At 42.0% G+C, this 531,279-nt stretch overlaps 5 protein-coding genes, 2 long non-coding RNA genes and 1 pseudogene across 11 annotated transcripts; 4 read left to right on the top strand and 4 right to left on the bottom strand.

Annotated features, from left to right (window-relative positions):
* Nucleotides 1-61,347: 61,347 nt before the first annotated feature.
* On the top strand, nucleotides 61,348-447,740 carry KIF6 (kinesin family member 6). 4 transcript variants are annotated; one of them, XM_024248395.3, is made up of 23 exons: nucleotides 61,348-61,534; nucleotides 65,948-66,057; nucleotides 72,002-72,076; nucleotides 147,559-147,706; nucleotides 152,993-153,102; nucleotides 174,674-174,803; nucleotides 191,734-191,940; nucleotides 201,829-201,972; nucleotides 203,224-203,310; nucleotides 210,031-210,134; nucleotides 242,162-242,267; nucleotides 243,160-243,295; nucleotides 247,614-247,832; nucleotides 345,365-345,473; nucleotides 356,516-356,571; nucleotides 390,959-391,009; nucleotides 414,928-415,012; nucleotides 416,922-417,057; nucleotides 420,430-420,527; nucleotides 431,282-431,332; nucleotides 431,951-432,040; nucleotides 433,933-434,039; nucleotides 441,005-447,740. In XM_024248395.3, exons 1-23 carry the CDS (start codon nucleotides 61,469-61,471, stop codon nucleotides 441,019-441,021), a joined length of 2,442 nt encoding a protein of 813 aa, XP_024104163.3. In that variant the 5' UTR covers nucleotides 61,348-61,468; the 3' UTR covers nucleotides 441,022-447,740. The 4 variants fall into 4 exon arrangements, with proteins under 4 accessions (XP_024104163.3, XP_054414745.2, XP_002816898.2 ...); XM_054558770.2 differs by lacking the exon at nucleotides 431,282-431,332 and having other exon boundaries at nucleotides 61,361-61,534; XM_054558771.2 differs by lacking the exons at nucleotides 61,348-61,534; nucleotides 65,948-66,057; nucleotides 72,002-72,076; ... (1 more) ...; nucleotides 152,993-153,102; nucleotides 174,674-174,803 and having other exon boundaries at nucleotides 191,856-191,940; nucleotides 201,848-201,972.
* Nucleotides 90,226-103,836, bottom strand: LOC129060229 (uncharacterized). The gene is made up of 4 exons (XR_008526771.2): nucleotides 103,754-103,836; nucleotides 97,029-97,117; nucleotides 93,668-93,762; nucleotides 90,226-90,384 (listed from the first exon to the last, which is right to left on the bottom strand). It is a non-coding gene; the product is annotated as an uncharacterized LOC129060229 (long non-coding RNA).
* LOC134761587 (transcription factor E2F4-like) lies at nucleotides 232,912-234,346 on the bottom strand (annotated as a pseudogene).
* LOC112133786 (ankyrin repeat domain-containing protein 39) lies at nucleotides 423,312-424,070 on the bottom strand. Its single transcript, XM_024248399.3, is given in 2 exon segments — nucleotides 423,312-423,689; nucleotides 423,692-424,070. Coding segments are annotated over 2 exon segments (435 nt in total). The 5' UTR covers nucleotides 424,068-424,070; the 3' UTR covers nucleotides 423,312-423,630.
* A 7,088-nt stretch (nucleotides 447,741-454,828) lies between the features above and the next one.
* KCNK16 (potassium two pore domain channel subfamily K member 16) lies at nucleotides 454,829-462,812 on the top strand. 2 transcript variants are annotated; one of them, XM_002816844.4, is made up of 6 exons: nucleotides 454,829-455,273; nucleotides 458,463-458,577; nucleotides 459,645-459,811; nucleotides 460,645-460,810; nucleotides 461,150-461,290; nucleotides 462,465-462,812. In XM_002816844.4, exons 1-6 carry the CDS (start codon nucleotides 455,061-455,063, stop codon nucleotides 462,590-462,592), a joined length of 930 nt encoding a protein of 309 aa, XP_002816890.4. In that variant the 5' UTR covers nucleotides 454,829-455,060; the 3' UTR covers nucleotides 462,593-462,812. The 2 variants fall into 2 exon arrangements, with proteins under 2 accessions (XP_002816890.4, XP_002816891.4); XM_002816845.4 differs by lacking the exon at nucleotides 461,150-461,290 and having other exon boundaries at nucleotides 462,160-462,812.
* A 276-nt stretch (nucleotides 462,813-463,088) lies between these two features.
* On the top strand, nucleotides 463,089-477,036 carry KCNK17 (potassium two pore domain channel subfamily K member 17). Its single transcript, XM_024248635.3, has 5 exons — nucleotides 463,089-463,504; nucleotides 466,500-466,614; nucleotides 471,297-471,457; nucleotides 471,816-471,990; nucleotides 476,156-477,036. The coding sequence occupies exons 1-5, from the start codon at nucleotides 463,268-463,270 to the stop codon at nucleotides 476,464-476,466; spliced, it is 999 nt and encodes a 332-aa protein (XP_024104403.3). The 5' UTR covers nucleotides 463,089-463,267; the 3' UTR covers nucleotides 476,467-477,036.
* Nucleotides 477,037-485,550: 8,514 nt separating this feature from the next.
* On the bottom strand, nucleotides 485,551-489,641 carry LOC100436630 (chromobox protein homolog 7-like). The gene is made up of 2 exons (XM_054558769.2): nucleotides 489,357-489,641; nucleotides 485,551-489,318 (listed from the first exon to the last, which is right to left on the bottom strand). The coding sequence occupies exons 1-2, from the start codon at nucleotides 489,542-489,544 to the stop codon at nucleotides 488,742-488,744; spliced, it is 765 nt and encodes a 254-aa protein (XP_054414744.2). The 5' UTR covers nucleotides 489,545-489,641; the 3' UTR covers nucleotides 485,551-488,741.
* LOC129060228 (uncharacterized) lies at nucleotides 489,636-491,729 on the top strand. Its single transcript, XR_008526770.2, has 3 exons — nucleotides 489,636-489,857; nucleotides 490,837-490,938; nucleotides 491,241-491,729. It is a non-coding gene; the product is annotated as an uncharacterized LOC129060228 (long non-coding RNA).
* The last annotated feature ends 39,550 nt before the right edge of the window (nucleotides 491,730-531,279 follow it).

Here is a 531,279-nt window from a genome sequence, read left to right as displayed (position 1 = left end):
GTCTTGGGGTTGGGCCTCTCGGTAGAGGCCACGCTGTTTTGACCCAAGCCACCGAGGGCCCTGCAGCAGGGAGCTGCTGTTTCGTCACTGTGGGATTGCTCTCCCTGGCATCATACCCCACTTTTACCTCCTTTCATTCCCTCTCTCATATCAAGGCTCCACTGGCAAGATGAGCTCTGTTCTTCAGCAGACCCTGCAAATAGGTTTCCAGAAGCCATTGACAAACCCATTCTCCCTTGCCTTTCTCAACTAAAGAAGTTAGAAATCTACAATATTCGCCATCCCAGACTCCCTGGTAGCTCACAATTGCTATGAGACCCAGTTCTGACCAGTGAGATTGTAATACAGAAGACAGAGGATGCCTTCCACAAACTCTCTTTAAGAGAAGGTCAGATTTGGCCGGGCGCGGTGGCTCACACCTGTATTCCCAGCACTTTGGGAGGCCGAGGCGGGCAGATCACGAGGTCAGGAGATCGAGACCATCCTGGCTAACACAGTGAAACCCCGTCTCCACTAAAAAATACAAAAAAATTAGCCAGGCGTGGTGGCAGGTGCCTGTAGTCCCAGCTACTTCGGAGGCTGAGGCAGGAGAATGGCGTGAACCTAAGAGGCAGAGCTTGCAGTGAGCCGAGATTGCACCACTGCACTCCAGCCTGGGCGACAGAGCGAGACTCCGTCTCAAAAATAATAATAAAAGAGAAGGTCAGATTCATGTAACATTCCCCTTGACATTCCCTAATCCTCCTTCCCCATTTCTTCTCTCCTAGAGCATTTATATGATGCCTGGAGATGCAGTATCCATTTTGCTACCTTGAGAACAAAAGCTACTCTCTTAAGGGCGGTGGAGCAGGAAGCTAAAAGGAGCCAAGGCCCTAGATACCATCCGTAAGTGGCTATACTTTCCTCTGACTTGTTGTTAGGTGAGAAAAATAAACCCCTATATGTTTAAGTTATATAATTGAGTTTTCTATTCTTTATAGCCAAATATAATCTTACTTACTATACTTTATCAATCCACCTAAATAGAAAACTGGATAATTACTGAGCATTGGCTTACAGATATGATAATAATTTTTGCATGATGCCTTGCACTTTAATGTAATTCTTTTTTAAATTTTCTTTTTTTGTTGTTTTTGTTTTTCAAGACAGAGTCTCGCTCTGTCACCAGGCTGCAGTGCAGTGGCGCCATCTCGGCTCACTGCAACCTCCACCTCCTGGGTTCAAGCGATTCTCCTGCCTCAGCCTCCCGAGTAGCTGGGACTACAGGCGCATGTCAACACGCCCAGCTAATATTTGTATTTTTAGTGGAGACGGGGTTTCACCATGTTGGCCAGGATGATCTTGATCTCTTGACCTGGTGATCTGCCTGCCTCGGCCTCCAAAGTGCTGGGATTACAGGCATGAGCAGTATCTGTGAGAACCTGTCTGTGAAATTGATACTGGGTAACTTCATTTCAGGCAAAGTGAGAGAAAGGATAAAATTAAAGATGAGACTGGATAAAAGAGGGAGTCAGAGAATTAAAGACAGGGCCAGACAGAGGTTGCAGTGAGCCGTGGTCAGGCCACTGCACTCCAGCCAGGGTGACAGAGTGAGACCCTGTCTCAAAAACAAACCAGGCCGGGCATGATGGCTCACTCCTGTAATCCCAGCACTTTGGGAGGCTGAGGTGGGCACATCACTTGAGGTCAGGAGTTTGAGACCAGCCTAGCTGACATGGTGAAACCCCATCTTTACTAAAAAATAATAATAATAATAATACAAAAATTAGCCAGGCATGGTAGCACGTGCCTATAATCGCAGCTACTGGGGAGGCTGAGGCAGAAGAATCACTTAAGCCCAGGAGGCAGAGGTTGCAGTGAGCCAAGATCACACCCCTGTACTCCAGCCTGGGTGACAGAGAGAGACTCCATCTCAAATAAATAAATAAATAAATAAATACACAAAAAAAGATAGGGCCAGAGACTCAGAGGTGGCAGGTTGGGGACATGACGAGGACAGAAACAGGGGAAGTGAGGCTGAGGAGCAAGCATTCTAGGTCTGGGAGAAGGGAGTCTCTCCATCCTTGCCCAAGTGTTTTGGAGGCAGGGTCTCTCTCTGTCACCCAGGCTGGAGTGCAGTGGCACGATGATAGCTCACTACAGCCTTGAACTACTGGGCTCAAGGGATTTTCCCACCTCAGCCTTCCCAGTAGTTGGGACTACAGGTGCATGCCACTAGGCCTTGCTAATCTTTTTTTTTTTTTTTTTTTTTTGTAGCGATGGAGTCTTGCTGTGTTTCCCAAACTAATCTCAAATTCCTGGTCTCAAGCAAGTCTCTCAACTCGAGAGGCCGAAGCACTGGGATTACAGGTGTGAGCCATTGCGCCTGGCCCCCAAGCATTCTTAATTAGTTTCTACTGGGATGAGGAGCAAGTGAAATTCATAAAATATGTGGCTCTCAGTGCTGAGGAGCTGTTTTTGAGGTTGGCAAGCCCTGAAGAGTCCGTGAAGTAGTAGGGCCCGGTCAAAGATCATCCAATTCACTCCCTACCCCCAGCCCTGTCACTCACAGGGTCCTAATGTGGGAGTCTCTCCTATTCTAAAGATCCCCAAGAAAGGGGTTTCATCCTTCTTCACCTGCATATTCTAGGAATGTTCCCGGAACATACAGTGAGGCCCTCTGTAGGACACTACTCATCTGGAAAACTGTACCTGCTTGATGAAAGATTCTCAAATAGCACATTATGGTTGGCCTGGCTTCCAAAGCTCACTATATACTTCCAAGGCCCAGCCTATCATGGTAAGAAGCAGGCTTCACAAAAGTCACTTCCTCACTCTCCAGGGGTAGAGCTCCTAGTCTAGTACTGCATGGACCACAATAGCACTCCGTAAAGACTTTCTGAAGAATAAATGAAGGCCCCATGAATATGTCATCTAATCAATATGTGACTCTCCGCAAATAACATATACCTTTCTCTGATTTACTGTTGTGAACTATATAGCAAGTGTTTGAACCAAAGACCTTGGTTAAATCCCCAGCCCGGCCTCTCACTGCTGTGTGACCTCAGCATGGCAGGAAACTTTCTCAAGCTTAGTTTTTGTGATGGTTAACTTCATGTGTCAACTTGGCTATGCCACAGTGCCCAGATATTTGATCAAGCATTATTCTGGATACTTCTGTGAAGGTGGTTTTGGATGAGATTAATATTTAAATTGGTGGACTTTGAGTAAAGCTGATTACCCTCCATAATGTAGGTAGGCCTCATGCAATCAACTGAAATTCTTAATAGAACAAAGACTGACCCCCACCCCCCAAGAGGGAACTGTGCCAGCAGACTGCCTCAGGACTCCAACTGCAACGCTTCCCTGGGTCTCCAGCCTGCTGGTCTACCCCTGCTGGTCTACCCTCCAGATTTTAGACTACCAGGCCTCCATAATTACATAAGCCAATTCTTTAAAATCAGTCTCTCTCTCTCTCAGTATTCATATACTACATCCTGTTGGTTGTTTCTCTGAATCTCCTATTAGTAGGAGAATCCTAAAAAATACAGTGTTCTTCAACAACAACATGGGATGAAAATTATTCCACCCTAAAGTATTGTTGTAAAGTTCAAAGGAAGCAAAATAAATTGAAAGCCTCTACCTCAATAAGTTCTTCTGAAACTCGGAAGGAAAAGGATGCCTCAAAATTTCAAAGTCTTTTTCATCCTACCACTTGTATGGTCAGTATCAATCTGCTGGCTCTTAGACTCTGTTCAGGGAGGTGTCGAACTTTGCTATCAGGTGTGCTGTTAATGCCTAGAAGGCAGAAGCAATTTGTCCTGAACTGGACCCCATCCAGCACAGACACATCACACATCAGGTATTTTGATCATGAGCCTGATCGTGGGGCCTATCCTACTTCTGTCACTTCTAGTAAGGGATACAACCTCCATTGTTCAGGACAGGACTCCTGGACTTCTATTATCTCACAGTAACTTCCAAGGATACAGCTAAAGAGAGAAAAAGCCCATGGCTACCACAATTTCTTCCTGAAAGTACATACTTATCCATAGAACATGAACTGCATGTCCCAACAACTTGAAGATATTTTAGGTCCTCATTGTCATGTGGTAGAAATGACCCCAGAATATGGCATGAGAAAAACCTGGTTTCTAATTCCAGCTCTGGCTCTTGTAAGTAAGAGCATCATTTCACTTCTCTGCAAAATTCAGACTAATAGAAGGATCAATCCCGTGGTGCGAGAGTAAGGATTAAATTGCAGAATATTTGTACCTTACAGATGACCACTGTTCTTATATGCCTTTTCTTCTCTTTGCCCTCTTTCCTACCTCTATACCCACTCCCTCCACCCAACACACACAGCTCCTCTGTTAGTTAATTTTAAGAATGTACTCGACGTTAATGTACAGGTTTCTGGTGTCCAGCTTTCTGCAAACCTCTTTCTTGGAGTTAAGAAATCTCCCCTGGCTCAAACATAACCACATCAAATAGGCAGCAATCAGAAAATTGCCCCCATAAAGGCCGTCTCCTCCTGAGGAGCAGGACTGCATTTTTGAGAAGCCTTCTCAGGTTGTTTGCAGCAGCACCATATAGCATAGGTGTATAGTAGGCTACACCACCTAGGTTTATATAAGTACATTCTAGGGTGTTGGCATAATGACAAAATCACCCAATGATGCATTTCTCAGAACATATCCTTGTCATTAAGTGATGTATGACTATATTCTGTTATAGCAGATATGGATTGATGGGTGTGTGTGTGTGTGTGTGTGTGTGTGTGTGTGTGTGTGTGTGTTGTGGCCTAGTATATGGTATTTCCTGAAGAATGTTTCAGATGTGCTTGAAAACTATACATATTCTGTAGCCATTGGATGACCATTTTATCATTATGAAACATCTTCTTTGTCTCTAATACTATTTCTAGTCTAGCACACCTGGATCATTCTTCAGGAGAAAAACCACATACTAGGTCATAAAACAGGTCTCAATAAATTTTAAAGGATTTGAATCATAAACTGACCATAAAGGAATTAAATTATAAAACAACAACAAAAAGAAATTTGGGAAATCTTCAATTATTTGGAAATTAAACAATACACTTCTAAATGTTCATGGATTAAAACACTCAACATTGTTACAATGCCATTTTTCCCCAGATTGATCTATAGACTCAGTGCACATCCTATAAAAATCTCACCAGGGTTTTTTGGTTGTTTTTGTGTTTTAGCAAAGAAAGAATTAGCAAACTTATTGAAAATTTATATAGAAATGCAAATGATATAGAATAAGGAAAATTAATTTGAAAATAAGGGACAAACTTGGAAGATTTATACTATGTGATTTCATAACTTACTATAAAGCCACAATAATCAAGACAGTGTGGCGTTTCGCATATAAGAATGGGCATATAGAATCTACACATGATCTATATTATAGATCACTGGAACAGAATTAAAGTTTAGAAATAAAACTTTACATTTCTGTACAATTGATTTTTGACAGTTCCATTGGAAAATGATAGTTTTTCAACAAAGAGTTCTGAGACTATTGGAAACCCACATGAAAAAAAATTAACTCAGGTAGATCATCATCTTAAATGAAAGAAATACAACTATAAAACTTCTTAGGATAAAAACAGGAGAAAAATCTCTGTGACCTTGGACTTAGGAAAGAATTCTTGGATATGACACTAAAAGCACAATTCATAAAAGAAAAAATTAATAAACTAGACTTCATCAAAATTTAAAATTTTTCCATTTCATGAGACACTGAAAATGGAAAGACAATAAAAATAAAAAGGCAAGCCATATGTGGATAAAATGTTTTCAAATTATTTATCTGATAAAAGACTTGTATCCAGAAAATATAAAGAACTCTTACAACTCAATAAGAAGACAAACAACTCAATTTGAAAATAGGTAAAAGGTTTGAATAGACATTTCACCAGAAAAGTTACACAAATGGCTAATAAGTATATGAAGAGATCCTCAACATCATTATCAGGGAAATGCAAATTAAAACCACAATAGGATACCTCTACACACCCACTAGAATGACTGCAATAAAAAGACAGACAATAATAAGTGTTGGTAAGGATATGGAGAAACTGGAACCTTCATGCATTGCTAATGAAAATATAAAAACATTTTGGATGTTTCTTAAAATCTTAAATACAAACTTATCACTTAACCCAGAAATTCCTCTTCTAGGAACAAACCGAAGAGACATAAAAAGAGATATCCACTCAAAAACATGTATGTGAATGTTCCTTAGAGCACTGTTCATAATAGCCAAAAACTGAAAATAATCTAAGTGTCCATCAACTGGTGAAGGAACAAATAAGACGTGGTATATCCATATAATATAACACTATTTAGCAATAAAAAGCAACTTTCTGGTTAATTTTGTAGAGACAGGGTTTTGCCATGTTGCCCAGACTAATCTCCTGAGCTCACGTGATTCATTCACTTTGGCCTCCCTAAGTGCTGAGATTACAGATTTGAGCCACTGCACCTAGCTAGACATGGTCTATTGATGTTTGGTGAGCAGTACTAAGTTCCTGGAACAGAAAGGTGAAAAGTCTACAAGGCTATATAATACAGTGGTTAAGACTAGGGATTCTAGAGTCAGAGTGCACTAATACCTAGACTGAAATGTAAGTGCCATCCTTTTTAAGATGTGTTAGTTGGGCAAGTCACGTATAACTTAACCTCTCCAAGAGGGGATAATAAAATTTATCTATTAATTATAACCTCTAATAGGTATAATAGTTATCTAACAGTTACACCGACCTTATAAGATTGGTGTAAAGATCGAACAAGTCAGCTGGGCGTGGTGGCTCACACCTGTAATCCTAGCACTTTGGGAGGCCGAGGCAGGTGGATCACTTGAGGTCAGGAGTTCAAGACAAGCCTGGCCAACATGGTGAAACCTCATCTCTACTAAAAATACAAAAAATTAGTCAGGCGTGGTGGCGGGTGCCTGTAATCCTAGCTACTTGGGAGGCTGAGGTAGAGAATCACTTGAACCTGGGAGGCAGAGTTTGCAGTGAGCCTAGATCATGCCATTGTACTCCAGCCTGGACAACAGAGTGAGACTCCATCTCAAAAAAAAAAGATCAAATGAGTACATGTGTAAGAACAGGGCTGAGGCACAAAGTGGGGACTCAACAAATGATTCGCTTTTCTTACAGACAACAAAAATGCAGATGTCACTGGATTTGGATAGGAAGAGATTGTGCATGAGGCTCACGCGAGGACTGTCGACTCAATATGGAAGTTGGACTCTAAATGCCTCTGACTTGAGGTACAGCAGGAGAGGAGCAAACCTAGGATGTGTTTAAGTGACCACTCTGCCATTTCAATCTGTGAGACCTGAGGCAAGTCATGCACCCTCTCTGGGCCTCTGTTATCTCACGTGTAAAACAATAGGGCTGATCTCCGTGATTTCCTGGGCCTCTCCCATCTCTGACAGTCTAAGACTGTATGTTGACTCCGAACAGTCATTTGATGTGTGTCCCTCCCTCCCTGCAGCCATGAGAGCTCACCTATAATCCCAGCAGAGACAGCATCAGCCAAATCTCTGCAGCTTTTTGCACCAGAAGTGGGTTCAGCAAAGACCTGAAAGGGGTTTTCAGTATTTAGCAAAGCTCTGGCAATAGTTCCCACACATACAACAAAACTATTTTAAGCCCTGGCCTTTTGAAGAGTGGGTGGATTTTAAGACAAACTGACTAATGAGGTATATGTTAGCATTGCCACAAAAGCAAAACAGTCAGATTTCCCAACACAACGCCAAGTTTGGGCTTGGAATTTGGAGGATTAGATGGGAAGCCCGGTGGTCATTCCATTTCTCACGCCCTACAGTCTTGGCTTTCCAGTCAACCAGCATCTCATCAAGCCTAGTAAGGGGAGCCTCCAGGAGGGTCCCCATCAGGGGTGCAGGGGTGGGGACAGTGATAGTCCCTCCTTTTATTCTCCAGGCCCTAAGTTAAGAGCAAAGACACTACAGACACTTAAACAATTAGGGAATAATTTAAAACAAATGTGTACTGGAGTCCACACAGTGCAAAGGAGAATTGCTTTAATGTGCAGTGAAGCAAGAGTCTTCCTAAAGCTGCTTCTTTCACTGGGGAAAACAGACTCCTTCCTGCACTGAACACATCCAGGATCTGGATAAATTCTCCCCGCTCCTCGCACCACCAAACACACACAGGCGCCTTATTATTTTATTTGCTGTCCCAAAGCAGCCTCTAGCCCAGTGGAACTGCCTTTGAACACAAATTCCCTGGTGCACCAGCTAAGTAAGTTTTGGCTGCATATAGCAAAAGATCCAAAATAACAGTAGCATAAATAAAATAGGCGAGTGCTTCTTGTTCAAATACAAGAAGTCCATGGGTAGGGATTCCAAGGCTGTGGCATATAGGGTGTGAGAATGTACCAGGAGTAACCAGGGAAGAAGCCACCCTGTTGGACCTTCCAGGGACGTGACTCTGCCCTCACGTAAGCAAGGAGGAGGGCATCTGCCCTAATCTACCTGTTGGCTTCCTTATTGGGCGTGTATCATTTTTCATTCATTCAACCTACAAAATATTTCCCAAGCCCCGAGCAGTCACTGTGTGCCAAGCGCTGTGCTAGGGCATAGTGTGACAAGGCAACTAAGGTCACACTCTCGTGAAGCCCACAGTCTAGTGGGGAAGATAGAAAAGAAATAAACAAATGAAATTAAAATTATAGTTAAGTGGTATGTAGGAAACAGCCAGACTACTGTGATAGAGAATAGCGGGGGTGACCTACTTTACACAGGATGGTAAGGACACAGCTAGAATTCCACAGACAAGGGAGGGGAAAGACAAACATGGAGAACATGGAGAAGGTCTCAGGCCAGCCAGGATTCTCAAGCAGCAGACAGAAATGCTGGCAGCCCTTCTGAGCATGGCTGCGGCCAACCCAGTGGCCGCCGGCCACACTGTGCAAGGATCAGATGGACTGAAGTGAATGCATGTGGCACCTGTGCCAGGCCTTGCACAATTCTGCTAAACCTGGGTGCAAGAGAGGTGAGGAGGGAGGCCTATTTAAGGCAGCTGAGGCTCACTCAGGAGAGCTATAGTGACTGGTGTCTGCTTCAGATCAAACAGCAAGAAAGAAGCAAACCTGAGATTTGAAGTCAGGTCCTTGAAAACCAAGTGCAGGCCCTTTGTACACACAGCAGCTCAACTGAGAAGAGAAAGCTGACCTATTTTTGGAGCATCCATTAGAGTTAGGGACTTCAGGACACCCGCCTGGCCTGAAAAACTCAGTGCCCACGGAGAGACAACAGCCCTACAGGGGCCACAACAGCCACAAAAGGATTGCATTACACTCCCCAAACCTAATTGCTTTACAGACTAAACAGCACAATTTACAGTCTGCTCTGGGATAATGACGTCTCCCCCTCCAGTTCCGCTCTGTTCCGAGGGATTCCAGCATTTTCCTCAGAGACATTAGACAGAGGCCTGCATGACTGAAGATCTCTGTACTCAAAGGCAACCATTGTGAAAGACCCCGAGGAGGGGCCTGTCCGGAGGAAGAGGAGCTAAGCACTGTTGCAGGCTCAAGCTCAACTGAGGGGCCACCCCAGATAAATCTCGCCAGAGCTCATCTGGAAAGGACATGATGACATGGAGGTCAACCAGAAAACCGACAAATTAACTGCCTTATGCTCATTCAAGTCTTTAAATAATCAAATAATTCAAACCAAGGTGGACAGTCTTAATCCCCAGAAATAGCTGGCTTTATAAATCACCCACAGAAAACTATTTCTTTACTTCCCCCAAGTCTCCCTTTTTAGTAGAAAGCAGTCATTTCTGAAAGATTAAAAGTAAGCCTCTCCAAACAAGTCTGATTATCTTTCTGTGGTCATCACTTTAAAAAATAATACCTGAACTTCATAAAGGGTTCCTCCCTTTCTCTACAGAGTAGCATCTTCATCCGTTTCTAGGCCATGCCCTTTCGTTACAACCAGAAGGCCCCATGTTCTGAGTGCCATGATCTGATGTGTAGGAATGTCAATGTGAGCATTTTTATCGTTCTTATCTAAGTGTGTTCCCCAGTGTGTGTGTGAGAGAATCAACAAAGTCACTGCCAGCGGGCTTCCCCATTCTCTTTATTCCCCACATTTTTTCCTCAATTTCCCTTTGAAGCTAACAAAAAGTAAATACATGCTGGAGAAAACTGGGGGCATAAACAAACAAACAAACAAAAAACAAGTTGAAGCTGAGCTAGTATCATATGTATCTATTCATGGAGTTTTCATCAATTGTTCAGTGGTCTGCGTTTCTATTCAGGTTGGGCATGCAACTATCATTGGCCTTATAATGAGGTCAGATCACAGCCACTTAGAGGGCCAGAGCTCTGTCTGCTTTATTCTTATCCTTAAGTGTCCCTGGGGCACCTTTCCACTTTCCTGCTGAAGTGTGAGTCCATGGCAGAAATAATTCTGCTGGTTTGGTTTCACGAAACTTCTTGGGCTATACACATATCTGTAGCAGCAGCCAACATCAGACAGTAATGTGACTAGAAGGCAGACTCAGGAGGGTGACATGCCTGGGTTTGAATCTCTTTGCTGTGCCTTAGTAGCTATGTGGTTATGATCAAGTTACCTAACCTCTCTGTGCCTCCATTTCCTCCTCTGAAAAATGGAAATGATAGAAATGATGACAACATAATTCATATGCGCCACAGAGCATGGTACACAAAACACTAGCTGCATTGTTATAATAATAATTTTCATCATCATTGTCATCAGTGTAAACAAGCCTGGAATGAATATCACTGAAGTATGCTCTTTAATAGAAATGGATTTCTTCCTTCAACAAAATCATGTATCCATAAATCACTGATATATTATTTTCTACCTTTTCATCTGACAAACCCAGAAAATAAATAAACTCACACATATAAATGAAACACTTCTGTAAACATGACAGTAGGAGGGAACAGTGGTGTGAATAATCCTACCTGGCAGATAATCAGGATTTGAATGTTCAGCATATGCAATACCTGCTGTGTAGACAGACCCGGACATTCCTTGCTGGTCTCTACAGTAAGATTAAGGGTGTGGCTCCAAAGGGCAGGGCAGTGTGAATAGGAGCTGGGCTCCTGTCGGTCCTGCTTCTGCCTCAGCAAGGGCACTTCTAGGACAGACCTCTCCAGGTCCTAACTGAGGGGGTGGGAGGATGGGATATTCAGGTCAGAGTCTGAGGGGTCAGTTCCAAACCCAAGACCCAGAGCTTGGGCAGCCAGAAAGGCCAGGCCAAAGACAAGAATCCAGGTAGGGTAGCTGGATCATGGCTGTGATCTGACCTCAATATAAGGCTAAGACAACGTCAAGGCTCCCAGATGGTCCCCTGGGTGCCCTTCCCACCCTTCCTCTGCACACCTGTTACCTGTGTAGGTGTGATTTCAGTTGCCTGCTTCTGTACTTCCTCTTTGGAGGCTTGTCTTCTGGCTACTGGAGCCACTTTGGCATCTCACACAAGAGCTGGAAGGTCTGCTTCTGGCCCTCTCCTCACCCTCAAAAGCCCTTAAGCCATAACTGTGGGGTAAGGAACATAGAAGTTTGGATCATTGGCCTCGGGTTGCAAGTTCTGAGGCAGGGCCCGTGCACCATGAGGCTGAATCCTTCCCCCGCTGGACCTGCACCTGAGTTGGCTCCTTGCTTCTTTTCCCCTACTTCCGTGCCCAGCCTCCCACTCCCTTATGGGTATCCCCAGGAGTAATTTCTTTTTTCTTTTCTTTTTTTGAGATGGAGTCTTACTCTGTTGCCCAGGCTGGAGTGTGGTCGCTCGATCTTGGCTCACTGCAACCTCCACCTCCTGGGTTCAAGAGATTCTCCTGCCTCAGCCTCTCAAGTAGCTGGGATTACAGGCACATACCACCACACCTGGCTAATTTTTGTATTTTTAGTAGGGATGGGGTTTCACCATGTTGTCCAGGCTGGTCTGGAACTCCTGGCCTCAAGTGATCTGCCCGCCTCAGCCTCTCAAAGTGCTGGGATTACAGGTGTGAGCCACCATGCCTGGCCCATAGTTTCTCAATAAATTACTCATACGTAAGTTCTCAGGTCCGCTCCTGGGGAACTCTACCTAACACATGGGTCAAGGCCAGAGCCTAGAGCCTGCAAAGCTTCTGAACTCACCCCAAAATTCTTTTCCCTTTAGCGAGATACAGAATCCACATTTCCCTTTCTACTTGTCTTTTGGAATTTGATCCCTTTTAGATAAGCCAATTCTCTTTCTTGTGTTTGCTCCATTCTGATCCTTGGCTTTTATTCTCCCTCAAACCTGTAGCACACAACAGTGGCACGTGAGGTCCTGGGGCTGAGTGCGCCATCTCCCAAGTGGTCAGACCTCCTGACTCCATGCCAGTGGGTGGAGCTGCTGCGGATGAGGCAGTGGGTCTCAGTCTCACCAGCAGTACCCCTTTACATACTTTCTGTGACTGGTAGTTCAGCTTTGGCCGTCGTTATGCATCCATAGGTTAGCCTGATCAAATCATGGGTGAGAGTCCTTTCAGCATTGGAACTCCTGATTGGCCCACAGCTTGTTTTCTCACTCTAAGCTCCTCAGCAAGGTGACTTGGTGTATATTCAGGACCCACACTGAGGCCCTTGGAGGATAAAGCCCTGTTGTGTTCCCCACCAACCCTCCTTGCTGATAAGACCTTTGGAGAAGACAAGTAAGGAGGCCAGGAAAGTCCTCATTTTTGTGTTCTCTCTAGTCTCTCATCTGTGTGTAGAGGGTAAACTGGGAACCCAAGCTTGGGAGAGAGAACAGAATTCAGCAGCTCCCACATCAGGATGAAGCAAGTGTTGTGTCTCTTGGAAACCTAAGTGAGCAGTGAGGAACTGGGAAGGATACACACTGGGAGAAAAGGAGAAACTTGGCAGGGGCTCTGGCAGCCAGGTCCAATGCCATAAAGAAGTCCCACAAATCCAAAGTAGCCATAAATAGCCAATCAACACTTATGAACAGGACTGAATAGCATTATGATGTTCTGAGTTGACATAATTTTAGCCATAAGCAAAGAAACCTATTCTTTACTCAAAATGTGCAGTCTTAATATAGAAGAGGTAGGGTTCTTGTTGGTTGGTTGGTTGGTTTTGTTTTAGCTTTCTTGAAATACTGAAAACAGCTTGTCAATTTAATGGACCCTTAGAGCCTGGAAACCTTACGCAAAAGGTAGCAGTTTCAAGGGTGGTTGCCATCCATGATGACGTCTCCAGTGGGGGGCTTGAGGCAGGTCAAAATAGAGCTGGCTGCACTGATTTTTCCTAAGATAACCCCAACTCCAACCACTGACAGACCCCTGCTAAAATATGGGCTATTGTGAGGGTGGTGAGAAAGCCTAAAAGTAGCCTTCGGGAATCAGGGCCAGTCTACTCCTCTCTTGGTTTCCAATGCTTCAGAGAGGCAAAAGGGTGGACTGCACTAGAGTCAGAAGCAAATGTTTCCCCTATCACCCTGGTCTCACCCAGAGAGACCAGGCCATTCCCCAACTCTCCAGCTGCATATTTGCTTTGGTGTTTCTCTCTGCAAAAAGGAGACAAATAAACATCAGCAAACCTACCTTGTGGGCAGGCTAAGAGGCTCATTCCAAAATATCACAGGGAAGCAATAGTTAGGAGTCCTCTCTCATATGTCCCAGTGTCCATACATGGCACTTCTGTAGACAGCAGAATGTGTCTGGAATCTCCAGACAGCAGACTCAGCTGGACAGTTTTGGGTTGGGATATTTGGCTGCAACACCAATGGCTTCCCTCCATTGTACACTACTTGTTTCTTTTTATCTTGCTCCTAACTTTTTATGGGAATCTGCATGTAAGGCCAAAGTTATAATGCCAGCAAGCACACAGTGTATCCATGGGGAAATCATTATTCTTGTGTGTTTGAAGCGCTTGTTTGAGCCATCTTTAAATTATTTCTTTGGAAATAGGTCTGGCTTAAATGTGTTTATCCCTTTGCCTTTGTTAGTCCTTGTTTGCATTCACTGGGCATTAGTAACAGATGAGCACAGTCATATTAAGGTATTTAGCTCTTTGAGGCAGTGTCATTGCTTTCACATTTCTAGCCTAGATAAGATCAACAAGAACCAGGGAAGGATGCTGTGGCTAGAAGCCCAGGAAAAGTGAAGTTGGGTTTGACTGAAGATAGACAAATCACTATGGAGAAGCTTCAGGGTGTATCATCATTTATATAACTGAGTGTATGTGTGTAGACATGTATTCATTGTTAATATTAAAATATATTAATACACACACCTTTTTTTCTTTCTGAAATACGGGAGATATTGTGGGAGTCCCAACTCAGAAGTGAGGAAATGAGGGGATAATAAATAAGATGCTCAGAAACTTAAAATAAAAGCAGTATGGAAGTTCCAAGTTGGGCCTTCTCTAGTCCCTTTGTGAGCCTGAATAAGCCACCTTGCTTCTCTGAATAGTGGAAAATGTGGACCAGAACCAAGAGCTCCCCTGCCCCCACAATTTGGATTTTCCATGGTTCTAAAATACAGAGGGGTTAATGGTGGAAAGAATCCCTAGGTTGGCCAGGCAGATCGGCTCTCCTGGAATCAGAAGGTGTGCTTCAAGTGGGAAATGGAGAGGCAGGAGGTATGACATCATAGTTAATAGTGTGGGTTCCAGAGCTCAACAGCAGGGGTTCAAATCCAGGCTCTCCTACTTCCTAGCTATGCAACTTTCAGCCGGTTTTTAACTTCTCTATGCCTTTATAACCTCATATGTAAATTGGGACTGATAGTGATAGTGACCTCAGAGGGCTTAAAGGAGGAATAAATAAGTTAATGTGTATAATGCATCTATAATTCTACCTGCTCACATAGTAAGTGCTCAGTGGTTTTTTTTTTTTTTTTTTTTTGAGACAGAGTCTCACTCTGTCACCCAGGCTGGAGTGCAGTTGTGCTATCTTGGCTCACTGCAACTTCCACTTCCTGGGTTCAAGCAATTCTCGTGCCTCAGCCTCCCAAGTAGCTGGTACTACATATGTGCACCACCACACCCAGCTAATTTTTGTATTTTTAGTAGAGACAGGGTTTCACCATGTTGGCCAGAATGGTCTCAAACCCTGGTCTCAAATGATCTGCCCATCTTCGCCTCCCAAAGTGTTGTGATCACAGGCATAAGCCACTGTACCTGGCGCACCTGGCCACAGTGGATACTTTTTATGTAAGTATATATCCATACTTAAATTTATGTGTGTATATATACATATATCGCTCTGGTGTGGTCTGAAGGTCTATCAGTGAGGGTGGCAGAGGGTGCCAGATCCCTCACAATAGCCTTTCTCCTTTAGGGAAAAAATCCTTTCCCACAGAGGTAGGATTCAAAGCTCAGCAAGCTGGTTCCAGAGCCTGGACTGCAGGAGTGTGAGGAGAGTTAATAGGCTATAAGGTTAGGAAAGCTAGTTAGGGGTCAAAGTATGAAGAACAAGTCTTGTCGTCTTGTCTGTGTCCTGCAGATACCACGGAAGCCTGGGGAGCTTTAGAACAGGGGCGTGGCTCGATCCAGAACACTTAGGAAGGTCCAGGGTAGGGTGGAAGATGGATCATGGTGGCCAGAGGCTGTGGCAGGAAAGCTGATGAGGAGTTGTTTTCATCCTCCAAGTGAGTGATGAGGGAGACCTGGGCTAAGCGAGGTGACAGTGACAGTGAGGATGCTGATGAGGGTGTGACCTAAGCACTAGGGGATTCAGAGTGCTCTGAATTCCCTAACCTAGGAGAATTTGGCAGCGGTCATGCCAATGACCAACGTAGGGAATGAACCAGGGGAGGCATTTCTGAAGAGGAGAACACGATAAGCTCAGTTTGGGATATTTAATGAGACACATTCAGTGGTTATTAAAAGGGGAGTCTGTTGCTCGGAAGAGCAATCCAGGCTGAACATAGAAATTGAGAGTGGAGGGAGGCATATTCATTAAGGTGGAGGCCAAAGCCCTGGGAAGCCTCACAGAGCAGAAGACAGCATGGCAGGAAGCCAGCATGCAAGGCCTTCTGCCCATCTTCCAGTACATCCAAGGCATCAGACACCAACACTGGGAGCTCCATTAGCTCCCAGATTTTCACAGTGTCCTAGTACGCTCTGTGGCTTCCCCTGAACTAAGCATTGGGACTGCCATCTAGCGCCATCTGCCATCTAGCGTCTTGGCTCCCTTACAAAGCCCTCCTAATCCCTGGACTAGGATACTATTACCAACCACTGACCACACTGCCCAGCCCTCCCTATGATCTCCGTCCATGGTGGGCAGCCTCCCTCTACTCAGTTCTCATTCCCAGATGAGCTGGAGACTCTTTCAGAAGAGACCAGACTGGGGAAGACTCTTTGCCTTGATCTTCTAACCACAGGAGAGGCCTCTCGTGCTGCACACAGATGCAGCCAGCTGTGCTGAATGGTATCTGAGGTCCAGGCAGGAGAGGAGGTCTCTTCAGCGCTCCTGGTCTTCTGTGTTCCTGTCAGTTGAATCTCTACAAGGACATTTCTCAGCAAAGAAGTTCAATACAGCAATTGCTGTTACATTTTTACATCCAACCCAGTTCCCCTCATTTCCAATTTCTGTTTCTTTATCTATCTTTTAACTCAAGGGTGGTGGGGAATTGGGGGTGGAGGGAGTACATGGGTAGGGAGGATTGTTAAGAGCACTGAAGATGTATTCCATGCTAAATTTTTTAAGTGGGAGAGACCACGAAAGGTTAAAACCTAACTGAGTTCTAAAACATGAGATGGATTTTCTCGGGCTGCTCCATCGTCTGTACTGACAGGCTGTGTTCTCCTGTGTCCCAGAAAGGCCAGTGAGCAGCACCTTCACAATCCGTCAGTCTTTGAGGTGCTTTTATGTGAAGCTGCCCTCCCTCTACAGTAAGAGCATAGCAAAAGAGAAGGCTTCAGAGTACAGCAAGAACTATTTGGGTCAGACATAAGATAGAACTTCTTGGCAGTGAGAACCATTGGGAGAAAATACTAGAAACTATTTATCTGAGGTAGTTCAGATGTAGTTTCATTGGAAGGCAAAAGAACAAATAAGGCAAGAGTTTCTTTCCAGACCTAGTAATGCATACCCAAGAAGAAAGTTAAACATCCCTAAATTCTGGGGGAAAATTAGTTGGTGTGGCAGCATGGTGAAATGGCCGATGCCTGCGTGGGTTTTGGAGTCCAACAAACATAATGTTACATCTAACTTCAGCACTTGTTAACTGGGTGGCTTTGCCTAAGTGGAAATAACCCCATCAAGCCTGGATTTTCTAGTCCAGAGATTAGATCAAATAGGGATCAAAGTGAACTGACAGGATTATTTTACCTACTAGAGAAAACATATGTAAAGCAATCCACACATAGTAGGTACTCAATTTTTTAAAATTTAGACTGGGTTTCTAATTTATTTCTCCTTTTCTCTGCACATAATAAAGCCCCAAAGCGCTTAGCTCTGGTTTCTATTACAGCTGAAAATGCATTCAGAACTGACTGGGAGTGAGCACAGATTCTCAGGGTGAAAAACAAACTCCATTGTCTACTTGTTTATAATTAGTGACATATAAGCCATTACATCGAGGACTGGCTGTGACTGGTGAGGGAAACAAAGCTGTGGCACTTTTCCAAAGCCGCTGTGAAGTGTCTAGTTTGTGTTCTGGTTTAAGCTGCAGAGTCTTTATGACACCAATATCCATGGCTTACTGTCATGGGAGCATGGTCCAGATCCCAATGAAAATGCCCAAATGACCCATGGGGAACATAATGAGGGAGAATTTCACATCAAAGTAAAGTTAAAGGCAATCCTTCATGTTTTCATTATGTCTCCAGTGTTTACCATATTGCTTCTCTTATACACAACTTCCATTCCCTCTATTGGCCCAGAAGCAGATTTTTTAAACTGTCTATCTTGGAGGCCTCTCAACAGCCAAGGTGATGATGTTGCCATTGTGTTTGTGAACTCAAGGGAACAAGAATGGCAGGACAGCATCTGCTGATAAAGTGTTGTATTTGATGAACAGAAAGGACCTACCACCTTCAGGTCCTTCCAGAGCAGAAGGATCCATTTGCACCATCTCGTCTGCACCATCACTGGAACTCTGTGTAAGATGGCTGGCAGGGTGGGCATCCTTTATGATCATGGACAGATGGGGTAAGCAGTCTTCACAGCCCAAGATCCTTCAGCCACACACTCAGTGCAGCAATGTGCCTAGCTAACCGCTTGGTACATGTGTCTCTGAGTGAGTTCTTGGTACCATTTTGACTACTAAGTGTCATGTCTTTGTAATTTTTGTTCTTGTCCTGTTCTAGAAGGATCTCAGAAATCTTGAAGACGAAAGCAGCCAGATTCTTCTCTTTTATTATATATATATAATATATGTATAATATATATAATACATATATAATATATATATTATACTTTAAGTTCTAGTGTACATGTGCACAATGTGCAGGTTTGTTACATATGTATACATGTGCCATGTTGGTGTGCTGCACTCATTAACTCGTCATTTACATTAGGTATATCTCCTAATGCTATCCCTTCCCCACCCCCCCACCCCACAACAGGCCCCGGTGTGTGATGTTCCCCTTCCTGTGTCCATGTGTTCTCATTGTTCAATTCCCACCTATGAGTGAGAACCTGCGGTGTTTGGTTTTTAGTCCTTGTGATAGTTTGCTGAGAATGATGGTTTCCAGCTTCATCCATGTCCCTACAAAGGACATGAACTCATCATTTTTTATGGCTGCATAGTATTCCATGGTGTATATGTGCCATGTTTTCTTAATCCAGTCTATCATTGTTGGACATTTGGGTTGGTTCCAAGTCTTTGCTATTGTGAGTAGTGCCACAATGAGCATACGTGTGCATGTGTCTTTATAGCAGCATGATTTATATTCCTTTGGGTCTATACCCAGTAATGGGATTGCTGGGTCAAATGGTACTTCTACTTCTAGATCCCTGAGGAATCACCACACTGTCTTCCACAATGGTTGAACTAGTTTACAGTCCCACTGACAGTGTAAAAGTGTTCCTATTTCTCCACATCCTCTCCAGCACCTGTTGTTTCCTGACTTTTTAATGATACTTTAAAGTTCATATGGAACCAAAAAAGAGCCCGCATTGCCAAGTCAATCCTAAGCCAAAAGAACAAAGCTGGAAGCATCACGCTACCTGACTTCAAACTATATTACAAGGCTACAGTAACCAAAACAGCATGGTACTGGTACCAAAACAGAGATATAGACCAATGGAACAGAGCAGAGCCCTCAGAAATAATACCACACATCTGCAACTATCTGATCTTTGATAAACCTGACAAAAACAAGAAATGGGGAAAGGATTCCCTATTTAACAAATCGTTCTGGGAAAACTGGATAGCCATATGTAGAAAGCTGAAACTGAATCCCTTCCTTACACCTTATACAAAAATTAATTCAAGATGGATTAAAGACTTAAATGTTAGACCTAAGACCATAAAAACCCTAGAAGAAAACCTAGGCAATACCATTCAGGACATAGGCATGGGCAAGGACTTCATGTCTAAAACACCAAAAGCAATGACATCAAAAGCCAAAATTGACAAATGGGATCTAATTAAACTAAATAGCTTCTGCACAGCAAAAGAAACTACTATCAGAGTGAACAGGCAACCTACAGAATGGGAGAAAATTTTTGCAATCTACTCATCTGACAAAGGGCTAATATCCAGAATCTACAAAGAACCCAAACAAATTTACAAGAAAAAAACAAATAACCCCATCAACAAGTGGGTGAAGGATATGAGCAGACACTTCTCAAAAGAAGACATTTATGCAGCCAACAGACACATGAAAAAATGATAATCATCACTGGCCATCAAAGAAATGCAAATCAAAACTACAATGAGACATCATCTCACACCAGTCAGATTCTTCTCTTAGATCACAGACTCCAACAAAAAAATCTCCAGTTGGTATTAAAATTTCCCCTATCAATTAAAAATGAAATGGGATGATGAATGGATCTGGAGGGCCAAATGGAAGCCATCTATCACAGTCATTGAACAGAAATATATTCTATCACCACCTGTCTGGTGCTTGGTAATCTTTCTACATAATGAATGAAATAAACTCACTGAAGTTTGGTCTGTTACAGAGCTGACTCCATTGGTTTTGGGAAATGGGTCAGAAAGAACCTCATCCACCATAAGATAATTAACACCACCATCAGGGAGTTTTCTTAGGTTTCGGTGAACTTCTTAACATGACCCAATTTGGTATCTGATTACCAAAGACTAAGCCAAATGTTAGCATTAAAATTTGGTGTCATGTTTATGCGTTTAGTGTAAAGGTAGTGCCTGACCTGTATTTGAATTTGCCACAGAAAGATCAGGTCTGATATTTCATGTGCAGTAGGAGGTTCATGGGACCTGAATCACTGTAATGAAGTAAAAAGCCGCTAAACAGTTCCCTGGTGATGAATTAATCAGATTTCACCAAAGATTTTGCCACACTGTGGAAAAGAATTTACATATGGGAGACTTTGGCTTGTTGCCTCTACATTTTGTCTCTTTCTCCTTTGAAGCAAAGTATTTCCTACAGGGTGACTTTTTAAAACTGACCATTTAATTTGGGGAAACAACTTCTTTGTATAAAGGGAAAACTCAACTTCATGTATTTTCCTCCAGCTCCCCTGACTTTTTGAGATTATGTATTTTGCTGTTGGGGAACTTTTCCCTCGTCAGTTATACAATAAAGTCTTTGTTGTTCAGCATTCTATTAACCACAACCCTCCAGTAACCAGCACATCTGTAAATCTCTAGTACAATAATTGTTCATAATCATGACCCAGGGCTCTGCATGGTCTCAAATGCCTTCTGAACCATCAAAGAGAACATACTGAAATGAGCTTGCATTCCCAGAGCACACATCAACCAACCACAGAGGGCAGGAGTCCAGAAAGTGCTAGGTAGAAGAAGAACTAAAACAGGAATGTTGAATTTGCCACAGGTACTTCACCCTGTGGATAATGAATACCTACAGTACACTGGTTAGACCTTTCTCCTGTTTCTGTGCGTTTCTTTGAGCACAATGTAGACTCAACCAAAATATTAATGCTTGTGCTCAACTTTTGAAAGCACACAGCTGTAAAGGCAGATGTCAGTGTACCCAATTAAATCAAGGCTGTTTGTGCCTAATTTGTATTATCCACTGACAAATTAGAGGTAGTTAAAAAGCTCTTAAAATTTGAAAGTTTTCTGAGCTTAAGAGTGGGTGAGATGTACCCTCTCTACTTGGCTGCTCCTACACTATAATTCCCATCTGCTGACTACAGAGCAGCAAATTCATAGGCCATTTGCAGGCCTCGGGATGGACAAAACCAAGCATCACATGGAATGCTCTGTGTACATGAAAAAATGAAGAAGGTAATCAGGAAAAAGAGATTGGAGTTGAGAGGTGCAGTTTTATGACCAGGCTGATCAGGAGTCCCAGATCAAGCTCACTTGTTACATATAACACTGCAGGAGAAAGATTAGAGAGTATGCTTCTTCAACATGAGGTGAATTTCATCCTGGAGGAAAATCAACTAATTCAGCCCAATGTAAGGTTTAAATATAAGTTAGGTTTAACTTTCATCAAGGACTGGGATTGACAATGTATAACTGGTTGATTTGCAGGTGGGGAAAAATCAGTTAGATTAGGGAAGATTCTGTGCATAGTTACCAGGAATGTCTGTTCACAGCAAAACAGAACATATTTTATATTAAACAACAACAGCGAAAGCAGGATGTCATGATTTCTACAGATGCAGATAAGCCAATCAATAGAAGGAAGTATTCAAGTGTTTATGGTACAGTTACCCTTCTTCTCTCTACCTTCCTTCCCCTAACCAGTTCCAGTCTTGTTTCCATATAAAATTATAACCTTCCTTGATTCACCATTTAACATTTCATAAAGACTATGCTGCTGAGATAAGTGAGAAAATGCATGTTTTCAATGATAGACCTTTTTGTTGGTATGTGATCTAAAAAGTGTATTTTCTATAGACACCATACTTCCTACAGTTGAGCATCATACCTGACTCTGGTCCTACCAGAAGACAACAGCCTATCATGGGTTATGGCCATCCTTGCATCTTCCAAAATCCATATTTTCTACCCAAATACCCTACATCACCCCAGTGGTATACCTAGCGCCTAGGATGCTACTGGCATTTGGGCCGGAACAATTCTTCCCAAGAATGTGGCATGCTTGGATATTTAGCATCCCTGACCTCTCTCCACTAAATGCCATAGCACTCTTACCACCACCAAAAGTCTTTAGGATGACCACATTTGCAAGAACTCCCTAGGAGGGTACTTCTGTCTTTCTGAATGAAAACCATGGGCTGTAAAGCAGCAATAGGGAAGCCATTTGCAACCAGGACAGGGCCTGGCAACTGGCTGTGCTTTTCTGGCCCCAACTTTTCTGGGCCACTCATCTCTCTTCCCTTTACCTAAAGCCACAAACTTACAGGGTCATCAGTGATATAAAGATGATGCAAAAAGGCTTTGTTTTTGCACAGATGTTTAATTTTTAAAGATACATGGTATCACAGGAAGTCTGATTAGTGTTAGTATAATCTTTCCATGGTATCACAGGAAGTCTGATTAGTGTTAGTATAATCTTTCCAGCTCCTTTTCTTCTGTCCCCTGGAATTTCTCTGAATCAACTTTCTGTTGCACTGTCTCTGAACTACCTGAACTTGGTGCCAAGCTGTCTCGGCATCATTGGCTTTGCCTCTAGATAGAACTCTCTCTGCTTACCCTGACTTCACTCTCTTCCCCAAAGCCATCCACTGCCATCCTCACCTTCTCAGACTACGGTAGAAAGTCTCCAAACAGTGCTGCCGTTGCTTCCTCTCCTTTTCACGTGTGCATGCTACTCCATCAAGATGAGGGAACTATTTCTCCTCCTTTTGAATCTGGGCTGGCCTTGTGTCTTGCTTTGACCAATAGAATGTGATAGAAGTGACAATTGAAAACTTCTGAGACAAAGTTGTGTCTGTTTTCTCCCTTTTCAAATACCCACTGCCACGTAAGAAGATGGACTACTCTGAGACCACCACGCTATAAGAAAGCCCAAGCCAACCACATGGAGAGGCACATGAAGGAGCACTAATTCAACAGACATGTGAGCAAAGCCTTCTTGGTTCTTCCAACCCAAGCCAGCCACCACCTGAATATAGCCAAGCGTCTCCAGCTGACAAAATATGGAGCAGAAAATTGCTCAATTGAATCCAAAATTGGAGAAATAACAAAATGTTGTTGTTTTAAGACACTAAGTTTTGTGGAAACTTGTTATGCAGCAGTAAATGTAAAGAAGTCTCTTGCCCAGGATGCATTTGTGGCTGTGCTCTAAATTTCTTTCCTTTTTTTTTTTTTTTTTTTTTTGAGACGAAGTCTCGCTCTGTCACCCAGACTAGAGTGCAATGGAATGATCTTGGCTCACTGCAACCTCCGCCTCCCAGGGTTCAAGCAATTCTTCTGCCTCAGCCTCCCGAGTATCTGGGATTACAGACATCCACCACCATGCCCAGCTAATTTTTGTATTTTTAGTAGAGACGGGGTTTCACCATCTTGGTCAGGCTGGTCTTGAACCCCTGACCTCAGGCAATCCACCAGCCTCAGCCTCCAAAAGTGCTGGGATTACAGGCATGAGCCACCATGCCTGGCCCTAAATTTCTTAACTGGACAGGACTCTCTTAAACAGATAGAATGTGAATGTGATGGGTTCCTAACTCACACCAGGAAAGGAGGAGAGGCCTTTCTGCTGCTGCTACAGCTGTGGTGCTAGCCCTCATTCATTGGCATATCTGAAAACTCTTCAGTAGGATTCCACTTGTTTGCAACATTTTATACACAACAGAGACCTCAGAAATAACACCACACATCTACAACCATGTGATCTTCGACAAACCTGACTAAAACAAGCAATGGGGAAAGGATCTCCTATTCAGTAAATGGTGCTGAGAAAACTGGCTAGCCATATGCAGAAAACTGAAACTGGACCCTTTCCTTACACCTTATACAAAAATTAACTCAAGGTGGATTAAAGACTTAAATGTAAAACCCCAAACCATAAAAACCCTAGAAGAAAACCTAGGCAATACCATTCAGGACATAGACATGGGCAAAGGCTTCATGACAAAAATGCCAAAAACAATTGCAACAAAAGCCAAAATTGACAAATGAGATCTAATTAAACTAAAGAGCTTCTGCTCAGCAAAAGAAACTATCATCAGAGTGAACAGGCAACCTATGGAATGGGAGAAAATTTTTGCAATCTATCCATCTGAAAAAGGTCTAATATCCAGAATTTACAAGGATCTTATATATTTACAAGAAAAAAAAACAACCCCATTAAAAAGTGGGCAAAAGATATGAACAGACACTTCTCAAAAGAAGACATTTGCACAGCCAACAAACATATGAAAAAAAGCTCAGCATCACTGATTATCAGATAAATGCAAATTAAAACCACAATGAGATACCACCTCACACCAGTCAGAATGGCGATTATTAAAAAGTCAGGAAACAATAGATTCTGGTGAGGTTGTGGAGAAATAGGAATGCTTTTACACTGTTGGTGGGAATGTAAATTAGTTCAACCATTGTGGAAGACAGTGTGGCGATTCCTCAAGGATCTAGAACCAGAAATACCATTTGACCCAGCAATCCCATTACTGGGTATATACCCAAAGGAATATAAATCATTCTACCATAAAGACACATGCATGCCACACGTATGCTTATTGCAGCACTATTTACAATAGCAAAGACATGGAAGCAACCCAAATGCCCATCAATGATAGACTGGATAAAGAAAATGTGGTACAGCTGGGCGCAGTGGCTCATGCCTGTAATCCCAGCACTTTGGGAGGCCGAGGTGGGCAGATCATGAGGTCAGGAGTTCGAGACCAGCCTGACCAACATGGTGAAACCCCATCTCTACTAAAAATACAAAAATTAGCCAGGCCTGGTGGCTCATGCCTGTAATCCCAGCTACTCAGGAGGCTGAGGCAGGACAATCGCTTGAACCCGGGAGGCAGAGGTTGCAGTGAGCTGAGATCGCACCATTGCACTCCAGCCTGGGCAACAGAGTGAGACTCTGTCTCAAAAAAAAAAAAAAGGAAGAAAACGTGGTACATATACACCATGGAATAGTATGCAGCCATAAAAGGAATGAGATCATGTCCTTTGCAAGGACTTGGATGAAGCTGGAAGCCATCATCTTCAGCAAACTAACACAGGAACAGAAAACCAAACACTACATGTTCACATTCATAAGTGGGAGGTGAACATTGAGAATACCTGAACACAGACAGGGGAACAACACACACCAGGGCCTGTTTTGGGATGGGGGTTGAGGAGAGAGAACTTAAAGGACGGGTCAATAGGTGCAGCAAACCACCATGGCACACGTATACTTGTGTAACAAACCTGCACATTCTGCACATGTATCCCATTTTTTTAAGAAGAAATAAAGAAAAAAAAGAAAAAGAAAATCACGTGTCCTAAGTGCCACAAATTCTCTATGTAGAGGTAAGAGACCTATAAATAATTTTAATATGAATAGAAAAAAAAAATAGAAAAAGACCACTCAAGTGAGACCAAGCAAAGTGTTGCTCATCCAGAGCTTGCTATCACAAGGAAGTAGCCACCATCACTTGCATTTCCTAGAGACTCAAAAGCAGGCAAAGAAGTGAGAAGTATACATACAGTCAGGGAATTAAAAAAAAGAATGCTTCAGGGATGGTCTGACTGGAGGCTGTTGGCATGGGGAAGCTCTAAGGTTAATTAAAACCTGGGCATCCTATGTGATTGATTAAAGGTGCATATTTGACTTTCTGAAAAACAAAGTGGCATTCTTTCTGTCACTGCAGGTATAACCTCTTCTTTCTGTACAGAGGACACCAGATCAGTTCTGGCTAAGTATTTTAGGAATTGGCAGTCTACTCTTGTGGGTATTACTACATCCCGGTTATCTCGTGGATGGAATTTTTCCTCAAGGGATGTCTTGGCAACCACATCCAGAATTCCATTCTATTCTTCCAGAAATCATTTTTCCCTGAAGTATAGACTCATGTTTAAATAAATTAATAATATAATTTGTATGATTTATTTTACCTTTGAACACTAGTTGCTTATCTAGCAGATTTTTAGCATTATTCTCAGTGCCAAAAACTTTTTGTTACATCTCTATTTCTGTTTTAACTTGGAGGAGTGCACCACCACACTTGAAAAATGGCAAAAAGGTCATGAACTGCCTGTTACTATCTTTGCATAATCCTGCCCTTCACCTTCACAAAGCTTTCAAGGACTTTCCAGTCCATTTTGGGGGACTAACTTTCTCTGAAGTTTAAGATCTGTAAGAAGTAAACTTTGATTTGCAACCTCTGTTACATAACCTTACCCCATACCAAATCCCTTGCAAACTAAGAGAGAAAGAACAATTCTAAATTAGGCATCATTTTGGCAACTACTTTAGGAAATGTTCTGATTTTTTAAAATAAAATTTATACCAATTAGTTTATACGTTCTTTTGAAATTTGGACATATCAAAGCCCAAAAAATATTAGGCTGTTTAAAAAGATTATTTTACCATGACTACTGTTTTGGTGGTATTACTTACTGTACTGTTTCAAAGTTCATTTTGAAAACACTTTAATAGCATGTTTATAGAGGCCAGATGTGCTCAACATTGAGGCAGAGGGCAAGGATTCCAAATCACGTTGATGAATTCAAAGCCGAACTGTGGGGAAATAATTGGCTTTGTTGAACTGGCATGTATATCTATCAGTATTTGAAAATGACCCTGAAACTCTGATACCACCCCCAGACTATAGGAGTGAATGACAAGACAGTACAAGAGTAAGGAGTGAAAAGTCCTGTGCATCACAAACTAATAGTTCCACGAAGACCTCCAAAGTGAAGATAGGCTACTTGAGTTATGGGACTGGCAGTTTTGGAAGCCTTTTAGGTTTTGGAACTCTGCTCTCCTAGAGAAACAGCTGGGCTTATCTGGGCTCTGTAGGTGGGTTAGCTCAGTGAGCCAAAACAGTACCAATGAAACAAGGTGAAACACCCATTTATTTGGCCCCTATTATGTGCCAGGAGTTTTTATGTATATCATCTCATTTAAGCTTCACAATAGCCCACAAAGTTATAATACACTCAGAAATTAGGAAACAGAACCTCAGAGAACTGAAATAATTTGCCCAAGGCCATTCATTCCTCCAGTAAGTGAGATAGCCTGGGACTTGAACTCTGATCTGATGACTCAGAAACTCTTTCCTATACACATCAGAGACTCTCTGAAGCCAAGATCAAAGACTGTTAGCTTGCTCCTGTAACAACCACAGACCCCACTCCTAATGCTGGCAGATAGCTGCTGAATGGATGCTCTGAGTAATGGCGATTAGACAGGAAAATGTGAATGGGTAACAAAAAACTCACCTAGCTATGAGCAGATGGTGGATCTTGCTCACTTCTGTATCCTATCCCTACCCTCACAAACACATGCACACTGCAGTAGACCCTAGTGTAATATCTGGCAAGTGCTCAAGATCTTTCTTGAATTAAATCTGTCACTAATAAGAATGATAATGATAATAACAGCAACAATCATAAGAGTTAAAATGTAATGAGCAATCTACTACATCATAAGCACTGTCTTACACATTCTATAACCATCAACTCTTTGGGTCCCCGTAGCATCAGGTGAGAGAGGTACTGTTCATTATTGCACTTTGCAGGGAAGAAAGTAAAGCACAGAAATGTTAGCTAATTTCTCCAAAGTGACATAGCAAGCGAGGGTCAGAATCTAAAAGAAAATACAATCAAGCTGGCTTTCTGTACACAGGTTCTTAACCACTCTACTAGTATCTTTCAAATACACCTGATCCTGAGGCACTTGTTAGAAACACTTTCCCAGTGCCGTTTTTCTGAGCAGACTAATTTAGAAGTATAGGTTGGGACCCAGAGTCCTGTAATATTTTTAAAGAGCCCCCATGAGATTCTTATCATGTTAAACATTTCACTTCCCTCAGCTGTCTCTTGCTACTAAAGAAACCCCTCTACCAGCACAGTTGAGCACTGTCAGAGGCATCATCTTGGCGAAAGAGGAGTCAATTTGTTTATGGGCATGGGGAGAAAAACTCCCCATGGTGGGAAAGAAAAAAAGTTATTGTTTTGTTCTTTCTCCCTTTAACATTCAGAGCTCAAAAAAAATGTGTGGTATAGAAGGGGGCAAGGTTGGAGATAAAACGCTGAGCTTGGCCAGGTGCAGTGGCTCACGCCTGTGATCCCAGCACTTTGGGAGGCCGAGGCAGGCGGATCATGAGGTTAAGAGATGGAGACCATCCTGGTCAACATGGTGAAACCCCATCTCTACTAAAATATACAAAAATTAGCTGGGCGTAGTGGCACGCACCTATAGTCCCAGCTACTCCAGAGGCTGAGGCAGAAGAATCACTTGAACCCAGGAGGTGGAGGTTGCAATGAGCCGAGATCATGCCACTGCATTCCAGCCTGGCGACAGAGTGAGACTCCATCTAAAAAAAAAAGCTGATCTTACCTTGGTGTTTCTGCTCTTCTTATTCATACAAGGATTCCTGGGCACATTGTTATAGCCTCTGTAGTGCTGCACAATGATTTCTCTTCTGCTGCTAAAAAAGCTTGAGGGGAAAGGAGGAGTCTTGGATGAAGCAGAGGAAGCCTTTGTTCCCTCCAAGTCATGATATCTAGAAAGGGAAGACACAATCTCACTGACAACTGAGGGACTGGCAAAATTGAGGAGGGGGCTGGATCAAGAATAGCCTTACCTGTTGTGTCAGTTCAGGCCCTCTGAGAAGTAGATGCCAAGACAGGATTAGGCATGTAAGAAATTTATTGGAGAAATACCTGTCAGGCCTGGTGGCTCAAGCCTGTAATCCCAGTGCTTTGGGAGGCCAAGGCAGGTGGATCACTTGAGTCCAGGAGCTTGAGATAAGCCTGGCCAACATGACGAAACCTCAACTCTACTAAAAATATAAAACTTAGCTGGGTGTGGCAGTGTACATCTGTAATCCCAGCTCCTTGGGAGGCTGAGGCATGAGAATCTCTTTAATCTGGGAGGTGGAGGTTGCAGGGAGCCCAGATCGTGCCATTGCACTCCAGCCTGGGTGACAGAGCAAGACTCTGTTTCCCACCCTCCAAAAAGAAAGAAAGGAAGAAAAAAAAAGAAACATCTGTAAAGATGTGTTAGTCTCTTGGAAATGCAATAAAAGAATACCTGAGACTGAGTAATTCATCAAGAAAAGAGGTTTATTTGGCCACAGTTCTGCAAGCTATACACCACAAAGCAAAGTGCTGGTATCTGCTTCTGGTGAGGGCCATAGGAAGCTTACAATCATGGCAGAAGGTGGAGGGAAGCCAGCGTGTTACACGGCAAGAGAAGAAGCAAGAGAGTAAGGGAAGAGATACCAGACTCTTTTAAACAACCAGATCTCACATGAACTCATAGAGAGAGAATTCCCAGTCATTATTGCAAGAATAGCACTAAGCCATTCATGAGGGATCCACCCCCATAAGCCGAAGACCTCTCACTAGGCCCGCCTCCAAAATTGGAGGTCACATTTCAACATGAGATTTGGAGGGGACAAAACATCCAATCATATCAAAAGATAAAGGGAAAGAGAACAGGACAAGGGAGGAAGAGCCTTCAGATTGTAATGTAGGTCTGACATCTGTTAAGGAAAGAGGGAAGGAAGGAGTGGGTTGGACAAGCCTCAGAAAGCAGCAGTTCCAGAAATCATTGGCCAGGCTGATGAGGAGTTCCCAGGCATAGGTGGCCTGTTAGAAAAGTCTTGCATTGTGCAGGATGGCTCAGCTTTAGTGCAACCATCTGCTCAGTGACTGGATAAGCACAGCCTGGACCAAGAGTGGAGACGGCATGAGTGCTGTGATGGATCCACACTGTGGCAGCTGGAGGCTGTCAGTCAGCTCTGCTCCCTGCAGCAAGTTCTTTGAAAGGAGATCTGAATGGCACACCTCCGTAAGTCATCACATGTATGGCTAAGAAGTTGGTGTTTAATCCTGAAAGCAAAAGGCACTTAAGAAAATGCAACATGGTGGTAAAGAGACTGATCACTAGGCTACTGCAAAAGATCAGCCAAGAATAGAAAAGAGCTGAACTTAAGGAAGTGACTGAAAAAAAAAAGAAAAGAAGAATGAGCCAGATTTAAAAAGCTAAACTCATCATTCACAATTGCAAAGATATGGAACCAACTTTAGTGCCCATTGACCAATGAGGGGGTAAAGAAAAGGTGGTATATATGCACCATGGAATAATACTCAGCCATAAAAAGGAATGAACTAATGTCCTATGGAGCAACTTGGATGGAGCTGGAGGTCATTATTCTAAGTGAAGTAACTCAGGAATGGAAAACCAAATACCGTATGTTCTCACTTGTAAGTGGGAAGTAAGCTATAAGGACACAAGACATACAGAATGATATAATGAACTGTGGGGACTCAAGGGGAGGTTTGGAGGAGGGTGAAGAATAAAATGTTACATATTGGGTACTGTGTACACTGCTCGAGAGATGGGTGCCCTAAAATCTCAGAATTCACCACTAAAGAACTCATCCATGTAACCAAAAAACCCTGTACCCCCAAAACTATTGAAATAAAAAAAATTTAAGTAAATAAATACATAAGTAAAAGAGCTAAGAAATTTAAAATGTTGGCTCTTCTAAAGATATTAATAGGAAAATGAAAATGCAAGTCACAGATACAGGAAAATATTGGCAAAGCATATACCTGATAAAGAATTTGTATCCCAAAAATATAAAAATCTTTAAACTCAATAGTAACAGACAAACAACCTAATAAAAAAATAGCAAAATATACTAATAAATACCCACTAGAGAAGATAAATGGATGGTAGATTTCATGAAAAGATGTTCAACATCATTTGTCATTAGGGAAATAGAAATTAAATGATAATGAAATGCAATGGTACTCCTATTAGAACAGCTACTATTAAAAAACAGACAATAACAAGTATGAACAAGGATGTGGAAAACTCGTACTTTAATACACTGCAGGTGGGAATGTAAAATAATACTTCCAATTTGTAAAACAGTTTGGCAGTTTCTTAAAAAGTTAAACATACGTTTACTACATAAACCAGCAATTCCAGTCCAAGTTATCTATCCAAGAATAATGAAGAAAACCTCTATCTACACAAAGACTTGTATGAGAATGTTCATAGCCACATTAGTCATAATAGCCCACACTGGAAGCAACCCAAATGTCCACAGATAAGCAAAATGTGTTACAGCCATGCATGGAATACTGTCAACAATAAAAGGAAACAAACTATTGATATATGCAAGAACATGGATGAATCTTAAAAACATCATGGAAAGTGAAGAAACCAGACACAAAAGACTTTGTATTGTATGATTCCATTTGTATGAAATTTCCAGAAAAGGTAAAACTATAGAAACAGATAAGTGGTTGCTTGGGACAAGCATGGTGTGCAAAGAGTCACCAGAGAAATTTTTGATGTAATGGGAGTGTTTTAAAACTGGATGATGGTTGCACAACCACATGCATTTATTAAGACACATTGAATAATATATTTAAAGTGTATGAATTTTATAGAATATAAGTTAAACCTTAAAAAACTGTTAAAAAATAAAGAGCTAAGAAGGTAAACACAATGGGATATAGCAACTGATTCAATCTGGAGAGTAAGGTTGAGGGAAATGTCAGGCTTGATGCCAAGGTTTTTGGCTGGAGTCCAGTATGAAGGATGATGTTGTTACAAAATAATATTTGGAATATGAGGAAGAGCAGCTTTGGAGTTTAACTTTGAACATATTAACTTTGAGCTGGCTGTTGAGCACTCAAGTAGATATTTCCAGTAAAGAATTGGATTGGATGGCCCAGAGGTCATGAAAGGAATAGGAGCTGGAAAGACATTCGAGAAGTATTCACTTTTAAGAGGTAGCTGAAGCTGCAAGGGAGGCTGAGGTCATCCAGGGAGAATGTGCAGTGTGAGAGATTCTAGTCAAGTTGAAATACAGTTTCAGATAATTAGGAGTAGCCTAATGAAAGCCGGCTTCCCTAGAGAGTATTTTACTATTTGTGTGGTGATAGGAGATAACTTCCCTGTATTTCATGTATTGTTCCTGTAGCTTAAGATCTTAGAAAAGCTGTTTCAGGATCTCAGGTGAATTAAGTAGGGGTAATTTAATCCAGCGTGTATTGTCAAACATTTATTTTATGTCACATAACTGGAAGCTGAAATATAGCCTACTTAACAAACAATATCTGAGGATCTACCATATGCAAGACAATGTGCTAAACATTCTTAGGACTCTGAGGAAATTTAAGGCCCAGAGGCTGACTTCAAAAAATTTACAATCTGGTCCTATAGATTCTATACTTTTTCAGCACAAAGATTTTGAGGTGGGCAGGGAATGGTGGAAAGAAACTAAAGAATTAATTGACCTACTAGGTTAAAGAAAAGTCTAGAAGGATCTGTTGGGTTGTCTCTATAAATAAGCCCTTAACTGGAGTAAATTTGAAGAAGTTATTCAGGCCAAAAACTTCTGTTTTGTTTCAAAAAAGTTTAGTTTATGTGGGTTTCTTTTTTAAGCTTGCATTGGTCATTTTGTTTCAGATAAATTCTATCCTAGTTTTCCAAGAGGCATGGTAAGTCTTATTTTCAGAAGCCGTTAATATGTTGTGCAATTCCTTGCAAAGATGGGTATGTTCCAGACAACAGAGTAATGAGGTGGCCCCGACTGCCCGTTAGTCAACAGCCTTCCTACATAGAAATTCAGATAGAGGAGCTTGAGCTGGGTCTGACAAGTGAGTTGAATTATGGAAAAGGAAGAAAGGCAGCCCTCTAACTCTGTGGCTAGAGGGAAGGGGCTTATTGGCTGAGATTGGCAAGTGGATAAGGAGGCCTTTGAAAACCAATGAGGAGGATAAAAATAAGCAGACATTGGAAGTGAGGACACAGAGACAACATGTTCTGATGATACTGAGCAGTGGGTGGCATCCCACTGTAGCATGTTAAGGAGACTACTGTGAAGACAACTGCAATCATGCTCCAGTGACCCAATGTGACTAGGTGAGAGAGGGCTGAAGTGAGCCATAGGTTCCACTGTCAGACACGGGAAGGAACCCACAAAATGTGTTGTCTGTGTTAGGTCTGTGTTGACTATAGCTAAGCTTAAATCAAAATGTTATCCTTCAAGTTTGCTCCCCCAAAAATGGTAAACTCCTGTCAGAGGCATTTGAACGAGAGCAACTCCATCTTGAATAGGGGGTGGGCAAAATGAGGCTGAGACCTACTGGGCTGCCTTCCCAGGAGGTTAGACATTCTAAGTCATAGGATGAGATAGGAGGTTGGCACAAGGTATAGGTCACAAAGACCTTGCTGATAAAAGGATGTGGTAAAGAAACCGGCCAAAACCCACCAAAACCAAGATGGTGACAAAAGTGTTACCGACTGAGGGTGTCTAGGTCCTTGGTGTTTTGAACAAATAGTTGGACAAAATGCACAAATAAAGCAAGGAAAGAATGAAGCAACAAAAGCAGGGATTTATTGAAAATGAAAACACACTCTACAGGGTGGGAGCAGGCCCAAGCAAGTGGCTCAAGGGCCTGGTTACAAAATGTTCTGGGGTTTAAATATCCTCTAGAGGGGCCTGGCATGATGGCTCAGGCCTGTAATCCCAGCACTTTGGGAGGCCGAGGTGGGCGGATCACAAGGTCAGGAGATCGAGACCATCCTGGCAAACACGGTGAAACCCCATCTCTACTAAAAAAATACAAAAAAATTAGCCGGGAGTGGTGGCAGGCGCCTGTAGTCCCAGCTACTCAGGAGGCTGAGGCAGGAGAATGGCATGAACCTGGGAGGAGCTTGCAGTGAGCCGAGATCGCGCCACTGCACTCCAGCCTGGGCAACAAAGCGAGACTCCATCTCAAAACACACACACACACACACACACACACACACACACACACACACACACACACAAAAAATCCTCTAGAGGTTTCCATTGGTTACTTGGTGTATGCCCTATGTAAATGAAGAGGATATTTCTTGTCATAGCTGAAGTGTTTTCATTTGATTTAGTTCTAGGAAGTCCTTAATTTTCCTGCCTCCACGCCCTATTCTCCTGCTGCATCTCCCCCATGAAAGACGTGATCCCCATAAATCTTTATGGGACGCAGAGGGACTGATGGTCTTTCTTCTATAACTGCTTCATGCTGGCTTGGGGGATGGTCCCTACCTATTGAGGATCACGGAACGCTCACCCTGCTCTGTCTAGTGGAGGCAGGGTAGCTCCATGATGGCCAGGGGTGGTGTCTTCAACTGGAACTAGCTGAAACCTTGGTAGCATGATCATCTGAAGCTTGATGGTCTCTAGGCCAGAGGAAATGAATTTGGTTAAAAGATTTAATGGAACTTCAGGGGTGGATACCTATGCTGTCAGGAGTGTTTGTTATAGAGACTTGCAGGAGAAAAACAAAACCTGGTCTGTGGTCTGTTCTAGAATCTATGTGTTTCCTTAAAGTCTTAGCACAAGCAACTCCATTTTCGTTTGGTTTGGTCTGGTGGAGCCTAGTGCATCAGTTCAGTCCAAAACAATGACCTCCCATAATTTTATTTAAAAATTTGCCCCTTTTTGGTTAGGTTCTCAGGTGAGAGTGTGACCAAAACTTAGGGCCTTAGCGCCACTCTCAGTTACCATCATTTTGGGTTTCTGGTCTCAGCATGTCATTTATAGGTGTCCTCATGGTTGCACACTTATTTCAGTTTTTATTCTAATTGAAGAGAGACCATTTGACATTCTAGAGATGGTTGCATGTAAACATTTGAAACCTTTGAGAGAATACAGTGCACCAGGGAGACTATTACTATGCCTATCAAAAGGATACTGGATAAATAGCGGCACATAAAGAGATTCTTACATAGTTATAATTACCACATCTTGCCTAAGAATTGTTTTTGTTGTTGTTCTTAAAGATATCACCACTAGGGTATGGAAGGTCAAAAAACAAACAAACAAACAAACAACAAACAAAAACCTAGCCTGAGGTGAAGGAGCTCACACATCCCTGAGTGCTTGGGTTAGCTGAAGAAGGGGCTCAGCTGGAGGTCCCAAATCTTCCCAGTCCTCCCTCCTACTGTCTGAGACCCACAGAAAGCAGTTGGCTCAACCCACATATCCATCTGTCCTGAACAGGATTGTGAATTCTTGTGCCTATGTCTGGCTTTGATGCCTCTGAATTCTATAATTATGATCATTTTCTTTAAGAAAAATCTTTCAGCTGGGCACCATGGCTCACGCCTGTAATCCCAGCACTTTGGGAGGCCAAGGGGGGAGGATCACCTAGGTCAGGAGCTCGAGACCAGCCTGGCCAACCAACATGGTGAAACCCTATCTCTACTAAAAAATACAAAAATTAGCCAGGCGTGGTGACGGGCACCTGTAATCCCAGCTATTAGGGACCTGAGGCAGGAGACTCTCTTGAACCTGGGAGGCAGAGGTTGCAGTGAGCCGAGATCACGCTACTGCACTCCAGCTGGGGTGACAGAGAGAGACTTCTTCTCAAAGAAAGAAAAGTCTTTCTAGTAACTCACAGGTGTTTTTGCACGTGGTGAGGGCTTGGGTTTTATTTTAATATGTATTTATTTTTTTCCTGCATAAGATTTTATTGAGCCCATTTGGTTTGAAATTTGTCCCACCTCATCTGATGCTAGGGATGATTTAAAAGTGGCGTACTCATCTTCTGAGATGCAGTGGAGGCTCACGGATAGCTTCTTCTAACCATTCAGGAGACCGCTGACCTTAGTATCAGTGTCTCAGGTAAAGCCAGCAAATACAGAACATTCTGTGATATTTCAGGTTCTTTATATGCCATATCAAAAAGGCACAGTAAGTCATAATCTGTGGGCTTACTATAAGCATGAGTTTCACCTTATAGAGTGCCCAAAAGTAGTCTCACTGACTACTTTTGTTGAAAAAGCGTATTAGTTTCTCATAAAATTCAACTTCTACTGTCATTGTTTTTCAGCGACTCTAAAGTCCCATTTTATATTCTCCAAAGTATCTGTTTGTGTCATAATTTACACTTAACCAAACTGCCACCCCAGATAAGCTCTCACTATCAAAGACTCTATCTGCTCAATGGAAAGCATTGCCCACCCAGTGCCATTCTCAGCTTGGTCCTTGGATGTGAAGATCAGTCATTATGTGTAAAATCAGATTTTTCTTTCTAAAGAATGAGAGTCCTACTGTAAAATATTGGATGTAGTTTAAGATTATTTAAGGCAGATTTATAAAGATTGTTAGTTCTAATGCTATTTGCATTTATGTAAACTAATATATCTGTTTGCCACTACTCTGGATAAAGATATATCTTTTAAACTATATTTTTAGCTTAAAAGAGAATATTGATCACATTTAGTAGAGTATGTAAATCACTGCTCTGCCTTCTATTGGCTTCAGTGTAACACAGAAGTGAACTTTTGTATATTCCTTCTGAGGCATATTGTATATTCCAATATATATCCCATCTCACTTGATTTTTTATGATGTGACTGTTCCTCCCTTGAGCCCGCATAGGGGCTCCTGACTGCTTCAACCAAGAGAGTATGGTGAAAAATATGCTATGTGACTTCCCATCTAGATCAAAAGAGTTTCTGCCTTAGCATCTCTTGTTATCTGTCTGAAGATGCTAACTCTGAGAAACCAGCCCTAGGCCATGAGGAAGCTCCAGTTAGCCAATGAGGAAATTCCCCATGATGGCGCTTTGACGGAGAGTTGCTCAGCAGCCAGCTAATGGTCATCATCAGTAGCCAGACATGTGAGTAAAGGAGCTTCCAATGAGTATTCCTATCCCCAGCTTCCAGTCTTCCAGCTGAGGCTCCTGACACTGTGACACAGAGACCAGCCTTGCCCCCTCTGTTCTTTCTGAATTCCCGACCCAGAGAATCCATGAGCAAAATAAATGGTTGCTTTATGCCACTAAGTTTTAGAGTACTTGATTATGCGCCCACGGGACCTGGAATACCTTTCTTTTTTCTTCCCATCTTTTCTTTCTGAGCCCTCTAGGAGTAGCACAGAATGGTTCCGAGGATATTGAAAAAGATGTGATAATAAGGCTGGTGGAGGTATACTTTTTTACATTCTTGTTTAATTTTCCTTTCTGCTTCCCTTTTTCATAAACCAATAAGTAAATAGGAAGCTGGATTCTGGGACGGGGCCAGACCCCTTGTGTCAGAATCCTGGCATAGCTTTTTACTAACTGTGTGACTATGAACAAGTTATTTAACCCTTTTGTGCCTCAACTTTTGCATTTGTAAAACAGGCATAATAATAATAGTGCTCAAAGAGGGTTTCTGGGAGGACTAAATTAGTTTATAGATGTAAAGAGCTTCGAATAGGGCCTGGTACGTAGTAGGTGCTTATTAAAATATTAGCTATTATCATTTTAGCTTTAAAACACTTAATTTTTCATGATTTGAACTTACTACCCAAACATATTCCAATATAAAAATAGAAAATTTAAACACACACAATCCCAATATCCTATCAATTTATTTTATTTTCCATGTTTTCTTCAAGACCCACCTATATACAAATATTATTTTAAAAATCATAATTTATTGCAAAGATACAAGAGGACAGAAATAATTACTTAGGGTTCACTCTACAAGAAGACTATCACTGTGAGCCAGGCAACTACCACAAGAGGTACACATATCCTCATTTTAAAAATGAGGAAACTATCATTTCTTTGATCAACAGAATGTTATACAGATATCAAAATTATAAGTAAGAACATTAAGTAACTTTGTGTGTATAATATAATGTGAAGCAAAAAGAATAGGATATAGGACTCCAGATATTAGAAACATTAGAGACAGGCTAGAAAAAACAAAACAAAAAAACTATGCTTACTATGTCCAATGAGCTAAAAAGGACAAGCTGAAAATTACAGCATGGAACTGGAAACCATAAAAAGTGACCTGCAATACTTGAAAATAAATTAAATAAAAAATAGAGAATTAAAATATATAATAACCAAATCAAGACTTCAACACATAGAGTTAGTAGTATCTGAAGAGAAAACTGGAGAATTGACATATGGGTCAAAAATATTAAAAATGAAGCATGGAGAAATAAATAACCAACTCAGAAAATACAGAAGCAAAAATTAGGGAATCACTAAGCTGAAGGGAAAAGTCAAGCTGGGAACTGCTTAGGGCAAACCTGCCTCCATTCTATTCAAAGTCATTCCTCTGAGACTGACCTGAGACGAATGCATATCTGATTGCTTCCTCTGCCCTATTGTTTATGTAAAAATGCAGATTCACTGAGCCAGACTAAATCAGGTGTTCAGTGGAAGGCTGATCAAGGACTAAAAAGAATGCAACTTTTTGTCTGGGCGTGGTAGCTCACGCCTGTAATCCCAACATTTTGGGAGGCCAAGGCAGGTGGATCACGAGGTCAGGAGATCAAGATCATCCTGGCTAACACGGTGAAACCCCGCCTCTACTAAAAATACAAAAAATTAGCCGGGCGTGGTGGCGGGTGCCTGTAGTCCCAGCTACTCAGGAGGCTGAGGCAGGAGAATGGTGTGAACCCAGGAGACAGAGCTTGCAGTGAACCGAGATCATGCCACTGCACTCTAGCCTGGGTGACAGAGTGAGACTCCGTCTCAAAAAAAAAAGAAGAAGAAGAATGCAACCTTTTGTCTCTTATGTACTTCTAACCTGGCAGCCCCCAGTTCAAGTTGTCCCACCTTACTGGACTGAACCAATTTACAACTTACACATATTGATTGATGTCTCATGCCTCCCTAAAATATGTAAAAGCAAACTGTGCCCCTGATCACCTTGGGCACATGTCATCAGAACTTCCTGAGGCTGTGTCATGGGCGCATCCTTAACTTTGGCAAAATAAACTTTCTAAATTGAATGACACCTGTTTCAGATGTTTCAGGTTCACAACATCAACCCAAAATTTATGCTCTAATTCAAGGAGCATAATGAATTCCAAACCAGGTAGATAAATGAAATTCTTATCTAGGTGCATTGTAGAGAAACTACAAAAAGTCAAAGACAAGGAGAAAATTCCAAAAGTAGCCAGATAAAAAAAGACTACCTTCAAATAAGCCACAGTTAGACTGATAGCTGACTTCTCAATAGCAGCAATGGATGCTAGAAGCCAGAGGATCAATATCTTCGGTGTGTTGAAAATAATAATAGTAACTGCTATTCTTCATCAGGAAAAATATTCTTCAAGAATGACATTTTCTGTCAAACACTGAGATAGTTCACCACTAAGAGATCACAGTGAAGGACATTCTGAAGGTTGTTTCTAGGCAGAGGAAAATAATTCCAAATCTCAAATGAAACCATTTGGATGGTCAAACTGAAGTCTTAATTTTTTTTTTGAATCTGACTTGATTTTTTTGAAGGGAGAATTCTCACTATATATAATACCAGTTTTGTACATTTTGAATTCCATTCTTGGTTTAATAAGCCTACATAGAAAGTGTTACTCATAGTACTCTCTATATAGTAACGTAACAAGATTAAAAGAAACTTAAACCCAAAGTTGTGGTTAGGAAATAGAAAAGAGAGTGACAAGAACTGCTTTTAGAACTGCTATAGCAGATGGTAAATTAATGTTTTCTCAGCCATAAAGTTACACATGTACAGCTGACCCTTGGGCAACATGGAGGCTGGGGACACTGACCACCCTTGTAGTCAAAACTCTGTATAAAATTTTTGACTCCCCCAGAATTTAACTACTAATAGCCTGCTGTTTACCAGAAGCCTTACCTATAACATAGTGGATTAACACATATTTTGTCTGTTATATATATTATATACTGTGTCCTTACAATAGGGTAAGCTAAAGAAAAGTAAATGTTCTTAAGAAAATCATAAGGAGGGGAAAATACATTTACATTCATTAAGTGGAAGTGCATCATCATAAAGGTCTTCATCCTCATCTTCAGGTCAAGAAGGCTAAGGAGTAGGAAGAGGAAGGGTTGGTCTTGGCATCTCATGGGTGGCAGAGACAGAAAAAATCTCTGTGTAAGTGGACCCACACAATTCAAACCCATGTTGATCTAGTGTCAACTGTATTTATGTCTCTAGACAGTGGGGATCAGCTGTAGATATAACGAAAAACTAACCAGCACAATGCAAAGAAATGGAATGTTTTCCATCATGCATATTATCTTTTAATTTAGATTTCACAGAAACCAAACTATTCAGAAGGACATATCAGATTCAAGGCTACAAATTTCGCTTGTCTTTTCCATTTCATCCTAGAATAATAAAAATATTATGGCACTTGGTAGTCCATATTGTCCCAGCTAAACAGCACAAATGCTTGTGTCGATAAACTATAAAGAATCAAATAGATCAAATCATAATATCTGGGGACTGGTAGATACTCAGAGACACAAGAATTCCCTCTCTATTATGCCTGGGAAACTTGAACACATCCACTGACAAGGAGCTCACTGCTTTTTGCTCTTGTATTGGACATTCCCAGTTGTTTAAAGCTTTTTAATTGGGCCCAAACTTTCTTCCTAAAACTGGCTCATATTTGTCCAGCTCTGTTCTTTCAATGGCAAAATAGGACAAATGTACTCCCTCTTCTATATAAGAGACCAGTAAACATTAAAAGGAAACTACAATATCTCCCTTTAGAATTTGTTCGTATAGGCTAATCATGTCTCATACAATTAAACCTTGCCCAGTCAGCCTGTGCTTGGGCAGCCAGAGGATAAACAATCTGATTCAATGAGGAAGGAAGTAGTGGTATGAGAAGTAGAAAAAGTCAAGGTGGAGAAGGGGAGGTAGGTTTTGAGAAAATAAAGCGTGCCAACGCATATTTTATAACTTAAGTAAGATTTTCTATACTTGATTATTTTTAAAATTTTGGGACTTTGCATGATGCATTGAAAGTAGGACAACTATTTGACCAGATTTGTAAAGGTACAAATCTGGAGCAGAAGGTCAACTAGAAACTTTCTGCTGGTAAGATAATGGCATTCAATTCTGAGACATGCCTTGTAAAGGGACTATCAATCTATGTCCTTCAGTGTTGAAATAGCACATTGATTACAGTGTGCTAAATGATTCCAATTAATCTATCTAGCTAAAGATCTGGGTGTAAGAAATTACACTTGTGAGGTCTGGCCAACCCTCGTAGTGTAACTACAAAATGCACCTATAGTCATGGAGAAAGGGATGCCAAGAAATGTGTTAATTTAGGAATAAAGGTGAAACAGGGGTAGACTGTTATTCCGTGCGGATACTCTCTGAGCATTGCAATGGATGTTTTATCAACTGATAATAATCAGGGTTCATTAATATTATTAGGGAAAGACTGGATTTTAATGGCTCTTCCTACTGTCAAGAAATTTGGCTCCTACAGCTCATAACCTGTGCCATCACTCCATGCATAAATCATAATACAGCAAATTGACAGAGGCTGCAGGTCCTGGGATCTAGCACTTATGAGGACAATTAAGATGTGACAGTGTTTACATTCTATAATTCTGCATAGATTCATCTTACTAAAAGCATACTGAGAGAATCTGCTCAGAGTAGATTCTTGAAGAATGAACCTGGCTGAAGAAAAATTCATGAGAAGATAGTTACTATGTCTGCAAGTATTCACTTGTTTGTTTATCCTACCAAATAACAATTGGTGCTGGGTTCCACATGAACATGACTGTCCATGGGAAACATGATTGGGAGACTGGGAGATGGATAAGTGTATTAGTCAGCTATTGCTATAACAATGCCACATAACAAAACTCAGTGGCTCATAAACAACAGCATTTTATTTATTTATTTATTTTTTACTCACTGGTCCTTGGCTAGGGCAGCTCTGCTTCAGGATAAAGGTTGGCTGGTTTAGGTCCAGGCTGAAGATCAGGTGTGGGTTAGCTCCATGTGTTTCATTCTGGGTCTAAGCTGAGGGGATAGAAGCTAACTGGGTCATGCTTTTTTCATGATAATCACAGGAGCACAAAAGGACAAACAAACCATGTAAGCATACATAAAGCCTCTGTTCATGTCACTTCTACTATATTTCATTGGCCGAGTCCATATTCAATAAAGAGGAGTTTAGGGGGAAGTAAATACCTCTCACTATCTCATTGTCCTGTGGAGGAACAATGCAATACTACAAGGCAAAGGGTATAGATGTATAATCCAATTGCAGGGGAGTAAAAAGTTGGAATGAATAATTCAGTCTTCCGGAGCACATGTTCTATACTTTTTTTTAAAGGCTGGCCTAGATCATTGCATTTTTTTAAATTCAAGGGTAATATTTTAGGCTAAAGCCTGACAAAATCATATTATAAGTGAACCCATAAACCCTAATAAATCAACAATAGTGAGAAAGTCATCAATCATAAATCCAAGAAATTAAAAAATCCATCCAGCTCTGTGTGAAGGTTTCATTGAGTCCAGTGGTGATGGAGATGCCTCAGGCCTCAAACACAGTGGACTTGGCTGAAAAGCCATACTGCTGTTCTGGCTGATTTAGGGCTAACAAAGGCACTCAAGCGTCTTGACATTGCCAGCAGCATCAAAAGGGATGTGCTGGTTGCCAGCAAAAATGCCATTAAAAATGGAAATAAAACATACAAAATATGAAAGTTGGGATAAAATGTCAAAGTGTGTTTATGGGAAGACCTATCCATTTCTAAGTGATGTAATGGAAAATCCATCTTTGGTCTACCCAAATCAAGGACATTTTATAAACTGGATAAAGTGACAATTTATGACAAATCCTAAACCCACTAACCAAAATCTCCTGCTTCTAGGAAAAGGGTAGCTGGAATTTCTAAACAAGTAAAATTATGGCTTAAAGGTCCAGAGAGAGGCAATTGCTGATACATCTTTAAGTCTACAGATATGTGTATGTGTATAAATGAATTGATAAATACATAGATAAGCGTGCATACTTTGTGTTGATTTTGCCAACCAATACTTTGTGTTGATTTTGCCAACCAATACTTACTCAAAGCAAGGAGTAGATATTTTCAGCATTTAATATATTTATTCTTTATTAACAGTCATTGCAGTCAACCTATTTAATTAAAATTAAGCCTTTCTTTGGTTCAAATTTGCTCAGCCTTAAAGGGGATTCTTATTAGAGTTATAACCCTGATATAAGAAAATGGAACATCTTAAGGCTTACAATGGTTGAATTGGAAACAGGGCCTTCCAACATAAAGAAAAAATGTCCCTCAAAGGTGTTCAATTCAATTCAATGTACCTCACACCTTATACAAATATTAGTTCAAAATGTATAAGAATGCATTATAGAACTAAATGTGAGATTCTTGATACAAAACTATAAAACTTTCAGAAGAAAGTCTTCATGACCTTGGATTAGGCAGAATTTTTAGATATGACATCAAAAGCATGAGTCATAAAAATAATAATAATAATACATTAGACTTCATCAAAACTTTTTCAAAACTTTTGCTCTATGAAAGAAGCTATTTAAAAATAGAAAAAATAAGCTACAGAATTGGAGAAAATGTTTGGAGATCATATATATATATATGATATGTATACAAACACACACAATATTTCAACAAAAAACAAATCAGCATCTCAATTTAAAAAGTGACCAAGGGCCGGGCACGGAGGCTCACACCTGTAATCGCAGCACTTTGGGAGGCTGAGGCGGGTGGATCACGAGGTCAGGAGATAGAGACCATCCTGGTGAACATGGTGAAACCCCATCTCTACTAAAAACACAAAAAAATTAGCTGAGCGTGGTGGCGGATTCCTGTAGTCCCAGCTACTAGGGAGGCTGAGGCAGGAAAATGGCATGAACCCGGGGGGCGGAGCTTTCAGTGAGCCGAGATCGCACCACTGCACTCCAGCCTGGGCCACAGAGCAAGACTCCGTCTCAAAAAGAAAAAAAAAATGACCAAAAGATTTAAATTTTATGAAATAAGATATACAGATGGCAAATAAGCATACAAAGAGATGCTCAACATCATTTGTCACCAGGAAAATGAAAATTATAAGCACATAAGATACTAGCACTTATTTATTTATTTTTTATTACACTTTAAGTTTTACGGTACATGGGCACAACATGCAGGTTTGTTACATATGTATACATGTGCCATGTTGGTGTGCTGCACCCATTAACTTGTCATTTAACATTAGGTATATCTCCTAATGCTATCCCTCCCCCCTCCCCCTACCCCACGACAGGCCCCAGTGTGTGATGTTCCCCTTCCTGTGTCCATGTGTTCTCATTGTTCAATTCCCACCTATGAGTGAGAACTTGCGGTGTTTGTTTTTTTGTCCTTGTGATAGTTTGCTGAGAATAATGGTTTCCAGCTTCATCCATGTCCCTACAAAGGACATGAACTCATCAATTTTTATGGCTGCATAGTATTCCATGGTGTATATGTGCCACATTTTCTTAATCCAGTCTATCCTTGTTGGACATTTGGGTTGGTTCCAAGTCTTTGCTATTGTGAATAGTGCCGCAATAAACATACGTGTGCATGTGTCTTTATAGCAGCCTGATTTATAATCCTTTGGGTGCATACCCAGGAATGGGATGGCTGGGTCAAATGGTATTTCTAGTTCTAGATCCCTGAGGAATCGCCACACTGACTTCCACAATGGTCTAAGTAGTTTACAGTCCACCAAGAGTGTAAAAGTGTTCCTATTTCTCCACATCCTCTCCAGCACCTGTTTCCTGACTTTTTAATGATGGCCATTGTAACTGGTGTGAGATGGTATCTCATTGTGGTTTTGATTTGCATTTCTCTGATGGCCAGTGATGGTGAGCATTTTTTCATGTGTCTTTTGGCTGCATAAATGTCTTCTTTTGAGAAATGTCTGTTCATATCCTTTGCCCACTTGTTGATGGGGTTGTTTGTTTTTTTTCTTGTAAATTTGTTTGAGTTCATTGTAGATTCTGGATATTAGCCCTTTGTCAGATGAGTGGATTGCAAAAATTTTCTCCCATTCTGTAGCTTGCCTGTTCACTCTGATGGTAGTTTCTTTTGCTGTGCAGAAGCTCTTTAGTTTAATTAGATCTCATTTGTCAATTTTGGCTTTTGTTGCCATTGCTTTTGGTGTTTTAGACATGAAGTCCTTGCCCATGCCTATGTCCTGAATGGTATTGCCTAGGTTTTCTTCTAGGGTTTTTATGGTTTTAGGTCTAACATTTAAGTCTTTAATTCATCTTGAATTAATTTTTGTATAAGGTGTAAGGAAGGGATCCAGTTTCAGCTTTCTACATGTGGCTATCCAGTTTCCCAGCACCATTTATTAAATAGGGAATCCTATCCCCATTTCTTGTTTTTGTCAGGTTTGTCAAAGATCAGATAATTGTAGATATGTGGCATTATTTCTGAGGGCTCTGTTCTGTTCCATTGGTCTATATCTCTGTTTTGGTACCAGTACCATGCTGTTTTGGTTACTGTAGCCTTGTAATATAGTTTGAAGTCAGGTAGCATGATGCTTCCAGCTTTGTTCTTTTGGCTTAGGATTGACTTGGCAATGCAGGCTCTTTTTTGGTTCCATATGAACTTTAAAGTAATTTTTTCCAATTCTGTGAAGAAAGTCATTGGTAGCTTCATGAGGATGGCATTGAATCTATAAATTACCTTAGGCAATATGGCCATTTTCACGATACTGATTCTTCCTACCCATGAGCATGGAATGTTCTTCCATTTGTTTGTATCCTCTTTTATTTCATTGAGCAGTGGTTTGTAGTTCTCCTTGAAGAGGTCCTTCACATCCCTTGTAAGTTGGATTCCTAGGTATTTTATTCACTTTTCAAAGAGAATTGAATTCTCTTTGTGAATTCAATTGTGAATGGGAGTTCACTCATGATTTGGCTCTCTGTTTGTTTGTTATTGGTGTATAAGAATGCTTGTGATTTTTGCACACTGATTTTGTATCCTGAGACTTCACTGAAGTTGCTTATCAGCTTAAGGAGATTTTGGGCTGAGACAATGGGGTTTTCTAGATATACAATCATGTCATCTGCAAACACGGACAATTTGACTTCCTCTTTTCCTAATTGAATACCCTTTATTTCCTTCTCCTTACTGATTGCCCTGGCCAGAACTTCCAACACTATGTTGAATAGGAGTGGTGAGAGAGGGCATCCCTGTCTTGTGCCAGTTTTCAAAGGGAATGCTTCCAGTTTTTGCCCATTCAGTATGATATTGGCTGTGGGTTTGTCATAGATAGCTCTTATTATTTTGAGATGCGTCCCATCAATACCTAATTTATTGAGAGTTTTCAGCGTGAAGAGTTGTTGAATTTTGTCAAAGGCCTTTTCTGCATCTGCAAAATCATGTGGTTTTTGTCATTGGATCTGTTTATATGCTGGATTATGTTTATTGATTTGCATATGTTGAACCAGCCTTGCATCCCAGGGATGAAGCCCACTTGATCATGGTGGATAAGCTTTTTGATGTGCTGCTGGATTCTGTTTGGCAGTATTTTATTGAGGATTTTTGCATCCATGTTCATCAGGGATATTGGTCTAAAATTCTCTTTTTTTGTTGTGTCTCTGCCAGGCTTTGGTATCAGGATGATGCTGGCCTCATAAAATGAGTTAGGGAGGATTCCCTCTTTTTCTATTGATGGGAATAGTTTCAGAAGGAATGGTATCAGCTCCTCCTTGTACCTCTGGTAGAATTCGGCTGTGAATCCCTCTGGTCCTGGAGTTTTTTTGGTTGGTAAGCTATTAATTATTGCCTCAATTTCAGAGCCTGTTATTGGTCTATTCAGATAATCAACTTCTTCCTTGTTTAGTCTTGGGAGGGTGTATGTATCCAGGAACTTATCCATTTCTTCTAGATTTTCTAGTTTATTTGCATAGAGATGTTTATAGTATTCTCTGATGGTAGTTTGTATTTCCGTGGGATCAGTGGTGATATCCCCTTTATCATTTTTTATTGTGACTATTTGATTCTTCTATCTTTTCTTCTTTATTAGTCTTGCTAGTGGTCTATCAATTTTGTCGATCTTTTCAAAAAACCAGCTCCTGGATTCATTGATTTTTTGAAGGGTATTTTGTGTCTCTATTTCCTTCAGTTCTGCTCTGATCTTAGTTATTTCTTGCCTTCTGCTAGCTTTTGAATGTGTTTGCTCTTGCTTCTCTAGTTCTTTTAATTGTCATGTTAGGGTGTCAGTTTTAGATCTTTCCTGCTTTCTCTTGTGGGCATTTAGTGCTATCAATTTCCCTCTACACACTGCTTTGAATGTGTCTCAGAGATTCTGGTATGTTGTGTCTTTGTTCTCATTGGTTTCAAAGAACATCTTTATTTCTTCCTTCATTTATTATGTACCCAGTAGTCATTCAGGAGCAGATTGTTCAGTTTCCATGTAGTTGAGCGCTTTTTGAGTGAGTTTCTTAATCCTGAGTTCTAGTTTGATTGCACTGTGGTCTGAGAGACAGTTTGTTATAATTTCTGTTCTTTTACATTTGCTAAGGAGTGCTTTACTTCCAACTATGTGGTCAGTTTTGGAATAGGTGTGGTGTGATGCCGAAAAGAGTGTATATTCTGCTGATTTGGGGTGGAGAGTTCTGTACATGTCTATTAGGTCTGCTTGATGCAGAGCTGAGTTCAATTCCTGGATATCCTTGTTAACTTTGTGTCTCATTGATCTGCCTAGTGTTGACAGTGGGGTGTTAAAGTCTCCCATTATTATTGTGTGGGAGTCTAAGTCTCTTTGTAGGCCTCTAAGGACTTGCTTTATGAATTTGGGTGCTCCTGTATTGGGTGCATATACATTTGGGATAGTTAGCTCTTCTTGTTGAATTGATCCCTTTACCATTATGTAATGGCCTTCTTTGTCTCTTTTGATCTTTGTTGGTTTAAAGTCTGTTTTATCCGAAACTAGGATTGCAACCCCCTGCCTTTTTTTGTTTTCCGTTTGCATGGTAGATCTTCCTCCATCCCTTTATTTTGAGCCTATGTGTGTCTCTGCACATGAGATGGGTTTCCTGAATACAGCACACTGATGGGTCTTGAGTCTTTATCCAATTTGCCAGTCCGTGTCTTTTAATTGGAGCATTTAGCCTATTTAAATTTAAGGTTAATATTGTTATGTGTGAATTTGATCCTGTCATTCTGATGTTAGCTGGTTATTTTGCTCGTTAGTCGGCGCAGTTTCTTCCTACCCTCGATGGTCTTTACAATTTGGCATGTTTTTGCAATGGGGGGTACCGGTTGTTCCTTTGCATGTTTAGTGCTTCCTTCAGGAGCTCTTTTAGGGCAGGCCTGGTGGTGACAAAATCTCTCAGCATTTGCTTGTCTGTAAAGGATTTTATTTCTCCTTCACTTACGAAGTTTAGTTTGGTTGGATATGAAATTCTGGGTTGAAAATTCTTTTCTTTAAGAATGTTGAATATTGGACCCACTCTCTTCTGGCTTGTAGAGTTTCTGTTGAGAGATCAGCTGTTAGTCAGATGGGCTTCCCGTTGTGGGTGACCTGACCTTTCTCTCTGGCTGTCCTTAACATTTTTTCCTTCATTTCAACTTTGGTGAATCTGACAATTACGTGTCTTGGAGTTTCTCTTATCGAGGAGTATCTTTGTGGCGTTCTCTGTATTTCCTGAATCTGAATGTTGGCCTGCCTTGCTAGATTGGGGAAGTTCTCCTGGATAATATCCTGCAGAGTGTTTTCCAACTTGGTTCCATTCTCCCCATCACTTTCAGGTACACCAATCAGATGTAGATTTGGTCTTTTCACATAGTCCCGTATTTCTTGGAGGCTTTGTTTGTTTCTTTTTATTCTTTTTTCTCTAAACTTCTCTTCTTGCTTCATTTCATTCTTTTGATCTTCCATCACTGATACTCTTTCTTCCAGTTGATTGAATTGGCTACCGAGGCTTGTGCATTTGTCATGTAGTTCTCGTGCAGTGGTTTTCAGCTCCGTCAGGTCCTTTAAGGACTTCTCTGCATTGGTTATTCTAGTTAGCCATTCATCTAATCTTTTTTCAAGGTTTTTAACTTCTTTGCCTTGGGTTCGAACTTCCTCCTTTAGCTCAGAGTAGTTTGATCATCTGAAGCCTTCTTCTCTCAACTCGTCAAAGTCATTCTCTGTCCAGCTTTGTTCCGTTTCTGGTGGGAAGCTGCGTTCCTTTGGAGGAGGAGAGGTGCTCTGATTTTTAGAATTTTCAGTTTTTCTGCTCTGTTTTTTCCCCATCTTTGTGATTTTATCTACCTTTGGTCTTTGATATGGGACGTACAGATGGGATTTTGATGTGGATGTCCTTTCTGTTTGTTAGTTTTCCTTCTAACAGTCAGGACCCTCAGCTGCAGGTCTGTTGGAGTTTGCTGGAGGTCCACTCCAGACCCTGTTTGCCTGGGTATCAGCAGCGGAGGCTGCAGAACAGCGGATATTGGTGAACAGCAAATGTTGCTGCCTGATCATTCCTCTGGAAGTTTTGTCTTTGAGGGGTACCCGGTCAAGTGAGGTATCAGTCTGACCCTGCTGGGGGATGCCTCCCAGTTAGGCTACTCAGGGGTCAGGGATCCACTTGAGGAAGCAGTCTGTCCGTTCTCAGATCTCAAGCTGCGTGCTGGGAGAACCACTACTCTCTTCAAAGCTGCCGACAGGGGCATTTAAGTCTGCAGAGGTTTCTGCTGCCTTTTGTTTGGCTATGCCCTACCCCCAGAGGTGGAGTCTACAGAGGCAGGCAGGCCTCCTTGAGCTGCGGTGGGCTCCACCCAGTTCGAGCTTCCCCACCGCTTTGTTTACCTACTTAAGCCTCGGCAATGGTGGGCGCCCTTCCCCCAGCCTCGCTGCCACCTTGCAGTTTGATCTCAGACTGTTGTGCTAGCAATGAGCAAGGCTCGGTGGTCGTAGGACCCTCCAAGCCAGCTGCGGGATACAATCTCCTGGTGTGCTGGTTGCTAAGATCATTGGAAAAGTGCAGTATTAGGGTGGGAGTGACCTGATTTTCCAGGTGCCGTCTGTCACCCCTTTCCTTGGCTAGGAAAGGGAATTCCCTGACCCCTTGCCCTTCCCAGGTAAGGCAATGCCTCACCCTGCTTTGGCTCATGCTCAGTGCACTGCACCCACTGTCCTGCACCCAGTGTCTGACAATCCCCAGTGAGATGAACCCAGTACCTCAGTTGGAAATGCAGAAATCATTCGTCTTCTGCATTGCTTATGCTGGGAGCTGTAGACTGGAGCTCCCATCCTGGCTCCACCCCTGCTAGTACTTATTAAATGGCTAAAAAATTTCTTAAATGTCAATACCAAGTGCTGATGAGGATAGAGAGCATCTGGAATTCTGAAATATTTCCAGTGGGAATGCAAAATGGTATATTCATTTTGGAAAACAGTTTTGGGAGTTCTTATAAATTTAATCATACACTAACAATATGACCCAGAAATCCTACTCGTAGGCACTAACCCTAGATAAATGAAGGCTTACATCCTTAAGTGGTTGAAAGGATAAAGAAACAGTGGTACAACCAATCCATGGAATACTACTCAACAATACAAAAGGACAAACTATTGATACATGCAAAATAATGAATGAATTGCAAATACATTACACTGAGCAAAGAAGCCAGACTCAGAGGTTACATATTGTATGATTCTATTTATATGACATTCCAGAAAAGGCAAAATTATAGGGATCAAGAATAGATCAGTAGCTGTCAGGGGCCCAAAGTGAGGAGATGATTTGATGACAAATAAGCAACATGAGAGAATTTGGAGGTGGGAGGAGTGATAGAATTGTTCTGTATCCCAATTATGGTGATGGTTATATGGCTGTATATATTTGTCAAAATTCACAGAACTGTATATTTCAAAAAAGTGAACTATACTGTAAGTGAATTTTACAATCAAGTTTAAAAATTCAACTCAACAAACATTTAACGTTTAAGTATTATATGCCAGGCACTCTACTAAAGGTAGGATAGAATACAAAAATGAGAAAGTCATGGATCTGCCCTTGAGGGAACTTAAAACTGTCTTAGAAAGGCATTAGGCTAGAGGAAAGAATGGCACATTCTGAATGCTGTACTAGAAAGCAGTCTACATAAAGAGCTTCAAGAGAAGTAAACACAGAGACTAGAGGGTTTAAAGGCAGACGAGATGGAGACCTCACTTTGTAAATGTGATGAGAAATGGAAACTTATGGGATTTAAGATGTACCTTAAAAGCTGGCATGATTAGCAGGCAGAGATTGGAGATGGGGGAGAAGAGAGGTCAGGGCAGAAGGAGGCCCACAGAAGGTGATGGGTGCCGGCAGTTAAGCAGGCTGTGTAGGGACGAGACGCATGGTTCAGTTTGATTGGAGGGAAAGGGGAACATGTTGGAACTAATTTGTGGAGTGTCTTGAATGGCTTAATAAGATGTTCTTAATTCAATGGAAAGTGGGGAACCATTAAAACATTTTCAGTAGAGCTTGACTTTAAAACAGAATTTTCCAAATTCCTTTGACCACAGGGCACTTAAAAATTATAATGTAAAGACAGAACACCAACATATTGCCCAGGAGAGTTAATGCCAGCTTTTTGTCCTTTAATCCTTTAATCCTTTAAATCCTTGATTTAGCAACAGATCCACAGAGAAAACATTGTATAGTACATATGTTTAGTATATAAAAAAATCGAATATTATCAAAACTATATAAGACACACATAGACACAGATTAGAGATCATCAAATAGGTAAATAATACTAAAAGGATGATTGGTTGACGAACGTGATCTAAGCATCTATGATTGGATGTTATGTGTTCCTAGAGCAGATGAATCTTGTGTGGTTTACTGTGACTCTATAGGATGTTATAATATTATCATTTAGAGGTAGATCCTGTTACTTAGATAACCACATAAAACTTAGAAGTACACAAGTATGCTTGGTAATTTTCTAACATACATGTTTTTAATTTAGAAATTTAGAAGAAAAACATCAATAGTGCTGACCATAGAAGACACTGTTGATACTCTGCCCACTTCTTCCCAGTCCACCCCGCAGATCATTGCAACTTTAGTGGACATACCTATACATGCCAAAAGTATCCTGCCTCCAGGGTCTGCACCTCTCTCTACCCAACGGTTTTCTCTGAATGTCAGGGCACACAGGGTAAGTTGGAAGTGCTGGGGAGGTAGAATATTCCCACCTCTGAGAGCAGCCCTCCAGCAATGAAAAGCAGGAGTTGTTGAATAAATACCCTGCTTCTTCGCCCCTTGGGGAGCAATGCTGAGGTGTGCTCTGTAACAGTCTTGTGGAGGGTCCTGGTGGGAATGAGTCCTACTTTCCCACCGGGAAAATCCACCCATAAATGCACCTATCACTGGTTTTCCTCCTTTCCCTGTTTTATTGGGATCATCTCCCAAATAAACTCCTAACACCCAAATCCTTATCTCAGTGTCTGTTGGGGAGAATGCAATCTGAGACAATGTTGTTTTTTCCCCCAGCAGGCATGTTTTTACCAGTTTAACCATTATGTCATTTCTCATTAAATAAGTATTTATTAAACACTTACTACATACAAGAATGGAATATGATGATGAGCAAGTGAAAAGTGATCTAGGCTTTCATTTAACCTAGACTAGTAGTAATTACAAAGTCCAAGGTGCTAAGGGCACATGTAGCTAGGGCTCTGAATCTAGTCTGAGAGGGTCAGGGGAGACTTCTCAAAGAGAGTGATGTTTCAGTTCTGCCTGAACAGTGAGCAAAGGCTTGGAAAAGAGGAGGGAGAAAAGTGTTACAAGCTGTGTAATTTAGGAAACATTCTTTTTGTATTTGGGGAAATAAAAGTCATGGCAGAGGAGGAAGAGCAAACTGCCTTCGTCAAACATCTGAAAATCCATTTTAATACGAAATAAAAGAAGGTGAATAAGTATTTAATTGGTGATTTGTAAACAGTGCATTCTTTTTAAATTAAAAACAAATTGATCCCTAGAGTCATTAAATGCTTCCCAGACATCCTGAAAGAAACTCACTAATTTAACAGTGGGCCACTGTGCTTCTACACCTATCACTCCCTCAGATCCTGTTTCTGCTGTCTTCCATTGATACAAATGTTAATGTACTCTGTTTATCACCCTGGGAAATTTGTAACCATTTTTTTTTTTTTTTTTTGCCTGAAGAAAGAAGGTTCAGAAATGGAAACTGTGATTTAATTCTTTCTCTTGTTAAATGTCTACTCAATTTGTAGATTGTCTTTGTTTTCTTGGGTGAAACAGGAAGAGTAAGTAATTTTCACTATGAAAATATGAACCTCAAATAAAAATTTTTAATTTGTGAAGGTTTTATTGAATCAATTCCTTGCAATGAGTTCTGCATCCACTCATTCATTCAATACACATTTAGATAGCTCTCCAGTACCTAAACCTTGTTAGTCACTGGAAATACAAAGATAAACAGGGTTTAGTCGCTGCCCTTAAATAATCCTAAGAATGATGAGGAGACAGATACATATTGACAACATTGGCAGCGAAAGAAGCACTAATACAAAGAAACATAAAAGATGTAGCTGCACAGAAGAGGGTCACTAACTTCGCTAGGGGAGATGGAAGGGATGGCTTTCCAAACCGGGCGACATTTGAGCTGGATCTTGAAGTATAGGTTGAATTTTCCTGACAAAGTGGGAGGCAGCACTGAAAACAGAAGAAATGGTCCTGACAAAAGCATGGAGAAATGAAAAAACACAGCGTGCTTGGGAACTGCAGGAAATCTGTGGCTGGCATACAGGGGCAGGGAAGAGAAGGTGGAAGACATGATAAGGGCTATGAAAGTGATGTAAAGACAGTTGGGGACCAGGTTATGAAGGACCTTTGGCCTTGATTCTATTTGTAACAGGGATTGGAGGTCTTCAAACAAGCATTGTCGTGAACTGGTTTGCATTGTATAATCTTGTAGCGGTTGTAACAGACGGAATAAAGGGGAGGGTGGGATTAAAGGCAGGAAAAGCGTTGGGAGACCTTTGCTAGTTCTGGCAAAGAGACTAAGAGCCAAACTAAAGCAAGTAGTAAGTAGTGAGGACGAAGTTGACGGGAGGGAGGAAAAAGTTATTCAGGAGGCAGCATAACCAGGACTTGGAAACTATTTGGATGTAGATATGCTAGAGAGAGGAAGCGGCAAAAGGCAACTTTGACGTCATGCCTAGGCAACTGGCTCTATCATGACATTATTCCAAGATGTACAGACAAAAGGTGTCACTCTGGAGGTGCAAAGTTTAAACAGGTCCCATGGAGTAGGAGAGACAGAAACTAGACTGCAGGAGGTTGAAAAGTAAATGAGAGATTAGGAAGTAGAGACCTGGATAGATTCAACTGCCAAATACCCAGATTCAGGATGAATAAGGTGTGGTTGGATGTTGTGACAATAATAATGTGTCATTTAAGGCTCTCTGCTATGTGAGCCATTTTCTTTTATGTTTTCAGTTATTTGTTGGTAAGCATTTTTTCTAATTCTGAAATATGCAAAGAAGCACATTTAAGTAAACATCCTCAGGAGATAGGACAGCATAGGTAATTTTGTTAGAAGAGAGGCGTTCTAGAGCTATTTTTAACTCAGCCCATCCCTTGTTTCCTCGGGATGTTGGTGAAACATTCAGGTTGTTTATGAGGAGCCTGTATATAAATACACAGTCATATTTTCCATTCAAAACTGGAGGCTTTACCAGCTTTCCCTCGATGCCATGGCACTGTCATTTGGTTCATATGTTATAGTCTATAATCCGGAAAGAACCTGGGCTGTAATTCCATATGGCTGGCCACCAGCTTCCAGCCCTAAATGGCTTTGATGTTGTTCTTCAGGGGGAGCTCCAGAGAGTGCTGCAGGAAGAGATCAGATAAATTCGGAGAAAGGGGCCTCTGCTTCTTAGCCAAAGAGGTAAGAACCAGCAGGAGAGAGGACTGAGTGTGATGGCAAAATCCTATCGACCCAAGTGCTGGTGACGTTTTATGAATTCCACTCCACTATGTGTGGAAAGATGGTTATGCTAATGAAACTATGCTTTAAATTAGCTGAACATATTCTCAGAAGAAAATTTTTTGCTAAAATTATATATTACAGATTTTGTGGTACCCTTGCTCTGCAATTTAACAGCATGTTGTTATTATTTGGCATTTAATGAGTACCAGAAATTGCTCTGAGTATTCTCCACTTGGTTCAGAAACAATGAGATAAATTACCTTCTTAGACTGCCTGGTATTAGAGGATCCTTCTGGTACTGACCACCCATAGACTGATAGGGAGGGGATTTCTGATGAAAGTCTCCTCCGCAGAAAATATGTTTTTTCTTCCTCTTCTTTTGACTATTTCCCATGAAATCCTCAATCAGGGACACCCAGGAATCATACAGTGCCCAAAGTCCTACCCAGTATCACCAAATATAAAGGGACAGTTTACATAAATTGATTATTGATTCTTTTTTTTTTTTTTTTTTTCCCCCCCGAGACGAAGTCTTTGTCGCCCAGACTGGAGTACAGTGGTGCAATCTCGGCTCACTGCAACCTCTGCTTCCCAGGTTCAAGTGATTCTCCTGCCTCAGCCTCCCCAGTAGCTGGGATTACAGGTGTGTGCCACCACGCCCGTCTAACTTTTGTATTTTTTAGTAGAGACAGGGCCAAGCTGGTCTCAAACTCCTGACCTCAAGTGATCCACCTGCCTTGGCCTCACAAAGTGCTGGGATTACAAGTGTGAACCACTGCACCCAGCCTTGGTTGACTTTTGTTCCATTAATATTGCTATTTATTAATAAGTGGCAAATTTCTGATTACTGGCCTTGCTTCTTGGAGGTAGTTATTAAAAGAAGACCCCAGTCAAATGTTTTCTGTCTTGTTAGTGAAATCTCCAGCACCTGTCTGGAAAGTCTTGTTCACCTTATAATGGCGGGGGTGGGAGGGGACAGTCATGCTGTGACCATGAAAGGTTTTTGAACAAGCAAAAACATAAATTCCCCAAAGCCATGGATAAACTAGGGGAGGGGGAAATTGACTGCAATTAGGTAATTTTATGTACATATTCTATATCAAAATTACAGCCCATAAAATTTTTACTGGTCCCTCTTCAGACTTATAAAATAAAATGATGCATTTTATAGTTGTAGCAGCAACAGCTAAAGAGGTATTTGAAAACTAGTGCGAGAGTGTAGTTTCATTTTTTTTAAACAAAACAAAACATACAAGCAAACAAATCCAACTTGCCGATAGACTAATTCATTTCAGGCACAGCTTAATTTCTTTCAGATTTGAGGCTTATAAACCCTGGCTAATTTGCCTGGTACAATTATCTGTTATTTTGGCAACTACAAAGTTCAAGAACCTTTTAAATAGTTGAAAAGCATCTTAATTCTCACATTTAAACAAGCAGATAAAATACAAATAATAACACTGAATATAACTCCAGGGGTGGGAAAGACACTGTGACTTGGAGATTTAATCTCAAAACCTATTTTGTACCCATTACAGCCATCTGTTTGAGATTTAGGTAAACCTGTCAGAGGCAGTGGGCCTGGGAGTTACTGAGGTCAGTTATACCAGAAACAGCAAAAGGGGTTGAAGTATGGTCCTGCAAATATGCTTTATTTAGGCAGTACTGTGCTGTAACCATTTTGAATGTGAATGGTTTTAGTTGGGGCACTAGTCTCCAGTTCACCATGACGCTCCCTATTGTCATATGCCTGTCTGCTTGATGAATTTACATCATTGGTCTGGCCCCAGGAGACATTTGAGTTTGCAATCTCCAATATGTCTTACATGCATATGTATGCCATTGTTTCTGCTCTTTAGAAGGTGTTTACAATCAAAGGAATTCAATCCACAGGTCAGAACCCTTTAGATATGAGTATTCTCTATTCACCAGAAACCATGTTAATGCCCACATTACATGTCCATGATAACCCCATGAGGTAGCTATTGTTATTATCTATCTTCATTTATTGGATGAGGCAACTGAGACTTAAAAGCATAAATTACTTGCCCAAGGTCACACAAGTAAAGATGAACACAGGATTTGGGAATGACAGATGCAGGATTGGAACCCACATTTTCTCTCCATCAAAACATTTAATTGTATGACCCAGAGCCCAAGACAGGAATTGTTATAGGTCCCACATCCTGGACCCATAGATTTTCCTTCTTCCTTTTGCAACACTCCTTCAAAGACCACAGGTATCTTTAAGTAGCCTAGACTTCATGATTAAAATGCTCCTTTGTGAATACCCTTGGCTCCCTGGCCTTGTCACCTTCCATTACACCCTCTTGGTAAAGTGCAATTGTTCATCTGAGGAAAACACCCATTCTCTTCTCTCTTCTCTATACCGTAAACCTCCCCTCATTTATTAGATATACCCCTTTGGATACGGACAAAGACCACTGGTATGCTGGGTTCCTCTAGCTCTCACCTGTGTGTTGCTTCTTCACAATCCTTCACAACTAGGCTTCTGTGAAAAGTAGCCTATCTTGACTGCCTCCACTTCCTAACTTCCCACTTACTCTTCAGCCTCTGGCAACCTGACTTCTGACACCACTACTCCACTGAAATCTATATTACTAATGATTTTCTAGTTGCTGAATGAAATGGGTGTTTTTCAGTGCATCGTCTTTACTATTCAACACCGTTGAATACTTTTCTCTCAAAATGTTATCTTCCCTTGGCTTCCATGGCATAACATTCCCTTTTCTCTCTCAGACCTCTCTGGCTGCTTCCTTCAACTTCTTTTGCAGCCCCTCTTCCACCTCCAACCATCAGTGTTAGGATTTCAACCTTGGTGCTCATGAGTGACTTGGTCACTTTCTGGGAAAAACTTCGTGATGACTCCCAAGCCTATATTTCCACCATAACTTACTCCTAAACCTTATCCAGCTACTTCTGAAGTCCCACAAGCAATTGAAATTTAACATGTCCCCAACTCCTTATTTCCTCCTTTTCCCCACTCCCATCTATTTTGCCTGTCCAGGTGAATACCTGCACCCAATCTTGAGTCATCTCTTCCTTGCTAGGTGAAAAAGCCCCGAAGTCTATATAATAAATACCTGGTTCTCTCTTCTTCTCAATTCCTGATATTGCAGCACCTGTTCATACTCAATCTTCTTTTTTTTTTTTTTTCCTTTTCTTATTGTGGTACAGTTTATATACAGTATAATTCACTCTTTTAAGTGTATAGATAGTTCTATGAGTTTTGACAAATGCATATACTTATGTTACCACAACCACAATCTAAATATGTAACAGTTCCATCACCCCCCAAAAAACTCTCCCATGTTCATCTGCAGTCAACCCCTTTTCCTACCCTCAGCACCTGGAAACCACTGATCTGTTTTCTATCCTTACAGTTTTTCTTTTTCTCGAATGTCATATATATATATAGAGAGAGAGATATAAATATAATTATATATGACATATAATATATAACATATATAGTTATATATATTACATATATATGTATATATGTATATAGTTATATATATCATATATGTAATATATGTAATATATATGATATATATAATATGATATATATTATATATGATATATATAATTTGATATATATTATATATAATCCAATATATATATGGAATTATGAAGTACACAACCTTGAGTCTGGTATCTTTCACTCATCATAATAAATGTGAGACTTAACCATGTTGTTGTAGGCATCTGTAATTCATTCCTTTTTACGGCATAGATCTATCAGTTTGTTTATCTATTTACCAGCTGAAGAACATTTACTTTGTTTCCAGTTTTTGGCAATTGTGAATAAAGCCACTATAGACATTCATGTTTAGGTTTCTATGTGAACATAGTTTTCATTTCATTTGGGTTAATAACTAAGAGTGGGATTGTTGGGTCATATGGTAAGTACGTGTGTAACTTTATAAGAAATTACAAAACTATTTTACAAAGTGGCTGGTCCATCTTGTTTTCTCATCAGTGATGTTTGAGAGTTCTAGATGCTCTGCATCCATGTTGGCACTTAGTATTGTCAGTTTTATTTTCTTATTTTTCGCCATTCTAAGAGATGTGTAGTGGTATCTCATTGTGGTTTTAATTTCATTTCATTAATGATTAATGATATTGAGCATATTTTTCATGTGCTTATTTGCCATCCATAGATCCTCTTTGGTGAAGTGTTTGTTCAAATCTTTGCACCCTCCCTTCACCTTAAACAAATGAATTGTTTGTTTTTCTATTATTAGGTTTTAAGAGTTTGTATATATTCTGGATGCAAGTCCTTTATCAAGACACGTGTTTTGCAAAAGTTTTCTCCCAATCTGTAGTTAGTCTTTTTGTTTTCTTAAGTGTCTTTCGGCTGGGTGCAGTGGTTCATGGCTGTAATCCCAGCACTTTGGGAGGCTGAGGTGGGTGGATTGCTTGACCTCAGGAGTTCAAGACCAGCCTGGGCAAGATGATGAAATCCTGTCTCTACAAAAAATACAAAAATTAGCTGAGTGTGATGGCACACGTCTATAAGCCCAGCTACTTGTGGGGCTGAGGCAGGAGAAACTTGAGCCCAGGAGATTGAGGCTGCAGTGAGCCGTGTTCATGCCACTGCACTCCAGCCTGGGGGACAGAGCAAGACCTTGTCTCAAAAAAGAAAGAAAGAAAAAAGGGTGTCTTTAATAAACTTTTTGTTTTGTAAAAAATAATACAGAGAGAACTCCTATACCCATCTCCCAGTTTTCCCCGATGGTAACATTTTGCATAACTATAGTACAATATAAAAATCAGGGAATTGACATTGATACAATCCATCAATCTTATTCAATTTTATGTGACTTTTGCCAGTTTTACATGTGCTTATCTGAACGTGTGTGTAATTTGTTCTATGCAATGCTATCACATGTGTAGATTTCTGTGATCACCATCACAGTCAAAATACAGAACAGCCCATCACAAGGATTTATTTTATAACCATACCCTGCACACCTCCCTGGCAACCACTAATTTCTCTCCTTCTCTATAATTTTGTCATTTCACGAATGGTATACTAATAGAACCATACAGTATTTAACTTTCGAGTCTGGCTTCTTTCATGAAACATAATTCCCTGAAAATTCATCCAATTTGTTACATGTATCGACCCTTCCTTCTTAATCGCTGAATGGTATTCCAATTATTTTAAACTATCAGCTGAAGAACATCTGGGTTTTTTTTCCAGTTTGAGGCTATTACAAATAAAGGTGCTAAAACTATAAACACACATGTGCAGGTTTTTGTGTGAACACACGTTTTCATTCATCTGAGATAAATGCCCAAGAGTGCAATTGCTGTGTCTTAGAGTAGTTGCACCTTTAGTTTTGTAAGAAACTGTCAAACTATTTTCCAGAGTGGCTGTACCTTTATACAGTGTATGTTTTACATTCTACATTCCTACCAGTAAAGTGCAACTGATTCAGTTTCTCCACATCTTTGCCAGCATCTGGTGTTGCCACTTTTTTTTTTTTTAGCCATTCTGATAGATGAATAGTGATGCCTCATTGTGGTTTTAATTTATATTTCCCACGTGGATAATAATGTTGACTATCTTTTCTTGTGCTAGCAGTGTTTGAAGAGCTCATCCTTTCCTGCCGTGACCATTGTGTGGGAAACAGTCCCCTTCATCCAGTTTTATCCTTTTCCAAAACAGAGCTAGCCCCACTTCTAATTCCATCATGGCATAGCTTGTATTCCTTGGTTTTGATTTCCTGTTGAAAATCTGTCTCCTTGTCACTTGAGAGACCTTGTGAAGGAAAAAAAAATCTGTCTCCTTCTTCAGACTGTGATCTCCAAGTGGGCTGGAGCAGTTTTGCAATCTTGGCTCACTGCAGTTTCGACCTCCTGGGCTCAAGCGATCCTCCTGCCTCAACCTCCCGAGTAGCTGGGTTACAGGCGCGCCACCACGCTTGGCTAACTTTTGTATTTTTTGTAGAGAGGAGTCTCACTATGCTGCCCAGGCTGGTCTCAAATTCCTGGGCTCCAAGCGATCCTACCACCTCGGCTTCCAAAAAACTGCTGGGATTACAAGCATGAGCCACCACGCCCGGCCCAGTGCTGTATTTTTTTTTAAAGGCAAGGGCATGGAGAATAAAATGGGAGAACGAGCGGGGCGGGGCAAGGAATGGTGGTTGTTCCCCTTTAACCACACTGTCCAGGCCGGGTCTGGCGCTAAACCCAGAGCTCAGACACTCGCTCATGCGCATGTGCAGCGCTCTCGTCTCCACCCTCGCCCAGCCCGCCCTAGCCCCGCCCCTTAGTGGCCTCCTTCGGGTCGCGACCAATTAGAGGGAGGAGGCGGGATCCTGGCTGCCAAGGTGCTCACTGGGTAGCGACCCTAGCTACTGTTGCTAAGACGTGGGTCGCCGGAGGTGGTTGGAGTTAGTTTTGGCAGCCCGGGCCTGAGAGAGGTCAAGGGTCATTGCAGAGCCAGGGAGGAGATGGTGAAGCAGACTATCCAGATATTCGCGAGGGTGAAGCCCCCTGTCCGGAAGCACCAACAAGGGGTACGGGCTGGAGCCTCCGGGGCGCCGGCGCGGCGGGGCCTCTTGGGCTGGGGTCGGGCGGCACGCGAAGGGGCTGGGCGGAGGTGAGGGGCTTGCTGGCGGGCGCCGAGGCCTCCCGGAATCCCGCACACACTGACCGAGGAGCCCTGCAGCCGCGAAGACCCCCGCGCACCGCTGTCAGCGACGCGACCGACAGCCAGGCCACTCCCACCTGGCACGGCGCAGACCCGGCACAGAGCCATTTTTTTGCACCCAGGCACACGTGTTCACGCGGGGGCAGACTAGTGCATATTCAGTATGCCTGTATAGTGTGCGCTTCAACTACACATAAGCACTTATTGCACCTTTCTGGGAAACTCACGCAGCACCGCACATGCAGATACACTCAAAGGTAACTTTTGGCACTCGGGCAAAACGTGCAAGCAAGAGATGCATGTTTATGTACCTCTGAAATAATACAAATATAGATAGACACAAATGCACAAAGCATACACATATGTAGTACTTTGCACCCAGTGGGGCCTCAGTAATTAGTTGACTCTGTTGTTATTCTCCAACATAAACGTGAACCTTTACATATACTCCTCGTATTAATAGATATAGGTAGATGCTTCAGCATCCTGACCCAAAGAATACGCATGTGTACTTCATTCAGAAATAATTAACTAAATATTTACTAGGTGCTTCCTCTAGTGTGCTAAATTCAGAAAGTTATAAAGAAGGTTAAGACATTGCCCTGACTCTGAGCAATGATACTTTGTATGCATCTTTTTTTTTGTTTTTTTTTGTTTTGAGACGGAGTCTCGCTCTGTCACCCAGACTGAAGTGCAGTGGCGCGATCTCAGCTCTCTGCAAGCTCCGCTTCCTGGATTCACGCCATTCTCCTGCCTCAACCTCTCGAATAGCTGGGACTACGGTGCCCGCCACCACGCCCGGCTAATTTTTTGTGGTTTTAGTAGAGACGGGGTTTCACCATGTTAGCCAGGATGGTCTCGATCTCCTGATCTTGTGATCCGCCCGCCTCGGCCTCCCAAAGTGCTGGGATTACAGGCGTGAGCCACCGCGCCCAGCACTTGGTATGCTTCTTAAATGTTTCAAAACGTCCTGTCTTCTGCCTAGAAGGGAGCATAGTCATTCTTTTGTATCTTGAGAAATGGCCACCTGACAGGTGCTTTATCTGCATTATCTCTCATTCTCACAAGAACCCTGCAAGGTTGGTGTTAGGAAACTGAGTCTCAGGTTAAATAATGTGACCGAGGCACCCAGCTGGGGAGTGGTAGAGCTGTAATTTTTTTTTCAATTTTAGAACATTTATTTTATTCGTTATTATACTTTAAGTCCTGGGGTACATGTGCAGAACGTGCAGGTTTGTTACATAGGTATACGCGTGCCATGGTGGTTTGCTGCACCCATCAATCTGTCATCTACATTAGGTATTTCTCCTAATGCTATCCCTCCCCTAGCCTCCCACCCCGCGACAGGCCCCAGTGTGTGATGTTCCCCTCCCTGTGTGCATACGTTCTCATTGTTCAGCTCCCACTTATGAGTGAGAACATGTGGTGTTTGGCTTTCTGTTCTTGTTTTAGTTTGCTGAGAATGATGGTTTCCAGCTTCATCCATGTCACTGCAAACGACATGAACTCATCCTTTTTTATGGCTGCATAGTATTCCATGGTGTATATGTACCACATTTTCTTTATCCAGTCTATCACTGATGGGCATTTGGATTGGTTCCATGTCTTTGCTATTGTGAACAGCAGAGCTGTAATTTTAATTAAAGATTTTTGATTTCAAAGCTATCCCCTTTTCGGAAACCTTTTTTGCTCCCCAAAGTGACAATTTAGGCAAGGGCAATTTGGATCATATTTGTGAGTATATGGAGTGGGCATATTAATAATGTTGTATTCCTGTTCCATATATATATTGGGTATATGTCTATGTGGAACATCATAGCATCTCATGATTAAGCATTTGCCTCATATAATTTATGTATTTAAAACAGGAATAAAGTAGTTTAGAAAGAACCATGGGTATCTTCCCATTTTCTCCCCTCTAATAATCACTTACATGCATTTCTTTTTAGAGTGCATCATATGTAAAAAGTGTATTGTATGTAACATTTCCCCCCAGATTCTTAGGTTAAACTGTTGAGCTTGTCTATATGGACTCAGCAGTCAGAGCTGAGGCTGGGATAAGGTCAAGAGACAGGATGGGTAGGGGTGGGGTTCAGGGAAGTGGATGGAGAGTCTTGGATTTAATATTGAACTTTCTTTTCTCTTAAAATGCAGTGTTTGGATATTTTAATGTACCTCTTTTTGTATGTCTTTGGTGAGTGTGTAGAGTGGATTGTTTGATCCTCCAGGAAGTAGTTTTAGGTGTCATATTTTTAGGTGTAACACACACACACACAAAGAGAATGGGAATGAATAAATATTGAATGAATATATCCCTGTTCTCCCTTAAAAACTCCACAGTTTAATGCCATATCTTCTTGTCTGCAAAAGATTGTAGAGTTCTTTCTCTGACTAGAAATGCTTTTTGTAGTATTAAATTGAGAGTGACTCAAAGGTATTTTTTTCTTTCTCTTCATTTTATAGCTTCATTACTGCATTACTTTTATTCTTTAAGGCATCATAAAGTAAATTGTAATAACAGATTAATAAAAAGGATATATAAAATGAATCTTTGATAGTTTTAACAGTGGTAATGCTTTCCATTTGTACAGTGCTTTATACATTTCAAAACATTTTCATATTCATCTTTGCACTTGTTCTGTCTTCTTAAAAAATAACTTCACTATCTCAAATAATATTTTTATGAATAAGGATAGAAAGCCAATATTACACTAAACAAGTGATCTGGTTCTAAGGGACTTTTCTTAAGGCCTCAAAGAGTGTCTTAATCAGAGTAGTGGAGGGTCATTAATGGCAGTTAATATTCTTTTCTGTCTGCTGAGTAGAGAAATATAGAATTTTTAAAAATGGGTATAACTCCTCACTCTTGTATGTTTCATGTCTTATACACCCCCTTCACTCACCTGTCTGGCTATAAAACTTTTTTTTAAATGTAGTGCCCAACAGGATATAATTTTTAAATGTCTCTTGAGAAAACCTAGCCAGAAAGCCTTGAACCTGATGCCATTGCTTTCTACAAATACTTTATTTTATGTAATGACTTTTCTGCATGAATTCTTCACATTTTAAATGAGAAGTTTCAATAAAATATACTTAGGAAAATATTCAAACTTTCTGGAGATTTAGGTAGGCTTTTACTTGCTTAGGAATATGACTTTTTCCCCATAACCAAGCATCTAAATGGGTCTTAAACAGGAAGTATTGCCTGTTAGAAAGAATTTTATTTCCTGGTAAAAGACAAGAAGGCTTTTTTTAAAAAAAAAACAAACAAACAAAAAAAAACCTTTAAATCTAATGACTTTTTTTTTTAAGGTGCATTACAAAATACTTCCATTTCCATTACATCATTTGATCCCCACAGCTATCTTGTAAGGGAGGTAATTCTGTTTTCCTCATTTTATGTATGAGGAACCTCAATTCTGAAAGTGGTGGCTGGTCACACAGCTGGTAAATTGAGCTGTGTTGGGCCCAAGTCTTGGGACATCAAATCTTATGCTTTTATTTATTCCACATGACCTCTTTATAGGCTTGACTTTTAATTTTCCTGGCCAATAAAAATGATGGAATAGGAAACCAGGAAGAGAATCAGAGAATGTTACAGTCCTAAGTGTGTTGGTTAAGACCCTCTATTTCCATATCAGCTTAGAAAGGCTAAAGGATTTCTCCCAGGTCACTTGCTAATTAGTGGCTGAGTTGGAATGAGAACCTTGAAAATGACATCAAATACATGAATTACATGTGTCTTTTGAAGCCACATCTCTCTTATCAAATGCCTGAAAATGTCTCATGGAACCTTAGGCTCCTTTGAACATAACTTGAATTAGAGCATTCTTGGTGAGCTATCCGAGACAGCTCCAAACCTAGTCATTTTATCTCTGGTATTTTGTAAATGCTCAGAAATGCTTATTGATTGTAGTAAAATGTTAACTCCTGATACATAATACTAAAGCAATACTTAGATAAAATGTTGCTTTCGGGCTATTAGTTTCTCAATGACAATAATAACAGAGATAGTCAAATACTCATATTTGAATGTTAGATCATTCAAAGATGATCTGACTTTGATACAGCATTAATTTAGGTTTTACCTCTGGTTCAGTTCCATATATTTGTCTGAATCCACACAGTTCAAAGAGAGAAATTATTCAAATTATATGATATTATGACTTTTTAATCTTAAGAGTATAATTTTCTTATCATTACAAGTCATAATAACATGGTGATAGTTCAAGTTATAATTTCACCATTTTATATCCATTTGTTGTCTTCACATTTGCAGATTTATTCCATAGATGAAGATGAAAAATTAATACCTAGCTTGGAAATTATCTTACCACGTGATTTGGCAGATGGGTTTGTGAATAATAAGCGAGAAAGCTACAAATTTAAGTAAGTTTTTCTTTCTCCTTTTTTCATTTCTGTTTCATTATTGAACTAACTCTTGTACTGCATTAATATTCATTGTGAAATCATTAGCACCATTTCTTATGGAAAATGCAATGCAGCTCTTCATCTCACCTAGTAGATTGAACTCAAGTTGCCTTTTCACTGCTGTGCCCAAGGTCAAAAACAATGTGTATTTCTATATCTGAGATTGTATTCCAAGATTCCAGCCTTTCTTTACTAGCTCTGTTTATCTAGTATTTTCCTACTCAACCCACTCTGGTTTAGCACTTACAGAAAGTTCCAATGCATGATTAAACTTCACTGAAGGTAAGAACGTACAGTATCATTTGTGTGCTATATAGGTAAGCCTTCTTTATAATATATATGATATTTGGACCTCATATGCACATATGCGTACTCTATGTCTGTGCTCTCCAATATAATAGCCACAAGCCACATGTGATTCTTGAACACTTGAAGTATGTTCAACCCGAATTGAGATGTGCTGTAAAGTATAAAACATATGAAGGATTTTTGAAGCCTTAGCATGAAGAAAAAAGAATATAAAATATCTCAAGACATTTTTCATATTGATTATTTGCTGAAATTGTAACATTTTGGTACATGAAACTTCTAACTTTGGTTAAAAGTATATTATGAAAATTAATTTCAGCTGTTTCTTTTTGTTTCTTAAAGTTTTATTTATTTTATTTTAAATTTTTAAGACGGGGTCCTGCTCTGTCTCCCAGGCTGGAGGGCAGTGGTGGAGTCATAGTTCACTGCAGCCTTGAACTGCTGGGCTCCAGTGATCCTCCCACCTTAGCCTCCTGAATAGCTGGAACTACAGGCCTGCACCACCATGCCCAACTAATCTTTTTGCTTTTTTAAAAATGTGGCTGGTAGAAAATTTTAAATTACATATGCTCTCACATTTATGGATGCCATTATATTTCCCTTGGGCAGTGCTGAACTATAATGGCTCAGTTGAAAAATACCAAACAGCTACCCTTGCATGGTCATCAGTGCCTTTGGTCTGAATACTCTTTTCGTAGCTATGTCTTGAATTTAGGGAGTATATCTATTTCACATTCTCTTTATTCTCCATTTTCAGATTAGTCTATTTCTTTTAATCTCCGCTTTTGATTTCTGGAGAAGTTTGAGCCCAAATTAAATCCATCTTTGAACTCTGGCCCAAACTTTGGTGATGGATTTCTGGATCCTGCTGAAAGAATCCTAATTCTTCTCTTCAATGTATCTCTAGACTGTTTTACAAAGGCCCTGTTTTGAGACTATTCCTGCCTTTGCCCTTTGGATAAAACTATCCCAGATTTTTTTTTGTTCTTCTCTCTCTCTCTCACTTTTTCTTTTTAAATTCTTTTCTTTTTTTTTTTAAGACAGAGTTTTGCTCTGTCGTCCAGGCTGGAGTGCAATGGCGCAGTCTTGGCTCACTGCAACTTCCACCTCCTGGGTTCAAGCGATTCTCCTGCCTCAGCCTCCCAAGTAACTGGGATTACAGGCACCTGCTACCATGCCCAGCTAATTTTTGTATTTTTAATAGAGACAGGGTTTTGCCATGTGGGCCAGGCTGGTCTCAAACTTCTGATCTCAAGTGATCCACCTGCCTCGGCCTCTCAAAGTGCTGGGATTACAGGCATGAGACACCACATCCGGCCTTTTTCTTTTTAAATTCTTATTTGCTTTTTTTGTTGTCTCATAAAGAATTCTCCTTGGTCTTCATAACTCTACCTTTTGTCTTTCATATATAATATACATCTCTCCCTCCACTTCCACCTCATTTTCTTATTGTGTCTTTTACAGTAAGTACAAGCAGGGCTTGCTAACCTATTGTTGCCTAGTGGGGCGGTCCTCACCTTGTCTTTGTGTCTCCCAATTGTCTTTCATTATATCCTTTAAGGAATAGCCCTAAAACCTGTGCTTTTCTTTTTCTTTCTTTCTTTTTTTTTTTTTTCCAAGACAGGGTCTCACTCTGTCACCCAGGCTGGAGTGCAGTGGTACAATCTCAATTCACTGCAGTTCTGACCTTCAGGGCTCAGGTGATTCTCCCACCTCAGCCTGTAGTGAGACTACAGGTATGCACCACCACATCCAGCTAATTTTTTTTTTTTTTTGGTAGAGACTAGGTTTTACCATGTTGCCCAGGCTGGTCTTGAACTCCTGGGCTCAAGCGATCTGACCCTCCTTGGCCTCCCAAAGTGCTGGGATTACAGGTGTGAGCCACCGCTCCTGGCTCCTGCTTTGCTTTTTCTGAAGAGAACATTCTCCCACTGATGTAAGCATGCTACATACCTTCATAATTGTGACTTGTTACCAGCTGGCCTAGGCCAAAATCTATTACATAAAACAACAGTTTGCTGAAATATTTTATTCAACATGATTCCATTTGATTGATAAGAAGAATTTACTGTCTTTATTTATGGACCCTATCCAAAGTACTCTTTTTTTTTTTGAGGTGGAGTCTCGCTCTGTCGCCCAGGCTGGAGTGCAATGGCGCGATCTTGGCTCACTGCAACCTCCGCTTCCTGGGTTCAAGCAATTCTCCTGCCTCAGCCTCCTGAGTAGCTGGGTTTACAGGCATGCACCACCACACCCGGCTAAATTTGTTTCCATTTTTAGTAGAGACAGGGTTTCACCACATTGGCCAGGCTGGTCTAGAACTCCTGACCTCTAGTGATCTGCCCACCTCGGCCTCCCAAAGTGCTAGGATTACAGGTGTGAACCACTGCACCTGGCCCCAAAGTATTCTTTATATAGATACAAACAGAGTGCAATTGTTGTAAAAGCACCATTGGCTTATTTTTAAATCTCTGAATAGAAAATAATGGTTTTAATATTCAAAATTAAAAATTAATAAAATATTCAACTTACACATATGTTCAGAGATAAATATTTAAGCATTTTAAAGGCTGTTTTCCCCCAAGAACATTTATTCAACCAATAAATACTTATTGGCTACCCACTGTGAGCTGTTTTAATTGCTAGGAATACGGCAGGGAACACAACAAAGCTCCTGCTCTTAGGGAGCTTACATTTTAGTGGGAGGAGATAGAGGAGAAGATCAGTAAGCAAAATGTACATCAGAAGGTGCTACGTGCCGTGGAGAAAAGTGTGACAAACAAGGGGAATGAGGAATGCTGGATGAGGGGGGTGAAGGAGAGGAATGGTTGCAACATTTAATAGGTCAGGGAAGGCGTACAGTAAAGGAACATTTGAGCAAAGACTTGATGGAGGTGAGGAAGCCAGCCATTCCAGTATCTAAGGGATGAGACTTTCAGGCCAAGGGAATAGCAAGAGTGAAATCCCTAATGGGGAGAACGCCCGGCATGTTTGAGAAAAAGTGATCTATGTGGCTGGAGTAGAGTAAGCAAGAGGTAGAGGGGAGTAAGCATGAGTAGGGTAAGCATGAGGAGTAGAGTAAGCATGAGGAGTAGAGTAAGCATGAGGCAGCAGAATGGCCAGATCACATAGAGCCTCATAAGTCATTGTGAGGACTTGAGCCATGAGAAGGCAATGGAGGGCTTTGAGCAGAGGAATGAAATTATCTCACTTATGTTTTAGCAGGATCACTCTTGTTGACATGTGGAAAACAGGCTGGAAGGGGGAAAAGGAGACTAGTTAGGCTATTGCAAGAGATACCAGGCAAGAAATTACGGTAGCGTGGACCAAGGTGGTAACAGTGGGGATGTGGAGAAATAATTGAATTCTGGATATATTGTGAAGGTCTCACCTGACAGAGTTTGCTGATGGATTAGACATAAAGTATAGTAGAAACAGAGGAGTCAAGCAGATCCTAATGGTTTTGGACTGAACATTTAGAGGGATAGAGCTGTTGCTTTCTGGGATGAGGAAGAGCACAGGAAGTGCACCATTCTTTAGGGTGGGAAGAAGTCAGCATATGCTGAGTTTGAAATGGAGTTTAGAAAAAGCCTACTCAAGTTCCTAACAAATGAAAGGACCTCCTAAGAATCAGGAAACCTAAGTTATGTCTCAAGGCATATTATTGATGAGCTCTAAGACTCTGAGTAATTACTTTATCTCTGTGGATCTCGACTTCTTCCTCTGTTAATCATTAGACTGAACGTGTTAAAATCCCTTCTAATTGTGATTCTATTGTGCTCTTCAGTGGTTTTCAGAGGACAGCTGATCAAAATGCCTTTTCAGATTACTATGCAACTATATTGTATAAAATGCAATATTTTGGGATGATGACATTTGATGTTTAATATATAGTTAATGGTTTATTGTAAACTTTGGTGCTAAAATTGTTCTTCTAAAATGTGTGGGGAAAAGTCAATAAAAAGAGAGATCTGGATTGCTTGTGTTTCTACTGCCTGTTATTTTTAAATAGTGGAGGATGTCATTTTCCCCCAAGGAATTCAATATGCTTTATAGATATTATACTAAAATTACATTTTAGTTTAATTTAAATCTTGTTAGAAGTGACTGGTTCATGGTAGGCCCTCAGTATGTGTTTGTGGAATGAATAGATCAATTAGAAATGAAAATGCTATCATTAATTTTACACAAGGTACCTTTCAGAAGATATTCTGTGTGTGATTCACTGCCTTCTTTAAAACTTCTGCCATCTCTTTTATTTACATGATAGTAGATATAATTACTCTTTTTTAAAGAAATGGGGTAGAAAATGGCTAATTGATTCACCCAGTCATCACCCATCTGATAAAAGAAGTGAACCAGCCTTATCATCATTCTCCTCAAAAGCTGAGAATATGTGCTCAGACCTCATACTACACAGTGCTCTGAAAAGCAGTTCAGCAGCTATGTGTTATGTTGACCTCTGTGTTATGTTGGTGTTCATATCTGAAGCTCTGATACATCTATAGAGTTTTGAGAAGCAATCTGGGCACACTAAACAGTAAATATTACTGTCTAAAATACAATCTTCCCTGCTAAATGACATACTAGCCAGAGTGCCTTAGATTATCTCCTCGTTGTTTGCTTCTCTAAAATGGAGGTAGGTCAGCTGTCTCTACTAAACTCTGTCGCTACTGAAAATACGAAAATTAGCCAGGCGTGGTGGCGCACCTGTAATCCCAGCTACTCGGGAGGCTGAGGCAGAAGAATCGCTTGAACCCAGGAGGCAGAGGTCGCAGTGAGGCGAGATAGCGCCACTGCACTCCAGCCTGGGTGACAGAGCGAGACTGTCTCAAAAAAAAAAAAAAAAAAAAATAGGTTCTGTGTCTTCTACCCCGAGTGTTCCACTGTGCTTGCAATCCAGTACTATGCTAAGTCAGAGCAGCATTGCAAGAAGAGTGAAATTGACACCATACCTCCACTACCTTCCCCTAAGCCATTGCCAATCTGATTAAACCTTCTCTCTGCAGGACAGGTCTATCTTAATTTACTTTTTGACTTTTGACTCATGGTCAACAAAATGAAACAAAACCATCCTGAGAATTAAATGGTTGATGCTAGAATATAGCACCAAATTAGTGGAAAAATAAACTTTAGTTCAAAATACTAAAACTAAGTTCAATAATCATACAATTCACAGTTGCAGTCTTTTCTCACAGGTCAGACATCAGAAGTTCCTTGGCTGTTTACATCCTGTTCTTGGATTTCCATTTCATGCAGCTATCTAGTTTTGACTTTCTTGCCAATTGTAGACACTGTCCCTCTTGAGAGCTAAAAAGCGCACAATTTGTTATTTGGTTCAAAGCTGCTGCAGTTTTTCAGAGGGATTTATTGTGCAGATCTTGTCAAAGCAATACTGTTTACCCACCATTTGTATACAGGAGTACAACAGCACAGTGTGGTTGAGACTACAGGGCAAACATTGTGCTAAGTTAGGTAAGCCCAGTGATGTAAATATGGGGTAATTTATAAAGCTTTTAGAAAAACAAGATTTATTAATCTGATAGTGTTTGGAGGTGCAGCTTTTAAATAATTACTATTTTTCACATTGCAGATTTCAAAGAATTTTTGATCAGGATGCAAACCAAGAGACCATTTTTGAAAACATTGCCAAACCAGTTGCTGGGAGGTAGGATTTCTCATATTTTGTTCAGTGGGCTCGTGGTTTTTCATTTTGTCTTCAATTCTCAGATAACTGTGGTAGTGTGCTTAAGTATATCCATTATATACTTAGGCTGCAGGACATGTAATGATGATAGCATTAGTACCTTCTGTTCCTATAACCATTTGTTTTAGATTTAGATTCTGAGTCTCAAAACAAAACAAAACAAAATAACTCAGCAAAATAGACTAGATATTGTTACTCCTATTTGTAAAGATGTATAAACTGAGGATCACAGAAGTTAAGTGACACTACTCAGGGTTGCATGGGTAGTGGTGGCAGAGTCCTAGACGATTTTCTGACTGTTAAGTTCAGTGTTCTTTCCTCAGTACAGTACTTCAAACATACGGTTAGATGGACAACGGATAAGGTATGGGTGGCACCTGGGAGGCTGCCTAATGATGCTGGCCCTGCTCTACCTCAGTGTCATTTCAAAGCTTGGCCCTTTGCTTTAATGTATCTAGCTAATTCTAGGCTGCTGACTACTAGAACCAAACTCACATGAGAGTACCAAATAAATCAGAATGCCAATTTATTAATATGTATTGGCAGTCTCCTAGGGACTAGACACTCAAGCACAGAGTCCTCTTATAGGGAATCCATATGGAAAACTACTGCTAATAAGCTTGCTTTCTGATCTGAAATCATTTGGATGATGCTAACGACCTAATGATAATCCCAAGATACATTCGTCTTTACAGTTAAATGATGAAAATTATACCTGCTAAATGAGCCCAGTTTTCAAGTCTGCTCATCAGTACACCTTTTTTAGTGGACATTGCTGGGAACACAGTGCCACATTTTGTCTCTCAGACTCCTGTTTTATGAATCCTATGCAAACCATGCCCTTCTCTTTTTAATACAGTCTTCCTTCATTAGGTAACTTACAATCAAGTAGGCTTAAACTATTTTAGAGTTACAATCACAATCCAATAACACCTCTTTAGATGAAATCCAAGTCTCCTTGATTAGATGTCAAACATTTCTGAAATTCCCTTCTTTTTAGCAATCATTTGGGTTGTGTCATTTTTCAGATAGCTAGTTTCATGTGTTTTATTTTTCAACTTCCTAGCATCATTCAGGAAGGGAACCTTAAGTTTCTTTTTCATGGATGCCTGGGTTTTCCTTCCACTACAGACTCTCTCATCTTGACCCCACTTTCTCCTCCAGCTACTGCCCTTTTCTTCAGCTTTCCTTTATAGAAAATATATTTGAAATGGCCTACTGTGTTCACTACTTCAGTTCCTCTCCTAAACCCTGTTCTTATCATGCTTTCGCCTCCACTGCCTCACTGAAATTGTTTTTGTCAAAGTCATCTATGACTTCTATTTGCTAAATTTAATAATGATCATTTCCCAGTCCTCATGCTATGTGATATGTCTGCCATTTTGACACAGTCGATCACTCCGTCCTCCTCCAAATACTTTCTTCACTTGTCACACTCTCCTGGTTCTCCATTCCATCTCAGTTAATTTATGCTGTTTTAATTGTATGCGGTGACCATTTCCTCTTGCTGTTCCCTCTGCCTGGAATTCTCTTCCCTCAGAAATCTGCATGGTTTCTCCCTCAGCAACTTGAAATCTTTGCTCATAGCAGCTTTCTCAGTAAGGCCTTCCTGTAGTACCTTATTTAAAATTGCACCTCTGTTACCCTTCCCTATTTGACTTTATTTATTTTTGCACATATCACCATCTGACTTTTTTTAATTATTATTTTACTTTAAGTTCTAGGGTACAGGTGCACAACGTGCAGGTTTGTTACATAGGTATACACATGCCATGTTGGTTTACTGCGCCCATTAACTCGTCATTTACATTAGGTATTTCTCCTAATGCTATTCCTCCCCCTGTCCCCCACCCCACGACAGGTTCTGGGGTGTGATATTCCCCACCCTGTGTCTAAGTGTTTTCATTGTTCAATTCCCACCTGTGAGTGAGAACATGCGGTGTTTGGTTTTCTGTCTTGTGAGACGGGGTTTCACCATCTTGGCCAGGCTGGTCTTGAACTCCTGACCTCGTGTCCACCCACCTCAGCCTCCCAAAGTGCTAGGATCACAGGTGTGAACCACCGCGCCCGGCCCTGACATATTATATAGTTTAATTCTATATTAGTTTTTGTGTCTATTTGCCTCCACTAAAACAAAGCTCCATGAAGGCAGGGACTTCGTTTTATTCACTGATGTGACAAACTCCATGATAACAAGATTTCAAAAACAACAGGCAAGAGCACTTTTATCCAAGCAGCTCAAGTTGGTCCTAGTGGGTTTTATCTTTTATCAATAAGAAATATTCCTCTTTATCCTTTTTATTACTTTTCTCCTTGTATTCTTTTTTTTTCCTGAAATTAGTTTTGCTATTTTTTTTCTGTCAGCGTTTGTCTTATCTTTCTCCTTCTCCTAGTTCAACTGCCTTATGACATTTTGTTTTTAAGAATGGGCCTCATAAATAAAATTTAGCTGCTTTTGCCTTTTTAGCTAAACCCACAGCTCTTGATCTTTAATTAGTTACTTTAACCAGTTTATTATGATCGCCATAATTTGGAGCTATTCCTCCTGTATTGTTTTCTTTCTCCTCTTTATTATACTCCCTAATTTTTTTTTTGCTTTCTTGCTTTTTGTTGGTTTGACTGTTGTTGCTGCTTCCATTTTCTTTCTCAAGTTGTACATTGTACTTCAACAGCTCTAGTTTAAATTCAGATATTTAAACATTTGTATTTTTCTCAATATCAAAAACTTTGTCTCTGTCTCTGTCTTGCTCTCTCTGTCTTAGTCTAGTCAAGAATGTTAGGATACTTTTACTTTGCCTCTCCTATACCTCTACAACTTCCACTGTGGAGACCAACTGATATTTCTGTCTGAATTATTATTATTAATTTTTATTAACATTTATTTTAATTATCTCAAAGTTATACCTATTTCTTTGTCTATCACTGTTTCTTGTATTTGTGTCTAATTCTTAGATTCCTAGTAATCATCCTCTAATAACCTCTTAGAAAAAATTCAGGACTGAGGAACTTTCTGAAGTCTTTCCTTTCCCTTCACAGTTAAATGAGCCCAGGAGTTCAAGACCAGCCTGGGCAACATAGTGAGATTTTTGTCTCTATAAATAATTTTAAAAATCAGCTGGGCGTGGTGGTACATGCCTATAGTTCCAACTACTCAAGAGGTGCAGGTGGGAGGATCACGTAAGCCCAGCAGGTTGAGGCTGCTATACCCGGCCATTTGACTGGGTGTAGCACTGTGTTAACAGTTCTTTCCTCTCAAAACTGTGAAGATACTGCTTCATTGTCTCTTTGCATACAGGGTTGTTGAAAAGATGTCCATGCCAATCTGATTCTTATTTCTTTTTAGACATACTTTTTTTTTTTTTTTTTTTTTACTTTCCAGGTGTTTTTAGGATTTTTTTCTTTTTTTGTTTTTATGAAATTTGATATTAATGAGTCTAGGTATGGATATTTTTTTCATGTATTCTTTTCTCTCACTCAGCTATTTCAATCTGAAAACTCAGGTTCAAGGGTCATCACAGGGACCATTTATTTGGTAATTAAAAACAAATCTTTCTTTTTTTAAAAAAGTGATCTCATTTTTATTTATTTATTATTTAATTTTTTAATTTTTAGTTTTTGAAACATAGTCTCACTCTGCTGCCTAGGCTGGAGTGCAGTGGCATGATCACAGCTCATAGCAGCCTTGACCTGCTGGACTTAAATGATCCTCCTGCCTCAAGGCCTCCCAAGTAGTTGAAATTACACATGCATGCTACCACACTAGGCTACTTTTTAAAATTTGTTATAGAGATGGGGTCTCAGACTGGTCTTAGACTCCTGGGCTCAGGCGATCCTCCCTCCTCGGCCTCTCAAATAATTTTCTTACCTCTAACATATCTATTCTTTCTTTCTGGACCTTGCAGTCCTATCCTTCAAATATTACAACTTCCCATTCATAGTTCTCCTCTCTTTGCCCTGTGGTTCTGAGTTCTGCAAGAATTTGTCAGCACAGACTTCTAGCATGGTAATTTGCTTTTCAGTCATGTGAATTCTTCTTTATCCCTCTAAATTTTTTAATTTTTACTATTTTATTTTTCATTTCTAGGAAATGAAAAAGTCTATTCTTGCTTGTGAATATGGTATCCTCCCTTTCCCTCTGAAGATAATGATCTTCTTTTGAAACATTGGGTTTTTTTTTTCTGTCTTCTTTTTCTTTATGTACATGTTCTTCTGATGAGTTTGGTGCCTTGCTTTCCTGGTGCAGATTTCCCTCAGATATTGGTAATTCTTAGTGGTGGGCTTATCCCTGTCATTTGAGAATGCTGTTGTCTGTCTGAGCATGTCCTGTTCACTGTGGCCTACCCTTGTGTCTATGGGGAAGGGATGGCATGTGCTGAGGGCATGGTGTGTTTATTTGCTAGGCATGAGGCCCTCTTTCCTCCAGGGTGCTAGGAGTATCTTACTGTCCCTAATCCAAGCTTCTCCTCTGCAGAAACATGTACTGCAACAGTGAATAGACAGATGGGGGCGGATTCACATTTTCTTCTCATTCATCTCTGTAGGAGAGGGTTGTTAAGCAAATTGACTTATTTAAGAGCCTGGGGAGGGAATCACTTTTTTCATTGACTTTAAATATGCCGTATACAGAATGTTTATATTTTATGCAAATTTAAATTGTATGACTTTGAAATGGTAAAACATAAAATACTAATAAAATAAAGTGTTATTTATGCACAATATTTAAAATAATATATCCCCATACATTGAAAATCAAATTTTTAAGATTTACATAATTTGGCAGGCCTTTGAATAGACACTATACCACTTTAGATATTAAACAGAAATCTCTGCTATTCCTAGTGAAGATTAGCCTTCAAGAACACATTCCCAACATAAAATCTGACCACTTTAAACTAGCCCTTTAAAGTTATTCTACTGGGTTAACACATTGTAGCTTAATTCTGGTTACAGTATGCAATTAAGCCTAAATAAAACTAATCACATTTCTGTCCAAAATTCTGTAATTCAGGAATCTCACCAATTTAGACATCTCTTCTACTTCGTCCAAACCAGTGATATTATGTGCATGACTGTATAGCAGGGGTCCCCAAAGCCCCAGGCCACGCACCGGTACCAGTCTGTGGCCTGTTAGGAACTGGGCCACACAGTAGGAGGTGAGTGCTGGTGGAGGGAGCATTACTGCCTGAGCTCCACCTCCTGTCAGATCAGCTGCGGCATTAGATTCTCATAGGAGCACAAACCCTATTGTGAACTGTGCATGCGAGCAATCTAGGTTACACACTCCTTATGAGAATCTAACTAATGCCTGATGATCTGAGGTGGAACAGTTTCATCCCAAAACCATCCCTCCGACAACACACAATTATTTGGTGGAAAAATTGTCTTCCACGAAACCAGTCCCTGGTGCCAAAAAGGGCAGGGACCAAAGCTGTATAGGACTGCATGTGTGGGGAGAAATAGTAAAGCTTGAACTTTGTATTATTGGAAATAAAGTAAAATAATCTTTGTGGTTATTTATTATTTAGTACATTTCCACTAGGAAGTGCTTCATCATGATGCCTCTTCTAATCTCAGGTGTCTTTGAAATCTATTTGGGTTGATTAGTAACATGTCAAAACTGCCTTTTGTCATCTGAATTTTGCTCATTAATTTCTGGATGAATTTTTTTAAAAAAGGTAAGATTTAAGAAGTCTACAAATGTCTATGGTATTGCAGTATACAAAAGAGTGTCTTGTTTTGTTTTGTTTTGTTTTTAATCTGGTGTTATGCTTCTCAAACTGAAGTGCATCAATCTCTGGAATATGTGGTAGGCTATCAGAGAATACCTGAAGCTTCAAGCAAAAATAGTACATTATCCTTGAGTGCCCATTTCATTCAAAGACTTAGGGAGGAAAACTATGAAGTCTAGACATTTATGAGGTCTTACCACACATCTGTAAGTTTGCAGAATTCCAGTTTTCTAGTAGAGCCAATCTATGTTTTACCTAAAAGCTTGGAGTGTAGGAAATTTACTTTATGTGCAGTGAGTAATTTTGCAAAAATTTGGAAATTCAGTGTTTTGTAAGAACATGATGGTTTGACCAAAATGAATAGAATGTGCACTGGCAGGAGGACTGGCTATGCTATGACACAGTCCCAGTAGCTGGTGCTGAACAGCTAAGGCACCTACACTACAATAAGGCCAATGAGGTTGGCTTTCGGAAAGCTGTTAGTCATTGTGAGCCACCACTTGTTAACCTTTGATTTCACCAGTGATGAACATTATCAGGAGCAGCCTGTCAATATATAGTAAGAAGATTTCTCTTTTCCTTCACTCTCTTCTTACTATAAAGAGATGGCTACCCTCTCAGATTTGGAGAAGGATGTGCTTGACTACTTTTGCACATGTGCTCTTGCTGGGTGGGAGGCCAAGGCTTGATGCAGGGTATTTTCTCATGGCAGGGGGCAGTACCACACTCTCAGTTGTACCAAGGTCATTGCCCAGCAGGACTTTTACCTGTTGCTCTTTAGGAAACAGGCTTTGCTGATAATGCTGTGGGTTGCCTAGCACACCCAGTTCTGCTAATCTAACCAGAGAAGAGATCCTGCTCTTTCAAGACAAGGAGGCCAGAATAGGGAGAAAAAGGCTCACAAAAGAGGATTAAAAAAAATCTTATTCACTTCTGTGTACTCATGGTTTTACCTTTTGTGGCTCAAAATATTTGGCATCAAGTCAAATAATCCAATTCTGGCCCTAGCCCTGTGACTAACTCCCTATGTGACTCTGAATCAGACATATCACTTCTGAATCAGTTATCCCTTCTGAGAAAGGGGATGCTAATAACACTAAGTTTACAAGGTTGTTTTAAGGATGAAAAGAAACAATGTACTTTACAAGCGTCAGTGCCCTATTCAATGTAAGGGATGAAAAAATTAGAAATCTTTAATTTCTTTGCCACTTAAAAAACATGCTTAGTGACCTCTGGTTCCAGACCAAGATAGAGTAGACACACTTCTCTCTATTCCCCTTACTAAGTACAGCTAAAGACTCTGGACGTCGTATACAAAGAAACATGACTCTGAAAGCTGAAGAGAAGATAGCCTAGCTAGAGACCTCAGGACCTGAGAAGTGACAGAATGGTGAATCCCCTTGGATTTTTCCCCTCATATATCTGCACAGAGTGGGGACACTTAACCACCCTGCCCAGATTGGATGCTGGAGAAACCAGACACCCAGAAACACCAATGGGCTCAGACAAAATCCTCAAGAAGAGTCTACTGTCTCTAGCAAGAGGGCCAGGGGACTGGCAGCCTAGCAAGACAGAAAACTTGTAGATACTAGTTGCCTTACTCCATCCAGACCATCCAGATACCATGGAAAAATCCGTGACTCCACCCCTATGTGTTTTAAAGAGAAGGGGGCCGTAAGGGAAGTAAGGTTTCTACACTTCATTCAAACTGGTAAAATGTTAACACCAGTAGATCTCTATAGTGATGGAATAGTTTTGTATTTTGATGGCAGTGGTGATTGCTTAATTCTACACACGTGAGAAAATGGCATAGAACTATACACATACATTGTTCCAATGTCAATTTCCTGGTTTTGAAAATGTACTACAGTTATGCAATATGTAACCACTGGGGCAAATGGGGTCCAGAGAACTATTCTATACTCTCTTTACGACTTCCTGTAAATTTATCATTATTTCAAAATAAAGCAGTAAGAAAATCCTGAGTTATAAAAATTTTAGTGACATTTGTTCTGTGATATTCTTCTATTCTGTAAATTAGGCAATCTCAGTTATTGCACTGGAACTTCTCCCCCATGGGATTCAATAAAGCTAATTCCATCTGAAATTCACAAAAACACCAGTGACATTTTGTTTTTTTTCCAAGTTTACAGGAAACATTGTTCACCACTGAATTGTACAAAAACTCATTGCCTGTTCCCCAGATCCGTTCAACTTCTGGCCACAATTGCACTTTGCCAGATGCGTTGTTTATAAACATGTACCTGCACTTGGCTTTACTTGCTGCTATGCTGAATTTCCTGATAACATTACATTTCTGGCTTTTGTGACTTTACAATTATACTTAAATTTAAACTTTTAAGTGTAACAATTTTAAAATTATATTTTCAACTGAGAACATGGTCTTATGATTAAAAACGGGAACACTAACATATTAGCTTAAAGCCATGTAATTATACAAGATGATAACCTTGACAAGTTCCATCAAGGACTTAACAAGGAAGGGGATAATATTGCCATTCTACCTATAGCTGGTGAATGTGAAGAAAACAACAGCAGTTGATGTAACAAATATAGAATGTATTAAAGGTGCACATTTCAAACACAGATTTTATTACTGTAGGTAAAAAGTGAGCCTAAATCTGGGTTTCTCTTCTTAAGAATAATTGATCAAGAAATTGCATGATACTATCATTTTTGCAATAATAACTACAAGCTATTCATATTTTTTGATAAAATACCTACAGAAAAAAAAAAGCATAAGAGTTGCGTGAAGCTGTTTGATTGTAAGAAGTAGGATTCCTTGACAGAATATTGTATATGTGAGGGGTGAAAATTACTGGGTCAGCGGTAAAATAAAAAGCGTTACTTGGATTAAAAAGTTAGTTGGGGATTTCCTAAGACAATAAAAGAGACCAACCAGTGGATCGGAGATGCACTGATTCTGCAGCATGAAAAGACATCTCTTAAGCTGGTGCCCCCAGAAGCAGATCCTGAGGCTAGGATTCCAGGGAAAGTAATTTGTTTGGGAGGTGAGTTCAGGAAGCACCAGGAGTGCAGTAGGGAAGTGAGAAAGCGAAGGAAAGGAAGGTAGGGTCCTTTAAAGAGCAGGTTACCACTGTAAGCAACTGGGACTTATTTCTACTGGTAACCACTGGGGAACTGTTAGGAACATGTCTCAGAGTTGTCCCACCCAAGGGGCAAAGAAGCCGGGGTACTTGACCACTCCTGCCCATTATTGGTTGAAGGCTGCTTCTGGGGTGTTCACATCATGGCACTTTGAGCCTCACCTGTGTGTGAATTAAACTTCATGGAGGCAAGGACTCCTCTTTACCTTTGTTCATTGTTGTGTTCCCGGCTCCTAGAATAGTATCAGGTGTCCATTAGATACTCTGAGTATTTGTTGAGGAAGATAATTAGCAGATAGAGGATGATCCTTTAGCACCTGTTAGCCTTCCCTTTATTGCTTAAATGCACAGTGATGGGCTTTATTTCTTATAAAGTGAGTTTTATTTCTGTTTCCTTCCTGAAGTACTTTTTGGACAGAGACCTTTTCAATGACTAAAATCATGCTATATAGACACCTGCTCTTTTGTCTAGGCCAGGGTGGTCCGTAACCCAGCAGCATCAACGTTACCTGGGCACTTATTAGAGATGCACATTCTCAGGCCTCACCCAGACCTATTGAATCAGAACTACCTGTAGTTTAACAAGCCCTCCAGGTGATTCTGATGCACACTAAGGTTTGAGATTCACTCACCTAGGCCTACAGCTAGGTTGTGGTCTGATGCAGATAGGGACAGATGATACCGGTGGTATTTGTTGTTAGTATCTTTCTCAGAGATCCAAGATGTGCTCTAAACGACTTTACAATTCTGAAATTGGTATTTGTTTGTTTATAATTTACCTCCCACTTATTTCTAAAATAAATTAAAGCACCTTATCCTAAAGCCAGAACTGGCTTCATATACGTGAGACCTATGTCATAACACAGGGCCCCATGCTCAGAAGGGACCCACTCTTGATTTAATGCACTATAGTTAACATTCACAGGAATGTTACAAGTTAAGAGAAATCTGAAACTATTTAGACTAAGTTAGGTGCTTAACAGATTATTTTCAGAAAGCTGAACATTTTTTTCTAAAGATATAATTGGGAGAGACTATATAACATATTGACTAAGAGCAGGGACTTTGAAGCCATATAAGCACAGTTCAGATCCCAACTTTAATACTTATTAGCTGTGTGTCCTTGGGCAAGTTATTTCATCTTTCTCTGTCCTAGCTTTGTTTTTTTTTTTTTTTTTTAAGATGGAGTTTCACTCTGTCACCCAGGCTGGAGTGCGGTGGCACGATATCGGCTCACTGCAGCCTTTGCCACCCAGGTTCAAGCAGTTCTCCTGCCTCAGTCTCCCAAGTAGCTGGGATTACAGGCATGTGCCACCCCACCCTGCTAATTTTGTATTTTTAGTAGAGACGGGGTTTTACCATGTTGGCCAAGCTAGTCTCGAACTCCTGACCTCAGGTGATCCACCTGCTTTGGCCTCCCAAAGTGCTGGGATTACAGGTGTGAGCCAACACGCCTGGCCTGAACCAGCTTTTTATCTTTAAGTGATACTGTAATATCTACCTCATTTGCCATGACAATCCAATGAGCTGTACATGAAAATCACATGCCCCAGTATATGTGATTGCTCAGTAAGTACATAGTGCATGCTCAGTGAGTATTAGCTATCATCCATTTTTGGCTCCCCACCAACATTTTTATAGAAAAGGATTTTCATCCCAGTTCAGAATTTTACCAAGGTATGAATGTTTTTCTGTATGATTTTTTCCCCCTTAACTCTTTTTAGATTTGGTTTCTCCCGAGGCACCAAAAAGTTTGCAATTTTATATCAGATCTTTAATTCAGGACTTGAGGATACATTTACAAATAATCCAAAGATATTCTAGTTATTATTGCTCACCTTGATAGCCTCCAAAAGAAAGATATATAAAGAACACAAATAGAAGGCAAGGTGTTCTGGAAAATCCTTCCTACACAAATGTGTAGTGATTGATTACAACTGGCAAGATTTTTACTATGGTTATTTGACTTTATAATTGGAAAAAGCAAAATCATACTGAAAATATGTTGTTTGAATTGTTGGAGAATATACAGCAGTAAATTTATCTTGTGCTTTATCACTTGCAGATCTAAATATCTTCATTTAAAAGTTCCTTTACTTGGAGCAGAGCACTTTTAACAGAGTTTCTATCATTGTCAGTGAATTTGAGCCTTACTTTTATACTAGGCCATGTGTTTCTGGTCAGAATTTTTAGTGTAATTCTTGCTAAATAATAGGAACAAATTTACTTATTAATTGATAACACTAAGAATACATATTATTTTATATGAAGCTTTGCCAATGTAAGAGCAGTTTCACATATATTATCTCACCTAATTTTTATAATGACCCTATGGGTTGATAGGTATTATTATTCCCATTTTAGATGAAAAACAGGGCCCTGAGCATTTAATTGGTTTCTGCGGGGTTACCCAGTAATTAGGTTGTGGAGCTGAAACTAGAATAGATCTTCCTTTCATAGTCTTTTGTTTTTTAAATTGCTTTATCACACCCAGCATTTATGTGTTTCATTCAATTTCATTGAAATCATCCTTGCTAAATTCACTAATGATGTTCATGTCACTGAATCGGTGGGCTTTGTTCAGTCTTCATCCCATTTTACCTTTCAGTAGCAGTCAACAGTGTTAAATCTTTCTTTGTGGCCATGACAAATAGGCAAAATTGAGATGATTGTTTTGTCTTGGTGACCAGGAGTTGGGGGGGAGGTGGATTTTGTCTTGGTGGCCGCGGAGTGGAAATGGGAGTGGGGTGGAGTTCGGAAATGAAAGGCAACTTTCCCTTTTACTGCTCACCTCCTGAGTTTTTTCTCCTGTGCTCCAGATGCCCAAGTACTTTACCTACTTCATCCAAATCCCATGCTCTGTCAAATTTTTGCATGCACTAAATAACATTTCTTCCTTTTGTTCATAAAATTTCTTCATTCAGTGTAGCTGTTCTCAGAGGAAAATAATTAAATTAGATGTATGAAACTTCATTTGACATTCATTCTGCTAATATTTACTGAGTGTCAGCTGTATATCAAGCAGTGCAAGTAAGTCTAACTTTCTTAAAGGAATTTGTGTTATTAACAGAAAGATCCTGACTGCCTTGGTGGCTCATGCCTACAATTCCACCACTTTGGGATGCCGAGGTGGGAGGATCGTTTGAGCCCAGGAGTTCAAGACCAGCCTGGAGAAAAATATTTTTGTTTACCAAAATTAGTCCAATTTCAGGCACAGCAATACACTGAAATGAAAGATATTAAGTTGTGTGAGAGACATATTGGGCAAGCATCCAATTATGTCATTGCCATACTTACAGTCCTCACAGCTTCTGATAAGGAAAAATGTTCCACCCAGTTTCCAGTGGAACTATGTTGTGATCCTGTGACACTGTCGTCTGAAGCCATGGCTGAAGGAATCTGAGTCAAGGGCAGCAAAGCAAAGGCTGCCTGCTTATGGTATAGGAGGTCAATCTGGGGGCTAGAAGCATTGCCCAAATAGAAATGAGCTGGGGCCATCAGACTCTCACTCTTGGCGGTGTGAACTGGGAAAATCTGGACAAATCGGGCTATTACCAGGAACAGAAGCTGAAAGGCATTCAGGTAGAGAGAATGAGAGTCTGGAAGGATCACTATGGACAAGGAGATGACAGTTATGAATCAGCAGAGGCTATGCTAGACAAAGGTAAACAAGGAGAAGGGTCCTAAGAGATCTGGAGGCCTGAAGGAAATTCCCGTTTCCACATGCCCTCATATTCTTACAATTACCTTCCTTCTTGTTGGTTTTTGTTCGTTATATCAGAAGCATCTAATGAAATCAGGGCCACATTTTATAAGTAGACTTGATCTATTTTGTGTATACCAAATTTGTTGACCTGAGTAAAGATTGAGAAATTCCTTTTCAGTTCATATTGAATGTCCAAAAGCAAAATAACAGTTGTGTAAATGAAGTTTAATACTTGAATCAGAGGAGTTTATTGAGCCTAGTCTCTAGTGTGAAATGCAAAACCAATATTCTTCACTAGTGACTGCAGGTGAAGGATATGATGTTACTTCTCTGCTCAGAACCCTTCAGTGGCTCCATATTTCACTCAGAGAAAAAGCCAGCTCCTTGTGATGGCCTAGAAGGAACTCTGGCTTCCTAGGTCTGGGCCTCGTGCAGTCCATTTGTTTTAATGCTCAGCGGTTGCTGTCTTGAAATTCTTCACAATTTTATCTTTGAACGTATGTTTTGTAAGTGAAGTCCTGTGAGACAACAAAGCATAAACCTGAACAGGGGAGATCTGTGGAGCAGCAGCACACACAAGTGGTTATGCTCCAGCAGCAGTTTGTACGCAGGCAGGCTCAGGCACAGAGCAGCATCCACGCAATAGCATTTGTCCCGCTGTATACACCTCAGAGCAGTCCAGGATACCATGGGGACCTCAGCAGGAGGGTATCCTGGAACCTGGACCCAGATTGGTGGTAGCGGCTATGGCAGCATGAGCAGAAGTGGCAGTGTGGCCATGACAGAGCAGGGCTTCCCGTGGGGGCTGGACCAGGGCTTGCCTAGGAGGTGGCTATCCCATAGGTACCAGAGCCAATCTCTTTGTCCTGAGTGTCTGAACAGGAACTTTTGGAGCTCAGGCAGCAAACTTGATCAGTAATTATTACAGAATTAAAGTGTGCATGTTAACATCGCAATAAAACATATCAAGAAGTTGTTAGAATTCTTCAGAATTTAGAATTATCAGTTTTGAAAACTGCTGCAACTTTGTAAGGCAAATATCTACAGGCTTAGAAATAAAAATTAAATTTAAAGGCTGGTGTGGTGGCTCACACCTCTAATCCCAGCACTTTGGGAGGCCGAGGTGGGCGGATCACCTGAGGTCAGGAGTTCAAGACAAGCTTGGCCCTGTCTCTACTAAAAAATACAAAAGTTAGCCAGGCATGGTGACATGCGCCTGTAGTCCCAGCTACTCTGGAGGTTGAGGCATGAGAATGGCTTGAACTGGGAGGCAGAGGTTGCAGTGAGCCGAGATCATGCCACTGCACTCCAGCCTGGGTGACAGAACAAGACTCCATCTCAAAAAAAAAAAAAATTAGAATTATGGATACCATTTTCATGTAAAACTTCAGATGAACCAATTATTAATAAGGAAGACAATTTTGAAGTTAATTTGTTTCTTGTAATAGTAGATACAGTGAGGGAATGCATAAGCAGGTGTTTTGAATTATGAACTTACCATGAAGCTTCTTTCAGTTTCTTGTTCAACCTCCAGAAGTGACAGGAAATATCATAGGAAACATTAAAATGCATTGTATATATTTACATTTAAAACAAAATTCAAACTTCCATGAAACTGATTTGCATGTAGGGTTAAATCTTTTTAGAAAAATTAGTTTGCAAGAATCATCAGCTTGAACGTACTAAAACTTACATTTTGAAGTAATTTACAGAAATTTACCTTAATGTTGTCACAGTTTATAAAATACTCTTAGCTCTAGTGATAACTGAGATCAACCAAAAGATCTTTCTTCAAATTAAAAGTTAGCAAAAACTATAGAAAGAATGAATAAGACCTACTATTTAATAGCACAACAGGGTGACTATAGTCAATAATACCTTAAGTATACATTTTAAAATAATTAAATGAGTGTAATTGGATTATCTGTAATACAAAGGATAAATGCTTGAGGGGATGTATGCCCATTCTTCATGATATGATCATTATGCATTGCATAGCTGTATAGCCATATGTATCGCCTTAAATATTTACACCTACTATGGACCCGCAAAAATTAAAAAGCTAAAAAATAAAAGTGAAAATCAGAAAAAATGATTTGTGAGCTTGCATGTATCAAAAATAATTGACTTTGCTTTCAATTATATCCATTGAAAATGAAGTTGCTAAAAATATAAACTTCAATGATCAAATAAATGAATATGTAGAAAAGTAAGCAAGGAAATTTGTGTCATCAGTCAAGATATATTAATAAAGTATTATTGTTTTATATTGTATAAAATTATAGCATCAACATATTATATTTTTGCAATTTGGAAATTTATCCCTTACTCATTTATTATTATTCCTCTAATTATAAGTTATCCCTGTATTACAAATACTAAAATGTTTTTAAGGGAAAAAGTTTTATATTTTGGTACCTTTAACAGCACTTTTCCTCTACTTTTTCAACAAGGGGCGCTGCATTTTCATTGTGCACTGGGCTCCATAATAGTTTAGCCAGCCCTGCCAAAAAGGCCTGCTTCCATGATCCACTTCCCCCCTGTAAACAAAGGGGACTTTACCTTATAGTTTTGTTTTGTTTTTCTAATATTCTCCCTTTTGCTTACTCTGCTTCAGCTTTTAACATTCCAGAAACCTCTAGCCTTAAGGCTTTTGCCCTGGCTGTTGTCTGTGTCTGGAATGCTCTTTCCCCACATACCCAGGTAGCTCACACTGTCACCTCTTTAAAGTCTTTGTTCAAATGATACCTTCTTAGTGAGGCCCATTCTGACCAGGCTACTAAACACTGCAGCCCATCCCTGCCCCAACCACCATGGCATTCCTCACTCCCCTACCTGATGCCACTTTTTTTTTCATAGCACTTATCATCTTCTAATATATAATTTACTTATGTGCTATGTCTATTGTACATTATCTGTCTCCTCTGCTAGAATGCAAGCTTCACAAGTACGGGGATCTTTTTGTTTTCTTCACTAATGATTCCCAATCACATATAACAGTGCCAGCCCATAGTAAATACCCAGTAAATATGTGTGGAATGAAGCCTGAAACTATCAGTTAGACATGCAGCTGCTATGCAAGCCAAAATTATTCACATAACTGCAAGGTGTTTTTCCTTGTTGTGCAATAGGCAAATTAGATTCTTGATTCCTCAAATTGTTTACAGCTACTGCTTTTGTATTTCCATTGATTTTAATTAATGAAAATTCCCGTTATAGAGCCATGCACTGAATGCGTGCTAATTAAATAGTGTTGTTCATGTAATTGTAGCATATTTAGAGCCATAAAAAGCTTTCAGAGTGCTAAAAACTTTGTTATAAAAGCTAAAGCAGTTGTAAAATAAGAAAACCCCAATGGCTGAATTCTTTATTTGCTTGTTAAGAATATTTATTTCTTAGGAAACCCTATTTTGCCTCAATCTAAATGATAATAGAAGTACAGTATATTTTCACTTGGGAGTGTCCGTATTTTCACTCTGAGTTTTGGTGCCTAGCCAATTGTGTCAGGAATTATTCTTATTCATAAATAAAATATTCTTCATCTATGGCTCTGTCGAGATTTAAGTGTATATTTACTAACTTGTATTCACTCTCAAGCACTAGAATCTTTGGCAATCAATATTTCTTTTTCTTATAATTTGAGTTTTGTTTACTTTATCATAAGAACACATTTTCTTCTTACTGAGACAAAATCAGGATTAATGTTAAAACTAGGAAGTATCCTTTTTAAATAAAATAACAAACTTCTTTTGTATGATACTTTTTAAAAAATGGAATTGCTTCTTTAATGGGAGAAATTGTGCTGAAAGCTGCTATGGTATGTTTATGTATCTGATACAGGAAGTATTTCTATCAGTACATGAAAATCTGGATTTCCAAGGAAGCCACAAGAATAATGTAACATTTAAGTAGCAAGCCAAAGTTATTTTCTAAATGTTGGTATGTAAAAACTGAATTAACTTCTTGAAAAATAATTAGAAGGATGAAAATCATGGCAATAATCTCATATCCATATTAGATGAAGTCATTGCTGCAAAGATTTCCCAATTTCCATGTGATATTAATAATTATATGAGTAATATTAGATGAGTAAACAATGTAAGGTGCTAAGGAGATGTTAAGATAGATACTGAAAAGTTGTTGATTCTGTAGTTTCCCAATCTGTTTTATCCTTAATATGCCAGGGAACTTGTTAGGTCACATAGAAAAATGATCAGTCTAGGCCGGGTGCGGTGGCTCATGCCTGTAATCCCAGCACTTTGGGAGGCTGAGGTGGGTGGATCACCTGAGGTCAGGAGTTTGAGACCAGCCTGGCCAACACAAAGAAACCCCGTCTCTACTAAAAATACAAAAAAAGATTAGCCGAGTGTGTGGTGCATGCCTGTGATCCCAGCTACTCGGGAGGCTGAGGCAAGAGAATCACTTGAACCTGGGAGGCTGAGGTCGCAGTGAGCAGAGATCATGCCACTGTACTGCAGCCTGGCAAACAGAGCAAGACTGTCTAAAAAAAAAAAAAAAAAAAAAAAAAAAGAAAGGAAAAAGAAAAATGGTTAGTCTAATATTAGTCTTCAGATCTTTTTCAATGACAAGAGATGGAAACCCCCTGCAAAAGGGAATTTATTGGCTTACATAACTAGGAAATCTAGAAATATGTTGACTTCAATCTCAGTTTCCTCTATGTGGCCGACAGCACCAACTTGATAGGCTTATGAACCACGACCCTCAAGACAGGACATTGTCCTTTCTACTAGCTTCAGTAGAATTTCCACATGAGGATTCTGGAGTCACATCCCCATTCCCAGACCAATCACTGTCACTTTGATTACCTTGGCTTCCTCAACCTGATTGTCAGTCCTATCTGCACCATTTGAAAATAGGGAGAGGTTTCGCCAAAGGACAGAAGTTGGTGATGCCAGAGAAGAGAGATAAGAAAACAAACTGGGCAGATAAACCTCCACTTTGGCTTAATAGGAAAAGTAAACAAACCCAAATCAATTAGAAGATACCTAGGAGATATTTCAGGGTTGAGGACTTTTAGAGATGACTATAGAAAATAAAAAAGAGTAGGGCTTATTCACATTTTGGCTTTACCTGTGGCATCTAACAACTGTTGTTTTTTTTTTTTCTAATTCTGCCATCTGTCTAACCATGGGAGGTTTACAGATACCTATACATTTTGGGTTGGTTGTAGTTATACTAGATTAAAAAAAGAGCTAACATGAATTAGGTTCCTACTATGTTTCAGGCTGTGCATACTTTGAGATGTGTGTGTGTGTGTCCAGTATTTACACTGGACACACACACACACAAACTTTGAGATACACACACATACACAATATCTCAAAGTATTTACAGCCTGACACGTAGTAGGAGCCTAGTGCATGTTAGCTCTTTTATAATGTATGTATTTATATATTATATACTGTACACACACACACACACACACACACACACACACACATTCTAGTTGAATCCGTGAGGTGTAGATTCATCTGTGAAGAAAAACTTAAGACAATAATGACTTAAAGTCATAAGCACTTACTATTTTACATACAAGAAACCTGCAGGTAGGCAGTCCAAGGCCGTATTGGCAGCTTCCTGGTCACTAGGGACTCAAGCTCCTTCTCCCTTGCTGTTGCACCATGTTTATCACATCACCTTGTGATACAGGATGGCTGCTTGAACTCCAGCTCAATTATGTACCTTCTAGGCAATAGGAAGGAAAAAGTGGGAAAAGAAGTTTGGAGCCCCTCATTTTTAAAGAGAATGTTTAGTACTATTATTTTTAAATTTTAGATTCAGGGGTACATATGCAGGTGTATAACATGGGTATATTACATGGTTCTGAGGTTTGGGCTTCTAATAATCCCATTGCCCAAGTAGTGAACATAGTACCTAATGGGTAGATTTTCAACTCTTGTTCCTCTTCCTCCTTCCTCCCCTCCACTCCCCCTTTTTGGAATGCCCAGTGTTTATTGTTTGCATCTTTGTGTCTTTGTTTACTCAATGCCTAGCTCCCACTTATACATGAGAACATGTGGCATTTGATTTTCTGTTTCTGTGTTAACTCACTTAGGATAATGCTGCTGCAAAGGACATGATTTCATTCTTTTTTGTGGCTGTGTGGTATTCCATGGTGTATATATACCACATTTTCTTTATCCAGTCCACCGTTGATGGGCACCTGTGTTGATTCCATGTCTTTGCCATTGTGAATAGTGTTGTGATGAGCATATGAGTGCGGGTGTCTTTTTGGTAGAAGGATTTGTTTTCTTTTGAGTATATACCCAGTATTGGGTTTTCTGGGTCTAAAGGTCATTCTATTTTTAGTTCTTTGAGAAATCTCCAAATTGCTTTCCACAGGGGCTGAAGTAATTTGCATTCTCACGAGCAGTGTAGAAAGATTCCCTTTTCTCTGCAACCTTGACAACATCTGTTATTTTCTGACTTTTTAATAATAGCAATTCTGACTGGTGTGAGATGGTATCCTATTGTAGTTTTGGTTTGCATCACTCTGATGATTAGTAATGTTGAGCATTTTTTATGTTGGTTCGCCATTTGTATATCTTCTTTTGAGAAGTGTTTGTTCTTTGTCCACTTTTCAATGTGGTTGTTTGTGTTTTTCTTATTTATTTGTTTAAGTTCCTTATAGAGTCTGGATATTAGTCCTTTGTCAGATGCATAGTTTACAGATATTTTCTTCCACTCTGTAGGTTGTCTGTTTGCCCTGTTGATAGTTTCTTTTGCTTTGCAGAAGCTCTTTAGTTCAATTGTCAATTTTTGTTTTTGTTGCATTTGCTCTTGAGAACTTAAAGTTAAAAATTCCTTGCCAAGCCCAGTGTCTAGAAGGGTATTTCCTAGGTTTTCTTTCAGAAATTTTATCGTTTGAGGCCTTTCATTTAAGTTTTTAGTCTACTGAGTTAATTTTTATATATGGTGAGAGGTAGGTGTCCAGTTTCATTCTTTTTCATATGGTTAGCTAGTTTTCTCAGCACCATTTATTCAATAGTGTATCCTTTCCCTATTGTTTATTTTTGTTAACTTTGCCAAAAATCAGTTGGTTGTAGGTGTGCAGCTTTATTTCAGGGGTTTCTATTATGTTCCATTGGCCTATGTGTCTGTTTTTGTAATACTATTATGCTTTTTTGATTATTGTAGCCTTGTAGTGTAGTTTGAAGTTGGGTAATGTGATACTTCTGGCTTTATTCTTTTTGCTTAGGATTGTTTTGACTCTTTGAGCTTGTTTTTGGTTCCATGTAAATTTTAGGGTGGTTTTTTTCTAATTCTGTGAAAAATGATGTTGGTAATTTAATAGGAAAAGTGTTGAATTATTCCATTGCTTTGGGCAGTATGGACATTTTAGTAATATTGATTCTTCCAATCCATGAACATAGAATACTTTTCCATTTGTTTGTATCACCTATGATTTCTTTCAGCAGTGTCTTGTCGTTCTTCTTGTAGAGATCTTTACCTCCTTTGCTAAATCTAGTGCTAGGTATTAGGTATTTTTTTGGTGTGTGTGGCTATTATAAATGGGATTGCATTCTTGATTTGGTTCACAGCTTGAATGTTATTGGTGTATAGGAATGATAGTGATTTTGTATATTGATTTATGTATCCTGAGACTTTGCTGAAGTCATTTATTAGGTCTAGGAGATTTTCGGCAGAATCCTTAAGGTTTTCTAGGTATAGAAACGTATCATCAGTGAAGAAATAATTTGACTTCTTCTTTTTTTGTTTGGATGCCTTTTATTTCTTTCTCTTGCCTGACTGTTCTGGGTAGGACTTCCAGTCCTATGTTGAGTAGGAGTGGTGAGAGTGGACATCCTTGCCTTGCTGCAGTTCTTAAGGAGAATGCTTCCAGCTTTTGCCCATTCAGTATGACATTGGCTGTGGGTTTGTCATAGATGGCTTTTATTATTTTGAGGTATTCTTTTGATGCCTCATTTGTTGAGGGGTTTTTACCATGAAGGGATGTTGGCTTTTATTGAATGCTTTTTCCATAGCTATTGAGATGATCATATGGTTTTTGTTTTTAATTCTATTTGGTGAATCACATTTATTGATTTGTGTATATTGAATCATCTTTGCATCCCAGGAATAAGATCCAACTGATCATGGTGAATTAACTTTTTGATGTACTGCTGGATTTGGTTTGCTGGTATTTTCTTGAGGATTTTTGCAATCTATGTTCTTCAGTGATATTGGCTTATAGTTTTCTTTTTTGTTGTGTCTTTGCCAGATTTTGGTATCAGGATGATGCTGGTTTCATAGAATGAGTTAGGAAGGAGTCCTTCCTCCTAAATTCTTTGGAATAGTTTTAGTAGAAATGGTACCAGCTCTTCTTTGTACATCTGGTAGAATTCTCCTATAAATCCTTCTGGCTCAGGACTCTTTTTGGTTGGTAGATTTTTTTTATTACTGATTCCATTTTGGAACAGTCTTTTCAAGATTTCTGTTTCTTCCTGTTTCAGTCTTGGGAGATTGTGTGTTTCTAGGATTTATCTATTTTCTCTAGATTTTCTAGTTTATATGCATAGAGATCTTCATAGTAGTCCCTGAGGACCTTTTTAAAGATAATTATTGACAGTTACACACACCACATAGAGCTCATTAGCCATAACTTAGTCACATGGTAATACCAAGCTGTAAGTGAGTCAGGGAAATATAATTCTTTTAGTTGGGTGACGGTGTATCCAGTTAAAATCTGGGGTTTGGTTACTAGAGAAGGAGAGAATAACTATTGGGAGGCAGCCAGGCATCTCTCCTTCACACTTTATCTCCTAAGATATGCATCAAGCATTAGTTATTGAGCTGGAAGACCTTGTGACTTGAGTTACGAAAGTCTTAATATCTCTGGATTTGTGCTACTATGGTGCCCTTAACAGCCCTCTTCCTCTTTGTTTAAGGCCTCAGTCAGATGAGCTAAAAAAAAGTGGCTTCTGGAGGATATTCTCATAGTACCAACTTCCCAGGGGCATATGCTTACCTTGATCTGGGCAGCGCAGCTGTACGCCAATTCCATGTGTGACCACTAGTGACTCATATGCCCTTTCATTACCACCTATGTGAATCTGTTCTTCCCTAAGGGAATTGATAGAAGAGAGTTGTTTATGATAGTTATACTTTTGATGCTTAGAGGCGACTTCATTTCTGTCCTAACTAGCAGGTGCATTGTTACATGACTTTTAAAAGTGAGGATTTGTACATTAAGTACAGTATACTCTTCTCTAATGAAAAAAATATGGAGGATAACTCTTCTGTTTCATCTCACGTATTACAAATCCTTCAAGGACCAGTAAGAGTACAACAGGGTTGTATATTAATTAGCCATGAGTAAATTTATTAAAGTGCAGGTATGGTAAAAATGTTTCTCCTTAGAAATTACTTGGCAAAATAAGTAATGAATGGAGGTTCAGAAATATCTCAATGATATAACCATCATTCTATCATAGTTTTAGCTTATTGAGAAAGTGCTTGGCAACTTACCTGATATTATGAACCTGAGATTAGACGTACCAGCAACAAGCGCGAAGCTTCCACAATGTAATTCTTCCTGTGCATGATTCTGAATATCTATTATAGTGACCTCAAACAAAACCAGACTGCACAGTGTCTCCATGTGACCATCATGTTATGAAAAGAATGGCAATATGTACTTTGAGGAAAGTTAGGTGATTGTTTAAAAGTAAGCACAGAAAAGCTGATTTTCTTTAGTTTTAAGTTTGAGCTTTTGTTGGTTTTTTGCTCTACCAAAATATTGGAAGATAGAAATGAGAAGAATCAGGGCAGGGGAGACAGGTTTGTTTGCAAGTTCTTTATTGACCAGGTTGAGATGTTCTGAGGACAATGATTTACATTTTTGCTCTACACACTAAAGAGTTATTTCCTGAATGCTGAAGAATCTATGTTTTTGTTTTTGTTTTGAAACAGAGTCTCACTCTGTCGCCAGGCTGGAGTGCAGTGGCTCACTGCAAGCTCCGCCTCCCAGGTTCAAGTGAAGAAATCTATGTTTTTATCTGGAGTAGTATCTTCCAAATGTTTTCCCTTGTATTGTTAATTAACACATGTTAGTCTTGGTTTGTTCCTTTTGGTTTGTTTTTGTTTTTTAATAGAAATGTATCCTGTATTCTGTTAAATTGGCCACGGTGTTACATGGTGACTGTAAGAAGTAAAAATTCCTATCTTATTTTCTATCTCAGTCCTACAGGAACTGGATCAACCCAGCAAGTCTGCGGTTCCCAAGGTCTTCAGGATGAGGCACCAGTGCAGTTATATAGTATTTTTCCCCCAAAGTGGCATGTTTTAAACTGACAGATTTTCAGTGTTCCATTTGATGCCAATATTGTCTTCTAACAATAGCTTTTCTCTTACGTATGCATTTTACTTATGTAAACATGTTTTTCTCATAAAAACTTAGTCATTTTGCTTTTTATTAATGGAATCACCACCAAGCAATCTTTATAAGATTGTCATTTATATGGCTACATTAAATAACACAGTTCTGTTTTCATACATAGAAATTCTAATAATATAAAAAATTATGTAGCCCAAAACATTGAAACATTTATGCATGAAAAGCTTGAGTCACAGAAACCTAGGGTTGAAAGGAATTTCAAGGTCTTTAGCCTTCCTCCAAGAAATATAACTTACAAAAGTGAGCAGAAGTTTTTGTATATTCACTTGCCCTTAGGCTCTTAATTATCTCCACACTGAGCATTTTCGACACTGACTTTTTTTGAGAAAGGTTATCATGAGGGAGCTTTTCCCTTTCTGCTACCTCACATGCATCTATCTTTTTTCTTAGCCTCTCTTCCTTTCCTCTTCTCTCAGAAATATTTCTCTTTACTATCCTTACTACATGGAGCTTTGTTTCCAGCTAAGTTTGCTTCTTTCAGAAGTTTATCTCCTAATTCAGTTCCAACCAGGGTTGCCAGATTTAGGAAATGAAAAATATAGGACTCCCAGTTAAATGTGAATTTCAGATAAATGGTGAACACGTTTTTAGTATAAATATGTCCCAAATGTTGCATGGGTCATACCCATACAATTATTCATTGTTTCTGTGAAATTCAAATTTAACTGTATTTTATTGGACAACCCTATGTAAAACCCTTATCCCTGCAAACTTGTCTGTAAATTTCCTTTGCTGAAGTTCACATCTCCATCAGTGCACTGAACTACGCAGAGGACCCTCTTCTGTGGCTGCATTTTCCTCTGCCTGCAGCCATTTCCATCTGGATCCTGCTCTGTTCTCCCCTTGCTGGTTTCTCAGCTTACCTGCAGTCCCCCATTGGCCACTCTTCTTGAGCTCTCTCCTGTTGGTGGCACAGCAGTGTTTATTATGCTTGACACTCCTAGGTTACCTTGAGTCCTCCTTTACTCTTGTCCTGGCCAATAACAAGTCCTGTTCATTCTTCTTCCACAGGAGGATCTTTCCCTCCTTCCCTCCTCGTCTTTACTTCCCCTTCCCCTTCTCCCTCCTGTCTGTCCCTGCTTGTCTGTTCCCTACACTGCCCTCATTCAGGTTTCTGCCCACCCACTTGCCTACCCAGCCTCCTGCTGTAGACACTCCCTGTCCATGCCATCTTGCACTGCCTGGTTAATCATTCAGAAATATTGTACCAATTCTACTCTTTCCCTCCTTCAGTGACTTACTATTGTCTGCAGAATGAAGTACAAGTTCCTTATTCAAGGACTCATATGCGGGAACTTTCCAGAATTGTCCTCTTCCTATTTCCCTAGTGCCGTTGACATCATTACTTTGCATCAGTGCCTATCACCCTTTCCGATACTCTCACTCTTTCACGATAATATATTATTGAAAACTCCCTTCAGGAAGTTTTAAATTATGTAATCATTTGGCATACAGATAAAAGGAAGCATTATTTTAGTTTATATCACTGTATTAGTAAATGTTACATTATATAGTTTATCCTAATAAAATTTAATAATATTCACATTATATAAATAGCAAGAATTGTTTTAAGTTTTCCCTATTTAACAAATGGCACACACTTTCTTGTATTTGAATTTAGATAATTAAAAATGTGATTTTTAAATAAAATTTAAAATGGCATCTTTCAATATGTTTGGCTTCATAACCAAATATATACTGAAATGTACATTATTGTTAACCTATACTGACTGGGTGCGATGGTTCACACCTGAAGTTTTTAATCCCGGCACTTTTGGAGGCTGAGGTGGAAAGATTGCCTGAGCCCAGGAGTTTAAGACCAGCCTGGGTAACATAGCAAGACACGGTCTCTACAAAAATTTTAAAAATTAGCTTAGCATGGAGGTGTATGCCTGTGGGTCCAGTTACTTGGGAGGCTGAGTGGGGAGGATACCTTGAGTCCAGGAGGTCAAGGCTGCAGTGATGCAGTGAGCCGTGTTTGTGCCACTGCACTAGCCTGGGTGACAGAGTGAGACCTTGGCCCTGCGAAAAAAAAAGAAAAACAAAAAATAAATTATATGACAGCAGAATTCATGACTGACCTGATGTTTGTTAATTCTTGCATTTTGCATTTTTATTTATTATTATTACTATTTTTTGAGAAAGGTTCTTACCCTGTCACCCAGGCTGGAGTGCAGTGGTGTGATCAGGGCTCATTGCAGCCTCAGCCTCCCTAGGCTCAGGCAATCCTCCCACATCAGCCTTCTAAGTAGCTGGGACCACAGGCACGCACCACCACACTCAGCTAATTTTCGTATTTGTTGTAGAGACAGGGTTTCACTATGTTGCCCAGGCTTGCCTGAAACTCCTGGGTTCAAGCAATTTCGCCTCCCAAAGTGCTGGGATTTCAGGCATGAGCCACTGCACCCAGCTGCATTTTGCATTTTTAAATCAAATCTCAAATCAACTAATATATTTTCATATTTGTTATATTTCTTTTCTCTTTTCTTTTCTTTTCTTGTCTTTTCTTTTTTTTGCAGACAGCGTCTCACACTGTCACCAGGCTAGAGTGCAGTGATGCAATCATAGTTTACTGCAGCCTCGAACTCCTGGGCTCCAGTGATCCTCCCACTTTAGCCTCCCAAATAACTGGGACTACAAATAAAAAATTATCCAGATGTAGTGGCACACACTGGGCTAACTTTTTATTTTTCATAGAGATGGAGTCTCACTATGCTACCCAGGCTGGATTTACATTATATTTCTAAGTATTGAGCTAAGAAAGTGGATTGCAGGTTGCTATTTCTAAGAATTTTCTACAGTGAATATCCTTCAGATTTAGATCATCTTTATTCACAGTAAATAAAAAGGCAGATTGTATACAGTTCTCCACTTCCTCCTCATGACTCTCCATTTGTTTTTATTGCACAAGCCCAAGGCTCTGGGGAATATGTCTCAGAGGTGTACCTTACCACACTTCTCTTTATGGGTTTGGCTTGGTTACAAAATGCTGTGGCAGCTTCTTGGGAAATCTGAGAAAGGCTACTACTCGTTCCTGTAGTACTTCTTTTCTCATTCTTTTCTCCTGGGCCATAATATATTGAATAAACAATGAGTTCCTGGCCAATATCTATCAAATGAAAATAGGGTTATATTCATGTGAACTTCTATCTCGGTGCATTTATCCTCACAACTGGTACTGATTAATATGATGTAATTACATTCATTACAGCCATATATATTTGGCAAAAGTAAGATGTTTAGTCATCAGGTGGTTCCCAGTACAGTGAAGTGCTTGAGTGGGATCTCTTCATTTGCCCTGCTGTGAAGAGATCTCCTGTCTTTCCTTCTCCATCTGCTGTCTGTCCCGGTAGGCTGACCTGTGTGGGCTCAGTAACCTGCTTCCTGCCCTCTGGCCTCCCAGTGGGGTCAGCCAATGGGAAACCCCAGCAGGAGATCAAAGGCGAGGACAGTGAACTCAAAATATGTTTCCCCCTTGCATTCTCCCCTGCAAGGTCACCCTGGATTGGCAGTTTCTCCAGACTGAAGATCAGTTCCTTCTCAAGACCACCTATTCTGTAGAACTTTCTCACTCCTTTTGGATTCCAGTAACCTTTCAGGCCTATGGGGGTTAACAAATCTACTGCTAGCCCCAGGTTTCAGCACTATTCTTAGTGGTTCCCCTGTATACACACACACATCTTTGTCACAAGACCCTCTATGAATGGAATATGCCATCTATTTCCTACTGGGGTCCTTGTTGATATAGTGCTTTACGTGGAGTAATTAAATAATCCTCTCAGCTAGAAAAGTATCTCATTCTATGGAAAAGGAAAGTGCAGCACAGCTACACTCAATGACCTGCAAAGGTTGCATGGCTAATATGTGATAAAGCCAGGATTTGAGACCAGAAAGTCTGGCTGCAGCCTACATGATTTTAACCTAAGTATAATAATATGTATAACACAGTTATTACATTGTTGCTTTAGGAATATTTATACTAACAAAATGTATTAAAATTAATCATGTTGACGACAGATAAGGTTGATCACCCAAATTATCATTCTTCCCCACCTAGCCCTTTCATCTGCATACTTCAAAAGATGCTGATTATTTTTTCCCTTTTACCCAGGAAAGAATGAAAGAATGATACTCTTTGATGTTAAGGAATAAGAGGTTCAAATTTTACTTATTACTTTCAGCCCTTTTAGAGAACAATTCTTTGCCAACAACTAAGTATTCTCTTTAAAATATGAACTCTCAAAGGCTCAAATTTAGCTTCTTTCTTTTCTTAAGAGCCCGATGTTGGGCGTTAGTATTCATTTCTCAGAATGACCTAGTTTCTACATAATTTTGGTCCTGTCGGTTTGTTCCCAGAACTGACGTAGTCGTCATTTTGTTGTCTGCTTTGTGTTGGGGGATGTGTCTTCTTCTGCCCTGCCTCCTACTTTCACCACTCATTATTCATTGTTCATTGTCTTCCATATTCATCTTTGGTGTAACTGGTCACATTTTCCATCCTCTTGGGCTTGTGTTGTGGCGCTGCTATTGAATGCAGCTGCAGTGTGTTGATTCTGGACTCTAGGTATCCTGGGTTGCTACAGAATACTGCTTCTAAATGACTTATTTGGCAGCTGAAATTTCTTCCAACACAGCAGCCTCCTAAAATGTAGTTTCATTTCTTCATGCTAAAATGCTAAAAATAAAAAACCAGCCCTGTTCTTTATTTTGGGATCTTTGGATCATTAAAATGTCATAGAACGGTAGCCTATAATTATACTGGTCTCAGGTATACACTAGCTTTAAAAATGCAATTGGTTTCTAGGAGCTCAAAGAAGAAAAAAACATTCATTAATGATTCAGGTGTTCTTATTGTTAAAAAGAGTACAATAGAATGAGTGGTTGTTTATGCTTTGGGTCTTGGGTGGTTATTCTATAGTGAAGGTCCTGGTTTTGACAAATTTGTTCACAGTCGTTTTTTTCTAATGTGGGGGGTTAGGTTATGAGAGAAAACCAGGGTTTCTTTGCAGTTCACTCTGCTTGCCTGGAATCCTATTTGATATTACCATGGGCTAAAACTGCCAAACTAGGGAATTTGGCCAGAAAATCAAATCTGTGAACACAAGCAATCATTTATATTTTCTCAAACTACTTACCTTGGTGTTGTATTTAAGACTTATTCTGAAATAAACTGTAGCTTTAAGACTATAAGAGAAAGCTGCTTATTAAAAAGTTTCCATTTGTCATATGATTGGCATAATTAGCATCTTTTCCATCAAATGTTTTTGCATAGAGAAAGTATATTTTAACTGCATTTTCAAAGGTTTGTTAAAATAAAAGGGGCAATTCTGGTTGCATCTATTTTTCAAGGCAAATTGTCAAAAAAAGATCAATGTGGTAATGCCTTTTGTTTAAAAAAGCATTTTATGTACATTTGAAATCCAGACAGATCTATTAAGCTAAACACCTTATAAAATATGATTTATTCAATTGTCCTGGCAAAGAAGATGTCATGTTGAGCTCTTTTGTTTATTTTCATCAAAAGGCTCTTTCATCTGCCATCCAAATAAGAAGATATATTTACGTACAGAGATGGTTTAAAATCCAACCCTCATTATGAAAGAATAAAATTTCAAAAAAAGTCATTAAAAATCTCACACCAGTTAGAATGGCAATCATTAAAAAGTCAGGAAACAACAGGTGCTGGAGAGGATGTGGAGAAATAGGAACACTTTTACACTGTTGGTGGGACTGTAAACTAGTTCAACCCTTGTGGAAGTCAGTGTGGCGATTCCTCAGGGATCTAGAACTAGAAATTCCATTCGACCCAGCCATCCCATTACTGGGTATATACCCAAAGGACTATAAATCATGCTGCTATAAAGACACATGCACACGTATGTTTATTGCGGCATTATTCACAATAGCAAAGACTTGGAACCAACCCAAATGTCCAACAATGATAGACTGGATTAAGAAAATGTGGCACATATACACCATGGAATACTATGCAGCCATAAAAAATGATGAGTTCACGTCCTTTGTAGGGACATGGATGAAATTGGAAATCATCATTCTCAGTAAACTATCGCAAGAACAAAAAACCAAACACCGCATATTCTCACTCATAGGTGGGAATTGAACAATGAGAACACATGGACACAGGAAGGGGAACATCACACTCTGGGGACTGTTGTGGGGTGGGGGGAGGGGGGAGGGATAGCATTGGGAGATATACCTAATGCTAGATGACGAGTTGGTGGGTGCAGCGCACCAGCATGGCACATGTATACATATGTAACTTACCTGCACATTGCGCACATGTACCATAAAACCTAAAGTATAGTAATAATAATAATAATAATAATAAAAGAAAAAAAAAAAAAGAAAACCTAAAAAAAAAATAAAAAAAATAAAAAAAATAAAAATCAATTAAAACAAAAGTAGATTTATGCAGCAGATTTTTGCATTGTATTCATTAAAAACGTCAGTATCTGTGAGTTTAATTTGCTACAAAGGAAAAGTAAATAAAGAGATTGCCCAAACAGAGGGGAAAATAGGAGTAGAAGTTTTTCTAGAGCGTTGGAAAGTTGGAGGGGCTATGACCGTTCAAACATCAGTTCTGCCTGCTGGCAACTACTGTGCCCCATGTGGGGTTGGACCCATGGTCAAGAAACACCATTTAAGCCTTCCATTTCTTTTCCTGTCATATACTCAGTAAAATTTCCCCTCTGGTTAAACTCGATCATCCACCTACTCTATCTCTATGGCTGGGCTGCTGAATATTGCTGGAGTAAAATATTAACTGAGATGATTGAACTCACTATAGACTCATGCCTGCATATTTCAAATGGGCACTCAGTGCAGCCTTACAGTCCTAATATGCTTTTCTGGTATGTTCACCTTCTCACTGTCAGAGATGACTGTTTCCCAATTTGGTTCTTCTCAAACTTCCTACATTCCCTTCCCTTGCTCTCACTTTCAGCTTCCTCATACTTTGCTGAGTAAATAGACCCAACCAATCAAGTACAGCCTCATTCTCCCACATCATATCTGCCAGCCTGCATCTGCACCTAATTCCTTGGCCTCCCTCCTGTTACTGTAGTCAGAGCTCTACTGTCTCTGACAAAGGCCAGTCCTCCATTTGTTTCCTGAGGCCTTGTTGTCTTGCCATCTCAAGTATATTGCACTTGCAGTTTTCTTCTTTGCACAGCATCGCTGATTTTTCCAACTCTATGAGATCATTCTCATCAGTACATTGTAGTATCTGCTCTCTTAAAATAAACCAATGACCTTCATTTACTCGCATCCCTTCTAGCTATTTCCCATTTCTGTGCTCCCCTTTCCCACAAAAACTACCTGAAAAGAGTTGTCTGTCCTCTTGCCTATACTTCACTTCCCATTTATTTCTGAAGCCTCTCCAACTGGGCTTCTGTCTGTCTTCTCTGCCCTGCTGAGACTGCTCTTGCTTGTTAGAGTCATTAGTGATGTTCATGTTGCCTGAAAGCATGGTCATGTACCCATTCTTGTCCTATTTGATCTTTAAGCAGCATTTGACAGGGCTAAATTTCTTCCTCCTCCTCTTTAAAATACTTGTTTACTCTTAATTTTCTTTCTTTTTTATTTTTTTCGAGACAGAGTTTCACTCCAGGCTGGAGTGAAGTGGTCCAATCTCGGCTCACTGCAACCTCCGTCCCCTAGGTTCAAGTGATTCTCCTGCCTCAGCCTCCGGAGTAGCTGGGATTACAGGCACCTGCCACCACTCCCAGCTAATTTTTGCATTTTTTTTTTTTTTTTTTTTTTTTTGAGACAGAGGTTTGCTCTTGTTGCCCAGGCTGGAGTGCAATGCTGCGATCTCGGCTCACTGCAACCTCTGCCTCCCGGGTTCAAGTGATTCTCTTGCCTCAGCCTCCCAAGTGGCTGGGATTACAGGCATGTGTCACCACGCCCAGCTAATTTTGTATTTTTAGTAGAGACAGCGTTTCTCCATGTTGGTCAGGCTGGCCTTGAACTCCCAACCTCAGGTGATCACCCACCTTGGCCTCCAAAAGTGTTAGGATTACAGGTAATTTTTGTATTTTTAGTAGAGATGGGGTTTCTCCACGTTGGTCAGGCTGGTCTCGAACTCCTGACTTCAGGCAAACCACCTGCCTTGGCCTCCCAAAATGCTGGGATTACAGGCATGAGCCACTGCACCCGGCCTACTCTTAATTTTCATAACATCACACTGTGGTGGCTATGGAAGTGTCCTGTGTCTCCCTTCATGAGTACCTGGTGCAGGGCAAGAGCTGACTAGCAGCCTTCAGCTACCATACCCCTAGATTGAACACAGTGGAAACACAATCCAGGCTTCCTTGGAGTGTTCCCAGTCAATAACTGAGCATGATGGGGATACTAGAATTGGAACATTCTTTCATTACATGAGAATCTTCTAATTGGCAATGTTGAATCCAAACTCCCCTTTGACTAGGTCAAGTCTTTCTTAGAACTGAGCTCTTCCTACCTAATCCTTCTATCCCTGTCTTCTTTCACAGATGTCAGATCTATACCAGGTTTGAACCTCTCATCACCTAATCCTGCTTCCTTCTCTTTTATATCTCTCTTGTACATCTAATTCCATCTTGGTGTCAGATTTCCAGAGGATGACCCAAACGGACACACACTATCCTATTCCCTTACCCACTCAGCTGTTCTTCTGTCTTCTTTGCCTATTCCTCCTCTCCTTCATGAGCCCTTAACACTGATAGCTCCATCCTTGGACTAAGTCTTCTCTTCTTGATCCCTTTATGATCTCATTCAGTTCCATGACTTTGAGTATAATCTTTATGTTATTGATTCTCAAATCTGTATCTCTAGCTCTGATCTCTCCCCAGAACTCCAGACATCTGTATCTAGTCACATTCTTGACATCTCCACTTGGGTATTTATGAACGTCTAAAAGTTGATATATTTTAAGGAACTCTTGATCCTTTTTATCCAAATCTGTCCTCCGTCAATTATCCTTTTCTTAGTAAATGGCTCCAGTCATTCTGATTTGCTCTTTTCCTCATCTCCCTTCAGCAGGTCCTGTCAATTGAACTCTAAAGTATCTCCTGAATCAATCAGTTTGTCTCCATTTTCATTACTACCACCTTAATCAGTTTTGCAGCAATCCTCTAACCCTTCACTCTCTTGGCCACTTATAGTTCAGTCACCACTCACTAGCCAAAATGAGCTTTTAAAAATGCAGATCATATCCAATCATCCCCCTGTTTAAAGTGCTATAAAGCCTCTGTCAAACTTTGCATAAAACTCAGACTCTACCTTGTTTGTAAAACCCTGCCATCTGGCCTCTACCAGCCTCTCAGACCTACCTCTTCCTTTCCTTTGCCCAGGCTCAGCAACTTTCTTTTGTTTCCTAAAATAAGACAAGATTGTTCTTGCCCTTTGGCCTGTTACCTTATCTCTAAGTGTCCTTCCTCCTTATCGCTTAGATCTCAGTTTTACTGAGAAAGGCTTTGCTGACCTCCCAATCGCATTAGAAATATCTAGTCACGGCTGGCGCGGTGGCTCATGCCTCTAATCCCAGCACTTTGGGAGGCCGAGGTGGGTGAATCACAAGGTCAGGAGTTTGAGACCAGCCTGACCAACATGGTGAAACCCCATCTCTACTAAAAATACAAAAATTATCTGGGTATGGTGGCACACACCTGTAATCTCAGCTACTCAGGAGGCTGAGGCAGGAGAATCGCTTGAACCCGGGAGTTGGAGGTTGCAGTAAGCCGAGATTGTGCCACTGCACTCCAGCCTGGGCAACAGAGCAAGACTCCATCTCAAAAAAAATAAAAAGAAATTATCTAGTCACAATGTAGTGCATTACTTTATTTGCATTCTCTTCATAGTTCAATTATGCACTGCATAAGGACGTTTAGATCATTGACAGACCACATATACAAAAGATATCCCATAAGATTATAATACTGTATTTTTACTGTACCTTTTCTATATTTACATATGTTTAGAGACACAAATGCTTAGTACTGTGTTACAGTTGCCTACAGTATTCAGTATAGTAACATCCTGCACACGTATGTACCTTAGCAGCAACAGGCTATGCCCATATAGCCTGGGTGTGTCGTAGGCTAAACCATCTAGATTTGTGTAAGTACATGCTATGATGTTCACACAAGGACTAAATCTCCGAATGAAGGATTTCACAGAATGTATCACTATTGTTTAGCGAAGCATAACAGTACTTATGCTTTCTGATCTTTTTCTTGTTTATTTATTATGTGTCTCCCTGATTCATACATAAGTTCCATGAGAACATGATTCTTTTCTGTCTTCTTATTACTGCATTCCTAGCAGTGAGACCAGTGCCTGACACATGATATGTAGTAAGTATTCATAAATATCTGTGGAATGAGTAGTTGACAGAATTCAGTATTTCCCTTCGATGAGCATTTTTTTTCTCTGAAAGAAAAAAATGGTGAATTTTCCAAACTCTACATACCCCTGTAGTTCTTCCTACATTCGTCATTCCCTAAGATGTACTTTTCTTTGTAGTTGTACATAATGCCAATACAGTTAAAATCCCATTATAGTGAATTCCATGGGGCGTGCTATTGGCTTTGTTATAGTGGAATTTGTCAGAGGGCCAGAAATTGCATTTCCAGTCCACAGAAACTAAGGATGAAACTGCTTATTGTCCATTTCTCTGTGGAATTGGGAAGGGAAGAGTTCTGACTCTGAAATGAGAAGTGAGATCTATCTAGTGAACCTCCTGCGTTTTCTCTAGCCTCCCTGATATTTTACATGGAATGTTGGCTTTGGGTTTTTTGTTTGTTTCTGGCTGAAGGATTTGAGTATTGAAAGAAGTAGGGGTAGTTGAGGAAGAGAAAAAAATTCAAAGGCAATTGTGGTTTGTTGACAAGAAAAGATTCTAGAGTTATTTTTTTTAAACATTAAGGTAAATAGTATTCTCTCCTACTTTTTGTAGCATAAAAAGCTACATCCTCAGGTGCTGTTTTTATACATGAAAATATACATGAACAAGGGCCAGAAAATGAAACAAAACAAAACAGAATATAGTTCCTATAGTGAAGTATTTGGTGTTGACAGTTTGTTGTAAATAGAGAAGTGAAGGTCTTTTTGTTTTTGCTTTTAATTGGGTATTCTTCTGAAATATGGAAATAGCTTGGATATATTATGAAGATCTTTCCTTCATTGTAATGGTCATTATGTTCAAATCGGATCATCAAAATTTTGCCTTAATGTTATAGTATGAAAATGTCTTGAGTTACTTTTTATTTTATTTTATTGTATGTATTTATTTGCCCAGACTCAACTTCTCAGCATTGAATTACTTTTTGAAGTCATTTATTGAGAACTTCTATTGGCTTTATCAGACAGACACATTTATTCCCTCTTCCTTGTACCCAAAGTCCTTGATACATGGCACTTATCATATTGTAATTGTATTTATCTGCCTGTGTTCTGTACACTGACCATACTAAAGACAAGCACTGTGTTTTATTCACTTTTGCATTCCCCACCTGCAGTCCTTCTTCTATTCCCTATTTTCCCTAATAAAATGGGACCAAAAGGGTTTTAAATATATGTTTATGGAATGGTAGCACCACTTCTGTAGCTACCTTAGCTTATTGCCTTACTTTTATAACCACTTACTACATCTTCTACTGGCCTTTTTAGCAAAGCTGCTGGCTTAATGAACACCTATTTCTAGTCTTTGTCAAGTTGGCAGAGTAGGATGGGATATTTGTTTCACTGCCTGTTAAACTGCATTCTCTCTCTTTTAGTTCTTAGATTAAGGTCTTCATTGATAAGCCCATCATGTCTCCCTCTACTATCTATCCATGAGAAAGGCAGCTGACCCATTTCCCTTCTACGGTTTCATATATGCATTAGTGAATTTTCTGTTGGTGTTCTCCTGTTTATTGTATTGAACTGTAAGTTGTTTGAAGGCCTATCTAAACCAGTCAGTGCATAGTCACTGAAAGCCAGAGCTGTGATGGGTACAGCGGGAATTACTGACAAATATTAAAGTGCCATGTCTGCTCTTAAGAAGCTGATAGTTTGCTGAATTAAAAACTAATTATACACCCGGGCATGGTGGCTCACGCCTGTAATCCCAGCACTTTGGGAGGCTGAGGTGGGCGGATCACTTGAGGTCAGGAGTTCAAAACCAGCCTGGCCAACATGGCAAAACTTTGTGTCTACTAAAATTACAAAAATTAGCCAGGTGTGGTGATGTGCCCCTGTAATCCCAGCTACTTGGGAGGCTGAGGCATGAGAATTGCTGAACCTGGGAGGTGGAGGTTGCAGTGAGCTGAGATCACGCCACTGCACTCCAGCCTGGGCAATAGCATGAGACCCTGCCTCAAAACAAACAAACAAAAAAACTAACTATACTTGTTTTATTTGAGATGCCAGAACTTTTAAGATATACTGTTAGGTTATAACAGCTTCCATGTAAGAAAAGAAACCCCGCCAGCCAGGCATGGTGGCTCACGCCTGTAATCCCAGCACTTTGGGAGGCCGAGGTGGGCGGATCACGAGGTCAGGAGATTGAGACCATCCTGGCTAACACGGTAAAACCCCGTCTCTACTAAAAAAATACAAAAAATTAGCAGGGCATGGTGGCATGCGCCTGTAGTCCCAGCTACTGGGGAGGCTGAGGCAAGAGAATTGCTTGAACCCAGGAGGTGGAGGTTACAGTGAGCCGAGATTGCGCCACTGCACTCCAGCCTGGGCAACAGAGTGAGACTCCGTCTCAAAAAAGAAAAGAAAAGAAAAGAAAGCCTGCCATGTATTATCTATGCATTGATTGTAAGGCTGATCTCCAATTCAGAAACTTGGACATTCTGGATAGTATTCCATGGAGAGAGAATGACATGTTCAAAAGCCAAAGGGAATTTGAGAAGAAGCCAAAGGATCTAAAATCCCATTGGACAGATGACTCCTCTGTTAACTTTTCTTCCATCTTCCTTGCCCTGTCCCCTACCGTTCCATTTCTAGGTATCTCACCCCTGGTGGTAAGGTAAGCATCATGAAGATAATACCGCCCTAATGCATCCCTTAAAAATGATATGAGGTAAGCAGATTAACTGGACTCTTTAAAAAGAGACTGAGATATCATAAATTTGGCCATGTGAATTCATGTATCAGTACACACAGCACTGTTTTCCACACAAGTAGGTACTGTTAGTACCAATTAAATGATGGCTTCCTTTTGTCTTTATCTGTTTTTAATAACAGAACTCTAATTGTATATACAAATTGATGTTTGGGCCAAGTCTGTTTTTACAAAGATGTTAGTTGTAAATTTAGCCCAACATATTATTTCAACGTGTGCTTTGTAACTTATTCTTCCTTTTAAAATGCTGCTGTCATTTGTTTGTTGAACATCAGTACGTAATTTTTTTATTTTCCGCTGCGGTGAATGTCTAGGAGGAAATACTGCTCTCTGGAAGAGGGTGCTGGGGCCTTTTATGATTTATTTCTTCAGTTATTTTATTCCATGGTAAAGACTCCAAAATGTTCTATTGTAAAGACTCCAAAATGTTATGGAAGCTTGAATAGTTTCAAGTTAATTCTTTTAAAATCTAGGCTTTTGTTCATCTTTCAAACTTAACAGTGTCCTGACATGTCTGAGGTTTAGGAAAATTTGGCTCAAGTTGATGAGGGGGTCTAATATAGGTCTTTGTTGCTGAGTGAAATTCAGTGGTTTTGGCTCATGGGAATTTGTGCAAAATTGTTGGTTCGTTTGATTTGGTTCCCTTTGGGCTACACCCATGAAGTTTTCTTTGGGTTTAGCTTGGTGATCCCCACCCCACACCAAACTCAAAGTGGAACACAGTGGGAATGTTGAGGTTTATACCTCAAGCTATAACTCATCCTAGAGCTTTACCCAGTTTTGAAAGAAAGAAAAGCCTGGCCTGTATTTTAAATCTGTAAGTGAAATATTTATTGAAACTAGACTAAACAATCCCAGAGTTAGCTGAGATCGTAGAGGTCATTTGACCAAACTCTCCACCTGATACATGATTCCAAGAGTCAATTTAAAATTGTTTTAAGTCTTTTTAATAACTAAAAAACTTCCTGCAATATTCCACGTTTATCCATTTGGATGAAACCTGTTGACTTTGTGGTCCAGGTTTGCTATATCCATGTGAATTTTTTTTCTGTTTGATTTATCAAGAACCAAGGGAGATGTGTTAAAAACCTTCAGATGCATATATTTCTACTTGTAATTCTGTCAATTTATGCCTTATATATTTGGAGGTTGTGTTATGAGTTTAGAATTGTTTCACCTTCCTGAAAATCCTCTCTTTTATCCTATGTAATGATTGATTTTTTCTCTAACAATTCTTTATATCTTAAAGTCTATTTTACAAAATTATAGGTCTACTATATCTTATCTAAAGCCCACAGTACAGAATATTATATAACAGCAACAAAGGGTCTGGGCCAGCATTCAGTAACCAAGCATATTGATATGATCACAATAAGATGTGTGAATCTTTACAGTAAGTGGGATATATAAAAATATATATTTTTTGTTTTTATTTTCAAGCTTCTTATATCCTTATGCTTTAGTTGAGTCTCTATAAATGACATGGATGATTTTTACTTTTATTCAAGTTTTAGTCAATTTAGTGTTTTGCCATTTGCGATCATTTCTATCATATTTACTTTCAATTTAACCTTTTTTTTCTGTGCCTTATTCTTTTTTCTCCCACCTTTCCTACTGCCTGTTTTGCTGACCAACTTTTCCTTATTTGTTTTCTCTGCTAATTATTTGGAAATTTTGTACTTTCTTTTCTTTTAGTGGCTATTGTTAAAAATTTGTAAGCATGCTTGACTTTATAAAGTCTAAAATTAATTAATGTCGCTACTCATCTGATATATATGATTCACTTTAATCACATACCTCCCATTTTCTCTGTTGTTAAATGTTTTAATTCTATCTTGTTTTTTATATGACTCATTAGTAATTATTGTTATTTTATTTAAAAAATCTGTGCATGTTTAGCTTGTCCCCCGTGTTATCCTAGTTTCTTTGCTAAGTGTTGCCTGTTTTCACTTCTTTCTGGTTTCAGTTTCCTTCTTCCTGAAGTACATCCTTTGATGGCTTATTCAGAGAGGGTCTATTAATGATTAACTCTTTCATTATTTATTTCATTTGATTTACATATTAGCTGGGTATGGAATTCTTGGTTGACAGCATGTTCTCTCAGTATGTTGAAGATACGATTCCATCACTCTTTAGCTTTTGCTTTTGAGAAGTCTGCTTTAGTCTAATTGGTCTTTTTCAGGCAATGTCTTTTCTTGCATTTTTTAAAAGAGTTTTACTTTGTGTAGGTGTTTTATGGTTTCTCAATGATGCATCTCAATGTGGATTTATTTTTATTTATCTATCCCAGTTGGAACTAATTGTGCTTCCTAAATCTGAGGATTCATGTCTGTCACCAATTCTGGAAAATTCTCAGCTATTTTTTATTTTTTTTTTTTGCATATTTCCTTTCCTCCATTCTCTGTAGTGCCTATTTCTGTAACTCATATTAAACATACATTTTTCTTTTCATTCAGTGTTACCCCTTAGACTTTAAAAAATATATTTTCTTTCTTTTTATTGCTCTTTCTTGCATTTTGGGTAGTTTCTTCAAATATTTCTTCTAGTTCATTAAGTCTTTTCTCACCTATGTCTAATCTTCCATTTAACCCTTATATTGAGTTTTTAAAATTTCAATGATGATAGCTTCATTTTTAGAAGTTCTACTTGGTCATTTTTTTTTCCTATCTGTTTTTGTGTTTCATAGTGTCTTGCTATGTTATTATTTTTTATAACTTATTTTAGGTATTTAATAATTTTAAACATGTCTATTATATAGTCTTATGTGATAGCTCTTGTAGGTCTGCACTCACTCTTTGTTATACCTGCTGACTCTTTTATGGTGGATTGTGTTCTTGTGGGTTTTGTTGTTTTAGATTGTGAGCTCATGTTTGGTGGGACATTGTCTATTGGAGTCCTTTTCTGCTAGTTTATGGGCACATCACTATAGACTAGATTTATTTTTGCTTATGCCTGCTGCTTCAGGGCTAGTCATCTTCAAACCAGTATTTATATTACTTTCTGTGATTGAGATTTGCACGACATTTGGGTAGTACAAATTTACACCTCAATTATGTACATGGATAGAGTCAATGGTTACAAATGCTGAAGGAAGACTTTTCCCACCCATAGTTCAGGTAGAAAGGCAAATTTCTTTGACATTCCTACTAGTGATAGCTTCGGGTTTATAAAGCCATCCTCAATTCAAATGACCTACTCCCTATTGGCCTAAGACCCTGGTTTCTGATGTCAGCCTTCTTTCTCCATCCCACACTCCTATGTGTGCCCCAGGATTAGCTCATAAGCTTTTATTTTGATTTTCATTTACTTCTTTGTTTTGGGTCCTTAGATATTTTCCTTACATTTTTGCAAATTTATGCTTTAAAAGGAGTATATATTATATTTTATCCAGAATCTCTAAGTAGATTTTAGAAGGAGAGATTTTAGGCTTTCTGGACAGCTATAGTGGGAGAATTGAAAGTCTGAGTCATTTTACATTTCCCTCTCCTGTACTAATGCAATTAATTTGTTTGTTATTATTGTGCTGCAGGACTTTTTATTGATCCCTGTTACTTTTTAAAATTGTTATTGTTAGGTTTGGTTCTCTCATTCTAGCTTTTTTGTCTTTAACCGTGACTCAGTTATCTAGTATGTTAGTTTTACCTCTCAGCCCTGAGTCATTTGTAAATTTGATGTGCATATTATCTGGGTATTCCATAATTGTTTGGTAAAAATATTAAACAGGAGCCTTTCATGTACATAGCCCAGGAATAGGCCACTAAAGATTTCCCTGTCGGTGGACATTGATCAGAACTCTTTGAAACTGTTGCAGATGTCTCCAACTCTGTTTGTATACTTCAGTTCACATTTCCACATTCTACCCACAAGGCTTGTTCTTAGTGAACTTGCTCAGCTCAGTTCAATTCAGTTCAGCCCATATTTCTTAAGTGCACACTCTGGGCCTTTGTGTATACAGTATGCATCCAAGATATAAAGAAGAAAAAGCCACAGCTCCTTCCTTCGTGATGCTCATAGTCTGGTAGAGGAAGAATTCAGGTAAGCAAAAAAGCCAGTCATATGATCATCTCTTTCTGCATTTTGCTCAGGATCAACTTCTACACGACTGATCCATAGCTTATGGCACCTGTCCTCTTTCCTTTCTTGCTAAGTCATAGACATACCAGTTGAATTTATACAATTCATCTGTGGGGAAAGTTTCACAAGGCTAATTTTTCCATATATCTTCTCTGTATAATCTATTGTTAATAAATTCATTTAAGTATTTTAAAATCCTAAAATATATGTCAGTAAAGAGTGCTAAAATATTAAACAAATATTACTTTCAGATTTTCTTTTCTTCTTTTTTTATTCCTATTCTATTTTCCCCCTTGGCTAATTTTATTTTTCTCAAAATTCTCCCTTTCTTTTCTAAACCTTATATTTCCCCAAAAGAATAGTACCAGATAGTCTCATATCAATTTGATCTTTCTTGGCCTGGTTCCTTATATTGACTTTCCTGTCCGAGTCTTTCTACTTGTTCTAAGACTTCATCTCATTTTTTATTATTGGCCTTTCAAGATTTGTTAGGCAAATAGTTTTCAGTGAAAGAGCTTAATTTAGTTAAGCACTAAGTTTTTATCTGGGCTAGAAATTTTGGATCTTACCTTTACTCTTTTCTCACTGTAACCCCAAACAACATTCATTAATCAGGAAAATCTGTCAATATTTCCTCTTTGAAGCATTTTACTTCTGTTTCCAAAGCTTTATTCCCATATTTAGTGTCACAGTCCATGCCTTATCTTTTCTCAGCTGATAATGAGATAACCTCCTAAATGTTTCCCATTTCTTCTGACATTAATCTTAGTCTTTTGTTTTTCAAATTATGATTCATGTTCCTGTAGGTTATAAACTCAATTTACTTGTTCATGATCATAACTTTTTAGTGATGTAAAATAGAACATATACACAATATTGGAGTACATGGCACATAATAAGAGATTTCATGAAATTGTTTTAATTATTTACATATATATGCTAAGTGTTAACTTACCACTTGTAATAGGAGATTATAATTGTGTTGGTTGTCCTTTGGAGCGGCATCTATCTAGCATCTGAACCCTTCCCCATGATTAGAATATTCTGTATTATATGAGATTTGGTAGGATGTAGGGCCTGCTTCCATTATAGAAGCTAAAAAATAGCCCAGGTCTTGTCTTTCCCAGCATCCCTGAAGCTAGGTTGCTTACCTGTAACCTAAGCTTGCTTAATCAGATGCCTGGTATGTTGAACTGGGACTTACAGAAGCAGGGAAAGTGAATACCAAGGCTGCTGCTGGTGGTGGACACCAGCATTTATTTGGCTTTTGAAGCAGCAGCGGCTGACAGCCAGTGATAGCAACAGGGTCCTCATCAGAATGGTTCTGGTCATGGTTTGGGTATGATTCTGGCTACCTCGCTTCCTTTTGCTCCTGCCTATTTTCTGAGCTGGCACTTTAAACTTCCTGGAAATTTTATGAGCTACTCTAGTTTCTTTCAACCAATTTCTTTTCCACTTGCTATGGATTGAATTTTGTCATCTCTGCACTCCTCCATTCATATGTTGAAGTCCTAACCCCCAGTGTGACTATATCTGGAGGTAGGATCTTTGGAAGTAATTAAGGTTAAATGAGGTCATAAGAGTGAGGCCCTAATCAGATAAGACCAAGACTTTATAGGAAGAGGAAGAGAGGAAGAGAAACCTCTCTCTTTCATGTGAGGATGCAGCAAGAAGGCAGCTGTCTGCAAGCCAGAGACATCACCAGAAACCAAACCCTGTCAAGCCTTGATTCTGGACTTTCCAGCCTTCAGAATGTGAAGAATAAATTTCTGTTATTTAAGCGACCCAGTCTTTGGCATTTTGTTATGGCAACCCAAGTTGACTAATATACTGCTTAAATCAAGTAGAGTTGGTTCTGAAAAGAATTCTGAAAAGTTCATAGGGTTGTTGTAAATATTAACTAAGATTATGTATATTATCTGTCACATGGTAAATTTTCAACAAATGATTGTTATATTATTAGTAGTAGTATTCATTAAGTCCTCAAAGTCATTGATATGTTCTTGGAAACTATGGCTTTAAGCGAAACGTGTAACAAAACCAATGTTACCATAAGCTAATTGATATAAACAAGAGTTAAGTTTCTAGCTGGGTGTGGTGGCTCATGCCTGTAATCCCAGCACTTTGGAAGGCTGAGACAGAAGGATCACTTGAGCACAAGAATTTGAGACCAGCCCAGGCAACATAGTGAGACCCTGTCTCTAAAATTAAAAAGTCAACTTCCTACACCATATTTCTGGTCACAGAACTATCACCAAACATCTAAATAAAGATCAAAACACTTTTAATATTAAACATGTAATTATTTTCCTGCTTATTTCCAATTCAGGGTTGGCAACAGCTTAGGGTGCCAGGTGGGAACCAACCCTGGATAAGGCACCATTCCATCACAGAGTGTATTCACACACTGACACTCACTCAGGCTGTGACCATTTAAACACACCAGTGAATCTAACATGCACATCTTTGAAGTATGGGAGGAAACCAGAGTACCCAAAGACAACCCACAAAGACATGGGGAGAACGTGCAAGCTCCACACAGACAGTGGCCCTGGCCAGGAATCAGTCTTTTTTCTTATCAATATTATAACAAAACAATGTTGAATGAAATGACATAATTTGAAAAGCCCTGCTATATTGTTATTAGGGACAAAGCAAGGTAGAGCTTTAGAAAAACAAAACAAAGATGTGGGGACATCGGATACAGAGTTTTGTCATTGAGGGAAGTCAGCTTGAGATGTCTGGGATGGCGTGAGAAGCACAGTAGTGGGGAGTGCCTGGAGAATGAGCTGAACAGGAATGACATAGGAATGTAGGCCTCAGCTGGCCATCAGGAACATAGGGCAGGGCTCCTTTCCCCTGCTAGCCTCAGCTTCAGGCACCAATGCCTCGGATAGAAGTGGGCTAGACCCTCACACCAATACCCTCACAGAGATAACTAGGAAGCTGCTGTTGGATATTATTATCACTAGAGTCTAGAGAAGTCTATAGATCTCTCCAGGCATTGCAGTCCTTTGATGAAAACAGCAAAATCCAATGTCTGCCTCCAGGGAGGGTTGAGGCAGCTAAAAATGGGACATTCATTGCAAATATTGTACAAAAACTACAAATCCTTTCACATCCTGCTTAAAGCACATTTCCTTAGTGAAACTTCCAGTCACCCCAACGGAAGTAAATCACTCTTCCTTTTTTGCTCTCTCAGCATTTGGTCTGTGTCTTTAGTAGTTTGTGTTGTGTATTGTGCACCATTTCGCCAACTGGACTATAACCTTCTTGAAGTCAGGAATCCTGTCTTGATCCATTGATATATTCCCACAGTAATTATCAAAGTGCTTTGTATGTGACAGATGCACAATACATATGTAATTAAAAACCAAATTAGTGATTTTATAGATAAGTGGTGACATAATGCAGTTTATTTCCTAAAGCTGTTTAACTGTTAACTGCTAATGAACTACAGGTGTGAATTATAGGTGACATCTACAGTGCCCTCATATGGTGGCTTTGGGGAGGGTGCTCGAAGCCTACCCTTATTCAAACAGCCAGAGGCAGAAGGTAATACAGATTTGCATATTGATATACTATTTCTAAGGGAGGAGGACTCACTAAAGGTAACACCTAGAGCACTTTTTGAGTGAGCCAGACCCTAAAGTCAATAAACCAAAGTACAGTTGACCCTTGAACAACATGAATTTGAACTGTGCGGAGGATCCTATTTACTTCCATTTTCTCCCATCTCTGTCACCCACCCCTGAGTCTGCAAAACCAATGCCACCTCTTCTACCTCCTCTTTCTCCTCACCCTACTCAATGTGAAGATGAGGATGAAGACCTTTATGTATGATGACCCACTTCCACTTAATAAATAATAAATATCTTTTCTTCCTTATAATTTTCTTAATAATATTTTCTCTAGCTTTATTGTAAGAATATGATACAAAATTTATGGTAATTGGCTGTTTATGTTATTGGTAAGGCTTCTAGTCAACAGTAGGCTATTACTAGTTAAGTTTCTGTGGAGTCAAAAGTTATATGCAGATCTTTGACCGCATCATTCAAAGATTAACTGAACTTTGTGAAAACACCTTGCCTTAATATCTGTAGTCTAAAACAGCATTATGATGAGGTGTCATCATATTAACAAATTGTTACTGTAGAGATCTATTACCCTCCTTGGATATTCCCCAAACCCTCTTTGAGGCTGGGATTTCTGTTCCTTCTCCCGCGCCGAGAGTAGCCACATGCTGTCATGGAAAGGGTGAGGCAGAGCTTCATGGACTGCTCAGGGCGTTGTCACGGGTGTAAGGACCTTCTCACCTATCTGAGTTGATGCCTGGTAGCTTTTTCCATTAAAAGACCCTTTCCCAGTGACTTTGAGGAGAGTGGGCCATCTGCTTTACACTCACTCTTGCCTGGGCTTCTCAGGAAAGCAATTTTAAAGAAAGGGAAGCAAGCAACATGTGGTTTGCCATCACTGGCAATGTTTCCTTAAGTCTGCGTATGCTGGAGTCCAAGCCCAGATACTCAGGAGCCAGCTCAGCCAGCACCTGGCCACCTCTGCCCTGCCTCAATCACACCAGTTACTACAGACTCCACACTGCATCACCAAAGGTGCCGCCCACCTCGTGCTGCCCCGCATAAGGTCTAAATATGTCTATTCTATTCCGGGGAATGGTACTTCTTAGCATCTTGTTTGAGGTACAAAGCCTAAGTACCTTTGTGACAGAAATCAGATGACAGAAAAAACCTGAGAGTTTGTTATTACAATTAAAGCATTTAAAGTAGCAGGCTATGAATGAATGGTAACATTTTCAAAAGAAAATAAACTGAGAATGGACCTATGTGAGATGTGGAAAATATTTTAAAGCAAAGGAAATGATTCACCACCTCAAAGACGTGAAACTTAGATGAATTATGCAGGTCAGTTTTTAACTTCTGTGGATAGCCTCTATGTCTTGGATAAATCCATATGTGTGTGCTTTGCATAACACTCACAGAAAATTATTTAACATTAGTATTCAGAGAGTAAAGAACTCTTTGAATGATTTTAGCCATTTCCTCTTAGAATCAGAGTGGTGGTAGTGTTTGGGGAGGTAGCATGACTTGTGGACTAGAGCTTTGTTTACATAATGGACCCTTTGTAAAGTAATTAAAAAGTGACCTTTGAAATATTTAACTTGGTTTGTTTTGTTAGATTTTCCTATGTATTTATTTTTCTGTGGAGTCTGGTTTTGCAACTCCGCAAGATATCTAAGCGAACACTTTAAGATAACATAGTTTATCCTTTGTTTCATGAATCAAATGGCTGTACAGGTGTTAAGTAATAAAAAATTATTTTGAAAAATAAATTTATTCAAGTTACTTTCTCACCATTAGCTAAAATAAGGATTTTATGGACTAGTCAAAGTTGCTCAATATTTAGTCATCCGAATAAATGTTTCTATTATTATAATTTTAGATTTTTTCCAGATAAATTTCATTTTTAGATTTCATTTTTCATTACTGAAAAGGGGCCTAAATATGTATTCACATAATTGCATTACTACTTTGAAACTAATATAAAATATTACTTAAAATTATAATGGAGGAGGGTCTGAATTGCATTTGTGTTTCTTATTTGGGGGATAATTAATAATTAATTTACATTGGAGGATCTGGCGAGGCAGAACAGAAGCAATCAGGAAAAGTTTTCATGAGATGGCCTGGGGTTCTGGATACAGAAGGCATGTGTAGCAATTAAACTCGATCAAAAGTGAAATGGCTGTTTTGTGAAGTAATGAGCTTCTCATCACACGAAGTATTCAAGCAAAGCCTGAATAACTTTATACTGGAGATTCTGAGGTGCAGTGGGTTTCTTTATTCTGTGAGGAGATGTTCAGTAGGGAGACACTTCTAAGGGCTCTTTGGATTCTAGGACAAAAGTTTTAAATAGTTTAGTTTGTCCTAATTGTGTACTTTTTGTTGAATTGAGTTGGTGTTTGAACTTATCATATGATTATTTTTTTCTCCTAAAAAGAAAACCAGAAGGAATCACTCTTAATTATTTAAGGTACAGTTGAACACTTAACCTTTTAAACCTTCAGAACCTAAAATAAATGGGTTTATTTAGATCATAATTCTGAAAGACATGTGTTAGTCTGTTCTTGCATTGCTAAAAAGGAATGCCTGAGGCTAAGCAATTAATAAAGACAAGATCAATTTGGCTCACAGTTCTTCAGGCTGTACAGGGAGTATGGTGCCGGCATCTGCTTTTGGTGAGAGCCTCAGGAAGCTTACAATCATGGCGGAAGGTGAAGGGGGAGCTGGTGTCTTATGTGGAAAGAGCTGGAGTAAGAGAAAGAGGGGCAAGGTACCACCCACTTTTAAACAACCAGATCTCTCATGAACTCAAAGCGAGAACTCACTCATCATCAAGGGGATGGCACTAAACCACTCATGAGGGATCACCCCCATGATCCAAACACCTCCCACCAGGCTCTGTCTCCATTACTGGGGATTACATTTCAATGTAAGATTTGGAGGGGACAGAAATCCAAACCATGTCGGACACAATCCTGAACACCATTATCCTGAATGTTGAAATCCTGAAAGATCAAAATCCCCAAAGTCTAAAATCGCTACCATCTAAAATCCCAGTAATTACACTCACAGGATAATTGCATCATGCTCAGCAGTACTATTACCTTGTTATTGTCTTTATTTAGAAATTAAGTATGTTTTAAGGAGATACGTATGGGTGCCAAGTTGACATAGAGTGGACTTGAAGACTTAATTTTAGGTGTCAGTTTGACTAGATTAAGGAATATCTAGAAAGCTGGTAAAGCATTCTTTTGGGTGTGTCTTTGAGGGTGTTTCCAAGGGAGATTAGTGTATGAGTCCGAGTGGATTAGGTGGGGGAGATTTGCTCACAGTGTTAGCGGGTGCCATCCTATTGGTGCTGGCCAGAGAAAACAAATACAGAAGGCGAACTCGTCTCTGAGAGCTAGGACAGACTTTTCTTCTGTTGCCTTAAACGTCAGAACTCCAGGCGCATTGGCCCTTGGATTCCAGGACTGACTTCATCCCCACCCCCTCCCACCCCATCCTGAGGCTTTTAGCCTGAGCCAGCTATGGGCATCCCAGGGTTGCTGGCTTTCAGATGGCCTGTTGTGGGACTTCTCAGCCACCATAATTGTGTGAGCCTTTCCCCTAATAAATCCTCTCTCATTTGTCTATGTACATATCCTATTGGTTCTCTCTCTGGAAAAACCCTGACTAATAAAGATTTGGTATTGGGAAGCTGAGTACCATTCCTTTTTACTCTATTTCTTACCACACAGTGAAAGAGATCTGTGAAACTGTTCCCATACAAAAAGGCTGTGATAAATTAAGTGTATGAGGAACTTAATGAAATGAAAGATAAAAGTTTAAAAGCTAATTATTATTGGTGCTGCAAAAGCAGAAAATTGCTTAATTGCAATGGCCACACAATAACTAGACTCTCAGACAGAGAGAATATATTTACAAAATTTGTAGGCCACAATCCTTCTTCAAATACGAGTGCTGCAAGTGTTTCAAAGATCATAGAAAAAGTGAAAACATAGGCGAAAAATGCAAGCAGTCTCCCCTGCCAAACTGTTCAATCGTGTACGACTTCTGCCCCTTTACACATAACACCATGCTTGCCTTCAAAAAACATCCTTTGTCAGAGAGTAAAAAGAATTCAAGAAGCTCAGCAACTTTCTGGACCAAAGACACTTGCTAATATTGAGCTTTCTCCAGTGTTACAAAACACATTAGGTGGTGAATTATCCTTGACTAGAGATTTGACTGTAGAAGAAGATAGAGTTCTTATGTATATATTTACCACAAAATCTAACATAAAAACTAGCACCTTTTTCACTTTGGCTAATGGTTGGCACTTTCAAAGCTGTCCCCACTATTTTTTAAATTAACTGTTTACAATTCATAGTTGTATACTCATATATACAATTCATAGCTCCTGTTAGATCATAAAATTCTAGAACTGATATGCTTGTTTATGTACTAATGACTGGAAAAAAACAAAGCACTTTATAAATGCTTATTCGAAGATTTGGTGGACTTTGCAGAAGAAAATGGATTTCAACTGAATTGCCAAACCATAATGACAGATTTGGAATTAGGTGTGATCAAGGCTTCTTAAAATGATTTTTAAGGTGTTACCAACAAAGTTTCTTTTTGCCCAATGCATTTGGTGAAAAATTCAGATGAGTGGATTGGCCACGAATACTTGAATTTAAAAATGCATGATTTGCCTGCATGACATTCCTTCCAGCTGATGACATTCCAGATTTTAATGAATTAAAACCACATTTGCCTGAAGAAGCCAGTGAAGTAACTGATTTGAAAATAATTATGTGCATGGTAGGATAAGAAGACATGGTGTTGCTGTTTGATCACCAGTATTGTTTCTGTCAAATTTGTGGTCTGTATATGAGTGTATGCAGAATGGATTTCCATGTACCCAAAACAATAAAGAAGCACAGCACAGAAAATGGGAAAATTTAATAGGCACTCCTCATGTTGGTGCATGTCAAATAATAGAAGGATTTCAGGAAGATCAGTGTCACATAGAAAATTAATGTGAACATATTCTGCAAGGAGAGTGATGTCCTAAAAGAAAAAAAAAACAGCTTTTCACTGCGATGTAAGACTTCAAAATATAATTAATGATCGTGAAAGTTGGCCAGCTCTTCTGGACAGATCTGTGCAGTTGCTTATAATCTATTCCTGTAATACACTTTTTCATGTTGAATTTTCTTTTTGGATTTGGATTTTATTTACTTTTTATAGTTTTTTTTAACTATTTAAAATTGTCGGCATTATTTTTTTCCAATTAATTATGCTATGTATTTCATCTTCACATCATTTCCAATACTAAAGGTATAAATTCTGTTGAGACTTTTAAAGAATTCTCATTTGTTGTATGCAGTTTTTGCAAATTTGACTCCACAAAAGTGCATTGTTACAACATTGACTTTGTGTGTAAGCATTGTGCATGTATGCAAAAACATTGTAACTTCCTCTCTAAATGAAGAGATGTCCATTTTGTATGTCTGCATTTGTGAAAGATAAAATTTCTCGGGATTTTGGCTCTTTGGATAACTGAATATATGGGGGTGACCCATCATGGTTTTTCATCAATTTTTTCTTAGGTTGTTCATTTTGGTGTTTCAGATGACCACAGTTATAAAGCTGGGTGCACGAAATTGCCAACCATAGTAGTATGTGTTTATACATTTCCCTTTTCGACCTATTTGTTTATGAATACAGTTCATATGCTCATAACTTCATACTCTGCAACTGTCATTGTTATACATGAGGGTTTACGCTTGTAAAAATATGTTATTATTGCCTAGTCTGTTGTGTAAAATGACCTATGAAATGTTTTGTCATGTTTTTGTGTTTCTCAAATAAATTCCCTTTTTAAAATGTAAATAAATATCTTTTAGAGAATATTTAAAATTATTCTTCCCAGATTTTGATCTTCCAGGATTTCAACATTTGGCATTACGGTATTAAGGATTGTATCTTTGGGGATTATGATTGACTCCCAAATTAAATCACATAGGGAACAAATGATTTATTCATATTTTGGAAAGGATGCAAAAAAGTGTCTCTAACTTCTTACTCTCACAATTTTATTTCAGGCTAGAGAAGAGAAAAATATATGTGTCTTAGCTATTTTTTGTCCTCCAGATCTCCTGTACTTCAAGCAATTAAATCTTGCTCCCACCCAGTTCATGTTCCTTCTTTACATATCTAATTCACTACCAAATATGTTTCACAAATTTTTATGTGAAGTCAACTGTCATGAAAAACACTGTATATTTTGGGTCCGGAGGACACGAATTTATTTAGAAATATCTTGAGAGGACACATAATCCCACCTCCTTCCACATGCAGCCATCTGTCAATGAGATGTTTAGGGGTGAAAAATGAGTTTAATAGTTTTCAGTCTCAGAATCAAGGCTGCCATCATGTGGGGGAAATTAGAGGTAATTGTAAGGTCATTGTCTAAGACTGATTGATGTTTCCAGAAATGGTGATTCTCAGGCTACCTTACCTTCTATTTCTTCTTTGGGATCTCTACTACCCCACCCTGAAACACCAAGCTTGAACTCTCTGACCTGCTTGTTTATGTCTTGACAATCCTAGGCAATCCTTTCATTCTCTCCTTTCCCTGGTTTCTTATTATTTATAACAGTTATCACCACGTGAAATCATATTATATACAGCATTTATTTTGTTTTAAATTTGATATTAGTTCCAGTCCTAATTAGTTCTACTAAAATGTAAGCCTCATGAGGACAGGAAGCTTGCTTAATACATGTAAGTACTAGGAACAAATCTTTCAACATATTTATTGGCTTATTTATCTGCTTAGGTATCTAATAGTGGTGATTAAATTGCTTTACATTTCTTTCTTAAAACTACACTGTCTCATGTGATGTGATCTCTGCCACACCTTCATTCTCTCTTTTTATGTCATTATAAAATGCTGTCTTCAGTCTACACCTTTAAGGGAAGCCAAATATCACAACTGTTTTTTTCTTTAACAAAAGGCAATTACTTCTTTAAATTTATCTATATTTTTTTAAATTTACTGCTCCTTGTAATTCCTTTCCTCCCTGCTCAGCTCATGTCTTAGAAGTGACTGTGTACTCTGCTGCATTGGCTCCATTCTCTCCAGTTTGATTTGTGCTATATTCATATTTTATAAATTCCCCTCATCAACGTATTTTCATAAAGCTTCTTATAGCCAAATCTAAAACTGCCTGTATTATACTTATTCTGACCTTTCCCAGTTCCCACCCTGCAACTGGCCATGCTTCTGGCTTTGGTTTCAGTAGCATTGTCCCATGTGCTTCTTGAGGGAACTCTGGGACTGACTACTTTTATTTCTAACTCTGCAGTTTATGGCTTAACTCCCTACTTCCTCTCTTCCTGTCATCCATCTGCAATCACCAGCCAAGGAACAAATCCTTATAGTCCTATACTTATAGTTCTTATTTTCCACAGTGTCCCTTGGAAATCTTGTTTCAAAATTTAAATTTCCTTGTATCTACAAATAGTCCAAAACAGATTTTTTTTCCATTAGTGTTGCTGTGACTGGTTGCTCTAATTTGATCTTCAGAAAGATAGCAAGTTCCACCGGGCACACTTTGGGAGGACGAGGCCAGTGGATCACTTGAGTCCAGGAGTTTGAGACTAGCCTGGGCAACATGGCAAAACCCCATCTCTACCAAAAATACAAAAACTAGCCAGGCATGGTGGTGTGCACCTGTAGTCCCAGCTACTAGGAGGCTGAAGTGGGAGGATCGATTGAGTCTGTGAGGTTGAGGCTGCAGTGAGCCATGATGGTGCCACTGCACTCCAGCCTGGGCAAGACCCTATAAAAAAAAAAAGAGAAAAGAAGAAAAGAAAAAAAGATACTAAGCTGAATTTGAATAAACAGCTCCATGTGGACACGTATTTTTGACTATGTGTATGTGCAGACAATTTTTGGCTCTGAAGACATTGGGGTACGCCAGGCAGAGAAACACCTTGCTTTTGTGGATCTTGTTTTCAGTTTGAGTATTTTATTATTCAAGACAATTTTTTTTTGAGATAGGGGCTCAGTATATTGCCCAGGTTGTTCTCGAACTCCTGTACTCAAGCAATCCTTCTGCCTTAGCCTCCAGATAAATCTTTAAAAGGACTTCTTACATTTAATTGGGTTTTGAATTGATATTGTCTCTATTAAAGCTGTGTGTTCAAACACCTACTTCAACCTACAAGTCTTATGAGTCTATTTTTACATTTAGTTATTATGTAAGAATAGTCTCTTTCATTTGTTATCCTATTAACGTTTGATTAATTCAAATTTAACAGTTGAAATTTTCCTAAACAATTAATTACAATTCTAATTTAGCTAATTAAATTCCCTTAAACATTTTAAATCTCATTTACACATGTAATGTATGTGACTGTCTCAAACACCTCAAATGCCTTGTGGGGCAGACTTAGAAACCTAACAAATCATTTTAAGCACATAGCAACTTAAAAAATAATAAGCAAACATATACCCATAGTAAATCAGCCTCTCTTAACATTTTAATGCTATTTCCAAAATTGAATCAAATGTACTTACACCATTTAATATCCCAAATCTGGAATTGATTATATGTTTTAAATTAAAGTCATAATATTTTTAAGTATTTCAAACTCTTTAAATAAAACAACTAGAATGGCCCAATGATATGAAAAGTACACTTAAATATATTCCATAATGTTAAGAGTATGGGTTTGATTTACTTTATCTCTATTCTTAATTATTTAAACTTTCCTGGGGTGCCAAAGTCTCCAGTACAATTAAAGTAAGTAGTTTTACCATCCATGGATGGCTGAGTATACCGGGCTGAAAAATCAGAATATCAGTATGATGAATTATTGGTCAGAGACTGACCTGATTTGTATTTTTCAAAGATGGCTCCTGGTTGCTGAGTGGAGAAGGATTGAGGGAGGTTAGAAGGTATCCATCTGGTAGTGACCCTTTTGTTCTGTGTAACTCTTTAATGGCTTTTCACAGAAAGGGCCTTTATTTGGTTCTCCCTGGGTACTCCTTATTAGCTCCCAAGGCTCTGTTCCTTCTTGCACCTCTCTTTTCTGCTATGGCCCTACTTCTTTCCCCGCTACCGCATGCCCTTTTAACTCCTTTTCTGTTGTTTGATTTTCATTTCCTCCCAGTTTTACTACCATAGGTAGAATGGGATGCTTACATTCTTGGGGTAGAGGAAAGTTGGTCCCCAGGAGGAGAATGAGTTAAGGGAGAGAGAGAGAAAAAAATAATAAATTCTTTACACATAGACAATAGACATAGAAAAAAATCTGAAAGTGTACATAGCATATGTTAACCTGGGTTATCTTTGTGGAACATTATGGAGTACTTAACTTTGTGCTGTATGACATGATGTGTTTTTGACAAAGAACATATGGTATTTCTATAATCAGTTAAATAAAAATAATTATGAGAAATGCAAATCAAGGGGATTAGTGTGGCAATAAAATCAGAAAAATAGAAGTGAATCTTGGTGAAGAATTGAGCCTAACTATTTAAAAAATTATTATTATCAAATATTTTATCAATACATAATCGTAGAGTAAAAATTGCTTTTAAAATAGCAGAATTTGATGTGTCTTTTCAGCCTGGTTGTGAGTTATAGTCACTGTGAGTAGGTTCATTTTGAAACGGTATCAGCTTTTCAGAGTGATTGATTCCATAGTGCAATAATTACGGTCTTACGGAAGTAAGACCAATTTGGATTTTGCAGCTCTCAGGGAAAAAGCAGCAGTGCAATAAACAAACATGTAAGCACCAGATTTTTGTGTGAAGCACTACAAGGTGATTTCATAGGGACTCACAGGCAGTGAAAAGGAAACTATTACTTGCCTTAGAAAACTTGATATAATTATGGAATAATCCATAATGGCTTTGTTGACTAGAATAATTATATTTTAACTTTTGATTTATTTAGAAAGAAAATGGATGCTTCTGGATCACATTAATCTATTTTGTTATTTCACACTCAAGTTAGTATTTTGAAGTTGCTGTAAAGTTTTTTATGAGAGGCACAGTGCTGACTGTGCTTAGACTGACAACATTCATATCACTGAATTGAATAAATTGAATATTGGGGCTCCTTAGCTCAAAAAAAAAAATTTAGCTTTTGAAAGACTCTTTTGGATGACCCAGAAAAAAAAGGTAGAGGATTTCTGCTGTTGAAGGAAAGATTCATTGACAAGATTGTGTGAGCATTTTATGTATCTGAACTTAGCAAGCTATAACTTCAAAGCCTCCGAAGGGACATTGACAACACAACTAGACAGCTTATACCCCCATAGGTAGTTACTCACCCACTATGCTGAGATGATTTGATGATACCTCAAGTGGTTGAGAAAGATTCTGTGCTTAGGACTTCCCACCCAAGTATACACTAGCTTGTATACTCCGTATGAACTGTGACAGCACATGAATTTTACATACATCCATTATATTGTACCTAGAACATTGCTGTGGAAAAAGGGGCACCATAAATGTCTTTTGCTATGAATGCATGAAGAAATAGATGCTTGAGGGAATAAATAATACAACTTCAACACATTTTTTTATTGGAAATTTTTAAAAATTATTTTAGAGACAGGGTCTCACTATGTTGCCCAGACTGGTTTCAAACTCCTGAGCTCAAGCAATCCTCCTGCCTCGGCCTCCCCAAGTGCTGGGATTACAGGCATGAGCCACCATGCCCGGCCAGATTGGAGATTTTAATGAAACATATTATACTACATATATGAAATTACGGATAAATTTAATATGGCTAGGTTGGCCAGTTCTCAGCATGGCCAAGTTTAAGCCATTTCTTTGAGGCTATGTAAATCATTCAAAATGAAATGTTACTGATTCAGATTTGTTGTGCCGATCAACCATGACTTGATGTATTAGTCCATTCTCACACTGCTATGAAGAAATACCCAAAACTGGGTAATTTATAAAGGAAAGAGGTTTAATTGACTCACAGTTCTGCTTGGCTGGGAAGGCCTCAGGAAACTTACAATCATGGCAGAAGCGGAAGCAAACATGTCCTTCTTCACATGGTGGCAGGAGAGAGAAGTGCCAAGCAAAGGGGGAAAAGCCCCTTATAAAACCATCAGATCTTATGAGAACTCATTCACTGTCATAAGAACAGCATGGGGTAACCGCCCCCATGATTCATTTACCTCCCACGGGTCCCTCCCACAACATGTGGGGATTATGGGAACTACAATTCAAGATGAGATTTGGGTGGGAACACACCCAAACCGTATCACTTGATCATTCATTAATAAGGTGAGAAAGCCAATTTGAGTGCTTACTGACCAGTTCCGTGGTAATATACAGAAACACACTTATTTTGTAATCTGCTGCTTTGCTGGCCTTAGAATGGTGGCCACATTTAAAGAAAGAAAATTAGATTAATGAGATGATATTCCAAATACTGTAACAAAATAGGACATATATTTTCTATATGTAGCACTTTCTTGGCCCAGATACTCTTCAGTAACTGTTGCGAAATTGCTATAAAATACATAAAGAATTGGTCCTATTGTATGCATCTTTATGGTACAATATAACCTCCAGGTGAGGAGACCACATGTTCAAGTCACATTGGGGCCAATTTTCAGGTTTAAATTAAAGCACAAAGGATTTACTGGAGATATTGGGAAGATTTCTTGACAGAGCTATTTAATACTAGAATGAGTTATTAGGAGCAATTGTGGATTCTCTTGGCAGGCTGTAAATATAGTTCAATTTCTCCTCTGTCCGGGATAGTTTGGGTGGGCCTACCTGAAAGCAGAAGGACAACCCAGACTGGTCCTTCTAGCCCAAAGTTTGTGTGATTCTTTATAACTCAAAAGAAAGCCCCAGTACTTAAGTGATTTAGTAGGTCTTTTTTGTGCGTTCAAGTAAGAGCCACACACCATGTTGGCTAACTGCCCCCTGTGTGAAGACCTTCATTATTGAGTTGTGTTTTCATTGACTCTAAACTTTTCCCCTTGGGTGGAAATATATGTGCTTGGCCTCAGCTCACAGGGAAATTATTTAATGTATAACTCTGAACTTAATATGTTAAGTAGTGGTAGAACGAAGTAAGCTGTTTTTCTTATATGTGAGGCAAATTATGCTCCTCACAAGAGGTGAGTTCTTATTTCCAAGCTGACAGAATTCCTTCAAAAATTTATATATAATGAGAATCTGGAGGGAAAATAAAATAATAAATAGAATTGGAAACATGTTGTAAGAGTATTAGGTATAATTTTTTTGGTCTTTTAACCATTATAGAATTTTCAAGATACTTTAAAAATCTTGTACTTCCTTTATTTTGGAAATAGGTGCTTTCTATACTTTTGTTTTTATTTTCCGAACTATCAGTGTCCGAAAATGCATAGCAATTTTTAATGCAGTGTGAATAACTTTAAACCACCTGAATATTTAATGAAATAGGCTCAATTCCAACTCTCCTTCTCTCTCCACTAAGTATATAGAAAACAGATTATATTAGTGTATAGTTCTTTTAAAATAAAGGTAGATATTCTAAGCAAGATGAGAATTTGGACTGTGTATATATGAGTATGCTAGCTCAATGCTTAACCTTTTCGTGTCTAAACTTAACACATGATGCATATATAAAATGGGTAAGTTACAGTTATTATGAGGGCCATAACTTCTCAGTTTCCTGTATGTTTAAATTTGAAACTTTAATGTTGTACTAATGGAATTGTGTGTGTTTTATGTATATGCACAAGTCTGCTAGACAGATGCTAAAAATGCCAAAATGGAACCAGTCAGAATATAAGAATGTTCTATAAAAGTGATTGTAGGGTTTAGGCATCTTGTTGAGATCACTTTTGGGGTTTGACAAAGCTGTTATAGCTGAGTGGTCTTCAGTATGAAAGAATGTTCATATCTGCCAAGGAGCATCCTTAAGTCTTATGTGAGTGCAGGCTATCTTAACATTGCAGACTACTAAATACCTATGTGCACAGTAAATATTTGCATATTCGATCACTTATTTCCACCAAATTCCTTTATTATTTTGGAAATGAAAATGAAAAATATATCAAGTGCAAGGCAAAATAACTTTAAAAACATTACTTTTAAATTTAGAGAGAGATAGTTTGTGATATTTACTTTACTTGCACAACTTTTATGTTTGTCAGAGAAACAATTATGTAATTGTGTTGACACTGCTTGTTAAAATGTGAGAGAAAGTTAGGTCCATTCTCTCTTTGGAGATTTAGTTGTTTGGTCACGCTGGCTACACTATTATTTTAAATAATGAGCAGAACTCTATATGACTCTAAGCTCCCCAAAAGTGCAGGCAGTGATTGATTTATTGAGCTCTCCCTCTCTTCATTCCTCTCTCTAAACTTCTCTTCCTTCATTCCACAGATTTTTTCAATCCCTACAAACTTCTAGTTACCCTGACCTAGGCTTAAGAGAAATAAAGAATTTCTCTGCAAGAAGAATACAATCTTTTTTTTTTTTTTGAGATGGAGTTTCACTCTTGTTGCCCAGGCTGGAGTGCAATGATGCTATCTCTCTGCTCACTGCAACCTCCGCCTCCAGGGTTCAAGCGATTCTCCTACCTCAGCCTCCTGAGTAGCTGGGATTACAGGCACGCACCACCAGGCCTGGCAAATTTTTTTGTATTTTTAGTAGAGATGGGGTTTCTCCATGTTGGTCAGGCTGGTCTCAAACTCCTGACCTCAGGTGATCCACCCACCTCAGCCTCCCAAAGTGCTGGGATTACAGGCGTGAGCCACTGTGCCTGGCCAAAGAACACAATCGTATGAGTCAAATAGACAAGAAAATTAGTGGAAGGTATAATGAGTGGAAGAGGGACATAGAAGAAGATCCTCCATTCTCTCTTAGGAAGGTGAGAGTTATGGGGCACGTGGTCAGAAAGAGCTTTAAAAAGCAGGTAGCAATGGAATTGAGTCTGAAATGTGGAAATATGGGAGTTCTCCATGCAAATGAATGCGAGGACAAAAGAAATTTGGTTGGGGCAGAAGAATGGAGGCTGAGGTTTGTGATGGTAGATGACTTGGCCTTCTACACAGGAAGAACAACTTAAATTGAAATATAAATAAATGTGTGGGAAATCTTTTGGGGACTGTAGACAGGTTAAACAGCTAGAGAAAGGATAATGTGGAAATAATAGGAAATGACATGTGAAAAATATTCCAGGTTATGGAAAGCCTCATATGGCCTACAGAGAAAACTGGATCTTATCCTAAAAGGAATTGGAAGTTGCCAAATAATTTAAATCATAGTGGAGGCCCAGTTATATGTGTATAGAAAAGTCATTCTGGTGGCAGTGTAGACAGAGGATGAATTTGAGAGACATGACACTATTTAGGATGGTATTACAATAATGCAGTGTTCTCAGAGGCAAAGGCAGTCTAGAGTATAGGTAGGTAGCACACATAATAGAAATGGGCCCATTTCAGAAACTGGAGAACTTGGACTTAGGGCCCATGTAAATGAAGGAATTAGTCACCACTTGGCCTCAGCCAGTTGTTGCCATTTGGGAAGACAGAGACACCCTATCACACACATACACATACCCTGTTGCACATTTATTCTTTACTTTTGGCTCTCAGATGAGTGTCAAACATTTTTTAAAAACATGAATGTGTCAACACTATACTGATCAAACAAAATAAATCCTTGGGCCAGATACAGCCTAAGTCAGTGTATCACTGAAGTGTGTTCTTTTGAACATTGATCTTTGAAAAATGTCTTCTGTGGTCAAATAAATTAGAAGCAACTGAGACTTGACAAAACTGATTTTAAAATTCACAAGGAAAGGAACCTGTACAAGAATAGTCAAGATAATTTTGGAAAAGAACAAAGATGGGTAGACTTGCTTGGCAGATATCAAACTGTATTATAAATCTATGATAAGTAAAATAGTGTTGTATTGTCAGTTTGTTTACTGACAATAAACAAATAAATTGTTGAGATAAAATGGTTAGCTCAGAAATAGACCTATGTATATATGAGAACTTAGTTAATGATATAAGTGGCATTTAAAATGTATCGGGGAATAATGGATCATTTAATAAATGGTACTGGAGAAATTAGCTATTAACTGAGCAAAAACAAAGTTAGATTCTAACTCGTGTTACTAAAAAACATAAGTTAAATAACTAATAAAAAAACAATAAATAGAGGGAAATGCAGAAAGCACATTTATCATGTTGGAGAACTGAAGGCCCTGTGAAGACATAAAATGCAAAAAAAATGAAGAAAACAAATTTGACTTAATTAAAATAAAATTTTTGGACAACAAAGGCCACTATAAGCAGTATTAAAAGGTAAGCTACTATCTGGGAGAAAATATGCAACATAAGCAGAGGATTAATATGATTAAATGGAAATAACTCCTCCCAATGAATAAGAAAGAGACTCAAAATCTACTACAAAATCAGTCAAAGGACATTAACAGGCAGTTTCCTAAAGAGGAAATATAATTGGTCAAAAAACATATAAAAGTGTGCTTAACGTGAATATAAAATATGAATATGAAAATGTTTGATCACATTACAATCAGATAAAAGAAAATTTAAAATAATAAATATCTCTTTCTGTAATCAAATTGGCAAAATAAAAATTTGATAATATCAAAAGCAAGTGAGGAAACAGGAACTCTTCTGTTATAGGTCTGAATATACATTGGCAAGGCCACTTTAGAGGACATCATTGTCAGTATCTATCAAAACTGAATGTATACCTGCTCCATGATCCAGAAATTCTACGTTTAAACATCTACTATAGAGAAATGGTAAAGACTGTTGTTCTTTCCAGCACTGTTTGTAATGGCAAGTAATTGGAAAGGATCCAGTTGTTCATCAGCAGAGAACTGGTTAAATAAACGATATATTTATACTGTGAAATACTATACAGACTTAGAGTATAAAAAATGAGGTGGATCTACTGATGTGAGAGACATTGTTGAGTGAACAAATTGCGCAGCAATACGTAGAATATTAAGCCAATTATTTAAAAAGGGAAAAAGACATGAAGCAGTGCTATATGTAAAATGTCTGGAAGTATGCATACAAAAGGGATAACTAACAGTGACAACTATGGTGAAAGTTGGAGGATGAGGAGGAGAATTATATTCAAAGGAGACTTTAAATGTAAATATTTTTAACAAGCATGTATTCATGCATTTATGAATTACTTGTATAATCAAAAATAAGTAAAGGTATTTTCAGTAATGGGAGAAACTTGAGCCTGTTTATTTTCTAAGGAGGGGCAATTAATATAAAGGGAGAAGTAGAAAATACAGGAGAGGAGTTAATTGATGGAGAAAGGTCCCTGAGAGATAGGAAAGAGTGGGTACAATCTAGAATTCAGTTGGAAGAGTTTAGCTTTAGATAGGAGGACGGCCAATCTCTATGACCAGAGATGAGGAGGAATAGATGAGACTAAGAGAGATAAACTTCTGTTTGTGGGGGTGGAGGCTGAGAGTGGAGAGAGGAGCTGGGAAATTTGCTTTATGATGACCTCCATTTTATCTTCAAAGAAATAGTTTGTCCCCCACCGCCCTGGTGTCTTGTCCTCCTTGCTGTAGATACCAGTAAATATGACTGTCTTCCCCACCTGTTCACCTCAATCACATTAAATGTTATTAGCCGCTCGTTACTATCGGACTCTTTCCTCTTGTCATCTTTGTAAAGAGTAGCTTGTTAATGCCATTACATATGCCCCCACATCCTATAGTGCTGTGCTGAAAACAACAAGGTCCTAATAATGGGCCATACCAATGAACTAATTTCTACTATTTAAAAGGACACGGGAAACTGCTTTCAGTGGCTTGCCTTCTTAGTTCTGGTATATTCTGCTCTATACTCAAGAGTTATTCTGTTTCCTGTGCCTTCAGAGGACCACATTCCCAGCTTTATGCCCAGAGAAGTCTATGAAACTACCCCCCACCGGCATCCTACAGAGTTGGGTTTTTTTTCAGCCTCACAAAGCCCTCTGTTGTTCCTCTTTAACAGTCAGCTAACTGAAGTTAGGGAGAAGTGGTGGGGAGCACTTCTGCCCTTTCCCTCTCCTTTAGATTTTAAGAGCCTTCCAGCAGCTTGACCTTACCTTTTGTGTAAAATATATTTAGTCACTCATTACAAGTTGCAATCCCTTTTTGGTCCTTGGGATCCAGATGGGGAATTGAAAAGAGTTTTTAGATGTCAGGCATCAAAGGAAATTGAGGAAAATATCTGCATTATTCTTTCCTCTCCTCTGAATCTTCTGACTTTCCTAGAGGCTGTGCCCCAAGTCTCTGGTACTTTCTCCTTTCATATCTGCCTTTAGGAGGAAAACCTTAAAAAGATTAGTAATTCTTTTCTGTTTTCTATTCTTGTAATCCTGTTGTAAACATGTTGATGATAAAGTCACATCCTTTGCTTCTCTCTGAATGGTGATACAGATTTTTTGTTGTAGTTAATTTTCTTTCCTGTTTTTAACCATCCTAGATAGTGGTGTTATAAAACAGTACTTTGCAAGATTGTGCTATGTAATTAATGAAAATCAAGGTACTCCAGAGGAAAGTATTGTAAATCTGCACTGCATTCCTACCTGTAAGATGCTTGCTACAGGCTGTGTCAGCAACAAAGGTGTGGTTTTAAGATGAGAACAAATGAAAAGTAGTGGAATATGTAATTCAATTGTAGATAACTTAAACCGTTATATTGATCTTAATCTGTTTATTCTGATTAGCCCTCGCATTTTAAAAACATGGAGCCAGTAAACTTTATCTCTAAGACTTTTAAGTTATTTTTTCCTACTAACTTCTGTGGAGAGCAACTTTGAGACAACTGTTTAACTGGATACTATTCTACCAAACATATCTGATTATTATTAGCTTTATAAAAAGATGGTAGGTTTGTTTTATAACTTAGGTAGTAGAAAGAATATTATATTTGGAATCAAATAGACTTTGGTATTACTCTTATCACTTACTAAGTGTGACCTTGATATAGTTAACTTCTCTAAGGCTAAATTTTCTCATCTCTAAAATGGGAGATAATAGAAGTCTCAGAATAGATTACCTAGAGAATGAAAGAGGAAGAATATGTCTAAAAGAAAAAAAATCATAAGTTCAGTTTTGATCAGACTGAGTTTGAAGTGCTACAGAAAAATTTAAATATATAAATGTTGATTGCTTGAAGACTAAAGTTTTTTTGTTTGTTTGTTTGTTTGTTTGGGGTTTTTTTTTTTTTTGGTTTTCTTTTTTTGAGATGGAGTTTCACTCCTGTTGCCCAGGCTGGAGTACAATGGTGCGATCTCAGCTCACTGCAACCTCCACCTCCCAGGTTCAAGTGATTCTCCTGCCTCAGCCTCCTGAGTAGCTGGGATTACAGGCATGTGCCACCACGCCCGGCTAATTTGTATTTTTAGTAGAGACAGGGTTTCACCATGTTGGTCAGGCTGGTCTTGAACTCCCGACCTCAGGTGATCCACCTGCTTGGCCTCCCAAAGTGCTGAGATTACAGGCATGAGCCACTGTATCTGGCAAGACTAAAGATTTTTTAGTTTATTAAGACTGTATTGTTCATTGCACTTAGTAAGATGATGCTGTATCTCTACTATCCATAAGCTAATGGTAGGATATGTGTCTCATGGAATTTTGTGAACACTATTCCCTCCTATTTTCCCCATATCTCTCCTCATAGTGTGCCCCTAGAAGACTCCTCGTGTGATTTTTGCCCAGCCAAGACTGGTTTCATCGTCTCCGCTGCCATGCCCCTCTAGTTCACAGGCCAAAGTTCCATAGGCCATAATTGTCTATGGCCTGCAGGGTAGGTTGACATTGCTTAGCTGAACAGTCTTTTCTGTTCCTTTTTCCTGATCCCTTTATGAGTGATCTCAATCAAGCCACATCTTTCTGCTTCAAACTCTGGCTCCTAAATCTCATTAGATCATTGTGTATCCGTGATGCAAATAAAGCCATGTTGATTATTAGCAGCTTCATGAGATGTATTTTTATTTACCTTTCTATGCCAAAGGGCAATTTTCCTCCTTGATTATTATCCATTGAAATCAAAGTGTGTTTGAATTTTCCCAAAAATGTGCAAAATGTCTTCCATTTTACACAAAATTGAAGTCAAATAAGAAGGTCTTATTTGGCAAGTAATCTTGAGACTAGAAGTATGGAGAAACAGGCTCATAACTTAAATCTAAACTAGAGCTCCATGTGGTCCAGTCAGTGTACAGTGTCACTTTTGGAAGTACTCAAAGGTCAGATTGTATGTGGGCTCTCAGGAATTGCAGGAGTTAGGGGAGCACATTTTCCTCCATTGCTGCTTCTCTCAGCATCCACCACACTGATGGCAGCCACCTGCTACCCTCCCCCGCCATCCTGCGGTGCTCAACTTTCCGCTTTCCAGTCTCTCTTCAAACTTCTCAGACAAATCCTCCCCTGAAGATAGGCCCTTTGTCTTTTCATTTCTGTGCCTGTCTCCCCTACTTCTTCACCTAGATTCTCGGATCTCTGTTTCCACCTATTCAGATGGCTGGACGACCCAGAAGCTCGATTTACACTTGGCAAGGAAAAGGATGGAGTCTCTAGGAAAACACAGTTTTCTCACTTGGCCTCTCTAATTATAAATTTTTGTAGAAGACTTTCTTTAAATGCTTTCTGTCTCTCCAGACACATTTATAAATCAGCCATTTGAGTTTTTAAAAATTATAGATTGATGTGTAAATTAGAAGGTTATACAGGTGAATATGTGCACATGCTCAGATATTTAAAGATGCTTATCTTGGTGGTTATCTTGCTTTACCTTGCACTGCAAATTTCTTGAGAAGAATTTTTTTTTTCTTGTAAATTCACAAAGCACACAGTACCAGGCTTCTCATATAATATCATAAATGCTTAAGAAATGTGATTGATCTTGTTGAATTAATCCCTTTACCATTATGTAATGGCCTTCTTTGTCTCTTTTGATCTTTGGCGATTCCTCAGGGATCTAGAACTAGAAATTCCATTCGACCCAGCCATCCCATTACTGGGTATATACCCAAAGGACTGTAAATCATGCTGCTATAAAGACACATGCACACGTATGTTTATTGCAGCATTATTCACAATAGCAAAGACTTGGAACCAACCCAAATGTCCAACAAGGATAGACTGGATTAAGAAAATGTGGCACATATACACCATTGAATACTATGCAGCCATAAAAAATGATGAGTTCATGTCCTTTGTAGGGACATGGATGAAATTGGAAATCATCATTCTCAGTAAACTATCACAAGAACAAAAAACCAAACACCGCATATTCTCACTCATAGGTGGGAATTGAACAATGAGAACACATGGACACAGGAAGGGGAACATCACACTTCGGGGACTGTTGTGGGGTTGGGGGAGGGGGGAGGGATAGCATTGGGAGATATACCTAATGCTAGATGACGAGTTCGTGGGTGCAGTGCACCAGCATGGCACATGTATACATATGTAACTACCCTGCACATTGCGCACATGTACCATAAAACCTAAAGTATAATAATAATAATAATAATAATAAAAAGGAAAGAAAAAAAGAAATGTGATTGATCAATTTACTGACGGAGAACTCAGTGTTAGGATTTTAGGAAAAAGTATTTTCTATTTTCTTTTGTATCCCTATAAAAGAAACCCAAAGTAACCAGTTCAGATTTTATGCACGATTCTGTCCTAATAAATTTCTATAGACAATGAATTTCCCCCACATTGTTGTATAAAACTTTGTGGTTTCATTTTAGTTGCCTCCTTAGATGGTCATCTGAAAATGATTATATATTTAATTAATCTAAGTGTTTATTCTGAAGGATCATAGGAAAAATATCGGTCAGAAATGCTACAGTAAATGCATTTTTTATAATGTAATTATAAATTATGTAAATAAGATAATGTAAATAAGATAAAATAATGTATAATGTAATGCAAATATATACTTTTTGTAATGTAAATAAGATAAAAATGTAGCCATCACTTTTCAATACTGTATGCTGGACTTCAAACTGAAACATTTGGAACTGGATTATGTTCAGAAGGGGTCATTTTCTTCTATTAAAGTTTCATGCATGTCTGTTCTTTTACCAGATTTAAGCTGCTTATTATTAATACTAACACAAAATGGTTTCTTCAGAAACTTGGGAAATAATAAACAGCCTCATTTAGAGAGCACTCTGGCCTGGATTTGGTCCATGAACTTATGGATGTGAAGCTGTTTAGTGTGCTTAAGACCTCGAAGATCCTTTAAGAGAGGCTGTTTGGATTAGGTGCCCCATGATGTGTTTGCTTCTTGCCAAGTTTGGTTTGAAGTAGTTGGGACAAGACTGTGAACAAAGCCCTGCGAATCATAGAACTGGGAAGCATCTCAAGAGATCCCCTTCCTTAGCCCCTGTATCCAAGGAGGAAAATTTGCAAATCATTCAAGACAGGCAGTTGCTGATCCTGTTTTAGTGAGATATCCGAGAGTGGAATTCCTGATTGTGCCAAAGTGACTGTGTTAGAAGAAAGCACCCAACATTCTTGTTTTCCTGTCACACACGAAATGTGAACAATGATGGGTGGGATAGCCATTTGGTTTCTTGGGTGGTTGATGGTGTGAGGGGATTGCTTATGACATTTCAAAACCTGGAAGATGCTGATATTTAGTTTAGTTTTTTACTGATTTCTTTCTTTCTTTCTTTTTTTGATTGGAGTGTTACTCCTAGCATTTATCTGAGTCACTTTATAGCAGGGGTTGGAAAACTCAACATTCCATGGAGGGCAAACAATTAATCTGAAGTAAACTAGTGAGGGCCAGATGGAGTAGTGGTATCTGTGCTTAAATTGGGGACTAAGACCACTCAGACTGAATTTTTTAAAAAAGACAGTGTTGACCAAACAAATGCTTTGCCAGCTACATTTTGCCTGTGGGTCTCTTTCTTTGTGACTCTAGTTTAATAACCAGTATGCCCATAGATGTATAAATTACCAGTTAATCCATGTTTGCAGTTTCATTTTTCTTACACAAAACAATTTTGGTTGTGTGGGGTAACTGTTTCTAATCTAGATATTCTTGGCCTTGGATATTCCTTTCCAAAATGATTGATGATTTGGTTTAGGTTGACGAAGGCTAGCCATGTAATCTACTTTATTTCTCTATCAGGATTTATAACCAGATCAATATATCACAGAAGTGAAGCCATAAAAGATCTTAGAATGATCTTGCCAGAACATGCTTTTATTGTATTTTATTTTTATGACTTATTTTATTTATTTACTTATGTATTTAGAGACAGGATCTTCTTGTCACCCAATCATAGCTCACAGTAACCTTGAAGTCCTGGGATCAAGTGATCCTCCCACCTTAGCCTCTTGAGTAGCTAGGACTCCAGGAGCACACCACAAACCCAACTAATTTTTTTTTTTTTTTGGTAGAGACAGGGTCTTGCTATGTTGACCAGGCTGGTCTCAAACTCCTGGGATCAAGCAATCCATCTGCTTCCTGTGCTAGGATTACAGGCATAAGCCACTGCCCTGGGCCAAAACATGCTTTTAGAAGGGACAGTATCTAAACTAGGGGAACTAAACTCAGATGCCTTTATGCAGGACTTCTATGTTGTACACCTCCAGGGGACGCACTTCACAGTGGCCTACACAAATGGCTAGGCACTGCACAAAGGTGAGGGGGCACCGGCATTCACATGGACTGCACTGTGATTATGCAGTGATGCAGCCCTGCTTTCAAGTCTAGGCAAGTAACATACCTTTAGGAAGCAGTGGATTCTAAGATGTTAGGGAATGTTGGGGACCACGGCAAACTGAAGAACATGTCCCGCAAAAAGGCATTCAAATGTAGTTAAGTTTAAACATTCCTGTAGGCAAGTTTTACTGCCAGCTTGAGATCCTTGCTGTAAATCAAGGACTAAGAGGTGTCTTTCAGATCACTCTGGGAACTTTGCAATAATTATGATTCTCTTGGTTGCATATAACTGAATTCAAACTCAAAGCAGAGAGGATTTCTTGTCTCACATAACTGGTTTAGCTCAAAGAAGAATTGAAGGGAGTGATATAAAAATCAGGGCCCTTGGCTGGGCATGGTGGCTCACGCCTGTAATCCCAACACTTTGGGAGGCCAAGGTGGGTGGATCATCTGAGGTCAGGAGTTCGAGACCAACCTGGCCAACATGGTGAGGCCTCCCCTTCTCTACTAAAAATACAAAAATTAGCCGGGCATGGTGGCAGTTACCTGTAGTCCCAGCTACTTGGGAGGCTGAGGCAGGAGAATCGCTTGAACCCAGGAGGCAGAGTTTGAAGTGAACCAAGATCATGCCACTGCACTCCAGCCAGGTGGACAGAGTAAGACTCTGTCTCAAAAAAAAAAAAAAAAAAAAAAATGTTAAAAAACATTAGCCAGGCATGGTGGCTCATGCCTGTCATCCCAGCACTTTGAGAGGTTGAGGCGGGTGGATCACCTGAGTTCAGGAGTTCAAGACCAGCCTGGCCAACATGGTGAAACCCCGTCTCTACAAAAATACCAAAATTAGCTGGGCATAATGGCAGGTGCCTGTAATCCCAGCTACTCGGGAAACTGAGGCAGGAGACTCACTTGAACCCGGGAGGCAGAGGTTGTGGTGAGCCAAGATCACGCTATTGCACTCCAGCCTGGGTGACAGAGGGAGACTCTGTCTCAAAAAAAAAAAAAAAAAAAAAAAAAATCAGGGCCTTCACTGTTTGACCTGGGTTCCTGACATAGCCATAATCCTTCACCCATCTGAACTTTACTTGGCCCTGCCTCCTTGTGCTGAAGGGCAGGGGATACGGCCTCTAGTAGGGACCCCAGTAAAAAGAAAACTTATTTTCTTCTCAAAATCTATACAGGAGACACGAAGACACTCTTTTTTTGCTTGGCTTGAGTCATGTCACCAGCTTCTTGTAGTGATATAATAGCTGTTACAGGTGGGACAGTGGTTGGAGGAACCGAGATGGGATCAAGTGGTATGACTGGCCAGGCCTGAGTCATGGGGTCCATATACCTGCCTGCCCCTCCTGAGCTTGTAGAAGGAGACTGGGAGCCTGTTACCATAAGAGGGACTAAGAAAGCTTGCTAGGCAGAAAAATAGACCTCTCAAAGTCTACTGTTCTCTTAAATTCCCCAGAAGTGTCGGCCTCCTCACAATTTTTTCTCCCTTCTTTGCAGCACAGGAAATGCCCCGTGATCAAAATCTTGCTGGAAATTTTACAAGTTCCGTGTTCATTTGGCTTAACTGATGAGAAGATTGTTTTTATATATGGCAAAACTGAATTGTGTTAGTTGTGCTAATTATGAATTGCTATTGTTTTTGGTTGAAATCTCTAAAATTTAAGCTACTGAATGTATGCCCTGTGAGATATTCTGAAAGTGAAACAGTTAAGAGTCATTTACCATATTTCTCTATAAAAGATCCAGTTGCCCCTTGGGACTGCTTATGAGGGATTGAGAGACTTTATTCTAGAAAGAGGGCTACAGTAGACAGAAGTTAACTGCTCTGGGGATTTCAAAATAACTGAGTTTCACTTACTCGGGATCTCAGAACTGTGTGAAAGGCAAGTATGGATAAGGGGGAACTGTATATTTAAAATAGGGGAGCTTAATTCTCATTCTGTTCCAATTAGTTGTGTTGATATTATGCAAAGATTTTTTTTGTCAGATTAAACATGTATATAGCATATTTCTATTAGCTTAAAAAATTTTTCCTTAGTACTAATTATTTGGTTTGTGTTTTCTGAGTGAACTAGTACGTTTTGCTTCTAACAACTGTTTTTAAATACATATAAAATGCATTTGCCTTTGATTTTTAACTTTTTTAAAGCTAAACTGTTAAACTTAACTATTAAACTAAGACTAAACTTTTAAGGTGCTGGTTCACCTGCCCCTCCCCTCTCAAAAATGAATCAGCCCTGCCCAGTTCTCTAAGTCCAACCTGGTCCTGTCTAAGCACAGTTAGTGTAACTGTTTTTCAGAAATACCTTGGAGGGAATTCTTTGGGTGGACAAAATGTAGTTAGAAGGCCTCTGCTGACATCAATTATAAAATCCATGATCCTATTACTATATTTTGTTTCTTTTTTTTTTTTTTTCAACTATGCTGTCACTTTGAGGGACTATAATTTATGTCTTGTTTTTTGGTTTAGTGAACTAAATTATTACTACAATAATGATTTGTTGTTGATTACTTTCATTTAAACATTGTGTCTTGAGATTCTTTTTTTTTTTTGCCTCTCTGAGGCTCCATTTTCTCATCTTTATTTATTTATTTTGTATATATATATTTTTTTATTATACTTTAAGTTCTAGGGTACATATGTACAACGTGCAGGTTTGTTACATATATATACATGTGCCATGTTGGTGTGCTGCACCCATTAGCTCGTCACTTACATTAGGTATATCTCCTAATGGTATCCCTCCCCCCTGCCCCCACCCCACAACAGGCCCCAGTGTGTGATGTTCCCCACCCTGTGTCCAAGTGTTCTCATTGTTCAATTCCCACCTATGAGTGAGAACATGCAGTGTTTGGTTTTTTGTCCTTGCGATAGTTTGCTGAGAATGATGGTTTCCAGCTTCATCCATGTCCCTGCAAAGGACATGAACTCTTCATTTTTTATGGCTGCATAGTATTCCATGGTATATATGTGCCACATTTTCTTAATCCAGGAGCTGGTACCATTCCTTCTGAAACTATGCCAATCAATAGAAAAAGAGGGAATCCTCCCTAACTCATTTTATGAGGCCAGCATCATCCTGATACCAAAGCCTAGCAGAGACACAACAAAAAAGAGAATTTTAGACCAATATCCCTGATGAACATCGATGCAAAAATCCTCAATAAAATACTGGCAAACTGAATCCAGCAGCACATCAAAAAGCTTATCCACCACAAAGAAGTTGGCTTCATCCCTGGGATGCAAGGTTGTATCTTGAGATTCTTAAAGCCTTTGCATCTGGAGGTAAACAAAATGAAGTGTCACTTTGTGTAGATCCTCCAGACAGTCTTCTGCTTGGAGCCTAGTTAAACAAAGAGTAATAAAAATGGAAAAACTAAACTTTAAAATGACTTGTATTTTTTTCTAGCACATAAATGTGTTGTGTCTGGAGTGACACTTAAGTTTATAATCTCCAAAAGGGTTGAGGCTTTTTGTTTTATTCATGCAAATATTAAAAGATAAGAAATGACAAACTACCTTAGCTTCATAATTTAAACTTCTAGGAAAAGTGCATTTTGCAAAAGGAAGGAGAGAATTTCTATAATGGAAATTTCCTCTGATCATCAAACTCTGGGTTTATAAATGGTTGATTTATTTACATATCAGGACTGTCTCTAGCTGAGATGAATTAAGCAGTAGCCTGCATTGTTGATTTTAGGAAGTTCAGAAATACTTCCGAACAAAAATGTTCATCTCACTCTTCATTGCTGAAATGTATCATTAGCTTTTCATCCCTTTTATTAATTACCCTTCTCTCTGTCTTTTAAAAACACTACTGAAAAGATAGTATACACATCTGGTTATTAACAAGTGAGTATAGACTCTTCTTTACTATTTTATTGTTACAACAGCTTTGTTGAGATGTAATTCAAATACTAAAACATTTACTCTTTAAAGTATGCAATTTAGTTGTTTTTAGTACAAACGTGCAACCATCAATCACCATTATTTAATTTTAAAACATTTTCATTACCCCCAAAAAGAAGCTCTGTACCATAGCCATTAGCAGTCACTCTCCATTTTCCCTTCCTTCTAGCCCCTGTCTAACACTAACCTACTTTCTATCTCTATGAGATTTTCTTATCCTAAACATTTTCTAGAAATAGAATCACAATATATGGCCTTTTTTGACTGGCTTTTTAAAATTTAATGTGTTTTCAAGTTTTATCCTTATTGTAGCATGTATCAGTACTGCCTTCTCCTTGCCAAATAATATCCCATGGAATGGATACAGTACATCTTGTTTATCCACTCATCAGTTGACGGTCACTTTGTGTTGTTTCCACATTTTGGCTAAATAATGAATAATGCTGTTGTGAACACTCACTACAAATTTTTGTGTGGACACATGTTTTTAATACTGCTGGGTATACACCTAGCCGGGTCATATGGCAATACTAGGTTTACATTTTGAGGAACTGTAAGACTGTTTTCCAAAGAAGCTGTACCATTTTACATTTCCAGCAACAATGTATGAAGGTTCCAATTTGTCCACATTGTCACCAGCACTTCTTATTGTCTCTTTTTTTTTGTTTTAGCCATACTAGTGAGTGTGAAATTGCATCTTATTGTGATTTTGATTTGCATTTCCCTAATGACTAATAATGTTGAGCATCTTTTCATATGTTATTGGCCATTTGCATTTCTTTTTAGAGAAACGTCTATTCAAATCTGTTGCCCACTTTTTAATTAGATTGTTTGTCTTCTTAGTATTGAGTTTTAAGATTTCTTTGTATGTTATGGATTATGGATATGATGACAAGTCCCTTGCCAGATAGATATGATTTGCATACATTATCTCCATTGTGTTGTCTTTTCACTTACTTGATTGTGTCTTTTGAAACACAAAAGTTTTTAATTTTGATGAAGTACAGCTTATTTTTTTCCTTTGGCTCTTTGTGCTTTTGATGTCATATCTAAAAAACCATTGCCTAATTTAGCTCATGAAGATTTACTCCTAAGTTTTCTTCCAAGATTTTCTTTTAAGTTTATCTCTTACATTAGGTCTGTGATTCATTTTGAGTTAATTTTTGTACATGGCCTGAGGTAGGGGTCCAGCTTTATTCTTTTGCATGTGGATATCTAGTTGTCCAAGGATCATTTGTTAAAAAGACCATTCTTTCCTCCATTGAATAGTGTTGGCACCCTTGTTGAAAATCAACTGATCATAAATATAAGGGTCTATTTCTGGATTCTTAATTTTATTTTATTCATCCATATGTATGGCCTTATGCCAGTATCCCTCTGTCTTAATTATTCTAGCTTTGTAGTAGGTTTTGAAATAGGGATGTGTGAGTCATCTACCTTTGTTCTTTCTTTTCAAGATTGTTTTAGCTATTCTGTGTCCCTTGACTTTCTGTATAAATTGTATAAGAATATTGTCAATTTCTGCAAATAAGCCAGCTTGAATTTTGATAGAAATCGCACAAATGTAGATCAGTTTAGGGAATATTGCCATCTACACAGTGTTAAGACTTGTACGCTACAACCCTGCTGAACTTGTTTCTTACTTCTCATAATTTTATAGTAAATTCCTTAGGATTTTCTATATACAAGATTATGTCATGTGCAAATAGAGACTTCTATATCTGCAATATTATTCTCAAAAATGAAGAAGAAATTAAGACATTCCAAGATACACAAAAACTGAGCAAATTTATCATCAACAAACTAGCCAGTAAATTTAGGCAAGATAATGAAATAAATTTCCTTAAATTCCTTGAACTCCTCGGTCTCCCAGCCTACATACAAGGGTCCCTACATGTTTTTTGGGGCATACCTTCAATGCTGAGGAAGTTTGTAACACTGTCTTTCTTCTCACTTTCTGTTTGTGCAGTCTCAAGGCCAGCCAGAGGTGAGTTATAATGCCCTTCTCAGGTCTTTTCTGGGCACACATATAGTCCTGCACATGTGTGTGGCCTTCCCGATTCCGAGGAATACATCAGAGTTTTTTGAAACCCCTTATACACATTTCTCAGGTTTTTCTAAGTTTTTGGTTACATTCTTGTTTACTTCGCTGGCATTGCAGCTTTGCCAGCTGTGATGTTAAACACTTGCCACTGATTTTTTTTCAACAAACACCCCGAGGACAGGGCTGCTCATACTGAGTGAACTCTGAATCAGGTCTAACAAAGACAAGTACTGTGAGTGGAGCTTTTCCGGAGAGCTCCCAGATGAGTCACAGAGTGGCAGCTCTTTGAGGATGGGGCATTTTGAGGAGCCCCAAATCCATACTGCCCCCTAAAGTGGTTGCTAGGCTGCTGGATTTCACAGCTCCAATGTTTCAAGGCTGTTGTTTTTGAAGGCTACCATGGAGCTAGGGAGAGGTGCTGGGAATGTTGAAGTTAAAATACCACAAAGCTCATGGTTCCTACTGAGTTTAGCTGTTTGTCTTACATAAACACTTCTTGGATTGGTGTGAGCCTTTGGATAATTTCCAGAGTTCTGAAAAAGTTGATTTTGGCAATTTTTGCCACTGGTATTATTGTTCTTGTGGAGTAATGGATTTTCAAAGATCGTTACGCCACTATTTCTCTTTCTTTATTTTTAACTAGTATTTTTCCTTAGGACAGATGAGACCAGAAGCACATGAAAAGGCCTAGTGTCTATTGAAGAGTGGTTACAAGATTGAGTTGGAATGGAGGCTCTGCAGAAGGGACTGGAGACAAATTTTGCCTGATTACATTTACTTATTTAATGTTTAATTGTAGCAATGTAATAAATAAATAGCCATGGGAGTATATATAGGTCAAGCCTTACCCTTTTTATTTTACAGTGTTCTATGAAGCTATGTCATCTGGTTTTCCATCCCACAGTAGATGGGGGTAGGGGGAGCACATATTAAAGACAGGCACATTAGGACAACTGGCAATGAGAAAGAAGATTTTAGCAAAAAAAAGTAGACATAATACTTAGCAGATGCCAACGTAGTGTACTACCTACTCACTTTTCATAGTCTATATCTATATCAAAATGAAAATATTAATTTGTGCTCTGTATTTTTTTTCTTTTTTTTTTTGTTTCCTTGGCAGTGGCTTTTTTTTATTATTATACTTTAAGTTTTAGGGCACATGTGCACAACGTGCAGGTTAGTTACATATGTATACATGTGCCATGTTGGTGTGCTGCACCCATTAACTCGTTATTTAACATTAGGTATATCTCCTAATGCTATCTCTCCCCCATCCCCCCACCCCACAACAGTCCCTGGTGTGTGATGTTCCCCTTCCTGTATCCATGTGTTCTCATTGTTCAATTCCCACCTGTGAGTGAGAAAATGTGGTGTTCGGTTTTTTGTCCTTGCGACGGTTTGCTGACGATGATGGTTTCCATCTTCATCCATGTCCCTACAAAGGACATGAACTCATCAATTTTTATGGCTGCAGAGTATTCCATGGTGTTTTTCAAGACAGATAATGCCTAGTATATTTTACATCTATTCTTTCTGTCAAGAATCAATAAAATGTTTAAGGTTAGATATTTAAAATTTTAGACTTCATTTACCTAGAGCGTTTATGGCCAAGAAATGTCATATATCCAAATGATATTGCTAATGAGACATCAATGTTTCATTGGTAACAAATTCTGTTGAGGAAAAAGATTCTCTAATTATATATCTAATTTCGTCATAGTTCCAACATCTTAGAAATTGAGAATTTCAACAGTATGTTGTCTCCATGTAAAGACACACGAAGAAAAGTGATTAGTGATTACGCTTCTCAAAAGTAGAACATTGAATCACACAGTTATAATACTTTCTTGCACATTCCCTGTACTAAGTCCATTAAATTTGTAAGCACCAATAACACTTTCTACCTACACAGCAACAGATGCATTGACTTGTTGCTGAAGATATTATTGTTAGTTTAATAGTTGCATAAGGTGGTCATAAGTTTAATAGTTGCATAAGGTGGTATAAGTGACCACTTCAGAATAATCTCCAGTCAAACCTGTGTGTTTTAGGAGGCCCTTATAATGTTAGATCACTCAACACACAGGCATGAAAGCATATGAAACATAGAACTGTAGACAGGATGTTGACAGAAGTAATAGGGCAGGAATTCTGATATGAACAGTGAGGGGTGAACTCAGAGGAGCCATCTATCAAAAAATCCACCCACAACATGGGGACCAATAGCTGATGTCATCATAGCTGGTTTAATGAAAACATCTCAGAGATCAAGGAGCCACTTGTATCAAAAAACGAACATAAAGCTACAAAAGTTTACTGTTCCATGTAGCATAGATTAAAGACACAGTTTTGAAAGTCTACATCATTTCATGCATATTTATAAAAGCTTATATTACAGGTGGTGCTCTTCAAAGGCTGAGAAGATCCAGCCTTTGGGTTCTTAAGAACACCATCAAATCAAGGGCCGCTCTGCAGGGCTGAAGAATATATATAGACTAGCATCTTCTACCAAAAAGTCATTCCAAGAAAAGAGAGGAGGGGAATTCCTAGAGGATTTTCAGTTGGTGCTTAGTTTTTTAAGTAGGGAATTACATTACAAGGTATATGGTGGCAAACAGAGTGTGTTCCTCCTGTTCTAGGAAGTAACTACTATTGTGAGTGTTTATACCATGTGAGGTACCAGGTGTCAGGCTGACAGTTTGCCATATTACAGGTATTGTTTCCCCAGAACTTTTTTTCAATATATTCTTTGATTCAAGTCCAGTGTGTACTAAAAGATGAAGAATATATTTAAGATGACTGAACTCCATTTGCGTTACACGTCCTTTCTTAGAGAACAGGATTGATGTGCTGCTGTTCCTAGATAAAAATGTAAATTCTAGCTAGATATTCACATATATAAATTTTTAATAGATATTTCTATAACATTTTTTAATAGTGTTTAATAAGATTGTTATTAGAATACAAGCCATTTAATTCATATGCAGTTAGCCATGTTGATATTAAAAGTGTGTCATTTCTTTATTGCAGTGTCCTGGCAGGTTACAATGGTACCATCTTTGCATATGGGCAAACAGGCAGCGGGAAGACATTCACTATCACAGGGGGTGCAGAGCGTTACAGTGACAGAGGCATTATCCCAAGGACACTGTCATACATTTTTGAACAGTTACAGAAGGTATGAAACTTTTCGTTCATATCATTTTGTATTTGATATATTCAGCAAAAATATACTGAAAGCAGGAAATTTATTATGACATGTATTTTATTGTGTCTAAATGATAAAGTCTTATTGTGTCATAACTTTGGCCTTTACCTTTAAGGAGAGGTTGGGATTTTGCTGTACAAGTGAAAATTAAGAAGGTACTTCTCATTAAAGGGCTGCTATTTCAGCAAAGGCTCAAGGAGAGTTCCTTCTGATAAACACACGAAGGTTGAAAGAGCAGACAACACCTTTTACCAACTAATATCTTATATTCCTCAAGAAACTGAGGAATGTGTTCCTATCAAAGCAGATCTTTCTTTTAGCTACTGAAACACTAAACAGGATAGTATAATTGTTACTGTTTTACACTTGATAGAAGCCCAGAGGAATTTACCAAAGTACAAATACCATTGTAATTATTATCATTGTAAAAAAGAGTTATCTATCTAGATTATATGTGTCATTTATTAAGTGCCTCAAAATGCCAGTAGCTTTATCAGTTTTACCAGTATTTGATATAACATCTAATGCAACTTCCCATTTCATAGTTGGGAAAACTGAGCCTCAGTTTAAATATTTTCCCCTGGGCCCACATCCTGTAGGCAGCTGATCTGGAGTTCTATCCCAAGTCCACCTGATACCTAACTCTGTGCTTTGTGCCATTATGTATATTGCTTCTATACCTCGGACTGGCTTTATTTTGTTGGTTGTGTTCAAACAAATTCCCCATAATGAGTCACATACCTTCTCTGAGTTTCAGTTTTCACTTCTGTGAAAGCAGAGATTGAATTGTATTAGAGAATCTCCAGTGTCCCTACTAGTTCCAGCAATTCCTTGGTTGTATTACTTCTGTATAATAAATGTCTTAACTAGGTCAATATAACAGTCACTCCAAAATTTCTTGACTGTATATTATTTGCATTTTGAGCTGCAAAGATGAGAAGAAATTGCTGAGATCTGCATAATTCTAATTGCTATCCATAAAGTAGCAATTATCCATTAGTTCAGCTCATCTTTCTCTAGCTCAAACATGCCAGCTTTGCATGCCAGAAAATTTGGATGAGAAAAGATTGAGTATAGCATACATGTTGGATCCAAAGCCCTTTTTTCATTTACTCACTTATTTCTGACATTGCCTGTTTTGTTCCCACATTTCACAACCTGGGAATATAATTCCTAATAGTTTTCATTGCTGTGGCCTAATGTGGAATCCTTTTGTCTTAGAAAGATCACTGGAGGTGCAGGTCAACCTGGTTCTGAGAAAGTGTGCTGCTTACAGCATGTGGCCTTGGGGTGGTTACTTAATGCCTCAGTCTTATGGATTGCTCTGAGGGGCTGAACATACTGTGTTTAAAGATATTGTCCAGATTCTTGCACACAGTATATGCTCAATACATGATAATTATGATCACAGCCAGTAATATCCATATATGGATATTAATGTGGCCAAGTGATCCCTGTCCAATTTCAGAGAACCCTTGAAACTCTCAAAACAAATGAAGCCAAATCCCATGATTAAGTTAAATAGAATAAACTCATCCTCTCCCAAAGGACAATATTTTTTGTCCCTTTAAAATTTTAATCTATGGTTACTAAAATACAGATCCAAATGTCTAAATGTCTCCTTAGTACTTACCATTTGTCAGGTTCTTTGTTTTAGATCTGTTTGTCACTGACATTACCGTAAACTCCATTTCATTCTGAATGATCCTAAATAACTTCCTGGACTTATAGTGAGCCCACTGGAACAATTTAAAGCCAGAACAACTCTTTGTAAATGAACATATTTTCATGATGGGGCATAACACATTCATTATAATCAAACAGCTGTGGTGAAACTGGTCAAGCAATTTGAAGTGCCTCATGAAGTTTGTTCATATTGTATAGCTGGAAAATGCAGCCTAGTACTCAGAGGTCCCCAGCTGATTGCCTTAGAGAGGTACATGGAGCTCTCTAGAATTCTTAAAGGAAACATTTGACCTATGCAAAGTCTTCATTTCAAGATACAGTAAGAGTCCAGTGCATACTGGGTCCTGAAATGTCTATGAGAATGCCAGGAGCACATTTTCACTGATTTTAAGAGAAGAAAATTGATGCCATTTATTTTAGAAATCGCTCTCATTATTTTTGAGTATTGTGAGTTTCAAACTTGTTTTGGGGCAGGAGAAAAGGCTGTCTGCAGGAAACATGTGTGTTACATTACAGTCTGGCAATCCTAAACACTAAAAAGGAGTAATAAGGAAAGGTAGCTTGCCACATAGCTCCATGAATTTTAAGTGTATTTTCCAATAAAAGTCCAGAAAATGCAGAAGCTGGAAGAGCCAAAGACATTATCCCTATCATCTCAGAGCAGTGGACCTGCCATTTTCCTGATGTTTTATGATTTATTCTAACTTCTGGAAGAAGAGATTTTCTCCACTGCAGATAAACATACAAGGTGGCTGTCCTTTTTGCTTTTATTTTCCTTTCCTTTTATATTCATATACTGAATTCTCCATTTGAAGCCTTCTAGAAATAATAATAAAAACAATAACTACAGCAATAATAATAGCAACAGCAGCAACAATGATTTATTGATATCTGTTATGGACTACACACTTTTGTAAGATTTTAAATATAGAATCTTATTTCTCTGTTACAACAGAATGCAAGATAAGGGCTATTATCCCCTTTTTTATGGTGAAACAACTGAGGATAAGGGTGTGGGATTATTCTGTTATAAATGGAGTTTCAATATTCAAACTCAGTTCTTATCTGATGCTAAGAACTCAGAAATGTATAGTAAACTCTCAAATCATAATCTCTGGGTTATTTCAGAAATTTTGGATACATTTTAAAAATATGTTGGTTTAAACAGGATCTCAGAATGTTGCTGAAATATCCCCTAGGGCCTTTGACATGCTCCAGAGAGGGGCAGAGTTTATGTATATGTTGACCATGGAACACTGTTTTCCAGGAGTATTCCATGGAATATTTTAGAAACATTGGATTAGACTAACAGCCACACAAAGTCTTTTTAGTGTTTATAGTCTCTGATACCTGTGCTAAGCCAAGTTATAACCCAAAGAATTATATTGAAGTAGTACCTTTACTAAACTAGGATACTAATGTAATCAATAGGCCATTTGTTGGGATAAGCATTAGAGTCACCCACATCAGAAGAATTTTCAGCATTAGGCTAAAACAAAAATTGCTTAGTAATTCAGTCCATGTTGTCACCTTCACAGAACACCAGAATATAGAATTTCAGCTGTAGCTTGAGGGTTTTTATTATAGTCTGGAAGGCTGAGAGTTGCTTTAACTGTTCATTTATAATTTTGTTTTTCTGAAATGACAGTATCTTTATTTGGATAATTGGAGCCATTTTAGAACGAAAGAATTGTTCATTTTACACTGAAAAACAGATAGGGATTTATTAGCCGACTTCCTCACTTTAATGGGTTTGAAAACGAAGGCCTGACATGGTAGAGGCTCACCTCTAGTTAGAGTAGGAGTCTAGCTTTTTATTTATAGGCTGCTATTCTCTCTCCTATCTCTGTGACTTGGTCCTCTCTCCCTTTGAACAAAACCTATTAAATGGGTTGCCTTGGAAATGGGTGAGAATTAATCAGGAAAGTCATCCTAAGCAAATTCTCTGCTAGTATACACTCTGACACCCTGACAACCTGCTTGCCACAAGACCCAAATATACTCTCCCCTTATGAGAAGCATGATAATATTTGCAGAAATGGAAGCATTTGTATTTTTGGAGGAACAAAAAGAAGGTGCTATTGTTTGATATTTTGTATTGAAAACTGAACTTTCTCAAGAAGTGAAAAAATTCCTTATTTTATTCCACCTCAAAGGGAATGGGTCATTTTTGTCTATTGGCAGAATTGAGACTAGGACCAGGCACCTTGACTTTTAGCCTCATTACATTGATGCCTATGTCATTGCATTTCAGCAATGACCCACCAAAAACCTTTCTCTCTATCTAATAGCTGAATATCTCTGATTTGCCCTCTTGGGCCAGGAAAATTAACTCCACAGGTGAGGTATTGGCAGTGAACTATTAATGTCCACTCATACCTGACTAATCAACTATTTTCTGTCCTCTAGATCTCACTTTCATTGTTATCTATTTATGTCATCAGAAAATATTGAATATTAGAAAAGTAGAAAAAGAATTATGATTAAAGATGGAAACTATTTTGCTCCTGAAATTTTTTTTTTTTTTTTTTTTTTGCTTTGCTTTTTCTTTTTTTTTTTTTCCTTTTAGTTGTAGCTTTTATTTTTATTTTTATTTTTTTTTTAATTTATGAAGTATTTATTGATGATTCTTGGGTGTTTCTCGGAGAGGGGGATATGGGAGGGTCATAGGATGATAGTGGAGAGAAGGTCAGGAGATAAACACATGAACAAAGGTCTCTGGTTTTCCTAGGCAGAGGACCCTGCGGCCTTCTGCAGTGTTTGTGCCCCTGGGTACTTGAGATTAGGGAGTGGTGATGACTCTTAAAGAGCATGCTGCCTTCAAGCACCTGTTTAACAAAGCACATCTTGCACCGCCCTTAATCCATTTAACCCTGAGTTGACACAGCACATGTTTCAGAGAGCACGGGGCTGGGGGAAAGGCCGGAGATCAACAGCATCCCAAGGCAGAAGAACTTCTCCTAGTCAGAACAAAATGGAGTCTCCTATGCCCACCCCTTTCTACACAGACACAGCAACAATCTGATCTCTCCTTCCTTTCCCCACACTTCCTCCCCTTCTCTTCAACAAAACCGCCATCATCCTCATGGCCCGCTCCCGATGGTCGCTGTCTCTTCGGAGCTGTTGGGTACACCTCCCAGACATGCTCCTGAAATTTTTAAACCAAAGTAATGATCTGTGTTCTTTTTTATGAATAGACTATTCACAGAATATGTTAATTTTTTTTAGTAACCATTTTTTGGTCTGGAAAGTAAAAAAATGGTGTGTTATACAGTTCTGCAACCAAGTTGGCTCATTGTAAGTGTATATTGACTTTTTATGTATAATGTGGAACCAATAAAAAATAATAGACTGAAGTTGCTTGTACTCATGGGTGTTGGCCATTAAAAAAAGCTTCATGCATATGGTAACTGGCAACTTGAAAGTGTCATGAACTGAAAATGTAAACCATATAAAGTGAGAGAAAAAGAGAGAAACTATGAGGAAACTGAGTGCTAAATGTGTTCATCTTCATCTAAGCAGAATCATTATTTATAACCAATAAATAATACCTTTCCCTTTTCCAATCAGGACAGCAGCAAAATATATACAACGCACATTTCCTATTTGGAAATCTACAATGAATGTGGTTATGATCTTTTGGATCCAAGACATGAAGCCTCCAGTTTGGAAGATTTGCCGTGAGTAGCAGAACAACAAAGAATGGAGGGAAATTACTTTCAGATGTTCTCTTCAATTATTTTCTTTGAAACTTTGTATGTTTCTGGTCTCAATCATAATTAACAAATACTGGATAACCGAATCTTTTTGTAATATAATGGATTTTTTTTCAGTTATGACAAATGGACAGTAGTGATGGGAACTAAAATTGCCTGAAACACATTTCTTAGGAAAATCTCTTGGAGTTGGCAGAAGAGAGTGCGATGAATTTTCTCTAAGATTGGGTGCTTAGAGGATTGATGGGATATGACAGTACTACTTTCTTCCTGCCACATGAAACCCTGTTGCTCTTCTAATTGTGGCCTTTTTCTGAGAAGAAGGTATTCAAATTAGAGTTCAAGCAGCAATAAGAGAATCTGAGACAGAGAAAATAACATTTTTATGTTTTCCTCAAATGCTTCTCTACCATGGTTAATGCTAACTTTGGCACTCATTTGATCAGATTGGCACTGATTGTTTCATGACTGAAATTTAAATAGCGTCTTCAAAATTTATCTAATAGTGGAGCAAGTTACCCTGCCAGCATTTATATAACATTGCTCAATGCTTGTTTGAATATCTGCCTATATTAGATATATATTAATTGGTAACTGTTCATATACTTTTGTTCAGACATCTGCATATATCAAAAGTAGCCTATAGCCAAGAAAATGTATCTTTATATTCTTATTAGTCTAATTTAGCAATACATATTCATTCTCTCCCAAAAAGATTAACAATCAGTTGTTTATTTTAATTTGCATTATCTCCACACCAAAAGGGCTATCCAATTCTTGAATTGTTCTGAAATTTTATAGTAGTGAATATATTCGAAGTAACAGGCTATTGACTTGGATATGGGACTCTTCTTTCTTAATGACATTTTTATTTTAATGGGATTTGTTGTCATGTAATTACAGTCCAAAATGTGAGAATAAGAACAGTTTTAGAGCACTTTTGTGTATGTGTGTGGAAGTTTCTCGAAAACAACTCTTATATAACTGAGGTCACTTCTAACTTGAATCAGTGAACTCTCCAACAAGAAGACAAAGCTACTAAAGGAGGAGAAGTCGTTGAAGATGAAAGCTAGCAACATCTCTGGAGACAATCTGACCAGCATTGAGAATGACTGCTGAATGCTAGCCATGCTGAGAAATGTGGAGGACACAGGGTGGACTAAGGCATTGTGCTTGCTCTCAAGCTTGCTCTTTTCTAAAAGAAGCCCATTTGAAAATACTGAAATCACTTTTTCTTCTTTTGTGAAGGATGGAAAACTCAACAAATAAGTCCTCTCCTGTGAAGGTCACCAGTCTTTTTAACTCTTTACATTGGAGGTTGAAAGATTGTTAAATATTACTTAATCCAATGCCCACATTTTATAAACAGAGAAATCCAGAAAAATGAAATAACTTACCTAAGACTGTAGGACTGGAACTGGAACCCAAATTTCCAGACTTCTCATCAAGTACTTTTTTTTCTATATATTATGTTACTTCTCTTAAGAGTTCAATGGACTTTTCTCATTCCTAGCTCTTCCCATTGTTAGGCTGCACCAAACCATGTCGATTAGATTCAGATGAAAAGAGCTCATGCTCTATTCTTCTCCCTCTACACTGTAATTTCAAAACGTCTGCTTCACAGTTTCAATTCAACAAATAATTTTTAAAAGTTATTAAGGACTTATTCTGGTTTAGGCAGTAGAGACACTACTAAACCAAGTAAGGCATATGTCCTACCTCTGAGGAATTTATTGTAAATATAAACATCTAGTATGATATCCTTAGACAGCAAACTTATCTATGTAAAATTTATTATCATCAGTCAATCAAACTTTCTAATGGAAATCTCCTTTTTAAGTCAATGACTCCTTAATTCTCTAGGCCCCACTATAAAAATTTTGAAGCTTGGCCAGGGGCGGTGTCTCACACCTGTAATCCCAGCACTTTGGGAGGCCGAGGCAGGCAGATCACAAGGTCAGATCGAGACCATCCTGGCTAACATGGTGAAACCCCATCTCTATTAAAAGTACAAAAAATTAGCCGGGTTTGGTGGCTCCTGTAGTCCCAGCTACTCGGGAGGCTGAGGCAGGAGAATCGCTTGAACCCGGGAGGCAGAGGTGTGGAGATAATGAGGTTTGACTGGTATTGAATCTGCTAGTTTTCTGAGGGCCTTAGATGAGTTTGCCTTTTACTAAGATGATAACATAATTATTTATAATGAAATTTTTTTTTTGCTATACTTGGATTAGATTAAGCATATGTGCTATTAATTACAAACTCTTGAACTGGGGCATACTATAACTCTGAAATTCTAGCTCTCTGGTTGACTGATTTCATTGTTGTGAGCTGAAATGTCTCAAATACTTTGAATGCCTTCTAAACATAGTAGGCAAAATGTCTGTTGACCTTGGTCCCCACTCGTAGTCATCCATTTGAGGGACAATGGCAATATACCCATTTTATCTCTTTTGCATTCTTATACAAGGCTTAACTATATAAAATCAACTCAGGGTCATGTTGGTGCTGCACAATAATAGCCATCATTAACAGCTTCCTTACCATTGAGTGACAAAGCATCCCCAAATATCACCTGCGAGATGCTCTTCTCACATACACTCTGCCTTTTCTATTTTTTTTCTTTTACATTCTAAGATGTACCACTTGCCTGCTCTTGCAGAACTTTTGCCTATAAAACTGTCTGTGGATTTTGTATATATTATGTCAGAGCACTAAACTAAAGTCATTTGCTTTTTTCAAATGTTGCTATAGTCATTTGTTTAGTAAATGTGAGAAATACTGACATCTAAATTAACAATCAAAGGTGATTAAACCAAACTTAACCAAGATGAAATACATAATTGAATAGTTCAATAACTATTATAGAAGTTGAATTTATAATTTTTGTAAGTTTCACAAAATGAAATCTTGAGGCCTAGACGGTTTCACTGGAAAATTCTACCAAATATTTAAAGAAGAATTAACACCAATTTTACATAATCTCTTTCAGGAAATAGAAGAGAGAACAATTCCCAGGTTATTCTCTGAGTCTAGTATTGCCCTGATACCAAAACCAGGCAAAGATTGTTCAAAAAAAAACAAAAAAAAAACAAAAAAACTACAGACTGATATCTCTCAAGAACATAGGCTCAAAAATTCGCAACAAAATATTGGCAATTGAATCCACAAATGTATAAAATCAATACTATATCATGACCAAGTGAGATTAATTCTAGATTGCAAAACTAGTTCAACATTCGAGAAGCAATCAATGTAATCCACAGGCTAAAAAAGAAAAATTATACGAAGCTCAGAAATAGTATTTAACACCCATTCTTGATAGAAATCTAAACAAGTTAGAAATAAGGAGAATCACCTCAGTTTGTTAAAGAGCATCTACAAAATCCTACAGCTAACAAATGTGTAATGGTGAAAGACTGAAATGTTTTCCTCCTAAGATCAGAAACAATACAACAATTCTTCTTCAATATAGTATGGAGATACTAGTCACTTCAGTAAAAGAAAAACAAGAAAAGACATACGTATTGTCTACTAAAATATCCCAAAGAATTTGTGATCTCTTCTGAAAAAAAAGCAGAGGGAACATGTTCTAACTCATCCAGTGATCCCAGCATTATCCAAACACTAAAAGCAGACAAGTGCATTACGAGAAAGGAAAACTACAGACTAGTATCTCTTGTGACCACACATGCAAAAATCCTCAATAAAATATTAGCAAATTATATTCAAAAATGTATAAAAAGAATTATATACTACAACCAAGTGAGATTTATTTAATGTATGCAAGACTAGTTCAACATTCAAAAATCAATTAATGTACTCCATGGCATGAACAGTCTAAAGAATAAAAATCATATTATCATATCAATAGATGCAGAAAAAATATTTGACAAAATCCAACATCCTCTCATCATAAATACTCTCAGGAAACTAGAAATGGAGGAAATGTTCTCAACTTGATAAAGAATATCTATAAAATGCCTGTAGGTAACATTATATATAATGATGAGAAGCTAGATGCTTTCTCCCAAGATCAGGAACAAGGCAAGTGTGTCCCTCTCACCACTCTGATTCAACATTGTACTGGAAGTCCTAGCCAATTGCAATAATACAGGAAAAAGAAATTAAAGTTATTGGGAAGAAAGAAATACAATTGTCTTTGTTGACAGATGATATAATTATCTATGTAGAACATCTCAAAGAATTGACAAATTCCTGAAACTCATAAGTGATTATGGCATGGTTGCAGAATACAAGGTTAATGTACAAAAGTCAATTGTTTTCCTATATACCAACAATAAATAATTGGAATTTAAAATGTAAAACACAATACTGCCTACATTAGCATCAAAAAATAAAATACTTATGTATAAATCTGACAAGATATGTACAAGATCTATATAAGGAAAACTGCAAAGCTGATAAAATAAATCAAAGAATGTCTAATTAAAAAGATATTCCATGTTCATGGATAAGAAAACTCAATATTGTTAAGATGTCAGTTCTTTCTCACTTGATTTGTAGATAAAGTATAGATCAATTTAATCTGAAACAAATTACTAGTAAATTATTTTGTAGATATCAATAAAATGACTATAAATTTTGCAGGAAAGGCAAAATATCCATAATAGCCAACACAATACAGAAGAAGAACAAAGTCAAAAGACTGACATCACCCAACTTCAAGACATACTGTAAAGATGGTAATTAAGGCAGTATGGTAATGGCAAGAGAACTGACAAATATATCAATGGAACAGAATAGAGATTCCAGAAATAGACCCTTAAAAATATAGTCAGCTGATTTTTGATAAAGAAGCAAAGGCAATTCAGTGGAAAGGGGGTAGTCTTTTTTATAAATAGTACTGGAGCAACTGGATATGCACACATGAAAAAAGTGAATCTAGACATGGACCTTACACCTTTCACAAAATTAACTCGAAATGAGTCATAGACCAGAGTGTACCATGCAAAACTATAAGATAACACAGGAGAAAATCCAGATGGCCTTGGGTTTGCCAATGAGTTTTTAGATGCAACACCAAAAGCATGACCAGTGAAATAAAAATTTAAAAGTTGAACTTTATTAAAATTAAAACTTCTGTTCTGTGAAAGACACTGTTAAGAAAATGAAAAGGCAAGTCACAGGCTGGAAGAAATTAATTATCAAACACATATCTGATAAAGATACAAATATACAAAGAATTTTTATATCTGAAATATGCAAAGAATTTTAAAAACTCAACAATAAGAAAACAAATGCCCCAATTTTTAAAATGGGCAAAAGATCTGAATAGCCACTTCGCTGAAGAAGATACACATACGGCAAATAGCGTATGAAAAGAAGCTCAACATCACCTGTCATTTGGGAATTGCAAATTAAAACAGTGATATACCACTACATACAAATTAGACTGGCTAAAATCTAAAATACTAACACCAAATGCTAGCAAGGATGTGGAGCAACAGGAACTCTTATTCATTGCTGGTAGGAATGCAGAATGATCCCACCACTTTGGAAGACAAATTGGCAGTTTCTTAGAAAATTAAACACACTTTTACCACACGATCCAGCAACTGCGCTCCTAGGTTTTTACCGAAATGAGTTGAAAACTTATGTCTACACAAAAGCCTTCCCACAAAAACATATAGCAGTCTTATTCATAATTGCTAAAAATTGGAAGGAACCAAGATGTTCATCAATAGGTTAACAGATAAACTATAGTACATCCATACAAGGGAATATTATTTGGCAATGAAAAGAAATTAGCTATTAAGCCACAACAAGACATGGAGAAAATGTAAATGCATATTGCTAAGTGCAAAAGTTAGCATGAAAGTCTACATACTGTATGATTCAAACTATATGGCATTCTGGAAAAGGCAAAACTATAGAGACAGTGAAATGATCAGTGATTGTCAGAGGTTGAGGGGGAGGGGTAGAAGAATAAATAGGTGAAGCACAGGGGGTTTCTGGGTGGTGAAACTGTTCTATATGATACTGTAATGGTGGGCACATGATATAATACATTTGTCAAAACCTACAGAATTTACCATACAAAGAATGAACCCTGATGTAAACTATAGGCTTTAGTTAATAAGGTGACAACAAAAAGGAATGAACTATTGAGATAATTAACAACTTGGATGAATCTCCAAGGAGATATGTTGAGTAAAAAAAGCCAATCCCAAAAGATTTACATGCTGTATGATTCCAATTGGTGAACAGATTAGGGGATACAGAGTTAGGGAGGGGAGGGGAATGGTTGGACAAGGTCAACACAAAGGATCCTTGTGATGATGCAGTGTTCTGTGTCTTCACTGTGGCTCTGGATACACAAAGCTACCCATATGATAAAATTGCGTAGAACTAAATGCACACACAGACACACACAAGGGAACATAAGCAAAATTGGGGAAATTGCATATAATTAAATATTAAATGTACACACAAGCACATGCAAGTGAACGCGAGCAAAACTGGGATAATTGCATAGAACTAAAATGTATACACACGCACATACACACACACTCACACAAATGAGTACAAGCAAAACTGGAAAAATCTGAATAAGATTGGTGGATTGGATTGCCAATGTCCTGGTTGTGATATTTTAATACTATAGTTTTGCAAGATGTTACAATTGGGAAAAACTGGGCAATGGGTATATGAGATTTCCCTCAATTATTTCTTATAGCTGTATGTGAATCTACAATAATCTCAAAAGGTTTAATTTAAAAAGTAATTGGCTATATATTTGTATGTAGACATACATATGCATATACACACATATGTGTATTAAACCTATTCTGTATTTAGAAATTTTTTAGTATTTCAAATGAAAATAGAAATTCTATTTTTGAAAGCTTCTTATGTCACATGCTATAAAAGGAATATAGTTAGAATCTAAGTTTGTCTCATGAAGTAAAACAGGATAACTGTTGGTCTCAGCTGTAGAGAAAATAGTCACCTTACTTTAGTATAATTTTAGTATTCCTAAATAGGGAAGCATATTCCATTTAAGATTCTAACGATTGTCATGGTTATTACTATAAAAAGGAACCAGTAAACTCCAGCATTCAGTATTGAAATCTTGACTGTGTTGTATTTTTGAATAATTTGTCATCAAAGGGGAAAAAGTCACCAAATGTTAAATTTAAGTCACCACATTTCTAACACCTACTGGATAGAAAACACTGCTAAGTGATGCAGGAGTTACAAAAAAATTAATGCACAGTCTCTGCTCTCATGGCTTACAGTGCAGTCATGTGAATTCATTCATATACTCAGCAAACATTTGTTGAGACCCAACTTTGTTCCAGCCATTGTGCTAGGCATCATGTTTGCTAATGTAGTACCTGTTTCCCTGAAACTCATAGCAGAGAGGATAAAGCTAGTATAAAATAGCGTAAGGTGGAATGTGAAAAACATTGTAAGAGAGCCAAAAAAAATGACAAGAGCTCACAGGAGAAAGAAATCACATCAAGAGATCAGGCAAAGATTCATAGGGAAGATGGCAGATGAAATCATCCTTGAGGGAAGGGGTAGGACTTGGGGCAGTGGAGTGTGGCTTTTGTGTGGAAACAAAGAGAAGTTGAAGCATAGGGCTTGTTCTGTGACAGTTAGTAGACCTGTTTGACTGGAACCCAGCATTAAGACTGGCAAGGTATAAATGCAAGGATTTGGCAGGCAAGGTGTAGCCCTTGGAGATTTTGACTCCAGGACATAGCATAATTGGTACTGCCTTTTAGGAAGAAAAATCAGTTAGTAGTGTGTAGGACTGGAATGAGGTGGACAAGAGTCAGAGCATTGTGGGAAGTTACTAGGACTGCTTAGGTGGCAGCGGGAGTAAGAAACAAAGGAACAAAATTGGAAGACATCATAATCCAGTGACTTGAAATTTAACTAAGTGTAAGAATCACCTGGGATGATTGTTAAAAATACTAATTCCTGGCTTCCACCCCCAGAAAATTCACATGTTTGAATAAACATCCCAGGTGATTCTAATGCCGGAGGTTTGCCTTAATCCCTTCCCTCATCCACCTAGGGAAAGTTGTTTTTTGAAATACCAGGAAAATCTCTCCGAAGAGGCTAGTGAACCAGTATTTATTGAGCACTTATTTTATGCCATTTTTTGTGTAAGTACTGTGCATACATTATCTCATTTAAGGAAGTAGGTATTATAATCCATGTTTTATGGTTGACAAAACTGAGGTTCACAGAGATTGTGTGATGTTTCCCCAGGATTTCATGTCTGCTAAGAGCTAGAACCAGGATATTAACCCTGTTCCATTAAACATCAGAGCTGGGGGTGCTGGTGTTCTTTCCTAAGAGATCCGTGTCATATCCCAGTATTCCACCTGAAGCAGACTGTGGTTTCTAGGTTTCTTTAGGCCTCTGGAGCCACTTGTGTCAGTCTGGGTGAGCCAAAGCTTGTCCATTTCAGCCCCATCTGGTTCATGTAAGACTCTCTGCAAAGGTCTGAAAGTAAATGTTCTTGGCCTCAAAGGGCTGTGGTTCTAATAGAACAGACTCATAAACTGATCATTTCAGTTGTGCATAGTAAGTGATAAGATGCCCTGGATTCTGTGGGGGCAGAAGAGGGGAAACTGATTTCAACCTGGGGGTTCAGAGAAGACTGGAGTAGGCTCCACCACATTATGGTCTCCAACCTCAGCTGGGCCCTCAGACTGCTGAGCAACACATTCATGTGCCCGGTGCTTTTTGTTCCCATCCTCACAATGATTATACCAGATGTTCATCTCTTTGGTAAACTACTCTCTGCCCCAAATCTCTTTGAAGCCAGTTGTATCTCTATCTCAGAAAGAATATGGAAACTGTCAAACATAAATTTCCTCAGCTTCCTGCCTGTCACCCTTTTTCTCACTTACCTACTTTCCTCTAGTCTCAGGAACTCTGTCCTTTTGGAAGCCAGTTCTCCCCCATACACTTTGGACTCTCCTTGCGTCAGCCCTAAACCTGTTTTGTTTGGCCTACACATTTTGTGTTTAAGAACTTTTTACTTAGTGCTTTTAGATGAGGCATGCATCCTACTACCTTTTGCATTACATGTTTCATTTGTGTTATTTTTTTCTGTCTCCTATGGGGATTTGAGGGGATTCCTAGGCCTATAAGCATAGATCTCAAAGTTAAAGCTAACTCCAGTCTTTTCTTAAACTGAGTTAATTACTGACACAGCTGGAATGGTAGCCTCTTCTGGAGTTGGGGGTGCTTTCCTGTAGGATGATATAAGTAACCAGTGACCAGTGATGTTAAGTCCTACTCTATGTCTTGGCCAGGGACTGTGTACATTGAGAACTGAAACATTGTCAGTAATCATGATGAAGGAATAGAAAGCCCCCGCAGCCTGAAAATGACATAATTCCACAGGAAGCCTATCCCAACCTACTAGAGTAATAACAAGGGGGAAAGCTGGCTTCCTCTACCCTCAATAGCCAATTGAAGGAGATTGTTCTCAATATCAGAAATGTCTTAGACAATTAGGAGGTTGTCTTAGTCAGCTTGGGTTGCCATAACAAAATACCATAGACTGGGTAGCTTAAACAACAGACACTTACTTCTCACAGTTCTGGAGGCTGGGAAGTCCAAGATCAAAGTACTGGCAGGTTTGGTGTCTGGTGAGGGCTCTCTTCCTGGCTTGCAGACTGTTGCCTCCTTGCCTGGTGGGGAGAGAAAGAGAGAGAGAGCTCTTGTTATAAGGATACTAATACCATCATGGGATGGGACCCCACCCTCATGACCTCATTTAAACCGAATTACCTCCCAAAAGCTCCACCTCTAAATATCATCACATTGGAAGTTAGGGCTTCAACATATGAATTTAGAGGGGACACAGACATTTAGTCCATATAATAGAAATGTTAGCTTTCACCAACCATTGCCTAATAAGTGATGCGTGGAAGGATGGGAAGAAACAGTTTCAGTGTTTTCACTCGTATATCTGGAATATAGAAATATATCAGTGATATTTAGAGCTTTTAGTGACATGAATTAATTAATGACAGGAAAAACACTGTCACATCAATCTATTCCATTTTTCTTGTGCTTTGTGTATAAACAAATGCATACACTTTCTTCAGCCATTAAGAGGTGAAATACACATTCTAAACTGCGCATTAGTATGGATTTGTCTTGCTTTGACAGATTGTCCTGTTAGTCTCCATGATTGCATTATGAATTGATTTATTCTGATAGTACATCATTTTCAGAATCTATTCTCAATTTTCAGTATATAAAGCAAAACCTTAGGATTACTTAAAACAGCTTTGAATGATTCTAAGCTTGCTTGATCACTTTATTCTGTTCTTTAGAAAAATGTACAGGGTTTAGAAACACGTCTATTGTAGCTCAACTGATAGAGAAAAAAATTATTACAACCTTTTGAGAGTGTTAATACCATGTATACCAACAATTTACCATATTGCAAGAATCTCAATTAGCTGTTTTGAGTGCATTATAAAGAATTTAATCTGTATTCGTCTCTTCAATTAACTTACCATTTAATTGGAAAATGGGGTATACACATGAAACACCTGAAGAGGCTTCTGCACCACACTCGACTATCCCGCTAATAATGTATATACATGTGAAAAGAGCATACACACGATTTAGAGCTTCAGTCATCTCATAAAAGGAGCCCACTTCAGCCAGTTGTTTCCCATCACTACCCACTCAGGCCCCTTTTAACACCCCTGTCTCTGCTCCCATAACCCTCAATGGTTTCCTAATTTTACTGACGTATAGCAAGTTCTGACTGAGCCAAGAGCTGACAGTGCTGCTGAGGTGGGAGCAGAGCTGAGCTGGCCTGAGAGAGGGGACACATGGGAAGAGCCTTTAGAATGAAGTCTAGGTGAGGGAAGTGAAGAGATTATGTCAGATGGCTGGAGGAGTTATCTGGGCCAGGTGATGAAGGTCACAAGCAGTATATTAATCTCCCTGCTCTGGAACTTCCATAGCAGTTAGCCTCTGTGTGATTCCACAGTTAATTGTAATTGGCTTTGTGTTTTTACATTGAATTCTAAGGTAGTTGAAGATGTTCTACAAAATGAAAGTTAGTTATTATGAAACAGAGATAAGACTGATGGTATTCAGACCAACTGGCCAGCTATTATCTATTAGTATTTATCTAACTCGATCTAAGAAGCAAGCCCTAGGAATAATCCATTTAGAAAAATAATGGCTAAATAGATCTCTTTTACAATAGCAAAAGAAGGTAAAATGCTTAGGAAATGTTCGAGAACTTTGTGAACAAGATAGTACATTTTTCTGTGAAAGTAAAAGAAGACTTGAAAATAGATAGTTATTAATCTGTTTCTGAGTGTGCAGTATCAATACCTTAAAGGGGTATTCTCATATTAATGCATAGGTTCAATGAAATTCCAAACAAAATCACAGAGGCTTTAGAAAACATATATATATATATGATTCCAGAGTTTATCTGAAAGGATAGACAACCAAGAACAAAGAAATTTTCAAAAAGTAGAGAAGTGAGAGAAAATTAATGACACTATCTATTCAAATTAAGTAAAAATTCTAATAATGAAATCATGTTGTACTACTTCTAAATTAAACAGATGAAGAAAAGCAAACAGATTAAACCAGAATCATATTCTATACAATGTAATCATTTAATGTAGGTAGAGGGAAGAATTCTTCAGTCAACAGTATTGGACATTTGTGTTAGTAAATTAACAACTGCAGGTAATAGCAGCCTAACTTACAATGGCTTAACCAAATAGTCTGTTCCTTGCCACACCCCAAGCCTCACCTCTCCCACACCACCGCACCTTAAAGATTCTAAAAATAGGCAGTGAGGGCTGCTGTGGAAGCTCCAGGATGCCTTCAGGGCTTCATTCCATCATTCCATCATTCTGCACAGCCATTCTTAGTGGGCAGCTTTATTCATCATGCAAAATGGCTGCCTCACCTCCAGCATCTCGTGCACGTTTCTGGAAGGAAACAGGCACCTGCTGCCTGAGGCTGCTCATGTCCAGGAAGCTCCATCCAATGACTTTCACTTATTTGTCACTGACCAGAATTTTGTGATATGGGCAGCCTTAGTTGCAAGAGAGTCTGGGAAAGTCTAGTGTCTTTAAATAATTCCCTGAACAAAATCAAAGCCTAATAGTTAGGGAGAAGGGGAGGACAGATCCCATACAGGCAACCTGCATCATGAGCCACACAATCATTGATGGAGAGGAAAAATCCATTTAGAGCCCTTATTTCATTCCATCCACTCATATCCCAAAAGAGTAGAAGTGAATTTTTATATACTCTGTTGATTTGGAAGGACTTTAAGCTTAAAAACTGCAGAAATAAAAGAAAAGATTGATACATTATAATAATTTAAACTTTTATATGTTAAAACAAACAAAATTTCTAATACGTCAAAGTTAAAAAGCAAGCACATACAAAATTTGCATAACAAATATAAGAAACAAAATATTTTATATATAAGGAGCTCACACATTTAAGTACCCCAAATAAGTAGACAAAAGACAAAACAATGTAACAGTTAACAAACAGATGGAAATAGGTTCAATTTCTTTGTTTCTTTTTTTTTTTTGAGCTGGATTTTCTCTGTTGTTGCCCAGGTTGGAGTGCAGTGGTGCGATCTTGGCTCACTGCAACCTCTGCCTCCCGGGTTCAAGCCATTCTCCTGCCTCAGCCTCCTGAGTAGCTGGAATTGCAGGTGCCCGCCACCACACCCGGCTAATTTTTGGAATTTTTAATAGAGATGGGGTTTCACCATGTTGGCCAGGCTGGTCTTGAACTCCTGACCTCAGGTGATCCACCCGCCTTGGCCTCCCAAAGAGCTGGGATTACAGGTGTAAGCCACCACGCCTGGCCGAAATAGGTTCAATTTCATTAACCATTCAAAGAATGTAAATTAAACAGAACATTTTAACCTAAAATATTAGCAAAAATTTAAAAACTAATGTTCAGTGTTATTAAAATGATAGTGAAACGGTCGCTCTCATACAGTAGGAATGTAAATCAGTATAACATTTTTGGAAAGCATTTTGCTGCCTGCCTTCAAGGAAGCTACTATTTATTGGATTTTAATGTGCAACATACACTACTAAGCACATTCGTTCATTCATCCAATGTATTATTGTGCATCAAACATATACCAGGTGTCCTAAAAGGCCTGGGGCACAGCGATGAACAAGGAACTTAAATACATGATTTTTTTCTCAGCAGTCCACTGTAGAAGTGATATTGTCCTCAGTTTATAGAGGAGACAGAGATGCAATGAGAGTTCCTAAGATGCCAAAGACTTACTGCTAGCACATGGGGTGGGGCCAGGATCTCAGCTCAGGATTGTCCATTCCACAGAGGGTGCTATAGGCCTCCCAGGTATGATGAGAGCCTTAAAGCTGTTCATAACTTTTGATCTTGTAATGTCACCCCCAGAAATCATCCCTAAGGAGAAAATATGAATTATTTCAAAAGCTTCAGGAACAGATATATATTGATACAGTTAAAGATATGTGTGTGTGTGTGTGTGTGTGTGTGTGTGTATATATAATTTGTTGTTTCCAATTTAAAGCTGTTTTAAATAACACGGTAAGATAGATATATATATCTCATAAAAGAATGGTTAAAAAATTTCATTAATATATCCTAACCCTAAAATATTGTGTAACTATTAAAAAAATGTTGTAGGCTGGGTGCATTGGCTCACACCTGTAATCCCAGCACTTTGGGCGGCCAAGGTGGGCAAATCACCTAAGGTCAGGAGTTCAAGACCAGCCTGGCTAACATGGCAAAACCCCGTCTCTACTAAAAATATAAAAATTAGCTGGGTGCAATGGTGAGCACCTGTAATCTCAGCTACTCGGGAGGCTGAAGCAGGAGAATCGCTTGAACCCGGGAGGTGGAGGTTGCAGTGAGCCAAGATCGTGCCACTGCACTTCAGCCTGGGCAACAGTGCAAGACTCTGCCTCAAAATAAGTAAATAAATAAATAAATAAATAAAATGTTGTTAAGGGTGATCAAAAGAGAGTAACATGCATACATTTATAATTTTATGACAAATCTGCAAAGTGTGTGTAAGAAAATTAAGGCAATATGTTAACATACCACATTGTCCTTGTGATGAGGCTCTGCTTTCTTTCTACTTTCATACTTTTTCACAAGAAGCATGTATTATGCTTATAGTTGGAAAAATAATAAACTGAATGTTAAAATGAAAATAAAAGTAAATAAGTTCAGAACTTTTAAAATGTAATATCATAAACTAAGAGGTGTATAAAGCTATTTACCTGGCAGAGGAAATGCTATGGTTTTCCAGAATTACAAATCCATTGCCTCTAGATTTATCTATTCTTATAGGTTTCCCAAATGTGGAAAACTTGAGTACATAATTTGTGGTACTACCACTACAAAATCTGAATAAGAAAGCAAGTATTAGTAAAAATGGGAGAAAATTTCCTTTGAACAAAAGTTGGTAGCTCTAAAGAAAACAAATTTTAGTGCACGGCTCTATAATTACTATATGGAATTAGGCCAAACAAGACATTTCATTAAGTGGTGGGTTATTTGTAAGCCTGGAGCATCAGAAGGAACGTGATATGGCTGAATGTTGTTAGAAATTAGCAAGGAATACTAGTGTAACAAGCACAGTTTTTTGATTATCTAAAATATTCACTTTTGGAAAAGCATGCAAATGATGATGTCTGGCGCGCAATAGGTAAGTGTGTGATAAACCATGTTTCAATACATTAGATATGGGCGCCACTGATGGTCGTGAGGTGATATTGTTAGGGCATGGAATAGTTTGGTTAGATTAACATAATACAGAAAGATATTCTTATCAAGTTATTAGCAATCTAAGACTTTATTATATTTGGGTATTATTTTGAAAAAAAAGACAATGGAAATAACATAATGTTTCATATTAGCGCTAAGTCTTAGTGAAATGATTAAATTATAGTGACTAATAAATAAATGAGTGCAATCACCCCTGAGAAAGTGTTGGTTCTCCTACACATTAATTGCACCTAGTATGGTTCTATCTTTGCTGATCATAGATCATTCTTGTTTGGGCTTCACATGTCCATAGCAGTGGCCAACAGCTTCCAGTTATGTCCTGAGTCCCTTTGGTGACATTCATTTTCATGGCATATTGAAGCATATGAGCACAGTAAGCAGCAGACACTTCTGGAGAATGTGCAGCTAGTTCCTCATTGTCACTGCATCCTTGAGCCCTGTTGGATACATTACATTAAATGATTTTATCCATTGGTTATTTCAATTCTGTTCCTCTTCAGACAGGGAATAAATCATATACAGATTGCCAGCATTTCTGAAATGGCAGACTTATGGTAGCAGGATAACCTTAGGAGGTTGGTTAAGATCTTTGAGAATTCAGACTCCTAAGAATCCAAGTCTATTAACATTATTATTTAGCAATAAATGTAAATTAGAAGTAAAAATGATAATATTTAGAGGAGATATTTGCCAGTTTGAAATAAAATAAATTCATATGGATAGCAAAAGAAAAATTTATCACAAGAATTACTCAGAATATTTTGCAGTGCTGAGTTTGGACTTCTGATAAAGTATTTTATTTGTTAGTGTTTCCACTTTTATAAAAGTTAGAACTTGGTGTTGTAGGTTGCAGATTATATTAACTAACTTAGTTTCTAAAACGTGTTAAAAGAAAAAGGAAACTCTGTAAAATATTTTAAAGAGATTTATTTTGAGCCAATAAGAATAAAATAAAAAGAGGTTTATTTTGAGCAATCTGGTTACAGATTGGTTTTGTGCATTTCAGAAAGACAGGAATTATAAAATCATAAATCAACACATGAAAGGCATACATTGGTTCAGTCTGAAAAGGCAGACCATCTCAAAGGAGGGACTTAGAAGTCAGAGTTGGGTTTTAGGGATTCTTTGGTTGGCAATTGGTTGAAAGAGTTAAGGTTTGTCTAATGACTTGAAGTCAGTACAAAGGAATGCTTAAGTTGAGACTGCGAGCGTCTGTTATCTGTGCTGTGATGCTACATCAGAGTCAGGTTGGAAAACAAGCCACATTATATTGGATTAATTTTTTAAAACCTTTTAATTAGATTTTATGGTTTGTAGGGTGTGACTTAACACTAGTCTGGCATGGCCTTGGGTCTTGTTTATAATTTGGTGTCTTATTGCCACAAAAAGTTTGTTCTCTGAGTCTTATGATCTCTGTTTTAACATTAATGCTGGTCAGTTGTGCCGAAACTCCAAAAGGGAGGGCGCATAACGAGGCGTGTCCAACCTCCTTTCCTATCATGGCTGGGAATTCAGTTTGTCAGGTTTTCTGGGGTCCCCTTGGCCAAGAGGGGGTCCATTCAGTTGGTTGAGGGGCTTAGGATTTTATTTTTAGTTTACGAATGTCATGTGATCAGCTGTATTCTTCATTGTCAGTGAAAAGATATGATGTTAGATAAAACTACAAAGAAAAGATATGGTTTTCAAGCTACTAGGAAGAGCTTTTGAAATATCTCAATAATGGACAAAACGTCCATTGCTTTTAGCCCATTTTGTCTAGGTCAACACTAACACAAAAATGTATTGCAGGTTCATGAAACTTTCCCAAGAAACATATTTCAAGTATTTATATTTTATAACCAAAGAAACCTTTTAGAAAGTTGTAATCAATCTAAGAAAATCTACTTTTGAAATTGTTTAAATGCAGAAAGGAGGGATCACCTTACATACTTTTCCTAAAACTTTACATCTCTGCTTTTCCCTAAACCTTCACCATAAAGAGCCTCTGAGAAAATATGCTGGGGAGAAACAAAAAGGATATTGAGAACTGACAAACAAGTGAATGTTGTCTTTATTTAAGTGACTTGTGTTGGGACTATGTTTACAACATGTGAAACATATCCAGTTATTTAGAAGAGCCTGGTGCACCCCCACCCATTATCATGAGGCCCACCTGCTCTCGACATTGCTCTAGGTCAGGGTGTCTAGACAGAGTGGCCTCTAGTCTGTATGACCTCAAGTCACCTTTTTGTCACTTATTAAAAGGCACCCCTGCCATCTATTGGAAAATTGTTGCAGTATGCTGATTTTGTTAGGAGGTTCTTCATTGCCTTATGACAGACACTTGTCGTGATAACTATACAAACCCATGATGTGAATAGCACCCCCTCAGACATGGCGCCATTGTGTAGTGCATGACCTATACCATCATAGGGGACATTTGCAAATAGATAAAAAATAGAAATCACCATGGCAACACTTATATATAACATGAACGTTAGAAACCATGTTCCTTGCAGTAATGTCTGGGAAGTTCCTTTTCAGCAAGTTGATGGTGCTGAAATGTGGAGGTAGGGTGTAGGGTGGGGAGGATTCTTTCACTGATAGCTTCCATTATTGAGAACAAGAGCCTGCCTATTGCTCTTTATATGTGTTTCAGTCAGTTAAAAAGAGCCTACAAATTCCAACTACTTAGCCAAATGGAAAAGATTCTCTGTTTACAGAGAAAACACAAAGCTTGCTTCTTCCCCATCATTAAGCAGGCTGAGTACACTTAGCAGAACTTTTCCACTTAGGTATCCAAGTTAAGGCTATCAGTGACTTTTCACTTGAAATCTAAATGTTTTAGAAACATTTTGTAGGGAAAGCTGGTCACAGGCCTGTTAAAAAAAATCAAATAAATAGTTTGGGAGTTTCCATCTTGGAATTAGAATGTTTATTTAAGAAACTCTAATAAAGCCCTCTTTCAAGCCCATGAAAATTACAGTCAGAACCAAGTGGTAGATTAAGGATTCAGGAAATAGCTATTGATTTGTGAGGGACAGAGGGAAAGAAAGGGCCAGGAAAGGAAGGAACTTGATGAGAAATTTTTGTAATGGCCCTTATTTCCTTCAACTTTGAAAAACCATTTCACTGGCAGTAGAATTTAAAACACTCTCATACTGCAACTACCTCTCCCAGGCAATAGACGTAGTGCCCAGGGCATGGCTCAGGCTGGGCTTCTATGAGCAAAGGCATGAACATAGGTGGGGCTGACGCACTGGCTGCAAGACTTAGTGCAAAAAGGATTTTCAGTGGGGGCAGGCAGGGCAATATGGGAAAGTCCAAAGCATCATACCCAAGGGATTGGGCAGAAATCAGAAAAGAATCTGAAAACTGGCAAGAAGAGACCTTGATTGGTGAGGGAAGATTGTGTTTCAAAGATTCCAGAAGGATGCCAGAAGTGGACCCTTTTATAGTGTGCCCACAAATGAGCCCTAAGCAGGGGGAAGCCCATGAAAGAAAACTCTAACCTGCCTTTTTATTTACTTTTTAAAACCTCCATGGTCAAGAAATCAGAAAAAAGTGAAGAACGCATGATATTAACGCATAGGGATGTGTTACAAAAGATAGCCGAGAGTTCTACGAAGAAACGCCAAGGGCATGTACAAAGTGTATTTTGTGACAAAGCTGGACAAGCACCTGGAAGTAAATGTAGAAGTGTAATAGTTCTGAAGTAGCTACATTGGAGATCAAAGGCTCTGGGTGATTTAGAAGAAAAAAGTAGCTTAGCCAAATATCACTGATGACATTTAACACTTTTTACCTTATGCATGTAATTATTCTATATAAATAGAATCCTAAATCAGTGACCCATATAAGGTTATCTAATAAATGAGCATGCTTAGAATTCCATACTTGCTTGTTCTCTGCATTTCCTGTTTCAGTGAAGTAATGGTGAGAGATATAGTTATTAGGTGTCCTTACTATTACTTATGTTTTTTGATTCAGTAATGATATAAACCCTATGGATGTTTAGGGAGACCCATAATCCCCAGCTGAGCGTTGGTTATTGTGTGGTTAACGTTGTGTGGCTTCGTATACCCACCAACTGCATGGGCAGGGAGGTAGAAAGGAAACTTGCCCTGGAAAGACAGTCTTTTTAAAATTTTCTGTGACCTTACCTATTAGTAGATATGACTCATCAGCGTCTTCAGGTGTTTTACAACCAAGAAAATTAGTAATTTTACCCTTTGGGCATGAAGTGGAACAGCATGGAAAGTAAAGATAAAAAATCAGAAACCTCCTCTCCACGTGTCTACTAGAAGGGATATTAAAGATGAAGTCAGTGGCTCTCACCCTTGGCTGCACACTAGAATCACCTGGGACTTTTACAAATTCTAATACCCAGACCATACCCTGGACCAATCAAATCAGAATCTCTTAGGATGGGACCTAAGCAGCAGTGCTGTGTATGGGGGTCTGGGGAGAGTGGGGTGGGTGGGGATGGGTATGTGTATCCACAGGTAGTTCCTTTTGGGAACACCTGGATTAAATGAAATAAGGCAAGTGCCTGACGTACATTTAGTGCCCAATGAGTGTATGCACCGCCTTTGAATTGTTTGCTGCTACCCCATCTCTCCCTTTTCCAAACTTGCACGAGAATAGTATTGTATCTGTCTTGGTCTTTCAAAGTGTATCATAGGTGACTTTGCCTTAGAGTTAGATAATTCGTTTTTGACTTCATGCTGACAAAGACAGAACTCTCTTCTTTTCTCTCTCTCTCTTTTTATTGTATTTATTTATTTATTTTTTTAGAAAAGGCCTTGCTCTATCTCCTGGACTGGAGGGCAGTGGTACAATCATAGCTCACTGCAGCCTTGAATTCCTGGGCTCAAGCCATCCTCCCACGTCAGTGTCCAAAGGGCTGAGATTACGAGCTTGAGCCACTGCACCTAGCCCTTTTCTCACTTTTAATATACCATCTCGTTATTTATTCTGTCACTTTATCTTTCAGTATTACTTAACTTCTCAAGGGCTGAGATTACGAGCTTGAGCCACTGCACCTAGCCCTTTTCTCACTTTTAATATACCATCTCGTTATTTATTCTGTCACTTTATCTTCCAGTATTACTTAACTTCTCTCACCTATAAGCCCCAGAATCTGTCAGTTTAGGAAGAATCATTGCTTCTGTGTCTCTAGGGATTTAATTTAGCCAAACCTTCTTGAGCACTTCAGAAAAATCAGGGTGGAAATAAAGTTTAAGGAATAAAGGGAGTTTTTAAAAATAGAATACAACTCATCCATTTCAATTCAATTCAATTCAAATGCCTTTCTCTTTTCCAAGCATTTTTAATAAGCTCACTGAAGAGTCTTGTTGAAAAATAAATAAATTACACTTGTTTTCATTAAGAGAAAAGATCTTTTTCCATTTTTGCTGGTATTGTTGAAGGAAACAAAAAAGAGTCTAAAACTTGGCAAAGGAGGACATTATTAGTGACATATTGGTCACAGATGTGCTGGTAGAGCTACATTTTCTTCCTGCCATTAGGATTTTAAGTGCTCACAAATTACATATGAAAGTCCAGATAACTTTCTTACAAAAGGGAAAGATGAAAAAAATTATGATACTTGCAAAATCTTCATTTTTAAGATATTCTAAATAAGTTTTTATAAAAAAGAAAATTACACATGTCCATCTGCTAGTTTTTCTTTTAAAGGAAAAGTAGTGGTGGATAATGCCAACATTTACTTAGTGTCGTCAATTCCAAATGTTTTAAACAAGTGAAGATACCTGAGATACTCTTTGGCAATACGTGTGAATAATAAGATTTACTTTCCTTAACAATTCTTAAGAAAATCAAGAGGCAAAATTTAAGAGATAGAGAGGAACTCTCTTTAGTAACTTTATGACTCAACTCTGTAGGCCTGTGAAGCAGAGTATGAGGAGTTTAGCCAAATTTTGTTCCATTGCAGAAAGTCCTGAAAGGACTTTAGGGAGAGTATTGACAAGCCAACTCTGGAAACAGGGTTAGGATTCACCTGGGAGGAAACAGTGTTGGCATCAGGATGCCCATTAAGGTAGTTGTAATAGAGGAATGTAATTCCAGATCTAAGGCTCCGACTAAAAGGATGTAATGGAAGGAAAGGTATGTTGTAAATGAAAAAGGATCAAGAAACAGATTTGACAGGCATTAAAATAATAATGGCAAACTAAATCTTTACTATAAGACTTCTTGAAAATTTTTTATTCACCTTGATGAGAAAACTCAATAGGGGAATAACTCCTAGAAGGATGACAGATGCCTCAATTTTCATCATGTTTAAGTTGGTAAGTGAACCAGTTTGAAATGTCATGTAAATTGAAAGTGATATGAAATTGGACAAAGGAATGAGTTCACTGCCTATGTAAGAAACTGAATCATGACACAGAAAAAATATGGTCTAGTTTCCTGATATGTAGGTAGAAAATTATTATCTGTATTTTTAATTCAAAAAGAATATGCATTCTAAGATGATTTAGTGATCTGATTATTACAATGACAGGTGGCTTTAAATCAGGAGCTTGTAATATATTTTTTAGTCTCAAAGCTATTTGATAGTACTGTGAAGGGAATGTCAGTGTTTGATTCTAATCCAGTGCTGTCTGGTATCTTGTGTGTTATTTGCTTTTATAAGTCAAGACATCATACTGTACAGCTTTTTAAAAGCCTGTAGGGAAGACTTCCAGTTCTTTTCATTCTCAGCAGTACCTTGTTTTCTTGCTTCCCATTTGCTTAGGAAAGTGACAATACTGGAGGATCCTGATCAGAACATTCACCTGAAAAACTTGACTCTCCATCAGGCAACCACAGAGGAAGAAGCTCTGAATTTGCTTTTTTTAGGAGACACCAACCGAATGATTGCAGAGGTAATAAACTTCTCTCTGCAAGCTGTTTCTTCAACATTATAAGATATAGTATCTGAAGCCAAGGCAGAAAAAAAAAAAAGATATAATAGAAGTTTAGGGGCAACAACGACCTTAAAAATAATCTCGTCAAAACCTCACATGCAGATAAAGAAGCCCAGATCTAGATAAGTGAGGAGACTTTCCCAAGGTCACCCAGCTAGCTAATGAGCAGGAACAGAAATTTAGACCCCTGGATTCTCAATCCACTGCTTTTTCTACTTTAGTGTATCTACCTTTAAGTTTTTATTTTTATATTTCTAAGTTGTATACAAATTGGTTTGTACATTAATGACAATGTATCACGTCTTAATTATAGGAAGTTTTGCATATTTTCTAAAATTTAAAAATATTCAGTCCATTTTTCCTAACGTGAAATCATCCATATGTTGGCATGTGTTTATATATCCATATGTTTTCATTTAGTTAGTGGGTTAATATGTATAAAGTACTTAGAACAATGCATTGAACATAGGGAGTACTCTGCATTTGCAGCTATTGTTGGCGTATCTGGGAACACCACTATAGTGTGTATATCTCAGTACAATATTTGGAACATACTTATATTAAAAATTATTCATTGTTAATCTGACATTCAAATTTAACTGATTCCTATTTTATCTGAGAATTATATGCAGGAGCTAGGATTGACCCAGCTTGGTCAGGTGCCCAAATTGTAACTGGTTTCTGATTGCAGATGGAGGGTTACGAAGCTCTCATCCAGCTACACTGTGGTGAAGGGAATGGGATGGTGGTGGTGGTGGTGGTGGTGTGGGAACAGTTCCCCAAATGAACAGCTTACTGTTTTCCCTGGCATTTTCTTTTTAAACCACCCTTCCAGAGTTCTGTATTTTACCTTGTCTCTGATAACAAGTATTAGGTAGGGATAGTAAGCTGAAAGGGTAAGTAGTCCAAGAAAAATCTCCGTCAAAGGACCTTTTATTCAGCCCCATGTCTGCCCTCTGGAATGCCCCGCCTTAGACACAAGATAGACCAGTGCAAACCAAATTCAGATAGTGAAAGCATCGTATTGATATCTGTTATTATTTTGGGCCCTTAGTTTTTGTTTTTGTCACAGTTGTTTACCAGTTTTGCATCAATACTTTTCAATAGACTAGCTAACTTATATAGGTTGAGTTTATGTGCCATATATATGGATTTAAGGTCGCTTAAATTGTTATTTTTATTTGAAACAACATTCACGTAGTTTTAAATTTCAGAATATTTTGTTTTGCTTTACAAATTTGTATTTGTGCTCAGTACTCCAATATTTTGCCCATTTGATCATTTGTGATGCTCTTATTTGTCATAATAATCGAAGATTAAGGAATAAAGGTTGAGTAAGAATTAGGGCGTATGATGACAAAGGATTTAGCATGCTCCACTAAATCCTGTTCCTCCATATATAGTTTAATAAACAGCAAACCAGGAGATACAGAATAGAAAATGGGTCCTGTCCACCAATGCTTATGAAAAAGAGAAAAGATAGATTCATAAACTTCTCTAAGGAAAACAAGTAGAGGAGCCTGTTGCTGCCTCAGTGCTAACTGACTTTCTTTCAGAGGTGATCCATCCCTAGAGAAGTACAGGCCTCATCCCTGCCGATTACTTTCCCTCACCTTCTGTGGGTTATGGAAAGGCCCTTAACCTGTTCCACCATGATCTCCAGTAGCTTAAAAGCCTGGCCATTTGCTCTTTCAAAGTTATGCATGAACTTTAACTAACTACATGGTTTCAGGCTGCAGTTTTGCAAAGTTTTAAGGAACTTCCTTTGTGAAACTTACCTGTCTTACCACCTTACAAAATTCCAAGTCTTTTTTTAAATCTTTTTTTAAATTTTTTATTTTTTGAGACAGAGTCTCGCTCTGTTGCCTAAGCTGGAGTGCCGTGGTGTGTGTGATGGCCCACTGAAACCTCCACCTCCCAGGTTCAAGCCATTCCTGTGCCTCAGCCTCCCAAGTAGCTGGGACTACAGTCATGCGCCACCACACCTGGCTAATTTTTTTGTATTTTTGGTAGAGACAGGGTTTCGCCATGTTAGCCAGGCTGGTCTGGAACTCCTGGCCTCAAGTGACCTGCCCACCTCAGCCTCCCAAATGCTGGAATTACAGGTGTGAGCCACCGCACCTAGCCAGAATTCCAGGTCTTTTCCTGTTACTTACTGATGAATGTTTAATATTATAAATAGCTGAAACCTGAAGAAGTCTAATCCTAATAATGCTGGTTGTGCATTAATTTTTGTTTAATTTATTTTTCCTATGTAAAGCCTGATTTATTTAAAAAACCACGTCTAATAGGTTTTGGTTGCTTCTGTGCTTGCTTTTATCTTTTCTTTGGTAATAATAATTACCATGTTATAATGAGAGCCTGCTTAGTATAAGTCTTGCCATTGTTGTAGACGTGTTATATATATATTTCTAAATTATTTTAAAAGTATACCCAATATTTAGCACCTTAGTTTATACCTTGAAAGCGATGAAAGCAAATACATAAAAATATAAATGACGAGTAACTGTCAACCCCTAGAAATTCCTTATTATTCACAGTCTTCTAAAAAAAGCATGTTTTGGATTACAACCTAACTGTCAGAATGCAATTTGTCAGCACAGAACGAGCTTACCAGGATAAAAAGAACAAACGAATCATTTTTTTAAAAAACGAAGTTCCCAATTTCCCATTTACACAGAGGAATCCAGAAGTCGCCTTGGTAACCAGAAAACATTTGCAAAACAAAGTCTGAATATGTGGGACACAAAGTGGAGTGCCCTTTCCTTTCATGTTCTTTACCCATAGCCAGCATTTTAAGGAAAAGTTATTAAGAGTAGCTTCAGCCTCTTCTTATTTATTCAGAACTCTTAAGTAATTTCAGCAATCCTACCAATGTTTTGAATAGAACTTGATTATGTCCCTAGGATAAATTTTTTTTAAGTTGAACTGCTGGGCCAAAGAGAATAAATATTATAAAAGCTGAACTGTGTGTGACCCAGCATCCAAGTCCACCAGTCGCAAGTATAACTTGATACTTTTTTTGTCTTATAGCTGAAATATTTCTATCAAGTCATCAAATCTAACTGAAGAAAGCAGTCTGCATTCGATGATCAGGCCATGCATAGTGCCATAGTTAGGACCATTTGCCCCTACCTTGAAGGCATAGTCCTACCCATGGTCTAGGGCACTCTGTGCCCAAGTACGGTCCTAGGAAAACCTGTATTAGAATACCCTGTGATAGTTAAATGATGCAGTTTCTTGGATTACATTTCTGGTTGATGGATTCAGAATTTCTTCCATGTGGAGCCCAGGAATGTGCATTTTAGCATTTTAAATGTGCTCAGGCTAAATTTGGGAGCAGTCTGGGCTTTACCCTTAAGAAAGTGGGTTGAAACCCACTCCCAGAGGCAAAAAAACAAGCAGGTCTATATTCTGCACCCTTGTCAACACCACAACATTTGAAAATTCTGCCAATTTGGTAGACAAAAAAAGAAATCTTGTTTTAATTTGCGTTTTGATTACCAAATTCTTTTATATCTTTATTGGCCATTTGCATTTCTGTTTTTGTTCATGTCTTCTATTTGTTTCTCTCTTGAAGTGTTAGGGTAGGTCTGATTGATTTGTTGACCCCATGAGGGCTGGAACTTCATCCTGTTCAGCAGTTTGTTGTACTGTGTACTGGCAGCTGTAGGAAGTGAATACTGTGTCTGAGTGGTCTAGCATATAATTTCTTATATAGGTATTACCTGGTGTAGTTATTGACCTGGATGGATTCTGGAGCAGTAATATGCTATATCTGGTATAAAACATTTGCTGTGAAACTGCTTGCAGGGGACCTCTGGTGAGAAAGGAACACTCAGTGCCGACATTGGGAAAGTCCGGGGTCCCCTGGGTGGGCAGCTTGCTTTCTTTCCACCTGGCTTCCTTTCCCACCTGAACGGTCAGGTGACTTCCTCCAGTCAGTGTTGGTTCCACTCTGTGGTTTCTTCACCATCTCCCCCCAACCCCGCCAAGTAGTGCTGAAGAGCATGAACTTTGGAGACCTTCTTTTCTACCCCTGGCTCCACCCTTTGCCAAGTGTATGTCCTTGGACAAGTCATTTAACTGGTCTAAACTGTGCTTTCTAACCTGTAAAATGGGCATAATAATACCCACCTTCTAGGGATATAGAAACAATTGAATTAAATAACATTTGGACAGGCCCTGGAGTTCTTAGCTGGCAACTATTTAAAGACAAGACTTTCGTCTTGTTCATCTCTATTCTCCCAGCACCTGGCAACTAGTAGGTCATCAGTTATTGATTAACTGTTTTGTGGAATTCATGAGAGAGGAAGACCTGGTGATTTCAGGCAATAAGACCTCCAATCTCAGGCCCAGAATTGAAAGTGATTTTATGGTACACTGTGCCTATTGGTGAGTACTGAGAACATCACAGATGACTTCAACATTTTGTGTGTGTGTGTGATACTTCAAATCTTTTGAAAGAGGTTACTTTCCAAATAATTAGCCTATCAACAAAGTTTATGGGATTTATAAATAATTTCCCCAAGAGCAATTAGAGGTCTTTATACCTAATTCTTTGCTTGAAATAAAAGACCTACAGACACTCCCCAACTTACAATTTTTCAGCTTTAATTGGTGTGAAAGTGATATGCATGCAGTAGAAACTGTACTTCAAGTTCTCATACAATGATTCTGTTTATCACTTTCAGTACAGTCTTCAATAAATTATATGAGATATTCAACACTTTATTATAAAATAGGGTTTGTGCTAGATGATTTTGCCCAACTGTAGGCTAATATAAGTGTTCTGTGCACGTTGAAGGTAGGCTAGGCTAAGGTATGATGTTCAGTAGGATAGGTGTATTAAATGCATTTTCAACTTATGGTATTTTCCATTTACGATGGGTTTGTTGGGACATAACCCCATGTCATAAACCGTGGAGCATCTGTACTAGATTTATCTGAGTTATGCTGATGTGCTTTGTAAGCTCTCAGGCTTTGCACATTAGCAAACTTTTGGAGTAAGTTATATGACCTTGTGGAAGTGCAAACAGTTGGGAGACAGGGTGTGAGTGGGGGTTATTAGGTTTATGCAAGTTATAGGAACAGCTGTTCTTGGACATGTTGTCTAATAACATAAAGATAGGGCAGGAAGGAAGGAGTAGCTTTATTGTGTGATTGTGTTTGTTAACACAACTTTAAGCCTCAATCTCCTTGTGTGGTGTGTGTGGAAAACAAGAAGATTTTGGTTTCAATTAGTTCCAAAATTGTTAAAGGGATACTGACTAACACATCCTCATAAATTTTTGTTTGAAAGATATGTTAGTTATATATAATTAGCAAGTTTGTTATAAAATTTGTGAACCTGGTTAGAGCAAAATATACAACAGGCAAACTACATTTTGGTCTTGATCTTACTACAATAAGAATAGCATGTTTAGCAGGGCGCAGTGGCTCTCACCTTTAATCCCAGCTACTCAGGAGGCTGAGGCAGGAGGATTGCTTGAGCCCAGGAGTTTGAGGCCAGCCTGGGCAACATAGTGCAACCCCACCTCAAATAAATAAATAAATAAGAATAGCATTTTCTTCTTATTAGGCCCTGACAAATAGCTAGAAGCCTTAGTAAAAGATATATTGACAATTCTAACCTCTTTTCTTATCTATTATATATACCTACTAGGTATAGAAGAAAAGAAACTTAAATTTTGAGCACTTACTGTATGACAAGCATTTCTTTCTTGTTCTCATATTTTATATATGAGATACATGAGAAATATACAGTGTTCTTTAAATAGCACTTCTGTGTTATAACACAGTTTGCATTCTGCTCTAACCTGATTTAATGGTATTACATGAACCATGAGATTTGTTCTAAAACATCGATTAAAATAAATGAGTGGTATGGAATAGCTGTTATTAGAATTTTAAGATTTACATACTCCATATACATTATCAAAAGAATAGTCTTTTGGCTATAAAATTTAGTCCCAGAGTTTCTTCTGATCTTTAAAGTTCTCATCTCGAATTAAACATAGCATATGAAAGTCACTTTTACTCTATTCAGTATTATTGACATTCACCAACAACAGCAACAAAAAATGAAAGAGAGGAGAAAAAAGCCATCTTCAGTGAAACAAGGAAATAGCCATAACCTCAAACTATGAGAAAACCTGCCAAATACTATGAATTTGACTTATGGTGAGAGAGGGTGCTGAGAGCCAACTCATATGTCCTCCAACCTCAGGCAGGATAGAGTTTCCCTTTAAAGAAAGGGTCACAATTCTCAAATGCAAATCCAATGATCTTTTGGTTAGAGTGATGAGAACTGAAACACAGGCAAGTATGGAGGAAGACTGGGAATATTATATAGATATTCATTCTAACTATAGAAGGTGGATCCAAAGAAGAAACCTTAAATACAAGCCATTTTTATGATCAGTGATGTAGGCTCATGCCAAAGAAGATGGCCTTTGGTGAGTGGGGTTCAGTGAGTTTGTTATTTAAGGGACTTAACTGTGAGCCATCCCAGATCTATTCATGTGAAATATTGAGGAAAGTTTATGCTCTTGAGGCTAAAGACATAACAAATGTAATGTAAAAGTATTCAGGATGTAAACCCAATATGAATATTTCCTCACCTATCCTCTAGGCTACTCTTTAGGAAAGGGATAGTCATGTTCAAACATCAAATTATCAGAAAGAAAACATCCCACAACCTATTTATATATATGGAGTAGGTGTGAGGGCTAAGGAACATACATCTGAAGGCTGATTAAATCAGAGAGCACAGGGCTTGTTCTTCATAATCTTAAGTATGTTATTTAAGGACAATCTTTGTTTTTTTAAAAATAGCTTAATATTATGCAAGAGCCCAAAGAAAAGGGTTATAAGACAAAGAAAAGCAAACTTGAAAAACTTCAGAAAATAAATGAAAGAGAAAAAGAAAGCCATTACAGAGATGAAAGTGCCATTAGAAGTGAATAGAAAGGAGGAAGAAGAAGAAGAGGAAGAGAAGGTATAGGAGAAGGAGAAGGGGGAAGGAAAAAGAAGAGGCAGAAATGTGATTGAAAAATAACTAAGGATATAAAAATTAATGAGAGAAGGTGTATCTAGAAAGAGAGACAAAGGAGCATCCAATTATGCATAGTTAGAAATCCTGAAGAAGAGGAGGGAACAAAGGCAACAGAAAAACTAGAGAAAAGTTTTCTGAAACTTGGAATTACTTGAATCTGCAGATGAAAAGGACATAACTGAAAAAATTGGAAGAGCTCAAAGAAAAAATTGGAAGAGCTCAATTCCAAGATATCCTCTATTGAAGTTACTAAATTCCAAAGCTAAAGAAAGAGACTTAAGGGCATCTAGTCAGAAAATACAAGTCAACTATGAGTGAAAATAAAATAGGTTGTTATGCCTACCACTGGACATCTGTGCTTCTAGAGTTCTTTCTTCGGCATGTGTACTCTGAGTGACATTGTCCTAAAATTTGTGTCTGTTACTGATCTTGTTGTCCAAACTCAAAGATTGCATTGAATGCTATCCCAATAAAGTTTCACAGTATATATTTTTTTCATTAGAACAAAATCATACAAATGTATATCTAAATTATCCTTGGTGTGTTATCATTACCTGTGTCTTAGTTGTTTATACACAGGATAGTAAAAGGTAATTTCAGCTTGTCTATAATCCCAAGGTATGTAGTATGTATAAAAAAGACAGTTTGAATAAACTGCTAAAATTCTTAGGATTGTTAGTTCTTTTAGCCCCATAATATTATTATTCCACTTATGTGAATAGTCAGACTTGGAAATTTTTAAGCGAAGGCTGAATTTTAATAGGAAGAGAAAAAAGAAAAAAGAAAAAAGTTCAAACTCAATTTAAAAGATGAAAAATGGACAGAGTAGACAATTATGATAAGTTACTGTTTTGATGGCTAAATTTAGCTTATAATTCTTTTTGCAATCAAGTGAAAAATACAGCAGGGGGTTGGGCAGACATTTTGGGTTATATAATTTTCATTGTTCAGAGAGCAAACCTTAATGCTGGTGGAGAATATGATGCTATCTAGCTCAAGGATGATGTGTAAGAATGATAATTGAATGTAGTTCCAATTAAAGATACAGGCAAAATTCCTTCTCAATTTCCCATATGTACCACCATTTAGCTGACTTAGATTTTGATATAAATGTGTTTGACTTTGATTTGCCAAATCCTGGAGAAATGACCCTTAGGGAAGTAATCCAAATCCTGACATCCACAGAGGAAACTTCAACAGAACCACTAATTCTGACATTGTTTTCCCAAAATTTTTGAGTCGGCCAGTAGATCTCTGAGGATGTGAAAGTCGAAAATCCATCAAATTGATTCCAGACTTGTTAGGAGGGATACACAATAAAACATACTAGACCTATTCTTATCATAAAGGTGAATCATAATTATTAGAACATTATTATTATATGTTCCAGATTGCTCCAAAGTTTGTTTTTAAATTTTAAATAAAATTGGTGTGTCTAGTCTATTTCTCTTTTACAAAACTACTTTGACAACATGCTGGATAAGAAAAAGACCTAGAATCCTGCAACTGGGGAAAATCATTTTGACTACTTTTCTAAAAGCCAGATATCTTATAAACAGAAAAGTCAGAAAGAAAAATGAGAAGTTTAGGATCATTAATTCCAGTAGAGGAATATCCACTCAGGAATATTTTGTTGCTAGGCAGTGTGTTCTGAAACAACTCCAGAAAAGTTCAAGGTAGGTGTTTATACGGTCACGTGCTAAACCACTAGGTTTGGTCAGGTCTCACTTTTCCAGGCTGAGTTAGAGTACATCAAGGGCATAGCAAGCTTCCCAATTCAATTCATTTAATATGGGAAGAACTATATAAAGAATCACTTAACCAATAGGTAACGGATTCGGTAATTCTTCATTAAGGGTGAGGTTTAACCTGAAAGGCTGAGATGCCAACCCAGAAAACATTTAGAAAACCACATGGAAGTTAGCATTTTCAGTCTTCAATTCAGATAGAGCAAGTGAGCAGAGGAACAGATCAATCAGAGTATCAGTGTAGAAAGTGTTATCAGACAAGGAGAACTGAAGTGGAAAGCTGAATTCTAGATCCTGCGGTTGTTATTGTTGTTCTTAGTTGGTTTGTTTTAAGGAGTCTCAGGCATATACTTTACAATGTCCTGTTCAATCGAAAAGAGATTTCCTTCATTTGATCTATTCTAGATTAGTGGAAATTCTTGTTGAGATATTTTACTCCAAGATAACAAAGTGATTGAAAAAAAGATTTTGGTACACAGGAATGGAATAAAAGGTGTAAGTTATGGCAAGAAATAAGTAAGCATTCAAGGTACCCTAGAAAACTTTTAATATGATATGCAGAGGTTATTTGAATCATTGAAGGCTGCATTAACTGTCTACAATCATTTTTGAAGTGATTGAAAACATTAAACTAAAAGCAGAAAGAAATTAATTTTACAAACATCCATAAGAGCATATTATGTAAACCTCAAGAAATTATATTTCACCTATTGATTCTTGCCCCCAAATCAGAATTATCATTACTAAAAATGGCTGGACACACACACACACACACACACACATGCCCCACACAAAAAAAATGCATCACCATTTATTTTCAAATTTCTCTTTCAGCAGATGAGTATCTCCTGCTGTATAGAAAAGGATTATTATTCAATGAGATTTGAGGTTTTTTACCATATGAAATAGCTTCTGAGAGTGGTAGCTGAACCAGTGCCAGGGAGAGGCATAAAGGGCAGTAGAAGGGGCCTTAGCACCTCTCTCCAGGCCTCAATGCAGGCATTTGATGTTATGTAAAGTGTCCTAACAAAGCAGCATCAACCCCTGCCTCCACAGTCACATTGCTGCTCCAAGCCCCTTCTATAAAAACATTTTGAAGCCACCATTGTCTGACAGGGTCATTTTTGAGTCAGTTTTTACAATCTGCACCATTCTGTTTACACTGCCACAAGATGAGCTGGACACCAAACACTCATTTGTAGCCCAATGGATCACACCACTACTTCACTACGCACTAGAACAAACAGTTCATTACAATAACACTATTTAAACAATGTTCCAAATGGAATTTTTTATGAACATTTAAAACTCCATTTGGAACAACAATTTTTTGGATTCTTCCATGGTTTGGATATTAATGACTGTCTATATGCACAAATGTTAAATGTCTTTTCTGAACACAATGGCTAATGCCAAATGGGGATAGTTCCAGGGAATTCATGAAGATAAATGAATTTTGAGTAGGCTTCTTTGGGGAGTAGGAAAAGGGTATACTTGAGTGACAAGCTAGAGGACATTCTAGACAGGAGAAAAGGCAATTGAAGATGTAGAGAGTAGTGATTAAGAGCTCTGGAATCACACACAACAAATAACTGAAGCCCAAGACTGATAGGGAGATTTGAGTTAATCTAGCTGTTTCAAATAGTTCTAATTTTTAGACTCAAATGAACTATATTCCATGGACTTAAAAAGCTTGCAGATGTAGTCACAGAATTATTTGAAGATTTTTAGAAATTATGGAGCATGCTATAGAGATTCCAGAACACAAGAAATGAGCAAGAATCAACAAATTAACAAACATTTTTTAACACTGCTAGGCAATGATGCATAGGCAATGATGTTATGCTAGGCAATGATGCATAAGACACAGTCCCTGTCCTCAAGGAGCTTGAAGTCTAGGAGGGAGGAAGAGGGAAATGGAGAGGCTTTGTAGGAAGTAATCTTTCAGATGAATGGAACTTCAGTGAGAAGTAAAGTTTTGCTACACTGGAGATAAGAAAGAGGAAAAATAACTTTCTTTAACCATAGACTGCAGATATGATGACTCTGTAAGGAGTCCAGTGAGCCTAGGTTTTTAAATTTTCACCCCATAAAAGAAAGTCTATTCTCCATTTTCCGAAAAAGAAAACATATATGGAAGATAACAAGCTAATATTTTTGATACAAGCCCTAAAAAAGAAACTGATAAAGGATTATTAAATAATGGTCAGTAAGCTATTAAGAAAAAGTCAGCATTGACTTTACCTTAAACTAATTTCATTCACTTTTTTGATAGCATTTAAAATTTTATAGATCAAATCAATTCATTTTTTTGTCTCTCAAAATATCCTTGGGGATATAAAGAGAAATTGAAGGCAATAAAAGTACTTGGGTTGAAGTCAGTTGTAAAATACCTGTAACTGTTACCTAACCGGGTAGAGAGCAGAAGTGGTCTTCTGGGAATGTTGTTGGTCTGCCCCACTGCTTCGTGTCTTACACATTGTTTGGATGAGAATATACAAGATATTTTCATTTGTAGATGGCACAAAATTGACAAAAAGACCAAGATCCAATAGATTGTAATGTTGACATAAAAACTAATCAAATGCAGTCATGAAATAAACTAATGTGTGTGTGTGTGTGTGTGTGTGTGTGTGTGTGTGTGTGTGTGTCCCCCAAAGAAATTCCATAGCATATAAGGGCTGGAGCAAATCCGGTATAGTAACACTTCATGTGATGTGCTATTTACTGGCAATACTAGATTTAGATTGTCCAGGTTCCAGGAAGTAATACATCCAACGTCCTCTGCTGTGGTTAGGTTACTTTTGAAATAATAATATATTCAATTCAAGTGCCAGAGTACCATATTTAAAAAGGATTTTGATAAACAGTTGCATAAGGCCCAGTTGAAAGGAATAGAGATATTTAGTCTTAGGGAGCATGCTAGTTTAATTGAGGGATGTAGATAGGATTGGCATTAATCAAATATGCCTTTTAACAATACTACTTTGTCTGAGAGGTGGAGGACAATTGGAAGGGACAAGAGTAAATACTGAGACTAGAAGGGAGAGACTACAGTAACCCAAGTGAGAGATAAAGGATATTTGGCTACTGGGGGAGATACAGATAAGTGGAGAGAAATCCAACAGGAGTAGGATGGGTTGGATATCCATCCATGGGACACAGAGGCAGGGAAGGAGATACAGTTGTTTTGGGAACATTATGTACAAGATGCTGGCAAGGCATTTTAATGACAATGATCAGTCAAACTGCTGGACATTCCAATCTGCTATACAGAACAATTAAGGTAAGAGATAAGGATACAGGAGGCATTTGAATAAAGTGAATATCAACAGCGACATTAATATGACCTTTTACACTTCGCAGATCACTTCAGCACTCAGTAACTCAGTTGGTATTTAATATAACTCCCCGCAATGAAGCAGGTCTTAATATGGCATTCTAGAAACATGAAAATCAAAATTATGTCATGTAAATTTGCTTATAACACTAGTAAGCTTTTAACACTAGTAAGTGACAGAGCCAGGACTTGAAACCAGGTTATCTGACACCAAATTCTGAGATTTTTGGTGTGTGATTTTTATTACACTACAGAGCCTATGCAATGAGGATTTGAGCTGTAGAAGATGAGTTTCCAAGGGGAGGAAATATGGTCACCACAGCTTAGGACACACCTATTTTTAGGGACTGCAAAGAAGAGAGCAGAGTAAAGGAAAAAGCGATGGAGAAAGTGACTGGAGAGTATTTGGCACTAGAAACCAGGTGGTGGGCAGAGGGTGGTGAGCTCCTAGAATGAGGGAATGGCTAGCATTTTCAGATATTACCCAGAGGATCAGCATGTTCATTGCTAAGAACAGATCACTTTCTTTACTGCACATTTTGCTTTTCTCATTTCATGCTCATTCTCATTTCACACATTGTGGCTTTAGATCCTGACTAGATTGTAAGTTCCTTGAGGGCAACATCCAGGTCTTATTTTCCTTCTTGTCTCTGTACTGCCTAACACAGTGATATACATAGGCTAATAGGAAACGTGAAAGCTCTCTGCATGCAGGTAATTAATCATCACTAAAATTTTTCCAAAGGCACAGTCGCTAGTGCCAAAAGCACATTTGTTTAAAATGTGTGCTTAACTTTGAATGAATCTGCCTAAATGATGCCATCTGTTCTTAGGCAGTTTCAGAAACATTTTAATACAATTTTACCTTTAAAAGGAGAAACGTAGGGCCATGCCTATGAGACATAAAGACATCCTTAAATAAACACAGAGCAGACACCAGCACATCCAATAACACTTAAAAAGCTCCACATAAAGAATGTTTTCTGAGGTTTAAGAAATTTTTATCTAAGAGGACACCAACTGCTACTTCATGCAGAAAATATTTATGAGAAGTTACAAAACTGTAGGCACGGACTCCTACAGCATATTACTGCATTTTAATTACAGACTCCAGAATATACAATTTTAGTTTATGTGAATCTCATATTCCTTTGAAATGGGTACACTCTACCAATATTAGTTTATGGCTCACATTTTATGGTGGTTTCAGAATATCAGTTTCGAAGCTGAAGTCTCCATGTTATTTGTTTATATTGATTGTCAGTTTGACTTTTGTTACAGTATTGTAGGATTTATTGTTGTGCGACTATCACAGTGAAATGAAACCCATGTTTAAGTTCTGCAAATAACTTACAGTCACTTCCAAAACACCTCAACTTAGGTTCTAAATTTGAGTTTGCGGTTTTACATGCACAGTTATTTGCTGATCCACTTTAGCAGGCAAAATCACACACTGGCCAGGTTTGGGCATAGTTATTGTGGCAACAAGTAATGGGTCAAATTTTCAGCCTGTTTAACTCACTAGCTACATCATCATCACCAAAACTATGCCAGCATTTTGACATCTGTTTATTTTGCTAGTTGGTGTAAATCAACTCTGGTGTATATCAGGAATATATATTTACAGAAAGAATTTCTGGTTGAATTTCCATTCAAATATGTTACCCTGTCTGCACACATGTGCATCCATATTGAAATTCTTTGGTTAAATCTCATTTTGCAAAGGTGGAGATCTGAACATATTTACTCATATGAATACTCATTTGGAATGTTTTTAGTTTTTTTGTTGTTTGAGAGGATGGTACTACTAACTTGTCACTTGTATCTTGAATCAGATTAATTTCTTTCTTGTTCCAAAAAATGTAAAACACAAAAAAGTACAGAGAATAATGTGACCAACATCCATGTTTTCCAATCCAGGATTTGCTTCTAATAATTTTTAACTAAATGAAATAGAATATTGCAGATAAAGCTGAAGTCCCTTTCTTGGCCTCTCATTTCCATCCCTCACAAACCACAACTGCTATCATTAATTTGCTGTATCCTTCTGGTCCGTGTTTTTATACTTAATGACCTAAGTTATAGCTTCATGAACAATAGATAATATTGCTCTTTTAATTATGTAAATTCAATCATAGTGTTCATATCATTATTTAACTTGCTATTTTTTCTCAGCATTCTATTTTAGAAATCCATTTATGTCAATCTATCCCAAGTTGCTTTAACATCTCTGTAATTTGAATTATCTCAGTTTACTAATCTTTTCTGCCACAGATGTCTACTTAGGTTGTGCATCTTGCACCAATTTCTTGCTAACCCTAATAATGTTACAGTGAATGTCCACATATATATGTCCTTATCGCATATCATGCATATATATATATATAGATATATAGATATACACACACACACACACACACACACACACACACACATATATGTATACCTGCCCAAGATTTCTCTCTAGGAAATGTATCTAGTAGTTTATTGATGGCTGTGGGTTATATGTATTTGGAACTTCACCACATATTATCAGATTGCTCTCAAAATTTATTCTTAATTTATATTTCCACCAGCAGTACATAAAATTTCCCATTTCCTTATATCACCAACAACACTTATTTTGTTAGACTTTATTTTTTAAACCTTATGGTTCTAAGTTATGTGGTTCTGATTATGTATAAATTTGAGCATTTTATCAAATATTCATTAACCATTTCTAGATTTCTTCTTTATGAGTTACCTAGTCATATCTTTGCTTACTTTTTCTCACTGCTTTGCAAGAGTTCTTTATTTTATTTATGTATTTATGTATGTATGTATGTATTTATTTATTTATTTTTGAGATGGAGTCTCACTCTGTCACCCATGCTGGAATGCAGTGGCGTTATCCTGGCTCACTGCAACCTCTGCCTGTGGGGTTCATGGTATTCTCCTGCCTCAGCCTCCCAAGTAGCTGGGATTACAGGCATGTACCACCAATCCTGGCTTTTTTTTTTTTTTTTGTATTTTTAGTACACAGGGGGTTTCACCATTTTGGTCAGGCTGGTCTCAAACTCCTGACCTCAAGTGATCTATCCACCTTGGCCTTCCAAAGTGTTGGGATTACAGGCGTGAGCCACCGCACCTGGCCGAGTTCTTTATTTATTATTAATGTTTTGTCAGCCATATGTATTGCAAATATCTTCTAGTGTTTTAATTTTATGGTGGATTTTATCACACTGAAGTTTTTACATTTTGGATTATCTTGGTCAAATATTTTAAATCAATTTATTTTTGTGTTTTATGTCTTAAAGTATCCATTACTTCCTTGGGTTGATTACAATATGCTTCCATGTTTTATGGTATTGGTGCTAAAGTTGTGTTATTTCACACTTAAAGCTTTAATCTATTCTGGAATTTCTTTGTGTGCATAGTGTAAGGAAGCAATCTAAGTCTTTTTCAAGGTGGATAGTTGGTTATTCCAGCACCATTTACTAAATCAGTGCATCCTTTCTTCACTGTGGTATGATGTCACATCTGTCCCATACAGAGCTCCTCAGTGACCACAGCATGTCTCACTGACCTAGCTGTCTGCTCCTGCACCAGCACCACACTGTTCTAATTACTGTAGCTTTGTGGTATACCTTGATAAATGGCAGGAAAGTCCCCTTTTATTGTTATTCTTTCACAGAATTACTTTTCTTTTTTTCTTTTTATTTTTTGATGGAGCAACTTCAGTAAGGAAGTGTAAACAGTATTACTTTTCATTTTATTTGAAGATTTCTCTCCTGTATGCCATTTAGGATCAATTTGTCTTTTTCTGTAAACAAAACCTGTAGCATTTTTATTTCAATTGCATTGAATGTATAGGTTAATATATAGACATTTACATATAGATTAATTTTGAGTTTTGTCATCTATGAAATGGTGCATTAATATCCTACACACCATTTATTCCAGTTTTCTTTGTCGTTTAATATTATCTTACCATTTTTCCTATAAATTACATATCCTTTAGAAAATTCATCCCTTATTATTTCATTGTCTTTCTTGCCATTGTGAATAATATTATATTTTCTGATTAATCATTGCTCTGAGTTATTAGAACCTCATTTATTTTATATATTCATCTCACATCCAGCAACCATGCTAAACTTTTTAGTTCTTAGCCATTTGTTTGGAGATGCTCTTACATTTTCTGTGTAGACCACCATATTTTTTGCACATAATGACATTTTTAATTTCTTTTTTTCCTACTATTATGCCTTCTATTTCTTTTTCTTGTTTATTATATTGTCTAGGGCATCCACTTTAGTGTTGAGTAGTAGCAGTGATGGTAGGTTTCTTTGTCTGTGGCTTTTGTTTACAATTCTGATCATGAATTTTTCTGATACACACATTCTCACCTCTTCTCCCATGAGGTTAACGTTAAGCATTTTCAAGCATTAAGCCAAGGTTAATGCATGGATTATAGACAGGTAATGAAATAAAGTTATATTGGCAAGAAGACTCGATCTATACCTCATTAGAACTCTTTTCTCACTTTCTGAGTCAACCCATCCACATTTGTCATCAGTAATCCAAGAGATAATACATTAAAAAGAACTTACGTCAATGGTCTCAGTTACAAGTGGTTTTGCTCCAATTGACAGTTGGCTTCATGGGAAATGTCTTATCACTAGAAATATTATTTTAAATATTTTGATATTCTTCAAAAATTTTCATTGTTCAAATAATTTTTGTTTTGCAATTTTTTTATAGACTCCTATGAACCAAGCTTCAACCCGTTCCCACTGCATTTTCACCATTCATTTGTCAAGCAAGGAACCAGGATCTGCAACTGTACGACATGCCAAACTCCATCTGGTTGACCTGGCTGGTTCAGAGCGAGTCGCAAAGACTGGAGTAGGGGGCCATCTTCTAACAGAGGCCAAGTATATCAACTTGTCACTACATTACTTAGAACAGGTAAAATGGGCAGAGTGGACTGTATTAATAACTATAGCTACCATGTGTTGACCACATACTATGTATCAGGCTTTCCATTAGAATTTTTTTTATTATGATGAAATATATATAACATAAAATTTGCCATTTTAATCATTTTTAAGTGTACAACTCAGTGGCATTAAGTACATTCATAAAGTTGTATAACCATTGGCACTATCCGTTTCTGAAAGTTTTTTATAATACCAGACAGAATCTCCCCATTCCCCCATACTCTAGTCCCTGGTCATCTCTACTCTACTTTCTGTCTCTATGAATTTGCCTACTCCAGGTGTCTCGTGTAAGTGGAATTATGCAACATCTGTCCTTTTGTGTCTGGCTTATTTCACTTAGCAGAATGTTTTCAAGATTCATCCATATTGTAGCATGTATCAGAATTTCTTCCTTTTTTAAATTGAACAATATCCAATTGTATGTCTATGTCACATGCTGTTTATACATTCATCTCTTGATGGATACTTGCATTATTTCTACCTTTTGGCTATTGTGAATAATGCTGCCAGAAACATTGGTAGATCTACTAGCATTTTGTATATACCATTTTATTGAAACCTCACAACAGCCCTACATTGCAGGTGTTAGTTACTATCCCCCTCATACAGATTTTAAAATTCAAGTCTTCCAAAGGCCTTCCCACAAGATTATCCAGCTAGGGGAGGGTGAGGATTTGAACCTAGATTTACTTGGCTTCACAGCCTATACCTCTTTTCACTTTTTGTCTTACTGCTTTATTGTAAAACTTAGTAGTTGGTGTAAATAGAGGTTACAAATGGCTTCCTTTTGCCTGTTTTCAGGCTAGTAGATTAATGATGGGAACATGACTTTGAGATAACCGACATGTTTTCTGCTTGGGGAGACTTCATTTAGTTGATAATTTTGACCCCATGATGGTTCTCTTAGCCTTGTAGCTTTCCCTTCCTACTTCTACCCCAGGCTGATTACAATCCACCCCAGTATGTGCTCTATTTTTAATTTCTGAATTTAATGCCAGGGGAGAGAACATTCATCTGAATTTAGCTAAATAAATCTTTCAGGAAAAAAAATTCATCTCTAAAATGAGTGGATTGAATTAGATGATTTCTCAAGTTCCATTTAGCTTTTTGAGTATAAGGGCTGTGAGATGAATGTTAAAGATGGCAACTACTTCCAAATTCTAAAAAAATAAAATAAAATAAAAAATAAGAAACATGATCAAAAATTAGAGTGGAGAAGTACAGAGTCTTTTGAGGCAGAAGGACTTGTTAACAAATGTTGCAGCTAAAAGATTAGAGGGGAAAAAAATAAAACCTTTTTTTAACTGCTTAATGAATCCTTCTGAGACTGATGTTGCCTCAATGTTAAATGCTATGTAATCATCACATTGGCTAAAAAAGCAGATGGAGAGAAACTTAAGGGACCCTATCTGAACAAGGTGCACATCCAACCAGATGAATCCCAGTCAGGCAGCACCCAGAGATTAAGGCCTGCCTGGTATTCAGATTATTCTAGTGTTTTTAACAAGAGTCAGCATTCCTAAGCTCTTTCTTCCTCAAATATTACACGCTACTTATACTTAACAGAGCTTTTTACTTAATAGAACACTTATAGAACATTGATATGAAAACATAATGGACTGTATTCAAAGTGCTGTATTTCAAAGAAATGTGTCTGCTTGTTTTGGATGGTAGCACTGTCTGTTTTAATTTCCATTATATCCATCTGTTCATACAAAATTAGGTTCATCAGTTGAATCAGACTTCCCACCAATTGTAATCACTCGAGAGAAATGTTCTTCCCTTAATTCTTTTTTTTTATTCTGTAAGCCTTTGCAAGCTGCTATGTGTCACTGAAACTATTCCTCTCCTCACATTTCTTCTCTTCAAAATTCTTACGACAGCCTCGTGTGAGTAGTCTTGGGGGCTATGTGGCATTGGATTTTCTATATCATTAATTTATTTATGAAACAAATATTTATAATGACCTACCATGTGCTGAGGGCTGTGCTAGGCACTGGAGCCTAGTGTGGACAAAATAGAAACAGTCCTTTCCCTAAAGACCTCATGGTCTAGTGTAGGGAGACATGAATTAAAGACGTAATCTTTAAGTATGTGGCTGTAAGCCAGGTAAGAGCAGTGAAGAGAAAGTAAAAGGAGTGAGAGGAGCTTGTAGCAGGGTATCTGACCGAGACTGAGGAGGTGAGAGTTGAAGATGGTTTTCTTAGGGCCTGATACCACACAGAGGAATGAGTAGAGGCGAGCCAATCAAGGATGGGGCAGAGCATGTCAGGCAGTGGGAATTGCAAGGCTGTCAGCTCTTAGCTCCAGCCCAGGGGCATGAATTTGCTCAGGGTCTCAATGACATTCACATGTCATTGCCCCTTGGTTTCTGTAACCGATATTTCATTTTCACCCACTGCATCACTCCAGCTGTTAACCATTTACACTGATACACAAGTGTCTTCACAGGAAAAGAGGAGGTTCAACATAAGATAATAGAGAAGAGATTAATGGGAGAGGAAAGAACATAAATATGGAAAAACTAGTCTGTGAACATGGAGATGTGAGGCTGAGTAAATCTAGGAGTAGCTGCTAGAGAGCAAGTAGGTCAGTAGAAGAGAAATTTTTGAATTTCACACAGAAAGAAGAGAAAACCAAACAGTACATAGGAATAAGAATAATAAAGAGAGTGGGAAGATGTTTAATGAATAACAAAATTCAAGGACTTTTGTTAATCAATTTCTCTTTATGTAGTACTTTATTATGGGACTAATGAGACTGGAAGTGTAACACAATTTAGTTTAATTAGCTTCATTCATTCATTCATTCAACAAATTGTGATTGAATGTTTACTGGGTGCTGTGAGTTACGTTAGACAATGGGGATAAATGAATGACTGAGAAGTAGGCAGGGCTATCATGTTAGCCAGCAGAACAGCAAAGCATACAAATAAATACTTAGCAATATAGTAATTTAAAACCTGTAATGGAAATCCATATGAGTGTTGGTAATAAATTATATCCCTATCCCCTCTTTCTCAGTTTAAATATATAAGACAGAGATGGAATGAGAAACCATTTGGTAACTTGCGTTACCTTAATTAGCCTACATTGGTTCCACAAATTCCACGCAGCATTATAATTACTCTTTTGGCCATAACTGTGAGACCTCACACCTGCTCAAAGGGTGCAACCTCTCTGAGTTGAATGGACTTTATTGCGTTCACAAGTAAATAACTTTCTTTTTGCCAGAGTATGGTTGGTTTTGGAGTTCTCCTTGTATATGCAGTACTTTTTCCAAAAAGTTTCCTCAAAAACATTTTAAGCCACAATAACAGGGTACATCTTGGCCTTAGAAATTGAGTTCATGGGAGGAAAAGGGAGACATACATACTTGTCCTAAATCTCACCGAGTGCTCCTGGTGTGACCCATAGCCTCTATCAGCCCAAACATCAAGTGAGAAACCACTGGAAATGAAGTGCTTGCTCTGTACTGCTACGGAAATCAGAATCAGAGTTGCCTTCAGCCATTTATTAAACATAAATGGGACTTTTTCAGAGTTTTAGTTTCCATTTAGCTTCCACTGAATGTGTTGTGTTCAGGAGAAAAAGTAATGGTGTCAGTGCCAATTGTAACACTCCAAATTTTGTCAATTTTCATAGGATAATTTTCCAAACACTTCTGAGCTCTATTTTTTTTAAAGTCTTTAACTCATTAAATAGTAAATAGCATTATTGATTGCAGGCACAGTTTCTAGGTACTTGGAGTTATTATTAAGCATAATGTGAGGTTCTACTCCTTGTCAGTTAGAGAATAACTTCAGGAATATTTACCATTGTATTTGTACATGCAATCTAAGATGGAAGGAAACAATAAAAATGTTAGGTTTTTTTTGTTTGTTTGTTTGTTGTTTTTTTTTTTTTTTTTGAGACGGAGTCTCGCTCTGTCGCCCAGGCTGGATTGCAGTGGCATGATCTCGGCTCACTGCAACCTCCGTCTCCCGGGTTCACGCCATTCTCCTGCCTCAGCCTCCCGAGTAGCTGGGACTACAGGTGCCGGCCACCACGCCTGGCTAATTTTTTGTATTTTTAGTAGAAACGGGGTTTCACCGTGTTAGCCAGGATGGTCTCGATCTCCTGACCTCGTGATCCACCCGCCTCAGCCTCCCAAAGTGCTGGGATTACAGGCGTGAGCCACTGCGCCCGGCCAAAAAGTCAGGTTTTATGACCACCGCATTTTCCTGTGCCTTTCAGATCATTTGGCTCCTGCCCAATTTAAGAACTCACAGCAGCCCCACAAAGAATAATCTACCTCTGCCTCTTTCCTGAATACCTGCCATTTCTGGATCATTCCAAAGTTTTACATCTGCTCCAGGTGGGCTGGGCTTATAGTATTCCTAAAGCTCCTTGAGAGCTGATAAGGTACCTTCTCAGGGTCCTCTTCTAAAGAAATGGCCCAGGACTGTGTTTATATGATGAAGATTAGTCTTCAAACGTTTCATAAAGAACATTTCATAAAGAACATTCCCTTCCATATCACTGAGTGCTTTTTTGCTTACTAAGAACTATTCCAGAAATTATCTCTATTAATCTTTAAAACATTTTTGTGAGATAGACATTCCAATACCACTTTTACAAGTGAGGGAACTGAGGCTCACTTTATTTAAGAGGCTCACTTTATTTAAGAGATTTCCCTAAGATGACTGCCTTCATTTTCTCCATTTTTAAGACTATATTTTCTAATCCATAATTCCAGTTTGATCTCTAATTCTTTTTTTTTTTTAATTATACTTTAAGTTTTAGGGTACATGTGCACAATGTGCAGGTTAGTTACATATGTATACATGTGCCATGCTGGTGTGCTGCACCCATTAACTCGCCATTTAGCATTAGGTGTATCTCCTAATGCTATCCCTCCCCCCTCCCCCAACCCCACAACAGTCCCTAGAGAGCCCTTTCTAGAGAGGACATAGGAATTGCCTCTGCAATGTCCATAACAATGAGAAGCACGGCCAGGAGCCCGTCCCAGCTCCCCAGGTAGATCCTGACTGATCTAAGTGAATTGGAGCCTGTCTTTCTCCTGGCTACAGTGATTAGTTCAAGGATGGGCCCAGGACCCAAGCTCATATCTGCTGAAGCTCAGGAATTTTGTTTAATGATTAGGGAAAAAGAATTCTTTCTCACCTAAGTTAAGAATAAGGAAGTATATAACATCAGGGCTTTTGGCAACCATTGTGGGGCCACAAGAAGAGACTGACTTCTACCACATGGAAGATATAGCTGAGATATAGGCAAAAACTAAGTCCTTGATAGTAGCATTAATCTTTTGTTTCCTTCTAATCTAAAGCCTTTCCTGTTTCAATCACATGAACAATAAATTTCCCTTATAATTAAAACCAGTTTGGGTTACATTTTCTGTTTCTTGCAACCAAAAGCAAGTTTACTAACACATGATTTAATTTAATATCAACAGGGGTTGGGCATGGTGGCTGACACCTGTAATCCCAGCACTTTAGGGGGCCAAGGTGGGTAGATCACTTGAGGTCAGGGGTTTGAGACCAGCCTGGCCAACATGGTGAAACTCCATCTCTACTAAAAATACAAAATTAGCTGGGCATGGTGCTGCATGCCTGTAATCCCAGCTACTCGGGAGGCTGAGGCTGGCAAATCGCTTGAATCCAGGAGGCAGAGGTTCCAGTGAGCCCAGGTCGTGCCATTACACTCCAGCCTGGGCAACAAGAGTGAAACCTCCATCTCAAAAAAAAAAAAAAAAAAAAAAAAAAAAAAATATATATATATATATATATATATACGCACACACACACACACATATACATATATCAACAAGAAGTTTAATAAGCATATTCTCCTTTAGGTTCTCTAAGTTGTCAATAAAACCATTGAATGAAAAGACATCAATATTGTTTCCTAGAGCAGGAAAAAAAACAGTGACATTTGTTTTATATAAGAACGTCAAAGTACTGAGAGAAATTATTTATAAGCAATAATGCCACACTGTCTGCACATCTGTCAGCCCAGCCCCTGTTTGGGTATTTGGGCCCACCTTGCCTGTTTCAGATACTTAATCTGTCCTCTTTGTTCTTAGAGCCTGGAGTTCTGCTTGGCATCTCTTGCCACTCTGACTTGGGTCTGCCATATTCCCCACCTCCTTTCCAATTACACTGAAACTTAGTTCTCTCAAACCTCATTCCATGCTGATGACCTTCACACTGCCTTCCTAGGACATACTAAGTAATCATCTCATGCATTCATTGATTTACTTAACAAAAATTTGTTGAGCACATTTTATATTTGTCAAATTTCTTAGTTGTGAACTGGAAAATCTGCTCTAGCTATTTTAAGAAGCATAGTTTATTAAACATAAAGAATCTCAAGAAAAGTCAGAAAACTGGGTTTGGCTGCTACACAGAGCAACCAGGAGACACACCTAACCACACCACTAAACTGCTCTGCAAAGTACTACTGTGTAGCCACATGGCACTGGATTCCAGAAACTTCCCTGCAGCTGCCTCAGAAGAACCAGATGCCTCTGCCACCATGCCCCCCGTAGATCTGATGTTCCTCCTTATGGCTACCACCTCTCACTGCTCACCTCCAAACCCCACATAGGGCTGTCTGCTTGGTGGAGCTACATCTTAAGCAAAACATGACTTTCAAGACAGACTAGGAAAAGTAATTTCATGGGAAGTCAAACTAGAATGAGGGCTGCCACGAGAACTGAGGGAGACAGCTTTGTTTCTGCCATGTTACCAAGTGCTGAGCACTGTTCTCGGCAGTGGGGGTTGAGCTATGAAGAAGAGAGACAACATCTCTGGCCTTGAGGAGCAGAAAGCCTGGAGGGGAAGCGGATAACAAATAAGTACCTAGATATAATTTTAAATAGTGATAAGTAGTATAAGAAAAAATAGATTAACAGGCTGGAGATAGGTTTATTATTTTTGATAGGGTGTCCAGGGAAGGCCCTTGTGAGAAAACAAAATTTGAGCAAAGATGTGAATAATGAGAAGCAGAAAGCTGTATGGAAATCTGGGGCAAGAGCATGCTAGGCAGAAGGAACAGCAATTTCAGAGGCTTTGATGTGGGGATAAGCTCGACAGGCTGAATCAACAGTCAGAAGGCCAGTGCAGGCCCAGGGAACATGACGGGACATGATGTCAGATAAGTTGACAGGGAGGGACCACACAGGAGCTTGGATATTATACTAAGTGTATTAGGGAGCAACTTGGCATAACTTAGATTGTGTGAAGATTTCTCTGGCTGCTGTGTGGAGAACAGATCGTGGAAGGGCAAAAGTAGAAGTAGGGAGACTAATCCAAGGCCTGTGTGGTTGCCCAAGCAAGGGACCCCAGAGGTTTGAACTGGAGTGGTGGTGGTAAGAAGAGATGTTAAGAAGTGGTCCAATTCTTGGCAAGTTTTATAGGTAAACCTAATAGAAATTGCTGATGGATTGGATATTGGGGATGAAGGCAAATCAAGGATGATTGCCTAAGGTTTTGGCTTGAGCAACCGGGTTGATGGCGGGGCCTTTATAATAATGGATGAGATCTGGGAAAGAATCAGGCTTGGGGGCAGAGAGGAAAGAAAATCAAGAATAGAAATCCAGGTGGAGATGTAGAGTTGCCAAGATGATAGTAGCACAGGGAAGAGGTTGAGATTGATGGTATAAATTGGGAAGACATCAGGATATAAATGCATTTAAAAGCCAGGCAATGGCTGGGCACAGTGGCTCACACCTGTAATCCTAGCACTTTGGGAGGCTGAGGTGGGTGGATCAGTTGAGGCCAGGAGTTTGAGACCAGCCTGGCCAACATAGCAAAACCCCGTCTTTACTAAAAATACAAAAAATTAGCTGGGCATGGTGGTGCGCAGCTGTAATCCCAGCTACTCCGGAGGCTGAGGCACAAGGATCACTTGAACCCAGGAGGCAAAGGCTACAGTGAGCTGAGATCATGCCACTGCACCTCAGCACTCCAGCCTGCACAACAGAGCAAGACTCTGTCTCAAACGAATAAATAAAATAATAATTAAAGCCAGGCGATTGGATGAGATTACATAGGGAGAGAGTGTAGATAAGACAGAAAAGAGGATCAAGAACTGAGCCCCAGGGCACTCCAAAGTTTGTAATTTGGGAATAAAGAAAAGAGACATTCATTAACTAGTTTTTGAGGAAAGATGAAAACCAGGAAATTGTGGTGTCTCAGTAATCAAGTGAACAAAGTGTTTCCCAAGGGAGGCAGTGAGTACCAGTGTTGCATGCTTACTCAGCTCAGAAGTCTAGTAAGATGGCAATCAGTGCTCTTGGTACAATGAAGGTTGCTGATGACCTTGGCAAGAGCCATCTTAGTTTAGGACCGTAGTGGGCATGCAGAATGGGAATTGTCCAGATGAAAGGGAAATTAATTAAGAAGAAAGAGGAGGTAATTGTAGGAGAAAAGTAGGAGGGAGCAGATGAGGCCAAGGATGGAGGGCTGGCCTTAGACAGGAGCAGGACAATAAGAAGGTGAAGGGCAGAATGTACAGGGGCTTTAATGATGGAGACATGAGATAGCCCTGGTCAGGGTTCTGAATCTGTATCTATCATATCTAGTAGAAGTGTGACCATCAGCTCAAAGTGAAATTGAGGAGAGGAGAGGGGAGGGTGAACAAAGGTTTGAAGAAAAAGGAGAAAAGTGTGAAGGTCTCATTTCCGAGGGTTCAAAAGTGATTTTTGAGAGAGAGATCACAGGATGACTGAATTTACCAACACCTGTGGTAATGAATTTAGAGTGAGACTGGTGGTGTAGTTACATATTTTGCTCAAAACAGCCTTCAGAAAGCAATGCTTCCTTTTTGTTATGTAAACCAAAAGAGTAGATGAGGTTCTGGTGATGGAAGGAAGGAGGACTAGAACAATGACAGGCATTAGCGGAGGTATTTTCAGGAACTAGGGCCTTGTGATGCCCTTAAAGACACATCCTGGGGGTGGCTGATTCCTGCTGCTATGTAATGAACATTCTAGCACTGGATTTGTCTGCCCAGGATAACCCTGAGACCCAGGTGCCTCCTTTCGGGACAACCCCAGCAGCCTTTGCTCCATCTGCCATCCATCCATCTAGTACCTTCCTATTAAGTACCTAAGGAACTCATGAAGACTAAGATGAGCAAGCCTGAGTTGAACCAAGGTCAACTACCCATTGCTTACAATGGGAGCAAACCTGTATACAGCACTTGTTATGGGCTAGGTACTATTCAAAGTAATTTGCACATTTTAACTCTTTTAATCATCTCAACTACCTGTGAGGTAGGTACTATTTTTATTCCTATTTTACAGATGAGGAGACTGAGGCATGTTGAGTGACGTGCCCTAGGAAAGCTAGGACTTGCACCTAGACAATCTTGCATGAGAATCTGGGACCTCAACCACTATCCTATACTGTTTCCCTTAGTTCTTGTTTACTGGCGTATGGCCCAATTTTGGTAGTATTAAAGTAATTAAAACCTAAAGTATAATAATAATAATAATAAAAGAAAAAAAAAAAAAGTAATCAGGCATGTTTTACTCTTGTGTTTTTATACAAATTTTCCAATTGCTAAAAACAGAATAATAGTGTATCCAGTTCTATACAGGTTATTTCATTTGTCCAAAAATTATGGGGCTCACAATGCTACAGTTATGCTACATTTACTTTATTCAGTCTTCACCATCTTGTACTGAATATTGTTGTCAAGATATTTATTCTGTACTTAAGTTTTGGGCTCCACCCTGCATTTAGTTATTATTTCCTTTTGCATTTTTATTGCTGTTGAAGCTCTGTTGTTTGTCAGGTATGCATTTTCTGCTAAATTAATCCCATTACCTTTCTACTTTAACACAGGTTATCATTGCCCTTTCAGAAAAGCACCGTTCGCACATTCCTTATAGAAACTCCATGATGACCAGTGTCCTAAGAGACAGTTTGGGAGGGAACTGCATGACAACTATGATTGCAACACTCTCCTTGGAGAAAAGGAATCTTGATGTATGTTGGCTCTTCTTTCTGGAGATCTTAATGTAGGTTTTTACTGCTAGCTGGTGAGGCAGAGTTGAGGATCTTGGGTGGGTTTCTACCTTTTCAGCTGGGTATGCCTTCAGAGGGCAGTACCCTACAGAGTTCACAGCTGTGGGCTATTTGTCATTGTTATAATAACCCCATTTGAGAATTGACTTCACATAGCACAGGATAGTTTGAAGAAGCCTCATACACAAATTTTGGAAGGCCTACTGATGGGTTGCCTATATCACCCAAAGAAATGGGAGAGCTGACCCATCCACTTCTCTTGCTTGATTTTGCCCTGATGACTAAGATCCGGATACCCTGGAGATATCTCTGAGATGTGTCCCTAGAAATGTTGCTGAGTGAAGCAACCAGGATGCTTTGGCAGGAGCCAGCTGCTGAATGGCTCTTCTGGGTTGCTTTAGAGCCAGCTGATGTTTAATGTTTGGGATCCAGACACTCCCCAGAAGAGGAAACAAGGCCAAGACTTTGATTGTAAGATGCCTTGACAAGCCTCTCTTTTTGACCTGTTATGAATCTTTATTTTGTGATCTTTCATGTGTGTGGATTGTGGCTCTTGCTATGATTATGATTTATATATGTGGTTCTGATCTAAGCGATCAACAACTGAAAACACATACTATACCAGCTGCCACTTAGGACCTTGTGATCTCTCACTTTTTGGCATTGGTAATTTTATTAAGCCAAAATAAAATTTGGTTAAAAAATAATGTTCTAGAGCAGGGGTCCCCGACCCCCAAGCCGTGGACCAGTACCAGGTCTGTGGCCTATTAGGGGCTGAGCCGCACAGCAGGAGGTGAGTGGTGGTGGAGCCAGCATTACTGCCTGTCAAATCAGTGGTGCCATTAGATTCTCATAGGAACGTGAACCCAATTGTGAACTGCACATGTGAGGGATCTAGATTGCCCGCTCCTTATGAAAATCTAATGCCTGATGATCTGAGTTGGAACAGTTTCATCCTGAAACCACACCACCTGCACCCTCTGTCCGTGGAAAAATTGTCTTCCACAAAACCAGTCCTTTGTGCCAAAAAGGTTGGGGACTGCTGTTCTAGAGCAAAGCTTCCTAATTTAGGGGCATAGTTCCTCATTGTGAGTTTTATACACATCACTTTTTAGGTGTGTATCTTTTTTCTGTGAATAAAAGTTGAGTTTTATCTAGAGAGAAATACCTCTCTATGCCATAATATTTTAAGAAGTTACTTTGCTTTCTTAGGAGTCTATATCAACCTGCAGATTTGCACAGCGAGTGGCACTCATAAAGAATGAAGCTGTTCTTAACGAAGAAATTGATCCCAGATTAGTAAGCAACTTTTAACTATATTTTTTAAAAATATATTAAAGTATATCAAAGATTAGCTAAAACTTGTAGGTGTACTTACTCTGTACTGGGAATGTTCTAAGTAGTTCTAAGTAGTGGAAACATATTAACTCATTTAATCCTCTAAATAACCTATGAGTAGATGCTATCTCTATTTCCACCTTAAAGATGACAAAACTGAGGTAAAAATGACTCTGAGCAAGATGTTTGATAACTTGCTCAGAGTCATAAGTGCTAATAAGTAGCAGAGTCAGGCTTCACACCGAGGCAGTCTAACTCAAGAGCCACTGCTCTTCCTACTTGCAGCTCCCCATTGTTTCACTTCGGAGACATGCAGGGAATCCTAAGGACTCATACAACAGAATCACACATGATTACATCTATATGTAGAACTTAGCCTTTCAAAATACATCAGTTTAACTATCTAGAGACAATAATAGTCTGTCTTTTTTTTTTTTTTTTTTTTTTTTTGGTAGAGACGGAGTCTTGCTCTGTAGCCCAGGCTGGAGTGTGGAGTGCAGTGGTACAATCTTGGCTCACTGCAACCTCTGCCTCTCGAGTTCAAGCAATTCTCATGCCTCAGCCTCCCGAGTAGCTGGGACTACAGGCACACACCACCACAACTGGCTAATTTCTTTTGTATTTTAGTAGAGATGGGGTTTCACCATGTTGCCCAGGCTGGTCTCGAACTCCTGAGCTCAGGCAGTCCACCTGCCTTGCCTCCCAAAGTGCTAGGATTATAGGCGTGAGCCACCGTGCCCGGCCAATAATAGTCCATCTTATATAAAAGCTCATAAAGAAAGAAAAGTCCTGATAGCCATTCAGTAGAACCATATTTTACATACTCGTTCTGTTATTTGTTCTAGAGTTCTTTAAAATTCATTATTGGCTTGATCTGTCAAACTTCTGGTTTTATAACAGTAAATCCTCCTTTATCAAATAACTGTTTTTAAGCAAAAAAAAATTTACATGGTAATACTTTAGCTCATCATAAATGCAGATATTTTCTATTCTCTATTTTGTTAGTTTTCTGTAAATGAAATGCAACACTGAATCCATTTATGCCAACATTGAAAATGTTAAAATAAAATATCTCAATTGTTTCAAATTCCATAATTAAGATTACATTATTTTTCAAATCACTCAGTTTTTCTTATTTCTCTAGAAAATAAGCTGGTATGGGCTTAGTAATCTGCATTGTAAAAAAAAAAAAAAAAAAGAAGAAGTGAAATCCTACCAACAGTGTTTCATTTATAAATTTCTCAAATCAAAAAAAAAAAAACAAATTAATTGTTACCCATATTAATTACTTCCTCTTCATTGTTTGTCCTTTCTCCTCTTTCTCCCCATGGAAGGACAGAGGGGAAGGAGGACAAAGGAATAATGGAGCTGTCTGTTATGTTCTGCTTGCCTCAGAAAGCACCAAGCTCCTCTGATGGAGTTCTCTTCTGAAGAAACCAATGAGTGAGGCAGGATCTGTTTCAGCATAGGCCCTGGTCAGGTATCAGCATCACACAGTGTTCCTGCTGGAGAGAGGAGACAGCATGCAAAGGCAAGATTCAGGTGGAACTGAACTCCTAGGGTGGATTTTGTTGCTGTCCCTACCCTTCCAGCAGCCCTATAGCATTACAGTGCCGAATGAGAAAGAGAGTTAACAAAGTTATTAGCCCCAAGACAAAAACTAGTTCAGAATTTAAGGAAAATAACCATATTGGACATTGGAGGGTTTTGGTTTTGTTTTTTGTTTGTTTGTTTGTTGCATTTGGCTAGAGACTTTTCTTTGAAGGAATGTGAAGAATTTGAAGAAAGGTAAACATTATTATGTGTTTGATATAGGTCTGTGAGAGATTTGAAGAAAAGAGAAATCAGGAATCAAAAGCTAATAGCTGATAATTGAACAAATGTTGAGGTCTTCCTGGTGCAGATTAATCTGGTAGTTGACAAGTGTTGTTTCCTGGCCTCTTTTATAATTGCCTCTAAAAACTGACATTAGTGTCAGTCATTTTACGTACAGAGCTTGTCTGAGGCACAAGTGACAATTGAGAATTTGTCCTACAAACCACTCAAGACAAAACTTGGGTGGGATTTCCTATATCTTACTTTTAAAATTTAATGGCAAATATGGAGCCAGCTGATAAGGATTTGCCCTGCTTTCTTTAAAAGTATTGGTACCTCAGGCCGGGCGTGGTGGCTCACGCCTGTAATCCCAGCACTTTGGGAGACTGAGGCGGACAGATCACCTGAGGTCAGGAGTTTGAAATCAGCTGGATCAACATGGAGAAACCCCGCCTCTACTAAAAATACAAAAAAATTAGCCAGGCGTGGTGGTGCATGCCTGTAATCCCAGCTACTTGGGAGGCTAAGGGAGGAGAATTGCTTGAACCCAGGAGGTAGAGGTTACGGTGAGCCGAGATTGTGCCATTGCAAATCCAGCCTGGGCAATAAGAGCAAAACTCCATCTCAAAAAGAACCAAACTAAACAAAACAAAACAAAAAAACTATTGGTACCTCAGAGAGACAAGGTGGTAAAAGAACTATGAACAAGGCCAGAGCCTGTGGTGACTGGGCATGAGTTCAAATCTCCTAAGGATGTCTCTAATGCCAGGGTTCCTTCAGTAATTGGATGGGAGGCATAACTGTAGTAATCTCAAAACCAAAAAAACTTGGCTTAGTTTTGAGATTTTTATTCAATAAGACGGGAGAATAATTTGGTATTAGATTTGACTTAAAAGCCTTAGTAGAAATAGAAAATATGACATCAATATTAGTTTAATAGAGAAGGGTGCCAATGTAGTTACTGTCTCAGGATTTTCATTCTGTATAGATTGATGATCCTAAGAATATTTTTTAAAAAGAAGCAAACAAAACCCACATGATCCTATACATTTCAGTAAAATTCTAGGAACACTGACATGTTCGAAATACTCAATATCATGTTCTTTGGGATTTCTGGTCCTGTTGATATGGTCCAAATAATCTGAAACTCACCTATATACCCAAGCATCTTTGAAATACATATGTAAGGTTGAAAGGAAGTAAGGGAATTCTCCAGGGCCCAAAAACTAAGCTGAGGCTACAGTTGTCCTGGAGTGGAGATGTAAAGGAGGTTGTAGCAAAGGAATAGAGATTAAAGCCCTGGGATGTTGCAAGATGGATGCTGAACCTGAGACATCTTCTCTTTTACCCAACATAAAACCAGTGAAATGGAGAACTATAAAAAAAAAAATCTATCCACTACCATATGAAGATGTCAGGGCAGCTTGTCCGCTTTCGAATGGACTATAGGTAAAACAAAAAGTAGTTTTTCTGAAAACTACTTTGAAAAATTTGAAACCCTAGCTCTACCTCATGTAGGTTTGAAATTCAAATTTACATAACCCCTTTAGTCTGACAATCCCCAAGCAAAAGAAGTTAGAAAATGAGTAAAGCGGGCCGGGCGTGGTGGCTCACGCCTGTAATCCCAGCACTTTGGGAGGCCAAGTGGGTGGATCACCTGAGGTCAGGTGCATGACCAACATGGTGACACCTTGTCTCTACTAAAAATACAGAAATTAGCCGAGCATGGTGGCAGGCACTAGTAATTCCAGCTACTCAGGAGGCTGAGGCAGGAAAATCACTTGAAGCTAGAATGCGGAGGTTGCAGTGGGCTGAGATGGCACCATTGCACTCCAGCCTGGGCAACAAGAGCAAAACTCTGTGTCAAAAAAAAAAAAAAAAAAGTAAAGCTACTAAGAGGAAGAAAGGAAGGAAGGACAGACCAGATCCTATGGTGTTTTTCTTTCAAGTTTTGAATAATACCAAATATTCCAGAAAGGATGAAAGCTGGATCAAGCCTGCTAATTTTCCTTTTAGGAATTTTGCATTATGATAGGAAGATTATTAATATGACATGTACTATCATGAACTAGTTGCCTTAATTTTGGGAATTCAAGGTAATCTATCACTAGAAAATACATCAATGTATAGTGTAAGAAAAAAATGAGAAAAGTTAAAACCAAATTTAGGATAATGGTAATGGGGAATTCATTCAGGGAAGACTATGTAGGGGTGAGGTCTTCAGACAGGTCTGTAATGTTCTATTTCTTAAGTACAGGGTACATGGCTGTTCACTTAAGCTAAGTAGTGGGTACAAGCTATTCTTTTATACTATTTTATATGCCTGAGATAGTTTATACTAAAATACTAATCACATGAATTAATATGATTCATCACATTCAGAGTTTAAAGAACGAAATTATATTATTTCATCCCTAGTTGCAGAAAAAGTGTTTGAGCACATTAAACATTCAACCATACTTTGAAAACATCATTTTAAAGGTGAAATTATAGAAGAAACAAGACAGGAATGTCTTAAGAATTGAACTTGGAAGTCCTAGCTAGGAAAATGAGACAATAACAAGAAATAAAATATATAAGAATTAGAAAAGAAGAAAAACATCTATCATAACTTACAGACAATTATATTGCTTACATAGAACATCCAAGAGTATTTAATGATAAATAGAACCCCCAAAGTTTCAGAAAATTATTTGGTATGTAATCCATACATAAAAATGAGTTGCCTTCCTATATGCCAGAAGCCAACAGTTAGAATATATAATTTTATAAAAGTTCTATTTACAGTATCAACAAAAACTTTTAAATTCCTGATAGAAAATATAATTAAAGACACGTAAGGTATTTATAAACAAAATTATAGATCCTTATTGAAAGGAATCAGTGGAAAGCTATACCATGTTTATGGATGGGATAATTTAATATCATTAATTTGATGTCTGACCAAATCAACCTTTTAATTAAATGTAATAATTCCAGTTAAAATTTGAGGAGAGCCTTTGGTAGAATTTGACAAGTTGGGTCTAAAATTTACATGGAAGAGCAAATAGCCAAGAATAGCCAAGTCTATTTTGGAAAAGAACAGGATGAAAGGGGCTTATCTTATCTAGATGCCAACTTTCTTAAGATTTATTAGTTAAATTAGTGTGGTATTGCCATATATAGTAAAATAAACAAATGTGTTTAACCAATAGCCCAGAAATAGACACATTTATATATATAAACATATTATATAATTATAATAGCAAATCTTGTATCGTTAGCCATTTAAAATAAATTTAAATTTGATCCCTATTTCATACCTTACAGAAAATAAAATCCACCTAAATGTGAAAATCAAACCTTTAACACTTTTAAAAGATCTTATAAGAATATATTCCTATGATTTGGGATAAGATAGATTTTCTTTCAAATGACACAAAAGTACAACCCATAAAGGAAGAAGGTGCTAATTAGATTATATTGAAATTCCGAACTTTCATTTAACAAAAAGAACACTGCAAAGTGAAAAACATGACAGAGATTGAGAGAAAACAGGTGCACTGCATAAAACTAATGAAGGATTCACATCCAGAATATAGAAAGAAGCTAGCAAATCAATAAGGAAAGGAAAAACAAGTAAATGGAAACATGGACAAGAATGGGAATAAATAATTTGAGCAAGGAAGAACCCAAACTGCCAATATACATATGCAAAATGACCAGCTTCACAAATAATCATGAAAATGCAAATTAGAACTAAAATGAGATATCATTTTACACCTAACAGATTGGCAAAATGAAAGTACCTGTCAATATTACATAGTGACAAAAATGTGGAAACAGGAACTTACATCTGTAGTTGATAGGAATGTAAATTTGTACTACTCTGAAGAGCAATTTAACAATATATAATAAAGGCAAGATGCACATACTCTCCAGCCAGGGAATCCTACTTCTAAAGTGCACACTATAGAGAAACTCTTACATACACGCTCAAAGAGATTCATAATGTTCATAGCAACACTGTTCGTAATAGCAAAAGTAAAAATCCTAAATGTTCATCAACAGGAGACAAATAGATTCTGATATATTCCTTTACTGAAATACTATATATCCATGAAAATTAATGAACTGGAGCCACATGAAGCAATATAAATAAGCTTAAAAACATAATGTGAAGGACAAAAACAAGTTGCAATTACATGCAGTAATGTAACATTTACATAAAGTTTAGGGCATGCAAAATGATACATTATTTATGAGTACATGCATACATATGGAGTAAATGTATGAAAACACACAGAGAAATCAGACCCCTTAAATGCAGTACAGTGATCACCCCAGGAAGGACGGAGGGGGGATACCAATAGAGGGTTCCAGTTACATCAGTAATGTTTTGTTTTTAAAAAAATTATGGAGGCCGGGCGAGGTGGCTCATGCCTGTAAACCCAGACTTTGGGAGACCAAGGTGGGTGGATCACGAGGTCAGGAGATTGAGACCATCCTGGCTAACATGGTGAAACCCTGTCTGTACTAAAAAAAATACAAAAGATTAGCCAGGCATGGTAGCATGCGCCTGTAGTCCCAGCTACTCAGCTGAGGTAGGAGAATCACTTGAACCCGGGAGGCGGAGGTTGCAGTGAGCCGAGATCATGCCACTGCACTCCAGCCTGGGTGACAGAATGAGACTCTGTCTCAAAAAAAAAAAAAAAAATCTAGAACTATTTTGACAAAACGTTAAGATTTAACAAAGCTGGCTTTTTATACCATTAACCATTTTTGTGTCCATAAAATTGTCCATAATTTTAAGAGCTGTATGTTCTCTGTCACCAAGTTCACCTTAATGAGAAGTTGACATTTTCTCTGCCTCTTTGCCATTTGTAGGTGATTAAACGCCTACAAAAGGAAATCCAGGAACTGAAGGATGAACTGGCCATGGTCACTGGGGAGCAGAGGACAGAGGCACTCACAGAAGCAGAGCTCCTTCAGTAAGCCTGCAGACTTTTTTTTCTTTTTCTTTAACAGTGAAAGTTTGTGTTAACTTCTTTGTTGGCCCTAATGTTATGAATTCACCTCAAAGCATGAAGGTCTCCTGGGACAGTCTGAAATTGCATTTAGGCGCCAGTTAAGAGTGGCGGCTTTCCATGAAAAGCTGGATAAGGCTGGCAGTGTTTTTGCCGCCTCAGCTTTGAGGAAGTAAAGAACAGAGCAAAGAGAGGATGGGAATATCCTTCTCATGCCAGCTGAAGAAAAGGAATTGTATAATAGTCATGCAATTTTAAAACACACACACCAAACACTCTTGAGCTGTGGGTCTCAGATCTGAAAGGAATTCAAGAGACATCCTTTGTATTAAACAGCATCTTGCTACAAGCACCAATTTATCCCATGCCAAAGTAAGCTCTCTCCTTTAATAAATGGATGGCCCATATATTACAGCTCAAACACTCTAACTGGGAATGAAAGCAGGTATTCAGGGCTTTATACAATTGCGGCATCTTTCAGAGCCTTTAGATTTGCAGCCATATGGCATATCAGTGGTGCAATGTGGCTCTCATTCTCTCTCTGATCACAGTGGGCTTTCTTGTTTCTGTGCTGCTTATTAAGCATGTGTTGGGTAGTAAGAATGAGCCAGGCTTTGAAGGCCGTGGCATTCTCTATTTCCAAATGAGAAATAGAGCTACATAGGACTTTTCTAAAGATATACTGTAATTTCACCTAACCCTCCCTCAATGGAGAAAATGGTAAATAAGAGAGAGAATAAAAGTAGTTGTCTTTAAACTATTTCATAGCTGCCCCTGAGGTGGGTCTAAAGTTTGAGAAGTCTCAGCAAGATTTCTGTTATAGTCAAAGCTTTCACTCCTACGGGATAGTGTTTCCTAATTCCAGAATACTGTATTTAATAACATGATAGGCCCCTAAGGCTTTTCTTGCAAGACTGCTTTGTGGCATATTTGCAATTAAGGGGAAGCATATTGCCAAAAATTCACGTTAAAAAAAGTTTTATGTCATTTCTTCAAACAACTTGGGATATCGTAGATATTGAGAACACTAACCTCAAACTATCTTCACTATGGTGTTTCTTTCCCCTCAAAGAAGGGAATTACCAGTTATTGTCTTTGAAAATGTCTCTTCAGAATTTTGATCTACAAGTCAGGATCCAGCCAAGAAAACAGAACCAGTCTAGGCCTTTTAACAAAAGGAATTTAATATAGGAAATTGACTGCCAGGAGACAGTTTTGCTGAGAAACTAAACAGGAAATGAAACAACACCCCAGAGATCAGTAACAGCAGGAGCTTCTATGCCCCTAGGATTGCAGGGACAATAGGAGAAGGTGATGATACCAGAACGTAAGAGCAGGAGCTGACAGGCAGAAGCTAGACCATACTGAGTGCTGTGTGACGGCAGCTGCAGCCACTGAAGAGCCACAGGTGCTAGTTGAGACACTGTCCAGAGGAACATCCTTGGCTTCTCTCACGTCCCCCTTTCAGTCTTCCACCAGTGCTTCCTGTTGGCTGAAGTTATCCAGAAGCCGGTTGCTAAAAAAGTCTAGGAATGTAGTTTCTTGTGATGCAGAGTCAAAGAGGGGAAGGGGGAAACTGAGTCTAAAAGCAACATATTCAATCAGTACCAATGTTCACATCTGTAATCCTAGCACTTTGGGAGGCTGAGGCGGGTGGATCACCTGAGGTCAGGAGTTCGAGGCCATTCTGACCAACATGGAGAAACCCCGTCTCTACTAAAAATACAAAATTAGCCGGGCGTGGTGGCACATGCCTGTAATCCCAGCTACTCGGGAGGCTGAGGCAGGAGAATCGCTTGAACCTGGGAGGCAGAGGTTACAGTGATCTGAGATCACGCCATTGCACTCCAGCATGGAGCGAAACTCCATCTCAGAAAAAGAAAAAAAATCAGTACCAGTGTTTCTGCGAATTCCTGTGTATCCTGTATGTTTTTCAGGAGGCTTAGTTTAAGGGTAAGATTTTGAATGTGGTGGTTTCAGTATGTCAGACTGAGTGTGCTGCAGGTTCCCTCTATTGTACCAAATCTAGAGAATTATAGCACTGGGATAAACACATGGATCTCTCATCATACCTAAAAACAGGAAGCTGACTTCTTGATGGTCTAGAGACTTCAAGGAATTCCTGAGGGACTGAGAGGTGGGACTTGAGATGGACAAGAGAAAAGGATAGACTAAGGCATGGGTGCAGCATAATAATTGCTCCAGGTCTGGAAGTGTGGAGCCCTGGAGCAGGAGAGGACTAGGAACAGCCAGTGAGCATTTGGTAGAGCTGTTGTAGTGGGGCAGTTTGTCCTGTGAACTCCTGAGCACTCCTCCTCTGCAGTGTTGAGAATGGAGAGACAGGGAAGGGCCCCAGGTAGCTGACAGAGAGCCCAAAGAAGCTCTGAAGACCACTTGCTGTCTTTAGCTTTATTTACCCATCCCCTATTCTCACGAAAAATAAGAGGAAGCGGCCAGGCGCGGTGGCTCACGCCTGTAATCCCAGCACTTTGGAAGGCTAAGGCGGGCGGATCACGAAATCAGGAGATAGAGACCATCCTGGCCAACATGGTGAAACCCCGTCTCTACTAAAAATACAAAAAAATTAGCCGGGTGTGGTGGCGGGCGCCTATAGTCCCAGCTACTCGGGAGGCTGAGACAGGAGAATGGCGTCAACCCGGGAGGCGGAGCTTGCGATGAGCCGAGATCGCGCCACTGCACTCCAGCCTGGGCGACAGAGTGAGACTCCATCTCAAAAAAAAAAAAAAAAAGAAAGAAAGAAAGAAAAAAAAGAAAAAGAAAAATAAGAAGAAGCTCAAGCACTGGCAGCTGCTTCAGCCCCTCATCCCAGACAGGCTGCCCAAGCTGAGATACCTGAGAGTCCAGGAAAGATGAGCCCATGGTTCAGGAGTGGCTGGAATTAGAAATATGAGGCCAAAAGTCTGAGAATGATAAGAACAAGAAGATTGTACAACCCATAGGGCCTTAGAACTAAACATTACCCAAAGTGATTAATATCTTTAGAGAAGTAGAATATGGTATTACATCTATGAAACAAGAACAGGAGTTGACTTTTATGAAGCAAAATCAAGGGGAAATCTTGGAAATGAAAAAATATAGTTGTTGTCATTAAGAACTTAACAGATGGCTCAATAACAGAATGAAAAAACCGAGGCGCAGATTGGTGAGCTAGGAAGATCAGGGCTAGGGATTTCTTCCAGAATATGAGATAAAAGGATAAAGAGATAGAAAGGTTAAAAGAAAAGTGTCATAGAGAATAGCTCTATATTTACCAATATCTGATGAATAGGTGTTGGTGAGGAGAAAATAGAGATGATGCAGAGGAGCCAATAGTTAAGAAATAATATCTCAGAATTTCCTAGAACTAAAAAAAAAGACATGCAACTTCAGAATGAAAAGCTACCAAGTGCTAAGCCGTATAGTCTTATTGTAGAAAATTTTTAGAGCCACAAAATACAGAAAAGAATCCTGAAAGTTACCAGAGAGGAAAAAAAAATTACTCTAAATCAATAATCTGATTTAGAGCAGACTTCTCATCAATAATTCTGAAAACAAGAATATCTAGTGCTGAGGAAACAAACAAAAAGTACTTTAAATGTATTTTTCTGTATCTAGCCAAATTTGTATTCAAATGTGAAGATGAAAAAAGGCATTCAGCAGACATGCAAACTTTCAGACAGAAAGGATAGCACCCTAGATCCTTTCTCAAGGAATGACCACAGACTGTAATTTAACAACAACAACAAAAAAATGCAATAAAATATATGCAATAAGAATGAGCAAATTTTGTTATATCTTCTTTATGATTCTTAATATTGTATAATATTTATATTATATCTTTTACTAACTTGCCATTTATTCCATAAATGAATTTTTCTGTTTAGAAGGTATAACAATCAAATAACACTCAAATTTTTCTTTCGCAGGAGTTTGGGGGATAGAATGAAAACTAAAATTGTGACAATAGATTGAAATACTGAAGGACTTTTAGATCCTGGATTGATTTCTATTGATCTATAGATAAGAAATATACAAATGTCAACCTCAACAGATTCTATAGACAGTATGGAGGATTGCCAGTAGTTTTTTTGTGCAATTAGTTTATTTGTTCATTCATTTAACACTCATTATTTATCTAGCATTCACAAAACTCTATGTTAGGCCCTGAGTGGGGCACAAATATGAGCAAAACCTAGATCCTGCTCTCAAGAAACTCATAATTTAACGGTGGTGACAGACATGAGCACAAGTAATGGTGTGATATATGAACATTATGAGAAGATATAAACAAAATACAATGAGAATGCAGAGATATCAATAATTACTTTTGGGCTCAGGAATCATGTAAAACTAGTTCGTGTGCTACTAAATAAACTTCAGCATTTCCCAATGAAATGACTTGTCTGCTGTCAAGAGAAGTGTGCTATGTATCATTGTGTCTTATTAGTGATTTCTGACTAGCAGTTAGGGAGAACAAATGTTGCAAATGAAAATCACCCTGCCAAAGCAAATCATACAGTTTCACAAAAGTAGTAAATTTGGCACTTGTTCACAACTGACAGTGCAGATTATTCAGACAATGTGTTTTGTTTTTATTGTTTATGTTAAATTGTTATCATTATATTTTTCCATAATTACCTAGATTGAACATTAGTATAACCTACATTTCAACAGAGTTAAGAGTCTTTTATCATCTTAAAATGAAAGTGATAAATTAAAATTTACCCCTAAAGTGCCACTGCTATTTAACACCATTAGTCTGTACCGCTCTGTGTTCTAGGGCCCCTGGATATTTATTCAGGAATGTGAATCAGCTTCAGTCCTTTTATTGCGCCCAAACTCTCCAGGAGACAGGCAGGAGGGGGATGATGGTGCTGGAGAGAGTATGTGTCCCAGAGCTTGTCAGGACACAGTGGCAGAATTGCTCTCGTCCCTGCAGATTCCTGCAGGTTTATGTTGATTGGCGTGGCATAAGGATATTACCATCAGACATTCTCTGGAGAATATCAGAAAGCAGATATTTAGTAGATATGGTATTTTATCTAGTATGAATTGAGCAGTTTGGAGATGTCTGTTAATGACTAGCCCTATCAAATTTTTTGAGCCATTTCCCAACATTTCTATGCTTAATGTAAATATTTGTTGCATGGACTTGGATGCTTTAATTTAAGAGGATTTCAGATGTCAGCCTCCAGTTATTATGATATTTTTAGTTTACATCTTTTTTGGGGGGTGGGGTGGCTGGGTATACTTGAAAAGAGACAGCTGGATAAAGGCTGTATAGCCAAGTTAATGTATACAGAACTTCTTCGGTGAAGATTTGATTGTGATTGAGTCTCTAAACACATACACAATTGTTTCTTTGGTAAAAAAAAAATAAGCCTGTAGATCTTTGGCTAGGCTTGGAAGCATTGTATCCTGACCCAAATCTAAGCAAGTCAAATATTTTCTGTTAGCAATGTTTTACTTCCGAGATGAAATTGAATTGGACCTCATTAACTCTTGCCCCAAAGTGTCTGGATACCTCTAAACATCTGGATCCTTTTCTAACAGAAAAAGAGGTCTTCATGCAGTTAATCCTTCAAACTGAATTTATTGAGTACCTACTAGACGCTAATCATTTTAATAGGTGCTTTGGTGGGGGGTTAGAGGTATAGGATACAAAAAATTACAAAAAATAATTCCAAGGAGTTACAGTTTTATTGAGGAAAACTTACAGACACATACATACACACAAATACATACACATGTATATGTATATATAAAACACAGAACAAAGGAATATATTAATGGAGAGAATAAATAGGTGCTGATAATTTTAACTTTAATTCTAGTTTTTATTCTACCCATATTAGTTTTTTAATGACTCTGGAGACTTAAGGTTTCTTATGTGTAAGGTGAGAGAGTTAAACCAAATGTGATCTATGCAGTCTTTTCAGTTCTATGTTTAAAAATTTAATAGCAGTTTATTACATATGGTTAATACATTATTTACTCACTATGATAATAAAAAGCAAAATAATTCTGTAGGAATTCAGAAATGAGGGAAGTCACTGAAGATTTCACCCATGGAGTAAGCTGAAAAATTTCTAAAGGATGTCAAGAGGAAGAAGGCACCCTTCTAACAAAGATTCTGAAAGGGAATGTGAGAGGGTGGGAGGGGTGGGGTAAGGAGTGTAGAGAATAGCAGGAGACCAAGATAGGAGTTTGCATATAGCAAACACTAACTGATGAGAATCTGAATTGAAACTGGCCTGGCAGGAGCCTGAGGTTCTCATGGAGGAATTGAAGAATAGGACTAGACAGATGAATGGTGACCTTATGATGGGTTATGAATACCATATGCAGAGGAACTGGTATCTTCCTTAATGGTATCTAGGAAATGAATTGTGGTCTGAGAGTATTAAACTCATTCATTCATTTAATAAATGTTTATTTTGCTCTCTCCTTGTGCTAGGCACTGTTTTAGGTGTGGGAAATATGGGAATAAACAAAATAATGTTCTTGCAGTCATGGAGCTTACATTCTTGTGGAGAGACAGTACACAAGATAACTAAAATATAGAGCATTTCAGATTGCAGAAGCTGAAAAGGAAAAATAAAACAGGAGTTGCAGCTTTAGCAGGGTGACCATGAAAGAATTTATGTGATGACGTCTTTTTTAAGATTACTGCTCTCATAGAATTGGACAGAATTGGCTGGAGTGAGAAATCAGAAAAACATTATAATCATTTTGGGAGTGAGGATGAGGGAAGAGACTTGAGTGGTGACAATAAGAACAGAGAAGAGAAAAGTCTGAGAGATCTTGTTAATGAAGAATCAATAGAAGTGATGGTTTCACATATAAAAGGGGTAAAAAAGGGAAAATAGTGATAACTTATGACTGTAAAACAGGTTATCAAGAGGTGGAAAAATTGGGAAAGGAAAGATAAGAAAGGCTCAGTTTTTGTGTATGATGAAGAAATACACAGATTGAATTCTGGAACTTCAGAGGAAGGTTAAAAGTGATGATTTAAATTTTAGGGTGACTAGCAGTGAGTTGATATAATACTGAGGTCAAGACCAGGAGTCAGTTAGGAAATTCTCTGATCTAACATGAGGTATGTAATAATTAGTGTATTAGTCTGTATTCATACTGCTAGAAAGAACTGCTGAGACTGGGTAATTTATAAAGAAAAGAAGTTTAATTGACTCACAGTTTAGCATGGCTTGGAAGGCCTCAGGAAACTTACAATCATGGCAGAAGGCAAAGGAGAAGCAGGCACCTTCTTCATGGGGTGGCAGGATGGAGTGAGTGTCCAGCAAAAGTGGAAAAGCCTCTTATAAAACCATCAGATCTCGTGAGAACTTACTCATTATCAAGAGAACAGCATGGGGGTAAACACCCCCATGATTCAATTACCTCCTATCAGGTCCCTCCCATGACACATTGGGATTATAGGAACTACAATTCAAGATGAGATTTGTGTGGGGACACAGCCAAACTCTATCAATTAGTATTCATAGGATCATAATCTTCCTACGTGCAAGCTTACTATAGGTGGATTGCCAACTGAATTCATCCTTTTACTTAGCCACATCAATCACCACATCTCCTCCCCAGTGTATTTTTACATGGAATTAAATATTCCAGTCATTGGATATTTAACAATGAAGAGAAAAGGAGCTCCTACCTAATAGCTGGCCCTGAACTCAACATGCCCCAAACTGAATTCCTCTCCATTTTTCCCCAGACCTGGTCTCTACCACTATATCCTCCATCAGTCAATGTCTCTGCAAGCTGTACTGTTGCCCAAGCCAGAAAGTTAGAAGTTTCCTGTGGTTCTGTCCTTTTTCTCATACTTCAAGTCCAATCTGTTTGGGGCATTTGTTTTAAAAAGTAATTATAACATTAAATAATTTAAGACTAAATATAGTTTAAATCCAAACACATAGTGTTGTAAAACCCACACAGAATTTGTTTCAAAAGAACATATTTGTACTAATAAAAGCTTCATTGATGTCCAAGCTTTATATTGAACTGCAAATAAATATGCCTAAAGGAAGAGTCTTAAATGCTCATTTATCCATCAAATAAATCTCACTTTGAAATAAAACAAATTTATACCTGTATTCATTTTTTCCAGTGGATATACACTGATTGAGTACTAACAGGACCATGTTGAGCACTGTGTTAGGAGCTGGGAGGCTCAGAGACAAACTAAATAATCCCTCAGGAAGGTGGCGTGCTGCAGAGAGGGGAAGATGTCCAGACACACATGCTCTTTGCTGATGCCCACCTGCTGTGATAGACAGCTGGTAGAGATGGAGGTGGAGGAGTGTTCTGTGAAGGGGAGGAAACAGAGAGGAAAGATTTTATATAGGAAGTGACATACAAAACACCCATCAATGCTTTCATCCTTTGAAAGTTAGCATTTAAAGGTAACTCTAGGAGAAGCCATTTCCACCATATTCAAGTTGCAGTTCAAATTTTTTTATTGGCTAATCTAACAAAAGTTTAATTTGACTTAGTTCCTCAATATGTTTGAAGTTGAATAAATTTCAACTACAGGTACAGTGGCTCTCTTGAGCCTAAAATTTGATAACTTATTCCAAAAAGCGTAAGACAGAATAATTTTTCAAGACCATCTCATATAATTTGAGATATACCATCCCAATGACTATATGTCTTGTAACGTGATCCTCAGACTATTTTAAAAATCAAATGAAACAAACAAATAAAATAAATAAATATTCTACAGTATTTGAGTTAATATGGTCCTAGTGAAAATTAGATACCAAACCAGTCTTTTAGGGACAGTCTCTTGTCAGTACTTAATTCTGGACCAATAGTGCTTTATCCTTTTTATATTCAGTTTATTGTCACTGGCCTCCAAAGTGGTTTTAGTTATAAAACCACTATTAAAAACATTTCAAAATCATGACTCATCCTCCACAAGTTCTATGACATGACAAGCCCTCCGGATTGCACTCTGCAAGAATCTTCACTGTAAAGGTAGGAGGAGTGGATTTCAGGAAACTATGCACCTCAAAGATGAGAAGTAGACCTAGAGAGAGAGAGAGTGGAGAGAGACAGAGAGAGAGAGAGAGAGAGAGAAAGAGAGAAAGGCCTACAGAAGAGTCTGAACCATCTATTGAAGATTGTTTGAAACATGACTGAACTCTGTCCTATATAGACTGCTTATTAGAAAATGAAAAGTCTCAGCCGGGCTCAGTGGCTCATGCCTATAATCCCTGCACTTTGGGAGGCCAAGGCGGGTGGATCACCTGAGGTCTGGAGTCCAAGACCAGCCTGGCCAACATGGTGAAACCCTGTCTCTACTAAAAATATAAAAATTAGCCAGGCATGATGGCGGGTGTCTGCAATCACAGCTACTCAGGAGGCTGAGGCAGCAGAATTACTTAAACCCGGGAGGCAGAGGTTGCAGTGAGTCGAGGTTGTGCCACTACGCTCCAGCCTGGGTGACAAGAGCAAGACTCCGTCTCAAATTAAAAAAAAAAAAAAAGAAAAGAAAATGAAAAATCTCAAGAAAGTTTGTGCCTAATTTCTTGTAATGGATGAAACTGTTCAAATGATATTAACCACACCTCACTATTCAGAACCCCTCCTATGACCCAGGTCCCAAATGCAAAGACCCTAAATGGCCTAGCCTGTGGCAACTGCTAAGACCCCATTCCCTGCAAGCATCTCTCTCATTCTGGTCTCCTCACCATTTCTCCCTGAAAACGCCTTCCTCACTTCCTTGCTCAAATGTCTCAGATCAGAAAGACCTTCCTGGGCCACTTGATCTAGAATATACCTTCCCCCGTCACTTGTTACCCCCTGTATACAGAGTTATTTTTCTTTATAGCAGCAGTGTCCTGTTGAATGTTTCATTGTCCTTTGTCAATCTCTCCCTGCTTTACTTCATGAGGACCAGGACTTTGTCTGAGTTGTTCAGCACTGTGCCTGCCCCAGAACCTAAAGCAGTACCTAGCACATGGGCTCTCAGTAAATATTTGTTGCATGAATTAGTGAATACTCTGCCTGGCCCTCAGGCCCCCTCTGGCTTCTTTCATGAACCGTTCATTTCAAATTACATGGATCTCTACTCAGGGTCCCCAGGACCAGCCTCTGTTGATAGAAATCACTTCTGTGTCATTGATTTGGTATCCACTGGATGCTAGGCCTTGTGGATTTCAGTTCATGAGGATGAATGACTGAGGAATTACTGGAAATACTCAGAATTTTGTGACAACTATTTTCTAAACTGTTTAGTCACTAAGATCAGGCAGGGAACTTTTATATGAATAGACTGGGAGTTAAGAGGCTTGAATTCTCATCTTGACTCTCCTAGTTTAAAGAGACTAGCTATCTTAAGATGGTCATGCCTTTTCTGTAGTCCTCAATATTTTCATCATGCATGAGCATTTATATCATCTCCATGCATCTGTTACTCATCTTTTGTGTGAGAGTAGTAATGGCACCCACATCACAAGGCTCTTACGAGGATTGATGGAGTAATTCGTGTTACGTACTGAACACAATGCCAGGCCCACAAGCACCCCATCAATGTTACCTGTTACTATGATTCCTTGATACAATTTTTATTATTCCTGAGGAATCTACTTCATTTATAGAAGTCTTTTCAAGCTTCTCTACTGGAAAACAAAGAAGCAAATCATGTTTTAATGTCCCTCTTTAGAACATACACTCATGCATGCACACAGGAAGAAAAAGTGCCAGAAGAAAAAACTGTAAAATTGTTACTGGAATTACAAGTGATTTTTTTTGGTTATTTTTACCTGGCTGTATTTACTAAAATTTCTACAGAAAATTAAAGGTCATTCTTAAAAGAATTAATGTCACTTGCTGATTTTACACCTCCAAGTGACAGAAAAAAAATTGTTTCATTTAATTAATGAAACTCGGAAAAAAAATGCTTTTCTTACTCTACTTTTATACTAAATTTCACAGCTAATTAAAAACAAATGTTCTCCCTCGGCATATACCAATTTATTGTGCAATATATGTAGTTGGTTTTGAGATCTAAATTACATCTGCTTCTGGAATCTTCAAATTATTTTCATCATTAACATTTGTATGATTTTTGTAAATTTGGACTGTAATATTGTATATTGTTAATTAGTCATTTCAAAGTGGTGCTTTTCTTAGACAGTTGATATAAGACTGTATATCTAAAAGGCTAAACAAAATGAAAACTATAAATTGCCAGAATAGAATGTCCATAAAATGCTTCCAAACTGGAGCTATTTGCTTTGCATCTTACTGTCCACACTCTTAACCATAACAGGGTTCCACATACTCCCTGAATAGGAGATGTTTGCCGAAACCTTTAAGATATTTGGAAATTCAAAAGTAAAGTAGCAGCCTGAATCATAAAAAGAGACAATGCATAAACATTACATTTTATTTAAAATAAAGTGATGATTTTTAAAAAAAATTTGCAAATGTGTGTATGTTTATATGATGTAATATATATAAGTGGATAAGTAATATGTACTCATTGTAGACTTTCTAAAAGATACAGACAGACAGGAAAAAGAAAGCAACATGTATATGCACATACTCATATCTGAGTGCATGAGAAACATGCCAGAAGTGAAAGGCAGCCACTTTGGGCTTGAGTGAGGGTGGTGAAGAATTTTTCCCCTAGATGATTTTGCAAGGGACTTGTAAATGTTATGTCCAACATTGAGATGTGGAATCCAGGCCCCTGTTTTCTCTTTCACCCTCTTCTTCAGGATTCATGCCAGTTGGAATTCTCTGCATCTCTCTGTAGAAGTTCAGCAGGGATACTTTATTTTAATACCTTAATGCTTCTTTCAGGTACTGCCTAGTTGTGTTTATTTTGAACTCTCTGTTCTTTCAAAACTGGACATGTCAACGAAACCTCCTGTTTTCCATTTTCTGAATTTAGCATTTCAACATCTGTATAATAGTTGTACTAAAAATGCTCAAATGTTTTATGAAATTGTGAATATCACACAGTCTTATAAATGGGCAAGATGAATTGAGATTTGTTGTTATTGTTGATACTGAGAAGGATTTCGTTTGTTCACCTGTTTTGTTTTGCTTTGTTTTGAGGTAGGAGGTGGTGCCAAATTTTTGTATTAGTGAAGAACTTAACCTTTGGGTGTATCTTCTCATTTATCTCATTTGCTTACAAATCTGTGGGCTAAAGAGAGTTCAGAGAGAACAGTTTGTCTTAGCTTCATACCCTGAGACTTGGAAGAGGAGATATTGAGATTTATCCTCCTGTTTGATTCCTTGGGCTTGCGAAAAATGGAGATTTGGATCTGTCCTGAGGCCTTAATTATCAGTCCTTGAGGATTATTGAGCACCAGCAGTACTTTGCTAGAGCTGTCAAAGAAGCAGAAGAATCATAAAGCCTGGTGCCTGCCTAGAAAGACCATATGAGGAAGCATGGCATCTGCTATTAAGAAGAATAAAAATTAAAATTAAGACAAGTAAATGATCATATACAAAATGAGCAATAAAGATCAGGAGCACAAAGAACTTAATGAAAGAAAATTATCCAAATAACTGTCTGTATAGATCAAGTGTTTAAAAATAAGATGAAAATAAACGTTTCAAGAATTGTCCATATGCAATGTCAAAGCAAGCCTACGCTCTCTCAGGACTGCCACCAAATCTAGAATTAGACACTTTGCTTTTATATTTCAGCTCTCTTCTCAGTACAATATCGATACTTGTCCCTCTGACATTCAGATAAAGATTTGAGAACTTGTAAGAAAAATCCAAAGTTTTTATTTTGTTAAGGAACCCCAGTGTAGGATTTCCTAGTGCTGATAAAGTAGACAATGCTTCCAAATGGAACAAGGATAATTCGTGTTATTCGTTGGTCTGTGAAATGGTATTATCTTCATATTCAGCTAAGCATTGGAATAAATTCTACTTCTTTTAAATTTTACACCTATTAAAAAATGGTAGTTTGGCAGAGCCTTCTAGTTGGGCACAACATAATGGAGCATTGACTCCAAATAGCACATGAATTTGTGTTCACAGTATACATCCAACTTACAGCAAAAGCACACCAAGATAAAATGTAAGATACCTCATGAAACTATCCCCCATTTTCTCTTCATATTAACCCTAGCTTGAGCATTCACCTTTGCCTCTGGTGTTCACAGGCTCTTTTGTAGAAGCTTGGCTGTATTGCCTGCCTTTATATCCTTATAGGCAGAAAGACAAACATTCCCCAAGACAGCCCAAGGACTAATCTCAGCCTGCCCTGATTGCCTAGCAAATAATTAGTCCTAGTTCTAGAAACCTAACTCTAAAAAGCTAAACTCAGTGATAACTTAAGACTGCGTATTTTTCTACTCTATTCCTCAAAGTACTCTTTATTCTCATTCCCATCCTTCAAACCCAATTTCCCCAGTGGTTCCCTCTGTGTTTATCATTAGCTGAGCATACTTACGACTTTTGCCACATCCTCAAAAATTTGTCATTATTATGGTCAAGGTAGCTACTGCCTGTTGTATCATTTCCACAATTTCCTGGAGAAATCAGATTTCCCCTTTTTTTCGTGAGCCCACCTCCTGCTATTAGAGCTTCTCAGCTGCTTTGCTCATCAGTGTGCTTTCCAGATCAGTCAACTAGTATGTGTTGGGCAGAGTATAGGACTGTATACTTACTTTTCTATTTAGTCTGAAACCCCGAATTGAAATTTGGAGCCACAAGTTTCCTCTTTCTCCTGCATGCCACTTTTTCTTGTGTTCCCTGATAGTCTAACTTTTCCTGTAAGTTTGGAGAAAGCAAGCAACCATCAAGAAACAACTGGTTAATTATCAAAGAAATGCAAATTAAAATGGTGCAATTTGTGGCCAACCTTATAGGTAAAAATGAAAAAGGCGATGATACCCCCAATTGGTGAGGGTATGTATAATGAAATCTTACACAGCTAGTAGAGTGAATGGGGCCAGTGACAGACAGGGAAGCCTGTTCCTGAGGCCTGGAGCAAGTCCTATGTAAAATTTTTAGCATGTTACCACTTGCTGGGCAGCCCTGAAAAGCATTTATACAAACTCTTTCACTGAGTATGCTTTCAGGTCTAGCAATTTTACTCCTAGAAATTTGTCCCTAAGGACACAGGTACAAAGATATTTATCACAAACCATTTATAATGGAGAATCAGTTTATGGTACATTTATGGAACATAATGCAACAGTTATCCATGTCAATGAAGACATACATATATAAATAATATGCATATATTATCTACGTATATATACATGTATCTACGTATTGATCTGGGAATATATCCAGACTATACTGTTCATTTTATAAAATATTATGATCTCACTTTTGTGATGAAAAATACGCATGTATATATATGCTATGTACATAGATGATAAATATATGTGTGTATATGTGTTTACAAAAAAGTCTGGAAAGATAAACACCAAAAGTTTACAGTATTATCTCTGGGTTCCAGGATGGAGTAATCTTTTGTCTTCTACATTTTCTTTTCTTTTCTTTTCTTTTTGCAGCAGGGCCTCCCTCACTCTATCACCCAGGCTGGAGTGCAGTGGCGCGATCTCACTGAAACCTCCACTTCCTGGGTTTAAGCGATTCTTCTGCCTCAGCCTTCCTAGTAGCTGGGACTACAGGTGCACACCACTGCACCTGGCTTATTTTTGTATTTTTGGTAGAGACGGCGTTTCACCATATTGGCCAGGCTGGTCTCGAACTCCTGACCTCAAGTGATCTGCCCACCTTGCCCTCCCAAAGTGCTAGGATTACAACAGGTGTGAGCCACCACACCCAGCCTGTCTTCTCTATTTTCTAAACATTTTGCAATGAACATGCATTACTTTATGATCAGGCAAAATAAAGATATTTAAAATTATGTTAAAGTACAGACATGAAATATTCTCTACCTCATAATGTTTTTCATGTTATAATCAAATCATTCAGCAAATGTTCATAATTATGGTATAAATAAATGCCATTTATTGAGCATTTGCCAGTAGGCATTGGATTAAACATTTTATATTAGACATTTTATATACACAGTCTAATTTTCCCAGTAACCTCATGAGGCAAATAGCATTCAGCTAACTAGATGCATAGTCAGAATTTGAATCCTGTTTGGTCCATCTCCAAATCTGCTCTTTTGTGACCCCTGAGCCATAAAGGTGTGAGGTTTACAGTGGTGACTTAAACTTAAATCCTTCTTCTAAGGAGTTTATGTGGCAAAATGCAAGTGGTATTCTACAATTGGTGTGTGTTGTTCGGTATCAAAAACTAAGGCGTGTCTGGAATGCTGTATTTTCTTCACTGTTGTTCCCTCGTTCTGGGTATGTCTTATAGAAATGATACTTTCTGGGATATCCAATAGGAGGCAAGAAAAGGACTCATGTCTCCTCTGGTAGGGAAACTTATCTCCCTCTTCATTCTAAAGACTTGCTTCTACTAAGACAGAGAATAGGTCCATAAAGTAGATATCCACCCACTGTCTTTGACTCATTTTTGGTGTGTTAGAAGTATATTAACCAGTGCTTGTTTTAATATCAGACAGTTTATGTAGAAGTAACCACAGCTGATAAAACTCATGAGTTCATGCCAGTAATGAAATTCCTCACAGTTCAAGTAATCATGGGGCCACTAACTTATGAGGTTGTTACTAAGAAACACAGGACAGAGCCTAATTTTTCTTATTAGCCACGCTTTGGGTCAAATGTCTGACTTTCCCAAAGTTTGTTGCTTCATTATTCATTGTCATCAGCTGAAGAAGAATAACAGATACATAGGAGACTTCTTGTTTCAGTCAGTATCACTTATTTCACAGAAACATTTCTCGTGTGGCATTCATTGAGCAGTTACACAACTAGAAGCTCAGGTGGCTGGTAAGAAGCCCTGAGACCACTTCATGCCAAACCTTGTAAACACAGGTTCCTGTTTGGGGACTCCCCAGGTAACCCTGTCCTGCCCATGGCTTCCCTAGGCACCTTTCAAAACTTTCTTGGCTGAGCTGGGCTTTCAGCCTCCAAAGCATCATGTTTCCTTGCTGAGTTAGGAAAGCAAAGGTTTCACAATGTTTGTGCATAAAAGGTTTGAGTTGGCCGCATGTGGTGGCTCACACCTGTAATCCCAGCACTTTGGGAGGCCAGGGCAGGCGGATCAGTTGAGGTCAGGAGTTCAAGACCAGCCTGGCCAATATGGTAAAACCCCATCTCTACTGAAAATACAAAAAAAATTAACTGGGCATGGTGACCTGTGCTTGTAATCCCAGCTACTCAGGATGCTGAGGCAGGAGAATCTCTTGAACCCAGGAGGCAGAGGTTGCAGTGAGCCGAGATCATACCAATGCACTCCAGCCTGGGTGAGAGAGTGAGACTCCATCTCAAAAAAAAAAGGTTTGAGTTTAATATTCTCCTTTTAACATTCTCAGTTTTCTTTTCTTAAAAAACACTTTATGACTTAAACTCACTTTCATAAATATTCAATGCAATCTAGATTTGTAATAATTTAGTGTGTAGGACTAGTTTTAGCTGCCAATTCTCTACTAGTGTAGTGTTTCTTGTGACTCTTGCTTAGGTACTTTTTCTTTCATGGTCTGGTTCTGCCTTTTCTGACTCAGGTGCATGCTGTGCACTCATACTGGCCATGCTTTCTGGTTTGATGCTGATCCTTACTTATATTGCAAAGGCAGATTATCTGCGTAGTCCATAAAAGTGCCCCCAGTCAGCCTTTCATAATGCAGAGACTTCCTACTGCAATTACATAATCTCAGGAGTGTATGCAACAGTATTTTCATTGCTTTAGCTATTTCTACTGCTGTTTGCTACTGCTCAGATTAGTACAAAGCACAAAATTTTAGAGAGTCTGTCTTGAATCAGAAAATGCTCAGCCAATGACTTCTGCAAAATGCCCCTAAAAAGGCTATTTTCTGCAGAGAACACAGAAAAGGTACTTACTTAGCCCACAACATTGGCAGCAAACAAAATGAGCTGGGATGGAAGGGTGGGGTTGCAAAGTTGTATTAATGACAGATTCTGGCTTCAGAGACCTTCAATCTTGTAAGTGAGACAAGTATGTTAATATCTATAATATAAAGTCAAAATTCTACCTGTCACAAGAGAAGTGCCGGGGTAATTACAGGGAATAGAAATTACTTTTGACTGAGAAGATCAGGGATGTGCAGACTCGTGAATCAAGACAAGATTTAGAAAAGCAAAGCTGGACAGGGAGAACATTTCAGATAGAAGAATCAATATGAGCAAAGCCGTAAGTCTGGCTTCCTTATTTTAAAGATGCGTAAACAGATCCAGAGAAGTGATGTGACTTACAAAGATTTCTGTCAAGTTGGATTCTTGCCTGAGAAAATCAGTCTTCACAAATTCTGGCCCCCTAAGGGTTCTAAACAGTTTTATAGCTCTCTGAATTATTAGCTTTAAAATCATTTGAAAATGTAGTATATTATTAGTGGGGAAACATTTAGATGCTGTGGGCAATGCTTGCACTACGTTTTATTCTTTCAGAATAAGAGCAGCAGCACTGGGCCTAGCTTCAATTTATTACTAGTAAATGAGTTATTGACTAAGAGCAGTTGTTGAGGCCCTTCTTCATGCCTGGGTCCACACATCCCAGCAGTGAGCACCCACCGGTCAGTTCCAAGCTGGAATGCCTGCAGGCTTTCTGGCTTTCAGCTTAGGGTGGCCAGATTTAGCAACTAAATATACAAGATGCCTCATTAAATTTGAATTTCAAGTAAATAACAAATAATTTTTTGTGTAAATATGTCTGATGCAATATTTGCAACCCTATTTTAGCTTTTTTAATATGATCAGAGTTTATATTTTTATTTGCATAATTTGATGAATAGTTTTGCCTTAAAAACAATTAGTTGATATTTGCAGTTATACCTTTTTTTTTAAAAAAAAAAAAAGTACCACTTAACACAACCTCAAAGGTTTTCAAAGGCCAAAATCCAAGGGAAGTTAAGGTGGATAGACTTGGATGTGTTTTATTCATCTTTATATACCCAACACCTGGTTGACAATAGGCAGTCAATAAACGCTCTGAATAAACGTAAATGAGATAGCATATTATTGATTTTTTATTCCCTGTCTTGTTAGACTCTCCCTATATGCAATGGCAAATTTAAGCAAATTTAATTCATCTTTGCAATCCCTACCTGGCCATCTCAGCTCATTTTGTTTACTGATAATGTGGGCTGAGGAATCACCTTTTCTGTGTTCTTTGTGGAAAATAGTTATTTTAGGGACATGTTGCAGAAGTCATGTAATTCAAATATAGTCCTTTTCTAAAATGTCCCAGTGGTTGCGAATTGAGAAACATCCTGCATCATGATCAGTATTTACCAAATGATTAATTCACACCACCTGAAGAGGGGAGGCCCAAGTAATCGGGCAGCTTTAAAAAAAAAATTTAACAGATTATCTGCTAACTTAGTCCTGAATTCATATCTCTTGATTCCTAGGCTCCTTCTTACCAGCTTCTAATAATGGCTGTCTATAAAGCAATAACCTAAACTTTGTGGATTAAATATCCCAGAGGTCATTAATGGCTCTCTTGCATTTTATAAGAAATCAGATCTCTGAAATCATTCATGAAATATAATTCACTACAGATGAAATGTCTCCACTTTGGTACAAAGTGTTTTTGGTCCCGACACTACATTTTGAAGATATTAAAACCAAAACTAAAAGCATGGTCTACAGCTTGTATTAATTATCCTTGGGTAGTTTATGGAAGCATTTGAGTTCTTAAGAAATAGTTATCTCATATGATTAAAAAGGCCTGTCTCCATCTCAGGGCTGTTTCTGTATTTTAATGATAATTTTAGTCTCCTAAAGTTTAATTAAGTGTTTTGGGTTCTAATAGGCCAAATGAATGAATAGCAAAAGCAAATTTAAAAAGGATGAGGCATAAATGGCAATTCCATTTGTTGGACTATGGCTGATATGTTGGATTCCTTTGGCCTAGACAGCTCTTTCATCAGAAGTCCAAGTACTTGCTTCTAAATTAGAAAGTTTTGAGTGTGAAAACATGAACATGCTGTTTTATTCTTCCAGTTATTTAATGTTTTCTCAGTGTTAATGTTCCTTGCTCTTTGGGTTTTGTGAGCTCCAGGAAATTCTTTAAAACAAGGAATGGGACCCTTCATCACAACCAAGCATATTTGTCTTTCTCTCTTGCTTTCCCCAGTAGGCTTTTCACAGAAAATCTTTTTGTATATGTAGAGCTGGATATTTTTAAGACTTCCTGAAACAAATGTTTATTCTAATTACAGTTTTATATGGGTTCTACCACTTAAAGAAAACCCACAGTGTGAAAATGTGCACTTATGGAAATAATAAATTACATCAGTGCCTAACACCTGGTTCCTGATAGCCTGCACAAAGGATGGATAAGCAAATGCAGAAATAGTCACCAACCACTGTAAGCAGGACCATAAAATAAGTAATTAGATCATATCAACAAATCAAACCCGTCTGGAAGCAACAGCAGGAACAGCTTTGGGTTTTCACTGTGGAGTTCATTTCAAGAACCTAACAGCAAGTATGGTATATCTCTCTCCTATAGCTTAAGGAAAGTAACTTGAATAGTTATAAATTATTTGTTTTTATAATTTATAATATATTTTAGAATTTTACCTTTTGAGTTTTTTAAACTTTGCTCTGAGAGTTGTAAGAGTTTTATGATTTTTTATTTTGTAAACAATTCGCATTCATTGTACAAAAGTGATAATGGGCAAAAAAAAAAGAAGAGATAGAAATCACTTGTGATTTCACCACTCAAAGATAACAAGTATTATTACTGGTTGTAATCCTTCAAAATTTTTAATGAATACATATAAATATATATTTTAATAAAAATGGACTCATCCTTTATTTGCTGTTTTTTAACCTGTGTTTTTCATTTAATTGTGACATCTTTCTATATCTGTATATGTGTACCTCTCCAACAGAGGTTCTATGGGCTTTCTATACAAAAGTTCATGTACTGACTTTTGAGGATTGTGGACCCCTCCATCCAAAAAAATATATACAAAATTTTGTGGGTTGTCTCTGTATATGTATTTTTTTCTGGAAAAAAAATTGCAATGGGACTTTTATTAGGTTTACTTTTTTACTGTTAAGTTCAAGGAGAGATTACAATCCTGCATCTTCCCATTCAGAAACATACTAAAACTCCCAGTGTGTTCTTGTCCTTTTTATTTGCTCTCTGAATTTGCACTTTTCCTTTATGTAGGTCCTGCATCATTGTTTTAACAATTTCGTGGTCACTTTCTTTCAAACACTTAAGTTTTCAATACTCTTCATCATGATTTTATTGCATCCTAAGATCTGTCTTTACCTTGTAAATCCATCTTCAATTAATACAGAGCTCAATGATAATGTATGATTCAATTTACATACACTTGCTTTAGATTTAAAGTTACATGAACACGTTTCCAAACAGCTATATACTGTTTTCCATGTGAAAGGATAAAATAAATTATTTTTTATCAAATGGAAACACACCCACAAGGATTTACTTTGCATTTTTACATAACAGAATCCTTTTAATATGTCTTTTAAAACTTTTACAAGTTTTCTGTTAATTTTATATCTATGTATATAATCATATACATATATACGCACATATATATGTGCATATATATGTATGTTCTATATTTTCATATATAAACCAAAGCTGTTATTTAAAAATTTCAGCTAAAGGAACCAGCTGAAAAAAATGTATATTTCTAAACTTCAATGTTGTCTACAAATTTAATTTCATACAAGACAGAACCATAGAAGAAGAAGTTCAGAGATTTGGAGCAAAGGATGGGTAAAGCTTCCACTACTCCATCAAATTAATGAACTGTCAGGAAACTCCGTAGTTTGGAAACTTTAACCATGGCGACAAATAGCTTTGGTAGGGCCAGCCCATTTCCAACTGGCCCGTATTCTCCCAAATTTCCCAATAAACTTTCCCAAAGGTGTGCTCTAGTTTTATCCACTTGAGGCCTGTCTTTCTCTCCACTCCTTCCCACCTTTTCCCACCTTCCTAACCTTGTTCTCCCACCGGCCGTCTTGCCTCTCATTCCTTGATCCTCAGACTTGATCTCTGACCCCTGTTCTGGTCAGAGGGGCTGCTTTGGTGGCTTCTCAACCGTCTCAGATTAGCCTCTTTGCCCAGTCCTTTCCCTAGGTAGCCGTCTCTCTACTACACTCTTTTGTCAGCTTCGAAGCCAGTTTAACTTCTCTTTCACAGCTCGTTCAGCCATCATCATGGTGATAGGAGGCCTCTTCTATTTTCTAAAACCTTGTTTCTGTTGACTGTCATTTCCCCCTTCCTGAATGTGGCTTATCTTCCACATTTTCCTGCTGCTAGATCTCCTGCTCACTGACTCCCTTCTCCACTCCCACCTCACCACCATTCTCTTTCCTGTAAGTCAGTTTCTTATTTATTATAGACTTATGTAGACGAGTGTACTCGTGTTAACATTAAACACAATCAACAGTGTTTGCCTACAGAAAAAAAGAAGTTCAAAAAATACATGTAGAATTTAAAGAGGGAGTTATTAGTATCTATGGATTGATTCATGTATCTAATTTTCTTCTCTCTTGTTTTTTAGCCGTAGGCATGATCTTTACTCACTTGGACATGTACAAATATTACAATTTCCTTTTGCTGCAAAAAGTATAAAAATAATCTTTATATAAGAATTCATTCACTACTATAAATCTTTTTTTTTTGAGACAGGGTCTCACTCTGTCACCCAGGCAGTGGGGTGATCTTGGCTGACCGCAATCTCTGCCTCCCAGGCTCAAGTGATTCTCCTGCCTCAGCTTACCGAGTAGCTGGGATTACAGGCATGCACTGCTACCACCTGGCTAATTTTTGTATTTTTAGTAGAGACGGGGTTTCAGCATGTTGGCCAGGCTGGTCTCAAACATCTGACCTCAAATGATCCACCTGTCTTAGCCTCCCAAAGTGCTGGGATTACAGGTATGAGCCACTGCACCCAGCCTCATTACTGTAAATCTTTTTAACTCTCCGCAAATGGCTCTAAATAAAGGTAAATGAATAAATGAAAATGAGTGGGAGGCTATGGGACCGTGGGAGGTTAGGCCAATCCTCAGGGACTGAGCCACCCAGATCCTAGCTAGAGACCTCTGTTCCGTTCTGTTAGCACCCTCCGCCACCCCTACTCCTACCCCGTACAGGTACACAGGGCTGAGGGCCCAGTAGAGTAGCATACACAAGAGGTGCAGGAGGAGCCGTAAGGCCAGAGGGTGGGGGGCAGCAAAAGAGGCTGGGGTGATGCTGGCCAGCATCCAGTTCCCCTGCCATATGGGTATAGGGGGAGGGGCATGGCTGGAGCAGGACAATGGGCTGGCCTAGCTGCCCTGGGAGGTGGAATGTGGGTCCTAGGTTCTGTGCCACTAGGTGTCAGCCAAACTGGGCTTGGGGAGAGCTCCAGGAGGACATGAAGTGGGGAAAGCCCCAGAAAAGGAGAGGCAAACACTTTGTCTTCATGGTGCAGGGGGCTGGAGCTTTCCCCTGCTCTCTAAGACAGTACAGGTGCTGGTGCAGGAGTGGGATTTGTGGCCAGAACTGTGCAGTGAAGGGGGGCTGGGAGAAGTCCAGAGCCTGTGGCTCTCAAGCTGTGTAGTGATGGGGTAGGGGTTGGTCCCCAGGCAGCCTCCAGGTCAGACAGTCTGTGTCTCAGCCACACAGGACATGTCCCTGTCAGTCAGAGGCTGAGAATAGACACATCAAAGAGGTCACAGACACCCTTACTCTCATCCAGGTTGTAGATGTAACCATGATCTTGGCAGATGGAGAAAGATGGAGGAGGAGGGAGAATACTTCTGAGAACATCAACGCCTCCAGCAGCTCTGAGCTCATGTGTTCTTGTGTGAGATCCAAGAGTGACAGCTCTTCAGGGAGTTCCAGAATGCCTGTAGGGTCTGCCTTGAGGGGTTTAAAGGAGATAGAGGGGTTGGGTTCTGATGCATTGGTATCATTGCTGCTACTGCTGCTATCCAGCAAGGAAGAAGACTGCAGGGGGCGAGTGTCTCATGCTGCCGGCCCAGTGGGAGTGAGCTCAGCTCACCACTGGGCTCCGGAGCTGTCAGGGTCAGAGGTAAGGGGTGGTCAACTGAGTCCTACTTGCATGTGAGGTTTCCTGGAGATGGAACAGGGAAGGCTTGGGCAGAGATGGACGGCCAGAGACAGTAGGTGGGCTCTGGAGGGTGGCGGCATAGGCACAGCCACAGGTGGTGAGCTCCATGCCTCCTTGTTCACCAGCCTTGAAGGGGCCACTCAGGCTGTTCAGGTGAATCTCATACTGTTGCCCACTGGGGACTTCTGGGATGGGTGCCTGTAGGCTGGTACCAGGCAGGGTCTGTGTGGCCAGTATGGTAGGAGGGTGTCTCCAGCAAAGCCTCTACCCATGTCCTCATGAGTCACATAGGCCAAGCAGCTATGATGTTCCAGATGTTCTGCTTCCCCCACACCTTGTGCTGGTCCAGTTTTTGCTCTTGCTGCTGCAGTTCCTCGATCTCTGCCTTGAGCTCAGTCAGCTTGTCTGCAATCTCCAGCCCTATTGTAGTCAGGCCCCATGCCTTTCCACTGATGCTGTTCTTGGATTTTTTTTCTCCATTAGCCCTATGCCTTCCAATGCATTGGTAATGCTGTAAACCTGCGGTTTCTGGCACACAGATAGGGTGTCAGCTGCCAGCTTGAGGTCAAGCACGCTGTCCTTGGCCTCCTACAGAAGTGGTGGGAGCTTGGTGGTGAGAGTCTCAAATACTTCTCGTATCCCACTTAAGGTCCCCAGGGGCAGCAGTGCCTGTGGCCCAGCCTCTGCTTCTCCTCAGCCAGGCCAGCTATTTTCATCTCTTATTTACATTTGTTCTAGACTCCTGAGCCCGTCTCTACCTACTGAAGTTAAAATATTTAGTCATAAGATATATATGCCTTTAAGTAAATTGGATATATGAAAATCTGGATTGACAAAAACAAAATCAATTGTATAACTTTTCAAAACCCTTCATTATTGCATTTAAAGGACCTTGTAAAATATGCCCTACTGTCTTTAAAGTTGTCTTAGTTTATTTAAAAATTATTTCAAAATAGTTTTTGAAATTCTGTAAACAGAAGTACCTGGACATGAATGCATACATGCACCTATAAATAGGCCTTATCTTCACCATTAAAAAGGCAAACCAGTCTGGATTTTAATTTTGATTTTTCACATTTGCTATTTCAAATCACTAAAAGTATCAAGAAGTTGTGCATTTCTACATTTGAGGTACTACATGACTGTGCTTTTGTGGAGGTGAAGGAAATATGCATTACTAAGATGAATTTACCCTACAGAAGGAAAACTCTATAGGAATTTCCTCTGCATCACCAAAACCGTGAACTTTCTGGCCCCCTACTGTTATTTAAAAAAAGGGCTCATTCCAACAGAGTTGCTGACATTGAACTCAATTCCTTGCATGTAAGGGTCCATGTCTTTCACTAACTGGTTAGGGCTAGGGGAGCATATAATGTATATAATACGTGTCACAGACCAGGAAACTGTAAAAGGAAAAACTCTTGAAGTGACTACTTTTAAGTCAATTGGAATTGATTCTTTCAGCAGAATCTCAGAAAAAGCAAACATGAAACTAATGACCCTGAAAAATTTTTGTATAGTTTCCTTTGGTCGTAGTCCTCTTGGCACAATCTCAGCCTTCAGCTTTTCACGTCCTTGGTGGATTGTGTAGTTATGTAGTTAATCGTAATTGTGAATTTATTGTTATCTGAACTTTCCTTTTGTGCATTACCTGCTATCTCAATACTGTATGTTTTAAAGGGCCACATCCCAAAAAGAAGCCCATCCTTTGCCCCCTACCATTTCAGCCTGTTAAAAACTCTTTTTTTAATATGGCAGACTATTTACTATTTATTTGATGATCTCGTTATGTTTATTTGATATTCTCATTAACTATGTTGTTTGCATCTTTCCTGGTTAAAAGTTCACAGGAAGATTCTAAATTGAAAATACAAATATAGTATGTCAGAGATTATGACATGTGGAAAGCACTTTTCTGAATTAACTGAGAGTCTTTGTAGTATGAATGCAAAGAGTGGGGATTCTTGAGTCAAAAGAATTGTTTTCAAATCTCAGTGTTTCAATTTCCTACCTTAGTGACAATATGCAAGTTACTGAACTTCTCTTAGCTTTCCTATTCCCATCTGTGAAAGAGTGATAATAATTTATAGGCTTATGGTACAGATGAATAACAAAATATATGTGAAAGTACCTGACATGTTTTAATGGATATTGAATGAAAGTAATAATAAAATAACTGGGACAAGGCAGGTATAAAGAGAACCAGACTATGATAGTCCCTAAGGGCTCTTTTTCCACTTAAATAAGCAAACACGTGTAAAGTCACTAGCACAGTGCTCAGGACATGGTTGACTATCAAGGGATGTTAGTTCCTCCTTCACAGAACATTTCCAGTTACATCTTTGTTTGGTGTTCCGAACTGAAAAGATGTTTATGTATTCTTGTGTCAACATTCAATAACCAGTTGCCTTGTTGCAATGCTTCTTAACATTAGTGTGTATGCAGATCACCTGGGAATGTTGTTAAATGTAGATTCTGACTCAGGAGGTCTGGGATGGAGCCGAAAATTCTATATTTTCAAAAGTCTCATAGCCGATTCCTATAAAGTTGGTCCAGTTGAATAGCAAAGCCTTAATAGGCCAGGTGTATCCTCTCTTTGTTCCTTGCATTATCTGATTTCATAAAGCAAATAGTGTAAAGATGGTATTATTCTACACAGTTTACAAATGAGAAAGTTTTAACCCAAAGAGGGTTGATGAATGAAGATCATTCAACCAATCATTCTGCCATATTTCTTATGCTACCACAATTAATTTTTTAAATTGTGTAGCTATTCTCTCAATTCTTCCTAGTTACCATATTCCTTTAAGTTAATCATTATCAGGTTTCCTTTTATACTTTCCAAAGTTTTTTAATTTTTAGTATTATGGATACATATTAGTTGTACATATTTATGGGACATGTGATATTTTGATACAAACATATAATGTGTGATAATCAAATCAGAGGAATTGGGATATCCATTGCCTCAAGCATTTATCATTTATTTGTGTTAGGAACATTCCAATTCCACTCTTTTAGTTATTTTGAAATATATAATAAATTATTGTTAACTGTAGTCACCCCATTGTGCCACTGAATACTGGATCTTATTCCTTCTAACTATATTTTTGTACCCATTAACCATCCTCTCTTTATCCCCTCTCTCTCCACTACTCTTTCCAGCCTCTGAAAACTGTTATTCTATTCTTTATCTCCATGAGTTAATTTTTTATTTAGCTCCCACGTGTGAGTGACAACATGTGATATTTGTCTTTCTGTGCCTGGCTTATTTCACTTAACATAATATCCTCCATTTCTAAATATGTTGCTGCAAATGACAGGATTTCAGTATGGAGGTTCCTCCAAAAACTAAAACTAGAACTGCTGTACAATCCAGCAATCTCACTATTGGGTATATATCCAAAAGAAAGGAAATCAGTATATGGAAGAGATATCTGCACTCCCATATTTATTGCAGTGCTATTCACAACAGCGAAGATATGAAATCAACCTGTGTCCATCAACAGATGAATGGATAAAGAAAATGTGGTGTATGTACACAATGGAGTATTATTCAGCCATAGAAAAGAATCCTTTATATCCTTTTATATCTTTGTCACTATCTCCCATTCTTTTCCTGATCTTTGCTCAGGTAATATGAAGCTTTAGTTTGTCAGTATCTCCATGTTTAACCCTGTCAGAGACAACTCACCCTCAATGAAGCCATCTTTAAGTGGCAAAATGATTTAGAGCAGTGAGACAGATTTTGATATGTATTTGGCATAATTAATACAAGCTAGTTTTATAAATCAGAACTCCTTTCTAGCTCTCTGGAATGAGCTGTCAAATCCTCTCCCCAAACCAGTGAGGAGACAGTTGAGCTAAGAACCATCAGCTCTGGAATACCAATTTCCGTGGTTCTACCACAGGGAAGCTCTGCCCCACCAACTGGGGTATTTTTCATCCCCCTCACTATTTCCAGCTTGATATTACAGGGTGCAGTCCCATTGCTTTGCATTCCCCGAGCCTTGTTTATAGTAAATTCTCTAGAATAATACTGTGCTGCTGCATGCTTCTGCTATCTTTGCCCCAGTTACAGCACCAGGCTCCCCTCCCACTCCTGGGGCACACCTCCCGTTGCTGTCCCAGTTATTTGGAAACAGCCAGCGTTTCCATGCCCTGGGTTAGGTTTGCTCTTGTTTCTAATATCCCACTCTTCTTTTCTCCCAACTTTCCCACAGCCAGTGCCAGAGATATGGTTTCTAGCCAGTTTCTAGAACCCACTGCTGACAGGAACATGTTCATTTTTTTTTTTTTTTTACAAACAAAGATTATTTGAGAATAATGAGAACATCTTAATCACACTCAATGTATAAATGATGAATTTATTTTTAAAAACAGTTAAACATAACATAATCTTAAAAATATTGAAGAAGAGTGAGGTTAGCTTGGGTCACTGTCTCTTTTTTCAACAGGAGATGATGAATGTTCTTGAGCCAAAGACAACTAGCTGGCCAAAAATTTCAGGACTGCTGATCTGCTCCCCTCCCTCCCTCTCTCCCTTCCCTCTTGCCTTTCTTTCCTTTTTGTCTCTTCAGTCTTCTTATGTGTGTTACAGTGTACTTGCAGAATCCCTGCAGAGGGATTCATCATTAAGCTACCCATATATAGTATGAGTGTTTTTAATGTCAATAAGTACACCACTTCGCCGTCACTTAAATTGCTGCTTAACTATGTACATAGCTATGCCATAATTAATTTAACTAATCTTCAAATACAGCACATTCTGATTCCTTCCCAACTTTTTTTGCCATTACAAGTCATGGGGGTCCATGGCCTTGCTAAGACCTAAGCAACTGCTTTTCAGTTATTTCCCACTTCTTCATCCACCTATTTGCCTCCTCAATGAATGCTTGCAGATGTGGCTTCTCCCCTTTAGAAATACATCACCCAATATGGTATTCAAATACTTGGAGTGACTTTGTTGTAGTATGGTAAGTATTGTGCTTCAAAACTTGGATTTTACCTGTGTGCTTGCTGTGTGACCTTGGACAAGATATGTAATATCTCTGTGCTTCAGTTTCCTCACTTGTGACATGGGGATAATAATAGTACTTTTCTCATAGGTTGTTGTAAAAATTAAGGAAATGATATATGCAAATAGCACAGAAAAGTGTCCAGCATTTAGTGCATGCTCAATGTTGGCTGTCATTCATGATGAGAAGCTTGCTTTGTCTTTTTATTCATGCTGTTAAACCTAAATTTTTATGGAAATATGGCTACAGAGAGAGCTTTTTGTGTGTGTGTAAAGAATATAAGGAGCAGAGAGGGGAGTGCAGTGGCCTCAAGAAGGTAAAGCACACATCAGGAAATATGGTCAGTTCTAATTATGTGGCCAGATATCAAAATTTCTAATATGTTGGAGTTGCTGAGCCAGGACACAGGCTGTCAGAGGTATTTCATTAGCAGTCAATTTGGCTGAGATCTGTATAGTCACCAAACATCAAACCATCACCTACCATCAGCGAGGTCATGTGTTCAGACACACTAAATTATTACAATATTTCTTGTTACTGAATGGTGTATATTTCTTTTCTCTTTCCCCTAGTATTCTTTTTTCTTCCTTCTTTTCTTCTAGTGTAAGTAGAGAATAAGGAAAGTTCTTGTTGACTTGGGCTTGTCCTAAAAAATAGACTTTATTGTACTCACTTGACCTCCTTAGCGAGACTTTTCTGTAAACAGTTTTCCACTGTTCAGCAGAGTTCTGGCAGCTGGGAGACCCCTTAGAGGGAGCAGGGACTAGGTATAAACTTGGACACTATTTTGGTAGATAGGAAAATGTGGGGAATTTGGGTTCATTTGTTCACTCTCAACTACTAGAGGAGTACAACGAAAACATCTGAATTAAGCATTTTTCTGCATTTTAATTATTAGACCAAGTCCTTGCTTGATAAGAAAATAAATCCAACAGTAAATCAAATGTATGAAGGAAAGACCAGGCATGTTTCTTATCTCTGTGTTCTCAAGTGCTGAAAGCAAAATAGCATGTCAAAAGGCTGATCTTTATTCTTAGTTATGTACTAGACTAATCAAGTCCCAGAAAGAGTAAAGCAATCAGTTCTTTTACTCAGGAAGAAGTTCTTGCCCATTTCTTTGGATCATGTCCCTGGTCCTCCTTGTATTCTACACTGTTGCTGTGTGGGACAGGAGCCTTGATGGAATACCAAAGCCCAGTGCACATGAGCAATCTGTGAATGGTCCAGCTCATTAGCAGGCTTGTATCTTACGAGGTTTCCTTCTGAGCTAGGAGTCCACTTCAGCCTTCCTTCAGAGAACATTTCCTAGAATATATACTTGTGATTAAACTATATGGAAGTGGTTTTCTAAAGAAAAAGCAAGAAGAAAGAATTGATTAACCATTACATCCAACTTAATATTGTCTGCTAGAAATTTTATGGACACTGGAAATCACAAAGTGTTTTCACTCCAGAAAATGAGTGTATATTCTAGAACCCACGGTGATTTTTGAAATTTCAAAATTTCTGCTATGTATTCAGGGAAAATACAAGTAGCTAAACATTACTATTTTTTAAGCCTCATTAAGTCAGGTTTGTAGATCAAGGCCTCATCATGGGTTACAGAGGAAAGTAGCAACTGTATGAGTATGTCACCTCAGTGTCCATCAAGAGGGGAATAGTACATCCATAGTGTGGAATATTATATAGCCATTAGAAATGAAATACCTTTACTGTGTATGCACTGATGGGGAAGCTCATCTGCCATAAATGCTTTAGAAATATAATGGTGTAAAGCATTATTCAGAGTATGATCTCATTTTTGTAAAAACAACAAACCAAAATGTATAAATGAATATATAAATACGGGTATCTGCTTTATTAAGAATAAGAATAATATATTTCAACTGTTAACAGTGGATTTCCCAAGGTATCAAATTTTTTAAAAAAGGTGGGGGGGAATGGTGGCAGGGGAGTGGGAGGAGTTTTCACTTTTTAATATATTCACATCTGCATTGTTTGGAATTTTGTTCATAAACATGTATTTTCATAATGATTTACATGATTTTTTAAAAAATGTATCAGGAATAAATCTCTCTGTATATCTGGTGGTTTGAAGCTCGAATCCAAAAGGAAACACAATGTCAATCAGCAAGTAGTGCAAATAAGTATCTCTTCACCTAAAGAAACTCCTTAAAAGTAACAGTATAAATTGTCTCACACTTGTAAATATATAGCTGTCACATGTCACAAATTACAAGAGGTAAAAATGAAACCCAAGGCTGTTCTATGATAGAAATCATTACATTTTATCTGGGTGGGCTGATAGTAACAGCAGAAGAGAAATGTGTAGATACAGTTTTAAAAGATGCTGAAAGTATGCAAATATTTTCGTAATAGTACTAGAAAGATATGCTGCTGCTGTATTATGATACCTAACATCATAGATACTGATTGTCATCCTTAAACCTTCCTTATTAAGAGTTCCATCTCAACCTAGAGGGGAACCATGTCCATGGCAGTGAATCCAGTAACTAGTGAACATATTTGTGTTGAGAACCTAATGTTAGGGGGACAGGAAGCACAAAGATAAATAAAAGCCAAGAATTTCCCTCTGATACAAAGTACTAGAATGCTACATTGGCACGTGGTGCTATGAATAAACTAGGATTTTTTTTTTTTTTTTTTTTTTTTTTGAGACAAGTTCTTGTTCTTTTGCCCAGGCTGGAGTGCAGTGGCACAATCTCAGCTCACTGCAACCTCTGCCTCCAGGGTTCAAGTGATTCTCCTGCCTCAGCCTCCTAAGTAGATAGGATTACAGGTATGTGCCAATTTGCCTGGCTAGTTTTTGTGTTTTTAGAAGAGAAGGGGTTTCACTCTGTTAGCCAGGCTGGTCTTGAACTCCTGACCTCGAGTGATCCACCCACCAGGGCCTCCCGAAGTGCTGGGATTACAAGTGTGAGCCACTGTACCCGGCCAAACTAGGACTTTAGAATAGAGTGGTTGGATGGTCCCTCCAAAGGGAGGTGTTTTGTTTTCTATTTTGTTTTGTTTTAGGATAGGAAAACCAACATGATTGTAAGCAAAGAGGAAAGAGTCAGTATAGAGAGGAGATAAAGAGATGATTAAGTGAAATGAGGTAATTAACTAGATAAGCCCTGGAAGAAGCAGAGAGAGAGCCCAGGGGAGAAACTGGCCTTGAGAAAGAGGAAGAATATCCAGAATCTATAAAAGCAGGAAGAGGGCCTGAGCAGTGAGGCAGAGACACTCTGAGGCAAAGGAGGAGGAAACAAAGGAGTCTGCATGACTTTCTCCAATAAAGAAGTGACTTTATTGACAGAGAGTGAAAGAGTAGTGGCAGGCTTGGGGGCTGTAGAAAGATTTGGAATAGGCACTGTGAAGAATAGAATGATTAAAAAAATAGTGGGGCATCACTGAGGTGCCAGCTGAAGCTGAGTCACATGAATTTTTAGTGAAATTAATTTAAAATACATTCTCATTACTTTTTCTAGCAATGCAGCAGCCAGGCACAGGGGCATAGAAATTCAAAGTGGCTAGAATGGATGGACCGTAGAAATCAAATGATTTCTATATTGAAAGCTTCATAAGAAAATTCACTGGAAATTAGTCAAATAATTGCTTCACTACAAATTTCACTTTGTCAATGTTTCTTTTCCCTTAATTTTTATACTCAAATCTGTACTTCTATGAAGAGGTGGGAACAATATCCTGTACTTTAAATGTTAACCAACTAGATAATGCCATTAGAATTTTTAAAGCTTCTAGCTCACAGTTGCTTCTCTTACATTATGTATTTTTAGGCTGGAAAAACTAATAACATCCTTTTTGGAAGACCAGGATCCAGAGAGTAGATTAGAGGTTGGCGCGGATATGCGTAAAGTTCATCACTGTTTTCATCATTTAAAGGTAAACTTAAATGTTTCCCCAATAGAAGCCATTTTCAGCCATGTTCAAGCTGCAAAAACACTTTTCTAGTTGACCAGTTCTTGAAAGGTTAGGATCCAGTATTGCATGTCCAGAAAATGGTGTGATCTTTGAACCAATAGTATGATTATCACTGAGTTTCTTCAGAGATTGTATCTTACTTGCCAATAAATAAACTCAGGCCATGGACTTCTAATTCTTTTGCCAGGAATCTCTACCTTCTACACAGAATACTTCCATATCTTTTTAAAAAAAATTATTTTCAAGCTATATCAAGAGAATTGCATTCTGTATTTTTTCAGCAGTTTGATATACCCATATGATATTTCAGTTTTTCTCTGCCTTAGGTTTTAGTTTTCATGACAAGGGGCTGGGAATATAATCACTTTTACTTTTAGCTCTCTTGTATTTTTGCATACTTCATTAAGATAATAAACATTTGTTGTGAGTTACTAAGGGCCAGGTATAGATAAGACAAAGTTTAATAACCAAGTCATGGAGATGACAGATGTTGTAAAGAATAATCACAATACATGATAAGTACTAGAATAAAAGTGTGAATTAAGTGGAATGATGTATAGAGAAAGGGAAAGGAGTCCAACAGGAGATAATGTTGAGTAGGCATTTCCCAATTTAGGGAAGGAGAGATAAGATAGGGGAGGGGGGTTGAGGAAGGAGGAGGGGAAAGAAGGCAGGTAGAAGGGAGAAAACTTGTCAAGCCAAAAAAGCGACTGCATCGCAAAGACATTGCACCTGCATCAGGCAGGTCACACATGCCTGATGTGTGCAGGGAATTGTTAAAGGAAAAAGAGTCAAAGAAACAAAGAAATTTGGACTAGAGATATGGATACTAAGCTCTTATTTTATCTTACAGAAACTATTGAATGACAAGAAGATCCTTGAAAACAATACAGTCTCCTCTGAAAGCAAAGACCAAGATTGTCAAGAACCATTAAAAGAAGAATATAGAAAGCTACGAGATATTCTAAAACAGAGAGATAACGAAATCAGTATCCTTTCTGAAGTGATGAAGAAACTTCCCCTATCCTGGTTTGAAACGGGTAAACAGCAGTCTTTCCTGAGCCACATGGCTGAGCTCCCCACCCAGCTTCCATTTCACATTGCTTCTTTCCATTGAGAAGTCAAAGGTCCCTTCAGCAAAGTATTGCAACTAGTGAAAAAGAGTTTCTATAAAAGAAAAAAATGTGTTTGTTTTTATCCTGACGTCGTTACTCTTGCAGGGAACATTTTAGTTTATTTCAAAGTATGAGCCTTTTTACACCATCTTTTAACATTAATTTTTTAAAATATATTTTTTGGCTCCTCTGTTGTGTTCCTTTTGTTTTAGCCCTGAGCCAGTAAGTTAGCTGGTTATCTTTAGCAAGCTGACAGGACAACAGGCTGACCGCAGCCTCACCATGGCCCAGAATCTGTGGCTGGTGCGTGGGTGAAACTCAAATGATGGCTGAAGAATGACAAATGGTATTTAACTTATGAAGAGCAGAGATTGATTTAAATGTAACTTTTTATTTAAAAGCCAGATCTACTGCTTTGAGTTACACTTACAAATGTTCCCAAATTTGGAAGTGAGTATAGATGAGTGTTCAAGATAGAATTCTCTTTTTTAGCTAAACTGATCAGTACCAAATAAGATAGAATTCTTATTGGCTCCAGGAGGCGGTGTATTTTGGGTGCTGAAAATGGTAGTAGCCCATGGGAGCATGTGCTGCCTCCAGTTGCAGACCAAGTGGTTACTTCTATGGAGCCCCTGTGGGGCTGGGTGGACCTCGGGCCTCCCAGATATTTCTTCGGTATTGTTTCTCATTTTATCTTTCAAGCTTCTTGTAAAAAGATTTGACATTTTCATTACATTTGCAGAATTTAAACATGCACAAGAAATCCTTTCGGTCAGTTCTTTATAAACAGATATTTTTGTTCTTTTTTTTAAATTACCAAAACATGCTTTAGCTTCAGCTATTTATGCAAAATGCATGAAAATAGTCTACATAAAGGAAACCCAGTAATAAAGAGGTAAGAACAAACCAAATGGGAGGTAGACATGTTGCCTGATTAACTTTGGTCTCTAATTTTACTTGAGTATCAGCAGACCCTGTGTGTCAGATTCAAGTGAGTTTTAGCTGGCCAGGGAACAGTAGGTTCAGCTGAGAATCGCCCCCAACACACACACACACAAGCCTTTGTCCGTCAGTGTTGCCCACGGTGTTGTCACCCTCACATTCCTTTTCCTTCCTCTTACACCATCCATCTCCAGGCATGGTCTCGGCCTGGACCTCAGTCCTGGCCTCAGCCCCAGTATGAGCTCTGTTTCTTTTCCTGGCCTTGATCCTAGTCTAGGATCTTCTCCTTTAAATACTCCTACCAACTTCTTAATCCCCTTCTGGGCTTATGAATGTCTGTGCGTATAGGAGGGATGAAATGAGATATGACAGACAGAGAACAGTCCAAGCTTGTTCCTATATGTTTATTTTAAAAAGAGAGTGAAAGAGAGATATCCATCACCTCCCCTCCTTCACTGTGGTGAATCCAGGCATCGCCGTTCATGTGGGGCTACCCTAGATTCTTTACTGACTGTCAGCAATTCAAATAGGGCTCCCTCCATCTGAGACTCTTATTCAAAATGATGGTGTATGGGAATCAGAATGGAAAGAATACTGCACTTCAATTCATACCTGGATTGAAATCCTAGCTCTTCATTTATTAGCTCTGTACCTACCTAGTGACGTTGCTTTCTACTCTTGAGGAGCAGGACCATAAGACCTGCTGAGAAAAGCCCATAAGTGCTTTGAGCACTGCAGAGTGTGATGTAATTGGAGTTATGACTATGAAGACAATGAGAAATCTCAGAAGAAGAAAGAATAGCAGCTAAGATTTAATCCTCTCAAAGCTGTGCTTATCAAAGACCAAAGACCAAGAAAACCTCCTGAAATCTCACAGTTACTCAGAGTCGGGTTGGAGGATGTTTTCATATCTTTCTTTGTAGAACCCAGAAGGCTAAGACTGTGACACAACAAATGGGAAAGATATGGCTTCCAGGAAATTAAAAAAATGATTATAATTGAGTTTAACAAAAGACAGTAATGCACCCAAATGACTGTGAATGACATCAGATCTTCTTGGAAAGAGAGTGAAAATGATGTCCTGTCAGTGACATCCTCAGCTTGAATAAAGTTCACATACCCCTTCACAAAATATGTGACAGGGGGATTCATGACCCAGCAAAGTGCTTGGCACAAAGGCCATTCCCATAAATGGGAATGAGGAGGACAAGAAGACAGGGGAAAGGTGAGAAGAAGGAAGGCAGCACAGAAGATAGATTCATATTGTGATCTTTATGAAATGTATGTCAGGATGCATCAATATTCTCATTAAAATCTTCAAGGGGCTTCCCATGATACGAAGAATGAAACCAAACTCCTTGCTCTGGTTTACAAGGGCCTGGAGGATCTTGCCCTGCCTACCCCACCCCCTCCCCCATGGACCTCATTTCTCATGCCTCATCCCACCTGTGCTAGGCTTCAATCACAGTTACCTTCTTGTTCTTCTTCTAACACGAGGTTCCTCAGCCTTGGCACTGTCAACATTTGTGGCTGGATAATTCTTCATCTCAGGAGCTGTCCTGTGCATTGTAGGATGTGGGATCACAGGACTGCAGCATTGGGAGCCACTTCCAGGCCTGTTTCTTTTTAGGGGTTTCACCATCTCCTCTGCATAGATGTTCTTCCTCTGGCTGGTTCTTCTTATGGCTCAGATCTCAGCTTAAAGGTCACTTTTAGGCCTTTTGTAGCACCCAATGTATAGCAGCCACCCAGTCACCCTTGACCTTCTTCAGATTAGGTATCTGGCATTCTGATGTTGTGTGTGTGTGCGTGTGCATGCATGCATGTGTGAGACCTCTTTCCCCAGTAGGACGTCTGCTTCATGAGAGCAAGAAACTACTCTGCCTTGTCATTGCTCTATACCAATGCCTAGAACAGGGCCTGGCATCTATAGCACAAGCTCCAACAAATATCACTGAATGAGTGAGTCAATAGATATTGCCATCACAGTGTGTGAACCAATGGAAGTGTATGATGACATTGGTAATCAGTTCCATACAAAGAGGAGCAGCGTGTTCGGCCAGAGTCCTGTTCTTCTCTGTCATGTTAATGCTTACACACTAAGAAGCTGTGGACATTTTTGGTAAGTACATGTTGTTTTCGGGCAAGGAATGGAAGCCACATCAGAGAGAGCAAACCTGATTATGCTTCCAGAAATCACCAAGTGGGAGTTAAAGCTGAGGAGGAAGATGAAGGTCAAATGACTTCCATGCTGCTTGTCCAAGAATAAATATCATCTGGGTACCTCTCCCCCTTTCTAAGTAGCAGTGATCTCTGTATCCCCTTCCTCTGAAAAGTTTACCCTTTGGGACACATACCACATTTAGACTCCCATTTTAGTGAGCCTTCTCTAGCGATGCAAAGGCATTGAATTCATCTTACCCCATATGCAGTTAGAGCTCTGAGATTCTCAGTAGGGGTTACAGTCTTTCCGTTTAGCAGATTGGACAAAAGTCTCTTAGAGTTCTAGGCATCTTGAACACAGAATGAACACTGAAGTAGGGTAGAGGGGAGTGGTTTTATCCTTTATCATCAATGGTCCTGGCATATCTCAATGGCCCACAGAAGGTGCATTTTAAAATGATATGTCTGTGCTAATAATTCGCTTCTTTTCAGTTCCATTTGAGACCAAACATTAGTGGCTTAAAAAGCCCACATCTGAATGTACTCTACATAAGCATGTGTTGAGCTTGGGGTGCTCTGGCTGCACCTTTGTCACCGCACCAGCCGCCAGGATGAAGATGGCTGATCTGCCAGCCGGGTGGGTTTCACCATTCTCCCGCTCTGCTCTTCTGCTGCCTCCTGAGCAGGTGCGTGCTCGACCAGGGGGCTGGTACATATACATAGGCTGTGTAAGTAAATTCATCTTTTATCTGGGAAGATGTGTACATAGCCTATTGTCTACTACTATTCAGCCTTCATTTGACTTTTTATAAGCACTTTCCTAAGATTGTTAAGACGTACCTGGTTTAAACTCAGAACATTTTAAAGACCTTGGGTTTGCTAATTTTTCATACAATGGTGCTATATTGAAAGCAAGCCTCCTAAATTGTCCATAACTATATATGGGGCTTCAGGAAGTTGAAGCCTTCCTTCAGTCTTTACCACATGATAAATAGCAAATGTTGGGAACATTAATGACACTTAGGACATTTGTGTTTTGATTACTATAAGCTAGCATCAGTCATTAAATCCTTAAGTCAAGTTTCAGATATCCTTGTCAACATGTTAAAAAAAGAAAAGAAGAAAGCTCAGGAGGCTCTCCACTTGGCTGGCATGGATAGACGTGAATTCAGACACTCCCAGAGCCCACCCTTCCCCCTGGGAAACCCAGAAGAAGGTCAAAGAATGCGACTATCCTCAGCTCCCTCACAGGCCCAGGACTTCAGCATTTTGGGGAAAAGATCCAGTATGCTCCACGAGAAAACAGGTCAGTTGACTAAATTTCCAATATTTCTCATTGTCTGTAATGGATTTCGATGTAGCACCCTTTAGTTTTACATGTATCAGGATGAAGGCTCAAACAATTTCTTTGTTAGAATTATTTTTTATAACTATCAATTATCTTAAATTAAATACCAGTTTCCCAAACTGATAACTGAACTGAGAGGAACAAAGTATGAATTTTCACAGAATTCAGCGGTAGAATAGATGGGTTCAGGGTAACAGTAAAAAAGTTAACTTTAGAGAAAGGGAACAAATAAGATCAGATATTGCTGATATGATGACGATGCAGTGTTTACTTCTAAATCCAAATGAACTATCTGCAGGAAAATATTTAAAAATATTACCAGGCCAGGCATGGTGGCTCACGGCTGCAATCCCAGCATTTTGGGAGGCCAAGGTGAGCAGATCACAAGGTCAGGAGTTCAAGACCAGCCTGGCCAATATGGTGAAACCCTATCCCTACTAAAAAGCGCAAAAATTAGCTGGGCGTGGTGGTGTGTGCCTGTAATCCCAGCTACTCAGGAGGCTGAGGCAGGAGAATCACTTGAACCCGGGAGGTGGAGGTGGCAGTGAGCCAAGATCAGGCCACTACACTCCTGCCTGGGTGAGAGAATGAGTGAGACTCTGTCTCAAAAATAATAATAATAATACCACCACAGCCTTAAATGGTAATAAATTAATATAACCTTGTCAGATAATAGCATTTGGCGGGGTTGGGCCAACTCAGAGGCACCTTTCCTATTTCCAGCTTTTGAAAGGTGTGTCAGTCCTGCTACTACAGACTGTGCTGGGAGCCCAAGTTCATTCGTGTATGTTTCTGTTAGGCCAGCAGAGCATGATGTGCACTCAGGTGACTGATGCCTTTCCCTTAAAGACATTGAGGAACCAGACCTATGGAATGTCCTAGAACAAATGGGTAAAGCCCTTCCCTTTTTGGCAACATGAGTTGAAATTTTTTGTATAAACATGTGTTGGAATGGACTACCTGACACGCATGGTTTTCTGAAGGATTCAGCCTGGAAATAATTAAGCAGTATGGTGCTCATTAGGAAGCACGTATTTTAGTTAAGACAAGATTGAGAAGCATGGAAATACATTTTGTGACATTACAATTCTTTATCTCTTAATTCCATATCTCCTTGCTTTGAATGTTTTTTCAGCAACACAGTAGAATGAACTCAAAATCCCAGGAAACCAAACATGCTGTTTTTACCACTTATTGTGACGGCAGTAGACAATGAAGATCAGTAATTCCTCCCTGTGATAGTTTTCTATACATCTTTGCTGGTTGGGAAAAGGAGGCCATCTGGATTGCTGAATTCATTAATTTATTCATTCATTCATTCCTCTTTCATTTGGCAAATATTTATAGAGCACATCCTTTGTTCTAGGCATAGTGCTAATTAGTATTACTATGGCCACAGCTTACACAGTCCTTATATACATCAGGTACTATTCTAAGTTCTCTGCCTGGATTAACTCATTTAATCTTTATCCTATAAGTTCTTGTTTTATTCCATATTACAGAATAAAATATACATGGACAAATACAGCCTCTGACCTCAGAGTATGTACAGATTGACAGGGAAGACAGCCACTGAACAATCGATTACAGAAGTACACGTCTGTATTACTGAGAAAGCACATACCAGGAAGCCAACCTCCAGTTAAGACCAGGAAAATCCCAAAAGGTGGGGTGAAGGTAGAAATGTGGCTAGAAGGAATATTGCAAGCAGAGAGAATCAATGGCATGAATAGCTTTCCAGGCCTTTGTGGTGGAAAGGAGCATTTTAGGAAGTACAAAAGCCAGGTGTGGTTAGGATCTGGGGAGTGAAAGCCTGGGACGACAGGTTGATTGACATGGGAAGAAGGGATTGACAGAGGACACTAAGACTGCATGACAAGTTAGGAGGCCATGGCAGCAGTCTAGGCCAAAGGACAGTGATGATGAGAGAGAGGCAGGGGCATCAGAAGCATTTATGAGGTCGAGTGGACAGGCATCTGTGGCAGATTGGATGTGGGGGTAAGGGTGAGGATTGGCCCCCTGGTGTCTGGGTGGCTGGTGAGGCTTTTCATGGAGACAAGAACAATGAGTGCCTTCCCTGGCCCCACAATTTCCCCAACTGACATCGTTGGCTATAGAGAGCATGGGACTGGCATCTCTGCTGAAATAAAATCAGTACTCATGTTAGAACCTCATGGCTTATGATAGAGGGGGAGGTCTGTTTACTGGCCTTTTCCAAAGGCACACACTATTGTACCCATGCAGAAATGGCCTCAGATATCACTGCCCAGCCCCTTGTTGTGTGCCAGGCCTTTTCTATTTCTATGTCTTCTTGCCCACACCGTCTCCCTTCTCATAATTCTTCTTCCCCACAGCATCTTATAATCACTCTCCTTCCTTATAATTATAGTCAAGACTTTCAGTAACTCTTTTCCTCCCTTGATATTGCTATTGAGACAGACTAGAGTTTTGTTTGGAGAATGAATAAAGTTTACTTGAATAGAAAATCACTGAAAAAAGAATGGAAATGTTTTGTAAAGTCCAAATACAAATGAGGTTAAAGTTTTGGAGAAGAGACTTCTATTTGAAAGGGTTTTTGAGTTATTTTCACTGTCATTAGATATAGTTCTACCAATAACTTTAAGCAGAGGTAGCCTCACAAATGGAATGATAATGATCTCACCATTTGGGGGAGGGATTGATTGGGGATTGATGTGTTTTTTTTGGCAAAACTACAAATAGGATGAAAATTGTTGTGGATGAGTCAAGGTGGCAAAGCAACAGGTAATGGGATAGTTCATTACAATATTTAAGATTCTAGGAGCTGATCAGGCTTTTATTATTCCATCATTTTATATACAAGAAGCTTGTATAAACTAAACCAAATACGAAAAAATTAATAAATATGTTGTTTTGAAAGTATTTCTGCCTTATGTCAGTGTTAACGGTTTCTATTAACTGTCCCCAGGGCTGCTTCTAATGCAGAAAGTAAGTAAATCTGACCATCTCTGAAACTGTTGTGAAACTGTCTCCTCTTTGACAACCCTCTCCCATCTCCCATTCACCTCCACTTTACTACTTTATGCTGAAAATAACTCCCTTCAAATTAGAAAATGAAACCGAATTCATGGTTCCCTAGAGAGCCCTGCAGAGTCATTGCACAAGCAGCCTGACATGGCCAGGGAAGGTTAGGGGCTTTGGGGCTTTTTGTTGTTGTTTTGGAGTTTAAAGGACTGTTTTGGTTTCATTGAAATAATGAGAGGGATTGTTCCGCTCCGTAGTTTGGAAACAGTTGTATTGTTCCCTTTAAAATAGGAGGCATTTAAAGGTTGGAGTTTCTAAAAAATTCTTTCTGTTTTAGTTTTCTGACTGCCTATTCTAAATAGTCACCTGGAACCAGTCAGTGTTCTGAGAGCCCTGATGACTCACCACCTCCTTTAACTCTTTGAGATACCAACAGAACCCATTCATCACAGATGATGCCATTGCATTTTAAAAGGTGAAATGAAAGCCAAAGCTGTAGCCTGGAGGCTCCAGACCTTTATCTCCTACTCCATGAGAATTTGTTGAGTCCCTGCTGTGTATATAGAAAGGCCCAGGGTACATGTTGTAGGCAATGCCAAGGTGAACGGAGAATGGGTCTCTGGTTTGGGGAGCTTACATTTAGACAGTGGAGGCTGGCTTTGTATCCAAAGAGCAGAGACTGAAATAACAAGTGCTCTAAGCAGGAATTGGAAGAAATACTCTGTGAATTCAAAGGAGAAGGAGAGGATTTAATAAGTAGATTGAGAAAAGCATTACAGAGCAGGTGACATGAAAGTTAAATCTCAAAGGATGGGCAGAATTTGGACATTCAAATATGGAAGAAAGAACATCTCAATATTAAAGAATAATGTGAACATTTGTATGTCTTCTTCAGAGGAATGTCTATCAGGTCACCTTTTTTTTTGATGGAGTCTTTGTGTCTTCGCTCTGTCACCCAGACTGGAGTGCAGTGGCATGATCTCGGCTCACTGCAAGCTCCGCCTCCTGGGTTCATGCCATTCTCCTGCCTCACCTTCCCGAGTAGCTGGGACTACTACAGGCACCCGCCACCACGCCCGGCTAATTTTTTGTATTTTTTAGTAGAGACGGGGTTTCACCGTGTTAACCAGAATAGTCTCGATCTCTTGACCTCGTGATCTTCCCACTTTGGCCTCCTAAAGTGCTGGGATTACAGACATGAGCCACTGCACCTGGCCAGGTCACCCATTTTTAAATTGAATTATTGGTTTTCTTTCTGTAGAGTTATTGGAGTTTCTTATAAATATCTTATCTATTTCAGATATTAATCCCTGATCAGCTGTATGGCTTACAATATTTTCTCCCAATTCATAGGTTGCCTCTGCTCTCTGTTGTTTACTTTGTTCTGCAGAAGCTTTTTATTTTGATGTAACCCCATTTGTCTAATTTTGCCTTTGTTGCCTACACTTTCTGGGTCAAATCTAAAAAATTATTGCCCAGATCAGTGTCATGTCGTTTTTTCCCCCTATCTTTTCTTCTAGTAATTTTTCAGTTTCAGATAAGTTTAACTCTTTAGTCCATTTTGAGTTGATTTCTGCATATGGTGTGAGATAAGCATCCAGTTTTGTTCTTCTGCATATAAATAGTTGTCCCAACACCACTTATTGAAGAGTCTCTTTTTCTCATTGTGTATTCTTGGCATCTTTGTCAAAAATCAGTTGAGTCTACATGTGTGGTTCATTTCTGAGCTCTCTATTCTGTTCCATTGGTCGATGAGTCTATTTGTATGCTAGGACCATGCTGTTTGTTCTTTTTACTCATGATAGCTTTGGATATTCAGGGGTTTTTGTGGTTCCATATGAAATTTAGAATTTGTTTTTTCTATTGCGGTGAAAAATGATTTTGGAATTCTGATAGGGAATACATTGAATCTATAGATCACTTCAGTAACACGGACATTTTAACAATATTAGTTCTTCCAGTCTATGAACAGATACATGAAAAAATGTTCGATATCACCAATCATTAGTGAAATGCAAATTAAAAACTGCAATAAGATACCACCTCACACCTGTCAGAATAGCTATTATCAAAAAGACAAGAGATGACAATTTTGGGGGAGGATGTGGAGAAAAGGGAACCCTTGTACACTGTTGGTGGGAATGTAAATTAATACAGCCATTGTGGAAAACTATATGGAGGTTCCTAGAAAAACTAGAAATAGAATTACTATATGATCCAGTAATGCCACTTCTGGATTTGAAATCAATATGTATCCAAAAGATTTGAAATCAAGATGTCAAAGAGATGTCTGCATTCCCATGTTCACTTCACCGTTATTTACAGTAGCCAAGTGATGGAGTTAACCTAAATGTCCATCAACAGATGAATGGATAAAGAAAATGTGGTACATATACACAATGCAATACTATTCAACCTTTAAAAGGAAAGACTTTTTGCCTTTTGTGACAACATGGATGGAATTGGGGAACATTATACTAATTGAAATAAGCCAGGCACAGAGAGACAATACCACATGTTCTCACTTATACATGTAATCTAAAACAATCGAACTCAAAGAAGCAGAGAGTAGAATGGTGGTTACCAAAAGCTGGGAGGAGGGGATGGGAAGATGATGGTCAAAAGATTCAAGGCCTCAACTAGATGGGAGAAATGTTGTCTTTTACTTTGAGATATATTGTACTGCATAATGAATATAATAAATAATGTACATTTCAAAATTGCTGACAGAGTAAATTTCAAATGTTCTTACCACAAAGAAATGATAAGTATTTGAAGTGATGGATATGTTAATTAGCGTTCTTTAATTATTCCACATTGAATTCATAAATCATGACATCACTTTGTACCTCATAAATATATACAGTGATAATTTGTCCATTTACAACTAAAAATACAAGTTAAAAAAAGAATAATATGAGCAAAGTCTTGGGAGCAGGGACACAAGGAAACCCGTGTAGAGTTGGAAGGGATATTTGTTTAGCCAGAGCTTTGGAGGTGTGCAGGAAATCAGAAGAAATTAGGCTAGAAAAATAAGTGGGAAATTGCTAGAATGGTTACCTTAGGGAGAAACAGTAAAGGAATAGATGGGAACTTCTTTTAACTTTGTATGCTTTCATATTGCTTTAATTTCTTAGTTTTCTTTGTTGAATAAGTGGAGTCATGTTATAGAAATCTTTGAATGCCAAGCCAGGGGATTTTTTTTTTCATTTGGTTGTAAGAGAACCACCAAAGCAGAAGGGGCTATGGTGATAGTTGTGCTCTGGGGAGGTATTTTTAAAAGAACTCTTTGGAGTATATTGGAGATGAGGTGCCTGGAGAGCAAGTAAATGGTTTAGGAAATGTAATAGACCAGGCTGGGAGTAATTGGAAACAAAGAAGAGGAGAGGAACATAGGGAGATAGAGGGGAGGGAGCCCACCGCAGGTCTTCATGGCATAAAGGAAGGCTCTGCTTCTCTCTAATTATGCAGCTATAGACACAAGAAGGAGAACAGGGGAGCTGGTGCTTCCCTAGGCTGCTGCTTCAAACCTTGAGTCAGTTCCTTGAGTTTGTTTTACTGTTGCTCAAAGAGTATATTAAGCCTTTACAAACTGCTTACAAACTACTGTTTGTAAAGTCTCAGTATACCCAATCCTCTAACAGGTTTAAAAGAAAAGCTCAAGGAGAAGTTGATAGAGGCAAAACTCACTCATAAAGCAACCATAGAAATAAAATAAAAATCATATTGTTTCTAAGGTTCTTTCCAGCTTGCTTTGTTGCAGGCCCTAGGCACAAATGCCTACCTCTGCTTTTGAAATCTCCCATGATCCATCTCATCCTCTGTTTTGGAACTGACCACACTTTCATCTTTGCATTTCCTCATGAATGCAATTAAAGAAACAATCAGTAAATGGACCATTGACTTCTCTGTAGCTCTGTGGTCAATCACACTTCTGCAGAGCATAGTACTGACCAAACAGTTATCAAGGTTTATACTAGGTGCTACATCAGAGAAATGCATCTTTGTATCCTGCCTATTTGAAGGCTATATAGCTTGGATGAAATGAGTAAATGATACCTGAAAAAGAAGGGGTTGTGGGGGAGACAGAGAGAGAAAGATAATGCACATATGAGAGTGAGTAAGTGCACGGATCTCTGCTTTCTGGTGTGAATATTTGTTTTATCTAGTAGTCTTTGTGATCCCATTAAGGTCTTCAACCTGAAGTCGCCATCTATGAGTACCTCAGGAGTTTTTAATCTGGTGGGAGAGATAAACAGGTTGATGGAGCTGTCTTTCAGTGTAATAAATGCACAAGAAAAGGGACTGGATAGTTGAGGGTTTCTGCAAAACAGTATTCCATTCAGTCATCAATTCCAGACTCTTTGGAGAAAAGGGTATGATCAGAACAAAAAACACAGATTCTAAGTTTGTAGAGGATTCAAACCAGAGGTATCAAAGAGACAGAAAGTAAGCTTGGTAAAATGCATACCTATTCCCTATGGATATTAAAATTGTCCAAGGTGACAGCTGGGATGGACATATAGAGGAAGCCCATGACTCTGGTATCCAAGTAGCCAGTGATAGCAGGGAAATGACTAGAAGGGAGGTCTGCCAAGGACAGTGAAGAGTAGAGAGTAAAGGAAGAGATAGCTAAGTGGAATGAATCTGAAAGGGAAAAAGAGTTGCTTGTATTGTGTTATTTGCTTGTTTGTTTATTTTCAACAATACAAATGAGCGTTGTTCTAGAGTCATCAAGAGAAAACAGGTAGAATCCCAACCAACATTTCCATTTTTCCATCTAGTTGTAGGGGGAATCATATGCCCATTTTTCTCAGTTTGCCCTGAGGTTGGGGAAAAAGGCTTTCTTTCTTTCTTTCTCTTTTTTCTTTCTTTCTTTCTTTCTTTCTTTCCTTCTTTCTTTTCTTTCTTTCTTTCTTTCTTTCTCTTTCTTCTTTCTTTCTTTCTTTCTCTCTCTTTCTTCTTTCTTTCTTTTTCTTTCTTTCTCTTTCTTTCTTTCCCTTCCTTCCTTCCTTCCTTCCTTTCTTTCTTTCTTTTCTTTCTTTCTTTTCTTTCTTTCTTTCCTTTCTTTCCTTCTTTTCCGTTCTTTCTTTCTTTCTTTTCTTTTTCTTTCTTTCTTTCTTTCTTTCTTTCTTTCTTTCTTTCTTTCCTTCTTTCCTTCTTTCCTTCTTTCCTTCTTTCCTTCTTTCCTTCTTTCCTTCTTTCTTTCTTTCTTTCTTTCTTTCTTTCTTTTTCTTTCCTTTTCTTTTCTTTTCTTTTCTTTTCTTTTCTTTTCTTTTCTTTTCTTTTCTTTTCTTTTCTTTCTTGATGGAGTCTCACTCTGTCGCCCAGGCTGGAGTGCAATGGAGCCATCTCAGCTCACTGCAACTTCTGCCTCCCGGGTTCAAGGGATTCTCCTGCTGCAACTTCCGCCTCCCGGGTTCAAGGGATTCTCCTGCCTCAGCCTCCCGAGTAGCTGGATTATAGGTACCCACCACCATGCCCAGCTAATTTTTGTATTTTTAGTAGAGACGGGGTTTTGCCATGTTGGCCAGGCTGGTCTCGAACTCCTGGCCTCAGGTGATCCATCTGCCTCAGCCTCCCAAAGTGCTGGGAGTACAGGCATGAGCCATCGCACTCAGCCTAAAAGGCTCTATTTATATTCAGTTGTGTCTATAAACTAGGATGAGTATTGCCTACTCAAGAAAATGAATTCTTCAAATAGGAGGAATACCTTCAAACCTCCATTCAAACACTTCTGGGGCCCAGGTACAGTAGCTCTTGCCCATAACCCTATCACTTTTGGAGGCCAACGCATGGTGGTGCATGCCTGTGGTCCCAGCCACTTGGGAGGCTGAGGTGGGAGGATCACTTGAGCCCTGGAGGCAGAGGTTGCAGTGAGCCGAGATCATACCACTGCAACTCCAGCCTGGGTGACAAAGTGAGACCTTTTCTAAAAAATAAAAAAAATAAAATTCTAGGGAGAGGGCACTCATCTCAGGCCTGGTAGAGAACCCTAACCAAACAATCATAGAAGACAAATTGCCCAGAGTGATTTACTTGTAGGCAACAGAAAAGTTAACTATGGTTCTGGGCACGGGAACCCTATCTTTTGGCTCCAGGATAAAAGATTATAAATACTAAGCCTGAGTCAGAACACAGATAATTTTCATTTTATTGAACATTGCATCCCCAAATTACTTTGCCAGTGGATTATTTTGAGCTCAGGTTGCATTTCCCCATATATTAGTAGGTTGGATTCCTGGGGGAGCAAAGTCTGAGCTGGATGCTTATTAGGGCATGCCCCTGGGGCCAACACCTGTGGAAGTGAGAGGACAGGAGCAGGACTTAGAGGATGGAGAAGATGAGCTGTATTGCAACTTCGCCAGCTGACAACAGCCTCAGTTGACCTAACAAGGGGCTCTGGAGCTGGGCAGGCTTTTCAGAGTTGTCCTAAGTTATGGCTGGGGACAGGGCCTTTCTACCCTCACGATGGTCAGTCATTGGATATAGTCCTGCCTTTGTAAGGAGCATGGCTTTAAATGAGGCAGTTTTTTTCCAGCTGAGAAAATCCCCAGATAGGCTTGACAGTGAGGACTTTCCTCTAACATGCTCCCCACAGCTGGAGGAATATGACCTTTATTCTTCAAGGGGTATCTGGATGGCGCATCACAGTATCTAGCACAGCCAGTAAGTTTTCCAGGATTTCCAAGATACCAGCGTAGTCCCTAATTTAGCTGAATTATGTAACTTTAAAGCCCACAATGTAACTCTATAGTAATATGGCCCATGAAGTTGAATAAGTGTAGGAATTATGTAATCTAATCACTATTTTTAACATTGTTTTCATGACAAAATATATGCTGCATTTCTACTTTGGATGCCAAGAGCACAAGCCCTGTCAGGGAACAGAAGGTCTCTCTCTTTCTCACTCTCTTTCTGTTTCTGTCTCTCTCTCTCTCTTTCACACACACGGACACACACACAAACACACATACACACACACACAGCCTTGCCCAAACTTTGGAAATAAAACATTATTCTTTCGCCAATCGTGTATTTACTCTGTGAAACACATGAAGTACTGTGCTATTCTAAATGAGGTGGAGAACATAAGACATTCTACTACAGGAGCACTGGGAAGCATAAAGAACTATCCTTAACTAAAGGGGCAGTGGCTCCTATTCATTCATTTAATAAAAATTCATTGAATTTAAGCTAGGTACCAGACACTGTACAAGGTGTTGGAGTTTAGAAGGTAAATGAGACCCAGTACCTGTGTCAAGTGGCTCACAATCTCAAAGAGCACCTATGGTGCACAGATGTACAGGGTGCCCTGGGACATGGAAAACAGACGCCAACTATTCCCAGATAGGTTTAGGAAAACCTGTCTGGAAGAGGTAGTAGTTGAACAACATCTTCAAAGAGTAATCATATATATATGGCAGAATTAATAGGGGAGGGAAGTAAAGAAGAGAGCACTGAGGCCTACAAAACTTCTCAAGCAAATGTGCGGAGGTGTAGGACACACAGAGGGTCTGTGATGTTGCAAAAGCATTTGGTTGGGCTTGATTGTAGGGTTTGTGTGGATAGGATGGTGTTTAGCAAGAAACAAAGCTAAAGAGAGACCAGTTCGTGAGATGCTTAAAAGCCATGCTTTTGAATTTAGAACTTTATTTTCTTGGCAGTAGGGAGCCGTTCTGGCATTTTAACAGAAAAGTAGCATGGCCATATTTCTGTTATAGAAAGAGCACTGATAGCAATGTGCAGAGTAAATTGGATACTGGAGGGAAGGTAGATAGGACATTGTAACAGCAGTCAAGCTACGTAATTATAAGGACCTCGATCAAGCCATCCACGGTAGGGACTGAAAAGATGAGACAAACATTTGAGATACATAGCAAAGAGAACCGATTAGAATGGAGGTAAGATGAATAACCTAGGATTACACTCAGGTTTCTGAGTGGATACAGTGCCATTTTCCAAGAAAAGTAGGTTTGGAGGGAGGGTTGATTGGTTAAGTTATGCATATGTTAAGAATGAGCACGAGATGGGAATGCCTGTGCAAGCGAATGTATAGCTTTAGTGCTCAAAGCAAAGGCTTAGAGAAATGGATGTATAATTGACTGTTGTAGCCATGAGAGCAGATAAGGGGGTCCAAGGCTTGAAATTGCCTCAGTTATAGTTTCATTTCATAAGGAGAAGTGTAGCCAGGAAAAGAGGACCAAAGTCAGAATGCTTATTAAGGAGCCCCAGTATTGACAGGGTAGGCTGAGGCAGAAGATCCAGCAAAGGAGAACTGTGAAAGGCAAAAGAGAGCTGGGCAAGAGAGCAAGATCTCAGAAGCCAAGCTAGAGGTTGAGTTTGAAGGAGATGGATGTGGTTCACAGTACTGGACATTGCAGAGTGGTCAAGTAAGATGAGAACTTCAAGGAATCTGTTGGATCTGGGTGGAAAGTGATCAGTGACTTTTGCCAAAGCAGTCTAAGAGAGTGTAGGGGCAGGCAGAAAGCTCACTGTAACAGATGGATGAGTAGGAGGTGAAGAAGTAGAGACAGAAGTGGTCACACAGATCATTGGAGATTAAGGAATTTTGAGGCTAGAGTTGTTAAATGGAGTTCCTTTGTGGGTGCTGCAGTCATTAAAGATATTGAGAGGAAATTAGGTGGGTAGGAAAACTGTGAACCAGGAGCCCAGGTTGGCTGGGGGTACTGGATGATTTTTTCACTCTTTGATCCAATATACACAGGGCACCCTTAAGTTACATCACTGGAAAGAGTGGGTAGTGGGACCAAATATTACAAATCTCAAAGGAGGAATAGTTTTTAATTCTGAAATGGTATCTGGGAGCCAGAAGGCCAACACTGTCTCTGGCCCCTCTGATATTTACACTGTGGGAGAATAAACATCCTCCACTTGATAGGGCTCCAAAGAAGGCAATGTCCTTGAGGGGAAAGTGAGATGTCAGTGAAGGGAAAAGGCTGAAGGAAAATTCCATGAAAATGTGGAGCACGTGGGAGAGTTAAACTGCAATGGAATGAGGGTTCCAGAGAGCAGAGTTGGGCAGGTTCTCAGGGAGGCCAGCAGTGGAAGGAGGAATGGGTGGGATGAGACAGAGGTGGAGCAAGGAAGTAGAGAATAATATATGAGATGACAGTTGCCTGGAGGGTCTTGCATTTTGTGGGTGGCCAAAGATGACAGGATAAAAGTCATGGTAAGATTGATTATCCTTGAGGGTACAGGCCTGGTAAGTGCAGCAGATCTAGTCTCTTATTGGGTTTTTAATGATATGCTTCTGAGAATTCCCTTTGAAATGAACTCTTCCTGGATGATGTGGTAGAATGGGGGTGGAGGAGATCAGCTGGCTTCTGGAATATTCCACTCTCATTGAAATCACAGCATCCTGTGGAAGTTGGAACCAAGGTACTGCCCAGAAAGGCTTGGGAAGAGGTTGGAAGTTATCTTTCTCCAGTAGATTTTTCCCTACATTTTTAGGGGGGCAGTTGGTATGGTCCTCACATACTCATCTCTTGACAACCCAATTTGGCTCCGGAAGCTGCAGCAGCTCTCCTAGGGACGGGGGCACTTTTGGAGGCTGTTCCTGAAACAGTAGCAACAGTTTTGTGGCTTCATAGATATGGGTCATTCCTAAGTTGGATGTTTATAAAATTGGTGTTGTATCTCCTAAATTCTAAGTTCCTAAATATGTCTTCACTATTCAGAGGCCTCCTCAGAGCCCACTCTAGAGGTAACATACAGACACTAAAGCAAGAGCAGTATAATTAGATCAAGGAGATTCTTTTTCTGGTCTGTTTGATTTGGGTCAAACAGAGCTGAGAATGCTGAAACCTCCTATCTGACAGTGTTAACTGTTACTTCCCTCTGACCATAATGTAATCAGACTTCATCCTGTGATGAGAGACAATAATTACACTGAGTAACAGCATCTGCCTTCACCCTGGAGTTTGAGAATTCCAATCAGCACTTCATTTTTCAAATTTGATTTTCTGGGATTTATACCAACAAAGATGAAAATGGTTTCCGTCAGTGCATTCAGTAGGGAATGTATTTTGGAAACACGATAGATGAACTCTGCCTTTGTTTGTAGCAAAAAACATGATCTTTATAAAACATCTATCAATTGCTCTGACAACCCAAACCAGAATTTACCACTCTGCTCCTATGACAGTTAGGTTTAGCTGGTTTTTGTGTTCATGATTATGTTATCAATATTTATTATAATCAGTATATGTATGTGAGGGGAAATGAGTGTGACCGAAAAGGCCACCTTGGAAGCAAGAAGCCGTTCTCCACTGTGCACGTGTGAAGTTTGCCTTTTGATTGGAACCTCAGTCATTGCTTGAAAAGCCCTCTGTCACCTGTTACACTGCCTTTTAACCTCCCTCAGCCAGAAAGCTTTGCTCAGACATAGTACCGCACCTGCTCTAACTGCATTTCAGGCTGATTTGGTTCCTTACTTTCTGATTACCTAATTTCTAGTTATGCAACACTGGCTGAAGCTGTGCTTCAGTGAATCTGCTGAGTTCTTAGCTTTGGGTTATTGTACTTCATTTTAGTGAGCAGAGGATCTTGGAGATTCCACAACCATCCCTTCTCCAAACATCTTGGGCCTTAGAGAATTGTGTGTTGTGTTGGGCACTGTTCTGACACTGATAGACAGGCTATGTGCTTTGGTTGGAGCTGCCAGCTTTATTAAACAAAAATAGAGGACAGTTCAATCTGAATTTCAGATAAAAAATAATTTTATTTTTTCCTATAAGTGGGTCTTATGCAATATTTGAGACACACTTGTACCAAAAAACTATTCATTGATCATCTGAAATTCAAATTGAACTTGGAATCCTGTCTTTTACCTTTAACCCTTCTCCTGGCCCTTTTCTTTTGTGATGTTGCCGTGGTAAAGGGATTCATAGCTAGTCTCTAAGAAACTGCTCCGGAAGAGGAATAGGGAAGTCTATATGGATTCATTAGCATGCATGACTTCTGCAGGGCTTATTTATTTATTTTTTTGTTCATTTGTTTATTTGTTTGGTTGAGATGGAGTTTCACTCTGTTGCCCAGGCTGGAGTGCAGTAGTGTGATCTTGGGTCACTGCAACATCTGCCCCCCAGGTTCAAGCAATTCTCTTGCTTCAGCCTCCCGAGTAGCTGGGACTACAGATGTCCACTGCCACACCTGGCTTATTTTTGTATTTTTATTAGAGATGGGGTTTCACCCTGTTGGCCAGGCTGGTCTCGAACTCCTGACCTCAGGTGATCCACCCGCCTTGGCTTCCCAAAGGGCTGGGATTACAGGCATGAGCCGCCACACCTGGCTGGCTTGTTTTGTTTTGTTTTGTTTTGTTTTGTTTGGAGGGGGGTGGGATGTGGGGGGAGTTGATCTTTATGTCATATTAACACCAGACATGGCAGGTTTCTACTCTTTGTTCCATCCATTTCTCTTCTTAGACTGGCAGAATCCCAGGTTTTGGAACCAGGAGGGAGACAGGGCTGTTATAGTATGTAGCATTTCTCAAACTTTTGCCTCAGAATACCTGTCAACATGTCATAGGATGCTTATGCTCTGTAAAACACCGTAGGAAAACCTGCCATGCAGCATTACCCTTGAACATTTTGTTGCTACATATACAGTCTTTCTGGTGCTACTGTATCCACCTATTTATTCTTCATATTTATTTTCAATGCTTAGTACTGGCTAAAACCATGACATGACAAACTATGTCTTGTGAATATGTTCCTAGAGCCTAGTCATTTATATATGGTTATTTTTGGAAATAAGTTTTATAACAAAGACTTTCATCAATAATGTGGCCTATTCCATTGGAAGTTTTTCAGATGCACAGGAATACTCTGCACTTAGTTTCCTCAAGCTGACAAGCCGAAATTTAAGTATTATTTGTACATTTTCTGTCTCGGTACCCCCCCACTCTAACTTGACCAACCATGCAATCAGGCAAGCCTAAGAGTGTTCATGAACTTCTCAATGCAGCCAGACCTGGTAGCTTCCAGAGCTCAGTTCCATGCATGGTGTCAAATGCTTTTGTGAAGCTAACAGACACAATAAAGGGATATTAATATTTCACACTGTAGTTTTCCCATCTTCACTGCATGATGAACATCAGCTCAAGGCTACTCTGAGTTTTTGGATGATGGGGTTTTCTTCTCCAGTTGTGCCATTGAGATGTGTTTACAGATCTCTTTTTAGAAATTTTATTTCTCTAGAAGTTAAGCATTTACCATTTGAATGACTGGAGTGACATTTTGCAGCATACGAATGACCTCACCCACAAAAGCTCAATGAGTGTCAGACAGTGGTCATTCCAAGAAGTGCCATGGAACAGTTATCTCACCCTTTCAGGTCTTATTAACAAACAGTTATCTAACTGATGTACAAACACTGTCTGGATTTTGAATGTATACAGGACATCTTTTTCTTTTTTATCAGTAGAAATATATATTCGTGATCACAAACTAACACCCAACGTATTCTTTTTAGAAGACTGTAGTATAGTACTTCATATTTCAAGTCCTATGTTGCTCAATCGTTTTCCTCATATTAAAGTAAAACTCTCAGTAAAATATGTCACTGCAGTATTTTACAATCCACTGATATGACATGAAAAAGAGCTGTTGAACATTTTTTAACCATTAGCCTGCAGTTCTCATCACTTAACTCAGATATAATAACACAAAGTAACTCTAAATTGCTTCAGTCACAGCTGTGCAAACATATGTGTGTGTACATACTTTCATGTACACACACCATAGAGCTCACATAGTCCACACAGCACACACATGCACACACATACACACACAAGGCACACATGTGCACATACTAGCTCTTTCATCTTACCATGCTTTTCTAGTACATCTAGTAAATCTCATAGTGCTGTTCTTAGTCTGTACTATATTAAGTGAATGGCCTGCCACACTTAGTGTTCCAGAACTATCTAAAAGGTTGATTTCCTGAGTCATAGGTTAATTTTCCATTTTTAATTCCATCAAGTCTAGCAGCTACTGGGGTGCTGAGCTCCAGCATTTATCTTGCCCTTTATAATCTCAGTAAATTCCTTTGACCCACTTTGTTCTGTAAACATAAGCAGGACCAGAAAGCATTTGGTATGTATGACATAATGGAAAAGTGATTTTCTGCCTAATGTGGTTTTTTTGTGATTTTTCTCACCAAGTCTTAAGATATTGTTGTGATAATGTCCTACGAGCAGATAGGCAGGATTTGGCAGTCTGTTGTTCTCTCTGAATGCATCAAGGTCTGTTAAACTGATTATGTTAGTTTCAATATACAGTAGATGGGCTCTTCTAAATTATTTTAAGCAGAAGTAAAAACCTAATTGAGTATCATATTCACTTTATAACTTCACTGCTCATTACTCCTCTCCACTTTAATTACATGTGCAGTGTGAAATAATCAATTCCTGCCGTTAGCAAATAGAACCCACAGGACCTCATTATCCCCAGACTCATTGCTTCGGTGTTCAATTAACCATTTTTGGGGAATAGTTTTGTTTTATGGAAGACTGACACTGCTTAAGGTCCCATTTTTCACTAAGTGGGGGGAGGCAGGAGATGACAGTGCCATAGGTGGTGGTTCATGTGTCCAAGGAGAGGGATTCCCTTCAATCTTTGTTATCCACTGCCAACAGTTTGAACCCGCCAAAGGTTCAAATGCAAGATAGTCATCTGACTCAACTACAACCAATGTTCAGTGTCTCCTTAACATTTTCTTCTTTCTATCTTTGCCTAATGCCTAATAGTAAAAGCTTATGGTGGGAGCTGGGAGTGCTCTGCCCAAAATATCCTTCTTTTCCCCTCAGCTTGAAATTGCCTAAGTTATAGTGTCATTTGGGTAAAGGAGATAACCTTAAAAAGGTTAAGCTGGGCATAGCCGTCATTCTACTTTAGTGTGTTTCATTTGGTCACCTCCTTTCTTAGCTATGATAAATGACACACTTGGGTAGGGTATTTCAGTACAGTATGGATGCCTGTTTCCTAGAGGCCTGGAGAGCAGGAGCATCAACCAGTGGAAGAAGGATAGGGCCACAGTGTGGGAGGAAGGGGAATGAAATTTTCTACTCTGAAATGTTGGTACTCACCTTCCTCTGCTCCCAGGGCCCCTCCAAGTCAGGTACAACTGTCATTTAACTGAGAGTTAACTCCTGCGATTTTAGAGGTCAAGAAAGAGCAGGAAAGGGGTGAGGGGAACCAACCATAGTTAGCTGGCTTTCTGGTAATCTAGGCATTGTATCATTAAGGCCGATCCATGATTTGCCATGTACAGCCACTATAAGAATTTTGTTAAGATTTTTCTCTGTTGCATGTGGCAACACATCCATAAAGCTTAGCAAGAATTATGCTATAGAAGTTTTAATTTTTAATTTCACAAGTAATATTTGCACATGTTTTCCTTTTAAAAAAATTAAAACATTACAAGTAACACTAAATTTTCTTTGACAACTCATCCCAGTCTCCCAGGCTTCTCCCACTTTCCCAGTAATAACTGTGGGCATGAGATCATTTCCTTTATTTATTTATATTTAAATAATATATGCATTACTTTTAAAATATATAAAAAGTATAACTATATTTTATTTGTATTTATATAATACAAATAATATATTAGATATTTTATAATATATACAGTATGACACAATATTTTATATATAATATATAAGATATAATGATTATATATTTTTAACATGTATTTACTATATAAATATATATCTATTTAACATATATAATATATAGTTTTCTCTTTATATAGCTATCCATTGAAACATATAACATTATTTTATGTGAATGTATCTGGATATTTTTTCATAAATTCATTTATTCAGGATTCAATAAATACGTAAGTGCCTGCTCTGTACCAGAGCCCTGTGTCCACATGACACATTGTAGTAGACGCAGGTTGCATATCTCTTACCCAAAATGCTTGAAACCAGAAGTGTTTCAGATTTTGGGAATATTTGCATTATGCGTACTGGTTGAGTATCCCTAATTTAAAAATCCAAAATCCACAATGCTCCAGTGAGAATTTCCTTTGATCATCATGTGGGTTCCCAATACATTTCAAATTTTGGAGCATTGTGGGTTTTGGATTTTCAGATTAGGTACTATTATTCTGAAATTACTTTTTTTCCTCCACTCTGTCTTGGAGATTTATCCATTTTCATACATATAGATCCATCTCAGTGATTTTAATAATGCGTAAGTATGGTATCTCACAGTCGATTTAGATATTCTCATACTGCTGGAATTATTGTCTTGGAATTTGACCTAGCCTTCCTCTGTTCTGCTGAGTGTTTCTCCAGAGTTGGCCAGCAGGGGAAAGGGACCCCTGGGAGCTTTTCCTTCCCTCTCACAGTGGGAGGGGTGGAGAAACCACACCTCCTATGTGGCTTTGTGATGACATGTTAGTCGTATTCCGGGTTGTCACACCAGACATACTATATAAGAGAAGTGTTTGAGATGGCTTTTTCTATTAGGATAGTGCATGAAAGCTTTAATGATAAGAATCAAAGTAGGAGTGGTGACAAGGAGAGTAGAAATGGAAAAGAGTTGTGGGCAGGGGACTTGTGAAGGGGTGGCTGTAAGCCAGGAGGAATACGTCTGGACCACAACAGCACGCAAAGATGATTGTGCCCAAGGAGAGGGTACAGAGTGGGCCAAGTTCGCGTGGGTACGGATCAAATGCCAGGGGAAGGTCCGTTTTGGTGTCAACTCCTATTTCTCACTTTCCGATATGGTTCCTATTCATGATGTTTGTTATCTAGTTCTCTTTTTAAATCCTCCTGAAATGTGAAAGCCTACATTCCTGTTTCTAGACATTCGGGTTTGATAAAAATGTGAAAAAGCCTTTCTGTCTGAACAAACAGAATGAGGCTTACAAGAAGATCCTCAAGAATGGGATGAAATCCAGTCCTCATAATTGAAATGTTTTCCTTACCTCATTCTGATCCACATGAATTTAATGTGCATTATATATAAAAGGTTTTTCATATAGTTTTGAAAAATTAGTAGGTTTCATAATTTTCTTTTTCCAGTTGAGGTTTCAGAGCATTCATTTTATTGTAGGTCTACTTCATCACAATTTAATGTAAAAACACATTACTTAAGCTTTCCTTTGGTTTGTTCACTTTAATCATCAGTGAAAACAATGCTGGTCTTTCTATCATTAATCAAATTTTGATCCACAAACAAGTGTTATATTATTTTCCATTTGTCCATCCATTCATTTAACCTGAAAACGTTTAAACCAAATAGTAGAGAAAATCATCCCCAGGGAAAAAAACAAAAGCCTTGAGTTTGAACGATTACTTTTGGAAATTTCATCCAAGTAGTTTTATAAATGAGATAATTAAAGACATCATTACATCTTTTTTCCCTATATGACTGTTATATACAGCTTCTATATATGTTTGTCAGCAAAGAAAATATTAGTGGGCATACTAAAGTTTGAGTAATTTTATGTCTTTGTATTGCAAGTTTATTCCCCAGAATGCAAAAATTAAATCTTACACATTTTATGTACATGTATGTATGTAACTAATAGACATTGAGAGAACTCATTTGCATTATTTTCCAATTCTGTGCCCTACATTAAAGAGGTTTTTCTGACTGTTTCGATCTCACATGTCCTCCTTTCTGCTTAAATGCTGATGGATGCTGGATGGGCACTGCTAGATTACAGCTGGTACCAGGGAGGTAAAGGACAGAGATTGTTCTTTATTTGAGCCATTTAACTTCCCAAAGGAAAGAGAAAAACACCAATAACAATAAAGCTGTTCTTAAAATCTTCAACTTTTCACAAGTCACATGCCTAGATCTACACATTTTATAAATGCTACTGTCAGGGGAAGATCTGATCTCGTGGGGACTGCAATTTGGGGATCCCCTTTTAAGAAAAATAATATACAATTATGAATTTAAAAGTAGATATGAAATTGGGGTGCTTATGTAAATAATGAAAATAATGAAAAAAGAAATCAATCACAGCAAATTACAAATTGTAAAAAGCTAACAAATAACCAAATCCAGAAAAAGATTTAATTAATTAACTGCTTGATACATCTCTATAACACTTTATCTCAACATTTTTTGTTGCCAGATCTTTGATCACCACTTTATATAGAAACTTTTTTTGTAATATTATTTTCCATAGAGAGGATAGAAAGATTACTCAAATTTTCTAGTGTAGTTGGCCAAAAGCTGTTTAGAAACCCACACGTTCAAACCTTGTTACTATTCCAGTACCAGAATCCTAGAGTACTGGGTGCCATAGGGTGTGTTCATATCATAACAGACCTCTAGACCTGGCATGTTGCAATGCCAGGGGAGAAGGCACAGTGGGTGGAAATTGTACCACTAGCAGTGACTTAAGCACGAACAGAAGCAACTAAGAACTACACAAATATGTCACCCCAAGCCCAGATTAAATGCTCCCCTTAGCCAGATCCTAAAAATGCCCATGGTGACTCAGCACTCCACACTTCCAGACTGGATGGAAACGTGATGGAGAGGGAAGTCTGAGTGGGAAGATCCAGAGGTTTTGACTGATTGTGATTACACCTCATTACCATGTGCCCATACTACAAAGACCCTCTCAGGGGCCCATGAAAGTAAGGGGCCCTGATGCTTAAACTTCCTTTGCTCCAAGGTAACAATGTCCCGACATACTGTGGATTGTGGTGAGTGGGGACTGAGCATGTAGAAGTAATCAGCCTGCCAGTACCTGCTACTTGCATGACTTAGGCAGGCTTAGGCACATGGGGGTCCACTAGGGAGGAGGAAAAGCAGGAAGCCAATGCAGATGCCACAGGTGCTGGGAGAAACTAACCTAGCTGCAGTCTGGCTAGTCCAAAAGAGCAGTCAGACCATTTGCTGTAGGATCTCAAATGTCATGGAAAACTCAGATGGGAACACTAGCAGAAGGCCAGGTATTATGAACAGAACAACAAACATGAAGTTTGTAGTCATGAAGACCTGGGTTAGAATCATCTGTATGCCCTCAATAGCTGTATGATTTGGGGCAAATTATTTAACATCTCTGAGCCCCACTTCCCTTATTCACATAAAAACTGAAGATGGTACTTTCCTCTTTGGGTTATTGAGGAGCTAATTGGAGGCAGGGGTAACACGCATATAGACATGCCTGGCTCATGGTACCAAGTTTTAGTGGATTTCTTTCCAGAAGGCAAGCAAAACTCAAAGTCAGAAAGGGAGCATTTGAATTCCTATAGATCTTCATAATCAGTCAATTTGCAGTAAGACCATAGTCTGCGGCTAGAGGTGCAAGAAAGAGAATCTAGGCCTCTGGTTGAAAGGATCCGCAGGAGCTAGGATAGATGTCAGGGTCACAGCCAAGGTGACTGAAGCTTAGAGTGGGCCTGTATTCTGATGGGAAATGAAAGTAATTAGCAAAGAAACTGGGGGAAAACTCTCACACATAACCTGTGCCAGCATAGAGGGAGTAAGGGAAAGCCGGTGACACAGAGACACACAAGCCTAGGCTTACTGCTGGGAATTTAAGAACCCTGACTTGGGAGGAGCAAGACTAGCCTCAGACCTCAGCAGCCAAGGCTATGATGTGCAGCCTACCATGGTCAAGACAGGTATGGGCTGCAGGTGGGAGGCCTTGGAGACTCCAGATCCCACAGGACTGGAGAAGAGAGTTAACTGACAACTTTCAGAAAACCTGGAAATACCTCCCTTCTTTAGGTATTGATAACCTTCTTTAGGTATTATGAACAGAACAACAAACATGAAGTTTGTAGTCATGAAGACCTGGGTTAGAATCATCTGTATGCCAGCATCTCCAGAAGATGTCCAAAGGACAGCAATTCAAATATGTGCAAATTCTTATATTAGATAACAAAAAAGAATCACAGGACAAAAGAAAATAATATAGTTTTAAAAAATATTGTTTCAAAACATCACCACTACCCTTCAGTCTCTTGGCAGAGGCACAGGTTCTTTTATTTCTGATTCTTTATACTGGCAGCCTCTGGAACCATTCCCTGTAGTCCATTGGTTATCAATTTTTTTTTTATCATACTTTAAGTTCTAGGGTACATGTGCACAATGTGCAGGTTTGTTAAATAGGTATACGTGTGCCATGTTGGTGTGCTGCACCCATCAACTTGTGATTTACATTAGGTATTTCTCCTAATGGTATCCCTCCCCCAGTCCCCCACCCCCCAACAGGCCTGGGTGTGGGATGTTCCTTTCTCTGTGTCCATGTGTTTTCATTGTTCAACTCCCACTTATGAGTGAGAACATGCAGTGTTTGGTTTTCTGTCCTTGTGATATTTTGCTGAGAATGATGGTTTCCAGCTTCATCCATGTTCCTTCAAAGGACATGAATTCATCCTGTTTTATGGCTGCATAGTATCCCATGGTGTATATGTGCCACATTTTCTTAATCCAGTCTATCATTGATGGACATTTGGGTTGGTTCCAAGTCTTTGCTATTATGAATAGTACCACAATAAATATACATGTGCATGTGTCTTTATAGTAGCATGATTTATAATCCTTTGGGTATATACCCAATAATGGGATTGCTGGGTCAAATGGTATTTCTAGTTCTAGATCCTTAAGGAATCACCACACTGTCTTCCACAATGGTTGAACTAATTTACACTCCCACCAACAGTGTAAAAGCTTTCCTGTTTCTCCACATCCTCTCCAGCACCTGTTGTTTCCTGACTTTTTAATGGTTGCCATTCTAACTGGCGTGAGATGGTATCTCATTGTGGTTTTTATTTGCATTTCTCTGATGACCAGTAATGATGAGCATTTTTTCATATGTCTGTTGGCTGCATAAATGTCTTCTTTGGAGAAGTGTCTGTTCATATCCTTTGCCCACTTTTTGATGGGGTTGTTTGTTTTTTTCTTGTAAATTTGTTCAAGTTCTTTGTAGATTCTGGATATTAGCTTGGTCCAGAGCTGAGTTCAAGTCCTGGATATCCTTGTTAATTTTCTGTCTCATTGATCTGTCTAATGTTGACAGTGGGGTATTAAAGTCTCCATTATTATTGGGTGGGAGTCTAAGTCTCTTTGTAGGTCTCTAAGAACTTGCTTTATGAATCTGGGTACTCCTGTATTGGGTGCATATATATTTAGGATAATTAACTCTTCTTGTTGAATTGATCCCTTTACGATTGTGTAATGGCCTTCTTTGTCTCTTTTGGTCTTTGTTGGTTTAAAGTCTGTTTTATCAGAGACCAGGATTGCAACCCTTGCCTTTTTTTTGCTTTCCATTTGCTTGGTAGATCTTCCTCCATTGCTTTATTTTGAGCCTATGTGTGTCTTTGCACATGAGATGGGTCTCCTGAATACAGCACACCAATGGGTCTTGCCTCTTTATCCAATTTGCCAGTCTGTGTCTTTTAATTGGGGCATTTAGCCCATTTACATTTAAGGTTAATATTATTATGTGTGAATTTGATCCTGCCATTATGATACTAGCTGGTTATTTTGCCCATTAATTGATGCAGTTTCTTCATAGCATCAATGATCTTTAAATTTGGCATGTTTTTGCAGTGGCTGGTACCAGTTGTTCCTTTCCACGTTTAGTGCTTCCTTCAGGAGCTCTTGTAAGGAAGGCTTGGTGGTGACAAAATCTCTCAGCATTTGCTTGTCTATAAAGGATTTTATTTCTCCTTCACTTATGAAGCTTAGTTTGGCTGGATATGAAATTCTGGGTTGAAAATTCTTTTCTTAAAGAATGTTGAGCCAGGCGCAGTGGCTCACACCTGTAATCCCAGCACTTTGGGAGGCCAAGGCAGGCGGAACACGAGGTCAGGAGATCGAGACCATCCTGGCTAACACGGGGAAACCCCGTCTCTACTAAAAATACATAAAAATGAGCCGGGCGTGGTGGCAGGTGCCTGTAGACCCAGTTCCTTGGGAGGCTCAGACAGGAGAGTGGCATGAACCCGGGAGGCAGAGCTTGCAGTGAGCCAAGATCACACCGCTGCATTCCAGCCTGGATGACAGTGTGAGACTCCATCTCAAAAAAAAAAAAAGAAAAGAAAAGAATGTTGAATATTGGCCCCCACTCTCTTCTGGCTTGTGGGGTTTCTGCCGAGAGATCTGCTGTTAGTCTGATGGGCTTCCCTTTGTGAGTAACCCAACCTTTCTCTCTGGCCGTCCTTAACATTTTTTCCTTCATTTCAGCCTTGGTGAATCTGACAATTATGTGTCTTGGGGTTGCTCTTCTCGAGGAGTATCTTTGTGGTGTTCTCTGTATTTCCTGAATTTGAAATTCAGGAAATTTGACCTGCCTTGCTAGGTTGGGGAAGTTCTCCTGCATAATATCCTGAAGAGTGTTTTCTAACTTGGTTCCATTCTCCCCATCACTTTCAGGTACACCAATCAAATGTAGATTTTGTCTTTTCACATAGTCCCATATTTCTTGGAGGCTTCATTCATTTCTTTTCACTCTTTTTTCTCTATTCTTGTCTTCATGCTTTATTTCATTAATTAGATCTTCAATCACTGATATCCTTTCTTCCGCTTGATCAAATCAGCTATTGAAGCTTGTGTATTCTTCACGAAGTTCTCATACTGTGGTTTTCAGCTCCATCAGGTCATTTAAGCTCTTCTCTACACTGGTTATTCTAGTTAGCCATTTGCCCAACCTTTTTTCAAGGTTTTTAGCTTCCTTGCAATGGATTAGTACATGCTCCTTAGCTCAGAGAAGTTTATTAATACCAACCTTCTGAAGCCTACTTCTGTCATCTCATCAAAGTCATTCTCCATCCAGTTTTGTTCCCTTGCTGGAGAGGAGTTGTATTCCTTTGGAGGAGAAGAGGTGTTCTGGTTTTTGGAATTTTCAGCCTTTCTGCTCTGGTTTTTCCCCATCTTTGTGGTTTTATCTACCTTTGGTCTTTGATGTTGGCAACTTATGGATGGGGTTTTGGGGTGGATGTCCTTTTTGTTGATGTTGATATTCTATTCCTTTCTGTTTGTTAGTTTTCCTGCTATCAGACCCCCTCAGCTGCAGGTCTGTTGGAGTTTGCTGGAGGTCCACTCCAGATCCTGTTTGCCTGGGTATCATCAGCAGAGTCTGCAGAACAGCAAATATTGGTGCCTGATCCTTCCTCTGGAAGCTTTATCCCAGAGGGGCACCTGCCTATATGAGGTGTCTGTTGGCCCCTACTAGGAGGTATCTCCCAGTCAGGCTACACAGGGGTCAGGGACCCACTTGAGGAGGCACTGTTTGTTATTGGAGCTCAAATGCCATGCTGGGAGAGCCACTGCTCTCTTCAGAGCTGGCAGGCAGGGACGTTTAAGTCTGAAGAAGCTGTCTGCTGCCTTTTGTTCAGATGTGCCCTGCCCCCAGAGGTGGAATCTATAGAGGCAGTATGCCTTGCTGAGCTGCAGTGGGCTCCACCCAGTTCGAGCTTCCCTGCCACATTGTTTGCACTGTGACCGTAGAACTGCCTACTCAAGCCTCAGCAATGGTGGAAACCCCTCCCCACACCAAGCTCCAGCATCTCAGGTTGATCTCAGACTGCTTCACTAGCAGTAAGAAAGGTTCTGTGGGCGTGGGACCCGCCAAGCCAGGCACGGGAGGGAATCTCCTGGTCTGCCAGTTGCAAAGACTGTGGGAAAAGCACAGTGTTTGGGCAGAAGTGTACCGTTCCTCCAAGTACAGTCACTCATGGCTTTCCTTGGCTAGGAAAGGGAAATCCCCTGACCCCTTGCACTTCCCAGGTGAGGTGACACCCTGCCGTGCTTTGGCTCACCCTCAATGGGCTGCACCCACTGTCCAGCCAGTCCCAATGAGATGAACCAGTTACTTCAGTTGGAGATGCAGAAATCACCCAAGTTCTGTGTCAGTCTCACTGGGAGCTGTAGACCAGAGCTCTTCCTGTTCAGCCATCTTGGAAGCAAACCCAGTTATCAAATTTTAATGCACATAGGTCTCACTTGTTAGAATCTTTGTCGGTGAGACCTGGAGCCATTCATTGCTAACACATGGACCACACTTTGTGAACTTTGCTCTAATTTTTATTAGAACTATGAGGGTTTTCATGATACCTAGCTGCACAACAACAAAAAAAAGAAAAGCAGAGGAAGAGGATAGAAGAAGAAAGAAAAAAGAGAAGAGGGAGGGGAAGGGAGAGGGATATGGGGTTGTGAGGGGGGAAGAGGAGGGGGAGGAGGAGGAAGGGGAAGGGGTAGGAGGAGGAGGAAGGGAGTAGGAGAAAAGAAAGAAAGAAGGAAAGGAAGGAAGGAGGGAAGATGAAAGAAAGAAAGAATGACAGAAAGAAAGAGAGAAAGGAAAGAAGGAAAGAAGGGAAAGAAAGAAGAAAGAAAGAAAGAAAAAGAAAGAAAGAAAGGAAGGAAGGAAGGAAGAAAGAAAAGGGTTTCCTGTGACAGAATCAAGTGGTCAAGTGGTAGGATATGGCCTTTTAGGGAAATAACATTATATATACGCATCCCCCAGGTTACGTACACCCAGTGTGATGGAAGGAAGCAAGGAGGGAAGGAAGGGAGGCAGGGAGGCAGGGAGGGAGGGAGGGAGGGAGGGAGGGAGGGAAGGAGGGAAGGAGGGAAGGAGGGAAGGAGGGAAGGAGGGAAGGAAGGAAGGAAGGAAGGAAGGAAGGAAGGAAGGAAGGAAGGAGAAGGGAAAGGGAAAGGAAAGGAGAGAAGTTTCCTGTGACAGAATCAAGCAGTCATGTGGTAGGTTATGGCCTTGTGGGGAAAAAATGTTATATACCACCCTCCCTCAGGTTGCATATGTCCCATGTGATGGAAGAACAGCCCACCAAGGGCCTCCAAAAAAAATTACCAGATTAGGCCTATTGGGAAGGTCAAGACCTTCTGCATCTGCCTACAACAACTCCACAAATCCTTGGCTCCCAAATATTTTGTCATCTCCTTCTACCCTAAAAGAAAAAAACTGTTTTTCTGTACTCATACAATACTTCTAACCCCCAAATATGTGGAATTTTTCCATTCCTAGCAATTCTCCAATTCTCTGGGCACCATCTGAGCGTCCTACATTTAATTCAATTCTGACACTGTCTACCTGGAGTAATCATCAGATCTCACAAGTTAAAGGGCTCAGTCCCACAACACTGCCACCACTTCTGATGCCAGTCACAAGTCCCAGGTTGCCACTTGTACTTGTGATTAATTAACCTTCTATAAATCACAGGTTCCCATGACCCTTTCCTCAGGTCCAATAATTTGTTAGAATGTCTCACAGAACTCAAGAAGTCACTTTACTTACATTTAATGGTTTATTATAAAGATACAACTCAGGAATAGCCAAGTGGAAGAGAGGCACAGGGCAAGGCATGGGGATGGCCTGTAGCTTCCAGGCCCTCCCTCCGCACACTGCCCTCCCAGCACCTTGATATATTCACCAGCCCAGAAGCTCTTAGCTCAATCTCTAAGCCCTTCTCCCCTTCCTGGGAAGATGAGGGGAGTGGTCTGAAAGTTTCAACCCTCTAATCATGGCCTGCTGTTTCTGGTGGCCAGTTCCCATCCTGAAGTGATCCAGAAGCCCACCAAGAGTCACCTCATTAGAACAAAAGATACACCTGTCACTCAGGAAATTCCAAGGGATTTAGCAGCTCTGTATCAGTAACTGGGGTCAAAAATAAAATATTAAAACAAAAGATGTTCCTAGCATCCTTATCACTCAGGAAATTCCGAGGGTTTTAGGAGCTCTGTGTCAGGAACCAGGGACAGAGACCAAATATACATTTGGTTTTTTTTTACTTTCCAACTTTTATTTTAAGTTTAGTGATACATGTGCCGGATATGCAGGTTTATTACATAAGTATAAGTGTGCCATGGTGGTTTGCTGCAGCTATCAACCTGTCACCTAGGTTTTAAGCCCCACATGCATTAGCAATTTGTCATGATGCTCTCCCTCCTCTCGTGCCCACCCCCCAACAGGCCCCAGTGTGTGTTGTTCCCCTCCTTGTGTCCATGTGTCCTCATTGTTCAGCTCCCACTTGTAAGTGTGAGAACATGAGGTATTTGATTTTCTGTTCCTGTGTTAGTTTGCTGAGGATAATGGCTTCCAGCTCCATCCATGTCCCTGCAAAGGATATGACCTCATTCCTTTTTATGGCTGCATAGTATTCCATGGTGTATATGTGCCATATTTTCTTTATCCAGTCTATCATTGGTGAGCATTTAGGTTGATTCCATGTCTTTGCTATTGTGAATAGTGCTGCAGTGAACATATGCATGCATGTATCTTTACAATATAATGATTTATATTCCTTTGGGTATATACCCAGTAATGGGATTGCTGGATCAAATGGTTTTTGTGCCTCTAGGTCTTTGAGGAATCACTACACTGTCTTCCACAGTGGGTGAACTAATTTACACTCCCACCAACAGTGTAAAAGCATTCCTCTTTCTCCACAACCTTGCCAGCATCTGTTACTTTTTGGCTTTTTGATAACAGCCATTCTGACTGGTGTGAGATGGTATCTCCTTGTGGTTTTGATCTGCGTTTTTCTAATAATCAGTGATGTTAAGCTTTTTTTCATGTTTGTTGGCCGCATCTATGTCTTCTTTTGAGAAGTGTCTGTTCATGTCCTTTGCCCACTTTTTAATGGGGTTGTTTGTTTTTTTCTTCTAAATTTGTTTAAGTTCCTTGTAGATGCTGAGTATTAGACCTTTGTTAGATGAATAGATTGCAAAAATTCTCTCCCATTCTGTAGGTTGTCTGTTTACTCTGATGATAGTTTCTCTCGCTTTGCAGAAGCTGTTTAATTAGATCCCATTTCTCAATTTTTGCTTCTGTTGCAATTGCTTTAGGAGTGTTCATCATGAAATCTTTACCTATGCCTATGTCCTGAATGGTATTGCCTAGGTTTTCTTATAGGGTTTTTATAGTTCTGGGGTTTTACATTTAAGTCTTTAATCCATCTTGAGTTGATTTTTGTATGTGGTGTAAGGAGTGGGTCCAGTTTCAATTTTCTGCACATGGCTAGCCAGTGATCCCAGCACCATTTATTAAATAGGGAATCCTTGTGCCATTACTTGTTTTTGTCAGGTTTATTGAAGATCAGGTGGTTATAGGTGCACAGTCTTATTTCTGGGTTCTCTATTCTGTTTCATTGGTGTATGTGTCTGCTCTTTTACCAGTATCATGCTGTTTTGGTTACTGCAGCCTTGTAGCATAGTTTGAAGTCTGGCAGCATGATGCCTCCAGCTTTGTTCTTTTTGCTTAGGATTGTCTTGGCTATTCAGGCTCTGTTTTGGTTCCATATGAATTTTAAAATAGTGTTTTCTGATTCTGTGAAAAATGTAAATGGTAGTTTAATGGGAATACCATTGAATCTATAAATTGCTTTGGGCAGTATGGCCATTTTCACAATATTGATTCTTCCTATCTGTGAGCATGGAATGTTTTTCCATTTGTTTGTATCATGACTGATTTCTTTGATCAGTGGTTTGTAGTTCTCCTTGAAGAGGTCCTTCACTTCCCTTGTAAGCTGTATTTCTAGGTATTTTATTCTTTTTGTGGCAATTGTGAATGGAAGTTCATTTATGATTTGGTTCTCAGCTTGCCTGTTGTTGGTATATAGGAATACTAGCAATTTTTGGACATTGATTTTGTATCCTGAGACTTTGCTGAAGTTCCTTACCAGCTTAAGAAGCTTTTAGGCTAAGATGATAGGGTTTTCCAGATACAGGATCATGTCATCTGCAAAGAAAGATAGTTTGACTTCTTCTCTTCCTATTTGAATATCCTTTATTTATTTAGCTCGCCTGATTGCCCTGGCCAGGATTTCCAATACTATGTTGAATAGGAGTGGTGAGAGAGGACATCCTTCTCTTGTGCCAGTTTTCAAGGGGAATGCTTCCAGCTTTTGCCAATTCAGCATGATATTGTCTGTGGGTCTGTCATATATGGCTCTTATTATTTTGAGGTTCAAATTACCTAGTTTATTGAGAGTTTTTAACATGAAGGGATATTGAATGTTATTGAATGTCTTTTCTGCATCTATTGAGATAATCATATGATTTTTGTCTTTAGTTCTGTTTATTTGATGAATCACATTTATTGATTTGTGTATGTTGAATCAGCCTTGCATCCTGGGGATGAAGCCTACTTGATCATGGTGGATAAGGTTTTTGATGTGCTGCCAGATTCAGTTTGCCATTATTTTGTTAAGGATTTTTTCATCAATGTTCATCAAGGATATTGCCCTGAAGTTTTCTTTTTTTGCTGTATCTCTGCCAGGTTTTGTCATCAGGATGATGCTGGCCTCATAAAATGAGTTAGGAAGGAGTCCCTCCTTTTCAACTTTTTGGAATAGTTTCGGTGGGAATGGCACCTGCTCTTCTTTGTACATCTAGGAGAATTCAGCTATGAATCTGTCTGGTCCTGGGCTTTTTTCCTTTTTTTTTTTTTTTTTGGTTTGTTGATAGGCTATTTATTACTGCCTCAGTTTCAGAACTTGTTATTGGTCTATTCAGGGATTCATTTTCTTCCTGGTTCAGTCTTAAGAGGGTGTATGTATTCAGGAATTTATCCAATTCTTCTGGATTTTCCAGCTTATGTCCATAGATGTATTCATTGTATTCTCTGATGGTTGTTTATATTTTTGTGGGGTCAGTGGTGATATCCCCCTTATCATTTCTGATTATGTTTATTTGAATCTTCTCTCTTTTCTTCTTTATTGGTCTAGCTTAGTGGTCTATTTTTATTAATTTTTTCAAAAAACCAGCTCCTGGATTTGTTGATTTTTTTGAAGGGGTTTTTGTGTTTCTGTCTCCTTCAGTTCAGCTCTGATATTGGTTATTTCTTGTCTTCTGCTAACTTTGGGGTTTGTTTGCTCTTAGTTGTGAGCTCAGATTGTTAACTTGAGATCTTTCTAGCTTTTTGATGTGGGCATTTAGTGCTACAAATTTCTCTCTTAACACAGCTTTAGCTGCATCCTAGAGATTGTGGTACATTGTATCTTGGTTCTCATTAGCTTCAAAGAACTTCTTGATTTCTGCCTTAATTTCATTGTTTACCCAAGAGTTATTCAGGAGCAGGTTGTTCAATTTCCATGTAGTTGTGTGGTTTGGAGTAAATTTCTTAATCTTGAATTCTAATTTGATTGTGCTGTGGTCTGAGAGATGGGTTGTTATTATTTCAGTTCTGTTGCATTTGCTGAGGAGTGTTTTACCTCTAATTATGTGACCAATTTTATAGTAAGTGCTGTGTGGCAATGAGAAGAATGTATATTCTGTTGTTTTAGGGTGGAGAGTTCTGTAGATATCTATCAGGTCCACTAGATCCAGAGCTGAGTTCAGCTCCTGAATATCTTTGTTAATTTTCTGTCTCAATGATCTGTCTAATATTATCAGTGGGGTGTTACAGTCTCCCCCTATTATTGTGTGGAGCCCAAGTCTCTTGGTAGGTCTCTAAGAACTTGCTTTATGAATTTGGGTGCTCCTGTATTGAGTGCATATATATTTAGGATAGTTGGCTCTTGTTGAATTGAACCTTTTACCATTATGTAATGCCCTTCTTTGTCTCTTTTGATCTTTGTTGATTTAAAGTCTGTCTTGTAAGAAACTATGATTGCAACCCTGCTTTTTTCTGTTTTCCATTTGCTTGGTAAATTTTCCTCCATCCCTTTATTTTGAGCTTGTATGTGTCTTTGCATGTGAAGCAGGTCTCTTGAAGACAGCATAACAATGGGTCTGAGTTTTTTATCCTGCTTGCCATTCCATGTCTTTTAATTGGGGCATTTAGCCCATTTGCACTTAAGGTTAGTATTGTTATGTGTGGATTTGATCCTGTCATTATGATGCTAGCTGTTAATTTCGCAGACTTGTTTATGTAATTGCTTCATAGTGTCACTGGTCTGTGTACTTCAGTGTGTGTGTGTGTGTGTGTGTGTGTGTGTTTTTTTTTTAGTGGCTGGTAATGGTTTTTCCTTTCCATATTTAGTGCTTCCTTCAGGAGCTCTTGCAAGGCAGGTCTTGTGGTAACAAATTCCCTCAGCGTTTGCTTGTCTAAAAAGGATTTTATCTCTCCTTCACTTATGAAGCTTAGTTTGGTCGATATGAAATTCTGGTTTGGAAATTCTTTTCTTTAAGAATGTTGAGTATTGGCCCACAATCTCTTCTGGCTTGTAGGGTTTCCACTGAGAGATCCACTGTTAGTCTGATGGGCTTCCCTTTGTAGGTGACCTGGCCTTTCTATCTGGCTGTCCTTAACATTTTTTTTTTTCATTTCAACTGTGGAGAATCTGAAGTTTGTGTCTTGGGGTTGATCTTCTCATGGAGTATCTTACTGGGGTTGTCTTCATTTCCTGAATTTGAATGTTGGCCCATCTTGCTAGGTTGGGGAAGTTCTCCTGGATGATTTCCTGAAGTGTGTTTTCCAACTTGGTTCCATTCTCCCTGTCTCTTTTAGGTACATCAATCAGGCACAGATGTTCAGTCGCTTCACAATCCCATATTTCTTGGAGATTTTATTCATTCCTTTTAATTCTTTTTTTCTCCATTCTTGTCTGCCTGTCTTAATCCAGAAAGCTAGTCTTCCAGCTCTGAGATTCTTTCCTACAATTGGTCTACTCTGCTATTAATACTTGTGATTGCATTATGAAGTTCTTGTAATGTGTTTTTCAGCTTTTACGTCAGTTATGTTCCTCTCTAAATTGGCTATTTTGGCTGTTAGCTCCTGTATTGTTTTGTCATGATTCTTAGTGTCTTTGCATTGGACTACAACATGCTTCTTTAACTCAGTAAAGTTCATTATTATCCACATTCTGAAGCCTACTTCTGTCATTTCAGCCATCTCACCCTCAGCCCAGTTCTGAGCCCTTGCTGGAGAGATGTTGTGGTCATTGGAGGAAAAGGGGCACTGTGGCTTTTTGAGTTTTTAGCATTCTTGTGTTGATTCTTTCTTATCTTTGTGGGCTTATCTACCTTCGATCTTTGAGGTTGCTTGCCTTTGGATAGGGTTTTTGTGGTTTGTTGTTATTTTCTGTTTGTTTGTTTTTCTTTTTTTGTTTTAATTTTATTATTATTATACTTTAAGTTTTAGGGTACATGTGCACAACATGCAGGTTTGTTACATATGTATACATGTGCCATGTTGGTGTGCTGCACCTATTAACTCGTCATTTAGCATTAGGTATATCTCCTAATGCTATCCCTCCCCTCTTCCCCCACCCCACAACAGTCCCCAGTGTGTGATGTTCCCCTTCCTGTGTCCATGTGTTCTCATTGTTCAATTTCCACCTATGAGTGAGAACATGCAGTGTTTGGTTTTTTGTCCTTGTGATCAGCCTGGCTATTCTTCGTAGGTCTGCTGTGGTTTGCTGGGAGTCTGCTCCAGATCCTCGTTGCCTCAGTTCTTCCCATACCTGGAGGTATCACTGGTGAAGGTGCTTCCTTTGGCTAGGGGTGGAGTTCCCTTGGCTCTGTGTTGCTCCTGAGTAAGCCATCACCCTTTTCTTCATTCTTCATGGGTCCAGTTGTTTCCCTGTCAGTCCCAATGCAATTACCTGGATATTTCAGTTGGAGGTGCTGTATCCACTCGCCCCTTCCATTCCTCTCCATGAGTGCCGCAAACTGCAGCTGCTTCTAATTGACCATCTTGCTACATTTCTTATATGCTACTCCCCTCTCTCCCCAAAGGATTTCTGTCCTTCTCAGAACCTGACTACCTTCTCTATGGGAACAGCTTCCACCTCTCTGTTTCTGGCTCTACTTCTCTCTTGAACTCCAAACTCCCATTTCTGTGGAGATGACCCTATGATAACAACGATGGCATGTGTCAAGTACTTAGTGCCAGGCTCAGTGCTAACTCTTTACTTACATTACCATTTAATCTTCATAGAACCCTATGAAGTAGTAACATTGTTGTCGTCATTTTATAGATGAGAGAACCCAGGAGGAGAAAGCTTAAGCAACTTGCCTCAAATTATAACATTAGTAAGTAGCAAAATCCCCAGGGTGCCTCAATTAGCACCTTTAATAAAATGTGCCTCCAATTTCATGCATTATATTTCCCTAGCTCCTCCTACTATATTTTCTACCTCAACAAGTGATATCTGCAGTTGTCTAAGTGGGAAAGCTTCACCTAATTTCAGATTCCTTCCCCTAGTCTCCCACAGCTGAATTGCTTATTTATTCTTGCCAGTTCTCCCTCTGGATTCTGGGGACTTTCTTTTCCCAATGTGAAGTGTACCTGTCTTTTCCATTTAATAATTTCTTGCTTGTATTCTTGCAACTGGTTTCTTTGTGTCCATTCTTAACTTCTCCAATCACTTTTCATGCCATTGGGACTGCCTGGATATCCCCCACCCGTTCAGTTAACCTTCCATGCCTTCCCATCCCTGACACATTAACGTTTATACTTCAAGTATGGCACAGCGCCAAGCTCTTTTTCCAGCCCCATCTGTGTGCATCCTACTCTGTCTTTCCCTGATGATGGCCACTCCAGATGTCATGCTCCACTTCAAACACACCTCTACACATCATCCCCACCACTCCCTGGGTAAGGTCAGGACCTCACCAGCAACAACTCCCCACCTTCTTTCCCAGGGACCACAGTACATTGCTTATACCTTCCTTTGTTGAGCAGTTACTTTATCCTTTCTTGTGATAGGGAGCTTACATATATAGCTCACCAACTACATCATAAGCTCTTTCAGGAAAAGCTGAAACCAATTTTGCTACCTTCAGCTCATCACCACCTACCTTGAAGGTATATGAGGGAGGTAAAAGAGGACAGACATGGGGATTTATTTGGTAAGTTACTGGTGACCTGTGACATTCTTACTGATAGCTCAAGGAGGAAGGGAGGAAGTGCTTACCCATATTCTCAAGCCAAACATTTTGGTCCTAGCAGGAAAACAGAAGACAGGTAGCATGCTCAGCTGGGATTTTTGAAGAGGTTTTTTAAGGAAGGAACTACTTACAGAGTTGTTTGCAGGGGTTAAGGAAACCAACTGGGTATACTGGGGTACTATGTCCTACTTGGAAGTAAACAAGATTTGCCATACTCCTACAGTGGGATACACAGCCCCATTGGCCCAAGCCTTCTCCCTTCCCCAGGCTTGGGCTCACTATTTTGCTGTTTCTTATCTTCACATTTTTGGCTCATGCTTTTGCCTCTTCTTATAATAACTCTTCTCCCTCCCCTTTCTTTAAAAAAAAAAATCTGGCCAACTGCTCTTCATTCTTTAAGACACTGCCTATGCCATCACCTCCAGGAAGCCCTTTTGTACCTCCAGGCTATGACAAGGCATCCTTCCCTGACTCTCTACTACCCTTATACATGCAGTTTTAACCATCTGGCTAGGGGCCTGTACCCTATGGGACTCTAACCCCTCTAAGGGCCAGGTATCAGTTTTCCCACTGCCCAGCACAGTGCTCAGCCCACAGGTTGTGCCCAGGACTTAGTTGAATAATGAGTAAAGGTCTTTTGGCTACAGATTCTTTGCTCTTTCCACAGCATCTCCATATCACACCCTGTAGTGACAAGTTATTATTCATTCTTTCCAAAGCATTTATCAACTGTTTATTTTTAAATTAATATTTTTTCCCTTTTTCTATTTATTTCCCCTTCTGTGTGCCCACAGGAAAGGCCAGGTGGCTTTAATATGCCACTGTCATTTACCTACAAAGGGGGGTTCACTTTCAGTAAGTACGCTAGTCAAATTTTCCCTTACTAGCTGTTTTTTAAAACAATTTTTAAAATGCTGTTAGAACCCAAAAAGTTATCATCTCCTTTTCCTCTATAATTTTATTTAAAAATATTTATTATATTGACTCTACAACACGCATGAACAAACTGTGACCCACACCCTGTGGGCCAGCCCCCATTTTTATACACAAAGTTTTATTGGAACACAGTCATACTTATTTGTTTATATATTGTCTATAGCCGCTTTCACACTACAACAATAGATGGAGTAGATGCAACACTGACCATATGGCCCACAAAGGAAAAAACATTTATTATCCTGCCCTTCACAAAAAAAGTTTGCCCTGGAAGAAATTGTGAAGCAGTCAGAATTTGTAGCCATCCACCCTTCTTTTTTCTGTTATAGCTACAATTGCTCTGACATTCATTGTCCTGTTCTTTCTTCACCTTCTAAATGACCAGCTCTCCTCACCTGCAACTTTCCGTCACCTAGGGGAGAAGAATTTCTGTTTCTTTAAAATTGAGCTTTAAAATTATCAACAGCTGATTAGGGAGATATTCTGGAGGGACACAAGGGAACTATGTAGACTGGTGTTTTCATCATGAGTTGTGTAGCTCAGCTGCATCTGAATCATTGGAAGAGCTATTATTTTTTTTAATGTAGATTGTGCAGGATCCAGGAATTGGGAAGGAGGAAAAATTTTGGTCTCTGTATAGGCCTATGTTTCTCAAAGTGCCAAATCCCAAGCTGCATGCAGACAGTTGGTGAACATGGGCCCCACTACAGGCAAACTGCATTTTTACAAGTTCTTTATATGATTTTGATGCACCCTAAAGTTTGGGAATTATGGAATTCTTCTTTCTCTAAGACGTCCTAGATTCCTAGTTTATAGGACAGAACGTTTCTTTAAAGATGAACAACTAAGAATAAGTTTCCAAAATAACTAAGTTGGCTCTCTAGTTACCAATAGTTTATAATCTGTTCATTAGATGTTCACTTACAGAAACGTGAAGTGGAACAGAACAGGGGATGGACTGCAAGGTAAAGAGGACAAGGAGATGGAATCTGTCAGAACATTATAGAAAACTTAGGAAGCTTGAGTACTTGGTGACGGGGGGAGGGATGATAGGAGAGTGAAGAGTTGTCGAAAGCAACTTCAGTATTGTCCCTAGAGGTCTGGCCCCATCGAACCTTGTGGAATCTGTCACTGTGGATGAAATTTCTCACGTTGTAATGTATGGACCAGGTTTGGGTTCTGAGCCTGCCTTAGACTGATGGTTAGGACCCCTGAACACTGGGCTTTGTGCTACAGTTGATTGATTGGTAAACACATGGAATCATCAATTTCTTCCTTACCACACAAACCATCTGCCTAGGATCTTGGGAAGTTAAAAATAAGATCTGGTAAACCCAAGCAAGGGGTCCTTCAGAAGCCTGCAACTCTTACGGCCTTCTCCAGACTTGGCTAATGACAAGGGACTTAAACAGCATTGACTTCTCTATTTGACAGCTATCCCAATCTTCATGCTGACAGATCTGTTTTTCTTGGATCTGGAAAGTCGTTTTTGAGCAGGAATAGAGGGTAGCAGTGTAACTCTAATTCAGTGCATTAGCTACACAATGCTGGATGTTTATGTTGGACCAAATCCTGTTGCTGACATTTTGGCAGGCTGGCTCCTGTCACTGAAGAACTTACCAAAATTGCGAAAGGGAGTCAATGTAGAACGAGCAGTTTTCCACTTTTAGTGGAGTCCAGCTGCTGCCCCACAGAGGAGCTGCACATGGCCACACGGCTCCTGCATTGAAGCCTGCCTGCAAAGGCGGGCAAGGCACCTAAATATAAAGTTGTAAAGCATCAGTGTGGAATCTTTCTTTTGTGACCCAAGCAATTAATCTAGCATGGTGACTGTTTTGTAAATCTGTACAAGAGTTAGACGTTTTAAGTAACTTGATTAAGTGCTATAAATCAAAGTGGAATTCCTAAATTTGTTAATTTTGTGAAGGGTCTTGAAAATATAAAGATGAGTTCCTGAAGCATAAACTTATATTCACCCAGGATTTGCCTCATTTTAGTCAAATAATAAGTTTACGAATTTATATTCATCATCCCGGTTTTGATGTGAAAATGTTGATAATTTACCATTATCAAGAGGCTTCCGTTGGCTTTAGACATTGAGTGTAATGGGGATTTCCCTGTAAACAAAATTTTCTCATAAAAATAGATGACCCTTACCCTATGACCATCTCAGGCTTGCAAATGGAGTTGGGGGGTAGTCACTTTTCTCTAAACTTTATTCCCTCCAGTGAGGATGAGCAGGGAGAATAACAGTGTAGGGGCTGGACTCTGCCACTCAAGGAAAAAAGGAAGTTACTTATCTCCTCACAGGGTTACTGTGAGTCTTCAATATGTTAATATTTAGTGTTAATATGAAGTGCCTAAAATAGTGGCTGAGCAGAATAAGTAGTCAAAAAACGTTAGCAATTCTATCGCTGTCACTATTATGGGAGCCAAGTGAGCCATTTGAAACTCAGTCTAGATTGGAAGGTTCTGCCTCACCTGTTGACATCTATCTGTCCTGTGGTCATGTGGCAAATGAAGTGTGATGTGACAGTGAAATCTGAGGGACTTTAGGTAGATCTCTGTCAGGAGATGGTGGGCACTGGAGCCAAAATGTAATGGGATGCGAATTATGTGGGATTCGAAGAAGCAGAGCAGGCAGTTTAGAGGTTAAATGTTAAGGGAAAGAAGAAAAACAGGCTGGCAGCTTGAGGAAAAGATAGAATTGAAGAAATGATTGGGATAGGGAGACTTTTGCAGATGTAGCTCAAGTTTCTCCAGACCACAGCAGCCTGAGATGAAATGGCTTTCACATTTGGCTCTCACTCTTCTTTCTTATTCTGGAATCCCCAGGCCCCTGAAGGTATCCCCCTCTGTTACTTTTCAGAGTTTCCAGAGAGCAGTTCACATTTATACATGACAAAGGGCTCCCTCCTCCATCCCCTCCCCCATCCGGAAGCTGTTTTTCTCCTGTCCATGAAGTATAGTCCTCGCAGGAACTCAGTGAGAGAGGGATTCTCTGATCAGAAAAGTTTGAGATGCAAAATACTACATCCTCCCCTTTAAAAAGTCATACTCTGCATAGATTGACCGAAAGGAAATTAATCTTTTTAATCTACCCATACAACTATTTGTTTTGTTTAATCCATCATTTTTCAGGCTTATTTGATCATAGCACCACCCCACCTCTTTTATTTGCGTAAAACCTTTAACCTTCCAGAGAATCACTGCTCTTTGCAACATACTATAAGGAAAGCTGGGATAAGGCAAGAGGTGGCCCCTGGGGAAAGAGGGACCACATATTAAGATGGCAATCGCCTCACCTACCCTCAGGGAGCTGATATCTCAAGCTAGGGTAGAGCTGGGAGAGCAGGGTGCTGCTGAGGAAGTTCCCACTGAGCCCAATCCTGCTGCCTTGTGCTTCCTCTTCCAGGGACACGCGGACATATGGGCTGCTGCACTCTCGCTGCTGCAAATCGCTAAACCCAAAATCATGTGTCTGCCCCATTCTAGCTCCACTTTGGTATGATGACGTGGCACACAGAGCTCAGACGGAGTCCTCCACAGTTACCCCTCCACTAGTGCCTTAGCAGAACAAGGACTCTGTGGAAACAGGGTTTTAATTACAGTAATTTGTCCCATTTTGTGGCTCTCTGGGAATGCAACTATCTCATCTGCAGGAAATGTTGTTGGTGACTAGTTAGCTCGGGAGTGACCACCAGCATGGAGTGGGAGTTGTGGATACAGATTTTTTCCACCTGTATTTCCTTTCCCTAAATAAATTGGGTAGTTCTGAGGCCTCTGATGTCCCCATCCCCACTTCCCCTGTGAAACTCCCCTGATGTGAAGAGTATGTTTGGGAGCTGATTAAAGATGATCCTGGCAGCTACCCTGCTGTTTAAAAAGTATCTGTGGATTCACCACATTTGTACACTTTTTCTTATCTTTTTTTTTGTCTGTAAAAAATGAAAAAAAAAAAACTTGTCATAAGGACATTTCTTATGGATTTTATCTATTTGGTTAAAATAGTGGGAATACCTAACCATTCACTTATCTTGATTTTTTTTTCCTATTAAAAAGAACCAAAAATTAAGAACAATAAATTATCACAATAGTTTTTCTCTCCATGAATAAAATACTCCATTCTTTTATGTCTGAACATTAGGATTTCTTTCTGGAGAAAGATTTCAGAATTCTAGAGGCATTGATTTGTTATTGAAATTTAACATATGCTTTTGTTCAAATGATGTAATTCTCCATATTTCTTTCATAAAAATAGTATTGGAAGTATCTACCTCTTCTCTAGAGCTCCAAAAATGCCTATGGTTATTTAACCTTTAAAATACAGTATTTTCCTTCTTGGCATTGAGTGTTAATTTCTGTCAGTTGTTTAATAAACCCTTAATTTTAAAATCTTCTTAAGGAAGAGGATGTATCTACTTCTTAATGTATAAACATCCTTGTGACTAAAACTGAGCAATGTTCCTGGGATTTAGCTAACTAAATGAGTGGGCAATTTTCTACTCAAAAGATAAGTATTAAGTTCTCTTGAGTGTGTGATAACATACCAGGGACTACCAGAGTCACTCATCAGATATAAACCTTACTTTCCAAGCTATATATCAGTCAGTAATAAACACTAGACAAAAAAGAAAGTGGTAAGGATGGGAGAATCCACATTTCCACACTTACATTCCCTAAAGGATTAAAGAGGAAGTGGGTTCTTCAGTGAGCTTTTTTCCAAGAATATCGAGAAACTTCTTAATGTTCTTGGAAATAGAGAATATTCCTCCTGTAGCAAGTTGTGCAACAAAAGGAATGGGGAAATTTTTGATAAAAGATGCCAAGACCTCACCAAACTGTGTATAGAAAGAGGCCAAAAGAAGGCTCTGAAAGCCAGGAGGAGCTCCTAGTTAAACTCCATCTTACTGCAAGCCAGTGACAGGTTTTGGGAAAGATTAGGAAATAGGCCAGAGCAGCTGGTAAGAACAATTGCTATAAAATTTTGAACTAAATGAAATCATGTACAATTTGAAAGTAGCCACTTGAGCAAGAAAAATATTCTATTGGGAAAATAGCCAATTTACCTAGTTCTTGATGATCTGTGGCAAGGTGTTACACAGTTTATGGCATAAATAGTACCAATTCACACACAATACTGTGCCAAGGGCAATAGCTTTAACACCTCCACCCATCACACCTTTTCTGGAACTACTAAGAAGGGACTCAGTAGACTGGCTTGAATGCTTCTCTCCTTCCTGATTCTGTTGAACATCATCTAGTGAGTACAAAGGGAAACAGAGAAGGAAAGAATCTGTCACATGCCTTGCAAATAGCAGGCTCTCAGAAAAGTTTGTTGAAGGAAGGAATATAATGACAGGAGGAATTTCTAGTCTTGGCTCTGTCATTAATTACACAACCTTGGGCAGGTCACTTAACCACTTTATGGTAAATCATCCCACTGACCAATAAAACCTCAATGTCCTCATCTGTAAAATGAAGGGGTTGAACTATTGGACCTCTAAGGTCTTTTTCAGTGCTAAAATTCCATAATATACGTGGTTTATCATGCATGAATAGTTTCTGAGTCATTCGGGATTGACAGTGTTGGAACTAAGAATTCTGCATCAAGGAGGAGGATATTCCCTAGGTTCTGTAGAAGGAGGAAAGGTGTAAGGCTTTTTCACTATCATCAAGCGTATAATGTTTAATAAATGTAAAAGCCTGAGTCATGTGCTGGGCAAACACAAGCTTCTTTCCTGCTCCAAAGGTGCTTATTTTCAGTCATGAAGCAGTCAGCTTCATGGAGGAAGTAAGACCTAAGTCAATGCTTTAGATGTCAGTGAGAAAAGGAAGTCACAACAATAAATATGACAGGTTCTGTGCTTTTGACTATATTTTTTTTCTATAAAAATCAAGAGCTTGCAGAAAGCATCAGGCTCAAGGTCAAGGATCTAAATCAAGTCCAGGTGTGGTTCTTTGGGTTCTTTACCCTGAGAACTATCCTTCCCCAACTGTAGACCTGTAGAGACAAGTTACCACCCCACACATGTATAACATACAATGGATATTCTGAGCCTAGTACCAAACTTAGATAACTGCAAAAGACAAAAAGGAAGAAGCGGGAGGCACACAACAGTCACTGAGACACAGCAATTACAAAATCCATCCAGGCACATATCTCCAGGTCCTTCACTGGAACTCAGCCCCACTTCTTGGGAGTCATTTCCCCTGGTTCTTGGCTTTGCCCTCTGAGTCCTTGGTTGCAGTCTCTGGGGCATCCCTTGTGTTCCATAAGAAGTGATCTGTATTTGCAACTGAGGAAACTTCTCAGCTTACTTCCTACTTGTAAAAGATTGAGGTTCCAAAGACTTCGTTACACTTTATAGCATCTCTGTCCCTTTAGCCCAAACTGATACAATATCCTTAGAAAATATATGGGCTTCCTGCATATTAATTTATAATCCACTCCATTAGACAAAATCCATGCATCTCTTCAAGATAAGTCCTTCTCCACTTTGGTTCCCTGTGAGCCTGCTGTGCAACAATGCCCTTAATGTCGTTAGAAGCCCTAATGTTTAACTGTGAGTATCTGTGAGGAATGCCCTTATGATCCTTTGGAGAACTTCTGTCTAAAGGGTCAGAGAGGTACTACCCTCTCTCGCCCTGGGTGTCATCTTTTCCAGGAAGCCATTTCTTAACTCAAGAACCTTTTGCTGACTGAAAAGTCTGTTCCGGAACCTTTAAAATTCTTCCAACTTCCACTCAAAAATGGAATAGCTTTTCCTTAATTCGTTTCTCTCGCTTTAATATAGGCAGCTAAGAGAAGCCAGACAGCACCCTCAGCACCCTCAATTTTCCAGAAGTCTACCTAGCTACATCATTGAGTTCATTAGGTACAATCTCTATTTTTCACATGATTGCTGGTGACAATTTTGCTGAACTTCCCACTACTACATAACAAGAGTTTTCTTCCCTCCAGCTCAAGTAGTATTTCCTTCACTTTCCTTTAAGCCTCACCAATAGGCCCTTCAAGGCTTCTGCTAACACTGTCTTCAAAACTTTTCAGGCTTTCGCTAACAGACTCTACAAGTCCCTTCTGGCTTCTTACTGCTGCCTGGTCCCAAAGCCAATGTTACAGATTTTTGTTTATGGTAATATCCCAATTTCAGGTACCAAAAGTACTGAAATCTGCTGGTTAGCTATTGCTAAGTAACAAATAACTCCAAACATAGTAGTTTAAAATAACAACACTACTATTATTATCTCTGACAGTTTTTCTGGATCAGGAATTTGGGAAGGGATTAGCTAGCTAGCTCTGGCATTGGGCTGCTCATGTGTTTACAGTCCAATGGTGGCTGGACCTGGAACAATGTGAAGAGAATTTGCTGGAAAAGTTGGAGTTGTCTGTTATCTCTCTTCACACTGGCTCAGGGCCTCTCCATGTGTTCTCTGTGTGAGCATTCTCACAACATGGCAGTTCCCAACATCGAAGCAGCCAGACTGCTTATTTAGCCACTAAAGGCTTCAAGAGTTAGTATTCCAGCTAACAAGACAGGAGCCACACCTAGGAACTAGCCTCAGAACCCCTGCAGAATGACTTCTGCCACATTCTGATGGTTACAAATGAGTCCCAGATCCACTCCGATTCAAGGAGAAGGAAATTAGATTCCACCTCCTGATGGTGATGGGACAGAGTTCTAGAAAAGCATGTGTAATGGGAGGTATTGTTGTGTCCATCTTTAAAAAATACAATCTAACACACCTAATGTGCAGAGTGTAGTGAGGGTTAGGGATGGTGAATGTAACGTATCTGCAACATAGCTCGACATTTATGTAGTAGCTACTAAATAAATTATTGTTATTACTCAGTTTGTTATTATTGCTCTTATTATACAGGGTGGGGTTTTTTTTTGAACATTGTCAGAATCTTCTCAGATGGAGTTTTGTTTTGACTTTCTTTCTTCCTCCTTTATGACTTTTATCATAGTCTTTAATTGCTAGTAGAGCACTTTAATGGGTAATTTGATATTTTATAAACCACAGAATATTGGAGCTAGAATACACCATATTAATCCTAGGGTGTGCTCTGACTTCTCCAGCACACCCTCTCCCGAGCTCCAGCTACCTTCAGTCTGCAACATGAGCAGCCTTTTGCCAGAACTAGCTAGATAATCCCTTCCCGAATTCCTCAACCATTTTATTTTATAGGTGACAAACCCAACCGTTAGCATAGCCAAGTCATTTGCTGCATTCACAAAGATACACACCTCATTTCTAACAGACATTAGACTCACTCACTTGTTTGGTTTCCCAACCTAGTACTTTTTCCCTTGTAGCATTCCTACCTCTCTCACCAATAAAGATGTGATAATGTGATAACTCACACTTTTACCTTGGAATGAAAGTCCGTATTTTCCCTTACTTGACGATTTCACAATCCATTCTGCTTTCACATTGTCTGGGAGCCTTCTGCTGCGCAGATCAGACTGTTTAGTTGGAAGACAGCATGCTTCTGTGGACTCGTGTAAGTGTCAGTGAGAAGGTACTGATGTTAGAGAGCACAGACATGGAGCCTCTCCAAAGGAGAAAATAATGCAGTGCCTCCCCTCTCTCCCAGCATTTCTCATCTGAAGCAGGAACTCTGATGGCCTAACAATCATTTTCACTTCTCGTACTTTATTAATATCCTTGGAAAGATACTACAGGCCAAATTTGTCCTATGAGCATGCACATTTAACTTCCATTTAATTTAGTAAGAGCTTTTATATATCCAAGGGTGAAATTTAGCCAGAGGATAAGAAGAACAAAAATGTCACAGGTCAAATATGCCGTCAGTAGTTCATTTCTGAATATATTTTCCACTTTCTGCTCTCTGTCATTCCCTGGAGAATTCTCTGTGCACTGCTCTAAAGAAGACCTTAATTTTTCTTTTTGAAATGACTGATAACAATATAAAGTCATTGCACCTGTAGGTTTGTATTGAGTAGTTTCATAAGGTTTGTTTTGCTCATTTATAAGACCTTTATCCTCCTACCCCTTGCCACATAGCTCTCCTTAGCAGCTGTTTTCTTGCTTCTATTAAACCAGTCACTGGGGGAAACACACTCCATCCTGAAGACTGTTGCTGCTTGGAGGCACTGAAATATGGCTGCTGTTGCCACTGTTGTCACTCCTTTCTGTTCTTCGTATTTTTCTGCTTGAGGTTTTTGCTCAAGTGCTAGTATTCTTCATTTTCTATCCTGGTTGGAAATTTGCATCTTTATCCCTCCCTCACCACAAGTAAGAAATAAGTAACCCAAGATGATTTATTAATAACATCAATTCCACAGGCCCATGCAGACCTAAGTTCCAGTTGGGATATCTCAAGTCTATTGCGATGACCAGCTCTGATTTTTAAATGAACAGATGTGTTCATTGAGCACCAATGAATGTGATTTGAGACCAAAAATAAAATTTGGAAAATTGTTAACGGCCTTCCTTTAAAAAACTGAGCTTCAAAAAGGAAAAGATAAATCCCACAAAAGAAATTCAAATATTCAAAGGCAATTTAGAAAACAGATATTATACCAAATCAAGAGAAAGTAGAAGATAGCTTAAAGCCAATTTCTATGGCCATCACTTTAATTGACATGAAGATATAGAGGGTAGCTGTATTTTAAAGAGCCTTAGATTTCAAACATTTTCCCTGAACTTAAAATTGTTGTCAAGGGGCCACAGTCAGACATCAGATGGCTGCTGTCAAGATTTTGGAAGACAACATTAATTAGGTGAAATCATTAAGGTTTGGGAATCAACTCTGCCATTCTAGAAACTAAATTTTGTGATTCCTGCAGAGTTAATGAAATTAATGAGGATGGGCTTATGCAAACTAAACCCACAGGAGAAAGAGCTATAAGTCCCAAAATATCAATTGACAAGAATTTACAATATCATTTATATTTGCCAAACAAGCCCAAATTCTGATGTTTGGTTGGTGAATGGCTGGTCAGGACAGTGTCTCTCTCTAGTAGGAATATGTACATGGCTAGACAAATATTTGTTTATTCAGCAGATATTTACCACTGCATACTCAGTGCCAAGCACTATGTCATGTCCTAGGGAGTCAAAGATAAATCAAATACAGTCTGTAGGCTCTTAGTTCCCATCATCTAGTAAACAAGCAAGACCAATACAGTCAGTTTTGACTACACAGAAGGAGACCTAACCCAGGCTCCTAGAGTCATAAAAGGCTTCTGGGAGAAAAGGGCATCTCTGCCAAGTCCTGAAGTGAATAACAGTTGTAATCAGACAACCAGTGGGGCAAAGCAGAAAGAGCAAGTCCAAGACAGGGGAGCAGACTATGTAGAAACCACAGGGCAAACTATCTAAGATGATTATTGAGTGTGGATCAGAGCAAGACAATGAAATGGGAGATCTTCACCCTTGTGTCATGAGGCTGGACCCTTCCTCTGCCTGCCAAGTAAACTGAATATCAGGGTTGGCTGATTTTAAGCATTACTTCTCCTAGAGAATGCTGCCAATTCTTGGCAAGTGGGTATCCTCTGTCAAACTAAGTGTCGACTCATTGATAGGTCAAGAAAATAACTTCGTAGGTCATAATGAGCAATTTTAAAAATGAAATATAATAGAAATTATTAGAGGACATTATGTATAATAAGGGCAAGTATTATTTCATGAGATTTTATTTTAGATGAGTGGATGGATGATTAGACAGATAGATAGATAGATAGATAGATAGATAGATAGATAGATAGATGCCTATAAATGCAAGTATATAGTTTGAGGTGCCCTGATGATATCTTGGCCAAATGCCAAATGGCCAATGTTGAGGGTTAATATTCACCTAAAGTTTAGGCCAAAGCTTCATAACCCCATGATGAAATAAATTTTGGGGATATAGGAATAAATCTGAAATTTTATGAAAAATTACTGCTTGGATTTTTAGAAGTCTGACATTTAAGGTAGAAATAATCACATCTCAGATTTTCATCTATAAGACTGTTTTTCAGCCATTAAACTGCCCATTCGCAAAACAAAATAGCAGTCACCTGGATTCAGTGGTGAATTTAGATGCTTTCTGAGTTTCTCCTTTCTCTAACACTTTCTTCTTTTCTTAATACTCTGTATAGTTCTTACCTCGTCTGGAACAAAAATAATTGTAGGGAGAACTCTTGGCATTGACACCTGTTGGGGAAGGGACAAAGCAGGCCTAGGCAGAGAGAAGATAGACTGTGAAGCTGTCTCAATAAAGGCCTCAGTCCACTCCACAGCAAGCTGGAAAGCTAAAGGGTGGCCCTCCAGAGCTGGCCCATGTTGGGGTAGGTGCATGGACCAGTCTTTGGGTGCTGGATGCCCCTGGGGAGGGAACCTGACTTTGGATGAGGCAGTAGCAGAGGGCAATTCCCAGAGAGGGCTGACCTCTGACATCTGTGGGCCAGCAGCAGTCCCAGCAGCTGGGAGACCAGGTCCTGAATGGGGATGTAGCTGACACCCACAGTATCCATGACAGCAACGTAGTATATAGTTTGTCAGACTTACAGCCTCAGTTGAATTATTGAAACATAAATTCATTTAAGTAAAAAGCATCAATCTAATTTTCTATTGTTATTTATTACTATTTTTAAATTTAGAAAAATGTGTTGGCTCAGAAAGGATAGAATGCTGTTTTTAAAGTAAACTGATATACACTGTGTTATTAGTTGTTGTTACTGTTAACATTTGGTTGTTATTTGGAAATTTTTAAAATTGTTTTGTTTATAGCATTATAATTGTTATGGTTCTGTTTTAGTCTTGCAGTAATAAATGTACATTTATAATTCAACTTACTGATGCAGATATAGATTTTCATTCTGGGTTATATCTAGAATATTTCAAAGTGAATATTCAGATATTTATAAATCCAACAGCCTTGCTTGTACTATTATTAACATTGCTGGGTTCATGCAACCTTTGCAATCATGTTATTGCTGATCACTCACAGGTTCAGAAATTCTAGAAATGATGTTGAACTAGGCATTCAGCCACTTGAACTTTCAAAGGCTGGATCCAAAGCTAAACTTCAGGGTTTCTTTAGTATGTACATATGTAGAGTTTGTGGCAAATGTATTTCTTTCTGTGCATCTCAGTTGAAAAATTTGATGAACACTGTTCCAATTAACACAGTATAATTGCATAACAAACTATTCCAAAACTTGGTGGTATAAAGCAGCAATCATTTTATTATAGCTCATGATTTTGTGTATTGGGAATTTAGATAGAGATCAGCTTGGTGACTATTAGGCTCCACGTGACATCCAATGGAGTTACCCAGTGGTAGTCAACTAGGCATTGCTGAGGGCCCCAGATGGCCCATCCACATGACTGGTGCTCTAGAAGGGACAACTGGAAACCTGGGCACTGCAGGTTCCCTCTGTCACTCTGCGGAGTCTCAGGGCTTCTCCACTTGGCCTGTCCAGCAGGGTAATCAGACCATTTACATGGAAGCTCAAGTTTCCGAGAGGAAAGAAATGGAAATTGCTAGTCTTCTGAAAAGCTAGGCCCAGAAGTGGCATAGTGTTACTTCCGTGATATCTTATTAATCAAGTCAGCCTCAGGCCAACTTGGGTTCAGAGGTAGGGGACATAGAGTTCACTCATTGATGGACAAAATGTCAAAATGTTCACAGCCCTCTTTCATCTGCCACAAGCATTGTTCTTCATTGCCTGGCAGGGACTCTGGAGGCTGACTGTCTGAATTCGAATCCCACATCCTAGCTGTGCCACCTTGACAAGTTACTTAGTTTCTCTGTGCCTCAGTTTTCTCATCTATGAAATGGGGATAATATATACACCTATCTCCCTCATAGAAATGTTGTGAGGATTTAATGAGTCAAAAAGGATAAAGCACTCAGAGCTTTACTGGCCTAGAGTAAGTGCTCTATGGGTGCAAGCTCTTTCTTTTACCCTTCCTTCCTGTCTTGGCACATTCTTTCTAAATATGTGTTAATACCCTTGTTCAGATGAAATCAGTGGCTTGCTGTTTGTTCTGTTCTGACATAGCTGAGAGGCCAACATGCTCCTTTCGTGACAGTGGCTCTCTGCACATTGATAATGCGTAGAAGAATGAGAATCTTTGGGGAAAGGCAGAAGAATGGAAGATGCTTTGTCAATCTCTTCACTTGAGAATCGCTGAACTACAGATTTTATGGATTCCTGGCCTACTGTGTGTCAAGCCCTGTTCTAAGTGCTGGGGATCAAAGTTAGATGAAGATGCAGTCCCCAGCCTTTAAGGAACTCATATTCAAATGGGTAAGATGGTTAGCAATCAAGGAAGCAAATACATCATGAGTGCTGTGAAGAAAAGCCAAGCATAATAAGGGGATAAAGAGTTGGTGGGGGATAGTGGTTTTAAAGAAATTGTCAAGGACAATCTTGCTGATAAGAAGCTGTGTGCATTTTCACATTTCATCATACTTGATTAAATTTCCAGAGCTTTCTTCTTTCCTTAATTTTGTGAGACATCCTGTCTATAAAACGGCTCTGCAGGTGGCTGATCTCATCTGTTATGTGTAGATTGCACCAGCTTCACTACCAGAAAGTAACACAGAGTCCTAGTTCTGGAAGTACTACTGCAGGTCCTTTTCTACTCACTACGCTTACTAGCAGTGGGACAATGGGCAACCTCACTAAGATGTAAGTTCCTCATCTTGAAGATGGAGAAATATGCAGGCCAAGGAGAGAGCCCTGGGGGAGATGACAATGAATTGCTGGGGAGAGAGAGGCTGATAAAGAACCCCCATGGGATCAGCCAGAATCCAGAGGAGAGGGCAGAGAAAGGGGCCTAGAGTGGCTTCCCTGGGGGAGGCAAACCCAGATTGAGGAGAGGCAGAGATGATAGTCACAGATGCAAGCTTCCCATCTAAGTGGCTCCACTGCACCACAGCCTGGCCCATATATGAAGGGATAGTGACACTTTTATATATACAGGCCCAGTCCTTAGGAAGAGGAATGTAGCTTAATGTGGAGAAAAACAGCCCCAAGATTTATAGTCCAGGTGGCTGTCAGTAATTGCTTAACTACAGTAATATTGCACGTATCTGGGACTCTTGAAAGTAATCATTTTCATCAATCAACAATAGACTTTTTCTTATCTCAAAAATAAAGTTCAAAGTCTTTAAGGGGCATTGGCCTGTCTACATTTCCAGCTTCTTCTTTTACTCCATCTCCCACCATTTCTTGCGTGTGGTCCTGCTCCATAGGACTCCATGCTCTTTCCTCTCCCTTGTGGCTTCCTTATCAGTCCTAACAGAATTGACCCTTCCTGGCCCTGCATTCCTAGCACTTTTGCTTGTGTTGCTTTTATGACACCTTATCATATTACATCTTCATGGTTACTGAACTGTAATCTCCTTGAATGTGGAAATGAATTTATTCATCATTATTAGCCTCCTCTCTACTTTTTGTCTCACACCAGGTACAAGCTACTCAATAAATATTTGTGGATCTAATTTGTTAATTAAGCATCTGCTGTGGAGCAGGCCCTGTAAAGACCACAAGTAAGTTGACCACATGGCCCCTACAACGTGATAGGGAGATGAGATGGAAACGGCCATGTGCACATGGAGGGTGGTATGTAGCAAATGCAGAGTGAATGATGGCAGCAGTAAGTTCCTTTAAGTCACTTTTGGAAGTGTTCTCACAGCACTGCTTTGTCTTCATCTTCATTATCATTTGTCACACTGCACTGAAGTCACCTGTTTACATGTGTATATAGCCTCTCCCACTCTTTATGAATTGAAGAGCATGGAATATGGCTGATTGATTTTTGTTATCCCTGGTTCCTGACCCTCGGCCAGAATTCAATAAATGTTTTTGGAATGAATAGAACAGCTAGTTACTGAGAAATGTCACTTTTAGATACCTGGTCTTTCACCAGAGCCTGTCTCATTTCATTTACTGATCCTGAAATGCTGGTAGGCTTTCTTCCATTTTCCTTTTCTCTTAGGGCTGATATCCTGGATATTATAGTAACAGTCCTTGAGGTTCTCCTTTGAATCTCGGATAAAGGCCTGGAAGAGCAGCAAAACATTCAAGTGCCTGGACCTTTACTGTTAGGGTCAAACTTTAGATCTCTTTTAGATGCTTGAAATGCACTGGTTTAAAACCTGCTCTAAATCAATGGATTTCAAGTTGTTATCATGAGCAAGGGACTGCCTTTTAAAATGCTAACAGAGAAAACTTGGTGTGTCAGACAAAGGTACACCCCAGTGTGATGACTCATAATATGATGTGTCAGGTGGGAAATCTTTTTAAAAGTTACTGTTTCCCCGTAAGCCCAGATGCAGAAATCAAAGGTGGAGCTGGGTGAGGGTTTCACAAGCAAGAGATGGAGGAAGGGACTTCAGGAAAATAGCAGTTGTGGAGAGGAAAGAATCTTGGTGCATCCAAGCAAGTTTACAGGCACCATCGATTCTGGATTATTTACACAGCTTATGCAATAACACATAGTTCCCTACTTATTTTTCCTTCAGACTGCCTATATTTTGTCTATTCTGTTCCCTTTCCCCAAAAGATCAGCAGGGAGCAAGAGAGAAAGAAGGAAAAGCTCTCAAAAAGGCTGAATTTTTTTTTTTAAACAGTTAGCTTCTTTGGCAGAGAGAAGGGAAGGAATGAAAGATAAAAACTCTTGACTGAAATGAAAGTTTTGGATTATTTGTTATTTTGATGATCCTTACTTTTCCATTGATCTAAAAAGCAAAACAACCTTCCAGGAAAGGGAAGCCTGGATCAGGAGAGAAGAGGCCTGGGCTCTGGTTCCAGGTTGGTCATAAGACCTGGGAACAAGCCCCTCCCCTTCTCTAGGGCCCAGTTTCCTTGTCTGCATAGGAGCAAGGATGACACATCCAATCCACAGAATATGTGTCCTCGTACCCTGAGCCCTTGGCAGACATCTGCAATGGCTTATGGTACTCTTTCCCAGTGGGCTGGACTGGGCTTCAAAATATTTCTCAGTGAGACTCCAAACAGCCCTTACCAATGGATGGGAGGGAGGCAGCTCTCCAGATGTAACCTCCTGGCCATTCCTAACATCAAATTATGTGTTCATTATCAGTGACATCATGAGCCCAATACTGCATGAGGAGCTAGTAAATGAATATCAAATATAAGCTACATTTCTCAAGGTGTCATGTATTTGGGAGTGTGAATGAGGTTATATGAAAAGAAATAATGCGAATTTCTCTGGCTCTCGTCACTGCCCAGACACTTCCATCCTGAGCCTCTTGTAGAACCCACTTCAGGTTCAGCCTCATTCCCTCGCTCCAGAGGGCTCAGACAAGGGCCTACAGGGACTGGGAACAGATATTGCCCTCTTTTCTCTTGGAGAACTCAAGTGTCCTCACAGCTCTTCCATCATCTGGTGGTGATGGTGGTAGTAATAGCAAGAACTTACATGAGACCACCCTGCAATTCACCAGGTAGAATCAGTAACGTTTGAATTTCAGTTTGATCTAAAGTAAGGTGCCTGTTATACAAAATGGTTAACAGGAATCTGAGAATTTGGCTCAGTGTCCCTAAAACTCCATTAGGAAAGATGAAATGGAGAATGACTTGGTGTCTAGCCATTCCTTACAGCTGTGACCTGGAAAGCATCTTCTTAGTAAGACCCATAAAGCTGGAGTTACCTGTGGTTGATATTGCTGCCTCCCACGGGTCCCAGTGTAGGGTGTGTGTGTGTGTGTGTGTGTGTGTGTGTGTGCACGTGCCTAAAGGTCCCATTGTCTTTATCTCTAAGGAACTAACAGTTTTATTGCAGAATCAGAGTTAAGCACAGAGTACTGACAGTATCATGGAGGTCACATAAGGGATAGATCAGAATGGGCTCAAAATGCAGACTTTAGGGAAGGGAGCGGCCTTGGAAGACAGTGAACTTCTGAAAGTCAGAATAGTCAGAGGGGAAAGTGTAAGTCATCCCCACAGATGGGAAATAGCTCAAGCAAAGGCACAGGGATGGAAACGTTCAAGAACAATGATGAACCCACCCTGATAGAAGCAAATGATGCTTGTTGGAGATCTCAATTGTGGACATTAAATTGCATTGGTTGGGTGGGGTGAGTTTGTGGGGAGCCCTAAAAGTCAGAGATGTTTGAATTTGGTGCAGAGACCATAAGGAATCATTTCTGGCAATCTGTCTAACAACGTATTTGGGAAGATTAGTCTGGCAAGGATTTATAAGAGAAATTGGAGAGGGAGAAATGGAGAGATTAGTTTAAAAGGCTCTTATGTAATTCATCCCTGAAGGAGTTTTAAATTTAATTAGAAAATAAGGCAGAAATGTGTATAGTACATATTATTGGGATGTGTATATCTTTCCTATAAAATCTTTAAAACATATTTGTTTTATATTTTGAAGAGGTAATACATCCACATGGCTCTTAGACCAGAACAATATAAAGAGATAAACAGTAAAAGGTTTTGTTCCCACTTCAGTTCCTATCTGTCCCATTACCACCGGACACTCAACACACCTCCCATCACTCCTGAACACATTCATTATTTCCTTGTGTATACTTCTGGAGCTTCTTTATACAACCTCAAGAAAATATTAACGTATGCTCTTATCTTTCTTCATTTTTTAAAGAAAGATAGCATGCTATACATGCTTCCCTGGACCTTGGTTTTCTCACTTAAATGTAGATTATGGTTTAAGATCAGAGCAGAACTAAATGAAATTGAAAGAAAAAAATACAAAAGATAAATGAAACAAAAGGCTGGTTCTTTGAAAAGATAAATAAAATTGATAGTCCATTTGCAAGATTAACCAAGAAAAGAAGAGAAAAGATCCAAATAAGCTTCATTAGAAATGAAATGGGAAATATTACAACCGACATGACAGAAATACAAAAGATCATTTGAGGATCCCATGAACACCTTTATGCACATAAACTAGAAAACCTGGAAGAGATGGATAAATTCCTGGAAATATGCAACTCTCCTAGCTTAAATCAGGAAGAATTAGAAATCCTTAACAGACCAATAACAAGCAGTGAGATTAAAATGGTAATAAAAAAATTACCAACACAACAAAGCCCAGGACCAGATAGACTCACAGCTGAATTCTATCAGACATTCAAAGAAGAATTGGTACCAATCCTTTCGACACCATTCCACAAGATACAGAAAGAGGGAATCCTCCCTAAATCATTCTGTGAAGCCAGCATCACCCTAATACCAAAACCAGGAAAAGACATAGCAAAAAAAAAAAAAAAACCTCAGACCAATATTCCTGATGGACGTAGATGCAAAACTCCTTAACAAAAATACTAGCTAACTAAATCCAACAGCATATCAAAAAGATAATCCACCATGATCAAGTGGGTTTCATACCAGGGATGCAAGGATGGTTTAACATGTGCAAGTCAATAAATATGATACACCATATAAACAGAATTAAAAACAAGAAATCACACGATCATCTCAGTAGACACAGAAAAAGCATTTGACAAAATCCAGCATCATTTTATGATTAAAACCCTTAGAAAAATCAGTATACAAAGGACATGCCTCAATGTAATAAAAAGCCATCCATGACAAACCCACAGCCGACATTATACAGAACTGGGAAAAGTTGAAAGCACTCCTTCTGAGAACTGGAACAAGACAAGGATGCCCACCCTCACCACTTCTATTCAACTTAATACTGGAAGTCCTAGCCAGAGCAATCAGACCAGAGAAAGAAATAAAGGGCATCCAAATCGATAAAGAGGAAGTGAAACTATAGGTGTTTGTTGATGATATGATTGTATACCTAGAAAACCTAAAGACTCCCCCATAAAACTCCTAGAACTGATAAATGAATTCAGCAAAGTTTCAGGTTACAAAATTAATGTACACAGATCAGTAGCTCAGCTATACACCAGCAGTGACCAAGCCAAGAATCAAATCAAGAACTCAACCCCTTTTACAATAGCTGCAAAAAAATAAAATATAATAAAATAATACTGCTGAAAGAAATCATAGATGACACAAACAAATGGAAACACATCCCATGCTCATGGATGGGTAGACTCAATATTGTGAAAATGACCTTACTGCCAAAAGCAATCTACAAATTCAATGCAATTCCCATCCAAATAACACCATCATTCTTTACAGAACTAGAAAAAATAATCCTAAAATTAATATGGAAACAAAAAAGAGCCCACATAGCCAAAGCAAGACTAAGCAAAAAGAACAAATCTGGAGGCATCATATTACTTGACTTCAAACTGTACTGTAAGGCCATAGTCGCCAAAACAGCATGATACTGGTATAAAAATAGGCACCTAGATGAATGAAACAGAATAGAGAACCCAGAAATAAGCCCAAACACTTACAGCCAACTAATCTTCAACAAAACAAACAAAAACATAAAGTGGGGAAAGGACACCCTATTCAACAAATGGTGCTGGAATAATTGGCAAGCCACGTGTAGGAGAATGAAACTGAATCCTCATCTCTCATCTTACATAAAAATCAGCTCAAGACAGATCAAGGACTTAAATCTAAGACTTGAAACTATAAAAATTCTAGAGGAAAACATCAGAAAAACCCTTCCAGACATTGGCTTAGGCAAAGACTTCGTGACCAACAACCCAAAAGCAAATGCAACAAAAACAAAGATAAATAGGTGAGACCTAATTAAACTAAAGAGCTTCTGCACAGCAAAAGCAACAGTCAACAGAGTAAACGGACAACACACATACTGGGAGAAAGTTTTCACGATCTATATATCCAATGAAGGAGTAATATCCAGAATCTACAAGTAACTCAAAGAAATTAGCAAGAAAAAAAACAATCCCATCGAAAAGTAGGCTAAGGACATGAATAGACAGTTCTTGAAAGAAGATATACGAATGGCCAACACACATATGAAAAAAATACTCAACACCACTAATTATCAGGGAAATGCAAATCAAACCACAATGCAATACCAACTCACTCCCGTAAGAATGGCCATAATCAAAAAATTAAAAAAAAAATAGATGTTGGCATGGATGTGGTGAACAGGGAACAGTTCTACCACCAAAAAAAAAAAAAAAAAAAAAAAAAAAAAAAGGATGTTGTCATGGGTGCAGTGAACAGGACACACTTTTACACTGCTAGTGGGAATATAAACTAGAACAACGACCATGGAAAACAGTGTGGCGATTCCTTAAAGATCTAAAAGTAGAACTATCATTTGATCCAGCAATCCCACTCCTAGGTATCTACTCAGAGGGAAAGAAGTCATTATACAAAAAAGATACTAGCACACTCATGTTTATAGCAGCACAATTTGCAATTGCAAAAATATGGAACCAGCCCAAATGCCCATTAGTCAACAAGTGGATAATGACATTGTGAGATATATATATATATATAGATATATAGATATATAGATATATAGATATATATGATGGAATACTACTCAGCCATAAAAAGGAAATAATTAATGGCATTCACATCAACCTGGATGGAATTGGAGACTATTATTCTAAGTGAAGTAACTCAGGAATGGAAGACCAAACATCATATGATCTCACTCATAAGTGGGAGCTAAGCTATGAGGATACAAAGGCATAAGAATGACACAATGGACTTTGGGGACTTGGGGGAAAGGGTGAAAGTGGGGTAAGAGATAAAATACTGCAAATTCAGTTCAGTGTATACTGCTAGGGTGATGGGTGCGCCAAAATCTTACAAATTACCACTGAAGAACTTACTCATGTAACCAAATACCACCTGTTCCCCAAAAACCTATGGAAATGAAAATTTTTTTAAAAAAATAATAAAATAATATAAGAAAATCCAAAAAACAAAGATCTTGGTGATAGATATATGTTAATTTATTTCACTGTAGTAACCATTTCACTTTCTATATATGTATATCCCATGATATCATGTTGTAAACCTCAAATATATACAATAAAATTTATTTTTTATTTCTATTTATTTATTTTTTTGAGATGGAGTCTGGCTCTGTCACCCAGGCTGGAGTGCAATGGCATGATCTCGGCTCACTGCAACCTCCGCCTCCCGGGATCAAGCGATTCTCCTGCCTCAGCCTCCCGAGTAGCTGGGACTACAGAAGTGCACCACCACGCCCCGCTAATTTTTGTATTTTTAGTAGAGATGGGGTTTCACTATTTTGGCCAGGATTGTTTCAATCTCTTGACATTGTGATCCACCGGCCTCGGCCTCCCAAAGTGCTGGGATTACAGGCGTGAGCCACCGCGCGCAGCCAATAAAGTTTATTTTAAAAACATATCTTCAACATTTTTCCATATTGTTCTCAGTTGCATAGTATTCCATTATACAGAGAACCAGCCCCTTATCACTTATCACTAGATAAACCCCTTATCTCTTTTTTAACAATCTTTTGCTATTATAGGTGATGCTGCAACAAATAACTTGCCCTTATATCATTTTGTATGTGCATGTGTTTCTACAAAATAAATTTCCACACAGGCTCACTGCATCAAAATCTGCATGCATTTATAAGTTTTACAGAGATTTCCAAATTGCCCTGTTTGGGGATTTTTCTGTACTAATTTACATACCCACTGACAATACCTGGGATTGCCTGATTCCCTGTAGCTCTGTCAACACAGGGGGTTCTCACTTTGGCAGTTTTTCTACTCTATTAGGTGAAATCTTCATGCAGCTCTAATTTGCTTTTCTCATATTATGAGTGAGGTTGAGCACCTTTTCATATGTTTATGGGCCCAGTGTATTTTAAACTCTTTAACTTAGGGGATTGACTTCATCATTTCTGTATCCCTCCCAGAGCCTTCCCAAATGCCTCGCTACAAAGTAGATTTTCAGTCAAGATTTGTAAATCCAGTAAATGTTTATATGAATAAGTTGGTAAATGATTGAATAAATGCTCATGTTATTGAAGCTATAAATCTTAAATTATATGTGATCCTTCCCTCAAGAAGCATAAAAATATGATAAGCTCACAGTGCAGTTATAAAAGCAACATATAGATGTTCAAAGATTATATGCAGTATTCTGAGTGAATAAATTATTTGTGTTAGGCTGAAAAGTGGAGAATCCCACATGAAATACCTTACTCATCCTCAGAAAGGTGAGGAACTGGGAAAAGAAGAATCCCACACATCTTTTCCATGAGTTCTTGTTTATTTAAAGAGTGGTCTGAAGCTGGTATGGTTAAGTGGTTTTCATAGAACTAATTAGTAGATCAGGAAGAGAGACAAAATAAGACCCTCACGCTGGGTTCCTCAGGCTACTTCTAGCTTCATTTCTTCTTAGAGTCCACCCAGAGCCCAGCTCCTTCTGATGGTGCAGGCCGTCATTGGCTGGAGTTAGAAGCTGGAGTTTCTTCGCTTCTCTGTTGTTTCTGTATGCTGTCACATCGAAATACCATAAGCCACAAGCAAAGCATGCTTGATTATCTGTTAGTTTTATGAACTTTGTGGGATTCCATTCTTCAGGAGCACATTTGCCCACTGCTTGTTTTAGACCATCTCCAGTCACAGGGAAACCGCAGCTAGCTAGGTGGAGGATGGGAGCAACTGTTAAGATCACAGCAGGAATCTCCATGGTGCCCTGGTACTTGAAGTGACTTTTCTTTTTTTTTTTTTTTATTTAATTTAATTTTAAGTTCTGAGATACATGTGCAGGATGTGCAGGTTTCTTACATAAGTAAACGTGTGCCATGGTAGTTTGCTACACCTATCAACCCATCACCTAGATATTAAGCCCCGCATGCATTAGCTATTTATACTGATGCTCTTCCTTCCCCACCCCCACCACAGGCCGCAGCATGTGTTGTTCCCCTCCCTGTGTCCATGTGTTCTTTTTGTTCAGCTCCCACTTATAAGTGAGAACATGCAGTGTTTGGTTTTCTGTTCCTGTGTTAGTTTGCTAAGGATAATGGCTCCCAGCTCCATCCATGACCCTGCAAAGGACATGATCTTGTTCCTTTTTATGGCTGCATAGCATTCCATGGTGTGACTTTTCTAACAGCTGTGCTGAAGCCGAGCTGTGGCTACAAAAAGAAAGCCTACCTCAAAAGAAGTGTAAAACTCTCTAGCTGCTCATGAAGTTTCCTCTCCCTGCTTGGAGAATGAGAGCTACCTCCACAGTCATGGGAAGGCTCTTCAAGCTGAACTGAGCTCAGAATATAAAATCGCATTAAGCCTGGTACTGAGTCAGGAGCAACAGCCCACACTTTTCTGCAGGTATGCAGAAAAAGGGACAGGCAAAGAAGAATGAGAAGGTAGAAACTGAAATGTCAGGTTAGAATCCTGATTTCAGATTCTGTATGACTGAAGACAATCCTAACAAATATTGTCAGGGACCTAGGAAAATAATGTGAATGGGGACTCTACTTGTTATTTCAAATAGCCCTGTTGCCCTGTTGATGAAGATAAGCTGTTTAAAATAAGCATACTTACAAACTTTCCATCACTGGTTCTTTTCTGTTGTTGTGTTTGGTGCTTGTATGTGTGCGTGTGTTTTAAAATGGCAGGTCAACAAGAAACAACTTTGACATATGTTCAGCATTTAACAGTCGATTTAATACATCTGTGTTCATTGTGTCACTTCCTCCCCAGAACACTCATGTAAGGCAGGCAGGGTAATTATTTCCATCTCCACTCACTACCCATTTTGTGGACAGGAAGGAACCAGGCTTAGAAAGGTTGAGTGACTTGCCCAAGGTCACACAATTCATATAAATGAGCCAAGACTTTGACTCAGGGCTTCCGAATTCCCAAATGAAGCTCCTTCCAACATTTGTTTCTTAACTCATTGCAAAATTAGTTTAAGTAAAGGAATTCTAGCATTGAGAAATGCAAGAGAAAGAACATTATGCTCACCTTCAGCAACAGGACCATCATATAATTGTTTTAGTAATAATCTGAAGTCATAGCAATCATCCTAAATCCATACAGGGATAAATGAGTAATCAATGTGTCTGGACGACCACCCTGGTGATTATGCCACAGGCAGTAGGCCCACTGCAAGGCAGTTCAACTGCAAATTAAAGTTGGAACCACCATATAAGGCTTGCCACATATCCAGAGATAAGCATGTTATGTCACAATTCACAAATCACAGCGTTACCACACACAGTTCTCACTGAGTATTTATGTAGCCTGCCACATACCCAGAGTTCCTCTGAAAGAGGTGGAGGAGAAGCTTCAGACCACAGTTCCTTCACAGGAGAAGCTGGCAGTCTAGCCCATTTATTATGTTTTTTTGTGATCACTTATTACCCCCATGGAAATATTTGAGTCTGGCATTCTGACGTGAAATACAAGGTTTATAAGATGTCCTTCATTCATGCAAGTAAAGAAGGAAGATTTATTGAACACTTACTGTGTGCCAGTTACCTTAGTTACTGCATACCTGCAATTAAACAGACCTCTCAACTAAGAAGAAAATTTGCTTTGAGAATAAATATGTTAACCCCCAAATAGAGGTTACCTACGACTGAAGACAATCCTAACAAATATTGTCAGGGACCTAGGAAAATAATGTGAGTGGGGACTCTACTTGATATTTCAAATAGCCCTGTGGATGAAGATTAGCTGTTTGATGAAGAGACCGCAAATAGGTATCTTCATGAATTGTTTTCCCTATTTAGCAGTTAGTCATATATCATGACTTACATATAACCAAAGATTTTAAATGTTTCAAACTCTTAAAAATAACTGTCCCTTTAAACATTTCCCTGTCAGAGATCCTCCCCCCAGTTGTTACCTATTTTCAGATATTAATTTTTCTACACAGTCACATGGAAATAACAGGAAGCCTCTGAGGAAGTACACATCTATTTTATTTTCAGGGATCGGATTTTCCAGAGACCAAATAAAGAACAGAAGTAGGTGGTATTGTCATGGTCAGAATCATGGTCCCAGATCAAAACTCATATGAATTTTTACAAAGAAAATTATTCATTGAAAAAGATGTGTCCTGAGTTTTCTACCATACTCATGTTACCAAATTAATCAATGAAGCTCCTCAAAAGAGGGGAAAATAAAGCTAGAAGTCAAGTTAGAGACAAATATATCTAGTGTTCTAAGCCTGCTCTCTATTTCATTTTTGACCTGTATATCAAGTAGAAACATTTATCCTGTTGTGGTAGGAAATGAAGTTTTTCAGATAAATGAAACTTGCAAAAACAAAAAGCAATCCCCTGCCTCCAAAACCCCAAAGCATATTGCTTTCTTTTTCATTCTAACCAAGTTTGAGAAATATCATTCTAAAAATCTATTCCATACTGCTCTGTCAGGGTAAGCAGACAGAGCAGTATTAAATATTATACAACATTTAGTCTCTTTCTAATGACATCGGGCCCTGCTTCCTAAATTTGATATCCTCAGGTTAGCAGCAGGGGATTTAGAGGACTCAAAGCCACTGGATAAACATGAAGTAAGTCTTCCTAGATCATCCATTAAACTGGAAAACCTGTAGGGAAAAAGTGTAAACCTCAGAGCTCTTGAAAGATTTTGTCACACATGTTCAGAAAAGTTAGCAAAATCTTATTTTTTTTACCTAAATTGATTTTGTATTATCCTTTTTTTCTTTTCTTTTGCTTTTTTGTGAATGCCTGGGATGTAGAATTCTTTTAAGCCCAGTAAGTGATGGAAAAATGTGCACCTTTTTTTTGGCCGGGTGCTGTGGCTCACGCCTGTAATCCCAGCACTTTGAGAGGCCCAGGTGGGTGGATCATCTGAGGTCAGGAGTTCAAGGCCAGCCTGACCAACATGGAGAAATCCCGTCTCTACTAAAAACACAAAATTAGCTGGGCATGGTGGCGCATGCCTGTAAACCCTACTACTTGGGAGGCTGAGGCAGGAGAATCGCTTGAACCTGGGAGGCGGAGGTTACGGTGAGCCGAGATCGCGCCATTGTACTCCAGCCTGGGCAACAACAGTGAAACTGCATCTCAGAAAAAAAAAAAAAAAAAGAAAGAAAGAAAGAAAATGTACAACACTTTTGTTATTGAAGAATCTGGTGACATTAACACTGTAGTTGCATCAAAACAAAAGGAGTGTGGTGATGTATCAGAGAGAGTGTGTAAATCCCGCTGGCCTACTTGGCCAGGGCTCATCTGTAAAAGCACAAAACCTGGAGTATTTTATTTTTCTGCAAGGTCAAGAAAGCTCAGGCAGCTCCTTTAGAAAAACAAAACAAAACTAGAGTATCACATTAGAATATGTTTTTGTATTTGTGGGAAGGGAGAGAGAGGAGGGGGTGGTGTTATTGTTGGTCTTGGTTTTGGTTTTGACTTTTCATTCTGCAAAAGCCCCACAAATCTGCTTGATTTCCTACTGCAGTTGGCACTGACCACAGATTTTGTTTACAGCATGCAGCTATGCTTAGTTCCCTGATAATATGAAAGGCAAAAGTCTCAACAATTTATCTTTTGGAGTCATTCATTATTTGCCATTTTAAGGGTAACAATTTTTGAATGATTTTTTCACCCCGAGACCTGGAAGTGTCTGGCTGGAGGAGAAGAAAAGAAGAAAGAGCTAGCATTTAAGGAGAAGAGAAGCCTGGCATGAAAACTGAAGAGGAACAGACACAGAGAAGGGAATTGGACTTGGTTGTTAGTATCAAAGAAGATAAGGTGGTGGTAGGTGAGCTTGGAAGAGCAGTTTCAGTGAGGTGTTGAGGATAGAAACCAGACTGTAGGGGATGAAAGGTGAAGAGTAGTTGAGGAAATGGAGCCAGGGAAGCTGACAGCTCTTCCAGGAGTTTGCTTGTGAAGGGAAAGGTGCAAGTTAGTAAAGGAGTGGAAGAGTGGCTCCTGGGAAGGATTTTAAGCTGCTTCTTGCATGAGGACATGGTGCTCTTAGACATAGATTCTAAGGGCCACAGGTACTTCAGGCTGCAGTTGGAATTTTTTGGTGAATCAGCAACATCAATGGCTTCATTTAAAAATGGAAGAAGCAAGGGACATGTATTTACAATTTACTCTACTCCAGATAGTTTCCTTGATGTTTATTCATTCTTTAGGAGGTCCTGCTATATCATCTCTATCTAGATGCTCAGCAAGCAGCTCTGTCAAGACCAAGGTACATATGTAAAAAGAACTCCCTTCATCTAGAGCTAAGGTAGTTCCACTGGGAAGAATACAAAAGTATGAGTTACCTAGACCTTTTCTACCTTGAGCCAGTCCTCAGATGTGCTGGCAGATGATTTTAATACTCTCTCCCCAGCTCATGATGACATTGAGGATCAGGACACTGAGACCCTTTAGGTAGACAGCCTGCAGCCATCATGGGTACACATTTGCTGAAGGTGTGTGGCCTCATGAATGGAGGACCTATAAAATGACCACAGTTAAATAAAATCCAAGACATAGAGTGTCGAGCCCTGGCAATGTGACCAGTGTCCTTGCCCAGAAAGAGTGGAGAAGATCCATGTAGGTAGCTGGCCCAGGGCACAGGGAATGCTCAATCTCGTGGCCAGACAAGAAGGCAGTGAGAAGGCTGGGTGTGGGCCTGCAGGCAGAGGCATCATGGAAAGAAAGGTCAAAGAGTCAGAGAGGAGGAAGCACAAGACATGCAGCAAATGCAGCCGTACTGCATTCAGCAGAACCTTCTTTGGGAAGAGATGGGCCCATGTGCTAGAGAGGCTGCCTCAGGAAGGAACCATGGAGGCTATAAAAGATACCAAGGGAAAAGAAGAACAGGAGAGAAGGAAATGAAAACCTAGCAGAGAGGTGTCACATTTCTTTTGGCATTTAAAACACTTCCAGATTACATCCTTAAATTTTGCTGGACCAAGGGTTACAAACTTCTGGCAAACTCAAGGCCTTAACTTTGGCATCCCAGGCCTTGTAATATCAAATCACAGCTCAATGTTAAGTTTTATTATTCAACATGAATGAAAAGGTCAGGGGGAAAAAGAGCTCTGTGGTGTTCCATTAAAGGAAAAACCTGATCATCTTAAAGCAATATGATCTTAAGGGAGCCCATGTTATAAAGGGCAGTGGGTAGAGGAATACGGACAGTGAGTGCTTGTTACTCCCTTGGAGTGCATTTGCATGCTGGGAAGGGTGTTAGCGTTCACATTTTGCAAGAATATCAGAAGGCCAGTCCTGCTCAGGGGTCTTTTTCTGGCCTTCTCTCCAAATCTTTGATTGATGGGGAATAGTGGAAACAGCTGTCAGTAGATGGTTACACATTTAGGTGAAACATGACATGTTACTCCTCTTTCCTACCCTAAAATATGTTGTTTTCTAAACCTGATCCTTTGTCTATGCAACATTCTCCACATCACCCGGGGAATATGAAAGAACCTCCCCCACAATCATCCTCCTGGGTTTCACAGGCATCCTTCTTAGATAATCTTGAGGACAGTCAACTGGCAGATTTCATTCTGGAGTGCTCAGAGATAAATTCATTAAGATACACCACTGGATGTTCTGCTATGACCAGTCCAAAATGCTCCTACAGAGAAGTCTGTGACCTCCTGTGTCACAGGCAGGAGCTACAAGGCAGGCATTTGAGTTGCACTTAGTCACATTGTACGGCTCAGCTGCCCGTCAGACTGAGCTGCTGTTACTGCATTGGTTTTTTCACCATATGCAATTGCTCCTAGACCTCTGAACTTTGAACTTTAAATCCCAAAGTTCCCTACTCTACCTCTTTACCTGCTCCTGACTGTGCCCTGATATCCCAACTCTCAACCCTCCCCTATTCTCTGCTCTATAATCCACTTTGGCCCTCCCTCCCACCATTCTGTGATGGAAGAACATACTTTGTATGATCTTGATCCTTTTATATTTATGAAGGCTTGTTTTGTGGTCAAAGACATGATTTATCCTGGAGAATGTTTTCGTGTGTGCTTGTGAAAAATCTGTATTCTGCTGTTGCTGGATGCAGTGTTCTATACTGTCTGTTAGGTCTAGTTGGCATATAGTGTTGTTCAAGTCCCCTATTTCCTTATTGATCTTTCCCTAGTTCTACCCATTGTTGAATGTGGAGTATTGAAATCTCCAAATATTATTGTTGAATCATCTGTTTCTCTCTTTGATTATGTTAGTTTCCTTTATCTTTCTTGGAACTCTGTTGTTAGTTGTTTATATGTAATTTCTGTGTCTTTCTGATGGATTGATTGATCCTTTTATCATCATGAAATGTCCCTATTGATCAGGAAACGTAACTAATGGATGCTAGATTTAATACCTGGGTGATGAAGTAATTTGTACAAAGAACCCCCATGACACAAGTTTACCTATATAACAAACCTGCACATGTATCCCTGAATTTAAAGTAAAAGTTTTAAAAGTTCCTCTCCATCTCTAGTAACTTTTTTTTTTGTTTTAAAGTCTACTTTGTCTAATAACATAGCCTGTTTAGCTTTCTTATGGTTACTGTTTTCATGATATGTCTTTTACTTTTGACTAATTTGTATGTTTGAAGGTAAACTGTATCTTTTAAAGCATACCGTTAAATCTTGGTTTTTTTTTAAATCCCATGTGACAATCTCTGACTTTTGATTGGATCTTTAATCTATTTGCATTAATGATAGATTTATATAGTTGTATTCATTTCTGCCATTTACTTTTTTTCTATGTATCATGTCCTTTTTATCTGTCTCCTCCTTTAATGCTTTATTTTACATTAAGTGAATATTTTCTAGTGTAGCATTTTAATCCCTCTAATGATTTTTTATTGTTTATTTTGGAGTTATTTTCCTAGTGGTTGCTTAGGGCTTAAAATATACATCTCAGCTCTATGAGAATCTACTTCATATTTATACATTCCAGTGAGATAGGTTAATCCTATATATCTCTATTCATGCTTCCATTTTTTATGCTATTATTGTTGTATGTGTGTATGTATGTATTCAAGTTATAGTCTGGTGTCATTTCATTACTCCAGGACAGCTTTGCTTCCACCCCCTCCTTTGTGCTATTACTACCAACTACATTACACTTATATGTTATAGTTTCCACAATAAAATTATATACATATTGTTTGATACAATTGCTTTTTAGATCAGTTTAAAAAAGAAATATGCAATTATACTGTCCTTTACAATTACCTATATAATTACTTTTACTGGTGTCCTTTTTTTTTTTCATGTGGAATTGAATTAACCTCTAGAGTCACTTGCACTTAAACTGAAGAAATTCCTTTCATATTTCTTGTAAGGCAGATCTGTTTGCAATGAATTCTCCCCGTTTTTGTTTATCTAAGAATGTCTTTCTTTCACCTTAATTTTTGAAAAATAGTTTTACTGAATACAAGAGTCTTGGTTGACAGCTTTTTTCTTCATCAGTATTTCAGTGTGTCATTCCATTGGCTTCTGGCCTTCATCATGTCTCATGAGAAGTCAGTTTTTAATCTTATTGTCCATGACAAGTTAGTTTTCTCTTGCTGCTTTCAAGATTTTCTCTTTGTCTTTAGCTTTCAACATTTTAACTATGATGTAGTTAGGTCTGGATCTCTTTGTATTGATCCTACTTAGAATTTATTAAGCTTCTTGGATCTATAACCTACTATTTTCATCAAATTTGGGGTGTTTTTGCATTATTTCTTTAAACTTTTTTTTATGCTTTTTCTCTCTCTCTTCTCCCCTCTGTCTCGTACTCTCATTACTTGTATCCTGGTGTCCTCAGTGGTGCCCCACATTTCACTGAGGCTCTATTCCTTTTGTTTGCTTTATTCTTTTTTTTCTTTGTTCTTCAGAGTATGTAATCTCTAATGATCTATCTTCAGGTTCACTAATTCTTCTGTCAGTTCAAATCTCCTCTTGAGCCCTATAGTGAATCTTTCATTTTGGTTATTGCACTTTTCAACTTCAGAATTTCAATTTGGTTTTTAAAAATAATTTATATCTCTTTATTGATAGTCTCTATTTCATGAGGCATTGCATTATAGCGTCCTTTGCTTATTTATTTATTTATTTATTTATTTATTTATTTATTTATTAGTTTTCATTTTCAGCAAGTCCTCAGAGCCAAAACTTTACTTCTTTAAGCATTGCTCCCTTTGGTTCTTTGAATATATGTATATGACTGGTTTGAAGTCTGTCTGCTAAGCCAACATATATGCCCTTTCATAGGCAGTTTCTATTGCCTGCTTTATTCTTGTGTATGGGTAGTGCTTTCTTTACATTTATCATAATTCTTTATTGAAAATTGGATGTTTTAGATAATATAGCAACTCTAGATATTGATCCCCACCCACCTTTTCTGGGGCTTGTTGTTACTTGTTTATTTGTCTAGTGGCTTGGATGGACTATCTCAGTGAAGTCTAATTTCCCTTAGTGTGAGCCTATGATTTTGCTCCTCAGAGGGCATAGCCTTGGGCATGTGCACAGTCATCTTAGGATGACAATGGTTTTAGCAGGGCTGTCTCTCTCTGTGTGTTTTTTTTTTTCCCCTGATATCTCTGCTAAGCTGACTGCCTTTCTTGATATCATATGTAAATATTAGCCTTCACTAATTGACAGCTGATGGTTTTATTGTTTTCAGCAGCGTCTGGGCATAAATTTCCTCACAGTTTGATGCAGTTAAATTCATCTCACTTGCAGGGGTAGTCTTTGAGGCCGTTCTTTGAGTTTTGTTTCAAACCCAGGAAGGCTCTTATTAACTGTCTCTTTTCCCTGGTTCTCTCTGTTAAGCATCTAGCTGATCCTTGCTAAACTTAAACTGGTTTAGCTTGTTGCTCTCATGGAGCTACTAGTGAGTGTCCTTTTCATTGACTACCACCAGAATCTCCATTGTTTTCAAACAGCACCTTCAGGCTTGAACTTCCTCATAGTCTCTGTTCCAAGTACCCTCAGTTACTTGGGGAAAGCTATAAAGCTCTCTGTTGTTATGCCTGCCTTGTCCTGTGGAACAAATCTCTGAGCCATTGCTCTGGAACTGGCAGTGGGGACAGTGCTCTCCTTCTCTGGAAGCAACACCCTGCTTTATGAGCGAGGTGCAGGGAAGGGGGGAAGTAGCCTTTTGCCTTCTCAGCTTACTTCTCCTGGCATGGAGCCATCACTTTATGAGCAGGCAAAGGCAATCAAGACCTGGCATTCTTGGCCTGCTTCACCTGGAACAGAACTTCTGCCTTACAAAGAGGGGCCTGGGTGGAGGAAGGAAGCCCCAGATCTCTCATTTGCTCATGCCTGGCCTACAGCTTATGCAATACAAAAATAGGGGTCATGAGAAATGTGGGTGGCCTGCTTTTCCCAGAGAGATAGCATAACCTTAGACTGGAAGCTAGGGGGAATGGAAGCTTCATGTTCTAATTTACACTCACCCAGAGTAGAGCTTCCATCACGTAGAAGTGGCGGGTGGGGAAGGAGCAAGTCATGGCTCAAATGCCAATGAACTCTTACTGTTCTTACTGAGATTTAGTAGAGTTCCTTGAATGAATATTTCTCCATTTGCTGCGTGCCTTTAGACAATTTTCAGAGATTTCAAATGGTTTTTGTTGTTGTTCTTTGTTTTAATAATTTTCACTGACTTTGATTGTTTCACTGGTGATGAGGTCCTCTGAGCTACACCACCATTTTGGAAACAGCAACTCCTTTATCTCTGATTCTTGGAACTCAGAAACCATTGTTATGTGTTCCTCCAGAAAGTCCAAAAGAGTCCTGGCAGCTGGTGTTTGAAGGAAGGAAGAAGGAGAGAAGGAAGGAGGAAGGGGGGAGGAAAGTTGGCCTTGTTGTTACATAAAGCTTTATCAGAACAACTTTCTACACAGCCATATTTATGTATTCAGCAAACCTGATTGAACACTACACACATGAGACCCTGTGTTAACTCCTGGAATGCAATGTCCTGTGGTCAAGGAGCTCACAGAGACGTCTGTCAGAGAGATTGACAAAAATAAAGAAGCACTTGCCATGTAATATGGAAGGGATGATGGAGGCAAGAGCCGAGGACTATGCCTGGAAAGAAGGGAGTGACATTCTGCCAGGAAGAATTAAAGTGGGCTTCAGGGGCAGCAATATTTTAGCTGCCTATTGAAGTAAATTCATCAAACAGAGGTGAGGGAGAAGAGGATTTGAGGAACAGGGAATAGTATGATCAAAAAGAACAGAGGTATGCAAAATCATGGTATGTCTGAACTGTTTAGAGGATGCCAAGTAATTGAGTATAGTTAGAACACAATGTACCCTTTATGGTGGGGAGTGGCAGAAGAAAAGTCGTAGGGTAGGGCCCAGTTGTTAAATACACAAGATTTGGACATGATGCCATAAACACTGGGGAACCTCTGAAAGTATTTAAGCATCAGAGAGAAACTTCGGATTTATTTTGGAAGGATATTTCTGATGTGCATAGGAAGATGGTTAGACTAAAGTCATGGAGACAAATAGGAAGGTATTGCAGCAGTTTAGGCATGAGATGATGAGAGTTTGAACCAAGACAGTGGTGTTGGAGATAAAGAAGAGAAGGATAGGAGAGGTCCAGATGAGAGGAAATCAAAAGGTCTTTGTGACCAATTAAATGCCAGTGAAGAGGAGGGAGGACTCCAGGATGATTCTGAAGTTTTACTTTTGGCAACTTTTCAATTACCTGCTATTGTCTCTTGATGATAACGTCATTACTTTGATTTCTTGAGACCAGAGTCACACGTCAAAAATCTTCATTTGCCAAAGATGTAACTTGCTATGCTCTATGAAGACATCTGCCCATGTTTCTTGCCCTCCCTCCTTTGATAACCTTATGGCCAGTGATGCTGCAACCAGAGGCCATCTCTTTCAAGGCATGTGCAGACATGGGGTATGACATCCCCACCCACCTACTGAAGCAGCGGAGTTTGTCCATGCCCTTTTCTGGAAATGAGAAATGCACTGACATCTGGTGATGCCATAAATATTTGGAAAAGTGGGCTACTAGGAAAGAACTCTCGACCAATTGAAACTTACAGATACATCTTAGAGCTGCTAGCTCCCGTTCAACTGTTTGCTCAAGTGGCTAACAAGCACAAAACCAGATTTCTTTTGTATAAGCTTTCTTTTGCCATAAACTGGGACAGCCATGCTTTCAGTGACCCAATGTTTGTTGCACATTAATAAGAGTCAAATGATCAATTTTTAAAAAGCAGTTCTCGGAAGGCTTTTTTTCCATTGTAGGTATATCACTATACTAAGTCAACAAGTTGTGCTGATCTCTCACGGTCAAGAGTCCAGTGGGCTCCTGCGGGGTCTTGTTAGCATGAATCCTGCTCCACTCAGTGGTGCTTATGAGCATTCCAGCTGGCCCCACCTGGCTGCCACAGCCCACTAGCATCCAGGCTTTGGAGACGAGCTGCCAGGTGATGGCCCGGCTAGGTGAGGAGGAGGAGGCAAATGGCTGTTTTGCATTCCAGATTCCACTTTTAAACAGATGCTCATAGTTTTTTATTATAAGAGAATGGCTGTGTGAGGTAAAGAACATTAGATCCAAAAGTAGGGACACTTCACTGAGACCCTTAAGTTAGCACACAGGTTTATGCTTAATGCACTGGCTGATCTAAAGCAGACATTGATCTAATTGAGATCATTTTTTCCAAGAGGAGGGTAAGCCTCCCTTATGCACATGGTTCCCTCATCCTCCAGATACTTAGCAGCCAAAATAAATATGTTTTCGTTTAGGCTGAAAATGCAGATGGTCTCCAAATGCCTGATAGGCTATCTTGTTAATCAAAGCCGGGCCAACATAATCACCCTCCGCTGCTCAGCTCTGAGCATGAGAATAGTCCTGCCTCATGCCTCCCTTTCAGTGCTGACCACCTCATCAAGCACGACAACGGTCAGATGTGGCCGCCATCTGCAAGCTCTTCTCCTGCTGCTTTTGGTCCCACCACCCACCCTGGCCCCTGCCAGTCTATCAGACCATAACACACATGTAGCAGAAACATAAATATGATCAGCCACAAACTCTCAAAGTAATAAATATGTATACCTACTAAACAAGGATATTTGAAAATATAAAGAAAGAGACAATGGGAGATTACCCGAGGTAAATTTTAAAGAGAGCAGTGATTTGACAGAGATGTGGGGGGAAGAAAATGAATGATGACTCAAAGGAGAGAGGAGCAAGCCAACTTATTTGGTTAAAATCTGAAAGGCCAGCAGAAGATAGGGGCAGATTTAGAATGACAGCATCCAAAGGGTCAAAGATTTGGAATTTTTATTTAATACAAAAGACAACTGACAGTCACTATGGGGACTCAGAAGAGATGTGTTGATATGAAAAATGTTTAAATAAGATTAAAAAATGGCCATCTGATGGGACATCATAAAATTTTTTTAAGATGATTTTGAGGAATTTTTAATTACTCAAGAAATGTTTTATGATGTGATGAGAAGTAAAAAAGATGAATACACTTTTATTATTTCAATGATGTTAAATAGATCTAAACATGCATAGAAAAATGTCTGGAAGAAAATACACTAAAATGTTATGGTTGCTATCTCCTGGTAGTCAGATTAGAGATTATTCTTCTCTTTTGTTGAAATATTCAAATGTTCTACAAAGAACATATTATTTTAAAATCTGAAAAAATAACATGTTATTTTAAGAATATTTTCAGAGAAATTTGATTGGATAGTAGGTTGGGACTGATGAGGCTGGAGGCAGATTGGACAATAGAGTCTTACATAGTATTTAAACTGTTAGTTGGAGGCCTAGTCTCACACTGTGGAAGTAAGATAAAGGAGAGAAAATGGGAGAGCTTAGTTCAGAGGAATAACAGAAGGGACACCATAAGATTACATGTTACCCATTCAAAGAGATGAAAATAGAAGCCAAATGTCTTAGGAAGAATAATGTATTACCAGTAATTAAGTTCAAAGTAGAGAGGGTTGGGCAAAATTTAACTCAGTGTAGTTAAATTTCATCTTAGCTGTTGATGGAACAAAGTTAGGCTGAAGACGTTCTATTTGACGTGTTAATACACGAACTCTTAATAGATTTTCTCACTAAGGGCTTTAGTTTGCTGAATTTTCTTTAATGTTGAATATTTGATCCATGCTAAAATGCTAAAAACCAGCCTTGATACCTCCAGCTCTGTATCTAATCATCAACTAATGAAAATTGACTGAATATTTTCTCTGTACAAGTTCCTAGCCCTTATAATTTAGTAGCAAATATATGTATGTGCATATATTTATGACATATATACAAACTGCTATGGAAAATACAAAATATGATAAGTTCTCTGAGACAAGGACAGATGCTTTGCTATGGGCCTCTCATTTCAGATATCTGGTCAGCCTTCCATTATCTGGCTCCACCCCATCTCTGTAGACTCATTTTTTATTGTTCTTCAGTAAATACCTCTACCCTCCTCAGGCTGGCTATTGTCTCTCTTCCCAGCCCATCATGCTCATTGTATCCATTAGGATGCTTTCAGCTACAAGTGTTATCTGTCTATTAATGACTTAAGTTATAAGTACAGTCACTGTTTTCTTATAATGAAGTTCAAAAGGTAGGTGATCTCGTGTTGATCTGGCAGCTCAGTGATTGTCATCAGGGTCTCACTTTATTACTTCATCATTCTTAGTGTACTAACTTTGCATCTTCATATGAGTTGCCTCATGGTGATAAGATGTTTCCTATAGCTCCAGACATTACATAATGTTCACATTTAAGGCAGGAAGGAGGAAGGAATGGTGCCAACAAGTTCTCCTCTTGAGTTTTTCTCTTTATCAGGAAAGCAAAAAGCATTCCAAGAACATCCCTCCAAACGTTCTCATACATTTTCTTTGGCCATAAAGTAAATGTATCACAGAGCCATGCTAAGCTTCAAAGAAGCCTGGAAACATAGGTATATGGCTTTTCCAGCCTCCAGAGCTGCACCATTCAATATGATAGCCATGAGCTACATGTGACTATTGAATACTTGGAATGTGGCTAGTGCAATTGAAATTATCTCTGAATTTCCAATTTTACTTCATTTTAATTAATTTAATCTAAGCATAAAATGGAAGCAATAAAAAGTCTTCATTACATACAACTTTCTTGTTTTGAAAGGACTACATGTCACTTTAGTATAAAATATTAGTATTATAGTACATGTGTCAACAGGTACACACGCTTTTAGTATTACACATAAACATTTCATTGACTGGTTTTTTCAATACAGATACAAATATTTAAAAATAATAATTTTTTAGTACTCAGTTTGGCTACATTTTACACTTGTACATTTATAAAACATAGATGTAGATCAAATTTTTCTACTGTAAATTCAGTGTCTGAATTAAGACATGCTGTAAGAATAAAATATGCAAATGAGTATAGATATTTAGCATAAAAATACATGTAAAATATATCAATAATTTTATGAATATTGATTACTTGTTGAAATTATAATATTTTTGATATGAGCTTAATAAAACATATTAAAATTAATTTCACCTTTTCTTTTTAATGTAAAAATTAAAACTAAAGCTATTAATTTCTAGTAAAAACTACTAGAAAATCTAAAATTATATGTATGACTTACATCATAGTTTCATTGGCCACTGCTGTTCTAGAGTGAGAGGAAGGTAAAGGTGAAGAGAATTGGCCATGATTTGTAGGTTAGTCAACCAATAGGGTCCACCTCACTTGTATTGCCTGTGTTACCTGCTGATGAAGAACACTTCTCCTCTCATAGGTCTATAATAGTCATTTTAGACTATTACAGATGAATGCCAATAATATGATGAATGCTATGATTGTCATTATAGACCTATGATTTATTGTCAACTTTACTCTCATTGTCATTAAGTTGGACATTAAACAAGATCTAGCTGGGCTTAAAGCAAATCCTAACTTAAGGCTAACCTCTTCCAAAACTCTCTTTTGACCACTTAATGTAGTGTTTTCATTCATGCACACTTACTTTCATTAAACATTTATTATATATTGAAGTGAATGTGAAGGAATGCAAGAATGAAGTTAATAATTGTTCCAAGAGGAGTCATGAATGGTTTCTCAGAAGAGATAGCATTTGAACTGAAATTAGAAGAATGAGTTGAAGCCTGCCATGTTGGAAAGGGTATTCTAAGCCAAGGAAGCAGTATTGCAAAGGTATGAAAAGACATACTGCATTTGGACACTGAAATTTTTGTGTACCTGGGGTAAAGACTGTTTGGAATTGAGGCTAGAGTTTGCACTTTCTATAAGAGTAAAGTGCAGAAGTAAGTAAGGATTTTGTCACCCACATTCAAGTGACAATTTAGCTGCATATAGAATTCTAGGTTGATACATGTTTTCTCTCAATATGGTAAAAGTACTATTATTTTCTTTTTTATTTCCATAGTTATTATTAGGAAGTATACTGTCAATGTAATTGTCATTCCTTAGTAGACAATATGCCTTTCCCCTGGCTACTTTTAAGATCTTTTGTTTTTGATGCTCTCAGTATCACTATTATATCTAGGGAATGAGTTTTGTTTATATTTTTCCTGATCAGGATTTATTGTGCTCCTGGATATCGGGTGTCAAATATTTATTATTTCTGGAAAATGCAGAGCTATTATCTTTTCTAATATTGCCTTTCCTCCATTCTATCTATTCACATCTTTGGAGCTTCCTATTACACATGTGTTGGATCTTATTACTCTCTCTCTTTCACATCTCAATCTCTCTTTCATCTTTTCCGTTTCTGTAGATGACTGTACTGCATTTTGAGTGATTTTCTCTGATTAATATTTCCTCTTTTTTCTTTTTGAGTCTTTGTATCAAAAAGTGTCTGAAGCTTAATGTTTAGGTTTCCACTATTGCAACATAAGAGTTCCAATATATATATTCACCATGCTACTTAGTCATCATGTTCTGTATTTATCTACTGTATTTAACACTTCTTTTGTATCTACTGTATTTAACAGAAATATCTACTGTATTTAACACGTCTTTTCTATTTCTTTTCTATTTCTATTACTGTATTTAACACTTATTTTCTATTCCAACTGACCTCCTCATTGTTGGTTATATTACTAAGATGATCAGGCAGTGTAGTAGTCAGTAAGGGAGGCTCAGAAGGGACAGTCACAGACATACAAGGGGAATATGGAAAGAACTATGCCAAGAAGCCAGAGGAGAAAATTTTAATAATTAAGGAATATTTTTAAATACCTCAGAAAGGCCAAGAGGCATGAGAATTGCAAAATGTGCACTTGAATTGACAGTTGGAAGGTGATTAATGACTGTTATATTATGCCCTTTTTTTCATGGTTTTTATTGATTCTTTATCAACTACAGTGATTACCAGAAAGCAGAGACAATAAACATTCAAGAAATATTGGGTAATCGATTAATGGATTTTATTTTAGGGTTTGGGGAACGTACGAAAATAGCCATTTGGTAGCCATTGCTTTTTTTATGAAGGACAAGAAGTGATGGAGTCAAGATATAAGAAAAGCAGTATTAAATTGAAAGTAATTTAGAAAGGATGTAAGAGTTGGAAGTCAGACAATTTGTCCCAGAGCCAAATTCCTCATGCAGCTTATGGTATCTTCTTCAGTGACATAGATGAATGGGCAGCTATTGTAAAAGATTAATTGGAAATCTCAGACCATTCCAGAAAACACACACTCGGACGACATTGCCTTTCAGTCCACCCTGGACCCATTTCCCTTTATTGTGGTCCTGGGCAGTGTTAGTACACCCTAGACATCGGAGAAGAAAATTTGTCTTTTGAGATCAGTTACTACTCTTGCAGCTGACAAAGAGGTAATGATCATTTCAAATGTTTCCTCAGCCAAAGACCATTAATGAAACAGGTGTCCTCAGGAAAATGCTCTGTAATAGAAGGCCTTAGGATTCTTCATACATTATAGATCCATCTCTGGACCACATTTGTTTAATTTGATTGCTTTGTCTATCAGTTCATCTGTCTAAGTAACTAGCTTTGGGCAACTTGGAGGCATCCGTCATCACTGATTCTTTAACAAAGTTGTGGGTTAAGTCATCTAAAGAAAGATATTTCTTCCTTGACCTCAATTCCAGTAGGTCCAAGGGAGTTGGAAGTGGGAGGGGAGAATGTCCAGGAATCATAGCATTATAGGAATCTTACGCTGTTGACTGCAAGGGTTGATTTTGCGCCTGTTCTGAAATGAATTTTCCTGACCATTTGCTTTCTGTGCCATTTTTACTATTTATTTTGTTGCTTGGCTTATACTGGGCCTGAACTTGACTTTGATCCATACGTCTGGAAATCATAGTTGCAGTTTGCTCTCCTTTTTCACATCCTGCTCTTTTAATAAAAATGTTCCCTTTTTTCTTGAACAGAATGGTTGATCACAGCATTTGGTAAGGGCAAAAGCTGATAATTTGCTTAAAATGAGTCACTTTTGTGCCAGACTGGGAGCCCCATGACTCATAATTACAAGTTCAAAGACTAACTGTTTGTAACAAGAGGAAGCCCAGCCAGAGGGGCTTTCAGCTTACCCACTCTTTGCATTCTTTATATCCAGAGAGCAAATTATTGCCCAAGGCAACCAAAAGCTCATTAGTGAACCCAATGAAGTGAAAGGCAGCTTCCTGGGCTTGGGCAGAGAGGACGGTCACTACCAAGCCATACCAGCTACAAACAGTTAACTAGGTCCTAGAGCATCCGCCAGTGAACATTTTTCACCACAGATGAATGCCAAGGTGAGTTTTTAAGCAAATCCAATTTAGATTATTCTTCATCCTAGCAGCTTAACTTTTAGTACCTTTTCCTTCCTTTTCCTCTTCCTGTCATATAACAGATGAGGGCAATTGGGTCCCCAAGTCCTTGGTATTGTTTTCCACAATCCAGTTCTGCTTCTGGATTAAAGACAAGACAGGATTTATAAACCAAGAGCAGCAACAACAGTTGCCCAAAACAGCCCTATGAAGTAGACATTAGCCCTATTTTATGGATGAGGAAACTGAGGATGCCGCCTATCTGCAGGCTCATGAATTGCAAGCTCGCCTATTTTGAAGGGCTGTCTTTGTAGTGTCTGATTCACAAGCCACACTGAGCCTCTGTGTGATCATTCAAGACCTTTTCTCCTAGCTACCCATTTTAAGTAAGCTCTTCTGGACAGATTGGGTGCTTCCTTTCATTCAGTATATATTATGACTACCTAATATGTGCCAGACACAGTAAATATTCATGCCACACCTTCCAGAACCCTTTTTCAGTTAGGGTTTTTATAACCTGGAATGCCCTGCATGCATTTCACAGCCTCACCATTCCCTTTTCACAGACATGTGCTTGCTCCCTAACCCAAGTTTTCTGGGATGTAAGAACCTTAACATTCTATCCTCACAGCCATGCCCCTCCCTCGGCCTTACCACACACACATACACATAGATGTACACATACAGGTGTAATTATTTCCACTGCAGGCAGGAAAACCAAGGAGCAGAATTAAGTCATTTTCTCAAGGTTATGCCCTAGTAGAGTGCATTTTTATGACAGTTCTTTCCTCTAGAATTGCTGTCAGTGAATAAACTGGCTTCCTAGAAAGCAAGAACTTCAATTCCTCCCTCTGAGAATCCAGCCTACAGAAATAATCCAAAATGCCTTTGTGCAAATACACTTTTTCAGAGAGACCTTCCTCTAATCTCCCTCAGTAAAATAGCATGCCTCATCATTCATATCTTTCTATCCTCTTACTTTTCGTCATCTCTTTTCATAGAACTAATTAATAGCATGTGCTTATTTGATTCTCTTGTCTGTTGCCCTCAGTAAAACATAAGCTCTCCAAAGGAAATAAGCCTTTGCTCACCATCATATTCCCAGCTCCAAGAATAGTAACTGACATATAGTGGCCACTGAGTAAATACTTGTGAATTAATTAATTTATTAATGCACCAGAAGACTCAGTGCAGCATTATTTGCATAGCGTATATATATAAAACAATGTAAAATCCAGCATTAGAGAATGGACTATAATGGTGAATATTATCCAGCCATAAAAAGCAATATTCCTAAAGATTTTCACTACTTACAAAAAAAGGATTATGAGATAATGTTAAGTAAAATAAACAGGCTACAAAATTGTATATATAGTATCATCTTAACTATGTAGTAAAACAAAGCATAGAAAAACTGGAAGGAAAGTAGAGAGATTGTGAGTGATTTTTCTTGCTTCTTTTATTAATTAATGTTTTGAAACAGCATCTCACTTTGTCATCCAGGCTGGAGTGCAGTGGTGCCATCATGGCTGACTGCAGCCTCAACCTCCCAGGCTCAGGCAGTCTTCCCACCTCAGCCCCCTGAGTGGCTGGGACCGCACACATGTACCACCAGGCCCAGCTAATTTTTGTGTTTTGGGTAGAGATGGGGTTTCACTATGTTGCCCAGGCTGGTCTCAAACTCCTGGGCTCAAGCTGTCTGCCCACCTCATCCTCCCAAAGTGCTGAGATTATAGGTGTGAGCCACTGTGCCCGGCCTTTCTTGCTTCTTTACATCATTCTATGTTACCCCAGTTTTCTTCAATGGGCAAGCTATACTTTGATAATTAGAAAAAGTAAAGTAATGCCTTTTGCATGTTCTTACCTCCTCAGGCGTAGATGAGGTTGACATCTTTAGGACTTGCCTTCCATATCGACTATATCCCTCTCTGAGCTCCTATAGGATAATGCATCTATGAAAGCAAAACTCCTCTGAAACTTGTCTAGATGGCCTAACATAATCCATCCATAATGGTAAATTACTTCTGTCTGTTGAGGATGTACAACAGGTACAGATATTAGCTTGGATGACCCCATAGCATTCTGAAATGATGATAGATGTCTCCAAAGATTCTCATCTGTCACTTTCAGAAATGGAAATTCTTGCCAGGAAAAGAAAGAGAGTGGCTCTCACTAGCCACCTTGCCATTTATACGTGGCATTTTGTTTGGCTCCCTTTGGAGAGAATTATTCATGGAGTTAAAATGTAGAAAATAAAAATAAAAGCAAAACAAACAAACCACAAACTCCCAAAAATGAAAACCTAGTGAGAAAGAGACAGCAGAATAGTGAGGTGATGAGGTTAGTCAGGGTACAGGTTAGCAAGGGCCTGTGGATGTTGACACGAGCCAAGTCCCCTAGAACAGAAAGGTTATTTAAAAAATTCTGATTGTGGGGGCAGAGAGGAAAAAGCTCAGTTCTAGGGTTGGCACCTTCATAGGAGAGCAGTTTGGGCTTGATGTGGGAGGCAGGTGTGCCAATCTGGTACCTATCAGAGGACCTGTTTCCAATGGGACTGCGACTGCTCTCTCCCTTCCTTCCTCTCTTTCATCCTTCCTGTACTGGAGAAGGAGCACCGAACAGGACAGGTTAGCCTCTGAGGAGTTTTCTTTCCATACAATACATACATACATGTGGTTTCAGATGGTGAAAAGTGCTAAGGAAGGATATGAAACAGAAAAAGAGGGTAGAAAATCATTGTGGTGGGTTGGGGACAAGGGAGCTGCGAACTGAATAAAGTTGCATAATCATAAATATCCCAGAAAAGAACATTCCAGACAGTGAAACAAGCAGCAAGTATAAAGGCCCAAAGGTAGGAACACAACTTCCATAGTTGAGCAGCTGAAAGGCAGCCAGGGAGCCAAGAAGGCATGAGTAAAGAACGCCTGGGTGTGGCACGAAGAGGGAGGGATGTAGCCAGGGACCAGATGACGTCAGGAGGTCCTGGTAGGCTGAGGAGGTTGGGGTATATTCAGGTTTGGCTTTGTCCATGGGAAGCCACAGGAGGGTTTAAAGCAGAGAGTGACATAATCATATTCTTAAAAGATCATTTGGGTTGCTATATAGAGAATATATTGCAGGAGGGCAAGATGGAAGCTGGCAAGGCTATCAGGAGACAGTCCAGGGAAGAAATGGCAATGACTTAGGTTAGGCTAAAAAAGGGACAAAGAGAAGCAGAGAGGTGTAAGGCATTATTCTGAAAGGATTGTTGGCAGGAGTTGCCGCTAGAGCTGATGGCATGTGGGGGTTGAAGAATCATGGAAGAATCTTAGGATTTTTTGCTTGAGCAAATGGTGCCATTTACTGATATGGAAACAATTAGGGGGAACAGGTTGGGATAGAGCTTAGAATGGAGCATGAAATTAAGAGTTCTGTTTGGGGTATGTTAAGTTTGATATGCCAATTAAACCTTCAAGTAAGGATTCCCAGTGGAGTGGCCTGTCAGATGTCCCCCTTTGGCACTCAAAGGGAAAGTCATTTTGGAGCCATTTGTGTATAATATATCGTAAAGCCATGCACCTGAATGAAATCACCTGTTGAAAGAGAATAGTCTCCAGAGCTAAACAATATCTGAAGGTTGGAAAGAGAAGGCAGGGAGGTAGGAGAAAAACTTGGAGGGAGTAGTGTTACAGAAAGCCAGGGAAGGAAGTGCTTCAGGCAGGAGGGAGCTGGTCAGCTGTTTCACCGACTGCATATTGGTCAGGCTAGACTAAGTTATGCTCTGGTAACAAATGAACACAAAATATCAGTGTCACTTAATACAACGTATTTTGGCCAGGCGCTGTGGCTCACACCTGTAATCCCAGCACTTTGGGAGGATAAGGCAGGTGGATCTCCTGAGGTCAGGAGTTCGAGACCAGCCTGGCCAACATGGTGAAACCCTGTCTCTATGAAAAGTACAAAAATCAGCCGGGTGTGGTGGCAGGTGCCTGTAATCCCAGCTACTCAGGAGGCTGAGGCAGGAGAATCACTTGAACCCGGGAGACGGAGGTTGCAGTGAGCCGAGATTGCACCACTGCACTCCAGCTTGGGCAACAAGAGCAAGATTTCGTCTCAAAAAAAAAAAAAACTAATAAAATGTATTTTTTTGTTCATATTGCATGAATAATGTGGGCCAGAGAGGTAGGAGCTCTGGTCCCCAGAGACCGAGGCTGATGGAGATTGTATCTGCGATGACCCCCATCACCAGAGTGAGGAAAGAGAGAGTATGAAGAATTGCAAAGGGGCTCTCCACTGCTTTAGCCAGGAAGAAACATATCACTGCCACTTACAGCCCGCTGGCCAGTAACAATTACATGCAGTTCCCTAACCTTATTGCTGTACCATTTACCGAGAGGCCAACTCAAATAAAAACAGAAAACTGACCAGTGGTTTTGGCAATCCAGAGATCACTGGGGATCTTGAAAGGACAATTTCAGTGGAGTAGAGGGGATGAAAGTCCATTGGACTACAGCAAGGCGAGAACAGGAGGTGGGGGAATTGAGAGGTGAATGTAGACAGCTCTGTTGAAGCATTTCCATGAAAAGGGACCGAAGAAATTGAAAGATAGCTGGAAGGTTAATGGGGTAAAGGAAGGATATTGTTAAAAGAGTTTTTTTTTTCCTCCCCCAAGTGTCTAAGTGTTCTTAAGTCTCCTACGCTGCCAGTCACACTATAAATAGATTATCTTTTCTCCTCTTCCATCAATGAAATCAAGGCCAGTAAACATGAATGTTTTAACCTTCCATTTGGTGCCTACAAATTCAAATATATCTACATTTAACTATAACCGATTCAGCATAAATTTTAAAATATGACTTTGTGCTGCTGGAAATAATCCAGTGGGGGAAATTGTTCAGGCAGGAGAGAAGGGTTCAGGGAAGAAGGCCAGGAGAAGGGTTTGGGAATCACAGCCCGGGTGAAGGGGGTGGGCTTTGATAAGATGGTGGATGATGTTTAGTTGTTACCAGAGGGAAAGCTTGGACTTCTGGTATACATGAGAGTCCACTGGAAGACATGGTGGTGGAAAGTCCCTGTCCTGTCACATTCATTTTCTCAATGAGATGAGGTTGTTACTATGGAATGAGCCTGGCTGGTGTGGTTGGGAAGCAGAGAACACAGTAACAATAGAGGCAGACTGACCATTTCAGCCACTGTCTCTCCCTACGTTGCTAACCCATCATTTGTAACTACCTTAAAAATCCTCCTGCTGTGTTAAAGTAATTCTTTCACTCTTAACAGATTGCTGTGGGTGGGTTTTTAGGTGACTCATTATTACTTATGATGGTAATTATAACATTTTTACACTTTCACTTTTTATAGTATATTCCACATTTACTCATTCATTCTGCCAGAGACTTTAAATAAATGATTCATTGCTGCCATATTGTTTTCTTTATTTTTATTATAAAATATATGCACAGAAAACTACATTAAAGACATATAGTATGTCTTTTATATTATAAAAGACATATTACGTTTAACAAATAACGTTTAACAAATAACGTTTTTAAGAAAAACAATTTTGGCCAGGCACAGTGGCTCATGCCTGTAGTCCCAGCAATTTGGGAGGTCGAGGCTGGTGGATCATCTAAGGTCAGGAGTTTAAGACCAGCCTGGCCAACATGGTGAAACCCCGTCTCTACTAAAAATACAAAAATTAGCTGGGCATGGCGGCACCTGTAGTCCCAGCTACTCAGGAAGCTGAGGCAGGAGAATCACTTGAACCTGGGAGGTGGAGGTTGCAGTGAGCCAAGATCGCACCATTGCACTCCAGCCTGGGGCAACAAGAGTGAAACTCCATCTAAAAAAAAAAAAGAAAAAGAAAAAGAAAAGAAAAGAAAACAATTTCACTGGAGATCTCACCTTCTTGCTCATTTATTCGGTCAAGAAATCTTGTCTGAAGCATCTACTGTATCCCAGGCAGTGAGCTTGGAGCTAAAGTCACATGCCTTTGGGGGCTCATGGCCTGAGGGGTAGAGGAGGCAGAGAGGTGAGATATCATGGAAATATTACATCATTACAAAGGCATTGGATAGTTCTAAAATGGAGAGATGCACAAGGTACTGGCCACTCATAACTCCTCACAATACCATTAAGAGATAGCAGTTATTATGTGTTTCATTTTATAGATGTGGAGCCTGAAACTTAGAGCAATATAAATGGCAGATCCAGGGCACACAGCTAGTAGTTGAAACCAGCACTCAACCCATGGCTTCTGCCTCCAAGTCCTATCTCCTTTCCCCCACCACTGAACAGGAATCACAGAGCAGCCTGCTGTTACACTAAAGGAAATCTTCAATCATCTGATGGAGGGAGGGAAAATTGCCTGACAAGCCTGTGGAAAACTTCATTGGGTCTCTGCCTGGGAATACCTTGGGCAAACAGGGAACTGGTTGAGGGTGCAGTGTCCAGTCTCAGTGGCCACTTGAGCCTGAATGCCCCTGGCAGCCAAAGGAAATCCTGAGGTCCTGCCAGTCTCCATGCCAAGCCCTTCACCTGGTGGGATCCTCCCCATCCCTGTGGATTTGCCATTCTATTTCCTGTGCAGGAATAACACTGACCCCCTTTCCTCTAGCTCCTGCTTCTCAGTGCTTCTAAAACCTGCCTCAGGAGGAACATTCCCTGAGAAATCCTTCTGCAATCTGATCACCCGCTCCTCTGCTCTCTCCCGGTCATCTATACCTTCTGAACCACGTGACCTTTGATGCCTTGTCTATCTGCTTCGCCTGCCTTTTAACATAAACTTTGGCCTTCCCATGCCCTCAGTGCTGAGCTAAATTGTATGGTCAAGGACAATATTTCTTTTACTTATCTCCAACTAACCATAGAAAAGTGTGTCAATAGCGTAGATACTCAGTGCTTATTAACAGATGGTCTGTTTCACCAGTTGACTCAGCCTGAATGAATAAACAAATGTTATATTTAAACAATAAAATGCTTTCCAGAGAAGAAGCTATTAGGATACAGAGAGGTCAGAGGGGAAAGGATCACCTCCTGGATGCTTCTCGCCTCTTTTCACCACTGTTCACTGGAGGATGGGAGTTTCTTCTCCTCAAAGCCCACATTATTAGAACCTGGGCCCTGCTCCTTCATCTTCTCTGTAGTGCCCCCACCACCCCTCAACTCCAGTCCAATCACCATTTCAAGTGTATAACCTATTTAATGTGGAGACTGTTCAGAGTACAATTGCTGTACAGATTGGGGAAAGATAATTACTGTACTTAATTGAACCTAACAGAGTTCTCTAACCAAAAAGTCGTTAATGGCAGAGTCAAGGATTCACTACAAGCCAGCCAGTTCTTCACTTTCCCCTGCTCCATAACCCAGCCCCTGGGCTCTCAGGTGATGCCGCTTCTCCCAGGTGTCAGGTGTCTGGTGCCTTCCCTACTTTCCTGTTCTCAGAGATCTCCAGCTCTTGTGAACTACAAATTGATGGGTTTTGGTCCATGTTCCAGCTCACAACCCTCCAAAAATTTCATTTGTTTTTTTTGTTTGTTTGTTTTGTTTTTTTTTTTTAACCATCTCTGACCTTCTGACCCTTAGGTCCGATATCATTGGTTTGCTGGTGTTTATAAGATCATTTCTAGTTGACAAATGATTTTCACTTAGCAACATAGCATGCAAAAGGAGTGTTTTGGAAAAAGTTGAACTCATAGAAACAGAGAGTAGAATGGTAGTTGCCAGGGGCTGGAGTTGGGGGAAATGAGGAGATGTAGAGCCCGACATCTGGGACTCTAATGCACAGCATGGTGTCTGTAGTTAATAATACTGTATTGTATACATGATATTTGCTAAAAGAGATCTTAAGATCTTAAGGGTGTCAATAGCGTAGATACTCAGTACTTGTTAACAGAAGGTCTTTTCACCTTAAGATCTTTTCTCATCACAAAACAAACAAACAAAAAAACAGGTAACTAACTATATAAGTTGATGGATGTATTACCTAACTTGATTGTGGTAATCATTCACAACATATACCTGCATCAAATCATCACATTGTAAACCTTAAATATATACAATTTTATTTGTCAATTATGCCTCAGTAAAGCTGGGGTGGCCTGTGCAGAAATAAAGGTTCCATTTCCAAAAAAAGAAAAAAAAAAAAGAAGGGGATTTTGGAGTCGGACAAACCTAGGATATAGTTATGGCTTTGCCACTTACTAACTGTTGACTTGGAGTCACTTTTAACCTCTTTCAACCTGAATAACCTTGCCAACTAGGCCCAATACTACCTAGTTGACTAGGTTATTGTAAGAATTAAATAAGACAACATATGTAATGCCTCTAGTACATGCAAAGTTCTCAATAAGCATCAGCTTTCCACCACTACCAATAGAGTTGTGAAGATTAATTGAATTAATATTTGTGAAATATGGAACAGTGCCTGTCACATGGAAGACACACAAAAAATAAATTCCCCCTTCCTTTTTTTCCCCAAAACATGAACATAAGCATATCTAAACTCCATTTTGCATCTACTTACTTACAAGCTAAGGAAACAGAATTTTACTTAAATCCATGCATATTTCAGGGAAGGGGTATTTTTTGCTCCTTAGCTAGAATGCAATTCTTTAATTCTCTTTTTAAAATGTATGAAAATTGACCAGGCATGGTGGCTCACACCTATAATTCCAGCGCTTTGGGAGGTCACGGTGGGCAGATCACTTGAGGCCAGGAATTCGAGAACAGTCTGGCCAACGTGGTGAAACCCCATCGCTACTAGTTATACAAAAATTAACCAAGTGTGGTGGCACACACCTCTGGTCCCAGCTACTCGGGAGGCTGAGGCACAAGAATCGCTTGACCCTGGGAGGCAAAGGTTGCAGTGAGCCAAGATTGCACCACTGCACTCCAGCCTGGGCAATAGAGCAAGATTCTGTCTTAAATAAAATAAAAATAAATAAAATTAAATACATGAAAATAAATGAGTCTATAGTGAATCCATTCCTAATTTAGGCATAGATAGAAAATTTGCCTCAGTTTTCAGACAACAGGACACGTTAACAACGCTTTAACCACTGCCTCTGAAGCACAGGCTGACACAAGAGCTAATCTCATTAGGGTGGAAGCCACTCAACAGGACCCTGTGAACCATGGCCTTTGGAAGCCGTCAGGGACATGTGAGACTCAGGGAATCCTGTGTTCTGTAGAATCTAGAGCCTCTTTCTTTTTTTTATTTTTATTTATTTATTTATTATTATTATTATTTTTTTTTTTTTTTTGAGATGCAGTCTCGCTGTGTCGCCTAGGCTGGAGTGCAGTGGTGCAATCTCGGCTCACTGCAAGCTCCGCCTCCCAGGTTCACGCCATTCTCCTGCCTCAGCCTCCCCAGTAGCTGGGACTACAGGTGCCCTCCACCACGCCCGGCTAATTTTTTCGTATTTTTAGTAGAGACGAGGTTTCACTGTGTTAGCCAAGATGGTCTCAATCTCCTGACCTTGTGATCCGCCCACCTCAGCCTCCCAAAGTGCTGGGATTACAGGCATGAGCCACCACACCCAGCCAATCTGGAGCCTCTTTCTAAGCTGAAGAAAACTGCTGCCTTTCTGTTCAGGGAGCTGTCAGTCAACCTACAAAGAATTCAGACACACGTGTTCTTCCACTCAGATTCCCAGGATTGGTCCAAATATTGAGCCTGGAATTAGACATCCAGGCTCTTTCAGTGCTGCCACATCTATGGGCTAAAATCAATAGAAAAGACTCAATAGATCCAGTTTGGCCTGGCAGCAGGAGCCACAGCATGCTGTCTTATTTAATGGAAATGTTGCTGGCCTCCAGATGCCTAAGCTGGCTCCAAAACGCAGAAATGCCAACATGACCCAGGCTGCTTTCCAAGCTCAGTGCCTGCGTCTGTCCACGGATTTCTGTAAGAGCCCATGTGGGCACTTTGTCCTGACTGAGAACATTTACAAAATAAAAAACCCCAGAGATGCTAGGTTAGGAAAATGAGTGTTTTCTGCAGATGCTCTTGAGGACCACTGTTTAGATGTCTTTTGTTATTGCTGGCAATCAGAAGCTACCCCAGAGCAGCTGCCATTTTTTCAGAGGCTCCAGGCCTGTCCACTCCCTTGGCACACCAGCCCTTTCTTCACCTGCTCAAGGGAAAGTCCAGGAGGCAGCCACAGCAGGTGGGTGAATCAGATGCAGTTACCAAGATGAAAGGAAAACACAACCTGCCTTGAGCACTGCCCCGTTCATTCCACCCACCCCGCGTGGTCTGCACTGCTGGGCCAGTGTGGGTTGCCCGTGGGATGTGTGATTTCTGGCATCAGGAGTCAGGAACCCATTTGATTTATTTAGATGTGGTGCCACCATTGGGTGGGTCTCCTAAGGTTTATGTGGCTTTCCACTTCAGATTTTCCCTTCGCTCTCCTCCCTAGAGCTCCTGCCAAGCCTACCATGCTTCAGCCTGGTCCAAGCCAGCCCTGAGAACCTACTAATTAAAGATTCCTTTGACATCTTTCATGTGGCTACTTAAGAAACTCTAAGGCAAGTCCTAATCTGAGGACTTTAGCCCAGGTGATATTATCTGAGTTGAACATAGCCCTTTAACCTCAAAGTCTTGAGGCACTAGCCCATTCCAGAAATTGTCAATCGAGAGGAGGAAGTAGGTTGAGTGAGTGTCCTTGGTCACCCCAAAAGATCTGATCTCTGGTCTTCACATCTGCAGTCACTTTGGCCGTGGCTTTTTTTCTTCCCCTCATCCTCAGATTTCATACCCTGCGGTACCGGCCCAGCAACCCCTCAAATTGTAGCTGGGCTACACCAGGCCCTTTAAAGTCAGCAGAACCATGACAGATGGCTCTTCTTACTGTGGTGACCTCCATCACCCTGGAGGTGGAGGAACATGAATGGAGGGCTCCTCAGTGATACATGCATGCTAGGGCATGATGCTGCTCTCCAGGGGAGACCATCTGCACATCAGTTCCTAAAGCGATGGGACCAGCTGGCACTGGCATGATAACAGTAATGGTAAATGATGACATTTGCTATTATCAAATGGCAGTTGTCATTTAATTGGTTAGTAATCTGGAAGCCACCTATTAAAGGAAGAGCTTCTATGCCAGGGATGATTGACTGGCAGAGGCTGCTGAAAAGCTGTGCTGAGAACTCTAATGCTATGATTAGTTTCCCAGGAAAGAATGCTGAGATTGGTCAGCGATGTTTTCTAGGGGTATGAAGAGGGAAAGTGGTAACATAGGGTCTGCATATTCAACATCCTTGACTTTCATGCACCTTTCAAAAACTCCTCCTTCCTAAATCACAAGCATCCTTGGGGGAGGAAGGTAAAGACACTATCTCCACTGTTCCATCTAGTCTTTCTGGGAGATGGCTCATTTCTCTTATAAAATCTGTTAGCCCCCAACCCCATTCCATAAATGTATTCAGTCCAGTGTCAGTGCATCCTTGGTTCTCCATCATTGAAGCTGCTGGCTTGTCCTGCACCTGAGTTTCTGGCTGAAGCCACCATTTCCTCTCTATGCCCCTGGAGACATCCAGCTCCACTCCCAAGAGTGTAGGCTCACTGACCTTCCCCCTGATGTTCCTATTCCTATTGACCTTTATATTTAATGCTACAGCTCAATAGATTATCCCTTCCTCAGCTCTGCCTTATCTCTCTTCTAAATCCTTATTTTCTTTTCCTCCCATCAGCCTGTTCATTCTACCTTCTCCACACACTCAGGGACCTCAGTTCTCTCCAACTAAAGAAGAGAGGGAAGAGAAGACCAACAGGGGACAATGAAGTGAGGGGGTGCTGGATTCCAAGGAGACGGGGGTTTGGAACACACTGAAATGGAATTTTCTTCTAATTATTTAGGTGACGATATTTTTGTCTATTTCACCCAAGTCAACACTTACCAAGAAATTTCACTTCAGATAGAAGGTTATTTCAGGCACCATACAAAAAACACACTTGATCCCTGCCCATTGCTTCTCATTCTTGTGTGCACCTCCAGATTCTACACATTGTAGGTATTCATCATACTGTGGTATCAGAGCTGTTCCCTTACCTTCAATTTAAAGAGCTTCCACTATTGAGCCGCAGAGTATAATCATCCTTCAATATGATTCCCACCATGAATCATCAGCTTCCTTCCTGCCTTAGCACCGCATGCCCCCCACCCAGCTCTGAGCCTTCTCATGCTTTCAGTCCCAAACAGTGTGTTCCAAACCCCCATCTCCTTGGAATCCACCCCTCTTCTCACTGTTCATCGTCCCCTGCTGGTCTTCTTCTCATCCCTCTCTTCTTTAGTCAGAGGGAACCGAGGCCCCACGCAAGTGAATGTCTCCCAAGGAAAATATATTTTTGGCTCCAACTAGGAAATCATTTTTCAGCATAAATAACACAACTCTCTCCATCATTGTACTTTTGTCAATTTTTGAGCAATAGCTTAAGCAGCAGTAGGTTGTTTAGGAGCAGCCAGGAAAATAAGCTCTGGCCCACGTACCCCAGACTAAGAGAAATCAGACAGCAGGCCCAAAGGCAATAGCATAAACTCTCCACTTCCGATGTTTTTCCTTTCCATTTGGTTTCCATGGGACCCTGTGTTGGGGATGGGGAGGGCTTCCCAAAGTGCCAAGTTGTATTTGTTAGCAAAATAAGGAACTGAATTTCAGGTTGACAAAAAAAGAAAGCATTAAGAAGTGGGTAAGGGACCAGTGCACAAGAATTTGGATGCCTAATGTTTCAGAAACCTAACCCTGAGGCTGATTTTGAAATCAGCCTTGTTAACTACCATTTCTACCTACGTGCTCTTTGGCCACTATCAAAATTCAGAAGAGGTTACACCTTTGGGACTTGTAAATATTTTCCATCCAACTTACAACCCAAATTGCAAAGTCGTCTTTTGGAGAATGAGACTCAGAAATTCCTCTCCTTTAGGTTTTAAATGGTTCTGTAACTCAGCAAGCCAGCAGGCTTCTCTTAATCATTCATATTTCAGGGATCCAGTGCTGGGACCTGTGATTAAAATTCACTAAAAACAAACAACTAAGAAATGAGCTCTAGAAATGAGCATGGCAAGTTCCCAAGGTCCTCAGCTCTGTTGAGGAGCTGAGTCTGACAGACTAAGCAAAGTTGGGAAGAAGATAAAATGTATGTCTTTGCAGTACCTCTTAGCTAATTGTCAATAAATTGTGGAATTTTTCTTTGCTAGCACTGAAATAATGATACCTTCAAGAGTATAGTCTTGTGTCACTTAACAACTGAGATACATTTTGAGAAATGCGTCATAAGGTGACTTCATCATTTTGTGAACATCATAGTGTGTACTTAAAGAAACCTAGATGGTATAGACTACTACACACCTAGGCTAGATGGGATAAACTAATGCTCCTCAGCTACAAACCTGTACAGCATGTTACTGTACTGAATACTGTAGGCAATTGTAACACAATGGTAAGCATTTGTTTGTCTATACATAGAAATAGTACAGTAACAATGCAGTATAAAAATAAAAACACCTGTACAGGGCAGTTACCATGAATGGAATTTGAAGGATGGAAAGTTGGTTTGGGTGAGTCAGTGAGTGGTGAGTGAGTGTGAAGGTCTAGAACATTACTGTACACTATGTGTATTTTATAAACACTGTACACTTAAGCTACACTAAATTCATTTTATCTAATATTTCAATAATAAATTAACCTTAGCTTACTGTAACTTTTTTATCTTATAAACCTAATTTTTTTAACTTTTTAACTCTGTAATAACACTTAGCTTAAAACACACATTATACAGCTGTACAAAAATATTTTTTCTTTATATCTTTATTCTATCAGCTTTTCCCTATTTTAAAAATTTTTCATTATTTTTAAACTTTTAGACTTTTTTGTTAAAAATGAAGACACAGTGTCAGGACCTTCAGTGTCACTGTCTTCCACCTCCACACCTTGTCCCACTGGAAGGTCTTCAGGGGCAGTAACACACATGGAGCTGTCATCTTCTATGATAACAATGCCTTCTTCTGGTGATACTTCCTAAAGTACCTGACCAAGGCTTTTTTACAGTTAACTTATTTTTTATAAGTAGAAGAAGTACACTCTAAAATAATGATTTAAAAAAAAAGTATAGTATAGGCCAGGCGCAGTGGCTCACACCTGTAATCCCAGTACTTTGGGAGGCTGAGGCAGGTGGATCACCTGAGGTCAGGAGTTCGAGACCAGCCTGGTCAACATGGTGAAACCTCGTCTCTACTAAAAATACAAAAAGTTAGCCGGGCGTGGTGGCGGACAAATCCCTGTTACTCAGGTGGCTGAGACAGGAGAATCGCTTGAACCCAGGAGGCAGAAGTTGCAGTGAGCCAAGATCAGGCCACTGCGCTCCTTCCTGGGCAACAAGAGTGAAACTCTGTCTCAAAAATAAATAAATAAATAAATAAATAAAAAGTATAGTAAATACATAAATCAGTAAAATAGTCATTTATTATCAAGTATTATGTACTGTATATAATTATATACGCAATATTTTTATACAACTGGCATCACAGTAGGTTTATTTACACCAGCATCACCACAAACATGTGACAAATGTGTTGCACTATGACATTATGACAACTATGACACCATATGGGACCACCGTCGTACACGCAGTTCACCATTGATTGAAACGTCTTTATGTGGGGCAGGACTGTAGTTGCATTTTTATAAAAGCTTCTTGGAGTTGGAATTCATCTCTAATGGTGGGCCAGTAAGCATGGTGGCATGTACTGGGGAGAAGATGGTGTTGAATTTCTAAAATCATACCATGTAGGAGATGAAACTGTCCAGTAGCATGGTGGCAGAGAGAGAGAGAGAGCAATGGATACATGCCTCATTTTTCACACCATCAAAATATGCTATACCAGAAGGAAAGACATTAAGCATCTAAAACACTTTTTCATTCATTCATTCATTCAAAAGATGTTTTGTGTGCCAAATATGCTATAGTGCTCTTGTATGCCAAGTACTATCTGGATTCTAGAAATATTGCTGCAAACAAAACTGACAAAAATCCTTGCTTTTATCCAAATTGGAAAAGAGAAAGTCAAACTATCACTGTTTGCCAATGATATGATCTTATACCTAGAAAACCCTAAAGACTTCTCTGAAAGATTGCTAGATTTGATAAATGAATTCAGTAAAGCCTCAGTTTACAAAATCAATGTACACAAATCAGTAGTACTGCTTACACCAACAAGGACCAAGCTGAGACTCAAATGAAGAACTCAATCCCTTTTACAATAGCCACAAAAAATATATAAAATACCTAGAAATATATGTAACAAACGAGGTGAAAAATCTCTACAAGGAGAACTACAAAACACTGATGAAAAAAAACGTAGATGACACAAACAAATGGAAAAACATCCCATGCTCATGAATCAGAAGAATTAATGTTGCGAAAATGACAATACTGCCCAAAGCAATCTATAGATTCAGTGCAATTCCTATCAAAATACTAATATCACTTTTCACAAAATTAGAAAAAAAATCCTAAAATTAGTATGGACCCAAAAAAAGAGCCCGAATAGCCAAAGAATTCCTAAGCAAAAAGAACAAATCTGGAGGAATCACAGTACCTGATTTCAAATTATACTACAAAGCTTATAATAACCAAAATAGCATGGTACTGGTATAAAAGTAGACACACAGACCAATGGAACAGAATAGAGAATGCAGAAAAAAAACAAATATTTACAACCAACTGATCTTTGACAATGCAGACAAAAACATACACTGGGGAAAGGACACTATATTTAATAAATGGTGCTTGGAAAATTGGATAGCCACATGTAGAAGAATAAAATTGGATCCCTATGTCTCACCATATACAAAGATTAACTCAAGATGGATTAAAGACTTAAATCTAGACTTGAAGCCATAAAAATTCCAGAAAAAAAAACCTAGGAAAAACTCTTCTGAACATTGGACTAGGCAAAGAATTCATGACTAAGACCCTAAAAGCAAATGCAACAAAAACAAAAATAAATAAGTGGGACCTAATTAAACTAAAAAGCTTCTGCACAGAAAAATAAATAATCAACAGAGTAAACAGACAACCTACAGAATGAAAGAAAATATTTGCAAACTATGCATCTGACAAACAAGTAATATCCAGAATCTACAAAGAACTCAAGTCAATCCACAAGAAAAAAACAAATAATCCTATTAAAAAGTGGGAAAATGACACGAAGAGACATCTCTCAAAAAAAGATATAAAAATGGCCAGCAAACATGCAAAAATGCTCAACATCATTAATTATCGGGAAATGCAAATTAAAACCACAATGAAATACCATCTTACCCCAGCTGGAAAGGCCATTAATAAAATGTCAAAAAACAATAGATGTTGGCACAGATGTGGTAAAAAGGGAATGCTTATACTCTGCTGGTGGGACTGTAAATTAATATAATTTCTATGGAAAACGCTATGGAAATTTCTCAAAGAACTAAAAGTAAATCTACCACTTGATCCAGCAATCCCACTACTGAGTATCTCCCCAAAGGAAAACAAGTCATTATATAAAAAAGACACCTGGATGCATATGTTTATCACAGCACAATTTACAATTGCAAAGATACAAAATCAACACAAGTGTCCATGAACTGATGAATGGATAAAGAAAATGTGGTGTGGATGACTGCTCAGCCATAAAGAACAAAATAATGTCTTTTGCAGCATCTTGGATGGAACTGGAGGCCATTATCCTAAGTAAAGTAACTCAAGAACAGAAAACAAAATACCACATATTCTCACTTATAAGTGGGAGCTAAGCTATGGGTATGCAAATTTGTACAGAGTAGTATAATAGATATTGGAGCTCAAATGGGGGAGGTTTGGGGGGTGAGGGATGAAAAACTACCTATTGGGTACAATGTACACTATTCAGGTGATGAGTGCACTAAAATCCTAGACTTCACCGCTATACAATTCATCCATGTAACCAAAAACCACTTGTACCCCTAAAGCTATTGAAATAAAAAAATTTTTTTAAATACCTGCCCTCATGGAGCTTACAAATTCTAGAAGTAATAATAAAACATATTAACAGATGAAGTAAACTATGCAGGTAGTAAAAAACATATATGGTTCTGCTTTTCTGTGATATTGTAAAAATAAATCAACATTTTAGATAGAGAGGCACTAATAAGAGTACGATCTCATGGGTAAATCTACTATTAATATTACGAGGTCATTTTGAGCCCCACCACCTTGCCCTCTCTGTCAGGCCTACTTTCCCTGGAAAAACTGATCTAAGAGCCGAAATGACTGCCTCTAAAAGCTGGGCATTTTTCACCCCTTTATAATCACTTATTTATCTAAGCCTCAGTTTCCTCATCTATAAAATGAACTTATTAGTGGAGATCATAGAGAAATTTAACTGAAATAATATGTAAGAAAGCACATGATACTATCCTTGGTATAGAGTATATAAGAAATTCATTTTTTAATCACCTAGAGATCATTTCTATTGGATGGCAGAGCCACCCATATTAATCAGGTTGCCTTTTTAATCCACACTCCATCTCTGCCCCCTCCACCTGGAATCTTCTTCCACATCTTCTCTACCTGGGAAATGCTGCTCCATCCTTCAGATCCTTCTGGATGAAGTTCACTTGCTCCCTCCTGCTTGCAGCCTTCTCCCACTCTCACTGACAGTCCCTGCCTCCCTCCCTCCCTCTCCCACATGCTGGACACATACCTCTCTACAGCAAGCAGCAACCTCCATTGTAAATATTTGTTCACTTTTCTTGTTTTTGTTTTGTTTTGTTTTGTTTTGAGATGGAGTCGCACCTTGTCACCCAGGCTGAAGTGCAATGGTGCTATCTCGGCTCACTGCAACCTCTGCCTCCTGGGTTCAAGTGATTCTCCTGCCTCAGCCTCCCAAGTAGCTGGGATTACAGGTGCGTGCCGCCACACCCGGCTAATTTTTTTTTTTTTTTTTTTTGTATTTTAGTAGAAATGGGTTTCACCATGTTGCCCAGGCTGATCTCAAATTCTTGAGCTCAGGTGATCCACCCACCTCAGCCTCCCAAAGTGCTAGGATTACAATTGTGAGCCACTGCACCCTGCCATTTTTCATTTTTCTTTCTCCGTTACTGTACTTCAAATTCTTTAAATCAAGGATCAAAGCTTTAATGTTCAACTTTACATCTCTGTCACATGCCTAGCATAATGCCTAATACAAATAAATACTTCTTGAGAGAATAAACAGATGATTGTCTCCTTAGCAAGGTGAGCTTTTAATCACCGTTTTTGCTCCTTTGCTTTTTCTCTTTCAAATGCATACAGTGCATGCTGAGGGACAGGAACTGCCATAGGAGAAAGAGCTTGTTTTCTAAATCCTCAGAGGGACAAGGAAGTGAGTTCTTCAGTACATAAAAGCTGTTCATTAACTTTGCAGCTGATCCCAAATTGGGGTGAGAAGTGATATATTAGTGCAATCCAAAGGAGCTGCGCGTGAGCTCTGAACAAGCAGAATGGGGATGGGCAAGGGTAGGGCCAGGCTGGGACCTGGGCTCACACACTGGAGCTGCCCGTGAGTCCTTCCCATGTGCCTCCCTCTGTGGACCTCAGCCTTGCTCCAAGTGGTGGCCTTGAAGTCTCTGCAGGCATCCTGGCCTTGCCTTGCCTCTTTGCCTTCCGGCTATGCTTCAGCCACCTCACCTTGGCCTCCCTGAGCGGACATTTGGGAAACCAGCTGACAAGATGGTAGCCATCATTCTGATGTCCTTCACCTGTGGTGACCACAATCAAAGAACTCCAACTCCAGCATACTTTGTCCGTGATAGAAGGAAAACCAATGTTTTGTTCCTGATGATAAGCCCTTGGTACTTCAGGACCCCTAAGTGCCTTTTAAGTCACCGAGAGTATTAAATCCTTCCAGTGTAACTTTCCCATAATGTGTACTTTATTCCATTGTAAGTCTTTGAAAGTTGGTGATGCATGTAGAATATGTTATGCTGCTGGCCCCGAATTTCTTAGTAGGACCTTCAAGACTGTACACAATGATCCCAAACTGCCTGTGCTTGTCTCCTCTGTGCATTCCACGTCCTTTCTGCTCCCACTGCCTAGGCCCCAGTGCACCTCAGGGAAGGTGTGTTTCATGTTGTTTTGTGTTTTCATATTGTCATTTCCTTTTGTGTTGTTGGTTGTTGGGAATATAGTTAGTCCCAGTGGTTGCTCAGTGCATTGTAAGTTCTCCCAGGAGTGGCTGCCGCCACAGTGCCATGGGCTCTGGAGTGGTCCTTTCCACTCAGCTGTCAGTTCACACTGTCAGCTCTGCAGAGAAAGCAGAGCCTGGGAGGGAAGAGGCTGTGAACCCTTCCTCCCTGCAGCTTAAGCAAGCTTTCACTCCCACCCCACAACCCTTTCACCCACCACCCCCACACCTCTGTTGGTGGAAGGCTGCTCATCAGCTCCCCTATGGGGGGCAATTTGGAGATCCCACAAGCAGGCTCCAGTGTGGTCTCTGTGGAGCTTTTCTCTTCCCATCTCCAGTCCAAAGTCTCATGCCCTCTACTGTCTGTTATTATTTTATTACGTAGCAAAAGGCATGCACTGTTAGAACTGGGTGCAGACCCGGACAGGGGAAAGGTACGGAATGAATCCGCTGGCTCCTGATGGGCTCTGCTGGTGAAACATGCCCCTCAATGTCTCTCATGCATCAGGGATCATCTTTCCGCGTCTCACACAAGCGGATTCCCAGGCCTACCCAATTCTAGAGTGTGCAAGGCAGATGTGGAGACAAAGCCGAGTTGTGCCCATTTGCTTCTGATCGGAAAAGGGTGGGGTGTCTTTGTGTGCCTCACCATTTAGACATTCTTCACGGTGCTATTTTTATCAACAGTAATCATTAAATTGGTGTCAGATGGGCTAGTCCAGTTACTCACCCTTAGGATGGGTGATGGGACTCAGAGAGTTTTTTCCAGGCAAGAGGAGATGTGGTATGTGGCCCATATGAAAGCCTCTGTGGAACCCTTGGCCTCAGAGTGAGCCTCACTCACCCTGGACTGTGTTCCCGCAGCAATAACAGCAAGGCTTAGCACCACCCAGCTTCATTCTCAACCTGATTCATTTAACAGATGTATGCTGAGCACCTTCTAAATGCCAGACTTTGAACAAGACACAAGGATTCACAAAACAAACAAACAAACAAAAAACTATTATCTCTACCCCCTGAGAAACTTACATTTCACCAGAAAGGATTGCCATGTGAAGTGGCAAGTGTCCACTGGGCTGTGCATATTATAGGTGTATTGATAAGGAACATGGTGGAAAGAGGGTTTGTTCTGCCTGGGCTTTGACAAAAGCTCCATGGAGGTAGAGTTACTGGAGGAAAACATGAGAAAAGGCCTCCCAGGCAAAGGAACCAAGGGCAGAAGCATTAAAAAAAAAATGGCTCTGTAGCTGCATCCAAAATCCAGCAGTGAATTCAGCTCTCACTGAGGGATCCCAGGCACATATCTGCACTGACCCTCACTCCAGGAGGTGGGGAGGAGGAGAGCCTGGTCCTGGCTGTACTGACCGTGGGTTCCAGAAGTTGAACTCTGAACAGCACCCAGCAGTGAGGGTTGGCCTTTATTGGCAAAGGCGATACAGGATATTGAAGTTAGAGATGACCTAGGGACCCCTGCCATGGCCAGCTCATGGGTCTTGTGATTGAGAACCTAACTCCTGAAGAAGAGCCGAGACCCCCTCACTAACCACAGGAAACAATGAATTGTTACACAGAGACTAAGAGCAGAATTATCTAGATGCTATCTTTCAGTTGGGATTATAATTCCTTTAACTAAATGCCTGGAAATTTAACAGAAAAACAAAATAGGGCATACCAGGGAGAAATGTGGCACTGAACGATGGTAAGAAAATGCATTTGCAGACGTCCTCGGCAATCCAGGGCTTGGCGCTCTGGTTTTCATTTCCTCCAAGCAGGCTTTCCAAACCCCGCCCCCTACAAGTCACATGGCTGTGCAGGCACAGTCCTGCGGAGTGCAGCGGGTGGCACTGGAAAGGCCTCCTCAGCAGGTTGGTAGCCAGCTGGAAGAGCCTGGGGCCACCTGTCTGGTCAGAGTCTCTCTGCTGTGGGCCTCTTGGAGCCAGGGCTGGTTTTGTGGTCTGACTAAAGTGACAATGAAATTAATAGGATCCTGATGCTGTGACTGAGGCCATTTCCCTGTGTCTCCAAACAGGAATGAGAGAGGAAATGTCATTAGGACGCCAGGAAGCTTTTGAAATCTTCAAGAGGGACCACGCTGACAGTGTTACCATCGACGACAACAAACAGATTCTGAAACAGAGGTAAGGCTGTCTCAGAGAGCAGCTGGTCCTCCGAGGCTCAGCCAGGCCAGCCTAGAGATTTGCTTACTCTGTCCTTCCTAATCTGCCCAACATAACTATTACAAGAAAGGCATACTGTTTATTCAGTTTCACATTTAATTATGTCCAGCCTGGTACAATTCTCCTTCATGTGTGAGCCTCACCATCCCAGTACTACTGGGGTAAGCAACTTTAGGGCAGGGTCTGTTACTGACAGTATCAACGTGATTTACAATTCTCACATCATACATTCATTCTCATCAGCCTGTACTCTATCCATGTCTTACTGTTCCAATGGAGGGGGAAAAAAGTCTATGGACCAAACTATATTCTTAGAACTGCAGGCACTCCAGCTGTTCTGGAGAGCAGTCCTGTCTTAGTCAAAGAAAATATGTGCACATCTTGTGACCCAGAAGCCTTTGGTGTCTTCTCCAGGCCAAAATCAGAGCAGGCAGGATTATCTGCTGACATGTTGTCAGATGGGGCTGTACTCTGGACCCCTTCAAAAGAAGCTTACTTAGAGGTATATAATTTCTTTTAGCTAGTCTGTGAGGTATATGCATATCCTCAAACTGTAGCAAACAAATTCTATCAGATGTAGGGGTCTAGAGCTCAGAAGAAAGAGTGAACTCTCATATGTCACATGGGACTCTGGATCCTAGCACACAGTAAGTTTTCAAGAACTATTTGTTGAATTAAAATGAGATCTGGGTTTGAGAATCATAGGACAATTCAGGAAGCCTAAGAAGTAGATGAGCTCTCAGGAGGACATGTGGCAGTGCTCAGGCCTAAAGAGGGGAGCCATAAGGGAAAGGAGTTTGAAGGGAAGGTAGAGAGGAAGGAGGCCATGGTGGAGACTGAGAAGAAGCATAAAGAAGAGGGGGTGAACCAGGAGAAAATAATGTCCTGAGAGCCAAGTCAAGAGGAGAGCTGGCTCCAAGAAGAAGCAGACTGTCAGTAGTATCAGATGCGACAGAAATAAGCAGGAGGAAACTGGGAAGTGTATGGAGATTTTGCAACTAGAGGGCCATTGGCTGGACTGCTGGGCATGGAGGAGCGAGTGAGAAGAAATGTCATTGCATTCAAAAAGTTGGTGATAGATGAAAAACATTTTTTTTTGAGATGGAGTCTCACTCTGTTGCCCAGCCTGGAGTGCAGTGGTGTGATCTTGGCTCACTGCAACCTCCACCTCCCAGATTCAGGCAATTCTCCTGCCTCAGCCTCCCGAGTAGCTGGGACTACAGGCACCCACCACCACACCTGGCTAATTCTTTGTATTTTTAGTAGAGATGGCATTTCACTGTGTTAGCCAGGATGGTCTCAATCTGCTGACCTCGTGATCCGCCCACCTTGGCCTCCCAAAGTGCTGGGATTACAGGCATGAGCCACTGCACCTTGCCAAAAAACATTTTTTCAAAGAACAAAGAGAGGTAGCTTAAGTAGAAGAGAAGTTGGTTTCAGTATGGGAAAGAATTGGCTAATATTATAGACCACAGAATAAGCCGGTGGTAAGAGGGAGGTAGAGAAACAACAGGAAAAGCTGACACAGCAAGGCTCCTGGAAGACAGGAAGGTAGGGAATAAAAGCTCAGTGGAGGTTAGCCCTGGAAGGGAGCAAGAATGGAAAAACAAATCAATATGGGGCTGACATTGGCACACTGAGAATAGGAGAGAGAAAATTAAAGATGACCTCAGTTTTCTCTGTGAAAAAGAAGTTGAGGTAGAATAGGAGACTTGAGGGTGATGATGAAGGTTTAATACAGCAGCCACAGGGAATGGGAAAGAAGGTAGACCCAGAAGAAGGAAAAAGAAAGGCAAACAGAAAAGCAAACCGCAATGAGGGTCAAAGGCCCAGCCTAGACTATCATCCTGGCTTTTACACTTTACCAGAGGGCAGATCTCAGCTCATTCAGGAATCCAGTGAAGGGAGTGGGAGTATATGGCTCTGTATATGGAGGGCAGTCCAGCCCTTTCTAGTCAAAAGAACTACTTGCTTCCCGCTGTGACCCAGCAATTCCTCTTCTGGGTATATTTCCCAAGAAGTTCTCATGCAGGTTTATAAGGGGACATACTCCAGGCTGCTATGAGCAGCCTTGGCTATTCATGGCCAAGGAGAGTTGGAAACATGCTGAGTATCCATCACTGGAGAAGTAGACAAGTGGAATAATGCAAATGCCCCATGAAGCAGGATGCAGCAGGTGGGAGTCATGGATTAGATGTATGCATACAAATTAACATAGATCTTAAAAGCATAGCACTGAGTAAGAGCACATCATTCAGATAAATTACAAATAGATCCATAGAAAGCAAAGAAAAACATGTGAACAAAAAGATATACTTTAGCAAAAAGGTATACTTGATGAGTCCCTGGTATACTTTATGAATCCCACATATACTTTAGCATACTTTACCCACAAGAATGGGAGCAGGGCATGGGGATAAAAAGGAATGAATGAGTAAAAGAATAAAACAAGGGGATAGGGGAGAAAATAAATTGAATCCAGTGAAGCTGAGGACTGTCTCCCTAGAAAGGGGGACATATGCATATCTGCACAAATTTTAGCCTGTAAATCCAACGGTTTCACAAGCCTTCTAATGCTTATCCATGTTGTAAGCCATGAATTTTTAATATGGCTAGTTGGATGTGTTGGGGCAGGATACCTTGTCTGTCTGAAGATAAGCATGTCAAGCTAGCTGCCTCATCCAAAAGACTTCCAAAAAGCTTCAGCCATGTCTATACGAGAGGCTTCTTAGCTTACACCAGGGACTCGTAACTGGCTTCATATTAAAACAACCCACAGAGCTTTTAAAAGCTACCAAAGCCTGGGCCCTGACTCCCCAGATAGTCTAATTAAATTAGGTGCAACCTGAGCATCTCTTTTTAAAAAGCAGATTCCAGTAGCAAGTAGGTTTGAAAACCACTGGCTTAGACAGTGTCCAGAAACCATGAGATCCAGAATCTCTAAGGTAAGATCCCCCAAACACTACAGATTAAAAAGAAATTACGAAGTGATTCTTACACATGCTCAAGTCAAAGAACCACTGACTTAGGGAGAACATAGCACTTCATCTTTCTTATTCTAAAGTTGGCATTGTTTCTGGTTCTGGTTTGTAACCTGAGTTTAGGTCTATTTTCAGCAGGGATTTGGGTCGGGGGTGAGTGGGATGAGGATATTGTGGTCTTCCAAAGCCTTCTAATATAGAGCTCACTTAACTCTGTACAGTACAGTTCTGACAACCCACGTGACAAATGTGCTTTTGAGTTTAAACATACCTAAGTTATGCAGGATGGGCTGGCAATACCAGTGATCCCATCTTCCTTGTGGCCATAGTGCAAGGGAACTAAAACTCACACAAGCTTTCCTCTGAAAAGAGGTTTTCCCAGCAGTAAATCAGTCTTTTTAAATCAAATGAAAAGTCAGGAGACCAGCCCATATTTTGTAAAAAATTTCTATATCTGTTTAATGTTCCTGTAATACTAACCATTAAGGGACTATCTGGTATAGGGGATGTAACCCAGAACCTGCCCCTTTCTTAGGATTGGAGCTCTTATTTGCATTGATGGAGAGTATTGAATTATTAGATATTACATGTTCATAACTGCTTAAGGAAGGGGAATAAGAAAAATGTTCTTTATGAAAACAAATAACTGCATAAGCAGGGTTTCCACAACAGACATCAAAGGAAGGCCTCACAGATGCTCATAGGGTCACTTCCATGCCACCCTTACTTTAGGAAATGCTCTTCCAGTAACCCGGGCCCCTTCCACACATTTGCTTCCATTCCCTCTAGTGACAGAAAGGACTCATGTGGCCCAGCTGTGGGAAGACGGGCAGTTCTGGGAATAGACACAGACTGGAAGGGGTTGACTCAGGGTGAAATTCAGTTATGGCTTCCTGCCTCATCTCTAAGCCTCAGCTTCCCAATAAACCTCAGCAATCAGGACCCACCAGCCTGGACTCCCATTTCACCCCAGACTTCTCACATCAGACCAATTCTGTGGTCTGACCGTGCTGGTGTTGGGACATTATGTTGGCAAAGTGCCACTAAATAGGGGCTGGAACTAATTGCCCCCACGCAAAAGCCTTGAATGAGTTCAGCCTCTCTAACCCATAGCAAGTAGGTTCTAAGCACAAATGTAGGGATTATTGGTGACCCACAATCTTTTCTGACTCTCTCAGCCCTGCCCCAGAGTATAAGAATTGACTTAGAGTTGCAGGAGGGGACAGTGAGTGGTCCCCCCATCCCCTTCATTCCATGTTACTTTTTTCTGAAGAGACAGAGTCTCACTCTGTCACCCAGGCTGGAGTGCAGTGGTGTGATCATGGCTTACTGCAGCTTCAACCTCCCGGATTCAAGTGATCCTCCTGCCTCAGCCTCCCGAGTAGCTGGGACTACAGATGCATGCCATCACACCTGACTAATTTTACCTTTTGTAGAGATGAGGTCCCTCTATGTTGCCAAAGGTGGTCTCGAAGTCCTGGGCTCAAATGATCCTGCCCACTCCCTGGGCCTCCCAAAGTGCTGGGATTACAGGTGTAAGCCAATGCACTCAGCCCCATGTTACTTAATAGTAAGGTTTTTCTTCCCCTTTTTCCTGCACGCTTTGCTGCTCTCACGGGGAATTTCTAGCATCTCTAAGCTCTGGTCCCCAGTCTGAGGAAGTTGTGCTGCCTGTATGTGACAGGAGAAATAAGATGTTGGCACATGAATAGGATGTTCGCCCTTTGGTGAACTAGAGCATGTGAGCCAATTCTTAAGCCAGATTTTTCAGCAGAGAACAATTGCAATTCACAATCACATTTTCCAGGCATGACTCATCCCTATAGTATACAATAATATGAAGAGAGGCTGGAAACCCCATGCTTGGCAAATACCAGTGCCCAGGCACTGCAAGCTAACTTACTTTTGTGGCAGATTTTTCATACAAACTGAATCCATCAGTCTCAGAGTCCCATTCAATAACAAAAGAAGAAATAAATGGGGAGATTAACTGCTATTGGAAATGAAGGTGTTGAAAATGTAAATTAAACAAAGCAAAGCACCCCTTCACTCAGTTGGATCTTTTGACATAGAATCAAACAGCCATCTAAAACCAACAGGAAAACCAGACCGAGGGTGGAGAGAAACCGTGTGGCACCATCAGGAGGTAACTCTCATGGTGAGGAGGAGTTTCCTGGCTCCCATTAGACTTTCATTTTAACCCTTATGATTTTTCCTTTTTTTTTTTTTGTATTTACATCTTTTCTGCTGAACTAAAATGATAAACTCTGAGAACAGAGATTAGATTAGAATCTTCTCAGCCTCTCCACAATTTTAAAAGCAGTGCTGGCCACAAAAAAAAAAAAAAAAAAGGTACTCAAAAAACACTTTTTTTGTTTGTGAATGACAATTTGAAATTGACTTTGAGAAATCTTGGCAGCCAAGAAAATGGCTGGAGAAGACTTTACAGCTTCCGAGAAGTAGGAGGATGCAGCAGGCTTCTGGAGGGTCAGGGGAGGAGCTGATCAACTAGAGGCGGGAGAGGGAGACCATAGCAGGAGAGATGAAACAGGAAAGGAATACTAGCATTTTTAAAAAAGCTTAAGGGGAACAAAGGGTGGATCTTCATCACAATAAAGTGAAGGCAGCCAGAGTACAAGGTACAAGTTTATGGAGGAAAAAAATGGCAAAATATAGGCCCAGTCTTCTGTCCTCCTCTCTGACAGGGAAGGGTATTGGATGTTCACTCTATGAAAAAGCAACATATTAAGTTAGTTGTTCTAGACAAGAAAAGTAGGAAAGATATTGTAGGAACCCTTTGCCCTCAAACACATATTGGCCCACCATTCTCAGGAAGCAATCTCAGCTGGCATGACAGGGCATCTGGGTGCAGAGGCTCTTGGGGACTGAGTGGCTGATGAACACCAGCCCCCCTCTTCGGCCCATGGGTAAAAGCAGCCACAGCCCATGATCCCTAGTGAATGGTGTGTGGGGCAGAGCCAGCTGTTTCCCCAGTCATGATGAGTATCTCCGCGTGACACACCCCACAGCAGGGTGGGATTCTTTCTGGAACTGATCTTGGAAGTTAATGTCAGATTCTCCCTCAATTCCCCCATCCTTTTTATTCGCATTGAAGATGAGAAACTCAGCAACCATCTTGAGTGTCCTTGACCATTGACTTGCAGACATCCCTTCTAATCCTTTGGTTTGCTGAGACAAACTATTGTCTGTGGTTACTGCTTCCAACACACATTCCCACCTCACAGTCCATCACATTCGCTACGGGGGGTTCCTACACTGCCAGGCCATGGTCATAATGAATTTATGACACACAAAACATATTTGCATGCATGCTCTTTCCACATCAACCCAGCCCTGACGGCATCTCATTCTAATCCTAGAAATGAAGAGCCTGAGACCCAGTTGCTAAGAGGTGAGGTAGGCATTTGGTCCTACTCTGACTTCCAGTCCAGTGCTCTTCACTTGTGCACATTGCCTTGGCACACACACTTGCTCATGTGTTTATCTTCTTTTATTCTACAAATATTTATAGAATGCTTACTAGGTACAAGCCCCTGTTCTAAGCCCCAGAGATAAGAGTGAATTAAGCAGATGTGATTGCTGTCCTCATGGAGCTTACCATATTGAAAGGGAAACAAGCAAGTAAACAGGCAATTCACATATAGTATGTCATCTGCCTATGATGGCAGAAGTGCAGGGTGCTGGGGAGCACCTGGGGGTGTCATGCATTGCAGACCTGCACAGTCCTGGAGAACTGTCCAGAGGAGGAGACATCACTGTGGAAACTGAGGGGTTAGGCAGAAATTAGTCAGAGGAAAAGACAGGCTCCAAGTAAAGGGGACATCCCCAGGATGAGAGACAGTGTGACACTTGATGAAACTGAGATTCAGGCCTGCCTGGGAAGGTTGTGGGGGATGGAAGAGAAGAAGCTGGAGAAGACAGCAAGAGCCAGAGTGTGAAGAGTCTACTTCACCCTGTTAGGGAATTTGGACTTTCTCCCAAGGTCACTGGGAAGCACTTGAGGAGTTTTGAGCAGGGGAGTAACAGGACCAGGTTTGCATTAAGAGGAATCACTCAGGCTAAAATGTGAGGACTAGCCTGCGGACAGGCAGTGCGAATGCAGGGGAAGGAGCAAGCAGTGGTTGCAATAATCTGGGAGAGTGATGGCAGCGTTCTGCTCTCAGGCAGTTGGAGCTAAGTGGAATGCTCTGATAGATATTGAGGATAGAGGATGGCTGAGACTCCAGGATTGAGGGAAGGTGCTAATGGAGAGAGGGCAAAAGGTAGCGTGCAGGTTACTGACATGAGCCATCCATAAGTGATGGTGCCGTGCATTGAGACAGGAACAACAGGAAGAACAGGGGAGGTGTTCAGGGCAGGTGATTAGTTCTTTTTGGGTACAGTAGATTTTAGTTATCTTCAAGGTATCAAACAGGCTGTTGGATACCTGAGTCAGCAACTAAAGCAGGGCTGAGATGGAGATTTGACAGCTGTCAGTTGAGATAGCCAAGGAGATGCTGGCATAAAGGGAATGCCTATAGGGAGTAGGGAAAATGAGGAGTGGGCCTAGGACAAAATCCTGTGGATTATCAACATTCAAGGAAAAGGCTGCAGAACGCATCAGCAAAGGAGACTGAGAAGGAGGTGCCAGAGAGAGGGGGAAAAAGACAGAAGAGCCAGGGCCCTTGGAAGCCAATGACAGAGCATTTCCCCAGGGTCTACAAGTACCTGCCTGGTGCACAGTGGGAGCCATAGATCAGGAGGGCTGGGTGTTACGGGAAGCCAGGCTAGCAGAAGAACACCAGAGCATTGCATTCCTTCTCCCTTCCAAGCCCAGCCCCTGCCCCTTCACAGGATTTTGTGTGCAGGTGACACGGCAGCCTGCCTGCATCCACACTGGAACTGCACCCAGCTACCTTACATGCCCTAAAACCAGCCACACAACTAACAACGCCCTAATAGGAATGCCTTGGCCCCAATAGAAAGAAATCCTCGGGCACTCATCAGTGGTCCTGGCTGAGTTACACAACCTCCCTGGCCCTCCTCAAGGTGCAGCCTCATCAGCATAGCAGTGAGCAGCACCTTAGGCTATTGTACAGGGGTGCAAGGTACCCTTGGCCAGAAGTTGGCTTCCTGAGCCATCTCATGGATGAGGATGTGCCTTTTAGAAAATCAGAAGGCAGGAAACTCCCCCTGGTGAAGTTTAGGTGAGCAGAATTCAGACGGAGGGGCAGGAGGAAAGGGAGCAAGTGAGGAGGGAGGGAGACTGGTGCTGGCTGGAGAGGTGTGGAGATAGATGCAGGTGGGCCAGGAAGAACGTGGCAGCACTGATGGGGTCACCCTCTTTCTCGCATCTTTCCTAACCGAGTCCTTAGCCTTCTCATCTCTCCCATCTCCTTTGACACTTGCTCTTTCCCTCTCCACACTCAGCGTTGGGCCTTTCGGAGTTTGTCTTGACAACCAGGGATCAGGAACACATGTGGGTGGGGTGGCCTGGAGTGGTGACAACTTCCAGAGTGACGGGAAAATGGTCTCATGAAGACTGCACAGCCCTCAGACCACACCTCTCCAGTGGGAAAGCCCTTTTTAGCTCAGGACTGGGCTGCAACAGAGAGACAGGAACAGCTCGTGGCTTTCCCCACAGTTTCTGCCAGCTCTGGAGCAGGGCGGCTCTTTGGAGAGAGTTGACCACAGCACTCAGCAGCTCCCTCTGCCAGGCCCCCCAGACATATCTGGGCACCGCCAAGGCTGGGGGACTCCATCCCAGGCCTGTCAGGGCTTCTCTGGGCAGCACTGCAGTGGAAAGTCCCTCTTCTGCTTATGTTATCTTCCTTTTCTAGCTGTACTCTGGTTTCCTCCAGCATTGATGTGAATTTCAGTGTGAATTTCAGCAGTTTTGCACCCTTGCTCTTGTATTTTCCTTATTCCAAAGAGTCTAAAGCTTCCAGAAGCCTATGGAACAGGAAATGGGAGGAGTCACTCGTTGAGCAACATGTGACTGTCAGATCCTATAAATCCTAGACACTGGGGATGGACAGAGCAGTGATGAAATGGTCATAGGCCCTCCCTTGGCAGAATGGAGAGTTGAAGATGGTCCTCATCTTCCGAATGGCCTGCAGCAAATGTCGCCTTATGCCTGCCCAGCAGCAGAGGCCATATGAGCCCATAGAGCCCAGCACAGTGACCTGTGCATCATGTAAATGTCTGAATTGCATCAAGTGGAACTGTACTTCTCCCTGGAAAGTGACAGGCCATCACTGAGGAGAGGACATACATAATCTACGATGAGCCTGAACAGCCTTAATAAGGGAGCCATGGGCGGAGTCCCAAGAAGCTAACATTGAGAAAAAGTTTAGTCCCCTTCCCTGGAAACCTCCTGTCCACAGTCCCAGGCCAAGCAGACAGATTTGGAAAATAGCAATGACATAATTCACACTTCTTTTCCATCCAACACAGAGCAGTCGTGGCACTCTGGCCTTTGCTTATGTTGTTCCCCTGCCTGGAATGCCCTCCTCTGCTCACTTCCTCCAACATAATCCTAGGCAACTAAAGTGTTCAAGGATGAAACAATAGGATATCTGGGATTTGCTGGGATATTAGAGACGGGGAAGTGAGAAGAGAAGAGCGGGGAGGAGGAGGGGAAATAGTTGAAATAAAACTGGACAATTAATAAAATGTGATACTGGGTATGTTAGGGTTCATTCTACTGTTCTGTGTATATTTGGAAATTTTCATAATAAAACATTTTCTAAAGACTCCTGTGGATCCACAAAACCCAGGTCACTCCCACCTTGTACATGAAGCTTTCCTGACAGCTCCCCGCTCACTCATGGACAGGCCACTCCCTAGTCAAACTCTAATGGCATGACTAGCACCCGCCAAGGCGCAGTCATTTAATTCAGCCATATATTAGGTGCTTGCTTTCATAGGCTTTCAATTGTCTCTTTAACTTCATGGCAGAAAGGAGAGGAGGGAAAGCAACTAACATTTCATGAGGACCCACTATGTATAGGGACTGAACTACATGTTCTCACATAGGCCATGTCCTGTCTGCTTCTCTAGCACAAAGTTGGCTCATTGTGGGTGTCTCAAACATAGGCCAGAAACATAAAGGAATCACTCACTAAACATTAGCACAACGATCTGGTAGACTAGCATGAAGCCATCAAACATATGCATCCCATAATATAGGGAAGGACTTATGTTATAATGCTAAGTGAAAAAAAAAATCAGGGCACAAAATCATATCTGTAGTATGATCCCAACCCTATAAAAACTGGCTCTATAAAAGACGGGGTGGGTACGTGTATCAAATGTGCTGATTTCTGGGTAGAGGAGTACTTGAGAATTTTTTTCTTGTTTTTATATTTTCAAAAGCTGGCTTAATAATGGTATATAACAGGAATCAGCAAACTTCTTCTATAAAGGGCCAGGTGGAAAATATTTTCAGCGCTGTAGGCCACGCAGTCTCTGTCACATCTAGTCGACTCTGTCTTGTAGCGTGAAAGCAGCCACAGACAATGCGTCAGTGAATAGGGGTGGCAGTGTTCCAGGGCAACTTTATTTACAGAAACAGGCAGCAGGCCGGATTTGTCTCATAACCAGCCATAGTTTTACAACCTCTGATATATTATTTTATAATCAGAAAAAAGTTATATAAGTATATATTCTTTGGTTATAAGATCTTGGTATCATAATCAATAGAACATAGCACAGAAACCTTACAGCCAGGCTTTATTCTGATATCTTTGCATCATGAAATAACATAAATTAAAAATCATAAATGAGAGACTATGAGAATACAAATTCTGTGCTGGATAGAGTAAAAATTAACAATACCTATAGTTAATACCAATTTTCTCTCTATTTTTAAGCCTAATATGTTTTACTTATTTAGATTTTTCTTTTGTGTCTTTCAATAAAGTTTCATCATATTTTGGTGACCTCTAAGAAATCTATTATTTTTAAAACATCTTGTAGGATGAACAGAAAAACTACAATTTTCATTTTTTTCCTCTCCAGATTTTCTGAAGCCAAGGCCCTGGGAGAAAGTATAAATGAAGCAAGAAGTAAAATTGGTAAGCAGATGATATTCTGTGAGCCTCTTTCAGAAACCATTTTCCTGGTGAAAATCAGGTCGTGATGTGCCTCCAAATGGCCATGAAGCCCAGTTTCAGGAGAGCCCCTGCCAAGGAAGCTGCTTTGAGAGCCTTCCCTAGGAAGTGTGTGATCCAGCCCACCACCCAGCAGGAAAAGCACTTTCTTTTGTCTAGAACTTGAACTTTTCATCCTCAGGCAGACCTGAGCTCCAGCATCCCAATCAGAGAGTTGTGCTTTTCCCTGGTGTTTTTCAGCAGTAGCTCAGCTAATCATAACTTCACAGTTACAGTGAGACGTCATTTCTATTTCAAGTATGGTGAAACACTCTTACACCTCCCAAAGCTTCTACTTAGCATATTTGGCACAGGTACGATATTTTAGCATCATTCAGTAAGCCGGTGGGAGGATAAGAGGCAAAAACAAGCCATCGTGCCTTCCCAGGGTGGAGGCTGCCACGGAGGGCTGCCCACTTAGGTGAGTACCCCTGCAAAGGTGAAGTTAAGGCAAGAGGCAACTCGGTAAAATGTGCCTCGGATTCTCTTTTTTTTTTTTTTTTTTTTTGAGACAGAGACTCACTCTGTTGCCCAGGCTGGAGTGCAGTGGCGCGATCTCAGCTCACTGCAACCTCCACCTCCCAGGTTCAAGTGATTCTCCTGCCTCAGCTTCCCATGTAACTGGGACTATGGGTGCATGCCATCACACCCAGCTAATTTTTGTGATTTTAATAGAGATGGGGTTTTACCATGTTGGCTAGGCTGGTCTCGAACTCCTGACCTCAAGTGATCCACCCACCTCAGCCTCCCAAAGTTCTGGGATTACAGGTGGTGAGCCACCACACCCAGCCTCAAATCCTTTTAAAAGTAAGAGGACAATGTTTTTTTCATCCCAAACTAAAAGATACCACAGAGACCCATCTCCCAGGCCCAGGGCAGCTTCACAGAGGCGATCCCTGTGCCTCACCTCTGTGCTGGAGAAGGCAGCAGTTACCGGCTCACAGCTGGCCCTCTGGGTCTCTCTTACTACGCCCTTTTCTCCGCCTACAAGTGAGGACAGGACAGAAGCCACTGTGAGTGCCCCCTTTAATCTTTCTAACAGAATATAAAAATCATGATAGCCTTAGTTTGTCTCGGTCGGTAAACAGGAGCCCCACAGTCCCCTCTGTGGCCTGAGACAGAAGGGGCTGAGGCAGCCAGACCCAGAGCCACACCCAACAGCCACACTCAGAATCCTTGTGTCTCAGGGGTTCTTGACCTAAGATCCAGGATCTTGATAGGAGAGAAATGCCCCTGTATTTTTACTAACCTCTAACTGAAATTTAGCACCACTTCAATGATGAACCCAGTGGAAGTTACAGAGGCTTTCATGTCACATCACAGAGGGGCAGACGTTGTAAAATATCTTTTGTGCTATCAGTACAGAATTACAGTGGTTATTAGACTCACCATTAGATCTTTTTATTTAATACATTTATATAAAAGTACATAGATATTTCTGTATCACAAAAGGTTTTACAATTCTGATAACTATTTCAATATAATTGGTTTATCTTAAAAGCCTGTGTATTTTACTTTATGCACCAAATTATTATCCTGAGAAGGGGTCCGTACAGTCATCAGACTGCCAGAAGATCGCTGGCGCAAAAAAAGATTTCAAACCCCTTTCTTGACCTGGATTCCTGAACATCCTAAAACTGCATGAGAAAAACTGGGAGTTAGGAATGTTTGTATTTTTCTGAAGATAATGTCCATCCATAGCTTATCTGATTCTCAGAGGGTCCAGTCACCCACACCAATAAGGAAATTGATTCTAGGCTGATCTCCTTCAGGTGGGAAGGCAGACACTCTGCTGGGGGGCAGCCCAGTCCCAGAGAGTGGGCAGTGATAGTCTACTTGGCTTGAAGGGGAGAAGGAGGGGAAAGAGGAAGCTGACTTCAGTGGAGCCAGGGCCAATTTGTCAGCATCCTCTTACCTCAAGGGACCCAGTGGTCTGTTTTCATCCTTGGAGGGATAAGAGAGAAGACCTTTTATAAACTGCTTCTCCCTAAGAAATTATATAAAGTTTTGCTCTTAAAAAATATCTTACTCTGTAAACCAAAATAAAACCGTTCCAACATTAATGAAATAGACTAATGATGGAAGGCACCAACTGACTATACTAATATACTTAGTTTTTCACTCTGAGTACAGTGGAAATAACTACAAATTCCCCATAACTGTGGTGCAATCGTGTATGTTGGTGGAGCAAGTTTGCCACATTCTGAAGATTAGGCAGATTGGGGGCTGCCTTAAAAGCTGCACAGGTGTTTCCTGCCCAAGAGCCAAGGGCCGACCAACTGAGGGCTGTCATTGATCTGCCCAGAGAAGGTGTCTGCTTATAATTCATGCTCAAAGGACCCAGATATGCTAGGGGAAGATCTGGACAAGTAAACTTTTGTTTTATCCAGAAAATAACAAGTATAGCTCACACTAATATTGAGACTCAAGCTTCCATTGCTGCCAAGAACATAGTAGTTAATTCAGTGATGCCTATAAAGCCAATGCCAGTCTTCACTTCACTTTATGCAAATACCGAAGTAAGACCCATCTCCTGGCCACCCATCTTTCAAATTGTGCTCTAATCCAAGGGGCCCAGGTGAGTGGGTCACTGAGACTCAGACACATTACTGAATACCCCCTCACGGTGCTTGACCTCAGGGAGTAGCCTGCCATCACGACATCTCAGACACCAGGTTAGGACTAAGGAGGAGGAAGGTGGAACTTGTACACGCATTTAAAACTTCCAAGGCAACCTTGAAGGACACAAGTTTCTGGAAATTTAGGATATGAGTGAGTGCATTTTTCTTAGGGAGAAATGAAATCAAATGGAATTTGTAGTCCCCAAGGAGTCCTTCAGTGAATCTAGGAGGCAGGAGGCAGAAGCATGACATGAATTTACCTTGTCTGCACGGGATGGTGACTCAGCTCCACTCCCAAACTGGGCTACGTCCTGCCTCTGGACCCTGAGGCAAGATTGAGATGCCGAGGGGCACACACGTAATTGGCCTGCAGAGAAGAAACAGAAGCTGTATTTGTGAACTGCAAACCAGTCAGCCCAGATGTTTAAAGTTCAGGTTGCCACTGTCTCCTCGGGTAGTTTGTTTTTTTCTCTGACATTGTGATCCACAGCTGCCTCTTGAGCTGCCTTCCTTCTCAAAACTCCCTAAAGGCTATCATTTTAGTAGTGGCTGTATAATATCTAATTTTTATATGGCATCATCAGTCAGTCTGAACTTCCATATAATTTCCTTTTCTTAAAAGAAGCCAACCCAACTAGGTAGATAAACTCTTGCCACAAACTCCTTTTTGTCTTTCTCTAGACGCCATTTACATCAGTCCTGATGTTGAAATAAGCTGAAATAAGAAATGGGAGGAGTAACCAATTTAAAATCTCCCTGAAAAATAATAAGAGTCTGTGTTTCTGTCGGAGAGCCATTTTTATTGTATCTACCTGTTCCATATACAAGATCATTAGGCTGCTTTTCTTCACATGGGCTGGGGTTTCGTACACGTTCATTTACACCCTGCTTCCATCTGTCATGTCTCTAAAAATGCCACTGAGCCCAAACTGGGAAAAGAAGTAGACTGCTTTAGAGGCAGTGGCATAAGCCAGGCATGGTTTTGCTTACTAGAATCCAGGCATTAGTTTTTTTACATCACTGTTCTACCACTGGCAGCATTGTCTTTGGCAACAAAGGACAATGAATGGCTGTTCACTGGCTTAAGGCCCACTCCAGACTAGTCCTGAAACAACTGCCTTGCAGGCAGGTAAAGCTTGACTGACACCTCTTGGCACCTCTTCATCCCTCCACAGACCCCTCCAGGCCTAAATGAAAACTCACATCACAGGAGGCTGCACAGTGGGTTTTCACTAGTGAGGCACTCAGCAATCAATTCAAAAATCACGGGGAATGTAATAGAAGAAGCTGTTAGTGAGAGGCAAAGAAAAAGAAAAACAAACACTAGAAAAGCTAGCAAAACATTCTGGAAGTTTTTCCCCCTACTCCAAATTCAAAGAACCCCCCAACCCACCATTTGACCAATGCCCTTTTAAAAAGTGTTTCTCTTGTACATTTGGGATTTGAGAAAATCATTTCTCAGATCTGGGTCTCTGTCGGCAGAATAAACCAGACTGTTTTTGCTATTTGTCAGTTCTGTGCATGTTCTGTACTTAAGCGTCATTGGAGGTTTACTTTTGGACCTACCTCCTGCATGTTTGCTTCTTGTAACTTATCCTGGAGTAAGGAAAAGACAACATCCAGTCTGTTTTGCTAGATTATGATGACCTGGATCAAGTATATCCTTTTGTTACTATTTGTTGCCAGCTCCAAATTACAAGGACAACATCAGCAGTAACAGCAGCCTTCAGCATTTATTGAGCACTTACTCCAGGCTGGGCTGAGAACTTGACCTATGTTATCTCATTTAATCCTCATAGGGAGGAGACACACCTGTAAGGTGGGTTTTACCATATATGTCACAGATTCTAAGAGACACAGTTTTTACACTCTTAACACCTGTGTTGTCGGGATGCATTTAACCGTCCCATTAGGCCTTTTTTTTTTTTTTTTTTTTTTTACTCTTAAAAATCTCTGTATTGGCGATTGGTCTTCTAGTTGACATTGTCTTAGAGTCTATGAAATATGGTATTTTCACTGTTTTATAGGGTTTTTGTTTGTTTGTTTGTTTGTTTGTTTTTGAGACGGAGTTTCACTCTGTCATCCAGGCTGGAGTGCAATAGCGCAATCTTGGCTCACTGCAACTTCCGCCTCCCGTGTTCAAGCAATTCTCTGCCTCAGCCTCCCAAGTAGCTGGGATTACAGGCGCCCACCACCACACCTGGCTAATTTTTTGTATTTTTAGTAGAGACGGGGTTTCACCATCTTGGCCATGCTGATCTTGAACTCCTGACCTTGTGATCCACCTGCTTCGGCCTCCCAAAGTGTTGGGATTACAGGCATGAGCCACCGCACCCGGCCAGATTTTTGTTTTTAAATGAGTTGCAGTGAAATGGCCTTTGTAAGTGGCCAAACTAGAATTTCTGTCCAACTCCAGAACTTTTTAACCCTATATATGATCTCCATAAATTCACTTTTACCTGACTTTGACATTGTCTTCTGAGTTTAAATTTCTCTCAGTTGTTTATTCAGTTTCCCTGATTCTTTGGCCTTTATCCTACATGATATGCCCAACAAAAGGCTCGAACTAGACCCTAGCTCAGGAGCTTTGAGCATAGCCCATGAAAATTAAAAGGCTCTTTGTAGCGTGATTAATGACAGGTCATCTTTGGCACTTTGGGGCCCAGTTGTGGCAGTGAGTGGGGCTGAAGTCCAGCCTGCCCTTGCTCTCCATCCCATGTGCGCCACTCAGCATTGCATCTGCCCATAGGAAGGCACACCTTTTTCTAGTTTGCACAAAGGTCCCCCATGGGCTTGCAGCAGCCGTGGTAGGATTCAGTGTCCCACATGTGTTTCAACTATCATTTTCAGTGGTTTGGAGAATAGAGTTGAAGGGTTGTATTTTCAGGCTGTATACAATTCCAACTGAGTGGGTTTATTGATGCTTCAAAAAATACGAGAGAATTCAAAGCATAAATGTAGATGTGGTTTAGTAGGAATAGGTGTAATGAAATATTTATGCTTATGTACCAAAACCAGCACAAATAAGGACTCAAGAAAGCCTGATTAAGGGCAGGCAGAGGAGTCATCAGGGACCAGAAAATAAAAATGTGTTACCATAAAGTAAAAAAAGATTATATTCTCAAAAGTAAGAAATATAAAAGCCAAGATGTCATCCCTTCCCTCTACCCAGCATTTCCATGTCAACATACTGCATTTCCTCAGTAATTCCAGATCCCTACAAGAATAGAAATGGTTCAGAGAAAAGCAGGTAAAGAGATGATTTAAAAGTTACAAAGTAATTTTTGATTTATTAAATGATTCACCACATTTATTTTCAATGACAAGCTCTGCTAGTGCACTAGAGTATTTAGTCTGATTTTTAAAATTACATTTATCAAAAACTTCAATTAATTTTTTGTACCCAACTTGCATTGGTTACAATGTTTGACTGTAAGAATAGAAGGAAATGTGTTGTCTCAGGTAACTGGGGAATCTAAGGAGTACAACTAGCTTCAAATGCATCTCTCTCTCCTCTCTTCTCCTCTCCCTCCTTGTCTCAGTTCTGCTTGACTACATTGTCTGACAGCCTCTCCCCAGTTAGTGGCAAGATGCCCCTGGCAACTCCAAGTTTACGTGGTCTTTAGAATTCGTAACTTCGTTGAAAGGGACCTTGCCCAACAACACTGGCAAAAGTCACTGGAGTGACGAATGATTGACCTGGCTTAAACCACGTACCCATCTCTGAACCAATCCCTACAGCCAGGGGAATAAAACACTCTGACTGACTAGGCCTAGATCATGTCCCCACTCCTCAGGCAGGTGCTTAGCCCATCTGCACCACATAAACTGAACAAAATTTTTAAGGAATAGAGCAGATATCTTTCTCCAAAGGAAGAAATGCTAAGCACACAGAAATTATGTTTACTACAGACCTTACAGAAATTTATCTATGGCCTGAAATAAGAGACATCTGTAAAGCAATGGGAGGTAGTTCTTATGAGAAAAGACAACAGTTAGACTTCTTTATCCTGGAAAAAAGAAAGCTGTGAATGGGGAGCTTAAAGATTGGATTTAAGTATAGGTGCTATAATGGAACAAATACAAAATGGCACATTGAAAACTCGGGGATTATAGGAAAATTAAGACTGGGGGAGACCGCTGAGAACCCACGCTGCTTTAACTCTAACAAAACCAATTACAACCCTGTTAAAAATAATGATATAAATGGCATGCTAAATTCCTAATACATAAGGAAACACAATCTATTATTAAAACATCAGATTTTTTTTTCCAAAATAAGGTTATCATGATAGAAGAGGATTTAAGGAAGGGTTGAGGCTGCTGAGAGATGGAGACATGAGCATCATGTGCAGAGAAGGGGGACAGCAGCACGATAAGCCCCCCTAAGAGACAGCACCCAGCCACGCTGGACCACGAAAAGGAACGTGGAGGCAAGGGGGCTGCAGTTCAGTCCTGCATTTCTCCACAGCTTCCTGGGCTCGGCTGTGCCAGCTTACTTTGTATTCAGTTGTTTTTACTTGGTGGTGCAAAATTTTAACATAAGAGGAGAAAATCCTATGTGAACAAATAAGACTATGTATTACACTGACATCAGTTCCCCGTTAACCAATTGCATATGAGATAATTCCTGTTAAAGAAACATGGTTGTAAGAGAACCGACTGTATATTACTTGATGATATACAGAAGGACTGATAAATTATAATTCAGCTTTAAAGAGATTCAAAAAAGGAAGAAATAATTTGCAATTGTATTGGAAATTTATTTGATCATGTGAAAGAACATTTTGACAAGAAGGTAATTAAATGATAGAGATCACGGGACTCTTGAAAAGCAAGACACAAAAGCATCTTTCTGAGATGACTCAGGTATCTAGAGACAAAAAGAGCAAAGATGACTTATTAAGGTCTCTCTGTAACAGTTCAGGTGTCACTGAAATTGCAGAATATTCCAAGACATGAAGTTATCTGAGTAACAACCCATAACCAGTATGACTGATATCTTCATGAAATTTAATGTTTTGCTGTCCTAGTTTGGAGATCAAACAAAAAAAATGATTTGAAGCAAGTTGGAGGGCTGTAGTGTACATTCACTAGCAAGATTGAGCACTAATAATTATCAAATATAGAGAAGGAAGCAATGATTTGGTTGGAATGCCACCAAAAAAAGATGGATGGCTACCTTTCAAGAGTCCTGACAGAGTAGTCTTACCCTAGTGAGTGAACCAAGGTCCAAGACCTGGCTAGGAGAACAGAGGAAGGCTGACCCATGCCAGTCAAATGGACTGCAAATCAGAGAGGCAACTTATTTATTTACCATGGTGGATGTTCTTTTATAGACAGGAGCTCTTAAACCACCTCTATCCATGGCACATCCTCCCAGGAAACAAGCTAGATGAGTTGTTGAAAGGCTGATAAGTGACCCTCTCCAAGCACAAAGGGAATCAAAACAAAGAGAAGTAAAGAGTTTGGAGAGATAGGTACCCATGGTCACAATTAAGCCTCACAAGGCTTCCATTGCTCACAGCAGTGAACATTCCTGCAGCAATGATAGGCCTTGGTCCAGTCCCTGCCTCCTCTGGACAGTACTCACTCACCATTGCCAACCTGACTCATCTGTTCTCCAGGCTGACCAGCCTCCTTCTGCACACAATACCTCTTTTGCCAGACACAGTAAAGCACCATTTGTGAGGCTTCTTCTTACTAAACCGTAATTTTATCCCACTCCTACCTCTCCAGGATGAACCGCAAGTGACTTTGCATAGGATTTGAGGTCACAGAAACAATCACTTCTAGTTTGGCTCTTTTGATTTTAGAAACATAAACCTGATGAGCTAGCTCAGGGTTAGGATACATGTGTGGTGATGACAAGAATCCCATTAAGGTACGATCATAAGATCTGAGGCCCCTCCAAGCTGTAATAGGAGCTGGAACCAGGACCTGGAGAGCCAAGAGGACCCAGGGTGGCCTTAGAGCCCAGCGCCCTGCCTCCGGGCCTCCCTCAGCGCCTCTTGCTCCCTCTGTGCCTGTCTGCCCTTGTAACCGGCTGGCCCTGCTGACCATAGTCCCACTTCCTCATGGCTTTTGTCTTCCCTGGTCCCAGCTGTACCTGAAAACATCCTTTAATATCCAGTTCCCAAGGCTAATGAGTTCCTTATCTGCTTATTTCTTAGCTCAAAGGTATGAGAAAGAGAATTTGACTGGACCAATTTGTGTGTTCTAGGCTTTTAGGACAGTAGCTGCTGGCAGGCTTAAGCATGTGCTGCTTTGGGGTCAGGAACCCAGCTCTGGTCCAGGAAACTATGACCAAGAAGGAAAAGAGGTCTTGTATGTCAGAAAGTGGCCAGCTAGGCAGCAAAGGGGAGGAAGCTCTCTCTTTTAAAAAGGGGATAGGTAGGACAGGTGCAATGATTGATATCGCATATGCTCTTGGTTTTATCTCAGGGAGAGCTGTGTGAAGATTTTTTGCTAGTTCAGCTCTTATTAGATGACATCAATTCCTTAATTTCCAGGTTCTCAAAGAAGCAACTCACTATTGCCCCTTTGTTTTACCAGTAATCTTAGTGACTAGTAAGGTACATTATAATTTACAGTACATTATTATTTTTCATACAGTCAAATCCATTGATCTTTTCTTTTATGAGTTCCTCCATTGCTTTCATACTTAGAAACAGTCAATGTAATAATAATAATGGTAGGTTGCTCATTGTCAGGGATCTGTTTAATACCTTCCTAAATTTACTTATAGCGTTTTTTATATTGTTCAGTTTTTCACACTCAACTCATTTAGGATTTATTGTAGAATGTGGTATGTAAGCTGAGGCTCTAACTTGAATCTTTTTCAAATAACCAATTTTCTCAACACCTATTTCATTTTAATGAAATGCCTTAAAATGAAATTTCTTTCCCTTATGGGAGAGTCATTTCAGATTTTCAGAAGGCAGCTGATGCATTCTAAATCTCATCGTAGTAGCAATGTACATTCTTGACATGATAATTTTCATTCAAGTATTTCAAAAATAACTTTGCCAGCAGATATTATTATCTAGATATCAGAATAACCCTGCAGAAAAGTGGCAGCTTTATATAAACCAGGAAGCTCCTGGATGAAGAGCCACAGGGTCATATCGGTAAGCGTGTGGTCCCTCCAGGCTGAGGCCCTCTCGGCACTCTCTAAAGGGAAGGAGACTCTCTTTAAATACACCAGCAGGAACTGTGCTCCACTGACTGATTTGCCCAGGGCAGATAGTTGGTAATTTGTTGTTTCACTTCTAAGAAGGAAAAGTGTGTTTTATTGTATTATATTGATTAGAAGGATGAACATTTGTAGCTGGGACAGAGGTGGGGAAGAGGGTTTTGTCAGTGATGCTGAACAGGGAATACCTGCAAATAGCAGAACGTTTGCTGTGTCTCTTGTCAACTACTCTGGAAACACTGATGAGTCCCCCTGTAGAAATCCACCGAAAGCCTCCAAAAGCAGAACACACAAGGGTGGGAATAGCCCTCCTCACAGCCGCCATTCCACTCAGCATGGAGACGGCCTCAGTTTGGTGCTGGCTTCATGTGGTAACATGATCCTGTGGACCAGACTGGCTCTCTAACACATAGTCTGCACCAGAACTTATTGAGTCCAGCCTAAAAGTATGCATGTGCAGCCCTACAGCAAGCTGTTTGTTAAAGCACAGACCTTCAGAGGAGATAGTGAAACACCACGCAGACACTTGTCCATCCTCAGGGACTCAGCACTCCCCTTCTGGCAGGTAGATGACTGCTACTGGGCAACATTGAAAAAGCAGAGATGCTCCTGAGCACATCTAGGCTATGTCACTGATCAGGCATCTCATGAACAAAAGCCCAGCCCAGGCAGTTTCGGTGGCAAAACTAGTAACAGCAGGACGCTGGCAGCTACCTGAACAAGGCCAAAAGGGTGGCCAGGGACAGGACAACTAGGAGTGCCATGGGGACCTCCCAAAGTCAGGTGTCAATGCTTGGACAGAGATAAGATTGCCTGAAAGGACTGGCAGCAAACAGAGAAGCCCATTGCCAGTGATTGTGTTTCTAAGCACAGACTGTAGGCCAGCAAGAGTCAAAGAAGTGGAGTCCCCGTCATCATCATAATAGCTAACTTTGATAGAAGTACTATTATTATTATAATACCCTTACTACAGATGAAGAAACTGAAACTTATGAATATTGCCCAATAATATACAGCTAGTAAGGGATGGAGCTGACAATAAAGGAAAGAGGCAGAGAGGTTAATGGGAAGAGGACTAAGTTAGTCAAGGGAGGACAGCCCTTCCTTCCTAGGTTCTCTCCCTTAATCTGGAGTTCAGAAAGTCATAGATTCATTGGGGTGGTGGGTTTTGTCTCTTTTTAACTGCATCAGTGATTCATGGGTACATTTTTCCATAGTTCGAACAATACATTAATATACATAGCAAAATGTAAGCAGCCCACACATTTTCTCTCACCTACTACCAATCATGCCCCTGCCCCAGAGAAGAGTAGCCACTTTCAACAATTTGATGTATCTCCTTCCTTCCTCTTCTGTGCATTTGGAGAGAAAGAGAGAAAGAGAGAGAGAAGCACCTATGTTCAAAGATATCTTGTTTTGTTGCATAAATAGGACCATAAAGTATCATTCTGCCACCTTGCTTTTCTCATTTAACAGTGAGTATGTTAAATGAGAAACTCACCATTTTTTATGGTGAAATAAACTATGTAACTACTATTAACTACTTCCTTGTAACAGACATTTCACCTTTTTTTCCAGTTTTTCTCTATTACAAACAGTGCATGCATTTTTGTGTACAAGTGTGAATGTTTCTTTGGGATAGATGAGTAGGGGGAGCAACAGTATATGTGTATTTTTAACTTTCATGACTACTCCCCAGTTGCCTTCCCAAAGAGCTTCATTAGTTTATATTCCTTCCAGTGTGTGACAATACTCATTTCCCTGCATCCTTGCTTGTACATGATCATATCAGCCATTTTAGTTTTTGCCATTTGGAGAGCAAAATTTGGTAATTCATTATTGTTTTCATTTGCATTTCCCTAAGAGCTGGTGAAATTGAATGCTTTTTCATGTATCTCATATTCTCTGCCCATTGGTTAGTTGAATTTCTCTTTCTGATTTGTAGGAGCTCTTTGTGTCCTCTGGATATTAGGCCTTTGACTATAGAATATGTAGCAGATGTTTTCTTCCAGTCTGTCACTTGTTTTAATTTTCTCTTAAGATTTTTGGAAGAACCCCAGGACGGTTGCTTTTTTCTGTTTTTCAGGTTGCTTTAAATTGGGAGGTACTGACTCTACCTCACTATAGCACTGGCCCAAGGAAGATATGCAAAGTAACCTTGGTCACACTGCACTGATTGTCAGTAAAAACATGTCCAGATCAAAACTAGAGATGGTGATTTCAGATCATTTGTTTCAGAACCACTAACCACTAATAAATGACTCCTGCATACAGATGGTTAAACCTTGCACCAGACCAGAAGTCTGATGATTTTACTGCTGAAAACATATGTTTCATAATTTTATTAATTTAATCCTTATTGAAGACATTACTAATGATGCATGAATATTTTTAAAATTTAGTTGTTTTGCAAAACAGCATATTAACACATGTTGAGATGATGCTGAAGTCTAGAAAACATCCTGATAAATAACTGGAATGTAGCAGTACCTAGCAACTCATTAGCAAACACTAGGATCCTTGGGTACTCCTTTTTGTTGGAAGACAAAAGCAAATAATTAAGGAATGACTACAGAAATGGATAATGTACCAAATAAACTCAATAGGCAAAAAGACATCAAAGGGCATCTTAATAGGCAAGGGACATCAAAGATATAAAGTTTATAAAGTGCCTGCATCAGTAATCTAAAGCAAAGCCAGGTCTATTTTTGAAGGTTATGAAGCAATGTATTTTTTGAAGTAAATACTGCAATCTTGTAAAAAGGAAAAATAAAAAAACCACAGCTCAAAGAAGGCTTATTGGAATTTGTGACCTGAACCTAATCAGGCTGATTGTCCGCTTAAACAGCAACAACAAAAAAATCAGGAGTCTTTTTTAGAATTTAAATAAGACCCTGAACATGTTCTGGATATGATCCAAAATTACTTGAAGCTGGGCACAGTGGCTCATGCCTGTAATCCTAGCGCTTTGGAAGCCAAGGTGGGAGGATCACTTGAGGCCAGGAGTTCAAGACCAGCCTGAGCAACATAGTGAGACCCCATCTCTACCAAAAAAAAAAAAAAAGTCTGATTAGCTGAGCATGGTGGCACATGCCTATAGCCCCAGCTACTTAGGAGGCTGAGGCAGGAGGATTTCTTGAGCCCAGGAGTTTGAGGCTACAGTGAGCTATGATTGTGCCACTGCGTTCCAGCCTGGGTGAGAGAGTGAGAACTTGCCTCCAAAAACAACAAATACTTGCAGGTTAAACAGTACACTTCCAAATCACCTAAGACTCAAAAAGAAAGTCCCAAGATAAACTAGAAATATTTTGAACTAAAGGAAAATAAAAATAAAATCCACCAAAATTTGTGTGCTGCAGTTGAAACAGTATTTATAGGGAAATTTATAGCATTCAACACATATATTGGCAAAGAGAAAAGATCTAATCAACAAGCTTAGCTTCCATCTTAAGAAACTAGAAAAAGAACAAAAATAATTCCAAAGCAAGTGGAAGGAAGGAAATAATAAAGATAAGAACAAAACTCAATAAAATACAAGAGAGAAAAACAATAAAGAAAATCAGTGAAACCAAAACTGGTTCTTTGAAAAGATCAATAACATTGATAAACATCTAGCCAGGTTGACAAAGAAAGAGAAAAGACAAAATAACCAATACCAGGAACGAAAAAGGGGATATCAGCCTAGCAAGGTGGCTTAGGCCTGTAATCCCAGCACTATGGGAGGCTGAGGCAGGCGGATCACTTCAAGACCAGCCTGGACAACATGGTGAAACCCCATCTCTACCAAAAATACAAAAATTAGCTGAATATGGTAGCACACCCCTGTAATCCCCAGCTACTCGGGAAGCTGAGGCACGAGAATCACTTGAACCCAGGCGGAGGTTGCAGTGAGCTGAAATCACACCACTGCACTCCAGTCTGGGCAACAGAGCAAGACTCTATCTCAAAAAAAATAAATAAGAAAGAGGAAATATCATTACAGACATTGAAAGGATAAGAGAATATTATAAACAGTCTACACAAATGTGACAATTTAGATAAAAGTAGACAAATTCCTTGAAAGCCACAAACTACCAAAACTCATTCAAGAAGAAATAACCTGAATGGTTTCATATCATCTACTAAAGGAATTGAATTCATACTTAAAAGTCTCCCAAAAAGAAAGAAGGCCCAGATAGTTTCATTGTAGTGTTCTACCAAACATTTTAAAAAGAAATAACACCAATTTTATATAATCTCTTCCAGAAAACAGAAGAGGGAACACTTCCCAATTCATTTTATTAGGCCAGTATTATCCTGATCCCAAACCAGACAAAGACATCACAAGAAAACTATATACTAAATCCCCCATAAACATACACAAATACTAGCATATTGAATACAGCAATATATAAAAAGACTAATATACCATGAGACCAAGTGAAGTTTACCTCAGGAATATAATTCTGGTTCGGTATTCAAAAATCAATCAATATAATCCACCATGTTAATAGATTAAGGAAGAAAAACCTCATGATCGTATAAAGTGGCACAGGAAAGTATTTGATAAAATTTAGCATTCATCACAATAAAAACTCCAGCAAACTAGAAATACAAAGGAACTTTCTCAACCTGATGAAGGACATCTATTTAAAACTTGCAGCTAACATCATAATTAATGGTGAATAACTTAATGCTTTTCGTCTAAGATCGGCAGCAAGACAAAGTTGTTGACTCTCACCACTCCTGTTTAATACAGTACTGAAAGTCCTAGACACTGCAAGTAAGCAAGAAAAATATATAAAAGGCATAGAATGTGAAAGGAAGAAGTAAAGCTGTCCCTGTTCACACATGATGTATTTGTCTACTTAGATAATTTCAAGAATTTACAGAAAAGCTCCTATAAACAATAAAAGAGTTTAGCAAGATTATAGGATACAAGGTCTACACATAAAAATCAATTATATTTCTACATTCTAGTAATAATTGTTTACCAAAATTAAATATTATGTTATACTTGTAAATATATTATAGTCATATATATATATTAAATGCTAATATATAATTTATAGTAGTTCCAAAAAATACAGAGAGAAATATTTAGGTATAAAACTATCAAAACATATGGAAGATCTCCACATTGAAACCCAACAAACTCTAATAAAAAAAATCAAAAAAGACATAAATAAATGGAGGCAAAAAAATATTTATGGATTAAAAGACTCAATATAGGAACGATGTCAATTCTCTCTAAACTGACCTTTAAATGTAATGCAGTTCTATTCAAAATCCCAGCAGAACTTTGTGTAGCTATAGTGAAGGTAATTGTAAAATTTATATGGAAAGACCATGGAATTAGAATAGCTAGAATAATTTTATAAAAGAAGAATAAAGCTGGAGAAGTCACACCACACAATTTTAAGACTTACTGGAAGCTGCTGTAATTAAGACAATGTTGACACTGGCAAAAGAATAGATATGTAGATCAATGGAAAAGGATACAGAGTCCAAAAATAGACCCACATCTTTAAGGTTCATTGATTTTCAACAAAGGTGCCGAGGCAATGAAGAAAGAAAAGGTTTTTTTTTCAACAAGCAATATTAAAACAATTGGGTACCCATGTACTGAAGGAAAAAAGAAGAATCTCAATGTAATCTTACACCATATACGAAAATTGCGTCAAAACAGATCATAGATCTAAGTAGAAAATGTAAAACTATAAAATTTTAGAAGAAAGAGTATGAGAAACTCTTCATGTCTGGGGTTTCGCAACACATTCTTAAACATCATACCAAAAGTACAATCAATAAAATTAAAGTGATAAATCAGATTTATCAAAATTAACTACTTTTGGTCTGTGAAATTCACTGTTAAGAGAATGAACAGACAAGTGACAGACTGGGAGAAAATATTTTCAGATATCATATCTCACAAAGGACTTCTATACAGAATATAAAAAATACATAAATATTAACTCTCAAAATTCAACACTCAGAAAACAAACAGCTCATTTATTTTAAAAATGGTGGGGGTGCAAAAGGCCTGACCAGATACTTCACCAAAAAGGACGTACAGATGGCAAATGAACGCATGCAAAAATGTTCCCCCTCATTAGCATTAGAGAAATTTGAATCTAAACAATGATGAGATATGACCATTTGTTTATTAGAATAGCTTAAAATTTTTTTAATTTTTTAACTGACAGTACCAAGTGATAGCAAGGATGTGGAGCAACTGGAACTCTTGTATGTTGCTAGTCAGCATGCAAAGTGGGGCAGACACCTTGGAAAACAACTTGGCCGTTTCTTATAAAATTCAACAGACATACCTTACAAGCCAACTACCTACCCTAGAGAAATGAAAACTTAGGTTCACACACAAACTTGTATGCAGATGTTTGTAAGGGTTCTCTTCATAATTGCCAAAAACTGTTGGTAACCCAAATGTCCTTCAATGAGTGAGGGGATAGACTTCAATAGAGTGCATACAATAGAACATTAATCAGCAATAAAAAGAGCAGACTGCTGGTAAATAAGACAACACGAGTGACTCTCAAAGGCATTGTGCTGGATGAAAGAAGCCAGTCTCATAAAGCCTCCTACTATCTGATTCCAGCTATATGACATTCTGAAAAAGTGAGAACTTCCACAATGCAGGGCAGGGGTGGGAGAAGCGTGTGAGCCCAACATGGCCGTGTGAGGGAGTCTAGGGTGACAGAACTCTTGGGTATCCTGCTTTTGAAGGTGGTTACACAAATCCATGTGTGTGTCCAAACCCATGATGCATACACATGCTCCCAAGTCAATTTTACCATAATTAATAATAAATAAAAAATAAAACAGTATGAATTCACCAAGGAAAGAAGACAGGAGGGAATATCAGACAACCCACCTCAGCTGTCATTTGAAAATGAATCTTATGTTAGAGAACAGAATTTTTTTTAATTTCTCTGGAAAGAGCACTTCAGGTAATTGGGTATGGGTTGATGATACAGGTTGTGGTGAACTATTTCAGGCTGAACACAGTAGGAGCTTTTGCCACAGCTCTTCCTCAGTTTGGGCAGGGCAAGTAGGAAATTGAGGGCTACTATGATCAGGACTTTGGGCAGAAAGCCTTGGTCTCAGGTTTATTCATTCAGCAATTTATGTACATCTGTAAAGTTGGAGGCCCTGTAGAAAACACACAAATCCATGGGAGAGTCCCCAGCCTCAGGATACCTGTAAGGTGGTTGAGAAGATAGGACACAGGAGGCCCTCGGGATTGAGCCTGCAATTACTCTGCAGACTCCTCTTATAAACCACCCAGTGGGGGCTTCTCAGTCAGGCCTCGTTGGTGGAGTAATAGGTCACTACAAATAAGTGCCCTGTAAAAGATTTGGGAACATTTCATCAGAGATAATCATTTGCAGTGCAATTTTCCCTTCTATGGTCAAGCCAGCAAAATTGATGGGTTTCTTAAATGTGCCTCAGGAGATTTTCTGATCTCTGTTCCACTTAAAGACAGTTTAGTTATTTTTTAGTCTCTCTCCACAAAACAGTATTTCATCAGGTTCCGCACAGCCAGAAATGTCTCTCCCTGACTTCCTAAATCACTACAAGGGTCTGAACAGGCCCATAGACCCAGGACTGAGGACAATTGTTTGCATTGTTCTAGGATGAGTCCTCAAAACGGCTTGAGTCCCTCATGCCCCCAGGTGGTATCCACCTCTGCCAGGGTTGGTTGACAGTGCTTTCCATCACAGTAACACATCGTCCCCTTTCCATTGCCCCAAGTAAAAGCTGAATTGAAGAGCTTCTGATGTCAGAGCTTCCTATCTGAGGTGTCATTGCAAAAAGGGAAACTGAGGCAGCAAGTGAGAAAGAGTAGCTCACCTCAGCATGCGGAATGTGAGCCAAAGTCTAAGCAATCTGTATTCTATTAAAATAGGGTCCATAGAAAACCAAGGGCTGCTACAGTTACTCCTATTTGCCAGGCCAGAAAACAAACCTGACTCCCCAAATACCAGCCAGGCCTATAAGAAATCAGGCAATAGACTAGCTAGAATGTTTCATTTCCTCTGCCTCTTTCTCTGCTAGTTTTGTTGCCAAAGAATTAGGTCTGTTTGTAAGAGACTATATTAACTATAGGCAGTAGTAATATTTTTCAGAGAAGGAAAATGAAAAACAAGAAATAAGGGACAGGGCAGATGTTGTCAGAGCCCCACCTGCATCCCTTCCACATGCCAGGCGTGTGCACACTAGCATGACTTCATCTGCTAGCACTACCCACTCCCCCTGAGAGCATTTTTCACCTATTCAAGAGATACATGTGGGGAAGGCTGGTGCTGGGGAATTAAAATCCCCTGCCCTGGGAGGACTCAATCAATGACTGTTGGAAGTTGGTGTATACGTACCCCAGCTCCCTCCCTCTGCAGGAGTGAGAGCTCTGAGGCATGTATCCTCTATGGGCCCCTAGAGTCTCCCAGTGGGATTGAGCTCCAATTGCCCATAGTGGAAAATGGCTTGCCATTGCCCACTATATTGGCTGCCTTCCCTCCGTGTCTCACTTCCCTTGTCTCTTACCAGTGCTTCCAGGGATCATTTCCCAAATAAACTACTTGTACTAGGGTCTGCTTCCAGGAGAAACCACACTAAGATGGGGGTAATGGGGTGTTACCTCTGAGATAACTCAGATGGTGAAAAGAAGACAGAGGAAAATGGGAGCTGGATTATGCAGGCTTTCTCAACCAAAGTGACTTGAGAAACTGCAGGAAGGCTACTGGCCTCCGGCCACTGTAACAACTTCCTAGAAGTCACTGTCCTCATTGATAATGTTACACTATTAGGAATTAGGGGCACCTATTTGCCATTCATATACTTATCTCTTCTTCATGTACGTGCAACATCTTAGCTTACCCATTGTTCACCCATTGTAGTGTCATCATTGGTGATTTCCTAAGATCCAGGTAAAAACCACCAATTCCTCTAAACACTGCCACATTGTTAAAATACCAACCCACGAAGGACTGTTGAAATTAGCCAGCTGACCAATGTTTGGAAGTCCCCATCTTGGTGCCCACATCATCATTGAGAATTATCAGTTTCTAAAATGTACTAATTTGATGGGTAAAAATGGCTTCTCCTTGTTTTAAAACATGCATGCCTTTGTTTCATAATAAAATTGAGTCTTTTTCATTTTCATAAAAAAAAAAAAAGAAATTAGCCAGCTGACATGTAATCAGTCCTTAGAAAACAGATTCCTGTGATTTCTGTGGTACAGAAAATCATTACATCAAGTGTATTGTCTCCAGCAGAAAATATCCTAAGGCCCACAGTAAACTTCTCACCAAAAACCGCATGTCATACACATTCACTCTTCATTGATACTCTTGACTGCAAAGAGAAAAGATTACAAATATCACCATGGAGAAGTGGTCAGATCTGTTTCCAGTGACAAGCCAGAGTCAAAATCCTGTCGCGTGAAGCTGAAGGGATTCAGAAGCTTCTCCCCCACAACCGTCTCCCCCTCTCCTTGCCACACACTCACATGACTCCCCCAAAGCAAGAACTATTTCAAGTGGCAGCCTTTGGGGATAGAGAACAATCTTTAGATTCCTTTATTAATTCCTTGGCCACCTCTCTGGCCTCCCAGTGCTGACCAAGTCTAGCTCAGGTGTGTTTGTTTTGGAGCCCACAAGGCCTGGCCAGCGTGGCTGGTATAAAGCTGTCTGAAAAATACTCGCTTTTGGTATTTTTAAGAAGGGCAAAAAGGAACACATTTAACCAGACTTCATTTCTTCAGCAGTTTGTGAGTTAGGATTGGCATGAGTTAGGAATATAATCATCCAGCCTGTATCTGAAAGAATGCCGCCCTTTTCCAGTTTGCACAGCTTTCTTGCCTCTTGCTCGCCTTTATAAGCCGCCCATCCTTGTTCCTGGAGGGGTGACAGCACTAAAGGAAACTTCTCCCAATGAGTCCCACATGTCCCAGGACTCACCAGCTTGTGACAGCCAAACAGGGTGCGTCTCCTTCTTATTCCCAAAATATTATGGCCAAAGTCCCTCCTGGCTTTACTGCTGGAAATTAATCCACTCACATCAAAGCATGTGCCCAGACTGTGCCCAAAAGCTCTCCAAGCACTGCCTCCAAGCACTGCTCTGGAGCGCCTGCCTGACGTCCTTCCCCTCTGTCTTCCTCATCTCCTCTCGTGCTATAGGGGCTGCTGCCTGCTGGGCACACTGTCCTCTGATGGTGCCATTGCTTTGAGGCTACCAGGCCTCAAAGACCCTGTGGCCCTGGCGATGGCATCTGACTAGGCGAGGCAAACTTGAATAAGGTATTGTTGGAGGCTTAAGCCTAACAGAAATGCTCCTTGGAGAGCAGCTAAAAGCTCCTTCTGGTTTCTTGGAGGGCTTTGACCTGTAGGCTTCCAGCCTCATTCATGGAGGCTTCCACACACCCTCAGGCAGGCCTGCTCCAAGAAAAACCTACTGTGGACACAGGGCCCAACAGCCTATTTGTATGTTCACTTTCTCCAGAGCACTGCCTGGACCCATAGCTCTCACAAGACAGTTTATAGCAGTTTGTTTTCCAAAACTCTGGGCCATTCAGTCTTCAGTGACACAAGCATGTCATCAGTCAAGGTGGGACTCCCCCCAGTGACCAACAACTTGTTCCATCTTTCCTCAAAAGCAGCGTTTCTCAATGGGGGCGCCATTGGCCTGATGAGACAGGCGGTTCTTTAGTTGCAGGACCCGGCTCGGTTCACTCAGTACAATAGTGTCTTTCCCTCATTGTTGTGACCACTATTGAGTACCTGGATGAAAGTCTCCATTCACATGTGAGGTGGGGACAAGATCAGACCTACATATTCATCCCACCATTGACTGCCCACTATTCCCAAAGAGCTACAGCAGGTACTTGGACAAGGACACATATCCACATCATCTGTATTAGTCAAGGTCCTCCAGAAAAACAGAGCCAAAAGGATGTGCATAGATACAGAGAGAGAGAGATTTATTTTGAGGCATTGGCTCATGAGATTGTAGGGGCTGGCAAGTTCAACTCGAACAGGGCAAGCCTATAAGCTGGAGAGCCAAAGAAGAGTTGATGTTGCAGGTCAAGTCCAAAGGCAGTCTGGAGGCACAATTCATTCTGTTCTGGAGGACTTCAGTCTTTTTTCTCTTAAGGCCTTTAACTGACTGGGTGAGGCCCACTCCCATTATGGATGGTAATCTATTTTTCTCAAAGGCTACTGATTTAAACATTAACCACATCTAAAAGCAACCTCTAGACTAGTGTTTAAGCAAAAATCTGAGCACTGTAGCCTATACGCTTTGACATATAAAACTAACCATCACAACATCCAAGTACAAGCATTACTTTTTAGGCATAAACTGTATGAAGATTTTTTTTAATCTCTAGCTCTGCAAACATATAGTTCTGCTAAAGAAGCACCCAATCTGTGTTTCTGAAGACAGAATACTAAATAGAACATCTAACTCTTACTTAGAAGCACCTACCTGCATTTGGGTTATTTCATTTTTAGAGCTTCCCCCAAAATAATGGTGTATCTTTACCTTACATGTACAAACCTCAAATGCCCCATTAAAATGATTAGCTTGTCTCCAACAGAGCCATGTTTTTCTCAAAGATAATATCCAGACTTTCTCATAGAAGGCAAAGGCTGCTCCTTATTCTGGAAATTTTATCTTCCCAAGTTCAAAGAATGTGAAGGTTTGGTCTCCTCCTGGCACCTGTTAGACCCTGGAGCAGCTGATGATCAATATGCTCCATTAGCTGAAATGAAATCAGCTTCTGCTGCTATGAAGATTAGAAACAAGTGCTGTGCTCTGCGTTGTACATTGTCACATCTCCCACGTTATAGGAAACAGTTATCCACCTGTCCCTAGCCATGAAGGGACAGGTGGATAGCCCTGTCACAGCCCTGTGATAGGAAAAGCCATAATTAAGGATTACGCCTTTATGTGAAAAGCAAGATTAAGTTTACAAGTAAACCTATAAAAGTCCCTACAAATATTTTTATATTCACCAAAACAAAACATTAAAACCAATACACTAAAGAATCATAATAACATTTCATTCATCATAATGGGCTCTGTATATTTAGCCTCCATTTACTGTCCCTTGGACACAGAAAATTTTTCAGGATCTCTCTCCCCTAAAGATTCAACATGAAGCTTGTAAATTATTTTTATCTTTGCATATTGTGGCAATTCTCTCTCCATCTCTGTTTTTCTTCTCTCTGGGTATTCACTGCCTTCCTGATATTAGCCCTTGGAACTGTTGACTCACCAGAGACACAGCACCCAAAATTGTGCCATCAGCCCTTCTTACACACGTTCTGAGTTCCTGCTCCCCCTGCTCTCTCATTTTGTTGGCTGAAGAAGTGTAGTTCTCAGGCCGTGTGTACTGCAGCTTCCCTCATCTCCCAAAGCTTCATTGCAAAAACCTCTCATTTGGTTATGTTGTCTGCTTTGCCTCTTTTTTCTAGTCCTAACTCCCTAGATTTCCTTATTATGCATTATCCCCAAAATGACCAGCTTATATCCACCAGGACTGAGATAGGTAAGAAACAGAGCCATGTGTACTGGAATTTCAGGTAGGCAGAACTCAAGTTCAGGGAGGGGAAATGATGTTCTTCCTGAAATACGTCACTCCTGAAAAGCACCGTCTGTAAAATGGTGGGATGTCCATCTCCACCTCTCTCCTTCCCCTTTCCTCTTTGAAAATATTTAGCCTCAGAGGAAACAAAAGGAGAAAGAGCTCTGGTGTTATTTTTCTGGAATAAAATAAAGTAAAATAACAGGATGGGGATAGAAATCATCCCAGGCTCTGAAAACAGAACCATTACCACCAGCATTTCAAGCAAGCTTTTTAAAAAGTCATTTACTTCCAATTACAGAAATCAATCATATTTGACTATAACGGAATATGGAAGACCCCATTACCCACTAAAGTGATGGTGAATTTGAGGGTAAATAACTGATCAGAAGGCAGAAGGTTTAGTAAAGATAAACTAAATTTGTATAAAGTTGGAGTCAACGAGTGCTGAAAGGTCATGGCTCTGCTTTGTGAAACCCTGATTTGGATGATTGCAAGGACATGTGACTGTCCCCCCTTCCTCCCAAATGAGCGGGAGAGAGGCACTTCAGCAAAGTCAGCTGGACCCACGATAACTTGTTAATTTAGGCCTGAAAGATGCTTTTCTAAAAGGGAACAGGGGAAAATACAGATGTCCTGCCATATTTGAATGTGATCAAGGCCTTAGAAACAATTGCAATAGGTTAGCTTGCTTCAGTCCTGCATGCAGTGTTATTTGTCATCAGAGCCACCCACCTCATAATCATTAGTTTTTATTACTACCACCAACCACCGTGACGACCAGCACTCACTGTGCACCCACAACGTGCCAGGCGCTGTGCTGGGGGCTTTATGTACATTGGGTCTAATTCTTGCAGCAACCTTGCAAGGTTGGTGTTTTATCACCCTATTTTAATGAAGAAATTGAGGCTCAAAGGGATTAAGTAGCCTAGGGTCACAGGTAGGAAGTGGCAGTGCCAGTCTACCTGCTCCCAGTACCCATGCTCTTTCCATTATTGTAGGCCCAGGATTCCCTCTGCAACTTCTCCTGCCGTTTTCCACTCCCTCTCCTCTGATGGGCCTTCACTGCTGTTCAGTTGTCTCTGAAGGCCAGCCATCTTTTCTCTGGCTCCCCACTCCACCACAGTTTTCCAGTGCACCTGCTGAGCTCGGCCCCCGTTGGCTCCCTTGGATGGTTTTCCTGAGATGCACTAATATATCCACCCCCATGCCACTCCCATGTAGGTGAGTGCAGAGACAGAGCACAGGGAGCCTCACAGATTCAATGGTGGGCCTGGCCCATTGCACCAGAAAGACGCAACATGCATATGCAGCATCTAAAAATGACTTTTGAACCTGGAAGCTGAAACCATTTCCATTCAGTTTTGTCTTTTATTCACAAACTCACTAACACATTTCTCCTAATCTCCAGTCTCTTCAGATGGAGAACAATTCCCACATCATGAAGCACCAACTCTGTGTTAGGCAATTATTTTACAGGCCAGCTGGAAGTTTGGCCAGCAGTAAGCCTTAATTGGGGCTTGTTTTTTCCCACTGACTTTTTTTTAAGCACTAACTGATTTAAAATTAAATGAGTAGAATCAAGTTTTATTTTGGAGTGAAAGAGTTGATTATTTATATCAAAGAGCCATGTAAAACTTGCTGTTTTCATGTTGGAATCCAACTTTTTAAAACTATATTCACTGCAAAATCAAACATCTCAGTGCTTGGGGTTGATTTTATGTCCCTTCAGTGAACCTGCCCTCTACCTCCCAGTTAGTGAGGGGTCCTACCAACTAGCCTCCAGTGCAAGTAGGAGCATGTTGGGAACAGATGGAATATACCTGTCCCACCCACACTGGAGTAGAGGAGGTTTGAATGCCCCCAGGTACTCCTAAGAGTGTACCCTGGGCTACTTCTGGGGATATAAGGATGGAAATCAGAGGCAGTGGCTACCTGGGCCCTGCCCTCACCCCAGACAGCATTTCTGGCAACCAGAACCACATCTTCAAACAGAAAGAACAATTGTGAACTACAGCTACTCCTCCAGGGCAGGCCTTGGAAGCTGGTTATATCCCCCCTTGCTGAGGTAAGAACTTTCAAGCATCTAAAGTAACATCTTTCAAATAGATACCAACACAATCATGAGCCCTCAGCTCCCTAAGATGTTTAGTATTTAACAATTCATGCTGGTTGCTGAGCTGAAAATTTTCCTAATGCTTACCTACTTGCATCTCCACGTTTGTTTGAGCTTTTAACAAATGTGCTTACTTAATTCTCTGAATCTGTTTATGTAATAGTATCACATACAGAAATAGTGATATCAACAAGCTTCTTAGCTTAATTACTCATATACAATAGCCAAATGCTTGAGCTTCAGACAGAACGTGCTAATCTTGTGTGATTATTTTGATTACTTGGGTAGCCGAAGTGAATATCCCATAGCAAAAGAAATTGGGTCTCCCAGACATGGTATAATTTGGTCATTTTTTGTAAATGAGAGCATTCCCCAAAATGTGATTATCATGTACTGTCATAATGATAAGAAAGGAGCTGTCTTGAAAAGCCCAGACTACTGTCTGGTGTTTTCATCCCAAGCTGAAATGCTCATTAATTACCAGGCACATCCTCCTCCACAAGATAGGGCCAAGGTGATGGGGAGCCCTTGAGAAAATCCCCATGGGGGGAAATCAAGACAAGTTCCGGTGATGTTTTTCTAGAAAGTATTGATATCTTTTATAATGAGCTGCTTTCCCCCTCTCTCTGCGACTCGATTATGTTATCAACTATGATGTTTAGCATACTAAATGGAAGAAGTATCTTGAATTCTGGAGAAATGAAATGTCAGTTTGGAATAAGGCAGCTTAAAAACATTTGCCTAGCATTTAGGCCACTCCTGGTCTCCCACTGTATGTTCCATTGCTGGACCTTTCTCTTTGAGGAATCCAGGGAAGGACCTGTTGCCCTGACCTCAAGAAGGGAAGAAGGCTTCTCAGAGGTGCCCCCACCCCTGGCCCCCAAGCCAATGGAAATCCCTTGCTGTCTTGGGCTGCCTCTGGGACTCTCTGTCTTCCACCTTCACTTCTTTGCCAGGCTGCTGGTGAATAACACAGCTCTGCCAAATAGTCCGATGCTGAAACCCTCCTTATTTCCCCATCCCTGTCGCTGAGACTTGGGTTATGAATATTTTCAGTCAGCACACATGGCAGATGACATCACATGTGTGGCAGGTGCCCAAGCGCAATTTCCAGCATGCTATAGTAACATCACATTTCCCTATCAAGGAAGTGCAGTGGGTATTTAATTTTTATTTCTTTTTATAAATACATACAAATATAGCTTTTATATGAATCGTAAATCATGCGCCTTTATTAAAGTACATTTTCTCTTTTGTTTAATCTTGCTCAGCTTCATCCTCTCCTACCCAATTCATTCTCCACCCCACTTCCACCCTCAGTAACCTGTCATAGCATCATAGATATTCATTCACATAACCTCCATGGTCACATGATCATATATATACATACATATGCACATATGCACAAGGGCATATGTGCATGCACAAACGCACGCACACAAACACACATTTATTTACATACATATATGTAAAGCTCTTGCCATTGTTTGTTTCACCAAACACAGGATCATTTATACCCCATTCTTTTCTCTAATTCCTTTCTTCTTCTTCCTTGGCTTCTGTTGAATTGTTAAAATGTTGGCATTCCCTCCCCACAACACCCATCCCTTGCCTTTTTTTCTGATCTTCTATTGATTTGGCTGCTATTGTACATATTTTTATTCTTCTAGAGTTAAAAAGTAACTATAACAATGTCTGTAGTTGTTCCAAATATATCCTCCTCCCAACCACATCCAGGGTCACAGCTGGTTTTAACTCCCCACTGAACATCTCACTACTTTATCTTCACTTTGTTATTATTGCCTAAAATGTTAGTTTTCAGATACACACATACACATACACACAGAGGTTTTTAATGGTCAAATAATAAAATATTTTTACTTAAATATTTTATTTACATTTTATGCTATTATTTCTTTTATCCCCCATCTTTGTGTTTATTTTTCTTCTTGCTGATCATAACAACTTTCACACTTACATAGTTTTTATTATATGTCAGGAACTCCTTAAGCACTTGACACGTGTGACCTAATTCAGTTCTCACAGCACAAATGCTGTTATTATCCCCATTTTTCAGATGTCAAAACTGAGGCACACTGACATTCAGTCACTTGCAGGAGGTTACACAGTAAGTGGCCCAGCTGGATGCAAACCCAAGGGGGTTGGCTCCAGAGTCCATGCACTCACCCTCCACGCTTGGCTGCCTCAGTTGAGTTCTTTTAGGGAGAGAGGGTCTGTGGGTGGTAAATGCTCTTTGTCCTTTTATGACTGATAATGTCTTTACTGTGCCCTCACCTATGAATGATAGTTTGGGTATGAATAAAATTCACATTGACAGTTCTTTCCCTCCACTATCTCCCGGCACCTGTGGCTGTCACTGAGGAGTGGGCGGTCATCTAAGTTCCTCCTTTGCAGGTCCCCTGGAAGCTGTTAATAGTGGTTCTGATTCCCTGAAGTTCTGTAATTTTACTATGATATGTCTGGGGGTGGATTTATTTTTATTTATCCTGCTCAATACTCAAACTGCACTTTCAACCCAAGGGCTTATATTTTTCTCGAATGCTGGAAAATCTCAACTGCTATCTCTTCACCATTTTTTACCATTTGTCTCCATTTGCTTCTTTACCACTTGCCTCCATTATCTTCTAGAATTCTAGGCAAATGAGGAAGTTTCTCAGTCTCTTCTCTGTGACTTTTAACTGTTTTCCCCATTTTTATGTCTTGCTTTCTGTGCTGTGTTTCAGTGAGTTTTTCCAACTGTCTTCCAATTCACTAATTCACTTTTGAAATTTACCCTGTCTAGGGTTTATTCCCTTAGTCTGTGTACTTTTTATTCATTTCAATGACTAATTTTTATTTCAAAATTTCTGTTCTATCCACCTATTCTTGTATCATTTATACCTATTTGTCACATATTTCTTATTCTTTTTAAAGAAAATGTATCCCTTCATTAATCTCGTTAAGTATCCTCAACATACTTTAAGGTCTTTGCCTTGGGCAGATAGACTAGCACAATCATTATGGAGGGCAGCACTCAAATTAATTATGCAAATCTGCTGAGACCCAGCAGAGAAGTTTTGTCACAGACTTATAAGACTACATGTTTAGGGATGGTTATCACAGCACTGTTTGCTTTAGTGGGAGTGAGGTGCAATCCAGTTGTTCAACTATCAAAAAATGGAAGTAAAAGTTGGGGTACATTATGTGGAATGGATGTAGCAGTCAGAAACTGAGAACTAGATGCATATACAGCAAAACAGATGTCAAAAACAGTACTAATAAATAAGTAAGAAACAGAATGAGATCTATAGCACAATATTACTTTCACAGCTTAAAACTACACAGAAAACTTTCATACAAATTGTAAGAACACCTACAATAAAAGCATATACATCAAACCAACTAGAATGGTTGCCTGTTGGAAGAAGAGGAGAATAAGAATAGGACATGAGGCATGAAGTATCAGGGCCAAAGTACATGTATACATACACACACACACATATATATACATGCATTCATATATACATACATGCATATATATACATACACCTATACATACATACAAACATACATACCAGAGAGGCATTGCCCAGGCTGATGACTGGTGTACCCTAAACTGAAGAGTAAAATTAACTCAACCCTCTGTGCTTCTGCATCAACAAATGTCTTCATCTGCCTGCCCAGAAAATTACTTTCATCTGTAACTAATTCATGTTCCAACTATTGAACTTGACTATCTTTTTTTTAGCATTAGATTTATTCATATATTTTGGCATTTTGCTGGGCAGGCCCATTTTTAATGAAACACATTTTATTTATTTCTCTTACTCTCTTTCTCTTTGTGTTCATCCCTCTCTGGCTGACAGACCCTCCAGGCCCCCAATCCAGAATCAACTCCAGTAAAGACAATTTGGAGTGACTGCTCCATAACAGTACTGGAGATGAGCAGACCCTGTATAGAGCCCGTGAGCAGCTGGGCTTGGCAACTGGAGAGAGGCTGAGTTTGTACATTTCTTCCTCCTTGGGCTTGCATTGAGTTGGAAACCATAGCCCCAGGCAACATCTGGTGCACGTTTTATCAGTCCCCTTTCACTCACAGATTGGATGGTAGGGAGCCTCACTTCAACTCGCAGTCTCAAAACAATGTGCCAGACTCTTACCCTGTTTTGCATGGCGCCATTTTAGTTACCTTCCTACTTCTGGAACCAGTGCTTTGCAAGCTCAAGGCCTCAGCTCCACTCACCATTTTTGCATTTCCGTCCCACTTCTGGTCTTCAGAAATATGTCTCATAATCAAATCCAACAATGTCTTCCTGATAGTCTCTTTTCTATTTCATCCATCACTGCTATGGTGAGAAGAGGTAGTTCCTGACTTAATACATTTTCAAAGTATACCAACAAGTTTGGATAAAGCCTGATGAAATATATATTAGCAAGGGGGACATGAATATGTCTGATTTTAAGGTTTCAAAGAATTTACATCCTCCTGTTAGTTGGGAATCCGTGTAAGGATTACACAATTTATTCTAGGCCCATTATTTTTACAAGTAGCCTTACACACAGCCTTTAGGGATCTAACCTTTTGGTTATCATGATCCTCTGTGTTAGTACCAAAAAAACTGGCTTCTCACATCACAGCTGAAATTGACATTCAGAGTTCGGAGCCTCTAACTAGACCTTCCATTTCAAAGAGGCCCCTCAGGCAGGAAACATATTCTGCATATTCTCCCCACACCCCAGTTCTACAACTGATGTTTATATTCACCAGATTTTGCCCAGAAACTCCGGTAGTATAGTCAAACAGACCAATAGCGTTTATCTGGGTCCAGAGCTCTTAGTAATTACCCAGGACCCCAGACTCCAGTATGAATACAACTTAGTCTTCCCCAGCCCTAGTGCTCCACTCAGCCCTCCCTTGCCGCCCCTGTCCCAAACCAGTATATACTTGGCCTCTGCATTATTGTCCCAGCAGTTCTCTCAGACTGAGGTGCCCTTCCCAAGCGCACCTTAACACCCTTGCTCTTTTCTGAGCCCACTCGATTCGCCTGTAGTAATTATGCCTTTCCCAATGTCTACTTTTCCCTCCTCTAAATGTATCTCTACCATTGATTTGACATTTAGCCGCCTGACCTGTCATCTTAACCATGTAGTATCCTTCCAATATGTCTGAAAGTATCTGAATACCTAAAACTAGTGTGGTATATCATATATGCTGGTGCGTTATCCCTTGCTCCTCCGAAAGATCTTGAGATATAGTAAAGCAGATATTATTGCAGTTATAATATTATTTCCATTTTTCAAATGATAACATTGAGGCTTAGAGATGTTAATTAGCCCATTCAACTAAGAAGTAGCAAAACTGGGATTTCAACTCAACTCCGTCTACCTCCAGATTTGTAATTATTATTTTTTTTTTTTTTGAGACAGAGTCTCATTCTGTTGCCCAGGCTGGAGTGCAGTGGCGTGATCTTGGCTCTTTGCAACCTCTGCCTCCCAGACTCAAGTGATTCTCCTGCCTCAGCCTCTCAAGTAAATGGGATTACAGGTGCCTGCCACCATGCCCAGCTAATTTTTGTATTTTTAGTAGAGACGGAGTTTTGCCATGTTGGCCAGACTAGTCTTAAACTCTTGACCTCAGGTGATCCACCCACCTTGGCCTCCCAAAGTGCTGGGATTACAGGCATGAACCACCATGCCTGGCCCAGACATTTTTCTAGAATAACTGAAATGGCAGAGAGGTTTGCTTCATCTCAAATCCAACTTCAAGTGATGGGCTGTAGCTGCCCAGAGTGCTGTGTGGAAGAGCCAAACTCAGGCTCAGCAGGAAAGCAAACCATCTCTGATGGAGGAGCAAGGCCAGCCGTTGGTCCAGCATTTAAAAGAAAGAGCACACGGGCCACCTATTTGCTGATCCCTGTACTGCACTGACTTTCCTTGGCTAGGATAGAGCCTTCTATGAGTGTGTATATTCCACAGCACTTAGAACATAGTGCTTAACCTATAGTAGATGAAAGATAAGTATTTATTGTTTGATAGCAACATAAACATGTTGAATGAGGCACAGCATCCCAGAAATTGCAGGAGCAGCAGACAGCCGCTCAGGGAGTCGTAAGTGAGTAGCTCTCCTCCAGGCCAGCCAAGCAGTGTTCACGTGAACAATCTCAAACTAGCATGCATGTAAAATAAAGTGTGAAGCTTATGGAAAATGGTTTTATTCAGAAGACTGAATACTGATGTAAAAAAATCAGTTTCACTTCTGCATGATGATAATACTTTCCCTAGAACTACTCAGTAACAGAGAAAACCCATACACCCACACAGAGCACCACCTCCACATACCCTGCTCGCGGTCATATTTAAGGTCACCCATCTCCTCTAGAGCTTTCCCATGGATTACTGTAACCTCTGCTCCCCGCTGCCACCCACAATCCATCAATTAATGTATCAAAAGGGAGAGAAGGTATTTCTAGCATGTACTGTGGTAAATTACTGGAGGAAAAATTACTAATTATGGACACTCCTGCAGGCAGAACATTCCTTCCCTCCCCTACCCTTTTGGTTTTCAGCCCCAATCTGGGCTCCCTACTTCCCTCCCAGACTGTCTCTGGCCTCAGGCTGGGAGTTCTCTGTTTCCATTTCATCTCTTTTCCATACCTCTGGATGGGGATGTGTCCAGGAACCCAAGCCAAAACCAGCAAATTTATCACCGTGGTAATGACAGCAAGCTGCATGCTGAGTGAATTCTGCAATCCCCCTCAACTCCTTCTTTTGCCAAAACCCATGAAGCTGCAAGATCCAGCAGGTTACAGAGACTGTTATCTGCACATGAAGAATAGCTCTGTTAGAAATGCAATTAGGTATCAGCCATAAGGCTATTTTTTGAAGCTTGTTTGGGGGAAATAAAAAAAAAACTTGCCATGTGATGGGAGATGTTAGTCAATTCACCAAAACTGAGTATCACTAGCGGCGTTGTAAAACAACATTTATCAATATGTAACATTATGAAGACCCACCTTTTGTTCCCTAGGGGTGCCTTGTTGTTCTGAGAGTGAGTATTTATGTTTGTGGTGGCAAAATCCCCTCTTTATTTACATGAGCAGCTCCTCCCAAACCAGGGGCAGTGGAGAATCCTTAAACCACCTGGTCATTCCAAAAAAAAAAAAAAAACTTCCCTAGGGTTTGGGAAAAAGGAACTTGGTCATTCCAATAGGCGCTGAAGAAATTGTAACATACCAGGTTGAGCGCACCTACTCTGGTCAAGGCATGGGGTTGGGAGGCACAGACTTGAGGAAGCATGTGTCAGGAGGCCCATTGTCAGGGAGGCTTATTACTGGGAAGGCTTATTAGCAGGGAGGTAGTTTCCAGGGAGCAGTGCAAACCAGTGTGTGCTCTAAAGGAGCAAGCCACTGTCCAGGCTCATAGGAAGGCAGTACCCAGGCATATGAGAGGCTTGTGGTATAAGGCTGTGCCCGATACCCAGGAAACAGGCAGGACACCAAAGCATCACTGACTCTCCATACTGCAGGATTAAAAAGCTTTTGATGACTCACTCTAAATCAAGAGATGTTTCTAAATGGTGTGTTGCATTTGTCACAGCAGTATCTCCTTTTATTTGGAGGATGCGTGTGCTATCCCATCTTAAAATTTAATTCAGCAGTGTTTGATGCAGCCTAGAGTCTCAGTCCAGCAGCAGCCTTACGTCCCCAACTTCTTTACTCTGCTCATATGGACAATAAGGGTCAAATCGCACTGAGTAGGGAAAAGATCCATTTGGGGCTGTGGCTGGCTCAGGTGTCAAGTCATTTTCCTGTTGGATCCAGGTTCACCAATACTCATCGTTGGGTCAAGTTTCCACTTCCCCAAATCCCCCTCAGCACACTCCTGAAGTTCCCACCCTTCCCCCACATGGAATAAGGGTGCAATTATTGTTTAGGACCAATGCCTGCCATGCTCTCTATGCATAATTCTCTCCAGTGGGGACACATGGAAACCAAGGCACAGACATGCAGGTGCCCCAGACCCTTACCCAAGACATTGATGTGCCTGGAGATAGTGGCCTCCGAGGTATTACCTAAGGACTGGTGATCTTTGACCTCCATAGAGGGCAAGTCGAAGTACAGAAATCAATCATAGCATCCTCAGATGTGTGAAGGGCCCTCACTGCCAATGACAGAGGATCTTTTTCTGTGCTGATCCAGAAAACAGGCCAGGCACATAGCTGAAGATTATAGGGAAGCAGATGCAACTCCACATAATTAATTCCTTACATATAACTTAATGGAATAGCTCGAATACATACAAGTCAGAAGGGAAATGCCCATTTCCTTCTGTAGAAGGGATTCCTAAATTGAGTGCAAAGTCAAACTGAATGACCTCTGCCATCTCTCCCAATCGTAACATTCTAGAGGTGCCCTAGAACTCTCCATAAGTGATAAAGTCTCTTGTGACTGCCTCCTCATCTACTCATCTTTTGAATACTCAATTCAGCTATAGCCTTGGAGGTACAGAATGTACTTATGTGAGGAAAGAAATATCTTAAACAAGGAAGCAATTAATTTTCCAGGCTTTCTGGGAATCCCCCAGTGGCCTGATCACATCCCCCAAATGGGACATGCCATACAGACAGCACTGACATTTTAACAAGTGTGCTGAGCCCTTGGACATAAACAAACTCCGGGCTGCTGTTTCACCCATCCTTCATGCACGAAATCATGGAATTTTAGAGACGGAGGAAGCCTGGAGGTCATTGCCTCCCAGATCCTACCCAGGGCAGGAATTCTCACTCTAACAACCCAACAGATGGTCTCCCAGCTTCTGCTTGAACCCTTTCAGGAAGGGGCTCACTGCTTTGCCAGAAGATTTAATCCATTTTGAGACAACTTAATCCATTTTGAGACAGTCCTCATTGTGAGCTGTTTCTTCCTTGTATTAAGCCCCAAGTCTGCTTTCATTGATTTCTGTCCCAGGAGTAAGATAAAAATAAAGCTGTTTCTAACTCATATGACAATGTTCAGATATTCAAAGACAGCCATTATCTCCATTCCTCCTCTCCAAGTCTTGTCTTCACATCTAAATGTCTCAGATCACCTTAAATATTTCTCATATGGCATGGTTTCAGACCCCTCACCATTCCAGTCACCATCTTCTGAATATTTTCTATTTTGCAAATGTTCCTTATGAAGAGTAACTCCCAGAACAAATACCAGCTGAGGTCTCCTCACTTGTAGAGCAGAGTGGAACTATCACCTCCCTGAAGAGAACTATCACTGTTCTCTGCACACCATACCTTTATTAATGTAAACTAGAAATATATGAGTTTCACACCAAATGACCAACCATTAGGGTTATTGTCAGCTAAAACCACCATCTTTTTTTATTTGACATAGTTTCATATAGCTTAAAGAAAGATGTGGATTTTAAAGTAGGCTTAAAAATTATTAAAAGACCAAATTCTGCTTTTCCCTTTATTAATAATAGAAAGAACCATTTAAGAGAATAGGGGCTTCAGCGAAAATTATGGATGACAGACTAAGATACTTGAATCCTAAGATGAGTGAACTCAAGGGTGAAATGTGTGTTTGCACTGATGTGCCAGCACCTAGGCCTTTGCAACCTCTTCTTCCAACACAATCTAGGAATCATAGAAGGGCATTTCTTGGAAGCTATGCCTGCTTTTGTCTCCCTTACTCTACCTTTTTTTTTTTTTTTTTTTCCTGTAGCTTGCCACATGCTTCTGAAACAGTCTTCCTCCAGCCCATTGGAAACCCACTAGTAGTTTTCTTTTGTGTCTTTGGCAGGTCACCTGAAGGAAGAAATCACCCAGCAGCATATACAGCAAGTAGCCCTAGGTAGGTACAAAGTAGAATCTGCAGGAAGAGGAAGAAGGTAATATAAACTGACCTGATTTTAGGAATCCAAACCCAGCTAAAAGATAACCCATTTAAAACCCTCTCGGAGGTTAAGGATGGCAAGGGTTGCTATCCACACAGCTTTCCTTGGATGCCCCCCCTCTAACAGGATCTGTTTCCCCAGCCTTTGTTCTTGCACCTGGCCATCAGCACCTGGCACCCTACCCTTCCAGCTGTTGCCTCATCCTCCCCTCCTTTCCCACCCAACATCCCCACCTAAATTCACCCGCTGTGTCCCATATTCTCAAGGTCCTATCTGAGCTTTTCAGAGCCACTACTAACTAATCCTAACAGAAATAGTTAATGATGAAAACAGCATTTGTTTACAGACCCGTGTCTGTTGCACAGCCTCATATGCAGTCTCCTTTCATCCACAGCAGTCCAAAGAGGTAAGTGCATTTACCAGATGGGGGAGATGCAGTGCCTTCCCAAGGTCATGTAGCCAGTGAGTGTTGAAACAAGGATTTGAACCCAGTTCTGTTCCAAGCTTGGTGCTGTTAGCCCTCATGCTGTTTACTGACCACTGCAATGATCAACCCGCTTTAACGCATGAAGAATGCAAATACAAAACCAGGACAGTCATATTCTAAGAGGCCCTTGGCACCTTTTAAGCAGTGGACATCTACAGAAAACACCCTTTTTTGATATGTGACCCAATGAAGTCACCTGGGAGAAGAGTATAGCTTGCAGAGGACTGGTGGAGTGGGTATCCTGGGTAGAACCACCTCATTTCCTCTCCAGCTAGCTGGGACCAACAATTTATGGAGAACTTTGATTAAATAAGAAATTCATGTATTCCAGACAAAAAAAGTTCCCCTTGAGATGGTGTGGGCCCTCAATTACCTGTAATCGGAGAAATCCAGCACCCAGGGCCAATGGTGGGGAAATGGAGGAGAGCCTCTAAAGTCATGACGATGGCTCATTTGACTTTGGTAACTTGTATTATTAGGAAAGTTGGTTGTTTCGTTTCAGTAGTAATAATGATGATATAGAATAACTGCTGATTACATCAGGAACATAGAACAAGGGCACCTAAGCCACAGCGACTGGAGCTCTGAGCTTCCCAGTGTTGGCCCTGGGACTGAGGGGTCAGGTACACTGCCCTCCCAGCGCCAGAGACTTGGGCACACACTTAGAATTGAGATTCTGCGAAGTGTCTTCAACAAAGAGCCAGGCTGCCCCAGGGCCCTAACTCCTTGGGCCAGGCTTGGGAAGGCAGAATGACCTCTGCTGGAAAACTGCACCAAGGTGACCTTATGTGCCTCTGTATCCTGCTTCATGCTCACCCTGGCAGGTCCCTGGATATGGAGTTGTCCCCAAGGGCTGCCACCTGGCCCTGAAACATCTGCCCTCTTCTTCAGCCTTCATGTTGCTGGTTCAATAGGAATAACAATGTAGGAAGTCCTAGCCAGAGCAATTAGGCCAGAGAAAGAAATTAAAGGCATCCAAACAGAAAAGAAGTCAAGTTATCTCTCTTTGCTGATATGACTGTATACCTAGAAAACCCTAAAGATTCTGCCAAAAGACTCCAAGACCTGATAAACTACTTCAGCAAAGTCTCAGGATACAAAATGAATGTACAAAATCAGTAGCATTTCCAGACACCAAAAACTTTCATGCTGACAATCAAGAATGCAATCCCATTTACAATAGCCACAAAAAAATAAAAATATCTAGGAATGCACCTAATGATGAAGGTGAAAGATCTCTATGAGGAGACCTGTAAAACACTGCTGGAAGAAATCATAGACAACACAAACAAATGGAAAAGCATTCCATGCTCATGAATTGGAAGAATCAATATTGTTTAAATGTCCAAAACAATCTACAGATTCAATGCTATTTCTATCAAATTACCAATGTCATTTTTCACAGAATTAGAAAAAAAACTATTCTAAAATTCATATGGAACCATAAAAGAGCCTAAATAGCCAAGGCCATCCTAAGCAAATAGAACAAAGCTGGAGGTATCACATTACCTAATTACAAACTAAACTACAAGGCTACAGTAACCAAAACAGTATGATATTAGTACACAACCAGACATATAGACCAATGGAACAAGACAAAGACTCCTGAGATAAAGCTGCACACCTACAACCAACTGATCTCCAACAAAGTCAACAAAAATAAACAATGGGGAAAGAACACACTATTCAATAAATGGTGCTGGGAAAACTAACCGTTTGCAGAAGAATGAAACTAGATTCCTACCTCTAACCATATACAAAAATTAACTCATGATGGATTAAAGACTTAAATGTAAGACTTCAATCTGTTAAAATTCTAGAAGAAAACCTAGGATATACTTTTCTAGACGTTGGTCTAGGCAATGAATCTATGATGAAGACCCCAAAAGCAAATGCAACAAAATCAAACATAGACAAATGGAACTTAATTAAACTAAAGAACTTCTGCACAGCAAAAGAAGCTCTCAACAGAGTAAATAGACAACCTACAGAATGGGAGAAAATATTTGCAAACTATGCATCCAATGAAGGATTAATATCCAGAATCTATAAGGAACTTAAATGAATCAATAAGAAAAAAAACCCTATTAAAAAGTGAGCAAAGACAGAAACAGACACTTCTCAAAAGAAGACATACAAGTGGCCAAGAAACATACAAAACAATGTTCAACATCACTAATAATCAGAAAGATGCAAATCAAAATCACAATGAGATACCATCTCACACCAGTCAGAATGGCTATTGCTAAAAAGTCAAAAAATAACAGATGTTGGCAAGGTTGCACAGAAAAGGGTATATTTATACACTGCTGGTGGGAATGCAAATTATTTCATCTCCTCTGGAAAGCAGTTTGGAGATTTCTCAAAGAACTAAAAATAGAACTATCATTCAACCCAGCAATCCCATTACTGGCTACATACCAAAAGAAAAATAAATCATTCTACCAAAAGACACAGGCACTCAAACTTATGTTCACTGCAGCACTATTCACAATAGCAAAGACATGGAATCAATCTAGGTGCCCATCAATGGTGGATTGGATAAAGAAAATGTGGTACACATCATGGAATACTACACAGCCATAAAAAAAGAACAAAATCACATCCTTTGCAGCAACATGAATACAGCTGCAGGCCATTATCCTAAATGAATTAACGCAGGAACAGAAAACCAAATACCACATGTTCTCACTTGTAAGTGGGAGCTAAATCTTGAGTTCACACAGAGATAAAGATGGAAACAACAAACACCAGAAACTCCAAAAGGAGGTAGGAAGGGAAGTGAGCAAGGGCTGAGAAACTTCCTATTGGTTACTATGTTCACTACCTTGGTGAGAGATCAATACAAGCCCAAACCTCAGCATCATGCAATATACCCTTGTAGTAAACCTGCACATGTACCCCTGAATCTAAAATTTAAAAATAAAGAAATGATGTGAAAAATACCACTCAACTCTAGGGGCAATTTTCATCTTGGGTCTGGGAAGCCATTTCCATGGTTTTGTGGGCAAGAAATCTTCCATCCTCTCTGCTGCCCAGTCCCCGCCCCTCTCAGGGATGGTCCTTCCAGCTGGGGCAGACACTCCCTGGGCCTTTGGAAAACTGCTGTATGTTTTCATTCACAGGCTTGTGCCTTAATTCCTCTGCTCATCTCTCTGGGAGTCTTCTGAATTACAGCAGGTGTCAGGTTCAGTAGCGCCTAGCTTTGCCTGAAGTAATCAGCAAACTTCAAACAGAAAGCACTTTGGCTGGAAGTCTAATTAAGAGCATTTGAAATACCTATTTATTTTAAAAGCATACTATCCCAATTAGAGAAGAAGTGTTAACATCTCCCAGCTGCCATTCTGAGATTAAATGCCATGTTGCCGTCCAAACTCCTTAGGAGGTTGTCTGATGGAGATTTGGAACTGCCAGAGCTTGTGTGTCCCAGGTGGCCACATTTCAGATGGGAATTCTCCTCATTGAGAGAAACCTCTCAAGACAGATTGTTTATAGAACCTTAACTCTCACCCTTCAGCCTAGCAGTTGGGCTGAAGGCTAGGACAGAGGGCTCCTGTAAGAGTAAAGGCAGCCTACTCGGTGTATTTGGATTCCTTGATGTTTTGTAATTCAGGCTTCAGATCTAAGAGTAAAGAAGTGACTCAGTGATACACCCTCTTTCATTTCTGTCTTTTTTGTGTATCTTGTACTACCGTCACCCTTTTCATTCTGTTCCCTTTGCTTCTTTTCACTTTCTCTCACTCTCCATTCTCAGTATTTCCTCTGTTATTGTTTCTTTCTTTTGCCTACATGTTCCTATGGTTTCATGAAAGTGTGGGTCTGATCGGTTTGGGTTTGTTGTGGGGAAGGGTGATGAGCAAGTTGGATCAGGAGAGTTTTTCTGATATGTTTTGCATAAGAATATGTCTCTGGATGTGTAAGTAGACGTGTGCCCAGGGAAATTTCTATAAAGGCAATCCCATATCCCAAAGGAACAAAGATTTAGTGGTGATGTGAGAGGCACCATTTGGAAGAAATCATTCATGGATGATGATAAGCCATTCCCAGTAGTGTGCTGAGCTGGCTCAGTCCATAAAAGCATAAACTGTTAATACTCCAGGAATTTGGGGAGCTGTTTTTAAACAAAGATGTTATTAAAATTAAATTAGACAAGTTTACAATTAAATAAGTTATATTAAGAAACAAAGGTAACAAATACTCAAAATTCACCACTTCCTAGTTAATTTACTACATTGCGTTATTATCTGTGCTTTTGAAGTGATCTGTATCCACTGTATCTGTGTGGTGGGAACACTGTGTGATGTGCTGCTGTGCCTCTCTTCTCAAATCCACATTTAGCGACATCACCCTGGTGGCTTCAAATCAGCCATGCTGGAAATATTTACACCAAGGAAATTGGCAAGTATTATAAATGTGGCTTTTTTTTTTCCAGAGAGTGGCTGTTAAACATTTGCCACCACACCAATGGCATATGGATGGCCCTTTCATGGCCAGGTGTGTGCGTGTGTGTGCGGGCATGTGCACGCACACGTGACTGTGCATGTGCTTTTATAAGGATTTCTACTCTCTTTCCTGGCTGAAAGTCAAGACTATGGTTCTTTCTTCATTTACAACTCACCCAAGATACATCAGGAAACATAAACATCTACCGAACCCTGGTCCTTTTAAAACTTAGTGGACAGGAGAACTAATGAAGACAAAAAGGAGGCTGAAGAAGCATTTTACCCTGTGAGCTCCCTAGATGTGACAGTCAGAACTGGGGGTGTCTTTTAAGACAAACATCAATAACCATTTCTAAGAACATCATCAGGGCTTAGAGGAGGGCTGACTCCCACACACTATTTCAAGAAACAATAGAACAATGTTATTTTTAAATTAGGCATCATTTGGAAATGATACTAACTTAACTAGATTCAGCTAGCTGAGCTGAGAGTGCTTTGCTGAATTCAGTTGTGTGTGTTTTTACCACTTTACTGTACTATCGACTCCAAATGATTTAGTATTGTTGATAATGCAGATGTGACTAATCAGCAAATGTTTCTCGAGTACTTTACCATGTGCCAGGCATGTTACTAAGTTCTCTACATGTGTTTCTTTCTTTAATGCTCACAACCCAATGACGTAGATGTTACTATTATCCTCACTTTACAGTTAAGGCCCAAAGGGGTTAAGGAAACCTGCCTAACTTTGCTCCGCTGTGGATGCAAGGCCAGCAGCCTGGGTCCACAGCAGTGCTCCAGCCATCATGCTGCACTGCCCTTAGCACTTTGCCAGGCATCATGGAATCCACAGAGGGATGTATCCAGTGCCTGCCCTCAAAGAGTTTCCAGTCTAACCAGGATGAGTTGACATGTGCATAAAAAGACAACTCCTTTTTAAAGTATCAGATTCAGCTACCTACATTCTTCCATTCACTGTCCTCTTCCCACTGTAGCCACAAAACCAATTCAACCTTGACCTCCTCCGTGAAGCCTTCCCTGACCCCTTCTCCCAAAGTCTGCTTTTGCCTCCACCTCATGGGTCTCCGTTAAAGCACCAACCCTATTTTGTAATTATTTATTTCCATATATATTCTCCATGCTAAAATGTGAGCTCCAGGAAAGGTGGGTGCAGTCAAATTCATCTTCGAATCCCTAGCAGCCAGCACAAGCAATAAATAGGCCAAGTCAATGGCCAAATGAATGCTTCCCCAGGTGACTTCCAGACTCACACATTTTGCAAAAGCACAATGAGACATTTGAGCATAAAATAAAATAAGTCCATTTAAAAGAAGTAGAAGGCATAAGTGCTTTTGGACTCCACAGCTGAGCAAATTACAACGCACAGGCAATAAATTTGGCTCTCTCTTGTCTAGCTGCTAAGCAAAAAAAAGAGGCACCCAGAGTTACATAGTTTTCATTTTCTGACAGCAGGAAGCATACTAACTAATTTATCTGCAGAAAATAGAATTTCTTCCTGGAACTAAATACAAGCCAGAATTTATCGTGTGGATCCTTGTATAAAGGACACTGAGTGACACAGTGAACGATGTCTTCAACTGCAGTTTTACAAAAGATACCGAAATGTTATTCAACCAGATGATTCTTGTATCGACCCTCTATAAAAGCTAGAGGCCTGACATTAAAGCATAACTCAGTGAAAGCGTTTATGTGAGCGGCCAAGATAATAGGGTCCGGGTACTCGGCTTTCTGATGGCCACACAGAGCAGGACTAAAACTGGAAGAATCCAGCCCCAGGAACGTGGGCTGTGGCCTCTCAAATATCTGTTCTAAGCAATATTTGATCAGGGCTGGATCTTGTTCAGTTCACAATCAAAACCCTTAACAGGTGCCTGTGGTTAAAATTTAAAAGATACATCACACTACCAAGCAGCATGTGAAATGTGTCAGGTGAGAGGGACAGGCCATGAGAACTTCCCGTTCTTACCAGAAGGAGTGGCCCCAGGGGGTTGTCACCAAGACCACAGGCCTGGGCTGAGTCTTGAGGAATGGGCAGGATTCTGAACCACAGAGAAGAGTGGGAAATAGTTTGGGTTAGTTGGGGTGTGTGTATGTGTGTGTCTGTTGTGTATGTATGTGTGTGCTGTGTATATGCGGCATGTGGTGTGTGTGTATGTGGTATGGATATGTGTTGTATGTATGTGTATATGTGGTATGTGTGCAGTGTCGGTATGTTGTATGTATTGTATGTATATGTGGCATGTGGTATGTGTGTATGTGGTATGTTGGATATGTTGTATGTGTCGTATGTGTGTTTTGTGCTTGTGTGTGTCGTGTGTATGTGTGTGTGGTTTGTGTATTTATGTGTGTGTGTGGTGTGTTGGTGGTATGGATATGTTGTATGTGTTATGTGTGTGTGGTTTGTGTGTGTTTGTGTGTGTGTGGTGTGTTGGTAGTATGGATATGTTGTATGTGTTATGTGTGTGTGGTTTGTGTGTTTGTGTGTGTGGTGTGTTGGTGGTATGGATATGTTGTATGTGTTGTGTGTGTGTGGTTTGTGTGTTTGTGTGTGGTGTGTTGGTGGTATGGATATGTTGTATGTGTTATGTGTGTGTGGTTTGTGTGTTTGTGTGTGTGGTGTGTTGGTATGGATATGTTGTACGTGTTGTGTGTGTGGTTTGTGTGTTTGTGTGTGTGGTGTGTTGGTGGTATGGATATGTTGTATGTGTTATGTGTGTGTGTGGTTTGTGTGTTTGTGTGTGTGTGGTGTGTTGGTGGTATGGATATGTTGTATGTGTTATGTGTGTGTGGTTTGTGTGTTTGTGTGTGTGGTGTGTTGGTGGTATGGATATGTTGTATGTGTTATGTGTGTGTGTGGTTTGTGTGTGTGTGGTGTGTTGGTGGTATGGATATGTTGTATGTGTTATGTGTGTATGTGGTTTGTGTGTGTGTGGTGTGTTGGTGGTATGGATATGTTGTATGTGTTATGTGTGTGTGCGGTTTGTGTGTTTGTGTGTGTGTGTGGTGTGTTGGTGGTATGGATATGTTGTATGTGTTATGTGTGTGTGTGGTTTCTGTGTTTGTGTGTGTGTGGTGTGTTGGTGGTATGGATATGTTGTATGTGTTATGTGTGTGTGTGGTTTGTGTGTTTGTGTGTGTGTGGTGTGTTGGTGGTATGGATATGTTGTATGTGTTATGTGTGCGTGTGGTTTGTGTGTGTGTGTGTGGGGTGGGGTTTCTCTGCATTTACGCTTCTCTGCGTTTACCCCTTGACCCAACTTCTGTGAAAACAGAGCGTACTGGAACATCCCATTTCCTCGACAGCGAGCGTGTTTCATATACTGTTATAGAAGATAGTTATACTGATAGTATTAATTTAAAAAAGAAAATATCTTAAACTTAAGATCAACAAGTTCCAAAGGATGGCTGAGATTCCCCCACGAATACTACCTCTTGGGCACTACCCCTCTTTCCACCTCCCTCCTCCCTCTTCTCACCGCCCCAGGAACAAAAATCTCCTTGAACAAAAGCAGCCCCCAAGAACAAGCCATTCAACTGTGATACCACGTGGGGCCCTGGGATTGCCACTGGCTGGTGTTTCACTACCTGGCCCAGGAAACCAGGCAGAGGCAGCTCTGAGTCCCCTGCAAGGGCCTTACGGGTTGGAGACAGGCTCTGAAGCTGCTGGCTCCCTGTTTCACTGCGTTGTTCTAGTTTAGTCCTCTGAGAGGGCTCTTTTCCCCCAACCGGCATTCCTGCAGTGACCTCTTGTGGCATCCCTGTTGTTCTTCAAAGACAGGCCTCGGCTGTTGATGCCACTTTCTCCCATTTGATGTAAAACTGGTAAAGACTGAGTTTTGAAATGCTTTTTGGAGTTCTGCACCTAGGGACAACAAACTTAAGAGAAAGCAAAAGGCCAGACTGTCAACCATTTATTCCCCAGATTTCACTGAGCACCCAGCATGATCCAGTGAGTGAAACTGGGAATCCAAGGAGATGGAGGGGAACCACTGATTGAGACTGAACTGAAACCGGGGGTGGAGGGGATGGGGGGATGGGGGGATTGGGGGATGGGGGGATGGGGGACGGCGGGGGCAGGCACAGTGGCTCATGGCTGTAATCTCAGCACTTTGGGAGGCCAAGGTAGGAGAATCACTTGAGGCCAGGAGTTGGAGACCAGCCTGGGCAGCATAGCGAGACCTCATCTCTAGAAAAGCTTAAAAAATTAGCCAGGTGCAGCAGCACATACCTGTAGTCCTAGCTACTTGGGAGGCTAAGGTGGGAAGATTCCTTGAAGTCGAGACTGCTGTGAGCAGTGATCATGCCACTGCACTACAGCCTGGGAGACAGCAAATTTAAAAAAAAAAAAAAAAGAAAGAAAAAGAAAAAGAGAAAACAACTGAAGGGAACCTTCCAGCATCCTCTAGCCCAGTGGTCTGCAAAATGTGCTCTGTGCAGCCTAGATGGTCTCCACAGCCCCTTCAGGACCACGAGGCAAGGGTGAGGACAGCCACTGTGCAAACAGCGCAGCTTTGGGATTCTCGCCCACTCAAATTCAACCAAAACAACTTCAGATCTTTTTTTTTTTTTCCACTAAGCTTGTATTTGAAGAAAGAGTTCTGCAGCTTTTAATATATCTTCTTTCTTCCAATATCATGGCTCTGTTGAAAACATTTCCAAATTCAGATAGGCCAAACTTCCCCTCCCCAGAGCTATCTCAGCTCCCTCTGGGCTCACACAGAACTCTGCATATCCCTCTGTGATGCAGCTCGTCACACTAGACAGTGATGATTAGTCTGTGTCTCCCCCACTGGACAGAGCGTCTTTCTTTCCCCAACACCAAGCACAGTGACTGTCACACAACAGGTCCTCCATAAGTGTTTATTGAATGAATGAGTGAGACTTAGGAATCACATTTTTGCCTTAAAGATGTGCCAGGCAGCTGAGGGGCTCTGTGCTCAGGTTTCCACATCTGTAAAATGATGTGGTTGGACCAGATGATAGCCCAGTGCCAGGCACAGTTCCTGAGGCTTAGCTGGCATTCACTGACTGCTCGTTGAATGAACAGATGAATCTCTAGCACTCCACAGCCCTCAAGTGTCACAGTATTACCTCTGTGAAGGCAGTCTTCCTTCAGACATGCAGAAAACACTCGCAACCTTGGTGCGGAGATGTGGGAGAGCTTGGATGGTTTACAGATGTTTTCACCCTCTCAGAAATAAAATTGTTGACTCCTTGAAATAAGGCAGGATATAAAGGATGCAGCTGCCCCCTAAGGCTGAGATGACATCTCAGTTGGTTCCAAAAGAATTCAGGTAACTCTGTAAAACAATCAACAATGTCTCACCACTTAATTCTAATCCACAGTTGCTTGTGAATATAGGGCCAGCTTCAGTGACATGATGTCCTTAGCCGAATTTCCATGCTCAAAGGAGAGGCTGGGAGTGAAGAGGAGCCCGCACACCATTTCCCTGCCAGTTCCCAACTGCCAAGGGTTCAGACCCATTGAGTGGTTTAAGGCTCCCACACCAACCATTCTGGAGGACAGAGGAAGACTCTATGTCAGCCCTGGTGCCAGCCTGCAATAGCAACTGTGGTTTAGCAAAAAGAGCGTTCACCCTGTGTATTGGTCAGGGTTGTCCAAATAAGCAGAACCAATAGGAAATATATTGATATATGGAGAGAGATGTTTCTGAAGGAATTGGTTCACTCAGTGTGGAGGCTGAGAAATCCTATGATCTGCCATCTGCAAGCTGCAGGCCCAGGGAAGTCTAGCTGTAGTTCTAATCCAAACCTGCAGGCCTGGGAACCAGGGCAGCCAAAAACATAAGTCCCAGTCTGAGTCCAAAGGCCTGAGTGCCAGAGTGCCAACGTCCAAGGGCAGGAGATCGATATCCCAGCTCAAGCAGAGAGAGGAAATTTGCCATTCATTACTCAACCATTTTTGGTATTTTTGTTTGCTTCTCTTAATATTATTTCTAATTGAAAAGCCATAATTATATATATTTTGGGGGTACATTGTGATGTTTTGATATGTGTATACAACATAGAATGTTTAAATCAAGCTAATTAACATATTCATTGCCGCACCCATGACTTTTTTTTGTGATGAGACATTTGAAATTTACTCCCAGCAATTTTGAAATGTCCATTATTACTCATTGTGTTCACCCTGCTGTGCAATAGATCTCAAAAACACTCCTCCTGTCTAACTGAAACTTTGTACCCTTTGACCAACGTCTCCCTCTCCTGACCTCCCACCCCGGTAACCACCATTCTAGCCTCTATTTCTATGAGTTCAACTATTTCAGATTCTCACATAAGGGAGATCATGCACTATTTGTCTTTCTGTGCCTGGCTTATTTAACTTAGCATAATGTCCTCCAGTTTCATTCATGTTGTTGGAAATGACAGAATTTCCTTCTCGTTTAAGGGCTAATAGCATTCCATTGTGTATATATACCACATTTTATTTATCCATTCATCTGTTGATCGGTTGATTCAATGTCGTGGCTATTGTGAACAATGCTACAATGAACATGGAAATGCAGATATCTCTTCAACATACTGATTTCAGTTCCTTCAGATATATACCCAGAAGCAAGGTTGCTGGATCACATGGTGGTTCTATTTTAATATTTTGAACAACCTCCATACTGTTTTCTATGACAACTGTACTAATTTACATTTCTACTAACAGTGTACAAGGGTTCCCTTTTCTCCACATCCTCACCAGCACTTATCTTTCATCTTTCTTACAGCCATTTTAACAGGTGTGAGGTGATATCTTATTGTGATTTTAATTTGCATTTCCCTAACGATTAGGGATGTTGAGCATTTTCTCATGAACCTGTTGACCATTTGTTTGTCTTCATTAGAGAAATATCCATTCAGGTCCTTTGCCCATTTTTTTAATAGGGTTATGTGTTTTCTTGCTGTTGAGTTGCTTGAGTCCATTATATATTTTGAATATAAACCCTTTATCAGATGTATGGTTTGCCAATATTTTTTTCCACTCTGGGTTATCTCTTTAGTCTGTTGATTGTTTCCTTTGCTGTGCAAAAGCGTTTTAGTCTGATATAATCCAATTTGTGCAAGTTTGTTTTGTTGTCTATGCTTTCAGGGTCATAGCCAGAAAATCATTGCCTAGATTAATGTTGTTGAACTATTCCCCTTATGTTTTTTTTCTGGTAGTTTTACAGTTTCAGATCTTATATTTAAGTCTTTCATCTATTTTGAGGTAATTTTTCTTCATGGTTTGAGATAGGGATTCAATTTTATTCTTGAGCATGTGGATATCCAGTTTTCCCAACACCTTTTATTGAAGAGACTATTGTTCCCCATTGTATGATCTTGGCACCTTGGTCAAAAATCAACTGGCCATAAATATGTAGGTTTATTTCTGGGCTTTCTCTCCTGTTGCATTGGTCAATGTGTCTGTTTATCACAGTGCCCTGCTGTTTTGATTACTATAACTTTGTAGTAAATTTTAAAAACAGAGAGTGTAATGCCTCCAGCTCTGTTCCTTTTGCTCAAGATTACTTTGACTATTGAAGGTCTTTTGTGGTTCCAGATGAATGTTAGGATTTTTTTTCTATTTCTGTAAAAAAATAACATTGGAGTTTTCATAAGGATTGCATTGAATCTGTATGTTGCTTTGGGTAGTATGAATATTTTAACAATATTAATTCTTCAAATCCATGAATACAGGATATCTTTCCATTTATCTGTGTTTTTTTTCCATTTCTTTCATCAGTGTTTTGTAGTTTTCAATTATACCTCCTTAGTTAAATTTACACCCAATTTTTGTTTGTTCTTTGGGGTTTTTTGTTGTTGTTGCTATCATTAATGGAATTTTTTTTTAATTTCTCTTTCGGATAGTTTGTTGTTAGTATATAGAAATGCTACTGGCTTTTATATGCTGATTTGGTATCCTGCAACTTTACTGAACTCACTTATCAACCAAAAGTTTTTTGGCTGAGTCTTTAGGGTTTTCTATACATAAATTCAAGTCATCAGCAAACAGAGACAATTTCAGACTCCTTGCCACGGAGCTGACCATGGCTCTGGGCCACCAGCAGCATTGAAGGCCTCCACAAGACACAGTCACTACACTGCTCTAGCCATATTTACTCACAGACACCATTGATCACTCTTTCTTGCAAAAAAAAACGCAATCACATCCAAGAAGGGACTGTCTATTTCTTTAAGCACTGATCCCAGATGATCTTGTTACCAGTTGCCAGAGCCATTTTTTTCATCATGCAAATGTGCAGAAATCATGGGTGCTGCTTTGAGCAAATTAGGCATTTGACCAAACATATAGAAGACAAAATTCTAGCCTCTGCATCTCATCTGCTAGACTAGAATGTATTATGGCTGGCCCCTCCATCTGTCCTCTTTTTCCTTTACACATGATGAAAATCACCATCTGTGCTTGGCAAATCTCGGACCAAGAAAGGCCTTGGTGTTTCCTAGGAACAGTTCTGTTGCATGTGTAATGGAGTTGGGTAAGACATTCCCATCTCCCCAGAGAAGGTGATGATTAGTTTGGGAAAGAACAGCCAACAGGAAACAAAGGTTGGCTGTGCTGAAATACAAATGATGGGTGCACATAACCAACAGAAAGCTTTAAGTGGTATTTTGAAAATCCTGATATCTATTTGAGAAATCATGAGGGAGCTCTTGTAAAGAGCCAGGAGCCTGCCCAGGAGAAAGGGTAGTGAATTGTGAAGGATGCTTCTACCAATTCTGTAATGTTCTATTTAAAATTAAAAAATGAAACTGCAGCAAACTATTTAGATATTTCAAAATATAGTCAGTACATGGGTGTTATTTATATCATTCTCTGAACTTTTTGTGTTTGCAATGGTTTATAATAATTCCCAGAACTCTATGAAGGATTAGATTCCAAGGCTTCATAGATCAAATAAAAATTACTGTTTTAGTGGAATCATTGTGATAGAAGTGGCAGTAAAAAGTGAATCCCAATTCAATTTTGATTAATCTTAATTCTCCTCACTACCATTTATGTCAGGATCATTTTACTTAAAGGTGAAAACAGAAAATTTACCACTTATTTTCTTCTCCAGGCGCATTGTAATTTTTGGTAGGGACTTAATAGCTGTCGATGGTGTGCCTGACATGAATGATACAGGGAAGTGCCCTGAAGGTTACTTTTGTGTTGTTCTCCCACCATCTCTTTCCATCTTCATAGGAGGGAAAGTTCTTCCTCTGCCCCTGGATGGAAATTGATCAACCCCATAACTGAATTGGTCATTCATTGTTAATTACAAACCGAAAAGAGTGGTCATTTGATATAGTAATTGCAATCTTAATAATTCTGATTTCACCAAGAGATAAGACTTCTCTCCCTTACCCCAACTCAGGCCAACTGTGAAGAGGCAAGGGAAATAGTCATCAGCTTCTCTCTTTCTAACTCCCTCCCTTCCTTAGCCTGCTAAGGCTCAATTTCCTCAAGAAGGGATTAGAGGAAAGAAGGAAGGGAGGAAGGGCCATTGGTAAAAATCTCACTTGAATGGTTTTGCTGTAATGTGGCCTTGGACTCTCTGGGCCTGGTAGATATTCAAAGCAGACTTTTCCTAATTTGGGGTGGTTTCATGGGTCTCTGGAGATCCCTCACCAGCAGGTCCCTTAACTTGAGGGAATGTGCCTTATTGGACGGTTCCTTACCCAATTTGAATCTATATGGGCCAGGGTCCTAACAAGAAGCAGATGTCAGCCCTCAGATGAGACATTGTGAAGAGAATTGGATAAGGACCTATCTACAGAGGCATAAGCAGAGTGTAAGGAAACTGCAAGGGAGAGCACCCCAGAGATAGTCGCTGCAGCAAGGCAGGAAGCATTGCTGTCCCTAGGCCTGGACAAGACAGGGAGAAGTTACTAGAATTTAAAGACTGTCAGGGCTGTGCAGAAAGGCCCTGGCCATCTGATACGAGCTGTGACCTTCAGTCAAGCCATGTGTCCAGCTTGTGACCCCCGCAGAGATGTCTCCCATGAAGAAACAGCTTGCCCTCTCTCTCCTCCTACCCTCCAGTTACTTGCTGCTGTTCCCCACTGGAGGAGCCCAGACAGAAGGCAGAGGGTGTAAGGAAGGTAAAAGAGGGTGGAGAAGTCAATGGGCTAGGAATAGGCCCAGCATACCACCCCCAGGTTGCCCGCCTCCAGGTTTCCTTCTCCCGCATTCCCATTGCCCCTCCAGGTGGCCCCATGAGAAAGAATGTAAGTGTCAAGTGTTGTGGTAGAGGAGCTCAGAGGCGTGCTGGAGCCAGCTCCCACTGGCTCGCAAGGGCTGATCGTGTACATTTTTTCCCAACTCCAAATTCAGGAACATCATGTTGGTAGACTGAACAGGAGTATTTGTACCCCCAAAATTGGCAAACACTGAAAATCAGGGCTTTTTTCTTCCAGAGAGCTGGTTATTAAACACTTACCAGCACACCACTGATCCAAAATGCCTCTAACCTGCCTCTCTTCTGTGCTTATAGCCAATGTTGGATCAACAGAAACACAGTAGTAACCCTGCTCTTGCCACTAGCAGATCATCAGCCCATGCCCCACCCTCTAGAGCTCCTGAATAAAAATCAGACAGTAGTGCACACTGGCCTTCTTGCCCCCCACCCCCAGCACCCACACAGATCCCTGAGAATTCTCAGCAAACTTTCTGCGTGGTCTCTCGGGCTCCTTCGCTGCCCCTGAGGGAGGAAGAAGCATCTCCACACACACCACCCCCAAGGAGGGAGAGGAGGTAGGCTTAGGCAAACTGCTAGCTCTTTTTAAAGGAATTCTCATCAAACATTTATTTTGGCCCTTTTCAAATGCTGATGTGACTGTGTTTGGGTTGTCTAGCCAGCTCTCGCCATTTCACTTTGAAAATGTGCCAGTTCTACTGTGTGGTCTGTCTCAGAACTCACTTTTGACTCCAATATATGATAAATTATTGCCAAATGAAAGGATTAATTTACAAATTGGCTAGTAGCAGGTATGTTTTCCAAAAGTAAAGGGAGACCGCTTGATGAAGGATCCGCAACTCAATTTTTAAAACTCCTGAAATTTCTCTAATTAGCCAGTCAAGAGAATCGATGGAACCCTACTAACCATCTTCATTAGAGGTTTTCATAGGAAGAATGCCTGTGCTGGCTCTTATAGGTGCAAGAAAAACTGCTCTCCCCAAAAGATCATATGTGTCCTGAGAACACTGCCCCCTGGCTGGTCCAGTGCAATAAAGATGCAGCTGGATTGTAGGCATGCCAAGTTTCCTACTAATGTCTCTGAGAAGCCACTGCACTGAGCCATATGGTCACCAGAAGTCCATGAGGCTTAAGTGACAGGAGGGAGAACTGCCAAAGTACTCAGAGCTTTGAGAGAAACCTGAGTTCAGAACTTCAGGCACACTTCCAGTGGGGCAGTGAGAAAGTCACAGTGGACCTGAAGGCTGCCCCTGGAGGGGTAGGCTGGGAGAGGTGCTGTGCGCCAGGGAAAAAGGGGAACCTTGTGGGTCAGACCCAGAAATCACCGATCCAGGCTCTTAGTGGTGGTGATAAGAGAAATGCAGACCAGTAACCAAAAGATGGATCTGGGGTTCCAGCAGAAGGAGTGGTGGAGAGAGATGAGAGAGAGCTCCCATTTGAACAGAGGTGACCACGAATGGGATCCATGCCAAGTTCAAGCAGTAATAAGATTAGGAATGTCTTCCGTGTGTATGGTGTATGGCCCTAGGGTCTCCTTTATATTGCCGACTGACCCTAGTACACGCTGACCCTCTGACTTTATGGTCTGCCTCCTCCACAGAGAACATGCTGGTGAGAAGGAGCAGATCTGAAGGAGAGAGGCCGCCATCCCAGGGGGACAACCTTGGACAGAGAGGCCCACAGTCATAGCAGGGAAGATCACTCATGCAGGAAGAGATGGTGGATGGCCTTCTATGAGGGGACTGTCAGGGCCTGGGTTTTGCTACAAGCAGGCATCTGGCACGTTTCTGATTGTACTAAAGTACAGCCATTTATCTTCTCACAGAGTGCCCTGCTCTTCCTGAGAGGAAGGCAGTGGCAGTGAGCGCAGGGCCTGTGGCAGTGGGGGTGAGTGTGCCCAAGAAATTATCAGGCACAGCCATGTGTTCGCAGGGTCATTCAGCACACCCTTAAATCTGGGCATGCTTGGGTCCGCTAAGGTGTTACAAAATCAGCACCAGGATGGATGGCAGCACTGAGCACCCGTCGGCATGTGACGGCTCCAGCTGACAATAAATTTGAGCCATTAAACAGGAAATGGTCTGATCGGGAAGCCAGAATCTTTGCCTCTGAGCTGCTGACCATTGTGGTAATTGAGCTATGAACACCATCAATCTCCGTAAGAATAGACACTTTGACTTCTCAAACAAGGTGAGGCTGAAGTGATCTATGGTTGTGTGAGACAGCTGAGCCCCAAGGAGGCCCAGAGTGGGTATTCAGCAAATGATAGTTGGATGGCCAAGACGACCAGCTGGAATGCCTCCTGGCTCTGATGTCTTGTCTGCCATGGTAGAGCCACATAACTCACTTCCCCTTCCCACACAGGGCACTGGTTAGGTGACAGCCATGTGGGTCCCACAGCCTTTGCTCTACAGAGGCCCAGAGGGCCCCTTTTGGCTTTGGTGAATGGTTGGAAATTTCAACATCATCTTTAGGATTCCTAGTCCAGCCAAGGGCATGGAACAGGCTGGCTGTGGGCATTCTGTGGGCTGACCCTGGAGAGTGGGTAGATAGCTCTTCACACCTAGCAGGCAAGCTGCAAATGCCATATGGGATTGGGGCACGGGTCATGGATTTCGGTTATTAAAGGGCAGACTTCACAGGCCAGCACCAGGGGAAGACACTAAGACTTTCTCTCAGCCCCAGCCCCAGATCTAAAAGGCATTCATGGAAAAGAGCAACACCTTCAAATACCAACGACGAGTCAATACAGACTTCAATAATCTGCCCTGTGGCTTCCTTCATTATTGGAATCACTTACAGAGGCAAGAGCACCAGCTTTGAAATCAGACAGAGCCAGTTCTCCCACTAGCTCTGCTTACTAGCAGTGCCATCCTGGGCAATTACTTCCTCTATCAGAGCTCAGTTTCCCCACCTGGAGTGGGAGTTGTAGATTATACAAGACAATACATATGAAGTTCCTAACCCATGTAGCAGCTGTGCGATGGTTATCATTATTCAGATTTTATCAAGCACCTACAAGGGCCAGATGCAGGCAGTTTCAACCTTACAGAGACTGTGTTTTCCTGGTTGCAAACCCCTGAAGCGCTTTTTACCTTTATCACAGTGGCTCCTAAAGGTCTGGAAAGCAGGCAGGCATGTAGGGGACGTGCTGGCTGCCACACACCTTCCTATCTAAACTTCTGCAGGGCCTGTATTCTCAGTAACTTCTGCACAGAGTACTTGCATTGAAACTGGGCTTGAAGCCATAAGCAGTGTTTCTTAACAAGGGGTGAGCATTGGAATCACCAGGGGACCCTATCGACAAATTTTAACTCAGTAGGTCTGGAGTAGGGCCCAGCTGTCTGTGTGCTTTTACAAGCTCCTTAAGTGATTCTGATGTGCACCCCCAGTTGAGAACCATTGAACCAAAGAAACGATTCTGCACATTTCAAACATCAGATAACTGCGTGGGAGAGAGAGCGTTTGAGAGGAGGGCATGGGGAAGTGGGACAAGGAGTTGCAGAGATCTTTCCAGTAGAAATTATGTTAGGAAGGAGGGGGTCCACATCTTGGCTGGCCTTCCCAGCAAGAGCCCCTCTGGTCCTTGCACAGCTAATTCCAAAACACCCGTGACTTCAGAGATAAGGTCAGCCCGGGACTGTGCGTCTGTGCGTCCTCCCAACTTGAAGCTTCAGTTACTGTTTGACTGCTCAGGGCTTCTTCCTGTGTGCCATTCAGACCTACAGCCACTGAGTGAAACCCTTCTCTCGCTTTTGTACTGCTTTGGAGGCAGCTGCCTCCCCACAGATGAACAGTGTGACCTCACAGGCCACTGGGCACTGTGAGCTCCTGTGCTGCTGTCCCAGCCAGAATCCTGTCCTTGAAAGGAGGGCTCCCTGTGCCTCCTGTCAGGTGATGGGAGGCTCTGTCCCTGGCCAGAGTCCCCGTGGGGATGGAGACCTACAAAACTCAAATGCCCTTTGTAGTTACTCCCTCTTCTTCTGTTCTTGCTCAGTCGCTTTTGTTTGGTTCCCTTTGAGTTCCCAGCCCCTATTTCTCTTCAGAGGTTACTGATGAGCCAAGCCTCAGAACATATCAGAAGCAGCCAGAGGCTGTCTCCTGGTGAGGCTGCAATGCATTTCACCAAGCAGACATCACCTTGGGCAGCAGGCCCATTTGGTTGTCATGACAACATGGGTAGTTTGTGTCATGGGGTGTGCTGTGCCCTCATTCCGGCTTCCCAAGGTCCCTTGCCCCAGCTTTCTTTCCCAGACCCTTTCAACAGACTCCCGGCTTCCTGGCGCCACCTCCACATTAACTGTTGTTCAATTTGGAGTAGCTTTGTCTTGATCAGCAAAAACAAACAAACAAAAAAAAACGCTCAACTTTGCTTTCAAAGGAATAGATCGAGCCCATTCCTCTCCTCAAAATACTCCAGCCTCCCATCTCTCTCAAAGCCAGTGTCCTTACCATGGCTCCCAAGATCCTCCAGGGTCTGGCCTCAGTTTCTTCACTGACTTCAGCTCCCACCACGATTTCCCTTACCAACCGCTCAGGCGCCCTGGCCTTCTCGTTGTTGTTAGATGCAGCAAGCAGGCTCACACCTCAGGCCCTTTGCACTTACTGTTGTACACTCTGCGCCCCGATTTCTGCATGCCTGTTCCCTTCCTCCATTCAGGTCACTGCTCAAATGTCCCGCCGTTTAGAGGCCCTCACCCACCCTACCTAGCATGGCAGTCCTCCACCCTGTCATCCTGTCTTTTTACCCAGCTTTGTCTTTCCTCAGAGCACCTTCCGATCCCCAGCATGATGTTGCAGACTCAATTGTTTGTGGTTTTAGTGTCTGTCTTCCCCACTGGAATCCCCCTAGAACAGGGGCAGGCATATAGTCAATGTGTGATAAACATTTGTTAAATAAGCGGATGAGTGACTAGGCTTGGATCCAAAGCCCTGTGCTGCTATTTGGTAGCTTTGTGGCATCGCACAAGCCACCCAGTCACCCTAAGCCTTGGTCTTCCTGATTGTGAAGCAGAGGTGATCATGTCTGCCAGCTGAGGTGGTGAGAATGAAAGTGGTGTTGCACGGGGAATGGGCTTGAGCAACTCCCCAAATGGCGTTGATGTTATCATTCCATGCTTGTGTCAGCTGCATTCAGAATGTGCTCCTTGCCTAAGGCTCCCGAACACCTCACACACTTCCAGGGCACCTGAGACTCTGTGACCTGCCAGGGAACCTGCAAGATGCCCAAGGAAAAGACAACCAGCCATGGGGCAAGGCAAGAGCCTGCCTCCTACAGAGGAGCTCTGCGTTCACATGGGGTGACCGCAGCCTTTATATGGAAAAGCAGGCCGCCCTGGCCGTCCCTCCTACCTTCTGCTGTCTGTTCACCAAGCCCTGGAGACTGCCTCTTCTGGCTGGGTGAGATGGCCCTGTTGTGAGTCCAGCAGCCCTTCCTCCGCCCGCCTCCAGCAGCCTCTCACGTACTGGGCTTGCAGCAGGACGTCTAGCCAGTCACCGCAGAGGGGGGCTTCACTGAATTTCTTGGGGGTGTCCTTGGGGTGGGGACAAAAGTGTTAAAAGGAGGAAGGAAATTCACAGTGTTACTTTTTTAGCAGGCTGGAAGATACCTGGGCCCATCTCTGAAACTTTTTAAAAAGGAAATAGTTTGTCCATTGAAAGTCCTGCCATTGTCAGTTTCATGTTAAGATACTTCCTTCAGTTTATCAAGTCTGATGACTTTCAAAGAAGACAAGGCCAGCAAACATGCGAGGCACTGAGTCACCCTATACATGGAGTCTGAACAGAGCACTGGGGGAAGACACTAAGAGCAGGAGGACCCCAATCTCTGCCCTTGAGGGCTTCCTGTGCCTGAGACTTGGGGGGCTGTGGGTGATGTGAACAGGCGGGCTGCCTCATCTGAGCCAATAAATTGCACCGACACAGATGACAGTGTGGACTTCAGGTGGGATGCTGATGGTATCTGCATGTCCTGTGTTTAGATAATGAAATAAGACACTTGCTCTGCCTGTCGATTTAAAGTTGGCAATTGACATAAGGAAAAGGGGGTCACTGGCACCTGGAAGATGACAGACAGAATTGTGATCCAGTTAGCATAGTTATCAATAAGCTAATGACACAAAAGACACAGGTAACAAATGGGTAAGGGAGTCAAAGGGGAAGAATAATGGCGTGACAGAATAAAGACCTCTCAGCAGCCTAGGCTACCAATAAATGTGAAGTGTTGCCTTTGGGATCAAAGGACAATCACACTGAAACAGGATACATTTTGACAATCACTTATGAAAAAAACATGCAAGTTTTAAAACTGACCACAAGCTTAATAGGGGCCAACCACGACAGAGCTGCTAAAAATCACAAGCAGTGTTGGGGAGGCTGTCTGGTAGAAACATTTATCTCCTTGGAATCAGAAAAAAACAAATGGGTTCACATCCCAGCTCTGCTATTTAGTAGCTGTGTAACCTTGGGTTATCCATGGCCCTCTCTGAGACTAAGAATCTAGCTGAAACAAGATGGCAATGCCATCCTTGAAGGGTTATTTTGAGAATTAGCAATAGGGTACATAGAGGACTTAGCCCAGTGCCTAGTAGAATTTGGCAGAACTTAGAACATAGAAAGCCCCCAGTAAATGGTCATTGTTAGTAATTCAGCTACTACAAAAATATAGAGCTTAAATTTTTAAAAGATAGCAGGAGCCCTACTCTACTCTATACCTTTCAGACCCATGAAAGTATTATGTCCAGACATTGGCTTCATACTTAAGATAAATGGGAAAGTAACCAAGTCGCTGAGACTTCAGGTGAGGGATTGAGCAGGAGTCAGTCTAAGAAAAAAAAGGGGGCTGGGTGGGTGCGGTGGCTCACACCTGTAATCCCAGCACTTTAGGAGGCCAAGGTGGGTGGATCATGAGGTCAAGAGATCAAGACCACCCTGGCCAACATGGTGAAACCCCATCTCTACTAAAAATACAAAAATTAGCTGGGCGTGGTGGTGCGCACCACATCATCACCACACCACCCTGGGATGGACTACATCCCAGCTACTCAGGAGGCTGAGGCAGGAGAATCACTTGAACCTGGGAGGCAGAGATTGCAGTCAGTGGAGATCGCGCTGCTGCACTCCAGCCTGGTGACAGTGTGAGACTCCATCTCAAAAAAAAAAAAAAAAAGTTCCAGACACATGTGATATTTTGATGTTGTTGTTCAGATATTTAAGGGACCATCAGATTAAGAAGAAAGATATGCTACACTGCTCCAAAGAGCCAAAGTAGAGGTGAAAAGAAGTTAGTGGGAAATGTCTTGGCTCAAAAGTAGGAGGAAACAGAGCTGTCCACCATGAAATGTGCTATCCTGCAAAGTAGCGAGCTCCTCATCCCTGGAAGTATTTGAGCAGAAAGCAGATGACCGTCTGTCAGAAATGTTATAGACAGGATTTTTGAATCCAAGTTTCCTGAAGTTAGGCACATAACTTGGGCAGTTTACCCTCTTTGAACCTCAGTATCCTTATCTGCAAAATGGGCATAATAACACTTATCACAAATAAATGCTATAAGGATTCAGTCTGAGCATGTCTGGAAGCACGTGGACTGTAGCAGAGTCTCCCCTACATAGAGTAAAAAGCAGGGCTGTATGACTTCTAAGATGTTGTCTGTGGAGCTCAGAAAAGCAGGGCAACCACGAAGAGACTCCTAGGAGAATATAAAAAGTCCCCACACTCTGGGCTAGGAGACAGCCAGCTTCAGATGAGCACGATAGCCAGAGCAGGCAACCAGGCAACTAGGCAACCAGTGGCGGTCATGTGGGGGAAGACAGAGGTCGGCATCAGTGGGGCCACAGACACACGCAGCAGCTGATCCCTGCTGACGTGCTCAGCCCTCCGCCGGGCCTCATCATGGTCCCGTTGCCAAGGCTTTGGCTCAACCCTGGTTGTGAATTAACATGGCCTGCGTTCAACAGGCTTGAGAACCACTGCTGCAGAGGGAGTGAAAAACAGGAGACATGATTCTGAGGCTGGAAATTCAGTACCTCCACTTGTGCAGAGAAAGATGTCAGATGGTTTAGAGAGGTTTCCTTGTTTGTGAAGGGCTTTTGTTTTTGTTTGTTTGTTTGAGATGGAGTTTCTCTCTTGTTGCCCAAGCTGGAGTGCAATGGCATGATCTCAGCTCACTGCAACCTCCGCCTCCCAGGTTCAAGCAATTCTCCTGCCTCAGCCTCCCTAGTAGCTGGGATTATAGGCGCCCGCCACCACGCCTGGCTAATTTTTGTATTTTTAGTAGAGATGGGGTTTGACCATTTTGGCCAGGCCAGTCTCGAACTCCTGACCTCAGGTGATCCGCCTGCCTCAGCCTCCCAAAGTGCTGGGATTACAGGCATGAGCCACTGTGCCCGGCCCTGAAGGGCTCTTTATCAGAGGATGGGGAAATGCTATTTTGCGTCTTCCCTGGACACTCAACAGGAAATGAATGAGCTCAATAGTAAAAGGATTAGTAGACACAGAGGGAGATTCCCTTCCAGTGACAGATGTTGGCAGTGGGAGGGACAGCAGAGGGACAATAACCCTGGAAGCTGCTCCTCTCAGGGCTTTCAGCTGAGCAGAGGTTGCCACCAAGAGGCCCCAGAAGGAACTCACAGGGGCCCCTTTCTTCTTGGGGTACCCTTGAACTCTGTCATCTGCCCACATATCACACTTTTCCTTTTACCTTTCTTTCTCACCATCCCATCAGCACCTTCCTTCTACAGGAATCTCGGAAAACATGGCCGTGCCTCTGATGCCAGACCAGCAGGAGGAGAAGCTGCGATCACAACTGGAGGAAGAAAAGAGAAGGTGCCCTTCGTTTTAGCCACACACAGCCCGAGCCCAGCCTCCCAGGGTCTCAGTGTCGTCCTGGAGCTGCCCAGGGCTGCAGCTACTCAGGGATGTGGGTCCAGCAGCTGGATCCTAGAACAGCAGGAGGAGGAGGGGCTGCCTTTGAGCAGGCAGGTGTGAAAGGCAGGACCCCAGGCAGTGTGAGGTTAGAATGCAGAACAAGCCAAGCCAGGCCCGGGAAGCAGCTGGGCTTGTCCACTGCTGCCACCTACGGGAGCCAAGAAGTATGACCACGGTGGTTTTCCGCACGCCTGTGGCTGACGTCCACTTCCCTCCGAGTCCTGAGAACGTTATACTCTCACGCAGCCGCAGGCATTTGGGGTCTCCAAACGACTTCATTTACAGAGTGAGGAGCCTCAAGCATAAACAGGCATGTAGCCATTCCTGATATACAGCATGGTCACCGAATCTTGCTCCACATGCTGATCAAGCTGCATCCACTCATTCATTGATGCATTTATAAAGCACATATGTGTGCTATCTCCCCCATGCCATGGGTAGGCTCTGGAGAGACTAAAGTCATCTTCCCCGCCTCAAGGAGCTGGTGGTGTCACTGCAGCACACTCCCTGCCCCACCCCAACCCCCAGCTGACCTGGCATGCGCTGCTGCCCCTGCCCCCCCAGACGCACACCCAGGAGATCAGAGCCCCAGGCGCTGGTCTTCAGGTTGCTCCTGGCAGATGTGCAGGTGTCTTCCTACAGAAGTCTACCTGAGCACACACGCTGCTGTCGCTCTCCACTCCCTTGGGGCCCTCGCCAGTCGTCCACCTTCTCCCTCGCTCTGTTCATTTTCCTCAGTTTCTTTCCAACCCCCCACCTTTTTTTTTTTTTTTTTTGAGTTGGAGCCTCACTTTGTTTCCCAGGCTGCAGTGCAGTAGTGTGATCTTGGCTCACTGCAAACTCCATCTCCCGGGTTCAAGCAGTTCTCCTGCCTCAGCCTCTAGAGTAGCTGGGATTACAGCCATGCACCACAACACCCAGCTAATTGTGTATTTTTAGTAGAAACAGGGTTTCACCATGTAGGCTCAGATTGGTCTCGAACTCCTGACCTCAGGTGATCCACCTGCCTCAGCCTCCCAAAGTACTGGGATTACAGGTGTGAACCACCACACCCAGCGTCCAACCCATTCTTCTTGTGTCTTCTTTACTCCATCTTCATCTTGTCCCCTTGGCCCACATTTCCAATCTCAGTGTCACATTAGAGGCCAACTTATCTCTTCGGCCTGGCTATTGGACTGTTTCCTATTGAACAATTTCTGATTCATTATAGCATTCCCAAAACCAATATATGTATGCATTCATAAGCACAGTGTTACTTTTGGTCCTCAGCATGAAGGTGAACCAGTGGAATGGTGAGGCAGTTAAGACTGTGGTTCTAGAACCAGACCACCTGGGTTCAAATCCTGGCTCCTCAGTTATCTCTGTCCCATAGAGCAAGTTATATAACCTCTTCATACCTGTCTCAGGTTCCAAATCTGTAAAATGGAGGTGATAATCATAGTATCTCCTTCATAGGGTTGTGAGGAGGATTAAATGAGTTTATATAGGTTGAGTGTGTGCAGCAATGCTTATCCCTTAGTAAGTGCTCAGCAAATGGCAGTTCTCATTCTTGGGGGAGAGGTTATTCATCTCACACACGGATTCCCATGGGCCTACTGGACCAAAATGTCTCCCTCTGCTTCTCTGCGATGGACTCAAACCCTGGTGCCATAGCCTGGCCTCCGAAGCTCCTATAGGGTCCCAGTCCCTGAGCACCAGGGCAGCTCTGCTGGGATTCTGAGGCACAGGCCCTATTCATTTACAGCCCTCCTTCCATGCCATGCTTTCAAGACAGCAGTGCCCTGACTCTTCCCTGATTCCACCGCAGGTATAAAACAATGTTCACTCGCCTGAAAGCCCTGAAGGTGGAGATCGAGCACTTGCAGCTGCTCATGGACAAAGCCAAGGTGAAGCTACAGAAAGAGTTTGAAGTCTGGTGGGCAGAGGAGGCCACCAACCTGCAGGTATGGCCTATGGCCTGGGGAACACCAGGGAAGCTGGGGAGGGGCCAGTCATGCAGTCCCATTGGGGCTGTCAAGAGACACACACAGTGGGGGCTTTGACCCACAGGCCCCCATGCTGTCAGCCCCTGCTCATGAAGCAGGTGCTCACTGTAGTAACAAGGATGACAAAAGGTCAGGGGTTCATTGTTTCCTTGCTCTCATGCCTAAAATTCTGCCTGATTAATGGAAAAATTAGGGATAAAAGATGCAGCTCCCAAAAATCAGTGGGTTTGCCACCAATGCTTTGTGTGATATTCTCCACTGATTTCCTACTGACATTTATTGTTTTTCTTATCAGTCATATATATGTGAATATGAATTATAGAAATTTTACTAGGCAGAAAAACACAAAGAAGAAAGTAAAAATCACCATAATTCCTCTACTTAAATGTAATTTATATTAACAATGTTTGATTATATTCTTTTACCTTGATTTCTATGCATATATATCCATATGTTTTTGTACAAATAGAATCAGGCTGGGCACGGTGGCTCATGCCTGTAATCCCAGCACTTTGGAAGGCTGCAGCAGGAGGATCACTTGAGCCCAGGAATTCAAGACCAGCCTGGTTAACGTGGCAAGACCCTGTCTCTACCAAAATGAACATAAAAATAATTAGCCAGGCATGGTAGTATGTGCCTATAGTCTCAGCTACCTGCGAATCTGAGATGGGCAGAGTGCCTGAGCCTGGGAGGTCGAGGCTGCAGTGAGCAGTGATAGACCCACTGCACTCCAGCCTGGGTGACTGAGCAAGGCCCTATCTCAAAATAATAATAATAATAATGATAATAATAATAATAATAATAATAAATCACATAACTGTTCTTTTTTATCATAAAATAATTTTATTAAAAATATATACATAGTAACTATTGATAAAATTGTTTATTGGTATAATTGATGCATTATGACATTTAAATGATTCTTTGGAGGGATAATTAACTTTTTTTTTCTTTTTTTTATGTTTCTTTTTTTTTCTTTTATTATTATTATTATTATTATTATTATTATTATTATTATACTTTAGGTTTTATGGTACATGTGCCCAATGTGCAGGTAAGTTACATATGTATACATGTGCCATGCTGGTGCGCTGCACCCACCAACTCGTCATCTAGCATGTTCAAGTATCGCAAATGGCTTTTAAAAATTAATTGTATAGCATGGCTATTTTTCATGTTATTATCCTACAGCGTTGTTTTAATGGCTGTTACTGTTCCATCATGTAAATATGTTTTAATATCCTATTGTTTAATATTTAGGTTGTTTCTAGTTTTTTACTCAAAACATATTTGTAGATAATTTTTTGCATATTTTCTAGACAAATTCTTAGAAGTTTTCTGTTTGATGAACGCTAAAATAACCTTTCCATAAGTGTTAGCACAAAATCCCAGTTTCAGTTTTCCTCATGTAACGCCTCAGTTGTGGCACAGCGGAAGTGCTAAAATACGCACAATCAGATCACTTGTCTGGCTGGCAGAACGCTTAGTGATTATCTGACAGGCTGATCCCTTCATTTTAAGGACAAGAAAGCTGAGAGCCAGAGAAGATGATTTGCCAAGAACATAGCCAAGCAATAACCAGTGTGATAGCAAGTGGCCATGTGGCAGGACAATGGAGAAGAATATTTGGATAAAATTAAATGCATGAGATAACAAAGAAAACCAGTTAGAATGAAATACGGTTATCAAAATATTTTCAGTTATGGTATAGTAATACGTGTACCACTTTTAAAACGCATTAATTGATAAGATCTAGGTGTAGGCCCAATATTTATCGCAACTGCAAAGTAATGATGAAATGACACAATATTTCAAGATCTCTGCACCAACTGTCAGGTGATATGAAAATACGCTTGATTTCTGTTGGTGACAAAGCTACAGGTACTGCTAACATTTCTGTGGTTTGTTGTCTACATTTATCACTGAAAGAAATAATTTCAGGTAGCAGTTAGGGAAATATATAGATGTGATTGGTTCCCATCCACATTGGCAGAGCCCCTGGATTCTGTCTGTGGACTCCAGGTTAAGAGCCCTTCCTAGCAAGTTCATCAGTAAATGGGGCCTTCCCCAGCTGGTGCCCGAGGGAGTCCACCACTGACCGGTCGACAAGGGTCATCCAGTGAAACTCAGGAAGTGTCCAGGCAAAGCTGACACATTCAGACAGTGTATGACTTACAGAGACAGCGAAAGCCAGAGTAAGCAAGGGTGTCAGCTCCATGTGTCCTCTGCCCCACAGGATGTCACTGAAACAAAAGGGACCAGATGACAGCAAGGGGGATGGTGGGATACACTGGTACAGAGAGGCCAATTCCATGCTGCCCCTGAGCAGTTCTATAGCCTGCAGCTGTACCCTAAGCGGGCAGAGGCAGAAAGCTCCAAACCTCATCAGAACAAGAGAGGTGACAAGAAACTTCTAGGATAGCCTTCCAGGAAGATAGGGAAGCAAGTGGAAAATAACCTAGTAGCAACTACTCGCAAGCTTCCTGTATGCGCTCACATTCCAGGAGGCTTACAGGGCATTCTGCCAAGACTTAGACCAGCTGTGATCTATGCCTTGCTCTTGAGGCCTATGTGGGGACGTGCAACTTGCAGAGCACCATGGCAGAGCTGTTCCCCTACACGAAGTGCTCGGTGGATGTCTCCTGACTTTAGTAGGGGGTTTTTGGGACAAGGAGAAGCAAAATCAGAAAGTATTTTTGAAGAATGAAGATAACATTTTAAACATTTTTTTCTACGTTTATAAAGGAATACATGTTCAACTTGGAAAACTGGGAAAGCACAGGAAAGCATAAAGAATAAATTAAACATTACCCATAATTCTTTACCATCCCTAGACAGTATGTTGATGCCCATCATTATGGTCATTACCATGTCTAGATTTTTTTTTTGGCCATACACATTGTGTACACTAACTTTTATAGCTGTCTTGTTCCCCTTAAGAATTACATCAAGGCCGGGTACGGCGGCTCATGCCTGTAATCCCAGCACTTTGGGAGGCCAAGGTGGGCAGATCACCTGAGGTCAGGAGTTCGAGACCAGCCTGGCCAACATGGTGAAACCCCGTCTCTACTATAAATACAAAAATTAGCCAGACGTGATGGCAGGTGCCTATAATCCCAGCTACTCGGGAGGCTGAGGCAGGAGAATTGCTTGAACCCAGGAGGCAGAGGTTGCAGCGAGCCGAGATCGCGCCACTGCACTCCAGCCTGGGTGACAGAATGAGACTCCATCTCAAAAAAAAAAAAAAAAAAAAACAGAATTACATCAAAAACATCTTCCTATGTCATTAGATTCAAGCTAACACTGTGAAACTCCTTCTGGGGCCAACAGGTAAATTCTCCAGCAGTGAATTCACTCGATCACACGAAGCTGTTTCTCCAGACATCTGACTCCCAGCATGAACGGTCCCAACTCCTCTCTAACAAAAGGTAAGGTGAGAACTCACCGGAGGTGTTCGAGTTCCCAGAAAAGGCTCCCTACCTTTCTCTTTAACCTATTCCTGTGGCTGTCATGTCTCCTGATGAGCCATATGATCCAGGAGGATGAATTCCTTTTACCGTTTAATTAGTCGTAGATACTCAGGACAGTGGCTTTCAAGCTGGTTGGAGTGCACACCCCTTCAGTCCCTCGCTCTGACAGCCAGTAGACCTACTGCCATGGTAACAACAGACAAGAGGTTTCACAATCAAGCCCTGGTCCTGCCTCCTGAGTGGGAAGAAGGGGTTGGCAGGAATTGAACAGGGTCATAGCATGGGAGAAGGGGGTTTGGGTGACAGTGGTGGTGGGACAGTGGGTAGCCAGCCTACTGAGACACAGGGGAGCTCTTCGTCCTAGCCGGGATTCAGGCAGCCTCTAATAACACCACATGAGGATGGCCCAGAGCCAGTCTCCCTACATGATGGGATGACCAGCAGGGATTCTACTTCCCCACAACCATGTTATTGTCTCTTTCCAACCACACAACCCAGGGGGTAGCACCAATGAAGCATGCCTCCTGCCATTGTCCGTCTGATGCCAGAGGCCAGGACAGTATGTGTGGGGCCTCTGTCTCTGCCACCAAGGAGCAATCCTGTGGGTTTGAAGGGGTGCTGAGCCCTCATGTTGGAAATATAAAATGGGGCTTTAAAAAAGGGTCAGAGGGCCAGGCACGGTGGCTCATGCCTGTAATCCCAGCACTTTGGGAGGCCAAAGTGGGTGGATCACCTGAGGTCAGGAGTTCGAGACCAGCCTGGCCAACGTGGGGAAACCTGTCTCTACTAAAAATACAAAAATTAGCCAGGTGTGGTGGCGCATGCCTGTAATCCCAGCTACTTGGGGGGCTGAGGCAGGAGAATCGCTTGAACCCAGGAGGCAGAGGTTGCAGTGAGCCAAGATCATACCACTGTACTCCAGCCTGGGTGACAGAGACTCCGTCTCAAAAAAAAAAAAAAAAAAAAAAAGAAGGTGTCAGACAGTCCTCATGATATGATGTGGTAAGAGTGGTACTCTACCTGTGTGGCCTTCCTCTCAGAAACCCATAACACCGGTCAAAGAATGAGGAAAACATCGGACACATCCCAATGGAAGGACACTCTACAAAATACTGACTAGCATGCCTCAAATTGTCAAGGTCCCCAAAAACCAAGTGTGAGACTCGGTCACAGCCATGAGGAGCCTAGGGAGACACACCACCTAGATGTAAAGTGGTGTCCTGGGTGGGAGCCTGGAACAGAAAAAGGCTTTAGGGAAAAACTAAGAAAAGTCCAGTAAAGTATGGCCTTTAGTTAAGAACAATGTATCAACATCGGTTCAGTGATTGCAGCAAATGCACCACACTAAGGTAAAACTGCCCAATAGGGGAAGCTGGGTACAGGCTACATGGGATCTCCACATACTATCTTTCCAACTTTTCTGTAAATTTAAAACTCTTCTTTTTAAAAAAAAAAAAAAAGTATTCTTAAAAAACAACTATTGTCCAGGCACGGTGGCTCATGCTTGTAATCCCAGCATTTTGGGAGGCTGAGACGGGCGGATCACCTGAGGTCAGGAGTTCAAGACCAGCCTGGCCAACATGGTAAAACCCCATCTCTACTAAAAATACAAAAATACCAGGTGTGGTGGTTCATGCCTGTAATCTCAGCCACTCGGGAGGCTGAGGCAGGAGAATCGCTTGAACCCAGGAAGTGGAGGTTGCAGTGAGCCGAGATCGCACCACTGCACTCCAGCCTGGGCAACAGAGCGAGACTCTGTCTCAAAAAAAAAAAAAAAAAAAAAGACTCTTCTTAAAATTAAAAGGCCAGCCAGTGAGCCCTCAACACCAACCAGGTTGAGATTTTCCTTGGACTTTCCCAGATCCTCCAATCTGGCTGTTGGTGCCAGCACTTCAGCCTGTATTCTAGTTTTTTGGAGTGCCTTTGTTTTTGTACTTAAAGAAAAAAATGTTTAATGTATATAGATACATATATATGTGTATATATAAAAAACAAAAGATCAATACGCAGAATATAAACAACTCCTATGGATCAATGAAATGAAAAACATTTTTTTTTCTTTGAGACAGGGTTTCACTCTCACTCATGCTGGAGTACAGCAGTGTGATCATGGCTCACAGCAGCCTCGACCTCCTGGGCTCAGGCAATCCTCCTGCCTCAACCTCCTGAGTAGCTGGGATCACAGACATGGGCCACCGTACCTGGCTAATTTAAAAAAAAAAAAATTGTTTGTAGAGGAAGAGTCTCACATGTTGCCCAGGCTGGTCTTGAATTTCTTGACTCAAGTGATCCTCCCACCTTGGCCTCTCAAAGTGCTGGGATTACAGGTGTGAGCACCACACCTGGCCAACATTTTTTAAATGGGCATGGACGGGCCGTTCATGGAAGACAGGTGCTCAACCTCACTAGTCATTAGCAATGCAAACTAAAACAAGGCAATAGCACTTTTCTACCTATCAGACTGTTAAAATTAATGAAATCATGGTATAGCAGCAAGTGCTGATTGCATGGTGGGGCAGCGGGTCCTGTCCTAGGCTGCTTGCCGTGGGCCACTCTCTCAAGGGCTTTTCCAATGCTTACCCAATTAGTGGCCACCATGACTTTGAGGCCAGGCCCTGTTATAATCATTCACAACTTCCAGATGAGAAAATGGAGAAATAGGTCAAATGGCTTGTACCAAGGTCATTCAGCTAGAAAGCAGCTTTTGTCACCTATTCCATATTTTCTTCTAGTTCCTACATCATTGTGTGTTTTTACATTTAGATCTTTAATCTTGCACTGTATCTTTGCGTATGGGATGAGGTAAGGACATAACTTCTTTTTTTCCAAATGGATAGATGTCTCACGTGAGCCAATTTCGGATATGATCATCTGTCCAAGCCTAAACACTTTCAGCCCCACCAAACCTACTCCCTTGCTTCCACAGTGGCCAGACTGGGGGTCTCCCTGGGTCTTCTAGCCTCAGTTTCCTGCCCCGCAGCATGGATGCTGAACAAGATAGGGGCTTAAAAACCTGGTCTGTGTACCCTGCAAGGGCAGCCTGAGACAGGAGGGTGGCAACTCAGCTAGCCAGCAGGTCACCACTGCAGGGCAGCAGGTCACATTCTAGCCATGCCTTCCATCCCAGATGGCTTTCAGGGCTAAGCTATGTTGCAACAGGAGGGAGCAAATGCCCACGTGACCATTCTCAGGAGCCTTATGTAGGCTGGTCATGCCATCATCATCTATCAACCTGGGCTTGGACCCATGTGAAAGCAGAGGCCATGCAATGTCAGTGTGCCCTCAGTAGCAGTCCTGCTGCAGAGCAGTGGCACCCCCATGGGTCTGGGCATCACACTTAGCTCCACTTAGCAATACGAACTGGCACACAGCACAGTGCCCATTGTGGCTGGCATAGTGCCATCTTGAAGTCCATCTCTCCAGCATCTGCTGCATGCCGGACACCGCACTAGGGAAGGAGCCACTGGGCCCATCTGCCCAGGGCTACAGCACCGCCATCCCAGACCCAGTGCCCTCTCACTGCCTCATATTCTGGTTTTAGGACACATCTCCTATGTGAGCCCCTGAGCCCAGGGTCAATAACTGACATGATGTGTTTTGTTTGGCTAGCCTGGTGTTTTGGAAGACAATGTAGATTCATGAAAGAAAAAATTGATGTTGGACTTTATTTAAAATTAAAACACCACTCTGCAAAAGATATTTCTTAAAGAATTAAAAGACAAGCTACAGACTGGGAGAAAATATTTGCAAAACATATATTTGATAAAGGATTTGTATCTAAACTATACAAAACTCTAAAAATTCAACAATAAGAAAATAAACAACCCAATTTAAAAGTGGGCAAAAGATCTGAACAGTCACTTTACCAAAGAAGCGATATAGATGGCAAATAAGTACATGACAAGGTACACAACATCCTGTGTCACACAGGGAAATACAAATCAAAACAACAACGAGATATCACTACATACATATTAGAATGGCTAAAATCCAAAAAAAGCCTGACAATTCCAAATGCCGGTGAGGATGTGGCGCAATAGGAACTCTCGTTCATTACTGTGGGAGTGCAAAATGGTGCAGCCACTTTGGAAGACAGTTTGATGGATTCTTGCAAAGCTAAATAGGATCTTACCATACAATCCAGCAATTGCATTTTAGTTATTTACCTAATTGAGGTGAAAACTTATGTCCACAAAAAAAAAAACAGAATATGATTGTTCATAGCAGCTTTATGTATAATTATTTATAATTGCCCAAAACTGAAAGCCACCAAGATGTCCTCCAAAAGGTGAATGAATAAACAAACCATGGAATATTATTCAGCTATCAAGTCTGGGTGCAGTGGCTGAGGCCTGTTATCCCAGCACTTTGGGAGGCCAAGGTGGGTGGATCACTTGAGGTCAAGAATTCGAGAGCAGCCTGGCCAACATGGTGAAACCCAACCTCTACTAAAAATACAAAAATTAGCCAAGGATATTCGCATGCACCTGTAATCCCAGCTACTTGGAAGGCTGAGACAGGAGAATCGCTTGAACCGAGGAGGCAGAGGTGGCAGTGAGCCAAGATCAAGCCACTGCACTCCAGCCTGGGTGACAGAGCAAGACTCTGTCTCAAAAAAAAAAAAAAAAAAAAAAAAGAGCTATCAGGCCATGAAAAGTGATGAACCTGCAATGCATATTGCTTACTGAAAGATGCTCATATGAAAAGACTACGTATTGTATGATTCCAACTATATAACATTCTGGAAAAGGCAAAATTATGGACACAGTGAAATAGTCAGTGGTTGTCATGGATGTGTAGGGAGGAAAGGATGAATAGATGGAGCACAGGGAATTTTGGGGGCAGTGAAACTATTCTGTATGATATTTTAATGTTGCATAGATGATGTCATGCATTTGTCAAAATCCATAGAGCTGTACAGCACAAAGAGTGAACCCCTGCATAAACTATGGACTTTAGTTCATAATAATGTATCAATATTCATTCACCAGTTATAACAAATGTATCACACTCATACAAAATGTTAATAATAAGGAAAACTGTAAGGTGGGGAAGAGGAGTATAAGGGAATTCTCTGTACTATCTGCTCAATTGTCTGTGAACTTAAAACTTCTCTAAATAATAGTCTATTGATTTTTAAAACTGCAGAAGCAGAATAACTAGGCAGCCGCACTATGCCATGGCAATGCAGGCAGCTTAGCATTTGTGCCCTGCACCTGACCCACTCCATGCATTCACTTGGGCACCTGCCAACCTCTAGAGGCCGGTAAATTTGAATTCCAACCCCTGTATACCTGCACCTTCCACACACGGAGCCCTCTCGCTGAAACTCCAGGACTCCACACAGCACATCTGAAAAACACAACCAGGAGGACTCAGCTTCCTCAACCATTGCTCTGGCTCTGTGCTGAGCCCCTCGTGTATCTGCCCCATGAGAATAAGCTCTCCTTTCAGCTGTGAGGCTCAGAACCCCTGGCCATTTCTCTACCCTCTTTTCTGATCTCTTGGGTAGCTTCTACTGGTAGCAATATCCTGCTCAGCGAATAGAAAGCCCTGTCTCTCATTTTTCTTTTGGCTTCAAAGACATTGAAGTGTGTATGTGTGCATGTGTGTGTGTGGGTGGGGGGGGGCAGGTGTGTCAGCAAGGGGCCCGATAGATGCAAGGTAGAAATATACTATGCTTGCCCAGGGACAGTGGTTCATGCCTGTAATACCAGTACTTTGGGAGGCTAAAGCAGGTGGATCGCTTGAGCCAGGAGTTCAACACCAGCCTGGGTAACAAGGTGAAACCCCATCTCTACAACAAAATATGAAAATATCCTTCCCTCCCCACAAATCCATAGCTGGGCGTGGTGGCACATGCCTGTAGCCCCAGCTACTCAGGAGGCTGAGATGGGAGGATCTTTTGAGCGCAGAAGGTCAAGGCTGTAGTAAGCCAAGATCTGCACCACTGCACTCTAGTCTGGGTGACAGAGTGAGACCCTGTCTCAAAAAGAAAAAAAAAAGAAAGAAAGAAAAGAAATATACTGTGCTTGCAAAAAAAAAAAAAAAAAGTTTAATCCTAGTGTTCAGAACCTTGAATTTGAAAGGTGTGCATCAGATCACCCACAGGAGCTTTTCCGAAAATCCTGCTCCCAGAGTCCCCACCCCCACCCCAAGCCCCTTCGGTGACTGCTGGCAGGAGGGTCTTGGGGAAGATGGCTCTCAGGCAGCCCTAGAGCGCTGTTCAGCCCTGTCCCCTGTGGTAGCTGCCGGCGTGCTGGTTGGATGCTCTAATTCCTCGGCAGAGATCACTGAGTGTCCTGAACGGTGTTTGTTAAAACACCTCAACTCGAGTGGCTGGCTGCCCCCTATTTCCTCCTCCAACAGTTGTTGGAGGCCAGGGTTTGTGGATGGGATGGTCACACTAGGCAGGTGAGAGGAAAAGTAACCCCGCCAGAGACTGGAAAGGAAGAGCTCTAGGGGCTCCACCTCTGACAAAGAAATCCTTGCCACTTGCTTCAGATGCTGGTAGTAACGGGCCCACAGAACTCTGCCATGGTAAGCCGGGTAGGGAACCCTGTCTCAGGCCATCACGGCATCTCAGACATTCCCTGTGAACATCCCGCATGGAGGATTCACTGTTGGCATTCCCACGTTCCCAAGGGAGACAGCATTGGCCTTCTCCTCTGACGGTGATAATATCTCCTAGCGTTTGTAGAGGGCCCTCCTGAGCCAGGTGCAAAATACATGAGCATTGTGCCTACTATCATGGTCCCCCACTTTACAGGTGAAAACATGCAGGCTCAGGGAGATGAAGTAGCTTGCCCAGGGTCACCAGCTAATCAGTGGTGGACTCAAACCCAGGCCTGTCGGAGTCGTGCACTCCCCTCATTCCTCACGGCAGTTGTGTTTAGGATCAATGACTGCCTTTTAGGGACACATGTCCATAACGTTATCTAGTAGGTGTTGGCATTTACCAGCCCACATTTTGTAATATTTTGTACAAGGTGCTTTCTTTATGTGCTTCCCACCACCAGATCCTCCTGCCTGGGGTATCCGCTCTTCCCATGTGTCCACACCGTCTGATTTTCCCAAGAGGCCAGGATTTTTAAAGGGCAAAACTGTGTTTCCTTAGAAGGCCAACCTTCTAAAGTGTGGAAACCCAGAATTCCCTGTGACTGGCCCTTGCCATTTCAGCTGAGAAACCCTGAGTTCAGCCTCCCCATTCTGTAAATGAGGACACTGAGGCCCCGAAAGGGAATGAGATGCTTTAACTCTGTAGTTAACAACACAAAGAGCCACAAATTAGGCCAGGCACGATGGCTCACACCTGTAATCCCAGCACTCTGGGAGGCCGAGGTGGATGGATCACGAGGTCAGGAGTTCAAGACCAGCCTTGGCCAATATGGTGAAACCTCATCTCTACTAAAAAGACAAAAATTAGCCAGCCGTGGTGGTGCGCGCCTGTAGTCCCAGCTATTCAGGAGGCTGAGGCAGAAGAATCGCTTGAACCCGGGAGGTGGAGGTTGCAGTGAGCTGAGATCACACCACAGCACTCCAGCTCGGAGACAGAGCAAGACTGTCTCAAAAAAAAAAAAAAAAAAAAAAAGAGCCACAAATTAAACCTAGACCTTCACACTCCATGGCAAGTGCCTTTTCTTCCTTCCACCCACTGCTCCCCCTGCCCTCTCCCTGCCTCGTTCCCTCCTCCACTCCCCTCTTCTCCCATCCCTCCCTCCACCGTCGGCTCTGCCTATCTCTATTCCTGCCTTACATCCCCCTTCTCCTTTTCTTCCTCCTCTCTGCTTCATTACATTTGTTGTGCTCCCTTGCAGCCAGGGCTGCCTCTTTACCGCTTGTTTGTTGATCCATGCTGCTGCCAGCCTTTATCCGCCAGCACCTCTGAGAGAGTCCACGGTGGACTAGGTCTAAGGAGTAGCCCCTGGGCAAGGCCTCCAGGGACTGCCTGCTGTGCCACCCATCAGAATAGTGCTCCTTCCACCTTGTCTTGGCCTTGGGCATTCCTGGACATTCCTTAGGTATTCCAACTTAAGATGATCCCTGGATGTGCTTGCCTAGAGACCTTTAACCCTGCAGTCGAGAACCCTGGACTTCAAAGGTGTGTGTCACATCATAATTGACCACCTCCAACAAGTCCCCTTTATTGAGATTTGAATCACATGAATCCCAGTCATGGCCCCTCCGAGCAGCACACCCTTGGGCAAGCCAGCTCCCCGCTTTGGGATTCCCTTGCCTCATCTGTAAGATGTGCAAAGGTCCCTCTGACACGGTCACTCTGTGAGCAGATAAATGTTCCAGTGCCCAGTCAGAGCCGCCAGGGTGAGAGAGCGAGGGCCTAGTGGCTGTTGCTGCCTGAGCTCTAGAGCGGCTGCTCCTGTGGAATTGCTGCAGGTGGGGAACTGGGGGGGTGGGGCGCTGGTCCTCTGCTCATCAGGTTCTGAAAGAAACCTGATTCATCACTTCCCCAGGGATGCTCAGGTCCTGGAAGCTGATCCCACTAAACACTCTGATTGGCAACCCAGGAGGCCTAATTATTATTAATATGGCTTATTAATCCTTATTAAGAAAAATACTTCATTCTGATGGCTGGTATGTTCTCTCTCCAGAGGGGCGTCAACATGAGAAATTAATTCAGTGTCAAAGGCTGGTTGGGCAAAGGGAGAGGGCAGAGGTCATTTATGGCATCATCCCCAGAATTACAGAAACCAAGCTGTGGCATCGAGGAACAGGATGCTTGAGCAGCTTACAGGTTTGAGGAGTCATTTCCCTCGGGAGCCCCCAGCCTTCCATTGCACTGCCCTCCTGCATGAGCTGTTGAGGCAACGGGTGGGGCAGCTGGGCCTCCGCAAAGGGTACTGGATGCCCCCATTGGCCACAGTGTGATCGTGCCCTTCTACCCTGCCCCATCCATCTCTCCATCCTCTTCCACCCCCTCCCAACTTTCAATAGTTTGGCACCTGTGAACTCTCCCTGGAACCTGAGCCAAGGCTCCACTGGGAAGCCACTGAGTGAATGAGCCATTTTTGTGCCAGTGCCTTGGTCTTGCAAATTTGCTACAGCTTCCAAACTGACCTTGACCCGTTGTCATGAAAGCACTTGCAGGATGGAAAGCCCTTTCTCCTTCCCTTCTCCAGGCTGCACCGGGAACCACTCAGCAGGAGCCTTGAGAATTGGTCACTGTTCTCTAAAGAAAAGCGTGCAGAGCCTGCCACCTTGTGGCTACCTCTGGTCCTACATCAGTCCCCACCAGACCCAGCACAGAGATCCCTGCTTTCCCACCATGAAGGTCACCTCGTGGAAAGTCTCTCCACTGCTAGGAAATGGACATTGGTGGGTGAGGGGGGTTTCCCCAGGCTCTGATGTCTTTTCCTGCTTGTTTGACCACAGTCGTGACCTACGGAAGCAGCCTTGCCATTGGCTGAGATCGGAAGGCAGAAGGCCAGAGCCGGGGAAGGGGCCATACTCATGAGTGAGACACGCAGTTTGTCAGGTCTGTGGAGCACCTTGCACTGAAGATGCAGACTCCGCAGAGCCGGCTCACTTGTCTCTAACCCTAGCCTGCCTCTCAGCCCAAGTGTCCCCAGGGTGTAAAAGGAGGGTTATACCCAGATGACTTCTTAGGCCTCTTCCAGCTCTGATGTTGTCTCCAGGCAGGAAGCAAGGAAGATCTCCTTACAGCACAACTTAGAGTAGGGACCTTGTCACCACAGGCATGTGGAATACACTGGCCTCCAACCAGCCATGTCCACGTGCCTCTTCACCTCCCAAGAGGAGCTTCTGGGTTCCACTGCACTCGGCCAGGAATCCGAGGCAAGGCACACATGTCAGCAGCCTAGGTGAGCAGGCACAGCTGCATCTAGTGAGCTGTTGGATCTGACTCCTCACTCAGCATGAAGCTAGGTCCCAGCATGGTCAGGGGTAGCATGGTCAGGGGTAGGCCAGTGTGTGTTCCTAGAATGCCACAGAGTCAAGCCCAGTTAGAAGGCACTGTGGCTGAGAGCACAGGTTCTGAAACCTCAAAGAATCCTGAGTAGCTCCAGATTCTGCCACTTACCAGCTGGATAACTTTTAGAATTTCTTAAATCTTTCTAAGCCTCAGTTTTCTCATGTATAAAATGGAGACGATGATATCTACCTCTTAGGTCATTGAGAGGATTAAATGGCATGATGTTTGCAGAGCACTTTCACAGAACCTGGCACGTCTATCAGTGACAGATGTGGCCATCGTTTGTTGTTCAGCTTCTACAGCCAACAGATGCATGCTCTAACAATGAAAATTACTGTGTAGGCCGGGCACAGTGGCTCACGCCTGTAATCCCAGCACTTTGGGAGGCCAAGGTGGGTGGATCACCTGAGGTCAGGAGTTCAAGACCAGTCTGGCCAACATGGTGAAACCCCATCTCTACTAAAAACACAAAAAATTAGCCAGGTGTTGTGATGCACACTTGTAATCCCAGCTACTTGGACAGCTGAGGCAGAAGGATCGCTTGAACCCAGGAAGTGGAGGTTGCAGTGAGCCAAGATCATGCCACTGCACTCCAGCTTGGGCAACAAGAGTGAAACTCCATCTCAAAAAAAAAGAAAAAAAGAAAATTACTGTGTAAACCATCCAAGACAGGACTCTTGGCTCTTGTCTTAGTCTGCTCAGGCTGCGATAACAAAATACTATAGACTGAGTGGCTCCAACAACAAACGTTTATTTTCCACAGTTCTAGAGGCTGGGAAGTCCAAGATCAAGGCACTGGCAGATTTGATGTCTGGTGAGGACCCCCTTCCCCGTTCATAGACAGCTGTCTTCTCGATGCATCCTCACATGGTGGAAGGGACAAGGGAGCTCTCCGATGTCTCTTTTATAAGGACTCTAATCCCATTCATGAGAGTTCTACCTTCATGACCTAATCACCACCCAAAGGCCCCACCTCTACTACCATTACATTGGAGATTAGGTTCAACACATGACTTTTCAGGGACACAAACCTCCAGTCCATAGCACAGCAGATTCAGTTCCTGCTGAGGGCTTCCTTCCTCGCTTGCGGGCACCTCCTTCTTGCTGTGTGCTCACATAGAAGACAGAGAGAGAGAGACAGGGAGAGGGAGAGATTGAGAGAGAGAGCATGCACTGTAGTTTCTCATCCTCTTCTTATACCTATAAGGACACTAATCCCAGTGTGGGGGCCCTACCCTCAGGACCTCATCTAAATCTAATCACCTCCCAAAGGCCTCACTGCCCAATGCCATCACACTGGGAATTAGGGTGTCCACATAGGGATTTTGAGAGGACACATTCAGTGCATAGTGGCTCCTAGATATAAACCCTGAATTTCTCTTCTATAAATTTGCCCCCATTCCTTTTGCTTTTGTTGGTTTGTGTTTTGCAGTGATGTGAATGCCAGGAAAATCCTGCCCTCGCCTTGCCCCAGTCCACACAGCCAGAAACAGAGCAGCACCAGCACCCCACTGGAAGACAGGTCTGTGGTCTTCTCCTGTTATGCCTGTGACAGCCCCTGCAGTGGGCGGAGTGGGCCTCCATCTCCAGTCTACTCCCCGAAAAAGCCCCTCGTCCAGTAGCCACACAGACAGAACCCAGGTCTGGCCTCTGCCCTGGTCCCCTGGGAATTCCCTGGAAAATCTCTCACACAGGCCAACTCAAAGCGGGGAGGTTTTCTCTCAGTCACCAGGGCCCTGTGTTGGGCAGAGTTGTTTCATATCTTCTGGTGAATAGATGTACCTGGGGGCCAGAAAGGGAAAGAGCCAGCCCAGGGCAGCCCCACCACAGAGCAGGGCAGGGAGCTGACAAGCCTGGCCTGAAGACGCAGCAGCATTTGCTTCCAGGCTTGGCAGAGTTGATCAGCACCATAGGCATTTGTATCCTCTGGCTAGAATGGCTACTCAGCCTCTTTCACCAGCACAGCCTCTGCCCTGCCTGCCTGGACTCTGCTTTAGTGCTTCCGGCTGGGCTGCAGTGGGAAAGCCAACACCCAAAACTACCTGTGGGAATGGCCAGCCCCTTGTTACATACCGTCCTTACTGCCTTCTAAGGAAGTGGCTACCGCCTCCTGCTGTGCAGAGGCACACGGGTGAGGACGGACGGAAAGCTGGCAAGGCCAGGCAAGTGTACTGCTCTGAGTTTGCTGAAGGGGAATGCTATATGGAGAAGCTGGATGGAAAAGGTGATGGGGGAGGGCACACGCAGCCCTCCCTTTCTAAGGAGATTCCCACACACTTCTACTTACAAACCTCATTGGCCAGCACCTGGTCACCTGGCCACACATCGCAGCAAAGGAGTCTGGGAAAGGTAGTTTTTTTAGTTGTCTGTGGCAACTTAGCTAAATATGGTTCTGTTTTTAAGGAGAGAAAGGAAAATAGTAATCTCTGCCTTGAGGTCAACTAGTTAAGCCACATGGGGAATGAGGGTGCTCTGAGGACACAGTACTGAACGATATGACATCTAAGCTGGGCGCAGAAGTTGACGGGCCCCAGGTTAAGGGGTGCTGGTTTGGGTAAATCGGGGATGGGAGGACAGGAGTGGTGGTGGTAAGAGGATAGAGAAGGCAGTGAGAGAAAGCGCAGCTGCCATGTGACGGTTGGTGGGGAGGGCAGTCCAGGGAGAGGAAGCATCAGAGCAAAGGCCCTGCGGCTGGAAGTGGCTTGGTAAATGCAAGTCACTGAAAGAAAAGGGGGCAGCTGGAGCCCCTGACCTGGGGTCATATCACACACAGCCTGGTAGGTCATGGGACAGAGTTTGAGTTTTATTCCACCAGTGGTGAAAAGCCACTAAAGGGTCTGTATCAGTCTGTTTTCACACTGCTGATAAAGACATACCAGAGACTGGGTAATTTATAAAGAAAAAGAGGTTTAATGGACTCACACTCACAGTTCATGTCACTGGGGAGGCCTCACAATCATGGTGAAAGGCACGTCTTACATGGTGACAACCAAGAAAGAATGAAAGCCAAGTGAGAGGGGAAACCTCTTATGAAACCTTCAGATCTCACGAGACTTATTCACTACCATGAGAACAGTATGGGGGAAACCGTCCCCATGACTCAGTTGTCTCCCACCGGGTCCCTCCCACAACACGTGGAAATTATGGGAGCTACATTTCAAGATGAGATTTGGGTGAAGACACCGCCAAACCATATCAGGGTCTATGGCAGGGAGTGACTTGACCCAATTTGCATGACAAGAGGCTTAGTGTGGCTGCCACACAGAGAAGGTAGGAGGGAGTGAGAAGCAGGCCAGCCCAGTCATGTAGCTTTCTGGGTAAGATCAGTCACCAAAAATCGAAAAGCATTTTGGAAAGGTAAGTGGTGAGTCCAGTTGTAAAGTGTAGTAAAATGTGACACGTGGTTTCCTCCAGCATCCCCAAGAGGCCAGTGTCGTCCATCCCTCTCACCGGAGACAGCCAGACAGACTCGGACATCCTGGCCTTCATCAAGGCCAGACAAAGCATTCTGCAGAAGCAATGTAAGTGCACCTCCCTCGGTGGCTCCTCCCAGGCAGCAGGTCACCAACACTTGTGGGGAGCACACGGTGAGGTGGGAGGGGAGTAGGGAGTTTCCTGCATGTTCCTGAAGCCACAGGACTGGCCTACCCATCACTCACATGTGCCCAGCCTCTGATTCCTTCTCGAGAAAGCCTCAAGGGGCAGCATCAGAAACACCAAGACAGGCCCAAGTGTGTGGGTGGCCCAGGTGCTCCTGCCCCTCTTGGCAGAGCTTGCTCTCTGTCTCTTCCAGATCTTCAGCTCCTTTGTTCTCTGTTCCCAAAGTCAGCTGTCTCCTCTGCTCAGCCTTCTACAAACAGGAAGGGGCTAAGTGATGTTTTGGTAACTCGTTGAACCCCTGGCTTGAAGTCTCACTCCCCTGTCAGAGTGTGGTTCTTGCCAAAGAGCTGTGAGTGTAAACACCACTTGAAGGCCCAGGCCTGAGGACACCATAACAATCACAGAGGAAGTAAGTGTGGCGTGTCAGACAACAGGAAGAGAAGGCTCTTCTTGGCCTGCATCACTGCCCCCTCCACCCCCAGCCCCGTCCTCTTGGCAGCTGCCCATCTCCCATCTGCTGTGGCTGGGCCTTTTCTCTTTGTGCCTTTCATCCCCCACACACCCACAGGGCAAGCCCCAGGGCCCCTTACTCCAGGCCTGCGTTTTGTCTTAGCCTCCTCCCCATAACCCAAAGGCTACTAGGCAGGCTTAACATTGCCTTCACATTGCCAGAAAGGCGCCCCCGCCATGATGGTATGGGCTGGCAGATTGGATGTATAATGACTGATGCCTGCCCTGCGGGGCCTGCACTCAGCTTCTTCACCAGCTATGTGCAGTTTGGGCAGGAAGAGGTTTGTGCATGGATGGAGCACCGCAACTGAGAGCCGGCCTTGGTCCTGCTGTCCTTGCCTTGCTTGGCCGCCAGCCTGCTTACTTACTATCCTCTCTTCACCACCAGGACCAGCAGCCTCAGCAACACTGTTAGGTCCTTTCTTAGGCCTGAGACAGCCCCAGCTCTGCTGTGATCTTGTCTCATTCTCAGTTTCCTTGTCAAAAAAAAAAAAAAAAAAAACTGGATTCAGTGATCTCCAAGTCCCCATCTATGCCCCAAATGCTCTGATGATAGGTATCAGGCACTGAACAGCAATGAACAGCCAATCAGTCAGCAAACACTGTATGTGTTGGGTGCCTTATGCCAGGCACTACTACTAGTGCTGGGGCTACAGCAGAGAACAAGACAGAACCCAGCACGTGAGAAATTGACATTCTAGGGGGAGGAAGGAGATAGACAATGAACACATCAACAAATAAGTAAGATCGTTTGAGGGGATAATAAGTGCTATGAAACAGCTAAACTATGTAATGTTGTAGACACTAACTGGAAAGACTGCTTTTAGCTGGGTAGGTTGGGGAGGCCTTGCTGGAGAAGATAACTTTAAACTGACAGCTGCATCATGAGAATGGAGCAGCCACGCCGCGTTCTGGGAATGCACAGTCCTAGCAGACAGAGCGGAAAGCGAGAAGCCTGAAGGGGAAGGAGCTTTGCTTGGCCACAGGGTGGGAAGGGGGCCAGAGTGGCTGGAGGGCAGGGAGCAAGAGCACAAGGGCCAAGTCACACCAGCCTTATGCACAGGGGAAAGAGATTTGGATTTTATTCTGGATACAGTGGAAACTCACTGAATAATTTTAACCATGGAGTGATATGATGTGATTGATGCTTTAAAAAGCTCACTTTGTCTGTCATATGTAGTGTAGATTGTAGGGGCCAAGGGTAGACCAGTTACCAGGCTACCATGAAAGTGCCAGCAAGGGATGACTGTGGCTTGGACTCACCAGTAGACTGAATGTGAGATGCAAGAGAAAGAGGAGAGTCAGGGCACCTCCTGGGCTTTGGATCTGAGCAGCGAAGAGAATGGCAGTGCCGTTTACTGAAATGAGAGAGGCAGGGAGGCATGACCATCAGAGGCAAGGAGCTGGAGGGATGGAGAGTTCTGGCTGCACCGTTTGAAGTTTCAGATGACGTTTGATGTCCAAGAGGAGGTGTCAAGTAGACAGGTGAGCGTGAGTGAAGCTCAGAGAGAAAGTCTAAACTAGAAAAAGAAATATGCAAGTCATCATGTCTGGTTGGTGTCTGAAGCCATAGGACTGAGTACAATGTCTTCTGAAGAGCAGAGATGGAGGTATTCAAATTGCTGAGAGGGGCTCTCCAACAGTTGCAGAGAGAGAGGAAGCAGAGATGCTGAGAAGGAACTGCCAGGGTGCAAGAAGAAACAGCAGATAAGTGGGTATGGCCTCAGGCACAAGCTGGAGAAGCACAAGCTCCAAGGGGAGACAGGCCAGTAGAGTGTGGCAGGATGGAATGTGGACCACTAGCCGTTTTGCATGTCAGTGTGGTCATGGACAAGCACCATTTAGCCAGGGGACTGGGAGTGGCTGGGGAGAGGATGGAAGGGAAAGAGGCTGAGGCAGTGAGCAGATACAACTCCTCCAGGGGGTGGAGCAGTGACAGGAGCAGAACACTGGGGCTGGAGCTAAAGGGAAGCAGGAGCCCAGAGGGATGCTTTGCATGTTAAGACATGCTCATGTGCTGAAACATGCAGAGAGAGGGAAATTGATGCTGTGGTGGGAAAGGGGAGCAGAGCTGCAGGAAAAACTTCCTTGAGAAAGTAGAGGGGGACAGTGTCCGGGACACAAGTGGAGGAAGGCTTGGATACACACGATATCCTTTGGAGCTGGGATATCCCTTCCCCTATAACAAATCCATAGAAACCAACCATCATTCCTTCCCTCAAGAAGCCTACAAGCAGCAATATCTTTAAGTTACATTCACTAAGCTTTTGTACATATAAGAGATGTGACCATCTAACTCTCTCCAAACAGAAAAGGCAGAAGTCCAGGTCCCTATCAGAGTGGCATCCTCCTGCTAACACTGTCCCCAGGCAGTGCAGAGAGCTGGATTGAAGGGCAGGCACTTTTATTAAAATATGTACGGCAAATTACCATTTATAAATGTTTTCATTTTTATTGTTTCATTTGATGCTCTTAACGCTCCTGTAAGGCATGCAGGGCCAAGATTATGATCCCCTGTTGACAGGTGAGGAAACTGAGGCACACAGAAGTTGTATCACTTGCCCAAGGTTACACAGCTGATAAATGACAGAGCCAGCATAACCCAGGTTTCTGCTCTCTCCCCACTGGGCCACACTGTCTTGAAAAGCTGCAACTACCAAGATGTGCCCAGTCTGCTGTCAGGAGTTCTCTCGGCCTCAGGAACAGGAACCAGCATTGACAGGAGGGGAGTGACCGCAGCCTCTACCCGCCCTGCAGCTGGGGAGCTTTCCTCTCCAAATAAACAGCAGCCTGGAAGTAATTCATCAAAGCAAACAAAACTTCCACAGCTCAATTTTTATTCCAAAAGGAAGAATATTCATTCTGGCTTTTCAGTGACCATGGGGCCACAAAGGAAGCCAAAGACAGGTTGACACGGGGTCCCTCTGCCACCAGGTCTCAAAGGGCCAGCAGGCGTGACCTCCTGGACATACAGCAGATGGTTCTGGTCCCACCATGTGGCACTTAATATGCAGCCCACTTATCAGGGCACCCAGGCAAACACACAGGCCGGGGCTCAGGCACCTTCTCAGCCAAAGCAAACACCTCCCTCTCCCTGCCTGGGCTCTCGAATCTTAATTTAGCTCACAGCGCTGCCTTGGTTACTTCAGGAGTGCTCATTAAGGGGAATTTGTGACTGTCAGCTCGGGAGCAGGAGCCCAGAGAGGGCAATTTAACATAAGCCTCGCCAGCTCTTAGGCTTCACCAAGGGCCAGGATGAATCTACTTGATTTAGGATTCATGGAACAGCATGGAATGTTTAAATCCGTGCCAGGGGCAGGCGTGGACAGGTATATAACCCCCGTAAGGGGCATCAGTCATCCGTGGAGTCAACTCTGCTGTTTCCAACTGCCAAGGACAGTTTTTACGTCTGAGGAAATGAGGTTAACCCCTTTCTAGAGGGCCTTTTTGTTTTTAATCTTGCTTAATCCCTGAGTTTGGAAGTATTCCCATCTGGAAAGGAACCATGGTGCGACCCCCATAACCACAAGTCTGTCTTCTCCAAGAGGTGTTAGGAAGAGGTCCTGCCTCTCCCAGCCCTCCAGCCCCACTCGGAGAAACCTTCCAGCTCTCTTCTGTGTTCAGAAACCCTCCCAGGGAAAGAGAAAGAGCCCCAAACTGGGAGGGAAAAGGCGGAAATTCCAAGGCCATCTCTGCTCTGCGTGACACTGGGCAGGTCACCTCCCCAAGCCTCCCTCTCACTGTCTGTCATGTAGATTCCACCCTTGCCCAGGCTCTGATCCTTTCCCAGATAATATCCATTAAAGTCCCTTATCAACGCCCAAACACCAAGGAATTATTAACAGGCAAGTGGCCTCTGTGGTGAGAGCTGGCCGAACACCATGAGGTGTGATTTTGCTTTTTTTTAATGGTATATCTGTAGCGTGCCCTCCTTTCTGGGAGCCCACAGTAATCAAAATCCCAATACAGACAGAGCTTCATCACTTAACTGGGGCCCATAAAGTGAATGAGTTGGAAATGGTGCCTTTTGTGTTGAGGTCTATGCATGTAAGGAGCTATGTCTTGGGGCAGAGCGTGCTCTCCACCCTATTCTGTAGCATTTCTTCCCAGGCCCCACCCCACCCACACCCTGTCATTACCGCATGCAAGTGTGTGAGGGGCTCAGAGACCATCCTGGATGGGAAATGGCTCAGACTCCATGCTCCCTACCACCGGCAGCGTTCACAATCCTGGCCCAGGCTGCATTTCAACAGTGCAGCAGAAACATCAGACCCCAGATCTCATCAGCAGCCATGTGCCCATGGGCCCCCAGCTCTTGCCCTGCCAGTCCTTGTACTAGAGAGACAAAAGCAGTGAGTTTCAGCCCTCATGCCTCAGGATCACCTGGACTCACCCCAGCGATCCTGACTTAATGGTTCTGGGCTGTGGTCTGGGCACCAGGATTTCTAGAGATTCTCCAGAGATTTCCATTGTGTAGCAGAGTGGGGAACTACAAGTCCAGAGTGACAGGAACACATGACCATCATAGGCTCTGGTGTACTTGTCTTCTTACTTCCCGTTCTAGAATTCAATTCAGACAGGTCAGAATGTCTTAAAAATAAGGACCATATTTGTTTAATTAAACAGCAAGGCCAGCCAGAGGTCTTGCACACAGAATTAGAACTGAAAGACCAAGGGCTCACAGCCATGAATTATTTCCAATCTCTTCCTCCGCACTAGCTGGACATTCAATGTATCACCAAGAATTACCCTTTCTTCCACAGCAATATCAAGCCAACCAAGCTAACACTCATCACCCACTACAGGTTCCTGTGGCCAAACCTGGAGGGCTGAAGCTGCCTGCTCACCTGTTCCCTGACCAGCCTCACCCCTCAGTCTCTCTGTCCACTGAAATTTTTTTAAACATTGTATTTATTACTTCATCCAAGAATCTCAGAAATTCTCTCTTGCTCTTACTAAATTAGCCAAACTTTAAGCAAATAACTGCATATCACTCTTACCAATTCTTACACTTTAATGTGCTAATGAATTGACAGGTTTTGTCAAACTGTAGATTCTGATCCAGTAAGTCCAGGGTGGACCATGTCTTAGACTCTGCCTTTCTTAACAAGCTCCCTGGAAATGCCAGCACTGCTGGTCCGTGGACCACACTTTGTGAAGTAAGAAGCCACCTTGCTTTTTGCAGGTATCTCATCTGCTCCAGCAAAGAGAAATGTGAGGCTCAGAGAACTGACATGACTTGCCCAAAGTCACACCGTGGGTTGGGGACTATCCTGGCTAGAACACAACGGCCCTGGTTCTCAATCCAGAGAACCCTCTCCATGCCCAGCCATGGGAGGTGACAGGATAGGGGCCACGTGGTCAGGAGGAGCCATCCTGGAATATAATTAATATCTGGAGCAAAAAGCAAGGAGAGAATCTGAGGATTAGGTAGGAGCAGCAATGAAAACCGTGGGGTTGTCCAGGTGTGGTAGCTCACACCTGTAATCCCAGCACTTTGGGAGGCCAAGGTGGATGGATCACTTGAGCTCAGGAATTTGAGACCAGCCTGGACAACGTGGTGAAACCCCGTCTCTAGTAAAAATAAAAAAAATAGCCAGACGTGGTGGTGGGTGCCTGTAATTCCAGATACTTGGGAGGCTGAGGCAGGAGAATCACTTGAACCCGGGAGGCAGAGGTTGCAGTGAGCCGAGATTGTGCCACTGCACTCCAGCCTGGGTAACAGAGCGAGACTCCATCAAGAAAGAAAACAAAGACAAAGAAAGAAAGAAAGAAAAGAAAGAAAGAAAGAAGAAGGAAGAGGGGAAGGGAGGGGAGGGTGGCGGGAGGGGAGGGTGGAGGGAGGGAAGGAGGAAAGAAAGAAAAAGAAAGAAAGAAGGGAGGGAGGGAAGGGAGAGAAAGAAAGAATGAAAGAAAGCGAGAGAGAGAAAGAGAAAGAAAGAAAAAGAAAGAGAAGAAAGAAAAAGAAAAAAGAAAGAGAAAGAAAGAAAAAGAAAGAAAGAAAAAAAGAAAAAGAAAGAAAGAGAAAGAAAGAAGAAGGAAGAAAGGGAAGGAAGGAAGGAAGGAAAAGACAAGACTCCAGCCTGGGTGACAGAGCGAGACTCCATCAAAAAAAAAAAAAAAGAAAGAAAGAAAAGAAAACCGTGGGGTAGGAAAACAGGTATCAGTCTCAGCCTAGGGAGGTGGAGCTTCGGCAAAGGGGGCCTCTTCCTTCAGAGCTTGGGGTGTAAATGCAGCTCCTGGGAGGCAAGACACAGATGCAGTGCCCAAGACCCAGGGGGAGTGGCCGGTGGCCTCCCCTCCTCCCAGTTCAATCCTGGGAAAAGTCAGTGTCTGCATGCACAGCCTAACCAAAAGCATCCTGTCTCCTTTTCAGGTTTGGGAAGCAATTGAATTTCCAGGAAATATCCAGCCATGCATTATGCCAGGAAGAATGAAGTACAGATGAAGGCAGCGCCCCTCACTTGCTCTGGCTTCAGAAGTGAACTATGGGCTGCTGGGAGCAACTAGTGACTGATTGCCATGGAGGGGGCTGTGTTTCTTTAGGGATGCTGACCTGGAGGCCACCGAGAGGGTGAGGCTGGGGCTGACCACGACATCCTTCCTGTGGTTGCTGGAGCTGCTGGCAGGGCCGGGCAATGCCAGAGTGCTAGGGGCAGGGTGAAGGCTTCAGCTCGCTGTTGTAGTGATGTTTCGTGTAGATCATTATAAACTTTTGAGAATGTGAAATAGCACCATCATAATATAATGTCAGGGGACGCTCACACCAGTGGAATGTGGGGGGAATATTTTTATTTTTAGCGATTTGCCAGCTCTCTCCCTTGGCCCGTACTCTGGTTTGGAAGCCCAGAAATGGCCATGACAGGTCCAGGCAGGATGTCCCAGCCACTGGAAAGGCAGTGAAATGCAGGGCATCCCGAAGGCCAATGCTGATCTCCCAGACCACATCTTTCACCATCAGCCTCTTGGCCAGGATGACCTGGAGGCAGTGCCTGAACAGCTGTGTCTCCAGGGAGCCATCTGCCCTTCAGGGTCTAAGGACATCATAGCACCCAGAGAACAGTGGGCAGCTCCCAGGGGCTCTGCTGAGAGCTTGAGAGAGGGCAGTGTGGGTACCTTGGGCCTTACAACCTTCACCCAGCCACTTGGGCCCTTGCAGGATTTGGGCCGACACTCCCCACTTCCACAGGGAAAAACATAGCTGCCTGGGGGTCTTGTCTCCATGGGCCCTCTCCATGACAGATCCAAGGGAAGGTGGGCAGCCCTCAAGGAGGTTCTTGAAGAACTGCCCCCTGGGCCAGGGGGTTCCAACCCAGCTGCACCTAGGGAAGGGCAGCAGAGGGTGAGCAGGAGCGGCACCTGGAAATGAAGTTAACTGGATAAAAGTGCTGGTCCACTGCTCCTGGTGTCTCTGTCCTATAAATATAGGACCTGATGACCCTGGAGGGAAGCAGAGAGGTAATATAGTATAATTGGCTTGATTTTCTTTTTCGTTTTTTAGGACTGGGTAACAGGATCATGAGGGAGAAGATGAAACCATGACATTTCTAAGCTAGGCAGGCCCATCGAGATCCTCTAATCCACACCCCTAGTTTATATAATTAGAAGGCCAGAGTGAAGGGGAGACTCGGCTTGCTGTTCTACGCAAGTGACAAATGTCCCCTCTTCAGGGGGCTTCCCCGAGTCACCCCCTAGTTATCCCCTATCCCATTACCATTTTTTCTGCATCACTATCTGACATATTATCCTTCTGAACTTGCCTATTTTTGTAATACCTGCAACCCGCCCCCCCTCCCCGTAATACTAAGAGCTCCAGTGCAACAGGGACCTGTTTGTCTTGCTCATTGCTGTGTGCCAAGCACAGAATCGCTGTTCAGTAAACGGTCCTTCAGTTCCTGAGTAGACGAGCCAGAACCCAGATGTGTTTCTCAGGATGGTGTCACTCTGACTTCCCCTTGGCTCTGACTGAATCCCATCGGGACAGGGGCCAGCATCTCTGGTCCACTCCTAGCCCTCACAGTTCAGTGGAACATAGTAAGCCCCCTGTAAAGTCTGTAGAACCAGAGGAAGACCAAATTCTGATTCTAGAAGCCTCCCCAAGAGTCCATGGAACACACATGTAACTGCACAGACACACACACACACACACACACACACACACTCTCTCTCAGGAGCCCTGAAGATGGCATGGCATTTGCGCCAGTCCCCTGTGTAGCAGCAGCAGTATTCTTGGCATGCCTTAGTGCCCTCAGCCCTCTAGAGCTGGGTAGAGTCTACTGACTTTTTTATTTTCTTTTATTTTTATTTTCTTTTATTTATTTTTTGAGATGGGGGGGTCTCACTCTGTCAGCCAGACTGGGGTGCAGTGGTGCGACCATACCTCACTAGTCAGCCTCCAGCCTCTGGGCTCAAGCCATACTCAGCCTCCAACTCCTGGGCTCAAGTGATCCTCTCACCTCAGCCTCCAAAGTAGCTGGGACTATAGGCATGCACCACCACACCTAGCTCGTTTTAAATTTTTTGTAGAGACAGGGTCTCACTGTGTGGCTCAGGATGGTCTCAAATTCCTGGCCTCAAGCGATGCTCCCGCCTTGGCCTCCCAAAGTGCTGGGATTGCAGGCATGAGCCACATACCCTGCCAGAGTCTTTCAACATTAGCTCTCCCACTGAGACATCATCTCCTGGATCCAAAGGCCTTATTGACAGAGATGTGTGGTGTGGCCCCATGCAGGGTGTGAACCAGCCTCCTGGGGCAATCACTAAGACAGGAAAGGAAATGAAGACAGAAAAACACATAGCGTGGGATCTGGGGCCACTGGTGTCCAGACCATATGCAAAGTGTGTGCAGCAACTGGCCAAGGGGCCTTTTGCTCTGAACATCCCCTAATGGAAGCCCAGCCTTTGATATGGACACATGCTTGATGGCAGTGTACCTTCCCAGAGTTCACTGACCTCTGCAAATGGGAGAAATTGATGCAATGTTTTGAAAAGACTTTCCAGCAATCCACCTGGGCTCAGTGGAGCCACGGATGACAAGAAGTATCTGAGTTCACTCTAGGCCAAAATGTGGAGTTTTCAAAACATTTTCTGGAAAGCAGCCTAGCCAATGACTCCAGCCCAGTCCCTGCTAGAATTCAACTGGCTCTACCAATCCCTTGACAGGAAGTGGGGTGAAAGGAGGTTGGAGGAGGGAGGTTAAAATGTAGCTTGCCCAGATCTTGCTAAAAAGGATTTTTAGAAAGCAGATAGAGAAACTGTGGTATACTGAATACATTGTTTTAATTCTTCACCACCAGTATAGAATTACACATCCAAAGCTTTGTCATGGCCCACTTTGACTAATGTGGTGTTGGCAAACGTGATGCAGGCAGAGGCTTGAATTGTTCTCGCATGGTTGAGCTTGCCTCTTGCTCCAGTGATCTCTCTTGGGATGAACATGCCGTGGGTAGCTGCTGCGCCTTCAGCCTGGAACATCCAGAGAGCAGACCTGAGCCCAGTCTACAGCCTGCAGCAGAGCTTCCCAGGCAAGCCCAGCCCAGATCAGCTGAACTATGGCTCACCCAAAGACCTATTAGCATGAGAATATATGCAGCTTGTCATAAACCACTGAGGTTTAGAGTGGTTTGTTATATAGCATTAATTGTAGCAACAGCAGACTGGCACAGAAATTGGAACCCAAAGACAGTATATGACTGGATCTAGGACTTCTCAGTCCAGAGTTCATTGTCTCTCCCTGCAGCCTGTGGAAAGGCACTGAGAGCATCCTGTATATGGAAAAGCAGGACCACCACCTACAGCCATGATGAAGCAACAAGGACCTGATTTACCCTCCTGCTTTAAATGACTAAAAATGAGACAAAATCCTCTATACAAGCCAATGGTTTTCAGCCATTGGATAACAAGCAATATAGGGTATGATTGATCCGCAAGAGAAGGGAAACAAGTGAGGGGAGCCCTATGATTGCTCCAACTTACTGCCTGCAGTGAGTTTTCAGGCTACAGCCCAGGAAAGGGGAACCAGGTAGAGCCCAGTGGTTTCCCTGAGTTGAGGAAATGGAGCTGGGAATCCAGGGAGGACAAAGTGGCTTAAATTTGCAAGGCAGAGTCCCAGGGATGAGAGAGAGAGGAGAGAGAGAGGAGAAAAAAGAGAAAGAGGAGAAAAAAGAGAGAGAAAGAGAGAGAGCATGCTCTGGAGATCTTCAGAGGGTTACCCTTGAGTCTTCAGCTAACTACCGATCAACATCTGCATGTGAAGAAATTACCCAAGGCAGGGGAAAGAACCACCAGGAGGAAGCAGGTGGAATAATTTCCTGAGATAACACTGGGTTGGGAAGAGTTCATGTTTCCAACAGCCAGAGTGGAGAAACCTCCTCCCAAAACAGTCATTGTATAGAGACACAGAAGGTACTGCCTCAGAAGTGGGGCCAATTAGTCCCAGATGACAGATTGCTCTGGTCCCACCTAACAAAGCTTAAAAAGCCAGCCCCAAAGGAGTCAAATTGTTTCCAGTAAGTTTCCAAGTAACTTCACTGAGTCCCAAAACAAAGCTTCAAAATATCTAAAGGAAAATGAAAAACAAACCAAAAAGAAACCAGCATCCAACAATATAGAATCCACAATGTCTGGCGTCCATTAAAAAATAATCAGGCATGCAAAGAAGCAGGAAAATATGGGCCATAAGAGGAGAAAAAACAATCAACAGAAATAGAGGCCAGGTGTGGTGGCTCACTCCTATAATCCCAGCACTTTGGGAGGCCAAGGCAGGAGGATCACCTGAGGTCAGGAGTTCGAGACCAGCCTGTTCAACATGGTGAAACCCCATCTCTACTAAAAATACAAAAAATAGCTGGGCATGGTGTTGCGTGCCTGTAATCCCAGCTACTAGGAGGCTGAGGCAGGAGAATCGCTTGAGCCCAGGAGGCAAAGGTTACAGTGAGCCGAGATTGTGCCATTGCACTCCAGCTTGGGCAACAAGAGTGAAACTCTGTCTCCAAAAAAAAAAAAGAAACGAGAAATAGAAACAGCCCCAAGCATGGCACAGTTGATAGAGTAAATAGACAGAAACATTTTTTAAAATGCAATGGGTGTGTGTTTCAAATCTAGGCAGAAAAAATGCTCCTTGTAATTCCTTAAACATAAACATGGCTCATTCATCTGGTCATTGTTTTGACAAGGATGTGCCATCCATTGTGCTAAGTTCTGAGGAGTCAGAGGTGACAGAGACAGAGAAAGTGCCAGCATTCTTGGAACCTACATTCTAATGAAGGAGAGGGACAAGCCAGGCATGGTGGCTCACGCCTGTAATCCCAACACTTTGGGAGACTAAGGCTGGCGGATCACGAGGTCAGGAGTTTGAGACCAACCTGGCCAACATGGCGAAACCCCATCACTACTAAAAATACAAAAATTAGCTGGGTGTGGTGGTGCACACCTGTAATCCCAGCTACTCTGGAGCTGAGGCAGGACAATCGCTTGAACCCAGGAGGCAGAGGTTGCAGTGAGCTGAGATCACGCCACTGCACTCCAACCTGGGCAACAAGAGCGAGACTCCTTCTCTGAAAAAAAAAAAAAAAAAAGAAGAGGGACAATAAACAAGTAAGCAAGACAATCTGATTAAGAAGGAGTTGCGGTTAGCTAGGCATGGTAGCAAGCGCCTGTAGTCTCAGCTACTCGGGAGGCTGAGGTGGGAGGATCCTTGAACCCAGGAGGTTAAGGCTGCAGTGAGCTGTGATCACACCACTGCACTCCAGCCTGGACAACAGAGCAAGACCCTGTCTCAGAAAAAGGAGAAGGAGTTGGGGGTGAGGTAGGATGGGCTTGGACTCACTATCAAGGTGGGTGGGAGTGTGAGAACCCGGCAAGGTGCAAAGAGAGAAGCAGGGAAGGGAAGCTTAGGACAATGATGGCAGGTTGGGTATTGGGTGATGGGAAGAGGCATAGGACATGGAGCTTGGCAAAAAGGGGACTTGTGGGGATTTGGGCCATGTGAGCATGTGGGGGAGACAGTGTTCCTTCCATAACACGTGTCCAGGGACTGCCAGGGCTCTGAGGCAGAGCAGGTGTAGAGAGGTTGGCTGTGAATGTTGGAAGTTGAAAACATATGTGTTAAATGTGGGAGGGAAAAGCAGTGTTTCCTTGAATACAAGCTCTGCCTCACCTTGCGAAAAGTGGCCTCTGAGTGTAGCCCTGGATGCATCTCTCAAGGAATAGGAGGAAGCAGCAACCTTTTCAGAGTTAACTGCTTTATTTGAGTTTTCCATGGCCTCGTGCCAGCCAGCAGGGCTGAGCCAGTTTCACCCACACCAAGCGGGAACTCAGTAAAGAGCAAGCAGCACGCCAGCTGGTACTCTTCCCTCTCCATTCACTCAGCTCCTGATCTCAGGAGGGCAGCCCCTCCCCAGGCCAGCACCCCTCCCCTTCTGGCCCCAGGTGTGGGATGCTGTTGTTATCTTTTCTCCGAAACATCTCCTGGGTTTGTCTTTTCCATCACTGTCCTTAGACTGAGGCAAGCAGTCCCCCTGCCTTTAGCCCCATGTTTTGGGGGGAACCTGTGCTTTGACGTGCTTTGCTAGAAATTTTCTAAGTCTCCCTCTGGTGCTGGGACCAGCCATGACCAACAACGTCATCCATGCAGGCCACCCCTAACATAGTCCAGGCCTCATGTGGGTCTCAGTTCCCTTTTCTTCTTTCAGGAAGTTCTCCAGTTCATGCATAGGGTTGACCAGATGTCCCAAGGTGCTCTAGGACTCATGCCTATAAAGCTGTTTTAGGGCTTCCTAGTCAGTCCCTGGTTCCAGGAAAGCAGCCTGATGAGTAGATCATTCCTGCTGGCTGGTGTGGCATTTCTTTTATGGCACTACCTGGGATTGGGCCACCAGACCTGCGCTAACATGCTGATTTGAGGGACTCTTAACAGTCCACCATAGGACAAAGAATCATCATGTGAACCAATTAGACAATAAACAAATGCCAAAGTGCCTCTTCTCTGTCTTTATTCTAAATCTACACAAATCAATCATTATACCTCACGTGGGCTCATAAATTTGGTACTAAATTTTTTTCATCAAATTGTTTATACACACAGGGGTCCATCCACAAAAAAATATTTGCTGGGACCCTCACACACCAAGAGCAGCTGGCCCTGTCTCTCCTCTGGTTTCTGGGCTCAGTATCTCTCCCAGGCCCTGGGGACGCTCTGCTCCTCCCTGTCTTGGCGGCACCCCTCATCCACATCCTGGCTCACAGCAGCCCAGGCTTCTTGCTGCTGCAGCTCCAATGACTCTCAAAGCTCTGGGTTTTTCTTATAGTCTGAAGAGGTGAGGGGATGTAGGGAGATTTGTTAACAGGGGATGTCCAGCAGATCTTCTAACAATATCTTTCATGGCCGGGCAGGGTGGCTCACGCCTGTAATCCCAGCACTTTGGGAGGCTGGGGCGGGTGGATCATGAAGTCAGGAGTTCAAGACCAGCATGGCCAAGATGGTGAAACCCCATCTCTACTTAAAATACAAAAATTAGCCAGGCATGGTGGCGGGCACCTATAATCCCAGCTACTTGGGAGGCTAAGGCAGAGAACTGCTTGAACCCGGGAGGCAGAGGTTGCAGTGAGCTGAGATTGCACCACTGCACTCCAGCCTGGGTGACAGAGCGAGACTCCATCTCAAAATAAATAAATAAATAAAAACAATATCTTTCTTTTATCAATTTGAGTGGCCATCAAGAGATGAGGGTATGGTCTTCCCACTCTTGTCATGCTTCCAAGGGCACTGGCCTAATATGCCAAGACAAGCTGACCATCCCTCCATTAAGGTTCACAGAAGAGCAATTTCCCTGCAGGAATGACAAAACCACAGCGACCCAGACAAAGGAGTGGAGAACTAGAGCCTGTGACAGACAGTGTCAGTGCCCTGCCAGATCCCCCCAGCCCGCCTGGAGGTCACATGCAGCATTCGTGGAAAGTCTCCATCTACACCAGTAGCATTCTGTCCTAAGCACCTGCATCTTTCTACCCACAGGGACTCTCTGGCCTCAAGAGTGCTCTCAGCCCACAGGCAGGGCAGGCTGGCAGTGCAGGAGTTAACCTCCCCAGGAGCAATCTTCAATTAACAAGGGACAAGAGTTGGTAGATAAACACCCAAGCTTCCTTGCCACTCTGTGGAACAACTCTACAGCGTGTTCTGCACAGTCTCCCAGAGGTCCCCAGCGGGATGGGGCCCCAGGTGCCCGCAACAGTCACCTGTGCGAAAACACGCCCTGAATCGGCTGCCTTCCATTCCCCACTCCCCTGTTTGCGCATCCTGGGGTCAGGTCCCAGATGAACCACACACACCCGCATTGTGTCTTGGGACCTGCACTGAGGGAAGTCCAACTTAGACAAGGGCATCCATTTCAGAATTACGGGTAAGGGCTCTTGAAATCACGCCCTCTGGGCTGGTGGAAATGGGAGCCCTCTGCCCCTACTTCAACCAGAGCTCCACTCTTAACTAGGCTTCAGACTGGGGCTCTGGGAAAGATTTCATGTGCGAGAGGAATCCTGCTCCTTAAAAAAAAAGAAAGATGCAGTTTCTGAGCAAAATTAGTAACAGGTGTGTTTGTTTGTGTGTTTCAAGGCTTTACCTTGAATCGACCTTCAGCTTTCACTGGTCTGTCTGCTGATCACAGCACGGGCTGGCCCACCTCTGAGATCATACTCACCAGGACACACAAAGACCCCTACAAACCCGCGCCACTGCCGCCTCCACATGGGACGCTGTGGGGGAGACTCCGGGAGCCCAGGCTCCCACATCCAAAGCTTGCTGCTCCAGCCACGTGGTGCAGACTATCTGGGGGGCACAGTTAGGGAGGTGGCATCTAAAACCAGTGCTCTCTGTCTCCACTTGCCCTTTCTACTACAAGGCACGCACTTGGGGCAGGTGGGCCTTATCTTCTCCCCTGTGTTCTGGTTTGGAAAGTGTCCTTTTTCACCCATATGGATATGTCTATTGAGGGGCTCCATAGCGAATACCTATGTTGGATGGTGGGATGGGCGGCCTGTCCAGTCCTTATCTCTGGGCTCGTTCAGATGGAAAGAGGCTCGTGCCCAGCTGCTCTGTTTACTCTGCATTCTCTGCCCATTGTACACTGAATCGATTGGGCAGATGGGGAGGGGGTGTTGTTTTTCTTCTTTTTCCCCAATCTCCTTATTAGTTCAGCCTCAGAAAGTCCCTTATCACCTCCGGATGTCAGGCCACACTCTGTCATCAGGCCTGGCCATGTCAGGCTCTCCATTAATTGATTTTGCCCTCCCCCTTGGGAAGCATAAATTGGCTCTGCCCATTAGCAGCAATAATTCCCTGACAGGGATTGTAAATCATGCCTGGTGTCCACCCAGAGCTCACAGCAGAGTGGTGCCCACGTAGGGAGATGTTGGACAGGAAGCTCTCTGCAGCCCTGCAGTTTTTCTCCTAATCTTGACTAAGCGCTGACCTCACAAGACCACAGTGAACTGGGAAGAGTAGCTGAATCAGGTCCCAGCACATGGAGGGCGCTCAGTCAGTGTGTGTAGAACGAGTTAAGGCAGGAAGCGAGGGAGGCAGGATGGGAACGTCCTCTCTGGTGCAGAGAGCTTTTATCTTCTACAAGGTCTCTCTCTCTCTCTCTCTTTCTCTCTGTCTCCCTCTCTCTCTTGCAGTCTCTCTTTTGTTCTCTCCTCCTTATTACAAAAACAATTGTTGCTTGTCCTGGACAGAAAGGCCACCGTATCTGCCACGGTGAGTGCCTTCCAGGTGGTGCCTATATGTGTGATGCCCCCATCCCCTGAGCTGGGGCAGGTCAGCCGAGGGGGCCGCTTGATCCAAGGCTGGGCCATCCTCAGCCCACCAGACACCTGTAGAGTAGCCACCATGAAAAGGCACTCTTGGGCACTTAGTCCATCCATAAAGGATTTAAGCCAAGAAATACCAAGATAAAGATGCAGAGGGCAACGGGCATGGATCTGACCAGATGCCAGGGGGTCAGCCAGGAGCGGAGCCCCAAGGCAGAGAAACGGCGGACGGGAAGCACCTGGGGCGAGTAGAAAGTGGTCAGGCCAGGCTGCTGGTGGAAAGCTAGGAGGCTCCAGAACCCTGGCTGCTCCCCAGTTCCTACAGCACACAGTCTGTGGGCCTCTTGAGCTGAGATCTCCCCCAAAGTCCACAATTATGTTGCCCTTTCTGTGGCTTTTGTGGCCCTAGGGTTTTCAGAAGTCCCCCATTAAACTGAACATGCTTCTGAGAAAGACTCTATCCTAAACCCCAGCCAGGTGAAGTCTTATTGGGCTTGGGTGGTTTGTGAAAAACTGATGTAAGAGGGAGATGTGAGGGTGTGACCAGAAGAGAGTAGAGAGGCAGCAGTGGAGAGAAAGAGCCAGGAAAGGCAAGAGGAAGCTGTGCTGGCTGACTTTGCCAGAACACGGTAGAGTCTCAACAGATAGCCCCAGCGCACAGTAGGTTCCCAACAGATTATTCGTAAATGAATGGAGTGTCTGCCCACAGTGAGCCTGGTACACTTCCTGCCCAGGACCTGAGAGAGGGAGGGCACCTTGATGGCTGATTCATCCCTCCCTCTACCCCAGCCCATCTCAGACGTCCCTGTGGCCCACTACGTTCACCCCCTTCTCCCATGCAGATAGTCCATTCTCTTTTCCTTCATTTCCGTCACCCTTAGAACAACCGTCATTACCTGTGGACTGCGTCCAGACTGCTCAAAGATACTCAGTGCTACAGAGTTGCTCAGTCCTGCCTGAAGCCCTGCAGACATCCACGGATGAGCTTTCTAAATGATACACAAGAGAGCTCTCCATGTATTGAGTTTCTCCAGGGCAATCAAATAGGGTTTGACTCTCACATTGCCTTTCAGATGTAATTCTAACTCTTGCTTAAGCCAGGAGCTGGTGCATCTGTAGTAGAAATGAGTGCCAGCACTCTGTTGCCCCATTGATTCCAGATGCTTCCTTCTCCCTCCAAGACAAGCCCACATCCCAACAAGGTGCCGTCTGGGAAAGCTCTGGGACCATGTGAAGTGGAGCTTGCACAGAACCACTTCAGAGATCCCCAGATGGCCTCAGAGGATTCCAGAAGCAGCAGAATTCCAGAGAAGGTGGGCTCCATCACACCACCCCCAGACAGGGCTGTGCCTAAGCCACAGGGTGGACAAAAGCCTGCAGGTTTGTCACTACGTCGGGACGTTCTTAATGAACAGCCCACACAACGTGGGCTCCACCTCCGCTCACTGTGATTTGTTGTTGGTTTTTAGCAGAACCGTGTGTTACTACCAATCTCTTGATCACCCACATACCTGAAAAATGATTTCTCCCTCTTGCTTTTATCTTCTACAAGGTCTCTCTCTCTCTCTTGCTCTCCCTCTCTCTCTCTTGCACGCTCTCTTTTGTTCTCTCCTCATTACAAAAACAATTGTTGCTTGTCCTGGACAGAAAGGCCACCGTATCTGCCATGGCGAGTGCCTTCCAGGTGGTGCCTATATGTGCGATGTCCCCATCCCCTGGGCTGGGGCAGGTCAGCTGAGGGGGCCACTTGACCCAAAGCTGGGCCATCCTCAGCCCACCAGACACCTGTAGAGTAGCCACCATGAAAAGGCACTCTTGGGCGTTTAGCCCATCCATAAAGGATTTAAGCCAAGAAATACCAAGATAAAGAAGCAGAGGGCAATGGGCATAGATCTGACCAGAAGCCAGGAGGTCAGCCAGGAGTGGAGCCCCAAGGCAGAGAAACGGTGGACGGGAAGCACCTGGGGCGAGTAGAGGGTGGTCAGGCCAGGCTGCTGGTGGAAAGCTAGGAGGCTCCAGAACCCTAGCTGCTCCCCAGTTCCTACAGCACACAGTCTAATTACCGGAAATACCTGGAGTGTGTTCCGATCCCTTCCAACTCAAATAAGCCTTGAACAGTTTTTTAAAAAGAACTCAGGCTGGGCTCAGTGGCTTACCCCTATAATCCCAGCACTTTGGGAGGCCAAGGCGAGTGGATTGCCTGAGCTCGGGAGTTCAAGACCACTCTGGGCAACATGGTGAAACCCTGTCTCTACTAAAATACAAAAAATTAGCCAGGCACAGTGGTGCACAACTGTAGTCCCAGCTACTCAGGAGGCTGAGGCAGGAGAATTGCTTGAACCCAGGAGGTGGAGGTTGCAGTGAGCTGAGATCACGCCACTGCACTCCAGCCTGGGCTACAGAGTGAGACTGCGTCTCAAAAAAACAAAGAAACAAACAAACAACAACAACAAATAACAATTGGGATGTAACATAATACCTAATGGTGGCTGAAACAAGGTTTATGTTTTTAATATAAAAAGAACTCTAGAGAGGTGTGTGCAGGAATTGGTCCAGTGTCTTTGCAGTGCCCATGACCTCTCCCTCAGGGACACAAGATGGCTCAGCAGGTCCAGACAGAAAGAGGGAGAAATGTGGGGCCAGCTGCAGCTGAACCCTTTGTCAAGAGACAACAATTTTGCCCAAACCTCCTCAGCCAACTCTGCCCAATCATGGCTGGACCTGGGCACGTGGCCAGCCCCAGCTTGCAAGGCAGCTTGGGAAAGTGGGTGCAGGGATGCTTCGACCCTGGGGTCTCCTCCCCAGGCTTTAATGTGTTTTTCTCCCAGTGGCCTAGCCTGCACCTGGGGCTGTCCTTCAGGGGTCTCTCCACAAGCTCCTGGAGCCATTTTTCCTGCACGTGCGCAAAGCCAGAAATGCATGAGTGACGGACTAATGTGGGAATATGAAGGCTCAGCTCCCCTGCTGGGACTCACTGGGGTGCACTTCACCTGCCAGAGCTCCTAGGAACCAGGCTGAGGCTGGGACTGTGGTACCTTGTTTGGCTTTCTCCTCAGCCTGGCCCTCTTGCCCACTGTCTTATGGGTCTTCAGTGACTTCACTGCTCTCAGGGGCTGAGACAGAGGGGAGCAAGATTAGCATGATGACTTAGACCAATTATGCTCAATTACCTGGGGTTGACACTTACAAAGCCGGGGTTCTGCTAGCTGGGGAGGAGGGAAAGGATACTCAGCAGGCAACTCACAGTGTCTGCAGCCACAGCTCATTAAAGGAAACAGCAGAAAACACAGCAGAGAAATTGGAATCCTCGCCCTGGGCTAGTCAGAATATAAAATGATTCAGCCACTTTGGAAAATAGCCTGGCAGTGCCTCAAAAAGTTCAATACAGAGTGGCCAGACAGTCCAAAAATTCTACTCCTAGGTATGTACCTGTGAGTAATGCAAACATATGTCCACAAAAAAAACTCATACACAGAGGTTCATAGCTGCTTTGTTCTTGATAGAAGGAAACAGAGACAACCCAAATGTCCATCAACTAGAAATCAAATGGATAAACAAATGTGTTATAGCCACACAATGAAATATTACTCAGCCAGAAAGAAGGAAGAAGTACTGTTACACGTTGCAACAAGGCTGGGTCTTGAAGACTCTGTGAATATACTAAAAACCACTGAATTGCACACTTCTAATGTGTGGATGATACAGCATGTGAATTAGATCTGTATAAAGCTGTTATACATGTACATAAACAAGCATGTGCACACACACACACACACACACACACACACACAGGCAAAGAGAAAGGAAAGCACCCTCAATTCCATCCACTCAGAGAGAGCCACTGTTACCATCCTAGGATCAAGATATACTTTTAGTTTCTTTTTAATTCACACATATATTTCACCGACATATCCTCTGAAGGTAACCCACTAGAGGGCTTCATGCAAGACAAATTAGCAAAAGTTATAAAGCCAATGCACCCAACTTATCAGCAGAGTCAACTGTGATACTCTTACCATCGGGCTGAGTGAGACAATCACCTGTCTATTTACTTTGCCCTGATTTGTCACGCAGTTTACTCATCCTGAGGTTCCCCCAATAGGCAGTTCAATTCTCCTGCCCCATTTTGTAGCCAAGGCAACTGAGTAGAAGGTTTATTCACACCCATTCTGATCTCTTCCCAGCTCCTAAGCTGGGGTCTTACAGCCTTCCAGGGTGAAGATGCTGGGGGCTGCCAAGAGAGCCCACTGGGGCCTGGACAGAGTGAGCACACCTATCCAATTTAGCCCAGAAACATCCGTCCAACTTGGAGGCAGAGGGAGAGACATGAAGCACTCAGGAGAACCTGGTAGGTCTCTTTGAAGGGTCCATGACACTGACTTGCTGCTGTCCACGGAAACAAAGGCCGGGTGGGGGTGGCCGGCCTGTTTGCACTCACAGCATAGCACTTAGTGCAGCCAAGCTGAGCTGCACTGTTCAAATAGTCTCCCCAGCCTCCAGACACCTGTGCTGAGGAGGAGGGCAGGGCAGGCAGCAGCCTGGGCACAGGCCCCTAAGTGCTTACTCCTCACCTGTTTCCCACCTCTCCCCCATAGCCAGCCCCACGACCCTGGCAGGGTCCTGGCCACAGCATGCCCAGTGCTGGGCTCTGCAGCTGCTGGGGTGGCCGGGTGCTGCCCCTGCTGCTGGCCTATGTCTGCTACCTGCTGCTCGGTGCCACTATCTTCCAGCTGCTAGAGAGGCAGGCGGAGGCTCAGTCCAGGGACCAGTTTCAGTTGGAGAAGCTGCGCTTCCTGGAGAACTACACCTGCCTGGACCAGTGGGCCATGGAGCAGTTTGTGCAGGTGAAGGGGAGCGATGTGGGATTGGGATGGAGAGGCTTGGGAACGTTGGTGGAATGGGGGTTCCTGTGGCAGATCCACAGTCCTCACCCAGGGGCTGATGTCCCATTTGGAAGAAGAGTGTAGTGGGAACAGACAGCCTGGTGAGATCTAGTCCTGGATTCTGGCCCCAGGTCTACAACTGGATTGATGTGTGACCTTGAACAGGTCACTTAACCTCTCTGGACCCAAACAGCCTCATCTATAAGGCAACAAAAATAACCATATCTGTACTGCAGACATTTGACAGCAGATTAAAAGCACTCTCTAAGCTGTCACTTGCTGGATGAATAGGAACTATATGTCAGCGTTATCAATGCTGTCCAAATTTCCTCCTCCCACACTTTCATACTTCCCCTTCCCCAACTCCAGGGCTGCAGCTCCTTCTGCCCTCTCCCAGCTCATATCCCTGGGCAGAGGGCTGCAGGTGGGAGGCACAGATAAACGCCAGGAGCAGCCACCACCAAGCTGTCCTTTCCTGGCCTGTTTGCACTGGAGTTGGGTTTGGTGGGCAATGGCCAAGGTGACTGAGCTTGCCAGCACTGCACCCAAATGGGGCTGTCTCTTGGTAACAGAGTGGGTCACCCCCTGCCTGGGTCCTTTCTGTTTTCCTCTTTCCCAGAAACAAGGCAAAACCAGGTGTTGTGGAGGGAGGTGAATGCATCTGAAATAGGCACTGGAGCGAGTGACAACATCCCCTGCAAAGGAACAGACAAAGTGCCGAATCACCTTGATAACTGGCATTTACTGAGCATTTACAATGTGCCTAAAACAGTGGGAAGCAGGGTGGTCATGACCAGCTTAATCCAATCATGATCCACTCATCACCTGACACTGAGCGTGTTACAGGTGTTTTCTCATAATTACCTATTACAATCCCTATCTCCAGTTTGTAGATGGGATCTGAGGTAGAATATGTTGGCCAAGGCTGCACAGCTACTGGTAGAGACAGCGTTCACTCCCAGGCCTCTGGCTCTGGAGCCCCGGGTCTTCACCGCACAAATTAGCATAAGTTCTGAGGGCAAGATGCAGCCTGAAGCAGCAGTTCTCAAAGTGTAGCCCCGGGACCAGAATCAGCATCACCTGGGAGCCTGTTAGAAATGGAGATGTCAGGCCCCACTCCGCACCTGCTAACTCAGGAACTCTAGGGATGGGTCCAGCAGGCTGTGTGTCAACAAGCCCTCCAGGTGATGTTGAGGACCCTGAAGACTGAGAACAGCTGGCCTAGAAGATGATGCATGGGCTGGGTGGTCACAGACGACGTTCTGTAGCTGTGAGAGACCAGGAAATGAGGCCTCTAGCTTCAGGTTTTACTCTCTTCTCCCTGATGGATAAGGTTAGTCAAAGTTAGGGGACCATAGTACCACATCAGGGTTGAGAACAGTTCAGGGGCCTCCCAAAACCCTGGGAGTAAGGCAGAGGCCCTGGAGAAGCTGAAATCTCCTCCTCCCTCAGCTCTGCATTGGAAGTGAGAGCCAAGCTGGAGGGCGTGGGAAGGGTTGGTAGCTGCAACCTAACTCGCTCTGCTAACCAAGACGAAGGGAGGCCATCCGCTTGATTGCAGCCCCGAAGGGGTTGCCACTGATTAGCCCCCGGGGCCTCCCCAGGGAAGACAGGACATCCCTTTCCCTGAGAGTCCTCAGCCTCAGGAGAGACCCTTCCTTGCCAGGGGCAGTTGAGCTGGGTGGCAGAAGAACACTGGGGTGAGATTCTGGAAGAAGACACATTCCTGTTGAACTCTCAGACGCACAGGGCGAGTTGAGTAACTAGTATTAAAAGCAGTATTAAACATTGCCTCTGTGAGGAAACACTGCTTGCCCAGGTTCACAAAACTGGGAAGTCAGAACCCACGGCCACCTGCATCCGCCCACCGGCACTCAGCACCCTCAGCAGGATGAGGGCCGCAGGCTGGCAGCGGGGGATGGCCCAGGACTAGAGTACTGCCCCCAAGAGTGAGGGTCTCCAGAGAACGAGCATGTTTGGGAATGTTGGGCCCTGGCCACTTTGTGGATGTGGGAAAGAAAGGGAGGCCAAAGTCCACATCTTAAGAGGCCAGTTCCCGTCAAAGTGAGGAGAAGCAGACAGCCTGTGACCGCAGATGCCCTGACTGGCTTGGCCCACCAGGGCCACCCTAGCCCTGATCTAAGCACACCCACCCAGCCAGCAGGAACTGGTTCCCATAGGAATTGGAAGCCAGAACTGTTGTGTCCCTGGCTTCCTCCTGCCTTTGGGGCTCTTTGGTGGCAAGGCTGTGCTGCTGCTCTGGGACAATCCACAATTAAAGAGGAGAGGGTTGGGGGCAGGGGAGGAGAGAGCCCTGCCCATTCTCCAAGGCAGCTGGGCCCAGGGACTGGAGGTTGTCAGCAGTGGGGCAGTGAAGGGAGGTGTTGTAGGCTTGAGCCAGCAAAGGTTTGGGTCTTGTAAAAACACATGCAACACACATACAAACATGCACACATGTGCAACATACAGTTGCCATGCACAACACATGCATACAACACATCACATATAAACAACCACCACACACACACACTCACACTCATGTGCGCCACCTTTGTCTTGGCCTCTGTTAGAATTTCTCCCATAGGCAAGGGCTGGGGCTCACTAGAGAGCAGCAAAGAGCAAGGGTGCCCACTCACCTGGACACTTAGGGAACACAGGGCTCTCTGTCCCACCATTAGCTTCATGGCAGGCAGCCCATGGCTTCCCTGTGGTCCCTAAACCCTGTGTTCCCCAGCAATCCCTTCCAGACATACCCAACCTGAAATCCTCCCATTGTTCTAACAGCCGATGTGCGTGCCATCCTTTTGGCCACCAGCAGCATCTCCCACGGAACCCCTCCCTGAGCATCCTCCACTTCACCCCTCAGGCCCATCTCCCGCCCCAGCCCACGCTTGCAGCCCACACCTTAGTCAGCCCTGGCCAGTGGAACAGACAGTGGAACAGACACTGGAATTGGAGTCCAGTCACCTTGCACAGGTCACTTAGCCACTCTGAGTCTTCATTTCCTTTTTCCATGAAATGGGAACAATATCATCTAAGAGTATCATTAGATGAGATGACACAAAAGCATGCTGCCAAGAGCATGGCAACAACTGGTGCCCAGTAACCATCAGCTCCTTCTTCCTCCCCTGCCATGCCACCCCCCTACAGGTCATCATGGAAGCCTGGGTGAAAGGTGTGAACCCCAAAGGCAACTCCACCAACCCCAGCAACTGGGACTTTGGCAGCAGTTTCTTCTTCGCAGGCACAGTTGTCACCACCATAGGTAAAGGGCTGGGGTAGAGAAGAGCTTCCCCAAGGCCCCTGTCTTAGTCTGGGCTCCCCAAAAGCAGATGCTGAGACAAGGATGTGGTTTGTCTAGGAGATTATTCAGGAAGCCCAGGGAGGGAGTGGATAAGTGAAACAGTAGGGAGAAGAAGGCAATGAAATTTGCATTAATTAGCAGATTACTGGCTTGGGTGACTGAGCTCACTTCTCCTTGGGACCCTCTGAGAGGCTAGATAGAGCCCTTCCTCAGAACGGTCCACCGAGGGACAAGAATGAGGGGCCATTTAGCTACCAACTCCTGCCCTCAAAGGTTGAGAGCTGGTCCCGAGTATATTAGTTCCCCAGCATTTTGAAACTTCCCATACACCAAGCACACTCCTTTGGCCAGAAGAATCTCTCAGGTAGAGAGAGATGTGCAGAAACTGGGAGCGGGGGGTGATTTGTATACAGCAACTGTCCACCAAAGCTTCAGGTGGTATCTCATGTGTTCTGAGGGAACAGGGCACTGACAGCAGCTGCTACACCCCCTCGGCCAGAAAACTCACTCCATCCCACCCCAAGGAAACCATCAGATCCAGGTCTACCCCATCCATTCAGTTAAGTCCAATTCCACATACTTTCCTTGAACTCAGGCAACATTCCAGGCGGAGTGATGGAGCTGGGGGTGGGAGATACAAACTTGGATCAGACCCAGGCTCAGCCCGCAAGGAACTTCCAGTCCAACAAAGAGGAACATGATAAATACACAAAAAAAGAATAATAGAAAACAAAGTCGATAATTACATAGCAATGACATAAAACACTATGGGGAACCACACCCAGAAGGCAGAAGGAAATTGGCAGTCAGGAGGGCTTCATGGAGGCAGAGTCATTTGAGATGGGGCTTCAAAGATGAGCAGGAGTCCTATAAATAAAAATCATTCCAGCAGAGTTCATGGGAACAGGGGAGCTTCCCCTTCTCACTCCCAGAGGTGGTGACAAACAAACCTCAGCTAGAGTCTGGGGAAGAGGAGCAGAGGGCGTTCTAGAGTCTCCATATTTGCACACGCCCCCCTTCCCTTGCAGGATATGGGAACCTGGCACCCAGCACAGAGGCAGGTCAGGTCTTCTGTGTCTTCTATGCCCTGTTGGGCATCCCGCTTAACGTGATCTTCCTCAACCACCTGGGCACGGGGCTGCGTGCCCATCTGGCCACCATTGAGAGATGGGAGGACCGGCCCAGGCGCTCCCAGGTATGCCCCCTAACTCCCTTATAGGCCTGCTATGACAGATCTGTTGCAAGTGGAGTTCCCCAGAAGCCGATGCTGAGATGGAGTTTGGCATGCATGGTTAGGGGTAGATGCCTGTGAAAGAGGAAGGGTGAAGGCAGGGTTGGAGAGTGGGGAGTTGGATTTCTATGCATGCTCTACAAAGGCTTAGCCCCAAAGAGCTCTACAGCATGTGAGAGCTGTCAGAGTTGTCCCACAGTGGGCGGAACTAGCCAGGTTTTCATACCTGCCTCAATCGGGCACTGGGTGTGGCCTTCCCAGGAAGAGTATGTCCCTGGGCCAGGAGGTTCTCTACAGCTGAACACCCTGAAGGAGCTGGCAGCTGGCCCACCGTCCTCCTTTAAGTGGGGGATCTCTGTAGCACATCTTCAAGGTCATCACAGAACTCCAACATCCTTTTGTGCAGTAACAAACAAGCTCTGCAGGCTGCCCAGCATGCCCCCAGTGCCCACCCTTGGCCAGCCGCTTGCAAGGCCAGAAGCACGCAGACAGTTCAATGATACTTTTCTGTTCCAGATCTGAGTCCCCAGGGAGCCTGTTCAAGTGTGATCCCCAAGCCCAAAGGGGTCTCCAAATCGCTTCTTGACCCACTAACGCAATCCCTCTGCCAAATCTTTCCCTGGGTGGGACAAGGTCATGCACACATAGATACAACCTCCACCTCAAGGGTCTGCAGTGCAGGAAAGGGGCCTAGCTATGGCCCAGTCCCATTCCCATGTTTACCCCAGACTCCCCCCAACCTCATACAATCCTGGAGACTTTCAAGTGGACTCAGGGGCCAACTCCCTCCCTCCCAGGTACTGCAAGTCCTGGGCCTGGCTCTGTTCCTGACCCTGGGGACGCTGGTCATTCTCATCTTCCCACCCATGATCTTCAGCCATGTGGAGGGCTGGAGCTTCAGCGAGGGCTTCTACTTTGCTTTCATCACTCTCAGCACCATTGGCTTCGGGGACTATGTTGTTGGTGAGAACAAAACAGTCACATTATCTCAGGGTGGGGGTGCCCACTGGGATTTGGGGGATGGAGAGATGTCAGCTGAGGACAACTATTGAGAATAAGATAGCCCTTGGTCATTCAAGGGAGCCAAACCAATTATTTCTGGGACTACTGTGGATTCTAAGCAACATTCTCAGAAGTTTCTGGTCTAGGACCCATCACCACCCCGCAGAGACCTACCTCCACTGCTGTTCCTTGTTATGAGGAAGAGGGAGAGAGCATCCTGGCTGGTGAGGGTCCCTACGGAAACTGGAGGTGGCTATGCCCTGAGACCCCTGGCATTGATGCCATTCCCTTCCCTGGCAGGCACAGACCCCAGCAAGCATTATATCTCAGTGTACCGGAGCCTGGCAGCCATCTGGATCCTCCTGGGCCTGGCGTGGCTGGCGCTGATCCTCCCACTGGGCCCCTTGCTTCTGCACAGATGCTGCCAGCTCTGGCTGCTCAGTAGGGGCCTCGGCGTCAAGGATGGGGCAGCCTCTGACCCCAGTGGGCTCCCCAGACCTCAGAAGATCCCCATCTCTGCATGAGGCCCCCAGGGGACCCCAGAAACCCCTTTCATCCTCCCCAGTCCCACCCTATCTGCTCTCTGGATTTCCAGCCCTGCCTTCTCCTCTCCCAACCCCCTCACTTCTCAGCCAGGGCTGGTCTCAGGAGCTCTCCCAAGAGAGAAAGGAGACAGGTATATCCAAGAAAGTAACAGAGAGGAGACGTGAGATAGGATTAAAGACACGTGTGGATGGAGAGGTGCACCCTTGTCCCAGAGCCCCTGCCACAGCCTTCCACCCAAAGGTAGTGGCCAGATTTCCACTGCCCTCCCCATGCCCCCTTCCAGGAGACCTTACACAAACAAAGGATGACTTTACTTTTGCCTCATTTGATACATGCACAGTGCATTTGCCAAGCCCCTACTATGCGCCAGGTGCTGTGCCAGGGTCTGTGCCAGGGTCTGCAGATACAGCAGTGGAAGTGCCTGCCCTTGATGTGCCTTTATTTGCTAGGCAAGCAAAGAGGCAGCCCCAACACAGTGCCCAAAATGCTATGATGGGAATAGCCTCAGGGTTGATGAGAGCCCATGGGAGTGGCTGGCAGGGAGCGTCAAAGAGAGGGAAGACCTGGGCAGAGACTTTGGAACAATCTTAGTGAAAAGAGGATCTCTGCCCTCAGGAAGCTCTCAGCCAAGGGGCAGGCGAGCTGCCTCTCAAAGCTCACCAGCTCCCCTTGTCTAGAAGTCCAGGGCTGTCTGTGAACAAGGCTTAGGACCTCTTGGGTGTCCTACCCATTTTCCTGAACATGGCCTCCCCTGACCCTCACAGGCCACCCCCTTAGCTTCATCACTCCCTCTGGGCTCCTGCCTTCTCAAGAGCCTTTCCAAACACCCCATGGGAAGCCAGAGAGCCAGCAGATCCCAGGATCCTTCCAGAAAGTGAGCTCCATGAACGTCTGGCCTCTCTCAGGAATGCATTCTCCAGGTCTGGCCTTTCCCCTGCCAGATTGCAACATCCCTGACCAGAAGGAGAGATTTAAACCACTCCATTCCGGGGCCTGGAAATTTTGGCCTTTGCCTCTCCCATCATCCAACAGCAAGTGGGCTCCTATGTGGCTGGGTTCCTCTGCACAGGTCTGAGGCAAGGCTGTGGAGCCAAGGCAGCTCCAGGCAGGAGACCCAGGAGAGGCTCTACAGCAGCAAGAGGAGTCCAAGTCACACCCCAGGACTTCCCCATATCCAAGAAAGGACTGGGAAGCTGAGGAACCACGGACTCTTCACACAGCCTGGACGCTTCCTCCACTCCAGGCAGAGGGATTTCGGGGGCCTTCTCAGAAGCAAGGAGTGGACAAGCCTCTTGGTTAAGGCTCCTCTTACCTCCCAAGCTCATAGACAAGTGGCAATCAGCTGTGGTCCCTCTTTTGGGGTACAAAGGAAAGGACAGAGGTGTGGGAGACCCAAGGTGGTCTTGAGATTGACAGACAGCAAGTCCTTGGAGATAGCCCCCGAGTCCAAGAACTTAGGCAGGGGCCCCAAGACAATAAAGTTGGTCTCTACTATCTCCTACCTCTGAGTGCAGTTTCCAGAAGTCCCTCCCATTGTTCATTTCAGGAAATGTGAGGGAGCTCTGGGCCCCTTCCCTCAGCGCCTGCGGTCACCCAGCACCCTTCTCCCTGACCTAGGCCTAGCGGGTGGGCACCCCGCACACATTTGAGGCGGGGCCAGATGCCCACAGTTCAGAGCCTCTTTTTGTCCCTGGGATTGGATCCCAGGTCTGGGTGGGGCCAGGCTGTCCCATTCCCCAGCACTCCTCCTCCCCGGCGAAACGCGGCACCAGCAGGCGTTTGAGAGAGGAGACACGAGCTGGACGCCTGGCCCTTCCCTCCCACCGGGTCCTAGTCCACCGCTCCCGGCGCCGGCTCCCCGCCTCTCCCGCTATGTACCGACCGCGAGCCCGGGCGGCTCCCGAGGGCAGGGTCCGGGGCTGCGCGGTGCCCAGCAACGTGCTCCTGCTGCTCGCCTACCTGGCTTACCTGGCGCTGGGCACCGGCGTGTTCTGGACGCTGGAGGGCCGCGCGGCGCAGGACTCCAGCCGCAGCTTCCAGCGCGACAAGTGGGAGCTGTTGCAGAACTTCACGTGTCTGGACCGCCCGGCGCTGGACTCGCTGATCCGGGTCAGGGGCGAGCGGCGTCGGCCTGGGCGCGGCGGGATGGGGTAGGGGCCGCGGGGTGTACAGGCCGAGAGCGAGGGGGCCTATTCAGGCCCTGGTCAGGCGTTTCCTGTTCAGGGAAACGTCGGGAACGTAGACGCGGGCACAACGGGGGTGAGCGTTCCAGCGCGGGGACCAGAGGGTTGGGGGACCTCGGAGGAAAAGACCCTCGCCCTAGCGAGAGGACTGCGAGAAGCCGGGCTGAGTCCTACTTGGGGGCGAGAGGGCATGCTGGCCCGGTGAGGAGGCAAATGCCTGGGGACACATCCAAATTTGGGGGCGAGGACGACGACGGCAGGGGGCGCGCGCGTAACCGGCCCCGCCCGGCCTGACCTGGGAAAGGGCGCGTTTGAGCCTGCTTGGGGGTTGGTCGCACCCAGACCCGTGGCGAAGGGCTAAACGCCACACCTGGCCGCTTCCAGAGGGGGAACCCGGGCGCACGTTTGCGAACTGGGAGCTGGGACGGCAGGGGCGCCGGGTCTAAGGATGCGCCGGAGCGAGGGCGCGGCCGTAGGAGCCTGGGGGAAGGCGCGCTTGTCCCGGAGGGTGGGTGGAATGGGCCCGAGGCATGCTGGCCGGGGCCACCTTCAACGCAGAGAGGGGGCTCGACGTGCGCAGACCCGGGTTCGAGAGAAGGGCGGACGCAGGGCCGCTCTCTGGCTGAACCCGCTTTACTCCGAGTCTTCGGACACAAGGACTGGGCGCGCCGCCGCCGCGCGGCTGCCCGGAAAGGCTGAAGGCAGGGTTCAGGGGAGGACTCAGAGGTAAATCTGAGCAGAGGCTCCTCAAGGGTGGGGCCTAGCAGGGCGGAGGAGGCCGGGGAGGGTTCTAGGGGTGGCGCATCTTAGGACTGAAGCGACGCCAGACTGGCAGCTGCTCGATTTGGCGGAGGCACTGATGTCCTGGGTCCTGGCTTGGTTCCCCACCCCTTCGTCCAAGAGCCCAGAGTCCACACAGCTGCGCGCCAGCCCAGAATCCCCGTCTTGCAGTCCTGGTGGCTCATCCGTCCAGAGTCTCCAGTCCAAAGCCAATCCCCGGAAGGTGGCAGGGAACCGTGCCAGGGTGGGAAGGGACCCAGCGCGCAGCGGAAATGGTGTTCTGAACCCTCGGACTAGGCCGATTCGGTGAGGTCAGGAGGTAGCCAGGGCCAGGCCTATCTCTACTAAGGACCTAAAGTGATTCCTCCAGCTCCCCACCTGCGGACTTCTGCAAATACAGCCCGACTGCTGGGTCCCGGTGCTGAGGCTGCCTGCCATTACCCTTGCAAAGGTGGTGAACTTCGACTACAAGCAGCCTGGGCCCAGGGAGATGGCTATGATGGTGATTATAATAACAGTAAATGCCTCTGTGCAGCGCTTACCGTGTGCCAAACACTGTTCCTAGTGCTTTACCCGTATTCATTTGTCTCACCTCCCTCACAGGTGGGTACTGTTTTTATCATCCTGTTTCAGAGGTGAAGAAACAGGCTCAGAGAGGTTACACACGAATGCATGGCTACATAGCCAGGAGCTGGAGCTGTTAACCAGCATAAATACTGCTTCAGTGTGGACCTGTGGATGTGGGTGCTTCCGAAGATTCCCAGCCAGGCTGTCATCTCTTTGGGCTTTCCCTTCAACTCCCTCCACCCCCACCTCACCCCCTTCCTCAACACTGCTGTGGCTTCAGCCGTCTCCAGGAATAAGGATGTGGTATCCAGCCCAGATCTTCTTTCTGAGCACCAGATGTGGACACGCAACTTCTGAAATTCCTCAAGGCCAAGAGCAAGTGGTCCTCCTCCTCCTCCCAGCCCTGCCCCTCCACCTGTCCTAAATCTCAATTGTCTGCCCCATGTCCACACACCCTCACAATCCTCTGCAACATCTCCTTTACTGCCCATACTAAATAGGGCCAGGGGCCTGGGCTTCTGAATATCTCCTCTCTGTTCCTCCTGGACCACTCTGTGCCAGGAGACAGGCCAGGGCCCGTCTATCACTCACCTCTGCAGGAGTCTCTCCCCTCTGGTCAACCCCTTCTATACTGCCAGCTGCCACAGAGCACACAAACCTGATCCTACTTCCCCTTTGCTCAGTGACCTTGGATGATACCTGCCACTTCATCCCTGGCATAGCAAAGCCAAGCACAGCTTGGCCTCAATCACTTCTTACCAGTCTCCCTAATCTAGGTCCCAGGCAGTCTCACCTCCCACCTTCTGCACTGCTGTCCCATCTACCTAAACGTCCTTCCACCAGAAGCAATCCTACCTGACCCTCAAGGAAGGCCCAGCTGAAATATCCCATTCTCCATGAGGCCTCTGCTCCTACCCAAATGAGAATGAACATCCTTCTTCCCCAGAGTCCTACAACATTATATGCCTAGTAATGATGATGGTAGCAACTGCTAACACCATGTGCCAGGTACTAAGTCTACACATAATCCCTTATTTAACACAACAACTCTATGAAGTAGGTACTATTTGTGTTACCATTATACAGGTAAGGAAACTGAGGCACAGAGAGACGTTGAGCAACTTGCCCAAGATTGTGTAGCTGCACTTCCTCCTTAATGCCCAAAGTGACACTGACTGCATCATATTAGAGTTAATTGGGTTTATCTATATACCACTGAGGGCTGGAGTCATGTCTCTTGTGGTCATGTCCCCTAAAAGCACCACACATCATGCCTGGCCTAGTGTTTGTTGCAGGAATGGGAGTGAGCAGGGGAGAAAATGAGTGGCTGGTTTACTAGGACTCCAACCTGACCTAGCCCCTGGGTAAAGGGTGGGGAAGGAGCTGTCCCCATGGTAGCTGTTGGTAGCTGTACCTGGTGAGCCCTTGGTGAGAGGGGTAGAGCCTCCTTGCCCTGGTGGGCTGGGATTGAAGAGTAATTGTGTGTAGGTTTGTTTGTGTGTGTGTGTGTGTTTTGGGGTACAGGAAATCCATCACCCCACAGAGCCTGGTGGTCATTGCAGCCTCTTCCCCAGGATGTCGTCCAAGCGTACAAAAACGGGGCCAGCCTCCTCAGCAACACCACCAGCATGGGGCGCTGGGAGCTCATGGGCTCCTTCTTCTTTTCTGTGTCCACCATCACCACCATTGGTAAGGGCCAGATGGGGCCAGGGGGATGGGGGTGGGGAAGGAGGCAGCTCCCTGAGAGGCAACAGGCTAGTTGCCTTTTGGAGGGATTACCTGGAGTCTCATGACTCCAAGTGCAGTTCAACTCTGCAGCATGGACACCGCCTGGGAGAAGTCTCGGACCTCACTACAGATGCTGACTCAGCCTCTGCATCTCACCCAAGTCCACAGGGGATTCATGTGCCCTGTTCGAGTTTGACAAGCACTGCTCTAGGGGACTTCTGCCCTACATGGCCTTTGAGGAAGCAGAGGTCTCCCAGTACAGCAAGAAACATGTCTCTGGGCACTACAAGGGTGCCAGTCTCCTCAGCTGAGCCCACCCAACACTGAGCCCCGGGGGTGGTGGTCGGGAGAAGTGGAGGGGAAGTTAGGAAGGAAGAAGGAGTAGAAATCCAAAGAAAGAGCTTTAGACCCCCCTGTTTCTCAGCCCTGGGGGAGGTGGCCATTCCTCCCATGTCCTTGTCTCCAGACCCCACAGGCCTCTCTTCAGCTTGCGAACAGCCCCCTCCACTCCTCATCGCTATCCTCCCCACACATAGGGACACCTGGACTAACCCTCCCCTGCGGAAGAGCTGAGGTAGAGCTTTTCTCAGGAGGGTGCTGAGGGGCTGCTGTGCAGAGAGGAAGAGCAAGCTAGATCCCTGCAGTTCTGAAACCCAGGGAATCATGCAAGTCGAGCCACCCAGATCCTTCTGCCCCAACCCCTGCATGACACAGGACTGGCTGATATCACTGGTGACTTGGGCTACCACTTCCCAGTTCCTGGCCAGCCAGGATCCTCTCTCCAGGACACCAGTATCCCAGCCTCCCCACAGGGTTGGATAAGGCAAGAGCACCCAGAGGATTCTCCATCTAGTTTTAAATTGGCCAGAACTTCTTGAAAGCAGACCTCAGAGCTACATGGGAGCTTGGGCAGTCCTTGAGACAAGCATGCCTGGGAGGCATCTCAGACTCCAGGGGCCCTGAGCCCCTGAAGGACTGGCAGGATGGGCCGATTCATCTTTACATCCCCAAGGGTCTATTACAAGGCCAAGCATACTACAGCCACTCAATAAATACTGCCACGTTAAGGAATTCCATTAAATATGCATTCACCAGGCATGTATTGAGTTCCAGGGTAGCAGGAGATCTTAAAACACAGTCACTATAGGCCAGGCCTCCCAGATTTGGGGGTCCTTTAGTCTGCAAACCCCACACCTCCCACACTCTTCTCCAGGCCTGTGACTTTGGCCCACCAAATTCAGAGTTTTGCTACCTCTCTTCCCAGCTCTACCACCCCTAGCCTGGATTATGCCTGTGTCCTTTCCTCTCCACTCAGTTTCAACCAGCTTGAGGGTGAGGAGGGCAGAGAGAGGAGGACCCTGCCCCACCCTCCACACACAGTACACCTGAGGAAACACCCGAAGTCTTTTTGTACTAGGCCCTGTGCTGGGCACTTTGACATTTAAGATTTCAATTTGTCCGTATGGCAACCTCCAAGGATAGGTCTTATTATTTTCTTTCTTTCTTTTTTGAGACGGAGTCCCGCTGTGTCGCCCAGGCTGGAGTGCAGTGGCATGGTCTCAGCTCACTGAAACCTCCGCCTCCCAGGTTCAAGCGATTCTCCTGCCTCAGCCTCCCAAGTAGCTGGGACTACAGGCGCTTGCCAACATACCCGGCTAATTTTTGTATTTTAGTAGAGACAAGTTTTACCATGTTGGCCAGGCTGGCCTCAAACTCCTGACCTCAAGTGATCCACCCACCTCGGCCTCCCAAAGTGCTGGGATTACAGGTGTGAGCCACTGTGTCCAGCCTATTTTCATGTCACAGATGGGGACACAGTGGCACAGAAATGTTGCACCATCTCCCCCAGATCATATGGCTAGTGAGAAGCAGAGTTGATTGGCCACTGTGGAGTGAACAGGAGGGGAGTGAGGGTTCTGTGACGCTGACCACACCTGTATGCACTTACACATGGGAGGAATTTGGAGAGAAGGAGAGGGAGATGGGAGATGAGGTACATCTGGAATGCCACAAGGGAAGAAGGGATATTCTGAGAGGCTCAGCGGAGGGCAGCCTCCTTGGCAAACCCATTGCCCTGGGACCAGCACCCTGTAAGGGCAGTACTTTCCAAGCCCTAACACAAATACCTCTGGCCCAGTAGGACAGGCCTGAGCCCAGAAATCACTCATCTATGAACTCCATTCCTGGCTTGCTCATTGGTTCTTTCATTCATCCATCCATTTGTTCAACAAATAAATTGAAGGCTGGGCACGGTGGCTCTTGCCTATAATCCCAGCACTTTGGGAGGCCAAGGCGGGCAGATCACGAGGTCAGGAGATTGAGACCATCCTGGCCAACATGGTGAAACCTGGTCTTTACTAAAAATGCAAAATTAGCTGGGTGTGGTGGCACGTGTCTGTAATCCCAGCTACTCAGGAGGCTGAGGCAGGAGAATCACTGGAACCAGGGAGTCAGAGGTTGCAATGAGCTGAGATCGCACCACTGCACTCCAGCCTGGTCACAGAGCAAGACTCCATCACAAAAAGAAAGAAAGATCAAGCCACTTGCCCAAGGTCCCACAGCCAGCAAGGAGCTGAGCTGGGATCCAAACCTAGGAGGTGCACCAGACTCCAAAGCACATGCTCAGGACTTGTACATAGTTTGATCTCTCTTGGGACCCCTCAGTAAGGTGGGGGTGGATGTAAACACTGGTTTCAATATGTACAAACGAGTGTAGGGTGTGTGGGCACAGTGACCCCATCTGGGCAAGCAAGAATGTTAGGCAGTGATAGGAGGCAGAATGAGAGGCATTTGTTCATTTACTTACACATTCACTTTTGTATTTCCTCATTCATTCATTCACTCATTCTTCATGCATTCAACACACATATAGTGAAGAGCACCTATTAAGGGTCAGATCCTTTGCCAGTTGCTGAGAATATGATGATTAAGAACCAGTCCCAGGCCAGGTGCGGTGGCTCACGCCTGTAATCCCAGCACTTTGGTAGGCCAAGGCGGGCAGATCACCTGAGGTCAGGAGCTCGAGACCAGCCTGGCCAACATGGCAAAACCCCGTCTCTACTAAAAAAATACAAAAATTAGCTGGGCGTGTTGGCACATGCCTGTAATCCCAGCTACTCGGGAGGCTGAGGCAGGAGAATAGCTTGAACCCAGGAGGCGGAGGTTGAAGTGAGCCAAGATTGTGCCAGTGCACTCCAGCCTAGGCAACAGAGCGAAACTACGTCTCAAAAAAAAAAAAAAAAAAAAAAAAAAGAGCCAGTCCCTGCTCTTGAGGGGCTCAGAGCATATACTTGATATACCTGGAAGAGGCAGACATGGAAACAAATCTCTCTCACACAGTGCAAGGGAGAGTGCTAGAGAGGGGCCCTGGATGAGGAGTGGCTGCACTGGAGAGTCGAGGACTGGAAGGGTCATTTATATTTATGTGGGTAAAGAGGAGAGAGACTCTTCATAGAGGAAGCATTGTGGTCAAAGGTGCAGAGACACAAGTGGACCTGGAGAGTTCTGCAGGCCAGCAATGTGGCTGGAGCTGGGGAAGCGGGTGCACCAGACGAGTCTCAGAGAAAGGCTGGGCAAGAGCTTGGACTTTCCCCAGCAGACAGGAGACTGAGGAAGTGTTATAACCTCAATGATGATCTAATCAGGTTTGCATTTTAGTAAGACAAGACAGTGGTGGTGATCAAGAAGGGTGGAGGCAGAGCTGGAGGAGAAAATGTCCAGATGGATAGAATCTTTTGTGAACATCTTTTCCTCCCCTAGCTTCCCCTCTCCCTATCTTGACGATCAGAGAGCACCAGCACCCCAACTTCTACCTCCTCCCCTAAGCAGCTGATGACTTACCGTCTGTCCCTCCCTCCCACTGAGGTTTATGAGGGAGCCCCGTTGTGCTAGTTTGGGTCCTCCAGGAATCAGATATCAAGACAGAATTAGATGCACAAGAGATATATTGAGGGGAGCCTTTGAAGGATAAAAGAAAAGAAGCAGGAATTAATGGCAAAAGCCTCAGATTGCAAGCAGGCCTGATACCTGTGAAAGGAGAGAGGGAAGGAAAGAGACTGGTGTGGGAAGAGCTGCTCACTGCAGTGCAGCTGTGAGAAAGTCTGGGCCGGGCCATGGGGATCCCAGAGCAAAGGTTGCAAGAGGAGTGCCGCACTGGGCAGGGATGGCCAGCTTCAGTGCCCCACTGTGCCCAGGCATGGCTGGGAGCAGCATGGAAACAGCATGGCCTCAGCCTGAATGGTGCAGTAGATCCTAAGAGTGCAACAGCTGGAGGCTCTGCCCCCTCCAGCATCCCTCTGCCCATCCAGAGAGGGAGGACATGAAGAGAGGAAGAGGAGACTCACATTTGGTGGGTTTGAGCTCATGCATGTAGCTTAGCCTCCTAGAGCTTCTCCAGCCTGTAAAATATGGCACATAATTCTGATTTGGAAGGGTGGTTTCGAGGGTGAACTGAGGGAATGAATGTACAGGGTGCCATGCACAGTGCCCAGCACAGAAAAGGAGGGCCTTGGTAAGTATCAGCTGCCCACATCTACAGTGGGTTAGAATGAGGGCCCTGGGGGTTGGGCCCAGGAGTGGGGCTGTGGTGGCGAGTGGACAGGGCTGGGCTGGAAAGGTCCCCTGAGTGCCCCCTCTCACCTCAGGCTATGGCAACCTGAGCCCCAACACGATGGCTGCCCGCCTCTTCTGCATCTTCTTTGCCCTTGTGGGGATCCCACTCAACCTCGTGGTGCTCAACCGACTGGGGCGTCTCATGCAGCAGGGAGTAAACCACTGCGCCAGCAGGCTGGGGGGCACCTGGCAGGTGAGGGGGCTGCTGGACAGGGTGGGGATGGGTCACTTCTAGAATGAGGGGCTGTGGTGGGAATTGGGGTTACTAATGAGGTGGGAGCAGGGGTTACTGATGGGGTTGTGTTGGGATTGGGGGTCACTGCTCAGAATAGGGTCCTTAGTGAAAAAGGGCATTAATGGTAGAGACGGGGTGGGACTGGGCAGACGGGAAGGACATGAGGCACAGGCTCCAGGCAGGGAACCTGGAGAACACAGACCAGGTGAAGAGCACCCTTCTTACTGGGGAGAGCTCTGGCCTGCCTCCAGCTCCCTCGGCTCCCACGCATGGGGTGAAGGCCTCAGGAGGCCTGGGGACACTGTTGCACCCACAGGACCCGGACAAGGCGCGGTGGCTGGCAGGCTCTGGTGCCCTCCTCTCGGGCCTCCTGCTCTTCCTGCTGCTGCCACCACTGCTCTTCTCCCACATGGAGGGCTGGAGCTACACGGAGGGCTTCTACTTCGCCTTCATCACCCTCAGCACCGTGGGCTTCGGCGACTACGTGATTGGTGAGAGTTCCTGGTGGTCGGGCTGGCGGGGACATTCGGCTGCCTACACCTGTCACTCATCTGCTCCCGCAGCTGGTGCACCTGCTGTGTGCACGCCATGTGGGGGCTTTTGGGCCCAAAATCCGGAGACACTGTCCTACCCGCTTTTGTTGTGTGACGGGTCTGAGGTCACTCTGGCCCTTCTTGACCAACGTGGAGAGGTCCGACACGTCCGCGGGCCCACCTATTGTGCTTAGAGCTCTCCACATGACGGGAGTCCCCACCTCCCTCCCGGGTCCGTGCTTGCCCCAGGGTCTCCCTTCCGCACTTCGCTCTCTCCCCATGGAACGCCAATCTGTCCCACTGCTCCGGGGCTGGAGATCACAGTACCCGGGGATCAGGCAGTAGGGTCCGGGAGACTCCTGGAACCCCAGCCTCTCCAGAGCCCTGTGGGAAAACAGTTGGCAGGCAGATTCTGAGTGCCACCAAGAAAGGGCCTCATGGTCAGTGGACCCAGGGTGGGTTTAATCAGTGGCACTACCTAACCTAGGCAAGAAACGGGCCCCAGAAGCCACCAGCCTTGCATAATCAGGCTGAGGCCAATGCCCAGCAGGTGGCAGTGGAGGGACATTCTGTGCCGTGGCGGAGTGGCTGCGCCCCAGCTCAGCCTCATCACCGCCCCTTCCTGTCCCTGAAGGTGCTGCTGGCACCACCACCGCGCCAGCCCGGAGGGGTTTCGTGCACTCCCTCTGATCCCAGACCCTAACGTGGGGAGGAGGCCTTGCCCTTCTTCACTTCTTCGGCGATAGAACCCAGCCTGGAAGAATGAAGTTAGTTTCAGCTAACTCCTCAGGCAACCTACAGCAACAATTGTCACCCCCATTTTACGGAGAAGGAAGCTGAAGCTCAGAGAGGCTGAGCCATCTGCCTGAGATTGCACAGCTAGTAAGATGTGAATCCTGATCTATTTGACTCCAAAATTCATACTCTTTCCAGACCACCTAAAATGTCTCCTCTCTGGGCCTCAGTGTTCCTGCCTATAAAATGAGGCAATCCCTAGAGCCCCTCAGTGCCTTCTAGCCTCTGTTTGCAAGGTCCCCAGGAAGAGGGGTCAGGTGTTGGGGCCTCACACTGCCCCTCTTGATCTCCCTCATCCTGGGAGGTCTGTTGCTCTGGAAGGAAATTCTTGGGAAGATTTATTCCAACTGGGTCATGTTCCCACCTTTACCCTCAGAGTAGAGAGATATGTCTCAGGACAGCTGAGCCCAGTAGCTCCAAGGGCCATACCTGCACCCTCGCAGCTCAGAGTATGATTCTTAGATCTGTCATTTCTTCTCTGTTTCCACTGCCATTTCCCTAGTCCAGACAGGGTTGTTGTATATAGCTGCACAGGTTGGGCACTGCACAATCCTATAGTTTTGCTACTTACACAGAGCATAATAAGGATGGCACCCATGGACTTGTGCAGCCTCTCTCCTTGTCCCCTGTTGGCTCTTATGACCTTTAAAAATTACAAAGGCTATGATGTCACCTGCGCACCTCCTCTGAAGAACTTCATTGTTTTCCCATAGTTTTAGGATAAAGTCCAAAATCTGTAACCCCCCTCCTACCAATACAATCTGACTGAGGAGATCTAGTCTAAACTTTAAGCCCAGAGGGACTGCCCAGGCATGGGGCAAGGATGGACAAGAACACTCCTGCCCAGTGGCCACTGCAGTTGGCAGAGCTGCCCCCTTCACCACATCTCTGTAGACTTGCTACCTCCTGGGCCCCTCTGCAGTCATGGCAGTGCCTCATAGCAGGTCACCACAATGAAAGCCCCAACTGCTCCACCTGCAAGGGATCTTCCTTATACAGATGGAGACACTGAGGCCTGGAGGAGGGAAGGGAGTTGCATAAGGTCATAGAGCAAGTGAGTCAGGGCAAGTCTAGGATAAACTCCCAAGCCTGGGCCCTTCACACCACCCATGTTTCAGAGTTTTCCATGCCTATTCCTCAAACGTCTCAGCACTCCTTATCCTCCAGTAACAGGGACAGCCCCTTTCTTGGATGGGGATACTGAGGTCCACCACTTGGCTACTGGGTGTTCACGTCGCTGCATCAGCAGCCACAAGAGGCGCTGTCTTCACAGCCACTCCTCTGCCTGAAGGCTGTGGCCAGAGCCGCCCCCAGGTCCCAGCCGGCTGCTCCTCCCCGGCCCCATAGCCCTCTCGCCTCCCAATTGCATTTGCAGCTCAGTTGAGCGCCTTGCCAGCTGCCAGGTCTCCTGCCACTTATGATTTCAGCTTAAAAAAATGAAATAAAAAGGGAGAAGAGTGCCTCCTCCCCTCTGTCACCAGGAGCAAGCCAAGCTGGCGGGTGGCAGGGCCAGAGAGCCGGCTCAGCGCCTGATCTCATTTAGGACCATCAGCGGAATCATAGCCCCATAACCCAATCAGCCTAATCCAATCCCAGCTCCTGCCAGGCAGCACAGGTCAGCTCCCAGGTGGCAGCCTCATCCCCACGTGGGGGTCCTAGAGAGGGGCCCAGCCTTGGGGGACCTGGAGAGAGAGGCTGTATTGGGGCCAGCAGGACAGGATGAGGAGTAGACAGAGGCATGGTACCGGGAGCAAAGACAGAAAAGGATGACGAAGGAATAGGAAGGGAGATCTCTACCCTTTGAATGATTCCAATCTGATGAGGGAGGCAGCACAGACCTCCAGGGAGGGTACTAAATGATAGGGCAAATTCTTGGCAAGATTTATCTAAGACTCACAGCAGCTCCCATCAGTCCCCTCCCTCGGCCATACTTACCCAGCACCAACTTCGTTGGGGGTGTCCGATGGTGAGTGAAACAAGCAACCACCTATAGATCTTGGGCACCTGTTATGTACCAGGCACCATTCTGAGCGCTTGAGCTGCATCAGCCCATGTGATCCTCCCAACAGTCATAGGAGGAGGACTCTTACTGTCTCCAGTTTACAGATGAGGAAGTAACTTTCCCAGCAGACACACATAGGCCATGAAAGCAGCACATGTAACAGAGGAACCCAATGTGGTCTGTAGGGAGTGATGTCTGAACTGAGGTCTGCAGGACAAGGGAAGGTAACCAGGCCAAGAAAAATGGAAAATGAAGAGCATTTGGATCTGAGAGGCCATAAGTACAAAGGCCCAGAGGCAGGAAGAATGATAGATGGGGAAACAGGAAAAAGACCAGAATGACCAGGCAGTCAGAGGGGAGAGGTGTGCTGCAGAAGTGGGCAGAGGTCCTTGAGGATTTGGACTTCATCCTAAAAGCCAAGGGGGCGCAGTCGTATTCCCCATCTCACAGGTGAAGAAGGTTCAGACAGGTGGCTGAAGAACCGAGTCAGGATACATATTCTGATGATTCCATTGTTCATCCCAAATCCCCTGGCTCCAGCAAGCTGCCTCCTTTCAGATACAAGAAAACCAAACAGAGACTAGCAAACACTAGAGCGGACATCGAAATCCTCTGGAGGCTTGTTAAAATACAGATTTCTGGCCAGGCACGGTGGCTCATGCCTGTAATTCTAGCACTTTGGGAGGCCGAGGTGGGTGGATTGCCTGAGCTCAGGAGTTCAAGACCAGCCTGGGCAACAATGGTGAAACCCTGTCTCTACTAAAATACAAAAAATTAGCTGGGCGTGGCGGCGTGTGCCTGTAGTCCCAGCTGCTCGGGAGGCTGAGGCAGGAGAATCACTTGAACCCAGGAGGCGGAAGTTGCAGTGAGCCGAGATCACGCCACTGCACTCCAGCCTGGGCAACAGAGTGAGACTCTGTCTCCAAAACAAAACAAAACAAAAAATACAGATTGCTGGGCCTATGCCCAGTGTTTCTGATCCAGTAGGTCTGGGGTAGGGGCCCCATCATTTGCATTTCCAACAAGCTCTCAGGAATGCTGATGCTGCCGGCCCCAGGGACCACACTTTGAGAACTGCTGGGATGGAGCATGAACAGATTCCCTCAGAAAGACAAAGAGGAAATGTAGCTCCTAAACCCAAGTGCCAATCCAGGGAGGCTTTCTGGAATCCTTCGGAGGTGACCATGAGGCTAGGAGTCTCCATGTTCTGTCCCATTGACCCCTCAACTTGCTTATATCAATCAAACCATGTATCTCTGTTTCTGTTTGGGGAATGTGGTCCTGACTTTCCCAGGCCTCCATCCTCTGACCTTGCCTCTTCCACAGGAATGAACCCCTCCCAGAGGTACCCACTGTGGTACAAGAACATGGTGTCCCTGTGGATCCTCTTTGGGATGGCATGGCTGGCCTTGATCATCAAACTCATCCTCTCCCAGCTGGAGACGCCAGGGAGGGTATGTTCCTGCTGCCACCACAGCTCCAAGGAAGATTTCAAGTCCCAAAACTGGAGACAGGGACCTGACTGGGAGCCAGAGTCCCACTCCCCGCAGCAAGGATGCTATCCAGAGGGACCTATGGGAATCATACAGCATCTGGAACCTTCTGCTCACACTGCAGGCTGTGACAAGGACAGCTAGTTTTACTCCATTCTTTGTTTGGTCGTCCTCCTCAGTAGCAAGACCCCTGATTTTAAGCTTGGCACATGTCCACCCAAACTAAAGACGACATTTTCCATCCACCCTTGAGGCTAGGTGCAGCTATATGATTAATTCTGCCCAATAGGGTATACAGAGACATGTCCTGGGTGACATGGGATGTGACTTTCGGGGAGGGGGGGCGGCATGCCCTTCTTCCCCACTTCCTTACTTTAGCTGGCTGCAATGCCGATATGGTGGCTGGGAGCTCTGGCAGCCATACGGCACCATGAAGTAGTGGCAATGTTTGAGCGGCACAATAAGATAGGAAGAGTCTGGATCTCTGATGATCACAGAGCCATCCTAACAAACGGAATATCACCCGACCTCCTTTATGTGAGAGACAAATAAACATCTTATGTAAAACACCATTATTTGGGTTTTTCTGTCATTCATAACCAAACCTAATTCTGAGTATGCCCAGAGACAAAGGCAGCATGTGAGACTGGAACCTACACAGAGAGAAACTACCCTCTCCCCGTGTGAGTTTGTCCAGGGCTGGTGGCAAGAATGGATTGAAGGCTGGACTGCCAGCCCCCTACACCTTCAGACAGCCACCAGGTAAACTCTGTAAAGATTTGCTGATAACTCTCAGGGCTGATACAGCCAGCAGGCGGCTGGTCTCAGTCCAGCTGCTGAATCCTTACTCTATGGCTCATTCACACCACAGAAAAGCCAGGGGCAAGCCAGTGAGCTCCTCCTGCCTTACCCTGCCCCACTGCGTTTGAAGGCCCCATCAACGGTTTGCAAAGCCAGGTAGAGTTTGCAAAGGCTACTTCTGTTTGCAGAGTGTCAATGAAGGTTGCTACTAAGATAGCACATAACACAGTGGTTCCCACCATACATACATATAAGCCCAGCCAGAGCTCCTGGCAGTACCAGCTGACACCTAGGGTCACCTGGGGCAGCTGGGCTCTTGGCCTCCGTGGTCACCTGTGATTCCATTCCCTCCACCCATCTTGCAGGTGGTATCCCAGGGACTCAGGGAGTTCCATGTGGCCTCTCCCTGTGACCATCTTGGAACTGATTCAGGGTCAGCCCTTTGGCCAAGGAAGGAGTTAAGGCTATTACACCATCTCCCTTGCGCCATCCATCCTGGCCCTGCGTGGACCAAGGCCAGACCCAGGAGCAGCACCAGAGAGTAAACAACAGGGCCCACGCCCACTTCCCGAGGCCCCCATTGGCTTGCCCCTGGCTTTTTGCGGTGTGAATGAGCTATAGAGTAAGGATTCAGCCGCTGGACTGAGACCAGCCACCTGCTGGCTGTATCAGCCCTGAGATTTATCAGCAAATCTTTACAGAGTTTACCTGGTGGATCTCTGAAGGTGTAGGGGGCTGGACAGAGGAAAACAGAGGGGAGGAAGAGATTGCTGAAGTGTGGAAGTGGCATGCTTTGTACTTAACACACTCCAGAAAGATGATGTAGCATTCAGAACTTCCTCCTGGGAGCAAGGAGCAGGCCAGTGTGTTGGGTTGGGCACTGTGGTCCCAACTCGATCTCACCTCGGACCTCTTTGTCCTCATGCCTGGCCCCACTGGGCCCTCCCATGAAGCCTTCACTCCCATGCCCACACCCCTCATACTCAAAAATGCTTGCCCCAGAAGGAACCAACCTGGGCTGCTGGAGTGCCCAGAGGAAGGCTCTTTCTTGGCCAGTTCTTTGTCTGCTTCTCAGCCGGTGAAAAGAATAGCTGAAACTCTGAAGTCTACACCCAGGAGGTGGGAGGGGGAGTGGGGAGGGGACAAAAGTGAACAGGGTAGGGACAGGGGTGTTAAGAAGCCATGTTGGGAGCCACCTGGAGAGGTCTGGATGTGGGAAATACAAAAACAAAGGATCAGACCTCAGTTCAGAAACCACAGAACTGAATGGGCAGTGTGGCCACAGAACAGAACAGACAGTGAGGCCGCAAGCACGAGGGAGGGAAGGTAGGAGTGATGACAACACGATGGAGACAGCCCAAGAAAGCTGATGCACTGTCTGCAGTAAGGAACTCATTGCTATTTTCCACCTCAGCCAGGCCACCCAAAGCCTGGAGGAGGAGAGAAAGGGGTGCCCTCAGAGCGTGACCCTTAAGGGTGCTGAGTTTGGAGCCAGCCTGCCTGTGTTGAAATCCTGGTTCCACAGCTTGCCAGCTCTGTGACCCTGGGCAAATCTTGCATCTGCAATTTATTTCCTCTACAAAATGGAGATAAGAGCAGCTTCGATCTGCAGGAACGAAATGAGTGACTGTGCGCACAAAGGACTGAGAAGTGTATATGTCAGCCTTGAGGAGGTGCCACGTGCGTGTCAGCTGTCATCATCGTTCCCAGCCAGGCTGAGTGGACAAGAACAGGAGGAAAGCAGATGCTCTGGGGGCTGGCAGCTATGAGGCAGGCAGCGCCTTGGCTGACCCCCTCTCAGGGCTGGCCAGGCGGGAGGGCTGAGCAAGCGGTGACGCATGATGGGGCCCTGCCCTTGGGGGGCTCCCAGGCTGATACTATTGCTCTGCTGGCCAGGATAAGGCAAGTGGACATGCATGACTCACAGGGTGCCTCGAGGCAGAGACTGGGAATTGAGTGCACAGTGTGCAAATGTAGGGCCCAGGTACTGCCCACCGTGGGTCCCACCATGCCAGGGGCAGGCAGACCTCTGGCCCTGGGGGCCACCTCTCCCCGCCTTTTCTGACCGGTGAGGCAAGATCAGACTCAACATCACTGGGTTGTCCCCTTTAAAACAACAGCATCTTTTATCCTTATCATCATTATTTATTATTGTTATTATTATTTATTGTTAGCATTTATTAAATGCTTATTATGTGCTAGGCACTATTCTAAGCTCTTTACTTGTAGTAGGTGATTTACTCCTCCCATCGACTCCATAAGAAAAGAACTATTATTTGTCATGCTGTTTTATCACGGGGAAACGAGGTCCTCAGTGGATGTTAAGGCCAAAGGTAGCCACCCGTTCCTGTGGGTTGTCACAGGAGTTGCCACTGGCCCTCTGCAAGGGATAAATTCCCCTGGCCTGAGAGGCAGGGACACTTTTCCTTTAAGCCCTGTGTGATCTCAACCAGCCACTCCCCTTTCTGTGCCTCAGTTTCCTCACCTGTAAAAGGGGGCTGGCATCAGGGAGTCTGTATCTTACTACTTCTACTCCCTCAGCCTTGGACTGGATTGTTCTAATAAACATGTTTCAGAAGGGCAGTTTCCAGCCCCACCCATCTCAATCCTGGGCCGGTGTTAAGCATTTGGATCCAAGGAAGGAATTCTCTCTTTCTCTTGTCTCTGTCTCTCTCTCTCAGATACATACACACACACTCACAGGATCTGGAGGCAGAGAAGAGAAAATCTGCACAAAATTCCCCAGGCCCTGAGCCCCTCCCTCATGGCCTCGCCGATGCTGAAGGCCTGGCTAGGGGAAGGGTATCCATTCACTTGAGGAGCCAGATCAGACAAAGAAGGACTTGACTCCTTGGAAGCCAGAGGACCTTCACGTCAGGGACAACAGCTATGCTGAGACTCCATCTCCAGTTCCATCGGCCCTTACCCCACCCGGCCACGCCCCTGGGCTCCAGGCCTGGAGTGTGCTGCCCTGAAGTAGGCTCCACTGACCCCCCTTCTTCCACCCTCCCTAAACCACACACAGTGCTGGTCTCCACCCACGCTGCCGTCCCCAGCCCTCCCATTCCACTTTCTGTACCCCAACCACCCACACACAGTGCTGGTCCCAGCCTCCAGCCTCACTGATTCTCTCTCCCACTCCCAGGAGACAGGGCTGGATCCTGCATCTCCCGACCCTCCTTTGCCCCTTGCCAGCCAAAACTCATCCCCAGCTGAAATCATTCCTTGGGGCCAAGGAGACAGCCCCACCCCTCCCCCAAGGCCTTCTCATCCCATCCCTAGGGACTTTCCCCAAGATTTTCAGTCCCTGTCCCACTCCAATCACAAAACCTCTCTCAACCTGTCCGGGACCCCGTATCAGCTCACAGCCTGGCAGTAGGAAAAGCAACCAGAGTTGGGTGCCTCCCACCCTGTGACCTGCTCCCCACACCCCACCAGCACATCATCCAGAAGCATGAATGCAAAACTATCCAGACCCCTCCCAAGAGCCGCAGACAGAGCCCTCTGCCCCCTGCTTCCCCATGGGTTTGGGACCCTGTTCAGCTTTTGCCCACACTCCAACCTTTCTACATCTTTATAGACCCTCATGTATTATTTCCTGGACTCAGGCAGATGTATGTCTATATTCTGACTCTATCCTTTGCTGTGTGACATCTGAGAAGTCACATAACCTCTCTGAGCCTCAGTCTCCCCATCCATAAAAATGAAAATCCTGAAACCAACCTCAGGATTGTTTTGATAAGTGTGGAGGAAGTGAGGTGGGGGAGTTGGTAACAGATGAGAAAGCATCCATGTCCTACCTTATACTTAATAGGGCTCAAAAATATTTGTGCCCCTCCTTTTTTTCTTCCTCTTGGTCTCAACCTTCTCCTCCTCCGCCCTCTTTCATCAGGAAGCTCATGAAGCCCAACTGTACCTTTTCCTCCAAGAAGTCCCCCTGGACCTGCCTGCCTTTTAGCCTCCAATGGGCTTGGGAGGGGCAGGAAATGATGTGGGGATGGAAGGAATATATTTTTCAAAGCTCTGTTTTGGAGGGGGCAGCTCCCAACCAGCCCACTGGCTGAGGCCTCTAAGGGTCGAGCTCTTGGCCTGGGGGCTTGGGGCCAGAGCAGGGGGGTGGGCGTGAGTCCTCATCACCACTCTCTAGTTGTTACTCTGTCTTGGCTCCCTCTCTCCATCCAGTCTCTGACTTTCTCTGAACCTCTGAACTCCATGCGCTGTGTCACCAGGCTCCTTCTGTCTTTGACTTCCAGTTTGATCAGGCCTGAGAGGGGCCATGATGGAAGGTAAGAGGAGAGAGAAGTTAGGGTTGTAACAGCCCTCTCTCTGCAGGCCCTGGCTTTGGGAGTGGCTGCACTCCCAGGGTCGTGGCATCAGCTGGGTGATGTAATAGCATCAGCTGGGTGACACAATAGCATCACCCTTGCCCTTCAGCCCCAGAGTAGTAACGACTCCCCGCTGTTGCTGATCCCTGGGAGTCATACCTTGTCATGCACATGGACCTGCCCACACTCTACACATAGTTTCTTCATTACATGCTCTTCAACGGGCCCTTGGAAAGTGCCGTCTGTGCCCAGCAAGGACAGGACTGATCCCAACACCCAGTTCATCAATCTTTTACTCTTTCCCTGCAGCCTGCTGGGGGAGTAGGGCTCAAAGTACTGAATTAAAGCCATGGAAGAATCAATTCAGCCACCCTGACTAGGGAGTGACTTGCTCTGAGTGATGGCAAGAGGGTAGAGACCCAAGCAGGAGGCCAGGAAGACCCTGTCACCCTTGCCTGTGGGGACAGTGGCACAAGGGAAGGAACGGAAGCTCTCCCAAGCTGTGCTGTCAGCCCTGCAGAGAAGTCGGGCAGGAAGGGACAGACCATGTCCCCCACAAGGAGCTCCTCCATCAGACTGGGGGCTTCACGGCATCAGAAACAATGCCTCCCCCATCTGACTAGGTGCTCCCTAGGTGCAGGGGCTGTGTTTAACTCATCTTTTCCCTATATCCCCAATGTCTAACTCCTCAGTGCAAAACTTGGAGACACAGAAATGGATAAAATGTGATCCCTGCCATCTAGTAGGGAAGCAGATTCATGTAAAAGGCCCCACCAAGCAGTGCAGTCCGTGTTGTGCTGGTGGGCCTGGGTTCAGTGCCAGGCCTGCCACTCACTCCTGTGTGACCTTGGCAAATCACTTCACCTTGGGTGACCAACTCATTTCATCTTTCCTCTCATCCTCACACTGTCCTGAGAAAGTACCATCTCCAAGGAGCCCCCTTATTTCCAGGAAAAGTGGGACACTTGTGCCTCCTACTTAGCCTCCTTATGCCTCAATTTCCTCAAATATGAAGTAGAAATGCTAATAGCGGTATCTGCCTTATATGGAAAGCTGTTGTGTGGATGAAATGAGTTAATGTAACTCAAGAACCTAGTGTCTGGCGCGGTGCAAATTCTATACGATTTGTCTTCTCCATTTGAATTCCCCACAGGCGGATCCTGGGACAGGATTTGGCTGCAAATAGTTTATTTGGGAAGTGATTCCAAGAAGCATGGAATTAAAACAAGAGAAGAAAAGAGAAACAATGCAGACAGCATTAATGAGCAGGTGACCACTGTGGGCAGTTGCGCTCCTTCCCACTGGAGACCTCTTCAAGCCTGCATAGAGCATGGCTTACAGTTGTCCCCTCTGAGGGGTAGAGAGGCTGGGGTATATATTCCTCAAATCCCATTCCTCATCACTTGGAGTAGGATGGTGTTAACTCCCCAGCATTTGCGGATTGGAAACCTGCAGCGTACATGAGCATGGTGGGTGCAGAGCAGGCAGGGCACTGTCAGCGTCTGCTGCGTATATGTCAACCATTCCTGTGACGTACAGGAGGCATGAGGGCAGACAGGAACACCCACTTGGCTATGGGGGAAGGGAGCCAAGGCAGGAGGGGATTACATCTGGGTGAGCTTTGAAGGATGTGTAGGAGTTTTTCATGCAGAGGAGAAGGCAGGCCTTGTAATGGTGGGTGCAGAATAAATGTTTAAATGAATGCCAAGTAAGTTGAGAGTGATTCAAATGCTTGAGCTAGTGGGGCTGACTCAGTGCTGGAGAGCCATAGGTGGTCAGAAGGAGAGGTGATGCAGTCAGCCTGGAGGCATCAGGAAAAGCTGGATCAAGGTATGAGGACCTGAACTGGTCCCTGATCAGCAGGTAGAGAGGAGGGAGGGAAGGCCAGGTAGAAGAACCTCAAGATCTAGGCAGAGGAGTTGGAATGAGGCAGGACAGGAGTGCCAAAGACAGGGAAGAGAAGGGAAGGAAAGGGAAAGGTAAATGGAAAAGAAAGGAAGAAAGAGAAGGAAACAACTGAACTTGGGGAAGAAGAAGAGACACAGAACACTCTATCACAGGAGTAGAAGGAGAACCACGGAGTCTGGCATCACACAGGTCAAAGGAAGAGAGAGCAGTGACATGGTGGCATTGCATTCTCAAGTCCTGAGTCCTACCCAAAGTGGAGGCCAAAGCCATCTGGAACACTTTCCAGGAGAGGTGAGCCCTGAACCACCAAGAGACTACTGTGAGCCCAAGAACACGAGCTTCGTGGGAAGAAGGCTGCAGGGACCCTGGGAGTAAGAGTGAGCTGAGGGCAAGGCACTGTCCGCAAGCCAGAAGGGAGGAGGGTTCCAGCGGTTATTACCAGAACTGTACAAATATTGTTGTTTTGACTGGTAGTGGAGACTGTTTTATTTTTTTTCCCCAGGAACCACAAGTGTGATGTGCAGGTTCATTTTAGAACATGACACCACAGGGAGAGCAACAACCTCTGGCCTCACCTTCCCCACTTCTCCTGGTGAGATAGATGCTTGCAGGCACACACATACACACACACACACACACACACACACACGCACACATGAGCCACTAAAAAGTAACCCAAACCACAAGTGTTTGATCCACCAATGCCAAGGCTCTGCTGGAAATTCCTAACTTCTTGTGATGGTAAGAATACCACTCCCCGACTTTTTTAAATATGTAAAGCAATTACAACAGTACCTGGAATGTAAAAAAAAAAAGCCAAAAAAAACAAAAAAACAAAAAAAAAACCCATGAATTCATTGGCTATTATTTAGAGGCTGAAAAGCTCAGCGGCTAAGAGCACAGACAATGGAACCACGTTATGTTCGGTGCTCAGCTCCTCCGCTCACTGCTGTGTGACAGACTGTGGAAAGGTGCTTAACCTGTCGGTGCCTCGGTTTCTCCACCTCTAACATGGGGATAGTAATAGTACCTCCCACACAGGGTTGCTAGGATAAAGGGGTTAATGCATGGAAAGAGCTGAGAAAATGGTCTGCCTCAGACATCAATAAACATGAGTCATCATCTCATCACCTCCTGCCCATGGAAGGAAGAAGAAATGACCAAACTCCCCATCCCACCCAAGCCTATGTCACAAACTCCCAGTACCTTGAAACCAACCATGCCTTGGGCAATAGTGTCCTGAGACTGGGAGAATGGAGGGAGGGAGAAGGAGAGAGAGAGAGAATATGAGTGACACCCAAAATTCATGCATCCAACTGGAAATATCAGATGCCCAAAGGGCTTGATTCCAAGATTGTGTGAACCTCCTGTTTATACCCCAGAACTCCATCTGGGGCACCTGGGGCCATGATCTCTCTGCCTACGCCTAGTAGGGAGGAGGGAGGTCTCATCCAATCCAGAGGAGACCCTGCTTGTTTAAGTTAAGCTAAGTTCCAAGGCAGGGCCGGCAGGTGAACTGAGGTCTAGATCTGGTCATGGTTAGATTATTCTTCTTGGTTAGGTTTGTCTGGGGAGAGAGGAGGTGAAGTGTGCACCATTTTTAGGTTTGGCTTGGAGCAGTGGCTCTCAAACTGAGTGTGCACCTGTATCACCTGGAGGGCTTATTCAACTGCACATCGCTGGCCCCACCCCAAGTATCTGATTTCTAAGATAATTTGCTTTTCTAACAAGTTTTCATGCTGATCCTGCTGGCCCAGGAAGCATGCTTGGAGAACCATTGGTTTAGGAGATGAACAGACCTAGAGAGACCTCGTCTGAATCCCAGTTCCACTCCTAGGAGCTGTGTGACCTTGGTCAGTCTCTTAAACTCTTGGGCCTCAGTCTCCCTCCTTTTTTTTTTTTGAGACAGTTTCTCTTTGTTGCCCAGGCTGGAGTGCAATGGCGTGATCTCGGGTCACTGCAACCTCCACCTCCTGGGTTCAAGTGATTCTCCTGCCTCAGCCTCCCAAGTAGCTGGGATTACAGGCATGTACCACCACGTCTGGATAATTTTTGTATTTTTAGTAGAGACGGGGTTTCTCCATGTTGGCCAGGCTGGTCTTGAACTCCCAACCTCAGGTGATCTGCCTGCCTCGGCCTCCCAGAGTGCTGGGATTACAGGCGTGAGCCACCACACCTGGCCAGTCTTTAAAAATTTTTTTTTTCTTTTTTTTAAATCATCTTTAATGTATTTTTAATAATTTTTTTGCCTCATTTACCAGATAAATCATCTAAATAAATAGATGCTATACAGTCTCTTACCAATGTCAGTACAAAAATAAAACTGCGCTCTACATCCACTCTGACTCTCCCAGCACACACACACTCGGCAAAGGCATGTGCTTGGAATCAACTCGTGCCCCCGACCCCTCCCAGATACATTCATTTAGTCTGAACAAAGCTCGAAGCTCATTCTGTGCAAAGGAAGCGCTCTTGTGCTGAGACCTGGTGGCCGCGGCTGGCCACTTATAAAGCAGAAGCTAAACCACCTCACAGAAGCACAGCACCTGCCCCCAGAACAAGGGGAGAGGAGGAGCTTGGCAACGAGGTCATCACCCGAACAGCAGTGACAGTCCTGCATTCCAGGCGGCCGTGCCAGGGGTGGGGGTACCTCCTCCGCACCCCCCACCACAAAAGGAAAAGTGCCCACAGGTCTCTACATTCAAAGCGGGTGGGGGCTAGGGGAAAGAAAGGCAGGTGGGCAAATGCTTTCTAAACCCTCCCCCCACCCCCAAGAGTACTGGCCTTTTAAGAGGGCTGCAGGGGTGGAGGTCGCTGTCTGCCTTGCTCTACTGGGCCACTCTGGGCTGGAAGGAGGCCTGCAGGGCCACAGCCATAGGTGACCTCATAGAGGTCACCTGTCCTGGAGGATGGTCCTAATGGCCCACAGCCTTTTCCCCGGGAGCTGGCTCACTACAGCCCATGAGCCACATGGCTGCCCTGAGCTGGGCACCTCAGGCTCACCTGTCCCAGATCACACCCCTGGAGTTCAGCTCTCCCTGAGCCACGGAGTTCCCCATGGGCCATAAAGGGCTGAGTAAGAGGAAAGATGTGTCCTGCCGCTGCAGACAAAAGCAACTGCAGTACCCACACAGAAAGCCCCGTGAATCCACAGAGCCACAGATTGCGCAAATAGTTCTTTGAAAGTGACCAGGAAGCAGGAAAAAGGTCCCATGTCCCCTGGGGGATGGGGAGCGTGACTTCTGCTGGAAGCTGCCAGCCATGTTCCAAAGCCATGGGCCAAAACATTCAATTAGAGACCTCTATCATCTTTACCTCCGCTGGGCACCCCTCTCCTGGAAGAGTTCTCTCTGAACCCCAAGCTTCCCCTTCCCCTCCACAGGGCTCCACAGCTGGAGATGGGTGGTGATTCCTGCCGCTCCTTGTCCAGACCCACCCCACGTATTCCTCTAGATTCCATTCCCTGGGCTGGAGGTGAATCAGGTCATCCTGGAGGGTACTGTCCCCCAGTGGAAGCACTGAATTGACCGTGGACAACTAAAGATCGAGAAGGAAGGAAAGAGAGACTCAGGGATCTGGGAAGCCTGTCAACAGAGCACCCCATGCAGAAAGGGCTGCAGGCTGTCTTTGGTTTGGGAACTAGGGAAGAAGGGATCTGGGGAAAGAATCACCCTCTCCTTGCCTCAGTAGACTCTGTGACTTCCTGAGGACACAGAGCAGAGCTGCAGGGAGGGCAGGCAGGTTTCAAAGTCGCCGGCCACACTCCACTCTTGGTGTGTGTTACCCTGACTCTGACAGCCAAGGAAAGACAGGGGAGCCAGCCTTTTCCATGCTCCCCTCAGGACCCCCAATCTGGCTTTGTCTCCCCTACAGGACTGGAAGAGAGGGAGAAGTCACTCTTCACTGGCAGGGAAGCCACTGGCCCCCAGGACACCTTGTACAAGCCAGAAAACAAGTGCACCTTGCCAGGGGTGGGCTGGGGCAAAGCCTGCCCATCACACAGCGCAGCCTGACCTCAGAGAGGCACGGCAGAGGTCCCTCCACAGGAATACAGCTCAGCCCCAGCTGTGGCATTTAGGTTGGATGGGGAGGGGATGCAGAATGGAAGGAGGAAGGGGCTTAGGAGTCAAGGGCTGCCCTGAGAACGTGGTGGGACACTCCCTCCCTCCCTGACTGCCCACACCTGGGCTGGCTGAGTTGGAGGGGAGGGCAGAAAAAGAGGGGAATTGGAAGGGCTGAAAAGTCACCTGAGTCAGAAAGAACAAGAACCCCTCGGGGGAGGAAGGACAGGGTCCAGATGTCTCAAAGCCTGTGATACATCACATAACTTAGCAGACGCCTGCACACCCGCAGCCTGGCCTGGTGCAGCTGAGAAACCACATCTGCATGCCTGGAGCATGGGGTGCCATGGCACCTGTGCCAGGCCCCTGCCCTCCGCCGAAAGCCGCAAGCAGGTAGCAAGGTGCATGCAAGGTGGGGTGAGTGCAGGTGTGGTGGTGAGTTCTTTTGTGCCGTGAATCACCCCACGTTCGCCTGGCCAGGGTTTCTAAACCAGGTTCGCAAGGCCCATGTGGACACGTCTGCAGACACACATGCGTTCGTGGGGCACATGGGAACGTACACGCGAAGGGTAATGCGTGCACACCTGTGCAGCCAGGTGTGCGTGAGCGTTTCTGCACAGGCCAGGTGATGAGGGGAGGGCAGAGCTCTCAGCAGAAGGGTCTCAGCGGCGCCTCCTCCCTGGGAAGGACAGAAGCCTCTCTGAAGGGGAAGGGACTCGCTCCAAGTAATCTCAACCCTTCCTCCTGCCCCTTCCTCCCACCCCACTCACTTCTGGTCAAAACCAGCTCCACAGCGCACTGCAAAGCCAGAGAGGAGACAAGGTAAGACCCCACTCACTTCTGGCCAAAACCAGCCTCCACAGCCCACTGCAAAGCCAGAGAGGAGAGTTCCAGGTAAGACCCAATCCAAATTGAAACAAGAAGAAAAGAGGAAAAACCAGCCAACCAGGCTGGGGTGGCCACTCAAGGGAGAGGGTTTGGGCCTTCCAATGCTCCTTTAACTCCCAGAACCAGCTGCTGCGTCACTAGAGGAGAATGATAATGGTGGTGTCCTGGGCAGGCGATCCTGTCCCCATCCTGCCCTGGGGGTGGTACCCCAACCCCCAACTCCCAGAGCAACTCTCTCCATCCCCAGCCTGAAGCCTCGTGGTAAATGTCCCTCAGAGAAAGGGCAGGTGGTGGGAGAGTAGTGGGATCTTCTCCCCTTTTGCTGCTCGGTATTTTTTTAAATAAAATAATTACCCCGCCCCCAACCCATCCCTATCTCTGGAAGTCCCACCCCAAGCCCAAAAGAAAACAGTTTAAGAAGAGTAAAAACGGTGATTCAGAACTTCCCACTGCGGTCTCGGAAGAAGCCCTCAGCCGCCTGGGCCTCGCGGAAGGTGACGGTGATGGAGTTGGCGGTGATATCGGTCACGGTCACCTCACTTGAGGGGAGCGCAGGTGTCCAGGGAGGGGGCCCCTCGGCCAGGTCGGCATCTGCCTCCTCTTCAGGGGGCTGCACAGCAGGCTCCCACTCACCGGCCGCCTGCAGGACGTCTGGGGCCGGTGGCTCCTGCAGGAAGAGCTCCCGTCGATGGCTGTGGCTCTCCAGGTTGGGCCCGCGGGGCGGGAACTTCTTGCGTGAGAGCCGCAGGTACTTGTGGGCCTTTCGGGGCTTGCGGAGCGGGAAGGGCAGGGTGGGCACCAAGGGGCCCTTGTCCACCAGCTCAGGTGCCCCCGCCTTGACCACCCCCTCGGGGCTCCCGCTGCCGAGTGGGCACGTCAGGGAGAAGCAGAGCTTCTCCTTGCCCTTGGCCTTGTGGGAGCTCCGCAGGTCCATGCTGTACAGCCGCTGCAGCAGAAGCCGCTTGGGTTTCGGACCTCTCTTCCTATACCCCGATGCTCGGTCTCTCTCCTCCCTGGGGTGCGAAGCAGGTGGCAGAAGAAAAGGAAACACTGGTGACATTTCTCCTCGTAGGCCATGACGAGGCGGGGGTCCAAGATGTGCTCTTCTGGCTCCCACGTGCTGTACTTTGGGGGCCATCCTTTCCACTTCACCAGATACTCGACTTTACCCTTCCGCACGCGCTTCTTCCGGATGCTCTCCACGGCGAACACCTGCTCGCCGATGGCTGACAGCTCCATGCGGGGCGGCGGGCGAGCGGGCCCGGGGCCGGGCCGGGCCGGGGGCGGAGCTGCGGGGCCGCGGCTGCGGCGCGCGATGCTGGGGCTGGCGGAGTCCCCGTCACCCTCGTCCGGGCGCGCACGCGCACGCGCACGCGCGCCTAAAATTTTTAAATTTTAAAATTGAGATTCTGATACTTGTCCTCAGAGTAGCTGTGCAGATTCAATGAGGACATGGAGGTGAAGTGGCCAGCACAGTGCCCAGCTCCCCATAAGTACCCACAGTGACTATCGCTATTATTCCTTCAGTGGCTGGGACTGGGGCTTTGCTCAGGTATGTGCACTTCCTAATTAATGATGTTCCCCCCAGTCATCAGCCAGGCACATGGCTTCCCAGAATAAAGATCATATTTCCCAGGCACCCCTGAGGCAGTGTCACCTTATGATAAGTACTGACATGGGTTGTGTATTAGACGGGATATTGGTTTGGCTACTAAAACCAGAGACACCCAAAATAGTAGCAGCCTAAGTAAAGGAGAAATGTATTTGTTTCTAATGTAGCATAAGAGTGCATATCCCTTGTATCTTGTTGGTCTATCATTCTTATATTCTTATATTGATAAGACCATCTCATTATGTAGGATGGCTGCTGCCACTCCTGCCATCACACCCACATCCCAGACAGGGGGAAGGGGAAAGGAAGATCATACTTCTTCCCTGTGAGGTCACAAGTAGTAGCTGTAAATATCATATCTATTCATATTCTACCAGCTAGAACTTAGTCACATGACCACATCTAGCTGTACAGGAGGCTGTAAAATGCAGTCATCAGTTGAACCGCTCTATGACGAGTTCAATACTATTATTAAATGCTATGACTATGTAAGGAAGGGAGAATGGGCATAGCATTTACAACAGGATGTAGTCAGCAGTTGTGTGTACAACCACTGGGGATTGTCCTTAAAGGGAGGGGCACCCATACCCTTTCAGCCCTTCTTTCTTCCTGTTGTTGGAATGTAAATGTGATTCTCTGAAGTTCTTTGTCTGCCTAAAGTCTGGACCTCCCAAAGAAGAAAACTATTACCTCCAGTCCCTTTCTGAGTTTTCATTAACTGAACCCATTTTGCAAGAAGGAAGACCAAAGTCTGTCAACAAATCTGGATAGGCTTTTGTCAGAAGCCCTTGTCTGCTCTTCGGGCCCTTGTCCTAGACCCTTGTATGTTCTTCAAGACCATTGAACTCTCCCTAGCAATCATTTATTCCCCCTTACCAGAATTCCTCTTCTCCCCACTACCATAAACATGTTTTGCCAGGATTCAAGCCTCCATTCTCTCTGTAAACTCAAGATGGTACACAAGCTTCTGTACCCCACTGGGAGACTGGGTCTTCATTATGAAGGCTCCTGGGTATATATGGTAAGTGCATTTGTATGCCTTTTCTCCAATTAATCCACCTTTTATGAGTTGATTTTTCAGTGAACCTTCAGCAGGCCAAGGGGAGCTTTCTGTTAGCCCCTACAGTAGTTTGCCATGGTAGACTAAAGAAAGCCCCAGTTCTTCATCCCTCCCAGGATCCCTGCCCTTTGTCATGTGACTTCTCACTCAGACTGTATGGGCTTGGCCATGGGATTTGCTTTAGCCAATGGGGCTTGAAAGTATTTGTGAAATTGACTTGTTTATTCTCAATCTCTCTCTCCCTTTTTCCCTCTCTCCCATAGCCACAAGGACATTTCTGGACTGACCTGCTAGAGGAAGATAGAAAGACATAGTGCCACTGGACATTTCATTTTGGCCCACAGTAACCAACGTCCACAGAATGGAACTGCCCATGGGTACCCTTAGTGGGAAACAGGGATAAAAATGAAACTACTGCTTTCTCAACACCTACCGTGTGCCCGGAAATGTTAACTCATTTCAGTGAGATGGTGATGCTGGGGCCAGCATTCAAGCCAGCCTCCAGCCTGACTTGGAAGCCCTGGGTGTTCACACCACCCAGCAGTGCCTCCAAAGACAGCCTCTAACCCTGCTTCCTTGTCTGGCCACACTCCTCGCCCACTCCGGCGCCGCGTCTGACCCCAAAACATCTCTGCGAGGGCAGACCTCCATGTTACAAAGTCCAGGAGACACTTTCCAACCTCACCTTACTTGCCCCTCTCAGCAGCTTGGCATCTGTGTGGCTGTGGGTCTCCTGGGATTCCCCCTGCCTACCTGGCCACACCTATTCAGGTATAGCACGATAATCTGTCTGTATTTTTTCCCTCTTTCCTTCTTTCGCTTTTTCTTTCCTGTCTTCCTTTCTCTCTCCTTCTTTTCCTTCTTGCTTTTTTCCTTCCTTCCTGAAATGTAGGACAACTGTCCCTCTTTGTCCGGCAAAGAGTCACTTCTGGAGAGCATTTAGTTACTCCAGTGTTGGGCAATGAAGCATCCATTGTTCTGAGCTTAGGGGAAGAGGCAGATCAATTTGCATAAATCCTTTGAGATATTCAGGGAGAGTAACGTGCTGTACCAATTTATAATAGTGACCTGTGGCCTTGAGATTTGTGGACATATTTGGGCTATATAGCTCCAGTTCTCCCTGGTGCTGAAACTCAGGACTTAGCCCTTCAGGGCTGAGTAAATCTCTAAGAATCTTGATAGTTACAGATAAGGGAGTTGCAGAGGAAGACACTAGAGACCCTATAATATGGCCGGTGGAGGCTGGAGCCCTTAAGTGGAATTTCCATTGCCCCGTCATCTTCTGTAAACCTTGATTTTCCTCAAGGCTCAGCCTTAGGCCATCTTCTTTTCTCATTCTCTGTTTGCTCCCTAAGTCACGAAGTACCCTGCCAAGATTTCAACAACCAACTACAGCTAGGTATCTCTCAAATTGTTATCTCTGAATCAGATTTATCCTTTGAGTTCCTAGAGCTAAGCAGTCAGCATCATCTCCTTCTGTATCATCTCGTGTTTCAGGATGGCTGCTTGAGCTCCAGCCATTTGGTCTGCATTCAGTCAGAAAGGAAGAAGGAAGAAGGGGAGAAGAACACACGCCACACTCCACACCCTGTTAAGGAGATTTCTTTATTAAAGAGCCAGTGGAACAGTTTCTTACATTTCATTGGTTAGAACTTTGTAGCGTGGTCACATCTCCCTTCAATGGAAACTGGGAAATGTAGTCTTTTAGCAGGTGACAAAGTGCCCAGCTAAATAGTGAGATTATGTTATGAAAAGGTAAAAGATTGAATAGTGGGAGGAAATCAGGAGTTTCTACCACAATGCCCCAAATCATAAACATGATCTTACCTCTAAAACAGGCCCGGACAGGGAAATCTATGGAGGGTGAAAGAAGATTAGTGGTTGCTTAGGGCTGGCGGTGGGGAAAGAGGGGTGGAATAGGAAGTGATAACTAGGCCGGGCACAGTGGCTCACACCTGTAATCCCAGCACTTTCGGAGGCCAAGGTGGGTGTATCACCTGAGGTCAGGAGTTCAAGACCAGCCTGGCCAACATGGTGAAACCCCGTTTCTACTAAAACTACAAAAATTAGCCGGGTGTAGCAGTGGGCACCTGCCTGTAATCCCAACTACTAGGCAGGCTGAGGCACGAGAATCGCTTGAACCGTTGAACCCTGGAGGCAGAGGTTGCAGTGAGCTGAGATCGCACCATTGCACTCCAGCCTGGGTGACAGAGTGAGACCCTGTCTTAAAAAAAAGGAAAAAAAAGAAGTGATAACTAAAGGATACAGAGAGTTTCTTCTTTTTTTTTTTTTTTTTTTTTTTTTTGAGATGGAGTTTCGAGCCCAGGCTGGAGTGCAATGGCGTGATCTCAACTCACTGCAACCTCCACCTCCCAGGTTCAAGTGATTCTCCTGCCTCAGCTTCCCGAGTAGCTGGGATTACAGGCATGCACCACCACACCTGGTATTTTTGTATTTTTAGTAGAGACGGCGTTTCTCTCTGTTGGTCAGGCTGGTCTCAAACTCCTGACCTCAGGTGATCCAGCCGCCTCAGCCTCCCAAAGTGCTGAGATTACAGGCGTGAGCCACCATGCCTGGTCCAGGGTTTCTTCTTGAGGTGAAGAAAGAGGCCAGGAGTAGTTGCTCATGCCTGTAATCCCAGCACTTTGGTAGGCTGATGTGGGAGTAGAGCTTGAGTCCAGGATTTCAAGACCAGCATGGGCAACATGTTGAGGCCCCATCTCTACAAAAATAGAAAAATATTAATGGAGCATGGTGGCATACACCTGTGTTTCTAGGTACTCAGAAGGCTAAGGCAGGGGGATCTCTTGAGCCCAGGAGGTTGAGGCTGCAGTGAGCCGTGATCATACCACTACACTCCAGCCTGGGAAACAGAGGGAGACCCTGTCTCAAGAAAAAAGAAAGTGTTCTAAAATAGACTGTGTTGAAGTTGGCACATATCTATGAATTATACTAAAAACCATTGACTTGTACACTTTAAATTGGTAAACTGTGTGGTATGTATATTATATCTCAATAAACCCATTTTTAAAAAAAACAAAACTCACTAGAAGATAAACTTCAGGAGGATGGGACTTTGCTGGCTCCTGACTGTCTCTGGCATGTGGTGGGCACCCAGGAGCTGTTCTGTGACTGGTAAATGAATGAATGCTTGACCTCTTTCTCCCAACCCCTCACAGCCAATTCAGTGCAAAATCCTATTGTTTGACCTCTAAGTTCTGGCCGCTTCTCCCCAGCTTCACTGCCACCATGCAGTTTCACACTACCATTTTCTCCATCTCACGACAGCCCCTCCCAACCATTCTCCATGCAGCTGTCACAGAAGCCTTCTAAAAAGACAGAACTGATCTGTCCTGCGTCTGCCAAAAATGCCTCAATAATTTCCCATTGCTCCCAGGACAATGTGCAAAACCCCAAACATGGCCTCCAGGCCACCTTGCCTGCCTTGGCTTCTCCACCCACGTTACCTGCCTTGGCTTCTCTGTCACCACCATACTCTGCTCTCCCCTCTCTGCAGTAGATATCAGCTCTCCTGGTTCCTCAGACACAGCCTAGAACATGAGCAGAGCCTCCACTCACCCCATCCCACACACCCACTCTCCTCTCCAGTAGAGCTCAGCTCCAGGCCATCTCCTTACGGGGCTTCCCAGAAAGAGGCCATAACCCCCTTTGTAGGTCCTCCCATCTCCCTGAAATCTCATGGCATTTACCATACAAGCTTGTCATTATGTATCTATTTGGGTGTTTATTTCAATTCAACTCAACCAATACTTATGGATGACCTGCATGCCAGGTCCTCTTTCACAGCACCTCCTCCTGGTCCCATCCCCAGCCTACAAGGGCTCCCTGTCTGCCTCTGCCTTTTGCTCCTGAGAGGCCAGGACCAGCCCAGCCAGTAGACTCCTGGGCAGATAATGACAGCAAAGACACAACAACTGGCCAGGCACAGTGGCTCACACTTGTAATCCCAGCACTTTGTGGGGGCCGAGGTGGGTGGATCACTTGAGGCCAGGAGTTGAAGACAAACCTGGCCAGTATGGCAAAACCTCGTTTCTTCTAAAAATACAAAACTTAGCCAGGCATGGTGGCAGGCACCTGTAATCCCAGCTACTTGGAAGACTGAGGCAGGAGAATCACTAGAACCCAGGAGATGGAGGTTGCAGTGAGCTGAGATCGCACCATTGCACTCCAGCCTGGGTGACAGAGCAAGACTCTCGAAAAAAAAAAACAAAAACAAAAACAATGACAACAAAAAGATGCGATAACAACTGCCACCCAGTCCAGACTTTCCAGGGCCTGACTGGCCCAGCAGTCAGGGCCAGTGAGGAGTGGATGGGCAGAGCATGAGCTGGGCACCTGGACAAGATCTAGATCAGCTCTGCCACTGGCTGAACATGAGGCCTTGGGCCAATCCCTGCCCTCCCTGGACTTCAGTGTCCTTATTTATAAAAAGAGTCTCTCAGTCTGACTTATGAGAGTATTCTTTGAATCAATGACCAAGATCTTTATGAAAAGTTCATGATGACAGGGCTTTGGGTTTCACTCATTCACCCTTCAATCATTGATCATTGATTCATTCATTAATCACCATATATTTATCGAGCATCTCCTCTATAACAGGCCTTATTCTAAGCTGAGTTGTCACAGGGACAAAGACAATGACAGACAGGGCCTATTGAAGATACAGACATGGGGCCACGGACACAGACACATCAACAGGCAATCCCAGTTCTGTGTGTGAAAGGAAAAATATAATGTTCTTTATTCTTTTTTTTTTTCTTTTGAGACAGAGTCTCACTCTGTCGCCCAGGCTGGAGGGCAATGGCGCGATCTCTGCTCACTGCACCCTCCGCCTCCTGGGTTTAAGTGATTCTCCTGCCTTAGCCACCTGAGTAGCTTGGATCACAGGTGCTGGCCACCACACCCAGCTAATTTTTGTATTTTCAGTAGAGACAGGGTTTCGCCATGTTGGCCAGGCTGGTCTTGAATTCCAGTCCTCAGGTGATCTGCCCACCTCGGCCTCCCAAAGTGCTGGGATTGCAGGCATGAGCCACTGCGCCTGGCCATAATATAATGTTCTTTATTTTCTAATAATGCCATCTTCATTTCAAGTGCTGCCTCAGTTGAGGTAGAAGGAGAATATATCTGTTGTCAATGCTGCCTACTCCTTTTCTTCCATCACCTCCTTTCTTCTAGCCCAGGAAAAGTATTTATCAAGTCAAAGAAGGGATGGGGAGCAGGGTGGGATTCAGTTACTGTGGATATGTAACAAAAAAATTCACAATTCAGGCTGGGCTCAGTGAGAACACTTCTGTTCTGCTGGGCATCAGCTGGGGAAGCTGGAAGGCTGGAGCAAGATCATCTGAAGATTCACTCACATGCCTGGCTGTTGGCTGAAAACTTAGCACATGTACACGTGGCCTCCCCACGTGGCCTTGGCTTCCTGACAACATGGCGGCTGGTTTTCAAGGGTGAGTATGGACAGAGAGAGAGAGAGAAGCTGAACTGCTGCAATGACCTACCCTGGGAAGATTAGGCTTGAGCCACATTCTGTCCACCTAGCCGTCTCAAAATCCCACTCAGTTTCAATGGGATGAGGAAATATCCAACTCTTGATTGGAAAGGTTCTGGACGAGCATGTGGAAAAGAAACTATGGCCATGGCCACATTTGAAAAATACAAGCTACCACAAGAGTGGGGAATGGTCCAGTTTACTTTTTTTTTTTCTAATGTCTCCCCCTTTTTTTTTAATGACTTAAACCTTTCAGTTCCCCTAAGGGCTTAGGATTCAGGACACAAAGTCCAGTAACTTTTCTGCTTTCTGCTTTGTCATGGCCCTCCTGAGGAAGTAAGGACCTCAGTTAACATCTAACAAGTAACACCAGCCAGATGGAAAAGTGCTCTGAGACCCACCCTGGCCTGAGGAATTGGGAAGCCGGAAAGGGAGGAGGAAGGAGAAAGTGGCCAGATGTGGAAGAGACAGGTAGGGCAATGAGGGAGAGAGGGACGTCAGGGTAGATGCTAAGTGCTCCATGCAGGGAGGGAACAGCATGTGCAAAGCTGCTAAAGGAAGAAAAGAAGTCAGCATTGAGACAGAGCTGAGAGACGAGGAGGGTGACACTGGCAAACCAGTTAAACTTTATATGAGGAGTCTAGTGTGATGTCATGGAAGGAAGGGTTTTAAGCAAAAGAATGAGATAAGATTTGTATAAAGCCTACCTTGAATAAAGTGAAATGGATTCAAGAAGCATTTGAGAAGCAGAAATATTGGGTCTTGTTGATGTATTGGGTATGGAGGAGGGAAAGGGAAGCTTCCTCCAGGTGCTCACAGCACCTCCTTCTCAGGGTTTGCCCAGATTCTGGCCAGGAGGCCACAGCCACTGCCGGGAGCCATCACAGCCCACTGCATGCCTGCAAAGGCGGGCCATGGCAGGACAAGACCTCCTGGAATGGGATGAGACATGCACCCCCAACTGTCCACGGCTTCACTAGGGCCTTCAATCCGTGAGCAGGATTCCTGTCTGCTCTCTCCCCAGGAGCAGAGCTCAGTAGCCTCTAACAAAGGGGCTTCTCAGCCAATGATGCGGGAGTAGCGGCCTAGCAGGCTGGGGGGCAGTGGGGAGGAGGAGCTGCAGGGCACCCTGAGGCCAGAGAGCACCCCCTGGGTGAACAGGTGACCCACTCTGCCTTCCACAGGAATCACCGGGAAAGGTGAGGCCAGGAAGGATAGAGATGCTTCTTGCACACCTGAGTGGGGAGATGCGTCTGCATTGGGACCAAATCTGAGGTTACCTGGGCCCCTGGGCCACCTGCTCTGGGCACCTAGCACTAGCACCATTGTGCCCAGGGCAGCAAAGCCGCAGGATGAATGTGCCTCACCTTCCTAGAGCAGCAATTTGGCTCAAAGAATGTGAGGAAACTATTATTTTAACATTAAACAGTATGATGAAGTAGAATGTAAGATGCCTGTGTGGATTTTCAATAAACGGAAGACTTGCGATCCCACTGGTGCTCTGGGTTGGCTGTTTTGAGCCAAGCCCACCCTCACACACCAGCCTTCAGGGGAATGTGTTCTGGCTCCTTCAGGTGCCTCTCTGGTGGAAAAGTCTGAGGAAGATCACAGGCTTCATTAACACCCGCAGTCCCGAGGATGGCTCTGCAACAGGATCTGCTGCTGCTGCTGGGAATGAACAGAGGTGTGTGGAAGGGGCCCCCAGGCCACACAGGCGTCACCTCAAGGAGCAGCTCCCAGTCACCCACAGCTCTGAGAGGTGGTGGAAGTGTTGGTAGTGTCTCTCACTGGTGGAAGGTGACCTCTCCTGGAGCTGGTCTAGGCTCCCAGCAGGTCGTTCCTGTCACCTATCCTGCCGTGGCAGTGCAAGTCAGTTCTCTCTAGCCGGCAGCTCCCACTGGGGATGCAGCCAAGGTGAGTCCAGCTGGACTTTAGTCAGCCAGCAGTGGAGAGGAGACAGGAGAGAAGCCCCTCCTTGCACAGTTGACTTGGGCTCTGGTTTTGCTGGCAGTGCCCAGTTCTGGCACCTTTGCCCCCTGGTCAGTGAGTACCAGGGTGGCTCTGGGTCAGAACAGTGACCAAAGGGCTGGGTGGGAGTGGACAGGCAGTGGGAGGGGCAGTGAGAAATGCAGGAAAGGGCTGCAGCCCTTTGTGGTCTGACTGTGAGAAGGAGAAAGGAACGAAGAGCAAGCACAAGCACGGGGGAGAAACGAGGGACTTTCTGTGTCGTCATCTTTTCCTGGTGTGAGGAGAGACCCCACCAGGGGGACCCAGGCCGTCTGCTCTGCTCTAGTCAGTGGGCCCAATAGGACCTCTGCAGAGGTACCCAGTGGCCTGTGGCTACAGTGGACCTGGTACAGAAGAAAGAGAGCTGTACCCACTCCTCAGGAAGCCCCGATAGAAGGGATAGAAGGAAGATACAGCCCCGTCCTCAGGGAGCCCCAGTCTGAGGGGAGACGCAGCCCCGTCCTCAGGGAGCCCCAGTCTGAGGGGAGACGCAGCCCTGTCGTCAGGGAGCCCCAGACTGAGGGGAGACGCAGCCCCGTCCTCAGGGAGCCCTAGTCTGAGGGGAGACTCAGCCCTCTCCTCAGGGAGCCCTAGTCTGAGGGGAGTGGTCTCCTTAGGTCCCTGCAAAGGCCGTTGCCTCCCTCACCACCTGTACTTCTGTGGCTTTGCTCTGAATTCGCATAAACTGAGATGGGAAATCCCAGGAACTGAAACCCTGTTAATCACCCTTTTTTATTGCCCTTCCCTGGGTGACTCAGCCGTAGGAAAATCACAGCTCCTGAAGTGAACCCGGAATGAAAACTGAGAGGGAGAGTGATGAGTGAGAGTTAGCTACTGCCACAGCCTTGGCAGCCACACAGCCTTGTCCCCAGAGGTCGCTGCTCTCAGCTGGTCACAGGCAGCTCCTGTACCGACAGAGGCAATGGGGTGGGTCTGGGCCAGGGGACGCCCAGTCCCCAGGGAGCCCCTGCAGCGGGGCTGGCCCTAGATCCATGCAGGGGCCAGTGCACAGCAGTGAAAGCCTGGGGTGATCTCAGGGCCGGTGATTTGCTGTCCAGGCCTCTGACTCCTGCCCTTCCTGACTCAACCACATCCGGTTTGGGCTCTCGCAGGCTCCCACCTGGAATGCCCTCCCTTCCCTCCTGCGTGCCACACCCTGCTCTCTGGCAGCCCCTAATGTCCTCCTCAGAGCTGTCCTCACACCCTCTGTCTCAGCCCTTCTGGGTACTTGCTGTCACCTGACTGACTTGGGGTATGCGGGGTCTTTTGTCTTTTCTTCTCACTTGGACCCTGAAGCCTCAAGAACAGGTGCTTCCTGCAACAGAATGTGCTCAGCCCTTAGGAAAACCTGAATGAAGGAAGGAAGAAGGAAAACCAGAACCCAAACTTTTAGTTTTCTTGGCAGACCCAGAGACTGGGGGCCATGAAATGCTACCGGACACGGACCTGGCTGCCTTTCCCTAGGAGTGTGAGAGGATGACATTTCTCCAAGCTAAAGGGGGCTTAGAAATCACTTGAAAACAAGCTCTTTTGAGGGGAAGGGCCTACAAAGGCCACCCTGCTTGCCAGCAGCAGAGCAAATGCTCATGCTGGGGTCCGCTGCCTCACTCCCTCTGCCTGACCCTCCACCCTTGTACCTGGACCCTGGGCTCTGGGCCAGGCTGAAACCCAGAGCAAGACATACTGTTCTGTGCTACTCCAGTGGGGCGAGGCGGGCAAGGCAGCCATGGCAGTGGCTGACCTGCTCCACCCACGGTGGGCACATTTCATCACCATGAGGGCTGGTAGCTTCTGTGGCCCAGGGAAAGCTATGCTTTGCAAACACTGAGCTACCTGGATCCCCATCCTGGTTCTTATGCAAGCACTTGGAACATTCCAGCCCCAGCCAGTGGTGAGAGCACAGCTGCCTGAATACCCTTCTCCTGCCAAGGCAACTCCTGGGGTCGCTGTAGCCTGAGGTCCTGGCATGGGCTGTTCAGGAGGGGTCCTGCCCAGTTTTTTCTACTGCCAATGGCAACACTGTTTCCTACTGCTGATGGCAATGGTGTTTGGAGATAATCATAAAAATTATGATTCTAGGTTACTCTACCTGGCGCTTCACAAATATTTTATCACCTAGTCCTCTTATGAACCCATTGAGGTAGCTACTTGTCCCCACCTTTCAGGACAAAGGCATTGGGGCCTGAAAGGGGCAGAGACCTGCCCAGCTGGCACAGCCAGCATGTGGTGGAGTCGGAACTGCCCAGCTCCAGACCCTTGTTCTCCCTCACTGCACTGCCAGTGACCCAGCTGCTACCACGCCCTCCACCCTTGCAAGTGCTCCCAAGGAGAAGGCCACCTGAACTTCAGGCACGAGAAACAAGCCCTCTGGATAAGTTACAAAATGCTACAGGTGCTGGGGAAATGGGTGGTGCCAGGACCCTCTGCTTAGCCATAGAGAGTGCATATTGAAACCCACTTAGGTCGGGCGTGGTGGCTCACACTTGTAATCCCAACACTTTGGGAGGCCGAGGTGGGTGGATCATTTGAGGTCAGGAGTTTGAGACTAGCCTGACCAACATGGTGAAACACCACCTCCACTAAAAGTACAAAAAGTAGTCAGACGTGGTGGCACATGCCTATAGTCCCAGGTACTCAGGAGGCTGAGGCAGGAGAATCACTTGAACTCAGGAGGTGAAGGTTGCAGTAAGCCAAGGCTGAGATTGCACCACTGCACTCTAGCCTGGGCAGACTGAGACTCTGTGTCAAAGAAAAAAGAAAAAAAGAAAAAGAAACCCACTTAGGATCTCCCCTTCGCCTGTTTCACCTGGTAGGGAAAGAATAGAGATGAGAACTAGCATTTGGCGTCAGAGAAGCATCCATTGGGTGCCAGCCCTGGGACAGGCACTTATAAAATGAAGACATTCAGCCCCAGGCAGAGCAGGTAATTTGAAAGTTCTTCTGTGTTTGAACCACCTGTATGATGTCCTGAGGGCAACAGCCTCTACTGAGGGTGCTCAGGGCTCCACTCTTTGATCTTTCCTTCTCAATACTATGGTTAGAGACCATGATCAAGACACACCTACCTACTGAGTTTCGAGGCCAGCAGGGTGGGCTAGCTAACATGGTGGAAGACAGGCTAACACAGTGGAGGTCAGGATCCCGAAGGTAGTCTGCCCCATCAGTATGAGTTGGTGTCCTTCAACATTTCCTACAACGGCCATCGAGGCCCTATTTGTGCCAGGCCCTGGATACCAGAAGGGACAATGAGGGGTCACAGCCCTGGATGCAAATTGAGGGGGTTGAGTAGAACCACAAGAGCTATTGCCAGCTTCAGAGGCCACCCCCAGGATAGAATGATTAACTTGTGGGGAGGGTCAAGAAATGGTGTACAGGAGAGAGGCTTATCTGAGCCCAACTTTGAAAGACAAATAGGATAATAGGGCTTCCTGCCCATGTAACTGCAGGATTCATGTGAGAATCAGATGAGATAATGGGGACAGAATCTTGTGACCTGGTTTAAAAAATTTAAAAAGACAACTTCTATACTTCCACTGGTAAGGAAATTGAAGCCCAGAAAGGTGGTATGACTTGTTCAAGGTCAACCAATGATTTAGAGGCAAACGCAAGACTTAAGACAGAACTTCTGATTCCAGCACTGGGTTCTGGCTTGTATTAGTCCATTTTCACACTGCTATAAAGAACTGCCTGAAACTGGGTAATTTATAGAGAAAAGAGGTTTAACTAACTCACATTCTGCATGGCTGGGGAGGTCTCAGGAAGCTACAATCATGGCAGTAGGGGAAGCAGGCACGATCTTACACGGTAGCAGGCGAGAGAGAGAGTAGGAGGAACTGTCAAACACATAAAACTATCAGATCTCGTGAGAACTCACTCACTATCACAAGAACAGCATGGTGGACACTGCCTCCATGATCCAATCACCTCCCACCAGGTCCCACTCTTGACACATGGGGATTATAGGGATTACAATTCGAGATGAGATTTGGGTGGGGACACAGAGCCAAACCATATCATAGCGCCTCTAACTGACTTCCATTGCCAAAACTGCTTGTCTAAGTATCTTGTTTATGAATGTTACTATAGAGTGGTGGCCCTTTACACTGTAGCATGAATTAGTGGCCAGCATGCTTGACAAAGAGAGAGCAAAGAACAGGGCAGTGAGGGAAATGTAAAAGTGGGAAGGGAAGTTGGAGATGAGAAAGAGACAAGTTGGGAATATGTAAGGCTTGGGGCCAGGAGGAACATTAAACTTCCTAGGGGACAGGTTTGTCCCCCATTTAACATTAAATTAAATGTTGCGTGGAAGTAGGAAGAGAGCTCAGAAAAGAGAGGTGAGAGTACCAAACACAAACTTTACCATATGATCTGAAGGTCCTGTGTCCAAACCCGTCCTCCCCAGAGTGAGGAGCTAGGCCTGGGGTAAGACAGGAGAGACCTATCCCATGGGCTCTCTCTGAGCCTCCAACTCCACTGAGAGCTGTCCTGGCGGGAAATGGGAGTCTCACCTCCATTTTCCCTTCTTTGTACACAAGGGAAGAGGAAAATAAATAAGAATAGGAGATCTTCATTCAGGCTTCATGGGCCATCCCTGTCCCCACCTGGAGAGGAGCCTTGCAGCGACTCTTCCTTGTTTACTAGAAACCATAAGCTGGCAGTGAGGATTCCTGTTCATTATACCAAAGTGCAGAGTCTAGAGCCTCATCCCCCAAGTTAACTGGGCTCAGAGGATAATCCAGTCTTTTTTTTTCCTTATCTGTCTTCATTTTTGTTGACTTGGCCCACTCCACCCTCTCTCCACCTACATGATCAAGCCATAGAAGCAAATTTGCAGAAGACAAAACAAACAAAAATGTAAAGCAGAAAATTTGAAATGCTCATTATTCCACTCCCTAAGTGAATAAATTATTGGTTAACACTTTGACACACTTTCTCCCAGTCTTCTTACCGGAAACATACCTGTGTATTTCCCAGGAGACCAGATGGCCTGCGTAAAGGCTTCATATGCAGCTCCCTGACTCATAGGGGTGTAGGGAATAGTTTTCTTTTCTTTATTTTTTTTTCTTGTTTTTTTATTTTTTGAGACGGAGTTTCACCTTGTTGCCCAGGCTGGAGTGAAATGGCCTGATATCGGCTCACTGCAACCTCCATCTCCCAGGTTCAAGCGATTCTCTTGCCTCAGCCTCCCAAGTAGCTGGGATTACAGGTGTGCACCACCATGCCCACCTAATTTTGTATTTTTACTATAGATGGGGTTTCACCATGTTGGTTAGGCTGGCCTCGAACTCCTGACCTCAGGTGACTCACTTGCCTCGGCCTCCCAAAGTTCTGGGATTACAGGCCTGAGCCACCAGTCTTCTTTCTTAAAAGCCCCTTGGGCACCCACAGAAAGGCTGGTCTGTGCATCTTCCTGGTGGATCCTGGTATCAGATCATTTGCACGTATTGACCTTTCAGGCTGATATACATGAACATCCCTGGGACATGGACCAAACCCTAATTCCACAAGTGCAGACAGTCCTTCCACCTCCCTGCCACCACCCACCAAGCTGGGAAATTGAGGATTCTCTGCAAATCCTACTCTTCCAACCTGTCCCTCAATCTAGAGGAACTTAGTCAACTTCATGCCCGTTTGCTGTGGCGTCAGAGTTGGAGCCTTCTCTTATTCTCAAAATTAACAGTGTCTATCTGGACCTGGTCCATTTGGGGCAGTTCAGCTAATCCCTGCCAAGCTAGCCTGAAGGCACTTATACTCCATGGGTCAAAATGTCTTAATGCGCAAACTAAAGATGCTAACTGATAATAACAGTAGCTGCCAATCACTCAGGGCAAGGCACTATACTGGGTTCTTTAGATTATTGTCTTTACAGCCCCATCAGAGGACACTCCTAGATCCCACTTTACAGATGGGGAAACTGAGACTCAGAGATGTAGGCTGATTTGCCTAATGACACCTGGCAGAGGAGTCCAAAGCCATTGACCTTCCCATTCCTCTCCACTGTTTCCATGATGCCCATTGAAAAGCATTTTAATATGTCAGTGCCAGGTGGAACTTTTGCTCATCCCAAGATAGCTCCATCGTAGTGCACTGTCCTGACATAATTCCCACAAAAAGCACAAGATCTCAACTCTTAGTTCACCTGAGTGGCCTTTTCTCAGCTAAAAGCACACATCCCATGAGACTATTTAAATCTTGGAAACAGCTCTATCACCTCTGTCACTGCCTTCAAGGATGCCCTGGGAACCCCAATTTGGGAACATCTAGCAAGGTCAGCATATGCAGGCACTGGCCTCCCACCAGGTGGTCAGTCATCTTGGGGATCTCTGTCCCATTCAGTCACTCATTGGTGAGTTCTTGAGCATCTGATATATGTTCAGGACTGAGCTTTACATAAAGGTACGGCTCAGACCCTGCCCTCGGGCACTCACGGGGGTGTTTGTGTCTGTGTGTGTGTGGTTCTTTGTAATCTGGATGTACCTGTCCATGAAATGTCACAGGTCAGGTTATCTGGGAAGAACCTGCAGAGACGAGGAAAGGTTTGCTGGGGAGTGAGTCCCAGGAAAGGAAGCAGGCAAGAGCAGGATTGGGCAGAGACCATGAGACCGTGAAGCAGATCTGACCCCTCTCCACCAGCCCAGTGGGGAACTCCTGAGCAAAGACTTCCCATCAGAGGAACCTTGAGTTGGTAATGGCCAGGCGCTAGAGCCACTGCTGTGCTCAGCCACCTGAGTCAAGGCCAGTGAGGCAGCCAGGGCGTAGCATGTAAGGAGGTGCTTGCACACTCCTACAGGTGAGCACATCCTTAGATTCTTTTTTTTGAGATGGAGTTTCACTCTTGTCACTCAGGCTGGAGTGTAATGGCACGATCTCAGCTAGCCGCAACCTCCACTTTCCGGGTTCAACTGGTTCTCCTGCCTCAGACTCCCAAGTAGCTGAGATTACAGGTGCCCCTGACCATGCCCAGCTAATTTTTTGTAATTTTAGTAGAGACAGGGTTTCACCATGTTGGCCAGGCTGGTCTCGAACTCCTGATCTCAAGTGATCCACCCACCTCAGCCTCCCAAAGGGCTGGGATTATAGGCATGAGCCACGGTGCCTGGCCCACATCCTTAGATTCTGTGCACTAGGTGCTACACTTCTCACACTAGTCCCAGCCCTGTAGTCCCTGAAGGCGCCAACAGCTAGAACTGTCAGCACACCACACCTCACCACCGGGCAATCATCCTTTCTTGCAGGGACGTCTGCATGGCTCATCCCTGCATCTACCCCATTCTTTCATTCAACAAATACTTATTGAGCATCTCCTGAGTGACAGGCTTTAGGGATATAATACTGAAAGAATCAGACCCAGGCCCTGTGCTCTTTAGCTTCCTATCTACACATCTCCCTGTGCTTATTTGTGAATGTGCCTTGGTGTCTGTGTGTCAGAGTGAGAGTGTGACGGGATGTGTCGGCCAGACCTTTGGCTCTGGTATGTCCTCGTGTGGGTACATGGTGAGGCAAAGGGGCTCTGGAAGGATTGGGGAGATTTTCAAAGAAGCTGCAGCTTCAGAAGAAAGATGAGAGAACCAAAGAGTAAAGCTTGTAACTGGGAAAGCAGGTCAGTGTGGCCAAGCCGAGTCTGGCGGGGCATTTCCATGCACAAATGAGTAAGAAGCCAGAATGAGCGAGGAAGGCTCATGCAATCCTGGGCTGGGCAGCTGGGCTCTGGCCAGCAAGGAAAACTTTCTGCTTACCTGAGAACCAGGGATTGAAGGGAGGAGGCAATGAAGAAAGCCCCAAGACCAAGAACCAGGGCTGGCAGGGTGGGGTTCAGACTGGGAGGAGTAGGCTGGTAGGGGAGGGCAGGGGCATGAGAGCCTGCTGGGCACCAGCACAGGCCCACCCCTTTCACTGGTTGATTGGTCACCACTGGCTGTGAGCCACATGCAAACTGTGCATTTGAATAAGAAGTAGCTGGCTGAGCAGGGTGGCTTATGCCTGTAATCCCAGCACTTTGGCAGGCCAAGGCAGGCAGATCACTTTAGGCCAGGAGTCTGAGACCAGCCTGACCAACATGGTGAAACGCTATCTCTACTAAAAAAAAAAAAAAAAACATGAGCCAGGCGTGGTGGCGGGCGCCTGTATTCCCAGCTACATGGGAGGCTGAGGCATGAGAATCGCTTGAACCCAGAGGCAGTGGCTGCAGTGAGCCAAAATTGCACCACTGCACTCTAGCCTGGGTGACACAGCGAGACTCTGTCTCAATAAAAAAAAAAGGGGGAGGGGGGGCTGGGCGTGGTGGCTCACACCTGTAATCCCAGCACTTTGGGAGGCCGAGGCAGGCAGATCATGAGGTCAGGAGTTCGAGACCAGCCTGGCCAATATGGTGAAACCCCATCTCTACTAAAAATACAAAAATTAGCTGGATGTGGTGGCTCATGCCTGTAGTCCCAGCTACTCAGGAGGTTGAGGCAGAAGAATTGCTTGAATCTGGGAGGTGGAGATTGCAGTGAGCCAAGATCACACCACTGCACTCCAGCCTGGGTGACAGAGTGAGACTCCATCTCAAAAAAAAAAGAAGTGGCGGTAACATTTGCATAGTTCTTTACATAGTGATCCCACTCACCTGTTCCCCAATGCCTAGGATCTGGGAATCCTATTGGCCCCTTTATCTCCTTCTCCCCTCAGCCCATCAGTCTCCAAGACTGGAAGACTCCACAAATCTGGTTCTTTACCTGTCCCCATGGCCTCTGCCCTAGCCTGGATGGACCATGATCCCCTCTCTCTCCCTTGGTGTTAATGTTATCTCGCCTGCCTGTCTCCCATCTCCCTTCCCTCTCTGATTCATTCTCTTTGCGTCAAAATGTATCACAGCACTATTTTTTCTAAACCCCATTGTCCTTGAGACAAAGCTCCATATTCTCACACATACACAGGCTCTCCTGCCTGAGCGCTCTTCCGTCTGCCTAAACACTCTTGCCCCAACTAATTCCTGCTGGGACCTTCAGGTTCAGCATATGCATTGCCCACTCGGGAAGCCTTCCCTGGATTCCCAACCCCCACTCCAAGATTAGGTGTCTGCCCCAATTCTCCACCATGGTATTTACTAGGTTACTGTTACCAGTTAATTATAGTGAGTCCAAGAGGGATAGTCACTGATCTGTGTTGCCCACGTTATACCCACAGGGTGCAGCACAGTGCCCATGTCTTCAACAAATAGTTTTTGTGGTTTTTTTTTTTATACTTTAAGTTTTAGGGTACATGTGCACAATGTGCAGGTTAGTTACATATGTATACATGTGCCATGCTTGTGTGCTGCACCCATTAACTCGTCATTTAGCATTAGGTATATCTCCTAATGCTATCCCTCCCCCCTCCCCCCACCCCACAACAGTCCCCAGAGTGTGATGTTCCCCTTCCTGTGTCCATGTGTTCTCATTGTTCAATTCCCATCTATGAGTGAGAACATGCAGTGTTTGGTTTTTTGTCCTTGCGATAGTTTACTGAGAATGATGATTTCCAATTTCATCCATGTCCCTACAAAGGACATGAACTCATCATTTTTTATGGCTGCATAATATTCCATGGTGTATATGTGCCACATTTTCTTAATCCAGTCTATCATTGTTGGACATTTGGGTTGGTTCCAAGTCTTTTTTGAGCATCTATTAAATGTCAGGCACAACAACAGGCCCTGGGGAAATGATGGCAACTTAGCAAAGGCCTTGTCTTCATAGTTTATATCCTTGGTTGTATATTCTAAAGTTATTGCAGGCCGGATGTGGTGGCTCATGCCTGTAATCCCCGCACTTTTGGGAGGCCGAGGCAGGCAGATCACCTAAGGTCAGGAGTTTGAGACCAGCCTGGCCAACATGGTGAAACCCCGTATCTACTAAAAATACAGGAAATTAGCTGAGTGTGGTGGTGCATGCCTGTAGTCCCAGCAACTTGGGTGGCTGAGGCAGGAGAATTGTTTGAGCCCAGGAGGCAGAGGTTGTAGTGAGGCGAGATCACACCACTGCACTCTAGCCTGGGTGACAGAGCAAGACTCTGGCTCAAAAAATAAAAATAAATTAATAATAAAGTTATTGCTGTATGCATGCATTGATTTTATGATAGGAAAGGAAAACAGGAAGGAAGGAAGAAAGGGAAGAAGGAAGGGAGGGAGGGAGGAAGAGAGGGAAGGACAGAGAAATGGAAAGAGAGAGAGAGAGAGAAAGAAAAAGAAAGAAAAATTTGTTCTGGTCCAGACTTCTCAGTGGGTGTTCAGGGTTAAGGGCCCTGTCTTGTTCAAATGTCTTGCCTTGCTTTTTTTCATTTTCTTGCACAAACTTCATGTTCCAGAGAAAATGCAGTTCCCCAAATTGCCATGTCCATTCCTACCCCTGAGCCTTTGAACATGCTGTGCCACCTTCCTAGAGCACCTTTGCTGATCTCATACCTTCTGGTTGACCTTCAAGATTCAGCTCTCAAGCGTCATCCCCCAAGCTCGTGTCAAATGCTTCCTTCTCAGGGCTCTTATGACACAGTCACATACCTCCCTAGTGGCCTTTATCATGTTGCATGCTAAAGATTTATCTATATGCCACTGCCACGTCTTTCTCCCACCAGACTGTGAGCTCCAGGAGGGCAGTAACTGAGTCTTATTCATCTCAGATCCCTGAAGAACCTAGACCTGTGCCTGGCACAGAGCAGGCACGGTGGTGTCTGCTGGACTCAGCAGAAAGACACTGACTCCATCCATCCTGTGCTTTACTCGCCACCCCACTGGTCACCTGTTTCTCAGGCCAAGTGCAGGGCTAACTGTCTAGCCCCTGCAGCCCTCGTGGGGCTCATCATGTTCCTCAGACATGATGTCCTCCCTCTGCCTTGGGATGCCCCATCCCCATTTTCCTGTGGGTCCTCAACTCTAGGGCCCCAGAGGCCCTGGACAGGCACAGGGCCTCTGGGGTCCTGAGCCCAAGGAGGAACCAACAGGGCTTCACAGACCACTCTGCTGGCTGCCCCCAGCACTTCCCCCTCTCACCCCAAAAAGTGACCACTATCCTGACACCTAACACTATTGATTCGTTGTTGTTGTGTTTAAATGTTATGTACATGGAACCACATGAGTGTCCTTTTTGGAACTAGACTCCTTTCACTCACCAAGCTGTCTGTGAGACACATTCACATTGTTGCACACAGCACTTACAGTTCATTTTCATTGCTGTATAATATCCCATTATAAGAGTATACCATAACTTACTTATCCATTCTGCCATTGATGGGTATTTTGGCTGTTTCCAATGTTTAACTCTTACACATGGCACTGTTAGGAGCATTTTGAGCAATATTATGGTGAGCAGACATGCACATTTCTCTTGTGTTAGAACCAAGGGAAATTCTCCCTTTCTCCCTCTGAATATTCAATGGAAATGGACTCACAAAAGAGGATTAATTGGAGAAAAGGCATACGCATTTATTTAAGGTGTACACAGGAGCCTTCAGAATGAAGACCCAAAGATACGAGGGACATCATTCATTTTTATACTTAGGTTCAACAAGTTTTTATAGACAGCTGTGTGGAAATATGGTTGGACAATAAGGGTATGCTTTAATGCTCATAGATGGAATGGGGAAACCCAGCAGGGCCTGTCTGTCTAGATTCTTCTTGGCATTTGAGCCTGCATTCCTTCCTTCTGCGTATGGAGCAGGATTCTCTCTGGAACGGGGCTGTTATGACCTATGGTCAAACAAGATAGGTCAGATAATGTCTTTATGACAAGTTTTCACACAGAAAGGTGGAAGGAAAGTGAAAGTAATATTTGTCAGTATTATGGCTGGCTTTGGGGAAAAGGGGTTCTGGTTTCTATGACTCACCTTGGGGAAGAGGGATTCTGGTTTCTACACCCAACCCCGGTGGGGGAGAATGCGACCGAGAAGTAGGTGGGCAGAGAAAAACGTTTGCTTCTGAGGCTTCTTCTGAGGCCTGCATTTGGGGGTATTGTTTTCTGAGCTCCAACAGTTGGAAAGCAACCTAGGAAAGGAATTGCTGGATCATAGGGTATACACTTGGTCAGCTTTATAGATATTGCCAAGTAGTTTCCCAAGTGGTTGCACAGCATTATTTTTTTGTTTTGTTTTGTTTTTTGGAGATGAAGTCTCACTCTGTTGCCTAGGCTGGAGTGCAATGGCGCAATCTCGGCTCACTGCAACATCCGCCTCTTGGGTTCAAGCGATTCTCCTGCCTCGGCCTCCTGAGTAGCTGGGATTAGAGGCACGTGCCACCATGCCCGGTCAATTTTTGTATTTTTAGTAGAGACAGGGTTTCACCATGTTGGCCAGGCTTGTCTCGATCTCCTGACCTCAGGTGATCCACCCGCCTCGGCCTCCCAAAGCGCTGGGATTACAGGTGTGAGCCACCGTGCCGGGCCCACAGCATTGTTTTTATAGAAGAGAAAATCTAAGTCTCCATAAACATATATCCATCCCTTTCCGCTGTTTCCTACACAGTGCAGGGGGCCTGGTCAGAGGGCTTGAGGAGAGGCAGCTACACTGGATGATGAAAGGACAGGGCTGGGAGGACATACATTTTACTGTAGCCTTTTATACCTTTGGAATTTTGAGGCATGTTAAAATGTAACCTAGTAATATTTTTTTTAATGAAAAAAGAAGAGGGAGAGAAAAACCCATATGCTTTTCAGATACCTTCTCCGGCTATTTATAACAGTACCCCCAGTTTTCACCCTCAGATCCCTGTCTGAGCGTGATGCTCCCCACCCCACCCCTCCATTCTTAACCTTTACATAGATTCCTCCCCCAAGGAGGAGCTCTTAGCATGGGTTGGGGAGCAGGAATGACAGAGCCTTGGAGAGAACAGAGAGGAGACAGAACAATAGGGGTGGATGAATAAACACAGAGCTAACAGCTTCCACACACTCCAAGGAGACTGGGAACTAAGGTGCAGTCCAGATCCTCTGCAGGTAATCCGGAAAGATGAAAGACTTGCTAGTTAGGAAGGGTTTAAAGGGTATGGGTGACAGAGGAAAGGAAAGAGGCAGGGCACCACTCTAATGGTTAGGGCAGGGGAGGCAAGGGGTGAGGATATGTGAGCTGTGGGCACTGGTCCCCTTCTCTGTTCCTTCTAGAAACTTCCACCACCCCATTCCCCCCCTTAACACACACACCACTCTGACCCTAAGAATGGTGGATATTCCTCACTCAAGGACACCCCACCACCACCCACCCAACTCAAGTCCCAGGCAGGCCAGGTCTAGAGGGATAAAAAGAAGGGTCCCTGGCCCACCCCCTGCCTGCCCCCACCTGCCACCCCATGACCAGGGGCCACCTGCACCTCTAACTGGGGCCAAAAGGAAGTGACTGCTGAGCTGGGCCTGGAGGAGGGAGCCAGCATCATCTGGCTGTATCTGCCTCCCTCAATGCCATATCCTCTAGCAGGGCCGAGAAGAGAGATGGCAGTGAGGAGAGTGTCGCTGCCAAGTGCTGAGAATCAGTCCTCAGTAGCAGCCTAACACCTGGCAGAGGTGGGGCCCATCATTCACTCACCCACTCAATCATTCTTCCATTTGACAAAGCACATACTGTGGGCCAGGCCCCTCTCCCAAAGGAAGCATTTCCTTTAGCTTGCCTGAAATCCCACCATTGTAGTTACTCAACTGGAGATCAGAGGTAGACTGTGGGGTTGGTAGCTCAAACAATTTGAGGGATAACTCTTAGAAAAATAATCCAAAATGCACACATTTCCAAAAACTTGTGACCATGGGAGGACCATGCAGGTGAGGGCCAGACTCTACAGCTGGAACGTGCTTAGTTTCTCTGTAAGTCCAGCTCTTTGTAGACAGGGGCACTGCTTCTTAGAAGTGCGGGTGACAGGCCATGCATGGTGGCTCATGGCTGTAATCCCAGCACTTTGGGAGGCCAAGGTGGGTGGATCACGAGGTCAAGAGATCGAGACCACCCTGGCCAACATGGTGAAACCCCATCTCTACTAAAGATACAAAAATTAGCCAGGCGTGGTGGTGTGTGCCTGTAGTCCCAGCTACTCGGGAGGCTGAAGCAGGAGAATGGTGTGAACCCGGGGGGTGGAAGTTGCAGTGAGCTGAGATTGCGCCACTGCACCTCAGCCTGGCAACAGAGTGAGACTCCATCTCAAAAAAAAAAAGTGCAGGTGACAACAGAAGTTAGCAGCCCTCAGGACAGGGCTCATGGGAAGGAGGAGGGCACTGAGGGCAGGCATTCTGATGGAGACATAGCAGCTCCAGGAGGGGCTGAACCTAGAGAAATGGTAAGAAGAGGGGGCCTCAAAGGCTCCTCCGTCATCCACCATCTAGCTGACCTCCTTCCCCCAGAGGCTCAGAGCACATTGTGTTACCATTGTGCCTCCTCCTCATCTGAGAGGCCCATTTTTCCTGATTGATTCATTAAGTGTATTAGTGCTGTCACTCACCTTTGGACAACTCAAATGACAAGTGGCTGTTGATTCATAAAGAAAATGAAGGCTTTAGTTGTGCAACCCTCCTTTTCTATTGTCCTTCTCTTAGGTGAAAGATTTTATTTCTTTCAAAAGGTAAAATACTGGTATCCCAGCAGGTGTAGTGTGAGAACGGGCATTTGTTAGGCTGTGGTTTCAGTGTGGATGGGCAATTCTTCAAGATGGAAAACCAAGTCTCACTGAGTTGCTGGAGCCATACTCACATTTCTCCACATGTGAGAAATGTGAGTATGGCTCCACATGTGCCTCTCAGTCCCATTCTCCCCCCAACCCGGGGTTGGGTGTAGAAACCAGAATCCCTCTTCCCCAAGGCGAGTCATAGAAACCAGAACCCCTTTTCCCCAAAGCCAGTCATAATACTGACAAATATTACTCTCTTTCATTCCACCTTTCTGTGTAAAACTTTGCCATAAAGACGTTATCTGACCTATCTTGTTTGACCACAGGTCATAAAAGCCCCATTCCAGAGAGAATCCTGCTCCATACCCAGAAGGAAGGAATGCGTGCTCAGAGAGGCCAAGAGAAAATAAGTTTAAACCAACCAAAGTCTTTTGGAAACCCTGGGTCTTCCAAGGTCTTCCCATCCAGGAGCTTCAAGTTAAAGGAGATGATAGGGTCCATTTCCACTTCAGTTTCTTAAAATTTTAATACATTAAATACAGTCATGTGACAGGGATAGGTTCTGAGAAATTCGTCTTTCGGCCATTTCATCACTATGTGAACATATCATGTAGTGTTACACAAACCTAGATGGAATAGCCTGCTATACACCCAGGCTGTATGCATAGCCTGTTGCTTCTAGGCTATAAACCTTTACAGCATATTGCTGTACTGAGTAAATACTGTAGGCAATTGTAACACAATGGTAAGCACTGGTGTATCTAAACATAGAAACAGTGCAATAAAAATACAGTATAAAAGATTTTTTTAGATGAAACACCTGTCTAGGGCACTTACCATGCATGCAGCTTGCAGGACTGGAAGTTGCTCTGGGTGAGTCAGTGAGTAAGTGGTGAGTGAGTGTGAAGGCCTAGAGCATTACTTACTGTATACTACTGTAGACTTTGTAAACACTGTACACTTAGGCTACACTAAATTTATTTTTAAAACTTTCTTTAGTAATAAATTACCCTTAGCTTACTGTAACATTTTTACTTTAAAAACTTTTAATTTTTTTAACTTTTTGACTCTTTTGTAATAATACTTAGCTTAAAACAAACACATTACAGCTATACAAAAATATTTTCTAACTTTATATTATTATTCTATAAGCTGTTTTTCTATTTAAAAATTTTTCAGCTGGGAGCGGTGGCTCATGCCTGTAATCCCAGCACTTGGGGAGGCCAAGGCGGGTGAATCACTACGAAGTCAGGAGTTCGAGACCAGCCTGGCCAGCATGGCGAAACCCCGTCTCTCCTAAAAATACAAAAAAAGTAAGCCGGGTGTGGTGGCGGGCACCTGTAATCCCAGCTACTTGGGAGGCTGAGATATGAGAATCTCTTGAACCTGGGAGGCAGAAGTTGCAGTGAGCCTAGCTCGCACCACTGCACTCCAGCCTGGGCGACAGAGCGAGACCCTGTCTCGAAAATAAATAAATAAATAAATAAAAATTTTCCTTTAACTTTTTAAACTATTTGTTAAAAACTAAAGACACAAACATACACATTAGCCTAGGTCTCACAGGGTCAGGATCATCCATATCATCCTCTTCTACCTCCACCTCTTGTCCCATTGGAAGGTCTTCAGGGGCAATAACAGCACAGAGCTGTCATCTACTATAACAATGCTTTCTTCTGGAATACGTCTTGAAAGACCTGCCTGAGGCTGTTTTACACATTAACTTTTACATATATATCATATATATGTGTGTGTGTATATATATATAAGTAGAAGAAGCACACTCTAAAATAACAGCAAAAAGCCAGGCATGGTGGTCTGTGCCTGTAGTTCTAGCTACTCAAGAGGCTGAGGTGGGAGGATCACTTGAGTTCAGGAATTTAAATCCAGCCTGGACAACATAGTGAGACCCTGTCTCTTAAAATACATAAATAAATAAATAATTTTTAAAAGAAAAGAATGGTTTAAAAAGTATAGGATAATAAATGCATAAACAAGTAATAATCGTCATTTATTATCGTTATGAAGTATGATGTACTGTATGTAAATAGTTGCATGTGCTATACTTTCTTTTTTTTTTTTTTGGAGACGGAGTCTCGCACTGTTGCCTGGGCTGGAGTGCAATGGCATGATCTCGGCTCACTGAAACCTCTGCCTCCCGAGTTCAAGTGATTCTCCTGCGTCAGCCTCCCTAGTAGCTGGGATTATAGGTGCATGCCACCACGCCCAGCTAATTTTTTGTATTCTTAGTAGAGACGGGGTTTCACCATGTTGGCCAGGCTGGTCTCGAAGTCCTGGCCTTGTGATCCGCCCGCCTCAGCCTCCCAAAGTGCTGGGATTACATGTGTGAGCCACCGTGCCTGGCCTGCACGTGCTATACTTTCACATGATTGGCAATGCAGGTCTGTATACAGCAGCATCACCACAAACATGTGAGTAACGCACCATGCTATAATGTTAAGACAGCTACGAAATCACTAGGTGATAGGAACGTTTCAGCTCCATTATAATCTTATGGGACCACCATCATATATCTGCTCCATTGTTGATCTAAATGCTGTCATGTGGCCCATGACTATAATTACTTTTCTCACCCTGAAGGCCTTTCTAAGTATGACATTAAACCTGGAAGCCATAAAATAGAAGCTTGATAAATTCAGCTCCAAACACATTTTTTTTTTTAATTTCTACGTGGCAAAAAATATTATCAACAAAACCAAAGCACAAACAACAAACTTAGAAAAGTATTTGTGACTATCATAAAGATACAGTCAACTTCTCTAATATATAAAAAGCTCCTACAAAGCAATAAGGAAAAGACCTAGAACCCTCAATAGAAAAAAATGAGCCAGAGACATGAACAGACAATTCACAGAAAAAAGAAATTCAAGTGACTTTTATGCACTTGAAAAGATGCCCAACTTCACCCGCAATAAGAGAATTGCATATTTAAACTAGCACTGACATACGATGTTCACCTATCAGATTGGCAAAGATCAAACGTCTGTCAGTACACTGAGTTGGCAAAGATTTGTTGAAGCAGCACTCAGATCTTTCTGCTGAGCATGTAAATTGGAACAAACCCTCTGGAGAACAGTTTGGCAACCACTGCAGAAATTGTAAATGAGCATTCACTTTGACCCAGCAATTCTACTTTGCTCTTGCGGTTTTTGCATTTGAAACCACCTAACCCTGTTAGCTATTCAAAAGCAAATCAAACAGGTCTAAAAAGCTTCCCTTTAGAGCAAAAGTGAGTGGTTACTGAGAGTGTCTGCCTTGCTCCTGGTGACTCAAATTTACCGACAGCTTTCTTACTCAACTACATGCAAGAGTTGATGTGTGTTTTTTGATCATTAAGAAACTTTAAATCATTTTTAGATATTGTCATTTATTATTTTCTGTCTACCCACAAGAGACAGAAATAGGCGGTTGGTTAGGAATGGGAAGTTAGGACAAATACAAGTATAACAACCCAAGGAAGAGTTTTGCAACTTGCTTCAAGGGGCTCATTATAGGTCCATAATTTCTATTTATCTGATCAAAATTGTTTTAAAGCATGCCAAGGAATCTTGGGTTCTTAAAAATAATGTTAAAATGAAATAAGAAACGGCTGATTTTTTCCAATTAAGCTTTGCTTTTATTGGAAATACACAGCCACAATGTGTTAAGTGTGGAGATAGAAAAAGCAGCCTGAAACCTTCTCTCCCATTATGTAGAAGCCAGACTTGAAATGTGTAACAATGAACCAGTTGGTTTTCTTGATGTGAGATGCAAGAATTCCACATATCACATCCTGAAACAGTTTTTGCCAATTCTTGATGTTCTAGTATGTCAAATAGTATCAATCCACTCTTTTATTATTATTATTATTTTCTTTAGAGACAGGGTTTCACCCTGTCACCTGGACTGGAGTGCAGTGGCACAATCATAGCTCACTGCAACCTCCAATTCCTGGGCTCAAGCGATCCTCCAGTCTCAGCCTCCTGAGTAGCTAAGACTACAGGCACACCATCACATCGACTTTTTTTTTTTTTTTTAATAGAAATGGGGTCTTGCTATGATGCTCAGGCTGGTCTCAAACTCCTGGCCTGAATAGATCCTCCTGCTTTGGCCTCCCAAAGTGCTAGGATTACAGGCATGAGCCACTGTGCCTGGCCTCAATCCACTCTTATAATAAATACATTCAATCCCTAATCTAAACATGATATAGCTGTCATTTTGAATTGGTCCAACAAATCATGTTTTTCCTTAAGTAATAAGTAGATGTTGTATTGGAAAAACTCAAAATTAGTCTTTATACATTATAGATGTTTAATTAATATGAACTCTATAATATTAATATAAGCTTTAACAATACATTTCAATTCCCAACTTTATATATTAGCATTAAAATTATCAGCAACTTTTTAAAAACTGAGAAACACTATCTAAGCTCTGATATTCTTGGCTTCCAAGATTCAACAGCAAGTGATATCTACCCTTAGTGTCTGGAGCTGCCCAAATGCTGATCCCTGAAGAAAACCAGGCAAGAGTTAAACATTTTCTTATAAATATTCCCTATGTCTTCAACAATTTATAAATACTTGTGATCTCACATGAGCCTTACAAAACATCTAGCATCTATCTATCTATCTATCTATCTATCTATCTATCTATTGCACCATCTGTCTTTCCATCTAGTCCTTCCCACTTGACAGACAAGGACATTGAGGCCCAGAGAGGTTTCCAGTCACACCCAGATCTGCCGCTCTCCATACCCTGTCATTCAGACCTCCCCATCTCCATTGTATTCTGAGGACAAACCTGGGGCTTTTATGATAAAAGTGGCTCAGAGCAGAGGTGGATGGAGCCTGTGAGGTAGGTCAAGGCTGAAGGGTTGAGGGGGTGGGGGCCTAGCAGTAGACTAGGAGAGAGGGCTGGGCAGAGGGCACTGAAGTCAACATCAGCAATTCTGCTCTATGGACAACTGAGTGATGCTCAGCAATCATCAGTGCCTGATGGGGCCAAAGCCCCTGGAAAACCACCTTGACCCCCAGGGCTCTGGTAAATGTTTAAGCATTGGGGATGGCGGTAAGAAGTAATTATTGTTGCGGGGCATGGTATTAGGTGCAACAAGTGTGGCGATGGAGACTTTAACCTCAGAAATGCATGGTCACCCCCACCTCTGTTGTGTTCCTCAGAGGCCAGGAAGGGGCTGCCTGGGTAGGCTAGCAAGCCCCCTGCCTCAAGAGTCCTGCTCTGAGCCATTCCAAGCAAGGGGGAGGAGTCCTCCCCAGGAATTCAAGAGCCTCTCTCCCCACCTTCATCCTAATTAAGGTCAGCCAATTGGGACTGGGCACGGGATTGGGGCTTCCCTGAGTATTTTATAAGGTCCAAACTCTTCTGGGTATGCAGTATCTGACCCCGTTCCTTTCCACCACCACAATCCCCCGAACACACATCCCTTTGCCACCTCCTGCCAGGCCCACTCCATAGGTCTCTGCCTTCCCAGTGTACCTCAGATTCCTTCTTTGGGCATGGAACCATTGATTCCTGAAGGTCAAGAATGGCCCCTAGCCTGACAAGTGGTAGGTGGTAAGAATCAGTGCGACTGACTCATTGAAATGGGTGTCCAAGCAGGACCAACAATGTCCAACACTGGCTCTGTCCTCAACAAAGGCCACTGGGTTTCCTAAATGGGGTTGCTATCAACTGGGAGCACTTGCCTTAAACCAGCAGCACCCACTTCATCACCATCAACTTCAGCACCACCCCTATTTGGAGGCTGGGTAGGGTATTACACAGGTGGAATGTTAATCCAAGTCTTCTGTCCACTCTGGATTTGAGCCAGTTCCTTTGGGGGCCAACAGAACTTTAGCCCTATGCTGAAGCTGCGGTTGCCACCTCACCCCTACCCTCCTCATCTTGTCTTCTTTCCTTCTGACACTGTTGTATTGTTGGAAGTGGCAGCATACTCAGCTTAAAACAAATAGGCAATTCCCCAGGCTCCCTGTCTTGAGGAAGAGCATGGTGGCCAGTGGGTCAGGGAATGGAGGGGGCTTCAGGGAAAATTAATTCAAGCATCCTGACAGAGCTTGTAGGCGTCCTCTTGCCTTGTTTCCCGTACTCCTTCTTCCTCCCTTACACTTGGATGTGTTGCCGGGAGCTTCAGCTGCCATCTTGGACTAGAAGCTCCCTGAGGACAGGAATTGTCCTGTTTACTGTAAAGCCTGGCAGATTGTCTGCTGCTGAATATATTTTTAAGGGCTCTTGATGATGATGACAGTGGTCATAGTGAGAATGATGCTGCTGACAACCCTGTAAGCTGCTTGTGGACATCCTGGACCACAGGTTTCCTGTGAGTTACTCAACTGTCTCCAGACAAATGTCCTGTAGGCAAGCGTTCCAAATAACCAGATCCTTAAACAGCAATTAGCAACCTCTGTGGAGAGCAATTACCCAGCACATCCAAATTTACAAGTTTGCCTTCTCTTTGACCCAGAGATTCACTGAGAGAACTTATCCTACAGATCACATATACACAAAATGATATATGTACAAGGTTATTGATGGAAGCCTCGCTGATATTAGCAAATAGCTGGAAACAACCTGAATATCCACCAGCAGATCACTGGCTCAAGAAATGCTGGTATTTCCAAGCCATGGAACATTACACAGCTGTATAAAAGAACTGGAATAATCTTTATGCAAAGAAAGAACTATCTTCAAGATGTATTGTGAAGTGAGGGAAGAGGAAGAGCAGAGTGAAAGCAGAGAAGCAGGTAGCTAAGGAAGGGGCGAGAGAGTGACTTATTCTGGAATCATGTGAATGTATGACCTTGACTAAAAATAAATGAAATAAAACAGCTAGACATCAAATGCAGAGATCTCTCACATTCATATTCATTTATCCCACAGATATCAAGAACCTGCTGAATGCTGGGCAGTGGACTACAGATTAGACTAAGAAAGACCTTTGTAATGCCCTGTATGGGGTGGTAGATGGGGGCCAGGGGAGCCAGGAAATGAACCAGCAACTGTAAACATATGCTGAAAATGGAATAAGTACAAAATGCTGTGGCTATGCAGAATACAGAGTCCAGGAAGGCTTCCTGGAGGAAGCCTTGATGAATGAGTAGCAGATAGCCAGAGAGGAGAAGGGGAGAAAGGGAACTCTAGGAAGGGAGCACTACAGGAACAATTACCAAGATGTGGCCCAGCTTAACAGGTGAGAAGATGCAGAGGGCATTGAGAAGATGGCCAATTTAAGACCAGACTAGACAGAGCTCAAGTTCCAAGGTAAGAGCCTTGATAAAAAACCTAGAATATCTCTCTTTTACTGAGAAGTTAAATCAGTATTGGGAGAGGGAGGTGGGCAGGTGCAGAGGCTCATGCCTATAATCCCAGCACTTCAAAAGGCTAAGGTGAGAGGATCTCTTGAGGGCCAGGAGTTTGAGACCTCCTGGGCAGCATCGAGAGAACTCATCTCCACAAAAGATTTAAAAATTAGCAGGATATGGTGATGCGTGTCTGTGGTTCTAGCTACTCATCTCCACAGAATAAAAAATAAATTAGCCAGGCATGGTGGTATATGTCTGTAGTCCAGCTACTCAGGAGGGTGAGGAGGGAAGATTGCTTGAGCCTAGGAGTTCAAGGCTGCAGCGATTCCTGATCGCACTACTGCACTCCTGGGCAACAGAGCAAGACACTGTTTTGGAAAAGAAAAGTAAGAAAAAAATTGGGTGAAGATGCTAATCCTGGGGCTTCAGATTACCTTTTTCCACCTCCCTCTGAGCTCCCTCAACCCAGAAACAGGGCTGGAAAAGACCTGGTTGTCAGAGATGACCCTGGACATGACTTGTGATGAACACATCAACGTTCCCTCACTGCCTAAATGGTGTACTCCAAATGCTGTCAGTCAATGGCATTTACTGAACAATCACAGGGGCCCGCTGGCTGCTGGGCAGCGACAGCATTCAGGGGCATGAGTGACATCGAAGATAAAGCCTTTGGCTTGGAACATCTAATTTAAACAAAAAATGATCTAAAAACAGAGTAATTCAATTTAGGACTATCTTTTTTTTTTTTTTCTAGATGGAGTCTCACTCTGTCACCCAGGCTGGAGTGCAGTGGCACGATCTCGGCTCACTGCAAGCTCTGCCTCCTGGGTTCACGCCATTCTCCTGCCTCAGCCTCTCAAGTAGCTGGGACTACAGGCGCCTGCCGCCACACCTGGATAACTTTTTGTATTTTTTTAGTAGAGATGGGGTTTCACTGTGTTAGCCAGGATGGTCTCGATCTCCTGACCTTGTGATCCGCCCGCCTCGGCCTCCCAAAGTGCTGGGATTACAGGTGTGAGCCACTGTGCCCAGCCAGGACTATCTTTAAAAGCATAGCCCAAAGCAGAAACTCATACATTTGCACACCGATGTTCATAGCAGCATTATTCACAATAGCCGAGAGGTGGAAGCAACCCACATGTCCACAGACACATAAATGGATAAACAAAACGTGGTGTAAAATATTATACAATATCTTTCAGCTATAAAAGGGAATAATGTTGTGATACATGCCACAACTCAGGTGAACCTTGAAAACATGCTAAGTGGAGGAAATCAGAGAGGAAAAGACAAATACTGTATGATTCCACTCATATGAAATATCCGGAATAGTCAAGTTTACAGAGATAGAAAGTAGTCTGGAGATTACCAGGGGCAATGGGAGTTATTGCTTAATGAATACGGAGTTTCCGTTTGGGATGATGGAAATTTTTGGAAATACTCATGATGGTTATACAACATTATGACTATAATATTAAATACTGAATATTTGATATTGATTTAAATATGGAATATAATATTAAATATTGAAGCCAGGTGAGGTGGCTTGGGCTGGCAAGGTAGTCCTAGCTACTAGGGAGGCTGAGGTGGGAGGATCACTGGAGCCAGGAGTTCAAGGCTGCAGTGAGCTATGATTGTGCTACTGTACTCTATCCTGAGTGACACAGCAAGACCCTGTCTCTATTTTTTTTTTTTAATGTGGCTCAGGAGCAGGAGATAGTGAGGGCTCAACCAATTTAGGAAGGCCTCTTGAAGGGGGTAACATTTGAAAAAAGTCTGGGAAAATGTGGTGCAAGAGGAGAAGGAAAAGCATGGTGATGGAAGGTTGTGTGGGAGTGACAAGGACCCCAGAAGGGAGGAGTCTGATGACCTCCCCTGGACCAGGTGGAGAGTAAGGGGAGAGTCAAGAATCAAGGGTTTGCTGGATGAGTGAGAGAGAGGTCAATGATATTCATGATATAAAAGTACTGCAGGTGGCCGAACATGGTGGCTCACACCTGTAATCCCAGCACTTTGGGAAGCCAAGGTGGGTGGATCACCTGAGGTCAGGAGTTCGAGACCAGCTTGGCCAACATGGCAAAACCCCATCTCTACTAAAAATACAAAAACTTAGCCGGGAATGGTGGCGGGCACCAGTAATCCCAGCTACTCGGGAGGCAGAGGCAGGAAAATCGCTTGAACTTGGGAGGCGAAGGTTGCAGTGAGCCAAGATTGCGCCATTGTATGCCAGCCTGCAAGACAGAGTGAGACTCTGTCTCGAAAAAAAAAAAAAAAAGTACTGCAGGCAAAGATTCAACACTTGAGGTAGGTAATATTAATTCCAGTTTACAGATGCATAAACTGAGGCTCATCCAGGGGTAGAGGTTTACTCAAGATGGCACAGCTCATAGGCCGAACAGTGGAGATTTGATCTGAAGTTATGTGGCCCTAAAGCAGTGGCTCTCGCCGGGTGCAGTGGCTCACGCCTGTAATCCCAGAACTTTGGGAGGTGGAGGTGAGTCACAAGGTCACGGGTGGATCACGAGGTCAGGAGATCAAGACCATCCTGGCTAACATGGTGAAACCCCGTCTCCACTAAAAATACAAAAATTGGCTGGGCATGGTGGTGCATGCCTGTAATGCCAGCTACTCAGGAGGCTGAGGCAGGAGAATCGCTTGAACCAGGGAGTTGGAGATTGCAGTGAGCCAAGATCGCGCCACTGCACTACAGCCTGGTGACAGAGTAAGACTCTGTTCAAAAAAAAAAAAAAAAAAAAGCAATGGCTCTCAACCCTGGCTACACACTGAGATGCCCAGAGAGCAATGTGAATGTGCCCGGCCAATTGATCTTCATTATTCAGGGACTCTGTATATAAATTTGCCCTCTTGCTAAAATTTATCTGTAACTCCAAAATCAATACCCATGGCACTTTTGCAGTCATTCTTGGACATGTACAAAGCAGGGGAAAATATGAGTTGCCTGGTGTACATGTGGCCCCAGCTGAGGTTGAACAAGGCGACACTCTGCCTTCTCATTTCAGTGCTTTACTGTAAACAAGTGTCCTTTTTGCGGTCTATTTGGTGTCATATGTTTTGCATTTTTGTGCTTTTCCTTGGTGCTTTTGCTGTTGAAAATAGACCTCAAGTGCACTGCTGTAGAACTGTCTAGAGTGCCTAAGCACAAGAAGGCTCTGATGTGTCCGTGATGAAAGAATATACATGGTAGATAAGCTTTGTTCCAGCAGAAGTTATAGTGCTGGTGGCCATGAGTTCGATGTTCATAAATCAACCATATATATTAAATGAGGTGTCTTCAAACCGAAACACACATAAAATGAGGTTATGTATTGGTTGTTTGATGAAAATGTTGTGACCAGAGGGGCTCATGGAACCTAACCCTGTATTTGTCCTAGGAGCAATGTGTCAGTATTTGCTAATTTATGTTGCCACTGAATTAGCAAATGATGGAAATTGGTTGTGTATGTATGTGTGTATGTGTGTGTAACCTAGCTCTAATCTTTGAGAGGGCCTGGAAGTAATGTCACCCCAATAATCACAAGCACACCAAGCTCTCAGATCTTGGTTTCTAAGGGCTCCCTATTCCAGGGCTGAAGCAAGGAAAGTGCAAAAGAGCCTGGAACATTTTATCGTGCCAGAAAGTAAGGAAGCCCTCCAAGAATGATGGGGACAAGTCAAAGGACAAAAGGGGCCAGCTTGAAGGGAGTCAGTTTGGCCCAATCTGGGACAATTTGATCACCAAAATAAACAATAATATTAACAGATTTTAACCACCTAAGTAAAATAGGAATCCATGAGTCCATCCTGATATAAACAAACAAACAACTGGGAGAGAAAGGAAGGTTTTTCTTATAGTAGAATGCCAACTACTAAATGGTACAAGGAATTATAGAAATAGAAAAATCACCACTGGCAACCACCATAGTGGTGTTTGATTCAGATGGGAGTTGTCAACAGATGTCAAAGCTGGTGCACAGAGGTTTGAAGAGGATTGGCATATTGGCATAATCTCACATTATCTCTCCACAAAATACTTATTAATTACAAAGGGGAGATGGGGACTCTGGTGGAGAAGCCTGGAAGACACCAACTTGACCAAGGGACAAAGGCCCAGAAACATTTCTGTGGTATTTATTGTCAAAACTGCATGCATGGCCTGAGTCTGGTCATGAGGAAACACCAGAGGAACTCAAGTTGAAGGTCATCCAATGGAATAAAAGACCTGATCTTTTTAAGACTGCTAAGGATACAAAATGCAGGGAAAGATGAAGAAACTGTTGTAGATTGAAGAAGATGGGTGACACATGACAACTAAATGTAATGCACGGTCCTGGATTCCCTCCTGGACTTCTCCCCTCCCCCCCTCCCCCCCGCAAAATAGACATTCTTGGGACAATGTGCAACCCTTGAACAGGATCTGTAGATGGAATGGTTTCCTGTGCCACGTCAATTCCCTAATTTGAAGAGCTGATGAAGAATTTAGGTAGGTGATTATTCTTATGTTGATGGGCATCATGTCTGCATCTCAAATTCAGAAAAAGATGAATGGAAAGGCCAAGTGCAGTGGCTCATGCCTGTACTTCCAGCCCATAGGGACATGGAAGCAGGAAGATTTGTTGAGGCCAGGAGTTCAAGACTAGCCTGGGCAACATTGCGAACTGCCCCCCCCCGCCAACACACACACACACACACACACACACACACACACACAAAGAATTTTAAAAATTATCCAGGCATGGTGGCACATGCCTATAGTCTCGGCTACTCAGGAGGCTGAGGCTGGAATATCGCTTGAGCCCAGGAGTTCAAGATTGCAGTAAGCTACAATTGCACAATGCACTCCATCCTGGGTGATGGAGTAAGGCACTGCTTCAGAAAAAAAAAAAAAGAAAAAGAAAAAAAAGAAAAGAGGAGAAAAAGATGAATGAGCATATATAAAAAGAGAGGATGATGAAGCAGATGTGGTGAAATGTTCAAGAATCAGGGTGCAAGGCTGGTTCAACATACGCAAATCAATAAACGCAATCTATCACATAAATAGAACTAAAGACAAAAACCACATGATTATCTCAATAGACACAGAAAAGGCCTTTGATAAAATTCAACATCCCTTCATGTTAAAAACTCTCAATAAACTAGGTATTGATGGAACATATCTCAAAATAATAAGAACTATTTATGGCAAACCCACAACCAGTATCATATTGAATGGGCAAAAGCTAGAAGCATTCCCTTTGAAAACAGGTACAAAACAAGGATGCTCTCTCTCAGCACTCCTATTCAACATAGTATTGGAAGTTCTGGCCAGGACAATCAGGCAGGAGAAAGAAATAAAGCATATTTGAATAGGAAGAGAGGAAGTCAAGTTGTCTCTGTTTGCAGAAAACAAGATTTTATATTTAGAAAAACCCATCATCTCAGCCCCAAAACTTCTTGAACTGATAAGCAACTTCAGCAAAGTCTCAGGATACAAAATCAATGTGCAAAAATCACAAGCATTCCTTTACACCAACAATAGGCAAGCAGAGAGCTAAATCATGAATGAACCCCCATTTGCAATCTCTATAAAGAGAGTAAAATACCTAGGAATGCAGCTAACAAGTGATGTGCAGGACCTCTTCAAGGAGAACTACAAACTACTGCTCAAGCAAATAAGAGAGGACACAAACAAATGGGAAAACATTCCATCCTCATGGATATGAAGAATCAATATCGTGAAAATGGCCATACTGCCCAAAGTAATTTATAGATTCAGTGCTATTCCCATCAAACTAACATTGGCATTCTTCACAGAACCAGAAAAAAAAACTATTTTAAGTTTCATATGGAATCAAAGAAGATCCCGTATAGCCAAGACAATGCTAAGCAAAAAGAACTAAGCTGGTGGCATCACGCTACCTGACTTCAAACTATACTACAAGTCTACAGTAACCAAAACAGCATGGCGCTCGTACCAAAACAGACACATAGACCAATAGAGCAGAACAGAGACCTCAGAAATAACACCACACATCTACAACCATCTGATCAGGAAACTAACACAGGAACCGTCATCCTCAGCAAACTAACACAGGAACAGAAAACCAAACACCACATGTTCTCACTCATAAGTGGCAGTTGAATATTGAGAATACATGGACACAGAGAGGGGAACGACACACACCAGTGCCTACTGGGGGGTGGTAGGTGAGGGGAGGGAACTTAGAGGATGGGTCAATAGGTGCCGCAAACCACCAATGGCACACATATACCTATGTAACAAACTTGCACATTCTGCACATGTATCCCGTTTTTGTTTTTGTTTTTTTTTAGAAGAAATTAAAAAAAAAGAAAATAACACCATCAATAAATTGCAAAGAAAAAGAAAAAGATGACTTGGTGTATATAAAAAGAGAGGATGATGAAGCAGATGTGATGAAATGTTCAAGAATCAGGGTGAAGGGGATAAGGGAATTCTTTGTACTGTTCTGGCAATGTTTCTGTAAATTTTAAAAGATTTCAAAATAAATTATTAGGAAAATAATAAAGCAGTGTACCCAAATGTTTTGCAAACTGCATAGAAGGTAAAGAGGAGATTGTTGTAATACGTTTTGTAGCACGGGGTCATTGCTCCGAGAGGGTGTTCTGAGTGTGGGAGTGGCAGTGTTACCATGGACTGTGTGCTTATTTATTTTCCATCCTCCAGATTAACCCTTTGTCCCCCAGGGCAACAGATGATGATGCAATTTATGCTGGGGCAAGGGAAGAGCCGCACCTGAGAAAATACTAAACACGGGCTCAGCTGGGATGAAAGCTGACTTATGACACGTTATGTCTTATCATCTGTCACAGTTGAGTGCTCCCCTGCTGTCTGTTTATACAGAGACTTATAAAACAACATAGCCTCATGCTTTGCTTGCTCCAAGCCTTGGGAATATCGATATAGCACTCCTGGCTGAAACAACTTCTTCCTGCCTTCCTGGCTGATCTTCCCACACCATGTGGACCTCTGTCTTAGATTTGGAGGGGGGCTCAAAACAGAGAATAGGGAACCACAAACCCAAAGTCACCCAGTCATGGCAGGGTGGAGTCAACTGCAATTCAATGCTATAGGTAATTATTACGGGCCTAAAATGGGAAAGGTCTGAAGCTAGGCAACAAACAGGCATTTTTTCCAACCCCACTGTGCATGGAGCCTGCTTTCAGGCAGACAGAGGCAAGAAAAAGGAACGACATGAGTATTGCTTACTCACAAGGCACTTGTAGTCTCATTTGTTTTCTCGTTAATTCTCTCATTCATTAATTTAACAGATATGTATTAAGCCTCTATCCTATGCCACCCACAGTGCTAATGGCTGGATACACTTTGGTGAGCAAAACAGACAAGATCCTTACCCTCATGGCAGAGTCTAATGGAAAGGACAGATATCACACCTGTAAACAAACAAATTGATGTGTGTTGTGGTTATGAAGAGGACTGTGTAGGGGCTGTAGACAGAAGAATGTAGGAAGCCACTTTAGATGGGGTGGTCATAGATGGCCTCTCTGAGGATGTAACATTGAAGCTCAACTTGGAGGAGGGAAAGGAGGGGTAACAAACTGAAAAATGGTAGTGGTACTGGGAGCATTCCAGGTAAAAGGTCCCTGAGGGTCGTCCACCTTGGAAAGAAGAGGATTCAAAGTAAAGTATGAAATTCTATCTCAAATAATATCTTTCTTCTCCCTCTCCTCCAATATCACCATCATCATCATCACCATCACCACCATCACCACCATCACCATCACTATTATTGGTTGAATTTTGTCCCTCCAAAAGATGTTTAAGTCCGAACTCCCAGTACCTCAGAATGTGACCTTTATTTGGAAATAGGGTCTTTGCAGAATCAAGTGAAGATGAGGTCATGAGAGTGGGCCCTAATTCAGTATGACTTCTGTCCTCATAAAACAAGGGAAATTTGGACACAGAGAGAGACACACACAGGGAGAATGCCATATGATCATTAAGGCAGAGATCAAGGTGATGGGTCTGTGTCTTAGTCGGCTTTCTGTTGCTTATAACAGAATACTTGAAACTGGGGAATTTATAAAGAAAAGGAATGTATTTCTTACAGTTATGGAGGCTGAAAAGTCTAAGGTTGAGGGGCTGCACTGGTGATATCCTTCTTGCTAGAGGGGACTCTTTGCGGGATCCTGAGACAGTGCAGGTCATCGCATGGCAAGAGAGCTGAGCATGCTGACCTTCTGGCTCAGGCCTGAGAATTAAAAATAAAGTCCTAAGCCTCCCAACCAACTGAGCGGACACCCTTGGCCAAGAGGACCCCAGAGAAACCTTAAAAACTGAGTTCCCAGTCATGATAGAACAGGAGGTCAGATATGCCCTGTTATACCCCCTCTCTTTTGTGGTTTAGACACAACTGACCAGCATTAATGTCAAAATAGAGATCGTAAGCCTGACGGAATGGACTCTACAGCAATAAGATACCAGGGTATGAACAGGACCTAAGGCCATGCCTGGCATGAATTAAGTCACAACCCCTATACTTAAAGAATAAACTATGTTCTAGCTGCCACAAGGTTTTCCTTTTTCTCTAGCAGCTAAACAAGCCCTGGTCTGGAGATAAGCAATACTGAAACAATTGCCGACCATCTACTGCCAGACACCAACTAACTGGCCTCTTGCAGACCATCTACTGCCAGACACTAACTGGTCTCCTGTTCCACCAGCCATAACTACACTTTTGATCGGACAAGAGACTGATTTCAGTAACTCTCCAGGTAAGACCACCGACCATGGACTGGTTCTGGCTGGTTTACAGAGGCTGCACACTTGAATCATCTTTGTGTTCCTGCTTCACCTTTTGACATATAGGGCCTAATTGTAATATATTTAAATGTTACGCCTCCACCCAAAAGCGAACATGAGATATATGTAATATGCATGTTTGTTTATGTGTGCATCCACCTTCCATGAATATTTATAGCTCCTCCTACAACCTGTTGAATATGTATACTTGGCCAACCCATTCAGTAGAAATCCCTGTCCCACCCTCCCCAACCTCCAAGTGCCTGCTAATGTACTCTGCCAGAGGCTGCACTTCTCAGCCTGTCAGAATGGCCACCTTGCAAACCATAACCCTTTATAAGATTGAGAGCTCTTCTGGCCAGGCTTACGCCTGTAATCCCAGCACTTTGGGAGGCCAAGCCACCACACCTGGCTAATTCTTGCATTTTTAGAAGAGACAGGGTTTCGCCATGTTGGCCAGGCTGGTCTCAGACTCCTGACCTCAGGTAATCTGCCTGCCTTTGCCTCCCAAAGTGATAGGATTACAGGCGTGAGCCACCGCGCCTGGCCGAGACAATAAATTTCTGTTGTTTAAGCCATCCAGTTTGTGGAACTTTGTTAGGGCAGTTCTAGGAAAGTGACATAATTTCTATTACCATCCTCACTTGAGGTCAGGAGTTCGAGACCAGCCTGGCCAACATGGCAAAACTCGTCTCTACTAAAGATACAAAAAATAGCTGCATGTTCTGGCACATGCCTGTAGTCCCAGCTACTCGAGAGGCTGAGGCAAGAGAATTGCTTGAATGTGGGAGGTGGAGGTTGCAGTGAGCCGAGATCATGCCACTGCACTCCAGCCTGGGTGACAGAGCGAGATTCTGTCTCAGGAAAAAAAAAGATTGAGAGCTCTTCTTTCTACGTTTATAGATTTGTCATTTTTAAGTTGACAGGTCTCTCTTCCTCTTCTTATAAAGCCACCAGTCCCCCTCCCATAATAACCCATTAGCCCCTTAATCCATTAATCCACAAATTATGAGGACAGAGCCTTCATGACCCAATCACCTCTTAAAGGCCTCACCGCTCAACACTGCCACATTGGCGATTAAGTTTCAATATGAGTTTTGGAGGGAACATTCAATCCATAGCAGTCTATAAGCCAAAGATTGCCAGCAAATTACCAGAAGCAGGGAGAGAGGCATCAAACAGATTCTTCCTCATAATCATCAGAAGAAATCAACCCTTCTGACAACTTGATCTCGGATGTCTAGTCTCCAGAACTGTGAGACAATAATTTTTTTTTTTTGGAGACAAAGTCGCTTTGTTGCCCAGGCTGGAGTGCAGTGGTGCAATCTCGGCTCACTGCAACCTCCTCCTCCCAGGTTCAAACGATTCTCCTGCCTCAGCCTCCCAAGTAGCTGGGATTACAGGCGCCCGCCACCACACCTGGCTAATTCTTGCATTTTTAGTAGAGACAGCGTTTCACCATTTTGGCCAGGCTGATCTCAAACTCCTGACCTCAGGTAATCTGCCTGCCTTGGCCTCCCAAAGTGATGGGATTACAGGCGTGAGCCACCACGCCTGGCCAAGACAATAAATTTCTGTTGTTTAAGCCATCCAGTTTGTGGAACTTTGTCAGGGCAGTTCTAGGAAAGTGACATAATCTCTATTACCATCATCAGTATCAGCATCGTCACCACCACCGTCATCATTGTCCTCTAACTAACTAGAGGAGACAGAGCTAACTGCATGCCATCACTGCTCTGAGCACATTACTTATATGAACTCATTTAATCCTCACAACCATCCTATGAGGTAGGCACTTTTATTATGCCCATTATCCATAGAAAATGAAACAAACTCAGAAAGCTAAATTATCTTCCCAAGGCCACATGGCCAGAGAGTGTCTGCATTGGCTTCAACATTCCCCCAGAATCACTCCTTCCTCTCATCTCAACAGCCATCTTTCTCCCCAGCCCTCAGCTGGTGGATATGTTCAGTGCTCATCTCTTCTTGCTAGAAGCCTGCTTTGACTGAGCAAATGTTTCAGCATCATTCTCATGCTTCTTGGGCCCTCAAAGACACACAACAGCACGTGGGGATCGTGTTCTGGGGCAGTGCC

The sequence above is a fragment of the Pongo abelii genome, chromosome 5, assembly GCF_028885655.2.
Source record: "Pongo abelii isolate AG06213 chromosome 5, NHGRI_mPonAbe1-v2.0_pri, whole genome shotgun sequence".
NCBI classification, from domain to species: domain Eukaryota; kingdom Metazoa; phylum Chordata; class Mammalia; order Primates; family Hominidae; genus Pongo; species Pongo abelii.
The sequence above is the reverse complement of the archived record's forward strand: the minus strand, read 5'-3'. Positions and strand labels throughout refer to the sequence as shown.

Bases quoted from the DNA above. Each gene is read 5' to 3' on its own strand.
- KCNK17 (XM_024248635.3), top strand. From the start codon at position 463,268: ATGTACCGACCGCGAGCCCGGGCGGCTCCCGAGGGCAGGGTCCGGGGC. The intron at 463,505-466,499 runs GTCAGGGGCGAG...CCTCTTCCCCAG, and splicing joins CGCTGGACTCGCTGATCCGG to GATGTCGTCCAAGCGTACAA. The intron at 471,991-476,155 runs GTGAGAGTTCCT...CCTCTTCCACAG, and splicing joins CTTCGGCGACTACGTGATTG to GAATGAACCCCTCCCAGAGG.
- KCNK16 (XM_002816845.4), top strand. From the start codon at position 455,061: ATGCCCAGTGCTGGGCTCTGCAGCTGCTGGGGTGGCCGGGTGCTGCCC. The intron at 455,274-458,462 runs GTGAAGGGGAGC...ACCCCCCTACAG, and splicing joins CCATGGAGCAGTTTGTGCAG to GTCATCATGGAAGCCTGGGT. The intron at 460,811-462,159 runs GTGAGAACAAAA...TGACCCTCACAG, and splicing joins CTTCGGGGACTATGTTGTTG to GCCACCCCCTTAGCTTCATC.
- LOC100436630 (XM_054558769.2), bottom strand. From the start codon at position 489,544: ATGGAGCTGTCAGCCATCGGCGAGCAGGTGTTCGCCGTGGAGAGCATC. The intron at 489,319-489,356 runs GTGTTTCCTTTT...TTCGCACCCCAG, and splicing joins TACGAGGAGAAATGTCACCA to GGAGGAGAGAGACCGAGCAT.
- KIF6 (XM_024248395.3), top strand. From the start codon at position 61,469: ATGGTGAAGCAGACTATCCAGATATTCGCGAGGGTGAAGCCCCCTGTC. The intron at 61,535-65,947 runs GTACGGGCTGGA...TCACATTTGCAG, and splicing joins TCCGGAAGCACCAACAAGGG to ATTTATTCCATAGATGAAGA. The intron at 201,973-203,223 runs GTATGTTGGCTC...TTGCTTTCTTAG, and splicing joins TGGAGAAAAGGAATCTTGAT to GAGTCTATATCAACCTGCAG.